The 576,716-nt window shown below is 39.3% G+C and overlaps 5 protein-coding genes and 4 pseudogenes across 13 annotated transcripts; 5 read left to right on the top strand and 4 right to left on the bottom strand.

Moving 5' to 3' along the window:
* Positions 1 to 775: 775 nt before the first annotated feature.
* On the top strand, positions 776 to 23,957 carry C20H1orf146 (chromosome 20 C1orf146 homolog). The gene is made up of 6 exons (XM_007977961.3): positions 776 to 863; positions 14,924 to 15,032; positions 20,135 to 20,228; positions 22,369 to 22,537; positions 22,923 to 23,001; positions 23,691 to 23,957. Exons 2-6 carry the CDS (start codon positions 14,967 to 14,969, stop codon positions 23,823 to 23,825), a joined length of 543 nt encoding a protein of 180 aa, XP_007976152.2. The 5' UTR covers positions 776 to 863; positions 14,924 to 14,966; the 3' UTR covers positions 23,826 to 23,957.
* GLMN (glomulin, FKBP associated protein) lies at positions 23,933 to 89,887 on the bottom strand. Of its 3 annotated transcripts, none has more exons than XM_007977964.3 (19): positions 89,780 to 89,887; positions 88,833 to 88,901; positions 88,281 to 88,406; positions 70,130 to 70,249; positions 68,911 to 69,019; positions 67,644 to 67,878; positions 65,211 to 65,313; positions 50,279 to 50,466; positions 48,537 to 48,590; positions 46,923 to 46,953; positions 46,731 to 46,820; positions 45,504 to 45,545; positions 45,222 to 45,295; positions 43,352 to 43,436; positions 42,421 to 42,527; positions 41,661 to 41,724; positions 26,014 to 26,125; positions 25,205 to 25,287; positions 23,933 to 24,799 (listed from the first exon to the last, which is right to left on the bottom strand). In XM_007977964.3, exons 2-19 carry the CDS (start codon positions 88,869 to 88,871, stop codon positions 24,683 to 24,685), a joined length of 1,779 nt encoding a protein of 592 aa, XP_007976155.2. In that variant the 5' UTR covers positions 88,872 to 88,901; positions 89,780 to 89,887; the 3' UTR covers positions 23,933 to 24,682. The 3 variants fall into 3 exon arrangements, with proteins under 3 accessions (XP_007976155.2, XP_007976154.2, XP_072864681.1); XM_007977963.3 differs by lacking the exon at positions 89,780 to 89,887 and adding an exon at positions 89,342 to 89,701; XM_073008580.1 differs by lacking the exons at positions 23,933 to 24,799; positions 25,205 to 25,287; positions 89,780 to 89,887 and adding an exon at positions 89,342 to 89,717 and having other exon boundaries at positions 26,056 to 26,125; positions 41,635 to 41,724.
* On the top strand, positions 89,872 to 178,939 carry RPAP2 (RNA polymerase II associated protein 2). Of its 2 annotated transcripts, XM_007977966.3 has the most exons (13): positions 89,873 to 90,021; positions 91,068 to 91,113; positions 92,630 to 92,744; positions 95,108 to 95,206; positions 95,417 to 95,482; positions 98,359 to 98,447; positions 111,680 to 111,715; positions 115,299 to 116,229; positions 125,395 to 125,477; positions 128,375 to 128,455; positions 138,201 to 138,269; positions 174,459 to 174,608; positions 178,627 to 178,939. In XM_007977966.3, coding segments are annotated over exons 1-13 (1,839 nt in total). In that variant the 5' UTR covers positions 89,873 to 89,948; the 3' UTR covers positions 178,628 to 178,939. The 2 variants fall into 2 exon arrangements, with proteins under 2 accessions (XP_007976158.1, XP_007976157.1); XM_007977967.3 differs by lacking the exons at positions 174,459 to 174,608; positions 178,627 to 178,939 and adding an exon at positions 162,019 to 162,335 and having other exon boundaries at positions 89,872 to 90,021.
* A 77,297-nt stretch (positions 178,940 to 256,236) lies between these two features.
* On the bottom strand, positions 256,237 to 270,778 carry GFI1 (growth factor independent 1 transcriptional repressor). Its single transcript, XM_007977955.3, has 7 exons — positions 270,316 to 270,778; positions 267,696 to 267,909; positions 267,187 to 267,369; positions 264,846 to 265,333; positions 264,593 to 264,730; positions 262,449 to 262,614; positions 256,237 to 260,082 (listed from the first exon to the last, which is right to left on the bottom strand). Exons 2-7 carry the CDS (start codon positions 267,808 to 267,810, stop codon positions 259,904 to 259,906), a joined length of 1,269 nt encoding a protein of 422 aa, XP_007976146.1. The 5' UTR covers positions 267,811 to 267,909; positions 270,316 to 270,778; the 3' UTR covers positions 256,237 to 259,903.
* Positions 270,779 to 293,236: 22,458 nt separating this feature from the next.
* Positions 293,237 to 565,960, bottom strand: EVI5 (ecotropic viral integration site 5). 6 transcript variants are annotated; one of them, XM_073008575.1, is made up of 21 exons: positions 565,615 to 565,958; positions 553,946 to 554,063; positions 512,320 to 512,549; positions 482,289 to 482,478; positions 481,138 to 481,362; positions 479,568 to 479,642; positions 475,256 to 475,381; positions 472,366 to 472,509; positions 471,348 to 471,437; positions 470,847 to 470,944; positions 452,702 to 452,762; positions 440,247 to 440,300; positions 437,753 to 437,785; positions 437,054 to 437,200; positions 402,807 to 402,941; positions 398,199 to 398,339; positions 396,601 to 396,759; positions 381,099 to 381,245; positions 378,820 to 378,915; positions 345,241 to 345,336; positions 293,237 to 298,426 (listed from the first exon to the last, which is right to left on the bottom strand). In XM_073008575.1, the coding sequence occupies exons 3-21, from the start codon at positions 512,466 to 512,468 to the stop codon at positions 298,115 to 298,117; spliced, it is 2,478 nt and encodes an 825-aa protein (XP_072864676.1). In that variant the 5' UTR covers positions 512,469 to 512,549; positions 553,946 to 554,063; positions 565,615 to 565,958; the 3' UTR covers positions 293,237 to 298,114. The 6 variants fall into 6 exon arrangements, with proteins under 6 accessions (XP_072864676.1, XP_007976138.2, XP_007976139.2 ...); XM_007977947.3 differs by lacking the exon at positions 553,946 to 554,063 and having other exon boundaries at positions 565,615 to 565,957; XM_007977948.3 differs by lacking the exons at positions 553,946 to 554,063; positions 565,615 to 565,958 and adding an exon at positions 565,027 to 565,499.
* Positions 420,478 to 421,166, top strand: LOC103224428 (ATP synthase F(0) complex subunit C3, mitochondrial pseudogene; annotated as a pseudogene).
* LOC119626537 (U4 spliceosomal RNA) lies at positions 478,180 to 478,348 on the bottom strand (annotated as a pseudogene).
* Positions 489,419 to 508,879, top strand: LOC103225845 (AN1-type zinc finger protein 1 pseudogene; annotated as a pseudogene).
* Positions 534,760 to 536,990, top strand: LOC103225844 (cyclin-J pseudogene; annotated as a pseudogene).
* Positions 565,961 to 576,716: the final 10,756 nt, after the last annotated feature.

Genomic DNA, 576,716 nt, shown 5'->3' with positions numbered 1-576,716 from the left:
ACAAAGTAAGGTACATCGTTTTGTATCCTAACCATTAGGCTCAAGGCAATTAGTGGTCTTTCTTTGTCTTTTTACATTTTTATGATTGTGACACTTAATAAATTGCTGAGCTTCAATTAGGTCTGAACATAATGGGTTCCTAAAAAGCAAACACACGGGTCCCCTGTATGTCCTTTTGATAGCCACTCATGAAAATCTACTTTTCTCATAATTTGGATAAACTGAAGGCCACTTTGATTTTATATTGCAAATGATAGTAATCCAAGAATTGAGCCTGAATTTTAGAAAACTGAAAATCAATTCCAGACAATTGAGTCTAACACGCAAACAAATCTTGTATTTTCTTTTTTTCTTTTTTTTTTGAGGAGTCTTGCCCTGTTGCCTCGGCTGGAGTGCAGTGGTGCGATCTCGGCTCACTGCAACCTCCGCCTCCCGGGTTCAACCGAGTCTCCTGCCCCAGTCTCCCGCGTAGCTGGGATTACAGGCACGCGCCTTCATGCCCAGCTGATTTTTGCATTTTCAGTAGAGATGGGGTTTCACCATGTTGGTCAGGCTGGTCTCGAACTTCTAACCTCGTGATCCGCCCGCCTCGGCCTCCCAAAGTGCTGGGATTACAGGCGTGAGCACCCGACCTACAAATCTTGTTTTTACTTAACCACTTCCAGCTTCCTGCAAACCAGAAGCAGGAACCAGAAGTGCGGGAAAGGTTTGCGGGGTCTGCGGTTGCGCAGAAGCCCAGCGGCCGCTGAACCCTGCCCCAGGCACCCTGGGTGCCCCGCCCCGCCGGCGATGCGTCTTTCTGCTCGCAGAACGTTCTGGAAGTTTGGTAAACCCTGAGCAGTCTCTGAGGACCTGGTGAGCAGGTGGGTTTGCAGCGCTGGGGGATGAGGCCTCGGCAGACCTGTCTCTTCACGTTTTTCTTTGTTCTTCTCCGGCATAGTGCGCTCTCAGGCTACCGAGCTCAGAGCTTTACCTCAGGGCTTTGGCGGGAGAGGGGCGGAGATCCTGCCCACCCTGTTTTCCCCAGGAAAATCCGGTGTGGAAAGGGCTCCCTCGGGGTTTTCCCTGTCAGAAGCCCTGTCACCCACCTGCGAGTACATTTTATTTGCTTTAGGCTTTGTTGGTCACTCCGAAAAGTAAACAATGGTAGAGACCTTGAAGATCCTTGTCGGACAGCCCCTCACTGGACCCGTGAGGAGACTGAGTAGGGAAAGTGACTTGCTGGAGATGGTAGGGCAGTGTGAAACTTAAATTTACAAACACTCTAGAGCTTGGAAAAAACAAAACAGTAACAACAAAAGCCCAGAATACCAGGGCCTTGGAACTGGCAAAGGTTTAAGAGGCCATTGGGTCCAAGCTTTTTGTTTTTATTTTTAGTTTAACTTTTATTTTAGGTTTAGGAGTCCTTGTGCAGGTGTGTTACATAGGTAAACTCGTGTCACGGGGGCTTGTTGTCCAGATTCTGTCGTCCCCCAGGTGCCCATTAGTGATCGTCCCTCCTCCACCCTCGGGCCTCCGGGACCCCCGCCCCGCGCCTGCCGCTCCCCTCTGTCCCTGCGAGCTCAGCCTTCAGCTCCAGTTTAGAAGCTTTTTGTTTTCAGGTGAGGACGCCGCCCAACCAGAGGTGACGTGATTTGCCCAAAGCCACACAGCCCCTGCTTGGCTGCTGGTCGAGGAGCTTTTCCCCAGAAATACTGAGGAGGCGCTGCCCCAGTCCCAGGTTTCTGATTCATTCCTCGCCTTTAACAGGGACTTGGGCCACGACTGACCCCAACTCCTTTCTCACTTATTTGTGCACGTGATTACTTTACTTCTCTTAGCTTTAGTTGTTTAAATTGTTTTTAAAACCTATGTATAAGGGTGTGAAGATTTAAATGAATATTTACATATTACTAGATTTAAATGAATATTTATAGATTACTAACTGATAGACACATACATATCTACATACATACCAGTAACTACTCCAAAAAGTTCTTGTAACCTTTGCATACATGTATTAATAGCTATGTGGGTGTATTAGTAAGTGTGTGTAGGGGGGAGTTACAGAAGTTGAAGCCCTTCCCCCAGCCAACTCACCATTTACTTATTCACAAATCTTTGAGTGTCTACTGAGTGCCAGGTGCTGAGTAAGGTAAAATAGAATCAGAATGTGTCCCTGCTCTCATGGAGCTAGTTAACTTGTCATTCATTCATTCATGCAATAAATGAGGAAATTAGAGAGCAGCTGGTTTCAACTCACCAGGAAGAACTTTCTAATTATTAAAGTTGTTGAAAAGTATAATGAAATCACCTTGGGAGACATTAACTTACCAATCACTGAAAGTGACCTTCTCGCTTTCTTTCTTTTTTTTTTTTAGACAGAGTCTCGCTCTAGAGTGAGAGTGAGAGTGCAGTGATGGGATCTCAGGTCACTGCAACCTCCACCTCCTGGGTTCAAGTGATTCTCCTACCTCAGCCTCCCGAGTTGCTGGGATTACAGGTGCACACCACCACACCTGGCTGACTTGTATTTTTAGTGGAGATGGGGTTTCACCATGTTAGCCAGGCTGGTCTCGAATTCCTGGCTTCAAGAGATCCACCTGCCTCGGCCTCCCAAAGTGTTGGGATAAGGGTGTGAGCCACCACACCCATCCTGAAAGTGACTTTCATTTGGGTTAGTTGGTTTCTCAGTTTTGCTTTGAACTGCTTTTGCATTATTAGTAACATGGATAATATAAACTTGGTCGACATTAAGACATTTATGATTTAGTAAGGACAATGAAATACATTTATAAACAACTGTATTGGGCAAAATATGGTTTAAATGATCAGTAAAGGTATGATTACAGGTGTGAGCCACCACACCTGACTTTCATTTGGATTAGTTGGTTTCTCAATTTTGCTTTGAACTGCTTTTGCATTATTAGTAACATGGATAATATAAACTTGGTTGACGTTAAGACATTTATGATTTAGTAAGGACAATGAAATACGTTTATAAACAACTATATTGGGCAAAATGTGGCTTATATGATCAATAAAGGTGTAAGGCACATTCTAAATAAGGAGAAGTCTCAGTTTGAGGAGATCAGGGATGGTTTCTGGAGGAGGCAGAATTCTAATGGGCCTTGAAGTAGGACTTTTAAAATAGACTTCATTTTTTACAACCGTTTTAGATTTACAGAAAAAAATGAGAAAATACTGCAGAGTATTCCCACATACCCTGTATCCAATTTCCCCCATTGTTAACATCTTACACCCATTGCCCTGTGTTATTAACATATTAGTATGGTACATTTATTACAATGAATGAACCAGTATTGCTACGTTACTGTTAGCTGAAGTCCGTAGTTTATTCAGATTCCCTTAGTTTTTAACCTTGGTTTTTACCTTAGGCTTTTCTTGTGTTCCAGGATCCCAATGAAGATAACACATTACGTTTAGTTGTAATGTTTCCTTAGGCTCCTCTTGGCTGTGACAGTTCTTCAGACTTACTTGATCTTGGTGACCTTGAAGGCTTTGAGAATTACTGGTCTGATAATTTGTAGATGCCCTACTAATGGAATTTGTTTGAGGTTTTTCTCATGATAGGACCGGGTTATGGGTTATTGAAAGGAAGACTATATCATATCAAAAGTACATGCTATCAACATGATTTATTACTATTGATGTAGACTTTGACCACTTGGCTGAAGTAGTGTTTGTCAGGCTTCTCTAATGCGAAGCTACTTCCCACTCACCCACTTTGTGTACTGTATGTACTCTTTGGAAGGAAGTCATATGTGCAGCCACACCTAAGGAATGGGGAGTTATGTTCTCCCCCCACCGCACTGTTTAATATTTTTAGAGACAGAGTCTTGCTATGTTGCCCAGGCTGGAATACAGTGGTTATTCACAGGTGCAAACATAATGCACTGCAGCCTCAAACTCTTGGCCTTAAGCAGTCTTCCTGCTTCAGTCTCCCGAGTACCTTGGATTATAGGTGCGTGCCACTGTGCCCAGCTCTGTGTTCCTGTTGTTGATGTTGGAGTATATATACATAAATTATTTGGAATTATTCTGCACAGATTTGTCTCTTCTCCATTTATTGGTTTGTTCAAACATTTATACCAGTGTAGACTCATGGATATTCATTTTATACTTTGGATTATAATGCTAGTTTGCTCAAATTGTTACAGCTTTAGCCATTGGGAGCTCTTTCAGTTGGTTCCTCTGCTCTTACGACATACCCCATCAATGCCATCTGTGTGGGGGTTTTTTGTTTGTGTGTTTTTTTGTTTTGTTTTTTTTTCTTGAGATGGAGTCTCCCTCTGTCGCCCAGGCTGGAGTGCAGTGGCGCGATCTCATCTTGGCTCACTGCACGCTCCACCTCCTGGGTTCACACCATTCTCCTGCCTCAGCCTCCCGAGTAGCTGGGACTACAGGCGCCTGCCACCACGCCTGGCTAATTTTTTTGATTTTTTAGTAGAGACGGGGTTTCATCGTGTTAGCCAGGATGGTCTCCATCTCCTGACCTCATGATCCGCCCACCTCAGCTTCCCAAAGTGCTGGGATTACAGGCATGAGCCACCGTGCCCAGCCTGTTTTTGTTTTTAAGTACTTTCTTTCTTTTTGGCACTGTAAAATTCTCTGGACTCATCTTGTATGTTTCCTGTCCCAGTCCTAGAATCAGCCATTTCTCCAAGGAGCCCTGCTTCCTTTTTTGGAGAATGCTATTTAGAAACCAAAATCTGGGTGCTAGGTATACTTGTTGCTAGCACCCAGGTGCTAGGGTGTCGTTTGTTTTAGGCCCTTTCAGCCAACAGAGTAAAGAAATATGTGTGTATACTAATCTGGGTATATACACATACAGTCATGCATTGCTTAATGATGGGGATGTGTTCTGAGAAATGCATCATTAGGTGATTTTGTCGTTGTGAGAACATCATAGAGTGTAATTACACAAACTTAGATGGGGTAGCCTACTAGCCATCTAGACTATATGGTATCGCCTGTTGCTCCTGGGCTACAAATGTGTATAGCATGTTAATGTACTGAATACTGTAGGCAACCTGCATATCTAAACATATCTAAATGTAAAAAAAGTAAAATACAATATTGTCATCTTATGGCACCACTAGTCATATATGAAGTCTATTGTTGACTGAACAGTCAATATGCAGAACATGACTGTATCTATAAAATATTTCTGTGTATATTCATCTGTATCTATATTAAGTTAACAATGAGTTCATACTGTGACCTCCAGTTCTAACTATGGACCATTCTAGCCTTGACAGGTAGGATTAAAAAGAAACCTTAAACAAAAGTATGAAGAATGAAGTTTTAAAAAATGCTGTTATGAGCATTCTTATATAAGTCTCTTAGTACAGATCACATGCATTTCTGTTGAGTATACATTTAGAAGTGGAGTTGCTGAGTTACAGGTTACGAGTATCTTCAACTTTAGTAGATAATGCCTGCCAAGAACTGTGAAAAGTCTGAGATTTTATCCTACTTGCAAGCTAACAAGCTAGCCTGTTACTGTTTTATAGACGCTTGCAGAATATATAAGGTGCCTCAGAGACAAAGGATATTTTTAATTCATGGCAAAAGCAGGAATTAAATTAAATCATGGCTTGGATAAAGAAAATGTAGTACATATACATCATGGAATACTATGCAGCCATAAAAAGAAGGAAATCATGTCCTTTACAGCAACACGGATGCAGCTGGAGGGCATTATCCTAAGTGAATTAGTGCATAAACAGAAAACCAAATATCACATGCTCTCACTTATAAGTGGGAGCTGACCATTGAGTACATATGGAAATAAAGATACGAATAATAGACAATGGGGACTACTAGAGAGGAGAGGGAGGAAGGAGGATAAGGGCTGAAAAACTGCATTTTGGGTACTGTGCTCACGACCTGGGTGACGGGATCATTTGTACCCCAAACCTCAACATCACACAATATACCCATGAAACCTGCACGTGTACCCCCTGAATCTAAAATAAAAGTTGAAATTAAAAAATAAATTTTACCACTGAAACAACATGCTATAAGAGCAAAGATGGTATTTTTCTAGCTTTGTAAGCAGTGAAGATTATTTTATCTAAAAGTTGAAGATATTTTTCCTTTTGGAAAATAATTGGGATGTAACTTCTGGGACGTTTTTCAGTGAATATCAAAGTGTTTCAAAGGGGTTATTTTTCACTATGCATAACGATTAGTTTTGCTTTCTTTGCTTGATTTCAACTGCCTGGCATTAATTTTAGTTTCCATAGCAGCAATAGTAAGCAATTGGCATCGGAGTAGCCAGATTTGCTGCAGATATCAGAATCTCACCATAAGAAATATTTTAAGTAGCCCTGGTGTTGGACTCCTGTACTTCTCTTCTGACACAACAGAATTTGCTAATTTTAAAATGACACACTTAACATTATTAAACATTTTCAGAGCTATTTAAAAACCTGTAAGATGGCTGCGCATGGCGACTCACACCTGTAATCCCAGCACTTTGGGAGTCTAAGTCAGGCAGATCACCTAAGGTCAGGAGTGACCATCCTGGCCAACATGGTGAAATCCCATCTTTACTAAAAATACAAAAAAATCACCCAGGCGTGGTGGTGCACACCTGTGGTCCCAGCTACTCAGGAGGCTGAGGCACGAGAATCGCTTGAACCTGGGTAGAGGAGGCTGCAGTGAGCCAAGATCACGCCACTGCACTCCAGCCATAGTGACAGAGTGAGAGTCTGCCTCAAAAAATAAATAAAAATAAAACCTGTACGAGTCAGGCATGTGTGTGTGTGTCTATATTGTATAATTTATATGCAATAAATTACACTGTATGCTGTGATGTTTTGACACATGTATACAGCTGTGAAACAATTACTACAATCAATATAGTGAATATACTCATCCCAAAGGTTTCCTCCTGCCTTTTCTGTAATCCCACTTTTTTCCCCATTATCCCTTGTTCTGTTTAATTTTTTGTCACTATAGTTTGTATTTCTTATATAAAAGAAACTATACAATATGTGCTATGCTTTTGGGTTGGCATCTTTCCTTCATAAATTTTTAGAGTGACTCTGGTTGTTGTGTGTATCAATAGTTGATTCCTTTTTGTGGCTGAGTAATATGCCATTGTATGAATGTATTACAGTGTCCACCTGTTGAGGGGCATTTGGGTTGTTTCTAATTTTTGGCTACTACAAATAAATCATTTGTGTAAATCCTTGTATAGATGTATGCTTTCTATTTTCTTTGATAAATTTCCTCGAAGTAAAATGACTGGATGTCATGGTAGGTATACGATTAACTTTTTAAGAAAATGTCAAACTGTTTTCCAATTGGTTGTACCATATACTTGCCAATTAGTAGTGTATGAGAGTTCTAGTTCCTCACGTCCTCACCAACACTTGATACTGTTAGTTTGTTAAATTTTAGCCATTATAATAGGTATGTAGTAGTATCTTGTAGCTTTAATTTGCATTTTCCTAATAATGTTGAGTATCTTTTTATGTCCTTATTTGCCACTTACATGTCTTCTTTGGTGAATAACCTGCTTAAATCTTTTGCCTATTTTTTAATTGGGTTGTTTGGTTTTTTTACTATTGAGCCTTGAATGTCTTTTTTTGTTTTGTTTTTTGTTTTGTTTTTTGAGACAGTCTTTCTCTGTTGCCCAGGCTGGAGTGCAGTGGCACGATCTCAGGTCACTGCAACCTCTGCCTTCTGGGCTCCAGTGATTCTCCTGCCTCAGCCTTCTGAGTAGCTGTGACTACAGGTGCGCACCACCACGCCCGGCTAATTTTTTGTATTTTTAGTAGAGATGGTTTTTCACCATGTTGTCCTGGATGGTCTCAAACTCCTAGCCTTAAGTGATCCGCCTGCCTCAGCCTCCCAAAGTGCTGGGATTATAGGCGTGAGCCACCTTGCCCAGCCCAAGCCTTGAGAGTCTTTAAAAATATATTCGGGATACAAGTCATTTACCAGATATTTGCTTTGCAGTTATTTTCTTCCAGTCTCTAGCTTGTCTTTTAATTCCCCTTAAGAGTGTCTTTTTAAACATTTTTATAAATTTAGGTGGTACAAGTGCAGTTTTGATACAAAAGCATCTTTGGAAAGAGGAAGTTTTTTTTGTTTTTGTTTTGTTTTTTTTTTTTTTTGAGACAGAATCTCACTCTGTTGCCCAGGCTGGAGTGCAGTGGCACGATCTCGGCTCACTGCAAGCTCCGCCTCCTGGGTTCACGCCATTCTCCTGCCTCAGCCTCCCAAGTAGCTGGGACTACAGGCACCCACCACCACGCCTGGCTAATTTTTTGTATTTTTAGTGGAGATGGGGTTTCACTGTTAGCCAGGATGGTCTTGATCTCCTGACCTCATGATCTGCTTGCCTCAGCCTCCCAAAGTGCTGGATTAGAGGCATGAGCCACTGCGCCCAACCAGACATAAGTTTTTAACTTAGATGAAGTCCAGTTTATCAATTTGTTTTCTTTTATGGATTGTGTTTTTGGTGTCATACTAAAAATTATTTACCTAACTCAAGGTCACAATTATTGTGTCCTATTTTCATCTAGAAGATTAATAGTTTTATGTTTTACATGGAGGCCTGTGATTCATTCTGAGTTAAATTTTGGGTATGGTATATGGAATGGATCCGAGTTCATTTTCTAAAACATACTGATATTGAATTGTTCCAGCACTGTTTGTTGTAAAGACAGTCTAGCTCAATGTTTGTCAATGTTGTTGATCTTTTCAAAGAACTGTTTATTTTTCTTTATTCTATTTTTATTCTATTGATTTCTGCTTTAATCTTTATTACTTCCTTTTTTCCCCATTGCTTTGGGTTTAATTTATTCTTTTTTTTTTTTTTTTTTTTTTGAGACTGAGTCTTGCTCTGTCGCCAGGCTGGCGTGCAGTGGCGCGATCTAGGCTCACTGCAACCTCTGCCTCCTGGATTCAGGCGATTCTCCTACCTCAGCCTCCCGAGTACCTGGGACTACAGGCGCGTGCCCCCACACCCAGCTGATTTTGGTATTTTGGGTGGAGACGGGGCTTCACCATGTTGGCCAGGATGGTCTTCTGGCAGTTTTTCTAGATACAGCTGTGACTCTCCAGATTGTCTGATAGAAAGCGGGTCTCTTGACCTCATGATCTGCCCACCTCGGCCTCCCAAAGTGCTGGTATTACAGGCATGAGCCACTGTGCCCGGCCTCTTCCTCTTTTAATATAAGATGGAATAAGGTATTAATTTGACATAATTCTTCTTTTCCGGTTTAGCCTCTTTTTTTTTTTTTTTTTTCCTCTTGAGACAGGGTCCCACTCTGTCACCCAGGCTGGCTAGTGTGCAGTGGAGCAGTCATCTCAACCTCCCCAGGCTCAGGTGATCCTCCCTCCTCAGCCTCCCGAGTAGTTGCAACTAGAGTCGTGTGCCACCATACCCAGCTGATTTTTGTATTTTTTGTAGAGACGAAGTTTTGCTATGTTGCCCGGGCTGGGCACAAACTCCTGGGCTCCAGCAATCCACTGGCCTTGGGTCCCCAAAGTGTTAGGATTACAGGCGTGTGCTACTGCACCCGGCCTAATTTAGTCTTTTAAAGCTATATGTTTCCCTCTAAGTATTCCTTTAGCTACATTTCATAAATTTTTATATGTTTTGTTTGTTTTCACTCATTTCAAAACATTGCCTAACATCCATTATGATTTATTCTTTGATCTATGGGTTACTTAGAAGTGTGTGTTTGATTTCCAGGTATTTGTGGCTTTTCCCCTAGTTTTTAATTGATATTAATTTTTAATTCTGTTGTGGTTTGTATGACTTTAGTTTCATGTATTTTGGAGCTCTGTTAGATGAATATACAATATATAAGGAATGTATATATTGACCTTTTTATCATTATAATACATCTTTCTTTGTCTCAATTTATATTTATCTTAAAGTCTATTTTGTTTTTTTATCAATATAGCCACTCCAGCTCTCTTATGGTTACTGTTTACATGATGTATCTTTTTCCGTTCTTTTACTTTCAACCTATTTGTATCCTTGAATCTGAAGACAACATATAGTTGGATTTTGGTTTGACTGTAACATTTTATCCATTCACATTTTAATGTAATTACTCAGTATGGCTGACTGCTATTTAAAAATTTTAAAAATTGAGATATAAGTCATGTGACATTAAATACATTTTAAAATGTACAAGTCCGTGATTTTTAGTATATCCACTAATGAGGTACAGCCATCACCACTATTAAGTCTGTCATTTTGCTATTTAGTTTCTAGATGTCTCATGTCTTTTTTGTTCCTCTGTTCCTTCTTTACTACCTTTTTTGTGTTATATGAATATTTTGTAGTAAACCACTTTGATTCCTCTGACTTTTAAATTTTTTCTGTTATTTTTCTTAGTGCCTTCTCTGGATACTATAATATGCATCTTAATTTATTATTTCAGATTAACACTAATTTAATTATGGAAAAATAGAGAAACTTTGCACCAATATAGCTCCATTTTCTCCCAATATACTCACATGCACACATACGTGCATGCATGCACACACATACACACACACATACATACATACGCACATACACACACACACACACTTGACCCAATAATATAATTACTGCTTTATATATTCATCTTTTAGAGAAATTAAGAGGAGAACTGAGGAAAATACATACTTATTTAGTCTTACATTTATGCATCTATTTACCACTTATACAGTTCTCTTCATTCTTAACGTGGATGCAAGTTAACATATGGTAGCAACTTTCTTTTGGTTAATGGTTGTGTGGTATATGTTTTCCCATCCTTTTACTTTCACCCTTTTTATATCCTAGTAGTTAAAGTGTTTTTATTGTAAGCAGCATATGGTTTTTCCCTGTCATTTGGGGCAATCTTTTCTTTTAGTTGTAGAATTTAGTCTTACTTGTAGATACTAATGTATTTGGGTTTAATATGCCATGTCACTATTTGTTTTCTATTTGTCCCTCAAGTTATATGTTCTTTTTTCTCTCTTTCTTGCTTTTAGACTTCTGAAGTGTTTTTGTTTGCTTGCTTTAAATCTGTTTTTCTCTTACCTTGTTGAGTTTTTTTTAAACCATAATTTGCTGATTAACTCAGAAATTACAAAATGCATGATTGACTTATCAAGATCCAGTATAAGTGAGTACTTCTACCACTTCAAGGACCTAAAGCACCTTAGGTACAGTTACCATCATGTCTCTTTTTTTTTTTTTTTTTGCTATTGTTGTATATTTTAATTGAACATCTATTTTATACTTCATTATATATTATTATTATTATTTGTAGTCATTCTTGATTTAGAGTTACCCACATATTTACATTTCTCCTTTCCATTAGTCTTCATTTACTCTGGCATCTTTGTGCTTCCATGTGGGATCATTTGCCTTGTGCCTGAAGAACTTCTCCTGGTATCTCCTTTAAGTGTGGGTCAACTGATGATGAAGTCTCTGGTTTATTTTTGTCATAAAATTTTTCTTTATTTCTCCTTCATTTTAAAAACATATTAATCTCAGCTATGAAATCCTATGTTGACAATTATTTTCTTTCAGTACTTAAAAGTTATTATTCAGTTGCCTCCTAGCTACCATGTTTCTATTGAGAAGTCAGTTTTCAGTTTACTGTTTCCCTTTAAAAATAATACACCTTTTCTTCACTGGCTCCTTTGAAATTTTTTTTTTTTTTTTTTTTTTTTTTTTTTTTTTTTTTTTTTTTGGTTTTCAGTTTTACCTTGTTAATCTGTTGCTTAGTTTAATCTGTTCGGATTTATTATTGCTCTTGAACCTACAACTTGATGTCTTTAGTCAATTTTGGAAAATTGACTTGGCCACTCTATTTTTATGTATTGGTCCTGCTCCATTCTCTCTTCTCTTTCTCAAACTTCAGTTATCTCTGTGTTAGACCATTTCACAAGCCTAATAATGCCTTGTATGTGTATTATGCTTTTCTCTGTGTTCTTTATCCTTTTGCTTAACCTACCTCAGTCTGGATATTTTCCTCTGACCTACATTCCACACTTGTGTGTAATATGCTCTTTAGCCTATCCATTGCATTGTTTCCAATTTTTTTTTCATTTCCAGAATTTCCATTTTATTTACTTTTGCAGTTTCAAATTTTCTGCCAAAATGCTCCAATTGTCATATATTGCTTTGAACAAATTAATCAGTTATAGTCTGGATTTGACAATGCCAGTACTTCAGTCTCCCCTTGGTCTCTTCTTTACAGTCAGCTTTTCCCCCTTGGTTTTCAGTCTGTTCTTAACTCTTTGTATGCCTGAGTACTTTTTTATTGTGTGCTGGATGTTATGATTGCAAAATTATAACACTAATTTGTAACCTGAGGCTCTGGATGGTATCTTCCTCCATATGGAATTTACTTTTGCTTCTGGCAGTTTTTCTAGATACAGTTGTGACTCTCCAGATTGTCTGATTGAAAGGACAGAAACAACTGGTTCAGGAGCCCTTGCCAGCCTCTAGAGAAATCCCAGAACACTCAGTCCTGACACATTAATACCCTGCACAGATCGGAGACTGCTGGCCACGCAGACTCACCAAGCCACAGACTTGTCTTCCACAAGCATGTTCTTACGTCAGCTACGAAGTGACCAAGCCACATGTACTAAGGGTGGAAATCAAAGATATGTACAGGGTATTAAACAAATACCAAGGGGAACAGTTAACTTGAATACAAGGTCAAAATCAGCCACAAGTTCTACGATCCAGTGCTGATATCAGATACTAGCTTCAAGGACAGTTTCTTTTCAAAGGCTTATTCCAGATTTGTGATATATGCATTTGCCAGGGACAAATTTATACTTCTGAATTAACCAATGCAGCAAAAGCTTTGCATCTGCTCACAGTCTATTTAGAAGCATTTGTGGTGAACAATGGAGGGGCCCAATTTGTCATATTCCTGCTTGCTAATCCACATCTGCTGGAAGGTGGACAGTGAGGCCAGGATGGAGCCGCCGATCCACACTGAATACTTTCAGTACTTTCGCTCTCAGGGCGCAATGATCTTGATCTTCATGGTGCCAAGTGCCAGGGCAGTGATTGCCTTCTGCATCCTGTTGGCGATGTGCGGGTACATGGTGGTGCCGCTGGACAGCACTGTGTTGGCGTACAGGTCTTTGAAGATGTCCACATCACACTTCATGACGCAGTTGAACGTGGTCTTGTGGATTCCGCAGGATTCCATGCCCAGGAAGGAAGGCTGGAACAGTACCTCCGGACACTGGAACCGCTAGTTGCCGATGGTGATGACCTGGCCGTCGGGCAGCTTGGAGCTCTTCTCCAGCTTTTTGTCATCAGCTGTAGCTGTTCTTTGTACCATCTTCTTTCTGTGAGTCGTACCCTTGCCGCCAGTCTGGACCTGATCCAGAAGTTTGGCTAACTTTTCTTGATTTATGCTGTTGGTTAATCTGAAGCAGAGAAGGTCCTGCAATTTCAGTGTGCAGCAAGAGCAAGATGGCTGCCCAGGAAGATTTCTTAAATAAGAAACAAAACCCACTAACCATAAATGAAAAAATTGATAAATTTGACTACATTGGAAATAATAATTTGTGTGTATCAAGAATTACCCTAAAGAAGGAGGGGAGACAAGTCACAAACAGTTAGAAAATACATAGCTGACAGAGGACTGATATCTATAATATATAAAGAAATCCTACAAATGTATAAGAAAAAGAAAAAACTAAAGGAAAATGGCCAGAAGACAAGTGGAAACACGACTTCAGGGTTTTCAGTCTCAATGAAATTAGAAAAGTAGCAAATTTAGAGCACAGTGAGATTCCATTTTATGCTACTAAGTTTATGGTGATTTTCTTTCTTCTCATCTCAGATACGTATACTATAAACTTTAGCATGCTGAACTTAAATGCAATTTTATTTTATTGTATACCTGGTTGCCACTGTATGATGCATTGTTGTTGCTGTTCTGCAGAATACTTTTCCTTCTCTTAGTGCAGTGGTTCTTAAAGTGTGGTCCCCAGACCAGAATCATCATCATCACCTGTGTACCTCTTAGAACTGCACATATTGGCCAGGTGCAGTGGCTCATGCTTGTAATCCTAACACTTCAGGAGGTTGCGGGTCGCTTGAAGCCAGGAGTTCAAGACCGGCTTGGCCAACATAGGGAGACCCCCCCCGCCCCCCATCTCCACAACAAGTTAAAAAAAAAAAATTAGCCAGGCATGGTGGTGCATACCTGTAGTCCTAGCTACTTGGGAAGCTGAGGCAGGAGGATTGCTTGAGCCTAGGAGTTTGAGGCTAGGATTGCACCACTGTACTCCAGCCTGTGGGTCAAAGAGTGAGACCCTCTTAAAAAAAAAAAAAAAAAAAAAAAAAAAGCAAATATTTAGGTCCCACCTCACATATTCCCTATTTGAGATATAGTATTTCTCTCCATAGCAGAAGGCAGGTTTGCTTACAAGAGATTGAGGTTTCCTAAGCTCTGGGTTTCTTTCCTATAATGAAACCCACTGTGTGTGCAGATGTCACCTGGCCTTTGTCCCATCACCCTGTGGGAATTGGGCTTGAGGAACTAGTGTAAGAAAATGATACTGTGGCTATACTGCTGTTGCTCTGATTAAAAAACTGTCCTTTGTCTCTGAGTCTGTCTTTTGTCTGTATAAGTGACACTCTGGCAGGCTAACTTTTTAGCTTGCAGGTAGGATAAAAACCTCAGACATGTTCTTGATGCAAGTCCTCTTTCTTTAGTGTGCTGAAATGGGAATCATTGATTTGATACTTGTTAATGGGAAGCATACTATTGAGTAAGCTAAATGTATAACAAGACAGATACTTTTTCTGTTGTCAAATTTTGATGTTCAAATATTCTTTAAAATGTCTCCAGTACCCTAGTTTTAGTTCCATCTTTAATTTACTTATTCATCAGTTAGTTCTCTGTATTCTTTTTGTTCTTAATTTTCTCAGATTGTTGCACCATTAGAAGCTAGGGTGATCTACAGACAGACAGATGGCTGAAAGTGGAAAAGAAAAAATAAAATGGACAACCACCATTATTATTAGCTCATCTCTTAAGGTAAAGGGGCATTTGGGCCACTGATCTTTAACTTAAAAAAATTAAAAGCAGCTTTCATATGGAACAATATTTTAAAAGTTTCTTAGCTTGATTGTCCACAATTAGTTGTGGGGAGCAGGAAGTGCATAAGCTACATGTATTTTAAAGATAAATAAATAGACTTTTTGCGTTCATTTTCAACATCCTACTTCCTTAATTCTTTGAAGGTTGGAGATTTTCTAAAGTTCTTTTTTTTTCTTTCTGTAAGCACTCTAATGGAGATGTTAAGGAATTCCAGAAACAGTAAAGATATGCAGATATATATTAGTTAAGGCTTTTTGAGAGCTAAAGAACCAGAAACTGATATTCTAGCCTTGGCAGCATTGGAATGAGACTGTCTCCTTACAGTTTGGAGAGGGAGAGATGGAAAGTTGAATGCCTGAGAGTAGGTGGTCAGCTCACAACCCTCAGCTCACAGGACTTCTCCATTGCCCTAATATTTATCTTATGGGCACCAGCTGATGTCTGGAGTGAAGGGGCAAGAAATGATTGTTCCATAGTAAGGTGTGGTTTTATGGTTTTTGTTGTATTTTGTTTTATACTTTATTGTGAGTCTATTTTCATAAATTATATTTTTACAAACATTTACCCATTTTATAGAGGCTTTTAAATGTATTAAGTTGAACTTTATGAAATTTACATTTCTGTGGTGAAAAGTTTCATATTGTCATTCTTTAAATTTTCTAATAAACTGCCATTAAGTGCCCCTTTTCATTCCTGTTTTTACTTACATTTTCTTTCTTATGAGTGATGTGCTAGACATATTAGTTTTTGTTTCTTGTTTTTTTGAGATGGAGCTTTGCTCTGTCGCCCAGGCTAGAGTAGTGGCACAATCTTGGCTCACTGCAACCTCCGCCTCTCAGGCTCAAGTGATTCTCCTGCCTCAGCCTCCCAAGTAGCTGGGATCACAGGTGCCTGCCACCACGCCGGCTAATTTTTGTATTTTTAGTAGCGATGGGGTTTCACCACGTTGGCCAGGCTGGTCTCGAACTCCGATCCCCGCCCCCACCCCAACCTGCACGATGGCTTCCCAAAGTGCCGGGATTACAGGCGTGAGCCACTGCACCTGGCTGACATAATACTAGTTTTAAAGATTATTAATAGATGTTACATATGCAGGAAGGAGTATTGTATGGATTTTATTTTGGATGCTGCTATAAACAAAGTTAAACAAGTGTTTTTTGTTTTGTTTTGGTTAGGTTTTCTTTTTACTGCACTATTATTCAGAGACTTTAATATGTTCAAATGCATTATAAAACCCCCAAAAGAGATGAAATAATATTCAGCATTTCCCAGTCTTATTTCAGGCAGGAGCATCTTTTAATATCTAATAGGACTAATATTCTATGAAACGTATTTTGAAAAATTATACTTAGCTTCCTGGTCATTTTGATGAATCGGCTCTTGGACTTACCTATTGTTTTCTCAATTCAATACGTTCTAATTTTACCTTCATTTTTTTTTTAGCATTCCATTATTTTATTCTTTTAATTGGTTCCTCCTGATAATAGGATATTATTGAAATTCATTGGCATGATATATATGGGTGCTCATGATCTGCCAGCAATTATTCCTAACATTGTACCCAAATTATCTGACTTGTATATACTTTACCCACTCACCGTATAAGAACCATACCTTTAGGTCTGAATGCCTTTACCTTTGTTACTCTTTCTGTTCATACTCTTCTCATATTTGTCTTCTTCCTTCACTTGTCTGCCTAATACACTGCTTTTTATTTTAAAGATTTGACTCAGATTTTTTATTATATTATGTGTTTGTTTTTTAATTAGATAGGGTCTCACTATGTTGCCCAGGCCAGTCTTGAACTCTTGAGCTCAAGCAGTACATTGTCTTGGCCTCCCAAAGTGCTGGGATTACAGGCCTGAGCCACTGTGCCTGGCCCTATTTGAATCAAATTTTAGGGAGCTTTCTTAACTCATGTTTTTTACATTTTTAAACATATCTTCCTGTTCTTTGCCAAAATTCTTAAGCTATGTTTTATCTCCTTGATCATAATAAACAGGCTGTTTTAAGGTATGTATTTGATAGCTTCACTACATGCATCCCCTGTGGGCCTGTTTCTGTTCTCTATTGTTTCTGATAGTTTTCTTTCATGGAATTGTGTCCCTTTGTATGTCTGATTATTTTTTATTGTATGTTGGAATTTGTATTTGAAAAACTGTAGAAATAATTTGAAGCCTAGAATAATGCTATCTTCCCCTTGAGAGGTTTTAATTCTGTAAGAAAATTAAATTCCTGATGCCCTAAGTAGGGTTGCCAGATAAAATACAGGACACTCAAGTTTGAATTTCCAGCCAGGTGCGGTGGCTCACGCCTATAATCCCAGCACTCTGGAAGGCCAAGGTGGGTGGATCACTTGAGGTCAGGAGTTTTGAGACCAGCCTGGCCAACATGGTGAAACTCTGTCTCTACTAAAAATACAAAAATTAGCCGGGCATGGTGGTGTGTGCCTGTAATTCCAGCTACTTGGGAGGCTGAGGTAGGAGAATAATTTGAACCCAGGAGGCAGAGGTTGCAGTGGTCCAAGATTATGCCATTGCACTCCAGCCTGGGTGACAGTGTAAGACCCTGCCTCAAAAAAAATAAAAAATAAAAAAATAAAAAGTTTGAATTTCAGATAAACAGTGAATTTACTATAATTATGTCCCAAATATTACGTGGGACATACTTATACTGAAAATTGCATTGTTTGTCACACATTCACATTTAACTGAGTGTTGTGTTGTTTTTATTTGCTAAATCTGACAACCCAACTCCTAAGGCATCTCTTTTATATGATGAATTAAGTTGTATCCTGTACATCTAGAGTGTTGAATTAAATTGTCTCCTGTACACCTAGCCATGGGAGAATTGACACAATAGTCACTCAGATCATTTTCTTTGTTCCGTAATTCAGATGAGGAGACCTGATTGAGAAAGGTTGCTCTAGAGAGTGTTTCTACAAGGTGCTGGGAAGCACTGGTAATTCAGTTATCACCTTAATACAATTTCAGGAATTGAAATGGTTTGAAGCTGGGCTATAGTCCCTGTGAGAACTGTTCTATTTTCGTCAAAAGATCTGTTCAGCCTCTCTTCTGCCTCTTTCTGAGCTGGCAGATGCCCTCAGGGAAAAAAGTGGCCTAAATGCTTGCTCATATATTTGAATTTCTGTATAGATGTTGACCTTATAATTTTTTACTATCCTGTTAGCCCTCTGGTGTATTCAAGCAGATTTTAGAAGATTGTCCAGCTTTTCTAGTTGCCTTCAGTAGGCAGGTTGGCCTAAATTACTTAATCTGCCGTTGCTGGAGGCATTATATAATTTTAAAACAGCAGAAGAAAAGAGCCACAGTTAAACTGTAGGTCAGGATCTGTCTGAGTGACACAAAATACTCTTTAGAAAAGAAAGGAAGCATGTATTTTACACATAATTTCAGCCTGTGTGCTTAAAATATACATGTTCTGAGGCAAAATAGAAAATAAAATCTACCTAAGAGATTTTTATCTGTCTGGAAACTATCAAGTTTGAGTTTTATTTATTATTTTTATTTTTTAATTTTTGGTAGAAACAAGGTCATGTTACATTGCCCAGGCTGGTCTCAAACTCCTGGGCTCAAGTGATTCACCTCAGCCTCCCAAAGTGCTAGGATTACAGGTGTGAGCCATTGTGCCTGGCCAAGTTTAAGTTTTATCTTATCAGGAAAAACTATTAATCCTAGATTTTAGTATTGTGGGAAATATGATTTAATTGCCTGGGTGGAATAGGAAATGAAGTGATATTTGAAATGGTTAGTATTAAAACCAAGAGTCCTATAGCTGTTTTCTTACATGTTTTCTGACTCACCTAAGGCTTAAAACATTTTAAAAGTGTACTAAAGTAACTGTAATGTAAATTGGTGAATTGTAAAATTGGTTGTCTTCTGTGATGGTATTGTATATGTCTGGCACTATGTGGTTCTGTCAATTATTTAAGAAATAGACAACCACCTATTTTCCATAGTTATACATTAATGCATGTCAGAATCTATCTCCAAGTTGTTTTTATTATTATTATTATTATTATTATTTTTTGAGACAGGGTCTCTGTCACCCAGGCTGGAGTGCAGTGGTGTAGTCACGGCTCACTGCAGCCTTAACCTCCCAGGCTCAAGTGATTCTCTAACCTCAGCTTGTGAGTAGCTGGGACTACAGGCATGTGCTACCACGCCCAGCTAATTTTTTGTATTTTTTGTAGAGAAAGTTTTGCCATGTTGCCCAGGCTGGTCTTGAACTTCTGGACTCAAATGATCCACCAGCCTTGGCCTCCAAGGTCTCCGTGGTCACCATGCCTAGCCTCCAAGTTGTTTGTTTGTTTGTTTTTTGAGGTAGAGTCTTGCTCTGTCACCTGGGCTGGAGTGCAGCGGCACAATCTTGGCTCACTATAACCTCCACCTCCCAAGTTCAAGTGATTCTCCTACCTCAGCCTCCCAAGTAACTGGGACTACATGCATGCTTCACCACGCCCAGCAAATTTTGGGCTTTTACCATGTTGGTCAGGCTGGTCTCAAATTCCTGACTTCAAATGACACGCCCACCTTGGCCTCCCAAAGTGCTGGGATTTCAGGCGTGAGCCACTGCCCAGGTTGTTTTTTAAAATGAAGTTTGCAGCTGGGTGTGGTGGCTTACACCTATAGTCCCAGCTACTTTGGGAGGATTGCATAAGCTCAGGAATCTGAAGTCAGCCTGGGCAACAAAGTGAGACTTCATCTGTCTCTAAAAAAGAAAAAGTTTACATTTGCTGTGGTTTATACAGTTTTTTAATGCTGTCTTTTCTGTTCCTAAGTAACATAACTGTAGTACATAACTCGCTCCCTAACTTGAAATAAATGTTTTAGTAGAACTAAATGTTTTTGCATTTTTTAAAGCTTTTTCTCCATGGAAAGCATATTTATTTCTCTTTTGATGATCATATCTTTAAGTGGTAGTTATAAAATAACCTATTAAACTTTTAATGTTTTCTTTACCTTTAATAAAATTGTAAGCATGCTTTAAATTTGTATTTCTGAATTTTTTTAAAAAAGAGTTATGAAGTTGCAACTGCCCTAGAAAATCGAAGCCACAAAGTTCGATATTCAGATTCAGTGGAAAATGGATCAATTATATTTTCTCTTTCTGGTATAGTATATTTGCTCACTGCCTTAAGTTTCTTATGAAATATGTTGGTATAAATTCTAATGCCTTCATAGTTCCGTAACCATATAATGAGCTTAAGATGTTATCTTTTGGGAAGGGTAACTGTGTAAAACTTAGTTACTACAAACTCAGTGCATATGGCCAATTCCAAAATATATTACCTTTTAGATTACAATTGTTAAAATAAAGCTGAACTAGTGGAGTCTGGTAGAAGATGGGAAAAAACTACTTGCTTTGGAACTGAGTGAAAATAGAAAAAGCCACTTACCCAACAATCTATACTTACATGAAAGTATTACTTATATTAACAGAGGCCACAACATTTGTCAAAACTGATATACCAAAAAAAAAAAAAAAAAAGTTTTTCTTCGATTTGTATTGATTTGTTTGCTGGATATAATATAAATATTAACTAAAAGAATCATGGGGACAAATAAATGTTCATGAAATGACAACTGGTACAACTGTTAGTCATGGACAAAAGTCCAGTAAGGAATTAGATTAGGATAAGAGAAGGCTGGGGAGATGGGAAGGGGGAAGCTCCACCTTTGCTTGAGAAATGACAGAAGTGATCTTTAAAAAGGTAGAGGTAAAGGATTTTATCTGGAGGGTTGCAAATAGACTTCTCTTCTAGCAGTTTTGAAGACAAGCACTTTCAAAAAAGCTCCTAGAATAGATCTCCAGGCTGAAAGTGGTATAGCCTCAAACTCATTCTTCTGGTTAAATACAGAACCCTCCAGGGAGAAATAAAATACTTGGTGAATATTTGCCTTGGCTACTTTATATACATGATCTAATTTAATTCTTCTGACAAATCTAACAAAAAATTTACTCCCATGTTACAGAAGAGGAAACTGACGTTCAGACAGGTTATGTAAGTTGCCCAAGTTTACTCAGTATATAATCACAGTCACTTTCCTCAGACTGTCTCCCACATCGTTTGAAGAGCTATAATCAAGTTTCCCTTTAGGACCATTCTTAATGGCACAGACACTCAGAGATTGCAGATATCTGCTGAGTGTATTAATTTATATAATTCTTTTTTAAAATTTTTTATTTTTTGAGATGGAGTCTCGCTTTGTTGCCCAGGCTGGAGTGCAGTGGCGTGATTTCTGCTCACTGCAATCTCCGCTTCCCGGGTTCATGCCATTCTCCTGCCTCAGCCTCCCGAGCAGCTGGGACTACAGGTGCCCGCCACCACACCCAGCTAGTTTTTATATAGTTCTTTATGTTCTGGTAGAAAGGTTCCCCCAACAAGAAATCACTGAAGGCTTTTTTTTTTTTTTTTTTTGAGATGGAGTCGTGCTCTGTCGCCCAGGCTGGAGTGCAATGGTGTGATCTCAGCTCACTGCAACCTCTGCCTCCCGAGTTCAAGCGATTCTCCTGCTTCAGCCTCCTGAGTAGCTGTGATTACAGGCACACGCCACCACACCTGGCTAATTTTTGTATTTTTAGTAGAGACAGGGGTTCACCATGTTGGTCAGGCTGGTCTCGAACTCCTGACCTTGTGATCTGCCTGCCTTGGCCTCCCAAAGTGCTGGGATTACAGGCGTGAGCCACCACACCCAGCCGAAGGCTTGCTTAAGACTCTTTATTTAGCTGATTTCCAGCTTTTAAAAATAATTATAGGAGCTTCTTGGTTGAACACATGCAGGTGTCTGGAGGGTGGCAGGCCCAGAGAAGGCATTGAAGCTCCATGTCCGTTCCCACATACCTAGCCGTATGCGTATCTTCATCTGTATCCTTTGTAGTATCCTTTATAATACACTAGTACATATTTTAAAAGTATAACATGAAAAATTAACTTTTTTAATGTAATTCATCTTAACGAAAAACTACCCAGTATCTTCATGTGGACAATGTCTTCATCTAGGAAAAAAAAGTAGTTACTGATCCAAAAATGTTTTTCTTTTAGCGCAAGTCATTCTTTTATACAGAGCACTTCAAAGAACTACCTAAATTCTGTTGTATAGGAATTTCATTATAGTAATTTCTACTCCTTATGAGTTTAGGGCTTGGACACATATGGTATACTTACAGCTATTTTGGTTGATTCTGAGTTTATAACAAAATTTGATCTCTGTGACAAAGTGACATTTAATATTCAATTTACCTTTCCTAGGAGTTGCATTTTTATTAATGGATACTAAGGAATGTATTCTGTCAACCGAAGAAATATTGCTAGCCAAAATTGAGAAATTTATTAACATTCACCAGAATAGTTTTTTGGTTTTGTCTGCTGCCCTCCATGGGCCTGAAGAATGGAAACTGATGTTCAGAATTCAGCAGAGGTATGGAAGAATAGCATTATAGATGTATTATTTCTTATATTGTATTTATTTCAGTTAATTCTTTTAGGTGAGTTTTGTTTTGCTAGATGATGAACACTGTGATGTTAACCTATCAAATTTAATGAAACATGGGCCAAAAAGGTATTCTATGAATCGAGTTGACAGGGTTCATGGTGCTTCCCGGGCTTCTCCAAGACCAAGCCAAAAGTGAACAGGCTTTTAGTCAGTGGTGTTCTGGCTATAAAGCCATCTCAGATCCTCTGTGGAGTAAGGCAGGGCGTGAATTGCATAGACAAATAACAAACAATAGAGATTTGTCTCTTCTTTCCACTTTGAGAGAACACATGTAAGTTATATGATCTGTATATCATGAATTGTTTTTCAGATTCCTGGGTCGTAACTTACGAATACTTCCAGTACACAACACAGTAAATGCTATTAATCTTATGTGCACTATAGCAAAGGTGAGTCACCTGGGGAATATGACGCATACACATACACATTTTAAGGTTTTTAACTTCCAGTTGTCACCCTTTTGAGCAAGACTGGCAAATATCTTGCTTCTGTTCCCCTGAGGGAGTTGCTGTTTCAGCATGCAACTTTTTCCCAAGCCTGAACTAAGTCTCTCAAGTCTTCTCAATTTACTCCCAGTAGCCACTACCATTTAAGACTCATTTGGGGCCAAAAGAGCATTTGGTTGGTCCTATTGGTTACTTATGTCTTCATTCAAATTCTAAAGTTATAAGAGTTGGTCAGATTGCAGTCATGAACTGTCAGAGTGCAAGCATACTATCTTATGGAATGTCATCTACCAATTGTCCACTTTCTTTTCATGCTTTTTGTCCTCTGCAAAGTGTGCCCAGACACCTGAAACCCCCTGGGCAGACTTAAGTCTTCCTTACTTTTATACTTGGAACATATCCCCATTAAAGCAATTTTTATAGTATTCTACTTTTTGGCTTGCATGTTTGAAATTCCTTGGATAGAAACTAAGTATTTTGCTGTTGACTACTCTAGTAACTCACACGTAGTGTTTAGCACAAAGATGATCAGGAGATTTGCTGAAAGAATGAAAGTTAGTTATTTTTAAATGTGACCCTGTAAAAATATCTTATTTCTGTAAATAATGCTGCATCTTTGTATCTTCTTCCAGACTACCTCCAAACCATACATAGATAGCATTTGCTACAGAATGATAACAGCTAAAGCTTACATCATTGAGCAAAGTCCTGTTTGGAAAACACTTCAGAAGATACAACTGAATAGTGATTCAGTTAACCCAAATTAGAGTACCAACTTAATGCTCTTCTCAAAGAATGTGAAAATAATTAGAACTGTTAAATTATAATCAAATATCTATTTAAAGACATTTATATTAATTTGAAATAACATGTATACAATTAAAAGTGATTTTATTTTAGTTTTGCTGTGAGATTTCTTTAATGCTGTTTAGCAAAGGATTGGTACATACATATAAAACTCAGGTGTAGCTTCTTAGATGGACAAGTATTTAGTAGGAAATAAAAGTAGAGAATTTTCTAATCAGTTTCTTAAAGTCATATGTATTTTTTAGTTTTTTTTCCATAAAGGTAGCAAGTATTTCTAAAACTAATCTTTGCAGATGTTTTCCTATTATAACTTCTGCTGGAGAGGTGGTGATGGGACTCTGTTCCCAAAGACTCCACCTAAGCCAGGAAAAGAGAAGCTAAGAAAAAAGTCAACTGGCCTGAATTCAAAACTTTCTACTCATTTACACTGCTGTGATAGCCAACATGACACTAGGAGTTCCGAAATGTTACATAGCATCTAACTTCAGCAGAAAATGTATCAGTATTTTTATAAGCTCACTAAAACTGTAGGAATGAATATAGACAATTCAATTACATTTTATGAAGTTACAAAATTATTAGTTTGTATTGGATTTTCAAAAATAGTATTTAGGACATATGTGGGCATTATTTACCATTAGATAACTTTAAAACAAAAAAACTGTTCTATAGTATATCATTATAGAAATTGATAAATGAGAGAAGCTACATTTACTTTTCAAGCAGTAAATTTTTACAGAAAAATTTTTATAATGGTATTAAATAAATCATAATGGAAAATACTCTTTTATTAGTTTTTACTCAGGAAGTGGAACTTTCACTTTATCCCAATATTTTCTTCAGAGGTAGACTTTGTTTTTATTTCAATGAGTTCTTCCACTCGAGCTAGAACACTTTCAATCAAATCAAATGTGAAAAGAGCTGAATGTAGGACCTGCAATGCCAAGAAAAAGTAGTTATTAATGCTGCCTTTAAAGCCAAACAAAGCAAAACATAGAAAAGATTTCAGCTGGAGGTAGCTCAGGAATATTTAAGACCAGGTACAGTGGTTCACACCTGTAATTTCTGTGCTTTGGGAGGCTGAGGAGAGAGGATTACTAGAGGCCAGGAGTGGGAGACCAGCCTGAGCAACATAGTGAGACCCTATCTCTACTAAAAATTAGCCAGGCATGGTGGTGTGCACCTGCAGTCCTGGCTAATCGGGAGTCTGAGGTGGGAGGATCACTTGAGCCCAGGGAGTTGAAGCTGCAGTGAGCCACAATCATGCCACTGCACTCCAGCTTAGGCAAGACAGCAAGATCCTGTTTCTAAAGAAAAAGGAAAGAAAATTTCAGATCACCTTAAGCTGCATTTCAGGAGGCATATTAGGGATCTCTTCTCCACCTACAGTTATAGAACAAAGATCTTTAGATTTCTGGGCCTCTGTAAGAAAAGAAAAAAATCATGTGTGACACTTAAAAAACTCTCATATCAATAACAAATGTATAAGCTACTTTCATCATTCATTAACTTAAAACGTGTCAGTTATTTGTAAAAATTAAGTCCACTGTTTAACAGCTCAGGGTATACTTAAGCTATAAACAAAGAGAATGAACTATCAAAATTCTGCAACATGTGAATTAATACTTCTTTAGATAAATAGCATTATTTTGGCATGTATAGGATTCATGAAACTATTTTCTTTAGTATATAATCAATTATAGCCATTATACAAAAAAAGACAAAATTTCTGGAAATGCCTATAAAAGCACCACCACAGATATATGGAAGAGATCACATGATTGTTATAGAATTGTTGACTTAAAAAATTCTGGATCTAAGATTTTTTTCATAATTTGTATGGATTTACTTGAGGATGAAATGCAATACCAAAGGAATGCTACCCAAATGGAAAAGCTGTAATACAGATTCTTAGAGCTTAAGGCTTTAAAATATATGCTTTAATTTGGTTTAAGTCTTCATTAACCTGATTTCAGGTAAATTAGCTTATAGATCTGCTAAGAATTTTAACTATAAATAAAATGGCTTAGCTGTTATGGTCTCTAAACAAGTATAAGATTTTTAAAAAGTTCTTAAATTTGAGTATGACAGTTGCAAAATTGGACTACTTTTTATACCTAACTGAAAACAAAATTGTACATTACCAACCTTGGCTATTTTTAATTTCTGCTTCATAATGTGCTTTTGACATATTAAGTCCTATATGAAGTGGCTTTAAGAAATTATTCTCAATATTTCCAAGTTCTGTCCATAATCCAGTCTGTTAAGAATAAAAGAATGAGTTATTTAGTTCAACAATGATTGACTGCCTACTACTATTAAACATGTTAAAAGCTCGCAAAATAAAAATAAATGATACATGGCCCTTTTCACAATGGACTTCACTATTTACTAATTACATTTATTACTGTATCTAGTTATTTGAATACTAATGAAAAGAAAAATGTACTTGGGGCACTACGCTTATCACTGCACCACTTGGATAGCTCCTGGTTTTGAGATCTGTTAACTTAAGATTTATGAGAAAATTATTTGAAGATAAATTCACAGACATCTCTTCCTCTATGAGCCATCCCCACAATGACTCTACCTTATTTATGCCTTCATCCTATGTATGTCCTTTCAATTGATATCCTCACCACGGATCTAGTTCTAGAGGATGCTTTCCCTTTCCTACTGATGGAAACTTTTCTAATATCCAGCTAATTTGAACCTCCTTGGTGACCAAAGTAGGTGAAGATTTTATCTGTCGAGGACAGCTTATTTTGTCATGTATCTTAGAGGTTTTTATTCCAAGAGCATTTTCTCTTACAGTACTTGAAGGAGAGGAGTCATGAAGTCTTAATTTTATTTTAAAAAAGAAAAGAAAATCCATTGGTACTTCTGAGTTTCCAGGTACTCTTTACAAAGGAAAATATCTTAGATAAAAAAGGGAAACTGAGGGACCCAATTTATCCTTAACTAGAATAATGAACTACTTGAGAACCTATTTTGTAATGAGCTTATTTTGACCCAAGTAGTATATAACATGTTACTTGTAACATTCCAAATAAAATCTACACATGTCTATGAATAACTGATAATGTCTCACATACATACTTTTCATTTCAGTCATCTTTTCTTATTTCTCCTATACTAACAGGAAAAGTAGAATTCTAGAGAGGATCTAAAACCCTCAAAAATATGCATACCTTTTCACTCAGCATCTAAAAACTTACCTTGGGGAAATAAAGATGGATGTTATAATTCTACTGCAGATGTTTTTAAAAATGTTTAGTGAAACATTAGAATTAAAATAACTCACGACAGGAGATTCATAGTAAATTGACACATTAACATAATGGAAACACTATACAGCCATTAAAATATTGTTTTTCAGTACATATTGGTGAATGGGAAAAAAGGTTATAAAACAGTGTGATTCTTTTAGTATGATCTCATTTTCTTTTTAAAAAAGAAAAAATGTACAGATGTATTAACACAAAACCTAGAAGGGAATACAGTATATCAACATTGGTGTAATTTTGATTACTATTCTTTTTTTATCTTGATTTTTAAATAATGGATGTTTTAGTTGTATATTTTTTAAATTGTTAAGTGGAAAGTTTCCTTAACCTCTCATGGCAAATTTGGGTGATATGCAGCAGGAATTTCCTTAACCAGTGTAGTCACACAGTATAACAAGCATATTAGTCTTATGTGCACCGACTGCTCTCATTTCTCCTATTTTTACCTCTATCCTTTTTCTTTTACTGATACATGATATTTTACATATTTATGGGTACATGTATTTGTTACATGCATAATATATATAATAATAAAGTCAGTATTTGGGGGATCCATCCTCTTGAGTATTCATCATTTCTATGGGTTGGTAACATTTCATGTCCTCTCTTCTAGCTACACTGAAATATAGAATATATTGTTGCTAATTATAGTCACTCTAATGTGCTGTCAAGCAATACAGCTTGTCTTTTATCTAACCCTGTTTGTGCCCATTCACCAGCTTCTCTACATTTTCCCCTCCCATGCTCACACTCTGGTATCATTCTATATTCTGTATCCACGACATCACGTTTGTCCGCTCACACATGTGAGAATATGTGATACTGTCTTTCTGGGCCTGGCATATTTCAACATAATGACATGTAGGTCCATCCACGTTGCTGCAAATAAGCTTTTATTCCTTTTTACGTCCAGGCTTTTCTTCACCATTTTGTATTCCCTGCCCCCCAACTTTTTTTTTACTTTTTACTTTGCATTCACCTCTGGGTTTATAGGCAGAACTCACTGCAACCAATGGCTTTCAAGACTAGGTTACTGATGACTCTCTTACCCACTAAAGCACATTTGAACATAAAGGGTATGGAGAAAACACCTAGCTTTGACAAAAGGAAACATTTTATTATATTTACTTTTAAAAAATAAAATACTAGATATGGCTGGAATCCCCTTTATTCAAGAGGCAGCCATTAGCTAAAACTTGAATGTTTTGCATTCCTAATGTATCACTTAATTTTTCATGTTTAAAAGCATATAAATGATATCATACTGTATATAACCTGCTTCAGCTTCCTTTTTCTTTGTCAATCTTAAGTTTTTGACAGTTATTTATGTTGTAGCTCTAATTTCATTTTAATTGCTGCATACACATTCCATTATATGGAATTTATCCTGTTACTAAGTTTTTAGTATTTCAAAATAATGCAGCATTTACATTGCTGTATGTTTTCCTACTCACACAGGGTAAAAGTGTTTCTAGGATACTGTTTTTCAAATTATTTTTGCCATGACTCTCAGTAAAAAATAGGTTTTACATCACAACTCAACACACATTTATTTATATAGTTGAAATAAAAGTTTTCCCTCAAATCCTTTCCATATAACACATTTAATCTTAATACTTTAATGTAGAAAAATGGAGAATAAGCGATTCAAAAAACATCAGAAAGATTTTTATATAATAAATGAGTGTGCTTGACTGCTCATGATGTAATTTCAGTCTAATCCACTACTGAGCCTGGTTCTTTTTGTTTCTTTTTCAAAGTCAGGTCTGTTGTGGTATTGATTATATACAGTAAAATATAACCTTCTAGCTATACAGTTCTGAGCTTTGACAAAGATATATGGTGATATAAAGTCAAGTAACCACTGCTGCTGTAAAGACATTCCCATGACCCAGAAATTTTTGTGCCCCTTTGTAGTCAGTTTCCTCCCACCTCCAGCAACCAGCAATCTGATTTTTGTTAATGCAATTTTTGCCTTTTCCAGAATGCCATAAGTGGAATTAAAACCCTTCATGGCAGAAATTGACAAAATTCTAAAATTTATACAGAAAAGGTAAAGGATTTAAAAATAGCCAATACAATTTTGAAAAAGAAGAACAAAGTTGGCAGACTCACATTACTTCAGTTCAAGACTTCCTAAAAAGGAATAAAACAGAATAATTTCTTCCTATAAAGGAATCAAGACAATGTGGTATTGGTAAAAGAATATATATAGGTAAATGGAATAGAGTCCAAAAATAGACCCATACTTATAAAATGATTTTTGACAAAGTTGCCAAGATAATTCAGTAAATTAAGGATAACCTTTTCTACAAATAGTGTTGAGGTCAAAATAAAAGAAGAAAAATCTCTCAACCCATATCTCACATCACATAAAAAGTTTACTTGAAATGGGTCATTGACCTAAGTGTAAAACCTAAAACTATACAATTGCTACAAGAAATTATCTTTGTGGGGGGCGTGCCCAAGATGCCTGAATAGGAACAGCTCCAGCCTCCAGCTCCCAGTGTGAGCAACACAGAAGATGGGTGATTTCTACATTTTCAACTGAGCCTCCACTGCTGATACCCAGCCAAACAGGGTCTGGAGTGGACCTCAAGCAAACTCCAACAGACCTACAGTTGAGGGTCCTGACTGTTACAAGGAAAACTAACAAACAGAAAGGACACCCACACCAAAACCCCATCAGTACGTCACCATCATCAAAGACCAAAGGCAGATAAAACTACAAAGATGGGGAAAAAGCAGTGCAGAAAAGCTGGAAATTCAAAACATCAGAGCACATCTCCCCCTGCAAAGGAACGCAGCTCATCGCCAGCCAACGGAACAAACTAGACCGAGAATGACTTTGACGAGTTGAGAGAAGGCTTCAGTCGATCAAACTTCTCAGAGCTAAAGGAGGAACTACGTAACCAGCACAAATAAACTAAAAACATTGAGAAAAGATTTGACAAATGGCTAAAGAGAATAACCAATGTAGAGAAGTTCTTAAAAGAACTGATAGAGATGAAAACCATAACACGAGAACGACATGACAAATGCACAAGCTTCAGTAACCAACTCGATCATCTGGAAGAAAGAGTATCAGCGATTGAAGATCAAATGAATGAAATGAAGCGAGAAGAGAAGTGTAGAGAAAAAAGAGTAAAAAGAAATGAACAAAGCCTCCAAGAAATATGGGATTATGTGAAAAGACCAAATCTACGTCTGATTGGTGTGCCTGAAAGTGATGGGGAAAATGGAACCAAGTTGGAAAACACTCTGCAGGATATCACCCAGGAGAACTTCCCCCACCTAGTAAGGCAGGCCAACATTCAAATTTAGGAAATACAGAGAACGCCACAAAGATACTCCTCGAGAAGAGCAACTCCAAGACACATAATTGTCAGATTCACCAAAGTTGAAATGAAGGAAAAAATCTTAAGGGCAGCCAGAGAGAAAGGTCGGGTTACACACAAAGGGAAGCCCATCAGACTAACAGCAGATCTCTCGGCAGAAACTCTCCAAGCCAGAAGAGAGTGGGGGCCGATATTTAACATTCTTAAAGAAAAGAATTTCCAACCCAGAATTTCATATCCAGGCAAACTAAGTTTCATAAGTGAAGGAGAAATAAAATCCTTTACAGACAAGCAAATGCTTAGAGATTTTGTCACCACCAGGCCTGCCCTACAAGAGATCCTGAAGGAAGCACTAAACATGGAAAGGAACAACAGGTACCAGCCATTGCAAAAACATGCCAAAATGTAAAGTCCATCGATGCTAGGAAGAAACTGCATCAACTAGCGAGCAAAATAACCAGCTAATAGCATAATGACAGGATCAAGTTCACACATAACAACATTAATCTTAAATGCAAATGGACTAAGTGGTCCAATTAAAAGACACACACTGGCAAATTGGATAAAGAGTCAAGACCCATCAGTTTGCTGTACTCAGGAGACCCATCTCACATGCAGACACACATAGGCTCAAAATAAAGGGAAGGAGGAAGATCTACCAAGCAAATGGAAAACAAAAAAAAGCAGGGGTTGCAATCCTAGTCTCTGATAAAACAGACTTTAAACCATCAAAGATCAAAAGAGACAAAGCCATTACATAACGGTAAAGGTATCAATTCATCAGGAAGAGCTAACTATCCTAAATATATATGCACCCAATACAGGAGCACGCAGATTCATAAAGTAAGTCTTTAAGAGACTTACAAAGAGACTTAGACTCCCATACAATAATAACGGGTGACTTTAACACCCCACTGTCAACATTAGACAGATCAACGAGACAGAAAGTCAACAAGGATATCCAAGAATTGAACTCAACTCTGCACCAAGCGGACCTAATAGATATCTACAGAACTCTCCACCCCAAATCAACAGAATATACATTCTTTTCAGCACCACACTGCACTTATTCCAAAATTGACCACATAATTGGAAGTAAAGCACTCCACACCAAATGTAAAAGAACAGAAATTATAACAAACTGTCTCTCAGATCACAGTGCCATCAAACTAGAACTCAGGACTAAGAAACTCAATCAAAACCGCTCAACTACATGGAAACTGAACAACCTGCTCCTGAATGACTACTGGGTACATAATGAAATGAAGGCAGAAATAAAGATGTTATTTGAAACCAATGAGAACAAAGATATAACATACCAGAATCTCTGGGACACATTTAAAGCAGTGTGTAGAGGGAAATTTATAGCACTAAATGCCCACAAGAGAAAGCAGGAAAGATCTAAAATTGACACCCTAGCATCACAATTAAAAGAACTAGAGGAGCAAGAGCAAACACATTCAAAAGCTAGCACAAGGCAGGAAATAACTAAGATCAGAGCAGAACTGAAGGAGATAGAGACACAAAAAAACCCTCCAAAAAATCAATGAATCCAGGAGCTGGTTTTTTGAAAAGATCAACAAAATTGATAGACCGCTAGCAAGACAAAAGAAGAAGAAAAGAGAGACGAATCAAATATACGCAATAAAAAATGAAGGGGATATCACCACCAACCCCACAGAAATACAAACTACCATCAGAGAATACTATAAACACCTCTATGCAAATAAACTAGAAAACCTAGAAGAAATGGATAATTTCCTGGACGCTTACACTCTCCCAAGACTAAACCAGGAAGAAGCTGAATCCCTGAATAGACCAATAGCAGGCTCTAAAATTGAGGCAATAAATTAATAGCCTACCCACCAAAAAAAGTCCAGGACCAGACAGATTCACAGCCGAATTCTACCCGAGGTACAAGGAGGAGTTGGTACCATTCCTTCTGAAACTATTCCGATCAATAGAAAAAGAGGGAATCCTTCCTAACTCATTTTACGAGGCCAACATCATCCTGATACCAAAGCCTGACAGAGATACAACAAAAAAAGAGAATTTTAGACCAATATCCTTAATGAACATCGATGCAAAAATCCTCAATAAAATACTGGCAAACCGAATCCAGCAGCACATCAAAAAGCTTATCCACCATGATCAAGTTGGCTTCATCCCTGGGATGCAAGGCTGGTTCAACATACACAAATCAATAAATCTAATCCAGCATATAAACAGAACCAAAGACAAAAAACCACATGATTATCTCAGTAGATGCAGAAAAGGCCTTTGACAAAATTCAACAGCCCTTCATGCTAAAAACTCTCAATAAATTCGGTATTGATGGAATGTATCTCAAAATCATAAGAGCTATTTATGACAAATCCACAGCCAATATCATACTGAATGGGAAAAAAACTGGAAGCATTCCCTTTGAAAACTGGCACAAGACAGGGATGCCCTCTCTCACCACTCCTATTCAACAGTGTTGGAAGTTCTGGCCAGGCAATCGGGCAAGAGAAAGAAATCAAGGGTATTCAGTTAGGAAAAGAAGAAGTCAAACTGTCCCTGTTTGCAGATGACATGCTTATATATTTAGAAAACCCCACTGTCTCAGCCCAAAATCTCCTTAAGCTGATAAGCAACTTAAGCAAAGTCTCAAGATACAAAATCAATGGGCAAAAATCACAAGCATTCTTATACACCAGTAACAGACAAACAGAGAGCCAAATCATGAATGATCTCCCATTCACAATAGCTTCAAAGAGAATAAAATACCTAGGAATCCAGCTTACAAGGGATGTAAAGGACCTCTTCAAGGAGAACTACAAACCACTGCTCAGTGAAATAAAAGAAGACACAAACAAATGGAAGAACATATCATGCTCATGGATAGGAAGAATCAATATTGTGAAAATGGCCATACTGCCCAAGGTAATTTATAGATTCAATGCCATCCCCATCAAGCTACCAATGACTTTCTTCACAGAATTGGAAAAAACTGCTTTAAAGTTCATATGGAACCAAAAAAGACCCCACATTGCCAAGACAATCCTAAGCCAAAAGAACAAAGCTGGAGGCATCACACTACCTGACTTCAAACTATACTACAAGGCTACAGTAACCAAAACAGCATGGTACTGGTACCAAAACAGAGATATAGACCAATGGAACAGAACAGAGCCCTCAGAAATAATACCACACATCTACAGCCATCTGATCTTTGACAAACCTGACAAAAACAAGAAATGGGGAAAGGATTTCCTATTTAATAAATGGTGCTGGGAAAACTGGCTAGCCATAAGTAGAAAGCCAAAACTGGATCCTTTCCTTACTCCTTATACGAAAATTAATTCAAGATGGGTTAGAGACTTAAATGTCAGACCTAAAACCATAAAAACCCTAGAAGAAAACCTAGGTAATACCATTCAGGACATAGGCATGGGCAAGGACTTCAGGTCTAAAACACCAAAAGCAATGGCCACAAAATCCAAAATTGACAAATGAGATCTAATTAAACTAAAGAGCTTCTGCACAGCCAAGAAACTACCATCAGAGTGAACAGGCAACCTACAGAATGGGAGAAAATTTTTGCAACCTACTCATCTGACAAAGGGCTAATATCCAGAACCTATAAAGAACTCAATCAAATTTACAAGAAAAAAACAACCCCATCAAAAAGTGGGCAAAGGATATGAACAGACATTTCTCAAAAGAAGATATTCATACAGCCAACAGACACATGAAAAAATGCTCATCATCACTTGCCATCAGAGAAATGCAAATCAAAACCACAATGAGATACCATCTCACACCAGTTAGAATGGCAATCATTAAAAAATTAGGAAACAACAGGTGCTGGAGAGGATGTGGAGAAATAGGAACACTTTTACACTGTTGGTGGGACTGTAAACTAGTTCAACCATTGTGGAAAACAGTGTAGCGATTCCTCAAGGATCTAGAACTAGAAATACCATTCGACCCAGCCATCCCATTACTGGGTATATACCCAAAGGATTATAAGTCATACTGCTATAAAGACACATGCACACGTATGTTTATTGCGGCACTATTCACAATAGCAAAGACTTGGAATCAACCCAAATGTCCATCAGTGACAGACTGGATTAAGAAAATGTGGCACATATACACCATGGAATACTATACAGCCATAAAAAAGGATGAGTTTGTGTCCTTTGTAGGGACATGGATGCAGCTGGAAACCATCATTCTCAGCAAACTATCGCAAGAACAAAGAACCAAATACCGCACGTTCTCACTCATAGGTGGGAACTGAACAATGAGATCACTTGGACACAGGAAGGGGAACATCATACACCGGGTCCTATTGTGGTGGGGGAGGGATAGCATTAGGAGATATACCTAATGTAAATGATGAGTTAATGGGTGCAGCACACCAACATGGCTCATGTATACATATGTAACGAACCTGCACGTTGTGCACATGTACCCTAGAACTTAAAGTATAATTTAAAAAAATAAATAAATAAAAAGAAATTATCTTTGTGATCCAGGTTAAAGATTTCTTAGAACCCATAAATAATGAATCACAAAAGAATAAAATTGATAAGCTGGACTCCGTAAATATTAAAATTTCTGTTCTTTGAAAAATACTATTAAAACACAAGCCACAGACTGGAATATTCGCAAAAATATAACCAAAGAATTTGTATTCATGAAAAACTTTCCTTTTATAAAAGTTGTTCTAAGTTGAAAATTATTTTCTTTCATCCTTTCAGTTTTACTTAGTAATGGAAATTCTTTTAAATCTGATTCCCAAAATGATGGTTTTTTTTTTTTTTTTTTTTTTTTTGAAGAAGGTGTCTTGCTCTGTTGCCCAGGCTGGAGTGTAGAGGCACGATCTGAGCTCACTGCAACCTCCACCTCCCGGGTTCAAGCAATTCTCCTGCCTCAGCCTCCAGAGTAGCTGGGATTACAAGCGCCTGTCACCCTGCCCAGCTAATTTTTTTCTATTTTTAGTAGAGATGGGGTTTCACCATGTTGGACTGGCTGGTCTCAAACTCCTAACCTCAGGTGATCTGCCCGCCTCGGCCTCCCAAAGTGCCGGGATTACAATGGTAAAGTTTTATAATCATTCATTGGTAAGGAATCTAGAGCTTAAGTTTTGTTTTCAATTTCCATTTCTGTTTAAGATTCAGGGATGCAGGTTTGTTACAGGGGCATATTGCGTAAGTTGTTCGTTTCTCTAAGATAAAACATATCCATGAAATATTTGCAGAGCTGGATGACTTCTATATGAATTAGAGAAGAAAGAAGAAACCTGGGTCTTGTTCGTGTCTTTTTATTTCTTCGTTACCATCATTGACTGTATTCTTTGCAGGGTTCCTAACTGTCCTGGCAGTAAATTTCACTTTAGCGTAGAACTGCCTAGTCTTCCTTTTGTGAGATATGCTACAGTGAATTTTGAAATGTATAGTTTTAAGCCTTAGAACTGGAAAGATTTCAGAACTGTTACATCAGTGAGCCTCCTTGAGTATGAAATTAAAAGCAGGTATTTGTGAACATTACAAATGCTTAATTATTACAACTATTTTAAAACTCTTAATTTACTTTTTCTAGACATTGAAAGATTTTAAGAAATCTTACAATGTGATTTCTTTGTAGTATTTATTATTTCTTTAAAAAAGATCTGGTAACCTTAACATGAGAAAGAGAAAAAATATTCTCACAGCTTCTTCACTCCTACATGCTTCTAAAAATATTACAGTTTATCATCTGAAAAATTTGTGGAATTATGCCAAACAGAATATGTAAAAAATTTCTTTAGCCTACTTTTGGCATGTGTTTTTATTACCCGAAGTTTTATGATTATGGGCTGTTGCCATTGAAAACAGCTAAAGTTTTAACATTTAAAGATCTAGATTCATCAAAGATCAAAAAAGACAAAGAAGGGCATTACATAATGTTAAAGGGATCAATGCAACAAGAAGAGCTAACTATCCTAAATATATATGCACCCAATACAGGAACACCCAGATTCATAAAGCAAGTTCTTAAGAGACCTACAGAGACTTAGACAAATCTGACAAAAACAAGCAATGGGGAAAGGATTCCCTATTTAATAAATGGTGTTGGGAAAACTGGCTAGCCATATGCAGAAAACTGAAACTGGACCCCTTCCTTACACCCTATACAAAATTTAACTTGAGATGGATTAAAGACTTAAATGTAAAACCTAAAACCATAAAAACCCTAGAAGAAAACCCAGGTAATACCATTCAGGACATAGACATGGGCAAAGACTTCATGACTAAAACACCAAAAGAAATGGCAACAAAAGCCAAAACAGACAAATGGGATCTAATTAAACTAAAGAGCTTCTGCACAACAAAAGAAACTATCATCAGAGTGAACAGGCAACCTACAGAATGGGAGAAAATTTCTGCAATCTATCCATCTGACAAAGGGCTAATATCCAGAATCTACAAGGAACGTAAACAAATTTATAAGAAAAAAAAAACCATCAAAAAGTGGACAAAGGATATGAACAGACACTTCTCAAAAGAAGATATTTATGTGGCCAACAAACATGAAAAAAAGCTCATTATCACTGCTCATTAGAGAAATGCAAATCAAAACCACAATGAGATACCATTTCACACTAGTTAGAATAGCGATCATTAAAAAGTCAGGAAACAACAGCTGCTGGAGAGGATATGGAGAAATAGAAACGCTTTTACACTGTTGGTGGAAGTGTAAACTAGTTCAAGCATTATGGAAGTCAGTGTGGCGATTCCTCAAGGATCTAGAACCAGAAGTACCATTTGACCCAGCAATCCCATTACTGGGTATATACCCAAAGAATTATAAATCATTCTACTATAAAGACACATGCACATGTATGTTTACTGTAGCACTATTCACAATAGCAAAGACTTGGAACCAACCCAAATGCCCATCAACGATAGACTGGATAATGTGGCACATATACACCATGGAATACTATACAGCCATAAAAAAGGATGAGTTCATGTCCTTTGCAGGGACATAGATGAAGCTGGAAACCATCATTCTCAGCAAACTAACACAGGAACAGAAAATCAACCACCACATGTTCTCACTCATAAGTGGGAGTTGAACAATGAGAACACAGGGTGGGGAACATCACACACTGGGGCCTGTCGGGGCTCGGGGGATAGGGGAGGGATAGCATTAGCAGAAATACCTAACATAGATGACGAGTTGATGGGTGCAGCAAACCACCATGGCACGTGTATACCTATGCAACAAACCTGCACGTTCTGCACATGTATCCCAGAACTTAAAAGTATTAAAAAAAAAAAAAAAACTTAAATGAGCACCCAAAATATGGATTATATAGAATTTTATGTATGTATATTTATTATACAAGATATAGTTTTTTTCCTAAATGAAAAGCACACACACACACATTAAACAATTCAGTTTTAAAATTCCTGATACTTACCTGTGGACTTTGCCATCTCATTGTTTCCCTTGTCCCAGCTTTCATTCTACATATGATAATTACAAACTTTTTAGAAAAAAAGATGATTGAACAGATGGATGGGAAAGGATATGAGTACATAGGACAGAAGGTAAGGGATAACATGATTATGAGATATGTATTAGAATAAATTATTGTAATTCAAAACAACTAATAATTATTTAAAGATACTCACCAAATAGATAATATTTGGTATAAAAACGAAGTTGGTTTTACTAGTAAAGATGGGAGCATGTTTGTACTACAATATTCAAGAAAAGTTATGTGAAATTCAAGAGTAAGAGAAGGTGCCTGAAACTTGAGCAAGGAGATATAAGAGGCATGAAATAGTAGGGTGAGGAGGGATGGCTTCTGAAGAGAGTAAGTCAGTTGACAGTAACCCAAAATAGCAAGAAAAGAAATGGATTATTATTCAATTATGAATCACTTTGTTGTCTTTGTATTTGAATGTGATTCTCTGAAATCTTCCTGTTCATATTTCTGTGTGTCTGCTTTTCATCTAATTACCCTCTTAGCACACTTAAGTGCTCAAAAATAGGTACTGGTAGGAGTCCTTTTGAATAAAATGCCCCATATTTCAGCATCACCAAACCATCATTTTGTTTTTTCTTTTTTTTTTTTTTGAGACGGAGTCTTGCTCTGTCGCCTGGGGGGAGTGGGGTGGCGTGATCTCGGTTCACTGTAAGCTCCACCTCCCAGTTCATGCCATTCTCCTGCTTTAGCCCCCCGGCTGAGTTTTTTTTTATTTTTAGTAGAGAAGGGGTTTCACCGTGTTAGCCAGGATGGTCTCGATCTCCTGACCTCGTGATCCGCCCATCTTGGCTTCTCAAAGTGCTGGGATTACAGGTGTTAGCCACCACGCCCGGCCCATTTTGTTTTTTCTTTAACCAAATCTTCCAAAAACTCAGAAACTGTCATTCATTTTTTATTAACCACAGTAGACATATTTGCCTCTCAATTATACACACGACCTATTGTCATTGCACTCGGGAGAAATGTTTCCAAGATAGACAGGCTCTTAAAAGCCTAAAAGATGTCAGGTTGCCAGCTTAGACTGGATTTTTGCTAATTTCCCTGGTATAATTCTTATGGTAACTTATAAAGCAATAATTTGGAATATTTGATCCCTTAGAAAAATTGTTAAAAACCATTAAATAAGAGATGCCTGTTGGCTGGGCGTGGTGGCGCACACCTGTAATGCCAGCACTTTGGGAGGCTGAGGAGGGAGAATCACTTGAGGTCAAAAGTTTGAGACCAGCCTGGGCAACATGATGAAACCCAATCTCTAATAAAAATACAAAAATCAGCTGGTGTGGTGGTGCCTGGCTGTAGTCCTACCTACTCGGGAGGCTGAGGCAGGAGAATCGTTTGAACCCAGGAGGTGGACATTGCAGTGAGCAGAGATCGTGCCACTGCACTCCAGCCTGGGCGACGGAGTGAGACTCCGTCTCAAAAAAGAAAAAAAAGAAGTGCCTGTAATCCCAGCACTTTGGGAGGCTGACGTGGGAGGATTGTTTAAGCTGGGGAGTTTGAGGCTGCAGTGAGCCGTGACTGTGCCACTGTACTCCAGCGTGGGCAATACAGTGACACACTGTCTCTTTGAGAAAAAAAAAAAAGCAGTCCTACAGGCTGACTGTATCCTTTTCCTTACCAGAAAATGTACATGCCAAACAAAAGTGAGGAATCATCCATGGATAGTATAGCAGACACTGCACAATGCTAAACTGCTCTCAAGTCTTCCCTCTTTAGGCAGAGACCAATCTGCTGCCTTTATATGACTCTGTGTTCCATATCTAACACATCTATCAATCCTAATCAACAAGATTCCTTTTGTTTTTGTCAGGCAAGTCAGATAATCTCTCAAGTATGTATAGCCTTTCTTGATTACTAAAAAAATAAAAACTTATACCCTACCCTAAGGCCACCTTCCTGAAGTCTCAGGGCCTCTACTGCTGCTGAATTTTATATTGTAGCTTTTCAATTTTTATCACAAGCTCCTTCAGGAATCAGGATTTAGTTTGTGATTTAGAAAGTTCTGGCCACTGCCTGGGGTCATAGCTATTTCTACCACTTTCCGGATGGCAAGTTGATGATCTTTTTTCACCTACGTTATTTATGAAAATTAAAAAATAAATAGTCCTTTTCTTGGCTGTCCATGGTGGCTCATGCCTGGAAGTTACCCCAGCACTTTGGGAGACCGAGGTGGGAGGATCTCTTGAGCCCAGGAGGTCAAAGCTGCAGTGAGCCATGATTATACTACTGTAATCCAGCCTGGGCAAGAGAACGAGACCCTCTCTGAAGAATAAATGATATGTAGCACTTGGGCAGAATAGTAGTTGTCCCTGACAGGGGTGAGTGGCGCAATGAAGTCAGAATTAACTGGGAAGGGGCATGAGGAACCTCTTGTGATGTTGGAAATGTTCTATATTGATATGGGTTTTAGTAATATAGATCTATGCATTAGTTGCAATTCAGTGAATATACACTTAAAATTTGAACATTTCATTACGTAAATTTTACCTCAAAGAAAAACTACAGACAAATACTTAATTTAATGAAATACATGCTGAAATATTTAGGAGAAAGTATGCTGATGTCTGCAGTTTACTTTGAAATACATCAAAAAATAAGATAGACGGATGGAGTGATACAGGGTGGAGTGATAGATACATGATGAAGTCAGTACAGTAGAATCGACTCTAGGTGGTGGGTAAACCAATGACCACTATAAAATTCTTTCAACTTTGCTGTACATTTGAAAGTTTTCACAACAAAATGTTAAAAAAAAAAAAAAAAAAAAAGGCACCTGACACAGAGTAAGCACTAGTCAATGATGGCAAATAGCTATTTTCAGCTGCAGAGGGATGAACAGGGGGTCAAATCACTGAATCTACTGTAGATCTGTCAGGAAGGAAAGAGACTGCTACTTTTCCCATAAACTTTCATCCCAAATCACAATTTACCTAATTAAAAAAAATTTTTTTCTTTGGCATCTTTATATAAAAATCAATTACTAAAAAAAAAAAAAACCAATTAACAACACATGATTCAGGCAGTTCTAGCTAATAGAGGTGACACATATAGGGAAAGCAATTATCAGAACAGGGTAGAAAGAGAAGATAAAAAGCAAATATAATTTTACTGTATGACAAATCTCCCTCAAATAGTTTTCTATTTATTGAATACTTCTAATGATGTGCTATTTTTAAAAAATCCAACTTCCTAAACATTATTTAAAAAGTGCTATTAAATTCTGTTTTAGTGCTGAAAATGCCTCAATTTGTCATGTCTGATGAGGCAATATTAAAATATCAGATGATTTTATATAGCTCATGAGCTAGAGGTGGAGGAAACTGAACAAGACACCCATATGTACATTGAGCTCCACAAGGTTAGTTGACTTAGGACCTGCAACTTATCTACCCAACAGAACGAAGTGCTTTCAGCAAGAAAACAGACATACAATAGGAAATGGAAAGGGAAAGGAAAGCTGGACGTGGGGTGGTAAATGCTCCTGGGAATTAACTTCAGGTTTCAGAATAATTGTTGGAACTCTTCCTGGCCTTTATAGCTGGGTAAGATATTAAATATTGGCTTTAGGTACTGAATATCTGAAACATTCTTTATGCCTTTTGAATATACTCACAGTTTCTTTTCAAATACTCCACTTACTTGATTGTCATTTTCATTATCTTTGATAACCAAATACCTCAATAAATTTAATGAAGCCATAATCCTGTTAATTGAAAATATATGTTACTTACAGTATGGTTTTATATAGTCAACAGAAATCTCAATAAGCTAAAACTTTGGGAATATTTTTATAATTAGGTTTGCCAATAGAAACTATTTCCATTAATATCTTTTTGAGTAGTAATAACTTATCACTTGTTTTCCATTGAAGTTCAAATCATACAATTATGAAAATTATTATCCTTGTTTTAAAAAAGCGTTATCTTTAGTATTTGAGAGCATCATCTCTTGCTTTCTGAATTTTAAGATTCCTTTTTAAATGCTTTTAACCATTTCTCAATATCCATTCCAGTATACTGAAACTGAAATTATATGTTCTATATGAAAAAAAAAATGACCTGGAAAACAATAAAACAACAAAATCTAAACACATAAATTACATACACAGATTTTTAGTTTTAAGTCACAAATGCTGTCATTGCAAATTTCTGTGGAATGCTGGGTACACAAAAGCTATCAAATCCTGGTGTTGGTCATTCACCTAGAAAGAGGAGCTTTTTATTTTGTTTCTACACATTATCAAATCACTTATATATGAAAAATCTTTATGCAACTTAATGAATTAGCCATAAATCATAAAATCACAGGAAAAGACATTTTATTACTTTAGGTTCCCTAAGCAGATGTTTCCCATTTTATTCTGAATTCACTATATGAACTTCTGTAATGGTCACCTCACCTATCTGAGTTTTGCAGTAAATCTGTTTCTGCACCCTCTGGAAGAAAAAGTACCAAATCAAGAAGGGAAACCAACTGTGGTCCTGTAAACCATTTGTTATGTGTTCTCTGAAAAACAAACGAAAAATTGAGAAAGGCTTTAAATTATAGCTTGATAATTCACGTGTTTTTCTAATACCTTGACACTACAAAAATAAAGAATTGCACATTTAAAATATATTTTTTAACTTTAATTTCCATACTTTCATTCACTTCCCAGACACCAGGAACAAACCCTGCCAGTTTGAGAACACTGGTTACTCTGTTTTCCATTTAGAATTACTGAGTACTCACAAACAGAAGAGACTTAAGTTTCCATTCATTTTTCAGAAGCATATAACAAAACAAAAATAAGCCACAATATCAGCTAAAAGAGGCCCAGAGTGATGACTCACACCTGTAATCCCAGCATTTTGGGAGGCCAAGGCAGGTGGATCACTTGAGCTCAGGAGTTCAAGACAAGCCTGGGCAACACGGTGAAACTCCATCTCTACAAAGTCAAAATTCAGCCAGGTGCAGTGGTGGGCACCTGCAGTCCCAGTTACTCGGGAGGCTGATTTGGGAGGACTGCTTGAGCCCAGGAGGTGGAGGTTGCAGTGAGCCGAGATCGTGCCACTGCACCCAACCTGGGTGACAGGAGTGAAACCCTGTATCAAAAAAAAAAAAAAAAAAAAAAGCTCAAAGAATACAATTTAAACTTACAGTTAACAAAATTTCCAAATTCAGAGTTTTTAAAACATAGTAGAAATAGGGGAAAAAATATGCCTTAATATTTAAGTAATAGTAATTAATACTAGAGATAGAGCAATAACTCACATTAAATGTATTCTACATATGAATAAATTATACCCTACAAAATAAATTGGCAATTGACACTTTGGCTATGTTCTTACCTTTAATGACATGTCAATTTGATTTTTGATATTTTGAATAATAAAAGCCTCCACACCTGAGTGATTACTTGTATTCAATAAGCACCTTGAAAGCAAAATTACAATACATGTGAAATTATCCTGGATGGCATTAGAATTAAATGGTGATAAAAGTCTTACAAATTCAAAGAGGCCATGTGTTACTTCTAGGAATAAAAACCCCACAGTAATGGTAATTAGCAAGGTGATCAACTAATTACAAAGCCACCTGTAATAGTTATTGTTCTCACTAAATGGTAACTCCTTATTTTTTTATTTTTATTTTTTTTAGACAGAGTCTCACCCTGTTGCCCAGGCTGGAGTGCAATGGTACGATTTCGGCTCACTATAACCCCTGCCTCCTGGTTCAAGTGATTCTCCTGCCTCAGCCTCCCGAGTAGCTGGGATTACAGGTGCCAGTCACCATGTCTGGCTAATTTTTTATATTTTTAGTAGAACGGGGTTTCACCACGTTGGCCAGGCTTGTCTCTAACTCCTGACCTCATGATCCGCCCACCTCAGCCTCCCAAAGTCCTGGGATTACAGGTATGAGCCACCGGACCTGGCCCATAAATTCTTATTTATAATTGGATCTTCCAACAAGCCATTTCTATCAAACCAAATTTGAATATTTTTATGCCCATAGTTACAATAATTTAACATGGCAAGAAAGGGCACTAACATAATAGTCTAAAAAATCCCCAAATTATTTCCTGTGAAAGTAGTCTAGCGCTAGAGTAGCTTAATTGCAAAAGAAACAAAAAAAACAAAAAAAAAACCTAGGTATGATTAGCTTAAGAAAAAAAGGGGATTTATTGGTAAAGCTACAGAGAGAATAGAATAGGAAAGCTAGTATAATACCTAAGAATTGAGATTTCATAAACTTGCTCTTACTCTCAATAGAACAACAAGAAAAGATAGGATCAAGAGTGTTGGCTGGGCACGGTGGCTCATGCGTGTCATCTCAACACTTTGAGAGGCTGAGGTAGGTGTGAATCGCTTGAGCCCAGGAGTTTGAGACCAGCCTGGGTAACATAGAAAAATCTTGTCTCCACAAAAAAATTAGTTGGGCATGATGGCATGCACCTGTAGTCCCAGCTACCTGGGAGGCTGAGGTGGGAGGATCACCTGAAGCTGGGAGGTCAAGGGTCAAGGCTGCAGTGAGCCATGATCACACTGCTGCACCCCCACAAAAACAACAGTGCTAATACTGGCCAATCCCAAGTAAGACATTTTAGCAAATCCAGCCTGCTGCCCAATTTTATCAATAAAGTTTTACTGGAACACACCCATCCCCAATACAAAGTCAACATTGAGCAGTTGCAACAGAGACTGTCTAGCCCATAAAACCTATATTTATCATTTGGCTCTTCACAGAAAATTAGCAAGTTTACCAATCTTTAGAGAGTTGCTAGAATCTTATCCACCTCAAAGAGCACTATTAGTAAGCTCTTACTATTAACATAGTGCACAGCCTATCAAAGTTGTAATTCCAAAGCCATCAATTTCAACTGTGAGTAATGGAGATGAGTGACATACATAAAGTTCTAGCAGAAGCATCATCCATCTCAGTTTAATTATTTTTAAGTCTATTTCAAATTTAGAGTATTCCAATTGATTGAACTGCAATATATACTATTAGTCACACAAAATATAGACATATATAGTATGTATCTGAAATATTTGATTAACCCTTTCTCTAGCCATCACTGAGAATGTATAATATGGCTTCCAACCAGAGTTGAATTACATGTAAAACATACCGACACACTACGCCCTAAAACAATTACATGGCATTAACATCATTTTTAATCAACCACACACTTAGCAATTAGCCATGCTTGATACATACCTAAATAATGTATATTTGCCTTGTGAATCCAACTTGTTAATATACAGCTGAAGCATAGCTAAACTCTTTTTCCTCTAAAATGGAACAAACAATACTATTATATCAAATGAATAAAGATTGCCCAGACTTCATCACTATCCATTTCATGCATGTAATAAATCCACACTTGTACTTCCTTATATAAAAATTTTACAAATTAAAAATTTTAAAAAGAAGATTAAATTATTTGTCAAATTTTCTCATTGTAACTCATTATTCTTTAGTCTCCAAACATTTACATACCAGTGTCTCAATGGGGCAAAGTGTCATTACTTTCACTAAGCCCTGGAAATAAAAAAATGTAAAATTCAGATGTAAACAGATTATACTGACTGCAAACAAACAACTACAATACATCAATAGGTTACTAAAAATTCAGAGAAGTGAGGGTAGCAGATTTAAAAGTGAAGTAAATTAATTTTTCCCTAAGCCTTCCATTCCAGAAAGCTAACTACAATTGATTTTTTAAGTGATATTGAGTAGAGTGTCACAAAGCGTACTTTTAAAAGCAAATGATAATTTTCAATTATGTCTACAGTGGCAAGAAAATGAAATCAAACCCACGGAAATATAATTTATTAATTAAAAACAATCAAACAATATGTTAACAAAAACCATGTTTTTCTATTTAAATATAAGGAAAACCAGTCCCCACACTGAAATCTAAGGATGTCCTTGAATATCATAACAAAGAGTACTGGGCAATATAAACCATAGGAGGGAAAAACAAAATGTATATTAGTCTTTCTGGTAATGAGTCAGTGGATGCCTTGGATGGAGTCCTGAGAACTTGAGTTATGAGAAACATAAAGGAGCTTCATTTTCCAAGATCCCTACAGAAATAAAGTACTGAAAGAAGAAAGTTATGCTTTTCTACTGGACGCTGTGCTATCTATAATGGTGGCCTCTAATAGCTATCCATGTTTAAACAAATTAAAATTTAAATTTAAAACTCAGTTCCAGCTGGGCACAGTGGCTCACGCCTGTAATCCCAGCACTTTGGGAGGCGGGCGGATCACGAGATCAGGAGATCGAGACCATCCTGGCTAACACGGTGAAACTCAATCTCTACTATAAATACAAAAATATTAGCCGGGCGTGGTGGCGGGCACCTGTAGTCCCAGCTACTCGGGAGGCTGAGGCAGGAGAATGGTGTGAACCCGGGAGGTGGAGGTTGCAGTGAGGCGAGATAGTGCCACTGCACTCCAGCCTGGGTGACAGAGCGAGACTCCGTCTCAAAAAAAAAAAAATAACACACACACCCACAAAACAACTTAGTTCCTTAGTCACATTTCAAGTGTTCAGTTTGGTTAGTGGCTTTCATATTGTCAAAGTTCTACTGGACAGCATTACACCAGAGTTTTCAAAGGTTGCAGAGAAGAGAGTGGGAAAGGAATCAGAAAAGACCTTACTTTAAGTTCAGAACAGGCAAAGGGCTATTTTCAATATTAGAATACATATTTTATTTACCTGAGGTACAGTAAGAAAACTCTTGATTTCTAAGTACTGGTAAGGTAGACTACTGTCTTCTATTCTCAATAAACTATTCTCCAGCAGCTCCTACAGATTAAAATATATGCAGATACATATATAGTGAAGTCAACAGCTGTTATTTGTTGACAAGACTATGTATTTAAGTTATAATGGGAACAAACGTCTTACCAATCCTTTGGAGATAGCAGACTCTTCTGTTCTGAAAAATAATATTACAATTTATCATGAATTTGTAAACTATTTTAGAAGGATACTTCATCTGATGAAAAATACAGCAAAAATTGAAATTTTAACACTTTTAAAATGCGTATCATTAAGGAGAAATTCTGTTGAAGAACTTGATCAAAAGTTTTAATCCATCTTTGATCTGTCTTTTGGTTTGGCTAAGACCGCTAAATCTGACCAAAATAAATCTATTCAGGGATTATTTCCTAACTTCAAAATAATAGATCTCCAACAGCAAGCGCTAAGAAACTAACTATACCTGATATAACCAATGCTATATATTCCAGTTGATTGTTCTGTAAAATCTTTCCAATTCTTTTTATTCAAAAAAAGATTCAATGACTATGCAGTTTGGAAATCTCAAGAATATAGGACTTAGATTCAAAACAATACATACTATCACTGTATGAATAACAGAAACTAAATGTAATGAATATAAAATCATTAACACATACAAAATACAGCAAATTTACAGAGTTAGTAACTACTTGTGCCAGGAGACCCTTGGAAATTCCTGCCTTGTATGCTGAAGATTTGCACATTGCCATGTTACAAATCTTCCTTCACCTGGTAGAGATGGGATTGATAAACTGTCACTAGTGTTCCAGGAGGATAATTGCAAAGCCCTAACTGATCTCAGGGGATAATTTAAACATGTTACATGTTATAGTGAAAGAAAACAAAGCATACAGTTTTGCGAAATTCTTTAATTTCTGTCTAGAAATTATGTATACTTGTTACTCTGTAATTTCCTTTTTTTTTTCTTTTGAGACAGGGTCTTATTCTGTTACCCAGGCTGGACTGCAGTGGTGTGATCTCTGCTCACTGCAGCCTCGACCTCCTCGGTACAGGCGATTCTTTCACCTCAGCCTCCCAAGTAGCTGGGACAACGGGCATGCGCCACCACGCCTGGCTAATTTTTCAGATTTTTTGTAGAGAGAGAGACTGGCCTCGAACTCCTGGGGTAAAGCAATCCTCTTGCCTTGGTCTCCCAAGGTGCTGGGATTATAGGCGTGAGCCACCATGCCTGGCCTTTTTTTTTTTTTTTTTTTTTTTAAATAGAAAGTCCTGCTGCTTAGCACCTCAAACGAGAAAAGTTGTAATTAAATGATATCACTGTCAATAATCTCAATTATAAAAGGTGGAAGTCAAGACACCTCCTTCCTTTTGATGCAATTCACAGACTGTGTCCATGAAGGAAAAATACGGATGAACGTCTTTTATTGACTGCCCTTCCTTAAGATGGAGGAGGATGCAGTAGGGTAGGGGTGTTTTAATTACCAACTTTTGGAATAAGGGAAGAAACCTTAGAAAGAGATGACTGGAAAAGCCCTTAAGACAAAATCTTAATACTGTCTTAGGTTTAAAATAAAAGAGACTTTGGTGTAAAACCTCTTTGACTCGTTTCTGTCTCTCTCGTGAATTATTTGCCAAGCTGTTCTATAAAATAACCAATTAATTAATTAGAGCCTAGCAAAGAGAAGGCAGTCTCTGCTGATCTTAACAAGGACGATTTTAACACGATTTCATTTTGAGATACCATCTAAATGATCTTACCTTTGCAAAAAGACTTCAATATGCCCCATATTAAACTGCAAAAGGTACAATGGGCTAAAATAGAAACAAAACAAATATATATATAATACACACACAGAGATGTATGCACATACATACTGTTACGGGTTGGATTGTACCTCCCCCAAAAAAGATATGTTAGAGTCCATACCCCCAGTACCTCAGAATTTGACCTTATTTGGAGATAGGGGTTTTTACGGAGGTAATCAATTTAAAGTGAGATTATTAGGGTGGGCCCTAATCCAATATGACTGTTGTCCTTATAAAAAAGGAAAGTTTGGAGACAGACACAAGCACACAAGGAGAGCAGCATATGAACATGAAGGCAGAGAACAGGATAACGCATCTACAAGCCAAAGACCATCAAAGATTGCGAGCAAATCACCAGAAGCCAGGGGAGAGGCATGGAGAAGATTCTCCTTCACAACCCTCAGAAGGAGCCTCCACAACTATGAGACAAACTATTTCTGTTATTTTGACCATCCAGTTGGTAGCACCTTTTTACAGGAGCCCTAGCAAATCAATACACATATGCTGTATACGTTATTTTGGTGATAGACCGTGATGCTTAAGAGTACAGGCTCTGGGGTCAGACAGAGCTGTCTGATTCCCACCTATGCCACAAAGTAGTTAGATCTTCGGTGGTATATTAACCTGTCTAAGCCTGTTATTTTCATCTGTAAAATGAAAGAGTGCTCTATTTCACAGGCTTATTATAAGGATGAGATAATGCATATAAAGTTATTAGCATAATGTTTCATACATGGTAAACATGCAAATGATAGCCATTATCGCAACATTTACATACAAATATACTCCTAGGTATATTCATAAATATACAAACTCACACAAACACCCAATGCTTAGAGACAAAAACACAATCCTTATTATCACAGAACTCAAAGTCCAGAATATATTACATTATAAAATTATATATTTTAAAAATAATTTTAATGAACATTGTGGGAAAAGAAGACAAGGTCAAGGTAATTATAATGGAAGGATTCAACCTAAATTGGGTGGTGAGTGAAGGCTTTGCTCAGAAAGTGACGTTTAAGGATAAAGATAATTTTAAGCATATACAAAGGCCAAATAGCTGGAAAACTCATAACATTTAAACAAGAAACAAAAGAAGGTCTGTGTCACTGGCGCATAGCAAACAAGAGGAAAGGTGGTAGGAGATGAATCAGGTCAATCAAGCAGGGAACAGACCAAGCATAAGTTTGTCTCAGAAGTTATGCAAAGGCATTAAGACATTATTCTTAAAGCAATACGAAGCCACTGGAGGGTTTTCAGTAAGGGACTTCTTTTAAGGCTTCACTTTCTGGTATGTTGAGAATGTGTTAAATTAAAAGGCAGTCAAAGTGGATATACAAATATCCACTTAGGATTACAGCAGTAATCCAGTGAAAAGATGATGATACCCCTGGGTACCTGGCTAGTTCCAGGGTGGTCTCAAAAGCTTCAAAACCAAGCCCAGTTTATCATCTTCTGATTCTTGTCCCCACCATTCCCTTACATCTATTTCAACACCCCCTACTTTCATTACTTGTCTACTGCTATCTTTAACAGATTATAGTGGGGACCATTCTTATTAAAAATAGCCTTTATTATTTATTTAAAATGTATTAGTGTGTTAATATGCATATATTGGACATTAGATAGATGAGAATTTTATGAAATTCCTTTTAGAATACATGAATAAACCAAACACTAACTCTTACCTTAAGACCATTGGAAGCTGATCAATACGGATGCCCTGTACAAATACTAGATATGCCAGAGAAGCCATTGAGTCTGCTAACTGTTTATCTTCTTCTTCTTCAAATTCAAGGTAATTCCAAGTTCTCTTTTTCCTTCCATGATTAAAAATCATTTTGGGGAAAGGGTGTCCAATTGCTGATAAAAAACCCTATGAAATGGATAAAAAAGGAAACCGTAGCACACAGACTCTAAGACGCCCCCTGCCCCATTTTCAGACTCCATATTCTCACCAAGGGGAGTGTAATCACTCCCTCTGAGCGTAAGTGGGACCTACGAGACTTGCTTTCAACGAACAGAATATGCCAAGATGTCACTCCCATGATTAGATTATAAGACAAAAGTGAAGGGGTTTCTACAGAAGTAATTAAGGTCCCAAATCAGTTGATTTTGAGTTATTCAGAAAGGAAACCATCCTGGGTGGCCCTAACTTAATCAGGTAGATTTTTAAAGGGGGTCCAGGCCTTCCCTGAGAGTCAGAAACTCTCCCTTGCTGGCTTTAAAGAACTAAGCTGCCATGTTACGAGAAGGCTCATGGACAGAACTACACGGCAAGGGACCAACTACAGGCAGATCCTAGAAGCTAAATGTGGTCCCTGGCTGACAGCCAGCAAGAAAATGGGCACCTCAGTCCTACAGCTTGGAGGAAATGAATTCTGCCAACAGCGGAAACCTGGAAGTGGATCTTTCCCAGTTAAGCTTCTGATAAAGACTACAGGCCCAGTCAACAACTGGCCTGTAGCCCAATGAGACCCTGAGCAGAGGACCCAATTAAGCTGTGGCTGGACTCCTGATCCATAGAAACTGTGAGATAACAAAGGTACGCTGTTTTAAACCGCTAAGTTTATAGGAATTTGTTACATAGCAGTGAAAAACTAATACAGAAGCCAACAGCAAAATCGTATTTTACATAGCATTTTATACATCTGAAGTATTCTAAATTAATTCAGAATCATAGTTTAAAAAAAGTTTAAAATGATGAATTTTATGTATATTTTATCACAATTTTTTTTTTTAAAAAAGTGCTTCAGGGATATTTGAGAGCAATCTAAAATGTGAGACACACAAATATATGAAGCAAGGGTAAAGCAACTAAAATGAAGAATACTCCAGGAACAATGTTCCACTGACACTGTCTGCCTGTAGAGAGTGGGCTGCAGGAACGCTGGGCAGGGCAGCGTTGAGGAGACACTGTTGATCTCTCAGGTCATCTGGGTTCTCATGTCAGATGAGAAAGAAGCATCCTTGCATGAGTGGGTAGGACCGCAGGGCTAAATAAAGCTTTATGCTCAGGAAGCAGGATCACCCCATGCCTCTTATACTGGTACTAATTCTAGTGTACCGCAAAGCACCTGACCTTCAGAATCCACTGAAATTGATTTTGAGCTTTGGCTCTGCCACTTACTAGCTGTGTGACACTGGATGAGCCATAAAACGGCATAATACCTATGTCAAATATTTATTGAGCAGCTCCACAAAAAAAGCGTAAGAAAGTTAAAGTCACAACAAACTACCACATAGGAGTTAAAAGGGAATGAATGACAAAAACAGCTAAAGCAGAATGAATAACTTCCACACAAGTCACTCTTTTATTCAATAAACACTTAAGTGCAAAGCGCCGGGTCTGACTTTGTGGGGAATTATAAAGCCAAGTAAGTCTTTTCCAGCCTTCAGGGAGTTAAAATCTGCTGATCCCAGATGGTTCCATTAGTCATTTCAGAATACAAAAAGGAACCATGGAAAATCATCCTCAGTCACAAGAGACTGCTATTCAGCAACCAGATGCTAAATATATACTGCTGCAGTGATTTTCAAAGCCATGCATTCTTGTTATAGCTACAAGACAAAAAGTTTATTGCACTCTGATTCCAAATGTCCTTCATCATGAAGCTTCATTTCTTTATTCAGCCAATGCTACATGTGTTTCTTCCAGAGTAAGGTCTCACTCTTTCACTCAGGCTGGAGTGTAGTGGCATGATCATGGCTCACTGCAGCCTTGACTTCCCCAGGCTCAAGCAATCCACCTTCCTCAGTCTCCTGAGTAGCTGGGACTACAGGTACATGCCACCATGCCCACTATTTTATTTTACTTTTATTTTTAATTTTTTTATAGAGATGGGGTTTCGCCATGTAGCCCAGGCTGGTCTTGAACTCCTGGGCTTAAGTGATCTGCCACCTTGGCCTCCCAAAGGCCTGGGCCTACAGGCGTGAGCTACCGTGCCCAGCCTAGGATACCCTTTTAAAAACATCAGTATATGCAACTAGATTCTACAGTGCTGCTCTGGATATCTGAGGTCCAATCTGTTCCCAAATCTGGGCCTTCACTATCTACCCACACACCATCCAGCAGTCTTGCTCAGACCCAGGCTGTACCTGCCACCATACAATTTCTCAAAATTCATGGCAGCTTTTGTCCTTTCAGGAATGTTCCTGTACTACAGCCTTTGGGACATTCTAGTAGTTCTGTACCAAAATAACTTGTACCAAAGTAAGGATGGCTGAGGCCAGTGAATCCCAACCACACCACACTTACCAGTACTTCTCCAGCACAGAACAGAAGACATCTCCTCATTTCATCTCCTAGCTGGTCTCACCTCTACTTCTAGACTGCTCTGTGCATCCTCACTGCTGGCTCTTTGTACTTGCAATGTTCTTTCTACTGAGATTTTAGAACCACTCACCTACATCCTCAGTCTCTTCATAGGGATGCTTATTCTGCCTCACTGCCTTAACTAAACCTGTCTGATTTCTGGTGGGAGATGCTCATTCTCACACCTTTTATACCACAGGGTCCGGAAGGCAGCTGTTGGCTGGGGAGTACAGGTAGGGGCTTAGCACAGTATTGCAGTATTGGCTTTTTCTATACTTTTCAACAAAAGCACATTTTCCTTTGATGCAGATAACATACTGTCCTTTTCTCTGTCATATGCTGACTTCCTGGTAATTTTCTGACATTCACTGAAGACTCTGGCACCTTCTCATAATCTTTTTCTCTACCCAACTCCTGCTATGATCCTGGGAAAATTGAATGTTCATGCAGATAAACCCTATAACAGGCTAGTGTCATGGTCCTTTATTATTATTATTATTTTTCAATCAAGCAGCAAGTCACTGCATCTACTCTCATGGTTCTCAATTTCTAAATTCTAGTGACCTTTAGTTCTAATCCATTTTAGTACCTAATCCCATGCCGGATCTCTGAACATCTGGAACCATTCTGCATTTGATACTTTAAACTCCAATATCCCATTTTCTGACCAAAATCTCTCATCCTCTCTCTCCTAGCAATCTGCTTTTCTACTTCTGACTTCTCCAGTCCTGTGATTCCTTCATTTTGACCTACCTAGGCATCCCCTCCTAACCCCCCTTCTTTACCTATCCAAACTGGATCATGGATTATTGACCAGTTGAACTATCTGCACCCTGTATTTCCTTCAGCAGTATCTACCCAGTAAAATGCCAGCCTTGGAAAAATAACTACAATCTACCTTCTCTACTTCTACACACAGGGAGCTGAGTATTGCTGGATAAAAAAATACAGACTGTTACCACTACAGTTGTGGTCTCCAAGCACCACTGAGTGCTCAGTACTGCTGACTCATGCTTCCGTGGCCTTCCACCATCTCTTTCCTTTCCCCTCAGTATTCCAAACCTTTACCAGTTTCCTTAAGCCCTTTTACTCAATGCCCATTTCTACCTCCTCATTATTAAGACATCATCTCTCCTTCACCTAGAAATCCGAGGCCAGTGGGTTTGATTCCTCTCAATTGTAAGTTCCCATTCCTGCTACAAATTTCTCAACATGTTTTCTTACCTTGATACCCATTAGTTCTTCCTCTCTAGGACCTTCCTTATGTCCTTGATACTATGTCCAGCCATCTGCTCATAAGCCACATTATTTCAGTTATCTCATAAACACTTGTATTTTTCTCTCAACAGTTTGCACCCCAACAGCTATAAACATGCTCAAGTCTTCCGATCTCCATTACCTTCCTACCCTTAGCTCATGTTCTAGCTATTACCTCCTTCCTTATTCACCTAACTCTTTCAAAGAATAGCTTATACTAGTCATCACCTTTTTCTCATCTGTCATTCATTCTTCTATCAACTCCATTCTGATTTGTCTCCAGCACTATACTTAAACTTTTCTTGCTAAGATTAACAATGCCATCTTACTTCCTAAATCCAATGGATGCTTTCCAGCGTACTTCTATGTTGCATGTAACAGTACAGATCACCTCTATCCTTCTGAAACTCTACTACACCAGTTTCTGTGTATTTCTACCACTTCTGACTTCTTTCTTGGGCTCATTTTAAGTGCCGGTACTCTCTAGAGTTCACTCCTGAGCCCTTTTCTCTTGTCACCTCTTTAGGTAATCTCAACCCATCTTATTCAAAGTATCTCCTGGCCAGGTACGGTGGCTCAGACCTGTAATTCCAGCACTTTGGGAAGCCAAGGTGGGAGGATCACTTGAGCCCAGGAGTTCAAGACCAGTCTGTACAGCATAGTAAGACTTCACCTCTACAAAACAAAATTTTAAATTAGCCAAGCATGCTGGGGCATGCCTGTAAGTCCCAGCTACTCAGGAGGCTGAGGTGGAAGGATCACTTGAGCCTGGGAGGTTGAGGCTGCAGTGAGCTATGGTTGTGCCACTGCACTCCAGCCTAGGCCACAGAGCGGGACCCTAACTCAAAAAGTATATATACACGCAGTTACATATAATTCTATATTAAATATACATACATTTTACATATTAAAATATTATATTTTAAATTCCTTAAAAACCTACTCTCTCTCTGGTTATTAGATATACATTAAAAAATGATTGTTAATCTTGTTAGGTATTAGGCCGGGAATAGTGGCACTCGCCTGTAACCCCAGCACTTTGGGAAGCCAAAGGCAGCCAGATCGCTTGAGCCCAGGAGTTCGAGACCAGCCTAGGTAACATGGTAAAACCCTGTCTCTACCAAAAATACAAAAATTGGCCAGGTGGGACTATGTGTGCCAGCAGTCCCAGCTACCTGGGAGGCTGAGGCAGGAGAATTGCTTGAGCCCGGGAGGCAGAGGTTCCAGTGAGCCGAGATCATGCCACTTCCTTCAGCTTGGGCAATGGGAGTGAAACCCTGTCTCAAAAAATTTTAACAAAAGGTAATAAAATCTTGTTAGGTGTCATGATAATATGGTGGTTATTTGGTTTTTTTAAAAAAGCCCTTATCATTAGGGAAGCATCCTTAAAGACTTACAGATGAATTATGTTTAGGACTTGTTATACCACAGCAAGAAAAGGAGGAGGATAGACAAAACAAAACTGGCAAGATGTTCATAATTATTGAAGCTGGGTGATGGGTACATGGGCATGTGCTATATTATTTTTAGTACTTTTCTGAATGTTTTTAAATTTTTATAATACATTTTATTTAAAAGCTCAAGACCCCCAGATTCTTGCTCTGTATTCTCTATCTCAAGTATTGGCACCTTCATCTGCCCAGTTATGCAAGCAAAAACCCTCATCCAAGTTCTATTCAAAATCCAATCAATGACCAAATTTTGCCAGTTTTACCTACTATGAAGTTCTCAAATCTGCCCTTTCTTCATCTTTAACCTAATAACAGAATGTACCATAAATTTAGTCAATTAAAAAAAGGAAACAAACAAAAACTATATCCATACATCTATACTCTTGTCCCATCATTTCTTACTTAACTCCTAAGGCTTTCCTACTTCCAATTTTATCCCCGTTAGTCATCTTCCTTTAAAGTGATGAATCCTAAACACAGTTTGATTACATCACTCCCAGATTTAACATCTGTGATACTGTGAAATATATATTTGCTCTTTGTTCCCACTTCCTGGGATATAACTCCTAAAATCCTTGGAATCTCCAAAGTGATAAGTGTCTTTATGCTGTTGAGTTGACTGATGGCTGGGTCTCCAGGATAGCCTCAGGATGGGAGCTGGTTGCCAAGGGAACCAACCCTGTGATTAGAAGGTTGGACCTTTCAGTCCCACAGCCCCACCCCCATCCCACCTCAGTAAAGGAGAGGAGCTGAAGATTAAGTTGATTACCAATGGTCAATGATGTAATTAATCATTCCTACATAATGAAGCCTCCATAAAAACCCAAAGTGATCGGATTCAGAAAGCTTCTGGAAGCTGAACACACGAAGTTTCCAGTAGGGTGGTGCATCCAGGAAGGGTATGGAAACTTGGTACCTCCTCCCCTATACCTAAGCCCTATGCATCTCTTCATCTGTATCCTTGGTAATATTCTTTACAGTAAACCACTAAATGTAAGTAAGCAGTTTCCTGAGTTCTGTAAGCCTAGCTAGCAAATTAATCAAACCCAAGGAGGGGTCCTGGGAATCTTGATTTATAGCCAGTCAGTCAGAGCACAGGTAAAACATCCTGCGGCTTGAGACTGGCATTGGAAGTGGGGGCAGTCTTGAGGGATTCAGTCCTCAACCTGTGAAATCTGACACTGTCTCCAGGTAGGTAATGTTGGAATTGAATTAGAGGACACCCAATTGGTGTCCACGGTAGAACTGCTTGCTTGCCGTGAAGTGCAGGGGGCAGGGCAGGGGAACTCCATACATCTGGTGTCAGAAACTTGTTATGACTATAGTAGGAGAAACTGAGTTTGGTTTTTCTGCATCACCAGATTTCCTCTAATAGTTTCCAACTTTCATAGTTGTCTTCTCAAAATACGCATCATAGGTGATGGTGCTTATACCACCTCCAGGAGATGATACTGTACTCTAACACTGGCAACAATGAAGAGCTCCCAGACTTTTGTGTGCTCCAGAGAAAATCCTTCACCTCTCCTTCTTCATCCCTCACAGCCTCTTCACTATTATCGTGACCATCAGCATGAATCTTACTAAATTATGTATTCCTAATTATATCAGTCACCAAGTCATCTCCCATCTTCAGAATTTATTCCCATAAACTTCCAGCATCCCTTCATATTACCCCTTTTTCCATCTCTCCTAAATGAAAAGTGGCTCTCATCTGAAAACAACTGCTTTCTCTGCAACCCTTCAAAAGACTGCTATATTTTTCATCTATACCCATTGTACCACTGAGCCTGGGAATACATCTGTTCTTGCTGCTTCTACACCATTCTCTCCCCATCCTCTCTAAAAATCCCACAACTCTGAAACTCATTTTTTATGACTTTACCATTTCTACCCCTCCTTGTTGCAGTTAGTAGACCCCAAGGTCACCCCATCACGTGGCTTTCCAACATTATAATTCTGTGGGATTTAAACGTACAACCAAAGAAATCTCAGAAATCTATTTTCTCTAGTCCAATGACCTTGGCCTCTACCCTCTCCTTTAGAACACCCTCTCATCTTCACACCCCAGACACTGACACTAGTAACTATAATCTTTCCATAATACTATTTTCAAGCATCCTATTCTTTACACCTATTTTTTCAGTTCACCCCTTTTAGTAACCTAACTCCAAACATTTGTCACCCACATCAGGTTCTACAACCTAATGATCCAATCACCTTTCCACTGTCTCTTGCATTTAGTATGTCCTAACTTCACTCCTTACCCAGCTTAAATTCTATGTCCATCATTAAAGTCACTTTGTACATTAAAATCACCTTGTGGCAGGGTGCAGTGGCTCACACCTGTAATTCCTGACCTTGGGAGGCTGAGGCGGGTGGATCACCTGAGGTCAGGAGTTTGAGACCAGCTTGGCCAACATGGCGAAACTCCATCTCTACTAAAAATACAAAAAATTAGCCAGGTGTGGTGGCAGGTGCCTGTAATCCCAGCTACTTGGGAGGCTAAGGCAGGAGAATTGCTTGAACCTAGGAGGCGGAGATTGCAGAGAACTGAGATCGTGCCATTGAACCACAGCCTGAGTGACAGAGCAAGACTGTCTCAAAAAACAAAAGGAGTCACTTCCAAGATGGCTGAATAGAAACAGCTCCGGTCTGCAGCTCCCAGCGAGATCGATGCAGAAGATGGGTGATTTCTGCATTTCCAACTGAGGTACCTGGTTCATCTTATTGGGACTGGCTGGACAGTGGGTGCAGCCCACGGAGGGCAAGATGAAGCAGGGTGGGGCATCGCCTCACCCGGGAAGCATGAGGGGTCGGCGCATTTCCCTTTCCTAGCCAAGGGAAGCCATGACAGACTGTATCTGGAGCAACGGTATACTCCTGACCAAATATTGTGCTATTCCCACAGTCTTAGTAACCAGCAGACCAGGAGATACCCTCCCGTGCCTGGCTTGGTGGATCCCACACCCACGGAGCCTTGCTCACTGCTAGCACAGCAGTCTGAGATTGACCTGTGAGGCTGCAGCCGGACAGGGGAAGGGGTGTCCGCCACTGCTGAGGTTTGAGTAGCTCACAGTGTAAACAAAGAGGCCTGGAAGCACGAACTGGGCGGAGCCCACCGCAACCCAGCAAGGCCTACTGCCTCTATAGATTCCACCTCTGGGGACAGGGCAAAAGGTAGCAGACAGCTTCTGCAGACTTAAACGTCCCTGTCTGACAGCTCTGAAGAGAGCAGTGGTTCTCTCAGCATGGCAGTTGAGCTCCGATAATGGACAGACTGCCTCCTCAAGTAGGTCCCTGACCCCCATGTAGCTGACTGGGAGACACCTTCCAGTAGGGGGCCGACAGACACCTCAAACAGGCGGGTGCCCCTCTGGGACAAAGCTTCCAGAGGAGGGTTCAGGCAGGAATGTTTACTGTTCTGCAGTCTCCACTGGTGATACCCAGGCAAACAGGGTCTGGAGTGGACCTCTAGCAAACTCCAACAGACCTGCAGCTGAGGGGTCTGACTGCTAGAAGGAAAACTAACAAACAGAAAGGAATAGCATCATCATCAATAAAAAGGACATCTACACCAAAACCCCATCTGTAGGTCACCATCATCAAAGATCAAAGGTAGATAAAACCACAAAGATGGGGAGAAACCAGAGCAGAAAACCTGAAATTTCCAAAAAACAGAACACCTCTGCTCCTCCAAAGGATCGCAGCTCTTGGCCAACAAGGGAACAAAACTGGACAGAGAATGAGTTTCACAAGTAGTTGACAGAAGTAGGCTTCGGAAGGTCAGTAATAACAAACTTCTCCGAGCTAAAGGAGCATGTTCTAACCTGTCACAAGGAAGCTAAAAACCTTGAAAAAAGGTTAGACGAATAGCTAACTAGAATAAACAGTGTAGAGAAGACCTTAAATGACCTGATGGAGCTGAAAACCATGGCACGAGAACTACGTGATGCATGCACAAGCTTCAGTAGCTGATTTGATCAAGTGGAAGAAAGGGTATCAGTGACTGAAGATCAAATTAATGAAATAAAGTGAGAAGACAAGATTAGAGAAAAAAAAGTGAAAAGAAACGAATAAAGCCTCCAAGAAATATGGGAATATGTGAAAAGACCAAATCTACATTTGACTGGTGTACCGGAAAGTGACACGGAGAATGGAACAAAGTTAGAAAACACTCTTCAGGATATTATCCAGGAAAACTTCCATAACCTAGCAAGGCAGGCCAACATTCAAATTCAGAAAATACAGAGACCACCACAAAGGTACTCCTCGAGAAGAGCAACTCCAAGACACATAATTGTCAGATTCACCAAGGTGGAAGTGAACGAAAAACTTTTAAGGGCAGTCAGAGAGAAAGGTTGGGTTACCCACAAAGGGAAGCCCATCACACTAAGCGAATCTCTCGGCAGAAACCCTACAAGTCAGAAGAGAGTGGGGGCAAATATTCAACATTCTTAAAGAAAAGAATTTTCAACCCAGAATTTCATATCCAGCCAAACTAAGGTGCATAAGTGAAGGAGAAATAAAATCCTTTACAGACAAGCAAATGGTGAGAGATTTTGTCACCACCAGGCCTGCCTTACAAGAGCTCCTGAAGGAAGCAATAAACATGAATAGGATCGACCGGTACCAGCCGCTGCAAAAACATGCAAAATGGTAAAAACCAGTAACACTATGAAGAAACCACATCAATTAATGGGAAAAATAACCAGCTAACATCATAATGACAAGATCAAATTCAATCATAACAGTACTAACCTTAAATGTAAATGGGCTAAATGCCCCAAATAAAAAATATAGACTGGCAAATTGGATAGAGTCAAGACCCATCAGTTTGCTGTATTCAGGAGACCCATCTCACATGCAAAGATGCACATAGACTCAAAATAAAGGGATGGAGGAAGATCTACCAAGCAAATGGAAAACAAAACAAAACAAAAAAGCAAGGGTTGCAATCCTAGTCTCTGATAAAACAGACTTTAAACCAACAAAGACCAAAAGAGACAAAGAAGGCCATTACATAATGGTAAAGGGATAACTTCAACAAGAAGAGCTAACTATCCTAAATATATATGCATCCAATACAGGAGCACCCAGATTCATAAACCAAGTCCTTAGAGACCTACAAAGAGACTTAGACTCCCACACAATAATGATGGGAGATTTTAACACCCCACTGTCAATATTACACAGATCAATGAGACAGAAGGTTAACAAGGATATCCAGAACTTGAACTCAGCTCTGGACCAAGTGGACCTAATAGACATCTACAGAACCCTCCACCCCAAATCAACAGAATATACATTCTTCTCAGCACCACATCATACTTATTCTAAAACTGACCACATAATTGGTAGTAAAATACTACTCAGCAAATGTAAAAGAACAGAAATCACAACAAACTGTCTCTCAGACCACAGTGCAATCAAATTAGAACTCAGGATTAATAAATTCACTCAAAACAGCACAACTACATGGAAACTGAACAACCTGCTCCTGAATGACTACTGGGTAAATAACGAAATGAAGGCAGAAATAAAGATGTTCTTTGAAAACAATGAGAACAAAGACACGTTTCAGAATCTCTGGGACACTTTTAAAGCAGTGAGTACAGGGAAATTTGTAGCACTAAATGACCACAAAAGAAAGCAGGAAAGAGCTAAAATTGACATCCTAACATCACAATGAAAAGAACTAGAGAAGCAAGAGCAAACAAATTCAAAAGCCAGCAGAAGGCAAGAAATAACTAAGATGAGAGTAGAACTGACCAAGAAGATAGAGACACAAAAAACCCTTCAAAAAAAAAAAAAAATCAGTGAATCCAGGAGCTGGTTTTTTGAAAAGATCAGCAAAATACATAGACCTCTAGCAAGATTAATAAAGAAGAAAAGAGAGAAGAATCAAATAGACACAATAAAAAATGATAAAAGTGATATCACCACCGATCTCACAGAAATACAAACTACCATCAGAGAATAGTATAAACACCTCTATGCAAATAAACTAGAAAATCTAGAAGAAATGGATAAATTCCTGGACACATACACCTTCCCAAGACTAAATCAAAAAGAAGTTGAATCTCTGAATAGACCAATAACAGGTTCTGAAATTGAGGCAATAATTAATAGCCTACCAACCAAAAAAAGTTCAGAACCAGACAGATTCACAGCTGAATTCTACCACAGGTACAAAAAGGAGATGGTACCATTCCTTCTGAAACTATTCCAAACAATAGAACAAGAGGGAATCCTTCCTAACTCATTTTATGAGGCCAGGATCATCCTGATACCAAAGCCTGGTAGAGACACAACAAAAAAAGAGAATTTTAGGGCAATATCCCTGATGAACATCGATGCGAAAGTCCTCAATAAAATACTGAATCCAGCAGCACATCAAAAATCTCATCCGCCACAATCAAGTCAGCTTCATCCCTGGGATGCAAGGCTGGTTCAACATATGCAAATCAATAAATGTAATCCACCACATAAACAGAACCAATGACAAAAAACCACATGATTATCTCAATAGATGCAGAAAAGGCCTTTGACAAAATTCAACAGTCCTTCATGCTAAAAACTCTCAATAAACTAGGTATTGATGGAACGTATCTCAAAATAATAAGCGCTTTTTTGACAAACCCACAGCCTGAATGGGCAAAAAATTGGAAGCATTCCCTTTGAAAGTCAGCACAAGACAAGGATGCCCTCTCTCACCACTCCTGTTCAACAAAGTGTTGGAGTTCCGGCTGGGGCAATCAGGCAAGAGAAAGCAATAAAGGTATTTGATTAAAAAAAGAGGAAGTCAAATTGTCTCTGTTTGCAGATGACATGATTGTATAATTAGAAAACCCCATTGTCTCAGACCAAAATCTCTTTAAGCTGATAAGCAACTTCAGCAAAGTCTCAGAATACAAAATCAATGTGCAAAAATTACAAGTGTTCCTATACACCAATAATAGACAAACAGAGAGCCAAATCATGAGTGAACTCCCATTCACAATTACTACAAAGAGAATAAAATAGCTAGGAATCTAATATACCAGAGATGTGAAGGACTTCTTCAAGGAGAACTACAAACCACTGCTCAACGAAATAAAAGAAGACACAAACAAATGGAAGAACATTCCATGCTCATGGATAGGAAGAATCAGTATCGTGGAAATGGCCATACTGCCCAAAGTAATTTACAGATTCAATGCTATCCCCATCAAGCTACCACTGACTTTCTTCACAGAGTTGGAAAAAACTACTTTAAAGTTCATATGGAACCAAAAAAGAGCCCATACAGCCAAGACAATCCTAAGCAAAAAGAACAAAGCTGGAGGCATCATGCTACCTGACTTCAAACTACACTACAAGGCTACAGTAACCAAAACAGTATGGTACTGGTACCAAAACAGATACACAGACCAATGGAACAGAACAGAGGCCTCTGAAATAACACTACACATCTACAACCATCTGATCTTTGACAAACCAGACAAAAACAAGCAATGGGGAAAGGATTCCCTATTTAATAAACGGTGCTGGGAAAACTGGCTAGCCATATGTAGAAAGCTGAAACTGGATGCCTTCCTTACACCTTATACAAAAATTAACTCAAGATGGATTAGAGACTTAAATGTCAGACCTAAAACCATAAAAACCCTAGAAGAAAACCTAGGTAATACCATTCAGAACATAGGCATGGGCAAAGACTTCATGACTAAAACACCAAAAGCAATGGCAACAAAAGCCAAAATTGACAAATGGTATCTAATTAAACTAAAGAGTTTCTGCACAGCAAAAGAAACTATCATCAGAGTGAACAGGCAATGTACAAAATGGGAGAAAATTTGTGCAATCTATCCATCTGACAAAGGGCTAATATCCAGAATCTACAAGGAACTTAAATTTATAAGAAAAAAACAAACAGCCCCCCACCAAAAAGTGGGCAAAGGATATGAACAGACACTTCTCAAAAGAAGACATTTATACAGCCAACAGACATAAAAAAATGCTCATCATCACTGGTCACTGGAGAAACACAAATGAAAACCACAATGAGATACCATCTCATGCCAGTTAGAATGGTAATCATTAAAAAGTCAGGAAACAACAGGTGCTGGAGAGGATGTGGAGAAATAGGAATGCTTTTACACTGTTGGTGGGAGTGTAAATTAGTTCAACCATTGTGGAAGACAGTGTGGCGATTCCTCAAGGATCCAGAACTAGAAATACCATTTGACCCAGCGATCCCATTACTGGGCATATACCCAAAGGATTATAAATCATTCTATGATAAAGACACATGCACATGTGTTTCTTGTGGCACTATTCACAATAGCAAAGACTTGGAACCAACCCAAATGTCCATCAATGATAGACTGGATTAAGAAAATGTGGCACATACACACAATGAAATACTATGCAGCCATAAAAAAGGATGAGTTCATGTCCTTTGCAGGGACATGGATGAAGCTGGAAACCATCATTCTAAGCAAACTATCACAAGAACAGAAAACCAAACACCGCATGTTCTTACTTATAGGTAGGAGAGAACACATGGACACAGGGTGGGGAACATCACACACCAGGGCCAGTCGGGACATTGGGGCCTGTGGGAGGGATAGCATTAGGAGAAATACCTAATGTAAATGATGAGTTGATGGATACAGCAAACAAACATGGCACATGTATACCTATGTAACAACCTGCACATTGTGCACATGTAACCTAGAACTTAAATAATTGAAAAAAAAAAATCACCTTACATACATGCTCAATCCCTTGCCCCCCTCTTGCTCTCTACTAGAGGGGTGAGGTTCTCAAAACCTCACCCTAATTAAACCAAATGTTACTCCTATGCTGTCCCTGAACTCATGTAGCTGAACATGGCTGAAGAAAACTACACAGCCACATGGACTGCTCTTTTGAAATTCATAAACATCAACTTAAAATACATTTTTTAATATTTCAGATTATTTCTCTAATACAGAATCTGAGCACATTTTAAAATACTGTTGATGCATACAGCCAAATTGCTTTTAAAATAAAATTTACTTATATATGGAGCTATTTTGAAAATATTTATCATGGGGCCTGGAACTTCCACTCTAGGAATTTTAAGGAAATAACTTTAAAAGTATGCAAAAATGTAGTTACTAGGTTACTTATAATAGACTTAACGGTTAAAAAAAGTTGGAGTTGTCCTACAATAATGAAAAATTAGTAACAATCCAAATGTTGAACTATATGGCATAGGTGAAATACATTATGCTAAGTCCATACCATAGGACACTATTAAGCCAATGGAAAAATATTCATAAAATACTGTTGAAGAGGAAAAACGTAGATTATAAGAGTACATATATAATCTTTGAAAATTTTATATATATGTATTATTATAAATAAGTATATAAGAAAAAAGCCTGGAGGATATCAATATTTATCTTTGGACAATAAAATTATTGCTGTTTTATTTTCCATCTTTTGTTTATGTGTTCTACAAAAAATACATATTTCTTTATTAATGAATGTATCAATTTACATGTGCAGTACTGAGAATATAGTGGGATAACATTTGAGATTGTAACAGATTAAATTAGCTGTACTTACTATTATTTCTGATGCAAAATACCTGAAAGGATCATTTCCACCTTCTTCAGACTGTTCAAGGAATTGTGCTGTCAGCAAAGGGCATTTCAAGCTTTTGAAACAACTAAGGCATAAGAAATAGGTAACTATGAAATCAACACTTCCAAGTATAAAATCCCTAGTTCTTCAAATCTAAGTTAATTTTACTTGAAAAATAACATAAGCACTGCTATGGTTTGAATGACTCTCCTCTCCAAAACTCATGTTGAAATTTAACTGCCATAAAGAGGTGGGAATTAGGCCAAGGGGGCTCCACTCTCATGCATGAGATTAATGCTCTTGTAAAAGGGCAAGTTCAGCCCACTTTTGCCTTTTGCCCTTTTACCTTCAGCCACATTATGACACAGCTAGAAGGCCCTTGCCAGATGTCAGCACCTTAATTGTAGACTTCCCAGCCTCCAGAACTGTGAACCAATGAATTTCGTTCATTATAAATCACCCAGTCTTAGGTATTCTGTTATATCAGCACAAGTGGATTAAGACAAGCATCAATAACTCAATGTTCTATAAAACTGTTGATGTAACGTCATTCGTACTAGTAATGGGGAGAACATGAGAACACCTTGGAAGACTCGACATGCTAAGACTGACTTCTACATCTGAACTATTCCATTGAATTCTGAATGTTTGAGGGCCAGTGCTAGTCTACGATGTTGTTTTCATTAGTTCAAAGAAAAAATCAGGAAATACAGTCATTTTTTCACACAGCTCTATTTGTTTTATTTAGAAAATGAAACTTTATTCTGTGATTAAGCCTTTCCTATTTTAGTTAAAATATCTTTTCTTTTATGAAATAATGGATTTTATAAATGGTAAAAAACTTTTTTTTGAGACAGGGTCTCTGTCACCCAGGCTGGAATGCAGTGGCACAATAATAGCGCACTGTAACCTCAAACTCCTGGGCCCAAAGGATCCTCCTGCCGCAGCCTCCCAAGTAGCTTGGACTACAGGCACACAACACTGTGCCCAGCTAACTTTTTTATTTTTTGTAGAGACAGGGTCTCACTATGTTGCCCAGGCTGGTCTCAAACTCCTGAACTCAAGTAATCTCCCACCTTGGCCTCCCAAAGTGTTAGGATTACAGACGTGAGCCACCACGTCTGGCAGTTAATTTTTTAAAAATGTCCTAACAAGTAGGAAGCTAAAAATAGTATGCCTCCAAAATCAAAATATTATTTTATATTCTATTTTTTAGAGACGAGGTCTTGCTGTGTTGCCTAAGCTGGTCTTAAACTCCTGGCCTCAAGTGATCCTCCTGCCTCAGCCTCCAAGTAGCCAAAATTTAAAAATTACTGGTCCATGTAATTAAATAATCTAGTCTATCACTGTCCAATAGAAATATAACATAGCCCCACATATAAGATCTTTTAGTAGACATATGAAAAAAGTAGTAAGAATGGGAGAGATGATTTCAATAATTTATCTTAACCCAATATATCTGAAATATTGTCATTTCAACATGTTATCAATATAAAAATTATTGAGGTATTTTACTGTGTTTTTTTTTTTTTTTTTTTTTTTTTTTTTTTTAAATAACAAGTCTTCAAAATCCAGGGGATATTTTATACTTAAAGTACATCTGAATTTTGACCAGCCATATGTCACATGCTATAGCCATATTGAACAGTACATGTTTAGCCTACAGCACCCATGGAGGGAATGCTGTTGGGTGGATACTCTACTACTATTTTTGTGGTCAAGTTGGATGTTCTGTCTGGTGGTCCTTCTGCTGCTTTCTTTGAAAGAGTAAAACACAATTTCTCCACAGAACTACATATATCTATTTCCCACACTCACCCTGAGCTACATGTATCTATTTCCCCTGCTTTCATTATTCACTTACTATGATGAATAAAGGCAATACAAAGAAGAATATAAAGTAAATGAATGGATTTTGGTTTTATAATTATTTTATTAGTTTTTTAAAGACAGGGTCTTGCTCTGTTGCCCAGGCTGGAGTACAGTGGCCGATCACCATTCACTGCAGCCTCACACTCCTGGATTCAACCCATCCTCTAGCCTCAGCCTCCCAAGTAGTAGCACTACAGGTATATGCCACTACATCCAGCTAATTTTTAAATTTTTTTTTGTAGAGATGGGGGTCTCACTATGTTGCTAAGGCTGGTCTCAAACTCCTGGCCCCAAACAATCCTCTCATGTCAGTCTCCCAAAGTGATGGGATTACATGTGTGAGCCACTACACCCGGCCTATAATTTTTTTAAATATAAATGTCTCAAGTCCCCATGCTGTATCAGTTGAACCCTACATTCTTCTAAAATTCAAAATCTAAAACTAGATTTCTATTTACATGTCAAACAAGGTGAAGAAACATAAAATAACTGAACTATCAATTACTTAAGTCCATTGTGAGATGTTCTTAAAATTATACTTACAATTTCAGTAATTCATCCTTTAACTTTTCATTTTCCAGTGAGTTTTCTTTATCAATGACTTCTTCCACAAAAGGCTTAGTGAACTCTATTAAGGCCTTGCAACACTGACAAAGGCCATAGTCATCCATTTGTATTTGTTCTTTTGAGTATGGAACAGGAAGAAGAGATAGCTGATTCCAAAGGGTAGACAATGCTAATCCTATTGAATATGCCTTGTTATGAAGTTTCTGAATCACTAGAACAGAGATCAAGTTGTCACTCATCAAGTATGCTAAACATGGGACAAGAAATTCGGCAAATGTGGAATTACAAGATACCTCCTCCTTCCATATTTTAACAGCTCTTGAAATCAAGATGACACATCACAGTCTAACTGGCAGTGTTTTTTTCTTCTTAGTTGTGCATAAAATAACACAGCATCTTGCCATGAAATGCTGTTTAGGTTATGTTTATAACCGACTATGTGTAACAGGCTATGTACTTAAGACAGAAACATGTTCTTTCCATGTTTTTTGGTGTTACAAGCACAAAATATGAGAGTGTATTGTAAACTGTAAAGCGCTATACAAATAGGAGGTGGTATTATTAGATTGTTTTCCTCTAGAAGAATATTATAGGTGGTATGAAGCTGGTAGGCATTCATATTTAAAACAAATATAATTTCTGATTCCAGGTCCCTCTATCAGACTGTGAGATAAATGAATTTCCTAAAATGAAAAATAACCTCTTCCCATGGATACTGTCTGCCTCAGTTGCCAAGACCCATTACCTACCAATATTGTTACTGCACTCAGCCATGGAGCCTTATCATCCCATACCTCCTCGTTTCATTCTTCAGCAGTACCTTTGCTATGCAATCCACCTCCCAAAGCAGAGGCTGAGCAATGCCCTGCCTGATACTCTTCTGGACTACCATAATGCTATCAGATTTAGTACTGCAGACACCACAGAGGTAATCCTTGAAATATGTTTCGGGAGAAAATTCTAGATTTAAGCAGCAGATAGGAAGGTTAGGCAAAAAGGTATAGGTTTCAATACAGCACATGAAAAAGAGTATGACATTCAACAGAATATTTACTGGGTACCCACTCTGGCCAGATACTATAATCTTTCCACGAGCAGCAGAATTCACATTGGCATTGCTATTATTCGTTTAAGCAGAGTACTCACTAATTAGCTGTAAACTTTGGTGTAATATTGACATTTTGGGGTAACCATCAAGGCAAAGATACAACAAGAAGTACTCTGATATCAAAATTCTCATTACCTGTTTGTAATGGCTGAAGCAAAAGAAGAATACTTTGGGATATCTGTTTTCCAGAGGGCTCTTCAATCAGTTCAAGCAAACCCAACAATAATTCCTTTGGATTGCATAACTATAAAAATATTCACAATTGAACCTGTTTAATACAAGTTGTATTTAAAGCCACATTATTACTATTTTTAAGAAGACATATATTGACAAAAAATATTATACAATTATGTTTTTGCTTAACATTAAAATTATTTATACAATGTTTAAAAAAAAAATGCACTAGCAAACAATCTGTGATGGTCAAGTAACTATAAAACTAAAAAGCAGCAAGAAGTCAATGGATCTTTAAGCTCAGGTTTCCTTTGCGCTTCACCTGTCTACTCTGAAATTGCCTTAATACATTCCCAGGGGCTCCAGCAGGTGGGACCTTTCAATCCCACGCCGCAAGCCTATTTAGGCTAGTCCGGAATCGCTGCTGTATTTTTTGAACAGGTGAAACTTTGCATTGCTTTCTGACTGGCAATATTTTATCATCTCACTTGACTGTTTTTTTTAAAAGCTCCCAGCTCCCTTAGTCAATAACTCATACAGACGGAGCTCTCCTTCCAAATATATATTTGGGTATATTTACACTAATCACTAAGCAGTTTCTTATAACATCCTTTTTCTCAGAATTTTTCTTTCTTAGCCATCAAATATTGCCTTTAAACTCTACTAGCCTTTTACCAAGGGTCTCTTTCTAAGGTTGTTAGTCACAACTGATCTGTGTTCTACCCCTATTCCTACTTTCATTTTAATCACTTGTATTCTAGGCTTTCGATTTTTTTTTTAAGGAACGTACCACAAAGAAAGAGGACTGAGATTTTAATTCTAGTTCTAATGTTGCCAAAAGATAAATGTGACCTTGAACTACCTCTCTAAACCTTGTATTCCACATCTATACAAAAAGTTACTTGTTAAAATATAGCTTCCCAGGTCTCTCCCTGGAGATGCTGAATCAATGGGTCTGATATGAAGTTAATATGAGGTTAGAAAATTCTTTTATCCAGAGAATTTGGGAAATCCTGAAACGGAACTGCCTATCCAATCAATAAGACTGGGTCTTTTCTCCAACAAGTTCCTTTCTGCATGTACTTTCATGAACTGAAAGCTTTCTTACCAAACAATAAACATTAAAGGGAATTATAAAATACTGCTGTGTGTTATGACAAAGAGAACCTTGTTAACTTACCTTTACTAATAAATCAAAGATCAAAAAGCAAACATTTCTTTTAGCATCCTCTTTATCTTTACACAAAAGGCATCGAACAACAGGACCAATGAGATTCCAGCCCATGTTCTTGATGATGACCTGTAAAGACATTTTCAGAGTAAAGCAAACACTGCCACCTATAGGACTCTCACAGTGTGCTTTCCTATCTTGGAAGAGCTCAGAATTGTCTCTGAAACAGGAAGATGGGAGAAGTGAGGCCTATGACATTTCACCACAGACTTTCCAGGGTGGGCTGCTGACAGATATCAACATTTTTAAATAGATAGTTTTTAATATGTTCACTGAGGAAAGGCAAAAGGGTCTTTAGTTTTTATCAGGCAAGCTGATGTTTCCCAAGATTTAAATAGTGCCTCTATTTCCAAAAAGAGTTAATTTGCTGAATACAGGTACTTAACTTCCACAGAGAATTTTTCTCCCCTTATTCATAAAGAAATCCAGCCAATGCTCCTGTACCTTTTAAAGTTCCTTGGAGTCTCTAAATATAATCATTGTAATTTATATAAAAAGAAGGAATACGACTTCATTAACTATCTCTCCTACATACAAGTGGCTTCTATGTTCAAAGATATTTCAGAATGCTTACCACACAAGTGAAAGTTTATCTTTATAAATACTAATTCACATTCATTATCAAAACCACTGATTTTCAAAAGTATCAACTGTCAGGCCTCTGAGCCAAAGCTAAGCCATCATATCCCCTGTGACCTGCACGTACACATCCAGATGGCCGGTTCCTGCCTTAACCGATGACATTCCACCACAAAAGAAGTGAAAATGGCCAGGCCTTGCCTTAGGCGATGATATTATCTTGTGAAATTCCTTTTCCTGGCACATCCTGCCTCAAAAGCTCCCCCACTGAGCACCTTGTGACCCCCACCCCTGCCTGCCAGAGCACCCCCTTTGACTGTAATTTTTTCTTCTACCTACCCAAATCCTATAAAACGGCCCCACCCCTATCTCCCTTCGCTGACTCTTTTCGGACTCAGCCTGCCTGCACCCAGGTGATTAAAAAGCTTTATTGCTCACACAAAGCCTGTTTGGTGGTCTCTTCACATGGATGCCAGTGACATTTTGGTGCCATGACTCGGATTGGGGGAACTCTTTTCGGGAGATCAATCCCCTGTCCTCTTGCTCTTTGCTCTGTGAGAAAGATCCACCTACGACCTCAGGTCCTCAGACAGACCAGCCCAAGGAACAGCTCACCAATTTTAAATCTGGTAAGCGGCCTCTTTTTACTCTCTTCTCCAATCTCTCTCACTATCCCTCAACCTCTTTCTCCTTTCAATCTTGGCGCCACACTTCAATCTTTCCCTTCTCTTAATTTCAGTTCCTTTCCATTTCTGGAAGAGACAGAGGAGACGTGTTTTATCTGTGGATCCAAAACTCCCGGCACTGGTCACGGACTCGGGAAGACAGTCTTCCCTTGGTGTTTACTCACCCGGGAATGGCTGCCTGATTATTCACCCACATTTCAGAGATGTCTGACCACACGGGACGCCTGCCTTGGTCCTTCACCTTTAGCAGCAACTACTGCTTTTCTGGGGGGCAAGAACCCCCCGACCCCTTCTCTCCATGTCTCTACCCCTTCTCCGCTTTTCTGGAGGGCAAGAACCCCCCGACCCCTTCTCTCCGTGTCTCTACCCCTTCTCCGCTTTTCTGGGGGGGGGGCAAGCACCCCCCACTCCTTCTCTCCATGTCTCTACTCTCTTTTCTCTGGGCTTGCCTCCTTCACTATGTGCAACCTTCCACCCTCCATTCCTCCTTCTTCTCCCTTAGCCTGTGTTCTCAAGAACTTAAAACCTCTTCAACTCACACCTGACCTAAACCTAAACACCTTATTTTCTTCTACAATGCCACCTGACCCCAATACAAACTCGACAGTGGTTCCCAATAGCCAGAAAACGGCACTTTCGATTTTTCCATCCTACAAGATCTATATAATTCTTGTCGTAAAATGGGCAAACAGTCTGAGGTGCCTGACATCCAGGCATTCTTTTACACATCGGTCCCTCCCTAGTCTCTGTTCCCAATGCAACTCGTCCCAAATCTTCCATCTTTCCCTCCCGCCTCTTCCCTCAGTCCCAACCCCAAGCATCGCTGAGTCTTTCTAATCTTCCTTTTCTACAGACCCATCTGACTTCTCCCCTCCTCACCAGGCCGAGCTAGGTCCCAAATTTTCCTCAGCCTCCGCTCCCCACCCTATAATCCTTTTATCACCTCCCCTCCTCACACCCGGTCTGGCTTAGTTTTGTTCCACGACTAGCCCTCCCCACCTGCCCAGCTATTTCCTCTTAAAAAGGTGACTGGAGCTAAAGACATAGTCAAGGTTAATGTTCCTTTTTCTTTATCCAACCTCTCCCAAATCAGTTAGCGTTTAGGCTCTTTTTCATCAAATATGAAAAACCCAGCCCAGTTCATGGCTTGTTTGGCAGCAACCCTGAGATGCTTTACAGCCCTAGACCCTAAAATGTCAAAAGGCCGTCTTATTCTCAATATACATTTTATTATCCAATCCGCTCCCGACATTAAATAAAACTCCAAAAATTATATTCTGGCCCTCAAACCCCAAAACAGGACTTAATTCGCCTTCAAGGTGTATAATAATAAAGGCAGCCAAGTAGCAACGTATTTCTGAGTTGCAATTCCTTGCCTCCACTGTGAGACAAACCCCAGCCACATCTCCAGCACACAAGAACTTCCAAATGCCTGAATTGCAGCAGCCAGTCATTCCTCCAGGACCGCCTCCCCCAGAAGCTTGCTACAAGTGCTGGAAATCTGGCCACTGGGCCAAGCAATGTCCGCAGCCCAGGATTCCTCCTAAGCCGTGTCCCATCTATGGGAACCCACAGAAAATTGGAGTGTTTGACTCACCTGGGAGCCACTCCCAGCGCCCCTAGAACTCTGGCCCAAGGCTCTCTGACTCCTTCCCAGATCTTCTTGGCTTAGCGGCTAAAGACTGACGCTGCCCAATCACCTCGGAAGCCTCCTGGACAATCACAGACGCTTTAGGTAACTCTCACAGTGGAGGGTAAGTCCGTCCCCTTCTTAATCAATATGAAGGCTATCCACTCCACATTACCTTCTTTTCAAAGGCCTGTTTCCTTTGCCTCCATAACTGTTGTGGGTATTGACGGCCAGGTTTCTAAACCTCTTAAAACTCCCCAACTCTGGTGCCAACTTAGACAACATTCTTTTATGTACTCCTTTTTAGTTATCCCCACCTGCCCAGCTCCCTTATTAAGTTGAGACATTTTAACTAAATTATCTGCTTCCCTGACTGTTCCTGGACTACAGCCACACCTCAGTGACGCTGTTTTCCCCAGTCCAAAGCCTCCTTTGTATCCTCCTCTCGTATCCCCCCACCTTAACCCACAAGTATAGGATGCCTCTACTCCCTCCTTGGTGACTGATCATGCACCCCTTACCATCCCATTAAAACCTAATCACGGCAAGATGGCCGAATAGGAACAGCTCCAGTCTCCAACTCCCAGAGCGAGCGACACAGAAGACCGGTGATTTCTGCATTTTCAACTGAGGTACTGGGTTCATCTCACTGGGGAGTGCCAGACGATCGGTGCTGGTCAGCTGCTGCAGCCCGACCAGCGAGAGCTGAAGCAGGGCGAGGCATTGCCTCACCTGGAAAGCGCAAGGGGGAAGGGAATCCCTTTTCCTAGCCAGGGGAACTGAGACACACAACACCTGGAAAATCGGGCAACTCCCACCCCAAAACTGCGCTTTAAGCAAACAGGCACACCAGGAGATCATATCCCACACCTGGCCGGGAGGGTCCCACACCCACGGAGCCTCCCTCATTGCTAGCACAGCAGTCTGTGATCTACTGGCAAGGCAGCAGCGAGGCTGGGGGAGGGGCGCCCGCCATTGCTGAGGCTTAAGTAGGTAAACAAAGCCGCTGGGAAGCTCGAACTGGGTGGAGCTCACAGCAGCTCAAGGAAACCTGCCTGTCTCTGTAGACTCCACCTCTGGGGACAGGGCACAGTAAACAATAACAAACGCAGCAGCTCTGCAGACGCAAACGACTCTGTCTGTCTGACAGCTTTGAAGAGAGCAGTGGATCTCCCAACACGGAGGTTGAGATCTGAGAAGGGACAGACTCCCTGCTCAAGTGGGTCCCTGACCCCTGAGTAGCCTAACTGGGAGACATCCCCCACTAGGGGCAGTCTGACACCCCACACCTCACAGGGTGGAGTACACCCCTCAGAGGAAGCTTCCAAAGCAAGAATCAGACAGGTACACTCGCTGTTCAGAAATATTCTATCTTCTGCAGCCTCTGCTGCTGATACCCAGGCAAACAGGGTCTGGAGTGGACCTCAAGCAATCTCCTACAGCTACAACCTACAGCTGAGGATCCTGACTGTTAGAAGGAAAGCTATCAAACAGGAAGGACACCTACATCAAAACCCCATCAGTACATCACCATCATCAAAGACCAGAGGCAGATAAAACCACAAAGATGGGGAAAAAGCAGGGCAGAAAAGCTGGAAATTCAAAAAATAAGAGCGCATCTCCCCCAGCAAAGGAGCGCAGCTCATCGCCAGAAACGGATCAAAGCTGGACGGAGAATGACTTTGACGACATGAGAGAAGAAGGCTTCAGTCCATCAAATTTCTCAGAGCTACAGGAGGAATTACGTACCCAGCGCAAAGAAACTAAAAATCTTGAAAAAAAAGTGGAAGAATTGATGGCTAGAGTAATTAATGCAGAGAAGCTCACAAACGAAATGAAAGAGACGAAAACCATGGCACGAGAAATACGTGACAAATGCACAAGCTTCAGTAACCGACTCGATCAACTGGAAGAAAGAATGTCAGCGATTGAGGATCAAATGAATGAAATGAAGCGAGAAGAGAAACCAAAAGAAAAAAGAAGAAAAAGAAATGAACAAAGCCTGCAAGAAGTATGGGATTATGTAAAAAGACCAAATCTACGTCTGATTGGGGTGCCTGAAAGTGAGGGGGAAAATGGAACCAAGTTGGAAAACACTCTTCAGGATATCATCCAGGAGAACTTCCCCAACCTAGTAGGGCAGGCCAACATTCAAATTTAGGAAATACAGAGAACACCACAAAGATACTCCTCGAGAAGAGCAACTCCAAGACACATAATTGCCAGATTCACCAAAGTTGAAATGAAGGAAAAAATCTTAAGGGCAGCCAGAGAGAAAGGTCGGGTTACCCACAAAGGGAAGCCCATCAGACTAACAGCAGATCTCTCGGCAGAAACTCTTCAAGCCAGAAGAGAGTGGGGGCCAATATTCAACATTCTTAAAGAAAAGAATTTTAAACCCAGAATTTTATATCCAGCCAAACTAAGTTTCATAAGTGAAGGAGAAATAAAATCCTTTACAGATAAGCAAATGCTTAGAGATTTTGTCACCACTAGGCCTGCCTTACAAGAGACCCTGAAGGAAGCACTAAACATGGAAAGGAACAACCGGTACCAGCCATGGCAAAAACATGCCAAAATGTAAAGTCCATCAAGGCTAGGAAGAAACTGCATCAACTAACGAGCAAAATAACCAGTTAATATCATAATGGCAGGATCAAGTTCACACATAACAATCTTAACCTTAAATGTAAATGGACTAAATGCTCCAATTAAAAGACACAGACTGGCAAACTGGATAAAGAGTCAAGACCCATCAGTCTGCTGTATTCAGGAGACCCATCTCACACGCAGAGACATACATAGGCTCAAAATAAAGGGATGGAGGAAGATTTACCAAGCAAATGGAGAACACAAAAAAGCGGGGGTTGCAATACTAGTCTCTGATAAAACAGACTTTAAACCATCAAAGATCAAAAGAGACAAAGAAGGCCATTACATAATGGTAAAGGGATCAATTCAACAGGAAGAGCTAACTATCCTAAATATATATGCACCCAATACAGGAGCACCCAGATTCATAAAGCAAGTCCTTAGAGACTTACAAAGAGACTTAGACTCCCATACAATAATAATGGGAAACTTCAACACTCCACTGTCAACATTAGACAGATCAACGAGACAGAAAATTAACAAGGATATCCAGGAATTGAACTCATCTCTGCAGCAAGCAGACCTAATAGACATCTATAGAACTCTCCACCCCAAATCAACAGAATATACATTCTTCTCAGCACCACATCGTACTTACTCCAAGATTGACCACGTAATTGGAAGTAAAGCACTCCTCAGCAAATGTACAAGAACAGAAATTATAACAAACTGTCTCTCAGACCACAGTGCAATCAAACTAGAACTCAGGACTAAGAAACTCAATCAAAACCGCTCAACTACATGGAAACTCAACAACCTGCTCCTGAATGACTACTGGGTACATAACGAAATGAAGGCAGAAATAAAGATGTTCTTTGAAACCAATGAGAACAAAGATACAACATACCAGAATCTCTGGGACACATTTAAAGCAGTGTGTAGAGGGAAATTTATAGCACTAAATGCCCACAAGAGAAAGCAGGAAAGATCTAAAATTGACACTCTAACATCGCAATTAAAAGAACTAGAGAAGCAAGAGCAAACACATTCGAAAGCTAGCAGAAGGCAAGAAATAACTAAGATCAGAGCAGAACTGAAGGAGATAGAGACACAAAAAACCCTCCAAAAAATCAATGAATCCAGGAGTTGGTTTTTTGAAAAGATCAACAAAATTGACAGACCACTAGCAAGACTAATAAAGAAGAAAAGAGAGAAGAATCAAATCGACGCAATTAAAAATGATAAAGGGGATATCACCACCGACCCCACAGAAATACAAACTACCATGAGAGAATACTATAAACACCTCTACGCAAATAAACTGGAAAATCTAGAAGAAATGGATAATTTCCTGGACACTTACACTCTTCCAAGACTAAACCAGGAAGAAGTTGAATCCCTGAATAGACCAATAGTAGGCTCTGAAATTAAGGCAATAATTAATAGCCTACCAACCAAAAAAAGTCCAAGACCAGATGGATTCACAGCTGAATTCTACCAGAGGTACAAGGAGGAGCTGGTACCATTCCTTCTGAAACTATTCCAATCAATAGAAAAAGAGGGAATCCTCCCTAACTCATTTTATGAGGCCAACATCATCCTGATACCAAAGCCTGGCAGAGACACAACAAAAAAAGAGAATTTTAGACCAATATCCCTGATGAACATCGATGCAAAAATCCTCAATAAAATACTGGCAAACCGGATTCAGCAGCACATCAAAAAGCTTATCCACCATGATCAAGTGGGCTTCATCCCTGGGATGCAAGGCTGGTTCAACATTCGCAAATCAATAAACATAATCCAGCATATAAACAGAACCAAAGACAAGAACCACATCATTATCTCAATAGATGCAGAAAAGGCTTTTGACAAAATTCAACAGCCCTTCATGCTAAAAACGCTCAATAAATTTGGTATTGATGGAACGTACCTCAAAATAATAAGAGCTATTTATGACAAACCCACAGCCAATATCATACTGAATGGGCAAAAACTGGAAAAATTCCCTTTGAAAACTGGCACAAGACAGGGATGCCCTCTCTCACCACTCCTATTCGACATAGTGTTGGAAGTTCTGGCTAGGGCAATCAGGCAAGAGAAAGAAATCAAGGGGATTCAGTTAGGAAAAGAAGAAGTCAAATTGTCCCTGTTTGCAGACGACATGATTGTATATTTAGAAAACCCCATTGTCTCAGCCCAAAATCTCCTTAAGCTGATAAGCAACTTCAGCAAAGTCTCAGGATACAAAATTAATGTGCAAAAATCACAAGCATTCTTATACACCAGTGACAGTCAAACAGAGAGCCAAATCAGGAATGAACTTCCATTCACAATTGCTTCAAAGAGAATAAAATACCTAGGAATCCAACTTACAAGGGATGTAAAGGACCTCTTCAAGGAGAACTACAAACCACTGCTCAGTGAAATCAAAGAGGACACAAACAAATGGAAGAACATACCATGCTCATGGATAGGAAGAATCAATATCGTGAAAATGGCCATACTGCCCAAGGTAATTTATAGATTCAATGCCATCCCCATCAAGCTACCAATGAGCTTCTTCACAGAATTGGAAAAAACTGCTTTAAAGTTCATATGGAACCAAAAAAGAGCCCGCATCTCCAAGACAATCCTAAGTCAAAAGAACAAAGCTGGAGGCATCACGCTACCTGACTTCAAACTATACTACAAGGCTACAGTAACCAAAACAGCATGGTACTGGTACCAAAACAGAGATATAGACCAATGGAACAGAACAGAGTCCTCAGAAATAATACCACACATCTACAGCCATCTGATCTTTGACAAACCTGAGAGAAACAAGAAATGGTGAAAGGATTCCCTATTTAATAAATGGTGCTGGGAAAATTGGCTAGCCATAAGTAGAAAGCTGAAACTGGATCCTTTCCTTACTCCTTATACGAAAATTAATTCAAGATGGATTAGAGACTTAAATGTGAGACCTAATACCATAAAAATCCTAGAGGAAAACCTAGGTAGTACCATTCAGGACATAGGCATGGGCAAACACTTCATGTCTAAAACACCAAAGGCAACGGCAGCAAAAGCCAAAATTGACAAATGGGATCTCATTAAACTAAAGAGCTTCTGCACAGCAAAAGAAACTACCATCAGAGTGAACAGGCAACCTACAGAATGGGAGAAAATTTTTGCAATCTACTCATCTGACAAAGGGCTAATATCCAGAACCTACAAAGAACTCAAACAAATTTACAAGAAAAAAACAAACAACCCCATCAAAAAGTGGGCAAAGGATATGAACAGACATTTCTCAAAAGAAGACATTCATACAGCCAACAGACACATGAAAAAATGCTCATCATCACTGGCCATCAGAGAAATGCAAATCAAAACCACAATGAGATACCATCTCACACCAGTTAGAATGGCGAGCATTAAAAAGTCAGGAAACAACAGGTGCTGGAGAGGATGTGGAGAAATAGGAACACTTTTACACTGTTGGTGGGATTGTAAACTAGTTCAACCATTATGGAAAACAGTATGGCGATTCCTCAAGGATCTAGAACTAGATGCACCATATGACCCAGCCATCCCATTACTGGGTATATACCCAAAGGATTATAAATTATGCTGCTATAAAGACACATGCACACGTATGTTTATTGCAGCACTATTCACAATAGCAAAGACTTGGAATCAACCCAAATGTCCATCAGTGACAGATTGGATTAAGAAAATGTGGCACATATACACCATGGAATACTATGCAGCCATAAAAAAGGATGAGTTTGTGTCCTTTGTAGGGACATGGATGCAGCTGGAAACCATCATTCTCAGCAAACTATCACAAGAACAGAAAACCAAACACCGCATGTTCTCACTCATAGGCGGGAACTGAACAATGAGATCACTTGGACTCGGGAAGGGGAACATCACACACCGGGGCCTATCATGGGGAGGGGGGAGGGGGGAGGGATTGCATTGGGAGTTATACCTGATGTAAATGACGAGTTGATGGGTGCAGCACACCAACATGGCACAAGTATACATATGTAGCAAACCTGCACGTTGTGCACATGTACCCTACAACTTGAAGTTTAATAATAATAAATAAATTTTTAAAAAAAATTATAAAAAATAAAACCTAATCACCCTTACCCTGCTCAATGCCAATATCCCATCCCACAGTACGCTTTAAAAGAATTAAAGCCTGTTATCACTCAACTGTTAGAGCACGGCCTTTTAAAGCCTATAAACTCTTCTTACAATTCCCCCATTTTACCTGTCCTAGACCCAGACAAGACTTACAGGTTAGTTCAGGATCTGCACCTTATCAACCAAATTGTCTTGCCTCTCCACCCCATAGTGCCAAACTCATATACTCTCCTATCCTCAATACCTCCCTCCGCAAGCCAGTACTCTGTTCTGGATCTCAAACATGCTTTCTTTATATTCCTTTGTACCCTTCATCCCAGCCTCTCTTCACTTTCACCTGGACTGACCCTGACACCCATCAGGCTCAGCAAATTACCTGGGCTGTACTGCTTGCAAGGCTTCACAGACAGCCCCCATTACTTCAGTCAAACCCAAATTTCTTCCTCATCTGTTACCTATCTCGGCATAATTCTCATAAAAACACACGTGCTCTCTCTGCTGATCATGTCTGGCTAATCTCCCAAACCCCAATCCCTTCTACAAAACAACTCCTTTCCTTCCTAGGCATGGTTAGTGTGGTCAGAATTCTTACACAAGAGCCAGGACTGCGTCCTGTAGCCTTTCTGTCCAAACAACTTGACCTTACTGTTTTAGCCTAGGTCTCATGTCTGCGTGCAGTGGCTGCCGCTGCTTTAATACTTTTAGAGGCCCTAAAAATCACAAACTGTGCTCAACTCACTCTCTACAGTTCTCATAACTTCCAAAATCTATTTTCTTCCTCCCACCTGACACATATACTTTCTGCTCCCTGGCTCCTTCAGCTATACTCACTCTTTGTTGAGTCTCCCACAATTATGATTGTTTCTGGCCTGGACTTCAATCCGGCCTCCCACATTATTCCTGATACCACACCTGACCCCCATGACTGTATCTCTCTGATCCATCTGACATTTACCCCATTTCCCCATATTCTTTCCTGTTCCTCACCCTTAACATACTTGGTTTATTGACGGCAGTTCCACCAGGCCTAATCGCCACTCACCAGCAAAGGCAGGCTATGCTATAGTATCTTCCACATCTATCATTGAGGCTACCACTCTGCCTCCCTCCACTACCTCTCAGCAAGCCGAACTAGTTGCCTTAACTCAGGCCCTCACTCTTGCAAAAGGACTACGTGTCAATATTTATACTGACTCTAAATACGCCTTCCATATTCTGCACCACCATGCTGTTATACCGGCTGAAAGAGGTTTCCTCACTGAGTAAGGGTCCTCCATCATTAATGCCTCTTTAATGAAAACGCTTCTCAAAGCCACTTTACTTCCAAAGGAAGCTGGAGTCATTCACTGCAAGGGCCATCAAAAGGCACCAGATCCCATTGCTCAGGACAATGCTTATGTTGATAAGTTAGCTAAAAAAGCAGTTAGTGTTCCAACTTCTGTCCCTCACGGTCAGTTTTTCTCCTTCACATCGGTCATTCCCACCTACTCCCCCGCTGAAACTTCCACCTATCAATCTCTTCCCACACAAGGCAAACGATTCCTGGACCAAGGAAAATATCTCCTTCCAGCCTGACAGGCCCATTCTATTCTGTCATCATTTCCTAACCTCTTCCATGTAGGTTACAAGCCACCAGCCTGTCTCTTAGAACCTCTCATTTCCTTTCCATCATGGAAATCTATCCTCAAGGACATCACTTCTCAGTGTTCCATCTGCTATTCTACTACCCTTCAGGGATTGTTCAGGCCCCCTCCCTTTCCTACACATCAAGCTTAGGGATTTGCCCCCACCCAGGACTGGCAAATTGACTTTACTCACATGCCTGGAGTCAGGAAATTAAAATACCTCTTGGTCTGGTTAGACACTTTCACTGGATGGGTAGAGGCCTTTCCCACAGGGTCTGAAAAGGCCACCGTGGTCATTTCTTCCCTTCTGTCAGACATAATTCCTCGGTTTAGCCTTCCCACCTCTATACAGTCTGATAATGGACCGGCCTTTACTAGTCAAATCACCCAAGCAGTTTCTCAGGCTCTTGGTATTCAGTGAGACCTTCATACCCCTCACAGTCTTCAATCTTCAAGAAAGGTAGAACGGACTAATGGTCTTTTAAAAACACACCTCACCAAGCTCAGCCACCAACTTAAAAAGGACTGGACAATACTTTTACCACTTGCCTTCTCAGAATTCAGGCCTGTCCTTGGAATGCTACCAGGTACAGCCCATTGAAGCTCCTGTATAGATGCTCCTTTTTATTAGGCTCCAGTCTCATTCCAGACACCAGACCAACTTGCACTGCGCCCCAAAAAACTTGTCATCCCTACTATCTTCTGTCTAGTCATACTCCTATCCACCGTTCTCAACTACTCCTAAATGCCCGGCTCTTGTTTACATTGCCCATTTACACTGTTTCTCCAAGCCATCACAGCTGGTATCTCCTGCTGCTATCCCCCACTCTTAACTGCCTCTTAAAGTAAATAAATAATCTTTGCTGGCAGGGCTATGCTGAACCTCCTTGGGCACTCTCTAATTGGATGTCCTGGGTCCTCCCAATTCTTAGTCCTTTAATACCTGTTTTTCTCCTTCTCTTATTCGGACCTTTTGTCTTCTGTTTAGTTTTTCAATTCATACAAAATCGCATTCAGGCCATCACCAATCATTCCATACGACAAATCCTCCTTCTAACAACCCCACAATATTGCCTCTTACCACAAAATCTTCCTTCAGCTTAATCTCTGCCACTCTAGGTTCCCATGCCGCCCCAATCCCACTTGAAGCAGCCCTGAGAAACATCACCCATTATCTCTCCATACCACCCCACAAAAATTTTCACCACCCCAACACTTCAACACTATTTTGTTTTATTTTTCTTATTAATATAAGAAGACAGGAATGTCAGGCCTCTGAGCCAAAGCTAAGCCACCACGTACACATCCAGATAGCTGGTTCCTGCATTAACTAAAGACATTCTACCACAAAAGAAGTGAAAATAGCCTGTTGCTGCCTTAACTGATGACATTACCTTGTGAAATTCCTTTTCCTGGCACATCCTGCCTCCAAAGCTCCCCCACTGAGCACCTTATAACCCCCACCCCTGCCTGCCAGAGAAAAACCCCCTTTGACTGTAATTTTCCTTTACCTACTCAAATCCTATAAAACGGCCCCACCCTTATCTCCCTTCGCTGACTCTCTTTTCGGACTCAGCCCGCCTGCACCCAGGTGATTAAAAAGCTTTATTGCTCACACAAAGCCTGTTTGGTGGTCTCTTCACACGGACGTGAGTGACATCAACAATGTATTCCACTTATCTGGCCTGCTTTGTACTTTAACTCATCAGTATTTACCAAGCCTACATTATAATATTCTAGGGATTAGAAATAAAGTGAGGAACACACTGGATAAGATCACTCCTAGAGTTTACATTCTAGAGTCCTTCTTTAAAAGCACGGTGGCTGGCTGGGTGCAGTGGCTCATGCTGCTAATCCCAGCACCTTGGGAGGCTGAGGCAGGAGGATCACTTGAGCCCAGGAGTTTGAGACCAGCCTGGGCAACCTAGTGAGACCCTGTCTCTATTTTTTAAAGTTAATTATTATTTTGAGACTGAGTCTTGCTCTATTGCCCAGGCTGCAGTGCAGTGGCACTATCTCAGCTCACTGCAAGCTCTGCCTCCTGGGTTCACATCATTCTCCTGCCTCAGCCTCCTGAGTAGCTGGGACTACAGGTGCCCACTACCAGGCCCAGCTAATTTTTTGTATTTTTTTTTTTTTCAGTAGAGATGGGGTTTCACCGTGCTAGCCAGGATGGTCTGGATCTCCTGACTGCGTGATCCACCTCCCTCGGCCTCCCAAAGTGATGGGATTACAGGCGTGAGCCACTGCGCCCAGTCTTTGTTTTTTGTTTTTTGTTTTTTTTTAAAGCATGGTGGCTCATGCCTGTAATCCCAACATTTTGGGAGGCTGAGGTGGGCGGATCACTTGAGCAGCCTGGGCAACATGGCCAAACCCTGTGTCTACAAAATACAAAAATTAGCTGGGCCTGGTGGCACACGTTTGAAGTCCCAGCTACTTGGGAGGATGAGTGGGAGGATGGCCTGAGCCTGGGAGGCAGAGGTAGCAGTGAGCTGTGATCACACCTCTGCAAACCAGCCTGAGTGACAAGAGACAGACCCTATCTCAAAACAATATATAAATAAAGAAAAATCAGATTTAACCCATCTGACAACAGATGAATAACCAGAATAGAAAAGAAGCTCAAACACCACTAAGGGAAAAAATCTAATAATCCAATTAAAAAATTGGCAAAAGATTTGAATAGACATTTCCCAAAAGAAGGCATACAAATTGCAAACAAGCATATGAAAAGTTGTGCATCATGATCATCAGAGAAATGCAAATCAAAACTACAATGGGATATTATCTCACCCCAGTTAAAATGGCTTATATCCAAAAGACAGTCAATAACAAATGCTGGCAAGGATGTGGAGAAAAGGAAACCCTCATATATTGTTGGTGGGAATGTGAATTAGTACAACCATTAATGAGAACAGTTTGGCAGTTCCTCAAAAAATACAAAAATAGAGCTACCATATGATCCAGCAATCCCACTGCTGGGTATATACCCAAATGAAAGGAAATCACTATATTGAAGAGACATTTGCACTCCCATGTTCATTGCAGCACTGTTTATCTCAGATTTGGAAGCAACCTAAGTGTCCATCAACAAATGAATGGATAAAGAAAATGTGGTACGTATACACAATGGAGTACTATTCGGCCATAAAAAAGAATGACAACTTGTCATTTGCAATAACATGGATGGGACTGTAGACCATTATGTTAAGTGAAAGAAGTCAGGCACAGAAAAACATTGAATGTTCTCACCTTTTTGTGGGATATGAAAAAACCATACAACTGAACACACGGACACAGAGAATAGAAGGATGGTTACTAGAGGCTGAAAAGAGTAGTGGGAGGCAGGGAAGATGGCTAATGAGTACCAAAAAAAAAAATAGTTATAAGTAATGAATAAGACCTACTATTTGAGAGCACAACAGGGTGACTATAGTTAATAACTGTACAGTTTAAAGTAACTAAATGAGTATAATTGAATTATTTGTAACACAAAGGATAAATGCTTGAAGGGATGGATACCCCATTCTCCATGATGTGCTTATTACACATTGCATGTCTGTATCAAAACATCTCATGTACCCATCAATATATATGCCTTCTATGTACCCACAAAAATTAGAATTATTTTTTAAAAAAGTTGATCTAGGAAGAAGACAAAATGACACCTGTAATACCTCATATTGACCCCAGTCTTGTAAGATAATAAAAATAGAGCTTAGGATACAGTAGTCTCCCCACTTATCTGCAGGGAGTACATTCCAAGACCCCCAGTGGATGCCTGAAACCATGAATAGTACCAAACGCTATATATAAATACTATACATGCGTATCTGTAACAAAGTTTAATTTATAAATTGAGATTAACAATAACTACAATTACAATATACTGTAATAAATAGTATGTGAATAGTCTCTTACAAAGCAAATATTTTTATTTTTTCTTTAATTCACTTTTTAAAAAAATATTTAGTGGACTTAATATACTTTAAGTTCTAGGGTACATGTGCACAACATGCAGGTTTGTTACATATATGTGCCATGTTGGTGTGCTGCACCCAATTCACTCTTACAGTTGAAAATAATAGTAAATCTTGGTCAATTTTGATAGTCTCACCTGGCAAGAAAATTAAATTGTAGTCGGTTTTTTTGTTGTTGTTGTTGTTGTTGAGATGGGTCTCACTCTGTTTCCCCGGCCGGAGTGCAGTGGTACAATCTTGGCTTACTGCAGCCTCCGCCTCCCAGGTTCAAGCAATTCTCCTATCTCAGTCTCCTGAGTGGCTGGGATTACAGGGGTGCGCCATCACACCCGACTAATTCTTGCATTTTAGTGGAGACAGGGTTTCACCATGTTGGCCAGGCTGGTCTCAAACTCCTGACCTCAGGTGATCTACCCACCTCGGCCTCCCAAAGTGCTGGAATTATAGGCGTGAACCACTATGCCTGGCCTGTAGTCAGTTTTGAACATTGTCTTATCAGTATCTAAACCTTTGCATTTAGCTGATCACATATTGCAAAGGTGATTCTCAAACTATTAAGACTAAGCCTCACAATGTTTAAATCTATCCCATTAGCTATTCAGAAGCATGCTAAAAATAAAACACTGAGGCATGCAATGCCTGAAAAATACTTTGTTTATACTTCCCTTTTCCTTCTGCCTCATAGATGTGGTGCTGATCCTCATCTCCTTGGCAGGCCTCTTCTCTCTATCTGTTTCTTAAATTCCTCAAGATGGGATCTTGGGACTCTTCTCTTCAGCCTCTTTTCTGTGAACTCAGGTAAATTCTTGTTTTTTTTTTCACCCCTCAATGCTTCAATTACCCAATCTTTACATAATTAAAGTCTCACAGGTATGTGTCTCAGAGATCTACATCTTAATTCCTATATCTACTGAGCTCAAAACCCTATTTTCCAATTGACTGCTGTACTTAAACTCAAAATTTCTAAAAGTCAAATCACTTGTTCCTTCAGTAAACTTTTCCCTCTACTTAGGCTGCCTTTTTCTGTTTGATACCATATATTATCCTTTTAGAGGCTAGAAACCCCGTCATTTTTGATGCCTCACCCTCTCAATCAATCAATCCCCTGTATTCTACCCTAAAACCAGATGCCATATAGCACTAACCAGCGGTAGAGCAGAGTAGTTAGGAGCTCCAAAACCATGCTACACAGGTCTGAATCTTGGATGTTACATAAAAGCTGACTTACTTTTGGGCAAGTCATTTAACCTTTCAGTCAAAATGAATACCTACTTTCTGAGATTTTGGAGAGACTAAGTTAATAAATGTAAAAGACTAAAGACAGCATCTGGTACATGTAAATATTCAATAAATATTAGTTGTTTTTTTTATTATTAGCTAAAAGCTAAGTACTTTCGAAGGTTATCCTCTGAGAACGCAATTAGAAAAAATCAAGAAGAGTTTAAAAAACATAAAATTTATTATATTGGGGGTTACAAAGTTATCATAAATATATATTAAAAACAATAAAATCTCCTAATTATTTTAATAAAAAATAAGAAGGGTATAAGCCATTTGAACTAAGAGATGCTATAATAATGTATGATTAAAAAGTTTTAGGAATCCCCTAAATCCAATCAAGATGCCCTGGAGAGAAACACAGGTCAATACAACTACACTGTGATATCGAGAAAGAAAACTTCTAATAAATAAGTAGCACTGCAAATAAAGAAAGACTGTGTACCTAGAAAGAAGATGGTCTTTGTATTAGTCTGTTCTCACGCTGCTTCTATGAAAAAATACCTAAGCCTGGGTAATTTAGAAAGAAAAGAGGTTTAATTGACATGCAGTTCCACATGGCTAGGGAGGCCTCAGGAAACTTACAACCATGGCGGAAGGCACCTCTTCACAGGGCAGCAGGAGAGGGGCTGAGTGCCAACAGGGGAAATGCCAGATGGTTATAAAACTATCAGACCTCGTGAGAACTCACTCACTATGATGAGAAGCATGTGGGAAACCACCCCCTTGATTCAATCACCTCCACCTGGTCCCACCCTTGACACACAGGGATTATTACAATTCAAGGTGAGATCTGGGTGGGGACACAGAACCAAACCATAGCAGTCTTCCTTATAAGGAGTATCCAAAGACACAAAATTTGGCAGGGTGTGCCAAGACAGTGTCCCAGGAAAAAGTTATTCCTGATTCACAAATAAGATCCTTTTCTATTGTAGAGGATGACTTCTCAAACTATTGTAACTGGATGATACTGGCTAGCATAATGACATATAGCTTTCCTCCTGTTCTGATTCTAAGCACATAAAATACTGTTTTAATTAAAATTTGGTTTTCCATACACATTTGGCTGGAGAATGGGCTGATCACTCAAAATGAATATTTAGCCTGCTTGATATGTATATTTTTCAATGTAAATAACCCGAACACCATTTTTGGACTCCCTAAACCAGAAGTAATTCTGTTCCTTCTAAAAACTCTTTACTTCAACTATAGCACTTATTTTATTTATTTTGCCTCATTATTGTTAGTTGTTTACATGTTTATCTGTTTGACCAGATTGTAAGTACCTTCAAGTATATGACTGTTTCTTTTCTTTTTTTTCTGAGACAGGGCCTTACTCTGTTGCCCAGGCTAGTCTCAAACTCCTGGGCTCAAGTGATCTGCCTGCCTTGGCCTCCCACAGTGCTGGTACTACAAGTGTGAGCCACTGCGCCCGACCTGAATATTTTTAATTCTTTTTTTGTCTTCAGTTCCCTACTGTGAAATTTTAAGTAGATTCTTAAATGTTTGATGGATAAATGACTGGATGAATAGCATCATGTGATTATTCTCTTCCCAAGATTGAAAAGTAAATACCAAGATTGTACGTACCTTATTCTTTTCATTTTGAATAATTTCTAATAGCTGGTCTATGTGCCCTTCTTCTATGCATCTTTGCCCAGCTAACTGAAATAGGCCAAAATCCTCTTCTTTAAAGTCTTGCTCTTCTAGGATTTGCTGGCAAAAAAGCCCCCAAAAAACAAAAGAACAAATGTGTATGCAAATAAAAATTAAATACAGTAACTTCTTATCTATGAAAAAAGGAAATCTGTTTAAATTCTAGGTAAATGTAACGTAAATAACACATGTATCAAAATTAGGATTACCCTAACAAATACTTTAATAAATGACCTTGAAATCTACTGTACCAGTGAAACCTATGAAAAGGATCAGGATTAAAATGTAAAAGGTTATTTAGATAAGTATGTCACCTGGAGAAATAATCCAATCTGCCTCCCCCACTCACGTTCTTTACAGGTCAAAAAAAGCAAGGATTAAAGAAGATAAACAATTTGAGTGACCACAAATATAATTAAAAACCATCTGTGCCCTTCCCATATTTTGAAAGGTATTTAATTTTACAAAAATTAAAAAAATACTTACACATCTCTTTATTATAGACTGAAGTTCCTCTACAGCCATTCCTATTTCTCCCAGTTTCGACGCTAAAACCTACAAATACAAAACACACTGTTAAATATCCGTGATATCACATTTAAGTATTCAAAAGTTATGTTTCAGTGTGATAAATTATTAGTAAATACAATAAAGAAAATGGAAAATTTTTGTTGTTGTTTTTTGGTCCAATAGCATGCTAGGAGAAAATGTAAAGTTCTAAGGTTGAAATGTTACTACTGAATCTTAGTATGTTTGTCTAAGAAAATAAAGTGTTTTTTTAGAAGCCCTTATTGCATCTTTTAAGTTTTCTAGGAGCATAGTTTTGAAAGCTATTTTGAAGGAAAAAAAAAAACTCTCGAGTACTCCCAAGAGGCGAGACAAATACGAACTAAAGGGCTTTTAAAAAGCAAAGTACTTCTTTTATGAAAACAAAATTCCAAAAGGTGGACCTGAAATCAAAATTCTAATCATTAGGGGATTTTTTAATGTCTCACCTCACAAAAATTGGGGTGCAACACAAGTTTATCTATAGGGGGTGAAGATTCAGATGCCCTCCATCCCATTTCTCTCTAGGAGTTGCAGTACCCAAAATGATCAATCCAGCTAGTGAAATCACTGTATCACACGGAGACAAGGCAACGGCGGCCTTCAGGAGGAGACCATCGCTTCTCCCGGAGGCAAGGCTCAGCCCCAAACCCTCAGTAGGGGCGCGGGTCAGCCCGGTTCTCAGCGCAGCGCGCTATAAGGCGAATAACACCCCAGCGCGCGTGCGGGCAGCATCAGAGGAAGCCATGTCTTCCGATTCCTGCTCGCCTAGGTGTGCAGGCTCCACCACCTCGCGTGGCCTAGTCGGCCCGCGGCACCAAGGCCGCCGCGGCTCACGGCCAACCGCGAGCCTTGGCCACCCCGAACCTCTCCACGACTCCACTTACCGGCCAGATTTCTCGCCTCTCCCAGCCGCCGCCACCTCCTCCAGCCACTTAGCCCGCTCTTCTGGCCCCGCCCCACGCCAGCGGGGTCCGCCTCGCGCTACGCGTAGGAAGGCGGGGCCTCGGGGCGAGACGCCGGAGCTAGTCCCGGTCCCGCAGACTACTCTCCCCGATGGCGGACTGTGCTGGGCCGGGTTCTGCCGGCCGCAAGGCCGGGGCTCCTCGCCGCTCTCGAAAAGCCGCAGGTAGGAGCAAGGATGTCTTCTCACTTTGGGACCCTGAAAGCTGGACCCCGATCTCGAGTTCTAAACCGAAGCGCACGGGCGCTCCTGAAAGGCTGCTTCAGGGGAGGGGTTCTCCCAGGTAGAGAAGGCCGAAAGCTTCCCACCGCCGTCCGCTCCCCCTGGGAAAGATCTCCTGGCCGGCCCTCACCCCTTTACGCCAGTGTTGCAAGATTTCCCTCACGCGGGCCATGGCCCCAGCCTCTGAGAGAAAGTACAGTGGAGGCGCCGGGAACCCAGGCCTAGGGTCCCCGGGGTTCGGGGCAAGTGACTAGGGCAGCGTTGGCAGCTGGTCTTGAACCTAGGACCGGTCCTCCTTTCCAGATTGCTTGGGTGCCCGGTTCTTTGAGGTGCCGGACTCCCCTCTTCTCCCAGAGAGGACGTTTGGCAGACGGAGAGAGAGGTTTCCCTAAAAAGTACCCAGATCTCAGATTTTCAGGAATGATTAATTAAGCAACTATGATGCAGAAGAAAATTCAGTCCCCAAAGAGATACATTTTAACCAAGAAAAATTAGACAGTAATCAATTTGCAAAAACAAATTGCTTTCCCTTCCTATTTCATTTTGATTTACACACGATTGGACATAAAATATGTGGAAAAGAAGAAAAATTGGTCTAGTTTGTTATTTGTGTAGGAATCTATCTTGTACCTAATGTGTTTGTGTAGGCCTGACCTACTGTCACCATGTGTAGCTTAACTGCGGGGATGCATTTTGAGAAATGCGTTGTTAAGCGATTTCATCCTTGTGTGACCATCGTAGAGTGCACTTACACAAACTTAGATGGTATAGCCTACTTACACACTAGGCTATATGGTACAGCCTATTGCTCCCAGGCTGCAAACCTGCACAGCATGTTACTGTACTAAGTACTGTAGGCAATTGTATATCTAAACATAGAAAAGGTACGGTAAAAATACAGTATTTTAGTCTTATGAGACCGCTGTCTGTATGCTGTCCGTCGTTTATGAAATGTCATTATGTGGCACATGACTGTATTTTTGTTGTAGGTACTAAACAGACAACTACTTTGAAACAAGAAGATGCTTCTAAAAGGTATGACAGCTACATGGACAACTACAATGGCATATCTACTTATCTCATATTACTTGTACCAATTTAAAACTAATAGTTACCTTTTTTTTTTTTTAGAGAAAATTATCATGAGAGGGAAGGGAAAGATCTGGGAAGGCCTATAAATTCTCACATAGACTGTTAACATTCCTCTACTCCAGGCTTTAAGAAAACCAAACTAAGCAGACTGCTAGTGAAGGCGTGAGTGTCTGTAGAAGGTGTTTGTTTTTCACCACTTCAGGTACACTCCCCTTTTATTGGTTTATATGCCAGAGACTCACTCTCCAAATTTCTCTGACACTCCAAGAAACCTTTTCTGTTCTTTGTTACATCAAGTCCAGATTTTCATCAAAAAGCTGTCCTGGCCGGGCACGGGGCTCACATCCCAGCACTTTGGGAGGCCGAGGCGGGTGGATTACGAGGTCAGGAGATCGAGACCATCCTGGCTAACACGATGAAACCCCATCTCTACTAAAAATACAAAAAATTAGCCGGGCGTGGTGGCGGGCGCCTGTGGTCCCAGCTACTCGGTAGGCTGAGGCAGGAGAATGGCGTGAACCTGGGAGGTGGAGCTTGCGGTGAGTTGAGATCGCGCCACTGCACTCCAGCCTGGGCAACAGAGTGAGACTCTGTCTCAAAAAAAGAAAAAAAGCTGTCTTGTACTAGTTCTGGTTCTCAAAAGGCAAGATATTACCACATATCACACAAAGTTTTAGAAGAGGAATAGAATGTGAAGGGTATTAAAAGTATATGTAGCTATGATTTTCATTTTGTGAAGACTTATTAATCTTATATTGACTTTGGTCTTAATTTACTCATTCTTTCAAAAATTATTTACTGAGTATAAGATATGCCAGACCTGTGTTAGGCTCTGAAGATATGGTGAACGGAATAGACACAATTCTTGTCTAGTGGAACAGAGGAATAAATAATAATTAGTTAATTAACATAAACACATAATTACAAATTGTGATAAGCACTATGAAGGAAAAGGCTGTGATGTTACGAGAAGGAATAATCAAGTCTAATTTAGTTGGAAGTGGGTGGCAGGGAGGTTAGTTGTGAGTTTTCAGGGAAAGCCTTATGCTGAGACCTGCATATTAAGTAGACATTAACCAGACAAAGAGTATATAAAGATTTCTGTATGTGCAGTGCAAAAAGTAGCTTGTTTCCTTTTTGAAAAGTATTGGATCAAAAGTAACAGCATTAGCAAATAGAAATTTGGCCAGATATGGTGGCTTATGCCGGTGATCCCAGCACTTTGGGAGGCTGAGGTGGGAGTATTACTTGAGGCCAGGAGCTTGAGACCCGTCTAAGCAACATAGTGAGACCTTGTCTCTACAACTAAAAAGAAATAAATATTTTTATTCAAAAAAAATTTTTAAATATGTTTAAATTTAAGTGGCAAAATAGTGAGTTAGGTTAGTGTTGTATTTTAAAAAATGGAATATCGGACATGAAGCTTATAAGTAGATTAACTTTCTCTTTCAAATTTTAGGAAAGCAGAACTAGAAGCAGCTGTGAGAAAGAAGATTGAATTTGAAAGAAAAGCTCTACATATTGTTGAACAGCTTTTAGAAGAGAATATTACAGAAGAGTTCCTAATGGAGTGTGTATGTGTTAAGTTGACAAATTATTAGTTTTGTAGTATAACATCTTTAAATCTGTGCAACATGAAACTTCTTTGCATTATTAAAATATTTGAATTTGTTCTCAGTCATTAGATGCAGATAACAATCTATATAATTCATGCATTTTAAAATAAACAACTATCATGCATTCCTTGTATAATGACTTTAAAATGCACTAATGAAAAATAACAAGTACATAACAAGGTGATGACAGGTAATGTATATTTCAAAATTAATAAGAGTGGATTTCAGATATTCTCACCATAAAGGATAAATATGTGAGGTGATAGATATGTTAATTAGCCTGATTTGGTCAATATATACATGTGTTAAAACATCACATACTACCCCACAAATATATACAATTATTATTGTCAATTAAAAAGCAAAAAGAGGCCAGGCACAATGGTTCATGCCTATAATCCCAGCACTTTGGGAGGCCAAGGTGGTTGGATCACTTGAGGTCAGGAGTTTGGGACCAGCCTAGCCAACATGATGAAACCCCGTTTCTACTAAATACAAAATTAGGCAGGTGTGGCTCATGCCTGTAATCCCAGCTGCTCAGGAGGCTGAGGCATGAGAATCACTTGAACTCAGGAGGCAGAGGTTGCAGTGAGCTGAGATCACGCCACTGCACTCCAGGCTGGGCAACAAGAGCTAGAATCTGTCTCAAAACAAATAAATAAATAATAAATGGAAAAAAAGAAAAATGAGGATGGGGGAGAAAAAAAAAAAGAAAAAGCAAGTATATTTTGCCCTTAGTCATAGTTCTTTTAACCAGTCTGCTAATATCACTTGATTTTCTTCAGTTTGTTCTATGATTGCAATTCCAGTTTTCTATATTCTGTGTTGTATTATTTTAAGTAACAGAAGAATATTATTTTTGTCAATGTAATTTCATCAATTTTCATATTTCAAAAACCTGAAATACAGATCATTTATGACTTAACATAAAACAGGAGAATTAAATTCCACATTAAATTTTTTTTTTTTTTGAGATGGAATCTGTTGCCCAGTCTGGAGTGCAGTGGTGCAATCTCGGCTCTGCAAGCTCTGCCTCCCAGGTTCATGCCGTTCTCCTACCTCAGCCTCCCGAGTAGCTGGACCTACAGGAACCCGCCATCAGGCCCGGCTAATTTTTTTGTATTTTTGGTAGAGATGGGGTTTCACCGTGTTAGCCAGGATGGTCTCGATCTCCTGATCTCGTGATCCATCCGCCTCGGCCTCCCAGAGTGCTGGGCTTACAGGCGTGAGCCACCACACCCGGCCCACATTAAATTTTTTTAGGCCAAGCAGGATGGCTCATGCCCGTAATCCCAGCATTTTGGGAAGCCAAGGCAGTAGGATTGCTTGAGCCCAGGAGTTTGAGACCAGTCTGGACAACACAGTGAGACCCTATCTAAATAAAAATTTGAGAATAAAAAAATTTTTAAACAGCTTCACTACATTAAAATTTTGAATGGAAATTTCTTTTATATTCTCGTAATGCTTAAGAGGGCAAATGAAAACTCAAAGCTTCTATTACAAAAACACTTCTTAGTATAGTTCATAGATCTTTTTCTAAACAGGAATATGAACATGACAATTCATATTTTTATTGACACAGGTAACTGCATCAGTATCTGCATATATGATGACACCAGAAAAGACAAAAGCAAATATGCTTCGTTTGAAACATAAAACTTATATCACTCTCAATAAAAAGTATTTCAGTCCCTGTGAAAACAGAAAAATTTGTTAAAAGATCTCAAAGTTAACAAGAATCAAGATTATTTGAACATGAAGATGTCAAAGGAAACTATTTGATGTTAGCTTATAACCATCACCTCACCACTCTGTACAGATTTTTCAGAAGTGGGAAAATTTTGCACAGACTGTTCAGGAGTCACAATGACACTTTTGAAATACATTGTTGTTAAAGATTATGCTTTAAAAAATAGGTAAAATTATATTTTATTACTTTGTGATTTAGTTAATTTTTTAAATGTTTTTTTAAAAATAAAAGATACTGTTGTCATTTAGCTTGTGTATAGCTATAGCATCACTTCTTCCTCATGCCTCAGAATTATTTCACTTAACTATATAATCTACAAAGATGCAGAGACTACTGTGGCAGACTTTTTTTTAATAACAACTTTTTTTCGAATGCTTACTATATGTTGAGCACTTCTCTAAGTGATTTTGCTTTATTTTCTCCTCTAATTCTAACCTCTAACTTATCTAACTTATGAGGGAGGTACTATTGCTATCCCTGTGTTTTCAGATAAGATCGATGAGGCTTACAGAGCTGATAAATGAACTTTTCTATTAAACTAGGAGGAAATAACCCTCTCATTTCATTTTAGGGGAAGTTCATTACACCTGCTCACTACAGCGATGTCGTGGATGAACGTTCTATTGTCAAACTCTGTGGTTATCCTTTATGTCAGAAGAAGCTGGGAATTGTAAGTAACTAATTTTTTTTCTTAAGTATAGGCTTTTATTATTTTCATTTAGCAAAATACTTTGTTGTAAGAATAAGAAATGAAACCTAAGGTCATGAACTAAAGGCATGGATTGGCCAATGATATGATATGTAGATTACTTAATCTTGTAACATAAGTTTCATGTTTATTATTTGGATTCTTTTGTAAGCTGTACTATCTTTTCTTTAGGTACCAAAACAGAAATATAAAATTTCTACCAAGACCAATAAAGTCTATGATATTACTGAAAGAAAGGTGAGTTTAAAGGCTTTCATCGTGGCAATTAATTTTTTTTCTTTACTAACCACTATCCTAACAAGGAATGGCAATTAATTTTTGATGATATTAAATAGGATTCTAAAAGAAACTGTTTAAAATCTTACTGGTTAGAAAATAGTGGTGTTAAAATTTGGTTTTATTTGTAAATACTTCAGTCAAGGTATTAAAAATTGTTTTGCTTAAGCTTCAATTAAGACTTTAACATTTAAAAGTTAAAAGTGCATAGTGGCACAAATCTAGGCAAATAAATCATGGAACAGAATAGAGAGTCAGTAACAGACTAAACACATATGTAGACACTTGATATATGACAGCAGGAGTATTGTAGATCAGTAGAGAAAGGATGGATTTTTCAATAAATTATACTGGCACAATTAGTTATGCAAATAGAAAAAAATGAAAATTGATGCCTATCTCAGTCTGTATACACAGATCAATTTTAGGTAGATTAAAGACATAAATGTAAAAAGTAGATTCTTTTTGAAGACACTATGGGAGAGGCCAGGCATGGTGGCTCACACCTGTAATCCTAGCACTTTGGGAGGCCAAAGTGGGCAGATTACCTGAGCTCAAGGAGTTGGAGGCCAGCCTGGGCAATGGTGAAACCCTGTCTCTACAAAGTAAAGTACAAAAATAAGCCAAATGTGGTGGTACACACCTGTAGTCCCAGCTACTTAGGAAGCTGAGACACATGAATCGCTTGAACCTGGGAGGCAGAGGTTACAGTGAGCCAAGATCATGCCACTGCACTCCAGCCTGGACAACAGAGCGAGGCACTGTCTTCAAAAAAAAAAAAAAAGACAATAGGCCGGTGCCATGGCTCAAGCCTGTAATCCCAGCACTTTGGGAGGCTGAGGTGGGCGGATCATGAGGTCAGGAGATCGAGACCATCCTGGGTAATATGGTGAAACCCCATCTGTACTAAAAAATACAAAAAATTAGCCAGGCGTGGTGGCGGGCTCCTGTAGTCCCAGCTACTCAGGAGGCTGAGGCAGGACAATGGCATGAACCTGGGAGGCAGAGCTTGCAGTGAGCCGAGATCGCACCACTGCACTCCGGCCTGGGCGACAGAGCAAGACTCCATCTCAAAAAAAAAAAAAAGAAAGAAAAAAAAAAATATGGGAAGATATAAACTTGGGGTAGAGAGACTTTATAAAATAAGATGGAAAATTTTAGGCCAAAGAGGAGAAACTGATAAACATTTCTATATTAAAATGTTAAATTTTTGTTCATCAGAAGTTTCAAAAAAAAGAATGAAAAGAGAAGCCACAAAGCAGAATGTTATTATTTCATGTAACTGACCATAGAATCATATCTAGAATATATGATCTATAAGAAAAAGACACACAAACTAATAGAAAAATTTACACAAGGAACTTGAATGACTAATAAACATATGAAAAGATGCTCAATATTATCAGTAATCAGAGAAATAGCAAATAAAAGCACATTGAGTTATGTTTTCACAGCCCACAAAATGGCCAATATTAGGAAATCTTTTTGCAACTAGTGGGAATCAAAATTGGTGCAACCTTTTTGAGAAATGGTTTGGCACTTGTGAAGTCTTTGCACATTCTCTGTAATTAAGCCTTTCTATTCCTTGGTATAAACCCTAATAAAATTATTACACATGTGTACCAGCATGTATATATAAATGTTTATAGCTGGATAAACAATGTGGTATATACACACAATGGAATATTAGCCTTAAAAAAAGGAAAGAAATTCTGACACATGCTACAAGGTGGATGAACGTTGAAAATAATATGCTAAGTGAAATAAGCCAGCACAAAAGGGCAAATACTATATGCTTTCACTTACATGAGGTACCTAGAGAAGTCAAATTACTAGAGACAGAAAGTAGAATGATCATTAAGAGAGGTGGGAATGGGAAGTTAGTGTATAGGGTTTCAGTTTTGTAAGATGAAAAGAGTTCTAAAGATGAATGGTGGTAACAGTTACACAACAGTGTGAAGGCACTTAATGCCACTGTGCTGTACACTTAAAAATGGTTATGATGATAAATTTTATATGATGTATATTTTACCACAATTTTAAACATTTTTTAATTGCAAAAAAGGTTTATAGTAACATTGTAGTGATAGCAAAAAATTAAAAACAACTAAATTGTCTATAAATGGTAAAGTGTAATACACTAACACAATGGAATGTAGTACACAGTGAAAATTTATAAGCTACGACTACTTGAATGAATCTTAAAAACATAATTTTAAACAAAAGAAGTAGCAAGGTACGGTGGCTCACACCTATAATTCTAGCACTTTGGGAGGCCAGGGAGAGAAGATTGAGACCAGCCTGGGTAACAAATCGAGACCTCATCTCCACAAAAAAATAAAATAGCCGAGTGTGGTGGCACGCCTGTAGTCCAAGCTACTCAAGAGGCTGAGACTGGAGGATTGTTTGAGCCCACGAGTTTGAGGCTACAGTGAATCAGACCCTATCCCTAAAAAAAAAAAAAATTTAATAAGTGAATGAAGTAAGATAAGAATGTATAACAGTATTATTCCATTCAAAAAAATGTTTAAAAATAGGAAAAACTGAATATTTTTTAATAGGGATATGTACACAGGTGCTAAAACTGAAGGGAAATGAGGAAATGATTAACATCAAATTTATGATAGTGCTTACTTCTGGGGAACGTGGAGGGCAATGCAGTTGGGAAGGTACATAGAGGCCTTCAAAGGTTCAGTATGTTATGTCTTACTTTGGGTGGTAGATCTATAGGTTTCCATTTTATTCTTTGAACTATACATTTATGTTTTATACTCTCAACTGTATGTAGGTAATGTTTCACAATAAGAAAAAAACTGGATTTATAATGTTCTTTTCAGTCTTTTTGCAGCAATTTTTGTTATCAAGCATCTAAGTTTTTTGAAGCACAAATTCCCAAAACTCCAGTATGGGTTCGAGAAGAAGAGAGGTAATTTAAGTCATTGTGTATATACATTTGTTCATATATTCTATTCTAATAATTTGTTTCTGCTTTTTGAGATTAGCTGAGAGTAGGTCTAGTTTTCTGTAAAAAGTGACCATTTTATACACTTTAATTATGGGGAAATGGTTATATTTTAAGCATACCTATTAAGGATTTTACACTTAAAATCAGAAAATGCATACATACAAATGTTATTTGTTTGTTGTTTTAGCTTTAATTGCTAAATCAGAACTTTAACTCTGGTGCTCTGTGATGCTAGTTATGTCTGTGAATCCTGTTAATATGATAATCCTGGAGGAAGAATGTTAAATTTTTTCAGAAGTTACTGGGTCTTAGGATCCAAGTGAACTCTGCTGTGAGGAAGGTTAAAAAGTTCAGGTTCATTTACTCTTTATAAAAATCAATACACTATTTTATCAATTTAAAGACAGACAATTAAAAAGTAATTTTTTTTTTCTTTTTTTGTACAAAACGTTTATGGGCAATGCTGGAGTTTAGCCTCTTGGGAAATGATTTAAATACTTGCAATGTTTTACTAGGTGCTAAAGTCAAGAAAATTTTATTATTGAGGGTGAAATGGCATGATAATATAAAGGTAACAAGTTATTGTTACGGTAATTAAACTGCATTGCCTAGAAATTCCAATCAAAGGCTTAATGAGATAATGCCCAAAATAAATTCATGTTTGAAAGAGTGTATCATAACAACACTAGGCAGTGTTACTTATTGTAAAATAGGAACTATGCTAAATAAACTAATGGCCTAAACATAATGAGATGCAGGTTAACTAAAAAGCTCTGACTCAAAAAAAAAAAAAAGCCAAAAATCTTGAAGTCTTTTCTGATGCGTAAGGCGATATAACACCACTCTCAATTCAAATAACATCATTTATGCTGATGACAGAACGTGTGATGGCAGACACCGCTGCCTGCCAATCCAATCCTGTGTGGTTTAGGATATGGAAAATGTGACACTGTGTGGCCCTTGATAATTGGGTTAAACGTAATGAAGACTAAATTGTTCATCATTTCACCACCAGCCTGTCAGCCTTCTTGTTGGGAAAATAAAAGATTGGCATTGTTCAACATAACTGGGAAGCTAAGAGTATTTTTTACTTATTCTTTTTCTCCTTTCTTAGTATTTCTGTCACTAGAGCTGCCCATTACTTCCCCAGTCCTCTGAAAGCAACATATTTTATTCCCCACTGAAACCAGTGTTTCCTCAAGTTATCCTTAACTGTGCTTCCAAAGAGATTTTCTCTACATCTTAAATTTAACCCTTTGTGCCATCCTCATTATCTACCTCAACTGTTTCAAAACCATTTACCAAACTACCTTTCCTGCCATCTCTGTTTTCTTCAAGCATAGGTATTGGTACTTCCTTTAGCTAATTTAAAACAAGTCTTCCAGCCTGGTGTAGTGGTTCATGCCTGTAATCTCAACACTTTGGGAGGCCAAGGTGGGCGGATCACTTGAGCTTAGGAGTTTGAGACCAGCCTGGCCAATATGGTGATACCCTGTCTCTACTAAAAATACAAAATTTAATTGGGTGTGGTGGCGGGCATTTGTAATCCCAGCTACTCGGGAGGCTGAGGCAGGAGAATCACTTGAACCTGGGAGGTGGAGGTTGCAGTGAGCCAAGATCATATTGCTGAACTCTAGCCTGGGCCACAGAGTGAGACTCTCAAAAATTAAATAAATAAATAAAATGAAGTAAAACAGGTCTTCCTCTAACCTTTTCCTAAAATCTTACCGTCCTATATTCAGAATGCTCACTTTTCCCCAAAACTTAAAGCCCTTTCACTTTATATTTGCAGTTCTTGAAATTCTACCTTAGCTATATACCCTTCACTACCTCACTAAAAAAGAAAGATGAAAATGTCCTTTGTGCCGGGCATGGTGGCTCATGCCTGTAATCCCAGCACTTTGGGAGGCTGAGGCGGGCAGATCACGAGGTCAAGAGATCGAAACCATCCTGGCCAACATGGTGAAACCCGTCTCTACTAAAAATACAAAAATTAGCTGGGCTTGGTGACACGTGCCTGTAGTCCCAGCTACTCAGGAGGTTGAGGTAGGAGAATTGCTTGAACCTGGGAGGCAGAGGTTGCAGTGAGCTGAGATCCTGCCACTGCACTCCAGCCTGGTGACAGAGCAAGACTGTCTCAAAAAACAAAAACGAACAAAAAAAGCCTTTGTTTCCCTAATCTAAATGAATCAACTTAATTTACATTCAAATGTGCCGTAAGTGCTTAGTACCTGGCAGGCTACACACATACACATACACATATACAAGTATAAAACCCAGCCTGTGAATTTAACAATCACTGGATGGCAGAACATGAATTAAACACATTTGTGTTGACTTTAATGGGGACCTGGCCTATAAATGAGCAAGGTTAGGACATTGCATAATGAGAAACTGAGCAAAAGTGAGAAAATAAACTTGCGGGAATGGGTTGAGATATTGAACATTGGCTGACTTGAAATTTGGGAAACGAGAAGATAACCATAGATAGATAACAAAGGGCCAGACTGAGTGTGGTAAACCCTCAAGTACTGGGGAGCCATCAAATGTTTTTGAGCAGAATTTAATCTGATATTGGTGTACAAAATGAATTAAAGAAGAAAGAATCATAATTAAAGAGCTAAAAGGGTTCTTAGATTTAATCCAACCCGTTCATTAAGTGTATTTCTTAAACTAGTGATCTGTATGAGACCAGGATTCTATTTGTTGTATTCCACTTGATTAGAAGGAAACAGTGAATAATCTATATATATGCATCTGCCTCATTGTATAGCATAACTATAGCTCTTAATTATATATAACACTTGTCAGTGTATAACCGTATCAGTATCTTTTATATGTGGGTGCATTTGTGTTACCTTAATTTCCAAATTCTTAGGGGCAGGGATCATGTCCATGCTATTTAATTAATCCACTAGAGGTCACTGTTTTTTCAGAGACATCTTTTTACCTGTGCTAAGGATCAGAATTCTAGAATTTGATACTTTTAAAAGCTTGTCTGGCTATTGCACATTTAAGCTCTACAGAAATGTGATATTTTAAAGAAAGTCTGTTCACATGTGGTATGGGATACAATATCCTGAGCCAGTCTTCCTTTAGGGAGGAAAAAATTGCTTCTTGTAAATGGTGGCATGTAATATTTAATGCAGAGATATTTTTATTAGCTTACAGTGAGTCATGATAAATAATAAATTGCATCATAATAGTAATTTTAATAATCATAATTTTAAAATAATAATAAATTTTTATGGCCAGGCGTGGTGACTCAAGCCTGTAATTCTAGCACTTTGGGAGGCCGAGACTGGTGGATTACCTGAGGTCAGGAGTTCAAGATCAGCCTGGCCAACATGACAAAACCCCATCTCTACTAAAAATACAAAAATTAGACAGGAGAGCTGGAACACGCCTGTAGCTCCAGCTACTTGGGAGGCTGAGTAAGGAGAATCGCTTGAACCCGGGAGGCAGAGGTTGCATTGAGCCAAGATCACACCATTGCACTCCAGCCTGGGCGACAGAATGAGACTAAGAATAAATTGTTAAATTCACCCAAAAGATTAGATATCTTACTGCAATGACTTCCAAACTTTCGACCACTATAAGTGCGTTTTACATTATGATCTCATATATGCATATAACTAAAACTAAAACAAAACTTCTCTGAAACAATATTATCCTTACTACATGAAATGCCTCTGATATTTTCTACTCTGTTGCTTTTTTAAAACACTAGCAGCAACCTACTTAATTGATTGGTCCTGATCTGCAGTTTGAAGAGCACTGTTTTGTTGGATGTAGCTCAGGTTTTTGGTTGTTTTACCGTAGGAAACCCGCTTCTCAACACTAAGTCTCAGTTTCCTCATTTGTAAAAGGGAAAGGTTGCATTTAACTTCCGAGTTCCCTTTGGTTCTAATGATTTACAGTTCTAAGCCAATTGTGTCATTAGTCATTGCTACTGTAGAGAAAGTTTTCTACATAAGGAAATATTTATTAAAATGATGAAAATTAAAATTACCTGCTTAAGACTAGAGAAACTTATACTACCTTGTAGAAAGGTCTGTCTTAAGAATTTTGAATAAAGTTACTGACTTTAATAATTTGATCTCTTTAGTCTGTAAAAGTGAAGGCTGATAAAATATAGATCAAAGCTTTTAAATTATGAAGAAAAACCAGGGATGTTTTAGAGCATGTCCTGAACAATTTGAACTTGGCATCACTGAGGATGCCATGACCTTACACACCATTTGGAAACAGAATATTGAATTTGACCTAATTTGGTCTTTCTTACATTATTGTGAAAGCCAGTAAGTACAGGCATATCTTGGAGATATTGCAGGTTTGGTTCCAAATCACCACTATACTAAAGCAATAAAGCAATTGTGGATTTTGTTTCCCAGTGTCTGCAAAAGTTATGATTCCACTATACTGTAGTCTTTTAAATGTGCAGTAGCATTATATGTTTAAAAAATAATGTATATACCTTAATTTTAAAATATTTTATTGCTAAAAGATGCTACTGATCATCCGAGCCTTCAGCGAGTATTAGTCTTTTTGCTGGTGAGGGTCCTGTTTTGATGTGGATGGCCGCTGACTGATCAGGGTGGTGGTGCCTATAGGTTGGGGTAGCTGTGGCAATTTGTTGAAATAAGACACCAATGAAGTTTTCTGCATTGATCGACTTCCTTTCACTAAAGATTTCTCTGTAGCATTAGATGCTGTCTGATAGCATTTTGCCCACAGTAGAACATCTTTCAAAATTGGAGTCAGGCCAAGAGTGGTGACTCATGCCTGTAATCCTAACATGGTTGGGGGGCAAGGCAGGAGGATCCACTAGAAGCAAGACATTTGAGACCAGCCTGGGCAACACAGCAGGACCCATCTCTACAAAATGTTTAAAAAATAAAAAATTAGCTGGGTGTGGTGACACACAACTGTAGTCCTTGTAGCTACTTGGGATGCTGAGACTAGAAGATCACTTGAGCATAGGAATTCATGGTTGCAGTGAGTTAGATCAAACCACTGCACTCCAGCCTTGGCAACAGAGCAAGACGCTGTCTCAAAAACAAAAAAACAAAAAAAAAAAAGTTGAATTCAGTCCTCTCAAACTTTATTGCTGCTTATCAACTAAGTTTATGGAATATTCTAAATCTTGTGTTACCATTTCAACGATGTTGACATCACCTTCATCAGGAGTAGATTCCATCTCAAGAAACCACTTTCTTTGCCCATCCATAAGAAGCAGCTGCATATCCATTCAAGTTGGATTATGATATTGATGCAATTCAGTCACATCTTCAGGCTCCACTTCTAATTCTTATCTTGCTATTTCCATCATATCCATAGTGACTACCTCTACTGAAGTCTTGAACCACTCAAAGTCATCCATTAGGGTTAGAATCAGCTTCCAAACACCTGTTAATGTTGATATTTTGGCCGCCTCCTATGAATCCCAAATGTTCTTTTTTTTTTTTTTTTTTTTCCATTTTTTTCAGACAGAGTCTCACTCTGTCACCCAGGCTGGAGTGCAGTGGCACAATCTTGGCTAACTACAACCTCTGCCTCCCTAGTTCAGTGGCAAAATCTCAGCTCACTGCAACCTCTACCTCCCAGGCTCAAACGATTCTCATGCCTCAGCCTCCTGAGTAGCTGAGACCACAGGCATGCGCCACCACACCCGACTTATTTTTGCATTTTTAGTAGAGATGGGGTTTCGCCATGTTGGCCAGGCTGGTCTCAAACTCCTGGCCTCAAGTAATCCACCCACCTCGGCTTCCCAAAGTGTTGGGATTACGGGCATGAGCCACTGCGCCCAGCCCCAAATGTTCTTAATGACATCTAGAATGGTGAATCCTTTCCCCGAAGGATTTCTATTTACTTTGCCCGAATCCATCAGAGGAATCACTATGGCAACTATAGCCTTAGGAAACATATGTCTTAAGACTTGAAATTACTCTTTGACCGGTGGGCTACAGAATGAATATTATGTTAGCAGGCATGAAAACACTAATCTTGTACGTTTGCATCAGAGTTCTTGGGTGACTAGGTACATTGTTAATAATCAGTAATATTTGGAAAGGAATTTTTTTTTTTTTTTTTTTGAGCAGTAGGTTTCAACAGTTGGCTTAAAATATTCAGTAAGCCATGCTGTAAACAGATGTACTGTCATTTAGGGTTTGCTTTTCCATTATGGAGCACAAGCAGAGTAGATTTAGCATAAGTCTTAGGGGCCCTAGGATTTTCAGAATAATAAATAAGCCTTGGCTTCAACTCAAAGTTACCAGCTACATTAGCCCCTAACAAGAAAGTCATCCTGTCCTTTGAAGCATTGATGCCACATATTTACTTCTCCTCTATAGTTATGAAATCCCTAGATGGCATCTTCCTCCAATATAAGGCTGATTTGTCTACAGTGAAAATTTGTTTAGTGTAGCTATCTTCATCAGTGCTCCTAGCTAGATCTGCTGGATAACTTGCTGTACCTTCTACATCAGCACTTGTGGCTTCACCTTGCACTTTTATGTTATGGAGATGGCTTCTTTCCTTGAATCTCATGAACCAAACTTTGCTATCTTCTACCTTTTCTTCTGTAGCTTCCTCACCTCTCTCAGCCTTCACAGAATTGAGGAGAGTTAGAACCTTGCTCTGGATTAGGCTTTTGCTTAAGGGAATGTTGTAGCTGGTTTAACCTATCCAGACCACTAAAACTTTCTCTATACCAGCAATAAGGCTGTTTTGCTTTTTTGTGTTCACTGGACTAGCATTTTAAATTTCCTTTAAGAACTTTTCTTTCGCATTCACAACTTGTGTACTGGCAAAATAGGCCTAGCTTTTGGCCAGTCTCAGCTTTTGATATGCCTTCCTCACTAAGCTTAATCATTTCTAGCTTTTGATTTAAAGTGAGAGATGTGTGACTCTTCCTTTTACTTGAACACTCAGAGGCCATTGTAAGGGTTTTGTTGTTGTTGCTGCTATTGTTTTTTGAGGTTTTTTTTTTTTTTTTTGCATTTAGTAATGCGTTTTATTTATTCTAGGTTGCATATATTTTTACATTTTTAACACCTGTGCTATTGAAATGGATCTCACAACTGATAGAATCTTAGATTACAGCTGGACGCAGAGGCTCACACCAGTAATCCAGCACTTTGGGAGGCCAAGGCCGGTGGACCACTTGAGGTCAGGAGTTCAAGACCAGCCTGGCCAACATGGTGAAACCCCGTCTCTACTAAAAATACAAAAATTAGGTGGTGGCATGCACCTGTAATCCCAGCTACTTGGGAGGCTAAGGCAGGAGAATCGCTTGAGTCCAGGAGGTAGAGGTTGCAGTGAGCCGAGATGGTACCACTGCACTATAGCCTGAGCAACAGAGTGAGATTCCATCTCAATAAATTAAAAAAAAAAAGGGGGGGGGTGCTGGGTGTGGTGGCTCACACCTGTAATCCCAACCATTTGGGAGGCCAAGGCAGGTGGATCACCCGAGGTCAGGAGTTTGAGACCAGCCTGGCCAACATGGCAAAACCCCGTCTCTACTAAAAATACAAAAATTAGCTGGACATGGTGGCTCACGCCTGTAATCCCAGCTACTCGGGAGGCTGAGGTGCGAGAATCTCTTGAACTCGGAATGTGGAGGTTGCAGTGAACCGAGATCGTGCCACTGCACTCCAGCCTGGGTGAAGAGCGAAACTCCATCTCAAAATAATACATAGATAAATAAATAAAAATTAGCTTTTCAGAGAGACAGAGGTCTTATCTTGTTGCAGTCTCAAAAAAAAAAAAAAAATTTAAGGAAAAGCAGTATTCAATGTCAGTGAGTCTTCCATTGTAAAGTTACTAATTGGCCTGATTTCAATATTGTTGTGTCTCAAGGAAGAGGGAGGCCTGAGAAGAGGAAGAGAGATGGGTGAACAGCTGGTTGGTGGATCAGTCAGAACACACATATTTATCAATTAAGTTTGACATTTTATGTGGGCTTGATTCATGGTACCCCAAAGCAATTAAAACAGTAACATCAAAAATTACCATATATTGCTATAACACATAATAATGAAGTTTGAAATATGATGATTACCAAACTGTGACACAGAGAACACATTTTGTTGAAAAAATGGTGCTGATAGACTGGCAGACACAGTTACCACAAACATTCAATTTGTAAAAAATGCAATATCTGCAAAGCGCAATAAAGGAAAGCACAGTTAAACAAGGTGATTTTATAATACCAAAACCAAACAATATCCCTTAACATTTATAAGAATAGTATCTTTATATCACAGTAAGCTCACTATCTCATTGGTACAGATATTTAAATAAATTTCAGATTTAGACAAATTCACAAATTCCACCTCCATACTTTTATCAAGGTTTTGGAGTCAGAAAGGGCCTTGGAGGTTTTCTAGCTCCTCATCTTTAAAGTATGTAAAATATCTGGAGTATATCCGTAATGTCATGGAGACTAACAGTGGTTCTCACAAAATGTCTCTTGATACCCTGTTAGAGACAAAACATTGACCTAGAATGGTCTGGGTCGTGACGCACTATGATCCTTCTCATCTTGTGAGTTAGAAATTTTTTACCCACTTGGTGGCCAGAAACAGACCACACTGAGTTTTGATCCTCTGAGACAGTGTGCTCATATAGGTAATTATATAGTTGCAGTTATAAATCCTGTGTGGCTAAATGTAGGCTCTGATAAGCCTTTGAAGGTGAGAAGTCTCCTGAATTGTAACCTAAAATCTTAAATCTAAGGAAAGGAGGACAAATATTGAAAATCAAATTATGATTTTAAAGATCAAATTGGGGTGAATGGTTAATGCTGACAGAGCTAAAAGCGCCATCATCTGGTCCAGAGTAGGGGATTTCACACGTTGCTTCTTGGCAGTAAACAGTAGAATCTCAGAGGTGCGGAAGCCAAAAACCTCTGCAGAACAACTACAACCTCTTCCTGAACAGCCACCTCTGTTGCTTGATATGCAGAATAAAAGCTTTCTGAAACAGGGTTTAACATGTCTCAAAATAGATTTGACAAGTTCTCACCATACCTGCTGCTTCTGCTGGTTTATATATAACATACATACTCTAAGTGATATATATGCACGTATATATAAATATGTACATATATCCACTAAGTTCTTTGGCATAAGTTATTTCTAGTTTTAGATTTACTTTGCTAAAATGAAAACCAGTCATCTAATTTATACCTTAGTGAAAGTAAGATGAAAATGTTTATGAAGAAACAGCTTACAAGCGTTCTTTAACTAGAATGCTTATGTATTTTTGTTTTTTAAACTGAGCTTTCATAACTGTCTTCAGGACAACAAAAATTGTGGGAAGAGAATAGAAAATACTTAGCTGGAAGAGAAATGGCACTTTCTCTTCAAACAAAAGGAATTTGGATTTCATCTAAGAAAGGATAGAAAAGAAAGAGCAATGTAACTTGGTACTTCATTCTTTCTAAAACAACACATAACAAAAACAAACCGGAATTTTATATTGAATCTTTAGTTTATTTCAGTGTCAGGTACCATTCTTTATAAACTGAGGATCAGGGAAGGTATTTAAGGTTCCTTTAAGATAGTTAACATCTAGAAACAATGTTGAGTTTAGTTCTCAGAAGAATTACACAAAGGAGAAGAAAATAGTTTGTAAAGTATATTGAGTTCCTGTGAAAGGGATTAAGCAAAGGTGGTATCCTTACAACTTTTTTTGGGTCTTTTTCTAACACTAAATAGAGGCAACAGGATATAGAAAGAGCTTGGCCTAATTCAAATCCTAGATTTACTACTTGTTAGCTATGCGATCTCAGGAAGTCATTTAACCTCTCAAAACTTGTTTCCTCATCTGTAAAAATAGAGTTGAAGGCTGGGTACGGTGGCTCACACCTGTAATCCCAGCATTTTGGGAGGCCGAGGCGGGCGAATCATGAGGTCAGGAGTTTGAGACCAGCCTGCCAACATGGCGAAACCCTGTCTCTACTAAAAATACAAAAAATTAGCTGGGCATAGTGGTGGGCACCTGTAATCCCAGCTACTCAGAGGCTGAGGCAGGAGAATTGCTTGAACCTGGGAGGCGGAGATTGTAGTGAGCCAAGATTGCGCCACTGCACTCCAGCCCAGGCAACAGAGTGAGACTCTGTCTCAAAAAAAAATAAAAATAAAAATAGAGTTGTAAATTGTGTGAGGATTAAATGAAATAATGTATAAAACCACCTAGCAGTTTGGGAAGATGAAAAAGTGCTGGAGGTGCATGGTGGTGACGTTGCACAACAGTGTAAATGTTCTTCATGCTGCTGAACTGTATACCTACAAATGTATTAAACGGTACATTTTACCACAATTTAAAAAATACACCTCGCATATGGTAAGTAATGCTGATTTTTCCTTTGCCTTCTTTAAAGATGTAATTTTCTTTTAATTCTCAAAAAATAACAGGTTGTATATAGCAGGAGATGTTGCATAAAGCTGTCTTAAATTGCATTCATAATTTACAGTAATGTTTATACATTTTGATTACCATTTGATTCAGCTACACTTGGACCTCATTCTTGTTTGGAACTATTCTGCCTTCAAGATCTTGAAATAAGAGCTTCCCGTCTCTGACCACAACCTCTATCTCAATCTGCAGCTATCACTCCCGAGTCTGCTTTGTGACCTCATTTTGACCTCCTATCTCTAGCCTAGCTCTATTCTTCTGAGTTGGCAGACCCTCTTACTTTGTTTTCTTGAACTCTACAGTCAGTGATTACAGTGTCCTCTTAAACAATTGTAGATTCTTTCTCCCTTAACCTTCTGCCATGTCCACCTTCCCAACCTCCAGTCATACTTTTTTCCTATTTAGCTGCTGAACATTTTGGGGAAAGTTCTCAAATAAGACCATTAGCACTTTAGATAAGCTATCTCATTTAATTCAGTCCTCTTAGCATCCCTGGGGAAATATTATGTTACTCACTTTATGAATGGTGGAACTGAGGCTCAGAGTGGTATGGTGACGCACCCAAGGACACTTAATTATATATAGATTCGGGATTTAAACCCAGGTCTGTCTGATATCCAAGCCTACATTCTTTGTATTCCTTTGGTCCTGTTCTCTCTACTATATTTTTCCCACCTTTTTTTTTTCTTTCTTACTGACTTTAGAATAGACCTTTTCTACTCTCAAACTTTGAACCAACTGTAGTAGATAGTTTAACCCACTTTACTGAACCAATTGAGGTTATCCAGCAGAATCTCCTTCAACATCATTTTCTTCGTATGGGCAATTCTCATTTCTCTGCCTCATTGCTGATAAAGTACCCTCCTTTATCTTGCTGATTCCACTTTCTATCCTGGGCCTTGCTTTATGATGTATTTGTATTCTGCCGCCTTTGAGATATCCTTTCATATTATTTTCCCTCTACCTTAAAAAAACCTGAAAAATACCTATTAGCCGTCTTATAGTAATTGGTGATCTCAGCAAGAGCCATTTCAGGGGAGTAATGAGTACAGATTCCAGAAGGCAGAACGTTGATAACTGAGTAGGAAATATGGAAGTTGAAAATGACAAGGGCAGACTTCTTTAATAAAGGCTTACAACGAAATGAGGAGGGGCTGTGTGATCGAAGGACTTTTTTTTTTTAAAGAGATTGGGTAGATTTAAACATGATTACATGCTTTTAAAAAAGAGAAAAAGGGAGAGGTTTGTAGAGTAAATACCCTAGAGTGAGATTAATGGGATTAGCCTCAAATGCCTTTATGTATAGGCTGTATCCATCTTTATAAGCCCTGCTGAAATGACACCTCTCTGAAACTCCTTTTGATTGACTCAGGAGGAAGTTTTTCTTCTCTGATTTCCTGTAGCAGCTTATACATCTCTCATGGCATTTAACACATAACTGTTGAATAACAGTGTAGTTATTATGAGCTTTACTGTCTGGGTTTGATTCCTGGCTTCACCACTTACTAGCTGTGTGATTTTGGGCAAATTGCTTATTCTCTCTGTACTCAGTTTCCTTATCTATAACATGGGGATAATATTAGTAGCTACATCATTGTTATGAGGATCAATATCTGTAAAGCTCTTAGAACATGCATTTTTCTTCTACTGAATTGTAAGGTCTGGCTGGATGTGGTGGCTCACATTTGGTAATCCCAGCACTGTGGAAGGCTGAGGTGGGGGCAGGGGGGTTGCTACTACTCCAGTGTAACTGCTTTCTCAGAAATTAAGGCAAAAAGTCTTCCTGACCACGTAAAGGAAATCCAACAGAATTATAAACAGTCTCTGCCTTTAAGGAGCTTGTAAGTCTAGTTAAGAAACCAGACTTAAACATACGAAAAGTTAGACATTGGCCAGGCACAGTGGCTCATGCCTGTATTTCCAGTACTTTGGGAGGCCAAGGTGGGCGGATCACCTGAGGTCAGGAGTTCGAGACCAGCCTGACCAACATGGAGAACCCCCATCTCTACTAAAAATACAAAACTAGCCAGGCTTGGTGGTGCATGCCTGTAATCCCAGCTACTGGGGAGGCTGAGGCAGGAGAATCACTTGAACCCAGGAGGTGGAGGTTGCAGTGAGCTGAGATCACACCATTGCACTCTAGCCTGGGTAACAAGAACAAAACTCCGTCTCAAAAAAAAAAAAAAAAGAAAAAGAAAAGTTAAACATTTAGGTAATGGTTCTAGTAGTAGGCCATAAAGGAGTTCATGATTAATTATGTTAATTGTACAGACAATGATGACTCTGGAATTTAGGGAAGGGATTTACTTTAGTCCAAGTTAGTCAAGGAAAACTTTATTGGAGTAGTGGAATTTGAACTTAACCCTGAAAAGTGAGTAAAGTTTGGGTAAGAGAGAGACTAATCCAGATTTCTTGTTGATGAGTTTGAGAGTACTTTGTCCTTTAATTTTTTTTTTTTTTTTTAAGATGGGAGTCTCACTCTGTCACCAGGCTGGAGTGCAGTGGCACAATCTCGGCTCACTGCAACCTCTGCCTCCCCGGTTCAAGCGATTTTTCTGCCTCGGCCTCCTGAGTAGCTGGGACTACAGGCGCACACCACCATGTCCAGCTAATTTTTGTATTTTTAGTAGAGATGGGGTTTCATCATGTTGGCCAGGATGGTCTCGATCTCCTGACCTCATGATCTGCCTGCCCAGCCTCCCAGAGCACTGGGGTTACAGGCATGAGCCACTGCACCCAGCCTAATTTTTATTTCTGTGTTCTTGTTACAGGCATCCCGATTTTCAACTGCTAAAGGAAGAACAGAGGTATGGTTGAATCAGTATCATTTACCATTTATATATTTATGTTAATAGAAACATTAGGAGTGAACCAGGTGATAGGAGCTCTTGGACTTCCTGTGCTGATGCATTATGTAATGTCCCATTCTAGCCCACACAAAGAAATATTTGACCTGTTCAGCTTTTTCTTTTGTGATGGTAAGATGATGTGTTTGATCTGTATGATTTATTGTACAGCTGTTCCTCCCGAGGAAATCTAATTTAACCTGTTGAAATAGGACATAAACACAGCCTCCATCTCAGATACCGTGCTTCTTTGTCAACTAGATTGTGCCTATTACATTTGTTGAAAGGTTTTTATAGTCCTATAGGATTTCAAAACCAAAAATGTACCAGTTACTTAATTATTTGAAAGAGCATCTAAAGCATTAATATAAATTCCAAGTTGTGATTTTCTTTCTAAACTTTCCCATGGTATTGTTTGCCTGGTATGGCCATCTCTCAAAACACATCCCTTAACTCTCAGAATAAATGTTCCTAGTTAATAGTCACTACCTTAGTCACAGGGCATTGAGCACAAAGAAGAGATATTTATTTGTTGATGTATATCTTTATAGCTTCAGAGTAGTATAAAAACATATAATTGCCTTAAAACTCCAAGAGAAAGTATGAAATACATGAAAGTTAAATTGTTCTAATTTTCTGAGCTTACACCTATTTTTACTTCTGATGCAAGAGACAGCCCCATGGCTATATAGGCTAGATTCTAACTAAAAGATGGTATCTAAGACTAAACTAACTTTTCGTCTTTTTACTTCATTCCCATCTATGACCTTGCTTTCAACTTTTATGTATATATATATTTTTTCCTTTACATTTTCCCACAGCTTACTTCTTGACCCAGAGTCTTTTTCATCCTGATCTTTTAAAGTTTTGATATGTGTCTGTGCTTGAGAGCGTCCTTCTTTGTTTCAAGTTTGTATTGGCAAAGCTACTCTTGCCTTCTCTCTTTCATAATTCTTTATCTTATTCAAATCTAATCTGAAAATTGAAGAACATTGTCAGGGACAACTTTTGTCTTTTATTGTTAGCATGCTGTTGTAACTCTGGATTTTAAAATTTAAATATCTTTTATTGAAAAATGTTGATTTGTTAACTTGTTCTGCTATGCCTTTCCTGTGATTTTCATTCTGTAGAATTTTCTGTACAACAGTCAACCAGATAGAAATGTTTGCCCATTTATTTTTATCATTTTATCTTTTCAAACCTAAACACAATTCCTGTAATTTCTTTTTATTTACGAAACCGATAATGACATTTTCTTTTTTTTTTTTTCGAGACAGAGTCTCACTCTAAATCACCCAGGCTGGAGTACAGTGGCGCGATCTCGGCTCACTGCAACCTCCGCCACCTGGGTTCAAGCAATTCTCCTGCCTCAGCCTCCCGAGTAACTGGGACTGCAGGCATGCACCACCGCTCCTGGCTAAATTTTGTATTTTTAATAGAGACAGGGTTTCACTATGTTGGCCAGGCTGGTCTCGAACTCCTGACCTCAGGTGACCCACCTGCCTTGGCCTCCCAAAGTGCTGGGATTACAGATATGAGTCACCACACTTAGCCAAAATTTTCAAAAGAAAAACTTTTTTAAAAAAGGTCAGCCAGTAATCTCAGCACTTTGGGAGGCCAAGGCAGGTGGATCACTTGAGGTCAGGAGTTTGAGACCAGCCTGGCCAACATGACGAAACCCCATCTCTACTAAAATACAAAAATTAGAGGGGAATGGTGGTGTGCACCTGTAATCCCAGCTACTTGGGAGGCTGAGGCAGGAAAATCACTTGAACCCAGGAAGCGGAGGTTGCAGTGAACCAAGATCTTGCCACTGTGTTCCAGCCTGGGTGACAGAGCAAGACTCCATCTCAAATAAATAAAAATAAAATAAAATACAAAAATAAAAAATAAAAAGGTCAGCCGGGCATGGTGGCTCATGCCTGTAATCCCAGCACTTTGGGAGGCCAAGGTGGGCAAATCACTTGAGGCCAAGAGTTTGTGACCAGCCTGGCCAACATGGCAAAATGCCATCTCTACTAAAAAAAATACAAAAATTAGCCAGGCATGGTGGTGCCCACCTGTAATCCCAGCTACTCGGGAGGCTGAGGTGGGAGAATTGCTTGAACCCAGGAGGCAGAGGTTGCAGTGAGCTTAGTTTACACCATTGCAATCCAGCCTGGGCAACACAGTGAGACTCTATCTTAAAAATATATATTTATTTTTATATTATTTTTCATATTATATATTTTTAAACTACATATCTATCTTATATATTATATATAGTATACATTATGTAATATATAAGTGTATGTTATATATGTAAATATAAATATATACTTTATATTTTATATATTTATATATTATACACACTTTAGGTACTTTATATATATTTATATATACATATGTTTGCAACAACAGGCAAATCCAAATAGTGCAGTGGGACAGCATTATCAAGTTTTTAAAAAAGTTTTGCTGTCATAAAAATCCTTGCAAATTCAATCAAAACCACAATGAGATACCATCTCACACCAGTTAGAATGGCAATCATTAAAAAGTCAGGAAACAACAGGTGCTGGAGAGGATGTGGAGAAATAGGAACACTTTTACACTGTTGCTGGGATTGTAAACTAGTTCAACCATTACGGAAAACAGTATGGCGATTCCTCAAGGATCTAGAACTAGAAGCACCATATGACCCAGCCATCCCATTACTGGGTATATACCCAAAGGATTATAAATCATGCTGCTATAAAGACACATGCACACGGATGTTTATTGCGGCACTATTCACAATAGCAAAGACTTGGAATCAACCCAAATGTCCATCAGTGACAGACTGGATTAAGAAAATGTGGCACATATACACCATGGAATACTATGCAGCCATAAAAAAGGATGAGTTTGTGTCCCTTGTAGGGACATGGATGCAGCTGGAAACCATCATTCTCAGCAAACTATTGCAAGAACAGAAAATCAAACACCGCATGTTCTCACTCATAGGTGGGAACTGAACAATGAGATCACTTGGACTCGGGAAGGGGAACATCACACACTGGGGCCTATCATGGGGAGGGGGAAGGGGGGAGAGATTGCATTGGGAGTTATACCTGATGTAAATGACAAGTTGATGGGTGCTGATGAGTTGATGGGTGCAGCACACCAACATGGCACAAGTATACATATGTAACAAACCTGCAAGTTGTGCACATGTACCCTATAACTTAAAGTATAATAATAATAATAATAATAATAAAAGAAAGCAAACAAAAAAAAAAAAAAGTTTTGCTGTACTCCTGTAACAATTTTAAAATAATTGGAGGAAAAAGATGAAGGAAGAAGACAGAAGAACTGTATCAAAAAATATATTATTAATAGGTGTACTGAAATTATAGGCTTCTTCTGAAATTAATATATCGGAACCTAGAAATAAGGTTTTGCCTAGGGAATAAAAATTTCTACCTTGAAAGTTACAATGTATAAACACTATGAGGTACTTTCCTATTGTTTCGGGTTTTATTTGCTATTTGTTATTTAGTTATTTTATTTCTCTTTCATTCTACAGTGGCCATTCTGGAGAAGAAGTACAGTTATGCAGTAAAGCCATTAAAACATCAGATATCGACAATCCTAGCCACTTTGAAAAGCAATATGAATCTTGTTCTTCTAGCACTCACAGTGATAGTAGCAGTGACAATGAGCAAGACTTTGTTTCCTCTATTCTACCAGGAAACAGACCAAAGTCAACAAGTATTAGACCACAGCTGCACCAAAAAAGCATAATGAAAAAGAAAGCTGGTCACAAAGCTGACTCCAAACACAAAGACAAAGAACAGACAGTAGTAGATGTCACTGAGCAGTTAGGCAATTGCAAATTAGATAGTCAGGACAAAGATGCTACATGTGAACTTCCTTTACAAAAAGTAAATACTCAGAGTTCTTCAAATAGCACTTTGCCTGAAAGATTAAAAGCTTCAGAAAATTCTGAAAGTGAATACAGTAGGTCGGAAATAACTTTGGTAGGCATAAGTAAGAAAAGTGCAGAGCATTTTAAGAGAAAATTTGCCAAATCAAACCAAGTGTCTAGGTCAGTCTCTAGCTCAGTGCAGGTGTGTCCTGAAGTTGGAAAGAGGAACTTACTTAAAGTTTTGAAGGAGACTTTGATTGAGTGGAAGACAGAAGAAACTTTGAGGTTTTTGTATGGCCAGAATTATGCTTCTGTGTGTCTGAAACCTGAAGCCTGTCTGGTTAAAGAAGAACTTGATGAAGATGACATAATCTCAGATCCAGATAGTCATTCCCCTGCCTGGAGGGAGTCTCAGAACAGCTTGGATGAGTCTTTACCTTTTAGGGGCTCAGATACAGCCATTAAACCGCTGCCGAGTTACGAGAATTTGAAAAAAGAAACTGAAAAGTTAAATCTGAGGATCAGGGAGTTTTATAGAGGACGATATGTTTTGGATGAAGAAACCACCAAATCACAAGACTCAGAAGAGGTATGTCTTACAGACATTGAGTTTTTCCAGGTCGTTAACATTTGGAAAACTCACCACAGCAAATCTTGGAGCAGGAAGGGTATTGAAGAGATAATTGTTAAATTTTCAAATAGTTTCTTTAGTCATTCTGCCTTTTGGTTTACAGTGCCATCTCCACTGTTGGCATTACTATTTTACAAATAAGTTGACATTTATCCCTAGTAAATTTTCATCAGTGTGCAATATTTTTTTCTAATGTAAAAATAGCCTAAAATGGTGGGACAAAGTTTTCCCTAATTCTTCATATAATAAATGAAGCCTCTGAAGAGGCTTGCTTTTTCTTCTTCGGCACGTATTCTTTCAGATTTATACATGGGGTCTGTGTGTGTGTGTTTAATGGAAGTATATGCCATGGAATAGACTTGCTAGTTACATTGAAAAATATTTAGCAAGCATGTCCATTTAAAATATTATAGATGAAAATAATTTGTAAAAGAGACTTATTGGGAAATAATGGACAAAGAGAATGGAAAGCACATTCAGATAGACCTAGATTTGAACATCTGTTTTGTCATTTACTAGCCGTATGAAAAATTAGTTTCCTGGTCTGTTTGCTCATCTGTAAATGGGACTATTAATAGCTTCTCTTGCTCAATTGTTATTCGTTTTAAAGATAATGTGTGTAAAGCATTTATCACAGTACATGACATGTAATTGGTACTCAGTAAATAGTACCCATAAGTAGAGATTGAAAATGTGCCACTGAGATTTAGAGAGCATCTTTTAATATTTCTACTACCCATCTTTGATTGATGTGTACTCCCTGGAAAATGAAGTCATTTAACATGAAGAGGAATGGGTAATAACCTTGTTTTTACCACAAAACTTTGTTCTCAAATATTCCCAAGTAAATGTGGCTCTAAATTTAAAAGCACATTGGAGATTTGGAAAGAGGGTAGAAGCAGAAATGTAAAAAATTTAGAAATATATTTCTATAGAGTGTTGCTTGGCCCAGCACCCTACTTCAAATCATTTCAAGTATGTTATTAGACATCATCCAAAACTTTTATTAAGCTGGGAGAAACATTGATTTCTGTCACTAAGCTGCATAAACCTACCATAGAACATCAGTTATTTTATCATTTTGTGCTTTTTAGCCTTAATAATCCCTGAAATTTGACTATTTAAAATTTATAACATTTTCCAAAAATGTTACATAACACATTAAAACATTTCCATTGAAGTACAACATAAATAGTAATTATATGATTTCTTGAGTATTCACATGTTAATGTCCTGATGTAATCACTACCCAAGCCAGGAAATAGATCATTATAAGTAAACTAGAAGCCCCATATATATCCCCTCCTAATCAGCACCTCTTTCCAAAATTAATATTATATTAGCACAGATTAGTTCTGTCATTTTTTTTTTTACAGTATATATTCTTGGTGTCCAGTTTATTTCATGCAGTATTATACTTTTGAATCATTTGTGTTGTTGCATATAGCTGTAGTTCTTATTGCTGCATAATATTCCATTATATAAATATACCATTTATTTATGCTAATGGACATTTAGACTATTTCCAATTTGGGGCTATTATGAACAGTATTCTTATGAATTTTCTTGTATTTATCTCTGTGCTAATATGCATATGTATTTCTGAAGTATCTAGGACTGGGAATGCTGGGTTATCATATATGCGTGTATGCAGCTATACTAGATAATGCCAAACAGTTTTCCAAAGTGGTTGTACCAGTTTACAGTTCCACTACTACTATATGGGAGTTTCCTTGACTCCACATCCTCCCTAGTACTTGATATTGTTAGTTTTAGCCATTCTGGTAGTATTGCTTTATGATTATATTTATGTGATAATTAATAAATTCAGCACTATTTTATTTGCTTATTGATCACTTGGATAATCTCTTAGGTCAGGTCTGCAGATCTCTCAGCCGTGGATACCAGCACCTGCTCTGGTGGAGATGGCAGGGGGTGAAATGGATTCTGTGAGGATCCTTAGTTTTGGTTGTTTAATGCACTATTTTTGTGCTGGTTAGCCTCCTGCCAGAAGGTGGCACTTTTGAGAGAGCATCAGTTTTGGTAGTATAGGGAGAATCAGGCTGTGGGTAGGGCCCTAGAACTCCCAAGAGTATATGCCCTTTGTCTTCAGCTATCAGAGTGGGTAGGGAAGGACCATAATGGGGACAGGGCTATATGTGTCTGAGCTCAAGACTCCGTGGGCAGGGCTTGCTGTGGCTGCTGTGGCGGATGGGAGTGTGGTTCCCAGGTCAGTGGAGCTGTTCCAGGAAGATTATGGCTGCCTCTGCTGTGTCATGCAGGTTATCAGGGAAGTCGGGGAAAGCCGGCAGTTACAGGCCTCACCCAGCTCCCATGCAGCCCAGATGACCAGTCTCACTCCCACCATGCCCCTCCAAACAGCACCAAGTTTGTTTACTTGGCAGTGGGTGGGAAGGGCTGAGAACTTGCCCCAGGCTACCAGCCTCCCACCTGTGAGAGCAAGTAGGACTTTCACATCTCCCAGCCTGTGGAGTCTGCACACCAGATTCACACCCTCCCTTGAGTTCTGGCCAGGAGACTTCCTGTTCAGTTGGAATTGTTAAAAAATTCAGCTGGCCTATCATATGGTCTGTCTTGGAGACTGTTCCATGTGCTGATGAATAGAATGTATTTTCTGCTATTGTTGGGTAGGATGTTCTGTAAATATCTGTTAAATCCATTTGTTCTAGGGTATAATCAAAATTATATCAAATATTCTCTCAGGCCACAGTGGAATTTTTAAATTTCTACTTTGATTTCATTGTTGACCGAATGATCATTCAGGAACAAGTCTTGATGACCTGTCTAGTGCTGTCAGTGGAGTACTGAAATCCACCACTATTATTGTGTTGCTTTCTATCTCATTTCTTAGGTCTCATAGTAACTGTTTTATAAATTTGGGAACTCCAGGTTTAGGTGCATATATATTTAGAATTGTGATATTTTCCTATTGGACTAGTCCTTTTATCATTGTATAATGTCCCTCTTTGTCTTTTTAAACTGCTGTTGCTTTAAAGTTTGTTTTGTCTGATATAAGAATAGCTACTTCTGCTCACTTTTGGTGTCCATTTGCATGGAATATGTTTTTCCACCCTTTACCTTAAGTTTATGTGAATCCTTATGTGTCAGGTGAGTCCCTTGAAGACAGCAGATACTTGGTTGGTGAATTCTTATTAATTTTGCCATTCTGTATCTTTTAAGTGGAGCCTTTAGGCCATTTACATTCAATGTTAGTATTGAGATGTGAGGTACTATTCTATTCATCGTGCTGTTTGTTGCCTGGACAGCTTTTTTTTTTTTTTTCCATTGTTGTATTGTTTTATAAGTCCTGTGAGATTTATGCTTTAAAGAGATTCTATTTTGGTGTTATTTCCAGGATTTATTTCAAGATTTATCACTCCTTTAGCAGTTCTTGTAGTGCTGACTTGGTAGTGGTGAATTCTCTCAGAATTTGTTTGTCTGAAAAAGGCTATCTTTCCTTTATTTATAAACCTTAGTTTTGCTGGATACAAAATTCTTGGCTGATAGTTGTTTTGTTTAAGGAGGTTAAAGATAGGACTCCAATGTCTTCTAGCTTATAGGGTTTCTGCTGAGAAATCTGCTGTTAATCTGATAGGCTTTCCTTTATAAGTTATGTGATGCTTTTGCCTCACTGCTCTTAAGATTCTTTCCTTCATCTTGACTTTTGATAACCTGATGACTATGTGCTGGGGCAATGATCTTTTTATGATGAATTTCCCAGGTGTTCTTTGAGCTTCTTGTATTTGGATGTGTAGGTCTCTAGCAAGGCCAGAGAAGTTTTCTTTGATTATTCCCTCAAATATGTTTTCCAGACTTTTAGATTTCTCTTCTTTCTCAGGAACACCAATTATTCTTATATTTGTTTGTTTAACATAATCCCAAACTTCTTGGAGCCTTTGTTCATTAAAAAATTTTTTTTTTCTTTGTCTTTGTTGGACTGGGTTAATTCAAAAGCCTTGTCTTGAAGCTCTGAAGTTGTTTCTTCTACTTGCTCAATTCTATTGCTGAGACTTTCCAGTGCATTTGCATTTCTCTAAGTGTGTCCTTCATTTCCCAAAGTTGTGATAGTTTTTTATTTATGCTATCTATGTCACTGGAGATTTTTCCATTCATATCCTGTATCGTTTTTTTTGATTTCTTTAAGTTGGGCCTCACCTTTCTCTAGTGCCTCCTTGGTTAGCTTAATAATCAACCTTCTGAATTCTTTTTCTGGCAATTCTGAGATTTTGTCTTGGTTTGGATCCATTGCTGGTGAGCTAGTGTGATGTTTTGGGGTTGTTAAAGAACCTTGTTTTGTCATATTACTAGAATTGTTTTTTTGGTTCCTTCTCATTTGTGTAGACTGTGAGAAGGAAGATCTGGGACTCAAGGGCTGCTGTTCAGATTCTTTTGTCTCACGGGGTGCTCCCTTGATTTAGTGCTCTCCTCCTTCCCCTAGGGATGGGGCTTCCTGAGAGCCAAACTGCAGTGATTGTTATTGCTCTTCTGAATCTAGCTACCCAGCAGAGCTACCAGGCTTCTGGCTGGTACTAGGGAGTGTCTGCAAAGGGTCCTGTGATGTGATCCGTCTTCAGCTGTGGATACCAGCACCTGCTCTGGTGGAGGTAACAGGGGAGTGAAGTGGACTCTGTGAGGGTCCTTAATTGTATTTTTTTTAAGTGCACTGGTTTTGTGTTGGTTGGCCTCCAGCCAGGAGGTCGTGCTTTCAAGAGTGTATCAGCTGCAGTAGTATAGGGAGGATACAAGCTTGCTCTGGGGTCAGGCAGTAGGCAGGGCCATAGAGCTCCCAAGAGATTAAGTCCTTTGTCTTCGGCTACCAGGGTCAGTAGAGAAAGACTATCAGGTGGGGGTACCATTGTGTAATTCCCAGGCCAATTCCCAGGGGGATTATAGCTGACTCTGCTGCGTCACACAGGTCACTAGGGAAGTGGGAGAAAGCTGGCAACCACAAGCCTCACCCAGCTTCCACACAGCCTGTAGCCTAAAAGGCCAGACTCACTCCCACCGTGCCCCGACAAAAGCACCAAGTTTATTTCCAGGCAGCTGATGAGCAGGGCTGAGAACTTGCCCCAGGCTACAGGCCTCACAGCTGAGAAAGCAAGCTGACTCATAGTTCCTCGCCTTTTCTGGTATGTTTCTGCGGTAGTTCTTGGAGCAAAAGTTCATGATGTGAGTCTCCACATGCCGCTCTGTCCGACCAAGTGGGAACTGCAAGTTAGTCCTGCCTTCTATCTGCCATTTTTTCCCAGACCTAACATTTATTTTTAATATTAAACCAACTTTGCATTCTTATAATAAACTCAATTTGATTGAGCTATAGTAGCCTTTTTGTATAATACTGAATTTGGTCCTCCTAATATTTGCCTTAGAATTTTTGCACATATTTTCAGAATGAGTGACATTAGCGTATGAATTGCTCATGGTCTCATCATAAATCACATGGTACAAATTGAGTAATCTGAGGAAAGTTTAATTATGGGACTGTTTTCCAAAGTGTGCAAATGTGGTCAGAGTGAAGGAAACTAAAGGAATAATACACTAATCGTAGTTTGAGAGCCCTCACCACCCCCAGACCTCAAGGGAAAAGGTAGGAGTGGACCATGAGGTTTTATATAAGGAAGTGCAACATGTAGTGGACCAAGCAGGAATGACTCTTCTGCACCATCCAGTTTCTTATTCTTCATTGGCAAAACTGAGATAAAAGCCAGAGACCAAGGAAGCCCATTGATGCAGCCTGTACAGATCAGCCTTCTGAAGTACAAAGACAGTGGAAAAGGGTGAAAATTGTTCAGAATGATGATACCTGGCACTGCCTATAATTTTCCTTTCTTGTAATATCTTTATCAGGTTTTGGTTGTAATCATTTGGTAAAACAAGTTGGGAAATGTTCCCTCCATTTCTGGAAGAATCTGTCTAAAATTAATGTTAGTTCTTTAAATGCTTAGAATATCACCCATTGAGCTATCTTTTCCTCTGATTTTCTTTGTGGGTTGTCAATTTTTTTTTTTTTGAGCTGGAGTCTCCTCTGTCGCCCAGTCCGCAGTGCAATGGTGCCATCTTGTCCCACTGCAACCTCCACCTCCTGGGTTTGAGCTATTTTCCTGCCTCAGCCTCCCAAGTAGCTGGGATTACAGGCATCCATTGCCATGCCTGGCTAACTTTTGTATTTTCAGTAGAAACGGGGTTTCACCATGTTGGCCAGGCTAGGTTGGTCTCGAACTCGTGACCTCAAGTGATCTGCCCACCTCAGCCTCCCAAAGTGCTGGGATTATAGGTGTGAGCCACCACACCTGGCCTGTCGGTAGTCAATTTTTAAAAACTTTTTGTTAGGGAAATTTTCAGAAACACAAAGATAGAGTAAATGGTCCATGGAACCAGCAACATCAGCATCATCTAGAAGCTTGTTAGAAATTCAGACTCTCATCCCCACCCCATATCTACTGAATGAGAATTACTTTTTAACAAGATCCCCAGAAGATGGGCATGCACATTAACATTTGAGAAGCACTGTTGGGGTGTGGTGGTTTGGGTTTTGGTTTTGGTCTGCTCATTCCATCAGTCACTGAGAAAGATGAGTTAAAATCTCTCACCTTAATTGTGGATTGATTATTTCTCCTTTTAGTTCTGCAAATTTTACTTTTTGAGACCATGTTATTGGATATAAATGTAAAATTGTTACGTCTTCCTGGTAAATTGAAACTCCTATCACTATGGAGCAATCTTTCTGTTTTTCTTCTTTACAGTCTACTTTGCTGACATTAACATTCTTGTATTAATGTGGTCAAGGACAATCTGTTTAGATTGATCATCTTTGTCCTTTATGTGGAGAATTTATTTTCATTTCATGTCACAATTGGTATATAGTATTTGGGTTTAAATCTACCATCTCACTCCTCTTTCTGTGTGTCCCACTTATTCTGTCTTCCTTTTCTCTCTTGCTTTCTTTTGCATTGAATCATTATTCCATTTTTTAGCCTCTGTTAAATTGTTTTTATATACTGTTTTATTGATCATTAAATGGTTACCCTAAGTGTTAAAACCTGAATCTTTGTCTTATTAAAGTCTAATGTAAGTTAATATTTTTATTGCTTCCTGGACAATTAGCACCTTAGAATGATTTAACTCCATCTATCCCTCTTGATCCCTCTCGACTTATGTTCTATTATTGGATATTTTTATTTTCTCTAAATTTCAAATATATTGCAAGATTATTTATAGCCAACACTCAGCTGGATTTATCCAATTAATTACTCTTTCATTGTTTTTCATTCCTCCTTCTATCCCCATTCTTCCATCTGGGATTATTTGCCTTGTGCCTGAAGAATATACTTCTCTTAGTATCAGTTGATAATGAATTTTCTCAGTTTTTCTTTGTCAGAAAATTCTTTATTTTACTTTCACTTTTGAAAGATATTTTTCCGTATTGAATTTTAGATGAGCAGTTATTTTCTTTCAGCCCATTGAAAATATCATTCCCTTGTCTTTTGGCTTCCATTTGTATCTCTTATTGCTACTCCTTTGAAAGTATTGTGTCTTCTTCCTCTAGCTTCGTTTAAGACTTTTTTTGTAAGTTTTGGAATGTTCCCAGTTATCTCCTAGATATTGCTTCTATTCCATTCTGCCTCTTCTCTTTAGTCTTTTTTTTTTACTGTATCTTGTAGGTCTCTTAATCTCCTTTGTGCTTTACATTATGTGTTTGGGGAGTGGTGACTGTGCTTCATTCTGGATATTTTCCTATTCAGCATTCTCTCTTCAGTCATTTCTACTATGCTCTTATGTCTACCCATTAGTTCTTACTTTTAAATACTGTATTTTTGTGTTCTAGGGTCTTCATTTTGTTACTTTATGTAGTTTCCAGTTCTCTGTCAAAAATTTTCAACCTTGTCATTTTTCTTTGAATATATTAAACATTTATTTAAATAATGCTGATAACTTCATTATTTAGATTCCCTGAGGATTGATCTCTGTAGGCTGTTTCAGATTGTTATCATATTGTCTTATTTTATTACATGCCAAACATTGTATATTAAAATTTAGAGAGATAACTGGAGACTCAGGATGATGTTATCTTCCTCTAGAATAGATTTATATTTGCTTCTGACATGATTTGTAGCTGTTCCATATCACTGTAATGTAATCAGAGATTAAGATGATTTCAAGGTGGGATTCACCTCCTGAAAGAACTAGTCTATTTCCTATTCTTTTTCTTATTCCTAGAGTATGGTCTTTCCAAGTCCTGGTCTTATATTTGGGGAGGGTTGCTCATACCCCTCCCTTCTTGAAGGATACCCTAAACTGTCTTTATTAGAAAAACTGCTCCGTTTTTCAATATCTAAATGGAAAATTAGTGCTCTATCTGTAATTACCTTCTCCAGGATCTCAGACTGTAATTCTTTATAGCCTTGTTAGCTCTCTGATGCTAACAAATGTGTTTCAAACAAATGTGGATTTTTTTTCCTCCAACTTTTTTCAGTTCTCAGAGAGTTGGTTTGAATTATCTTGTGTGACATTTCTAGAATGATTAGGGGTCAAATGACATAATGACAGAACTCCTCATAATATATTTATAGTATTTGCTAATTTTAATATTTTAATCCACTACATTTGTACAGCACTTAGCAGTTTACGAAATCTTTTTGTATACATTTTATCATTTAATAAAGGAGGTATTAATATCCCAATTACAAAGATGAGAAAACTAACTATCCAAAGAGGGCAAATGACTCAAGCAAGTTCACAACAGCCTAACAACTGAGTTGATACTCAAATTTAAATCTAATTCTCAAGTCTAGTTATTTTCCTACTATGCCACAGATACAAGCTTTTGTGTTTTTTTTTTTTTTTTTTTTTTTTTTTTTTTTTTTTTTTTTAATTTATTTATTATTATTAAACTTCAAGTTGTAGGGTACATGTGCACAACGTGCAGGTTTGCTACATATGTATACTTGTGCCATGTTGGTGTGCTGCACCCATCAACTCGTCATTTACATCAGGTATAACTCCCAATGCAAGCTTTTGTGTTTTAATGTTTATTGTTCTACTTATCAAAGAAAGAATGTAAACTTATGATTCTGTTTTGCTTTGTTTAAAAATGTGATTCAGCATGATTCCACCTTTCCACTGATAGACTCAAGTTCCCAGAACCAGATTAGAAAACGCATCGTACTTGAAAAGTTGAGTAAAGTGTAAGTATATAATTGCCATTCCAGCTTTGTAGTAGTTTTAAATTAACTTGACATTTATGAGCTCATAATGTGTAAGTATTATCCTCAAATTTTGAACATTTTGAAAAATAATGTGAAAAGTTTCCATGGATTTCTTCACTTGAGAAATTTGGATTTTTAAGATATTTTATCCAAGAAATACAAATTTTTGTGTAGAGGACACAGAGGCACATCATAAAGAGGAAGGTTGAGATTGTGGATTTAGAAGACCAAACTACGTTACTCCCACCTACTCAGTGAAGTCAGGGAAAAAAAATATCACAGCTAGACCCATTTAAATACTGATTTGTGGTAAATGTGTCACAGCAGTTTCAGATGTGAATAAGATGTTATTATAAAGTTTTAAGGGTCTGTTAACTCACTCTGCATGCATATCCTTAGAACCATTTCACACTCAGCAACTTGAGTTTTTGTTCAGCTCAACGTTGCACTTTTAGCTTTAAACTTCCCGTGGTGGAAAGTATTGCTCTTGTAATTAGCCCAGTCATAAATGACATTTAAAAATTGCTATCTTGGTTTTTCTTTCAAAAAGAACTTGAAGATTTTTTTTTCCTGAGGTGTGAGGGTTGTGCTGAACTTTTCAATCTGCATTTTCTTATTTTAGAAAATAACATGGAAACATGGAAAAGTGTGTCAGTCATTATTTAAGGGTTGTGAATATGAAGTTTTATTTTGTAGCAGTTTGAAAATACGGAAAACATTTCACATTAACCAAGGCATAAAGAAGAGTGAAGACAAAACTAATTATGTTATAGGAATTTTTTGTTGTTTGTTTATGAAAGCGTTTTCTTCTCATTATCAAAGTTAGACCTTTTTTGGTTTTTTATTTGAACCAACCAATTGTAAAAAGTGTTTATTTCAGAGTATCAGAGGAAATTAAATATGTTGGATATTAGATGACACTCAGGAATTAATTTGGATAGTTATGATCATTTTATTGTGATTATATAAGAAAGTGCCTTTGTATTTAGAGATAAAAATGGAAACAGGGGTCAAATGACATGACGACAGGTATTTACTTTAAAATATTACTACAAAATAAGAAAAAAATGGCCAGGTGTGGTGGCTCATGCCTGTAATACCAGAACTTTGGGAGGCTGAGGCAGGGGGATCACCTGAAGCCAGGAGTTCAAGACCAGCCTGGGCAACATAGTAAGACCCCATCTGTACAAAAATAAAAATAAAAATTAGGCCGGGTGCGGTGGCTCACGCCTGTAATCCCAGCACTTTGGGAGACTGAGGCAGGCAGATCACGAGGTCGAGAGATCGAGACCATCCTGTCTAACACGGTGAAACCCTGTCTCTACTAAAAATACAAAAAAAAAATTAGCCGGGCGTGGTGGCGGGCGCCTGTAGTCCCAGCTACTCAGGAGGCTGAGGCAGGAGAATGGCCCGAACCTGGGAGGCGGAGCTTGCAGTGAGCCGAGATCCCATCACTGCACTCCAGCCTGGGGGACAGAGTGAGATTTCATCTCAAAAAAATAAAATAAATAAAAATAAAAATTAATTGGGTGTTGTGGGGTTACTACTCAGGAGGCTAAAGTGGAGGATTGCTTGAGCCCAAGAGTTTGAGTCTGCAGCGAGCTGTGATTATGCTCGTGATTAAACTGTTCTCCATAGTGGGTGTACTAATTTCCATTGCCACCAACACTGTATGAGGGTTCCCTTGTCTCCACATTTCTCACCAGCATTTGTTATTGCCTGACATTTGGATTATGCCAGTGCACTCCAGTCTGAGTGCTAAAGGGAATGAGAAATGAAGCAAATGTAACAAAAATTAAGAAATTGAATCTGGAAATAGATATATGGGATTATTACTGTTCTTTCTATTTTGGAATATGTGTGAAACTTCCATAGTAAGAAGCTTTTTGTATTATCACACTGGTCTTAAAAAGAAGCTTTAAAAAAATAAAGTAACACATACTTTAGCAAATGAGGCAATACAGAATGGTTTAAAGAAGGAAGTAAAAATTACCCGTAATCCCACCACTCAACACTAACTACTATTAATATTTTGATGTGTATCCCTGACATGTATATGGCATATGTATATTCATTCTATTTGGTTCTCTCTATGGATAAACCTAGAAGGGATGAAATATGCTTGATATGTAATATATATGAAGTACAATGGTATTATATAATATGTTTTTATAAAAATAGGATGATACTATGTACATTTTTCATTTCACATCTATCATGAATATCTTTTTATATTAAAAAATAGATTCACATTATTTTAAATGTCTTATTCTATGAAATTGTTGTATCATAATTTATCTAACCAATCACCTATTGATACACATTTGTTTCCAATTTTTCACTACTAAAACTATTTCCGCAACAAGCATATTTTTTATGTTTATCTGATTATTTCCTTAGATTAAATTTTTTTCATAGTAAAACTGTTGGGTCAAACACATTTAAACTGTTAATATATATTGTCAGATTGCTTCATAAAAAGGTACTAATTTTTACTCCCACCATGAGGATTTAGTAAGGAAAAATATACCGCACTCTCAGATTGGACCATTTTGGGGGCAGTTGTGTTCTTTCCATCTTGGTCTAATATTTGAAAATAAACAGGTAAGTAAAACTAGGGACAAGAATGTAAATAGCTGCCAAAATGATTTTGCATTTCAGTGCTTCACACTCAGTAACAGACTACAAAGTGGAGTGTGGGGTAATCTTTCCTTATGAGTTCTCACCAGTCATAACCTAGGTTAACCTTTAAATCATGACTGCTTCTACCTAAATGCCATTATTACCTATGGGAAATTCAGATCTAGGCATGACCCAAAAAAAGTTTCCATATAATTAAGGTTGTTTTAAAATAAATGTAATTTTTAAATTTTCAGATTGCCTGGGCTTCTCGGTCCTCTTCAGATTACATTGGGAGATATTTACACACAACTTAAAAATCTTGTTCGAACTTTCAGGTTAGTATTTATATTACAATTATCCTTCTCAATTATTTTGACTTTATTTATTGCCTTGCAGAATCCAAAGGCACAGAGAAAGTAAGTGACTTACCTTTCAATGTCACAGATCTAAATACGGTATTCTATTTTTCTCCTCCACTAAACAACATTTTTCTCTTCTTTTTAATGCAACCTTTATTTGCTCAAGCCATTATATAGTTCACTTTGGATAGTTTATTTATGGAATAGCCTAAAACTGAGAAGGAAAATTATATGTCTGACACAAAGCCAGTAATACTATGGGTTTAAGTGAAATAGTAAATATATATTGGATGACCCACACTGTGCCAGGCACTATGGGTAATGTAAAAGAAACATAATGCCACTCTAAAGGAAGAACTCTCTTGTGTGAAGATCATGTGAGTACAGTGAACAGTACAAGACAGTGGGTAATTTAATATTGAATTACACAGAACAGACTAAAGTGCTAAGAACTTTAAAGGAAGGGAGAATAGAGAATTGATACCAATTGTGAGTGAAACTGTTGTGATTTTTCCTAAAACTATCAAGATAAAAGTATTCAATCAGGCTAAGACTAGGTTCTCTCTACCAAGAAGCATAGCAATAAGCCTCTAAATGCCTTATTAGTAGAATTGTACCAAATGCACATTTCAGCCAAATGCCAGTGACCAAATATTAAAATTAACATTTGCCTGTGGCTAATGTTGCACTGACACAGAATAAACTTCTAGGGTAGAAGAATTAATTTATCCAAGACATTTATCATATGTATTTATTATTGTAGTTTATTATTGTCAACAATAGCAGTCAGATTTTAGAAGTGTAAAATTACAGTACAGGAACAATTTCTTGGCACTGTCAGCTGTTAGATTTCTCTTGCAGTAACATACTGTACATCAGTAACACCTAATAGACAATCATTTTAAACTGGAACATTTAAAAACATCACTAACCTTTTTGTGTGCCAAAAGTAATTCAGGAAAAGGTTTTTCGGTAAGGATTTTACTAGAAAAGAGTTTTGTATCTAGAATTCAAAGTTTAAGGCAAACCTCAAAAAGTATTTGTCTTCAAAGACTTGTCTTCAGCTGCTGAAAAGGATAATTTGTAATAATTTACATTAAATTATCAAACCTTCATAGATTCAAAACTATAGATGTCTTAAAACATTATTCCAGAGTCTTCTATAGTGAACTTTGACTAAACAAAATGTGCTTGGGATATCTCAGTTTTCTCTAAGTTTTATCTTAACACTTTGTTATATCATGATTAGATATTATATTTGGATTATTATATATCTGTTGTTTATATAATTTAGGAATTTTTCCAACTCATGATAGTTTGAGGGGACACTGATTTTCATTCATCATCAATTCCCCAACAGAAATTTAAATACAGGTCTTCAAGGTTATTTTCTTTAATGTTGTGACTACTAGTAGGTAATACATTTCTGCAAAGTTTGAGTTATTATAAAATCTAATGTCTATTACTCTGTTTTAGATTATTTAAATTTTTATTAACCTATTCCCAAGATACGTTCTTGAGAAAGTAATCTAGTGTATTCAATATTTGTATTAACTATCAATCTATTTTCCTAAATAATTGAAAGTTGTTACTGATTGTTTTGTACTTAAAATTAAGTTTCACAGACATCATTAATTATTGTGGTATTTTACTCTTCAGTTGGCTGATAAAACAAGCACATAAAGACATTTTCACTTCATTTTATCTAGGATGTTTATATTTGAAGCTGAATGTTTAGGTAATGATAAACTGAATGATATGATTGTTCTAATTACTAAGATTTTTACCCTCACTAGGTGTCATGAAAACTATGCAATTTGAAGATTATTGATTACTCACAAGTTCAGGGATGTCAATCCTCAGATTGACCTTGGACTTTGCCAAAAGAGGGTTTGAGCAAAATAACAAGTCCAAAGCTGAACTTGTCTGCATGCTGTGTGCCCTGTTAGTAATGATGAGAGACATTTTTTAGGTATCCTGTCTTATACCTATCACAGAACCATGCATCCAAAAGGAGATAAAAAGTATTTAAAAACTGTCTACACTGATGATAAAGTTTAAATATATGTACACAGTATGGAAACACTGAAGTTTAGCATTTGTTCAGGATTTATCAGGGAATGAATATCATCATACTAACATAAAGTCGAGTGAGGGAAGATGAAGGTCAGATCAGGCAGAGGCTGATCATTGATTTTTTTTTTTTTTTTTTTTTTTTTTAAAGACAGGGTCTTGCTCAGTTGCCCAGGCTGGAGTTCAGTGATGCGATCATGGTTCACTGCAGCCTTAACTTCTGGGCTCAAGCATCAGCCTGGCTAATTTTTTTTTTAAGTTTTCTGTAGAGATAGGGGGCAGTCTCACTATGTTGCCCAGGCTGGTCTTGAACTCCTGCCCTCAAAAGATCCTGCTGTCTCTCAGAGTGCTGGGATTAGAGGCACAGGCAGGAGCCACAGTTCCTGATCATTTCATTGATTTTCAAAGGACTTGCCATTCACCTTCCTGCAGACAACACATATTTAATCACCATTCTGAGCAAACTGATAAAAGTTATGCTGTACATATCAGAAAACATTAGAATAAACCCTATGGTCTCCAACTACACATTTTTTATCCGGCTTATGTAGAATAGATTAACTAGCAATTTAATTTACTTTGTTTATATTTTTTAGAACAATATTTTTCTATAGATCTAATTTGGTGTCTCTTTTTTAAAAAACTATTCTGAGGTTCTCAAAAGTTACTAGAAACTTTAGGGAAAAAAAATGTTAGGCTACCCCAGATCCTTCTAATCAGTGAGATTTGCTCACATTTGGAAGCTTATTGGAATCACCTAGGGAGCCTTAAAAAATTACCACCTGTGTCCTACTCCCCCATCCAACCCCCACTCCCCCAAGGATTCTGATTTAACTGGTTTGGCATATGGCATTCAAGGGACAGGATTTTAATGCTTTCCAGGTGATTTTAATGGATAGTCAAAGCTGAGAACCTACTGCTCTAGGGCATAATGCAAAAAATAATAATAATAATTTTGGGACTAATACCTCACTGACCTTCCCGGTCCGTTGGTTTTCCTGCCTGCTCCCTTCTGGCAGCCAGTCAATAATTTTAGAACTTACTGAATGGAGACTGGTAATAGTGACATTTTTATTGTAGTGATTCTTCACAGTTGTTTTTTTTCTCCTACGTCTAAGGACCTCTTTATTTTTCCACCATAGAATTGTTAAGTAGTGACTAATTTGTGTTTTTTAAAATATTATTATTATTAATGAAAAATACAGCCAGGCACAGTGGCTCAAGTCTGTAATCCCAGCACTGCAGATATGAGGAGACATTCAAATGCCCTTTTCCTCTTATAAACTATTATCATTTTTTTCTGTCATTCCTATTTTCTGGCTCTAAGTCCCTTCTAGTTACTTTCTGCATTATTTAAAGACTTGATTATGTGACATCTGAGATTTGCTTCAAAATTATCTAGATTAGCAGTAGTGTTGAATATGGGGTTTTATAGAAGAAACGTGATTAGCTGGGAGTTGGTAATTGTCAAAGTTGTGATGTGTATATAGGAATTTATTTTATATTATCTCTACTTTTATATATGTTTGAAATTTAATAAAAAGCATTGGGAAAATAAGCCCCAAAACATATGCTTTATTTTGGTAGGAGGTGTTATAAAATTCTGTTCCAAAAACCTTGGTGTTAATTATTTTTGAAAATCTTTACTCTTTAATAACTATAAGTCAAAGTCTGTAGCTTTGATAAAAATTGCTTAAATTGGCTTCACTGTCCTTCAGAAAAGTGTCAGTTGCTTAGAATACAGAATGACCTCTGATAAGATAGCTGATTTGAAGTCTTCAGATTCCAGATTCTGGACAACGTTGGCAGGTCTGTGACAGTTTGTAGGCTAGGGCTGCCAGGCGAAGCTTCTGGAAAAATGCCATATTGATGACAGTAACTATTGTTGAGAAGTCTTTTCAATCAATACTGATAATGGGAAAGAGTTGACATAAATAACCATATCCTTCTCTCTGAAATGGCAATCAATAATAGGAACTTGTAGAACAGTGATTCTCAAGCCAGTTGTGCATCAGAATTACCTGGGGAGCTTTTAACAACTATAGATGTCCGGCTTCCACCCTAGAGATTGAGTTTCATTCGGCTAGGGTGGGCCTCAGTCATTAGTATTTTCTAAAAGCGCCCCCGCTAGATAATTCTAATGTGTAGCCAGGGTTGAGAGCCTATTTTGGGACCTAAACATAAAGCAGCTTTTTCGGCTCTACGAGAATTTCCCCAGTGAATAGAACTGTCCTTTCCACTGAATTGCATTACAAATCTGCTATCTAGAATGTTACATTGGTTTACCTGTCATAGCGTAAAGCAGGTTCCATCAGAATCTGCTTGATAATGATTCACTGTCATCAGTGTTGAATCTAGGTATTTTTCTAAATTAGATTTGAATTAAAATTATATTTTGACACAAAAGTCCATTTTAAATTTAATCAGTGATGAATCAAGGTATTTCAATCTGTATGAATTTCAAATTATGTTTTGAAAATCTGCTTTTTTTTTTGAGACGGAGTCTCGCTCTGTTGCCCGGGCTGGAGTGCAGTGGCCAGATTTCAGCTCACTGCAAGCTCCGCCTCCCGGGTTTACGCCATTCTCCTACCTCAGCCTCCCGAGTAGCTGGGACTACAGGCACCCACCACCTCGCCCGGCTAGCTTTTTGTATTTTTTTAGTAGAGACGGGGTTTCACCGTGTTAGCCAGGATGGTCTCGATCTCCTGAGCTTGTGATCCGCCTGTCTCGGCCTCCCAAAGTGCTGGGATTACAGGCTTGAGCCACCGCGCCCGGCCTGCTTTTTGTTTATTTTTATTTTTGAGACAGAGTCTTACTCTGTCACCCAGGCTGGACTGCAGTGCTGTGATCTCAACTCACTGCAACCTCTGCCTCCCAGGCTCAAGCAATCCTCCCACCTTAGCCTCCTGAGTAGCTGGGATTACAGGCACACACCACCATGCCCTGCCAATTTTTGTATTTTTTGTAGAGAGGAGGTTTCACCATGTTGCCCAGGCTGGTCTGGAACTCCTGAGCTCAAGCAATCTGCCTGCCTCCCAAAGTGCTGGTATTACAGGCATGAGCCACCATACCTGGCCTGAAAAATCTGCTTTTTAAATGTTTTCTGTCAAATATTACTGTTTCCCTTTTAAATTGTCACTCAAACAATAGTAAATACATTCATTTAGCATCTGTGCTGGAAATTATTTTGGCTCAACAATAGGAAAAATATGAAAACAGGTGAAATTTCGCTAGTTTGCTACTAGAAGTACTTTGAAATGAAAGCAAAACCTCTTATTTGTGTTCTCTCCAGTGCCTGGAACGGTGGTAATACAGCAGACACTCTAAATACGTTTTTGGTGAATGTATAAGTGAATTATGAAATCTTAAATCTGTCTTAACTCTACAAGATTTGAGTATAATAGAAAAGGAAATACTTTTTTGAGTCGTAGTCTTGCTTTGTCGCCCAGGCTGGAGTGCAGTGATGCAATCTTGGCTCACTGCAACCTCCACCTCCCGGGTTCCAACGATTCTCCCGCCTCAGGCTCCCAAGTATCTGGGATTACAGGCATGCACCAACACACCCAGCTAATTTTTGTATTGTTAGTAGAGATGGGGTTTCATGATGTTGGCCAAGCTGGTCTTGAACTCATGACCTCATGATCTGCCTGCCTCGGCCTCCCAAAGTGCTGGGATTACAGACGTGAGCCACCACACCTGGCCAGGAAAGGAAATTCTGTTCTGTCATTTTATTCCTATATGCTTATCCTTATTTGAGCTAGCTCCTTTGGCCATATGCTAGATATTGTTTGATTTGCTACAAGTACATCAGTGAACAAAACAGACAAATCCCTTCACTCATGGAACTTACTTCTAATAGATGGAGTACAAAAATATGCCCTTTTCCTTTTCTTTGCCCATTCTTCTCCTTCTCACCCCAGAAGCAGGGAAATCAGATAGTACTGAGGAGGGAGAAATTTGCACTTTTTAATAGGCTGATTAAGGAAGACCTCATTGAGAAGACACTGTTTGTGTAAAGACCCGAAAGGAGGTAAGGGAGCAAGCTGTGTTGCTGTCTGTGAAACTATGGCAGACAGGGAAGAGCAGGTGCAAAGACTCTAAAGCAGGAACAGGCCTGGTGTATTCACAGAATATTTAGGTTGCTGATGAGGTTAGAGAAATGAGCAGAGGCAAGAGTAGAGAGATACGTGGTCAGAGAAGTATGGGATTGGGGTTGGGTGTAGTACAGATTGTATAGGCTTTGTAGCTATGATCATTCTTTGACCTTCACTCTGAGTGAGATGGAGGGTAATTGGTAGGTCCTGAACAGAGAAATGACATGATCTAACATATATTTTTTAACAGCATCATTTTGGCTCCCAAGTTGATAATTACAACAGATGAGCAGAGGCAGAGAGACCAATACAGCTAGAAATAGCCAGGGCTATTTTGGTAATCTAGGTAAGAAATGGTGTGGCTGAAGAGAAAACGGTGGAGGTAATAAGAAGTGATTAGATCCTATTTTGAAGGTGGAATCATTAGAATTGGTGACTGGCTGGACATGGGATGTGAGAGAGTCAAGTTTAACCATAAGATTTGTGGCCTGAGCAACTGGATTCTGGAAGGATAGGGTAAGCCATTTACTGAGATAGGAGTGTCACACCATCCTTAGTTTTGGGGGCAGGATGAAGAGCCCAGTTTTGGCGCTACCAAATTTTGAGATGCCTGTTAGACATCCAAGTAGAAGTGTCAAGTGGACCATTAGATATAGAAATCTGGAATTCAAGGAGGAGGTCCAGGCTAGAGGTAATACATTTGGGAGTTGTCAGCATATAGTTTCTAATATTTAAAGTCATAAGATTGGATGACATCACCAAGGGAAAGAGTGTTTGTTTATACAGGAGAGAAGAGACCTAAGGCCAGAGGCCCTGGGACACTCCAGTATTAAAATGTTCAAGGAGGGTGCTCATGAGAGGTAGGGGAACCAGGCAAGTGAAAACTTGGTGAAGAAAATGTTTCCTGGAGAAGGGAGTGATTGTCAAGTGCTGGACAGATTAAGATGAGAGTTGTGAAATGTCTGTTGGATTTGGCAGTGTGGCTGTCTCTTGTACAGTTAATCCTCACAAGAACCCTATGAGGTGGTTGATATTATTGTCCTTATTTTACCAAATTAAGTTTCATAGCCATCAAACAATGTGTCCAAAATAAAACACTACTGAGGACATATCTGGGTATTAAACCCTTATCTTTCAGACTCTAACCATTATATACTGTACTTCCTTTTTCTATCATGTAGGCTTTTTTAAATTTTAGAAAATGATGGGAAAATTCAGATTAATGTAACAAAATATATCCTCCACTCAGAATTAATAGAATTTAATATTTTCTAAAATTTGATTCAGATATATATTTTAAATAAAATGTTATATAATTATTCAAAAAATATTAATTGAATGCCTACTGACTGCCAGCCACTTGTTCTGGAAACTTACAATAAATAGTGAAGTACACAAAGACTCTTGCCCTCTGAGAAGAAAAAACAGAAAATAAACAACAATTATATATTAGAAGGCAATAAGTGGTATGGAAAAAAAAGAAAAACATATAGCAGAATAAGGAGGTCAGGAGTATTGGGTTTGGGAGGTAGAGGGCAAGTTGTACTTTTTAATACTGTGGTCCGGATAGGCCTTATTGCAAAGATGACATAAGGAAACTTACCTGGAAGAAGATACTTTCAGATGGACGGAATAGCTGGTGCAAAGGAGGAGGGCATGAAGTCAGTCCCCTTTGTTCCCTTTCCCAATCCATTCTTTGTTCCTCCCCAGAAGCAACTGGTACTGTGAAGTAGATGTGTATCCTTCTAGTCTTTGTTTTTATGTTTACTGCCATAAACAATATTTAGTATTTAGTCTGTTCTTGATTTATATAAATAATGCTATACCAGCCGGGCACTGTAGCTCATTCCTGTAATCCCGGCACTTTGGGAGGCCGAGGCAGGTGGATCACTTGAGGCCAGGAGTTAGAGACCAACCTGGGCAACATAGTGAAACCCCACCTCTACAAAAATACAAAAATTAGGCGTGGTGGCACATGCCTGTAATCCCAGCTACTTGGGAGGCTGAGACAAGAATTGCTTAAACTCGGGAGGTGGAGGTTGCAGTGAGCCGAGAGCATGGCACTGCACTCCAGCCTGGGTGACAGAGCAAGACTCTGTCTTAAAAAAAAAAAAAAAAAAGCCATGCCATGTTTGCTTTCTTTCATTCAAAATTATGATGAGCAAAATATGTAAATCTAGTTTATTCATTTTAACCGCTATTTAATATTTTATAAATATGCCACAGTTTATTTTTCTCTCTATTACAAGCAGAGTTACATTAACAACCTTCACACACATTTTTTTATGTATAAGTGAGAGTATTTTTAGGCTTTATATCTAGAAGTATGTAAATAGCTGGGCTGTATATGCATTTTCAACTTTATTAGATATTGCCAGATTGTCATTCAATTGCTCACATCAACAGTGTGTTGCACTATTTCTTCCCATCCTCACCAACCTTGGTATTGCCAGTCTTTCATTTTTCCAGGTGGATGGAGTGAATTATTGTCTTTATATTAATTTCTCAAATTATTAGTGAGATTGAGCTCCCTTTCAAATTTTTATTGTCCATTTCAAATTCCTTTATAAATTCCCTGTTCATATCCTTTACCATTTATTTATTGGCTGATATTTTCTTATTGATTTATATCATTTTTAAATTTAGAGTGATCTTTCTAAATGCTTTCTGAGAAACTAAGATGACTACAGAGTTTTTTGTTGCCACTAATGGCTTAGTGATAAAATTTACTTCTGATTTTTTTAAAAACTTAAGTTTTCTTTAATAAAGACCTATTCTTATAATTTATTAAGCCACTCTTATTTCTGTAAATTATGGATTATAACATCCCTTAATTGCCTGCTACCAACCTAGCATGAGATGGAAAGGTACAGAAGATGAAGTAAAGTTACAATCAGAAATTGCTTACCTTAAGCCAGACACAGCAGCATGTACCTGTCATCCCAGCTACTCAAGAGGCTGAGTCAGGAGGATCTCTTGAGCTCAGGAATTCAAGGCTACAGTGTACCATGATCATGTCTGTGAAGAGCCACTGCACCGCAGCCCAGGCAACATAGCAAGATCCCATTTCTTTAAAAAAAAAAAAGAAAGAAAAGAAGAAGGAGAGAGAAGAAAGAAAGAGAGAAGAGGAGGAGGAAGACGAAGAGAAGAGAAGAGAGAGGAGGGGAGGGGAGATGAGGGGAAGGGAGGAGAGGAATTGCTTGGTTAGGGGAAAGCATAGAGAATATTATGAGTATGTGTGTTGGGGGTGTGTGTATTTTAATCAAGCAATTTAGTTTCCCACATTGTTCCTATATGTTTATCTTGTCTAGTGGTAATATTATTAAAAACATAAAAAAGTGGGGATGGAACACTTCCTTTTGAGATGGCCATTATCAGATAGTGACTATTGAGCCGCATTATTATACTATTGACTCTGTCCTGTCAAATATAACAAGTATTTTAAAAAAATAGTGCTTCTGTGGCACATTATAATAAATCTGATGTTCTCTAGAAAGAAATAGAAAGTTTACTTAAAGGTAACACTCCTTGGATAAATTTTATCTGTCTTTCAGGTTAACAAATAGAAATATTATACACAAACCTGCGGAATGGACTTTAATTGCTATGGTGTTGCTGTCATTGTAAGTACTCTCTCAGATTTTAACTCTAAATACTAAGTGTGAAGCATATTAATTAGGGAAAAACAAAGTGATCCACTGATTTTGTAAACTGCCTTGGAAAATATCATACCTCTATTTTGTGCCTTGTTTTCCTTTCCTATGTAATAAAACAACTTTTATATAAAGTGATATGTAATTATTCTCTATATTTTTTTTACCATCTTTTCTTCTGTATACCTTATTCTTTACAAATACTATTTGTTATCATCTCTTTTTTTTTTTTTTTTTTTGAGACAGGGTCTTGCTCTGTCGCCCAGGCTGGAGTACATTGGCGTGATCTCGGCTCCCTGCCACCTCTGCCTCCCAGGCTCAAGCAATTCTCCCACCTCAGCCTCTCTAGTGGCTGGGACTACAGCCACGCACCACCATGCCTGACTAATTTTTATATTTTTTGTAGAGACAGTGTCTTGCTATATTGCCCAGGCTGGTCTCGAACTCCTGGACTCAAGAGATCCACCTGCCTCTACCTTCCAAAGTGCTAGGATTATAGGCATGAGCCACCACACCCAGCCTGTTATCATCTTTGAAAGAGACAAACATCCTCATGTGGAGTATATACAGAATAGTCTTTTAGTTTCATTTTTAGTAGTCCATTGTATTAACATTGAATGGGCTTCATTATTTTACATCTGTATTTTTACATATCTAATATTATTTTGTTTTTCAACATACTTTATTAGCATCAAAAAAGTTTTTTAAATTAATGTACAATTTTAAAATCTGACAGGTTTAAAGGAACTAAACCAGATGCTTACTACAAAAGCATATATAAAACATTTAATACTCATTCAGCTTTTAAGAAACCACTAGTGGTTTCTAAGGCTGTTTATCAATAGGGTTACAACTATTTAATAAGTGTAGCATTTTTCAGCTTGAATTGTAAAATTCTTCTTTTGAGGATCATTCATTATTGCATTACTGTTGCTGCTTGGTGCTTGTTAGAGGTCATTGAAGCCCATAGGACATGGAAAACTTACCAGACACTCACAGGTCAAAAAGTGTTATGAATCAATCTCATAGCCTCTCCAGCCCTGCTTTCTCCTTCTTTGATATTACTTCAGTCTGACATGTTATTCTGGCTTAGTACTGTCCCTAGGAAGGCTGTGCTGAGAAGCATTAGAGTAGGCTTCAGTGAGCCAGAATCTGTGTCACCCAACCAGATACAACTCACATGATTCATTAAATCAGAACATAGAAAATAACTTTACTTGAATGCCCTGATATAAATTTTTTATCAACCATAAGAACAAATCTTTTGTCATTTCTACTATTCAGTGTTCCAGCTGAACTGGTAATTTGTGAACTGATCTTATGAATTTTTTAGAAAGTTTTTTCCATTTTATGAAATTTGTAAATATTTTGGTCACTGGCAAAGGAAATATCAGTATCTCTGCTCACCCACCAGATCATATGCCTGCTAATAAACCCTTATAGACAACTGTTTAACTGTACTTCTGCAATTCATTATACTAAAGGGAGAAGTAACTTTTTTGGTTGACAAGTCAGAGGCCTAGGCTCAGCACTAATCTCAGAATCTTGCTTTCTCAGCCACTTACTGAAGGTATTATCGTCATGAGCACTGCTTACTGAAGACACATTAAGTCCTACTGTTTTTGGATTAAATTTTTGCCGTATCTTATCTAAAATATATAGCAAAGAACTGAAAAAGTATGGAAAATGAAATAATAAAGGCTACCATTAAAATTTCATATGATTATTCCATACAAAAGTAAACCTCTCTAGTGTTTGATTTTAATAGAGGCATCCATGTGGCACAAAATACTGAAAGCTTTGCTAGTCCTTTTATGCACTGTTTGACTTCTTTAACTTTGGATATAATGTAGGGAACCTCTTATTTCAAGAGTCAGTGACCCATAAAAATAGTGCCTTAATTGAATTCAAGGAACACATTGCACACATTTTAGTGTAGTGTATCGCGTGTTTCATATTGGACAATCAATCTTTTTTTTTGAGATGGAGTCTCGCTCTGTTGCCCAAGCTGGAGTGCAATGGCGCAATCTCGGCTCACTGCAACCTCTGCCTCCCAGGTTCAAGTGATTCTCCTGCCTCAGCCTCCTGAGTAGCTGGGATTACAGGCACCTGCCACCATGCCCAGTAGAGTTGGGGTTTCACTATGTTGGTCAGGCTGGTCTTGAACTCTTGACCTTGTGATCCGCCTGCCTTGGCCTCCTAAAGTGCTCTGATTACAGGCATGAGCCACTGCATCCGGCCTAGTGCAATCAATCTTGAAATTGTAGCAGTAAACACTATTTGCTTTTGTCATTCACCTTGCATCCCTCCTCTCTTTCGTTATGCCCTATTCCCTACTGCTAGATCTAACCTTCCTTCTCCTAGTCATTGGTCAACTGGACAACTAAAATCTTTCCCAGTTAGGGGAAACCCTTTTGGCTTCTTTAAAAATCTTTGGTCACTATAGACACCAAGACAGGTGGTGTTTCCTAGGGTTTTGCCTTTGAAATCTTGTTTTCTGTTAATTCTAACTTTTGCTCTTGGCCTTCCTTGCAGATTCTTTTCATTCTGCATTTGCACATTCTGTATCTTCACTAGCTGAATCTCCCTATTCTTTTGATTATCAGCTTCTATGACTTCTGTCTCCTGCGCTGTATTATTTTCTTATTTCCTCTTTTCTCAGAAATTCCCCTTTAGCTTTTCATATTTCTGCCCCCACTGGAAATCTGTGGCTCAACTGATAGACTTTTTTTTATTTCTGGCTTTGTCCATTTGTCACCTTTTTATTGCAATTACTACTGTACAAGTTAGGGATAAAATAAAATACATATTCATCATGTGAAAACTCCATTGACTTCTATAAAGTACTTTAATGTGTATATCCACCCCTTTTCTCCCCTTTAGAGTTTCACAATTACTTTTTAGAGAAGGCATTTTGTCATTGGGGAAAGCAAAAGCAGGCATGGGGGCCAGCATTGGATAAATACCCTTACAGTGAAAAATATGGAGACTTTAGACACCCAGAGACATGCACATATAAAGAGAAAGGAGGAAACACACGCACACATATTTGTGGAGAAGTAACCTCACCTTTCAGCCTTTTAGCTTATTGCCAGTAACACTGACTGTAGGCATACATGGGAGTATATCTTTTTAAAAAATAATTATCCTATAATTCAGAAAATTTTCACATCTACTCTCAAATTTCCAATGGAATTTTTAAGTCACAACTTGTAGACATTTCTGGAATTCATGTTTTAAAGCAAACTGCTTAAAAGTCTTTATAGCTAGGCAAAAGATTCTAAATGGCAGTTGTTACTTAAGATGAATATAAGATAATATGTTCAGTAGTACTGTTCTTTATATATGAACATTGCTAAGTTTTATTATTACTATAATAGCATTTGTTTCATCCATGAAAGCTGTTTTCAGAATTCCTTATGTGAACTCTTAGAAGAGGATACATCCATACACCTATATATAATTGTATTAATATGTTGCTATAATGCCACAAGTCTAACTCTTGTTAAAGGGGGAAAAAATCAACATTTTGACCAAAACGTGATAGTCCAGGACAACATAAATAAAACTGAGTCTTGAATTTTCACACCTTTATTCTTAAAGGAAATAAGGAGTTTTGGTAGCAAGCCATCTTCTCCTGGTGACTTTCATTGCTCTTTCACAGATGTATTAACATTTTTAAAATCTGTGCCAGGTGCAGTGGTTCATGCCTATAATCCTGGCATTTTGGGAGACTGAGGCAGAAGGATTGCTTGAGCCTAGGAGTTGAAGACCAGCCTGAGCAACATAGTGAGACTCTGTCTCTACAAAAAATAAAAACATTAGCCAGGCATGGTGGCATATATATCTGTAGTCCTAGCGACTAGAGAAGCTGTGGTGGTAGGATCGCTTCAGCCCAGGAGATAAGGCTGCAGTGAGCCATAATCGTACCACTGCACTCAAGCATGGGTAACAGAGCAATACCCTATCTCAAATAAGAATAATAATTTGGACCATAACATGTAATCTATCAGTGTATACTGATGGAAATTGTATTTGCGTATCTCAGAAAAAAATCTGATCAAACAGAGTTGGTACAGTTGATCATTGCACACTCAATGAAATGCATCCCATATGAAAATACATCATGACCTATTCCTACTTCATTTTGGTTTCTCACTTATTCCATGGAACTTGAATTACTATTGTGATTGCAACATTTATTGATATTTATACTATGAATTCAGACCCTACGTGGTTACCCAAGAGCACATGGAAAGATCCTTTAAAGCAGAGCTTAAGCACTATACATTTATGAAGGAATTAATGTTTCTTTAATTCCTTTAAAAATGTCCTCCTGTTCTTATTTAATAAATGTTATAAAGACGCTGAAGCACTCCTTATACAAAGAAGAACATATATAATAGTGATAATTGACTTTTTTTTTAAAAGAACTCATTAGAAATGCAAAAAAATAACCTGATAAATGCTCAGATTTATTGCTTAAGTACTTGGTTGTAATTTTGTGTCTTAGTTGAAGTTTATCAGACTTTACTCTTAGATCTGATTTTGTTCCTGTAAAAGGTACTATATAGTGAAATAATATAGAGTTGAACCTGATTTTCTTAACTAAATATGCACTATTGAGATGTTAGGCTTTCTCCACAATCTTTGATGCATGACTTTTAATAAAAATGTATGTAAATATATATAGATAGTCTTGTATAGGCCAGGTGCAGTGGCTCACGCCTGTAATCCCAGCACTTTGGAAGGCAGGGCAGGCAGATCAGTTGAGGTCAGGAGTTTGTGACCAGCCTGGCCAACATGGTGAAACCTCATCTCTACTAAATATACAAAAATTAGCCGGGCATGGTGGGGCATGCCTGTAGTTCCAGCTACTCCGGAGGCTGAGGCAGGAGAATCACTTGAACCCAAGAGACAAAGGTTACAGTGAGCTGAGATGGCGCCACTGCACTCCAGCCTGGGCGACAGAGTGAGACTGTCTCAAAATAAAAGATAGTCTTCCGTAAATATTTAGTACCTATATACTCTACTGTGTAAAGCTTATTAATGTATTTATATATTTTGAAGTTAGAAAGGACAGTAGGCCGGGTACAGTGTCTCATGCCTGTGAGCACTTTGGGAAGCTAAGGCGGGTAGATCACAAAGTCAGGAGATTGAGACCATCCTGGCCAACATGGTGAAACCCCATCTCTACTAAAAATATAAAAATTAATTGGGCGTGGCATGCCTGTAATCCTAGGTACTCGGGAGGCTGAGGCAGGAAAACTGCTTGAACCAGAGAGTCAGAGGTTGCAGTAAACCAAGATTGCGCCACTGCACTCCAGCCTGGTGATAGAGCGAGACTCTGTCTCAAAGAAAAAAGAAAGAACCATAATGAATTGCATAAAATTATGTTTTATGATGTGGTATTTTGATATGATTTAGGTATATCATATTTGTTTTTATATTCCTCATAATTCCATGTTACCCACAATATAAGAAACCAGAAAGTAAAGAATCGCTTTTAATCATGGTCACAGTATTCAGAATAGCTTTTTTGAAAAGATTTAACTGGTATTTTGAGAAGATTTTCTAGCCATAGGACACATCGCTCGCTCAGCTTCTGTCCCATTTACTCCTTCCCTCTTCCCTTTGCTCTTGGTCTTCCCCAGTCTTCTGTGACCTCTGTCAGTATACTTGAGCCTGTAACACAAGAGCAGACTGTGCTGATGGTGACCTAAAACTGAGAAATACAGGGAAACATCCAGACCAAAACTGGCAGCCAAAGAGAAGACATATAGAAGGCTATCGAGAAGCAGCTTAACTGGCCTGAGTTCCTTTATGTGCAGCCTATGTGCAGAAATGGGAATTAGGTTTCTTCAAGAGTGCTTATACTTAAAATGTAACTTTTCCACTCAAGTTTAATATAAAAACTTTGTAAATAAGCCACTACTTTGTTTTCTGATGGTCTATGGTTAATTGTATCATAGGAGTCAAATGTCTCTTGGTGACCAGGGAGAGAGGTGTGTGTTGTGTTCTGTGTGAATTATTTGGTTATCCAATGAAGGAGATGAATATTTTCTATTACTCAGAAAGGATAGAGGATAAAGTGACGTGTAGTAGTCTAACATGGATACATGCTCTTCCTAGTTCTATGCCCTTGATGTTCTCTAATGGAAAGCTTTCAAGACCATCTCCAAAAATGTCTGCTTTCATTTTATTTATCTGAACTGGCTGTTTCCAGTGAACTGTGGCCCGCTTCCTAGGCAGAGACCATACAATAGTTTATTCTCTCTAAAAGCTTTGAGTATTCCTGTCGTTCAGGGAGTAGCATGTAAGTCCTGGGAAATGGTATTTAAACAGCTCAACTTGACCATGATCGCTAAACAAAAGCCATCACTGGACATGGGCAGCCACTTTAGGTAACCATCATACAGATAGATACTCTGGAGAGTCACCTCCCTAGGGCTACCAGGCCTGAATGGAAAGATGTGACTAAGGCTTTTGCCTCAGCAGGCTGTTTTTTTAAAGCCTGCCGATCACTAATTTCCTCAGAAAAATCTGTGAACATACCAGGAAAAACAAAGAGATGGTTCCTTAGAAATCTATTGGTTACAAGTATTCCCAGCTCTTTCCCTTAGCAGTCCAAATTTAGTTTTAGGTATTTGAGACCATATTTGAAGATCATTGAAATTACTTTTTTATATTTCCTTACAATTATGGAATTTTTATATTTAACTGAGCTGTTTAAAGTTGAAATAAAATTCATATACAATTCACCATTTGTATATTTTAAAATATACAAAATACACAGTTCACTGGTTTTTAGTATATTCACTATGTTGTACAACCGTCACCACTATCTAATTCTGGAACATTTCTGTCACCCAAAAAAGAAACCTCCTATCTATTAGTTCAGTCCCAATTTCCCTTCCTCCAGTCCTCTGGCAACCATAAATCCATTCTCTATTTGACGGATTTATCTATTTCTGAACTTTTCATATAAATGGAATCATATGTGACGTTTTATGTCTGGCTTCTTTCACTTAATGTGTTTTCAAGATTCATCCATTTTGTAGCATGTAACAGTACTTCATTCCTTTTTATGGCCAAATAATATTCTATTGTATGGATATACCACATTTGTTTATTCATCAGTTGACAAACATTTGGGTTATTTCCATTTTTTGCTATTTGATGGATATCAGTGCTATAAACATTCATGTACAGATGTTTTGTGTGAGCATATGTTTTATGTTCTCTTAGGCATATACCTAGGAGTAGAATTGCTGGGTCATATGATAACTCTGTTTAACCTTTTAAAGAACTGCCAAAGTGTTTTCTACAGTGGTTGTATCATTTTACATTTCCACTATCAATGTATGAGGGCTGCAAAGATTGAACTTTACAAATTATCTCATCTTGCTTCACACCCAGTAGTCATTTTAAAGGCTTATATATGCAGTTTCCCCAAAACTTAAATATGCCTAATCTAATTGATTTTAGGCTTTCATGGACATGTAACATCAATTTCTTATGTTTTAGGAATTTCTACTATAAACGCAAAATGAGTACTTTCAAGCTAAAAACAAAGATTACGGTGTTCATAGTGTTCAATTTGAAACCATATAAATGTCTGAACAGTAGCTACTGGTATTCTTTTGGATTCCTCAGTATCCATAAAATTCAGTTTTTGTTTCTTGCTTATATAAATCTTGAATTTGTTTATCTTATGATATTTACTATCCTATCACTTTTGTCATTGTGAAGTTTAAATATTTACCTGTTTACTGAGGATTGAACAATAATTATTTCTATACATTCCCATACTTATTGCTGAGAGTTTATGTAAGAAAAACATGTTTTTAAACTGAAATAACTTTACCCTCAGCCAACAGAGCTATATGGGAATCCAGATAGTTCCTAAATAATACTTGTTTAAATTTTTAATCAAAGCCGACTTTCTACAATAATTCCCCCCACAGAATTCCCTATATCTTTGGCAGTTTTATAATGATACTCTTTTTTTTTATTCATAAGTAGTTGAGTATCTCCAACTTCAGGCCATATTCCACATTAAAAGTCATCAAGGATCCTGAGCAAAAAGATGTGCACTCCAGCTGCCCTGTCCCAAGCAGCAGCAGTGGTGGTGATGACAGCAGTTAGCAGCAGTTGGCCCTTGCAAATCACAGCCTTGATTTTAGGAGCCAGTCCCTCTATCTGCTAGTGCCATCATCACATCCTGACTGAGCTCCCTGAGAGCTAGGAAGCATGAAGCTTGAGGGAATTGTTACCCCCAGCATCAGGGTCTGCCACTATAAGGGTGTGATAATCATTGTGTGTGGAAGCCACAGTTGACTACATTTCAATCTTAGAGTATTGAAAAAAAGTTGGAGACACTATTCTGAGAGAATTGTTACATGGTGACAATGATGAAGAAAAGCTTTTCCAGTATTCATCTGCCAAGTTGTTCTGTAGATCTGTCACAAACAGGAATTAGATATAAAGTTGTAAAGTCACTGTAACCCAGCCCTTTAAACAAACCTATGTGTAATATATCACCACAAAGTGAGTTACAAAGAACTTTTTTCTTTTGAATTAGAAATATCAGTGGAAAGCATCCCTGCTTCCTTATTAATGGGTAAACCTAAAGCATTAAATGCAAACATTAACAGGACATAAACCATCTGTTATAAGAAAAACATTTTATTTTATTTGGCTATCATAGCTTCTTATAATCAGAGTTTTTATCTCTGTTTTCTAGATAGTAGTTCTGAAATGGAAAGTTCATGGTGACATACTTCTTAATAGCATATTCTTCTTGTCTACTTTTTTTGTTTCTCTCAGAAGTCCTTTAATGGTACTAACCTCACATGCCTCCTGGTTTTTCAAATTTGGGGACATTAGCTTTGTGCCTAAGATTAAATGCAATTTTAATTTATATAATTAATTCTTATTATTATTATTATTTTGAGACAGGTTCTCTGTTACCCAGGCCGGAGTGCTGTGGCATGATCTTGGCTCACTGCACTCTCTGCCTCCCAGGCTCAAGCAATCCTCCTAACTCAACCTCCCAAGTAGCTGGGACTATGGGTGCATGCTACCATGCCCAGCTAATTTTTTTTTGTAGAGATAGGGTTTGACCACATTGCCTAGGCTGGTCTTGAGCTCAAGCAATCCTCCTACCTTGTCCTTATGTCATTAATTTTATTTAACATTATGTTTTTAAAATATAATTATTCTACCCCATAGACTACCTTTAACTATACAAGGGTCTCTCGAAACCCTAAACTCAGTCTCATTCTGGATTATATCCTATTTTTGTTCCTAACTAGCAAGGTAGCCTTGTACAAGTTACTTAACTTCATTGACTATTATTGTTGGCAGGATGAAGGATTGGACTAAATCCAGGTTAAATCAACTTGGTAGTGCTAATTCAAGTATGAGGTATAAAAAGTAAGAAACTGTTTTCATGCAATGTATCAAAGGCTTCTGAAAGAGATAAAGATGAGTATATTTAGCATAGGAAACAATTTAATTTTGCAGGTGGAGTTCCGTGGTGACACTGTCCAAGTGTTATACTTTGTTACATATCTCCATCATAAGCTTGGCAGGGAAATACTAGTCAGTCACTCTTTCTATGGAAAGATTTCAGAGTACTCATTTAAGTAAATGAGAGGAACACCCCGAAGAGGCCTTCTCTTTCTAGTGCAGACTTTATACAGGTTATACAGACATTATACAGGTTAAGTATTAGAAATCCAAAATCCAAAATGCTCCAAAATCTGAAACTTTTTCAGCACCAACATGATGCTCAAAGGAAATACTCGTTGGATTGTTTCAGATTTCGGATTTTTGGATTAGGGATGTTCAACCAGTAAGTATAATGCAAGTATTCCAAAATTCTAAAATATCCGAACTCCAAAACAGTTCTGGTCCCAAGCATTTTAGATAAGGGATACTCAAACTATATTGCTCTTCATATCAAAGATGTGGAACTTTTCCTCAAATGCAAAAGGAGGACGTGGAGTGGTTTAGCACCTGCACATTATAATAAGGGTGGTAAAGAGCAAAATGAAACGTGTAAATTAATTTTGTGAATGTTAAAATATGTTTTAAAACTGTTTTACTTACAGAATCCTCACTCCAACTGTGGGCCTTTTTTTCCTCATCCAATTTATTCTTTACATTTTGTTTTATTTATTTATTTTTTTAATTTTTTTAGTAGAGATGAGGTTTCACTATGTTGGCCAGGCTGGTCTCGAACTCCTGGTTTCAAGTGATCCACCTGCCTCAGCCTCCCAAAGTGATGGGATTATAGGTGTGAGCCACCATGCCCAGCGTATTCTTTATATTTTATACTGGGAATAAGTATCATCAATGAATAGAAAAGTTTAGAAAGTTATTTTATGTGAGTGTTTCTGATTTTTCAAATCACATTTAAGGACTTTTTTAAAAAATAGCTCTGGAATAACATTTTCCTTTTTTTAACTTTTATTTTTTGAGACAGAATCTCTCTCTGTCACCCAGGCTGCAGTACAGGTGACCTGATCTCAGCTTACTGCAACCTTCGCCTCCTGGGTTCAAGCAATCCTCCTCCCTCAGGCTCCCAAGTAGCTGGGATTACAGGTGTGTGTCACCACTCCGGGCTAATTTTTTTTGGTGTTTTTTTGTTTGTTTGTTTGTTTTTTTTTTTGATTTTTAGTAGAGATGGGGTTTTGCCATGTTGGCCAGGCTGGTCTCGAACTCCTGGCCTCAAGTGATCTGCCCACCTCAGCCTCCCAAAGTGCTGGGATTACAGGCATGAGCCACCACACCTGACCCATTGTCCTTTTTTATTCTCTACTTTTTTTCTGTCATTAAAAAATGGGCCAGGCGCAGTGGCTCACACCTATAATCCCAGCACTTTGGGAGGCCAAGGCAGGTGGATCACCTGAGGTCAGAAGTTCAAGACCAACCTGGCCAACATGGTGAAACTACGTCTCTCCTAAAAATACAAAAATTAGCCTGGCGTGATGGTGGGAACCTCCTGTAATCTCAGCTACTTGGGATGCTGAGACAGGAGAATCGCTTGAACCCTTGAAGCAGAGGTTTCAGTGAGCTGAGATTGCGCCACTGCACTCCAGCCTGGGTGACAGAGCAAGACTCCATCTCATAAAGAAAAAAAAAATAGAATTGCATATATAACACACACACACACAACAGATGTTTATTGAGCAACGCTATGAGTAAGACTATGTCTTAGACCCTGTAGGGAATACAAAGATTAAACAAATCCCTTTCCCTCAAACACTTTACAGCCTACTGGAGGTTGAGGAAAGGGAGAAATCAATAACGTGCTGCACAAGTAGCTACAATAAAAAATTGAATGTGTTAAATGTTGGGGGAAAAAAAGGCACAAAATATTGTTGGGATTCAAAGAAGTAAAAGACTTCAATTGGGAGGTTATAATAGAAGTAAAAGATCTGTTTGGGGGAGCATACAAAGGTGATGGGTTCAAAAGAAAGAAAGGATTTCAAGAAATAGAACAGATGAGAGGATTCTAGGAAGTACCTATGTATAGTATGAAAAAAGCAAGATAAGGCTGATAACTAGAAGGAAAGGTTGGGTCTATTGTAGAGATAGATTTTTGTTGTTGTTGTTTTGAGATAGAGTCTCTGTTGCCCAGGCTGGAGTGCAGTGACATGGTCTTGGCTCACTGCAACCTCTGCCTCCGGGGTTCAAGTGATTCTTGTGCCTCATCCTCATGAGTAGCTGGGACTACAGGTGTGCACCACCACACCCAGCTAATTTTTGTATTTTTAATAGAGACAGGGTTTTGCCATGTTGGCCAGGCTGGTCTCAAACTCTTGGCCTCAAGTGATCTGCCTGCCTTGGCCTCCCAAAGTGTTGGAATTACAGGCGTAAGCCACCATACCCTGTCCCTGAGATAAATCCTTTAATGGCAGATAAACTTAATTCAGTGGGTAATGAAAGTCATTTAAATTTTTTGTTTTTGTTTTTTGTGGAGTTTTGTTTGTTTGCTTGTTTGTTTTAGACACAGGATCTTGCCCTGTTGCCCAGGCTGCAGTCAATGGCGTGATCATAGCCCACTGTAACCTCAGACTCCTGGGTTCAAGTGATCCTCCCTTCATTTAAGTTTTGAGTAGAATAATGCAATTCTATTTTTTTTTTCTTTATGAGATGGAGTCTTGCTCTGTCACCCAGGCTGGAGTGCAGTGGCGCAATCTCAGCTCACTGAAACCTCTGCTTCAAGGGTTCAAGCGATTCTCCTGTCTCAGCATCCCAAGTAGCTGAGATTACAGGAGGTTCCCACCATCACGCCAGGCTAATTTTTGTATTTTTAGGAGAGACGTAGTTTCACCATGTTGGCCAGGTTGGTCTTGAACTTCTGACCTCAGGTGATCCACCTGCCTTGGCCTCCCAAAGTGCTGGGATTATAGGTGTGAGCCACTGCGCCTGGCCCATTTTTTAATGACAGAAAAAAAGTAGAGAATAAAAAAGGACAATGGGTCAGGTGTGGTGGCTCATGCCTGTAATCCCAGCACTTTGGGAGGCTGAGGTGGGCAGATCACTTAATTTCCTAAATCTATTTTAGGAAGGTTAGTCTTGCAGAGATCTGGAGTCAGATCTGATCCTATCTTCCACCTTGCGTCAGCCTTTCAAAGACTTTCAATTGCTGTTAAAGAAAAACTTTTTATTGCGGCCTACGTACCCCTGTGATCTAGCCTTTCTTTCTTCTCCAGCCTCATCTCACACCATCCTGCCTTGTTCTCCCATTCCTGTTACTCTGACCTTCTTTCATATCTTTCTCATCATAATCTTTACCACTGTAGGACACAGGTCCGAAATGTGCTCTCCCCTCTTCCCTTGGTTAATTCCTCTTCTTCTTTCAGAACTTGAGGAAGTGTTTCCTCCTCAAGAAGTTTTCCCTGACCTCCCTGGCTAAATCAAATATGTCTATACACAGGCCCTCACAACACTATATACTTTTCTTTCTTAGCACTTACCCTATTTTCAGTTTTATATTTAATTGTATGATTACTTGATTAATGTATGCTTGTCTCACTGTACTTAAAATTTTTAGGGGCTGGCTCATCTTTATTTTTTTTCCTTTGAGACATGGTCTTACTCTGTCACCCAGGCTAAAGTGCAGTGGCATAGTCACAGCTCACTAAAGCCTTAACCTCCTGAGTTCAAGTGATCTCCTGCCTCAGCCTCCCATGTAGCCGGGACCACAGGCATGCATCACCATGCTCAGCTTTAAAAAAAATTTTTTTTTGTAGAAATGGGTCTCACTTCGTTGCGCAGGCTGGTCTCAAACTCCTAAACTCAAGTGATCCCCCACCTCGGTCTCCCAAAGTGCTGGGATTACAGGCGTGAGCCACTATGCCCAGCCTATTCATCTTTAAATTTTAAAAAAAGAAAACAGGAAAGACAAATACACCTATCCTTTTTTCTTGACCTCAGGCTATCACTCACTCACCTACCAAACGTCTTGAAGAGCTTGTCTGCTCTCAGTTATTCCAGTGCTTCTCATTAATCCTTTGCATTCTGGATCTTGCCCCCACCTTTTATGGAATTGATTTTCTCAAAGCCTTTACTAGTAACAGCCTAGTTAAACGAAGAGCAGTGAGGCAATGAAATGTAAAGGAAGAGACAAATTATGAGAAACACTATAGCTCTAGAATCTATAGGATTTTGCAAAGTTGGGGAAAGTCAAACATAATATTAAGATATTAAGACAGGCCGGGCGCGGTGGCTCAAGCCTGTAATCCCAGCACTTTGGGAGGCCGAGACGGGCGGATCACAAGGTCAGGAGATCGAGACCATCCCAACATGGGCTAGCATGGTGAAACCCCGTCTCCACTGAAAAATACAAAAAACTAGCCGGGCGAGGTGGCGGGCGCCCGTAGTCCCAGCTACTCGGGAGGCTGAGGCAGGAGAATGGCATAAACCCGGGAGGCGGAGCTTGCAGTGAGCTGAGATCCGGCCACTGCACTCCAGCCTGGGCGACAGAGCAAGACTCCGTCTCAAAAAAAAAAAAAAAAAAAAGATATTAAGACAGGTGGCTGTGAAGATACTGGTGCCTTCTGAGAAGTAGGTAGGAAGAACTAATTGAAAGAGGTGATGCATTTATTTTTATTTTATTTATATTTTTATTTATTTATTTATGAGATGGAGTTATGCTCTTGTTGCCCAAGCTGGAGTGCAATGGCACAATCTCGGCTCACCGCAACCCCCACCTCCCAGGTTCAAGCAATTCTCCGGCCTCAGCCTCCCAAGTAGCTGGGATTACAGGTGTGCGCCACCATGCCCAGCTATTTTTGTATTTTTAGTAGAGATAGGATTTTACCATTTTGGCCACACTGGTCTTGACTCCTGACCTCAGATGATTCACCCACCTTGGCCTCCCAAAGTGCTGGGATTACAGGCATGAGCCATCATGCCTAGCGATGCACTTAGTTTTATACCTGTTTTGCAAGTGCTGAGACTTCCTGTTCAATTTAAGATTTAGGCAGATTATCAGTTAGATGGCTCCCTGACAGGAGTTGAAAATGTGGAACTAGAGCTGAAGAATGGTGATGAAAATCAGAGACCTAGATTTTGGTGTCAGCATTGGGATGGATGAGATGGCAGAGGTAGAGGATGTTAAATGCACAGTCAAGATGGGACAAAACTTTGTGGGACAGCTGGATCAAGGCCAAGAATGCCTGAAGAATACAGAGAAAGCAGAAAAGGGGAGAGAGGGGAAACAGACACTTTGAGCACCAACTAAATGCAAACACCGTGCTAGACTCTACATTATTTCGTTTGATTCTCACAATTCACTCTGGTCAGTGGTGTTCCACTCACCAATGGAAGAAATAGGCTTTGTAAAGACATACACTTTGCCCAAGGTCAGAGCTGAGATTCAGACTCAGACCCTATCTGACTTCAAAACATGTACTTTGCCCTGCAGTGTGCCTCAGACAGGTATGTAATCAACCAGAACACTGTTAAAGAGTCTGTCTTAAGTTTAAGTTTCAAGAAAAATGTAGTAACTACCTTTCTAGAGATGAAGTAGTTGCTCTGTGCTGAATGAGAATGAGAGTAAGTACTAAGGTTGTGGTCCTGGCAATTAGGTGGTGTGGGTAACCTTCAAGAAAGCAGTTTCTACAGAATGATGAGTGGAGACCAGATTGTAAAGGCTGCTATAGTATTATATGTGGTGTTGAGGCACTAGACGGAGCAAATGCCAGTTACTCTTTTCATATAGTTGGCAAAAGCAGAAAGGAGAAGGGGTTTATCATCCAGTATGATATGATAAATCATCAGAAGATTCTCAAGATAGTGGAAGTTTGAGCGTTTTGGTAGCAGAGGGGAAGGAGACATTAGACAGGCAAGGCTGGAAGAACTAGAGGGTAACTGCTGGAATGTGGCCCATGAAGAGACTGGGAATGACATCAAAGGTGTATTTGCCTCTTTTTCTTTCCTAACTCCTTTCACCCACTTTCCTACTTATCTGCCACATATTTCTCTCTCCTTGCCTTAAATGTCAGTGTTATTTGGTAACATTTTGCCTCCTGCTCTTAATTTCAAAGGCGCAGGAACCAAACCTTGTATATTTCAGCTCCCAAAAACCCATATTATTAATTTTCATTACTGTTACATTCATTACTGTATTATTAGTTTCATTCTGGCTCTGATTGATTGTTACCCTCCTTTCTCCACAGGTCAATGATACCCCTAGGAGAATTAATTTAGGCATTTCTGAGCTTGAGTTATACAGCCACTATGTTTAATTATGGTGACTAACCTTTATTTTCTCATATTCATGACTTTTACCTTCCCCTGCCTTCTCACGTTCCATGACCCACAAGTTGGTTTTGGGAACATAAACATATAATTTACCAAAAAAAAAAAAGCATATATATATATATGTATATATATGTACATACATACATATGCGCACACATGTAAGTTTGTACATGAGAATAAGAGAATTTCTATTTATCCAATATTGTGTTTGGACAATATGTAAACAGTGCTAAGCCAGGAAAGATATCTGTAGTAAGTGAGGTGAATTTGAAGCAGTTTTCTTACCAAAACATAATCTCCATACAGTCAAAGACATTGTCTGGATTACTATAGTCTTCCTAGTGCCAAGCACTTACTCTAGCACTTAGTAAGCATTCAGTGAATATTTGTTGATGCATCAAAAGAATGAATGGGATGGGAAAAACTTGGATAAATTATTGTTGATATTATGGACTTAACGGCATAGATTTGGTAACACTGGTAAAATTGCATTGCACATGAAAAAAAAAGAGTTGCTTACTATTGTGACTGAAGAAAAGACTTTCATTATAGAGATATAATCTCTATAATGATTCATATTTTCCCACATGAATACAGTCTGATAAAAATGTGACTATTTAGCCTTAAAAGAATTGCTAATTTTAACCAAATCCAGCATTGCCTTTTTGCAAATACAATTTTTATAAAATCTTTAATAAAATTAACAAAAAACAAAGTTAGATATAAATGTGAGATTATCTTTTAATTCATTAGTTATAAAATTAGTAAACACTTTAACTTTTTTTAAATGTTTCTTTGATTCAAAACTTTATTCCAAATATTGCTTTTATCTTCCATGGATTTAACTGTTTTCTCTTCTGTGGACTGACAAAATAGAAGAATCGGTCATAGAGCAGTTAGTTACCAGGTCGATAGAGGTGGCACTATGTCTTGTAGTTATTTATCTGATGCATCACAGACACAATTCTGAAGAATTCTTTAAATGTTTTACATGTTGATATCTGTTCGTTGAATTGGAAGCATTTATCAAATATTAATGGGTCCTAATGGAAATTTTTTACTCAAGAGGCAAACTCTTCCTTTAACTAGTTTTACTGAATGTATTTTAAAAAATAGCCTTGCAAACTTGAATGAAAGTTACAAGGAGAAAAAAATTATTCCCAAGTGTATTAAGAGTGCTCGTGAAATTCAAGATCCCGGTCACCGATTGTATTTTCTTCTCTGTTGTTAAACACTTCCATTTAGATTATGTATTATAGAGACTCAACAGCTTTTAAATATTCTTCCTGCCTCTGACTTTTCTCATTCTGATAATTCCAGTTAACAAATAAAGTCATGTGGTGTTTGGAAGCAAAATTCAAATGCTTCCATTTTATTTATTCCTTGTTTAAATATTTTTACAAAGTTGTAAAGCAGATTTTACGAGCCAAAATGGTGAAAAAGAGCCTGGAATTTTCTGGTTCTCACTATTGGCTGTTTGTGTTGTCCCACCATTCACTTTGAATGAGTTTGGGATTTGGCTGTTTGTCATTTTAGTACAACTCAAGTATAATCTGCCTTAAAAGATGGGAACATATCACAATACACAAGGCTTAACATTGAAAATTCCGAGTGCAGCAAAAACACTTCAGAAACTGTTCCAAACTGCTTGGTGAACACCTGCAGTTTCTGTGGTGGTGAAAAGACATTACAGTAATTGAATCTCCAGGACTATTTCCATTTTATTTATTTACTGATTTTCTTTTCAGTGAGTTTTGAAGCCCCACATTATAATGTTTTTTGTCACTCAGAGATTTTTCATTGCAAGGAGTGACAAATCTGCTGCACTGCAAAAATGTTTCATGAGAATAAAGCAACTGCCAGGTTATAACTAGTATTATTCTGGTATCAATGCAGAGAAAAATGTTGCTCTAAAACACTAAGACTTACACAACTTTTATATGCTCCAAAATCAAGTTCCCAAACATATAAAATTAAGTGCTACTAGCCAATTCTTTGCAGCCAAGGTTATACATTGAGACAGAAGGTTATATATTGAAAGTAGGAGTAAAATCTATACTCCTTCCTCAGGGGGAAAAAAAGGCACATTTGAAAAAATAGAAGCCCTTTTTATAATTTGAAGAAGTATATGAACCCCTGCATCTCAAGTTAAGATAAGAAAGTGGAGTCCATAAATGTTGGCTTCTCTTTTGAGGAACCTGATGATAAGGGTAGGAAAGAGATTGAACAGTAACCATTTGTTTTGGATAGAAACAGACTTAACCATACAATATGGAGAAGGAGCCAATAAAGAAAAATAATTTGAAGTTGCGGGCAAGGTAGATACACATGATGGAACAGAGCACATCTCAGGAGGCAAAAGGAAATGTGATCATGGCACAGGCAGATGGAATAGTGTGAACGGGAGAGAAATACTACATCTTCTGAGACAGGGAGAAAATAAGTGAAGAGCAGCATGACTGCAGATACGTTTATAGGTAGAAGGGAGAGATATTTATATCATGCCTAACAACTTCATTTTTCAATGAAGTAGGGTATGAGGTTCTCTTCTAAGAGTAAAGAAGTTACGGTTGTATAAAGAGTGAAAACACAATTGACCCTTGAACAACATGGGTTTATGGGTTTTAACTGTGCAAGTCCACTTATATGTGGATATTTTTCTGCCTCTGCCACACTTAAGATAGCAAGACCAACCCCACTTCCTTTCCTCCTCCTCCTCCTCAGCCTACTCAGTGTGAATACAAGGATAAAAACCTTTATGATGATCTGCTTCTACTTAATGAATAGTAAATATATTTTCTCTTCTTTATGATTTTCTTTTTTTCCTTCCTTTTTTTATTATTATACTTTAAGTTCTAGGGTACATGTGCACAACGTGCAGGTTTGTTACATATGTATACATGTGCCATGTTGGTTTGCTGCACCCATCAACTCGTTATTTACATTAGGTATATCTCCTAATGCTATTCCTCCCCCCTCCCCTCTCCCTACAATAGGCCCCGGTGTGTGATGTTCCCCTTCCTGTGTCCAAGTGATCTCATTGTTCAGTTCCCACCTATGAGTGAGAACATATGGTGTTTGGTTTTCTGTTCTTGGGATAGTTTGCTGAGAATGATGGTTTCCAGCTGCATCCATGTCCCTACAAAGGACATGAACTCATCCTTTTTTATGGCCACATAGTATTCCATGGTGTATATGTGCCACATTATTTTCTTAACATTTTATTTCCTCTAGCTTACTTTATTGTAAGGATCTAATACATATCCTTATATAATGCATTATGTAATATTTATTATAAGCATATAGCATAAAATATGTGTTAATCGACTTTATGTTGTCTGTAAGGCTTCTGGTCAACAGTGGGCTATTTGTAGTTAAGTTTTGAGGAGTCAAAAGTTATATACAGATTTTCAACTGCATGGGGGAGGGGGTCAGTGTCCCTAATGCCTGCATTGCTCAGGGGTCAACTGTAATGATAGTGGAGTAGTCATTGAGAGGATTCAGAAAAGGAGCTAATTCAGGGTGAGAGAAAATTGACAAGTGATATTAAGTATCCAGATGAGGCTACAGATCATGGATTTGTACTGGTAGCGACCTTCAGGGTTCCCTTCTTCCCCATATCCCCATGCCACCAGTAGTTTCCAGCCATCTATTATAGGTGTGGAGAAAGCAGATTGCAACATTTATCTCAGGGCGTAGGTTTTGCTAGGTAAAAAAGCTAAGGCAAGAATGCAAGAGGTTTGGAAGAGTACTAATGAGATATTAGTTCAAAAAATCAAGGCAAATATAGTAAGGAAGAAAAGTAGAGTTACCTTAGAAAGAAAATTGGTCATCCTAATCAAATAATTCTTGTGTTTCTCCCCACAAAATGGTATCTTCAGCTCTGACATCTCTCCTAAATTGTAGACCAAAATTTTTTTCTTTTTTGCTGGGCACCTTCATTTGGGTATCTCCCAAGCATTTCAAACTCTCAAATTTGAGATGAAGTCATTTTGCCTTTCAGATGGCCCCTGTTTCTTTTGGTGGTATTGGTATCCTCCTCATTACCCAGAACTGTGCTTCTCTTTATCTCTCATAGCTAATCAATTGCTAAGTCCTTTTAGTTCCGTATACAGTTGTCTTTCTCCATTCCCACTGCTACTAACCCACATCAGGCCTTCATTACTTGCCTAGACTGCTGCAATTATAGCCCTCCCAAGCAGGTCTCCTTGCCGTATGTCTCTTCATTCTACTAGTCCATCCTTCCCTCTAGCTTTAAAAATCATCTCACTGAAGCTTAACTCTGATCAAGGTAGGCCTTTGTTCAGAAACTTAGTGACTTCTCAGCTCCTACTACATAGTTTTGCATGATTTCAAGGCCCTTCACAAGTGGCCCCAACTTACCTATTCGCCTTATTTCTCTTTTATGTCTTTACATTATGTCCACTGACTGTTTCCCCCACAACCATCTTTAATAGGACTTGACCTATGCTTGAAATTTATTTTCTTTTCATATCTGCCTATTGTAGCCTTCAAGATCCAGTTCCAAAGCCTTCCTTAACACCCCACAGGCAGAAATAATACCTCCCTTCTATAAACCTCCTTGAGTAAGACCTCTCATTGGGACCTTCTGCTTTGTTACACATTTATATAAAAATCTCATTTTCTTTACTATCCAATTTCTTCCAAAAGTGTAGTGAATAAGTATAACAAACAGAACTACACAAACTTACTCAATTTGGAAATTTAACAGAGCTTCACATCCATGGTTTTCAGCACTGGCTATATATTAGAATTACATGGGGAGGCTTTAAAAAAATACTAATGATTGATTCAAAGATTTTGATTCATTGGTCTTGGGTGGGGCATGGGCATAAGAATTTTTTAAGTTCCCCAAGTGATGCTAATTTGTGCAGGCAGAATTGAGAACCACTGTCTTAATTCTAGTACACATTGGTGTGCTAAGTAGAGAAGTGCTAAATCAGTTGACTTAGCTGTGTATACCAGGGTTTGCTTGGTTAGAGGTACTTAGCTTTCTTCTAAAATCATTAATAGTGTTGAAAGGTTCCTCTTGACTATCACAAAGGAAGGATGAATTAGAAACAGCAGAATTGTTGGTTTTCATTTGCATGCTTTATTTGGTTATGACAGATTTCAAAAATTATTTGAAGAGTATATCCAAGTGGGTCTTTGAAAATTGTAAGATCTACTCATTTCTTAAAATGAATCAGACATGTGAACTAGTGTGGTCTAGCGGTTAGAAGTGTAGACTAGTGGGAGTACTTCTGGGGTTATTTGTTCATCTTTTACTGACTTACATGACCTTAAGAAAGTCACTTGAGCCCCAACACTTCCTGCAACTTCACAGGAAGGTTGAAGACCAACAAGTCAGTCTTATTAAAAAAAAAAAAAATTAACAAACTTGGAAATCACGATAGCTTCTTAGGTTTGACTGAGTTGTTGAAATCTTTCCTGCCACAAAGGGAACAACTAGGAAAGAACTGGCATTCAGGAAAAACTCTCTGTCTCCAGTTTAGAAAGTTTCCCACCATCCATTTTAAAGTATCTGAATGTTTTAGCTGGACATGGTGGTGCTTGCCTGTAGTCTCAGCTATTTGGGAGGCTGAGGTAGGAGGATTGTTTGAGCCTAGGAGTTCAAGGCTGCAGTGAGCTGTGATCGCACCACTGCACCTCAGCCTGGGTGACAGAGCCAGGCCATGTCCCTTAGAAAAGGGAATTTTAAATTTAGCCCTGACCTCCTGGCATTTATTTCCTTGTCAGTTATAAAACCATGTTTACTGAAAAACATATCAATAACAGCAGTTTAGCAAAGTACCACGAAGTAGTTACCTATGCATGTGGCCCAGTCCATGTTATTTTATGGAAAAAGAAGAACTCTTCAACAGGGTGACAGGTTCTTTCTGTGTGCCCTAGTAGCTATTGTGTTACTTTGGGGAGGAAGCCAAGGGCCACAGATGAGACAGATGTGTTCAGAGTCTCACTAATGGAGTTGAATCTTCTGCCTTTTCCTCAATAAGAAACAAGCAAGGTAGATAAAGAGTTAATTTTAAACATGAAATTGTAATTACTTTCATGCCAAGAAGCATGCAGTGTATATTGTATATTTTATCTAACATACAGATAAAATTCCTTTTGAAAGTATATATCAGAATTTTTTTTCAATATCTGAGAGAGGCATTTTGCAAAATGTCTGGGGTTTGTATGGAGCCCTGCAATTTCTGAGAATAGATGACATTTTGACCCTTTGTGTTGCCGGACACAGCTCTTCATTTCAGTTTTGATTGTATGGGTGTGCAAACAGGTATTTTGGTTTAATCCTTTATCATTTACCACTTGTTCACGTAGAAAAGGGAAAAATCTCAAGTTTTAGAAGAAGATAAAATATGGGTAAAGTGACAGTTGTTACTGCCATGCAGGAAGTATTGGGGCCTGATAGATAAGCAAATAGACAAAATACCTTTGTGATAAAGGTCTCCACTTTTCACACTCTTCTTAGCCAGTATGACCCTGGATAATTCCTTTACCCTCTCCAAAGCCTCAGGTACTTCAGCTTTCAAAAGGAAACTGACAGGATAGGTTGCACCTAAAACACATTTGGGAAAATTAAGTGTAATTTCCTCAAATATAACCATATAGCCTCCTAAAATAAGACTATGCTGTTAAACCTCATCTTTTAGATTCTTTACTTACCCAACCCATTATTAATTAGTGCCTCGTCTTTCCCAGAAGGCTTTTGCTTTTGTTTGATTGTAAGCCTTCAGAGTATCAGGTATTATACCCATTTGTTTTAATTGGTTAAAGTGATAAACATAGTGCCTGTGCATGTACACATTGAAGGTATGGCAGTTTGACAGAAATAGTCTTCCTACCTTCTCCTTCCCAGCCCTAACTTCTTGAAGGGTGAAAGAGTGAGTGTTTAAAAAAATTTCTTTTAGGCCCAGTGTTATCTTTTAGCAGTCGTTACATCTTCATCACCTATATGCATGGTAATCAGCAGAACAGGCTTCCCTACTGCAGCAGAACTCTGCATGAACCCAGTAATTTCTCAAATCTGTTAGGTACAGAAAAGTGTGTGGCCTTTCACTTCCTGTCCCTTCCTCCAACCCCAAACCATAGAGAAGCATGCTTTCTGGTGACATTTTATTCACATAGACATTCTCACAGCTCTTTATTCTGTAAGATTATGTTGAGTATGAGGAGTGTTGTTCCATGTCATTTTACAACAGCCTACTCGTTTGATTTTGCAAATTTGGAAATAAATTACGAACACTTAGGAAAATCTTTCTATGAAAGAGTTATTACTTCTGCCCAGTTTTGAAAGTCAGGTTTGGAGATACCTGTGCTATATCATATTAGGCAGGTGCCTGATGTGATCTTCACACATATCACCTAGGATTATTCAGGAAAGGATTAATTCAGATTGTGGAGCTACAGTATGGAGTTTCCAGTGGTTCAGTATGAGTGTAGTAAGCAAGACAGCAGGGACCAGAATGGGGAAGGCCACTTAAAAATCCAAGTTCATGGCTGGCTACAGTGACTCACACCTGTAATCCCAGCACTTTGGGAGGCTGAGGTGGGTGGATCACAAGGTCAGGAGTTCAAGACCAGCCTGACCAACATGCTGAAACCCCATCTCTAATAAAAATACAAAAATTAGCCAGGCGCAGTGGTGGACACCTATAATGCCAGCTACTTGGGAGGCTGAGGCAGGAGAACCGCTTGAACCTGGGAGGTAGAGGTTGCAGTGAGCCGAGATCATGCCACTGCGCTCTAGCCTGGGCGACAGCGCAAGACTCCGTCTCAGAAAAAGAAAAAATCCAAGTTCATTACTTTTATTGTACTCCATGAAATAAATAGCATAGAGATTCATCAGTTTAGCTCCACTTGCTCAATAAACTACAACTTTAACTCTTTATATGTATTTTTCTGTTGACAGAATACAAACTGGTGACTTCCAAAATTATGGATAACTTCTGAGGCTTAGTCAAGAGTTTGTACAGCTCTAAATCCTTGGATAGAAGGTTTTAATAAAAATGCCAACTTTTAATTAAAAATCCCTCTCTTGATTCAGTTATCTTGCCCAAACTTTGAAACTCTTCTTACTACTGTATATAATAATTCCTGTTAACCAGATGTTGTTTGATAGCTCAGTAATAACAAATGGAGGGTACTTGTCCTAACCTGATTTACGTTCTTTCCTTTTGATGTGTAGCATATGTGGAGCAGTCAGCTAAATAAAGGTCTTATCAAGAAGATGCAGTTTGACACTTGGCTTTTTGCTTTTGTTGTTACGCCACTTACCATATGGTAAAGAATTGTTATAGAAGGATATCTGTCTTTTCAGAAGTGAGGTTTGAATCGGTGGAGGTTTCATGAGCAGTTTCCTCTTGTTTGTGATTTATACATTGCAAGTTTTTATTATGTAAGTTGTTTTCAAATTATATTCACCAGCAGATAGCCTGTGTTAGGCCATCTTAAGTGTCACCTTTTGAGGTTTTTATTCATACTTAAATCACTTGAATAACTTTCAGCAGAAATCTTTTGTTTTTACTTACAGCCAATCACATTCTCTGCTGGTTATTTTTAAAGTATTTCCTGCATAAACCACATTAAATATCAGCTGTAGTATACATTACTGTTTTTTATTTATGTAGAAGTTATTTGGGCCCACCATGTTATTATGGGGTTTTGTTTCTTTGTTTTGTTTTGTTTTAGAGACAAAGTCTGTCTTACTGTTTCACCCAGGTTGGAGTACAGTGACATGATCATAGCTCACTGTAAACTTGAACTCCTGGGGTCGAGTTTACAAGTTGTGGGAACCGATCCTCCCGCCTCAGCCTCTTGTTGGGACTTCAGGCGTGCACCTCCACACTCAGCTAATTTTTTTTATTTTTGGTAGAGATGGGATCTTGCTCTGTTGCCCAGACTGGTCTCAAGTTCCAGGCCTCAAACAATCTTTCCACCTCAGCCTCCCAATGCACTGGGAATGCAGGTATAAGTCACCACTCCCATGCTGGTTTTATTTGATATTCACTATTAGAAGTTGCAAGATTGGAATAGAGGCTTGAGTCCCTTTCAGTGTATGATGGGGTAGGAGTTGTTCATTAATGAAAAAATTAAACAGGTAAGTAATTAGCATATCATAATTTATACTGCACAGAAAAAGGAATAAGGAATAAGGAGAAAAGAGGAGCCTGGGGAGTCAATTTAACAAAAAAAAAAAAAAGAGGAAGCAGGTGTTTGGTAAGATCTTGCAATTGTACTTCAAAGATAACCCGAAAGTAAACATTTTTATTTTATATGTTTCTCTTTTTGTGAGACAAGAGTCTCGCTCTGTCACCCAGGCTGGAGTGCAGTGGCACAATCTTGGCTTACTGCAACCCCTGCCTCCAGGGTTCAAGTGATTCTTGTGCGTCAGCCTCCCAAGTAGCTGGGACTACAGGCATGTGCCACTATGCCCAGCTAATTTTTGTATTTTTAGTAGAGATGGGGTTTCACCATGTTGGCCAGGCTTGTCTTGAACTCCTGGCCACAAGTGATCCGCCCAGGTCATTCCTCCCAAAGTACTGAGATTACAGGCATGAGCCACTGTGCCCAGTCTATTTTATGATATATTTCTGTGGGGTTTGACATGTTTTGTTTTATATTTTGAAGTACTGAATTTGGACAGTTTGGACAATATTTATATTATGTGGCACTACATTTTAGAAAAATGATAAGCTAGAAGTGAGTATAGGAAAGAACACCACTGCAAACACCAATCCCAATAGGGAGTAGTCAGATGGCATCTATAAGGAAAGATTAAAAAGACTTGGAATTAACTGAGAACCATTTTCAAGAATATGAAGGAATAACTTTAAGAGCTTGCATACCCCCCGACCAAAAACACCCACAAAAGTTCAATGAAGAAGAAAATAAAATTCTGCAAGAGACATTTAGATTATATATGAGAAACAATGTCTAGAATTTAAGGTTTATTAACCATTGCAGCATGCTACATGTAGAAGTGTAGAATCTCCATCCTTCAGAATCATGAAGGCAGTTTATTAGCAGTTTTGTGAAAAGAGACCAAATCATTATATTAAGAAAAGGGTCTATTCTGCTTACTTTGGCGAGACTTTACAAAAAAACACAGGCATGGGGCCTTTGGGTCTCATTTAATTTTTTTTTTTTTTTTTTTTTTTTTTTGAGACGGAGTCTCGCTCTGTCGCCCAGGCTGGAGTGCAGTGGCCGGATCTCAGCTCACTGCAAGCTCCGCCTCCCAGGTTCACGCCATTCTCCTGCCTCAGCCTCCCGTGTAGCTGGGACTACAGGCGCCCGCCACCTCGCCTGGTTAGTTTTTTGTATTTTTTAATAGAGACGGGCTTTCACCATGTTAGCCAGGATGGTCTCGATCTCCTGACCTTGTGATCCGCTCGTCTCAGCCTCCCAAAGTGCTGGGATTACAGGCTTGAGCCACCGCACCCGGCCTCATTTAATTCTTAATAGAAGGAGACTGAAAGGGAGTATAAATCCCCCAAAACAGTTGAGTCTTCATTTTGCTTATAGTTTCTGCTATTCTTATTTACCTAAAAAAAATAAAAATATACCCCATGCAAGAAGAGTGATAGCCAGAATTACACAGAAATAAAGACCTATAGATAACAAGCATTGGTGAAGATACCTGGGAGAGGGAACTCTTGCACATTGTCAGTGGGAGTGTAAATTAGTTCAGCCATTATGGAGAACAATGTGGAGGTTCCTCAAGACATTAAAAATAGGCCAGGCACTGTGGCTCACACCTGTAATCCCAGCACTTTGGGAGGCCGAGGTGGGTGGATCACGAGGTCAGGAGTTCCAGCCTGGCCAACGTGGTGAAACCCCATCTCTATTAAAAATAGAAAAATTAGCCAGGCATGGTGGTGTGTACCTATAATCCCAGCTACTCAGGAGGCTGAGGCAGGAGAATCGCTTGAACCTGGAAGGCAGAGGTTGCAGTGAGCTGAGATGGTGCCACTGCACTCCAGCCTGGGCAATAGAGTGAGTCTCTGTCTCAAAAAAAAAACCAAAATAGCCCTACAGTATAATCCAGCAATCCCACTGAAGGGTGGGTGGGTGGGTAGGTAGGTAGATAAATAAGACAGAACGATAGATAGATAAGATAGATCCACAGGAAATGAAATCAGTATGTCAAAGAGACATCTGCACTCCCATTTTCATTGCAGCATTGTTCACAATAGCCAAGATACGGAATCAGCCAAAGTGTCCATCAACAGATACATGAATAAAGAAAATATGGTATATATATTTTATATATATATATAAACAGTGGCATATATTCAGCTTTAAAAAGACGGAAATCTTGTTATTTGTGACAACATGGGTGAATCTGGAGGACATTAGGTTAAGTGAAATAAGCCAGGCACAAATACAAATACCATACAATCTCACTTATATGTGGAATCTTAAAAAAAACTTGGGCCAGGTGCAGTGGTTCATACCTGTAATCCCAGCACTTTGGGAGGCTGAGTTGGAAGGATTGCTTGAGGCCAGGAGATTGGGGCTGCAGTGAGCTCTGATTGCACCACTGCACTCCACCCTGGGTGACAGAGTGAGACCCTGTCTCAAAACAAAAACAAAAACAAAAACAAAACAAAAAGAAGTATCTGACACCTAGAAAGCAATAAATATTAGTCATTATTATCATCATCAAAACAGATTTAAGTGTTCTTACCACATAAAAATAAGTATATGAGGTAATGCATATGTTAATTAGCTTGATGCAGTCATTCTACAATGTACACGTATTTCAAAATGTCATATTGTACTCCATAAACATATGCAATTTTTATTTGCCAATTAAAAATAACTTTATGTAGATATCCTAAATTGCTTCTTCCCTTGGCCAAGTAAATCTCATGTCATTTAGAATGAAAAGAATTTCCTCTCCTTTCATATTTCACCTATAAGGCTTAATTAAGTACTTTTGTTCCTGAGAAAGGGACCAAGCAACCCCTCTAGGCCCAGCCCCTTGCTCCACAGTTTCCTCTGTAGTTCTGGAAGTGAATTAAAGCTAACACCCAAGCCTGCTCAGTGGCACATTGCACTATTAACGCTTAGCCAGTCTTAGTGCTTCCCAGACGACACTGAATTCCAGGACAAATGGAAGCGAGGAAGAGAATTTCAGTAACAAGTGGTAGGTCATGATTTAATGCCTGATGAATTTGAAGCTCATCTCACACCTCACTGATGGATGTTCTGAAATATTCTGGCAGGAAGATGCAGAATGTGTGGCCTGGGGGAGGGAGAATGAAGAAAATGTTTCCTCCATTCTTCTAAAAATGAAAGGAGGGGAGCCCAGCACAGTGGCTCACACCTATAATCCCAGTCTCTCAGGAGGATGAGGTAGGAGGATTGCTTGACGCCAGGAGTTCAAGACCAGCCTGGGCAATATAGCAAGACAGTAAAAAAAAAATTTTTTTAAGTAGCTGGGTACGGTGGCACATGCCTGTAGTCCCAGCTGTTAATACTTTGGAGGCTGAGGCAGGAGGATTACTTGAGCCCAGGAGTTCGAGGCTTCGGTGAGCTATGATTGCACCACTGCAGTACAGCCTGAGCGACACAGCAAGGCCTCGTCTCCTCTCAATCAAATGAGAGGAGGAAAATTTTGTGAAGAAGAAAAACATTTCAGTAATCACAATAAATAGTTGTCCTCTTAAACTAGTTCTTCCTTCAACAAGTGATTATTGATGATCTACAGTGTAACAGGCACAAAGGATACAGTGAACACAATAGATGAAGTCATTGTCCTCATGACATTCACATATTTTTGGATGGAGATAGACAAGCAACAAATAGACAATTATTAAGGATGATGGAGAAAAAGCAAAGAAAGGAAGTAGAGAGGTGAGACTGAGGTTGGATTTTAGAGGGAAAGGTGACATTAAACAAAACTGAATCACATGAAGGATCCTACCATGCAGAGAACTGAGGGGGAATATCCCCAAGCAAGCCTCTAAAGTGGGGAGAACTTAACCTCAGCACAAATTGAGATATGGTTGGCCAGTATGATTGGAATGGAATGAGCCAGGGAAAATACTCTCTCCAGCTGGAAACTTTATGAGATAGTTTTGGTTACTAAGCATCCTCTATCCACAAGTGGTCCAGTATGCGAGAGATTTTTCATAGACCAGCCCCTGAATATCCTAGAGCCAAATGGTTCCTTTAGATTTCTCATCTCCTGTTGTAATTGCTCTAATCATCAGAGTGATAGTATATAAAGCATTACATTAATGACTGAGTTATTCATTTTAAATTAAAACTGTAAGGCCGGGCGCAGTGGCTTACACGTGTAATCCCAGCACTTTGGGAAGCCAAGGTGGGCGGATCATCTGAGGTCAGGAGTTCGAGAGCAGCCTGGCCAACATGGTGAAACCTCATCTCTACTAAAAATACAAAAAAAAAAAAAAAAAAAAAGTACCTGGGCATGCTGGTGGCGCACCTGTAATCCCAGCTACTCGGGACTCTGAGGGCTGAAGAATTGCTTGAACCCAGGAGGCGGAGGTTGCAGTGAGCAGAGATCATGCCATTGCCCTCCAGTCTGGGCGACAAGGGCGAAACTTGGTCTCAAAAAATAATACTTAAAGCTATATATAATTAGTACAGGGGTTGGCAAACTTTGGTAAAGGTCTAGATCGTAAATGTGTTTGTCTTTGCTGGCACTACAGTTGCAACTACTTGATTCTGCTGTTGCAGCATGAAAGCAACTATAGAATATGTAAATAAATGGTTATGGCCATATTTGAAATAAATGGGAAGCCCAATTTGGCCTGTGGACCATGGGTTGTCCATGGACCTATTATATTACATTGAGAAGCCAACAAGAGAGATTATAAAGAATCAGGGGTAGGAGAAGAACCATGACTAAGAGGAGGAGAATTCTAGGAAGGGAGGAAGTGATCAGAAACATCCAATACTTCAGTTAACTAGGAAGAGAACACAGAAGAGGCTTTCAGAAGTGGAAGTTAGGAGACCATTACTGACCATGAAAAGAACAGTTGCCGTATTAAGTCTGTTCATTTTTCACTGGGCCTGTTTCTATGCACATATAGGGACTGTGCTGCTCGGTGCTTTGTGGTTTACAAAGTCCTCTTGCATGGTCACTACTAACAAAAGCACACTCCGAATAGAACCTTGTCTCCAAGCTCAGTGCTTGGACCTCTACATCAGATAGGTCCTCAAACTCGAGTTAGTCCAATGATACCTATCATTAGGGCAGTATGTGCCCTAAAAAGAATCCCAGTAGTTAGTAGCATCTTTGGCAAGAGCTACAACCAATTCTTATAGTTGATCAAAACCATAGTAGGCGGATAAAATGTTATGATCTTGCTTCTGATTCATCTATGCAAGGAGACACGGAGCCTCTTGCTACAGAGATAACATGGAATTCAGAAAATGCCCAGTAAGCAGCCAGACTGGAAAAGCTTGCAGGTAGTTAATTGCTATTAAGTGATAAAACATTAAAGTTGATGGGTGAGAGGGGGTGAGGGATTAAAAAAACTGCACATTGGATACAGTGTATACTACTCGGGTGACGGGTGCACCAGAATCTCAGAAATCACCTCTAAAGATCTTATCTATGTGAGCAAAAACCACCTGCTCCCCCAAAACCACTGAAATAAAATAAAATTTAATAAATAAATTAAAATAGATGGGGCAAGGAATCTGTGCTATTAAGTAATAAAGCATTCAATTTTGAATGTAAATTACTTTGGAAATAAAAGCAAATCATAATACTCTTGAATGACTCATTCATAAAATTATACATTAGATGTTTAGGGTTCAGCATCTTAAAAATAATACAAGTTTTACATGACTCCAAAAGTAGTCCAACTGGATTAATGTTTAGAGATACACAGGAACTGTTCCAACTGGATTAATATTTAGAGATACACAGGAACTATTATAGTATTTATTCATTTATACATCACCTAATTCCAAAAATAATTTGTCAACTTATAACTCTTAGAAAGCTAATACAGTTGGTTCTTTGTACACAGGGGTTCTGCAACTGTGGATTCAGTGAACCACAGATCAGAAATATTCAGGGAAAGGGCCAGTGCAGTGGCTCACGCCTGTAATCCTAGCATTTTGGGAGGCTGAGGCAGGTGGATTGCCTGAGCTCAGGAGTTTAAGACCAGCCTGGGCAACATGGTGAAAGCCTGTCTCTACTAAAAATACAAAAAATTGGACAGGCGTGGTGGCTCAAGCCCGTAATCCCAGCACTTTGGGAGGCCTAGGCGGGCGGATCATTTGAGGTCAGGAGTTGAAGACCAGCCTCGCCAACATGGTGAAATCCCGCCTCTAGTAAAAATACAAAAATTAGCTGGGTGTGGTGGCGGATGCCTACAATCCCAGCTACTCAGGAGGCTGAGGCAGGAGAATCACTTGAACCCAAGAGGCGGAGGTTGCAGTGAGCCAAGATAGAGCCACTGCACTCCAGCCTGGGCAACAGGGTGAGACTCTGTCTCAAAAAAATAAATAAATAAATAAATAATTGGATGGGTGTGGTGGCGTGCACCTGTAGTCCCAGCTACTCAGGAGGCAGAGGCCTGAAAATCGCTTGAACCCAGGAGGCGGAGGTTGCAGTGAGCCAAGATAGCACCATTGCACTCCACTGTGGGTGACAGAGTGAGACTCTATCTCAAAAAAAAAAAAATTAAAATATTCAGGGAAAGAACAAACTGCATCTGCTTTGAATACATATGGACATTTGTTCTTGTCATTTTCCCCTTAAAAATACAGTATAACTATTTACATAACACATAGTATTAGATGTTATAAGTAATGTAGAAATGATTTAAAATATATGGGAGGGTGGTGCATAGGTTATATGCAAATACTATGCTATTTTATATCAAGGACCTGAATGAACACCCTCAGAATTTGATTTCCATGGGACGTCCTGGAGCCAATCCCCAACAGATACTGAGAGAAGACTATATTATATAGATCTATAATCATCTATATTCCGTTAGGGACTGATGGGGGAGGAGTCTTTTCAGTTAAAGATTAAAAGGGAAATACAAGGGAATAAATAAGATTAAAGGAAATCTTATTTCCTTACTGGCTAAACTTTCCAAGAGTATAATTATGCAGCAACAGTTAGGGCCCACGTGTTAAGAATAGTCAGGAAATCCTGTCTCCAGATGCCTGAGGATTGCTATCTATCTGTTTGATGACTTGCTGTAGAAATCTCTAGGCCCCAAGTTGATATTCTTGTCTCCACCAGACACCAGACTTTGTGTGATTTCTCTATCAGCACTTCCTTCTGCCTCCCAACTACTTGCCATTTTTATATCTGTAGTTCTGTAGTTCTTTAAAGCAAATTTAAATCATTCTGTTCCTTCTGCATGTTCATTGAGGGCTCAGTACACATAAGTCAGGCAAGTAACAATTTATAGCACTTTATAGTCTACAAATAATGAAAGCTAGCATATTAGCTAAGAGTTTGGGCTTTTTGAGATAAATTGTTTAGGTTCAAAGCCCCAACCTGCTACTTACTATCTTTGTGACCTTGGGGAAGATATTTCTATTTGTTAGGCCTTTATTTCCCTGTCTGTTAAATGGAGGTGATAACTATATCCCTTAGGATCTCTATACAGTTAAAGGAGATAATCCATGTTTAGAACATAGTACATGGTAAGTACTCATAAGTAGCACATGGTAAATGTTAGTTGATAATATAACCAATACTATACTTGATAAAAAGAGCTATTCCTCTACAGTATTCCATTTGAATTTTTCAATAATCTTTTAAGGTATTTTAGTATTATCAGCCCCATTTTATAGATCGACCCTAAGGCTTTGAGATGCAACTTGCCCCAAGTCATACAAGCATTCCTGGCAGGGCTAGGATTAGAATTGGGTTGTGTAGGCCAGGCGAGGTGGCTCATGCCTGTAATCTCAGCACTTTGGGAGGCTGAGGCGGGTGGATCACGAGGTCAAGAGATCGACTCCATCCTGGCCAATATGATGAAACCCCTTCTGTACTGAAAATACAAACATTAGCTGGGCGTGGTGGCACATGCCTGTAGTCCAGCTACTCAGGAGACTGAGGCAGGAGAATCGCTTGAACCCGGGAGGCAAAGGTTGCAGTGAGCCAAGATCATGCCACTGCACTCCAGCCTGATGACAGAGCGAGACTTTGTCTCAAAAAAAAAATAATAATTGGATTGTGTACATAGTTCCTCTAGGGTTTGTAGTTAGACTGGGAGGGAATAGGTTTCATCTCAAAAGCCAGCCCTAAACAGTTGAAATGGTTGTTCGGAGTCCTGTTTTGAGAATTCTCAAAGCAGGTCCTAGATCATTAAGAAAAGAATGCCTGATGGATGAGCAGTATTTGCCATGGGCTCAGAAACATGTAGTGGGATTGTGTCCTTGCTTTCCTTTTGTGTTTGTTTGTTTTCTCCTAGCTAAAGTTTCTCGTTAATCCAAGGATTTCTTTATAAATAGAAATTTTAGTAATTTTTGATTTTAGTAATTTATAGAATCATTTTAGCCTTACAGGTTGTCTAGAGAATTGTTATTATTTCTAAAATAGTTTGTAACTAAGGCAGTTGATAGAGGGGCAGCTCTTACAAGCTGTTTCTCTGTAATAACTCTTCACATTTGCTATTCTCATATAGGCACACAGATTGAGAAATCTAGTAGTCACCATTTATTTCTAAATTAAGTTTGGACACTTGTTTTAAGTACTAATTGCAGTTTGAGAAAGAATTGAGAAAACCTTATTTTTACATATGAGCCAAATACTAATCTCCTTGAAAGTCAGAGAAGTTGTTTTGGATATGTCAAATAAATATCACTTTATTTATTTATTCATCCATTCATTCATTTATTTTTGAGATGGAGTCTCACTCTGTTGGCCAGGCTGGAATGCAGCGGTGTGATCTCTGCTCACTGCAACCTCTGCCTCCTGGGTTCAAGCGATTCTCCTGCCTCAGCCTCCCAAGTAGCTGGGATTACAGGTGCCCACCACCACGCCGGGCTTTTTTTTTTTTTTTTTTTTTGTACTTTTTAGTAGAGATGGGGTTTCACCATGTTGGCCAGGCTGGTTTTGAACTCCTGACCTCAAATGACCTGCACACCTCGGCCTCCCAAAGTGCTGGGATTACAGGCATGAGCCATCACACTCGGCCAGTACCACTTTAAATATACACAAAAACTAGGTTTCTATGGAGTTGGCATATTTGATTCACCCAACTTGGACTTCCTGGTTTTATTTTAGCCAGTGTTATCCCATCCCTTATTCTTGGTCTTATTATGGGGAAGTAGCAACTTATATTTTAAATGTTGACATCACTTAAGTCCTGGAAAAGCTAGAGTTAGCTTCTGGGTTCCACCTTCTCTACGGGAAAATGCCTCAGAAAAAAAGCTGGCCACAACTCTAGGTTTATCTCTATACCCAGCTCGGGCTTGGCATTGGAATACTTGGGTAGTCCTATTTCTCAGTATGAACTACCTTTGGGGAATATGTGCAAACAAAGCTCATGAAGTCTGAGAACTTGGTACTCCATCCCCTAGCTGCAAAGAAATACAGGAGAGATGGTAAAGGAATGCACAATAGCAATTTTCCCAGTTATAACTCTATGGATTTCATTGGACCATTGCAGTCATCTCATCTCCAGTTCTTGCGAAAATACTTCAGGGATATAGAGAATTTCCCACCTCCTCTGGAAGTCCTGGCCATCTTTAGACAATTCTGACAAATTTTCCCTTTTACTTCTACTTCCCGTATAGGATGGCTAAGCAAGGAAGAAAATCTGCCTCTCAGAAAACACTTATATTCCACACTGACTACTGTGGAACTGATCTGCTCTGATTTCTTGAGATTTATTGATTTAAATTTGAGAGTTATTTTATTTTTATTAAATATGCCCAGGCAAATAACCAAGGTTAAATAAATATCTGAAAGAGCTTTGTGGGAAGTATAAAACTATTTGGGGAGAAAAGAATTTTCTCCCAAAAAGCTTTCTAGGAATGTAACTTGTAAGAACTCTGAGACGCATACTCTCTAGAGAAAAAAATATATATATTTATGAGAAGTCAAGGTCTTTAATCTTTGTAATTAGAATAGATATTGCTCAGTTTTTAAAAATCATGTACTGATCACATTTCAGTTTAAATTACTTTTAAAATTCCATTGTGCAGAGTCAATCTTTAGGAGTACTTACTGCAAATGGTTAGAGAAAAAAAGCATACTGTTTCTTACAGAATTAGTATGAAGTGCCTTATGAGACGTAATTCATTTATTTAGTGTTTTAAAAAGAAAAATGTTAGCCAGGTGTGGTGGCTCACACTTGTAATCCCAGCACTTTGGGAGGCCAAGGCGGGTATATTGCTTCAGGTCAGGAGATCAAGACCAGCCTGGCCAACATGGTGAACCCCCATCTCTACTAAAAATACAAAAATTAGCCAGGCGTGGTGGCACACACTTGTAGTCCCAGCTACTCAGGAGGCTGAGGCAGAAGAATTGCTTGAACCTGGGAGGTTGCTGTGAGCTGAGATTGCACCACTGCATTCCAGCCTGGGTGACAGAGCAAGACTCTCTCTCAAAAAATAAAAAATAATAATAATAATAATAAATAAATATAAAAATGTCGACCAGGCACGGTGGCTCACACCTGTAATCCTAACACTTTGGGAGGCTGAGGCTGGTGGATCGCCTGAGGCCAGGAGTTCAAGACCAGCCTGGCCAACATGGTGAAACCATGTCTCTACCAAAAAAACAAAAATTAGCCGGGCATGGTGTCGAGCACCTGTAATCCCAACTACTCAGGAGGCTGAAGCAGGAGAACCACTTGAACCCAGGAGGTGGAGGTTGCAGTGACCTGAGATTGTGCCACTGCACTCCAGCCTGGATGACAGAAGCGAGACTCTGCCTCAAAAAATATAAAATAAAATAAAATAAAATTTCATTCAAAAGATAATCTTGTTTTGTTTATTATTGTCTTTTTAGGTGATATAATCCAAACATCTAATATAAGTATGTTTTTCAAGCAGTTCTCAGCTCTGAACTCCTTTTGTAACCTCCCTTTCCCAAATGGAAAGAGTTCATTTTCTGAGCAGAATTTTAGTAGTTTTTGCTGGAATGAAGAACAACAAACATATTATAGATTTAGGCTTTTATACCTCTTTCATACTTAATGTTTGATCTTTCAGTCTTTTCCTGAGACTTCACTTCTGCCTTTGTTAGTAAAGCCTTCTCTCTGGGAGTTTTGTTAAATCAAAGATACCTTATTATTCCCATAAAATTTTATCTGCCATGTTGAAGATAGGAGTCCCTTTGCCCTTATCATTTCATGGATATGCATTTAGTATTTTTGGTTGTTTCAGACTGACCCCAATTCTTGGCATTCAGAAACATTCTCAGGAAGGTATGGTGTTTACACGGTTTCTAGACACCCTGCTTGAAGAATTACATCTAAAGAATGAAGACCTTGAAAGTTTAACCATCATATTTAGAACCAGCTGTTTACCAGAGTGGTAAGTTGGATTGTGTTTTATTCTGTTTTTTATTCTTTATTTGTTGCCTACGTGGATTGGCTTTTTTTTTTTTTTTAATTGGAAATTGTTAAAACCAAATTGTTAAAACCTCAAGATGCCCTCAGTTTGCTAAGGAAGGACATGGTATCCCTTAGTTCTCAGCTGCCTCAGTCACTTCCTGTCTACTTACTTTGTGCCCCATATTTGTTGCATTCCTCTCTTGTAGGCTACAACAGTTCTGGTTTTTGCAGTCCAGGAAACGCCGCATTATCAGTTTCATACTCAAGCATAGGCTATCCCACATGTCCCATCTGATAAGTTTCTTCCCAGGAAGTAGCAGTTTACTTCAACCCAGCTACTGCATTGATCCATTGGGAACATTCTCATCCTACTGCCCCTTTCAGTGAAATCACCCCCTACCCAGCCAATACCTTAGTCATTTCATGTACAGATAAGCAGGTGAATTTACAAGTCTGACTTTGTTGAATCCTAACTCTGTTCTGAGATACACAGCTCTCTCCTACTATCCCAAACCCTTTCCTCTTTCAGAACTGCCAATCGGAATATTCCCTTCCATGTCCTGGCTTAATCATAACTTTCCATCTATTCCTTCCTTCCTTCTCATTTCACACAATACCAAAGTGCATGCTCAGATAGATACTGATTTAATGTTATAATTGAGGGAATTCATCCTAAACTACCAATGAGATTCTCTCAGGGAGCATTTTCTTTTTTCTTCTTTTTTTTTTTTTTAAACATTTTTTAAATTATAAAAGCAATACAAAATGTTGTAAAATAAAAATTAAGCAGTACAGATTGCATTAAAAGGAACATTCCCCCTCCACCTCTGCCTCTAATCCCATCTCTTTCCCAGAAGCATACTTGATGTCTGTCATTTAATATTTCTTTTTATTTTTTGAATTTTTATAAAACAATCTTTTTTTTTTTTTTTTTGAGACAGAGTCTCACTTTGTCACCAGGCTGGAGTGCAGTGGCGCCATCTCAGCTCACTGCAACACCTGCCTCCTGGTTCAAGCGATTCTCCTGCCTCAGCCTCTCTAGTAACTGGGACTACAGGTGTGCACCACCATGCCCAGCTAATTTTTGTATTTTTAGTAGAGATGGGGTTTCACCATGTTGGCCAGGATGGTCTTGATCTCTTGACCTCATGATCTACCCACATTGGCCTCCCAAAGTGCTGGGATTACAAGCGTGAGCCACTGCACCCAGCCTATAAAACAATCTTTAACCAAATCTCTAAATATACAGGAAGGATATTTGAAAGAGGTGATTTTGGTGATTAAGAAAGAATACCGGACCGGGTGCGCAGTGGCTAATGCCTGTAATCCCAGCACTTTGGGAGGCTGAGGCAGGCGGATCACCTGAGGTCAGGATTTCAAGACCAGCCTGGCCAACATGGTGAAACCCTGTCTCTGCTAAAAATACAAAAATTAGCTGGGCGTGGTGGCAGGTGCCTGTAATCCCAGCTACTTGGGAGGCTGAGGCAGGAGAACCACTTGAACTCAGGAGGTGGAGGTCGCAGTGAGCCAAGATTGTGCCACTGCACTCCAGCCTGGGTAACGGTGCAAAACTCCATCTCAAAAAAAAAAAAAAAAAGGAATTAGCACTGTAATTGCCCCTCAACTTATACCCAATGGTCTTTTCAAGTGATCCTGCTACTCTGAGGACACTATATAGCAAAGGCTTTTACTGAAGGCGTGAACTTGGGTTGGTTTGTATAAGCATAGCATTCAAAGGCCCTTAAAGAATACAGAGAGGTTGGAGGTTAAACCAATCATACTCCTCAGTCCATGACATCTTTTGTACACTGGTTGAAAGGTTTCTTGGCTGGGTGCAGTAGCTCATGCCTAAAATTCCAGCACTTTGGGAGGCCAAGGTGGGAGGATCACTTGAGCCCAGAAGTTCAAGACCAGTCTGAGCAACAAAGTTGCCCAGTTTTGTAGAGATCCTGTCTCTACAAAAAATAAAAAAATTAGCAGATATGGTTGCCTACAGGTGGCACCTGCCTGTAATCCCAGCTACTTGAGAGGCTGAGGCAGGAGGATTTCTTGAGCCCAGGAGTTTGAGGCTGCAGTGAGCCATGATCACACCACTGCACTCCAGCCTGGGCACCAGAGCAAGACCCTGACTCAAAAAAAAAAAAAAAAAAAAAAAAAAGAAGTTTCTATTTCAGACTGAGAGCAAACAGTACCTAGCCAGAAGTCCTTCTAAACCTGCTGTAATGAATACATATCAATTAAAAATTATTTTAACTAGCATATTTTAAACTTGTACATAAACAGATGGTGTTAAAGTAGTTTTAAGGACTTTCAACAGTAGATGTTTTAAGTGGACTTAATAGTTCCCCTATGATCATTATTTATTTACATTGTTCATTTGCTTAAGTAATCAAAGGTAAATCTTGGCCCAGATTACTTTGTCAGTATTATAAAGGATTACAAATGAATAAGCCTTATTACATAATTTTCCATATGAGAAATGAAGATGGTTGTGAGTGGAAGGATAGAAGGTTTTTTTTGTTTGCATGATTTTGGTATGCCATGGTAAATTCATTTGAGTCTACAGATTTTAATATCTAGTAACCTTTTCATGATTACTACCTAGTATATTAATATGCTTTCAGCTGTGAATAACGGGAAAAAAATCCATTTCCAACTACCTTTTGTTAATGTGGTATATTAGTTAACTTTTGCTACTAACAAATTTTTCCAAAAAAAAAAAAAAAAAAAAAAGATGTTTGTGGCTTAAAGCAACAAACATTTTTTATGTCACAGTTTCTATGAGTCAGGAATCTAGGTGCAGTTGAACTGGGAGCCTCTGGTTCAGGGTCTTTCCTGATGTTACAGTTAAGCTCTCATCCAGCGCTATGATGTCACCTGAAGGCTAGAATGGAAGCTCTCCATTCAAGCTCATTCAGGTGGTTATTGGCAGGAATTGTTGGCAGGATCGCGCTCCTTATAGACTGTTGAACTCAGGGTCTCAGTGTCTCACTGTTGTCTAGAAACCTCCCCTAATCCCATGCCCATAGGCCTCTCTAGAGTGCACCTCACAGCATGGCATGTGGCTTCCCTCAGAGTGAGCCAGTGAGAGAGGATACCCATGATGGAAGCCACAGTCTTTTTGTATTAATAACTAATCTCAGAAGTGACATCCCATCACTTTTGCTGCGTTCTGTTAGTTAGAAACTAGTCAGTAGGTCCAGCCCATACTCAAGGTGAGGGAGAGGATTATACAAGGGCATGAATACCAGGAGACAGCAGCCATTGGGGGATATCTTAGAAGCTGTCTACCAGAGGGGCAAAAATGTTCAGTAGGCTCCAGTTTTATATATAGCATACCACACTGTCTTGGTGAGAGTCTTGAACTTCATGCTGATTGAGGACACCCCTGAACCAATTCATGGGGTCATGGGAATGCTGTGATGAAATCATTCTGGCAAAGGATGAGGGAAGGAGCTAATGAAATCATTCTGGTCAAGGATGAAGGAAAGAGAAGGGCTTTTCCAGTTGACCTAGATCAGTCAAAACTTAGCCCTCAAGTTGAATATGAAGCTCAGTCTATTCCACCCAAACTGTTGTTGGGTAGAATATACATAATGGGGAAAAAATTGAATGAATATTGACAAGACATACAGTGTCTACAACAGCTAGTAAAATACATATTTTTTGTCGTTTTTTTTTTGGGTTTTTTTTTTTTTTGAGATGGAGTCTTGCTCTGTCACCCGGACTGGAGTGCAATGGTGCAATCTCGGCTCACTGCAATCTCTGCCTCCCGGGTTCAAGCAATTCTCCTGCCTCAGCCCCCCAAGTAGATGGGACTACAGGTGCATGCCACTGTGCCTGGCTAATTCATTTTTTTTTTTTTTTTTTTGTATTTTTAGTAGAGATGGGGGTTTCACCATGCTGGCCAGGTTGGTCTCAAACTCCTGACTTCGTGATCTGCCTGCCTTGGCCTCCCGATACATGTTTTATTCAAAGTGTCCTTTTTTGCTTCACAGATATATTCCATGAAGACAAAATAGAAGATGAACTTCTATTCACCGTTTCTGGAATTCTAGCCACCATGATGGTCTGGTGGTGACTGATAACTAGTTTTATTCCAAGACAGACCTTTACCTCTTTAAGTTTCAACCTCCCATCTCCCAGTCCCTCAGTCTCCAACTGCAGAGGATGACCTCCCCAGATAGAGGAGAATCATTACTCCAACAAGGATAACCAAGTCTTTGCATTCCTAGCTACAAGGCATAGTATTTTTATTTGAAAATGAATGTTTAAGTATTAAATTGAAACTTGAATGAATATTCAAGAAAATATAATGATGTCTACTTTTTCTGGATGATTCCAGCCATCATATCAGTTTGCCAAAAAAATTGAGAAAATTATGATTTTGACCTCCCAATCTAAATTCTAAATTCTAAAGATCAGTAAACAATTAGGGTAATAAATGCAATTTAAGATGAAGCCATTTGGAAGTCTAGTCCAAAACAGGAAAATCCCAGAACTTTCTGGACTCACGGAAATGTTTTAAATGGAATCTGTAGTTTGTTTGCAGGAGAGACAATTTCTAGAATTTAGATTGCTTTTCAAAATATGTATCAAGTAGGCAAGTTAATAGTTGAGGGGGGCCGCAGACAACTTGGGGAGCTCTACTGGAAGGCCAAGGAAATACTCTTGGACACTGGAGGAAATGACAGCTGCTGAAGCCCAATCATGGAAAAGGACCAGAAAGCAGCCCACTGGAATGGGAAGCTTAGTGGGCAAGGAGGTAGGGATATAATTTCTCTTCTTGGCTCCACCAGTAATTAGCTCTGTGGCCCAGTCACCTAAACCTTCTGGACTTCAGTTCAGGTTGTATGGCAGTAGGCCAGAGAACTGGCAGTCGGCCATAGAATTGGCATATAATCTTTATGGAGAAGGACTGCAAAAACTAAACTTTATCTCTGTGTGGACAAAGGCTACTGTCATCCTGTTGTTACTCTGGGGTCACTTTGACAGTTTTTTTTAAGCTCATTTGATTGTGTAAGGGTCTAACCACAACAGAAAATCATAGTATAATAGAATTAATCAAGTTCAGCAAGGTCACAGGCTACAATAATCAATATACAGAAGATCAATTGTGTTTTCTATTCAGAAAACTCCAAAAATGAAATAAAGAAAATTGTCTTCACAATAGCACCGAAGAGAATTAAATACTTAGGAATAAATTTAACAAAAGAAGTACAAGACTTGTATAATGAAAACTATAAAACATTCGAGAAGGCTGGGCATGGTGGCTCATGCCTTTAGTTCTAGCACTTTGGAGGCAGTGGCAGGAGGACTGCTTGAGCCCAGGAATTCAAGACCAGACTGGGCAACAAAGTGAGACCCTGTCTCCACAAAAATTAAAAATTATAAAAAAAAAAATTGAAGATGGCTGAACAGGAACAGCTCTAGTCTATAGCTCCCAGCAGGATGGACACAAAAGATGGGTGATTTCTGCATTTCCAACTGAAGTACCTAGTTCATCTCACTGGGACTGGTTGGACAGTGGGTGCAGCCCACAGAGGGTGAGCTGAAGCAAGGTGGGGCATCGCCTCACCTGGGAAGCACCAAGGGGTCAGGGGATTTCCCTTTCCTAGCCAAGGGAAGCTGTAAGTGACTATACCTGGAGGAGGGGTACACTCCTGCCCAAATACTGCTCTTTTCCCATGGTCTTCGCAACTGGCAGACCAGGAGATCCCTCTCATGCCTGGTTCAGTGGGTCCCACGCCCACAGAGCCTTGCTCGCTACTAGCGCCAGCACTCTGAGATCGATCTGCGACATGGGAGCTTGGCGGGGTGGGGCGTCCACCATTGCTGACACTTGAGTAGGCGGTTCTGTGCTCACAGTATAAACAAAGTGGCAGGGAAGCTCATACTGCACGGAGGCCACCACAGCTCAGCAAGGCCTACAGCCACTCTAGATTCCACCTCCGGGGGCAGGGCATATCTGAACAAAAGGCAGCAGACAGCTTCTCCAGACTTAAACATCCCTGCCTGAAAGCTCTGAAGAAAGCAGTGGTTCTCCCAGCATGGCGTTCGAGCTCCAATAATGAACAGACCTCAAGTGGGTCCCTGACCCCCATATAGCCTGACTGGGAGACATCTCCCAGTAGGGGCCAACAGTCACCTCATACAGGTGGATGCCCCTCTGGGACAAAGCTTCCACAGGAAGAATCAGGCAGTATTATTTGCTGTTCTGCAGCCTCCACTGGTGATACCCAGGCAAACGGTCTGGAGTGTACCTCCAGCAAACTCCAACAGACCTGCACTAAGGGGCCTCTCTGTTAGAAGGAAAACTAACAGAAAGGAATAGCATCAACATCAACAAAAATGACATCCACACCAAAACCCCATCCGTAGGACACCAACATCAAAGACCAAAGGTAGATAAAACAAAAAAGATGGGGAGAAACCAGAGCAGAAAGGCTGAAAATTCCAAAAACCAGAACGCCTCTTCTCCTCCAAAGGAACACAGCTCCTTGCTAGCAAGGGAACAAAAGTGGACAGAGAATGAGTTTGATGAGTTGACAGAAGTAGGCTTCAGAAGGTCGGTAATAACAAACTTCTCTGAGCTAAAGGAGCATGTTCTAATGCATTGCAAGGAAGCTAAAAACCTTGAAAAAAGGTTAGACGAATGGCTAACTAAAATAACCAGTGTAGAGAAGAGCTTAAATGACCTGATGGAGCTGAAAACCACAGTACAAGAACTTCGTGAAATATACACAAGCTTCAGTAGCCAATTCGATCAAGCAGAAGAAAGGATATCAGTGATTGAAGATCAAATTAATGAAATAAAGTGAGAGGACAAGATTAGAGAAAAAAAGAGTGAAAAGAAACGAACAAAGCCTCCAAGAAATATGGGACTATATGAAAAGACCAAATCTATGTTTGATTGGTGTACCCGAAAGTGATGGGGAGAATGGAACCAAGTTAGAAAACACTCTTCAGGATATTATCCAGGAAAGCTTCCCCAACCTAGCAAGGCAGGCCAACATTCAAATTCAGAAAATACAGAGAACACCACAAAGATACTCCTTGAGAAGAGCAACCCCAAGACACACAATTGTCAGATTCACCAAGGATGAAATGAAGGAAAAAATGTTAAGGGCAGCCAGAGAGAAAGGTCAGGTTACCCACAAAGGGAAGCCTATCAGATTAACAGAGGACCTCTCGGCAGAAACCCTACAAGTCAGAAGAGAATGGGGGCCAATATTCAACATTCTTAAAGAAAAGAATTTTCAACCCAGAATTTCATATCCAGCCAAACTAAGCTTCATAAGTGAGGGAGAAATAAAATCCTTTACAGACAAGCAAATGGCTGAGAGATTTTGTCACCACCAGGCCTGCCTTACAAGAGCTCCTGAAGGAAGCACTAAACATGGAAAGGAACAACCAGTACCAGCCACTGTAAAAACATGCCAAATTGTAAAGATCATCAATGCTAGGAAGAAGCTGCATCAATTAACGGATGAAATAACCAGCTAGCATCATAATGACAGGATCAAATTCACACATAACAATATTAACCTTAAATGTAAATGGGATAAACGCCCCAATTAAAAGACACAGACTGGCAAATTGGATAAAGAGTCAAGACCCATCGGTGTGCTATATTCAGGAGACTCATCTTACGTGCAAAGACACACATAGGCTCAAAGGATGTAGGAAGATCTACCAAGCAAATGGAAAGCAAAAAAAAAAAAAAAAAAAAAGCAGGGGTTGCAATCCTAGTCTCTGATAAAACAGAGTTTAAACCAACAAAGATCAAAAGAGACAAAAAAGGCCATTACATAATGGTAAAGGGATCAATTCAACAAGAAGAGCTAACTATCCTAAAAATACATGCACCCAATACAGGAGCACCCAGATTCATAAAGCAGGTTCTTAGACACCTACAAAGAGACTTAGATTCCCACACGATATTAATGGGGGACTTTAACACTCCACTGTCAATATTAGATCAACGAGACAGAAAATTAACAAAGATATCCAGGACTTGAACTCAGCTGTGGACCAAGCGGACCTAATAGACATCTACAGAACTCTCCACCCCAAATCAACAGAATATACATTCTTCTCAGTGCCACATCACACTTATTCCAAAATTGACCACATAACTGGAAATAAAGCACTCCTCAGCAAATGTAAAAGAACAGAAATCACAAAAAACTGTCTCTCAGACCACAGTGCAATCAAATTAGAACTCAGGATTAAGAATCTCACTCAAAACCGCACAACTACATGGAAACTGAACAACCTGCTCCTGAATGACGGCTGGGTAAATAACGAAATGAAGGCAGAAATAAAGATGTTTTTTGAAACCAATGAAAACAAAAATACAATCTACCAGAATATCTGGGACATATTTAAAACAATATGTAGAGGGAAAATTATAGCACTAAATGCCCACAAGTGAAAGCTGGAGAGATCTAAAATCAACACCATAACACCACAATTAAAAGAACTAGAGAAGCAAGACCAAACACATTCAAAAGCTAGCAGAAGGCAAGAAATAACTAAGATCAGAGCAGAACTAAAGGAGACAGAGACTCAAAACACCCTTCAAAAAATCAGTGAATCCAGGAGCTGTTTGTTTGAAAAGATCAGCAAAAATGATAGACCATTAGCAAGGCTTACAAAGAAGAAAAGAGAGAAGAATCAAATAGAGGCAATAAAAAATGATAAAGGGAATATCACCACCAATCCCACAGAAATACAAACTACCATCGGAGAGTACTATAAACACCTCTACACAAATAAACTAGAAAATCTACAAGAAATGGATAAATTCCTAGACACATACACCCTCCCAAGACTAAACCAGGAAGAGGGTGAATCTCTAAATAAACCAATAACAGGTTCTGAAATTGAGCCAATAATTAATAGCCTACCAACCAAAAAAAGTCCAGGACCAGATGAATTCACAGCCGAATTCTACCAGAGGTACAAACACAAGCTGGTATCATTCCTTCTGAAACTATTCCAGTCAATAGAAAAAGAGGGAATCCTCCCTAACTCATTTTATGAGGCCAGCATCATCCCGATGCTGGCAGAGACACAACAAAAAGAATTTTAGGACAATATCCCTGATGAACATCAATGAGAAAATCCTCAATAAAATACTGGCAAACCAAATCCAACAGCACATCAAAAAGCTTATCCACCACGATCAAGTTGGCTTCTTCCCTGGGATGCAAGGCTGGTTCAACATACGCAAATCAATAAACGTAGTCCATCACATAAACAGAACCAGCAACAAAAACCACATGATTATCTCAATAGAAACAAAAAAGGCCTTCAAGAAAATTCAACAGCCTTTCATGCTAAAAACCTTCAGTAAACTAGGTATTGATGGAACATATCTCAACATAATAAGGGCTACTTATGACAAACCCACAGCCAATAGCATACTGAATGGGCAAAAATTGGAAGCATTTCCTTTGAAAACCAGCACAAGACAAGGATGCCCTCTCTCACCACTCCTATTCAACATAGTTTTGGAAGTTCTGGCCAGGGCAGTCAGGCAAGAGAAAGCAATAAAGGGTATTCAGATAGGAAGACAGGAAGTCAAATTGTCTCTCTTTGCAGATTACATGATTGTATATTTAGAAAACCCCATTGTCTCAGCCCAAAATCTCCTTAAGCTGATAAGCAACTTCATTCAGCAAAGTCTTAGGATACAAAAATCAATGTGCAAAAATCACAAGTATTCCTATACACCAATAATAGATAAACAGCCAAATCATGAGTGAACTCCCATTCACAATTGCTACTAAGAGAATAAAATACCTAGGAATACAACTTACAAGGGATGTGAAGGACCTCTTCAAGGAGAGCTACAAACCACTGCTCAAGGAAATAAGAGAGGACACAAACAAATGGAAAAACATTCCATGCTCATGGATAGGAAGAATCAATATCGTGACAATGGCCTTACTGCCCAAACTAATTTATAGATTAAATGCTATCCCCATCAAGCTACCACTAACTTTCTTCACAGAATTGGAAAAAACTAAAGTTCATATGGGACCAAAAAAGAGACTGCATAGCCAAGACAATCCTGGGCAAGAAGAACAAAGCTGGAGGCATCACGCTACCTGACTTCAAACTTTACTACAAGCCTACAGTAACCAAAACAGCATGGCACTGGTACAAAAACAGATACATAGATGAATGGAACAGAATGGAGGCTTCAGAAATAACCACACATCTACCACCATCTGATCTTTGACAAGCCTGACACACACAAGGAATGGGGAAAAGATTCCCTATTTAATAAATGATGTTGGGAAAACTGGCTAGCCATATGCAGAAAACAAACTTGACCCTTTCCTTACACCTTATACAGAAATCAACTCAAGATGGAACAAAGACTTAAACTTAAGACCTAGGACCAAAAAAATCCTAGAAGAAAACCTGGGCAATACCATTCAGGACATAGGCATGGGCAAAGACTTCATGTCTAAAACACCAAAAGCAATGGCAACAAAAGCTGAAATTGACAAACGGGTCCTAATTAAACTAAAGAGCTTCTGCACAGTGAAATAAACTATCATCAGAGTGAACAGGCAACCTACAGAATGGGAGAAAATTTTTGCAATCTATCCATCTGACAAAGGGCTAATCTCCAGAATCTACATAGAATTTAAACAAATTCACAAGAAAAAAGCAACCCCATCCAAAAATGGGCAAAGGATATGAACAGACACTTCTCAAAAGACATTTATGCAGCCAACAGACATGAAAAAATGCTCATCATCACTAGTCATTAGAGAAATGAAAATCAAAACCACAATGAGATACCATCTCACACCAGTTATAATGGCCATCATTAAAAATCAGGAAACAATAGATGCTGGAGAGGTTGTAGAAAAATGGGAATGCTTTTACACTGTTGGTGGGAGTGTAAATTAGTTCAACCATTGTGGAAGTCAGTGTGGCGATTCCTCAAGGATCTAGAACTGGAAATGCCATTTGATCCAGCAATCCCATTACTGGGCATATACCCAAAGGATTATAAATCATTCTACAATAAAGACTCATGCACACGTATGTTTATTGTGGCACTATTCACAATAGCAAAGACTTGGAACCAACCCAAATGCCCATCAGTGATAGACTGGATTAAGAAAAGGTGGTACATATACACCATGGAATACTATGCAGCCATAAAAAGGATGAGTTCATGTCCTTTGCAGGGATATGGATGAAGCTGGAAACCATCATTCTCAGCAAACGATCACAAGATTAGAAAACCAAACAACACATGTTCTCACTCATAAGTGGGAGCTGAACAATGAGAACACATGGACACAGGGAAGGGAACATCACACACCAGGGCCTGTGTGGGGTGGGGGGCTAGGGGAGGGATAACATTAGGAGAAATACCTAATGTAGATGACAGGTTGATGGGTGCAGCAAACCACCATGGTACATGTATACCTATGTAACAAAACTGCATGTTCTGCACATGTAACCCAGAACTTAAAGTATAATAAAAAATAATTAATAAATTTAAAAAAATTAACCAGGCATGATGCTGCACACCTGTAGTTCCAGCTACTTGAGAGGCTAAATTGGGAGGATTACCTGAGCTTGGGAGGTTGAGGCTGCAGTGAGCTGTGACTGTGCCAGTGTACTCCAGCCTGAGCAACAGAGCAAGACCCTGTCCCAAAAAAAGAAAACGAAAACTTCAGAGAGATTAAAGAAGGTATCAAGAAATGTAGATACAATCCATGTTCATGAATTGGAAGATCAAATGTTAAGATAGCAGTTCTCTCCAAATTAATCTACAATGCAATCCCTATCAAAATCACAGCAGGCTTTTTTGAAAAATTGACAAGCTAATCTTAAAATTTGTATGAAAACATAAAGGATTCAGAATAGCCAAAATAATTCTGAAAATGAAGAAATAATTCTGATCCAGAACTTACTACAAAGCTACATTAATCAAGACAGTGTGGTACTGATATAAAGTACAGATCAGTGGAACAGAGTCCAGGAATAAACCTTCACATTTATGATCAGTTGAGTTTTGACAAAAATCCCAATGAAATTATGTAGAAAAGATGGTCTTTTCAACAGATGGTGCTAGGATATTTGGGTATCAAATGCAAAATAATGTAGATTCTTACCTCCTACCATATGCAAAAATAAACTCAGAATTGATCACAGACCTACATGTGTGAGCTAAAACTATAAAACATGTAGAAGAAAACATGGGAGAAAACCTAGATGACCTTGGTTTAGGAAGAATTCTTAAGACACTAAGCACAATTCATAAAATAAAATATTAATAAATTGGACTTCATTAAAATGTAAAATTTTGTTTCAAAGAACTCTATTAAGAAAATTAATTGGCCTGGGGAGGTGGTTCACATCTGAAACCCCTGCACTTTGGGAGGCCAAGGAGGGTGGACCACTTGAACTCAGGAGTTTGAGACCACCTTGTACAACAGAGCAAAATGCCATCTCCACAAAAAATACAAAAATTAACTAGGCATGATGGCGTGCTCCTGTAGTCCTGGCTACTCAGAAGGCTGAGGTGGGAGGATCTCTTGACCCTGGGAGGCAGAAGTTGCATGGAGTGAGCCGAGATCACACCACTGCACTCCAGCCTGGATGACAGAGACCGTTTTTTTAAAAAAAAAAAAAAAAAAGAAAAGAAAAGAAAAGAAAAGAAAAAAATAATTGAAAAATCACAGACTGGGAGAAAATATTTTCAAATCATAAAAAGTATCTGATAGAGGACTTGCATCTAGACTATGTAAAGAATTCTTAAAACTCAAAAATAAGGCAGACAACTTAAAAATGGACAAAATGTTTGAGTAGATATTTCAGCAAAGAAGATATACAAATTGCTTAGCATACGAAGAGCTGTGTACTATCACTAGTCATTAGGAAAATACAAGTTAAAACCAAAATGAGGCCGGGCACGGTGGCTCAAGCCTGTAATCCCAGCACTTTGGGAGGCCGAGACGGGCGGATCACGAGGTCAGAAGATCGAGACCATCCTGGCTAACACGGTGAAACCCCGTCTCTACTAAAACTACAAAAAAACTAGCCGGGCGAGGTGGCGGGCGCCTGTAGTCCCAGTTACTCGGGAGGCTGAGGCAGGAGAATGGCATGAACCCGGGAGGCGGAGCTTGCAGTGAGCTGAGATCCGGCCACTGCACTCCACCCTGGGCGACAGAGCGAGACTCCGTCTCAAAAAAAAAAAAAAAAAAAAAAAAAAAAAAAAACCAAAATGAGATACCATTTTGGACCCACTAAAATGACTATAATAAAAAAGACAAAGATAAGTGTTGGTGATGATGTGGAGAAACTGGATGCATTGCTGGCGGGAATGTAAAATGGTGCAGCCACTTTGGAAAACAGTTTGGCAGTTTCTTAAAAAGATAAACATAAGTTTACCATATGATCCAGCTATTCCATGAGAAGAGAAGTGGAAATGTGTTCACATCAACACTTGTAGGCAAATGTTCATAGCATTGTCATTCATATTATTCAAAAAGTAGAAACCAAATGACCATCAACTACTGGAATTTTTTTGTTTTTTTGTTTTTTTTAAGAGATGAGGCCTCACTATGTTGCTTACTGTGAAGTCAAACTTCTGGGCTCAAACAATCCTGCCTCAACCTCCTCAGTAACTGGGACTGCAGGCAGGCACCAACATACCCAGCTTATTTCTTTTTCTTTTTTTTTTTTTTTTTTTTTTTACTGGTGGATTTCTTTAAATGACATATCTATACAATGGAGTAGTGATATATGCTACAATATGGATGCATCTCAAAAACGGTATGGTTAGCGAAAGAACTCTGATGCAATATCCCACATATGGTATGTTTCCATTTACAGTCCAGAAAAGGCATATACTAAATTAGCAGTTGCATGGGTCTGATGTGAAAACATGGATTGCCTGCAGATGGGCACAAGGGATCTTTTTGGGGTGACAAAATGTTCCAAAACTAAGCTGTAATTTTTGCATAACTTTGTGTATGTGTGTGTATGTGTGATGGAGTTTCCCTCTTGTTGCCCAGGCTGGAGTGCAATGGCACGATCTCGGCTCACCACAACCTCCGCCTCCTGAGTTCAAGCATTTCTCCTGCCTCAACCTCCTGAGTAGCTGGGATTACAGGCATGCGCCACTATGCCTGCCTTTGTATTTTTAGTAGAGACAGGTTTTCTCCAGGTTGGTCAGGCTGGTCTCAAACTCCCGACCTCAGGTGATCCGCGTACCTTGGCCTCCCAAAGTGCTGGGATTACAGGCATGAGCCACCACGCCCGGCCATTTTTGCACAACTTTATAAACTTTAAAAATAATTGATTTGTGCACTTAAAACAGGTAAAGTTTATGTGTATAAATTATACCCTAATAAAGCTATTAAAAATCAAAGATGATGACAGGGCCTCTCTCTCTCTGACCTAGTGACACCCACCAGGGTAAAGAGAAAGAGAAGCTGGCCAGGCACAGGGACTCACACCTGTAATCCCAATACTTTGGGAGGCCAAGATGGGCTGATTGCTTGAGTCCAGGAGTTTGAGACCAACCTGGGCAACATAGCAAAACCCTGTCTCCACCAAAAATAAAAAGTTAGCCAGGCATGGTGGCATATGCCTGTAGTCCCAGCTACTCAGGAGTCAGAGCGGGGAGGATCTCTTGAGCCCAGGAGGCAGAGGTTGTAGGGAGCCAACATTACACCACTGCACTCCAGCCTGGGTGACAGAGCAAGACACTGTCTCAAGAATTAAAAATTAAAAAATGAAGGAAGCTGCTGTATCTCCACTTCTTCCCTCTCTGTGCCCAGAGATACCTCTTCAGTTATCTCCCATGCCCTACAGGTCTAGAGACCTTAGGTGAGGAGCCAGTAGCTCAGTATAGAAACGAAGGATCCAAGTGGACAACTGCCACCAAGTCACCACAGGGCCAGCTGCTTTGGGTGGGTGCTGCATCTGCCTCCCACACACTCCTGCCAAGTTTATGTTACTTTGGGAGGACTGAAGCAGAATTCAGTTCAAAGTACTTTGCTGGATTTTGGTTTCTAAATATTTTCCAATAAAAAAGAACCCAGGCTCCTTGGGAAAATGGCTAGGTTCTAAGGCTAGAGCCAAGAAAATGCAAGATAAGCCTGGAGCATCTTGTAGTACCAGAAAGTAAGCAGGTGCTCAAAAATAAAAGGATAGAAGCATGTCAGACAGACACAGGAGCCAATCTGAAAGAGCTCCCTGGCCGGGCATGGTGGCTCATGCCTGTGCCAGCACTTTGGGAGACTGAGGTGGGAGGATCACTTGAGCCCAAGAGTTTGAGACCAGCCTGGACAACATAGGGAGACCCCCTCTCTACCAAAAAGTAAACAATTAGCCAGGCATGGTGGCACACGCCTATAGTCCCAGCTACTCAGGAGGGTGAGGATCACTTGAGCCTGGGCAGTCACGGCTTCAGTGAGCCATGATTGTGGCACTGCACTCCACCGTAGGCAACGGAGTGAGACTGTCTCAAAAAATAAATAAATAAAATTGTTAAATAACTGAAGAGTGTAAGTGGATTGTTTGTAACACAAAGGGTAAGTGCCTGAGGAGATGGAAACCCTATTTACCCTGATGTGATTATTATACATTGCATGCCTGTACCAAAATATTTCATGTAACCCATAAATAATATACATCTACTATGTACCCACAAAAATTAAAAAATGTTTACAGGAGTGAACCACTGCACCTGGCCAGTGGAGTCTTTTTAAGGTATTATTTAGCATCTTCTGCTTATAGTCATGTCCAAAAACCAGCTGATCTTCCTACTCATTAGGGGACAAGATCAAATCTCTAAAAAATTAACCTAGCCCAAGGTAAGTGGTACTATTCTGAAATTTGAAAATCTCTAGTAGCCTCACATTATAAGCCCTTCATAGAAAAAGAAAAGTAAGCATTTCTAGAAGCGCATTTTTGTTGGACTGAGGGTGGGGCAAGGAGCAGGGGTGACTTTCATCTGAAATGTACCTAGAGAGGCCAGAGTCTGAGTTGGGACTGGCTCCTGGGACTTCGCCATCCAGGCCAAGAAGCATGCACTCTCATCAAAGCCCTAGTCAGGAATCCCAGCCACTCCTCTCCTGTGCAGCACAAGCTGGAGGATAAGGTATGGGGCAGTGACTGTGTGGGGCTGCCTGTGTGATTCCTGATGAAGACATGCCTTGATTAAATTTATTGTTCCCCAATAAAGCTCATTTTCTATGAGAATTCATGTGTCCTTTTCCAAATTAAACTAGCAAAATATGAACTTTTGTAAAATGTCATTTTGTAAAAAGCCAGCTAGTTTTCTACTCTCTAAATTTTCAGGCCTTTGCCTGTCCTTCCCTCAGCAAAAATACTGTGTTTTGGAAAACATTACCAGTAAAGGAGCTGGGAGGTGGAATTGGATCAAAATACCTTTAGATGAAAGCAGCAGCACAGCCATTCCCTTTAAATGAGCTGGCCTCACCTCTGGGGCCTATGAAGAAAAGCCTGCTTCAAGGTGATAGTTTTCATTTTGCTTCCCAGCACCTCTGTAGTCATAACCAAAGTGAAGGACAATATTGCATGACTTCAGAAGAAAGCCATCCAGCCGCCCTGCAACATGTTCAGGAAATTCTGAACTCCCTTGGGGCCTGCAAAACTCCCTATGTCTTACAGACCAAAAGCAAGTTCTCAGTCACCTAACTCTAGTTTGCATAATTAAAGAAAGTGGAAGCTGGTTATTTTCTGGGTGACCCTTCACCCAACCAAGCTCATAAGGACTTGTGACAGAAATAAGATAGCAATAAAATGAAGTTTTAACAACAGTGAAAACTTCTCATTTAGATGAGCAGGAAAAGCCAGTCCCCTGGATGCCCACCTGACTCCTACTTTACTGGGGTCATACAGCCAAGGCAGTGTCCACTTCAGGTACTGTAATGTTTTGGAAGTTGACACACATATAATTTAATGTAATTTCATGTCATAATTTATAAGACTTTTCAGAGAAGCAATTTAGCAATATCTTCTGTAATATCCATCTTCATTTTTTCATAGCCTACGATTTGTCACCTTGCTCACTCCCAAATCCTTACCTCTTATCCTCACATCGTCCCATTAACACATTATCCATCTTTGGGGAAAAAAAATAAAGACACCAAATTTTAGACAGAGTCACTTTCACTATGGCCACAAAGGGAGAAAAGACAGTCCACCTTCAAAGTCAACCAGAATGGCTGTAACCTCTCTTATCTGGGTTGGGCATCCAGATAAGATTTTCTTCATACAAAGAGTCTTGCTACTAGGAAAAAGAGTTTGAAAATCACTAGTCTGTCTAAATCTCTCACTTTAAAAAAAAGCACAAACTAAGACTCAGTAAGGCTTATCTTCCACAAGATCAGCCAGTTTTAGCAGAGCAGTTGCTAAAACCCAGGTCTCAAACTCCTTGTCTATGGCTAATCTAAGCAACAAAAAGCCCAATGAGCTCTGGAGAGAGGGAGCTAAAACAGGACTCAATCAAAACCCACTTGGGATTAGGGAGGCCACCCTGTGTGAGTGAGCTAAACTGAGATTCCCTCCCCTTCACCCTGGCTTCCTTTGAAGAACAAGGGTCACCGCCAGAGGGAGAGCTGAGTTTGCGGAGGGGATCCTGGTTGGCGTCAGAGTACACCTTGGTTTTGTTTTGTGGCGTTTTTTGAGACAGGGTCTCACTGTCACCCAGGCTGGAGCACGGTGGCAGTCATAGCTCACTATAGCCTCAAACTCCTGGCCTCAAGCAATCCTCCCACCTCAACCTCCAGAGTATCTGGGACTATAGGCATGCACCACCATACCCAGCTAATTTTTTTTTTTTAATTTTATATTTTGTAGAGACAGGGTCTCACTCAGTTACCCAGGTCTCAAGCACTATGTTACTCCTTGCCTCAAGCAGTCCTCTCACCTTTGCCTCCCAAAGTGCTGAGCTTACCACTGTGGCCAGCCACAAGTTGGTTTTAAGGTCTAGAATTTTTTTGTTTGGAGCCTTCACACTTAGTTTTAGTTTGAGAGACCGTGAACCCACCAAGCAGCCCTTTAGCTCAGCGTTTGGAAAAAGAACTCTGTTGCTTTAGGAGTTTCTCTGGGAAATCCTCTAGGGCAGAGAAGGAAAATTTACCAAATGGGAGAGTGTATTAGTCTGTTCTTACATTGCTATAAGGAAATACCCCAGACTGGGTAATTTATAAAGGAAAGAGTTTTAATTGACTCACAGTTCCACATGGCTGGGAAAGCCTCAGGAAACTTACAATCATAGCAGGAGGCAAAGGAAAGAAAGGCACCTTCTTCACAGGGCGGCAGGAAGGAGAAGTGCAGAGCAAAGTGGGGCAAAGTCCCTATAAAGCCAACAGATCTCGTGAGAACTCACTATCACGAGAACAGCATGGGAGAACCACCCCCATGATCCAGTCACCTCCCACGAGGTCCCTCCCCCAACACGTGGGGATCACAATTCGGATTACAATTCAAGATGAGATTTGGGTGGGGACACAGAACCAGACCATATCAGAGAGAAAGCTATTACTGAAGACCTTTCTAACTCACTTCTGTAAAGATCAATTCAATAAAACCAGCAAACACGCATACTTTGCTCTCCTTGTGATTAACACCTTGACTTTTTTGTGGAAAGTAACACCCCAAGAAAGCCAGCTACTCATGTTGGCAATAAAGGTAAAAATATCTATGGAATAAGGACCATTTTTAGAAAGACAATACTTTCCCTACTACTTAGTTCTAGTACCTTTTTTGTAGAATTCTTAGGACTTTCTATATACACGATCATGTCATCAGCAAATAAAGATTATTGTAGGACCTTGAGAACCTTGAGAACAATATTGGATATAAGTGGTGAAAGCACAATCCTCCCCTTATTCCTAATTTTAGAGGGAAAGTACTCAGTCTTTCGCCATTAAGTACAATGTCAGCTCTAAGTTTTCCTAGAGACCCTTTCTCAGGTTGAAGATGTTCCCTGGTATTCATAGTTTGCTAAAAGGTTTTTGTCATTTTAAATCATAAATGGGTGTTGAATTTTGCCAAAGGCTTCTAATGCATCTATAGAGATGATCCAAGTGTTTTTTCCTCCTTATTTCTGCTAAGGTTGTATAATTATACTCACTGGTATTTTAAATGTTAAATTAACCTTGCATTCCTGGGATAAGACCCACTGATCATGATGGATTTTCCTCTTTGTAAATTGCTGTATTTGTTTTATGTTTAGTTTGTTCAGGATTTTGCCTATGTTTGAAGGATACTGGTTTGTAATTTTTCCTGTAATGTCTTTGTCTGGTTTTGAAATTAAAGTAATACTGGCCTAATAAAATGAGTTGGAAAGTGTACTGCCCAATTATATTTTCTGAAACTTCTGCATGGATGAAGGATTCTATTATTTCTTCCTTAGATGTTTGATACAATTCACCAGTGACATCATCTTGGCCTGTGAATTCCCCTTATGAGACAAACTGTAATTATGACTTTAAATATTTTCATTAAAATATGTATATTTAGAAATATTTTTTTCTTGAGTCATTGTTGGAAACATGTTTCTTCCAATGAATTCTTCCATTTCATCTATGTTTTCAAATGTATTTGCATAGTCATTCATAATATCCTCTTACTATCCCCTTAATTAATGTAGAATCTTAGCAGTGTTTTCTCTTTTTTTTTTTTTAAGAGACGGGGTCTCACAGTGTTGCCCAGGCTGGAGTGCAGTGACTATTCACAGGCACAATCCCACTGCTAACTAGCACAGGAGTTTTTACCTGCTTCATTTCCAGCCTGGGACAGTTCACCCCTCCTTAGGCAACCTGGTGGTCCCACGCTCCCAGGAGGTCACTATACTGATGCCAAACATAGTGCAGACACCTGACTGGCATGCATATTACAGCCAAGAACTCCTGGGCTAAGCAGTGCTCCCACCTCAGCCTCCTGGATAGCTGGGACTATGGGCATGCACCACCGCATCTGGCAGTGTTATCTCTTTTCCCAGATACTGGTAATTCACGTCTTCTTTTCTCTTGATCAGTCTCAAAAGAAAAGAGCCAGGTGTGGTAGCTCATGCCTGTAATCCCAGCACTTTGGGGGGCCAAGATGGGTGGATCACTTGAGGATGAGTTCAAGACCAGTCTGGCCAACGTGGTGAAATCCCATCTCTACCAAAAATACAAAAATTAGCCAGGCATGGTGGTGGGTGCCTGTGATCCCAGCTACTCGGGAGGCTAAGGCAGGATAATTGCTTGAACCTGGGAGGCAGAGGTTGCAGTGAGCCAAGATCATGCCATTGCACTCTAGCCTGGGCAACAGATTCTGTCTAAAATAAAAAAAAGAAAAAAAAGACTTTATTGTGCCTTCATTTTTGAAGGATATTTTCACTTGTTTTCAAATTGTCCTTTTTTTTTTTTTTTATCCTTTTGAAACTTCAAAGATACCCTTCCATTGTCTTCTGGCTTGCATAGCTTTAGACAATGAGTGTGCGTAATTCTTATCTTGGTTTCTCTGTATGTATTGTATCTTTTCTTCCTCTGGCTGCTTTTAAAATTTTTCTCTTTATCAGTTGTTTTTCAGCAAATTGATTATATGCTTTGGTGTGAGTTTGTATCTGTGTAGGTTTATCCTGCGTGGGGTTCATTGAGTTTCTCGAATTTTTGCATTAGCATTCTCATCAAATTTAGAAAATTTTTCACCAGCATGTCTTAGTATTATTTTTTTTTCTTTTTCTTTTTTTGAGACAGGGTTTTACCCTGTTGCCCAGGTTAGAGTGCAGTGGCATGATCTTGGCTTACTGCAACATCTGCCTCCTGGGTTCAGGTGATCCTCCCACTTCAGCCTCCCAAGTAGCTGGGACTACAGGTGTGTGCCACCATCTCTGAGTTATTTTTTGTAGTTTTTGGAGAGATGGGGTCTTGCTATGTTGCCCAGGCTTGTCTTGAACTCCTGGGATCCGGTGAGTCACCTACCTCAGCCTCCCAAAGTGCTGGGATTACAGGCATGAGCCACCGTGCCCAGCCAGTATTATTTCTTAACATTCAGAAAATGCTTAACAAGGTTGAGCATGGTGGCTCACAACTCTAATCCTAGCACTTTGTGGGGCTGAGGTGGGCAGATCACAAGGTCAGGAGTTCTAGACCAGCCTGGCCAGCATAGTGAAATGCCATCTCTGCTAAAAATACAAAAGTTGTCTAGGCATGGTGGTGGGCACCTGTAATCCCAGCTACTTGGGAGGCTGAGGCAGGAGAATTGCTTGAACCTGGGGGGCAGAGATTGCAGTGAGCTGAGATTACACCACTGCACATCAGTCTGGGTGACAGAGTGAGACTCCATTTCAAAAAAAAAAAAAAAAAAATTTTTTTTTAATGAGACCCCAGTGCAGATTTCTGGAGCACTTCTGCATAACACCCCCTTATCTGAATTTCTTCCCAACTTTCAGCTGCCTCACCCTCCCTGAACTATTCCAATATCTCTGTCTCTCTCTCTGCCTCTCTCTCTCTCTCAGTCTCTCTCTTCAACTTAGTGAGAGGACTGTGCTCTGCTTAGGATCTCTCTCCTTGCTCCATGGTCTGAAATGTGCCTCCAGGTAAAAACCAAGATGATAATAGAGCTCACTTCATTTGTTTCTCCTTTCTCAAGAATCACAATCCTGTGCTACCTCTAATTCAATATCAGAAAACAGCTGTTTCATACATCTTGCCCAGTTTCTTCTTGTTTACATTGACAGGATAAATATTGTCCCTAATACTTCATCATGGATTAAAGACAAAAGTCATTTATGCTTTTTAAAAAATTATTTACTTTGGCATGCTGAGGTGGGTGGATCACTTGAGGTCAGGAATTCAAGACCAGCCTGGCCAACATGGCAAAACCTCAACTCCACTAAAAATACAAAAATTAGCTGGGCCTGGTGGCATGTGTCTGTGGTCCCAGCTATTCAGGAGGCTGAGGCACAAGAATTGCTTGAACCCAGGAGGCAGAGGTTATAATGAGTCAAAATCACCCCACTGCACTCCAGCCTGGGTGACAGAACGAGATTCCATCTCAAAAAAAAAAAAAAATTACCAACAAATTTTGGGAGGTAGTATGGAGCAAACATATGTGTTAAATCTACCACATTTAAATGGAAATCTTTTTTTTTTTTTTTTTTTTTGAGACAGGGTCTTACTCTGTCACCAAATTGGAGTGCAATGATACAATCACAGCTCACTGCAGCCTCAACTTCCCAGGGCTCAAGCCATCCTCCCAGTTCAGCCTACTGAGTAGCTGGTACTACAGGTGTGCACCACCAGGCCTGGCTAATTTTTTGTATTTCTTGTAGAGATAGGGTCTCACTTTTTTGCCCAGGCTGGTCTTGAACTCCTGGGCTCAAGGGATCCCCTAACCTCAGCCTCCCAAAATGCTGAGATTACAGACATGAGCCACTGCATCCAGCCTACTTCAATTTTTAAAATTATAAACATAAGACATAATAGTTTCAAATTAGTAATTATTCCAAAACAGAGGAACAGGATCATTTTCACCAGGCACGGTGGCACACACCTGTAATCCCAGCACTTTGGGAGGCCAAGGCAGGTGGATCACCTGAGGTCAGAAGTTTGCAACCAGCCTGACTTACATGGTGAAACCCCATCTCTACTAAATACCAAAAATTAGCCAGGCATGGTGGTGCATGCTTGTAATCCGAGCTACTTGGGAGGCTGAGACGAGAATCGCTTGTACCTGGGAGGCAGAGGTTGCAGTAAGCCGAGGTCGCACCATTGTACTCCAGCCTGGGAAACAAGAGCAAAACTCCGTCTCATTAAAAAAAAAAAAAATGTTTTCAACTTTTTGCCAAGGAGTCTGTGGTCATCTTGATAAGGATTGGCTTGAGCCATAAGTCAGTTCCACATCCAGTTGTTTTCTTCACTTACTTTCAACAGGATCTTTTGATAAAAGAACTATGCCAGGTTTGTTCTGCCTTCTCTCCAAGCCCTATGCTTGTCATTAGTTTAACTTACGCTGATATTCAAGCATCCTTACAGTAGTATGACTTGTATATGTTTTTGCTCTAAATACAACTTTAATTAATACCTCTGTAATTTTGGTCTCTGCTCTACCTTTATTAACAAATTAATCCATATCCTCACATACTCTGGAAAATGTCCATTGATTTACCAGAGAAGTAACCATGTTTTTTTTAACTTTGATGACCTTTGCCACTATCGGACAAAGCGTCACAAGAAACAATATCCTTACGGACCATTCATAACCCAATAAAGTCCAATTTTCAGATATTCAGCATTGTATTTCCTATTTGAATTCCTCTTTTTCAGCTACTGTGCCAAATCAACACTCCTGCTGATTATGTTGTCCTAGCTCATAAAGATTCATGGTGTATATTCATAGTGTAACCCTATTAAGTATTTACATTACGACATTATTCTCTATTGCACTATTGACAACATTATTCTTCATCATTAATTTTACTCTTTGATGAACTACTTTTGAATCATGAGAAATAATGCAACACAATAGTAACAACAAAAATGTAGACTTTGTCTGGGTGCAGTGGCTCACACTTGTAATCCCAGCACTTTCGGAGGCTGAGGCAGGAGGATCACTTGAGTCCAGGAGTTTGAGACCAGCCTAGGCAACATAGCAAGAGCCCATCTCCACACACACACACAAAATTTTAATTAGCCAGCCAGCTGGGTGCAGTAGCTCACGCCTGTAATCCCAGCACTTAGGGAGGCCAAGGCGGGTGAATCACCTGCGGTCAGGAGTTTGAGACCAGTCTGACCAACATGGCGAAATCCTGTCTCTACTAAAAATACAAAAAAATTAGCCAGGCGTAGTGGCAGGCGCCTGTAATCCCAGCTACTTGGGAGGCTGGGGCAGGAGAATTGCTTGAACCCGGGAGGCGGAGGTTGCAGTTAGCTGAGATTGCGCCATTGCACTCCAGCCTGGGCCACAAGAGCAAGACTCTGTCTCAAAAAAAAAAAAAAAAAAAAAATTAGCCAGGCATGGTGGCTCATGCCTGTGGCCCCAGCTATTCAGGACACTGAGGTGGGAGGATTACTTGAGCCTGGGATGTTGAGGCTACAGTGAGCCATGATCATATCACTGCATACTCACCTGGGTGACAGATAAAGACCCTGTCTCAAAAAAATAGATTTTTATGACTAATATTTTAACACTCATAATGTGAAACATATTCAAAATAAACTATAATTGATAACTGAAATTAGCTATGATGAACTAGCCAATACAGTCCTTGCAGTAAATGTCATGAAACAATTATTAATAAAATAATAAAAGTTCTATGATAGTTGTAATCTTTTTCTCTTTATCTTCTTTTAATGAGACAGAATCTTGCTCTGTCACCCAGGCTGGAGTACAGTGGCATAATCTCAGCTCACTATAACCTCCACCTCCTGGGTTCAAGCAATTCTCCTGCCTCAGCCTCCCGAGTACCTGGGACTACAGGTATGCACCACCATCCCTGGCTAATTTTTCTATTTTAGTAGAGACAAGGTTTTACCATGTTGGCCAGGCTGGCCTTGTACTCCTGATCTCAAGTGATCTGCCTGCCTAGGCCTCCCAAAGGGCTGGGATTACAGGCGTGAGCCACCGCGCCCAGCCAGAAAATCTTAATCTTATATTTTTATTTTATTTATTTATTTATTTATTTATTTATTGAGACAGAGTCTTGCTCTGTCGCCCAGGCTGGAGTGCAGTGGCATGATCTCCGTTCACTGCAACCTGTGCCTCCTGGGTTCAAGCAATTCTCCTGCCTTAGCCTCCTGAGTAGCTGGGACTACAGGAGTGCACCAACACACTCGGCTAATTTTTGTATTTTTAGTGGAGACGGGGTTTCACCATGTTGGCCAGGCTGGTCTCAAACTTCTGACCTCAGGTGATCCACTGCCTCAGCCTCCCAAAGTGCTGGGATTACAGGTGTGAGCCACTGCACCTAGTCCTTAACCTTATATTTTAAACAGTTAAGTGTATATGAACAAAACTGTTTCATTGGTCTTTACTCTGAAACTATCAAACCAGTTGCAAACTCCTTGACAGACCACCAGAGTTTTGTGGACAACCTTTGAGAAACCATGTTCCAGGATAGGCATTTGTATCTCTAATCAGTTGTAGTAATTACTGATTTTCAGGGCTCCACACATAGAAGGCATTTAATAACCATTTAACAAATGATTAGTCAATATTTATTGATTTTGTTCATATGTTAAGCACTATTCTAAACTCTGAGGATGTAGCAGTGAAAAGACATTGTTTCTGTCTGGAGGTGCTTCCTCTCTAGTGGTGAAAAGCACACAATACAAGGAACTACAAGTTCAAAAAATATTATTGATATAAAGTTCTATGGTTGAATGTCCCCTTGAAAACTCATGTTGAGCCCCAGTGCAGTGGCTTATACCTGTAATCCTGGCACTGTGAGAGGCCAAGGTGGGGGCATCACTTGAGCTCAGTTGTTTGAGACCAGCCTGGCCACCATGGTGAAACCCCCATCTCTACTAAAAATACAAAATTAGTTGGGCATGATGGCACACGCCTGTAGTCCCAGCCACTCAGGAGGCTGAGGCAGGAGAATCACTTGAACCCAGGAGGTGGAGGTCGTAGTGAGCCAAGATTGAGCCACTGCACTCCAGTCTGAGTGACAGAGCAAGACTCTGTCAAAAAAAAAAAAAAAAAAAAAAAAAAAAAAAAAAAACAAGCAAAACTAAAACTCATGTTGAAACTTAATTGCCATTATGTCGGTATTAAGAGGTGAGACCTTTAAGAAATGATGGCATTATGAGGGCTCTGCCTTCATGAATGGATTAATGCCATTATCACAGAAGAGGTTATCATGGGAGCTTGGCCCCTTTTTTCTCTCTGTCTCAAACACTGGTTTGCCCTTCTCCCTTCCACCATGGAATAATATAGCATGAAGGCCCTCATCAGATGCCAGCACCTTGATACTGGATTTCCCAGCCTCCAGAATGGTGAGAAATAAATTTTTTTTTTTTTTTTATAAATCATAGTCTGTCTTGTTCTGTTATAGCAACACAAAACAGACTAAGACATAAAAGGAAATAGTATAATGATATAAGATGTGACTTGAAGAGGGCAAGAGCTACTTTAGATGGATGCTCAAGGAAAACCTTCTGATGAGGTGACATTTGAGAGCAGAGTGATGAGGAGAAGGCAAACATTGAGGAGCTGAGACCATTCTAGGTAGAAGGTCCGTACGTGCAAAAGCCCTAAGGCAATAGTAATGGTCTGACCTTTTGGAAGAACTGAGAGAAAGCTGAGGTACCTGAAGCAGAATGAGCAAGAGGAATGATGGAATGAGAAGAGGCTGGGAATACAGCCAAGTGCTAGATTAGCAGAGACTTGTGGGCTGTGGTGAGGACTTTGGGAGGCTACTAGATGACTGTAAGCAGGGGAGTGACAGGAGCTAATTTACCTTCATAAAAGACTGCTGGATAGTGCATGGAGTATGCAGGGGTTGGAGACAGGCAAAGTGAGAGTAGAGAGACCAGCTACAAGGGTTTTTAATAATCCAAGCAAGAGGTGTCTAGGGTGGAAGCAGTGAGGATGGAGAGAAGTGGATAGATTTTGGAAGCATTTTTTCATATAGAACAGGTAAGGCTTGCCATGCACTGACTGAATTAATCAAGGAGTCCATTAATGAATCATTACTAAAATGGGGTGATCCAGAGAAGAAAGGTCAGTGTGTGCTGTGGAAGTTAAGGAATGCTTTCTAGAGGAGGCAGAATGAGAGCTGGGCTTGAGAGATGAGCTAACTATAGCTGAAGAAAAGTGAAACAGTAGGGATCTGATCTTAAACAACATCGATGAGGTGGGAATGAGCTTCCATGTGTTTGAGGGATCTTGAGAACCTGCCTGCTAGCTTGGTGTGGGTATTGGTTGCTGAGCAAGATGATAGGATAGGGTGAGATGGGAAGAGCCTGGATGTAGTAGATCTGGAAAGCCCAGATGAGAGAACCTTGTACCTACCCTCTACTTAATCCCCAGAGAGGTGTACCATAGGCTTCCTATCAAGCTGACTGGCATTGAGCCCTTTCTCCAAGTTTTATTCCTGGACCCAGACATTCACTTTATTGCCTCCCAGGAGAGGTTCAGTGTGATCACTGACCTGCTCAATGTCAAGGTGACTGGTGAGTCAGTGGGCTTGGAACTGGAACAGGTCCTTGTCACATTTACCATCCCTGGCAGATATGGCAACACCTAACAGTCTATAAATGCCTCAGTTAACAAGTAAAGTATCCCATAAACTCTGAGCTATGGAGGCATCAGTTTGTCTCTGCCAAAGGTGGTGAGTTTTTGCCAACACCAGATGGGAAGCACCTCCAGGGCTGCCTGTCCAACCACCCACCCCCAAAGCAGCAGCAGCAGCTCCTCCTCCTCCTTCTCCTCTTCCTTGCCCCCACCCCACCCCTCACCCAGCAGGCTGGCAGCCCAGCCTTTCCTGTCTCCACCAAGGAAGGTGTATGTCCCACAATTCCATGAAAGGGCCCCTGTTACACCTGGAGAGGAGGCTTGGATTTTAAAATGCGAGACTCTCTAAGAGACCCTATTTAGGTGGTCAAGCTGACATTTCCAGGCCCTGTCACCTCTATAACAGATACTTCCCTGCCATGTGGTTCCAGCTCAACTGTGAGCTCTACAAAGGCAAGGATGATGCTATCTCATACCTGCTTGTCCCCAGCAGCTGACACAGTGAGTGTTTAGAATGCATTCACTGAACGGCCGGGCACGGTGGCTCAAGCCTGTAATCCCAGCAGTTTGGGAGGCCGAGACGGGTGGATCACAAGGTCAGGAGATCGAGACCATCCTGGCTAACACGGTGAAACCCCGTCTCTACTAAAAAATACAAAAAAACTAGCCGGGCGACATGGCGGGCGCCTGTAGTCCCAGCTACTCGGGAGGCTGAGGCAGGAGAATGGCGTAAACCTGGGAGGTGGAGCTTGCAGTGAGCTGAATCCGGCCACTGCACTCCAGCCTGGGTGACAGAGCAAGACTCCATCTCAAAAAAAAAAAAAAAAAAGAATGCATTCACTGAACAAATGATTGCCCATGATGTGGACTTAGGGATGGGACACAAAAACTGCTCAATGCCTATGCAGCTCCTCTGGAGGTCTGCTCACCACCTCCATGGAGTAACAGCTGGCTTTTACTCAGTTGTACATTATGGTGGTGGTAGGCACATTTCCCACATTAGTTCATTTAATATTCACAACATTCACCTTTTATGGGGAGCATTCTTATCCGCATTTTACTGATGAACAAACTGAAGGTAAGATGAGTTAAGGTCACACTGCTAGCAAGAAGCAGAGCCAGGACTCCCACCCAAGGTTGACTGACCCCAAAGCCCTCATCCTTTCAGTTTGAAGGCCTAGAGTGCTTCTGTGAGCAAAGTCACTGGAGTCTTCCACCTGCCACTGGGATGGCAATACAGTAACCCTTTAGCTCCCCCTCCCACCTTGGCAGGAAGCGGTTTATCAGATTAACAACCTGCCTGCTCCCACAGTAGCGACCAGTGCTCTAAGGAAACAGAGTTGGGCTGGGCTCAGTCTTCTGTGGGGGCCAAGGACACAGGGATGCCCCAGGCCTTGGAACTGGGGTGCTACCTTGTGATTTTCCCCTTCCCAGTGGGAGATCCTAATGTATCCTTTAACATCAATGTCAGTATGAAGTAATAGGAACTACACAGAATTTGGAGACAGACAGACATGGGTTTGAGTCCTGACAGGCTTTGTGCCCTTGGACAAGTAGCATAGCCTCTCAATTCTCAGTTCCTTCAGCCAAAGAATGGTTTCATGACATCATGGGAGTTATCTTCAGTATTAAATGAGATGGCATGTTTAAGGAGCTCACTCCACAACTGGCACCTAACGGTGCTTTTAAACAAGAGTTTTCCTTTCCTCTCAGCTGGATAGGGCAACCATTATTGGTCCCACTTGTCAGATGCGCAAACAGGTGCCAATAGGTTGAGTGGCCTACAGCTAGAAGAAGGGTGCCATCCCCTAACTCACAAGCCAAGGCTCTTTCTGCTGCTTTTTATCTGGCTCCTCAAAGCCAAAACAGTTTGTTCTCCCCAAAACTGCTGATTTTGCCTTGAATACGTAGCGGTCTGGGTCCTCTTCCTTTTCTCCTTGCTCCCTTTCCCCATATTCTTATTTTACCAGTCTCTTTGCTCACAAATCAGACTTATCATCATAAAGCAATAGAAAGGGCCATGGGCAGAATGGGAGGTAAATACAGTCCTCTCCACAAGGAAGACAAGCCCTGTCTATTGGTGCACAGTCATGACTCACCCCAGGCCTTTTATGAGGGCCAGATGCTGAGCATGTCTGAATTGCTTCGAATTACTTCTTCTTCAGTGTGTGCTGGTGGTGGGGAGGGGAACAACCAACATCTATATATATTTATACATTTACCAGGAAATGTGTTTATATTGTTTTCCAATCAGGTTTTACCACAAGCTGGGAGTTCCACACCTAATGAGTAGGCCAAACCCAGCCCATTGTCAACAGAGAAAAGTACATCTCAAACATGAAAGATTTCAAATCAAAATGGATATTAGAAGAGCATGATTCTTGGCACTGTTGAGCAGCCGGAGTTGTCTCCAGCAGCTGACAGAGTGAGTAGTAGTTGTTTCGAGGCTGACTTCATCCTGGATACCTTAGGAGCAAGGCAATGAAGGCTTCCAAGGAAGGAAAGCATCTCTTTATGGCCTGCAACTGCTATACATTCAGACCTTTGTAAATCCCTAGTGTGGCTGCTTACCACTGAGAGCCCATCCCTGAGTTGGCCTACAAGGCAGCAGCCCTGCCTCAACCTGTCTGTTGCTCTGGGGCCACAGCTTGGGTCTTCTCTAAGACAACTTGAACCTAGAGATCTGTATAGACCCCTCACATCCAGATGTTACTTGTTACTTTCTTTTTTTCTTTCTTTTTTCTTTTACCTTTTTTTTTTTTTTTTTTTTTTTTTGAGACCATCTTTCTGTGTCACCCAGGCTGGGGTCTAGTAGCACAATCATAGCTCACTGAAACCTTGAACTTCTGGGCTCAAGCAATCCTCCTGCCCCAGCCTCCCAAGTAGCTGAGACTACAGGCGTGCACCACCGTGCCCAGCTGATTTTTAAATTTTCTGTAGACAGGGTTTCACCATGTTGCCCAGGCTGGTCTCGAACTCCTCGTCTCAAGAGATCCTCCCGCCTCGGCCTCCCAAAGTTCTGGGATTACAGGCATGAGCCACTGTGCCCAGCCCAGACATTACATTTTGTAGTCTTCAGTCAGTGTCCAAAATATAAGCCTTCTCATTTGTTCTCACATTCTCATCACCACACTGTTCTGTGTCCTCTCCCAAACACCAGCTGCTCCCTTTCCCTTTCCCTGCAAGGCTTTCCTCTGTGCACACTGGATCCTCATTCTGTGGCAAATCAATCCCCTTTGTCCTTCATCTTCTTACAGAATGTTATCTCCTCATCTTGGCCTCCCTAATGCCAGGTCATCCCGAGTCACAGGTGTGACTATCAGCTGTTTTCAGTGATGGCTTTTTATTCTGCTACACCTGTGTATCTACCTGGGTCAGTAGATTGTGCCCGCAGGTAGGGTCAGTGTTCTCACATTCCTATGCTCCTCTAGACCATTACTATCCTCCCCCAGGGAACTGCCTTGGGGATCACACCATCTGGCTACACCAGCTTCCCTGTATTTTGTGTCTCCTGCCATATTCCTGCAGTCCAGTGTGCAGTGGGAGGACCCTCCCAGGCCATGCCTTACCCTTCTCATATTGAGTGACCCTCATCTCCCTTCCATATCCATCACCCACTGCCATACTCACACTATCTGGTTTTTAATCCCTCTGAGATCACTAGTCCCTTTATCCCTCCTCCTTCTCCCAGCCTATCATCCCCCAAACAGCATTCTCTCCTTTCCAACATAGCTTAAACTATTCTCTCATCCACACCCTCCATGCCTGGTACTGATACTCTGCTGCCCCCCAACCTCCTGCACCATGTCCTGTTTGCCTTCTCCTTTCTGTACTGGTAGCTAAGAAGAGCTACAGAAGAAAATCACATGCCTCTACCACCCCACAAATGTGCCTGCACAGAGGCTGCTGACTACCAACCCTAATATGTCTATTACCACCACCTTAGGATCTTGATTTGGAATAAAAATATTTCCCAGCATCCCTCAGAGCAAAACATGGCCACATCACTCAGCTCTGGTCAGTAACATGTGAGTAAAATTATTATGTGGCAGCTTCTAGGACATTTCTTTAAAATACACCTGGAATGTACCCTTCATCTCATCTTCCTCTCTTCCATCCTTCTTGGAACATGGATATGATGGCTGGAATTCATCCTGGACCATAAGGATAAGGGTCACACCTGACAGATGGCAGAACGGAAAGCTAGAAGCAGTCTGGGTCCTGCAGAACTGTAGAACCTGGATTGCCTACAATAGGCTTTCTTTTATATGAGAAAGAAAGAAATGTCATTCTGTTTAATCTACCGTTTTTAGGTCACTGTTACTCACAGCTCCTCACAATGGAACTGACTTCTACTAAGACAATGCCCTACACACACAGTTAATTCTTCTGCTTTTCCTTGGTCTGCTTCCTTTCCTGACCTACTCAGGCTCTAGGGCAAGACAGTGTCTCACAGTTTTCAACACACTCAACTGCCACCCCTTAAATAATCTCACCAAGTGACCTTCCAGTCTTTAGTTAGGTGGCTAGATACAAGATAAACATTTTAAAATTCATAACCTTTCTCTATTCTACCAGCAAGCATATATATATGCAAAGTGCTAAATATGAACATACTTCCTAAATATTAGTTCCTTTCCTTCCTTTGATGCTATCAGGTTTTTTTCCTTACTGTTGGGTTCTTTTCCCTATTCTTCAGCACCCATCCATCTTGTCTCCTATTCTTGCTGTGTACTGACTGTCAGGAAGCTTCATAGTGCTGTCCTCTTGGATTAACTTCCTCCCAACCCAAGGCACTTGCACTTCAGACGACTTGGCAAGTAAAAAGAGCCATAATCATTCAGTCATGCAAACTGAGCACTCCATGCTAGGTCTTACGCTAAGTGAAGGAAATACTAAGGAGAATAAGGCAGTCTGTTCCTCATGAAGCTCCACCCCAGTGAGAGACACCAGCACAAAAGAGCTCATAATAACGCTGTGTGAGAATGCAGTGACTTTGGCAAAGGACCTACCTATTGGGTGTGGGAGCCTCTAGGAGGAAGTAACACACCAGATGAGTCTTAAACGATGAGTAGATACTGGCTAGAGGCGGGAAGGTGAGGGGAAGCATGAGCAAAATCAAGGAGGAGACCTAGAGCCCGGCATGTGCAAAGAAACATGGGCAGTTCTGCATTGCTGGAAAATAAAGTGACACATAGCCTACAGTAGATGGCCAATTAATATTTGTTTGGGTAAGCATAGAAAGAGACTGATGGACAATATATCAAACTGTTCAATACAATGAAGTTGAGAACAGGAGGCAAGGAAATCCTTCAGTTTTCACATTATACACTACCATGTTGTTTGAAATTGTTACAAGCATGTATCAATTTTATAATTTAAAAATACACTTTTGGCCTGGTGCGGTGGCTCATGCCTGTAATCCCAGCACTTTGGGAGGCCAAGGCAGGCAGATTACCTAAGGTCAGGAGTTCAAGACCACCCTGGCCAACATGGTGAAACCCCGTCTCTACTAAAAATACAACAGATAGCCGGGTGTGGTGACAGGCGCTTGTAATCCCAGCTACTCAGGAGGCTGAGGCAGGAGAATTGCTTGAACCCAGGAGGCAGAGGTTGCAGAGAGCCAAGATCGCACCATTGCACTCTAGCCTGGGTGACAGAGTGAGACTCCATCTCAAAAAAATATATATATACTTTTTTGAAAATAATAAAAAGTTAATTTTGGCTGCAATGTGTAGAACAAGTTGGAGTTGGGGTAAGTCTGAAGCAGGGCAGATGATGGTTTGTTTTTTTGGGTTTTTTTTTTTTTTTGTATTTTTAGTAGAGATGGGGTTTCACCACGTTGGCCAGGCTGGTCTCAAACTCCTGAACTCATGATCCGCCCCCCTCAGTCTCCCAAAGTGCTGGGATTACAGGCGTGAGCCACCATACCTGGTTGATGAAGGAATCTTAAACCAGAGAAGTGGCTATAGGGGTCGGGAGAAGGAAAAGTCAAAAGCTTCAAGATTGTACAGCTGTGTGGGTGGTGGTACCTTTACTGAGACAGAGACCATGAGGGAAAAACAGGTCTGGGTTAGGAGGGCAGGAGAGGTAGAGACAATGAGAGCAGTTTTGTCCATGTGGGAGCTGAGGTGCTCATGGGATACCCAGATGGTAACTTGACTATATGAGTCTGATGTTTAAAAAGAGACAAGAGGGGCTAGGCACGGTGGCTCACTCCTGTAATCCCAGCACTTTGGGAGGCTGAGGCGGGCGGATCACGAGGTCAGGAGATGGAGACCATCCTGGCTAACATGGTGAAACCCCGTCTGTACTAAAAATACAAAATTAGCTGGGCATGGTGGCACATGCCTGTAATCCCAGCTACTCAGAAGGCTGAGACAGGAGGTCGCTTGAACCTGGGAGATGGAAGTTGTGGTGAGCCGAGATCATGCCATTGCACTCCAGCCTGGGTAACAGAGCAAGACTCTGTATTCACAATAGTAAAGGCTTGGAATCAACCCAAATGTCCATCAGTGACAGACTGGATTAAGAAAATGTGGCACATATACACCATGGAATACTATGCAGCCATAAAAAAGGATGAGTTTGTGTCCTTTGCAGGGACATGGATGCAGCTGGAAACCATCATTCTCAGCAAACTATCGCAAGAACAGAAAACCAAACACCGCATGTTCTCACTCATAGGTGGGAACTGAACAATGAGATCACTTGGACTCAGGAAGGGGAACATCACACACCGGGGCCTATCACGGGAAGGGGGGAGGGGGGAGGGATTGCATTGGGAATTATACCTGATGTAAATGACAAGTTGATGGGTGCTGATGAGTTGATGGGTGCAGCACACCAACATGGCACAAGTATACATATGTAACAAACCTGCACGTTATGCACATGTACCCTAGAACTTAAAGTATAATAATAAAAAAAAAAATTTTAGCTGGGCATGGTGGTACACGCCTGTAGTCCCAGCTACTTGGGAGGCTGAGGCAGGAGAATCGCTTGAACCCGGGAAGCTGAGGTTGCAGTGAGCTGAGATGGCGCTGCTGCACTCCAGCCTGGGCGACAGAGCCAGACTCTGTCTCAAAAAAAAAAAAAAGAGAGAGACAAGAAGAAAATGTAAATTTGAGACATACCAGCATGTAACTCATTAAAACCAAGAGGATAGGTGATATTGCACAGGAAAAATATGGCAAAGAAGAAAAAGAGTGGGTCTGAGATGGACACCAGCCTTTAAAATCAGGCGGAAGAGGCCAGGCGAGGTGGTTCATGCCTGTAATCCCAGCACTTTGAGAGGTCAAGGCAAGTGGATCACCTGAGGTCAGGAGTTCTAGACCAGCCTGACCCCATGGTGAAACCCAGTCTCTACTAAAAATACAAAAATTAGCTGGGCGTGGTGGTGGGCACCTGTAGTCCCAGCTACTCGGGAGGCTGAGACAGGAGAATTGCTTGAACCCAGGAGGCGGAGGTTGCAGTGAGCCAAGATCACACCACTGCACTCCAGCCTGGGTGACAGAGTGAGACTCTGTCTCAAAAAGAAAAAAAAAAAAAAGAAAAATCAGGCAGAAGAAGAATCCATGGTGACAGAGGAAGAACAGCCAGAGGAGTAGGAAGAAAACCAAGAGGTTATGCTTCCTTGGAGGAAAAATGGTTTGGAAGAGGGAATAGATACCAGTGTCAAATACTTCTAAGAAGTCAAGGAAAATGAGGCCCCAAAGTGACCTTGACATGTCCATCAAGACCTCTGGGTTTCCTGGGAGTGTCACTCAGAATAATCCTACGTAGGAAGGACAGATACTGGAGCTTCCATCCTGCTAATGGCTCTATGTGTGAGCTAACTTTTGCCTTTTCCTTTCTTATCCCAATACTGCAGGACCCAAACCTTATCACTACACTTAGTCTGGCCTTGTACATTCTGAGTTCTAGAAAGTCTCAAATGGAAAAGGCTGCGAACCACACTTGGGCATCCTGAAAAAGGCGCCAATCCTGGAACATCCCTAACTTTCTTTTTGACCCTGAGTAAGCCATAGTTCCTCTGTTGGCCTCAGTTTTCCCATTAGTAATTAAGAGGGTCAGAGGGAATCATCTTTAAGGGCCCCCTCCCAATCCTCATATTCCCAATCTTCATATTCCATGATCCAAGAAACCCCAGGAAGAGACAGCCTAGCTTTTTCTGAGCAGGGAGCATTTGGCTTTGGCCAGGTGCGGTGGCTCACTCCTGTAATCCCAGCACTTTGGGAGTCTGAGGCCGGCAGATCACGAGGTCACATGGACACCATCCTGGCCAACATGATGAAACCCCATCTCTACTAAAACACAAAAAGTTAGCCGGGCGTGGTGGTGCACGTCTGTAGTCCCAGGTACTCAGGAGGCTGAGGCAGGGGAATCGTTTGAACCCGGGAGGTAGAGATTGTAGTGAGCCGAGATCATGCCACTGTACTCCAGCCTGTACTCCATCTCAAAAAAAAAAAAAAAAAAAAGATCTAGCTTCCTGGCTGGATGACATGGCTGACGCCTATAATCCCAACACTTCAGGAGGCTGAGGCAGGAGAATTGCTTGAGCCCAAGGAGATTGAGGCTGGACAACATAGTGAGACCCTGTCTCTACAAAAATAAAATTTAAAACTTAGCTGTGCATGGTGGCACATGCTTGTAGTCCCAGCTACTCGGGAGGCTGAGGCAGATTTGCTTGAGCCCAGGAGATTGAGGCTGCAGTAAGACATGATGGCCCCACTGTACTCAAGCCTGGGCGACACAGTGAGAAGCTATCTCAAAAAAATAAATTAAAATTAAAATTAAATTAAATAGTAAAAATCTGGCTTTCTGATGTAAAAGCTCACTCAGAGATCACAGGCTGTGGTTTCCTTTTTTTTTTTTTTTTTTTTTTGAGATGGAGTTTTGTTCTTGTTGCCCAGGCTGGAGTGCAATGGTGCAATCTTGGCTCACTGCAACCTCTGCCTCCCGGGTTCAAGCAATTCTCCTGCCTCAGCCTCCTGAGTAGCTGGGATTACAGGCATGCGCCACCACGCCCAGCTAATTTTGCATTTTTAGTAGAGACAGGGTTTCTCCATATTGGTTAGGCTGGGCTCAAACTCCTGACCTCAGGCAATCTGCCTGCCTCAAGCCTCCCAAAGTGCTGGGATTACAGGCGTGAGCCACCGCGCCAGGTCACAGGCTGTGTGTTACTTAGCCATGGGCAACAAAGCACAAGGCTTTGAGTGGCTACCTAACTCTCCAGCCAGGTGCAGAGCAGTTACCTAGATTTCAAACACAATGATGAAAGGGTATCACCTGAATAGGTATTTGACTTCAGAGAACGCCCTATCCTTTAAGTCTCTTTTTGGTGCCCCTGTACAATGAGAGATAGCATAGCATTCGTGGTTAAGTACAGCTTCAAATCCCCACTTATGAGCTGTGTGACTTCAGGAAAGTTACCTAGCCTTCCTATGTTTTGCTTTTCTCTATCAAAAAATTTAAAAAATAATACCTACTTCATAAGATTATGACTAAATGGATTAATATTTATAAAGTACTTAGAACAGCACCTGGCACATAAGAAACATAACACACGATTGTTAAATGAAATACTGTACACATACAAGCATGCACATGCTGTTTCACCTGTATTTCTGCCCTGTCTTCTGGGATATCAGCTTCATTTTCCACACAGTTCTCAGGCAGCTCCATGCACCACCCTCATGCTAGCAAAATAGACAAACACTATCTTTATACTATATCACATAGGGAAAGAGAGACACATCTCTTTTTTTTTTTTTTTTTTTTTTTTTGGAGTCTCACTCTGTCACCCAGGCTGAAGTGCAGTGCAGTGGCGGGATCTTGGCTCACTGCAACCTCTGCCTCCTGGGTTCAAGTGATTCTCCTGCCTCAGCCTCCCAAGTAGCTAGGATTACAGGCGCAAACCACCACACCTGACTAATTTTTGTGTTTTCAGTAGAGACAGGGTTTCACCATGTTGGCCGGGCTTTTCTTGAACTCCTGACCTCAAGTGATCCACCCACCTCAGCCTCCCAAAGTGCTGGGATTACAGGCATGAGCCACCGTGCCCAGCCAAAAGCACGTCTCTTCTAATTGCTGCCACAGAACAGAAAGGAAGCTTTTCTTTCCAAAAAAATGTTTATTCTCCAGTTGCCTAAGGAGAAACAGAGCAGGTCAAAACGGAACAGGTCAAAATTCCCATGCTAATCAGTAGTGGGATTTCGCCTATGAATGGGCACTGCACTCCAGCCTGGGCAGCACAGCAAGAACCTGTTTAGAAATGTTTTGTTTTTGTTTTTGTTTTTTCATTAAAAAAAGATTTAGTATGTTTTCTTCTCACTTGCTATAATTGGAGGAACCTATTCCTGGAGGTAGGATGAGGTCAGTCCCATGCAAACCTATGGCTCAACAGAAGACAGTGGACAGGTCCCCAGAGGAAGATCAGGATATAATTTGACAGAAGGGTGGAAAATGTTTACTACAAGTCTCTGCTAGACACCAAGCACCATGCTACATTCTGGAGACATAATGTTCAAAGATACAATTCCTGCCTTCCAGGAGTTCACAGGAGAACAGTGATGAGGAAACAGTTATAACACAGCACAAGGAGAAAAGCATGAACCTGAGAACACATAGGAGCTCATCCTGCTCAGCCACTCCAAGGGGTGAAGGGTCACAAAAGAGTGAAAGTGGGGGGTTGTCATGGAACTTCCCAAAAGAGGTAAATCTTTTAAACTTTTTTTTACGTTATTTTTTACACACAGCCTCCCATAGGAGAAGGGAGTGAAATCTTGAAGGATAAGTAAAGCTTTATCAAGTGTAGATGGAAGAAGGGATTTCTAAGCACAGAGCACCACATCAACAAAAGCATAAAAATTTCAAGAAAATGGGAGTAGCTGAGAATGACTGGACCATAAAGTACATGCAAGAGCCAAGGAGAAGAGGAAGCAGTCAGGAAAGAGTGGTGACACACGAGGCTGGAGAGGTGGGCAGACCCCAAAATCAGGCCGTGCTGACATTTATGCCAAGATTTAAGTGGCACTGACATAAACTCAACAGTTGAGATCTGGGTAGGTGTAAAGCATGAGGAAAAGGTCAGGCAAAAAAAAAAAAGAACCAGAAAAAAAGCCTGAAAATGTGTTACCATAGAGGTTGAAGGACCAAGTAAAACAGAAGAGAAAACATTTAAAAGGGAAAGATAGGAAGTGGCAGTTGCTGCAAAGAGATTAGGGAGGCTAATTCCTGAGAAGATTGTGATTAGTAATTAATATTGAGCTTGACCTCTGATAGAACAGTTTCAGTGATAGTGAAAGGGTCAGGAATTCCAAATTGCTTGGAATTTAGTGAATGGGATTTAAAGTTGCAGTGATGACGGTAGGCTACTCTTTCAAAATATTTATGTTTGCAAAAGCTATGTATCCAAATACTTAAAATATGCATTCAGTAATTCCCCTTCAGAAATTTATATTAAAGAAATAGTCAGAAATATGTGCAAATATGTATCACAAAGGCTGCACTTTATTAATTATAGCAAATAATTGAGAATAACTTTGTGGTTATAGTTTAAAATGGCTAAATAAATTATAATGCATCCATATAATGAAAAGTTTAATGCAATGATTAAAAAATGATGTTGTAGAATACTTACTGGTACAGTAAAAGTGTCAGATTACAAAATACAACATCCAGAATGCTCTCAATATTGAAATAAATGAATATTATATATGCATAGAAATAAGATTTGAAGGATATAAACCAGAATGTGAACCTCAGTAGTTACCCCCAGAAGTGTGATTACAAGTGTTTGAAACATGTGTAGTTATTTGTACTTTCTATTTTCTACTATAAATATATATTACTTTTGTAATGAAAAATACTAAAAGCTTGACAATAGAGAAAGTAGGAAGGGATTAGCTTTGAGGGAAACATGGTAGAGGCTTCTATAGTTCAAGGAAGATTTGAGCTTGTTTATGGGTCAAGAGAAAAGAGGGGAGAAATTGAAGCTATATGAGAGGAAATAATGGGAGAAGCTCTGCCCTGGGCAGAGAAGAGGGGACCTGGGGACGAGGGCCCTGGGGAGATGAGGTGAGGATGGCAAAGAACCCAAAGGCAGCAGGAAAGATAACTGTTCACGGATGCATGATCACCTGCCACTGTGTTGAGAGCAGGGAGGGGATTAAGGAGATGGAGAAGAGTGGAAAAGGTTTATAACAGCTGCTGTGAAGAATTAGGGAGTCAATTAGCAATAAAAAATAAAAGGCTCCAAGGGAGGGCCCAGCTGCCACTGAGGAGCAGGACTTGATTCCATTGCCAGTTAATTTACTAACTGCAGCCAAAGAGGAGATATGTGGCCTGGATCCATCCAATGAATGTCCAAAAAATATCCAGAAAATGTGACCCAGAATAGCTACAATCACTAAGGACTATACTAACATATTAACTAATTTAAGTGCTGCTTCTTTCTTCTAGTTTGGTCCCAGGCACCTGGACATCTTCACTATAATTATTATTTTTAAAAATAAGTAAGGGAGGTGAGCAAAGTTAGTAAAATGAAAAAGAATTTAAGAAAATGACATTTTATCAGCCAAAATGAAGAAGTGTCAAAATACCACTAACACTTTCAACCAAAAGACAAAGCTGTTTTCAGGGCTGCTGGTGCTTGTTCACATCTAGATGAATGTTTGTAGAAGCCTTCCTAGTGTCTGATAGTAAACATTTGCTTTGCTTTGGCCTTACAGGTAGGTGATTACAAGGGATTCTAGTCACATAAATAAATGATACCAGATTTTTCCAATCTGGCCAGTATAATCATTATAATTCACCTGGAAGGAAAAGTATGAAGAAACTCAGGATTGCTAGCAACCAAGCAGAATCCTCTTATAATGTAGTATGTGCTTAAGGAAATCACTTCCTGGACTGAAGGAAAAGAGCTACCATCTGTTAAGCACCTACTATGTGCATGTTCTTTGTTAAACCCTTTATGTTCGCTATTTGTATGTAATCCTCACAACAGTTCTGCAAGGTAGATATAATTTTCCTCATTTCACAAATGATAGAAGCAGCTCAGAGGTGGTAAATGGTAAAAATGATAGTACCTGCCTCATAAAACTGTTTGTGTATTAAATGAGGTAACATCTGTAAAGCATTTAACACATAGCACTTAGCATAAACATTAATTGCAATAATGATTTAGCCATAATAATATACCAGCATTTATGCTATTGTTTGACAAAATAAGATGGATCTTCTTATCACCATCTTTACTTCACAACAAATGAAACTGGTTTACCCAAGGTTCCAGTAAGCTCTCTATAGTCAATATTTCAGTAATCACTTTCACTAGGATCTACTGGGCCTTCATGCTTCCACACTGGATTTGAATTTATGTTTTCTCTGTGTTCCCAGTCAAATAACCTTGCAATCCCTTGAGCACACATCACTGGGGAGGAGGACAACCCGCAGAAGCAGCTTAGTTAGGCTCCAGTCAAAATAAATTTGGCATCAAAAAAGTGCTGCACATAGGGAAAGGAAAATCTTTTCAGCAAATGGTGTCAGGGAAACTAGATGTCCCCAACCACAAGAATGACGTTGGACTCTTACATTATATCATATACAAAAGTTAAATCAAAATGGATCAAACACCTAAATATGAGACTGAAAACTATAAAACTCTTAGAAGAACGTGGAGGGAAAAAGTTTCACGACATTGGATTTGGCAGAGTATACTTAGATACCAAAAGCACAGTGAAAGAAGAAATGGACTCCATCAAAATTAAACACTTTTCTGCATCAAAGGGCACTATCAACAGAGAAAAGGCAACCCACAAAATGGGGAAAAATATTTGCAAATCATTTATCTGATAAAGGATTAATACCTGGAATATATAAAGAACTCCTATAACTCAAGAACATAAAAACCAAATAGCCCAATTAAAAAATGAGCCACAGTCTCGAATAGATATTTCTCCAAAGAAGATATGCAAAGAGTTAATATGCACATGAAAAAGTGCTTAACATCACTAATCACTAGGGAAATGCAAATCAAAACCACAATGAGGTCCGGGTGCGGTGGCTCACACCTGTAATCCCAGCCCTTTGGGAGACCCTGGTGGGTGGATCATGAGGTCAGAAGTTCAAGACGAGCCTGGCCAACATAGTGAAACCCCATTTCTACTAAAAATACAAAAATCAGCCAGGCGTGGTGGCATGTACCTGTAGTCCCAGCTACTCAGGAGGCTGAGGTGTTTGAACCCAGGAGGCGGAGGTTGCAGTGAGCCAAGACCGCGCCATTGTACTCCAGCCTGGGTGACAGAGTGAGTCTCCATCTCAAAAACAAACAAACAAACAAACAAAAAACTCACAATGAGATTCCACTTCACATCCATTAGGTTAGCAATTATCAAAAATTGAAAATAGGCAGGACACAGTGGCTCACGTGTATAATCACAGCACTTTGGGAGGCTGAGGTGGGAGGACTGCTTGAGTCCAGGAGTTTGAGACCAGCCAGGGCAACATAGCGAGACCCCTGTTTCAATTCTTTTAAAAAAAAAAAAAAAGGAAATAACAAGTGGATGTGGAGAAATTGGAACCCTTGTGCACTGCTGACAAAAATGTAAAACGGTGCAGTTACTATGGAAAACAGTATGTGGTTCTTCAAAATATTAACCATTGAATTAGCACATGATTCAGCTATTCCACTCTGGGTATTTTCAAAACAGAATTGAAATTAGGGACACAAACAGATATTTGTACACCAATGCTCATAGCAGCATTATTCACAACAGCCAAAAGGTAGAGACAACTCAAATGTCTACTGACAGATGAATAAACAAAATGTAGTATATACATATAATGGAGTATTATTCAACCCTAAAAAGGAAGGAGATTCTGGTACATGTTACAACATGGATGAACCTTAACAACATAATGCTAAGTAAAATAAGGAAGACACGACCGGGCGCGGTGGCTCATACCTATAATCCCAGCACTTTGGGAGGCCAAGGCAGGCAGATCACTTGAGGTCAGGGGCTCAAGACCAGCCTGGCCAACATGGTGAAACCCTGTGTCTACTAAAAAACACAAAAAATTAGCTGGGTGTGGTGGCAGGTGCCTGTAATCACAGCTACTCAGGAGGATGAGGCAGGAGAATCACTTGAACCCAGGAGGCAGAGGTTGCAGTGAGCTGAGTTTGCGCCACTGCACTCCAGCCTAGGCAACAAGAGCGAGACTCTGTCTCAAAAAAAAAAAAAAAAACATAAAATAGGCAAGACACAAAAGGACAAATACTGTATGATTTCACTTATATGAGGTACTTAGAGACATAAGGTCAAATTCATAGAGACAGAAAGTAGAAGAGTGGTTGCCAGGGGCTGGGGGAGGGAATAATGGACAGTTATTATTTATGCACATAGGGTTTCAGTTTGGGATGTTGAAAAGTTCTGGAGATGGATAGCCATGCCGGTTGCACCACAGTGTAAATGTACTTAATGCCACTGAATTGTACACTTAGAAATAATTAAAATGTCCAGGCGTGGTGGCCCACACCTGTAATCCCAGAACTTTGGGAGGCCGAGGCAGCAGATCACCTGATGTCAGGAGTTCGAGACGAGCGTGACCAATATGGAGAAAAAAACCTGTTTCTACTAAAAATACAAAATTACCTGGGCATGGTGGTGCATGCCTGTAATCCCAGCTTCTCGGAAGGCTGAGTCAGGAGAACTGCTTGAACCCAGGAGGTGGAGGTTGTGGTGAGCCGAGATCACGCCATTGCATTGTGGTTGCCTGGGCAACAAGAGCAAAACTCTGTCTCAAAATAAATAAATAAATAATCAAAACAGTAAATTTTGCATTTTATGTGTGTTTGTGTATATATGTATATGCGTATATACATATAATTTTTTGTGTGTGATTCTCCTGCCTCAGCCTCCAAAGTAGCTGGGACTACAGGCACGTGCCACCACACCCAGCTACTTTTGGTACTAATATTTTTAGTAGAGATGAGGTTTTGTCATGTTGGCTAGGCTGGTCTCGAACTCCTGGCCTCAAGTGATGCACCCACCTCAGCCTCCTAAGGTGTCGGGATTACAGGTATGAGCCACCACACCCAGCTGCTGCATTGTGTATATTTTATCACAATTAAAAAATGTAGTTTAAAAAAGTGCTGCAGATTAAGAAAAAAAAAAAAAAAAAAGACAAGAAAGGAGTTCATTTAAAGCTTCACAGCGACTATCTTTGGAGTGTGGATTACAGGCAACTTTGTTTTCTTCTTTATATTTTTTCTTATTTTCTACATTTTCTTCAATGAGTTTTTAAAATGAGGGGAAAAAGTTTTAGGTTTTTTTAATATCAGTTATATTTATTTGATTGCACAGCTCCCTCTTTCCTACTTCACCCCTCTTAAAAGTAGATTGTATATAAGCTATTTTAAAAGTAGATATGTATAAGCCATTTTACACACACATACACACACACAAACTTATTTTTACAGCAGTTTTAGGATCACATCAAAACTGAGCAGAAAGTAGAGAGATTTCTCATGTCCCCTGCCCCACATGTGCACAGCCTCCAAGTTTTGGGTTTTTTTAACTGCTGTCTCTCCACTGGGATGACAATGGAAATAATGTCATCAAGCACCAATTTTTAAAACACCAACAGTGATTTTCTCCAGAACAAATATGGAGTTTATCTTAATATTATGCGTTAAAACAGTTAAAAGTATTCTGAAGAGCAGACAAGCAATTTTGATACTTTGGGGAAGGCTGATTGGGAATTTTTTTTTTAAGATGATCGTTCACTGTACCAGCAATAAACTTTAAATTACATAATACATACTGAAGACATGATCCAGTCTCTCTTAATCAATTTAACAGACATTAGTTGAGCACCCAGGATGTGTCAGATCTGAGCCTCAGTGCCCAGAAAACCCTTATCCTTTGTGCCTAAAATGTAAGGGGGTGGATCTTGACTGCTGAAAGTTCTCTCACTCTTCTATCACCACTTCCACCCCAGGGGTAACTATTATAAATAAACTGAAGTATACGCTTCCAAATCACTTTGCAATGCACACCACATAAAAATACTCTTTTTACAAATATAGTTACAAAAATTACTTTGTATGTTTTTAAATTTTTATTTTTATTTATTTTTTATCAGTTATTTTTATTTTTATTATTTTTAATTTTTTTATTATACTTTAAGTTCTAGGGTACATGTGCACAACGTGGAGGTTTGTTACATATGTATACATGTGCCATGTTGGTGTGCTGTACCCATGAACTCATCATTTACATTAGGTGTATCTCCTAATGCTATCCCACCCCATGACAGGCCTCAGTGTGTGACGTTCCCCATGCTGTGTCCAAGTGTCCTCATTGTTCAGTTCCCACCTATGAGTGAGAACATGGGGTGTTTGGTTTTCTGTCCTTGTGATAGTTTGCTCAGAATGATGGTTTCCAGCTTCATCCATGACCCTACAAAGAACATGAACTCATCCTTTTTTATGGCTGCATAGTATTCCATGGTGTATATGTGCCACATTTTCTTAATCCAGTCTATCATTGATGGACATTTGGATTGGTTCCAAGTCTTTGCTATTGTGAATAGTGTCACAATAAACATATGTGTGCATGTGTCTTTATTGTAGCATGATTTATAATCCTTTGGGTATATACCCAGTAATGGGATTGCTGGGTCAAATGGTATTTCTAGTTCTAGATCCTTGAGGAATTGCCACACTGTCTTCCACAATGGTTGAACTAGTTTACAGTCCCACCAACAGTGTAAACGCATTCCTATTTCTCCATATCCTCTCCAGCACCTGTTGTTTCCTGACTTTTTAATGATTGCCACTCTAACTGGTGTGAGATGGTATCTCATTGTGGTTTTGATCTGCATTTCTCTGATGGCCAGTGATGATAAGCATTTTTTCATGTGTCTGTTGGCTGCATAAATGTCTTCTTTTGAGAAGCGTCTGTTCATATCCTTTGCCCACTTTTGGACGGGGTTGTTTGTTTTTTCTCTTGTAAATTTGTTTCAGTTCTTTGTAGATATTAGCCCTTTGTCAGATGGGTAGATTGTAAAAATTTTCTCCCATTCTGTAGGTTGCCTGTTCACTCTGATGGTAGTTTCTTTTGTTGTGCAAAAGCTCTTTAGTTTAATTAGATCCCATTTGTCAATTTTGGCTTTTGTTGCCATTGCTTTTGGTGTTTTGGTCATGAAGTCCTTGCCCATGCCTATGTCCTGAATGGTATTGCCTAGGTTTTCTTCTAGGGTTTTTATGGTTTTAGGTCTAACAGTTAAGTCTTTAATCCATCTTGAATTAATTTTTGTATAAGGTGTAAGGAAGGGATCCAGTTTCAGCTTTCTACATATGGCTAGCCAGTTTTCCCAGCACCATTTATTAAATAGGGAATCCTTTCCCAATTTCTTGTTTTTGTCAGGTTTGTCAAAGATCAGATGGCTGTAGATGTGTGGTATTATTTCTGAGGGCTCTGTTCTGTTCCATTGGTCTATATCTCTGTTTTGGTAATAGTACCATACTGTTCTGGTTACTGTAGACTTGTAGTATAGTTTGAAGTCAGGTAGTGTGATGCCTCCAGCTTTGTTCTTTTGGCTTAGGATTGTCTTGGCAATGCAGGCTCTTTTTTGTTTCCATATGAACTTTAAAGTAATTTTTTCCAATTCTGTGAAGAAAGTCAGTGGTATCTTGATGGGGATGGCATTGAATCCATAAATTACCTTGGGCAGTATGGCCATTTTCACGATACTGATTCTTCCCATCCATGAGCATGGAATGTTCTTCCATTTGTTTGTGTCTTCTTTTATTTTGTTGATCAGTGGTTTATAGTTCTCCTTGAAGAGGTCCTTCACATCCCTTGTAAGTTGGATTCCTAGGTATTTTATTCTCTTTGTAGCAATTGTGAATGGGAGTTCACTCATGATTTGGCTGTTTATCTATTACTGGTGTATAGGAATGCTTGTGATTTTTCCACATTAATTTTTGTATTCTGAGACTTTGCTGAAGTTGCTTATCAGCTTAAGGAGATTTTGGGCTGAGACGATGGGGTTTTCTAAATACACAATCATGTCATCTGCAAACAGGGACAATCTGACTTCCTCTTTTCCTAACTGAATATCCTTTATTTCTTTCTCCTGCCTGATTGCCCTGGCCGGAACTTCCAACACTATGTTGAATAGGAGTGGTGAGAGAGGGTATCCCTGTCTTGTGCCAGTTTTCAAAGGGAATGCTTCCAGTTTTTGCCCATTCAGTATGATATTGGCTGTGGGTTTGTCATAAATAGCTCTTATTATTTTGAGATACATCCCAGCAATACCTAGTTTATTGGGAGTTTTTAGCATGAAGGGCTGTTGAATTTTGTTGAAGGCCTATTCTGCATCTATTGAGATAATTATGTGGTTTTTGTCTTTGGTTCTGTTTATATGATGGATTACATTCATTGATTTGCGTATATTGAATAAGCCTTGCATCCCAGGGATGAAGCCCACTTGATCGTGGTGGATAAGCTTTTTGATGTGCTGCTGGATTCGGTTTGCCAAGTATTTTATTGAGGATTTTTGCATCGATGTTCATCAGGGATATTCATCTAAAATTCTCTTTTCTTCTTGTGTCTCTGCCAGGCTTTGGTATCAGGATGATGCTGGCCTCGTAAAATGAGTTAGGAGGATTCCCTCTTTTGCTATTGATTGGAATAGTTTCAGAAGGAATGGTACCAGATCCTCTTTGCACCTCTGTAAATCTGTCTGGTCCTGGACTTTTTTTGGTTGGTAGGCTATTAATTATTGCCTCAATTTCAGAGCCTGTTATTGGTCTATTCAGGGATTCAACTTCTTCCTGGTTTAGTCTTGGGAGGGTGTATGTGTCCAGGAATTTATCCATTTCTTCTAGATTTTCTAGTTTATTTGGGTAGAGGTGTTTACAGTATTCTCTGATGGTAGTTTGTATTTCTGTGGGATCAGTGGTGATATCCCCTTTATCATTTTTTTATTGCATCTATTTGATTCTTCTCTCTTTTCTTCTTTACTAGTCTTGCTTGAGTCTAATCTATTTTAATCTTGAGTCTATCAATTTTGTTGATCTTTTCAAAAAAAACCCAGCTCCTGAATTCATTGATTTTTTGAAGCGTTTTTTGTGTCTCTATCTCCTTCAGTTCTGCTCTGATCTAAGTTATTTCTTGCCTTCTGCCAGCTTTTGATCGTGTTTGCTCTTGCTTCTCTAGTTCTTTTCATTGTGATGTTAGGGTGTCAGTTTTAAATCTTTCCTGCTTTCTCTTGTAGGCATTTAGTGCCATAAATTTCCCTCTACACACTGCTTTAAATGTGTCCCAGAGATTCTGGTATGTTGTATCTTTGTTCTCATTGGTTTCAAAGAACATCGTTATTTCTGCCTTCATTTTGTTATGTACCCAGTAGTCATTCAGGAGCGGGTTGTTCAGTTTCCATGTAGTTGAGTGGTTTTGAGTGAGTTTCTTAACATTGAGTTCTAGTTTGATTGCACTGTGGTCTGAGAGACAGTTTGTTATAACTTCTGTTCTTTCACATTTGCTAAGGAGTGCTTTCCTTCCAACTATGTGGTCAATTTTGGAATAAGTGCAATGTGGTGCTGAGAAGAATGTATATTCTGTTGATTTGGGGTGGAGAGCTCTGTAGATGTCTATGAGGTCTGCTTGGTGCAGAGCTGAGTTCAATTCCTGGATATCCTTGTTAACTTCCTGTGTCGTTGATCTGTCTACTGTTAACAGTGGGGTGTTAAAGTCTCCCATTATTATTGTGTGGGAGTCTAACTCTCTTTGTAGGTCTCTAAGGACTTGCTTTATGAATCTGGGTGCTCCTGTGTTGGGTGCATATATATTTAGGTTAGTTAGCTCTTCTTGTTGAATTGACTCCTTTACCATTATGTAATGGCCTTGTCTCTTTTGATCTTTGTTGGTTTAAAGTCTGTTTTTTCAGAGACGAGGATTGCAACCCCTGCTTTTTGTTTTGTTTTGTTTTTCCATTTGCTTGGTAGATCTTCCTCCATCCCTTTATTTTGAGCCTATGTGTGTCTCTGCATGTGAGATGGGTCTCCTGAATATAGCACACTGATGGGTCTTGACTCTTTATCCAATTTGCCAGTCTGTGTCTTTTAATTGGAGCATTTAGCTCATTTACATTTAAGGTGAATATTGTTATGTGTGAATTTGATCCTGTCATTATGATGTTAGTTGGTTATTTTGCTCATTAGTTGATGCAGTTTCTTCCTAGCATTGATGGTCTTTACAATTTGGTATGTTTTTGCAGTGGTTGGTACTGGCTGTTCCTTTCCATGTTTAGTGCTTCCTTCAGGAGCTCTTGTAAGGCAGGCCTGGTGGTGACAAAATCTCTAAGCATTTGCTTGTCTGTAAAGGATTTTATTTCTCCTTCACTTACATAGCTTAGTTTGGCTGGATATGAAATTCTGGGTTGAAAATTCTTTTCTTTAAGAATGTTGAGGCCGGGCGCGGTGGCTCAAGCCTGTAATCCCAGCACGTAGGGAAGCCGAGACGGGTGGATCACGAGGTCAGGAGATCGAGACCATCCTGGCTAACACGGTGAAACCCCGTCTCTACTAAAAATACAAAAAAAACTAGCCGGGCGAGGTGGCGGGCGCCTGTAGTCCCAGCTACTCCGGAGGCTGAGGCAGGAGAATGGCGGGAACCCGGGAGGCGGAGCTTGCAGTGAGCTGAGATCCGGCCACTGCACTCCAGCCCGGGCTACAGAGCAAGACTCCGTCTCAAAAAAAAAAAAAAAAAAAAAAAAAAAAAGAATGTTGAATACTGGCCCCCATCCTCTTCTTTCTGGCTTGTAGAGTTTCTGCCAAGAGATCAGCTGTTAGTCTGATGGGCTTCCCTTTGTAGGTAACCCGACCTTTCTGTCTGGCTACCCTTAACATTTTTTCCTTCATTTCAACTTTAATGAATCTGACAATTATGTGTCTTAGAGTTGCTCTTCTCAAGGAGTATTTTTGTGGCATTCTCTGTATTTCCTGAATTTGAATGTTGGCCTGCCTTCCTAGGTTGGGGATGTTCTCCTGGATAATATCCTGAAGAGTGTTTTCCAACTTGGTTCCATTCTCCCCATCACTTTCAGGTACACCAATCAGATGTAGATTTGGTCTTTTCACATATTTCCATATTTCATGGAGGCTTTGTTCATTTCTTTCTGCTCTTTTTTCTCTAAACTTCTCTTCTCACTTCATTTCATTCATCTGATCTTCATTTACTGATAACCCTTTCATCCACTTGATCGAATCGGCTACTGAAGCTTGTGCATGTGTCATGTAGTTCTCGTGCCATGGTTTTCAGTTCCATCAGGTCATGTAAGGTCTTCTCTACACTGTTTATTCTAGTTAGCCATTCATCTAATCTTTTTTCAAGATTTTTAGCTTCTTTGTGGTGGGATTGAACATCCTCCTTTAGCTCAGGGAAGTTTGTTATTACCAATCATCTGAAGCCTTCTTCTCTTCTCTCAACTCATCAAAGCCTATCCAGCTTTGTTCCACTGCTGGCGAGGAGCGGTGTTCCTTTGGAGGAGAAGAGGTGCTCTGATTTTCAGAATTTTCAGTTTTTCTTCTCTGGTTTCTCCCCATCTTTGTGGTTTTATCTACCTTTGGTCTTTGATGATGGTGATGTACAAATGGGGTTTTGGTGTGGATGTCCTTTCTGTTTGTTCGTTTTCCTTCTAAGAGTCAGGGCCCTCAGCTGCAGGTCTGTTGGAGTTTGCTGGAGGTCCACTCCAGACTGTTAGCCTGGGTATCACCAGCGGAGGCTGCAGAACAGCAAATATTGCAGAACGGCAAATGTTGCTGCCTAATCCTTCCTCTGGAAGCTTTGTCTCAAAGGGGCACCTAGCTGTATGAGGTGTCGATTGGCCCCTACTGGGAGGTGTCTCCCAGTTAGGCTACTCGGGGGTCAGAGACCCACTTGAGAAGGCAGTCTGTCCATTCCCAGATCTCAAACTTCATGCTGAGAGAACCATTACTCTCTTCAAAGCTGTCAAACAGGGACGTTTAAGTCTGCAGAAGTTTTTGCTGCCTTTTGTTCAGCTATGCCCTGCGCCCAGAGGTGGAGTCTACAGAGGCAGGCAGGCCTCCTTGAGTTGTGGTGGGCTTGACCCAGTTTGAGCTTCCCAGCTGCTTAGTTTACCTTCTCAAGCCTCAGCAATGGCAGACACCCCTCCCCCAGCCTCGCTGCCACCTTGCAGTTCGATCTCATACTGCTGTGTAGCAGTGAGTGAGGCTCCATGGGCATGGGACCCTTCAAGCCAGGCGTGGGATGTAATCTCCCACTGTGCCATTTGCTAAGACCTTTGGAAAAGCACAGTATTAGGGTGGGAGTTTTCCAATTTTCCAGGTACTGTCACGGCTTTCCTTGGCTAGGAAAGGGAATTCCCCAACCCCTTGCACTTCCCGGGTGAGGTGATGCCCCACCCTGCTTCGGCTCACACTCCATGGGTTGTACCCACTGTCTGACAAGCCCCAGTGAGATGAACCCATTACCTCAGTTGGAAATGCAGAAATCACCTGTCTTCTGTGTTGCTCACACTGGGAGCTGTAGACTGGAACTGTTCCTATAAAATTGGCCATCTTCAGTTTTTATTTATTTCTTAGAAACAGGATCTTGCTCTTTCACCCAGGCTGGAGTGCAGTAGTGTGATCATAGCTCACTGTAGCCTCACACCCCTGGGTTCAAGGAATCCTATTGACTCAACTTCCTGAGTGGCTAGGACTACAAGCAAGCACCACCAGGCCAGGCTTTTTTTATTTTTTTAGAAACAAGATCTTGCTATGTTGCCCAGGGTGGTTTCAAACTCCTGGCCTCAATCGATCCCCCCGCCTCAGCCACCCAAAGCTCTGGGATTACAGGCATGAACCACCGCACCTGGCTCAAAAAATACTTTTTAAATTCCACATTATGTTACTGACATCCTTCTATGTTACTACATAAAGACCTACCTTTTTGTTTTAACAGTTACAGAGCATTTCAAAGTGAAGGTATTCCATTATTATTTATTATTTAGTTAGGCATGTCCTTATTGATGGACATTTAAATTGCCTATAATATACAATAAAAGCATTTGAATATTTATCCTTGTAAGCACCTATGACTTTTTATTATTATTATTATTTTTAAAATTTTTATTTTAGAGACAGGGTCTTTCTCTGTCTCCCAGGCTAACATGCAGTGGTGTGATCATGGCTCCCTGTAGCCTCAATCTTCCACCTCAGTCTCTCAAGTAGCTGGGACTACAGCCATGCACCATCATACCTGGCTAATTTTTTGATTTTTATAGAGATGAGGTCTCACTGTGTTGCCCAGGTTGGCCTCTAGCACTTGGCCTCAAGTGACTCTCCTGCCTTGGCCTCTCAAAGTACTGGGATTACAGGTGTGAGCTACTGCAGACAGACTTCTATGACTATTTCTGAAGGACAAATATCTAGATGTGAAGTTGCTGGATCATGTCATACACTTTTAATTTATACTATTTAATTGTTTTTATAATCTATGTAGGCCACCTTAATCCATCTTATAACATGGTATAAACACACAGAGTGAGAACTTTACTTTCAAAAGACACAAGACAAAGAGGGAACTTTGTGTCTTTTCAGGAAGCCCACAGAACTGGAGATGGGTCAGGAATGTTTACTGAAGGCAGAGCATATTAAGGGATTTTATTCTTTATGGTCATCAATCTTCTTTGTACCTCTTTCTTGTTTAGACAACAGGAAACGGTTTTGGACAACTGTCTATGGCCTGAACCAACAAATAAAGGGAAGACATTCTAACTGATGAAGCTGCTCAACAACAGAACCAGGAATCTTCTGAGGCAGTGAGCTTCCCATCACTGGAATGGTTCAAGCTGAAGCCAAATGGCTTACAAGAGAGGCCACACAGTGTGTTGATTAAAAGCACAGACCCTGGATCCAGGATGCCTGGATTTGAATCTTGATTCTGATATATAGCTGGGAACCCTGGGCAAGTTTACTTGACATTTTTTGTGCCTCAGTTTATTTATTTATTTTTTTTCCAAGAGGGAGTCTTGCTCTGTCGCCAAGAGCTGGAGTATAGTGGCGCAATCTCAGCTCCCTGCAACCTCCACCTCTCAGGTTCAAGTGATTTTCCTGCCTCAACCTCCTGGGTAGCTGGGATTACAGGTGCAAACTACCATGCCTGGCTAATTTTTGTATTTTTAGTAGAGACGGGGTTTCACCGTGTTGGCCAAACTGGTCTCGAACTCCTGACCTCGTGATCCACCCACCTCAGCCTCTCAAAGTGTGGGATTACAGGCGTGAGCTACTGTGCCCAGCCGTGCCACAGTTTCTTCATCAGAAAATAGGAATTATATACCTTGTAACCGTTTTTTTTGTTTGTTTTGTTTTGTTTTTTAATCCCCATAAAAGTTAAATCACCCAAAATGAAGTTGGGAGAGGGAAGACCCTGAGAATAAAAAACTGATCAGGAACTTTGGCTCTGAATCCCTCAGGCCTAGGTCCATTCCAGAGTTGTTAGGGGAGTAGCATCATAATAAGGAAACTAACAAAACAAAAATGCATTTAAATACTTCTAGGAAATTCTCTGCAGGGAAGTTGGAGGTCAAGTATCGTATCTCATCATGGTGAAGTGAAAAGAACACTGGATGGGAGTCACAGACTAGGGTTTTAGTTCTAAATCTGTCACTGTGCTACCTTGGTCAAGTGACTTCACCTGACTCTCATTTTCCTTAAAATAAAATCATCTCCATGCACTTTACACCCACTAGCTCCCCAAATCTTTGATTTTAACAATTAGTTACTCAAGTTCAGAAGACAGCTGTTGGTCAAGCCCCTCACACTACGGAAAATTAAGGGCTGTCGTATGTACGTAAAACCCCTCCATCAAGGAAGCAAATCAAGGGAATCCCAGAGGGCTGAAATGTGGAATCGCGTGCTTATTAAGGATTCTGTTCTCTGGAGAACAGTTTGATGTAGATGTTTCTTTCTAATGATAGATTGTCAAAACTGGAAAGTACCCACTCTTACCCTCTCATTCTGCAGGTTCACAAAAGTTAACTAACCTGGCTGAGGTCATCCACCCAGGAAGTAGCAGAGATAGGACTAGACCTCATGTCTCCTGACAGATCAGAGTTTTGCCACTACCCTTGTTATTTGGAAGTGTGGGGCTCAGGGCCTAGCACACAGCAAGTGATCAGTTACATTTGGTTTTTAGTAAAATAGCATCCTGGACACAAGCTGGGCTGGGACTACAGTGAGGCACCTGGGTCAAGTACAACAAAATTTAAAAAGGGCAGGCAGCAAAATGCTCAGTATTCAAAACAAATAATATTTTACAAGTTGAGTATCTCTGATCTGAAATGCTTGGTATTAGGAGTATTTTGGATTTCAGTACGGGTTTTGTATTTTTGGATTTTTTTTTTTTTTTTTTTTTTTTTGCATATACATAACGAGTTATCTGGGGGATGGGACCCAAGTTTAAACACGAACATATATACTTTATATACATAGTCTGAAGGTGATTTTATACAATTTTTTTGTTGTTTTTGAGACGGAGTCTCACTCTGTCACCCAAACTGGGGTGCAGTGGCACGATCTCGGCTCACTGCAACCTCCTCCCCCCAGGTTCAAGTGATTCTTCCGCCTCAGCCTCCTGACTAGCTGGGATTACAGGTGCTCACCACCATGCCCGGCTAATTTTTTGTGTTTTTATTAGAGATGGGGTTTCACCATGTTGGCCAGACTGGTCTCAAACTCCTGGCCTCAGGTGATCTGCCCGCATCAGCCTCCCAAAATGCTGGGATTACAGGAGCGAGCCACTGCACTTGGCCCACAATATTTTTTTAAAATGTGCATGAAACCAAGTTTGGGTACACGGAACCATCAGAAAGCAAAGGTGTCACTATCTCAGGTCCCATGTAGACAATCTGTGGTTGTTTGGCATCACTGTCACTCCCTTGGGGATGCTAAACAAACTGTGTGTTGTGCACCTGCATTTTGACCGTGACCTGTCACACGAGATCGATTGTGGAATTTTCCACTTGTGGTGTCATGTCAGCACTCAAAAAGTTTTGGGGCATTTTGGATTTTGAATTTTCTGATTAGGGATACTCAACCTATAGTGCACTATTTATTTTTTTTTTAATCCATGATGAACAAAATACAAAATATAAAAATTTAATCAAAGATAGGATCTGACCCTGCACTTGGACAATCCTGTCTCACCCATCTCACCACACTCCCTAGTTCCAATAAAAGGTTGTTGACAAAAAAAAGTTTGCAGATATAATTGTTTAAAATGCTACACTAAAATATTATCCATTTTGGCCCGGCAGGGTGGCTCAGGCCTGTAATCCCAGCACTTTGGGAGGCCGAGACGGGCACATCACATGAGGTCAGGAGTTCGAGACCAGCCTGGCTAACTTGGTGAAACCCCGTCTCTACTAAAAATACAAAGATTAGACAGGTGTGGTGGTGCGTGCCTTTAATCCTAGCTACTCAGGAGGCTTAGGCAGGAGAATCACTTGAACCTGGGAGGTGAGACTGCAGTGAACCGAGATTGCACCACAGCACTCAAGTCTAGGTGACAGAGTGAGACTCTGTCTCAAATAATTAAATATTATCCATCTTGATTTCCATACTTTTGTATGGCTCCTTAAATTGTGTGTCCAACGCATAATTTGGACTCTCAACCTAGTCCTATCTCTGGGCACAAGAAATTCTGGGTCCTCAGGCCCAGGTCATCAGGGCATGCTATACCTAGAATCCAAGGTTTCCTAACCTGGGGTCTATTCTCTACCCTGCCGTGGGAGTCTGTAGGTGGGTTCCTCTGATTACAGGCAAAATACTGTGTTGATATTTCTCTTCCCAGGGAAATGGCTCTTAGTTTTCACCTAAATCTCAAAAACACCCCAAAAAGGTTAATAAATGCTGCCACAGAATGAGACACTGTTTGCTTCTAATATCCTCAACCTATCCCCCTTTACCTATCCCCCTTTACCAATCCCCCGAAATTTTCCTGTATCCCCATTAAAACATACCACCCTGCACGTTTTTAGTTAGGGAATGGGGGACATAGGAACATTTAAGGAATAGGCTAAGATATGCATTCCCACTGAAATGCAAATGACTTTATAAGACACAAAGCCCAGAGCACTGTTAATTTACCACAGCTCAAAAGCCTTGGTCCAATGGAAAGTCTCCTAAGGTAGCAATTAAAGCAATGGACACAGGCATTTCCCCTCAAATCACACCAGTCACCATGCATCCTTGGAAGCCTCCTAAGCCTTCCCTGGTGTGTCACAACACCTCCAGATGGCCACAATCAACACCCTTTCAACAGGTCGTGGGGCGTGAGCAAAGACAACACCTGCCTGAAAAGGTTGTTATCTCCGCGAAGCCAGCAACTCAGCAAGCACACTGCCTCCCTTCTCAAGCATTGGCCTCTGAAAAGCGCAGGCCTCGAGGCCGGAAGCGTGGGGGCGGTGCCTGCGCGGGGGCTCACGGGAAAGGGGCGGGGCCGGGACGCCAGAGCAGCTGCGCCGGTCCGGATTGAAAGTTGATAAGTGGCTCCGTGTTTCAAGCTACCAATGTTACTGCAATCGAACTGGCAAATATTTGCCTTGGGATTAGAGTGACTGAAAATATTTGGTTGGAGCCAGATGTGTCGCGTGTCTGTCCTTGAAATATTAGCTAAAGGAGTGATTTAGCAAAATAAAATGGTGGGTGGGGCCCCTGCCTGGCGGAGCTGTTTACTCGGAGTGGAGCTTCTAACAATCCCGGAGGGAAGGCGAACAGCTGGGAAGCAGGCCAGACCCAGAGGGAGAAAGGGTCTGTTTTGGTTTGGGGCGGATAGTCTTACATAAATCAGAGATGTGGGAATACACATCTTCCTTAAAAAGTTCTTTGTAACATTCTCAAAACAAATGGCTCGCTGGAGACAAACTGTGAAGTGGTTTTGTTACATATAATTGTAGAGCTCATCTGAAATAAAGGCGCTTGTTACTCTGGAACCAACAGCACCACTCAGAAATGCTGCTATTCTCTGAGCGGCTTGTCTGTTCCTGAGGTGTGGGTGAGCCAAGTCATACAGCCTAATGTTATCCAACATGCCTACTGTTTCGTACCTAGCAATGTGGTCGCCTCGGTTGGCGCATTGTCTAGCAGTCTCACAGCCAGAACAAACCCAAGATGCGTTATCATTAGCTCCATTTTGTAAATGAGGATCAGTTTCTGAGCCACAGCAAGATATACCCAAGATCTCACAACTTGTAAGTGGCAGAGCTGGGATTGGAACCCAGACTCTCTCTGGACCCCTTGAGAGTCCAGGTGATTGTGTGATAGGTCCTGTAATTCTGTACATGAGGGCACTGGGACTCATGCTGCTGATTGGGACACTTTGTGTGTCTGTGGCCAAAGGTAACCTCTTTCGCTGATCCTTGTTGCTAACTATGCAGTGCTGGGAGATGCTGTTTATGAAGAAAATAAAACTAAAAATAAAACAAATGCAACTACAATAAGCTGCTAGCAAAGAACTCAGAAGAAGTGGGCCGGGTGCGATTGCTCACGCCTGTAATCCCAGCAATTTGGGAGGCCCAGGCGGGCGGATCACCTGAGGCCAGGAGTTTGAGACCAACCTGGCCAACATGGTGAAGCCCCTTCTCTACTAAAAATACAAAAATTAGCCAGGCGTGGTGGTGGGCGCCTGTAATCCCAGCTACTCGGGAGGCTGAGGCAGGAGAATCACTTGAACCCAGGAGGCAGAGGTTGGAGTGAGCCGAGATCACGCCACTGCACTCCAGCCTGGGCGACAGAGTGAGGCTCTGTCCCCCACCCCTCACCAAAAAAGAAAGTGAATATTTTATTTATTTTTGTTTTCAAATGTAAAGGAAATACAAAGTTTGTAGGGGCATGGACTCGATAGAAATTTTATTTCCTAAGGGCAGACAAAGATTCAGAGGAGGCAGGCTGGGTGCGGTGGCTCACGCCTGTAATCCCAACGCTTCGGGAGGCCGAGGTGGGTGGATCACAAGGTCAGGAGTTCGAGACCAGCCTGGCCAATATGGTGAAACCCTGTCTCTACTAAAACTACAAAAATTAGCTGGGCGTGGTGGCAGTTGCCTGTAGTTCCAGCTATTCATGAGGCTGAGGCAAGAGAATCACTTGAACCCAGGATGGGGAGGTTGCAGTGAGCCGAGATTACACCACTGCACTGAAGTTTGGGCAACAGAGCGAGACCCTGTCTCAAAACAAAAAACAAACAAACACAAACAAAAACAGAGGAGGCAAATCACCTATAACAGAATGTGTCCATTTTTTCTAATCCTAGTGTGCTTTTTAAAACTATAATCTGTGTCTAAAGACATAACTTTTGTTTTAAGAGGTTACTTTCCAATCAGTTACTTTGTAACAACCAATTGCCTTTAAACAAATAATGTTTCTAGAACTGACTATTTACACAAGCCGTGTAATATGAAATTACAGTTACCAAAATGTAATTTCCAGCTTCCCAATCACTTGGCCTAGAAACCTTGAAATTAGCTTCTGCTCCACCTTTGCCACTCACATCCTGCTCAAAACTTTTAGTGGCTTCCGTCTGCGATGAGACAACCGCCTAACTCTAGCCTGGCATTCAAGACACCCCTTGGTCTGTCCCAACCTAACTGAAATCTCAAGCTGGGAGCCAGGAGAGTTTGAGGTCCAATTCCTTCCCCACCACTGAATAACTGAGAGGACCCCTGTCTCTGTGAGCCTTAGTGCCTTCATCTGTCAAATGAATGTGTTGAGATAAATCATTCACTGCCCTTTATAACTGGAACATTCCTGGCATCTGCTCTTCTAGCCTTCTTTCCTGTGTCTTCCCTTCATGTACCGCATGCTCTGGCCCCTATACACCCAGGACGCTTCACATGCTCTGAACCTTCCCACTTCTGACTTCCTGTCTTTATTTAGAATGCTCCTTCTCCTTCTTCTCCAGATGACCAGATCCTTCAAAGACTCAAAGATACTGCCAACCCCCCAGGAAGTTTCCTCAGTTTCCTTAATAGGAAGTCATTTATTCAGCTGAGGAATTGCATAGCCTGGTATCTGACATCAGCACCACCACCCCCTTTTGAGCACACAACCATATGTGGATTATTTACATACTATCAGGGTCTAGGTCATCTTTGTGTCTTCCCCAATGCCAGGTTAAAAGAAGCCATTTAACTAAATAACAGCAGGTAATAAATGGGTATTAAATGTTAACCAATATTAGCTACCAGCAAGTAGTAAATACCTATTACATTGTAAACTACTATTTTTAATACTAATGATGATAATAACAGATGTTTGTTAAATACATAAATGAATGAAATAAATTGCAAACCAAAAAGCCTATGAAAATATGCCAAGTTTTGTTGGGCTGGGTCCCTAGAAATAAAGTCAAAGGATATACATTCCCTGGAAACATCCAGGAAACAGAGACAGTATTTGGGGCCAAGATGTCCAGTTGTACATGTGTAGATATGTTTAAATTTAAAGACAACCCATAGGAATCTTAAAGTTTTGAATGGGTAGTTTACATCAGATTTTAATCTCATCACCTCAAAATTCTCCATTCTTCCTATTTGAATAAATATCCTCACATATTGAATACTTTGTAAAAAATGAAACTTTAAAGTTTCAAAAACAGCATGACTCCTTTATTAGTTTAACTGAAAACGGTATATAAATAAATTTCAAACTCAGTGGTCAAATATGACACCAAACTACCTCAAGTATTTTAATATATAAATATCTACAGGTACATGTCTAGTTGGAAACAGTCATTGCAAATGAATGAAGGCAAGAAGCTGCTATTGAGCACTGTGGGGTAAGACCTGCAGTTATGGAAAGAAAGTGTCTCTGGGTCTCAAGGAAACTTTTTTTTTTTTTTGCTTGTGAAACGGAATCTTGCTCTGTTACCCAGGCTGGAGTGCAGTGGCAAGATCTTGGCTCACTGTAGCCTCCACCTCCTGGGCTCAAGCAATTCTCCTGCCTCAGCCTCCTGAGTAGCTGGGGCTACAGGCACCCACCACCATGCCTGGCTAATTTTTGTATTTGTGTTTGTGTTTATTTTTATTTTTATTTTGAGATGGAGTCTTGCTGTGTCTCTCAGGCTGGATGCAGTGGCCCATCTCTGCTCACTGCAAACTCCACCTCCTGGGTTCAAGCAATTCTCCTGCCTCAGCCTCCTGAGTAACTGGGACTACAGGCGCCCACCACCATGCCCAGCTAATTTTTGTATTTTTAGTGGAGACGGGGTTTCACCATGTTGGCCAGGCTGGTCTTGAACTCCTGACCTCAGGTGATCCACCTGCCTCAGCCTCCCAAAGTGCTGGGATTACAAATGTGAGCCACTGCTCCAGTTCAAGAAAACATTTGACCATGAATTCAAATCAGCACCAAATCTTCACCTTGGCTAGTGAGAGGGCACAGCAAGCATCAGGGAGGCTAGGAATGGAGAAATGTTTCTAACACTGCCTTTCTTTTTTTCTTTCTCTTTTTCCTTTTCCTTTCCTTTCCTCTCCCTTTGTTTTCCTTCCTTCCTTCCTTCCTTCTTTCCTTCCTTTCTTCCTTCTTTCCTTCCTTCTGATCCAAAAGTAATGCGAAGTTATATAAAATTCAAACATTGCAGAGTACATAACACATATATCGTAATCTCCCCAAGTTCCATCCCACTTCAGCCCATCCCCAAGTAATCAGTGTTAACATTTTGGTGTACTTGTATGTTCTTCCAATTTTTTTGCCTGTGTATACTAACATTATTATTGTAGCATTGATTTTTACTACTATGCAATCATACTTTATATACCACTCGGGAACTTGCTTTGCTACATGTCAAATCGCTAGCATTGTGACATATGGATGTGCCCATGTCTTTGCTGAGCAAATATTACCAAGGTTTCACTGTTTTAAATAATGCTCTGGTGAACATCTTTGTGTATTATATCTTTTGCTTATGACATTACTTTCAGACAGGGCAGACGCCATCTTCAAACGCTGTGGAGGAGGAGATTCAGCGAATTTCTCAGTGATAAAGCAGTTAGTCAGCAGAGTAGTTTCAAGGCAGATTAGATAAACCATACATGAGAACAGCAGAAGGAATCCCACCACACCCACATTCAAGGGAACTTTCCCAGAGGCTTGGATAAACCCAGCTCTCTGCCCTCCTGCCTCAGCAGCCACCACACAAGACCGGATTTATCTTTGGAAACCAAGCCAGTTATCTTCCATACCCAGTTCTTTCTGCAACACCTAGATCTGGAGGGCATTATCATATCACAATGTGTGTCAAATGCATAAAGGGCAGGCTATCGCATCTGTGAGTTAGAAGGATGATTGGTATGAGGAGTCAAGAAATTCAACATTGAAGACTTTCAGTGGTGGGGGGGCAGCGAAGTGGGGGTACATTCGAAAAGTCTTTGTATAATTAGGAGAAAGGTTGGCAGCTTCACACCCATCTAGTAGCCCAGACCCAGTGCTTCCATGCAGAGCTCTGAGCCTACAAGCTCCTCAGAGAGCCTCTGGAAATCCTTCTGACTGGCTGGAAGGGAGCCTTCCCAAGCAAGGCTCCTCTGAATGGGAGTTTGCTTTGTCCCTGCTCAGACAACCTCCAAACCAGTCAGGTGCTGGTATGAGAGAGAAGAGCCCCTGCTTCCTATTTGGTGAGCACTGAACTTCTGAACTTGTGAGTGCTTATGATGTTGTGAGGGCTGCTCACTCAAATAAACCATTTCTTACCTTTTTCTTTTTTTTTTTTTTTTTTTTGACTTGAGTCAAATTTCCTCTTTCTCTGGGTTCTTGAGGATTTCAAAATACAGTATCATCCAATTTGAACTTCTCCAACCCTCTCATTTTATAGATGAGGAAACTGGGGCCAAATCAGGAAATGACTAGCCTCAGGTTACACCTTGTGAGTAGAAGCTCTTCAGTTCCTCCGCATTCCTTCCTGCCTTTGAATCAGTATCATCAACTCGTTAACATCAGGAGCGATCAGAACGAGTAGGACTTGCCTATTAAAGGGTACCTGTCTTGAATGCCACAGAGAGATGTATCAGAAAGGAATAACAGTAATAATAATAAATTATTACATGTAATATATTTTTATTTTTAATATAATAATTATTATAATGATAACATGCCAGGCACTAGTCTAACTGCTCTAGAGCCTGTTAGTATGTGTTGCTTTTTTCTCTCTCTCGCTTTGCATTCTTATGAATTGATGTTTTTTTTCCCAATTTCATTTCCCTCAACTTGTTTGGAAAGTATATTCATTGTGTTTCTTATTTCAGGGGTTACACTAGCTAGTTTAGCATTCTGACTTAACGTAAATTCTGAAGTTGATATCTTTACCTTACTCCTAAATAATCAAGAACCTTGGACAACTTGAATTCCAGTATGAGCCCAGTATGTTAATTCTCTTTTTTCCCTCCAAAAGTTGAACATTGTTATAGTTTGGTGTTCCATAGTCAATGTTTGCTGAGATATTCCCTCATATTTCATATTCACTGCTCCTTTTTATTTATTTATTCATTTTTTGAGACAGGGTCTCACTGTGTTATCCAGGCTGGAGTTGAGTGGCGCACACAGGCTCACCGCAGCCTTGACCTCCTGACCTCAAGTGATCCTCCCACCTCATCCCCCTGAGTAACTGGGACTACACGTGCATGCCACCACACCTTTTTTTTTTTTTAAAAAAGAGATGAGGTCTCACTATGTTCACCTGGCTGGTCTCAAACTTCTGGTCTCAAGTGATCCTCTAGCCTTTGGCCTCCCAAAGCATTGGATTACAGACGTGAGCTACCACGTCCATCCACTCACCACTCTTTTTTGCATCTTGGGCTTTTCAGTTTTTATTCTGCTAAAGTATATCCTTTAATACTTCTGCTAAATTCTGCTAAAGTAATCCTTTAATATCCTTTAATGAATCTCTTTGGGTGGCAAATTTTCAAGTTATTGGGGAAGGAGATGTTTTCATTGTTTTTCTTTGTTTTGTTTGCCTAAAAATATTCTTCTTTTTTTTTTTGGGACGGAGTTTTGCTCTTGTTGCCCAGGCTGGAGTGCAATGGCGCGATCTCTGCTCACCACAACCTCCACCTCCCAGATTCAAGTGCTTCTCCTGCCTCAGCCTCCCGAGTAGCTGGGATTACAGGCATGCGCCACCATGCCCAGCTAATTTTGTATTTTTAGCAGATGGGGTCTCGAACTCCCTACCTCAGGTGATCCACCCGCCTCGGCCTCCCAAAGTGCTGGGATTACAAGCATGAGCCACTGTGTCTGGCTGAAAATATTCTTTATATAATTCGTTTTTCTTGAAATATAACCTGACTGGGTGTGAAATTCTAGGTTGATAGCTATTTTCTCTCAACACATCAAAGAAATTATGACATTGCGCTGTCTTAGTTGCTCTTAAAAAGTGAACTGTATGCCTAATTGCCCATTTTCTTGTAGGTGATTTGTCTTTTCTCTCCGGAAGCTTTTACGATTCTCCTCTCTCTCTCTCTCGTTTATGTGAATATCCAGCAGTTTCACTATGATGTCTCTAGCTGAAAAGTTTCTTTAATATATCCTGCTTGAGATTCACTGGGTTCCCTGGATCTGAGAGATACTGTTCTTTTCCATTCTCATTATTATTTCCTTCTGCAACTGTTTGCTGACTTTCATACTCTAGTCTTAGTCTCTTTATAACACATCCCTCTTTCTACTCTCTCTAATACATGTGGACAATATCTTCAGATCCAGTTTTTAAATTCTTTCTTCAGCTATGTTTAGTTTCTTTTTAGTGCATTGAGATTTTTAAAAGCAGCTTTATTGAGGCATCAACATAAAATCAGCTGTACATATCTAAATTGTACATTTTGATAGATTTTGATATGTGAATGTGCTTATGAAACAATTACTACAACCAAGACAATGAATAAATCTTCCACCTCCAAAAGTTTCCTCATGCCCCTTTCTAATGTTTTTCTCTCATCTTTCCCTACCCTCACTCCCCGCCAAGCAACTGTGAATTTGCCTTCTGTCATTATTAGTTTGCATTTTCTAGAAATGTATAGTACAAAATCATACAATACAACTTCTTTTTTTGGTCTGGGTTTTTTCTTTTTTTTCTTTTTCTTTTTTTTTTTTTTGAGACGGAGTCTCGCTCTGTCACCCAGGCTGGAGTGCAGTGGCCGGATCTCAGCTGACTGCAAGCTCCGCCTCCCGGGTTCACGCCATTCTCCTGCCTCAGCCTCCTGAGTAGCTGGGACTACAGGCGCCCGCCACCTCGCCCGGCTAGTTTTTTTTTGTATGTTTTAGTAGAGACGGGGTTTCACCGTGTTAGCCAGGATGGTCTCAATCTCCTGACCTCGTGATCCACCCGTCTCGGCCTCCCAAAGTGCTGGGATTACAGACTTGAGCCACCGCGCCCGGTCAGTCTGGCTTTTTTCAATGAGCAAAATTATTTGAAAGTTTATTCATGTGTTTACCAATAGTTCATTTCATTTTATTGCTGTATAGTGCTCCACTGTATGAACAGACCACAGTTTATCTTGTCATTTGGGCATTTCCAGTTTGGCTATTACAAATAAAATTGCTATAAACATTCATGTAGATCTTCAAATTTTAAAAAAATTTTTCTACATAATAATTGTACATGTTTATGGAATACATGTGATATTTATTTATTTTTATTTTTCTTGAGACAGAGTTTCACTCTGTTGCCCAGATTAGAGTGCAGTGGCACGATCTTGGCTCACTGCAACCTCCACCTCCTGGGTTCAAGCAATTCTCCTGCCTCAGCCTCCCAAGTAGCTGGGATTACAGGTGCCTGCCACCACGCCCAGCTAATTTTTGTATTTTTAGTAGAGATGGGTTTCACCATGTTGGCCAGGCTGGTCTCTAACTCCTGATCTTGTGATCCACCCACCTCGGCCTCCCAAAGTGCTGAGATTAGAGGTGTGGGCCACCGTGCCCAGCACGTGTGATATTTTAATACATACATAAAATGTGTGATGATCAACTCAGGGTATTTAGAGTATCCATTACCTCAAACAGTTCTTTCTTTCTGTTGGGAACATTTCAAATCTTCTCTTCTAGCTATTTTGAAATATACAATAAATTATTGTTAACTATAGTCACCCTACTATGCTATTGAACACTAGAACTTATTTCTTCTATCTAATTCTGTGTTCATATCCATTAACCAACCTCTCTTAATTCCAACCCACCCCTACCCCCATACAGACACCCTTCCCAGTCTCTGGTATCTATCATCCTACTTTATACCTCCATGAGATCTACTTTTTTAGCTCCCACATATGAGTAAGAACATACAATATCTTTCAGTGCCTGGTTTATTTAATCTAACGTAAGGATCTCCAGTTCTTTCCATGTTGCTGCAAATTATGGCTTTTTATGGCTGAATAGTATTCCTTTGTGTATACATGCCACATTTTCTTTATCCATTCATCTGTTGATAGACACTTGGGTGGAATCCATATCTTTGCTATTGTGAATAGTGCTGCAATAAAGACAAGGATGCAGGTACCCCTTTAACATACTGATCTCCTTTCCTTCGGATAAATATCCAGTAGTGAAATTACTGGATCATATGGGAGTTCTATTTTTAGTTTTTTGAGAAACATCCATACTGTTTCCATAATGGCTGTACTAGTTTACATTCCCACCAACAGTGAGTAAGAGTTCCTTTATAACCACAACCTTGCCAACATTTGTTATTTTTTGTCTTTTTGGTAATAGCCATTCCAACTGGGATAAGGTGATATCTCATTTTGGTTTTGATTTGCCTTTCCCTGTTGATTAGTGATGTTGAGCTTTTTTTCATATGCCTGTTGGCCATTTATATGTCTTCTTTTGATAAATGTCTATTCAAATCATTTGCCTACTTTTTAATGTTTTTTGTTTGTTGTTGAGTTGTTTGAATTCAGTATCTATTCTGAATATTAGTTCCTTTCTGGATAAATAAGTTTGCAAATATTTTCTTTTATTCTATAGGTTGTCTCTTCATTCTGTTGATTGTTTCTTTTGCTGTGCAGAAGCTTTTTACATGTATATACCTTTTTTTTCCTTTTTTTTTTTTTTTTTTGAGATGGAGTCTCACTCTGTTGCTCAGGCTGGTGTGCAGTGGCTCAATCTCGGCTCACTGCAACCTCTGCCTCCCAGGTTCAAGTGATTCTCCTGTCTCAGCCTCCTGAGTAGCTGGGACTACGGGTGTGTGCCACCATGCCCGACTAATTTTTTGTATTTTTAGTAGAGATGGGGGTTTCACTATGTTGGCCAGGCTGGTCTCGAACTCCTGACCTTGTGATCTTGTCTTGGCCTCCCAAAGTGTTGGGATTACAGGTGTGAGCCACTGCACCTGGCCAGCTTTCTTTCAGTTAGTATTATCATGGTATATCTCCTTCCATTCTTTTAGTTTTAATCTATTTGTTTCTATTTTTAAAATGAATTTTTTTGAAGGCAACATATAATTAGAGCTTGCTTTTTTTATCTACTCAGATAATCTCTGACTTTGAATTGGGGTGTTTAGAATTGTCATGTCCAATACAATATGTGTAGCAACTAGCCATATATTCCTATTTAAATTTAAATTAATTAAAATTAAACACAATTTTAAAATCAGTTACACTAGCCACATTTCAAGTGCTCAGTAGCCACATGTGGCTACTATATTGAACAGCACTGGTTAAGTCATTTGTATTTATATATAATGGGGATTATTGTTATGGTTAGGTTTGAGTTGTAACATTTCACCTTTTCTTTTCTTTTCTTTTCTTTTCTTTTCTTTTCTTTTCTTTTCTTTTCTTTTGGAGACAGAGTCCCGCTGTGACATGCAGTCTGGAGTGCAGTGGCATGATCTTGGCTCACAGCAACCTCCAACTCCTGGGTTCAAGTGATTCTCCTGCCTCAGCCTCCTGAGTAGCTGGGATTACAGGCGTACACCACCATGCCTGGCTAATTTTTGTATTTTTAGTAAAGATGGGGTTTCACCATGTTGGCCAGGTTGGTCTCAAACTCCTGGCCTCAAGTGATCCTCCCTCCTCGGCCTGCCGAAGTGCTGGGATTACAAGTGTGAACCACCATGCCTGGCCTCTCCATTTATTTTTTATTTGTCCCATCTGTACTGGTTTTATTTCTAGAAGTTATATTTACTTTCAAATCTGCTTGGCCTTTTTTTTTTTTTTTTTTTTTTTTTTTTTCTGGAGACAGAGTCTTGGTCTTGTCACCCAGGTTGGAGTGCAATAATAGCACAATCTTGGCTCACTGCAACCTCTGCCTCCTAGGTTCAAGCAATTCTCCTGCCTCAGCCTCCCGAGTAGCTGGGATTACAGGTGCCCACCACCAGGCCTGGCTAATTTTTTGTGTATTATTAGTGGAGACAGGGTTTCACCATGTTGGCCAGCCTGGTCTTGAACTCCTGACTTCAGGTGATCTGCCCACCTTGGCCTCCCAAAGTGCTGGGATTACAGGTGTGAGCCACCATGCCTGGCCCTCCGTGGCCATTCTTTGTTGTCATTATTCTCTGCTCATATTTTCAAGCACTTATTTTATCTCTTTAAACATAATAGACTATTTCATATCTGTTTTCCAACATCTGAAATACTTGTGAGTCTGTATTTGCTGAAATTTGTTTATATTGATTCTCATTTATGATGCCTTGTTTTCATTGGATGTCTTGTGATTTAAAAAAAATATATAAGCTAGCTGTTCTTCTTGGAACTTAACCTGTAGGAATTCTTTGAGATCTGGATTAAAGTTAAATCCTTCCAGAGAAAGTTGTTTTTGTTTCTATCAGTTGTCCCAGGTGCTACCAATCTGGGACTATAATTAAACCATAGTTAGTTTAAAATTTTAGACTGAATTCTCACAAACACACATGAAGGCCAACTTGCTTTATGAACTGTCAGAGAAGATTTCCATTCCCTCCACCAGCGCCAAGGTGGAAATAGGCATTTCTTCATTATCTCCTTCGGTGCAGAGTGACTTCTTATTCATCCTTACACTGAGGGTATAGAGGGGTGAGTTTCCTAAGATTCTCCACCTTAGTCAGCCTTAGGCTTTAACTCCTGATTCTGGGCCTCTTTCATACAGCTTTACACAGCCTCAAAGAAGGAAGGACTCTCCAGAATTTGAAAAACGCCTGTTTCCCCAACCAGATTTCCTACTTTCACTACTGTTTCTGAAATCAACAAATTCCTTATTTTGGTGACAGATCAGTGATTTATTTATAATTATGTAAGAATACTTTACTCAGAATTTTGGTTGTTTCAATCTGGAGAGCTATTCAGGATACCTAGTCTATGATACTGCCAGAAATGGGAGTTTCCAGACCTGTTACATTTGTTTTTTTATTTTATTTTATTTTTTTGGAGACAGAGTTTCACTGTATTGCCCAGGTTGAGGTGCAGTGGCTCCATCTCGGCTCACTGCAACCTCCACCTCCTGGGTTCAAGCAATTTTCCCACCTCAGCCTCCCAAGTAGCTGGGATTATAGGCATGCGCCACCACGCCACGCCCAGCTAATTTTTGTATTTTTAGTAGAGACAGGTTTCACCATGTTGGCCAGGCTGGTCTTGAACTCCTGACCTCAGGTGATCCACCCGCCTTGGCCTCCCAAAGTGCTAGGATTACAAGTGTGAGCCACTGCTCCTGGCCAGGCCTGTTACATTTCAAAGCCATTAAGAATAATAGGATAATAACTATTATATGTTGATTGTTTCCTCTGGGCCTGGCATCTTGCAAGTATCTGCAATCCTCACAATAACCCTACAAGTAGGAATTATTCTTCCCATGTATTCCCAACAGATAAAGCGACTAGGATTAAGTTGTCCAAAGGCACACAACTAGTCAGCAAAGGAATTTGAATTTTGCTCTTTGCAATCAATCTTGATCTACTTTTCTTGTTTTTTGGTTTTGTTTTGTTTTGATTTTTGTTTTTTGTTTTTGAGACAAAATCTTGCTCTGTCGCCCAGGCTGGAGTGCAATGGCATGATCTCGGCTCACTGCGACCTTCGCCTCCCGGGTTCAAGCGATTCTCCCATCTCACCCTCCCAAGTAGCTGTGATTACAGGCACCTGCCACCATTCCCAGCTAATTTTTTTGTATTTTTGTAGAGATGGGGGTTTCACCATGTTGACCAGGCTGGTCTCGAACTCCTGACCTCAGGTGATCTGCCTGCCTCGGCCTCCCAAAGTGCTTGGGATTATAGGCGTGAGACACCGCACCTGGCCCTGATCTACTTTTCAAGCCACAGAGACGGTTTTCTTAATATTGACAGAATACAGTGGCTTTCATATTTCAGAGGAGGCACTGAAAGCAAGGTAAGCAGAGAAGAGATTTTATGGGGTAAGTCTTTCCACTTCAGAGTTCCAACACATGGGATCCCATCAGCTCACCCCATATCCGTGATAGGTTTTATCAGATTCAGAATGCTCTATAATGAAATAATCGTGCAGAAACTGACTTTATGATATTAGCAGTCAGAACTCTCAGATCTCCCTTGTTCTCTATTATTTCCAAAGGTGATCTTTGTTTGCTTGAGACACAAAACCAGTTCCTTCTTCTGAATTGTCTTTTAAACCCTCATGGATCTAATGGGACTTTCTCTCAAATAAAGACTTTAGATGTCATTTTCTTCATTTTGGGGGGGTTGGTGGCTTTTGTCCTTAGCAGCTGTGGCCTTAGACTTTATCTAGGTTTGCAATCAGGAAGCTGTGATACTTCCTGAGACTGTTCTGGGTAAAATTTACACAATACAAATTGAGTTCTCTTTCTTCACTTTGGAGTTGCTCTGGGCTCTTGAAAGGACAGGCTGTGCTCTGTCCAGTTAGCTACAGGTTGAATCCAACAGTTGGTAAGAACCAGCCTCTGTGGTTTACAGCTACTTGTGCTTCCTGAGCAACATTCGTGGAGAATTTGGAAAGAAGGCAATGATTAGGATTAGAGTCTAGAAAACCGTTAAGAAGGAGGAAGTTTATCAACTTAGTGGGAGTAAATCTCTAAACCACCCTCAGAATGCTAACACGCACAGTTTCTCTTTGCCATGACCAACTGGCAGGCTGTTGAAGGAAACCAAACTAATAGCAGAGGCAAAGGGAGAAGCTGGAGAAGAATAATCATTTAAAAATATTAGCATCCTTTGACCAAATAAGTCAGGAATGGACTTCATTAGGTGCCCCCCCACTTTTTTTTTTTTGAGATGGAGTCTTGCTGTCACCCAGGCTAGAGTACAGTGGCACCATCTCAGCTCACTGCAACCTCCACATCCTGGGTTCAAGTGATCCTCCTGCCTCAGCCTCCCAAGTAGCTGGGATTACAGGCGTGTGCCACCATACCCACCTAATTTCTTTTATTTTTATTTTTAGTAGAGATGGGGTTTTGCAGTGTTGACCAGGCTGGTCTCGAACTCCGGACCTCAAGTGATCCACCCACCTTGGCCTCCCAAAGTGCTAGAATTACCCTAGTGCCACTTATTACACACAAGTTTTTCCATTTGTGAAATGCTCCCAAAGTTGTAACCATCATTCTGTATTTATTTCTTCACTTATAGACAGTGTCTCCCTCTGTTGCCCAGGCTGGAGTGCAGTGGTGCAATCATAGCTCACTATAACCTCCAACTCCTGGGCTCAAGCAATCCTCCTGCCTCAGCCTCCCACAGTGCTGTGATAACAAGCATGAGCCACTGTGCTTGACCCTATCATTCTATATTTAAAAGTTATTTCCGGCCAGGCATGGTGGCTCAAGCCTGTAATCCCAGCACTTTGGGAGGCCGAGACGGGCAGATCACGAGGTCAGGAGATCGAGACCATCCTGGCTAACATGGTGAAACTCCATCTCTACTAAAAAATACAAAAAACTAGCCAGGCGAGGTGGCGGGCACCTGTAGCCCCAGCTACTCGGGAGGCTGAGGCAGGAGAATGGCGTAAACCCGGGAGGCGGAGCTTGCAGTGAGCCGAGATCATGCCACTGCACTCCAGCCTGGGCGACAGAGCGAGACTCCGTCTCAAAAAAAAAAAAAAGTTATTTCCTTGCTGGGTACACCTTGGAACTCTCTGATGAACTAATCTACTTTTATATTTATGGATACATTTTTTATATTATTTTAAATACTCTTAAAAAAGTTTCATGAGCTTATTATTGAGTTTGTGTGCTAGGAGTCTAGTTTCTGGGCCTTCATCCCCAGAGTGCTGTCTTTGTTTCATGTTGGTGAGAGGACTTAGAGAAGTAGGAAAGGGGGAAATACACAAGTTGGAGTCTGTGTAAGCAGATTTGGTAAATGAAAATGAGAGAACAGGGTGGCCTGAGGTTTGGTATGATGTCTGAATTAGAGTGTTCAGCTTTGCTGGCCTCCACAAACAACAGTAATATAGAACAAAATGTCAACTCACTGCCTATCAGAAAATAGCATACATAATGCCTTTGATGACTATAGCATCTGACCTCTGAAATTTAAAGTATTGTCTCATTAAATCCCATAACACCCCCTGTGAAGTGAATAGGATAGGTATTAGTATTTCCACCTGAAAACCCTTATTTCAGTTAGGAGTAGATTAGGGGTAGGGAGAAGAACAGAAGAACCAGATGTCTAGGAATGAGACTGCCTGATCCTCGTGAGGCTGAACTTGTCCACACATCTCATGCCTTTTCACCATCACACGCCCAGAAGACCTGATTCAAATCTTGTCTCCACCATTTAGTACCTCTCTGAGTTTCAGTTTTCTCATGTATAATACAGGTGTAATGACAATCACCTAACAGGAATGTTAAATTGGGAAAATATTGGCAAAACGCTTGACACATAATAGGTGTTTAAGATATGTATGATCTCTTCCCTTCCCCAACAGTTCACAAAACCGAAATTATTATCGAATGTTTCTATAATTGGAAGGGAATAAAAGTAGTAGAATATCCCTAAGGTTGGTAGATACCACAGTCAAACCACACTCCATTTAAGATGTGCTAAACAAGGTATTTAAGAAAGTGACCACATGGGGGAATAAAAGAGACATTTATAATGGCAACCAAAAGAGGCAAACCCCACAAGGACACAATGAAAACTGAAACCACAATAATCTCTAAATAGAGAAGTAATAATTGTAGCCTATATTTAAGTGTACGGGAAGCAAGGGTTTAGGTGGGTAGGGTTGTCTGCCATGGCAATCATGCTTATTATTTCAAAATTTGTGGAGAGAACTAGAACTTTTTTTTTTTTTTTAGTCACAAAACATTTCAGGTCTTTCCAGTCTTATAGAAAAAAAAAAAGTGCAGAAATAAAAGAAGTAACAAAAAGTGAGGCTGGGGAGTGGGCCACCAGGAGTATACAGGTAGAGTCAATTGTATAGATAAAATTCCTTTTTTTTTTTTTTTTTTTTTGAGATGGAGTCTCGCTCTGTCGCTCAGGCTGGAGTGCAGTGGCACAGTCTCAGCTCACTGCAAACTCCACCTCCCAGGTTCAAGCAATTATCCTGCCTCAGCCTCCCAAGCAGCTGGGATTACAGGCATGTGCCACCACGCCTGACTTTGTATTTTTAGTAGAGACAGGGTTTCACCATGTTGGCCAGGCTGGTCTCAAACTCCTAACCTCGAGTGATCTGCTCACCTCAGCCTCCCAAAGTGCTGGGATTACAGGCATGAGCCATTGTGCTTGGGCAACATAATAAAAATTAGTAATTAATTTGCAATAGGTGGTTGAAATAGGTGATCACGTTACAATAAAAAAGAATAATCAATATCTGCAAGGACTTCTGTCTACAATCAACAATGAAATGTGTAATCCCACTTTCCAAATGCTGCCAGAAAATATATTTGCACTTCTGATTTTAGAGTCAATAAGTTAGTTAACAAAGAGTACAGCTTTGCCTCTGGACATTAGTAAGTTGCTGGATCAGGTGCCTCATACAATTATACTTATTTGGGGACATAGAGAAGCCTGGTCTCCATCAGGCAGATGGAAACAACTTGGGCTATGGCATCAAAGGGCACCAGGCAATGGAATAGTACTGAGCTTGGAAGAGGTGGTCTGTAAATTGCTGCCATCAGCAATGAGTGGCTAATTTCTTAAATATCCTTGTGAATTTTTAAGAGAAAAAAAATACACCAGGATAGAGTTAATTGAATATATGTGATTTAATAAGAATGATAATAAGATTATCAGGGTTTCCAGAATAAAAATTTGTCATGATGTAACTGAGAAATAAAATCAACCAGTGACGTGGGCTGACCCCAAAGAAATAGTACAAATAATCTGAGATCAGCCTTGAAAACCAGACTGCCTGGGGTTCAATCCTAGCTGTTTCACATATTCACTATGTGAACTTGGAAAGATGGTTAACTTTTCTGTGCCTTAGTTTACTCGCCTATAAAATGGTGATGATAATGATAGATACTTCGCTTCATAGGAATATTGCTAGGATTAAATGAGAAAATGTATGCAGAGCATTTAGTCCATTTCTTAACATAGAGCAAAGTCTTAATAAGTGGTGGTAGTTATTCATATTAGAAGATATCAATAATGATAAAAATAGTCATGACAGCAGGCTATTTATTGAGTGCCCACTCTGCACCAGACTCTTGACATAGATGATATGGTATATATTTTTTTGCTGCAGATTTACCTTACAAATTGGGTTTAATTTTTAAGGTGCGGTGGTGAGCAAAGGAAACCAGACTTTTCAAAGGGACAATGATCACAGTGAAACTGAAAGCATAAATTAAGGAAAGATCAATTATGCCCTTTTTCAGGAACAAGTTTCAGGAATCCAGATTTTCTTTATTTGATAGACACACAAGGAGTAGCTCTAATTCCTAGACTCCATTGGACTAAAAAGAGACAGCTTCACTCTCCAGTTTAGAAACGGCTGTTCATACTCTGAAATTGATCATCATCTAATGTAAGTACGGTATGGCATATCTCTAAGATAACTGGAGAAAGTGCAACCCAACTGAACGCCGATGGCAGATGCTTCCTGGCTTGGAGAAACAGCAATTGCATTCTTAGTTTTAACCTTTCTGGGCCCCAAGCTTAGGATAATAGTCTATTATTGGCCTGTTTCTCATATTATTCTGAAATTTCTAGTGCCTACCTTGTAAGATAAAAACATTACTGGCCAGGCACAGTGGCTCACACCTGTAATCCCAGCACTTTGGGAGGCCAAGGTGGGTGTATCACCTGAGGTCAGGAGTTCGAGACCAGCCTGGCCAACATTGTGAAACCTCTACTAAAAACACAAAAATTAGCCAGGCATGGTGGCGCATGCCTGTAATCCCAGCTACTCAGGAGGCCAAGGCAGGAGAATCGCGTGAACCCAGGAGGTGGAGGTTGCAGTGAGCCAAGATGGCGCCACTGCACTCTAGCCTGGGTGACAGAACGAGACTCTGTCTCAAAAAAAAAAAAAAAAAAAAAAATTACTGAGTACATAAATATATGTATGACCTCAAACATACTCCCATCTCCCCATCCAAAATCTTATTGCACTGAACTTAGGCTAAATTTAACATTTAAGTAATGTTTATTCATTCAAAAAAATACTTGCTTTATAGGCCCTAGAGATGTAGTAGTAAATAAGATAGACATGATCTCTGACTCATGGGAAGTCAGATAATAAACAAGAAAACAAGTAAATAAATCACAAATCATCAGAAAATGCAGAAAGGAAGGCAATTTGTGAACACAATGACTCTGACACAAGTCAGCCTTTTGTGAAGCCCTCTTCCAGGCTAATCTGGGTTCAGGATGTATATAGTCTCGGTCCATCTCAGATGGTACTCTAACATTTTAGAGGAGGAGCCCTAGGGGTCAAGGCTTTTCACAGCATGAGAATCAGAAGGAGAGGAAATAAGGGGGAAGTGTCATGGCCACATTAGTGTTCGCACACACACACCCAGGAAGGGGTGCCGGCACTATGACCTAGGGTAAGGCTATACTCTGTAGGGGTGTGGGTGTCATCCTGATTCTTGGGAACCTGAGGAAGTGAATGAATTTCCTAGGCACTGCAGGTGTTGGCTAGAAAATCCTTGGGGAAACTCTGTTTCTTGTTCTTCCCTCTTGGACTGGGAGAGACCACCTCCAAGCTGGGTGTTTCCAGCACCCAGCCAAGGTTTTGATAGCATCATAGGACTTAGATGGTCAGAGCTGGAAAGTCCCTTCGAGAGCATTTGACACATCCTCCTCACTTTACAAAGAAGAAAACAAGCTCAGACACAGGATAACCCCCAAGTTTAAAAGCTAGCTAGGGGCCAGGCATGGTGGCTCACGCCTGTAATCCCAGCACTTTGAGAGGCCAAGGTGGGAGGATTGCTTGAGGCCAGGAGCTCCAGACCAGCCTGGGCAACAGGAAACCCTGTCTCTACAAAAAATAAAAAAAATTAGCGGGGCATGCTGGTACACATCTGTAGTCTTAGTTGCTTGGGAGGCTGAGGCAGGAGGACTGCTTGAGCCCAGGGTGTTGAGGCTGCAGTGAGTCATAATGGTGTCACTCCAGTCTAGCCTGGGTGACAAAGCAAGATCCTGTCTCTTTAAAAAAAAAAAAAAAAAAATACTTAGGGCTCTGGCCAAGACTGGTTAGATGCTCACCATTTTTTCTTCCTTAACAGAAAGGAAAATTACATTTTCCAGCATTCTTTGCAGCAAGGTTGGGATTTTGTGTTGGGGTCTGATCAAAGGAAGGTGAACAGAAGCAATCTATACATTGCCCAGTCTGGCTTTACAAAGGTCCCATATGATCCTCTACACACCTTCTGTCTTCATTCATCAGCCCTAAATGCAGACAATGAAGGAGAGAACAAGAAATTCCTGAAAGATGGCAACACTACCAGATAGAAGGAATTGGGAGCTCTCAACCATCAGTGAAGAAAGCAGTCTGAACACACTCAAATTCACTGTGATATGTTAATTATTTATTTATTATGTAAGCCACTGCAATTTTGGAGTTATGCGTTACAGCACTAGCGCTCTTTACTCTGATAAACATACTGGCACTTTGGAGACCATGATGGTTAGTTTTTGTGTCAATTTGAATGGGCCTCAGGTGCCTAGACAGTTGGTTAAACATTCTTGCTTGGTATGTCTCTGAGGGTGTTTCTGGATGAGATTAACATTTAAATCAGTAGACTGAGTAAAGTAGACTGCCTTCCCTAATGTAGGTGGGCCTCATCCAATCAACCGTAGATCTGAGTAGAACAAAAAGACTAAGAGGGAACTTTGCCTGTCTGACTGCTTGATCTGGGACATCTGTCTTCTCCTGGCCTTGAACTGGAACTGTATGCAAATAAGTAATCAATATACCATATTTATGGATCTCCTGGGTCTCCAGCTTGCCAACTGATCTCCTGACCTCCAAATTCAATGCAGTTTTTGACTAAACAATTCTGCCTCTCCAAGCTAACAGAAGGTTCCCTAGGAAAGTTCAGATCCACTTCTTACACCTGGAACCTGCCAGTCTTGGACCAACAGTGACCAGTGGAAAATAAACCTCCTTAGTGATGTACAAAGGATAAGTGTGTGGGTGCCCTGAAATCAAATCAGCTAAACCTTTGACACTAGCATTTCGATTGCAAAGAGTCTCCCAGTTCATTGCCCACTGGTTTTTTTGTTTGTTTGTTTGTTTGTTTGTTTGGAGACAGGGTCTCACTTTGTGGCCCAGAAAATTAAAAAAAGTTTCAGGAACAGGTCTCATTATGTTGTCCAGGCTGGTCTTGAACTCCTTGCCTCAAGGAATTCTCCCACTTCAGCCTCCCTAGTCACTGGTATTACAGGCATGAGCCACAATGCCCAGCTCCTGGATTAAAAGAGTTTTGAAGGTCATCTGATTCTACCTTTATTTTAAACTTTTTATTTTATATGTTATTTTATATAGTACCTAAACATATGATGTAAACAATAACCATGCAAAGATGTCATGCAAAAATATTACACTGTGGTGGGACTCCCTCAGCCCAGTTAAGAACCTGTTACTCTTGTTTATTAGAGTCCCATGAACAGTGGTTTTTAGTACAGGGAAAGAGGAAGTCGAGTTTGTGTGATGTCTCTGGGAAGGTATATCCAAGAGGTGAAACACAGACAATTCTACTAAAGGTTAATGAAAGGATGGTTTCTGGCTCTCCCAAAGAGTCACAAGAGGCATCCACTCAGATCTTCCTTACTCTGAGAAAAACTGAAGAATTGCTAGTGCAGCAAATCTTATAAAGGCATGCCAATCAGTTCTTCTCAGAAAGGGCAACCTAGGAAATTGTCTAATTCATGTTAAAAGACAGAATTGAAACTAGGCTTCCGACTTACCAAAAATTAAAAAACTTCTCAATGAAGTTTGAAAAACTAGCATCAAGAAACAAAACTAACTTCCTGCTTTTGGGTCTCCTCTACAGTTAAAACAAATGCAAGCTTCAAAAAACCTTGCAAGATAGAATCCTTCCCGAATACCAGCCTGGGCAACCCTGTCGCTAAGGAAAAAAAAAAAAAAAAACCAACTAAACAAACAAAACACAAAAAACTAAAGACAATGAGTACAATAGAACAATGATTTAAAAAGGAAGAATTCACCAGGAACACGTAATAGTTCAAAATTTTATGCACCTAATAACAACCATCAAAATAGGTAAAAGAGGTAACAGAATTCAAAGGAGATTTTTCTCAAGTTCACATGGAAAAAAGAAAAAAGAACTCAAAGGAGAAATTTATAAGTTAATAATCACCATGAGAGATTAAAACTTATCTCTCTCAGTGACTGGTTGATTAAGCAGACCAAAATTATTTAGGATATAGAAAATTTGAACAATATAATCACAAGCTTAATCTAACAGACATAGAACTGGCACTTGGCAATTTGAATATATACATTCTTTTCTTTTCTTTTCTTTTTTTGAGACGGAGTCTCGCTCTGTCGCCCAGGCTGGAGTGCAGTGGCGCGATCTCGGCTCACTGCAAGCTCCGCCTTCCGGGTTCACGCCATTCTCCTGCCTCAGCCTCCTGAGTAGCTGGGACTACAGGCGCCTGCCACCGTGCCCGGCTAATTTTTTGTATATTTAGTAGAGACGGGGTTTCACCGTGTTAGCCAGGATGGTCTCGATCTCCTGACCTCGCGATCCGCCCGTCTCGGCCTCCCAAAGTGCTGGGATTACAGGCGTGAGCCACCGTGCCCGGCCTATGCATTCTTTTCAAGCACACATTATCTATAAAAATTGACCATGGAGAAGGCCACAAAATAAATATCAACAAATATTAGAGAATTAATATTATGCAAGTCAGGTTCTCTGATCAAATATAATTAAATTATAAATCACTTACAAAAATTACTGAAAAAACATGTTTAGAATTTTATTTTGCAACTCTAAGCCAGAGATGTTTGGAAATTTTAAATGTACTTCTAAATAATACATCTGTCAAATAAGAAATATTGTTAGATAAGATATAGAAATGAATGACAATGAAAATATGCTGCAAAAACTAATAAAATAGGGACCTTTGGCAATATTAAAGAAAAAAGATAAAGGTACAAATGAACAATATTGGAAAGAAAAACTGAACATCATTATAGGTGTAGACATTTTTTAAAAATCAGAGCACTCTATGAAATGTTTGTGGCAATTAATTTGGATACTTAGAATTAATTTGGATGCTTATAAATATGCTAAATATGCTGATTGATATATAAGTATATATTATATATAAATATATATCATATATAATATATATGATATATGTAAAAAGCTGTATCATATATCATATATATGTATCATATATGTATATATATCTTATATATGTATCATATATATATATGATACAGCCTTTTTTTTTTTTTTTTTTTTTTAAACGGAATCTTGCTCTGTCGCCCAGGCTGGAGTACAGTGGCCGGATCTCAGCTCACTACAAGCTCCGCCTCCCGGGTTCACGCCATTCTCCTGCCTCAGCCTCCGGAGCAGTTGGGACCACAGGCGTTCGCCACCATGCCCAGCTAATTTTTTTGTATTTTTAGTAGAAATGGGGTTTCACCGTGTTAGCCAGGATGGTCTCCATCTCCTGACCTCGTGATCCAGTCGTCACGGCCTCCCAAAGTGCTGGGATTACAGCTGTGAGTCACCATGCCCGGCCATGATACAGCATATTTAAGAAAAAATTAAAAACCTGAATAGACTTATAGTAACTAAAACTTAAATATATCCTCCTCTTTGCTATTCCTCATCAAAAAATCCCAGGTGAGTTCTATCAAACATTCAAAGAACATATAATCCCAGTCCTTCACAAATTGATCCAGAAAACAGAAAAAGAAGAAATGTTACCCTGTTCATTTTGAAACATGTTAAACCTTGGCCAGTATAAGAAATAAAAATTATAAGCCAATTTCACTAGTAAGTATAAATGCAAAAATCTTAAGTAAAGGTCAGCAAACCAAATCAGCAATGCTGTTTAAATGACTAAGTTGGAATTTGTTCCCCCTAGGTGGGGGTTTGTTCCCCAAATAATACAAGGATAACTTAAAACATTAGAGTAAATTATAAATATCATTTGCCATGTTGACAAATTAAAGGATAAAATATTAAAAATATATTGATCCTCTCAATAGATGCAGAAAAATCATACAATAAAATTAAATATCCATTGATTAAAAACACACGTACACAAGTGGAAATTACCAAACAGAAACAGAAATTCCTAACCTCATTTTTAACACGTTATCTACCAAAAACCTACCAAAAACATCACATAAAATTGTGAAAAACTAAAAATATTTCCCTAGAATAAGGGAATAAGACAAAGATGCCTGTTATTCAGCCCCTATTCAATATAGCCGTGGCCAGTGCAGTGAGGCAAGAATAAGATGGAAAGAATGAAATAAAGCTATTGCCACTTGAATATCTTAGGGCTATCTTACTCTGAAAATCTAAAATAATCTGCAAAAACCAAAAAAGAGGGTTCAGCAAAGTTGTAGGATATAAGATCAACATATAGAAAAATTAATTTTGCTCCCATACATCAGCAATTACAAAATTCAATTTTCAAAAAAAGAACTAGGAAAATAAGTTTAAAAAGTAATTAAATTATGCAGACAATGACAAAGTGTTATTGAAAGACATAAAAGAAGATTAAATAAGTAATCAATATACCATATTTATGTATAGGAAGAATCAATAGCAAAATAATTTCAGTTCTCTCCAAATTAAATAATAAATGTAATACAAACCAAAATTCCAACAGAGTTTTTCACATGCAAGAACGAAGGGCCAAAGGTAGCCAGGATATTCCTGAAGAGGATGAAGCAGGTCACAAGGCAGCCTTCCCTACTAGCTATTAAGAGTTTATTATAACTTAAATTATTTAAGACACTATCGCTTTGGCACAGAGATAGACAAAATGACCAGTGGAACAGATCAGCAAGCCTGGAAATAGAACCATACAGAAATAGAAACTTGACATATGACAGAGGTGGCATTACAATCAGAGGGAAAAGGATGAAAATAGCAATACATAATGTTGGTATAATTGATTATCCATTACTAATGGTGAAGAAAATTTTTAAAATTAGGTCCTACTTTATACTATACACATACAAGTGGATTAAAAAGCTAATGTTTCACGCCTGTAATCCCAGTACTTTGTGGGGCCGAGGTGGGTGGATTACCTGAGGTCAGGAGTTTGAGACCAGCCTGGCCAACATGTTGAAACCCTGTCTCTACTAAAAATAAAAAATTAGCCAGGTGTGGTGGCACATGCCTGTAGTCTCAGCTACTTGGGAGGCTGAAGCAGGAGAATTGCTTGAACCTGGGAGGTGGAGGTTGCAGTAAGCCAAGATTGCGCCACTACACTCCAGCCTGGGTGACAGAGCAAGGCTCTATCTAAAAAAAAAAAGAAAAAAAAAAAAAAGAAAAGAAAAGAAAATCTAATGTTACAAGCATAAATTTAAACACTTTTAGAAGAAAATATAGGGAATCTAATGACCACCAGCTAGGGAAAGAGTTCTTAACTGATACGTAAGAAGCATAAACCATTGAGGAAAAGACTAATACATTTGATTACACACAAAAACAAAACAAGCAAACAAATCCTGTCTTCAAAGTGAAAAGGCAAACCATAGACTGGGATAAGTATGCAACACATTTAACTAATATAACAGTGAATGTTTAGAATATATTTAAAGAACAAATTGATAAAAAGCAAACAAACAACAGAAAAATGGACAAAGTTCATGAAGAGGCATTTCATAGGAAAGGAAATCTGTCAGGCCCATCAACTTATAAAAAAATACTCAATCTCACTAGGAATCAGGAAATGCAAATTACAATGACATTCACATCCATCTGATTGGCAGACATGTTTAAAGTTTGACAATACCAAGTGTTGGTAAGATTTGGAGTAACAGGAATTCTCCTACATTGTTGGGGAGACTGTAAATTGGAACAACCATTTGGAAGAGCAGTTTGGTAATATCCAGCATTTTCATTCCCAGGAATACATCCTAAAGAATCCCTCACAAAAGAGATACGCAAAAGGTTGTTTGCTTCAGAATCATTTGTAATAGGAAAAACTGGATATGACCCAAACTCTCCCAACAGGAGAATAAATTACCAAGTATTCATCCCATGGAATTCCATATGCAGTGGTTAAAATAAAGGAAGTAAACTGCATATATCAACATGGATAAATCTCAAAAACAACGTGTTAAGCAAAAAAACCAGAAAAGTGCAGAAGTATAAACTGTAATCCATTTACATGAAGTTAAAATATGCTAAATTATATATTTACATAATTATATGTTTATATATACATATGAATACAATTATATTATATGCTTATATAATTATATATTACTTATGGAATTATGCATAAATTAAAGGCATACAAATATTCATGGAAATTATATATACTGATTTTGGTATAATGGATGCCTCTGAGGAGGAAAGAAATGGGGCTAGAGAGGAACATATCCCAGAAGAAATTCAACTATGCCTGTAACATGTTATTTCAAAAATAAAATCTGAAGTAAATATGGCAGAACAGTGGGTACACTGATGTTTATTATTCTCTGCAATTTCCAGTGTGCCTAAAATGTTTTATTCAAAAAGTGAATAACATTAAACTTCAGAAAAGACTTTTTCTCAATGATTGATAAGATTCCCAATAAAATACTAAGATTTCAATAAAATTTGGTCATAATATTGTCCAAATTCTCATTGTGAAATATCTATTTTAAGTATGTGTCCATATAATAAAGAGCTATCTAGACAAAAATTATAAAATATAAATATACGCACATGTGCCTAAAGACTAGAAAGGAACAAACTAGAAAGGAACACATACAAAAAGAACATAAGCTTTTAAGCTAGAAGGATTTAGGGTGCAATTTCTTTAAACTTTTTAATTTTTAAAATCTGACTTAATGAATGGGAAAAGAGGTTAAAATAAATGTATTATATACTTCCTAAAAAGTTTTTTCTGTAGAAATAATATGGCAGCACAGATTTAAACAAACAGTGTACTCTAGAAATGCACAGTAAAAAGTAGCGAAGTCCTTCCAGGTTTTCCTCTGAGTTCATTTCTTTCTGTTAAATGATCAGGTTGAACAAACAGGCACACAGCAAAGTGACTTGGGTCAAATCACTATCACCACCCAGTTTTCAAGGGCAATGACAGTCAAGAAGTCGCCGGGGAGTGATACTCTGCTATCCCTTTAATTAAGGCGGGCTTTTAAAACTCAATTGTTCCATCCGTGTCTCAAATCAATCAGATGAAATTCACCTTTTACGTGGCCTGAATCCTGATAGCTCAGCACACTTGATAGGTAATTTAATCATGTCTGGTGTAGATGAACGCAAACTCAAATTAGCTGCTGAAAGAGTTGGTCTTCTCAGAGATAGCTGTGCTTTTCCACTTTTATGCAAGAGCTGAGCTTCACCAACTGGCTAGCTGGAGGTGTTATTAAAAATTTAGTGAAAGAAACAAAGGTGTGCTCTTGTGTCTCTTGTTACCCTTTCTACTGTTACTCCAGCAGACAAAAGGCATAGAGCCTGCCTCATGAATAATGTGACATGGAATATTCACAATCTATTTTTAATGGAGTCAAGTAATAACATTAAGAGAGATATTTGCAATCTTCAAATTTCACACGGTAACAGGCACAGTAATTTGTTTTGATTCTGAACTGGGGATATCAAGATACATTTTTTACCAGAAAAAAAAAAAAGGCATACACTTACCATCAAAATTACAATTCCTCACTTAGAGCATAAACAGGGATAACGAAAATGGTTCAAATGTTCTAAATGTCATAAGGGAAGAGCAGGACAGCATAGACACCTAGATTTCAATCAGTTCTACTTACCCCTCAGTGCAACTTCTACACTTTTCAAACCAGGTTGGAAATAACCAACCAGTACGCAGGGTGACTTCTGTGGAAAGGATGTTTTTTTCATCTTTATTCACTGGGAGGTTTGTCCCCCAGGACACTAGGAAGTGGTTCCTGGACGCTGCAACTGTTCATCATCCATCAGTTCTGAAAAACTATCTTAAACTCCATTACAGAGCAAACAAATTTAAATTCTGAATGAGAGTAAACTAACATGGAAAGACATGGTGCTGGAAATCAGGTGAGGACAGCCAAGGACTGAGATTTGGAGAAACTGGAGAAAAGCAGCATTCAAGCCCCCCTTCCCCGCCAACCTGGAGAGAAAGTCCTGTGGATTCTATTTGTTTCTCAGGCTCTCAAGCAATCACTCTTCTCTTTGTGCTGTAGAGAGCAGAGCCAGCCCCTGGGATGAAGGAGTTTATTTTCTGTTTATTCACTTACCAACTCAGTAAATATGTATTAATCTCCTACTGTGTGCCAGGCACTATTCTGGGAACTGAGGATTCAACAAGGAATACATAAAGCTTCGTAAGACATTGTCCTCACTGCTATATCTCCACCCACAAGAAGAGTGCCCAGCACATACTGGGAGCTCAATCATATGTGTGAAATCAATTGGAGTTGGAAATGGGCAATCTGCTGGTACTCAGCATGGGGCACGCATACCCTGAATGTCTGGCTGGGAGGTGTTAAAGCACTAGTAGTAGGGATTTTGGCCAGGACTTTATTCTGGTTTCATTCTCTTAAAGGATTGACTTATGCAAAAAGCTCCCACAGGTGGGACAGAACCAGAAATAACCCAGATCCTCATGTGCCTTTAGATATGTGACTTGCATTAGGGGAGGCAGCTAAACAATCTCATACTTTTTCTCCTTTCCAGTCTCCACAGAATCAGAGCAGTCAGGGTCGGACTGGAATGACAGAGCTGTCTCCGTATTACTTGATCAAGGAAACCAGTATTGGGGAAGTCAAAAGATTTATCCAAGTCACATGATGTGTTGGTGACAGAGCTGTGACTAAAACTAAAACCTAGACCTAAAACCTGTGATTTCTTTATTCATCTGGGAGTCTTCAGGCCCATAAAAAAATATGTTGACATTTTCAGAGGAAAGAGCTTACTTATGTGCCTGTGGAACCATCAGGGGCTCCATGGTAGGAGCTTAGTTTTGTACGCCTCCTAGTTTTTCTCTTATGAAAGAAGTATCTCTGAGGTATAGGAGCAAAGGAGAAAGTATATGGAAACCAGAGCAATTGGATTTTACTCTTCTGGATATTAGCTTATCTGCTTCACTTTTATGCTCCACTGTAGTTTCCTTTAGTGCCAGTTTTCCCCCACAGACTAAAACAAAGGTCTTCCCCAAATTCCCTGCCTAAAGGAAAGGCAATCTGTAATAGTCTTAATACTTTATTAACTTAAAACATCACTCTAATAAATATGTATTAACAAACATAATGCATACCAGAAGATCTAAAAACATTTACCAACCTCATCAAAGTGAAAATACCACTTTTTCCCCCCTCTATGGTACACATGGAGGATCAAAGAGTTGAAGACAGAGCCTTCATTCCCACATGCCTGCTAGCTCAGACATCTTTAAAATATCAGCTTAACAATAAAAAACTGAATATACACACATATCTTTGAAGTAACTGTTCAGCTACTTTTCTTTTTTACACCTGATAAAATCCAAAAGGGTCAAAAGGGAAGGTTTATAATTCTGTGTTGTCTTCTCAGAATTCCCTCCAAGACCCAGTCACTTGGAGGTGCAACCATTAGCTTTTAAGGAGCAGTCAGGGGTTGTGACTTCCGTCTCTCTTCCCCAACACCTAGCATGGTGCCTGGTACTTTGGTAGCCGGTGATCCATGAACATTTGCTGAGTGAATGAATGACATCTTGTCCACAGGCATTGCTCGTGCTTTTATCTCCACTGATGAGGCTTTCACAGGCCTCCTGAAGGGAGGACCTCTAATCCCCTCCCATCAACTTCTCTTCTGCCCCTTCTTGGGGGTAGCCTTGATGGTGCATCTCATGACTTCAAAGTATTAAATTCCTTCCCCAAGTCAGTTTCTGAATCAGTTTTTGAGGAGGAGAAATGATTCCTCCAAGATTTATAGGCAGCACCCAGAAGAAAGGAGTCAACAGACTCCCCAGAAGAAAAAAAAAAAAAAGTTAACACTCACTCTTCTTTCTAGATAAAAATATTAGCATTTGTCCACCTTGTAAATGGTGATTCCTCCTCTTCCACACAAATATCTGGGGTAGGTCAAGAGGGAGAGGGAAGAAACCTGAAGGGCATTCCTGTCTGCAGATTAGGGCTGGAAATGGGAGGGACTGTGGGGTCTAAGATTTATTCTGGTCCCCATTTGACCTTGCCTTTGTCTTCAGGTGTAGAGGAGCCTATTTGTGTCTGAAGCCTAGACAGTCCCTTGGTTCTCACTTTTGGCTGCACTTTGGAAAGGTACCTCATCTCCTCTGGCAGCTCCAGGAGGTAAGGCAAAGGAGGAGCACCCTGGTGGGATCTGCAGACTGGACCTGGGGTCTGGAAAGTCAGAAGGGAGTGGTGGCAAGCAGGGAGCAGAATGGTGGCAAGCAGGGAGGTTGCCCTCCGTAGTGTTGTGTAGCTGCTGCTTGCAGCCAGCCAGGGTGCTCATTTGAGCCCGTGCTGCGTCTCCCGGTGCCTTCGGAGGTCCACCTTCCTCTGGAAACCCTTCCCACAAAGGTCACAGCCAAAGGGCTTGAAGCCTGTGTGTTTGCGGCTGTGGGTGATGAGGTTGGAGCTCTGGCTGAATGCCTTGCCGCACACCTGGCACTTGTGAGGCTTCTCACCTGTGGGGATGGGAGTAGGAGGGGAGAAAGTATGAGCCTATGATAAAGCTAGAGGGGACCCACTATGACCCACATGCTCTCGGCAGCAGCTGGCTGCACCACAGTCTAAGGCCTTCAAGCAACTTGGAGGGTGACGTGTTGCAACATGAACTGACTCCCAGCCTGCAATGCGAGTCCCTGGAAGCCCCATGGGTGCACCAGGTGAAAGGGAGACTTTCTGAGTGGGGGTTCCCAGCCAAAGGCCTCAAACGGTTTCCTGCTAAATGGAAACAGAGCAAAGGCCACGTGCCCTCCCCAGCTGAATCTACCCCGGGAGGACTCCCCTGACTTTATAAGCCATGAACACCCAGAGCAGATGTTCAACAGGAAGGGGGAGGAAGCTGTCCTAAAACCGTGTGACTCCGTTCTAATTCAGAGGAAGTTTTCAAATCTGAATTTCCAAGTGGGTGTTAGTTTGTATGGATCAGTGAGCCTGTCTTCTTTCTTGTTCTTAAAGGACAGCAAAGTATATCTGGAAAAACATCTTAACATGGACTTTTTTTCTTTCTTTCTTCTTTTTCTTTCTTTGTTTTTTAAGTTCCAGGGTACATGTGCAGGATACGTTTTTCAATATCTTATCTTAAAAATCCACATTGGGCCACAAAGTATTAAGGTAGCTGATACTTTTCTGTCTCGATTTTTCCTTAATTTTATGAGGTTAATAACATGATTCTTTATATACCAGCAATTCTTCACCACAAATTAATAAATAAGAGAACACAAAAAGGTTTTGTCTTGTTCCCTACCTCATGTGTTGTTAGGTAAATGGCATGAATTTCCAAATAGCCCAGCATGGCATTACAGTCAGGGCTCAGCCTTGGAAAAAATATAAAATAGATGAAGTTTGTTTTTGAGGAACCCTCTGTCCTCTTTGCTACACTCTTTTCTGTTTTCATGCTTCAGATTTCCTCGATAAGAAACCACCCATCAAAATGTATTCTATCCCTTTAGGGTCAAACAAATCTGAGAAACAAATTCTAGGTATAACGTAAATGTTTGATAAGGGCTTAATGTTTTATTCAGTCAAGATCCTAGTTGCATTTTGATAAGTGTCCTGAATACCTTACTCATAAGGAGTGAATTACATGGAAATTTCAGGTAAGAGGGAATGATTAAAGTAGAATACTTTTCTGGGTTTTCAATGGAAATATATACATTAGCGAAGTATATTTATAAACATCAAGGGTGGGCGTTTAGAATACACTGTGATTTGTTCTAAATCAGTATTCATATTCTACAATAAAATTTTCAGAAATTCTGGGTCTCATGTAAATGTCTTTTGACTATTAGAGTGTTCTTGGCATTAAAACTCCCACCCGCACATAAAGTGTTAGGCAAAGAGTTGAGGATTAAAAACCAGAGCATTACATGGCTCCAATATTCATTCAGTCTGACTTTTGATAAATCATTCACTCTCTCTGAGTTTCAGGATGGTAACAGCAGCTCCATCTACTTTATTGAGTGGCAATAAGAATCAAATGAAATGATAGATTTGAAAGTACTTTGTAAATTGTAAAGCATTATAATAGGTAAGGAATTATTATTATGGCATGAACTTGTAGATATTTTGAAAAGGGCAATAAGTGAACAGAAGCTTTCTGTGTCTACCAACCTTATGACTCTGAACATAGAATACAATAAACAGTGGTCAAGAGTGGACATTTGAGAGGTCAGACCTGAATTTGAGCTCTGGCCCTGTCATTTGCTAGCAGTATGACCCTGGACAGATTACCTAGCCTCTTTTTTCATCTCTCAAATGGGGAGAAGTAGTCGTCTCTACCTCTCAGAGTTGTTGTGAGCATAAAATGAAATAATGCATTTTAAAAATGCTTATCAGAGAGTTTAATCATATTTGCCATTATTTGTTCCTCTTCAATCAGAATAAGCTCTCAGACTCCTGAAAATGCAGCCAGAGAGGCCACACAAGTCCCTCCCACAAAAGGCCCGGTGGTTAGAGAAAGTCCTCAATCTCTAGGTAAGCTTTAGAGCAACTCTCTAAGAGGACCCTGGAGCTTCATATTTCACCCAGAGCAGGCAGCAGTGGAAGCAGCTGCTAACCTAAAGGAAAATGTTCTTTCCAAGGATAGAGTAACTGTGAGCTGACCTGCTGAGTGGCCTTTCAGACACAACCCCAAATCAAGGCAGCTCTGGGGAGAATTATGACTATAAATGAACCAAAGAACCCACCCCTTTGTTTTCTTTAACACAGAGCAGGGAAAAACTCCATCAGAAAGGCCTCATCCACCACTCACTGGGGCCAGAAATCAGAGAAGATGAGTAATGTTGGCCTCAGGGTGTTTCCTACAAGCCAAGGGTCTTCAGCTTACCAGTGTGGATGAAGGTGTGTTTCTTCATGTCTGACTTCTGGTGGAACCTCTTGCCACAGTACTGACAGGGGTAGGGCCGAGTGTCTGAGTGGATGAGCAGGTGTGTGGACAGTGTGGATGACCTCTTGAAGCTCTTCCCACAGATCTTACAGTCAAAGCTCCGTTCCTGCAGAGAGAGAGAGATGTGGCACTCCTACTGCGGTCAACTAGACTGCTGCTCTCCTCACCCTTGAGCTGACCCTAAAATCCCTTGAACACTTTTTCTTTATTTTTTTGAGACAGAGTCTCCTCTGTCGCCCAGGCTTGAGTGCAGTGGTACAATCTCAGCTCACTGTACCCTCCACCTCCCAGGTTAAAACAATTCTCATGTCTCAGCCCCCCTGAGTAGCAGGGACTATAGGCAAATGCTACCACACCTGACTAATTTTTGTATTTTTAGTAGAGACAGGGTTTCACCAGGTTGGTCAGGCTGGTATCAAACTCCTGGCCTCAAGTGATTCGCCCGCCTCAGCCTCCCAAAGTATTGGGATTACAGGCGTGAGCCACCATGCCCGGCCCTTCAACACTTTTTCTACCAAAACGTTCTTCACCCACAACCTTCCACACCCCATTGCAAAAACATATCCACACCCTGCTTTTTTTGACACCCATTAGCACACACTTCTCCACCCTCCTCAACAGGAGGCTTAGACCTCAGTCACTTGAGATGCCACCTCCCCCCAGCCAGTGTGGGTGCTGGGGGAGATGGGTTGATACTCTTTTTTTTTTTTTTAGATGGAGTCTTGCTTTGTCACCCAGGCTAGAGTGCAGTGGCATGATCTCAGCTCTCTGCAGCCTCTGCCTCCCAGGTTCAAGCGATTCTCCTGCCTCAGCCTCCCAAGTAGCTGGGAATACAGGCACATGCTACCGCGCCCAGCTAACTTTCGTATTTTTAGTAGAGACGGGGTTTCACCATCTTGGCCAGGCTGGTCTGGAATTCCTGACCTTGTGATCCACCCGCCTTAGCCTCCCAGAGTGCTGGGATTACAGGCTTGAGCCACCGTGCCCCGCCATGGACTGATACTCTTTTTAGCTACAAGTAGGCATTCTCCTGAGATATCTGTTGGTATATTTACTTGCTCATCTACTCTCCATCTCTCAGCTAAACTATAATCTCCATGTGGGCATGCTGTCAAGGACCTGATGTGCTGTAAGATTCTTAAGTACTTGGCACCTAGAAGTTAGGCAACAAATATTTATTAATGAATGAATGAATACATAGCAGGGGTGGGGCATGGTGGCTCACGCCTGTAATCCCAGCACTTTGGGAGGCCCAGGTGGGTGGATCACTTGAGGCCTGGAGTTCGTGACTGGCCTGGATAACATGGTGAAATCCCGTCTCTACTAAAAATACAAAAATTAGCTGTGCCATAGTGGCATGCGCCTGTAATCCCAGCTACCTAGGAGGCTGAGGCACGAGAATCACTTTAACTTGGCAGGGGGAGTTTGCAGTGAGCTGAGATTGTGCAACTGCACTCCAGCCTGGGCAACAGAGCTAGACTCTGAAAGAAAGAACATAAAGAAAAGAAAAGAGAAAAGAAAGAAGGAAGGAAGGAAGGAAGGAAGGAAGGAAGGAAGGAAGGAAGGAAGGAAGGAAGGAAGGAGGAAGGAAGGAAGGCAGGGAGGGAGGGAGGAAGGGAGGAAGGGAGGAAAGAATAGCGGGGTAAATATGCTACTAGATGCTCTAAATGAGCTGAGATTCCCGCCTTTTCAGTCGAGAGGGGTCAATGCAAACTAAGTGACAACCATTTGGTGAAAAGAACAGGCACAAAGAAATAGAGCTAATAAGTCTGATATATCAGCAGCACGAATCAGTGCATATAAACCTACCTCAAGCCCAAAGTAACAACGAGGATCACACTCTCGAGGCTCACCGCGGTGTGACACCAAAATCTAGGGCTGCCTCAAGGCCTGAGCCGGCCACGATCCTCCTTTCCCTACACACATGCACCAGGGCAAGGGGACGCAGCGGAGAGGTTGGGGGAGGAAACTGGGGGAACTTCGGAAGAGAACTTCCAGGCAGAGGGTGGCTGGTGCTGCACCGAGGAGATGTAGAAGATCTCTGAGCAGGGCCGCGCACGGCGGGCGGTGTGCCCCGCGCTTACCTGCGAGTGCACGGCTTTGTGCTGCTCCAGGCTCACCGCGTGCCCGAAGGTCTTGCCGCACATCTCGCAGGCAAAGGGTCTCGTACCGCTGTGGGACCTGCGCACATGCACCTCGAGCCCGTGCGGCGTGGAGAACACCTAAGGCGGGTGGGGCCGGAGAGAAGGCCACTGAGAGGGGCCGAGGGGCGCAGGTGAGGCCCAGGTAGGGGAAGCAGGCGCAGGGCAGGCGAGGTGGTGAGCTCGTGAGCCTCACCTTGCTGCACTTGATGCACTTGTAGGAGCCGCCGCCCAGCAGCAGGCGGGTGCACAGCAGCTCCGACTCCACCTTGACGCCAGCGCTCTTGTCTGCGTGGAGCCCGTGACCACGCTCGGGGTACAGCAAACCCGCCGCTGCCGTGGGCCTCTCATACAGCCCGGCTGCCGCGGACCCGAAGTCGCCGTAGAGCCCTAGGCCAGGGCCAGCGGTGGCACCGGCCCCTGCGCTGCAGCTCCCTGGCGCCCCGGCCCCTGCGCCGCCGGCAGCCCGCTTTGGGCCGTACAGCGCGGCCGGGTGGCCCGGCTCCGGGGCGGGTTCACAGAAGAGGCCCAGGCCAGCACCGCGCTCCAGGGCCCCACACGGTCGGTAGCTCTGCACCAGGTGCCGCAGGTCAGAACCCGCCAGGCCGCTCCATGAGTACGGTTTGAAAGGCAGGGGGAAGGGCTGGGCTTCGTCCAGCGATGGGCACATCGACTTCTCCGAGGCTGTGGAGGCACAAGGGAGCGTCCGGTCAGGCTTCAGACCGCAGAGCGGAGGCCGCCGGGCTGCGGCTGCGGGCGTGGCGTGTTCGCGGACGGCGGGGCACCCAGCGCTTGTAGAACACTGCGTGTGCCAGGCGCGCCCCAGGGTAAAACGCAGCCCGGGCCCTGGGGCCTCGCAGGCCACTATAGAAGGCAGAGCAGCAAACGGATCATTGAAAAGACCTCGGGAGAGGAAAATTCTATGCGAGGGCAGCGGAAGCGCTCGACGTTCCGAGGATCTTTTCTGGCTGGACCCGCGCACCTGGAGATCCTATAGGGAAGGGCGCGTCTATAAATGCCCGGAGTTGAGCTGTTAGGGAGGAGAAGGCCGTTCGGTCCCGCACAGCACTCAGGGGCAGAATGGTCCAACTACCAGCGCAAGCACTCTCCTAACCCCTACATGTTCCCACTTAATTCTTTTTCTTCCCAGAATCCACAAGGAAGGAGGTAGAGGGTCCATAAATGCGTCCCCGAACTACTCGAAAGGCTGGCATCTGAATAAACCCGAAGGTATTAAGATTTCACGAAGTTAAGTGCCCAGTGTACGTAGCAAAGGTGCAGCAGGAAAGGGGCTTTTGGGCTTAAATTGCCAGCCAAATACTCCCCATTCCTGTTATAGTTTGATGGAGGTGGGGAACCCGAATTTCTCAGAGAATAACTGTATAACTCGTAAGGTTTAGCCACCACCTGCAAGGAGACGGCTCTCTGAATTAGCGGCCTGCTACGCCCCCACCCACGTGAATTTTGCTAAAACTAGTGACCCCAATGCATGTGAGTGCATACAGCGTTTACAAATGTGTGTGTGTGTGTGTGTGCGCGCGCACTCTCCCGCGGAGGGAGAGCGCGGGCCAGGGAGGAGCGCAGAGGGCCCACGCGCGCGCGCGCACACACACACACACACACACACACACACACACACACACTCTCCAGTTCAAGCTGGCCACTTCAGTGAGAGGCTGTACCCGGAGTTTCGTTCGGATGGTTCGGGGCGCGCCCAATCCTTGCCCGGCCACTTGACGCCCTGGCAGGAAGAATCCTCCCGCCGCCGGCTCCCAGACACATTTGCTGGAGCTATGGTTTTCGCCAAGTCAACTCACTGATTGTGGGACGGGTGGTGGTATCTTTTAACACTAGCAAACATGTTCTGGATATAACTGGCCCTTGACAGAATCCGGCTGGTCTGATCATTCCTTCCCCAGGCCGGGACCCAAGACGCCCCCACCCAACGTGCAGTTTGCCTGAAGCTGGATTGCTCGCTGGAAATGAAACCCAGAGAGCAGTTCCCTGAGGCTGGGTTAGTCTGGCAAAACGAAAAATGAAACAGGCCCCCAATCTGCGCCTGTGAAGACCAAGCCGCGGGCTGAGATTTTCATCCTGCCCCCTCCCTGCCGCCCAGCGCCTAACTCCTCTGCCCGGCCCGTTCTGCCCTGGTCTCCGTTTGTTTGAGGTTTGGGGTCTAGATTGCAGGATCCTAGCACTTTATAAAACAATCAAGTCTGGTCAGAAAATGAAAGGTCGGCGTTGCTGCCAGTAGAAACAACTGGTTTGTTTTCCCTCACCGGCCAGCTCCGCGCAAACGAATCTAAGCGACAAGCAGCTAGGCTCCCTCCGCCTGGGATGGAGGCAGCAGCCCCAGCGGGCAAGTTGTCCAGGTCCCAGAGAAGACAGATGCCTCCTTCCCCTACGAATCAGCTCCCTCCTCCCGGAAAGACTCTCCAACTCCCGGTTAGCATATCTACGCCCAAGGTCGCCCCGATTTCCCCAGCACTGCCGGGTCCCTGCAGCTCCTGCCCCAGAGGTTCCCAGTGGGTTCCTACCTGGAGACGCGGAGGGTGACGGGGGCCTCCAGAAGTCCTCAAACTCCGAGCTCCGTTCGCAGACGCTGCCCTCGCAGCTGTCTGGGGATGCGGAGGCTCTGTCTGGGGCTTCGGTCAGCTGCGATTCGGGGGACAAACGGTCCCGGGACTCCGCCTTCGCCCCGCCTGCATTTGAAGTGCTGTCTGCAGAGAGGAGGCAGGTGAGGGGCTCAGGCTGCGACCGGTTGAATCTGAGGGTTCTGAAGGCTCCCCCAAACCCCCTACCAGGGCACCCGAGCATCTTCCCCTCTCCACCCAGACCCCGGCCGGGAACCCTCTCGGATCCGAGGGCAGACGCAGAGAGGCCGTGGCACCTAGGAGACAAACCCGGAGGAACCAGCACAGTAGGAAACAAAAACGGCAGCAAAGGGGACGTTGGGGCAGCCCCTCCCAGCTCTCGACTAATGGTGTGTCGAGGTGCAGTCGGTGTCTGCAGGAGCAGCCCGGCCTGGCCCGCGCGCGCCTCGCACCTGCTCGGCTGGGCGCCGGTACATTCTCTAAACGGAGGGAATAGTCTGATCCTGGGGAGCGCGGCTGGTGGTAGCTGTGAGCCTTCTTGCTTTTGACGAGAAATGAGCGCGGCATGGTGGTCCGGCGCTTTCCCCACTGCGCCCCAAGAGTCCCTGGAGCCGCTGTCACCCACGGTCACTCCGAGAGCTTGCTTAGCCCCAGCCCGGCGAAGACCTGAGAGGGAAAGAAAACCGGGTGGAAACGCGGGTCAGTACTCTCCGGTGCTGGGGACTGGGCACCCAGGCGGAGGGAGAGCGCGGGCCAGGGAGGAGCGCAGAGGGCCCACGGGAGGAGGGGCTTGGCCCCGCTGCTCCGCGCTTACCAGGTGGCACTTGGACAGGTGGCGCGAACCCGCCGTCGTTGCCGCCACTGACACAGCTCAGCGGTAAAACCTGTCCCTGGGCCCTGGCTCAGGCCCCTTTCCTCCTCCCTGCCCACGCCCCCCAGCTCCTCCCCTTTCCTAGCCAAGTTCGCTCTGGCAATCAAACTCTCTGGAAAGCCGTAGTTCCCATCGGGTAGGTTACCCCAACTCATCTACTCAGTGCCTGCCTGGCTGTGCTTTACGGCTGGCGAGGGAGGGCGGTGACACGCGGATCGGTTGAGGGGCCGGGGATGCCCAGTGGTCGAGGACCCGGAAGGGGCAAGGAGCCAAGACATCCAAGAGCCAGCTACAAACTGGAGTGAAAGGACGGGGGGCGGGGGGAACGGAACACAAGATAAAACTGTGGGGCGGCGGGGGGGACAGCAGCAGAGGGACTGGGGACAGCAGAGGCCAGAGAAAGGAGGTGGGAGAGCAAAGGGACAGGAAAGTGAGGGGAGTAACAGAGAACCAACCCGCATCCGGTTATCTCACTCGCCCCTCACTCGTGCCCCACGTAGGAGAAACTTTGGCCCCGGACTCCCAGGTGCGGCGGGCACCGGTCCATGCTGCGGCGAGCCATCCCGGACGGTGGAAACCTAACCTCGGGAATCAGGTCCTGGGAAAAAGCACTTTCCTTTCTGCTCACCAAAAAATCTTGTCCTAGAGAAGTGGAGCCCGATTCGTGAATGTTGACTGGGAAATGCTAGGTGTCCAGAGTCGGTAGTGCACCGATAATTTAGCAGACAAATAAGACAGGACGCCAGAGCGCGCAGGCTGCATTGGCAGATAGCAGGGGTCGGGCCCGGGCCTAGGAGGGGACTAGCTGCCCGGGGCGTCGCTCTCATTAACCCCCAATCAGTTCACCTAATACCAGGTCGAAATCTGAGCCCGGCGGGAGGGCGTGACTGCGCCTGCCACTAGGCTCCAGCCGGCTCCGGGGGCGGGACTCCACAGTCGAGGTGGTCTGGGGTAAACGAATCTGCCTTCCTCCCGGGGTGAAGGCGATAGGGACCTGGTTCACACGTGAGCTGCAGTACAGCAGTTCTCCGTGGCCTTGGCTGGTTCAGAAATGAGGGTGCTGGGAACTCTGGGCCGGGGCCAGACCTGCAGTCCTCCGGCTTCACGCTGTTTCCACTGCCGGACTAGGAGCCCCTCGGCTTCCTAGGCAAGATGCCGGCCACACAGTCTACGTCTGTCCGTTGGCGCTCTCAGCTCAAAATGAGTCCTACGTAGGGGCCTTGGTCCCTGTAGGGTGCAGGCCCCCTGCCCCAGATCCCCAGCCCCATTGTGTCCCCTTCTCCGGAGGAATGGGAGTAGACCTGGGAGAAAAGACGCCTGGGACGTATCGCGGGGCACCAGCGACGTTTCCCGCTACCTAAGCGCCAGAATACTCCTAGGGGTGAGGGTGCCATCCGCCTCCCTCCGAGTTGACTCCCAGGGCTAGAGCTTTGCCGCTTCCTGCACTTCTCATCCGTACAATTAGACGCCACAAACCCCAAACCCAATTCTTTAAACAGCCGCGAAACTCGGAAGAAAAGAAAAACGGAGTGGCGTTGCCCCGAGGGTCCCGCTGCGGCTTGGACCCGCGTTGGCTGGGAGCGGGACAGATGGGGTCGGGGTAACTGTCAGCGCCGGAGCTGGGTCTGGGCTGGCGCCACGAGAGACCAGGCGGACGCGGAGGCTGCCTTCCCACCCGGGCTGTAAGCCCACGCCTCTCTCGCACCCCGGCCGGCTTTGCTGGTTCCTATGGGGAGGGACAGAGTTTGGAGGAGATAGGGGCCCCGGGGCCTGGGCCGAGCGCGTGGGAAGGCAACCCCGCGCTGCAGCTGGCGCGGGAGGTGGGGCGGCCCCTCCGCACGCTCAGGCCTCTCCTCACCGTCCGGGCCCGGGAAGGCGGGAGCCGAGGGCGCTAAGGGGGCGGCCTCCCGAGCGCAGCTGCCGCCGCCTCCCCACCAGATGTTTCCTTCCCGGGTGGATTTGGCTCCCCTGCCGAACCACCAGACCGCCTGCTGCGCGCCCCCAGCTCCAGATTTCCAGCCTCGCTGCGCGGGTCGCGTCCTAACCCAGCTGCCGGAGCTCTCCGGGCTCCCGCACGGCGGTCCGCAGCAGGTGGGAACCCGCCCGCGTCCTCTGGTCGCCCCCGCAGCGCCAGCGCTCCGCGAGTCCCCGCGGCCGCCCCCACCAGGGCAGGAGGCGCAGAACAGGCTCGGCGGACCTACCTGCGGGGTCAGGGCGCGGGCACCGCGCTAAGAGAGTTTTCAAACGGAATCTTGCTTTCGGGAGAGACTGCTCTGTCTCTCTGACTTTAAAAAAAAAAAATTCTCCTTCCGAGCTCAGCCCCCAAAACCACAAGCTTCACTTCCTGAGCGTTACTGAATCGCTCGCATAGCCCTCCCAGACCTGCTCCCAACCCCCGTCGGGCGACCGAGCGCGCTCCTTTGCGCAAGTGGCCAGGCGGGTGGGGGACCTGGCCTTTCCAGCCCGTCCCGCGCGCCCCTTAGTCGTCCTCCCAGTTCTCTCCCTGTGGCTCGACAGGGGATGGGGGAAATTGGAGGTTCGTACACTCAGGCACTAGAAATGACTCGAAAGAAAATCAACTATTCTTGGCTCCAGGGAGACTTCCGCAGCGAGAGAAGCCACAGATTCAGGACACAGATTGACTGGCGAGAGAGGGGTGGAGGCGCCCCGCTCCGAGGACCCTTCCCGCCCTTCAGGCCTCGGTCACCCGCTCCCCCCGCCCTACCCCGCCGCCTCCTAGGGCTGCACCACCCCCGGGTCGGGACCGTGAATCACTGGCCCGCGGTGCCGCCGGCCTGGAGCCCGGCAAGTGGCCACGGCGTCCGCAGAGCGAAACCTGCCCCGCGGCCCCGAAATAGCTTGTTGTGGAAACACTTGGGGATAAATACGCCCAACGAGGCTGAAAATACCTTGACACCCAATCCGAGAGGTTTGCTCATTTCCCTTCGGATTTAGGTAATGGTTAAATTTGGAAGAGGTGGGCGAGCGCCGAGCCCCCGGCGCAGAGGGCCCTGGCGGCGCGTCCCGCGGGCGCCCGACGGGACCGGTGGGCGCACCCTCCCCGCGCGGAGCTCGCCGGCTCTCGACCGGGTCCGCTCAGCCTTCGACTAATTTCCGGTGGTCGGAGCTGCGAAATTAAAGGCCGCGCGGGGGCAGCGCCGGCGGCTGCTGGGCTGACTCCGCCCTGCCGGGGCAAGCCAGGGAGAGCGGGACCTCGCACGCGGACTCTGCCACCGCGTGAGGTCATACCCTGGCACTGGGTGCTGGTGGGAGCAGTAAAGCGCCATAAAAGCACAACTTGATGACTATTGCAAAGTAAGCCTTCTTTGCTTGGATTGTATGTTTCATGAGGGTAGGCACTGGATCTTCATCTTTATGTCCTAGGCAGGCTCTTAAAAGGCTGTGGACTGAGTAAGTAAATGAGTGGGGTTAATTAATTAATTCTATTAAAGAACAGGGAGAAAAAACTTAAAACCTAGCTCATAGATACATGAACAAATGCAGCAACCTCCAGCGCTAGACTGTATGCCATGACCTATAGTGTGTGACCTGCTGTGTATACTCAAAGCCAACACCCTTTGCTCATTGGAGTGGATGGATGTTGTAGTCATGTTACTTTTCAAAATGAATCGAGTTGGATTTTGATCACAACTTCGTGCACAATAAGCCTCCAATGTCAGACACACACAAGGAGAAGGGATTGGTGCTCCCCAGTTCTTGCAAAATAACTACCATGTTTTAGGTTAATCTTAAATTGTTATGGGGAGGAAGCCCTTAAAGCTCTTTTTCTAGAAATAGTTTTGAAATGATTCTTATTTTGCATTGTAAATTTAAAATTTTGCAGGGAATATTTGGTTAGTATAGCAGTGCTTCGAGCATGTTTTAATAAATTACACGTTTTATTAAGCAATGGCCTATGCCCCTATTGTATGCCAGACGCTGGGCACATCTTGTCTGCCTAGCTGTCCTACTTCATTTGCTCAACACATCCCTTCTTTATATATAATTGCAGCGGCAAGCAATCTTGGTCAGAAAGGAAAATTAAGGACATTTTGTTAATACTTTATTTATTGTGTGCTTTGTCTTGGCCTAAGGTATAAAAATCTCACAGTAGTGCAAAAACAAATCTTTCCTGTATTCCCTTCTCTCCTACACGATAGCAGAAAAAAAGACAACAAAATTTTAGAATAAAATTATAAATGGGACAAAATAAAATTTCTTATCAACCAAGTTCTAGAGAAATGGTTGGACTATTTCCTTTGTACATTAGCAAGTTCAAAGTCAGAATTTCTTGAAAAGGTGTGGTGACTATTTTATAGTTTAGTTAAGTGTTGCTATTTGAAGTCTCAGAAAACTTGAGGGAGTCCCTGAAGGGGGCAGATAAGCACCTTGAGCAGTGAGCAGTATCACCTTAGAATAAATCCCTTTCATTCAATTTAGTCTAGTCATCTTGCTTTTCATTTGCCCTTCACAGACTCTTGGGATTTCTGAGTTTGAAAAAGAAAACTGAGAACTGGAACAGGGACACACAGAGAGGAGCAGGTGGGAGGGAGATGGCACTGAATTTCCCTTTATATCTTTTACATGTTGAACCATGTGTATGTAGTACTAACTCAAATAAATAAATACACGTTTAAAAAGTATTTAACAAGTATTCAACACGTTTAAAAAGTATTTAACAATACTTTTTAACAACACAACACTCCTGGATGTACAGTGTTGAAGTGTGACTCCCACACTTGGGGAAGAATAGAAGAAAGGTAAGAAGAGGGGAACCCAGAGAGGTTAAGAAACTTGCCAAGGAACAGTGAAGAGCTAGGACTAGAAATAATGATACAATGAACCCACCTCTGACTTCCTGCTTCTCCAAACTACCTCTTGCTTCTGTTAAACTAAGGGCAAAGAGAGTAAGCCACTCCTTCATGAATATTTTTAGAAGCTACAAAGACTCCCTCTCTCTCCATATATTCCTTTGGAACTGAAATAGATCTAATGGTAAACAAAATGCATACCTGAGGCACAATTTTCTGTAAATAGGGTCTTTCCAAAGAAATAATTTTACTTTTACTGACTTTTCAGTAATTTACTAATTGTTTCTAAATAGCAATAATAATGTATCTGTAGCTGCCAAATAACAACTGACTTTCTCATACCACAAACATTTCCAAGCCTTGGCCAGTAGCCCATTTATTTCAAGCAGCCTCTCATAGATCAGAATTTCCCTACAACAGAAGATTTGAGCCAAAAAAAAAAAAAAAAAGGTGGAGATGGAGTCTCGTTATGTTGCCTAGGCTGGTCTTAAACTCCTGGCCTCAAATGATCCTCCTGCCTCAGCCTCCCAAAATGCTGGGATTACAGGCGTGAACCACTGTGCCTGGCTGGGACATTTTCAAAAAGAAAATTGTAACAGGATATTACCAGTCTCTTGTTTATTTTTTCACAAAGCTTTACAATTATGATCTCTGTCCTTTGCAGGACGGCATGGGAAAAGTGGGTGATCCTGAAACCCTAGGGAGGGGCAATACCCCCATTTCCAGCATACATTTCTATGTTTGCCTAATTTGATTCTCACCATGATGATACCAGGAAGGGAAAAAAGAGTTTAGGCATTTTAAAGCTAGTAAGATGTGATTGTCAATCTCTGTTCTGCTAGTACCAGCTTTGAGACCTTGGGTAAGTTAGCTCAACTTCCAGCCTGTTTCTCACCTGAAAGTTGGAATACTGGTACCTACCATGCAAGACTGTGGAGCAATCTTTTTTTTTTTTCTCTGTTGCTCAGGCTGGAGTGCAGTGGCATGATCTGTGCTCACTGCAACCTCCACCTACCGGGTTCAAACGATTCTCCTGACTCAGCCTTCTGAGTAGCTGGGATTACAGGCATGCACCCCCATGCCCAGCTAATTTTTGTATTTTTAGTAGAGACGGGGTTTTACCATGTTGGCTAGGCTGGTCTTGAACTCTTGACCTCGTGATCTACCTGCCTCGGCCTCCCAAAGTGCTGGGATTACAGGCATGAGCCACCATGCCCACTGAAGCAATCTTTTAATTTGCACTCTTTACCTGTGCATTTCGGCAGCAAGAGGGTTCCAATGTTCCAATGAGGGTTTCTGAGTTTTAAATATAAACATAAGAAATTATGCTATATTATTTGTATATTATAAATAATAATATAAATGAGTATATTACAAATTATGCTACATATATCTGATAAGAAAATAAAACCCTGTAAAACAACTTTCAAGTATTCTTGCTCTATTATTTAACAAAAATTTTAATCATATCACAGATACTACTGAGTAGTCTGCTTTTCCCCCCGAATATTATTATTATTTTTCTTTTTTCTATTGTCCTTATTTTCCTATTTTCTTTAATGGAATATAAACTTTTTATAGTAAACATTATTTAAATAAAAATAATGACAATCATCTTCCTTGCTTTTTATATATAATCTTTCATCATTTTCAATTGCTATAAAAAGTTCTATCAGCTAGTTTACTATAATTTACTCAGTCACTCTCATCTTAATATTTAGCTTGTTTCCATTTTTTACTATTTTAAGTAATACAATGAAAGTATTTTTGAATATAGCTTTCCCTACATTTGGAATTATTTCCTTAGGATATATTTTTAGGGGTGAAATTTCTAGATCCAACAATGATTATTTTTATGGTCCTTGATACATACCAGAACAAGTTTTATGGATGGTGCTTATGTAATGCATAAGCCAAAATAATTCATATCACTTAACAGTTAAAAGACTACAAAAATAAACTAAGGAAAAGTTAGACCTGGATTAAAGACCAGATATAGAACTGGTCTTTATTTTATGTACAGGAAGTACTTGTTAGAGCCACACCCTGTCATATTGCCATGGTTATATCCTCATATATACTAACAAACTATTTAATTTTTATCTTTGGATTAGCTGTCATGATAGGTGTAGTCAAACTGAAATAAGAATTACATATATTTTAATTGTATTAATTCAAGGAAAATAAATGCAAAGTGGTAATTGTGTGATGCCTTAACTTAAATGATAGGTAATATAATTATCCCCTTCTACTCTTATAAGAAGCAGGCTATCAAAGTAGAATTCCACTGACACCATAAGTCAGAATATTATTTAATGGTACCATCATCTGTGGGAAGTGGATAATTTTTTTTGCACCAGCTTATGCAAAAATTGGGAAATGAAGTAAAGGAGAAACACGGAGATAAATAAGTTAATAGAAGAAGACTTATGGTATAAGAACCAACTTTGTATTAATATTTTTTACTTTTCAAACATGAAGAAAAACATTATTTGCTTTTAATAAACATTTTGGGACTGATATATTTAAATCTCATTATATTTAAAAATATTATCTATTACTATAAAGTTTAAATTAGGCTTTTACATAAAGGATTTCAAACATCTGAAGAGGGAGGAGGCTGTCAGCTTTGGTGTTCAAAGTTCAAATAAGAAAATTGTTAATCTCACCACATACGTATTTTTACATTGTTCCTAAGAATAGATTGAATGAAGTGTCGTCTTACTGTGGGCTGCGTGATATGACTCCTCATAGAAACATACCTAGTGTGAACTTTTATAGGAAAAAAAAGGAGTATACTTTGCTTGGTGAATGGAAAATGAAACGAGAGAAAAATGCAAAAATTATCTTTCTTTCGAGTTTTTCATCATTTCCTCCAGTATGTTTGGTAATTAGTTCGCCCTACCCCAGATGAAACCCTTCACTTTAAAACAGTACAGCCTATATATTGTAAATTTAAAAAATTACTCACAAAACACAACTCCCTTAGAGGAAATATATGACCCCATATCTGGAGTAAGGTGGGAGTTGACGCTTCTGAAAATCTCTGGCCACTGCTGTCTGCATGAGGCAGGGCTTGGAGGATCAGCCCACATGAACACCCTCAGGCTCGCCCAAAGAGACAGACAGACAAAAGGACAGCACGAACCGGTAATAGGTAGATGCAGCCCACTGGGTGTTCCACCTCTGCTGCTGTCCTGGGCCTCATGGAAGAGAAGGAAATGCTGGGAGTTCTCCAAGGTAGGCATTCTGGTCATTTCTATTTTATGGATAAGGACACCAGTGGTCCATACATGTGAAAGGAAGGGAAAAAAAGCGGGAGACACCGTTAGTTTAAGAAGCCCAGGTTCTGATAACTAGCAGCTTTCTTATTCCAACCAAGTCTGTTGATTCCAAATATTGTTTCTTTCCACCAAATCACATTACTTGTTTCACATCCAGCATAGAGTAGAAAAGCCTGGAGCCAAAAGTCACGTGTCTGTCACAGACACGAGAGGTGATGAGGATGGGATGGTAGAGAAGAGACACATTCCCTCCCCTCCTGCTGCAAGGCCCAACCCATCACTCCAACAGTGTGGACTTGGCGGGCATGCTGCTCATCCAAAGGTCAGAAAATAATAGCATTTACTGGCTGGGCATGGTGGCTCACGCCTGTAATCCCAGCACTTTGGGAGGCCAAGGCGGGTGGATCACGAGGTCAAGAGATCAAGATCATCCTGGCCAACATGGTGAAACCCCATCTCTACTAAAAATACAAAAAAATTAGCCAGCTGTGGTGGCGGGCGCCTGTAGTCCCATCTACTTGGGAGGCTGAGGCAGGAGAATGGCGTGAACCTGGGAGGCAGAGCTTGCAGTGAGCCGAGATCGTTCCACTGCATTCCAGCCTGGGTGACATAGCAAGACTCTGTCTCGGAAAAAAAAAAAAAAAAAAAAAAAAAGCATTTAAGTTGCTGAAAGCAGCATATTATGTTAATTCAATAGAACATTTGTAAAGTAAACAAAATAAAAAGTAAAAATACAGCTCCATACCTCACTACCTTAGTTCAACCTCTAGTAACATTTCAGAGTGTTTTCCCCCAGTCTTAAAAAAGAGTGTAGGTATGTATTTTACATACTATGATGATATTGTATAATTGTCCATTTAGATGATGTGCTGTGATCTTATTTATTATATTACTGGACAGGTGGATTATTTCCCTTTTTCCCTACTATAAATGATGCTGTGATTTTTTTTTAATGGTACCTGGGTTTTTCTATATGTAGGATTCTTTCTTTAGGATTGATAACCAGAAGTGATTCCCCTCCTAGATCAAAGGTTAGGAGCCTCCCTTTTGTTGTGTTTTGTTTTTTATGTGTTTGTATATTTGCTTTGTAGAGGTAGGCCCACTATGTTTCCCAAGCTGGTCTGGAACTCCTGGCCTCAAGGTGATCCTCCTGCCTTGGACTCCCAAACTGCGGGGATTACAGGTGTGAGCATCCATGCCCAGCTAAAGGCTAGGAACTTTGTCAAGTCTATGGACACATATTGACAAACAATTTTCCTGAATGGTTGTAATAATTACACCCCTGCCAAGAAAAATTATAAATACCACAGTAGCTAAGAGGCAGAAGAGTGTAGCAATTAAGAGCGAGGACTCTAAGCCAGATTTCTAATGTGTGGAAGTTTTGGCTCTGCCTTCTTCTATCCTTAGACAAGTTCCTTAACCTCTCTGTACTTCAGTTTCTTCATCTGCAAACATGGTTACAATAACAACACCTACTTCATAGGTTCTTGTACAGATTCAATGAGTTAATACATGTAAAGCATACAGTAGGCATTTACTAAGTGTTAGTTATTGTCACTATTACAACAGGCACTATTGGAGGCCCTTTTTATATACATTATCTCTAACCATCCCATTGAACAGGCTGTGGGAATAGACTCAGAGAGGCTTGCCTTCCCCAAATCACATAGCCAGAGAAGGACAGAGTCCCGATCCAATGCAGGCCAGCCTGACTCCAGACCCTGAACTACTACAAGATGTAGGCCTCAAGGCCTCTCAGTGTAGGAACAGTAGGTTTGTGCACTACAGGCAGCCCCTGAGACTTGCCAGGAGGCATTTTTATATGGATTTCTTTTTTTTTTTTGAGACAGCGTCTCGCTTTGTCGCCCAGGCTGGAATGCAGTGGTGCGATCTCGGTTCACTGCAACCTCCGCCTCCTGGGTTCCAGCGACTGTCATGCCTCAGCCTCCTGAGTAGCTGGGATTATGGGCACCTGCCACCACATCTGGCATGAGCCACCATGCCCGGCCATTTTTATATGGATTTCTGATATCCCAATTAGACCTGAGAGACTCAGGCTGCCTTCCCCAGCTCATGGACCTTATCTCACACAGGAGGCTTTCCAAGGGTCACTTCCAGCTGTCATGGTCTGTGCCCCCATAAAACCAAGCAGTTCATCTGAGCTGAGGCTGGTAGAGAAGTGTTAGGGGATCATTGCCTCTTCCTAAAATATTCTCAACTGTGCTTACTGTCTGGCAAGGAGTAATTTATCAGTAGGGACTATCATGAGTTTTCATTTGAGCTTTAATTAAAACACATGAAGGGCCGGGTGCAGTGGCTCACGCCTGTAATCCCAGCACTTTGGGAGGTCAAGTTGGGTGGATCACCTGAGGTCAGGAGTTCGAGACCAGCCTGGCCAACATGGTGAAACCCCATATCTACTAAAAATACAAAAATTAGCCAGGCGTGGTGGTGTGCACCTGTAGTCCCTGCTACTTGGGAGGCTGAGGCAGGAGTAACGCTTGAAACTGGGAGGTGGAGGTTGCATTGAGCTAAGATCATGCCATTGCACTCCAGCCTGGATGACAGAGCAAGACTCCATCTGAAAAAAACAAAAAAACAAAAAACAAAAAAAACCCATATGAACATATACACACCCCTCCCCGCACACACACATACACATACCCCCGACCCAGCATCAGCTGGAGAATGAACAGAACTTCTGTACAAATCAGAGATTTGCTCATGTACCTCACAGTCACTTTGTTCGATAGTGGAAGAAATAATGGGTTGGTAGCAACAAGGAAACACCTGGGATAAACTCTGCTCAGGATGCTGACCCAGGGGTGACCAGTGTGGAGGTTGGTTTAAAAGCAGTCACTGAGGCCTGAAGAATGGAAAGACCCAATGCTGGCACATGTCCTAAAGGAGGACAGAGTTTGTGGACTCAGTTGTACAGTTCAATTCAACAAATATTTACTGAACAATCTTTGTCCTATGCCATGCCAGATGTGAGGTACATAGACTGGATATGGGGTCTCTGCTCTCCTTCAACTCAGAAGTGAATGTAGGAAGGAAGTTGAATAAAGGAGAGAATAAATAAAGAATGTTTCCCTCCTATCCCAGGCCTCTGAGATGGCTGTCTGGCCTGGGACACAAGACTTTTCTTTTGACCAATCAGCACTTTGCACAGTTGCCACTATAGTTCTGAAACCCACCTGATATGAGGCTGGGGTTAGGATTTTGCAGCCTCAAAATATTCTACTGATTGCAGAATAAGAAGATCTACTTTTTGCACAAAAATATTTTTGCCTCTGGTTTGGGAAGCATTTAGCAGTTTGGATTATAGAAAGGCATTTGGCATATTCCACAATGCTTCTCTATCCCAAACTACTCATTGTTTTTGCTGGGATTCTTTGAGGAGGAAGTTGGAGGGTAGGTGGAAATGTTTTCCTTCCTTCCTTCCTTCCTTCCTTCCTTCCTTCCTTCCTTCCTTCCTTCCTTCCTTCCCTCCCAACTTCCTTCCTTCCTCTTACCCTCTCTTCCCTCCCTCCTTCCCCCACTTCTCTCCTTAATCACAAAATTGAGATAACTACGACTATTAACTATCCTTGGTACCAGAAAGAACAGACATATTTCCTGCTGCGATCCTGAACAGTAGTTATTGTGATAGAAATGAATAGTGTTCTTATACAATCTTAAAATAGAGGCAACAAAAGTTATTTCCCATAACACTCAATATACATTGTTGACATCACACGAAAGTGCAATTTGGTAAAAACTATACTTTGGGAAACTATGACACTGTCTAGCAAGGTACCAGCTGTCTACTGATCTGGTTTAATCCACGGATATGTTTGAGACTAGACTGTCTGAAAAAGTGTATAAGCTGATATATGCTTCAAATAATCCTCTCTGAAATTGCTTCTCCTTACTGAGTTTTTAATAAATATTTGATGACAGGATGAGATTATGCTCTCAGTGAAATCCTGGAATTCTATTCTGTGTTGTTTGAATTCAGATCCATATGCCTTAATAGACAATTCAAAGGTAGGTTTGACCTATTGTGAAAGCTGAGGTACCTAAGAATAGCCGGCTGTATCAAAGGCTTTCTCACCCACAAGGGAAAACCAAAGTCAGGTGTAAGCTTTACCCCAGAAAATTGTTTTGAGTCTGCATAGCACACAAATGAGACCCTACAAGGTCACATCCATAGAACAGGACCAAAAGAGTATTTCCCCAAATTTGCAAATAGAGAAAAGTTTAAAGAGTGGGTACAACGAACTTCCAAATAATCCAACTAAAAAGTTTAAGGAATGGTACAATGAACTTCCAAATAATCCAACTAGATTTGACATCAACATAATTTTAACATTAAACAAAATTTAAAATATTAACACCAATAGAAAAAAATCTTAATTTAATCGTGAGTTATTAGTATGAGTAGGGCTGCTTCTTGTCACGCCCTCCAGGATTATTTGTGATGTACAGGGAGGTAATTAAACAAAGTGACTTTTATAACATTGTTATTTCTAAACCAATTAAAAGATGAAAAATGCCTACCAGATACCTACCAAATGTAAATTTGCAAATATAAAATATGTTTTATTTTGTAAATATCTAATCTTTCTGACAGTGATTAGCCAAAAGGGTTTTATCAGAAGATCTGAGTTTCAGATCATAAGAATTATCTTATCTGCATATAGAATAGTGCATGCCTTTCTGTTTTCTACACTAGAAATGAGTTGTCCTGCTCATCTAGGAAAACTTTTCTATTGTTCAGGTTTGTTCTTTTTTTTTTTTTTTTTTTTTTTTTTGAGACGGAATCTTGCTCTGTTGCCCAGGCTGTAGTGCAGTGGCACAATCTCAGCTCACTGCAACGTCTGCCTCCTAGGTTCCAGCAATTCTCTTGCCTCAGCCTCCTGAGTAGCTGGGATTACAGGCATACGCCACCACACCCAATTTTTTTTTTTTTTTTTTTTTTTTTTTTTTTTGAGATGGAGTTTCGCTCTTGTCGCCCAGGCTGGAGTGCCATGGTACAATCTCAGGCCACTGCAACCTCCACCTCCAAGTTTCAAGCAATTCTCGCGCCTCAGCCTCCAGAGTAGCTGGGACTACAGGTGCCTGCCACCACACCTGGCTAATTTTTTTTGTATTTTTAGTAGAGATGGGGTTTCACCATGTTGGCCAAGCTGGTCTTGAACTCTTGACCTCAAGTGATCCACCTGGCTTGGCCTCCCAAAGTGCTGGAATTACAGGCATGAGCCACTGCACCCAGCCACGTTCCTTGGTTCTCCACATACAGTCAAAGGTATTATGTAGACAGTCACTAAACTCCTTGCCTCGAACAAATGGTGAATCAGGAGTGTCAAATGCATTTATTTTGCATAACTCTCTAAACAGTTCATGCCAAGGACTATCAGTGTTCTCCATACTATTAGAATTAGAACCCTTAGCATTTTTGGGTCTAATCATATTAAGCAGCCAACCCCAGAAACCCAAAACCAACAAAAGAACTCCATCCTTAATATTCTGTTCCTCTAGAACCACTCCTGGTACCAAAATCTGTATTAGTCAGGGGTCTCTAGAGGGACAGAACTAATAGGATACACACACACACACACACACACACACACACACGTATATATATAAAGGGAAATTTATTAAGTAGTGTTAACTCACACGATTACAAGGTCCCACAATAGGCCGTCTGCAAGCTGAGGAACAAGAAGACAGTCCGAGTCCCAAAGCTAAGAGCCTGGAGTCCGATGTTCAAGAGCAGGAAGCATCCAGCACAGGAGAAAGATGTAGGCTGGGAGGTTAAGCCAGTCTAGTTTTTTCACATTTTTCTGCCGGTTTTATGTGCTGGCAATTGATTAGATGGTGCCCACAGATTAAGGGTGGGTCTGCCATTCCCAGCCCACTGACTCAAATGTTAATCTCCATTGGCAACACCCTCACAGACACACCCAGGATCAATACTTTGTATCCCTTAATCTAATCAAGTTGACACTCAGTATTAACCATCACAATACCCAAGTCAAGATCTAGAATATGTCCAGCACCTCAAGTGCTTTACTGAATTTGCATTTTAAATCAGTTGCTTAAAGTGGGAGACCATTACTGAGCTCTGGTTAAAGACTGGCTTGGGTGCTCCAAAAATCTGGGCCATTGACTATGGTTTGTAGAGTTGGGTAGAGTGGGCTTCCCATGAGCCAACTTAAATCTGGGATGCCAGTCCTTCATCTTTCCTTGGAGATTGTTCACATTGCCAAATCCTCAGGTCCTCCCACAAGTTCACAGCAAAGGGTGTTTTATTGTTTATTGCTTATTTGCATGGAAAATATCGAACATCTTTTTTTAAAATTTTATTTTACTTTAAGTTCTGGGATACGTGTGCTGAACGTGCAGGTTTTTTACATAGGTATACATGTGCCATGGTGATTTGCTGCACCTATCAACCCATCATCTAGGTTTTCAAACATATTTTTAAAAATCAAACTCTACCTAAGAGAATAGAAAAACACACCCAAAGTACCTATCACTCAGCTTCAGAAGTAAATCCATGGCTAATCTTGTTTCATTTTTGTCCCCTGCACTGCTTCCCTCCTCCACCAGACTACTTTGAAGTAAATTCCAATATCATATCATTTCTTCCTGAAAATATTTCAGAATGTCTCTACAAAGAATAAGGAGTCTAATTAAAATAAAGAGCTTCTGCACAGCAAAAGAAACTATCACCAGAGTGAACAGACAACCTATAAAATGGGAGAAAATTTTTGCCATCTATTCATCTGACAAATATCTAATATCCAGAATCTATAAGGAACTTAAACAAATTTACAAGAAAAAAGCAAACAACTCCATTAAAAAGTGGGCAAAGGACATAAACAGACACTTCTCGAAAGAATACATACATGTGGCCAACAAACATGAAAAAAAGCTCATCATCACTGATCATTATAGAAATACAAATCAGAACCACAATGATACCACCTCATGCCAGTCAGAATGGTGATTATTAAAAAGTCAAGAAACAACAGATGCTGGAGAGGCTGTGGAGAAATTGGAACGCTTTTACATTGGTGGGAATGTAAATTAGTTCAAGCATTGTGGAAGACGGTGTGGCGATTCCTCAAAGACCTAGAACCAGAAATACCATTTGACCCAGCAATCCTGTTACTGGGTATATACCCAAAGGAATATAAATCATTCTATTATAAAGATACATGCACAAGTATGTTCACGCAGCACTATTCATAATAGCAAAGACATGGAGTCAACCCAAATGTACATTAATGATAGACTGAATAAAGAAAATATGGTATATATATGCTATGGAATACTATGCAGCCATAAAAAGGAATGAGATCATGTCCTTTGCAAGGACATGGATGGAGCTGGAAGCCATTATCTTCAGCAAACTGACACAGGAACAGAAAACCAAACATCATGTGTTCTCACTTATAAATGAGAGCTGAACAATGAGAACACAGGGAGGGGAAGAACACACACTGGGGCCTGTAGGTGGGAGCGGGGGGAGGGAGAGCATCAGGATAAATAGCTAATGTATGTGAGGCTTGATACCTAGGTGATGGGTTGGTTGGTGCAGCAAACCACTATGGCACACGTTTACCTATGTAACAAGCCTGTATGTCGTGCACATGTATACTGGAACTTAAAATAAAATAAAATTAAATTAAAAGAAAAAAAGAATAAGGAGCCAGGTGCAGTAGCTCATGCCTGTAATCCCAGCACTTTGGGAGGCCAAGACAGGTGGATTACTTGGGCCCAGCAGTTTGAGACCAGCCTGACAATATAGTAAGGCCCCATGTTTACAAAAAGTAAAAAAAAAAAAGAAAAAAAAAAAGAAAAAATTAGCCAGGTGTAGTGTTGCACACCTGCAGTCCCAGCTACTTGGAGGCTGAGGTGGGAGGATCAGTTGAGCCCAGGAAGTTGAGGCTGCCATGCCACTGCACTCCAGCCTGGGTGACAGAGGGAGACCCTGTCTCAAAAAAAGAAAGAAAGAAAAGAGAAGGAAGGAAGGAAGGAAGGAAGGAAGGAAGGAAGGAAGGAAGGAAGGAAGGAAGGAAGGAAGGAGGGAAAGGAAGGAAGAGAACTGTTCCTAGCAACGGCTTTTGAGCAAAAGGAAAATTATAGAAAATCTTTAATTTTATATGGTCGAGTAGCCATTCCAGATTTTGGTTTAATTCATTCATCAATTTAAATTGGTAAATAAAGATGGTATATATTTATGATGTACAACATGATATTTTGAAATATATATACATTGTGGAAAGGCTAAATCAAGCCAATCAACACGTGCATGACCTCACATACTTACTATTTTGTAGTGAGAAAATTTAAAATCTATTCTCTTAGCAATTTTCAAATACAGAATGTTATTAACCATAGTTAGTACTTAGTAGACAATAGTTAATTGTCACCATGTTGTACAACATATCTTTTTAGCTTACTCCTCCTGTCTTATTGAAATTTTGTATCCTTTGACCAGCATCCCACCCCACCCCCTCCCCCAACCTCCTGGTAACCACCATTCTACTCTCTGCTCTTATGAGTTCAGCTTTTATATATTCCACATATAAGTGAGATTGTGTGGTATTTGTCTTTCTGTACCTGACTTATTTCACTTAGGGTTTTTCATCATTAATCCTACTAAGCTTTCTTGGCTACCCAGCAGTCCTTGACAAATCATTTACTAGGAAGATGATGGCCTCATCTGCAGTGAAAACTGGCAATGAGTTTTCTATATCCAAAGCAGTTTATTTAAAATTCAGCTAATGATAAATCACCAGGTATCTGAAAGCTCTCAGCCATTTCACTCTTCTCAGTGCCCTGACCACTCTAATCTCCAGGTATGCTGGCCCTAGGATAGGGATGCTCTTAGTTAAACCAGAGAAAGGATAACTCTCTGTAATTCATAATATCCATTCTAAGGATGGTAAGAAGCATGATAGCAATAACATGTGCTATAACTACAATCTATGAAGTTATCTGATTAGAGAGGAAAATTTCCCCAATTATATTCAATATCATAAATTTCCATTTGTAATGAATATAAGTTTTCAGCCTAAACATTAGTGGAGAAACTGGTAGAATTGAATAAAGTCTGTGGTTTATACTATTGTACAATTCTTAATTTCTTAGTTTTAACAAATGTACCATGATTATATTAGACGTTAGAGGAAGTTGAGAGAAGGGTATATGGAAACTCTCTACTATCTTTGCAACTTTTCTGTAAATCTAGAACTATTCCAACACAAAAAATTTATTTTAAAAAGCACTAGAGGCCGGGCGCGGTGGCTCAAGCCTGTAATCCCAGCACTTTGGGAGGCCGAGACGGGCGGATCACGAGGTCAGGAGATCGAGACCATCCTGGCTAACACGGTGAAACCCCGTCTCTACTAAAAATACAAGAAAATTAGCCGGGCGAGGTGGCGGGCGCCTGTAGTCCCAGCTACTCAGGAGGCTGAGGCAGGAGAATGGCGTGAACCCGGGGGGGGCGGAGCTTGCAGTGAGCCGAGATCACGCCACTGCACTCCAGCCTGGGGCACAGAGCAAGACTCCGTCTCAAAAAAAAAAAAAAAAAAAAAAAAAAAAAAAAGCACTAGATTCCTACCTCTTACCGTATACAAAATGATTCATCAACCTAAATGTAAGAGCTAAAACTATAAAAGTCCTAGAGGAAACATAGGAGTGAATCTTGGTGACCATGAATTAGGCAACGGTTTCTTAGATATGACATCAAAAGCACAAGCAACCAAAGGAAAAATAGACAAAATAGACTTCATCAAAATTAAAACTTTGTGTTTCAAAGCACACCATTAAGAAAGTAAAAAGACAACTCATGGAATAGAAAATATTTGCAAAATTTGCAAATAATATATCTAATAAAGGATTTGTAAGCAGAATATATAAATAACTCTTACAATTGAGCAATAAAAAGCAAATAACCCAATTTTTTAAATGGGCAAAGGATTTAAGTAGACATTTTCCAGAGTATATATATGAAGGGTCAATAAGTATATGAAAAGATGCTCAACACTATTAGTCATTAGGAAAATGTAGATCAAAACCACAATGAGATTCCACTTCACACCCACTAGGTTGGTTAAAATAAAAAAAGACATAAAGTGTTTAGCCTGATTTAATCATTCTACATTGCAAACATATATCAAAACATCACATTGTACCTTATAAACATATATAATGGTTGTTTTTCAATTAAAAATAAAATTAAATGATATTAAAAAAACAAAACAAAGAAAAAATATTAAGTGATGATGAAAATGTGGAGAAATTGGAACCCTTATCATATATTGCTGGTGGGATGCTAAAATACTCCAGACACTCAAAACAGTTTGGCAAATTCCTCAAAATGTTAAACATGGAATTATTATATGACCCAGCAATTCTACTCCTAGGTATATGCCCAGCAGAATTGAAAACCTATGTCCACACAAAAACATGTACATAAATGTTCATTGCAGCATCGTTCATCATAGGAAAGAAATGACAACAGACTAAATCTTCATTAACTGATGAATAGATTAACAAAATGAGGTATACCCATATGATGGAACATTATTCAGCAAATAAAAAGAAAAAAAAATGAAGCACTAATAGATGCTACAAAATGGATGAGCCTCAAAAACATTATGCTAAGTGAAGCACACACAGAAAGCCACATTCTATTATTCATTTATATGAAATGTCCAGAATAGGCAAATTCATAGAAACAGTAAGTAGAATAATGGTTGCCAGGGGCTGGGAAGAGGAAATGGTAGGTAGTTGCTAATGAGTATTAGGTTTCTTTTTTCATGATGAAAATATTCTGAAATTAGATAGTGGTGATGGTTGTACAACTCTGTGCTGTATTATGCAATTGTACACTTTAAAAGGTTGAATCTTATAGTGTGTGGATTATATCACAATAAAGCCATTGTTTCTAAAATGTACTCAGAGTACTTGTTGGCACAGAGTAAGTACTATGTTTCCAAATATTCACTGCCCTCTCCCTGGGATGTCTTAGCATGTGACTTACCTTAGCCAATGAAATGTGCCTCTGGCTGTGCACAGTGGCTCACACCTGTAATTCCAGCACCTTGGGAGGCCGAGACAGGTGGATCACAAGGTCAGGAGTTTGAGACCAGCCTGGCCAACATAGTTAAACCCCGTCTAAAATATACTAAATATACTAAAAAAATACACACACACACACACACACACAAATTAGCCAGGCATGGTGATGTACTCCTACAGTCTTAGCTACTCGAGAAGCTGAGGCATAAAAATCGTTTGAACCCAGGAGGCAGAGGTTGCAATGAGCCGAGATTGTGCTACTGCACTCCAGCCTGGGAGACAAAGTGAGACTCCAGGTAAAAAAAAAAAAAAAGAAGAAAGAAAGAAATGTGCCTCGAAATTATGTATATCACATCCAGGGAGAAGCTTTGGGAGCCAGCATGTGGTTCACTGTATCCCTTTGCCCTCTACCATAACACTCAGCAATGTTCAAAATAGGAGTAGCATCATCAGCCTGGGTCCTAGAGTAAAAACAGCATAGAGCAGAGCCACAGCCAGCATTTGATGGACACACAGTATGAGTGAGAACTGATGTAAACTACTGAGATTTTAGAGTATTTGTTAACACAGCAAAATCCAGCCTATCCTGACTAATGCAGGATATTACTGTATAATAATAACTACTATTATCATTACCACGACTAGCAATCAGGAAGTAGAGACTGTTGTGCAATCACCTCAAACAATACCTCCAATGTGCCACACATGGCGAACATGTGGAGATACCATGCGGACAGAGGATGCAGGTGAGAAGTCAAGTCAGAAGGAACACTCTCATCAATAACGATTTACCGAGCAGCCTGTACTGGTTCTGGGGAATTCAGAGATGCCATGTACAATCTCTCTTTCTCAGGGAACTCAGCTAACAACAGCAGCTACTGTTGATTGAACACTTACTATGTGCCAAGCCCTTCAGGCTCCAGTACATGCATTGTCTCCAGTCTCACCAAAGAGCAGTTTGGTGATGAACAAGAAACTTCTCCAATTTTCACCCACAAATAAACAATTCTATTTTAGAGAAATTAGTGAAGCAAATGAAAGGTTGTGGGATCCGTTTAAAATAGCTGCAGAGTGTCAGCGGCTGTGAGCCAGACCAAACAGCACACCTTCCCACACATCCTACTTGGGCCTGTGATTACTCAAATCCCAGCACTGGCCTGGGGAGCTGCCCACCAGAAACATCCCTCCACAGCACAACTAGAAGGCAGCTTGCCAGAAAAGGGCAGAGCTGGACCTGCCTTCAGCCTCTGAATGGACTAAGAGTTAATGGGTGGAAATGCATGAAATTGTTCTTTAAAAATTTGTGCTTAACATCATGACTCCCATGCTTGGGTTTTCTACCACTTCACCTGGCTGTTTGCTTTTGTAGTTCTGGCACTAGTTCAGCCGCGCCGAGGGAGCTGGGAGAGGGAAATGGCTTACAGACTCCTGGGAAGCTGAAGCTTGATCTTAAGTCTATTTGGTGGTAAGGAGGCTGCAGAGACAAACATTCATTCATGTGCTAAATGTTTTAAAACTCTCTCTTTGTAAATGGAGCATGGTAAGTCTAATTCTGCACTCCAGTGACAGGCACAAGGACAGATGCTGGACCTTGAGACATACAAAAGTGACAAAGCAGGCTGATGAATAAGATGTCATCTCTTCTACCCACGAAGAAGTCATCCTGGTTGAGGTTAGGCAGAGACACAAAATTGTGCCTTGAATGTAGAAGTACAGCAAGTACCAAGGGGGTGCATCTTTTCCTGTCCTGGGGCGGGAAGGGCATAGGTGACACCAGAGACTAGGAAAGCTTCTGCTGGAGGGGAAGAGCCCCTCGGTGGGGGGAAGAGACAAGGTTTGACTGGTTTGCTGTGGAGGGGGTGGTGTGCAGTGGCTGCCATCCCGCCCTCTGAGGCAGAGGCAGGGAACAGTTAGGAGCTCCCAGGTGCATCTCAACTGCCACACCATCTCAGCCTTGGAGTCTCTCATGTGTACAGTATGCATTTCCTTTAAAAAAAAAATCAGAGAAACAACATCTTTAAAGCCAACCAGTTTCTTTCCACCTGACCCTGCTTTCTCCTGTAACTGAGGACAGCCTCAGAGAAGAGGCTATGCGATCTCTGAAAAAGTGGCCAACCGTAGGTAACAGGGTAGTGAGGACACAGCAGCCTTCTGATCTCACCGTGGACACAGTAGCGAACTGACAGTTCAGGAGGATTTAAAAACGTTCTCTGGGCCTAGTTTAAGATGCCCCATTTTCAGACATTCTTGGTAAAATCTGGAGTGCATGAGAGATGTATCTATAGACCCAGTTAGGTGACATCAGCAGGTCACCTCTGAGCAGGTCATAGGGTAGGAGAGAATGAGGGACGTGGTACATAAGGGTTGTGGTAGGGTCACGGGCACCATCCTGTACACAGGGTGGGGAACGGGCAGGGATGCAAAAGAAGTCCCTCCCCCAAGTTGGATGTAACCTCTGAATTCCCATGGCAGTGCATCTGTATTCCTGTATCTCTTGCCCCATGCATGAGGGTAGGAGTTGGGCTGGTTCATCTTTGTTTCCTCAACAGTGACTGATGGGTGCCTGTGCCAAAGCAATATTGTGTAATTAGAGGACTCTGGAGCTAGGCTGGCTGCATTGGAATCCTGGACTTTCTACGGACATTTGTATTTCACAGATGTTGCTTATCTCGTTAAAATAACGAAGACATTGAAGTAAAATGACTTCTTCAGTTATTCATGCATTCATTCAACAAATATTTATTGAGCGCCAAGGCACTGCTGGGATAGAGATAAAAATCTCTGCACTCATAAAGCTTGCATTCCAGTGTGAGGAGATAAACCATAAACCAACGAATACGTAAAACGGGTAGGATGTCAGGCTGTAATCAGTGCTATGGAGAAAAGTAAAGCTAGGAAGAGCCTTTTTCAACGGAAGGATCAGAAAAGACCTCCTGCGCGGTTTGAGCAGAGACCTGGTGAAGGTGGGGATCTGCCTTGTAGTATTTAGCTGAGCATCCTAGGAAGGGCAGGGTCCTGATGGGAGTCTGGTGTGTCCATGGATCAGCAAGGAGGTCATGATGTTCTGTTATTTGTCCAGGATTAATCAATACAAAGCTTGAGTCCCAGTCTAGTGCTGTAGTGCTATAATTTTACACCTAAATATTTTCTTACTTCGTGGGCGCTGCAAATTTTATAAATGCAGGTTTTACTTTTTTTTCCTTCTAAATATCTTTATTTGAGTATCTTTCGTAAATAAGTTGACTTTAAGTTCTTTGTTTCTTTTGAGATGGGATCTTGCTATGTTGCTCAGGCTGGTCTTGAACTCCTGGGCTCAAGTGATCCTTCTGTCTTGGCCTCCCAAAGTGTTGGGATTACAGGCATGAGCCACCATGCCTGGCTGATGCTAAATTCTTAACATGCCTAGTATATTTTAAAAAATAATTTTAACCATTTTTAAATGTACAACTCCGTGGCATTAAATACAATCAGTGTCGTGCAGCCATAACCACTATCCATCTCCAGAACTTTTCCAGCATTCCAAACAAAAGTTCTGTGTCCATTCAGCGACTAACTCTCTTCCCTCACCTCCATTGCTGGGTAATGTCTACTCCATTTCTGACTCTATGAATTTGCCTGTTCTAGATATCTCATATAAGTGGAATCATACTATGTGTCTCTGGCTTATTTCACTTAGCATGCTTTCAAGGTTCATCTATTTTGTAGCATCAGTAAAATTTTACTTTTTATGGCTGAATAGTATTCCATTGTATATGTAGGATATACCACATTTTACTTACCCATTCACCTGTTGATGGTCATATGAGTTGTTCCCACATTTTGGCTATCATGACTAATGCTGCTGTGAACACTGGTGTGCAAGTATCTGAGTTACTGCTTTGAGTATATGTCTAGAAGTGGAATTGCTGGGTTACATGGTAATTCTACAATTAACATTTTTAAAGACCACCAAACTGTTTCTCACAAAGGCTACACCATTTTCCACTCCCAGCAGCAATGTACGAGGGTTCCAGTTTTTCCACATCTTTGCCAATGGTTTTTTTTTTTTTTTTTTTAGCTCCCTGATTTTCACAGGGCATATTTTCATTTTTTAAATAGCCATCCTAATAGGTGTGTGAAATGGTACCTCATTGTGGTTCAGATACTACTTTTTTCACTGACTACTGGAAATAGTCAAATTTGTGATGCATCTTTAATAGCGGTGTGTGTGTGTGTGTATATATGTGCGTGTATAATATATACTTTTTTTTTTTTTTTTTTTTTTTAAGAGACTGAGGCTTCCCATCTTGCCCAGGCAGGTCTCCAACTCCTGGCCTCAAAGGGTCCTCCCATGTCATCTTCCCCAAGTGTTGGAATTACAGGCATGAATCATGGTACCTGGCTGGTGTGTGTGTATATATATACACACACACACACATATGTATATATATAGTTTTTGTTTCTGTATTTTACAAACCCTTGTGTCAAGGGCTGACTTTCAATATATTGCAGTGAGGGAGCTGCTCTGCCATGTACGAAACCCCAAATGATGTATACATTTTTGTTTGGCCCTAGTGACTCTTTTTATGACCCAATTCTAAATTTATAGCAGTGGTTCTCAACTAGCAGTGATTTTCATTCTCCGTCCTTCCTACTGGTGACATCTGACCATGTCTGGAGACATTTTGGGTTGTCACAACTAAAGGAGGGGGTGCTACTGGCATCTACTGGGTAGAGGCCAGGGATGCTGCAAAACATCCTACAATGTACGGGGGAGCCTCCCAAAACAGAATTATTTGGCTACTTCCAAATATCAGTGCCAAGGTGGAGACTCCCTGGATTATAGCTTGTCATATTTCAGGTATCTTCAAAACGTGCCTTAATTCCTTTTGGGAGTAAAGCAGAATATATAGTAAGCTCTTGTGAATTAAATGACATTAACATTGTGATAAAGATGCAGAAGGTATAACTTTCCTTTTATGCTACTATCTGTGTACTCAAATTATATATAATTGAATGTATTTATTGAATTAGTTGCTAATTAATAACCTAAAGTACAAAGTGAGATGAAAATACTGCTGTTGATATTTCCAAAAAATTACCATGTTCCTGAAGGAAACAAATCTAGACATCTTTCACTGAAGATGGTCTTTCATTAAATTAAAAAATATTTACTGGGCCGGGTGTGGTGGCTCACGACTGTAATCCCAGCACTTTGGGAGGCTGAGGCGGGCAGATCACCTGAGGTCAGGAGTTCGAGACCAGCCTGACCAACATGGAAAAACCCTGTCTCTACTAAAAATACAAAATTAGCCAGGTGTGGTGGCACATGCTTATAATCCCAGCTACTCAGGAGGCTAAGGCAGGAGAATCACTTGAACCCGGGAGGCGGAGGTTGCAGTGAGCTGAGATTGTGCCATTGCACCCCAGCCTGGGCAACAAGAGTGAAACTCCATCTCAAAAAAATTCACTGAATGCAATCACGTGCCAGATTCTCTGTTTAGAACTAAAAATATGTGGGTGGACCAGGTGGTGTAGTCCCTGTACCTTCAGAGCACAAACCTCGCTAATGAACATTTTGCATCAGGCCAACCTTTTTTTTTTTTTTTTTGAGATGGAGTCTTGCTCTTTTGCTCAGGCTGTCAGGCTGGAGTGCAGTAGTGTGATCACAGCTCACTGCAACCTCCACCTCCCAGGTTCAAGTGATTTTCCTGCCTCAGCCTCCTGAGCAGCTGTGACTACAGGCATGCGCCACCACACCTGGCTAATTTTTGTATTTTTAGTAGAGACGGGGTTTCACCATGTTGGCCAGGCTGTTCTTGAACTTCTGAGCTCAAGTGATCTGCCCACCTCGGCCTCTGAAAGTACTGGAATTACAGATGTGAGCCACTGTGCCCCACCCATTTGTTAACAGTGTTTTGATGCCCCCTCCTCTTTTAAAGTTGAAAAGCTGAAGGCAACAGAAATTCTTATAAAATGGAAAACTTTAATTGTTTAAAGCAAAGGCACAAGTAAACATTTCAGGTTATTATACAATGTTACAATAAAAAATTCCAACAGTAAAATGAAACACATTATAACTTTGCTTCTTGGTAGTATATTAAATGTATTATTCTATCATCTCCTCTTTGGAGTGAAAAGAAAGGATAGGCAGATCAATGGATGTGATGTAAAAACTTGGATCATAAATAGCATCCACTATATCTTTAACCAGAAATTGAATTTCAGTAGAATTAAAATTTTTAAAACTTAGTTTTGTTAATAATAGAGCAACAATAACTTTCAAGCTAAAACTCATTGTTTTAATAAGTAAATAATTGATTTCATGAAATGTTCGCTGTCAATGTCTGGTATGTTAATGTACATTAATCAAGCTGGTCATGAAACAGTTTTACCAAAATATAATTCATATACTTATTTTACTTTAAACTTGAATATTACAGTGCATTATATAAAAGATAAATGAGAATAAGGAACTAAATTATTTCTTATGATGTCAGATATAATATACTTAAAAAGGTGTAGACCTTATTTTCAATCAAAGGCACTATCTGGAGAGTTAACAAGCTGCATCATGTTCAGAGCTGAGAAAAAGTTTTTCTCCTTCCCAAATAACTGGCCGATTAGTTGAAACCTGACATCTCAGTTAGCAAACACTGAATACCTAGTATCTAGCCAAAAAACAAACAAACAAACAAACAAAAAGACGGTGGGGGTAGAAATTGTGTAAAGTTACATCTTTGACTTCTTTTCCCAGGAAGAAAAAAATTTTTTCTTTTTTAAGAGATAGGGTCTTGCCATGTTGCCCAGGTTGGAGTGCAGTGGTTATTCATTCACAGGTGTGATCATTACACACTCAAACTCCTGTACTCTAGTGATCCTCCTGCCTCAGCCTCTTGGATAGCTGGGACTACAGGAGTATGCCAATTTTTAAAAAGGCTGTTGAAGTGTTTTCTTGATCTAAAAGTGTCTGTTTCATTAACTCAATGCAATTTCCATTTTATTCACATCACTTGTATCTTATACTCGCAGCTTGTCAACCCAGGATGGCAATGACACCAGGAATGTAATTATCCCAAGGGAGCAAGCTTTCTTATTATGAGTCATTTCATTCACTTTTCTCCCCTGAATATTACTCAACTCTAAGTGTTTAACTTAACAACATTTAAATATCACAAAGTATCAGAGATTAAATAAAATTTATCAAGAGAACATTGTTCAATGCTTCAAAGTCTTGAACAACATACTTACATTAATTTGAATGAAAAGGAGTCAAGCCAGGGCATGATATCCTATTGCATCCTAAAGGCCTGGAAGATTTTAAACTCTTCTGAGGTGTATTTGAATCAGATCTTCAAAGAAAAGAGTGTTATTTCTAGTTTTTTGTTGTCCAAATTACAAGAGTTTCAACGAATTAAGGTTTCCTTACCATGATTCTTTTAACACCTAATTCCTAATCAGAAATGGTACTTAAGAATATCAAAGTTTAGAATTCAAACATGATTCTGAAAATTTCTTATCTTAAAGTCAAATGATAACCTTTACTCAATAAAGTATACCCTTAAAGGTCTGTGATGCATGCTTTAAAGAACAGTGATGGGATTCTGGAATTCTTTCCTTTCTTTCTCCTTCTCGAAAGATACAGATATCTTTCTACAATTTTCTATGGAATAAGAGACTTCATCATATAAAATGGCTGGCATGTTTTCCCTTTTGAATAGTTCTGAGTATAAGATCCACCATGAAATTTTACGTTTCCAAATCATAAGCTTAATAGCAAAAGCAAACAATTTGACCTACCACTGAGTTAAACTGAAGAAGAAAAACCTGCATTTTAGAGTATCTGTTATCAAGGGTTAGCAAACTTTTTCTGTAAAGGATCAGATAAATATTTTAGGCTACCTGGGCCATATGGTCTCCCTCGCAATGACTCAACTCTGCTACTGTAGCACAAAGCAGCCATACACAGTATTTAAAAGGGTGAGGATAGGTGTGCCCCAATATAACTTTACGTATGGACACCGCAATTTGAATTTCATATAATTTTCATGTGACACAAAATATTAGTCTTTGGAACTTTTCCCCCAACTATTTAAAAAAGTAAAAAGTGGCAGCTGACTGGAATAGCTTGTCGGCTGCAGTTTGCTGACCCCTAGTCTAGATCATTCAGATCTCTTGATGTGAGGGTCAAAGCAATAATGTGGCCGTGAATCATCTCATTTCACTTGGGCATTGATAGCCTTTTGAGCTGATAGTACAGAACTCCGAATGAAAAATCCCCAGAGCACAAGACAATCCTACGAGTAAACAGTATCTACACTTATAAACTGTGTAGAGCTTGTAAGTGTTGATACTCATATATCTATCTGCATATATATTCAGGAAACATTTAAATCAAATTTATTTAAATTACATTGTCAAAAAAGCAGGGAACTGCCAGGTGTGGTGGCTTACGCCTAGTAATCCCAGCACTTTGGGATTGGATCACCTGAGGTCAGAAGTTTGAGATCAGCCTGGCCAACGTAGTGAAACCCCATCTCTACTAAAAATACAAAAATTAGCCAGTCGTGGTGGCGTGCACCTGTAGTCGCAGCTACTTGGTAGCTGAGGCAGGAGAATCGCTTGAACCCGGGAGGTAGAGGTTGCAGTGAGCCAAGATCGTGCCACTGCACTCCAGCCTGGGTGACAGAGTGAGACTTCATCTCAAAAAACAAAACAAAATAGGGAATTGAGAAATTCTTCAGCTGAACCTTTTCAAAAGCTTTGGTGTTAAGGAGATCTAGGTTAAAATCTTGGCTCTCACTGGGTGTGGTAGCTCGCAACTGTAATCCCCACACTTTGGGAGGCTGAGGCAGGAGGACCATTTGAGGCCACAAGTTCAAGACCAGCCTGGACAACACAGTAAGACACCTGTCTTCCATATTAAAAAAAATCTTGCCTCTGCTACTTACTAGCTTGTAACCACAGGTAAGTTATTTAACTACCAGAATTTAGCCTGGTGTTAAGGACAGACCCAGGGGCATGTTTTCAATTTCATTTCTCAGGCAAGCAAATACCTATAAAAACCTTGCTGGAAAGCCTAGTTCAAAATGTACCTGAAGGCTTAAGTCCTAGGTTTTGACAGAAAACTACTTATCTCTTTTACTCTATTTCATAATTTTTTTCTCCGCACGCAACATACTGTGCAAAACTGTGCCTCCATACATACTGAATTCTACTTTTCTCTTCCAAGGCTTTTTTCCATAAGTTAACAAAAAAAATTTTTTTTTCATAGGCTACAATGAGAGTAGAAAGTACCCAGTCAACATATTCACGTTATCTTTCCATAGTGCAAGTATAATTTGGGTGTTTTCTCTAATTTATCAGTGACAGGCATCCTGTTTTCTTGGAAATAATATCTAAATGATAAAGGAAACACTGGTAGGAAAGGATTCTTATGGCTTTATCTATAGAACAAAAACTAGAGATTCTGAAGATCAAGTTCATAGATTATTTGTAGATATAATTGCTATGTTTCTTGGACCTTAGCCCATTACTTAAATTATATTCAGTAGAATATTAGCACTAACTAATATGTGCTATAACCTCTTCAGTCATGAAAAATTTAGTAGTTACATACACATGAAATAAGATTCCACCAATAGTGTTTTCGAACAGGCATCAGTTATGAATTTGCTAGTGCTGAATGCTAAGCAAAATACTAAAGCTCTTAAAATATTAGTGTTTTATTTTTAACTTTTCATTTAACCTATTATTTACAGAAGTCCTGTTAGATGCCAAAAGCAGTCATTTTGCAACATGTATGTTCTTCATATAAAATGATGTTCAATGTTAGGTGGTACAGATTTATAAATATGTACAAATAAACAGTATGTCTGTAGTTAACCTACTACTCTGGTAACCAACACATGGAAGCATCATATGCACATAAAAGTTAAACATTAAAACAAAACTTAAAACTCTCAAAACAGATAAGCATGAATTTATGTTTATATAAAGTCTTTGTGTGTGGGGACTTTCAGTGGCCCACCAATAATTTTCATGGAAAAAAAAAAAAACCTCCCAGATAGAAACACACAAGGTAGGCTGGGTGCAGTGGCTCACACCTGTAATCCCAGCACTTTGGGAGGCTGAGGCGGGTGGATCACTTGAGGTCGGGAGTTCGAGACCAGCCCACCCAACATGGTGAAATCCAGTCTGTACTAAAAATACAACAAATTAGCCAGGCGTGGTGGTATGCACCTGTAGTCCCAGGTACTTGGGAGGCTGAGACAGGAAAATTGCTTGAACCCGGGAGGCGGAGGTTGCAGTGAGCTGAGATCACACCACAGCACTCCAGCCTGGGTGACAGAGTGGATCTCTGTCTTAAAAAAAAAACAACAATAATAAAAACAAAACACAAGGTAAATCAGACGTATGTCTTGGTCAGATGTCTGTAGACAGCCACCTTGAGAACAAATTGATAAACATAAATATACAATTTGCTCACTGAGCATAAAATATTGCACAAGAGCAGTTTTGTCTGAAGAAAACTCAATTTTCCATAGTTTTGAACTTCAAAATGGTTCCCCCATATAGATATAGTTGCATTTTCTAAACAAGAAACATTAATATTCAGTAATACTGTTAGAACCTTGTTTTACACATTAACCATATACCAGTCTACTTTATGGCAATGGTAAGTCAGTGGTAAAGATTTGGCAAAGATAAAAAGGCAGATAAGACTGTAAAATATATATATATGTGTATATATATGTACATATGAAACAAATTATTTCCAAAAATCCCTAATCATATGATAGCTGATCCCTTAAACAAATCCATAGTCTAGGTCACAGTGATGGTCAGACAGTGGTTGAATACGACTCTCTTCTTGGGGGCCGCTCCTTTTGAACCACTTGATTGCTCTCTCTGGTCTCCAGCACACTGTCTTCTGTTTCACTCTCACTACCATCTGCCACTGCGGGGTCCAAAGACATCGAGCCAGATTTTCCGTGCAAAGGAAAACCAACACCAGTTTCCTGTAAGGAATTATCTATAAAATCTTCATCGGAGGAATGGAATGATTCATCATCTCCTATTAAATGGTTGACAATGTGGATTCCATCAAAAGGCGGTTGGCCTGAGAAGCCCCTCTGGCCTTTTAGGCACCTGAGCTGTTAAAACAAAATCCAAGTTAATATAGTCAAATGGGGGAAACACACACACAACAAAAAGCAAACATTTTTAAGACTCTTAGCAAAGTTTTAATAATTTGTAAATCATTTTCATCATTTACAGAACTATGGAGACATTTTAAGGAAGAAGGAAGTTTAAGGAAGAAGATGCCTTATTATTTTTCTATTTACAGGTATAATCATAGTTACTAATTTTTGAGTGCCTTCTATGTGTTATATAATGGGCTTATAACTTATTTTTATTTTATTTTTTTGAGACAGGTCTCAGTCTCACTTTGTCACCCAGGCTGGAGTGCAGTGGTGTGATCTCAGCTCACTGCAACCTCCACCTCCCAGGCTCAAGCGATTCTTCCACCTCAGCCTCCTGAGTAGCTGGGACTACAGGCGTGTGCCACCATGCCTAAGTTTTTTGTATTTTTTGTAGACATGGGGTTTTACCATGTTGCCCAGGCTGGTCTCAAACTCCTGGGCTCAAGCAATCTGCCTGCCTCAGTCTCCCAAAGTGCTGGGATTACAGGTGTAAGCCACCACACCCGGCCTGTAACTTATTTTAATTGAATCATAACAACAGTCCTATGTGGTAGATTTTAGTATTTACTTTTCTCATTCTGCAGATCAGGAAATGGAGACTCAGGAAGAGTAACTTACTAAGGACATATGTAGCTAGTAGCAGAGTTTACAGTCAAATTAAATCTTCAATATACTAGAGATAATACAATGGACTCCATGTACCTATCACCTAATTTCAACAAGTAACACCCATCATGGACAATCTTTTTACATTACACCCCTCTTGTTCCTGCATAATTTTGAGATAAACTCCAGACATCCTATCAGTTTATCTGTAAATATTTTGCTGGTATTTCTAGAAGGTATGAACTTAAAAACCATACTATCACACACACTATCTTGAGAGAATGTCTCCATAGTTCTGTAAATGATGAGAATGATTTATAAATAATTAAAACTTTGCTAAGAGTCTCTATCCTGTTAAAATAGCCCAAAGGCCAGCATATCATTGTCACTCACAGTGGGGGAGGACTGCTGCTTCCCACTCATGAGGTTTCCTTCTGCATGGGGGGAGTGCCAGTCCAGTATAGTATTTCTGCCTTCTCTCCCCAACGCCCCCTGGGGAGAAGGTGGGGCTTCTCTTAGTGGGGAGGAGGAGAGAGGAATGGTATGCCTCGCTCATCTCTTTTCCCTTTCTTCCCATCTTTTAGAACAAGGCTCAAGTACTCAATCCGTGGAGTTTTGTAGTATAAGACCCTCACATGAGAAGGCTTAAGGAGGTCAAAAGCTACCTGTTACTGGGTGGGGAAGTCTGACTAATTCTAGAGTTTAGTATTGAAAAAACTGTGCCACATTTAAATCTAAACCACATTTTCCAAAACCAGTTTTATCATAATTAAAACTGATTTATTTTCATCATCTGCCACTTCTTTGCTCAAGTTTCCTCAAACTGCCAAACCCACAACCATGATAGTACCAGTTCTACTCACATACAATTAAGTCATCAGCTCTGCCCTCAAGAGTTTGTTTTAAATATAAAGCTTGATTTTGACATTCTGTCACTTATTTCATTTCTTTCATGCACCATGAATTTTCTCCTACAATAAAGTGAAGAGTAAAAAACCAAAACCAAAAACAAGAATTAGCTACCAAATATCTACTCTGACTATTAAGAATCTTGCTAAAATATGCTCCATGTCTCCTACCCTCATCCTTGGTTCTAAGGGACAAAGTCCTAGTCACAACCTTTCAATTCTTTAGATAAAGGCAATGTGAAATATTCAGGAAATATTACATACACTTTCAAAACTAACGGTTCTAAGAATAAAGACATTACAGCCTTGCCATAATACCTCCCAGCTTTCCTGAAAGACTTCCAGGAAGAAGTGAAGAAACCTCAGCACTTCCCTGCTTATACGTGACAACAAGAATGAACAGGGATGCTGGGACTCAGAACACTGATGTCTGGCCCAAACAGACCTTCAACTATAAAATTCCTGTGCCCTAGACCAAGTGGACAACTTTATAGTGAGGTACAATGTAATTTAAATAATACCATTCTCCTTGGCAGAACAGAGGGATCTATACTTGGAGTTGAATCTTTAGGAAAAGGGCATAGAGCACCACAAAGGCCTCCTCAAGGTTGTGATACCCACTGCATTGTTACAACTGCCACGTTCTGATGCAACATCCTATCGCCATATTGCAACACACGATTTACAGCTCCAAGTGTTAAATTAAGTCAGTTAATCTCTTCCTTTCTCTTTTTCCCCCAGACCTTTTTGAAGAAATCATATGGAACACGTGTCTTCCTTCTTCCTGGCTGTTATAAAGGAGTATGGCAGAAGAACCACAACTTCCCAACTGTTTGGAAAGCTGCAGCTTTCCTTTGCTCTAACAAAATTTATTGCAATTAAAACATGTAGCCTCATCATCAGATGTAATTATAGAAAATTAACTATAGGTTGAAGGGTCATTTCCTCAACATCAAAGGAATCTCACTAACAGCTGTTAATATGGAATAGCAAAGGTAAAGGAATTTATTGGTGGAGAGAAAAAATGGTGAAGGTAAGCGACTATCTGGTAAAACTGAAGCTATCCCTTGGTTATCTGTCCCTTAGACTTAGGTGTGTGCACACTGGATCTGATGAGGGAGGAGTCCTGTACTAGGCCTGGAAGTGGGCATTTGGGGAAGGAATTCCAGGGTACTGAGTACCCAAAATATGTTCTAGAAGGGGTTGCATGAACTTCAGGGTCTTCTGGGAGTCCTCATCCTGTGGAAACGGGTTTGGCTAGAAGAAAGCCACAGCTGGGCCCTCTAAAGTGTAGTCCTGGCTATCTGATCTAAATGGTATACTGCTTATCCTTCTCACCAGACTGTCAGGGGCAAATTATATTTAGGCAACAACAAAAAGCAGGCAGACAATCAACCTTCCCAACCCCCCCTTTCCTCCAAACAAACAAACAAAAATCCTTCATGGGTATTATCAGTAGCAAACTGAGATTAGCATATTTCAAAATGTAATCCACTAGTCATCTGCATAAGAACTGAGGATCTCTGTCAAAAATGTAGAATCCCTCTTGAGATCTAAGGATTCAAAATTCTGAAAGCGAAATCCCAGAACATACATTTTTTACATGCATCTCAGGAAATTTTGAAATATAGTCAGACCTCTATTATCAGTGGGACCCACATTCATGGATTCAAACAATTGTGGGTCCAAAATAATTAGGAGAAAAAAAAGGATGGTTTCCTCTGTACTGAACATGTACAGACTCTTTTCCTGTCATCATCCCCTAAATGATATAGTACAACAACTATTTACATAGCATTTACATTGGATTAGGTGCTACAAGTAATCTAGAGATGACTCAAAGTATATGGTTGGATGTCTGTAGGTTATATGCAAACACCACATCATTTTATATAAGGAACTTGAGCATCCATGGATTTTTGGTATCCATAGGGATCCTGAAACCAATCCCCCATAGATACCAAGGGATGACCGTGCTCTAAACTCTCAGAATCACTGTGGTAGACCCCCTGGTTCAAATAAAATGGGGCTGAGACAGAAATAAGTCGATTTAGCTGAAATGGAACAATTGATTATTTAGGACAAAAGTGCTTCTGAACTATGAACATCCGACTAGTGTCTGCTATATAGAAATGTACGTGATCTTTCCAGTAGTGCAACCAAGCTGTTCTGGGCCAATTCTACCACCTGGTGGTTGACACAAGGAAAACTGTTTAAACGAACTTTTTCTGCAACTTTCTTCTTGTGGTATAGAGGTAGGGTCTAAAGACCTATATAATTAAAACGCCTGAATAACTCTGATGCATAGCTCAGAATAGGGACCACTACTCTAGGCAATGGCTTTTGTTTGTATTTTGGTTTTGTTTGAAATCTCTTTGGGCTCATCAAGGAATCAGGAATCTGATAAAAACTACCCATTTGAAAATTACACATACATAATTTATCATATGCTTTTTTTTTTTTTGGTAGGCGGCAGACAGGGTCTGGCACTGTTGCCCAGGCTGCAGTGCAGTGATGCAAACTCAGTTCACTGCAACCTCTGTTTCCTGGGCTTCAGCCATCCTCCTGCTTTAGCTTCCCAAGTAGCTGGGACTACAGGTGCCTGCCACCACACCTGGCAAACTTTTATATTTTTTGTAGAGATAGGGTTTCGCCATTGTTGCCCAGCTGGTCTTGAACTCCTGAGCTCAAGCCATCTGCCTCCCTTGGCCTCCCAAAGTGCTGGGATTACAGGTGTGAACCACCATGCGTGGCCAAGTGTATGTTTTTGAGGCCCATTGTCTTTCCTAATTTTTGAATACATACTACATGAGTATCTTCAAACATTGAGCAACAACAAAAATTCTCTGTGAAATGCCAGTAAAAAAAAAAAAAAAAAGGTATTATATTTCCAGGTAAAATGAGACATGGGTTTTTTAAAGTCACTGAACGTGCGTGGAAGTATTTTTGAGACTCGCTAAGGAAATAGAGGCACCAGCACTCTCTGTAATTTTTAGTAAAAGACTCCTGTCTGAGAGAATCTTGGGATTCCCCAAAAAAGGACCTCAGTTTGATCAACCTACAATGAAGGTCAACAAGTCCTACCCAGGAATTCAGAACACCTACTGGTCTTTAGTTCCCTAGTCTTAATTACCAGAGATTTGAGGATAGTATCTACAAGAAGCCAGAAAAAAAAGGCAATTAGGAGAGAAGAGACTATCTGGGAAGAAGAAAACTTGTAAAAATCATTTATTGCCTCTGCAGACACTGCATCTATGTAAAAATAACAGGATGCTTTAAAAAAAAAAAAAAAAAAAAGAGGTCTTAGACACAAATTTCTCTGACCTGAAAGTAATGAGCTTCGAGACTGAAAAGGCCTATCAAGTGTCCAGGACAGTGGATAAAAATAGACCTATACCATGATACATCACAGTGAAATTTCAGGACACTTGAAAGAAAGAAAAGGTAAAGCTTCCCGCCAAAAACAAAAACATGGTTTATATAAAAGATTTAAGAATCAGAATGGCGGCCGGGCGCGGTGGCTCAAGCCTGTAATCCCAGCACTTTGGGAGGCCGAGACGGGCGGATCACGAGGTCAGGAGATCGAGACCATCCTGGCGAACACGGTGAAACCCCGTCTCTACTAAAAATACAAAAAAAAACTAGCCGGGCGAGGTGGTGGGCGCCTGTAGTCCCAGCTACTCGGGAGGCTGAGGCAGGAGAATGGCGTAAACCCGGGAGGCGGAGCTTGCAGTGAGCTGAGATCCGGCCACTGCACTCCAGCCTGGGAGACAGAGCGAGACTCCGTCTCAAAAAAAAAAAAAAAAAAAAAAAAGAATCAGAATGGCATCAGACTCTCCAACTGCAAAAGACAAAGCGGTGCTTTCAAAATTCTGAGAAAAAATAATGTCTACATTAAAATTTTTATATTTATCTTCAATTTTAAAAATACCCAAACTACCAAATAAATGTGAGGCTAAGTAAGAGTTAAGAGCAACAAGGCCTTTTTTTGTTTTATATTTTAAACTTCTTTTGGGTCAATCATGAGATGTAGAATCTAGTAAAACCTTTTTATGGTTTATCTCCCATAAACCATTTTTTCAGGAAAGTAGATGATATGCTCCACCAAAATAAAGTACATCAAGGAAAAAAGGCATCTTTTGTCCTTGATGGAAGAAAGAGGAAGTCCAGTACTAAAGTATGGCAAAAGGAATACCTAGGGTAATGAAAAATGTCCCCAACATGACAGCTGTGCAAGAGACCTACAGGCATCCAGCCCAGACTAGAGACTGTAGCAGTCAGAAGAAAGATTTCTTCAAGAAGATGAAATTCATAGAACACCTAAATTGTTTGGATAGAGGAGATTAACACATAAAAGGAGATTTCATGACACTAGAGGACAATTACACATAAGAGAACACACCAAGCAAATGAAAAAACCAAGGCAATCATTTGGGCCCATGTATACCGGAAAACAGTCACATTAAGACACTATTTCCATACAACTGATGCTATTTGGCAATAAAAAGGAATGAAGTACCGATATATGGATGAACTTCAAAAATATTAAGCAGGCTGGGTGCAGTGGCTCATGCCTGTAATCCCAGCATTTTGGGAGGCCGAGGTGGGTGGATCAGTTGAGGTCGGTACTTCGAGACCAGCCTGGCCAACATGGGGAAACTTCGTCTCTACTAAAAATACAAAAATTAGTTGGGTGTGGTGGCGCACGCCTGTAATCCCAGCTACTCAGGAGGCTGAGGTATCAGAATTGCTTGAACCCCAGAGGCAGAGGTTTCAGTGAGCCGAGATCATGCCACTGCACTCCAGCCTGGGAAACAGAGTAAGACTCTGCCTTAAAAAAAAAAAATATATATATATATATATATATATATATGTATATAAAAATATATATATGAAAGCTAAGTGAAAGACACAGGAGACCATATATTATATGATTCCATTTATATGAAATGTCCAGAATAGGCAAAACTTAATAGAGACAGAAAGTAGATGAGTGGCTGCCTAGGACTGGGGGAGAGAGGAGAAGAAAGGGAGTGATTGCAAATAGGCATGCAGTTTTTTTTGGGGTGATAGAAGTATTCTAAAGTTGTGCATATAGTTGCAAAACCACACAAATATGCAAAACCCATTGAATTTTATACTTAAAATAGAATTTTATGATATGTAAGTTATATCTTAATAAAGCTTTTTTTTTTTTTTTTTTAAAGTAGAGCCAGAAAAACAAGAACATCATTTTCCAACTCCCCTGATAACAACATCTTGGAAACGTGTGAAAAATAAAACTTCCCAGGCCCTGTCTTCAGTCTCCACTCCAGAAGAAAGGCCTGAGAAGAGGCATACTTAAGCGCTTACGTGCTTGCTGTTCTGTTGTGAGTGACATTTATATAATTCTAATGATGTAAATGTAAACTAATGATGTACATCCTGTAAACTAATCTAACAAAAATCACTACATTAGTAGAATGGAGGGATAAAAAGTTTGTGGGTTCATGGTGGGGGGGTGAGGAGGATGAAAAAGAGATAAATCCTTCGCTATGTAAAGATGCCAAAACTGAACACTCAAGAATTAGAGGCCAGGCACAGTGGCTCACATCTGTAATCCCAGCACTTTGGGAGGCTAAGGCGGGTGAATCGCTCGAGCCTAGGAATATGAGACCAGCCTGGGCAACAATGTGAGACCCTGTCTCCTACAAAAAACACAAAAATTAGCTGGGCGCGGTGGCGTGTACCTGTAGTCCCAACTACTCAGGAAGCTGAGGTGGGAGGATTGCTTGAGCACAGGAGGTCAAGGCTGCAGTGAGCTATGATGCCACCACCACTGCATTCTAGCCTGGGTGATTAAGGGCGACCCTGTCTAAAAAAAAACAAAAAAACAAAAAAAGAATTAGTTTGAAAATAGTGGCCTGCAGAAAGCAAGTAAGAGATTGCTTCTTCTTCTTCTTCTTTTTTTTTTTTTTGAGACAGGGTATCACTCTGTCACCCAGGCTGGAGTGCAGTGGCACGATCTCAGCTCACTGCAGCCTCTAGCTCCCAGGCTCACTCCCACCCCAGTCTTCCGAGTAGGTACAGGCGTGGGACACCACACTTGGCTAATTTGTGTATTTTCTTTACAGACGCAGTTTTGCTATGTTGCCCAGGCTGGTCTCAAACTCTTGGGCTCGTGCAATCCACCCACCTTGGCCTCCCAAAGTGCTGAGATTACAGGCGTTAAGCCACCCTGTCCAGCCAAGACTGCATCTTTTTGTAAAAGTCTTTTAATTATTCTTTGGCTCTTTAAATTATGTGTATGACAAATGTAAACATTAAAAAATTAAAACCTCCACTTCAAAAGAAGAAATAAAATATATGCTTTATCCAAAATTCAAAGACTGACAGCTGGGTGTGGTGGCTCATGCCTGTAATCCCAGCACTTTGGGAGGCCGAGGCAGGTGGATCGCTTGAGGTCAGGAGTTCAAGACCAGCCTGGCCAACATATGAAACCCTGTCTCTACTAAAAATACAAAAATTAGCTGGGTGTGGTGGCTTATGCCTGTAATCCCAGCACTTTGGGAGGCCGAGGCAGGTGGATCACTTGAGGTCAGGAGTTCAAGACCAGCCTGGCCAACATATGAAACCCTGTCTCTACTAAAAATACAAAAATTAGCTGGGTGTGGTGGTGCATGCCTGTAATCCCAGCTACTTGGTAGGCTGAGGCAGGTGAATCGCTTGAACCCAGAAGGCGGAGGTTAGAGTGAGCTGAGATTGTACCACCTCACTGCAGCCTGGGCCACAGAGTGAGACTCCATCTCAAAACAAACAAACAAACAAAAAAACCCAAAACAATTCAAAGACTGACATTAAATCATAATCAAATAGTGTCAAAAAATTATCAATGATTTCGTGGACTTTTTTTTTTTGCAGGCATTTTAAAAGCTTAACAGCATAAGAAACTACTGGAAATTGTCAAAAAATGGTCTTCCATATTTTAGTTTTACTATTTACTACATAAACTATACCTCAACTAAAGGCACCTTAGAAAATAAAGCAATTCTACAGTCCACAATCCAGAGATAATCCATTAACATTTTAATATAGCTTTCAAGATAATTTCTCTAACCTTCCTTTTCAAAAATGGATTGGTCATTACGCATGTTGTTTAATAACCTGCCTTTTTACTTAATAACATATCAAACATTTCTTGCTGTCATAATCTTTAACCGGCTGCATGGTATCTCATTTAGCAATGTGCCATCATCTGCTTAACCGATTTTGTTTGAAAATTTAGTTTTCCATCTCCTCACAATAGCATTGCCATGAACTCAGTTTCTGAACTCACAGTTCTTCAGAGCTGTCTTATTCTTTCGTTAAGATATATGGCCAAAAATATGAAATACAGCACGAGTTTTAACACTGAACTTTGAACACAAAACTTTGATTTCTATGTTTAAACTGTCCTCCAGAAAGGTGGTTAAGAATTTACACCCTTGCTGGGCATGGTGGCTCATGCCTGTAATCTCAGTATTTTGGGAGGCTGAGGCAGGCGGATCACAAGGTCAGGAGCTTGAGACCAGCCTGGCCAACATGGTGAAACCCCGTCTCTACTAAAAATACAAAAATTAGCAGGGTGTGGTGGCAGGCACCTGTAATCCCAGCTACTCGGAAGGCTGAGGCAGGAGAATTGCTTGAATCCGGGAGGTGGGGGTTCACTAGCTGAGATCACGCCACTGCACTCCAGCCTGGGTGACAGAGCAAGACTCTGTCTCCAAAAAAAAAAAAAAAAAAGAATTTACACCCTCAACAACACTGAAAAGTTCTGTTTTCCCTACAACTTTGCATCACTTTTTTGCTTTTTCATTTTTGTCAGTTAGATAAGTAAAAAGTTTAAAACATTCATTCATGAGACAGGGTCTCCCTCTGCCACCCAGGCTACAGTGCAAGGACACAATCATAGCTCACTGCATCCTTGAACTCCTGGGCTCAAGTGATCCTCCTGTCTCAGACTCCTGAGTAGCTAGGACTTAACAGGTGCATGTCACCATGCATGGCTTTTTTTTTTTTTTTTTTTTTTTTGAGACAGAGTGTCGCTGTGTTGTCTTGGCTGGAATAAAGTGACAGGATCATGGCTCACTGCAGCCTCAAAACTCTGGGCTCTAGCAATTCTCCCACCTCAGCCTCCTGAGTAGCTAGGACTACATACAGGAACACTCCACCACACCAACTAGTATATATTTTATTTCTGTAGAGATGAGGTTTCACTCCATTGCCCAGGCTAGTCTTTAACTACTAGCCTCAAGCAATTCCCTCACCTCAGCCTTCCAAAGTGGTGGGATTACAGTCATGAACCACTGAACTTAGACTGTGACTAACTTTTTCTGTAGAGGCAGGGTCTCACTATGTTCCCTAGGCTGGTCTTGAACTCCTGGCCTCAAGCAATCCTCCTGCCTCAGCCTCCCAAAGTGCTGCAATTATAGGTGTGAGCCATGGTGCCTGGCCTTTAACTTTTTATTTTGGATTTTTTAAAAAAAAATAACGAGTTGATGGGTGCAGCACACCAACATGGCACAAGTATACATACGTAACAAACCTGCACGTTATGCACATGTACCCTAGAACTTAAAGTATAATAATAATAAATAAAAAATAAAAATAAAAAAATAAAGTGAATAATTCAGTGAACCCCCATGTTGTCATCACCTTGCTCTAACAATCATTAAAATATGGCCACTTTGTTTCCATGTTAACATTCCCCCCTCCACCCTCACCCTGGCAACCATGGACTATTTGTTTGTAAGCAAATGAAAAAGGATTTTTAAATAATGATCTTGGCCTGTTGAAATAGCTATATTTCAGCATTTTAAAAAATTTTATATATTTTTTAAAAATTACATAATCAAATTCAGTCCTTCACATTATTTTATCTTCAAAGATGGGTATATAAAATAAGTAAAAACAAGTTTATGTTATAATCTTTGTTTCTTTCTAATGAATGTCTTCTAGTTTCTGTAACATTTTAAAATAATGTATTTCAGGTATTCATTAGATGTGCTATCTTCCAAATAACATCAGCAAAAAGAGTCACAACTACCAGAAAGACATTCTCACTGGCTATTCAACTCAGCGAGCCGCTCTAGAGTCCTTACTTCTGTGAGAATATTAGAGATGTTAAGAGTAGCCTTCTGACTTGCTAATTCTCTAGACCAGTAATTTGGTATGTATAATAACCACCTGGGTGACTGGACGTGGTGGCTCACGCTTGGAATCCCAGCACTTTGGGAGGCCAAAGCTGGCAGATCACTTGAAGTCAGAAGTTCGAGATCAGCCTGGCCAAATGAAACCCTGATTCTACTAAAAATACAAAAATTAGCCAGGTGTAGTGGTGCATGTCTGTAGTCCCAGCTTAGCCCCAGCTACTCAGGAGGCTGAGGCAGGAGAAAGGCGTGAACCTGGGAGGTGGAGCTTGCAGTGAGCTGAGATCGCACCATTGCACTCCAGCCCAGGCGACAGAGCAAGACTCCATCTCAAAAAAAAAAAAAAAAAAAAAAAAAAAAAAAAAAAAAAAAAGAAGGGACTGCCTAGGTTTATTATTTAAAAAAAAAAAAAAAAAAAAGATTATTGAGCCCTACTCTCAAACATGTGAATTCAGCAGGACAGGCCCGGGAGTTTGTATTTTAAACAAGTACCCCAGGTAATTCTGAAGAGGGTGGTTGGTCCATAGATCCTACTTTGAGATGCCCTGCTCTAAAGGAACTGGATTTGGGAATTGACTATATTAGACCATGTTAAGAAAATCTGACAAGGGTAAATAAATTTAGATGTAAAGATTCCTTGTTAATTTATCACTTCCATTTTCACACTGTCCACTGACATATTTTTAAAATACTCTAGCCTAAATGTGGACACACAACCAACCAGAGCGGGGAAAAATGAAAATGAAAATAAACATGAGGCTAGTAAATAATACCTTTAAGATATGACCTAGTCTTCGGAGTTTACAGATACCTTCACCATCTAGTTTCAAATCTAGGCCCATTAAGGTGTTTTGTGGGATTCATCACTGAAGCGCACCCAATTTTAGACATCTCAACAATCACAGTCTACACTTCAGAGAACGTGTGTGTTTGGGTGAAACAGCATCAGAACCTTTTCTTTTCTTCTTCCTACTAAGTGTCAGTCTTCAAGTTTTATTCCAAGGATCAGCTTCATATCCAGGTGACAAGCCACATCCTTTAAGGAATAATATGTCCACCCTTAGGAATATAGTCTTAGTTTACAGACATTGATAGATCAACTACTTTTTTTTGTTTTTAGACCAAGTCTCACTGTGTTGTCCAGGCTGGAGTGCACTGTGGTGTGATCTCAGCTTACTGTAACCTCTCCGCCTCCCTGGCTCAAGCAATTCTCCTGCTTCAGCCTCTTCAGTAGCTGGGATTATAGGTGCCCACCACCACACCCAGCTAATTTTTTTTGTATTTTTGGTAGAGACGGGGTTTCACCATGTAGGCCAGACTGTTCTTGAACTCCTGATCTCAAGTGATCTGCCCACCTTGGTCTCCCAAAGTGCTGGGATTACACGCGTGAACCACTGGCGCCCAGCAAGATGAAGTATTTTTTTAATACAACAACTCAACAGCCATAGGAGAGACACATACATTGGGGTGTGTGTGTGGGGTAGGTTGGAGGGGGCATTTTGTTATAATAAGATATGAGTCAATTAAGAATCAGTGCCAATGACAATGTTTTATTTATTTATTTATTTATTTATTTATTTTTAAGACAGAGTCTCAATCTGTTGTTCCAGGCTGGAGTGCAGTGGTGTAATCTCGGCTGACTGCAACCTCTGCCTCCCAGGTTCAAGCAATTCTCCTGCCTCAGCCTCCTGAGTAGCTGGGATTACAGGCCTACACCACCACACTTGGCTAATTTTTGTATTTTTAGTAAAGATGGGGTTTTGCCATATTGGCCAGGCTGATCTTGAACTTCTGGACTCAAGTGACTACCTGTTTTGGCCTCCCAAAGTGCTGGGATGACAGGGGTAAGCCACTGCACCCAGACAACAATGCTATTTTGATAAAATCCCACTAATATACCTTGATGTTTCTTGACTACGTTAGTAATTTTAGGTTGACTTTTGGAGTATTCTTATAATAATTTGTTTGAAATTTGTGGATTAAAAATGATTAGGTGCCACTGCTAACATTTTAAAACCATTCTTCATGATTAGCTCATCAGACACTGGTACTATTATTAAACCATCAGTCTGTTGCTTCTTTCAGACCCAGGCTCTCATTAGAACAGTAGGAAAGTTTTGCTGTAATTATGTTCCCGTTTTATTGATTTATTTTTTCTTAGACCAGATATCCATACCAACCCAGTTTTAGATAGGTCTCAGAAGATTATCTCCATGGAAACCCAGGAACTTTAATATAAATGTATACACACACAAACAGACAAATGAAATATATGTTTCTTAGGGTCAGGCCCTTTCCAAGACTTTGAGTAGGGTTTTGGCTTCTAGAACAACTGAGTCTGTACCAATTATTGTTTTTGTTTTTCTTTTTTTTTTTTTTCTTTTTTTTTTTTTAAATTTATTTATTATTATTAAACTTCAAGTTGCAGGGTACATGTGCACAATGTGCAGGTTTGCTACATATGTATACTTGTGCCATGTTGGTGTGCTGCACCCATCAACTCGTCATTTACATCAGGTATAACTCCCAATGCAATCCCTCCCCACTCCCCCCTCCCCATGATAGGCCCCGGTGTGTGATGTTCCCCTTCCCGAGTCCAAGTGATCTCATTGTTCAGTTCCCGCCTATGAGTGAGAACATGCGGTGTTTGGTTTTCTGTTCTTGTGATAGTTTGCTGAGAATGATGGTTTCCAGCTGCATCCATGTCCCTACAAAGGACACAAACTCATCCTTTTTTATGGCTGCATAGTATTCCATGGTGTATATGTGCCACATTTTCTTAATCCAATCTGTCACTGATGGACATTTGGGTTGATTCCAAGTCTTTGCTATTGTGAATAGTGCTGCAATAAACATACGTGTGCATGTGTCTTTATAGCAGCATAATTTATAATCCTTTGGGTATATACCCAGTAATGGGATGGCTGGGTCATATGGTACATCTAGTTCTAGATCCTTGAGGAATCGCCATACTGTTTTCCATAATGGTTGAACTAGTTTACACTCCCACCAACAGTGTAAAAGTGTTCCTATTTCTCCACATCCTCTCCAGCACCTGTTGTTTGTTTTTCTTTTGAGATGGGGTCTCCCTGTGTCACCAAGGTTGGAGTGCAGTGGCACTATCACAGCTCACTATAGCCTCTACCTCCCTGACTCAAGCAAGCCTTCTGCCTCAGCCTTCCGAGTAGCCGAGATCACAGACATGTGCCACCATGCCCAGCTAATTTTAAAATTATTTGTACAGATGAGGTCTTGATATGTTGCCCAGGCTGGTCTTGAACTCCTGGGCTCAGGTGATCCTTCCACCTTAGCCTCCCAAAATGTAGGGATTACAGGCATGAGCCGCTGTGCCCAGCCACCAATTATTCTTTCTAGGTAGAAATTATCACATGGTGTCACATCTGAAAAGTTTAATTAGATACGAAAACATATGCTTAAAATATGGAGGCAAGAGAGCATGGTAGGTCTGAAGAGCTGTTAAGAAGTTTAATATTAGTGTATGAGGGTGTTTGGGTTAGGGGGAGTGACATGGAGGAACCTTAAATGCATATTGCTAAGCAAAAGAAGCTTAGCAAAAGGCCAGATAGTGTATGATTATGACTATATGACATTCTGGAAAAGGAAAAATTATGGAGACAGTAAGCAGTGGTTGCAGGAGTTCAGGGGGGAGAAGAGGGATGAACAGGTGGAACATAGGAGATTGTTAGGCAGTATAACCATTTTCTATTCTACTGTAATGGTGGATACATGTCATTATATATTTGTCAAAACATATAGAATGTACAACACAAATGTAATGTACAACACTAATGTAAACTATGGACTTCAGTTAATAATAATGTGTCAATGTTGGCTCATCAATTGTAACTTATGTATTAAACTACTGCAGGATGTCAATTATAGGAGAAACACAGAAGGTGTTGAGGGGGCATATGGTAACTCTCTTAATTTTCCACCTAATTTTTAATCATTCTGTAAATCTGACTGTCCCCCAAGATAAAGTCTACTGGTTAACAATTAGATGTTCAGTGTTTCTTCCTATGGCCACAACGCTCTAACGGCAAAATTGCTTGAGAAAAGTTTGACGCTATGTGTGTTTCAAGAATGTATTTAGGGCCAGGCGCAGGGGCTCATGCTTGTGATCCCAGCAGTTTGGGAGGTCGAGGCAGGTGGATCACTTGAAGTCAGGAGTTCGAGACCAGCCCGGCCAAAGTGGTAAAACCCTGTCTCTACTAAAAATACAAAAATTAGCCAGGCAAGGTGGCACACACCCGTACTCCTAGCTACTTGGGAGTCTGAAGTAGGAGACTCGCTTGAACCTGGGAGGTGGAGGTTGCAGTGTGCTGAGATGGTGCCACTGCACTCCAGTCTGGCTAAAAGAGTGAGACACTGTCTCAAAAAAAAAAAAAGGAAAAAGAAAATAATATATGTATTTAGGCTCATTTTAAAGTGAAACAAAACACAGGAAAATGCACAGATTTTAAGTGTACAAGTTGGTAAAATTTTACTTACATACATAGTCATGAAATTATCACCCAGATTGAGCTATAGTGCATTTCCCACACCCCAGGAGACTCCCATGTGTCTTCATCCAGAAATTGCCCTACAATCATTGTGACATCTACCATCACACAATAGTTCTGTCTATTCTTGTATTTAATATATAGGATTACATGGTATGCCTTTGTTTCTGTATCCTGTTATTCAACATTATGCCTGTGAGATTCACTAATGTTGGCATGTAGCATGGTAGTTCATGCTTTTTCGGTGTGGCATAGTATTGCATTTGTGATTACATCATAATTTATCCATTCTAATGTTAATGGCCATTTGGGTTGTCTCCAATCTATTACATATAACACCATTACAAGCATTCTTAAACATGTCTTTTGGTTAATATATGCACTCATTTCTCTTGAGTGTAACTTCTGCGTCATAGAGAAGATTTAGTAAATACTGCCAAACCATTTTCCACAGTTTGTAATAGGTTCCTTAATTTTCGCAAGAAAACTTTTACCTTACTTTCTGCCTAGTTAATTGTCAAAGCCAATTAATGGTCCCTTAACTGACCACACTGAATAACTTAATTCCATGTTCTTAATAGAAAATACAACACTGAATTTTCAGCTATCCAATCATGTTAGTGAAGATATGGAATAGGAAGTCTTGTACATTGCTGGTGGGAGTGTAAATTTGTATAAGCACTTTGGAAAATGGCTTCGCAGTATCGACTAAAGTTGAAGTCTACACCCTTCACACCCTTCATACCTAGAGTAACTATACACTTCAGTGTGCTTGGGACAGTCCTAGCTTATCCCTGTTGTTACATAATAATTTTTAATTATTTTCATTCTCAAAAGTGTCCTCGTTTGAACAATTACAGTAGTCACCCAGCAATTCCATTCCTAGGCATACGAAAAACAGAAATAAATATATTACATCAAAAATTTTATAACAGGGCTCATAACAGTTTTATTAATAATAACCCCAAACGGAAATAACTCCAATGTATACAATAGTCAAATGCACAAACTATGATATATTCGTAAGAGATGAACAGACTACTGCTGCATGGGACTACATGGATAAATATCAGTGCTGAGTGAAAGATCCAAAACCCCAAATAACTCATTCTATATGATTACATTAGTAAAATGTTAAAAACCAGGGATCTCATTTGTGATATCAGAAGTCAGGAGAATGAGGAGATGAGGGAGAGAGTGTGGGAGCAGTGGCAAGGGCCTTCTGAAATTCCGGTAATGTTCTAGTTCTTCACCTGGCTGAGAATTAAATGGGCATGCTCATTTTTGTGATAATTCATCAAGCGAGACACTTATGGTGTGTATTTTTCTGTACATATCTCATACTTCAATAAAAATGTATCCTAAATAAAAGTCTAAGAAATAATATCTATAAAAGGTTGTTGGAAAGACATGCAACTGCCATTCATTCTTCCACTAGTATACCTCTGGATCTAACCAGATGACCAGTAAGTTATGTATTTAGATCCCACTGTTTTTGCCCATTACAAAATAGGTCTTTATATGTTAAACCATTAGCCCAACACTTTCCTGTTTAGTACATTTCCTTATGCTCTTCATAAAGACCTATAAGAGAAATTTATTTCAAAGTTTAGAAATAGGAAAAGAACAACTGGTTTGGCTTTGTCTTACTAGACACATTCTTCAACATGTTATGCTCCTTACTTTGCTTTGGCTACCAAATATGTGACCTACTTTGATACTGTATGCATTTCTGTTTGCTAATATTAACTTTCACCTTACTAGATTTCACCTTACCAATGATTCTTTTAACTGTTAGATTGAATCATACATTGCCACTTTTTAAGTGAATGTCAAGTATCAGTAATTTATTCTGGTTTAACCTAGTATTTGATTATTTTTGTGTCATATGTATTCATACAAACTGCGTAAAAATCTATGGGGAACAAGGTAGGGTATAAATACAAAAATAAACATTTGTCACTGTGCATAATGAGTCTGTTTCAATTATTTGTTTTGTTGTATTCTAAGAATAAGGTCATACATAAAACAATCAAATATGGCTCCACATTTATTGGTAGTTTGACCATTTAGATAATAATAGAAAGACTAGCCAGAACCAAATCCCTTATCCAATAACAAAATAAAAACAAACAAAAAACGTGCTTCTTTTATTTTAAAAGTCTTTTTTTGTTTTCTAGTATTATGCTGATATTGTTAAACTATTAGCATTTTTATAAACCATTTTAAAAATAATGTTTATAGTATTTAAATCAATGGACATATTTTCATAAACACTTTCATAAAAATTGTACTTACTGTATTTTCATAAATACTATACTTAACACATGATTGAATGTGTTATTAACACATGATTGAATATATGTAGATAAATTTTTTCTAAATCATATGATTTGACACTAGAGCTAAATATTTAAAATAAGCACTGTTTGGAAAAATATGGAATAATTGGTTGCTGTAGATGTATTCTATCTCTTCTGTTAGTCCCTTGATGGCAGGGATTATTTCTGAATCATTTTTATATCCTAGAACTTAGTACTCTGACTTGATAAGAGCAGGCACATTACTTGGTAAGAGCAGGCACATGAACTACACTGAAAAGATGGTAGGATTCTTGAAAAAGCCCTAGGTAGCAAGGCCACTGAGGCCAGACTGCCTCTCCAGATTTCCTCCTCTCTGGGCAGGGCATCTCTGAAAAAAAAAAAAAAAAAAACGGCGCAGCCCAGTCGGGACTTATAGATAAAACCCCCACCTCCCTGAGACAAAGCACCTGGGGAAGGGACGGGTGGGGACACAGCTTCAGCAGACTTATACATCCCTGCCTGGCAGCTCTGAAGAGAGCAGCGGATCTCCCAACACAGTGTTCAAGCTCTGATAAGGGACACATTGCCTCCTCCAGTGGGTTCCTGACCCCCGTGTATCCTGACTGGGAGACACCTCCCAGTAGGGGCTGACAGCCACCTCATACAGGAGAGCTCTGACTGGCATCTGGCAGGTGCCCCTCTGGGATTAAGCTTCCAGAGGAAGAAACAAGCAGCAATCTTTGCTGTTCTGCAGATTCCACTGGTGATACTCAGGCAAACAGTGTCTGGAGTGGACCTCCAGCAAACTCCAGCAGACCTGCAGCAGAGGGGCCTGTCAGAAAGAAACCTAACAAACAAAAAGGCATAGTATCAACATCAACAAAAAAAAGGATGTGTCCACTGACAGATCCCAACTGAAGGTCACTGATTTCAAAGACCAAAGGTTGATAAATCCGCGAAGATGGGGAGAAACCAGCGCGAAAAGGCTGAAAATTCCAAAAACCAGAATGCCTCTTCTCCTCCAAAGGATCACAATTTCTTGCCAGCAAGGGAACAAAACTGGATGGAGACTGAGTCTGATGAATTGACAGAAGTAGGCTTCAGAAAGTGGGTAATGACAAACTTCTCCGTGCTAAAGGAGCATGTTATAACCCAATGCAAGGAAGCTAAGAACCTTGAAAAAAGGTTAGACGAATTGCTAACTAGAATAAACAGTTTAGAAAAGAACATAAATGACCTGATGGAGCTGAAAAACAGCATGAGAATTTCGTGAAGCATACGCAAGTATCAATATCTGAATCGATCAAGTGGAAGAAAGGATATCAGAGATTGAAGATCAACTCAATGAAATAAAGCAAGAAGACAAGATTAGAGAAAAAAGAGCGAAAAGAAACAAACAAAGCCTCCAAGAAATATGCGACCATGTGAAAAGACCAACTCTACATTTGATTGGTATACCTGAAAGTGATGGGGAGAATGGAACCAAGTTGGAAAAATCACGATATTATCCAGGAGAACTTCCCCAACCTAGCAAGGCAGGCCAACATTCAAATTCAGGAAATACAGAGAACAGCACACAGATACTCCTCGAGAAGAGCAACCCCAAGACACATAATCGTCAGATTCACCAAGGGTGAAATGAAGGAAAAACTGTTAAGGGCGGCCAGAAAGAAACGTTGGGTTACCCACAAAGGGAAGCCCATCAGACTAACAGCAGATCTATCAGCAGAAACCCTACAAGCCAGAAGAGATTGGGGGCCAATATTCAACATTCTTAAAGAAAATACTTTTCAACCCAGAATTTCACATCCAGACAAACTAAGCTTCATAAGCGAAGGAAAAATAAAATTCTTTACAGACAAACAACTGCTGAGCGATTTTGTCACCATCAGGCCTGCCTGACAAGAGCTCCTGAAGGAAGCACTAAATATGGAAAGCATCAGCCGGTATCAGCCACTGCAAAAACATACCAAATTGTAAAGACCATTGACACTATGAAGAAACTGCATCAATTAGCAGGCAAAAAAACCAGCTAGCATCATAATGGCAGGATCAAATTCACACATAACAATATTAACCTTAAACATAAATGGGCTAAATGCCCCAATTAAAAGATACAGACTGGTAAACTGGATAAAGAGGAAAGACCCATCAGTGTGCTGTATTCAGGAGACCCATCTCACATGCAAAGACACACACAGGCTCAAAATAAAGGGATGGAGGAATATTTACCAAGCAAATGGAAAGCAAAACAAACAAACAAAAAAAAAAGCAGGGGTTGCAATCCTATTCTCTGATAAAACAGACTTTAAACCAACAAAGATCAAAAGAGACAAAGAAGGCCATTACATAATGGTAAAGGGATCAATTCAACAGAAAGAGCTAACTATCCTAAATATATGTGCACCCAATACAGGAGTGCCCAGATTAATAAAGCAAGTCCTTACAGACTTAGACTCCCACATAATAATAGTGGGAGACTTTAACACCCCACTGTCAATATTAGACAGATCAACAAGACAGAAGGTTAACAAAGATATCCAGGGCTTGAAATCAGCTTTGGACCAAGCAGACCTACTGGACATCTAGATAACTCTCCACTACAAATCAACAGAATATACATTCTTCTCAGCATCACATCACACTTATTCTAAAACTGACCACATAATTGGAAGCAAATGCAAAAGAATGAAAATTGTAACAAACAGCATCTCAGACCACAGTGCAATCAAATTAGAACTCAGGATTCAGAAACTCACTCAAAACTGCAAAACTACATGGAAACTGAACAACCTGCTCCTGAATGACTACTGGGTAAATAACAAAATGAAGGCAGAAATAAAGATGTTCTTTGAAACCAATGAGAACAAAGACACAATGTACCAGAATCTCTGGGACACATTTAAAGCATTGTGTAGAGGGAAATTTATAGCACTAAATGCCTATAAGAGAAAGCAGGAAAAATCTAAAATCGACACCCTATCATCACATTGAAAGAACTAGAGAAGCAGGAGCAAACAAATTCAAAAGCTAGCAGAAGGCAAGAAATAACTAATATCAGAGCAGAATGGAAGGAGATAGACACACGAAAAGCCCTTCAAAAAAATCAATGAATCCAGGAGGTGTTTTTTTATTTTTTTGAAAAGATCAACAAAATAGATAGACCGCTAGTCAGACTGATAAAGAAGACAAGAAAGAAGAATCAAATGGGTGCAATAAAAAAAATGATAAAGGGGATATCACCACTGATCCCAAAGAAATACAAACTACCATCAGAGAATGCTATAAACACCTCTATGCAAATAAACAGAAAATCCAGAAGAAATGGATACATTCCTGGACACATACACCCAAGACTAAACCAGGAAGAGGTTGAATCCCTGAATAGACCAATAACAAGTTCTGAAATTGAGGCGCAATTAATAGCCTACCAACCAAAAAAAGTCCAGGACCTGTCCACAGTTGAATTCTACCAGAGGTACAAATAGGAGATTGTACCATTCCTTCTGAAACTATTCCAAACAATAGAAAAAGAGGGAATCCTCCTTAACTCATGAGGCCAGCATCATCCTGATACCAAAACTTGGCAGAGACACAACAAAAAAACAAAATTTCAGGCCAATATCCCTGATGAACATTGATGCAAAAATCCTCAATACAATACTGGCAAACCAAATACAGCAGCATGTCAAAAAGCTTATCCATCACGATCAAGTCAGTTTCATCGCAGGGATGCATGGCTGGTTAAATATATGCAAATCAATAAACGTAATCCATCACATAAACAGAACTAATGACAAAAACCACATGATTATCTCAATAGATGCAGAAAAGGCCTTTGACAATATTCAACAGCCCTTCATGCTAAAAACTCCCAATAAACTAGGTATTGATGGAATGTATCTCAAAATAATAAGAGCTATTTATGACAAACCCATAGCCAATATCATACAGAGTGAGCAAAAACTGGAAGCATTCCCTCTGAAAACCAGCACAAGACAAGGATGCCCTCTCTCACCACTCCTATTCAACATAGTATTGAAAGTTCTGGCCAGAGCAATTAGGCAAGAGAAAGAAATAAAGCGTATTCAATTAGGAAGAGAGGAAGTCAAATTGTCTCTGTTTGCAGATGACATGATTGTATACTTAGAAAAACCCATCATCTCAGCCCAAAATCTCCCTAAGCTGATAAGCAACTTCAGCAAAGTCTGAGCATACAAAATCAATGTGCAAAAAATCACAAGCATTCCTATACACCAATAACAGACCAACAGAGAGGCAAATCATGAATGAACTCCAATTCATAACTGCTAGTAAGAGAATAAAATACCTAGGAATACAACTTACAAGGGATGTGAAGGACCTCTTCAAGGAGAACTACAAACCACTGATCAAGGAAATAAGAGAGAACACAAACAAACGGAAAAACATTCCATGTTCATGGATAGGAAGAATCAATATTCTGACAATGGTCATACTGCCCCAAGTAATTTCTACATTCAATGCTATCCCCATCAAGCTACCATTGACTTTCTTCACAGAATTGGAAAAAAACTACTTTAAATTTCATATGGAACCAAAAAAGAGCCCGTATGGCCAAGACAATCCTAAGCAAAAAGAACAAAGCTGAAGGTATCATGCTACCTGACTTCAAACTATACTACAAGGCTACAGTAACCAAAACAGCATGGTACTGGTACCAAAACAGAGATATAGACCAATGGAACAGAACAGAGGCCTCAGCAATAGCGCCACACATGTACAACCATCTGATCTTTGACAAACCTGAGAGAAACAAGAAATGGGGAAAGGATTCCCTATTTAATAAATGGTGTTGGGAAAACTGGCTAGCCATATCCAGAAAGCTGAAACTGGATCTCTTCCTTACACTTTATATACAAGTTAACTCAAGATGGATTAAAGACTTAAAGGTAAGACCTGAAACTATAAAAATCCTAGAAGAAAACCTAGGCGATACCATTCAGGACATAAGCATGGGCAAGGACTTCATGACTAAAACACCAAAAGCAATGGCAACAAAAGCCAAAATTGACAAATGGGATCTAATTAAACTAAAGAGCTTCTGCACAGCAAAAGAAACTATCATCAGGGTGAACAGGCAACCTACAGAATTGGGGAAAATTTTTTGCAATCTATATTTGCATCTGACAAAGGGCTAATATCCAGAATCTACAAAGAACTTAAACAAATTTATAAGGAAAAAACAAGCAACCCCATCAAAAAGTGGGCAAAGGATATGAACAGACACTTCTCAAAAGAAGACATTTATGTACCCAACAAACATATGACAAAAAGCTGATCATCACTGGTCATTAGAGAAATGCAAATCAAAACCACAATGAGATACCATCTCACACCAGTTAGAATGGTGATCATTAAAAAGTCAGGAAACAACAGATGCTGGAGAGGATGTGAAGAAAAAGGAACACTTTTACACTGTTGGTGGGAGTGTAAATTAGTTCAACCATTGTGGAAGACAGTGTGGTGATTCCTCAAGGATCTAGAACTAGAAATACCATTTGACCCAGCAATCTCATTACTGGGTATATACCCAAAGGATTATAAATCATTCTACTATAAAGACACATGCACACATATGTTTATTGCAGCACAGTTCACAATAGCAAAGACTTGGAACCAATCCAAATGCCCATCAATGACAGACTGGATCAAGAAAATGTGGCACATATACACATGCAATACTATGCAGCCATAAAAAAGGATGAGTTCATGTTCTTTGCAGGGACATGGATGGAGTTGGAAACCATCATTCTCAGCAAACTAACAGAAGAACAGAAAACCAAACATTGCATGTTCTCACTCATAAGTGGGAGTTGAATGATGAGAACACATGGACACAGGGAGGGGAACATCACACACTGGGGCCTGTTGTGGGGTGGGGGGCTAGGAGAGGGATAGCATTAGGAGAAATACCTAATGTAGATGATGGGTCGATGGGTGCAGCAAACCACCATGGCACGTGTATACCTATGTAACAAACCTGCATGTTCTGCACACGTATCCCAGAACTTAGAGTATAATTAAAAAAAAAAAAAAGAAGAAAAAGCTCTAGGTACTATTTATTTATCCCATCCTTTTTTTTTTTTGTTTGTTTGTTTTTTGTTTTTTGTTTTTTGAGGCGGAGTCTTGCTCTGTCGCCCAGGCTGGAGTGCAGTGGCACTATCTCGGCTCACTGCAAGCTCCGCCTCCTGGGTTCACGCCATTCTCCTGCCTCAGCCTCCCGAGTAGCTGGGACTACAGGCGCCTGCCACCACGCCCGGCTAATTTTTTTGTATTTTTAGTAGAGATGGGGTTTCACCGTGTTAGCCAGGATGGTCTCGATCTCCTGACCTCGTGATCCACCCACCTCGGCCTCCCAAATCCCATCCTTTTAAATGCTGAAGGAGAACATTAATAAGCAGACAGATGGGAGTACTAATAATACAAGACCCAAATAACATATTCATTCTTACCTGATGTGGACTGCTTCATCATGTTATGCATTAAGAGACAAAGTATAAAAAGTAAAAACATGTAGAATTTATTTTAAAAATACTTAAGACTCTGACACACTCAGCACAAGTTTAATAGTTAACAAAATCTTTTTTTATAACCTCTAAATCTACTTTAACGAAATCTTAACTTTGCATTATCAATAAAGAGATTGGATTTTAGAATTTCTCTGTGTGTATTAAATAATGCTTGACCCCCCAAAACATTTAGTAATGATAAAAGGAAAGCAATAAGTTATTATACAATTTACAAAGAATAAAGTATAAAAATGCAGTATAGTTAATAAGAAAACAGGAAACTGTCATGTTCATAGTCTGATGAAAGGTTTTGACAGGAAACAGCAGAGTTTCTTATTGTATGATAGTAAAAATTCAAACACTAAAAAAACACTATATAAAAAAGATTACAGCTATTCCACGCAACTTATCAGTGAAATTCTACAGCAGGGATAACTTGTGAAGATGAATATTCTGAAGCCCCAAAGGACTTCATAATCATTAAGGATACATAAGTATTTCTAAATTTTTCATTAGTCTTCTTTATTGGCTAAACCACTAAATATTAAGACAGAAATTTCTTTTGTGAAACAGAGAAGTGTCATGGTTTTAGAGTTTTGTAGTCTTTAAATGTAGGTTCTTTAAAAGTGATACAGAAATCTGTGCTGAGAAAATATGATCACCTGGGCAAGTGTCTGTGTGGCTAGAGGAGACAATGTGCTATGTGTCTGCTTTCTTTTAGCACATCATAGGACACTGGTAACTCGAAAAAGTTACGGTTTTCTTTTACACTTGATTTTAAAGAGACATAACAAGTTATCCTTCTTCAATTTTAACATTTGGGGTAATGGAGTTAATAATACAATCTTATAAATATATAATGCTTTACAGTTAAAAGTGCTTTCATGCATATTATTTCAACTTAAAAAAATTTTCCCCTGTGTGTGATTGGAGGTTGCACTGTGCAGACAACCACCACTTTCTGAGATTCAAAAGAATAAGAGGAAGGGCTGCATTGGGTATTTTGAAAGACAATCAATCCACAACAAAGTGGAAAAAAGTCATCCACACACCAAAAAAACCCCTAACCAAATGAACTTTGATCACTACTAGACAGGGTTTAAACCATTGAAGTGAATCATGTGATACCAAGTGAACTGCAAAACAGTTGCAGTAAGTTTCCAAGACTGAGTCATATCAGATTATAAAAGCTCCTATTTGTACATTTGAGTTGGTATAATTAATCTTTGTAAAACAAAGAGCTATATCTTTTTGAGCTAAACGTAGCATTTCTGTAAGTGATATACAATATATAAAATTTTAAATAACAATGCATTTTACTTTTCATGGAAAGATCTAATAATCACATAGTTTGTATTTGTAAGTTCTAGAGGCTTTACTTTTTTTTCCATCCTCAGAGTTTGGTCAGTAATTTTGTTGGATTCCTTATAGAATACCTTTAATAGTTTTCTCAGTTTTCAAAATCTAAAATAAATTTAACAGGAGATGATATGCAAAATTTATTCTCAATTATCAACTTCTTTAAACACTGAATTGTAAACATGACAAAGATTAAACTAGCAATAACCACACAAACAAAATGATTTCCAGAGATTCAGAACAGGAAATCAGTAAAAGTGATCGACTGGAGGTCATGATTTCTTTATTACTTTATTACATAGACAAGAGCCAAAATTCCAATCTATAGTACTTAAAAAAAAAAAAAAAACTTAAAAAAAATTCAAGAATTTTATTGAAATAATACTAGGTACATAACGCTGAAAATGTTTTTGGTTTTAAGTTAAGTAAATCATAAAAATATAAAACATTTAGAATGAAAAAATTATAGATTTCACATAAAAATGTATATAATGCAATAGTTAAAGCTGACGTTTTCAGAAGGAAAAAACATGCACCCACATTAATAAGTAAAAAAAGTAGAAAGGAAAGGAAAGTTTGGAATTGAAGAAACTTACAACTGCACAATTTTTACCTGAGAAGAAGAGAGGGGGAGTCATTTACAGAGAATTCTTAATCTTTCTACAGTGCATACTTAGATGTATTCAGTATTGTGGGCACACAAAATGAAACTGCCACTGAATGTCTTCTTCCTGGCAGCTGACACATCTTGATAAAACTGAAACCATTAACATTATTTAGAAGGTACTCTAAGGTCAACGGTGATGAGGCTAGGAATATGTGAGGCTCTATGTAAATTTATGACCAATTACAGGAAATAAATCACTTCACACTTGTTTCACTTTGAACTTTTAAAGCTACATCAAAGTACCATGTAGATTTCATTTGATTTAACCTTTAGCAAAATGAAGCATTTAAAAATGCAAACCTTTAGCAAAACACCCTCATGAAAAAGAAGTACTTCTTTTCTATTTGGATTGAATTCTGTTAAGAGAAAATTATTGTTCTCTAAAGCTAAATCATGTGTTTTTTTTTAGTCCATCAATCAATTAACCAAATATGCACTGAGTGCTTAGGTGACAAGTGTTGTGATGCTGGAAAGGCAAAGACAAATGACAGGGCTCCTGCCCTCAGTTAAAAATCTGAAGGGCAAGACAAAAAAACCAAACAGCCGATTCCAAGGTGGCACACTGTTAAGTAAACCCACAGGAGAAGCAATACACTGGCTAGAAGGGAGAATTCTTAGGGAAGGAGTAAGATGATGATGTTTGAGTTGGGTCTGTAAGGATGAGCAGAGGTGGAGGGAGGAGAAATCAGGCACAGATGGCATGTGGTATGGGGAAAAGCCTAAGGCCAGAGAATGTATTATGTGTTAGGAAACTGCAAGTGGTTTGGTGTGGCTGGATATAGGTCTCAAAATGAGAGGTGAGAGATGAAACTTGAAAGAAAGCTGGGGCTAAACTATGAAGAATCTTATGCCATGTTAAAGAATTAGAACTTGATCATGAAGGTTATGGGTGAGTCACTGAAGCAGTGTAGTAGTGTCATTAGATTTTATCTAATCATTTATAATATCACACTGTGACTATATAATGTGTAAGTGTCTTGTGGTATAGCTGGAACAATAAGGACACTTATTTAGCCCTTACTATGTCCCAGGCTCCATTTTAAGTGCTTTTCCAGCATTAACTTACTTAATTCCCCTAATATCTCCCACAAGATAATTGAGAGATGGAGGAAAACTTTTTTTAGGTGTCAAATCACTCAAGAAATCTGATGAAAATCTTGAACCCATTCTCCCAAAGATTGGCCTATGTTTATACATAAAATATTTGTAAATACTTTAATAGACCCCCATCCATGGGCCCCAGGTTAGGAAATTGTCCAGAAGAGAAATACTATGATTTTTAAAATGACTTTGAGATATAATTTGCATTCCATACAATTTACGCATTTAGAGTATACAATTTGATGGCTTTTAGTATATGCATAGAGTTGTGCAACCATCACCAAAACCAATCCTAGAATATTTTCATCATGCCATAAATAAACCACACACTTCTTAGCTGTCATCCCCTGAAAACCCTCTCTTCCCCTCCAACCCCAAGGAACCACTAATCTACTTTCTTTCTCTATAAATTTATCTGTTCTGGACATATAAATGAAATACAATATGTGGCCTTCTGTGACTGGTTTTTGAAAATTTATCATCCATGTTGTGGCATGTGTCAGCACTTGATTCCTTTTATTGCCTAATAATTGATCATATGGATATACCACATTTTATTTATCCAGTCATCAGATGATTGACATCTGAATTGTTTCTACTCTCTAAATATTATTAATAATGCTGCTATGAATATTTATGCAGCTGCTTTAGTGTAGACATGTTTTCATGTTACTTGGGTATATACCCAGGAGTGGAACTGCTAAGTCATATAGCAACTCTATGTTTAACCATTTAAGGACCTGCTATACTGTTTTCAAAGCGGCTGTACCATTTTACATTCCTATCAGCTGTGTATGAGGGTTCCAATTTTTCTACATCCTTGCAACCTTTTTATTATCTGTTTTATTATAGACATCCTAGTAAGTGTGAAGTGGAATCTCATTGTCATTTTGGTTTGCATTCCCTTGATCACCGATGTTGTTGGGCATATTTTCTTATGTCCACTGGCCATCTGGTATATCATTTTTGGAAAACAGTCTATTCAGATCCTTTATCCATTTTATAACTGGGTTATTTATCTTTTTATAATTGAATTGTAAGAGTTCTTTATATATTCTAGATACAGGTCCCTTATCAGGTAAATGATTTAATTTTTTTCTCCCATTCTCTAGGTTGTCTTTTCACTTTCTTGATGGTGATCTTTGAAGCATGAAAGTTTTAAATTTTGATGATGTTCAGCTTATCTATTTTCTTCTCTGTTGCTTGTGCCTTTAGTGTCATATCTAAGACAATGAATTTTTCCGTAAGTCTCATTTCCCTTTCCTATAAAAACAGAAGCTTGGCCAGGCACGGTGGCTCATGCCTGTAATCCCAGCACTTTGGGAGGCCGAGGCAGGAGGATCATCTAAGGTCATGAGTTCGAGACCAGCCTGGCCAACATGGTGAAACCCCATCTTTACTAAAAATACAAAAATTAGCTGGGTGTGGTGGCAGGCACCTGTAATCCCAGCTACTTGGGAGGCTGACGCAGAATTGTTTGGCCCTGGGAGGTGGAGGTTGCAATGAGCTGAGATCGTGCCACTGCACTCCAGCCTAAGCGACAGAGCAAGACTCTGTCTCAAAAAACACAAAAAACAAACAAAAAAGCAGAAGCTTAATCTACAAAGTCAACCACTCTCACTTTCAGCATTCCATAGAAGAAAGCCTGAAAATCATTCTGGTCATATAGAAGTTGTTTCAGTTTTAAAAATATAGTGAAGAAAAATATTTAAAAATCAGAAATCATGTATTTGATAAGGAACACACATTCAGAATGTGTAAAGAACCCTTGGAACTCAATTATAAAAAGAAAATCCAATTTAAAAACAGGCGAAGGATCTAAATAAGACATTTCTCTGAAGAAGCTATAAATGGCCAACAGGCATATGAAAACATAGTCAATATCATTAGCCACCAGAGGAATGTACATCGAAACCATAATGAGATGCTACTTCATTAAAAAGATAAATAATAAATGTTAGTAAGAATGTGGATAAATCAGAACACTCATACACAGCTGGTGGGAATGTAAAATGGTACAGCTACTTTGGAAAACAGTAGGGCAGTTCCTCAAATAGTTAAACATACAGTTACCATATGACCCAGCAATTCCATTACTAAGCATATACTCAGACCAATGAAAACATATGTTTATATGGAAACTTGTAAATTAATGCTCAAAACAGTATTATTCATGATAGCCAAAAAGTGGGAATAAAGCAAATATCTATCAACTGATGAATGGATAAATACGAATATCAGAATAAAGCGAGTCACATGAATTTTGTTTCCCAGTGTATATAAAAGTTATCTTTACATTATACTGTAGTCTGTTAAGTGTGCAATAGTGTATGTTTAAAAACAACGTATATACTTTAATTAAAAATAGTTTATTCCTAAAAAATGCTAATGATCACCTGAGTGGTCAGCAAGTAATAATCTTTTTGCTGGTGGAGGGTCTTGCCTTGATGCTGGTGGCAGCAGGCTGGTCAGTTACTGAATGTTGGGGTGGCTGTGGCAATTTCTTGAAGACAACAATAAAGTTTGCTGCACTTCCTCACTCGGCCTTGCACGAAGTATTTCTCTGTAGCATTAGATGCTGTTTGGTAGCATTTTACTCACAGTAGAACTTCTTTCAAAATTGGAGTAAACGCTCTCAAACCCTGCCACTGCTTTATCAGCTAAGTTTATGGAATATTCTAAATCGTTTGTTGCCATCTCAACAATGTTCACAGTATCTTTACCAGGAGAAGATTCTAGCTCAAGAAACCACTTTTTTTTTGCTCATCCCTAAGAAGCAACTCCTCATCCATTCAAGTATGATCATGAGATTGCAGCAATTCAGGCACATCTTCAGGCTCTACTACATTACTAATTCTAGTTTTCTTGCTCTTTCCACTACATCTGCAGTGACTTCCTCCACTGAAGTCTTCAATCCCTCAAAGGGCTGGAATCAACTTCTTCCAAATTCCTGTTAATGTTGATATTTTGACCTCCTCCCATGAATCACAAATGTTCTTAACGGCATCTAGAATGGTGAACTCTTTGCAGAGGATTTCAATTTACTTTGCCCAAAGCCATTAAGAATCACTATATATGGCACTATATGTCTTCTGGATAACCTGTTGCTTCTACATCAGCACTTGCTGCTTCACCTAGTACTTTTATGTGATGGAGCCTTATGAAATGATGCCTTAAATAATAAGACTTGAAAGTTGAAATTACTCCTTGATCCACAGGCTGCAGAATGAATGATGTTTTGTTAGCAGGCATGAAAACAACATTAATCACCTTGTACATCTTCATCAGAGCTCTTGGGTGACTGCATTGTTTGTGAGCAGTAATATTTTGGAAGGAAATCATTTTCTCTAAGCAGTAGGTTTCAACAGTGGGCTTAAAATATTCAGTTTACCATGCTATAATCAGATGTGCAGTCATCGAGGCTTTGTTTTTTCATTTACAGAGCACAGGCAAAGTAGATTTAGCATAATTCTTAAGAACCCTAGGATTTTCAGAATGGTAAATGTGCACTTGGCTTCAACTTAAAGTCAACAGCTGCATTAGGCCCTAATGAGAGAGCCATTTGAAGCTTTGAAGCCAGACACTGACTTCTCTGTCGCTAGGAAAGCCATAGATGGCATCTTCCTCCAATGTAAGACTGTTTCATCTACACTGAAAATCTGTTGTTTGGGGTGGCCTCCTTCATCAACAATCTTAGCTAGATTTTCTGGATAACTTGCTGCAGTTTCTACACTGCTCTTCATGTGAAGTGCTACTTCACCTTGCACTTTTATGTGACAGAGATGGCTTCTTTCCTTAAACCTTATGAATCAACCTCTGTTAGCTTCCCATGTTACTTCTGCAGCTTCCTCACTTCTCTCAGCCTTCACAGAATTGAAGAGAGTTATGGCCTTGCACCGGATTAGGCTTTGGCTTAAGAGAATGTTGTGGCTGGCTTGATCTTCTATCCAGATCACTCAAACTTTCTCCACGTCAGCAATGAGGCTGCTTTGCTTTCTTATCATTTGTGTGTTCACTGGAGTAGTAACTTTAATTTCCTTCATGAACTCTTCCTTTGCAATCACAACTTGGCTAACTGTTTGGTGCAACAGACCTAGCTTTCAGGCTAGCTCAGCTTTCAACATGCCTGCCTCACAGCTTATTTCTGGCTTTTGATTGTATGAGTGCAATTTGTGGCACCCAAAAACAATTACAATAGCAACATCAAAGATCACTGATCACAGATCACCAGAAGGTATAATAGTGAAAAAGTTTAAAAAATTGTGAGAATTACCAAAATGTGACACAGAGATATGAAGTGAGCACACGCTGTTGGAAAAACGGCATTGAAAGACTTGCTCAATGCAGGATTGCGACAAACCTTCAATTTGTAAAAAACACAGTAGGATATAACAACTATTTATTGAGGCATAATAAAGCAAAGCACAATAAAGCCAGGTATGCCTGTCTATCCATATGGTAGAACATTATTAGGTGACAAAAAAAAAATAAAGCACTGACACAAGCTACAACATGAATGAGCCTTGAAAACATTATACTAAGTGAAAAAAGCCAGTCACAGAAAACCACAGGTTTTATGATTCCATTTATATTAAATGTCCAGAACTGGGAAATCTGTAGAGACAGAAAGTAGATTAGTGGTTGCCTAGGTTGGGGGAATAAGGCTTGGGGAAAAATAGGGAGTGACTAGCTAAATGAGCACAGGATTTCTTTTTGGAGAGATAAAAATGTTCTAGAATTGATTGTGATGATAGCTGCATAACTGTGAATATACTAAAAACCACTGAATGGTAAACTGTATCATATATAAATAATGTCTCAGTAAAGTTGTTATATAGATAAAATCAGACAGCCATTTTGTATGTTTCTAATGAAGAGGATACCAGATTGAAAATAAGTAATTTTCTAATTAGAAAATATAGAAATAATTTTTAATATATTTAAAAAATATTCATCAACAATATAAATCTCCTACATCCAGTTTTTTCCTTAACAGAAAAGACATGTGGTTACCTCGTACAACTTCATTTAAAATTTAAAATGAAGTTGTAGGAAAATATTTGCAATAAAAAGCATTAGGAGATATACCTAATGTAAATGATGAGTTAATGGGTGCAGCACACCAACATGGCACATGTATACATATGTAACAACCTGCACGTTGTGCACATGTACCCTAGAACTTAAAGTATAAGAAAAAAAGTTTAATGGCTTAGACTGAAATATTAATAAGTAGAAGGCGATGAATGCATTTGTAATATTCACTTTTTTCAGAAATTATAACGCCTGATGGAAAAATAATTTTAAAAATATGTAATATACACATATAGCCACATACCCACACTATTCTGCCACTGAACCCAAAATAAGCTTGCAAATAAAGTTACTATCCCTCTCTTCCTCCTCCTGAGGTGCTCATAGGCTGCTTAGTCAAGATTGGGCACTTGCAAACCACATGACCTCATGAATGCTATCTTATCATATCACAGGTTCCTCAGACTGACCACAATAACTTAAATCAGACAGGCAGCAAAGTAGCACTAAGTCTTTGACATGTACTATTGGCATGACATTTCTAGCTGTCCAGTTGTGGGGAGTGAAAATCTGACTATCTCGTGTCCACCTGCATCTGTGAGATATGGTTCATAAGAAGCACATGATTTACTGCACTACAGACTCTCAACCACATTTAAAATTTTAGTTTTTGTAAATCTGAGAGAGCTACCTATTCATCTTTTATCAATTCCTCTTTAATTGACACTTAGTAAATAAGTGGAGCACATTTTCAATTTGAAAAACTGTCAATACTATGTTATTATTTATTTTTAAAAATAACATTATTAATTAATTTTTTAAAAAAGAGACAGGGTCTTGCTTTGTTGCCTATGCTGGTCTTGAACTTCTGGCCTCAAGTGATCCTCCTGCCTTGGGCTCCCAAAGTGCTGAGATTACAGGCCATTGTGCCTGGCCCGTTTCTTTTAAAAACTAGTATATTAAAATCAAATTACTTGATGTAAAAAAAAAAAGGCTTTTAAAATGAATTACTATATTTCAAAATCATGGTAGTCAAAGAAATAAGACTTTTACATTTAAGAATATAGAGAATTAAAAAACTAGCGTGATGTATTGGGTAGCTTAGTGGATAGCAGTATTCAGATTGGCTCTGAAACACACCTCATATAGACCAAGACTCCAGAAGTAACACAATTCCAAATGATTTTAAAAAACACAATCAAGAAAATAACTATATTTTATAGATTTCCTCTTGTTTGATTAAAAAAGCTTTACTTTCAGCCATTAGATCAATCTCTATGAATGTTATTTTCAGTACCACACACTAAAAACAAACTGAGCAATGTAAGTCTCTCTCTCACTTTGGCTTCAGGAATGCCCCTCTCTACTGATTTTCCTCCTACTTTTCATACTAATCCTTCTTGGTCTCCTTTATGAATTCTTTACTTGCCTCCAAGCCTCTGCATATACGCCTCTCTGCTTGAAATATCCTCTATTCTCCTTTTCCTACCAATCTTCTACTTCTTCTCTAATACACAATTTAGGCAGCCCCATGATCATAGATTTTCTGACATGTTTCTAGGCCATGGTGCCACGTGGTTCTACTACAGTACTGCCCACACGAACTGCTTCTCCTTATCAGTCTAAACTCAACAATTGGAACTATGACTTTTACACACCTAGCACAGCACTGGGATGGAAGTGGCTTTAGGTACCATTTAGTATAACTGCTTTGCAATCAAGAAACTGAGGCATGGCTTAAGGCATGCCTGTGAATTAAAAGATGTTCAAATATTCACTGATTAAATAGATACATGAAGTGAACTGGCATCCTAAGGTCACCCAGCTAATCAGTGGCAGACAGAACTACAATCCAGGTCTCCTGACTGAAGTCCACTGTTAGAAAGATGACAGTTTCTCAATCACCTGTAGTATGATGGAGAACAAAGACACACAAAATCTGGAAAGAAATCTAAACTTATCAAATGAAAAAAAAAAAAAAAAATAGCCTGGGCACAGTGGCTCACACCTGTAATTCCAGCACTTTGGGAGACCGAGGCGGGCGGATCATGAGGTCAGGAGTTTAAGACCAGCCTGGCCAACATGGCGAAAACCCATCTCTACTAAAAACACAAAAATTAGCTGGGCATGGTGGTGCACGCATGTAATCCCAGCTACTCAGGAGGCTGAGGCAGGAGAATTGCTTGGACCCCGGGAGGCGGAGGTTGCAGTGAACCAAGATCATACCACTGCACTCCAGCCTGGGCGACAGAGCAAGACTCCCTCTCAATAAAATAAAATAAAATAAAATAATAAACAAAATCCAGAATTAAGATTAAGAACCAGATAAACTGCATGAATTTTTTTCTTTTTTCTTTTTTTTTTTTTGAGACTTGGTCTCATTCTGCTACCCAGGATGGAGTTCAGTGGAATGATCTTGGCTCACTGCGACCTTGACCTCCTGGGTCAAGGGATCCTCCCACTTCAGCCTCCCAAGTAGCTGGGACTACAGGTGCACACCACCACACAGAGCTAATTTTTGTAGAGATAGGGTTTCCTCATGTTGGTCAGGCTGATCTTGAACTCCCGAGTGATCCACCCGCCTTAGCCTCCCTAAGTGCTGGGATTACAGGTGTGAGCCACTGCGCTCGGCAACTGCATGAATTTCTAATCCTCCCCCTTCTCCGTTTTATGGATGTGCTTAGAAGTACTGATATGATAATGGAAGAAAAAAGTGGAAGTTAGATGAAAAGTAGGAATAATCAGCTTTTGAATGAATGGAAAAACATTTAAAAATGAACACTTAAGCCCTGAAACTAGAGTAAGTTCACAAGATTTTAAAACTGTAGCTCATTTTAGCATCCCATATCAAGTTGAATGACACATTTGAGCACATCCTATTAGTATCACTCAAATGATAAATATGCTTAATACTACAGTCATGCTAAAAGTTTACATATAATTAAAATGGTTTTAGATGTTTATATTTCATTTTCTCATGTCTGGGATCTAAGAGTATGTTACTAGTATGGTCTCTTCCTGGGAATGCTAAAAGAAAGAGAAGTCTCTTTCACCCTTACTGAATTAAATCTGCTTAAGAATTGCTGTAAAAAACTATAAAACCTGTCACTACAGGCTTGACAGTTCCATTTCCTTCAAAAAATGCTTATCACCATCTGCCTTTATTTTTCATAGACCCTTGACTTCCAGTTTCCCTTGAAGTGGTTTCTCATGACTTATATTTCCATTCTAATTGTCCAAGAGTAATTGTTGGGACCATCTCTTCAGAAATTTACTGGTAAGTATTAATTAACAGTTTTTCAGTTTTTCAGCTACATTTGAAATCTAGCTCTACTCATGTAATGTAATGTAAAATACTATTTAAAAACCTGCCATCTAGTGCCAGGAAACACAGATGTGTTCAAGGACTAATGGGGCTATAGAAAAAAAAGAGACATTGGAGCCAGCTTCAAAGAGTTCCCATTGGCCAAATTTGGGACAATATGAACACCAAGAGAACTGACTGAATTCATGAGTTCAGACTACCATGCCAGGACTTTCAAAAGACCCTAAGAAATATAAGGCTGAATAAGATAATCTTTGCTGTCAAGAAATTCACAATTCAGCTTGACTCTAAACATCAGAGAGGATATAACGACCATTAAATAGAACAAATGAAATTAAGTGCTGTGTTGTCTCACATTTCTGAACCATTAAGTATTCTCTATCAGTGCCAACCATATAGTCTTTATCAAATTAACTTTTCCACTTTTCCCCACCAAACTAAAAGTTCCTTGAGAGTAGGGCTACTCTTCTCATTGTGTCTAGGACAATTTTAGAAAAAATTCCATCTAATGCAGCTTAATATTCAAGACTGATTTTACAATTCCACCTGGTTCTGTTTCTTGACCAGTGTGATATATCCCCTGAAGATATTTATTTGGTCCTCTGAGTACCAGATTCAAATCCCTTGTTTTACATTGAGTCTGTATTCTTTATGTTGGCTGCTCACTCGAATTTTTTCCTAGAACTCTCTTAACAAACCCTCTGGAGGCATATCCTACCTTAGTTAATATTCCTAAGATGCTTCCTTACTTGGTTTCTTACATTTTAAAAGTTCTAATATTTTTCCTCACCTGACTTTTAATTGTGATTTTTTTATTTTCTAGGTGATTTCCTTATCTAGTCTCTTACCCCTCTCCTACTAGATCTTTGTGTTTATGTTTTCATTAATTAACTCCAATTTCTTAATGAAATTACTATCATTAGAGGCACATGTTTTCATTAACAGTATAAAAAAAATTTTCTTTTTTTACCCATGGCAGGAATTAGATACACAGATGCATATAATGGGTAGAACACCAATTATATTCTATGAATACACCATAAAACTGAAAAGTGGTCTAAAAGTCTTGAATAAAGTAAGGTATCCTGTGTGGCATTATTTACTTATTTATTTTGAGACAGGGTTTCACTCTGTCACCCAGGCTGGAATGCAGTGGTACAATCTCAGCTCACTGCAACCTCTCCCTCCCAGACTCAAGAGATCTTTCCACCTCAGCCTCCCAAGTAGCTGGAACTACAGGGGCATGCCACCACACCTGGCTCTTTTTTTTTTTTTTTTTGAGATGGAGTCTCACTGTGTCACCCAGGCTGGAGGGCAGTGGCATGATCTCGGCTCACTGCAGCCTCCGCCTCCTGTGTTCAAGCAATTCTCCTGCCTCAGCCTCCCCAGCAGCTGAGATTATAGGTGTACACCACCACGCCTGGCTAATTTTTGTATTTTTAGTAGAGACGAGGTTTCACCATGTTGGTCAGGCTGTTCTTGAACTCCTGATCTCATGATCTCTCTGCCTCGGCCTCTCAAAGTGCTGGGATTACAGGCACGAGCCACCGTGAACTGCCAATTCTTTGTACTTTTTGGTAGAGGGTTTTGCCATATTGCCCAGGTTGGTCTTAAACTCCTGGGTTCATGCAATCAGCCAACCTCGGTCTCACATAGTGCCAGAATCACAGATGTGAGCCACCGTGCCCTGCCCCTGTATGGGATTATTACAGTTTTTCCCAGACTACAGTATATTATACATTATTTTAAATGGCAAGAAATACACAGAGAAACATATTGCCTTGGAGTTTTAAAAAAATTAATCGGGAAACATCTTGCCACCAGTTAAACTTCAAACTCTTCAAACAGAATGCATTTATCAGCAAAGGTAATTTATGTCTTTGAATAAGCTTGTATTTCCTAAATAAGAGGTATATATGAATTGGATTGACTTTTTAAAATCAAGTTCTGTGTTTCTCAAAACATCAAATATGGCTAGGAAATCTCAGTTGCCTGTTTTCAGAAAGTCATCAAATATTTAAAAGCTACAATGCTAGTAGCACCAAATGGAAACTGAAGCAGAATCTGAAAGTCAAGTTGGACAAATTCTGCAGTCTCACAAGGAATAGAAGTTGCTGCAGAAAGAAAAATAAAGAATATGAGCTACGAGCAGATTTTTACTAACTAGATGTTAGGTTTTCATCTGAGAGAAGCACTTCAATTTAATTCAATTAAACAAATGCTTATAGAACTCTAACTATGTTTAATATGTCACCATTAAGTGGGCCAGCAGGATCATGGTAGGGCAGTGGGATGCAGTAGATCAGAAGCCACAATGCCCAGGCATGATGAGTTCCATCTCAGCTACGAACTAGCTTTGTAACTTTGGGTAAGTCCCTTAACCCTTAGGGCCTCAGCTTCCTCATTTATCAAATGAAAAACAAGATAAATTTTAAGAACACTTCTGGTTTAAAAAAATATGATTCTTAAATCTCAGCTTTAAGTATTTTACATAGTGATATTGTTCCAAATATAAAAATCTGCATAATAATTTCTAAAATGGACTTCAAATAAGATAAACTGCTTATCTGAGATAAAACAGAACATATAAGAGGAAAAGGAGTAATAGCTACTCATTCAAAGAAGTCATTAAGAATCAGTTTTTGCTGGGCACAGTAGTTGATGCCTGTAATCCCAGCATTTTCAGAGGCCGAGACAGGGAGATCCCTTGAGCCTGGACAACACAGTGAGACCCTCTCTCTTAAAAACAAACAAACAAACAAAAAATCAGGTGCAGTCTTGCACACCTGTAGTCCCAGCTACTCAGGAGGCTGAGGTGGGAAGATCACTTGAGCCCAGCAGGTTGAGGTTGCAGTGAGCGGTGATGGCACCATTGCACTCCAGCTGGGCCACAGAGCAAGACCCTGTCCCAGAAAAAATAAAGAAAGAAAATAATGGGTTTTAAAAATATAAATGGAGGCTGTAAGATTAAAAAGCAGTGTATGTATTTAATGGGCTTAAAGCAATTTTCACAGAATGGCAAATATAATCTTTCATCATCTACATGGGACGTCCTGGGTAGGGGGATAAAAAACCTATTTACTTGGTTGTATGAGATCCTGAAACTTCCGCATGCTACTTTACACTGCTCTATTTAGAGAAAGAACAAATTTAAGGGAATAATTTCTTTTATTAAGAAGCTGCCGCACTGGGAAAACTAATACTTTCTATTATAAAAACATGCAGGATAGCTTGTAACTCCATACACTGAAGTTTTTCTTAAACGTTAACATTTTCTTAAAAGTTAAAATTCACTCATCAGTACAAATAGATAGCACTGTTTTTAATTCTTATTTCTGTTTCTATAAGTAGACTACTGTTATCAATGGAGTTTTATGGTAAGAATGTCAATTCTGTTCTTGAGTATCACTCTGTAAACTAGGTAACATACTTGGAGCTTTGTAGTACCTAAAGGGAAATAAAGACTGGTAGAAACAGAAATAAGAATAAGCACTTTGGGAGGCCGAGGCGCGCAGACTGTCTGAGCTCAGGAGTTCAAGAACAGCCTAGGCAACACGGTGAAACCCTGTGTCTGCTAAAATACAAAAAATTAACCAGCTGTGGCGGCATGTGCCTGTAGTCCCAGCTACTTAGGAGGCTGAGGCAGGAGAATTGCTTGAACCCAGGAGGCAGAGGTTGTAGTGAGTCGAGATCGTGCCACTGCATTCCAGCCTAGGTGACAGAGCGAAATTCTTGTCTCAAAAAAAAAAAAAAAAAAGAATAAGCATGAAGTTAAATAAACCAAAAAACAGTATCATTCAGTATGAAATAAAGAAAAAAAAAATAGCTGCCAACAACTATAGAACCAGATGACTAAGTTCTTTTCTACCTTTAGTATTTTAGTTTTAATCTCTAGATGAAGAGTAGTGTTGAATGAGCCTTAAAAAGGTCTTATTAACTACTATTTTTTTTTTTTTTTTTTGAGATGAAGTCTTGCTCTGTCACCCAGCCTAGAGTGCAGTGGTATGATCTTGGCTCACTGCAACCTCCGCCTCCTGGCTTCAAGTGATTCTCCTGCCTCAGCCTCCCCAGTAGCTGAGATTACAGGTGCGCACCACCACGCCTGGCTAATTTTTGTATTTTTAGTAGAGACAGGGTTTCACCATGTTGGCCAGGATGGTCTTGAACTCCTGACCTTGTGATTCACCCACTTCGGCCTCCCAAAGTGTTGGGATTACAGGCGTGAGCCACCGCTTTAAGTAGAAAAATACAAGCATAAGGAAAAAAAAAAAATCCAAAGAAATACAAAAGGGCATATAGTAAGTTCTCACTTAAAGTTTTCCACAGGTTCTTGGAAACTGTCATTTTAAGTGAGAGGACATACACAGAAACCAATTTTTTCCCCTCATCATTATAAACAAAACAACATTATTCATGGACATGTTATATGTCTTTCACTTTGAAGTCTCAGTTTCCACGAACCTATTGACAATGTTGAGGACTTACTGTATTGTCAATCTGATTGTTAAAATTCCTTATTTCAAAAATTCCAGTTTAATAACAAAATAAGTATACGTATTAAAAACTATATTAAGAATGTCTAGGACATTAAAATACTTTTTGATATATATTTAATTAAATCCATAGCTCAGGTTTATATAAACAGATATCAGAATTTTAAAACTTAAGGAATATTCACATAATTTTTTTCTTACATTTCTATTTTTTTCTAGAGTTAGGGTCTCACTGCCACCCAGGCTGGAGTGCAGTGGCATGATCTTAGCTCACTGCAATCTCAAACTCCTGGGTTCAGAGCAATCCTCCTGCCTCAGTCTCCCAAGTAACTAGAACTACAAGGCCCACACTACCATTCCTGTTTATATAAACATTTTCTAAGTCAAACTTCAGTAAGGGCTTTATTTAGATTTCTTTTTATTTACTCAAATTCCTAATCACCTACTTAAAAAAAGATTCCTGTGACATGTAATTTAACTTAGAAAAACTGCCTTTCCCAACAAAAAAGACAGGATGACAGAAGACCACTAGAAACCAATATAATGATTATTCCTAGAAAGTAAGTAGGTTTTATCTACCTGAGTTGTATGTTGTTTACAGCATACCAAAATAGTTCTTTTTTTTTCCCCAGCTTTGTCTTGAAATAGCTTACATTTCTCTTTTTTTCTTTTTCTGGTTTTTTGTTTTGTTTTTTTTTGAGACGGAGTCTCTGTGGCCCAGGCTGGAGTGCAGTGGTGAGATCTTGGCTCACTGCAACCTCTGTCTCCCAGGTTTAAGCCATTCTCATGCTTCAGCTTCCTGAGTAGCTGGGGTTACAGGAACGCACCACCATGTCCTGATAATTTTTGTATTATTTATTTATTTATTTTTAGTAGAGACGGGGTTTAGCCATGTTGGCCAGACTGGTCTCAAACTCCTGACCTTAGATGATCTGCCTGCCTCAGCCTCTCAGATTGCTGGAATAACAGGCATGAGCCACCATGCCGGGCTGTTTCTCTAATTTCTTCAGGAAGGGTGTTTCAGTAGTATTTAGTGATAGAACATTTCTCCTTTCAAGTTCTTTCTTAGATCACCCATTGTTCTTTGACAAATCATAAAAAATTCCGAAGAAATCTTTTTTTTTTCTTGAGACAGGGTCTCACTGTGTCGCCCAGGCTGAAGTACAGTGGTGTGATCTCTGCTCACTGCAACCTCTGGTTCCCAGGCTCAAGCAATTCTCCTACCTCAGCTTCCCAAGTAGCTGGGACTACAGGCGCACACCACCACGCCCAGCTAATTTTTGCTTTTTTTTTTTTTTGTAGAGACAGGGTTTCTCCATGTTGGCCAGGCTAGTCTCAAACTCCTGTCCTCAAGTGATCCACCTGCTTCGGCCTCCCAAAGTGCTGGGATTATAAGCGTGAGCCTCCATGCCCGGCCAAGAAATCTGTCTTAATAAGTTTATTCTTCAAAAGGATCTGGGAAGTTTAAAATCTAAATAACTACGCTGAAATGATCCCTTCCTCCTTCAGGGACTCCTGTGTCTTCACACTCTCCCGCTTATCTCCCTGGTGGTTTTGGTCCTCTCCCGGCTCTCTTGACCTTAAAGGTTGGGAAAACTTCAGAACTTGCTCCTGGACACCCTTCTCTTTATATATGAATGCCATTTACATGCCAGTGAGGGCTACACCTATTTTTAGCCCTGACCTCTCTTCAGAATTTCACACTCACATAGCCACTGCCTATCTGATACCTTCATTTGAATATTTAATAGGAATCTCAACCTTACTACAAACCTTAGAATAAAAATAGAGCTCTTGTTTACCTTTCTCTATGTTGGTCAATGGCACCAACCAACCATTCACTCAGTTACTCAAGCCAAAACTCTCTGGAACCAATGAATATTTTTCCTTATGAGATAAACATACTTCTAACACAGCCATATTACATTTCCACTTCTTCCATCCTTCTAAGCCATGTATGATCTTATCTGGACCATTGTAACAGACTCCTCATGAATTTCCCTCTTCCCACTCTTTCTCTTCTACAATCAGTTCACTGTACAGTAGGCAGAGCAAATGAAATTATAAAATTTTCTGTATGAAACCATCCAAAGAAGGCAGGCATGGTGGTGCAGCCCTGTAGTCCCAGCTACTCAGTAAGTTAAGGTGGAAGGATCACTTGAGCCCAGGAGTTAGAGGCCAGCCTGAGCAATATAGTGAGACCCCCATTTCTAAAACAAAAATAAAAACAAAACAAAACAAAAAAACCTAAACAACCCTAACCAAAAAAATCCCTAACAACATTCAAAAGCTTTCCACTATACACCCTGGTTTACAAAGCACTACACAGTTGTCCCTCAGTATCTGTGGGAGATTGGGTCCAGGATGTCCCAAGGATACTAAAATCCATGGATGCTCAAGTCCCTGATATAAAATGGCATATTTGCATATAATCTATGCCTGACTTCCTGTATACTTCAAATCATCTCTAGCTTACTTATAATACCTAATACAATGTTAACGCAATATAAACTGTTATACTGTATTGTTTAGGGAATAATAATAAGGAAAACAAGCAGCTGTTCAGTACAGCTACAGATACAATAGTCTTTAAAAAATGTTTTTGATCCAAGGTTGGTTGAATCCACTGATGCAAAACCCATGGATACACAGGACCAATCGTAAATAATCTGACCTCACCTGCCTCTCTAATTTTATCTTATACCGTTTTTCTACCCTTCACTATATTCCAGCCACACTAGTATTGTTTCTCAAAATGACCATTTCATTTTCTTCTAAGGTCTTTGGGCTAGTTGTTTCTTCTGTATGGAATGTTCTTTCCACTGATTTTCACATATTAAGAGGCTTCTGGATGGGCATGGTGGCTCACGCCTGTAATCCCAGCACTCTGGGAGGCCAAGGCAGGCGGATCACAAGGTCAGGAGTTCGAGACTAGCCTGGTCAACATGGTGAAACTCCATCTCTACTAAAAAAATACAAAAATTAGCCAGGCATCGTGGTGTGTGCCTGTAACCCTAGCTACTCTGGAGGCTGAGGCAGGAGAATTGCTTGAACCCAGGAGGCAGAGGTTGCAGTAAGCCAAGATCACGCCACTGCACTCCAGCCTGGGAGACAGAGCAAGACTCCATCCAAAGAAAAAAAGCAGCTTCTTGGCATTCCCATGCAACTTATATGTGATCTCATCTGCAAAACCTTTCACAAACATCATTTTTTCATTAGAAACATTTTCACAAAGTACCCAGTACATGCCAACGTTGTTCTATATACTGGGGGAAAAGTACTCAATCTCATTAATAATCAGGGAAATGCACATTAAAACCATAATGAGAAATCTCTTCATAGTCACAGAATGGCTAAAATAAGAAAGACTGACAATTCCACATGTTGAAGATGTAGAACAGCAAGAACTTTCTTCACTGCTTATAGACAGTATAAACTGGCATAAATCACTTAAAGCAATGTTCTTAACAGACCAACTGGAAATAATCCAAATGTTCACCAACATAATAGATAAATAAATCATGGTATATTTATATAAAGGAAAATCACACAGTGATGAAAATGAACAACCTACAGCTACATTTTAAAATGACAAAGTAAAATCTCACAATGTTGAGCAAAAGAAGCAAGACACAAAAGAATACACACTGCAAGAAGCCATTTATATAAAGTTCAAAAAGTTAAACTACTGTATTAGAAGTCTGAGATCATGGTTACCTTTGAGTAGAAGGGAGGCAGTATGGGTTAAAAGAGTATGAACAGGGCTCTGGGGTCTATTTCTTGGGCCTGGGTGATACCTACATGAGTGTGATCATTTTGTGATAATTTACTGAGCTGTAAACTTTTGACTTGGACATGTCTCTGCATGTTATGCTGCTATACAAAACCCTTTTTTTTTTTGAGACAGGGTCTCGCTTTGACACCCAGGCTGGAGTGCAGCGGTGTGATCATGGTTCACTGCAGCCTTGACCTCCTGGGTTCAACTGATCCTCCCGCCTCGGCCATTGGAGTAGCTGGGGCTATAGGTGCATGTCGCCAGGCCTGGCTTTTTTTTTTTTTTTTTTTTTTTGTAATAGAGTCAGGGTCTCCCTATACTGCTTGGGCTGGTCTTGAACTCCTGGGCTCAAGTGATCCTCCAACCTCAGTCTCTCAAAGTGCTGGGATTGCAGGCATAAGTCATTGCACCCAGCCTACAAAAGTTTTTTTTTTTTTTTTTTAAGCTTCTGTTCTTTATTTAACTTTTATGATTATGAAGCCATTCATATGTTAAGCATAATAACCAGGGAACTCACACTAGGTCTCCTTTGTGAGGAAGCAATGAGGAACTTGTTATTTAATCTTAGTATCAGGAATAGATGTGGCTCTTCTAGCTAATTGGTCTGTTTTCATAATATAGACACTCTGAAATGTTTAAGTGACCAGGTTTTGTGTTGGCTGCAAAACCATAGAGCCAAATCTGAGGCCCACTTATAGGAAAGACATATTTTTATGGTAAGCATTTTTATAATGGTCTTATTCATGCTTCCATATTATATTTCTACAGTTTTTTTTCTTTCCTTTTGCTCCCAAAATTGTAGTTTATTACTTTGTAGTGGTTGCAAATTTCCTTAATTCTATCTGCAACAAGGAAGTGTATTAATAAATAAAAATGCTTTAAAGGTTTTTTTCTTTTTTTAAAAAAAGATGCAGTTTGTTTGATTTCTACTCTTTAAATCTGCACAATCTAGCTTTCAATTTTCACAGTAGAAAATTCTAACCTGTTGATTAATTTTCTTTTCATGTTTGGATAAGGTAAGACTGCTTTCTTAGGCTATACGTAAAAAACTGACATCAAAGTTAAACTTCATGTGAGTTATTTTCTGGCAGTCCTGATGAGACTATCTATCTATCTATCTATCTATCTATCTATCTATCTATCTATCTATCCATCCATCCATCCATCCATCCATCCATCCATCCATCCGTCCATCTTTCCAATCCATCCTATCTATCTAATCTATCTATCGATCGATCGATCAATCGATCGATCGATCGGAGTCTCACTCTGTTGCCTGGAGTGCAGTGGCATGATCTCAGCTCACTCCAACCTCCACCTCATAGGTTCAAGCGATTCTTCTGCCTCAGCCTCCCCAGTAGCTGGGGTTACAGGCACACACCACCATGCCTGACTGATTTTTGTATTTTTAGTAGAGATGGGGTTTCACCACGTTGGATAGGCTGGTCTCAAACTCCTGACCGCAAGTGATCCACTTGCTTCAGCCTCCCAAAGTGCTGGGATTACAAGCATGAGCCACCACACCCGGCCAGAATATCATGATTTTTAGTCAAAGCATATGACAGGGAAAATTAATGTTTGTTGACTGATTTTTACATTAGTTTTAGAAATAAAGTCAATCTATATGTAAGTTTCAGCAACATTAAAGCTTCCTTATCATGAAACATCAAAATTTTAAATGGCAGGTTGCTTTATTTTAATCACAATTTCCTTTGAGAACACCTTTTGAACATAAGTAATTCCTAGGGTTCTCAAAAGAATAAAGATTTCTAGAACACACTTATTTGTAACTTGTTCTTTCATGCTATGGCTATCGATTTAAAAATATGATAATAAATACACACAAATAGGTAAAGATTATATGTAAGATCCTGAATCCCTCAAACATTATCATGGCTGAAAATTAATATTTACAGGACTGATTTCCCAAATTTCAAAACAAATAAAACTGAGCCACATCTAAGATTTACTGTTCTGTTTATGTTTTATTTCTTCTTCATTTAGAACTAACTCTTAGACTGACTACCCCAGGAGGTATTACCCAAAACATACAGACTTTAACTGAAGGGTGTAATACCAGGAAAGGGTAATGTCTAAACTTTTTCCTTTGAGGTTTAAATTCACTTAGTGGTCAAAATGAGTTTTCTTTTTTTTTTTTTTTTCTCTTTCTTCTTCTTTTTAATCAAATGAAAGTTATACTACCTTCTCAAATCTCATTACTGTGAATACACATTATTTTATAAATAATTCAAAACAAGAAATATGGTATTCCATTAGTGTTTATCCAAATACTATCATTAAAATAGAAAAAAATAAAGGACAAGAAAATTGACCTCGAGCCACATTAACATCTCTCTCTAATCAAAACATATTAGTTTAAATACTTTAAATTACTCAGTATAGTACTTAGTAAAACCAAACATTTTGTGAGTTGAATCTCACAGATTCAAGGTAGTGCCAGTTTAAAAAGCATTCAGATACTAAGAAATCTGTTAACTGATATTAGGCAAGTATCCTTTTTTGCAATCTCAGTAATACCACCATGAGGGAGAAAAGACGACAAGAGTAAAAAGACTTCCCTCTGCATGCAACGGTAAATACCACAAATCTATTCTATAGGTATAAGCACAATTGTAGTTTAGTTGAAGTAACTTTGACATCTATGCAAACTATCAAGAGGTTTTACACCACAATAAAAAAATAAAATATTTGCCATGAAAATATTAATTGATCATTCTAGGTCATGCTAATGAGGTTAAGGGGAAATAAATCCCCCATATTAGAACAGAAGATGCTTGCTAAAAAGACAATTTTCAAAAATGTTATTAATTATAACCAATAATTCACAGAAGATATTCAGCACACAAGTGTCTTATAACCAGTAATAAAGTGTTGTTACAATACAGAGGAAGGAAGAAAGAAATATGTGAAGATCAAAATTTATCACTTACCTCATGATTCAGCTCTGCTATCTGATCTTTCAGTTCCCTAATATACTGGTTAGAATCAGACTTGTTAAGCTGTCCTTGAAGCTTTCCTTCTTCTTTCTGTTTTGTGGCAAAACAACAAAGCAAAAACAAGAGGCAATTTTTCACAGCATGTACTCAAATATTTCAAGGCATAGGAAAAGCATAGGCACATACCCTTTAATTACCTGAATTCTGAACAAATCCATTCTCAAACTACCTCTGACAGACAAGTCATAGTGAACTATGCTGTTATTTATTTATTCATTTAGAGACAGAGTTTCGCTCTTGTTGCCAAGGCTGGATGGAGTGCAACGGTGCCATCTCGGCTCACCGCAAGCTCTGCTTCCCGGGTTCAAGCGATTCTCCTGCCTCAGCCTCCCAAGTAGCTGGGATTAACAGGCATGTGCCACCATGCCTGGTTAATTTTGTATTTTTAGTAGAGACAGGGTTTCTCCATGTTGGTCAGGCTGGTCTCAAACTTCTGACCTCAGGTGTGATTATTTCTTTAAAAATGCTTAATAAAGGTTGTTTATAATAAATATAATTTATAAAATATATCTTTTGAAGGAGTCTCAGAAATCAGTAATTGAATGGGTCTACTGATGAAAAAATCACCCTAGAATTTCAAAGTAATTTATCTAGTTATTTTGAGGGCAGACGATTCTCTACTCATACCTTAAGAGATTCAATACTTAGTCAAGAAGATGGCAAGCTTCCCATATTCTTTCATTCTTGGGAATCTGCTTTTGCTTGGGGAACAGAAAAGGGGGGAAAAAAAGAAAAGTTGTCCAAATCACTCTAGAAAGGGGAGGACAGCTTTGAATCTCCTCTGTTTAATTAGCTCTCGATGTGGACTGGAAGTCCTAGATATAGCTGATTAAAAGCTGCTTCTGATCCTAAGAGTTTGTTTCAGATGAGCATTGGGACTATTTTCTAGGAATACAGATAGGTAAAGAGAGGCACTTTTTCTTATACCACCTGAAAACAAACAAATTATTTTTCAGATAAAGAGTTTTTTGTTTTGTTTTGTTTTCGTTTTTTTGAGATGGAGTCTTGCCGTCACCCAGACTAGAGTGCAATGGCGCGAGTTTGGCTCACTGCAACCTCTGCCTCCCTAACTACCCTTAGTTTGTTCTTCAACTCCTCTCATCAACTTATTCCTACAAACTCCCTGTTTTTTGTTTGTTTTGCTTTGTTCTCTTTCTTTTGGCAATCTGTCTTAAAAACCTTTTATTAGAATATGGCCTGCTGAAGTGGTTTAGTGTAATTAATATTGGCATACATATAAAAGCGCAACTACAGCTTCTATAGACTTAACATTTTTTTCTTATGCAGTCATGTTCCACATAATGATGTTTTGGTCAATGATGGAATGAATACATGATGACAGCCCCATAAGATTATAATAAGAAATTCGTAATGCCTAGTGACATTGTAGTTGTACAATGTCATAGTAAAACACATTACTCATGTGTTTGTGGTGGTGCTGGTGTAAATAAATCTACTGTGCGGCCAGTTGTATAAAAGTATAGCATATACAATTACGCACAGTGGATAACTGATAATAAATGACTACGTTACAGATTTATGTATTTAACGTACTATACTTATTATTTCAGTGTACTCTTTTTACTTATACAAGAAAAATTAACTGTAAGCCTCAGCCTGGTCCTACAAGAGATATTCCAGAAGAAAGCATTGTTCTCTTAGGAGATGACAGCTCCATGTGTAAATTATTGCTCCTGAAGATATTCCAGTGGGACAAGATGTAGAGGTAGAAGACAGTGATACTGATGATCCTGACCCTACGTAAGTATAGAATGGTGTGTTTGTGCCTTTGTTGTTGTTGTTTTTTTTTTGTGAGACAGAGTCCCCCTCTGTCCAGGCTGAAGTGCAATGGCACAATCTCGGCTCACTGCAACCTCCACCTCCCAAGTTCAAGTGATTCTCGTACCTCAGCTTCCTGAGTAGCTGGGACTACAGACGCACACCACTACGCCTGGCTAATTTTTGTATTTTTAGTAGAGACAGGGTTTCACCACATTGGCCAGTCTGGTCTCGAACTCCTGGCCTCAAGGGATTTGCCTGTCTTGGCCTCCCAAAGTGCTGGGATTACAGGCGTGAGCCACCGCACTCAGCCACGTGCCTAAGTTTTTAATAAAAAAGTGTAAAGAGTTAAAAAAAAACCAGCTTATAGAATAAAGATATAAAGAAAGATGATATTTTTGTACAGCTGTATAATATATTTAAACTAAGTATTATTAAAAGAGTCAAAAAGTTAAAAGAAATTAAGTTTATAAACTGAAAAAGTTACACTAAGCTAATTTATTATTGAAGGAAGAAAAATTAAGAAAATAAATTTATAGTATAGATTAACTGTACTGTGTTTATAAAGTCTACAGTAGTGTGCAGTAATGTCATAGGCCTTCACATTCACTCACTGACTCACCCAAAGCAACTTTCAGTCCTGCAAGCTCCATTCATGGTACCATGCTCTATACAGGCGTACCATTTTAAATCTTTTATATCATATTTTTACTGTATCTCTATGTTTAGATACACAACTCCTGACCTTTGTCTTACAACTGCCTACAGTATTCAGTTGAATTACATGCTGTATAGGTTTGCAGTCTAGGAGAAATAGGCTATACCATATAGCTTAGGTGAGTAGTAGGCTATACCATCTGGGTTTGTGTAAGTACACTCTATGATTCACACACTGATGACATTGCCTAAGGATGAATTTCTCAGAACATATTCTAGTTGTGAAGCAATGCATAACTGCATATTGACACATACTAATATCAGATACAGTTATCTAAGCCAAAACTGCCTTATTTAACAATTACTATATTCCAAATATACTAGACTTCTAAAATATATACAAAATACACCTTATGCTTTTTAGCCATAAGCCCATATTTAGGAAAAATATATATTCTTCTTTTGAAAATTTGGTTAGAAATACTAGTTTAACCCAACTGCCAGAAAAAAGGCTGAACTAACAGAATAGCAGAGATACTAAGTCAGAGTCCTAATCAAATCATCTCTGAGGCCTTCTCTGTTTTCTCATTTACATGGAACAATAAAGTCCCCCTATTATTTAAACCAGTTTAAATATAAATTTCTGGCTGGATGTGGTGGCTTATGACTATATTCCTAGCACTTTCAGAGGCCAAGGTGGGAGGACTGTTTGAGCCCAGGAGTTCAAAACCAGCCTGGGCAACATGGCAAGACCCAGTCTCTACAAAAACATTAAAAAAAATTAGCTGGGCATGGTGATGGGCACCTGTGGTCCCAGCTACCAGGAAGAATAAGGCGGGAGGATTGTTTGAGTCTGTGAGGTTGAGGCTGCAGTGAGTTGTGTTCATATCACTGCACTCCAGCCTGGGAGACAGAGTGAAAACTTGTCTTAAAAGAAAAAAAATTACAGATTTTTGCCACTTGCAATCAAAATAATAGCTATTATATATTAAACAGTTATAACATTTATAAGCCCTTCTCATTTGAGATTCCCAAAGGATTAAGCCCTAATGTCTAAAGCATCATTGTATGTGTATGATTTAATGCCTGTGCATCTAGAGTAGCACAACGTACTATCCTTGGAAGAACTGAGAAAACACAGTTGACCCGTAACATGGCTTTGAACTATGCAGGTTCACAAATATGTGGACTTTCGTCTGCCTCTGTCACCCTGAGACAGCAAGACAACCCCTTCTCTTCCTCCTCCTCCTCTTCAGCCTAATCAATGTGAAGATAAGAATGAAGACTGTCGCAATGATCCACTTCCATTTAATGAGTAATATTTTCTCTTCCTTATGATTTTCTTAATAACATTTTCTTTTTTCTAGCTTATTTTAAGAATACAGTCTATAATGCATGTAACATACAAAATGTATTCATCAACTGTTTATGTTATCAATAAGGCTTCTAGTCAAAAGTAAGCTCTTAGAAGTTAAGTTTTGGGGCAGTCAAAAGTTATACATAGATTTTCCACTGGCAGGGATCAGCACCCTTAATCCCCATGTTGTTCAGGGGTCAATGTAGTTTACTCAAACCCTTTTCTGTAGAGTTTAATTCTCTTGTGGAGCTCTGGTGGAGAAATACTGGCACTTATAATGTGCCAGGGGTTTTCTAAGCTGCTTATGTGTAATCATCACAATGATCCTGTGTGACATGGAATATTATTATTCCTACTTCATAGATGAGGAAACGTAAATGAAAGTCTGAGTGAATTGGCTGCCTAAGAGTCATAGAGATGGTCAATACATTTTTCACCTTAATTTATAGCATTCTGAACATGAGAAACAATTAAGCAGATAGAGATTTATGCAAAGAATCAAGCAAATTTGCTTTCCTGGATTTGTTACAAAAGTCTATGTATCTACCTTAATGTTTATTTTAGCCTCTGATAATTTAAATGGGAACTACAATATATAAAGAATTGAAGATGAAATGCTACAGCTACTTGCATTAATGGCCCTAAGCTAAAGACTCATATTAAACACACACGCTGTCCAATACCATTTACATGTGCTTATGCCTGCCTCTTATTTTTAATCACCATTTTTAAAATGAAATATTTTAGGCCAAGCACAGTGGTTCATGCCTGTAATCCCAGCACTTTGGGAGGCCAAGGCGGGCGGATCATGAGGTCAAGAGATCGAGACCATCCTGGCCAACTTGGTGAAACCCTGTCTCTACTAAAAATACAAAAATTAGCCAGGCGTGGTGGCAGGCGACTGTAATCCCAGCTACTCAGGAGGCTGAGGCAGGAGAATCGCTTGAATCCCGGAGGTGGACGTTGCAGTGAGCTAAGATTGTGCCACTGCACTCCAGCCTGGCAACGGAGGGGGACTCCATCTCAAAAAAAAAAAAAAAAATTTCAAAGGCACAGAATAAGAACAAAAGAGTAATATAAGAAAAATAAACTCACCATTAAAATTCAGCCTGTTTCATAACTATCTCACCCTAAGATTTTCCTTGGCTCTGGACTTACTCCATTTTCAGTTCTGTCTGTATACCCTCAAAGTGGAAAAGGATGACATCAAACAGAGAGTAAGAGAGTGAGTGAAACAGGAAGGAAGAATGCAGAAATTGGGGGGGGGGGGGACATGAGGAAGAATAGCTCATTCATATAAAAGAAACAAAATCATTATTCTCATAGGAGGTATTCTCCAAATCCCGTATGTGACATGAGAAGTGTCTGAGTAAGCATCTGAGTAAACTGATATACTTCCAAGGGGGACTAATTTGGTAAGAATCACTCATTTGGATACATATGCTCAGCTGTCCTTTTAGGTGTTTTTGTTGTTGTTGTTGTTGGTGGTGGTGGTGGTTTTTTTTTTGGTGGGAGCAGGGGTGGGGGGGGGCTGATTTTGGTATGAGGTCATACTCACTCCCTTGGTTGATTAGATGAAAAGTGAAATCCACTACTAGGAAGAAACCCATCTGGATGAGATAGAAAGGTTAGATGTTTGCAATATGGAATCCAACTTGGAGAAAAGTATCTTTGAATCTGGTCCTTAATAAAGGTAAAGTTCTTGAGGATTTTTGGACATCTCACAGCAATAATACGTGGGATAATACAACATTTTCAGGGCAAAGAAGATGACAAAGGCCAAGGTAAACTCTAACATTGTAAGAGAGAAGTTCAAGAATGCAGAAAGACTTTAGGTTTGAAAGGCAGTAGAATGACTAGTAACAATAATTAATACCAATTCTTTCCTCCAGAGAAACTTGCAATGAAAAAAATTCTGGTAAAACAAGAATCATTAAATTCGTTATACAAAAAGCTACCAAGTGACTCCGAAGATGTTTTTTCCAAAGGTGAGTCTTAGTAGGCTTTAGCTAAAAACTTTGTAATAGCACTTTGATTTCTTTGGAGGAAACACAGCATTTGATGAAAAACAGGGAAGCTAAGAAATTTTACAACAAAAAAGATGGATAAAACAGGGAAGCTAAGAAACTTTACGATAAAACAGATGGAATATTTTTAACTTTAAAAGTGTTTCTTTAAAAAAAAAAAAAAAAAAAAAAAAAGTGTTTCTTGAACTTCTATTCACTGTCGAAAAAAGACGAAATTTCAAAAAGGAAAATTATATTGTTTTATTAAATCCAATTATATAGTTGTTTTATTTAGATTTAAATAAAATTTAATAAAGCTTAATGTTGGGTTTCTTCCGCAAAACTTTAACAAACAAAAAGTTGGACTATGATGACTATTAAGTCATTGTTTCCACGGTGAGGCACACATACATAAACACATGCACACGCACTCAGAAAACAAACAACTTTTAAGGCACACTAGACAAACTGAGGAAAGAGAAAGGGTGATTAAGCAGTTCCAGGCTATGGCAGTAACCCCTGGACAAGCAAATTACTATCTCAGCATATTTGTCACACATTAGTAGCACACCAGTGTGACAGACCAGTTAGAAAGCTCTGCATGGGATATTCTGATTCAACAGTCTGCCCTAAGCAAACATAGCTGACATTGTAAAAACAGAAGTAAAAAGTGAGATGTCCTAAATGCTATTTAATAAATTAAAATATATCAATAATCATTTATCAAAAGTCTGTGATTTTTATGTTCTACATTTTATGCTCTCATTTAAACATGTTAATTCAAAGCCTTTTAGGATCCTCCTTAAAAGTTAAAACAGGATAACTATATTTACAATACCAAAAGACATAGCAATGAACTACTATATTCTAAGTGGATATAAATTTAATTTTAGTTCTGGGACAGTTCATTCAATTATCTAATGTTTAAGATTTTTTTCTAAGTATTTTTATAGCTTTCTATTTTCAAACAGTGTCCACATGGTTGTTTCTGATAAGCAGGTGGGAAAATGTCAACTACACTAATAAATTTACCAGAAACCTGCATTTTCTTGAGGTTTTCTTTTGGTCTAGCTGATAACAACAGATTGCCAGTTAACTGGTTTCCTAAGAAAAATTAATTAGGTAAGTAACAAACTTAAAGAAAGGCCCAACATATCAACAACTTTGGTATTCTGTACTTTCACTGAAGAGGCCTTAAATACATACCTTTTGTCATATACCACAAATGAAACTTTATAAAGAGGGCATAACATAACATGTGTAAAAGGTGTAAATGTATATTTCACTCTTGGCTCTATCTTTGAATAATTCTTTTAGAAATTACCATTACAATATCCATAATAATTTGATTCATATTAAGGTCTTAAGCCAAGAGAGCTTTGTATGTATGAGGTTCTTAATCAAACGGTCATCAATAACTCAGTTAATGATACGCATATTTAAGTGTTTAGGGGTAAAGTATAACAATGTAACTTTGAAGTGCATTAAAAAATAAGATCCCTACAATGGAAGATGAATATTTGATAAAGCAACAGAAAGAGCAAATATATCAAAATATTAATAGAGTGGAGATAGTGGGTTTATAGGTGTTCACTGTACAACTCTTTCAAATTCTATGTTTGAAATTTTTCACAGTGAAATACTGGGAGGAAAAGTTATTGACAAAAAACAATTCATCCCCTCTTTCCTCCTATCATCTGCTAAAAAGTAAACACTGGTCTACCCTGCACTTCTTTTACATATATGAAAAGATATAAGTCCCCCAAAGATTACTTTAGAGTAGGCTCAGTTTATCCCTTTAATATTTTACTAGGTTTTGTGGCTGTTACTTCAAGATCTATTTGTTCTTCCCCATTACGTAGTGATGATAGGATTGGAATGATCCCACCCTAACTCTATGGGTAGGATCTGACTGGTCAAGTCTACACCAAACAGGATAATCATATCTGTTTTGTACAGTGATGAGTTCAGGGGTTGTTCAAATAGTGTGACTCATAACTTTTGCTGGTAATTACAGAGTACAGCTTCTTATTCTGGATACTATGATATATGGATATAAAGCTCATCTGTTAGCCATTTTAATACAATGAGGAAAACCTCCTGAGGATAGAAATGACAAAAACAGTAGAGCCTTCAGAATCATGGTTTGTTGCAAGTTGTAGCCCAAATCAAACTTTTCCTGAAGCATATTCTACTTCTAGACTTTTTAGTTATATAAGCCAATAAATCCCTTTTATTATCTAAGCCAGTTTGAACTGGATATTCTATTATCTGCAATAAAAACATACTACCTAATAAATATTTTTTAAATGGCTAAGGAAATGAATATAGTAACATGAAGAATATACCCTAGAAAACATTTAAAACAGTGATCCCCAAAGATAATAAGAGAAGTATCACTTTAGGAGTTTTATAAACATACAGATTAAGGAAACTCACCCCGACCTCCTAATTCTAAGTATCCAGGAACAGGACTTGAAAATCAGTGTATTTTGAAAGCTACACAAAGAGTGATTCTGACACAGCCAGTGACCTACATTTGAAGTGTACTGGTTTGAACAACCTTTGAAAATTAACCATTTTTTAAAACATAAATTCAAATTCTATGTATATGCCAATAATAAATGCTTTTATCCTATCCTAAGGATCTCAAATATTATTTTATAAGTTTAATCTCATTACAGATTTTTAGTATAGGTTCACATATGACAAAGAGATAAGTATTTCCTTTACCCCCACCATGGTAAATGTGGTACATGACCAAGGCTCACACACTTATTTACAAATAGTCTCCACATTTTCAGAGTGAATATATCTAAAAACAAAAATACAGGAAAACTGTCAAGGGTCCTTAAATTAATTTCTTTCAATTCTACTATCAGTTTCACTTCACATTATTTCCATGTTAGTTTTTAGCTGGTCAGTTCGCTGTCTACAGAGGTTGGTTCAATTTTGAACTCAAATCCCTTTCTTGGTTAACCCAGCTCTCAAGCAGAAAATATTTTAAAGTTTAGTAATAAATGATGAGGAACTAAATAAAAGTTTAGGATGGGAGAAAATTCCACACATATGATTCCCATCACTGAAAACGAAGATAATCATTCTAAGGAACAAAGAAAACCCAAACATTTGGGGACCAGCAAAATAATTATTTTAGCACTCAAAAGCATTGTATCTGTAAAGAGAAATGGCAATAAATATGGAAATAATGAATCTGATTTTCTAACCCATATATTATATAGATAACAGTAAAAAAGCTGTGTTTTCTAATATAACACATAAGAGTGTGTAGAGGAATATTGTACTAAGAGCAGTAATTCTGATGTTCGATTACCTGGATTGCTTGTTAATGACACAGGCATACACATTCACTTGTTTTATCCCTGCAATCATGGAGAGCTGTAATTAGAGAAAGGATGAAGAAGAGATGGAATGTACCCAGGATGTGTCACATATTCTGTTTGTTGAAAAATCAATAAATGCTGCGATCCACAGGAAGACAAAAAATGAATATGTATTTGTGCTGTGTGTATATGGCCAAAGTAGAAAGTGGGCATTTTATTCAGAGGTGTCTTCACCTGTATCAGCTGCACCACAACATACCACTTAAAAAGTTGAACAATTAAATGTGGTGGTGCATCAACCTAGGAGATTGAAGAGAAAATGAGAAAGGTTTTCTCTACAGTTCTAAGCAACATGGTTTTAGCATGTGACAGTGCAGCAAAACGGAGACCAATAAAATGTCAAGTTGCTTTGAGCAAGTGTTTGGGATAAAAGTGGGGTTTAGTAGTGTAAAATATTGAAAAACACTGGGGAGGTAAGAGAAAGAAAAGACGTGGATCTCAAGTGTGTTTAAATCCATATATTTAGTCAGGTTCATTTTTAAAGAGAAGTATAAAGAGTATGCCTAAGAGTCCATTCTTTATGTTTTTACTTGTTTTTCTATAAACATAGTGGGGGAACATTTCAAAACATTTAATAAACTATGTTTATAAATAAATCTATACATACTTTATAAGGTCCTAAAAATGAATTTTTTAAATCTTTGTTTTTAATGTTGGTTATAACTTACCCTAACTTTCTTAGATAGGAAGATAGCAGATTTTAAAAGCTGTGTTACAAGTCATAGGCTTTCAAATACACTATACAATTGAATAGTTTGCTTACAAGTTGTGTTTTTATTTTTTGAGAATTTAATCAGTTAACACCTAGTTAGTGTATCAGATGCGTAACTGAGGTACTAGAAAGTGCCCCAGACTAGGAGGCAAATAAAAAAACATTGAGTCCATTATTTTACATCTTACAAAATTTTCCCCTGGTTTAATTTTCAAAATTTTCAAATCTATAGAAGAGTAGAAATAATAGTACAATGACACCCTTATGCCCTTCAGCTATATTCACCAATTACCATTTTGTTACATGGGCTTTTGTTCTTTTGCTCTCTATGTGTATATACGTGTGCACACACACAGATTTTTTTCCTGAACCACTGGAATGTAAATTGTAAGTATCATGACATTTTACTATCGTATATTTCAGCATGCATCCTCTAAGAATAAGGAACTGCCCTATATAACCAAATATCATCATAACACTTACATTTACAGTAATTCCATAATATCACTGAACATAGTTCTTTTTCAAATTTCTCCAAAATGACCCAAAATATTTTATTACTGCCCATAATCAAACCAAGGTTCATGGTTACATTTGGTTATTATATCCCTTTAGCCTCTTTTAATCTACAAGAGTCCCTGTGCTCGCCTTTTTTTTTTTTTTTTTTTTTTTTTTTGAGACAGAGTCTCACCCTGTTGCCTAGTCTAGAGTGCAGTAGCACGATCTTGGTTCACCGCAACCTCTGCTTGCTGGGTTCAAGCAACTCTCATGCCTCCTGAGTAGCTGGAAGTATAGGCGTGCACCACCACACTTGGTTAATTTTTGTATTTTTAGTAGAGACAAGGTTTCACCATGTTGGCCAGGTTGGTCTCAAACTCCTGACCTCAAGTGATCAACCCACTTCAGCCTCCCAAAGTGCTGGGATTACAGGCATAATCCCAGCCACCTTGCCTGACCTCATGCATTTTTAAAATTTTTATCATATTATTAACTTTTTTGAAGAGTCCAAGTCTATAGATTGTATACTAAGTTGAAACAGAAACATTTTCCATTCCAACATTATTTCAAATAAAATACTGTTTTTATTCCTTTTTCCCAAACCAAACAGGCAGCAAAGTACACTAATACAATGCATATTTAAGGGTTGGATGAATCAAAGGATTAAGTATAGAAGACATGGGCACTAAAACTTAAATATCTGAAGTGAAGGACTCAGAAAACACAGGAACAGTGCTAAAAGAAACTGGTAAATATGTATGACATATATTCCATTTTAGTGTCATATGTATGGTATTATGTATACATGTCATACACATATGTATATTATGTCTATGTGTATATATGTATATTAGTTAACATACATACTTTGTATATGTACATTAAAAGTTAAACATAACACTGGCAGTTACAATATTTAAATTTTTTTGACTTATGTTAAACATAAGTATTGGTAGTTATAATTTTTAATTTTTTTGCCTTTTATTAAGAGACTAACCTATACGTTTAACTTTTCAGTGCTATGCAGTCCAAAGAATTCTCTCCATACTTAACATGACTTTATTTTTAAATTTTTACTAAAATATAAGTAAAACTATTAAGAAGAATATTGATAAAATTTATCAAGAGAGACAGCTAACGGGTAGAGCAAAAAGGTCAAATACAAAATACTGGTAGGCAAGTAAATGAATAATTTTTAGAGCAGCATTCCTACTAGAATGTCTGGCAGACAGAAGTGGCTTTTGAATGGCAGATTTTTACATATGAATTTACCTGTATTTTAAGACATCTGACAGACTGCCACCCCACTGATTCTGGTTCCTAGTTCTGTCTACATAGCTGGGCAAATACAAAAGTGATATGTATTCTCCCAGTTAAAAATAAGAATCTGAGCCCTTTGATAAAACTCTTAATGGCTGAGCCTCTTGTCAATCTTACATTTTCATTGTCATCTTTGGTAGTTCAATGACAACCACTGGAATATTCATGGGGAGCATTTAAAACTTATCAGAAACCTGGAATTTCCTTCGAGCTTTGGGGCTAGGACTGCCAGTAATGTCCAAAGCATGAAAATAAGTACTGAGTGCCAGAAAAGGACTTGAAAAAAACCTTATAAGATACTTAAGACTTGGGAATATATTGAGAAAATGACACTATCTCTATAACAGGGTGAGAGAGCTCTAGGCCACACTCTTGCCAAGTCCAAATCAGCCTATATAGATGTTAGTCTACCAGTTCAGCAGAAGGGTCCCAATATAATTCTCTTTAAGGAACACAGGCTTCCCCTTTCACCCCATGAAGCTTCTTGTGTTCTGTCAGGCAAAGGCAGAATAAAGGCTTGCTCATCTTACCCAAGATCCTGCCCATTTCTCCTCCTCCCCTAATTTTCACTCCAGAATATGCTGGTCTGATCTGAAATATAAATTTAAGGAATTAGCTCACACCACTTGCAGGGGCTGGCAGCCTGGAAGTGTTTGTATGGCTTGCCGGCAGGGTAGAATCCAGGTCAGAGTTGATGCTGCAGGGTAGAATCAGTAGGGTGGGCCAGCAGGCTGTCTCGAGGAAAGCTGGTTAGTGAATGCTTCATAAGTTTTCATCTGAACCAAAACCGGTTCCTAAGATGCCTTCTTCAAACTGCTGGCATCACTTTAAATACACAACAAAGCCTTTCAGCCTCTTCTGTCATTTGCCTCTTTGCAAAAAATATTCTATAGAGTAGGTGGATGACTTTAAATTCTGGGAAAAGCATAGGGTTAGTCACAAAGAAACCTCTAAGAAAGGGAGGATCTGCCATAAAAGGAAAGCATCAAATATCCACTCATTAAGCTTCATCTTGCTCATGGGACATTGCTCACACAGCTGGAAAATTCTGTAGCTGAAGAAAATGTGATTCATCTTCTAGACAGATATTTTAATATCCTCACATTCCATGGCAAGGGGATTATCTTGGTGAAAGTTTTATGCCCATTTTTGCTTTCTGGCTTTGTTGTTGGTTTTTTGTTTTTGTTTTTGTTATTTTTGGATACCATAAACTCTAAACAGATGCTTTTGTTTAGTGCAAGGTAGCTTTTGTCTTTTCCCTATAAGGAAAGGAGCTATGGTGTTATATTTCATTTACTAGTGATAAACACTGTCATGCTAGACTAAGTTAAGATTCTGACAAGTCTTTTGGGCAGTGGTGCACTGGATACCATGACTTTTAAAGAATTAGTTTAAAAAGGCCTTTCTGGATCCATGTGAATGCTATTTCATCTTTTCGTCATTCTACTAATCCATATTGTTATTTCTCTAGATGCTCTTCTCCCAGCTTGATGACTATTATGGTCTAGAACTATTACCTCCATATGGTAGACTCTTCTTGTCACCATTTCTTTCTTTTAGCAAAACTAAAGTCTGGAAAAATCTGGAATGAAAAAGTAATACTAAATCCTTCTTTTTTTTGGCATCGCCTCTACCTGTGTGTCTTCATAGGTGGCTTGAACTAAACATAGCCTGAGCTTGGCCCCAAAAGCACTAGAGATTAAAAATGGATGGCTGGGCACAGTAGCTCATGCCTGTAATCCCAGCACTTTGGGAGGCTGAGGCGGGTGGATCACGAGGTCAGGAGATCGAGACCATCCTGGCTAACGTAGTGAAACCCCGTCTCTACTAAACAAAATGCAAAAAATTAGCCCGGCATGGTGGCAGGTGCCTGTAGTCCCAGCTACTGGGGAGGCTGAGGCAGGAGAATGGCGTGAACCCGGGAGGCAGAGCTTGCAGTCAGCCGAGATCGTGCCACTGCACTCCAGCCTGGGCGACAGAGCAAGACTCCATCCAAAAAAAAAAAACAAAATGGACTCAGTGGTTAAGCAACTTACAAGGACCACATGACTAGCGAAGAAAAAGCAAGGAGTAGAAGTCAGGTTTCACTCTTAGTCCCACACTCTTTATATCATTATAAATGGCTCCAATATAAACCACGGTTTTGTTTGTTTTTAAATAGAGACAGGGTCTTGCTACATTGCCCAGGTTGGTCTCAAACTCCTGGGCTCAAGTGATCCTCCTGCCTCAGTCTCGCAAAGTGCTGGTATTACAGGTGTGAGTCATCACACCCAGCCTAAACCTAAAATCACGATTTTGATTTGAGACAGATCGCAGCAGGATATGTGCTAGAATTGTTTTTCTAAAAATGCTGTATTTATTTTATGTTATTCACGTATCTTTTCCTGAGCCCTCTGTAAAGAGTGCTATCAAGTCCAAGTTGGGAAGGAGAGTTGTCAAAGTTTCTTGTGTATCTTCTGTAGCACTGGATGATCAGATAGCTCCTATATATTCATCTTATTAATAAACCATTCCCTTCCCTAGTCTGTCTGAACGGCCCAAGTAGAGTTTATTTTGCCATAAAATATTTAAATCAACTGATTAGACTATTAGTGTATTAGAATTTAACAGACAGCCAATGGAAAGAGGTCAGTGTGGAAAACCAGATTATAATTACTTATGGATTCAGTAATCCCTTTTCATATGAAGTCAAGGGAGACCAAGGTACGAAGAATAAAACAAAGATAAATCAAAGCCTATATAAAAATATCAAAGAGGGCAAGTTCCTACTATACATTTAGGCTATTCAGTACAGCCTACTGTTCGTGGGCTACAAGTATGTACAGCATGTTACTGTATGGAATACTGTAGGCAACTGTAACACAGTGGTTAAGTAATTGTGTGTCTAAATATCTAAACATAGACAAGGTACAGAAAACATACTGTATTATAATCTTATGGGGCCTAGATGATACATGTGGTCCATCGTTGACTGAAACATCATGCGGTGTGAGTTAATTTTTAAAGTAAAAATAATTTCAGGCACTGACAAGAGCCATAAAGAATATAAAACATGGCCAGGCGCGGTGGCTCAAGCCTGTAATCCCAGCACTTTGGGAGGCCGATACGGGCGGAACACGAGGTCAGGAGATCGGGACCATCCTGGCTAACACGGTGAAACCCTGTCTCTACTAAAAAATAAAAAAATAAAAAAATAAAAACATTAGCCGGGCGAGGTGGCGGGCGCCTGTAGTCCCAGCTACTCGGGAGGCTGAAGCAGGAGAATGGCGTGAACCCAGGAGGCGGAAGCTTGCAGTGAGCCAAGATCCGGCCACTGCACTCCAGCCTGGGCGACAGAGCGAGACTCCGTCTCAAAAAAAAAAAAAAAAAAAAAAAAAGAATATAAAACATGATAATGAGACACAGTAACAATGTGAGCGGCCTACTTTACAAAGGTGGTCAGGCAGTGACTTCTATCTAGGCTGAGATTTAAATGATGAGAAGGTATGAGTCATGGGAAGATCAGGGAGCACAGAACTGCAATAATAAAAAAGAGCACGAGCAAAAGCCTTAATGTATGAATGAAAGAGCTTGATTCAAGAAACAGAAAGGAGGTGAGTAGCTGCTAGAACTAACTGGTGAAGGAGAATACCATTTAAAATGGGTCAGAGAAATGGGCAGGAGCCAGACAACACTCAGGGACTTTAAGGCCAGAAAAAAAGGTGGCACTTTTGCTTGTTAGACCAAGTTTTCTTTGTTGCTTTTTCCCTATAATTATTTGGAAGTTCTAATTCTTATTTCCATTCTAGCAACAGTTACTTTAAATGTCATTTAAATATATATAAAATATTATAATGATAATCATATAAATTCATACAGAATAAAAAATGAACTCATATCCTCTACTCTTTTGCACCAAGCCCTTTACTATCTCCTGAAGGAATATTTCAACAGTTTTGATAGGATCACTGCAGCCAATTTCAATGCATTTAAGTACATATGCATGTAACAAATATACATATTAACATGCATATGTACTTAAAAATATAAATACAATATATATACTTACATATGCTTTTTAATACATACAAATGTATGTATTAAATATATATATTCTGCTTATAATTTGCTTTTTTCACTTAGTATGTCTTGTAGATCTTTATTCTTTCTGAAAGATGCAGAATATTCCAGAGTATAAATATACCATAGTGTAACCATTCTCCTACTGATGGGTAGTTACCATTTTTTCTAAATATTAAAAATAACATTGGGGCCAGGTGTGGTGGCTCATGCCTGTAATCCCAGCACTCTGGGAGGCCGAGGTGGGTGGATCACTTGAGGTCAGAAGTTTGAGACCAGTCTGGCCAACATGGTGAAACTCCATCTCTAATAAAAATACAAAAAATTAGCCAGGCATGGTGGCACGTGCCTGTAATCCCAGCTACTTGGGAGGCTGAGGCAGGAGAATTGCTTAAACCTGGGAGGTGGAGGTTGCAGTTAGCCGAGATCACGCTACTGTACTCCAGTCTGGGCAACAGAGTGAGGCTCTGTCTCAAAAAAACAGAAAACAAACAACAAAAAAAAACCACAAATTAGATTTTTCATTCACTTTCATCAGTTATATAAAGAATACAAAAGAAATCTAAATTAGAAGGAAAAAATAAGAATAGGAATAAAATTTTTAAAACGATGGCTAATTTAAATTTGCAATTATTTTCTAGTATTGTACTGGCCAATGGTATTAGAAATATAGGCTACTGGAAGTACCAATGCCTTCTCTCTCACTTTTTTTTTTTTTGTACATTCTTTCCAGGTATCTAATATAACAAATTGAAACTTATAATTAGTTATTAAATTTTCACATATTAACTTTAGGATAGGAAACCACTACTTAATATATTTTAACATTTTACTCCTGGCTATTAACATTTACAACACGGGTTACAATAGATATACACCTAAAGGAAGTAACAGAAACAATTAGTAATCTCCCTGTGCTCTTTTTCATAGAGATTTCAAAATAAATCTAAGGTTATGCATAGGATGTGGGTTTTTCTCCGGGAGTAGTATTACAGAAGGTTTGTGGTATTAGAAGGGTCATGACACAATGCAAGTTGCTTAGTCTCAAACACAAGTGTAAAGCTTTCATTTTAAGAATATTTTATATTATACCCGCAGATGAAAAATCTAACAAAAAGAGAGACTGTGGTACATAAAGATATATTCAAGTGCTCTCTCTTTTGTAAAAAATCAAATCTTTTTAGAGACAGTTTAAAAAGCAATCTCTTGATTAAAAGGTTAAATAATGCTTTTTTTTCCAGGCTTTATTATGAAACTATGTTCAACGGTCACAGAGGCAACCACATTAACTTGCAGCATGGACACAAATTTTAAGTTCTACATTGATATTTTCAATGCACATATGAAGCAAAACGTCTTAAGCAAATTATTACTGCATATGAAATTACTATAGTAGAAGAAAACCCAATAATTTGAGTAAATCTGTAACACTTGGTAAGTAATCACTCTGATTAATCAACATCACCTTACTGAAACATCAATAGCAACTACTAAGCTTTAGTAGGTTATTACTGATTTGTACTTTGCCAAAGAAAAATTAAACAGAATGGTAAATGTGGTAAGCGGTAGCCTCTCCATGACTTCAAGGTGACTCATTTGAAACTTCTAAAAACAAATCATACTCATATCATGTACTACTGATAAGTTTTTGAAACAGTTTCCTGTAATTTAAAGTCATGAACAAAGGTTTGAATATTCTTCTTAGTAATTAGAAAAAGTAAAAGTACACATAAATACCTTTTAAAAACCAATAATGCAATCTGAAAAATATATAAGGGATAAAAGAAATCAGTATTTGGCTAGTATCTTTCAGTATTAAGACTGATTTAATTCCATTTCAGAAGAGAAATATAAATATACACACATTTTTGAAAGAGATGTTTCTTACAGGACTAGCTAAAGGCACAGTTAAAAAATACCAGCCCAAGGCCAGGTGTGATGGCTCACACCTGTAATCTCAGCACTTTGGGAGGCTGAGGTGAGCAGGTCACCTGAGGTCAGGAGTTCGAGACCAGTTTGGCCAACATGGTGAAACCCCACCTCTACTGAAAATAAAAAAATTAGCCAGGCGTGGTGGCAGGCGCCTGTAATCCCAGCTACTCAGGAGGCTGAGGCAGGAGAATTGCTTGAACCCAGGAGGCCAAGGTTGCAGTGAGCCAAGATTGTGCCATTGCACACCAGCCTAGGAGACACAGTGAGACTCCATCTCAAACAAACGAACAAAAAAAAAATCAGCCCAGTGCTTTGCACGGCTGAGTCAGGAGGATTATCTGAGGCCAGAAGCTCAAGACCAGGCTGAGCAACATAGCAAGACCCCATCTGTACAAAAACTTAAAAAATTAGCAGGGCATGGTGGGGTATGCCTGTATTCCTAGCTACTCGGGAGGCTTAGGTAGAACTGCTTGATCCCAGGAATCCAAAGTTGTAGTATGCTATGATTGTACCACTGAACTCTATCCTGGGCAACAGAGCAAGACCCTCTCTCTCTTAAAACAAGTCAGCATTCACACAAGGTCTAAAAGGTAGAAAATATTCCTCATAAATCATAATTTAATTGGAAACAAATCAATTTTGTGACCAATACTTAAAATTTGATATAATTTCAATGGCTCCTAAAAACTATGGACTCACAAATTAGTTTTTTAAAAAATTAGACACTTTTAAGAAAAGTTTTAAATTTACAGAAAAATTGAGAAGATAGAGAGTTCCCACAGTTTCCCCTATTATTAATATATTAGTGTGGTACCTTTGTTGCAATTAATGAACCAATATTGATACATTACTACTAAAGTCCTTCATTTATTCCGATTTCCTTTGCCTTTGTTTTTTAACCAGTTTTTTTTTTTTTTTTTTTTTTTTTTTCCTGTTTCTAGAATTCTACCCGGGATACATTACATTTAGTTGTAATGTCTCCTTAGGTTCTTTTTGGCTGTGACTGTTCCTCAGACCTTGCTTGTTTTTGATGATCTTGTCAGCCTTGAGTCATTACTATTCAGGTATTTTGTAGGATCTCCACAAGTGGAATCTGTCTGATAGTTTTCTCATGGTAAGACTAGGGTTATGGGTTATCAAGAGGAATACCAGAGAGGTAAAGTGCCATTTTCATCATGTCACGTGATATCAAGGGTATGTACTATCAGTGTAATTTACGACTGCTGATAGTGATCTTAATCACCTGGCTTAGGTAATCTTTGTCAGGTTTCTCCACTGTAAAGTTACTCTTTTTGTCCCCCACACTTATCCTTTGGAGGGAAGTCACTAAGTGCAGTCCATGCTTATGGAGTGGAGATTTATACTTCCCCTCCTTGAGGGTGGAGTAGCTACAAAAATTATTTGAATTCTTCTGTCTATTTGTCTCTTATCTCCCATTTATTAATTTAATCATCATTTATATCAATATAGGCTCGTGGATATTTATTTTATACTTTGGATTATAATGTACTTTGGGTTATTATACTTTGACTTGTGTATTTCAAGTATATAATACTTCAAATATTTTTTTTCTCAAATTGTTCTACCTTTGGCCATTGGGAACTCTTTCAGTTGGCTTCTCTGTCCCTTTAACATAATCCTAATTAATGTAGGGTTTTTTGGGTTGTTTTTTTTTTTTTGGTGTGTGTCTGTGTATTTTGAGCACTTCCTTACTTACTGGCATTATAAGATGCTCCAGGCTTATGTTCTCTATTTCCTGTCCCAGTCCTAGAATCAGCTATTTCTGTGAGGAGCCCTGGTTCCCTTTATTGGAATGGTATTAAAAACAAAAATCTGGGCACTAAGTGTACATAAACTAATTTTTAATAACACCAAGTGAGCACATATATTATGGTACTTAAGAGTCCAAACTCCCCTAATTCTTAACTGAGATCTTACTATGAGCTCCTCTTGGGGGAGCCAAATGATGTTCTTCAATTCTAGATACAGTAATATCCTAAAAACCTCTAGATACTTCATCCCTTTAAATTTAACTGCGTACTGAAGTTTGGACACCAAAGAATCTCTGAACACTTCAGAAAAAAATTTTTAAACAATCTCACAATCCCTAATGACTAGATAGCAAGCTAGGTAAAGCAGTCTATATACGTATCTTCCTGAGAATTAGTATTAAGACTAGATACAATTATAGAATAGATATTTTTTCAAATTAAAAATGCTTAAAATTGAGAAATGCCTTAAAGAAAAATGAAAAATATTTTAATATTTAGGTAAGTTGCTCAAAACGAAAGCCATAAACGATTGTGCTTCAGGGGCAAAAAAACAAAACAAAACAAAAAACTATTAACAAGTTAGCTCAGGAAACTGGAAAGTACAAACTAATCACAAAGCTTTATGATAAATTCCATCATTTAGTAATGTCACGGTAATTTCACATAATTAAAAAATATAATATTTTTAAGTTAATGGTAAAGGTTTTATCACTTCCTCTCCATCTCTGTCAAAACTACATACTGATCTGAGCACAGTGATTTAAACCTAGCACCTTCATTCTATGTCAGAACAGAATTTTGAGTGGGCGTTTTTTAAGCCAAGAGTGGTTGGGGTATTGCCCAACTGAGGCATCCCTAGAGGTTATCTGTTGGGCAAACTAATCAAAATGGGTAAATGTTACTGGGTACCAGGAAAAAAACCAAAAGTTGGATTTGAGTAGACCCACACTCTTTTAAATGAAAAACTTTCCATTACTTGTAACAAAGTAGCATTAATTTTATAGACATGCTTAGCCCACAGAAGCTTTTAACACGGTTACAAAAATCAATATGCTTATCTTTATAATAACCAAAATACAAACTCAATCCCAGGTTAAATATTAGAAGGCTTGAGTTTAATTCTCACCTATTTTCCTTAACTGAGCAAAAAATTAACTTTCCTATGTTTTGTTCTACTCCCTGGAATTTAGAGATAGCTCTATTTAGCATTAATGTAAAAATTAGGTCTTCAAATAATAAATAGCATTTAGATTGTGGAAAACTCCAGTAACAAGAGGAAACTTAATTTTTAACCTCATTTCCCTCCAAACTAAATACTATGAATTCTTACAAGTATTTTTTTGAATCAGTTCAATTAAATCTTTTTAATAGCTTAAATGTCATCTAACTGATCACTCCCATGCTCAGAACCCTCCAGTGATTTTCCATCTGAGTAGGGAAAGGTCAAAGTTCTTAGGTCCTACATAATTGGCTCTACTTACCTCTCAGACTTCCCCTATCCCCATGTCTCACTTCATCCAGACTCTACTTCAGACATGCTCCTTATGTCAGAGCCTTTGCCTGTACTATTTTCCTAGTAAGTAGTTCTTCCCCCAAATCTTCATGCCTCATCTGCTTCAAATGTTTGTTTAAATAAATATCCCCTTCTAATGAAACTTTATAGACCACATTATTAAAATAGCAACAGTTTTCCAACCCAATACCTTCTCTTTCCCACATTTTTCTCCATTGTCATTCATTGTTTAAATTACACACCATAAGATTCATTTATTTTTTTCATCTAACTTCTTGTTCTACCATAAAGCTCAATGAGGAAAGGGATTTTTGTATTTTGTTCACTAATCCAGGTAGTGTTTAGAATAGTGACTGGCACATAGTAAGTACTTCATAAATATCTACAAAATTGAAACCAATACTCCATTTAAATTTGTAACTTAATCTGTTCTTCACATGTGGGTTTTAAAATTAGAATAACATTTAAAGTCAAATTGATATTTCAAGAAATAAACTATTACACACAGATTATTTCAGTAAATAAAAATATTTTAACTGTCGCTAGTATGCTGATATTGGAAATATAAAGTCTAATAATGGTCCTTATCCTCAATGAACTTCAGCTGCACATGGTGGACAGAAAAGTCGAAAAGAATTAATTACAGTAGTGTGAGATGGTATAAGAAAGGTCTCTAACAACGGGTATTAGAAGAGCAGAGACACACGAAATCAGGTAAGATGGCATGATCAGGGAATGCTGATTACAATCGGTCAAGCTTAAGCTGACTTTTGAAATAAAAAGCAAGATCAAAGGAGGAGGGAGAAAAACATGGAGTAAAATGGGATGACAGATTTGAAGGATTCTTAACTAGTATACTGGGCCTCAAGTACAGGGCATATATATGTTAGGGTAACTGGGAAATAAAGCTAGCAAAGTAGGCAAGAATTTGAGTAGGAAGGATCTTACGAGGAGAGTCAGAGTTTGAATTTTTCTCCAATGCCAGGGGAAACAACTGAAAAATTTTAAGAAATGAACAGGGAACTAATAGTAACTTTAGTTGTATAATAAGCAGATTTACAAGAGGCTGTCAATATACTATTAAGAAAACTTATAAAACTACCATGACAGTATGTTGAAATACTAAAGAAAAGAAATTCATTTTATTCCTGGAAAAAATTCAAGAGTGGGTTTTCATACAAACAACAAAATCTCATTTTAAAATCTTCTCTATGCCTCAGTTTCCTCAACTATAAAATGAAGATATTAACAATATCTTGCTGGGCTTGGTGGCTCATGCCTGTAATCCCAGTACTCTGGGAGATCAAGGCGAGTGGACTGCTTGAGCCCAGGACATCAATACCAGCCTGGGGAACATGGTGAAACCCTACCTCTACAGAAAATACAAAAATTAGCTGGGCATGGTGGCATGTGCCTGAAGTCCCAGCTACTTGGAGGCTGAGGTGGGAGTTCTCTTGAGCCTGGGAGGTCGAGGCTGCAGTGAGCCATGATCGTGCCACTGCATTACAGCCTGAATGACAAAGTGAGACCCTGTCTTGAAAACAATAACAAAAAAACCCCAAAACCAATATCCCATGATTTTTGTGAGGATTAAATACATGAATATCCTCAAATGGCTTAGAACACTGCCTGATATGTACTAAGTGTTCGGTAATGCCAGCTATTATTACTCTTATTATTAGTATCCTGGAATAATTAAAGTTGTTAAGTAGTAAGCTCTATATTTCCAAACACAGCAAACACACAAAAATGAAGTGTAACTAAACAGGGGTTCACAGTGGACAGAAAGAAGCTTACTTAAGTATATATTACAGAAAAAACAAAAAGCCAAGATAATTATTGAACTCCTGACCTCAAGTGATCAGCCTGTCTCAGCCTCCCAAAGTGCTGGGATTACAGGTGTGAGCCACCACACCAGGCCCCAAGATAATTCTTAATTTCAGGCTTTACATACTTTTTGGAAAGGGATATATATTCAGTATCTAAGGTTGTTAAAGACTATCTTTAAGGAAACCCAAAGAGTTTCAGAACTTTCTAGTTTGGTTGTAATTTTGGGGACTCTACAATATTGAATGTCACTTTTTACATAAAGTCTACAAGCTGTTTTTCTGGATATTATGTAGGTAAGAAAGAACACTTTACATGAGCTTTCTCATTTGATCCCAACAACTGTAAGGCAGATAGCTTTAGAATCCTCAGTTTTCAATGAGTGAATCAACAAATACATTACATAACTTGCCAAAGATAAGAGGCTAATAAAGAGGTTGGACTCCAAAATCCATTCTTTTAACCAATACAGAATCTCTAGCAATTAGAAGAAAACAAAAAGACAAAAAGTTGGGACCACAGAGACATTCAGGATTTTAAAATCCTCTTGTTCTTTATAACTAAATTTCTTGAAGATCTTTATTCTGATTAAGATATGTCATATTTATTTTTGCAGGCTACTAAAAGAAGTTCCTTTAGACTGAGACATTCAACCAGAAAACTGGGTTCTAAAGCATATGTGAGGATAGAAAACAAAAAATTCTGATAATAGTTGGCATCTTCTCGCATGTTATTACAGTCATTAATACTAACAATAAATATACATTAATTTTCAGAGGTTTAAATTCTATTCAAAAACATTTCAAAGAAGGCACCTAGGCTCAGTCACTCCGACTCTATAATGGTAAATACATTTGGATGGAGGCTGAATTCATTTTCTCCTTCCTAACTGGTAGTGACCTAATAATAAAAGAACGTATACAAGTTGATGCATGTGTGAATATTTACTGTAGAAATAACATCAGCAGATGAATTAATTATTATCAAAATTCAAATATCTACTGGTCAAATTTGGTCAAATACAAATATCTACTGAATGATGGTTATGTACCAGGCATTATATAGTAAGCACTCAATACAGCAACGAGGCTGTGTGCAGTGGCTTACACCTGTAGTCCCAGCACTTTGGGAAGTCCAGCACTTTGGGAGGGCAGATTGCTTGATCTCAGGAGTTCGAGACCAGCCTGGACAACATAGCCAAACTCGATCTCTACAAAAAACACAAAAATCAGTCAGGTGTGGTGGTGTGCTCCTGTAGTCCCAGCTACTTGGGAGGCTGAGGTGGGGGGATTGCTTGAGCCCAATAGGTCAAGGCTGCAGTGAGCTATGATCATACTACTGCACTCTGGTCTGAGCAACAGAGTGAGACCTTTTTTTTTTTTTTTTTTTTTTTTTTGAGATGGAGTCTCATTCCGTCACCCAGGCTGGGGTGCAGTGGTGTGATCTTGAGACCTTGTCTCCCCCACCACTGCCCAAAAAAGAATATAGTAATGAATAAGACAGACAAAAATTCCACTCTTGCACTCCCATGGAGCTTATGCTCTAGTGGGGAATGTGGATAATTAAAAATAAAAATATGTTGAGGAGGAAGGGGGGGAGGAGGGAGAGGAGCAGAAAAGATAACTATTAGGTACTGAGCTTAATACCTGGGTGATGTAATAATACGTACAACAAACCCCCATGACATGTGTTTATCTACAAACCTTCACATGTACTCCCACATCTAAAATAAAAATAAAAAATAAAAGTATGTATAATTTATGAAAAAAGTAATAATTGTTATGAAGAAAAAATAAAGCAACATAAGAGTCTAGTAACTAGAATAAGAAGTTATTTAAGGTAAAAATTTGGCCAAAGAGAAAGTCACAAGGTGGCTGGGCACGGTGGCTCTCGCCTGTAATCCCAGCACTTTGGCCAAGGTGGGCTGATCATGAGGTCAGGAAGTTGAGACCATCCTAGCTAACACAGTGAAACCCCGTCTCTACTAAAAAAAAAATACAAAAAATTAGCCAGGCGTGTTGGCAGGCGCCTGTAGTTCCAGCTACTCAGGAGGTTGAGGCAGGAGAATGGCGTGAACCCAGGAGGCGGAGCTTGTAGTGAGCTGAGATTGCACCACTGCACTCCAGCCTGGGCAACAGAGTGAGACTCTGTCTCAAAAAAAAGAAAGAAAGATAGAAAGAAAGTCATAGAGGTATTAATAAAGTGAGATGAGTACATAATAATTAAAATTCATGGTAACTCAGAATTGTCAAAAAATATTTAAATGCTATACAAGGTATAATATTGTTTTGTATGTGATACAACCTTAGAGTTCAACTCCTTAATTTTACAGGTTGTATAATCTGTTCCCAACTAAGCATTACAAGAGAACAGTGTAATAATTCTATAGCAAAAAACCCACTAATAAGTAATTGTCGTTCATTTAGAGAAGAAAACTAGGTAACAGTAACTTCTAAAAACAGTTCTAGGAAAATGTCTAAAATTTGAAAGCTGCTACACTTAAAAATGGTTAAGTTCACTGTAAGACACAAATACAAAACAGCTCCAACAAAGACAGGGTGGGGGAGGAGGCATTATTATAAACAATATAATTAGATTACAGATGTAGTTATGTCAGAATAACAACATGGCAGTAGATGGTAAATCTTAAATTAGACCTAAAAATTCTAAGTAGACTGAATAATCTTTGAAAATAAATTTAATAAATTTCAGTCTACCTATATCTATATACTACATAGTATATATATAGATATACTATAATCTATATGTAAGTATCTATATATTACAATGTTATAGTATTTATAAAAATGAGTATTTCTTCATCTATTTTCTCATCGAAATAAGATGTTTACAAAAGTATAATTTTCATAGCTACATTAAAAAGCAGGCTTTAATTATATGAATAACAGATTAAATAATAATATAATTTATTAAAAGAAGAGTTTGAGAGAATTCGGTTTGTGCAAAAAAATTTTACTCACAAGAGAGTACCAGTAATTGGAAGAGTTAATCTGAAGAGATCTGAAGTACAAAAATCTTAGACTAAGTTGAGTTCTCCCCCTAGTGGAACGTGAAAATGATCTAATATATTTCCATGACTAAGAAATAACCTAAAATATATTACTTTGATAACTGAAAAAAGTTTCAGATTTTAATGAAAGATCTATTTATGAATCTTAATCTGCATTAAAAATATATCTCTATACATCTGTATCTATATAGATATATACATATAATTAAATATTGAAGCCTGTTTAAGACATCTACTGAAAACTCATTTACTAAGCAAATTAACAGAAAGTTAGCCAAAAAGCACTCAGTCTTAAGACCTGAAAGAGAAACAGAAATACTTCAAAAGTAGAGGAATAGGAAGTTCAGAAAAATACAGCGATTTAGGAAGATAGAGCAACATGCAGAATGGCACAGAATTTTGAAAGAATGTGATAGGTGCAGGAATAGGATAATTCACAGTGGGTAGAATATAGCATGTAAGTATGGGGGATGAGGATGGGGAGATAATGGTGAGAGATGAAGCTAGAAATTCAGTTTGGGCAATAAAAAAAAGGATGCTAAGGAGTTTTCATATGATTTGGTATTTAAAAGGCAGTCAGTGAAATTTCTATGTTTTAGAGAGACAGCTTTTGTAATTTATAGAAGAGCTGAAGCTGAAGAAAAGAAAACTGGAAGGGGGGTTACAACAACAGTTCAGGTAAAGGATAAGCATATGAACTAATGGAGTGGTAGGGAGAAGAGAAATGTCATTAAAGACTCAAAAAAAGTTTGAAAAATGACTCAAATTACCTTTCATTTAGTTTTTTACTTACTTAAGACTTTTCTATTTTAAAAGATTGAAGAGTTGGGCAATACACTTTAACCTGTATGAACTCTTACTGAGAATTATCTGAAGGCTAATCTACAATAGCTAACAGGTTGATGGGAAAGAAAAACTAGCACAAGCACTTTGTGAAATAATGTTAGCTGCTAAAACTGAAAATTTGCATACCTTACATATACACCCTTGGTACATATGCTAGAGGGTAAGAAAGAGTAAGTGAGATTACCAGTAGGTTGAAAAATTTGATAAGAGATGATCCTTTATTTTGTTTCCTTTTTTGGGTTTTTGTTTGTTTGTTTGTTTTTTTGAGATGGAGTCTCGTTCTGTCACCCCGGCTGGGGTGCTGTGGCATGATCTCAGCTCACCACAACCTCTGCCTCCTGGGTTCAAGGGATTCTCCTGTCTCAGCCTCTTGGGTAACTGGGATTACAGGTGTCTGCCACCACGCCTGGCTGATTTTTGTAAGAGATGATCCTTTAATAAAGACTTGAAATATACAATAAGGAAAACATTTTGGAACACATCTGATTTTAAACATGTTAAATTCAAAGTTTCTGTACTGCTTCCAGGTAGAATGGTTCAGTGCCCATTAAAACTACTGGTCTACTCATCAAAAGACATAACAAAGGAAAAATAACAACAGAGGACAAGTTACAGAGTGGTAGTAGCTATTTGCAACATATAACATCAATATATAAATAACTCCATATCCATAAGAAAAAGACAACCTAATAGAAAAATATAAACAAAAGACATTAACAGGCACTTTACAAAAACGGAAATCCAGAATGGCCAACATCCTTAGTAATCAAGAAAATGTAAACGAAAAACACAGTGAAATATCACCAGATTGGCAAAAATTAAATCATGTGACACCACCAAGTATTGGAAGGGTGTGGAATAACAAGAACTTCAACATGCAGCTGTTGGGAGTTTAAACTACCACAAGCAATTTGGAAAATAAAGTTGAAGATTTGCAAGCTGTACAACGCGGCAATTTCACACTTTGGTATACACGCTAGAGAAACTTACGCACAATAAGAGTGCTCATAATCACCATATTATTTGTAACATTCCCAACCTGGAAATTCACAAACATCTTCTAATAGTAAAATGAATACATTGTGATATATTTTAAAAAATGAAATATGTACAACAACAAAACGATTTTTACAAAAATAAGGTTGAACAAGAAGACATAAAATATTCCATATGACTCTGCAAAACTGAGAAGCTGGGAAAACTAACTGTATAGATCAGAAATGTATAGGAAGATGACACAATTATAAGGAAAGGCAAAAGAGTGTCATAAAAGTCCAGGATAGGGAACAGGGTGTGATTGGATAGACTTCTTGAGTACAGGCAATTTTGTCTGTCTTAACCTTGGTTAGAAGTTTTACGTATAATATTTTTACACATATAATGTAACTTTGTTTTATTAACTTTTCTGTATATCATGTTTCATAATTTTTAAATTATTAAACCATTTAGAAAATTATTGGTAAGGGGAAACAGGCTAGGGCTAGAGATAAATTATGATTCACTGTTGCAACGATTAGTGGTCCCCAACATTTTTGGTACTAGGGACAGATTTCGTGGAAGATAATTTTTCCATAGAGAGGTAGGAGAACGGTTTCAGGATGAAACTCTTCCACCTCTTCCACCTCAGATCATCAGGCATTAGATTCTCTCATAAGGAGAGTGCAACCGAGATCCCTGGCATGTGCAGTTCACAATAGGATTTGTGCTCCTGTGACAATCTAATGACACCACTGATCTGACAGGAGGCGGAGCTCAGGCAGTATGCTGCTGGTTGCCCGCTCACCTCCTGCTGTGCGGCCCAGTTCCTAACAGGCCATGGACTGATACCTGTCTGTGGCCTGGGGGTTGGGGAACTCTGGTAAAGACAGCTCCTGAAGCCACATAAGTGAGGCCCTTCATTCGGGTATAGTTTGTAAAAGCCAAAACCTTGGATTTCAGAGGAATACACACATCCACTACTGATAAAGATGACTGTAAACAACAGTTAAACAAGAAAGAAGAGAGTCAAAAGTAAGTGGTGGTAGCAAAGTTAGGGGAGGTGAGAATGCAAGGAGAATGAAATGGTCAACAACAAATGCAATAAGCACGAGCAGGCAAATACTGAAAAAATAGCAACAAATTTGGCAATTAGATTCCAGTGATCACTTTATCAAGAGCCAGCTGATGATAATATACCCCTACTGTAACAACAGTAACAATTCTATCACCTCACACCTGTTAGAATGGCCATTATCAAAAAGATGAAAGATAGCAAGTGCTAGAGAGGATGTGGTGGAAAGGGAACTCTTACACACTGTGGGTAGAAATCTAAATCCTCAAAAAATTAAAAACAGATGATATGATCTAACAATTCTACTACTGGGTATATATCCAAAGGAAATGAAATCAGTATGTTGAAACGATATTTGCACTCCCATGTTCACTGCATTATTCACAATAGCCAACACATGCAACCAACCTAAATGTCAATCAGTGGAAGAATGAATAAAGAAAAAGTGGTGCACATACACACAATGGAATATTATTCAGTCTTAAAAAGGAAGGAAATTCTGTCATTCACAACAACATGAATGAGCATGGAGAACATTAAGTGAAATAAGCTAGGCTCAGAAAGACAAACACTGTGTGATCTCACATGTGGGATACAAAAAGCTGAACTCAAAAGTACAGAGTAGAATGGTGGTTACCAGGGGCTAGATGCAGGGATAGGGGTAAAGGATTGGAAAATGTTAAAAAAAAAAATATTCCATGAATTTTCTATTTTTCAAAAATAATGTAACGCATATCATATTTCATTTTAAACAAAAATCCTGCATGCCAGGTTCTTCGTTTTAATAACTATTTCAGAATCAACAAAAAGAGTTATTTAAATCTTACTATTCTGTGACTAAGATGTATAGAAATGTGGTAAATTCTTAGGATTTTCTTGATGTTAGAAAAGTACAGACTAATGCTAAAATCACATATGATAGCATGATTGAAACAACTGATTACAAATATATTATGCAGTTAGTTCATATTTGAGGTTTTCCTGAATATGTGCACTTTATGGGGATTACTACCAGCAGAACATAAAGGATACCTTTTTATAAACATACAAATCATAATGTGTTGTGGTTACCTTTGATCCAGATTAAAACATGAGGCTATAATATAATATGTAAGTTTGGAAATCAACTACATTTTAAATTGAAATTTAAGGACAAAAGGAAATTTCAGGTGGGAAGAAAATTCTAGATGTTGCAGCAAAGACTATTGTGACTTGGAGTACAATATAATTAAAAACTTTGAAAGACAGATTTTAAACATAATATTTCATCCACAGGGAAAACTTAACACTTTTATCATATTATACAAGAAGAAGTAAGGCATAAGAAGTGACAAAACACATTTACTTTTATTAAAAAATTTTATTTTAGAGACAAGGTCTCACTCTGTCACTCAGACTGGAGTGCAGTGGTTTGATCACAGCTCACTGTAATGTGGAACTCCTACTTCTGGCCTCAAGGGATCGTTCCACCTTAGCCTTCCAAGTAGCAAGGGCTATAGGAGTGTACTATCACGCCCCCAGCTAATTTTTTTAAATTGTTTTGTAGAGACAGGGTCTTACTCTATTGCCCAGGCTGGTCTTGAACTCCTGGCCTCCAGCAATCCCCTGACCTTGGCCTCTCAAAGCACTGGGATTACAGGTGTGAGCTATTGTGCCCTGTAAAAACATATTTATTTTTAAAGCTTTGAATTTTCTTTTGAAGATCGTTTTATAATATCAAAATATGATGAATTTTCACTAAAAAATGGACCTGGAGCACAGTCAACACCACCAAAAAAAAAAAAAAACAAACAAAAAAAACCCCAGGTAAGTTGGTTCAGCACAATTAAAAACTTGTGATAAAAACACTATCAACAGAGAAAAGGCAACAAACGTAATGGGAGAAAATATTTGCAAACCATATATCTGATAAGAAAGGGAGATTGAGAATATATAAATAACTCCTATAACTCAACAACAAAAACAACAAACAACCTGGTTCAATTAAGCAAAGGACCTGAATAGCCATTTATCCAAAGAAGATACATAAATGCGAAATAAGCACATGAAAGTATGCCCAACACAGCAAATCATCAGGGAAATGCATATCAAAACCACAATGAGATACCACTTCACACCCATTAGGATGGTAATTATAAAAACAACAACAGAAAATTAACAAGTGTTGGTGAGAATGTGGAAAAAAATGAAATCCTCATGTATTGCTGGTAGAAATGTAAAATGGTATAGATTCTGTGGAAAATGGTGTGGCAATTTCTTAAAAAATTAAACAATTACTATATGATCCAGCAATTCCACTTCTATGTACTCAAAAGAAGTAAAAGCAGGGACCTGAACAGAAATTTGTACACCTGTGTTCATAGCAGCATTATTCACAATAGCTGAAACATGGAAGCACCCTAAATGTCATCAATGAATGAATAGATAAAAAACGTGTATATACATACAATGGAATATTATTCAGCTTTAAAAATGAAGAAAATTTATACATACACTATAACATGGATGAACATTGAGAACATTAAGTGAAATAAGCCAGTCACAAAAGGACAAATACAGTCACACATCTCTTAACAATGGGGATGTGTTCTGAGAAATGCATCGTTAGGCAATTTCATCATGCAAACACCATGGAGTGCACTTACACAAACCTACATGGTATAGCTTCCTGCATACCTAGGCTACATGGAATAGCCTATTGCTCCTAGGCTACAAACCTGCACAGCATGTTACTGCACTGGGCACTGTAGGCAACTGTGACACAATGGTCAGTATTTGCGTATCTAAACACAGAAAAGGCACAGGAAAAGTATGTTATAAAAGATAAAAAATGGTATACCTGTATAGAGCACTTACCAAGAATGAAGTTTGCAGGGCTGGAAGTTGCTTTAGGTGAGTTAGTAAGTGGTGAGTGAATGTGAAGGCCTAGGACATGACACTACTGTAGACTTTATAAACACTGTATAGTTAGGCTACACTAAATTATAAAAAATGGTTTTTCTTTCAATAGTAAATTATCACTTACTGTAACTTTATAAATTCAGTTTTTTAAACTTTTTGACTCTCTTATAACATTTAGCTTAGCAAACATATTGTACAGGTGTATAAAATATTTTCTTTTTTATATATTTATTCTGTAAGCCTTTTTCTATTTTTAATTTTTATTTTTAATAAATATATATTTTGAAACAGGGTCTTACTCTGTGGCCCAGGCTGGAGTGCAGTGGTGTGATCATGGCTTACTACAGCCTTGACCTCCCAGGCTCAGGCAACCCACCCACCTCAGCCTCCTGAGTAGCTAGGACTGGGACTACAGTGCACCACCAGGTCCAACTAATTTTATTTTGTATTTTTTGTAGAGACAGAGTCTCACTTTGTTGGCCAGGTTGGTTTCAAACTCTTGGGCTCAAGTGATCTGCCCGCCTCAGTCTCCCAAAGTGCTGGGATTACAGGCATAAGCCATTGTGCCTGATGAACAAAAAATTTTTTAAGTTAAAAAAAAATTAAGGCTGGGCGCAGTGGCTCATGCTTGTAATCCAAGCACTGTGGGAGGCAGAGGTGGGCAGATCACTTAAGCCCAGGAGTTCGAAACCAGCCTGGCCAACAAAGTGAGACCTCATTGCTACTAAATAAATAAAAAAATAAGCTGGGCGTGGTCATGTGTGCCTGTAGTCCCAGGTACTGGGGAAGCTGATGAGGACTGCTTGAACCAGGAGTTGGAGTCTGCAGTGAGCTATGACTGTGCCACTAAACTCCGGCCTGGGCAACAGAGTGAGATCCTGTCTCAAAAAAAAAAAAAAAATTAAAACATTTGTGTTAAAAACTAAGATACAAACACACATATTAGCTTAGGCCTACACAGGGTCAGCACCACCAATATCACTATCTTCAACCTCCACATCTTGTCCCACTGGAAGGTCTTCAGGGACAGTAACACGCATGAAGCTATCATCTCCTATGAAAACAATGCCTTCTGGAAAACCTCCTGAAGGATCTGAGACTGTCTTAGAGTTAACTGCTTTTTTGTATAAGTAGAAGTAGACTGTAAAATAGCAATAATAGTATAGCAAAACAACAAATAGTAAACATACGAACCAGTAACATAGTCATTTATTATCAAGCATTATGTGCTATACACAACTGTATGTACTATACTTTTATAAGAGTGGCAGTGCAGTGGGTTTGTTTATACCAGCCTCATCACAAACACATGAGTAATGTGTTGCACTATAACATAATGATGGCTATAGTCACTAGAAAACAGGAATTTTTCAGCTTCATTATCATCCTGCGGGACCATCATCATATATGTTGTCTCACTGAAATGTCCTTATGCAGCATATGACTGTATTGTATGATTCCACTTACATGAGGTAACCAGAGTGGTCAAACTCATAGAGACAAAGTAGAATGGTGGTTTCCAGTTGCTGGTGGTTGCCAGTTGCTGGGGGAATGGGAAGTTAGTGTTTAATGGGCAAAGAGGTTCAGTTAGGGAGGATGAAAAAGTTCTGGAAATGGATGGTGGTGATGGCTGCACAACAATGTCAAGTACACTTAATGCCACAGAACTGTATACTTTAAAATAGTAAGTGTTATGTCTATTTTACCACAATAAAAAAAATAAAGTTGGAAATGAATGATTATTGAAAAAAGAATCACAGTCATGAGGATAAAGACTAAGTTACTGTTCAGACAAAGAGGATAGAAGAAACCATATTTTTACATGTACTTTATTATTTTCATATGGTACCTGGATTTCAAGCTCAGCAATGTGTTGTCGTAGTTCAGCCACAGCAGCTATGCTATCTGCTTCCCGGAGCCTCACAGCCATCACTTCTTCCTTATTCTAGTGTGGTAAACCAAACCAAAACAAAATAAAGCAGGTGTGTTTGGAATTCAGATTTTAGAAAAGTAATAGGAGGCATAAACCATACATTAGTATTATCTAGCAGGGTCTGAGGCAGCATCCATAGTGAAACAATATGCTCAATGCATACAATGAAGCAGTGAGACATAAATGTTCACATCAAGTGGAATAAATAACAATTATAAATGGCCATATATCAATTCAAATTTTAAGTTTCGCCTACAACGGAATTTGTGTGAAATTTACGAAAAAACTCTAGGGTTTTAGAGTGTTCTGCATTTTGAAACTGGAGTTCATAGGCTTGTAATATCTCAACTTTAAGGGAGAACATTCAAATTAAGTTGAGAGGGAAAATAACATTAATATTATAAACAATATCCACACATTTTACATAAAAAATAAAAAAGCTTTAATAATTATAAGTTAATCATAAGCTATAATCTTATAATACTAAACGAAAATGAATCAGATTTATATAATTCAAGGACTGGCATTCTTGAAAAATTAACTTTGTTCCTGAATCATTCCAACATAACAGGGTAAAATATACACATTTAATCAGAATGTACTAGGTGCTAGGGTAACAATACATTGGTCATTCTCAAAATCTGCAAAGGCATTATGAAAGATTGAATAAATTAACACACAGTTTAAACACGGGGGAGATATCAGAGTCTGCATCTGTAACATACTTCACAGAGGTATTAATGAACAATTAAAAATTAAATAAAATCCCATATTAGTTCATAAAATCCTCTAATATTCTAAATCTGAGCCCATTACTTAGACAAGTTCAAAGAAAATTATTATTTTCAACAGTAAGTTCCTTAAAGATTTATTTCCAAAGAACACTTCACTTTTCTCAACAGGTACTAGGGCATTTGAGGAGCAATATTAAATCTAGTAACACCGTTATCAAAATATGTTTACGGAAAACTAACATCAATAATAAATAAAAGATTAAATTTAGTTATCGACAAGATGTCAACACAGACAATTTAGCATCATAAAAACTCAATCAGATATTGGTATGACAAATCAGATTGATATAACCTCATTTAATATTATTTTATTTATAAATTAGTTTAGTCATATCCTTCAAAAGTGACTGTGCTTTAGTATGAATTTCAGTACTGCCTACAGATTTCTGTCAGTATACATTGTAACAGCCATGCATATTTATAAGGATGTAATTTCATCTCTGGATTTCAGTGACACTGATAAACCATTCAAGCTTCACTCTTGGTTTTTAATGACACCAGAATAAGTTGATGGAATTACAGCTTTATATGTGCCATCAAAAGTCTTATTTCTTATACAATGATAAGGCTGGAATCTTTAAAGGGTATCATTCCTGCTATCTCACCATGGAAAGGTGGATGCCTAGTTTATTTTTTTTTAATCCCATAACTTGACTTTAGTAATCCATTCTAATGCCGAGTCTACAGTCATTTCTTTAGTTATTTCACACACACACACACACACACACACACACACACACACACACACACACAGAGCAAACCCTCCCTCCTCTCCTTCTATCTCCGTGCCTTTCCCCCACTCTCTCACCACCGCTATACTGTAAATTTATATCAGGAAAGAATGTATTTGCATTCAAATCCTTTTGATGCTTTTTGAATCCAAACACCTCACAAAAAAGTAAAAGTATATAACTGATTAAAATAATAATGGGTAATATACCCATTTTTGCCAACGCACTGGTACATACACATTTCTCTTGCTCTCTAATCTATCCAGAAAACATGTATCAATGTTAACTTCCCACTAATAAGATAACAATCAAAGCAGAGGAGCCCTAAGCTCTCTAAATGACCCACCTTTTTTGATCAAGCCATTAAAAGCTCCGGTTTTAAAGGGTTACCAGTCAAAAGAAAAACTGTAAAGAGATACTAGTAAATGCCAATCCAGGAAATTAAATTAACCAAGGAAGTGACTGAAAATGTTTCTTGACTGAAATCCACCCCAGAAGCAAGATGAGCTAACCTGGTCTGACAGCAACTACCAAAACAAGTTCAGGAAAAGTAGAAAATAGGACAAGCTTTTTTGTTTTGTTTTTAAGATAATCTAATCACGATAAGACAAACACAAAAAAGGCATTATTATATTGACAAAAAACAAAATCAGTTAATTGACATATTTACCTTGCATTCAATCTCTGCTTGTTTGCGCTTTGCTTCACTTAACTGAGTAAGGAGTCCTTTGTTCTGTGCAGAAAGATACTGCACTTTCTCCTGTAGGCTAACCACCTCTTGTTCTGCTCTTCGAAGATGGTTACTATTGATCTGGTTCTAATAATCAGAAATATAAATACTCAGACTATAGTTACAAGACCTAAAAATTAAAAAAAATTACCTATCCATTTTATACCACATTACTAAAAATGTTACTAGTTATAGGTCACTGTTATTCAACAAATCAACTTTAAAAAATACGATAAAACTGCCTTTAAAATCAAGTCATCCAAAGGAATGCATACTGTCAATATTAGAAATTCTCATTATAGCTCAATATACCATTTATACAAAAAATAGCTGTAAACTGTAAAAATGCTTATATACAACTTGAAGGCATTCCTTTCTAAGATTGGCAATGGGAGTACAAAGTGGATAGATAAAGGAATGGTGAGTTTAATTCCTCTTTCCAGTTCTGGAAAGAAAGCACAACCAGTCAAAAGGTACCATCATGCCTAGCGTAGTGGCTCATGCCTCTAATCCCAGCATTCAAGACCAAGGTGGGCAAATCACTTGTGGCCAGGAGTTTGGGACCAGCCTGGCCAAAATGGTGAAACCTGTCTCTACTAAAAATACAAAAATTAGTCGGGCGTGGAGGTACATGTCTGTAATCCCAGTTACTTGGGAGGCTGAGGCACAACAATCACTTGAACCCAGGAAGTGGAGGTTGCAGTGAGCTGAGATCACGCAGCTGCACTCCAGCCTGGGTAACAACAAGACTCTGTCTCAAAAAGAAAAAACAAAAAGGAAAGGAAAAAAAAAAAGGTACCATCACTATTTATTGGGCTGTAAACCTGATGTCACACAATACGGCCTATGTGTATTTCTACATGCTCCCAATGTCTAGCACAGTCTCTTTTGATGAAGCACAGATTTTGAATTCTGGTTTTAATATTTGGTCATTAAGCAAACAAGCTAATATCTCTGAGTCTCTATTTCCTTATTTGAAAAATGCACATAAAATACTTTCTATTCCTCATTTTGGTGTCTTCAGAATTAAATGAGATAATACGTGTAACAGGGCCTAATATGTAGCAATAAATCCTAGCTGTTTATTGTTTTATAATTACAGAATGTGCTTAAAAAAACATATAGACCTTGAACTAACATGAGATAGTTTTCACACTCAGGTATGACCCAGCCTGAATTCTCTCAATCCTAAATTACTCTATCAGAGGCCTGAAAGAAACAGTAGGGACTTTCATAGCAGAAAGAAGTAAAAATCTAACTTCTCCTTTAACAGTTCTTAAACCTTGGCCAAGTTATTTAATCCTACCAAATTTCAGTAGAGACAGTATTACTTGCCTTTTGAGGCTACGTTGTGAAGATTAGATTATGAGAGAAAAGTTTATGAAAGCAGTCTCATACAATCATGTCATGTCATGTCATTTCATTTTTTTGAGACAGAGTCTCACTTTGCTGCCCAGGCAAGAGTGCAGTGGCATGACCTTTGCTCACTGCAACCTCCACCTCCTGGGTTCAAGTGATTCTCCTGCCTCAGCCTCCCAAGTAGCTGGGATTACAGGCATCCACCACCATGCCCGGCTAATTTTTGTATTTTAGCAGAGACAGGATTTCACCATGTTGGCCAGGCGGATCTTGAACTCCTAACCTCAAGTAATCCACCTGCCTCAGCCTCCCAAAGTGCTGGGAGATTACAGGCATGAGCCACTGCACCCAGGAAATTTTAGATACTTAATAAATGTTCAGTTGTTGCCATTATTATACCTACTTTACCTCACCCTATGAAAAAGACCCTGCCTCTAGTTTTAATGCAAAAATGTAGGTCATCTAACAGATGTAAACTCCAAAATGTTCAACCACTTACAACTTTCTTTATCTTTACTTTTACTTATCTTCCTGTAACACATACTGTAGTCTTTCTCACTTTTTTTTTTTTTTTTTTTAAAGATATCATCTCACAGGAGCTTGCTGTGTTGCCCAGGCTAGAGAACAGAGGCACAATCATAGCTCACTTGTAGCTTCAATCTCCCAGGCTCAAGCTATCCTCCCACCTCGGCCTCCTGAATAGCTGGGACCACAGGCATGTGCTGCCACGCCCAGATAATTTTTTTAATTTTTAGTAGAGATGAGGTCTTGCTATGTTGCTCAGGCCAACCTTGAACTCCTGAACTCAAGTGATCCTCCCATCTTGGTCTCCCAAAATCCTGCAATCACAGGCAGGAGTCACTGCACCTGGCCTCTTTCACATTTTGAATCAACAAATAAGTCTGTCTACAAAATTAAGTAAACTTCTTAGCACTGTATTCAAAATGTATCACAGCCTCTTTTTACTGTCTTACCTGCTACCATCAAAACAAATAACTACACTTCAGAGGGACACATCTTTGACATAAGCTGCAAATAATTTCCACAGATAAAACCCCTCCCTGCATCCCTGAACACAAGACCATAATTCCACATTATGGTTGATAAATAATACACATGAAACCCAATTATTGACCATGAGTGAGAGACAGCAGAAAAAAATATATTTTAAGAACTCTAAAGATAAAAAATTATAGGACTTTATATAACATAGGTTATGTGTAAAATTACAATATTAATGACATAAAAGGAAGATGCCAAAACATAAGCAAAGAACAAGTCACTATCAAAAAAACATTAAGCAAATCAGAAAAATAACCAAAGAAAATTTCTATAAATACAGCCACTGAATTCAATGAATGGGTTAGACTGGAGATTAGCTGTACTGAAGAAATAATTAGTGTCCCAGAAGAGGTCATTAGACACAGAAAAGAGAATAAGGTCCAAAATAGGTCCAAACCTAATAGGGGTCGCAGGATAAATAGTAAAAAGAAGTGAGATACAATGGTTTAAGAGATGGTAATAGCTGAGAATTTTTTACAATTTAAGAAACAAAAGATATAAATCTACACTTTAGGAAACACGATTAGTTCCAACCAGGATAAAAACAAATAAATCCCTACCAAGATACACTGTAACAAAACTTAGAATGCTAAAGAGGCAAATCAAGGGAAAAACTGAGACCTATAAAGGAAGGGTAATGAAATGTCTAGCAGATATTTCAACAGCAAAAATTCATAATGCTTAAAAAAGAAACTTCACCCTATAGTAGTATACTGAGCTAAACTATCACACAAGAAAAAAGTAAATTTACTTTAAGAAAGCGGGCCGGGCGCAGTGGCTCACACCTGTAATCCCAGCACCTTGGGAGGCTGAGGCAGGCAGATCACAAGGTCAGGAGATCGAAACCATCCTGGCTAACACGGTGAAACCCTGTCTCTACTAAAAATACAAAAAAAAAAAAAAAAAAAATTAGTCAGACGTGGTAGTGGGCACCTGTAGTCCCAGCTACTCAGGAGGCTGAGGCAGAAGAATTGCTTGAACCTGGGAGGCTGAAGTTGTAGTGAGCCAAGATCATTCCACTCCATCTCAAAAAAAAAAAAAAGAAAAAAAAGGAAAAAAAAAAAAGCCAGCCAAACTCTAAGTTCAACCCCAGAGCCTCCCAGGAGAGATGCAATGGGATTTACGCACTTTCTCACCTGGGGCAGAGCAGATGCAGCCACAAGCTAAGAATGATACAGCTAGAATAAATATCAAACTGGTGGAAGCTAAGTATTGGCTGGCTAGACAGTGTGGAGGCTCAGGAGGCAGCAGACTTAGAGCCTAAGTTCATAAACTCTTGCACACTTTTCTTCAGGTACTCCAACAGGTACACACAAAAAAGACTGGTGAGAGTCTTGAGAAAAAAACCTTCATGATACAGGACTCAGGAAGGGGAACAGCAGTCACTATGGGAAGGTGCTAAACTTTGCCTGTCTCCTCTAGGGAATATATGCTTTAATCTGTGTGGATCAGGGCCAACTATTGTCTTTGGGGCACTGGTGAAAGCCATTGCATCTTAGGGAAGGGCAGAACTGCGTTTTGTGCCTAGGACTACATCTAGGGGTAGGCAGGAGCACTAAAGACCAAATGCACCAGATCAAAGGACATAATGAAGCCTAAGACTGAATTTATTTATTTTTTACTTTATTTATTTATTTATTTTTTTCACGGAGTTTCACTCTTGTTGCCCAGGCTGGAGTGCAATGGTGTGACCTTGGCTCACTGCAACCTCTGCCTCCCAGATTCAAGTGATTCTCCTGGCTCAGCCTCCTAAGTAGCTGGGATTACAGGTGTACGCCACCACGTCTGGCTAATTTTTGTATTTTTAGTAGAGATGGGGTTTCACCATGCTGGCCTCGAACTCCTGACCTCAGGTGATCCACCCACCTCAGCCTCCCAAAGTGCTAGGGTTACAGGTGTGAGCCACCATGCCCGGCCATTTCTTTTTTTTTAATTTAGAAACAGGATCTTGCTTTGTGGTTTAGGCTGGAGTGGCTTAGGCTGGACTGCAGTGATGTTATAGTTCACTACAGCCTCAAACTCCTGGGCTCAAGCGATCCTCCCACCTCGGCCTCTCAAGTAGCTGGGACTACAGGCACATACTACCATGCCTGGCTGATTTTTAAAAATTTTTATATGAGACAAGGTCTCAATATGTTGCCCAGGCTGGTCTCAAGCTCCTGGCCTCAAGTGATCCTCCTGCCTGGGCCTCCCAAAGTCCTGGGGATTATAGGCATTAGCCACTGTGCCTGTCTAAGACTGAGACTTCATCAGAACAATAGAAAACACTGTTGCCCCTCCAACTCTTCTGTAATAAGTAACAAATGGAATACTGCTGAAGACAGACCCTTTTAAAGTGTTATGCAAAGGGAAGACCTAAAGACACAAAATCCCTCTGGCAAACCAGCTCCTACTCTAAAAATAAGGTATTGCTAAGGGAAAAATAAGGTATTGCTAAGGGAATTTGAAGCCTGTGGTGCACTGACGATAACCACAGAAACAACAAACCTCAAAGTAAGCCCATCTCTGGACTATATTAACTGCAATCTCCCACATTAAAGGCCTAGCAGAAGGAAAAATGTGCCCATTTCCAGGCAGAAAAACTATTTGACTTAGTCCACAGTCCTACACAAGCTATCCAGCCTTCAACCAAAAAAATTACAAAGCCGGGCTGGGCGCGGTGGCTCAAGCCTGTAATCCCAGCACTTTGGGAGGCCAAGACGGGCGGATCATGGGGTCAGGAGATCGAGACCATCCTGGCTAACACGGTGAAACCTCGTCTCTACTAAAAAATACAAAAAACTAGCCGGGCGAGGTGGCGGCGCCTGTAGTCCCAGCTACTCAGGAGGCTGAGGCAGGAGAATGGCCTAAACCCAGGAGGCGGAGCTTGCAGTGAGCTGAGATCCAGCCACTGCACTCCAGCCTGGGCGACAGAGCAAGACTCTGTCTCAAAAAAAAAAAAAAAAAAAAAATTACAAAGCATAGCAAAAGGCAAAGAAAAACAAAGCACTCCCAAGAGACAAAGCAATCAACAGAACCAGCATTACATATGACACAGATGTTAAAAATATCTGTGATGGTTAATACTGAGTGTCAACTTGATTGGATCGAAGGATACAAAGTATTGATCCCATGTGTATCTGTGAGGGTGTTGCCAAAAGAGATTAACATTTGAGTCAGTGGGATGGGAAAGGCAGATCCACCCTTAATCTGGTGGGCACAATCTAATCAGCTGCCAGCCAATATAAAGCAGGCAGAAAAATGTGAAAAGGAGAGACAGGTCCAGCCTCCCAGCCTACATCTTTGTCCCATGCTGGATGCTTCCTGCCCTCGACCATCAGACTTCAAGTTCTTCAGTTTTGGAACTCAGACTGGCTTTTCTTGCTCCCCATCTTGCAGATGGCCTATTGTGGGACCTTGCCATCGTGTAAGTTAATACTTAATAAATTCCTATATACATATATATGTATATGTATATATATGGGAGTTATATATATGTGCATTTATATATAACATACATATTATATATTATATAACATATTACATATGTTTTTATATATATATATATAAAATTCCTGTATATATCCTATTAGTTCTGTCCCTTTAGAGAACCCTGACTAATACAGATATTGGTACCAGGAGTGGTTCTAGAGGAACAGAATATTAAGGATGGAGTTATTTCATTGGTTTGGGGGTTTCTGGAGTTGGCTACTTAATGTGATAAGACCTAAAAATGCTAAGGACTCTACTTCTAATAGTATGAAGCACACTGATAGTTCTTGGCATGAACTGTTTAGAGTTATGCAAAGTAAGTGCATCTGACACTCCTGATTCACTATTTGTGAGAGGCAAGCAATTTAGTGACTCTATACATAATACCATTCACTATATGTGGAGAACCAAGGGATGTAATGAAGTTGGTTGGTTGCTCCTAAGTTCACTGGACAAAGTGATGAAAGAAAATGATTAACCCAGGGATTCTGTCTCTCAGCTTCAGAAGCAGATACTAAGCCTCAAATCTGCTAAGACTGCCTTGAATGAGAGTAGACAGTCACAAGCTCTTCATGAGAGTGGCTGACCTGCAACGAAAGATGCATGCACAGCCTTGTCAGGTGTCTACTGTTAAAGTGAAGGCATTGATTGGAAAACAATGGGACCCTAAAACTTGGAATGGGGATGTGTGGGAGGACCCTGATGAAGCTGGGGACACTGAGTTTGTAAACTCAGATGAACCTTTTTTATCAGAAGGAACAGCTTCCCCATCCCTAGTAGTGGTTAACAACCCCTTCCCAACCCATGCTGCCATCAGCCTTTCCACCTTGGTCTGAGGAAATGAACCCTGCACTGCCTGAGGCAACATTGATGCCCTCCCCTGAGGGAGTTGCCAGGCAAGATAATGTTGATTCTTCTCAGGAGTCACCCCCAACACCTGTTTGCTTCTAGACCTATAGCTAGGTTAAAGTCTCAGTGGGCCCCTAGAGGTGAGGTTGACAGTGTGACCCATGAGGTGTGCTACATTTGAAAAAAAAATGTTTGAGTTCTCTAATTTATATAAACAGAAATCTGGAAAACAGGCCATGGGAATGGATATTAAGGGTATGGGATAATGGTGAAAGGAACACAGAGTTGGATCAGGCTGAATTTATTGATTTGGCCCCACTAAGTAGGGACTCAGCATTTAATGTTGCAACTCTGGGGGTTAAAAAAGGTTCTAATAGTTTATTTTCTTGGCTGAAAGATGGATTAGAAGATGGCTCACGGTGAGTGAGCTGGAAACTCCTGATCTCCCTTGGGTTTTTTTTTTGAGACGGAGTCTCGCTCTGTCGCCCAGGCTGGAGTGCAGTGGCCGGATCTTGGTTCACTGCAAGCTCCACCTCCCGGGTTTACACCATTCTCCTGTCTCAGCCTCCTGAGTAGCTGGGACTACAGGCGCCCACCACCTCGCCCGGCTAGTTTTTTGTATTTTTTTAGTAGAGACGGTGTTTCACTGTGTTAGCCAGGATGGTCTCGATCTCCTGACCTCGTGATCCGCCCGTCTTGGCCTCCCAAAGTGCTGGGATTACAGGCTTGAGCCACCACGCCCGGCCTCTCCCTTGGTTTAATGTAAAGGATGGGATCCAAAGCTTTAGGGAGATTGGGATGGTGGAGTGCATTAGTCACTTTAGACCTACTCATCTCAGCTGGGAGGGTCCAGAAGACATACTCTTGACCAATGCCTTTTGAAATAGATTTGTGAGGGCAGCACCCGCATCTTTGAAGAGCCCTGTAATTGCTCTTCGCAGTATGTCAGATCTAACGGTGGGAACTGCAGTTACTCAACTACAAAATTTAAATACAAAGGGAATAATTGAATCCCAAGGTGGCAGCGGCCAAGTGACAGCACTTAACCATCAACGGCAAGGTGGACATAGCTACTGTAACGAACAGCAGCGGAAAAGGGGCAATCAAAATAGTCTGACTTGTTTAGAACTCTGGCATTGGCTAATTAATCATGGTGTTCCTAGAAGTGAAATTGATAGGAAGCCTGCAGAATTCCTACTTAATTTATACAAGCAGAAAACTTCTAGGTCGAATGGACAAAATACTAATTTGAATTACAAAAACAGAGATTCATGGCCCCTACAGGTGAGTCATAGCAGAGACCTCTAGGATTTTGGAGCGAGACCCTGCCATCTTCTGCAGACAACTACTGTCCTTTTGAGAGACAGCTGTTGGCCTGTTATTGGGCTTTGGTGGAAACTGAACCATGGTTCATCATAGTCACGAACCGACTATGGGTCATCAAGTCACCATGCGACCTGAACTGTATATCATGAACTGGGTACTTTCTGACCCATCTAGTCATAAAGTGGGCTGCGCACAGCAGCACTCCATCATCAAATGGAAGTGGTATACACGTGATTAGGCCTGAGAAGGTCCTGAAGGGACAAGTAAATTCCATGAGGAAGTAGCTCAAATGCCCATGGTCTCCACTCCTGCCACCCTGTCTTCTCTCCCCCAGCCTGCACTGATGGCCTCATGGGGAGTTCCCTACGATCAGCTGACAGAGGAAGAGAAGACCAGGGCCTGGTTCACAGATGTTTCTGCATGATATGCAGGAACCACCTGAAAGTGGACAGCCACAGCACTACAGCCCCTTTCTAGGACATCCCTGAAGGACAGCGGTGAAGGTAAATCTTCCCACTGGGCAGAACTTTGAGCAGTGCACCTGGCTATGCACTTTGCATGGAAGGATAACTGGCCAGATGTGCGAGTATACAATGATTCATGTAGCTGATGGTTTGGCTGGTTGCTCAGGGACTTGGAAGAAGCATGATTGGAAAATTGGTGACAAAGAAATCTGGGGAAGAGGTATGTGGATGGACTTCTCTGAGTGGCCAAAAACTGTGAAGACATTTGTATCCCATGTGAGTGCCCACCAACGGGTGACCTCAGCAGAGGAGGAGTTTAATAATTGAGTGGATAGGATGACCCCTTCTGAGGACACCCCTCAGTTTCTTTTCCCAGCCACCCACTGTCGCCCAATAAGCCCATGAACAAAGTGGCCATGGTGGCACGGATGGAGGTTATACATGCTCTCAGCAACATGGACTTCCACTCACCAAGGCTGACCTGGCTACAGCCACTGCTGAGTGCCCAACTTGCCAGCATCAGAGACCAACACTGAGCCCTTGATATGGCACCATTCCTTAGGGTGATCAGCTAGCTACCCGGTGGCAGGTTGATTATATTGGACCTCTTCCATCATGGAAAGGGCAGAGGTTTGTCCTCACCGGAACAGACACTTACTCCGGATATGGGTTTACCTATCCTGCACGTAATGCTTCTGCCGAGACTACCATCTGTTGACTCACAGAATGCCTTAACCACTATCATGGTATTCCACACAGCATTGCCTCTGACCAAGGCACTCACTTTATGGCCAAAGAAGTGTGGCAGTGGGCTCATGTTTATGGAATTAACTGATCTTACCATGTTCCCCATCATCCTGAAGCAGCTGGATGGATAGAATGGTGGAATGGCCTTTTGAAGTCACAATTACAATGTCAACTAGGTGACAACACTTTGCAGGGCTGGGCCAAAGGTCTCCAGAAGGCCGTGTATGCTCTGAATCAGCATCCAATATATGGTACTGTTTCTCCCATAGCCAGGATTCACGGGTCCAGGAATCAAGGGGTGGAAGTGGAAGTGGCACCAGTCACCATCACCCCTAGTGATCCACTAGCAAAATTTTTGCTTCCTATTCCCTCAACATTAATTCTGCTGGCCTACAGGTCTTCGTTCCAGAGTGCGGAACGCTACCATCAGAAGACACAACAACAACTCCATTAAACTGGAAGTTAAGATTGCCACCTGGACATTTTGGGCTCCTGCTACCTTTAAGTCAACAGGTTAAGAAAGGAGTTACAGTGTTGGCTGGGATGACTGACCCAGACAATCAAGATGAAATCAGCCTACTACTCCACAACAGAGGTAAGGAAGAGTATGCATGGAATACAGGAGATCCATCAGGGCATCTTAGTATTACCATGCCCTGTGATTCAGGTCAATGGGAAACTACAACATCCCAATCCAGGCAGGAATACAAATGGCCCAGACCCTCAGGAATGAAGGTTTGGGTCACTCCACCAGGAAAAAAAAAACAACCTGCTGAGGTGCTTGCTGAAAGCAAAGGGAATACAGAATGGGTAATAGTCATGAGTATTTCCTCTTCTTTTGTTAAAATCATGTTTATATATGTATATTTGTACTAAGAAAATATATTTTATCATGTGACACAAGATTTATTGACTTCATATCAGCATTTAAGTATTGTTAACTTTATGTAATAGTTTTTGAGTCGGGGATTGGTGCATTTCCGGTTGTACAAAGGATAGCTGTATTACGTTAGGTGTAATAATTACCGCATTATTGTCTTTATTTGAAGATTATGTATGATCTCAGGAGATGTGCATAGGTTCAAGTTGACAAGAGACGGACTTGTGATGGTTAATATTGAGTTAACATCCAAGATCAATACAAAGTATTGATCCTCGGTGTGTCTGTGAGGGTATTGCCAAAAGAGATTAACATTTGAGTCAGTGGGCTGGGGAAGGTAGATCCACCCTTATCTGATGGGCACAATCTAATCAGCTGCCAGCGGATATAAAGCAGGCAGAAAAATGTGAAAAGGAGAGACTGGCCCAGCCTATATATTTCCCCCATGCTGGATGCTTCCTGTCCTCGAACACTGGACTTCAAGCTCTTCAGTTTTGGGATTTGGACTGGCTCTCCTTGCTCTTCAGCTTATAGACAGCCTATTGTGGGACCTTGTGATCGTGTAAGTTAATACTTTAAATAAACTCCCCTTTATATATATATATCCTATTAGTTCTGTCCCTTTAGAGAACCCTGACTAATACAATAGCTGACAGAGAATTTAAAATAACTGTGATTACTATACTAAAGGCTCTAAGGTAAAGGTGAAAATCATGTAAGATTAGACAGGTAATATCAGCAGAAAAATGAAAACTGTGAGTCAAAAAGAAAAGCTAGAGATAAGCTGGGCACAGTGGTTCGTGGCTGTAATCCTAGCACTTTGGGGAGGCTGAAGTGGGAGGATCACTGGGCTCAGGAGTTCGAGACCAGCCTGGGCAACACAGTGAGACCCTTTCTCTTTGAAAAAAAAAATTTTTTTTTAAAGAAAAGCTAGAAATGAAAAATGGTAACAGATGTAAAGAATGCCTTCAGTGGCTCATCAAACAACTCCAGAAAGCAATGGAAAGAATGAGTGAACTTAATAACTTGTCAGCAAAAATGTTTTAGTCAATGGAAACTGAAAACAGAAAGAGAAAAATAATAGGGACAAAAAGAACAGAGCAACAAAGAGTTGTCAGACAACCTTGAACAATCTAACATATATATAATTGAAACCCCTGAAGAAGACAGCGTGAGAAGAAATACTTGAAGAAATAACAACCAAGGGCCGGGCATGGTGGCTCACGCCTGTAATCCCAGAACTTTGGGAGGCCGAGACCGGCGGATCACCTAAGGTCAGGAGTTTGAGACCAGTCTGACCAACAGGGAGAAACCCCGTCTGTACTAAAAATACAAAATTAGCCAGGCTTGGTGTCACATGCCTGTAATCCCAGTTACTTGGGAGGCTGAGGCAGGAGAATGGCTTGAACCCAGGGGGCAGCGGTTGTAGTGAGCCGAGATCACACCATTGCACTCTAGCCTGGGCAACAGGAGTGAAACTTCATCTTAAAAAAAAAAAAAAGAAATAACAACCAAGAATTTTCCAAAATTTATGGCATACACAAATCTATAAATCAAAGAAACTCAGAGGAAAAAAAAAAAAAGAACAGATCTAGGTATATCATATTCAACCTCCTATAAAGAGAAAACCTTGAAAGCAACCAGAGGAAAAAAATACGTTACATGTTGAGGAACAAAAATAAGAATTACAACACAGTGCTGGCTGGCATGGTTTCTGACAAGGAGATAGTAGAGTGATTTAAAGTTTTATAAGAAAAAAACTGTCAAGGCAGAATTCAATATCCTGCAAATATATCTTTTAAAATTGAAGAAATAAACATTTTCTCAAACAAAAACCAGCACTAAAGAAAATGATTAAAGAAGTTCTTACAGCAGAAAAATAAGATACCAGACAGAAACATGGATCTGCACAGAGTGCTGAAACAGAGTATCTTGAAGGAAAAACACATTTCATTAAAAGTTTTTCAATTTCTATGAAAGATAACTTTAATGCAAAATTAGTAGTATATATGTTTGGACAATATGTAAAATGTATGACAATTTCACAAAAGAGGTAGAAAGATTTGAAAATACACTGTTGAAAGAGCCTTAGATTACACATGAAGTGTAATATTTATTCATTTATTATTTATAATTTATTATTTGAAGGTACACTCTATTTATTGTAAAACCTAGAACAACCACTAAAAAAACTCTTGAAAGATGTATAAATAAATAAGTCAAATGTGAAGATAAAAATGGAATCAAAATAAATATCTAATAAATCCAAGAGAAGGTAGAAAAAAAATAAACAAAGAACAGACAGAATAAACAAAATAGCTAGCAAGGTGACAGATATCCAGCCAAATAAAATCACAAAACTGAGGCCAAACATGATGGTAAAAGAAACTATGAGACTAAATGGTTTTTAGTTTTTAGTTTTTTTGTTTTTCTTTGAGGTGGAGTCTTGCTCTGTCTCCCAGACTGGAGTACAGTGGCGTGATCCTGGCTCACTGCTGCAACCTCCACCTACTGGGTTCAACCGATTCTCCTGCCTCAGCCTCCCGAATAGCTGGGACTACAGGCATGTGCCACCACGCCCGGCTAATTTTTTTGTATTTTTAGTAGAGATGGGGTTTCACCATGTTGGCCAGGCTGGTCTCAAACTCCTGACCTCAGGTGATCCACCTGCCTTGGCCTCCCAAAATGTTGGGATTACATGCTTGAGCTACTGCAACCAGCCAGTTTTTATAGCTTTATTGAGATACAGTTCACATACTATAAAATTGACCTCCCTCAAGTGTACATATATTCAGTGGTTTTTAGCCTATTGAGAGTTGAACAATCATTTATCAGACTGTATTTTTAAAAGTAACCATCTATATGCTGTTTATCAGGGATAAAAACACATACAAACAAATTAAGATGGGAAAAAATACAGTACAATTTATCTTAAGAAATCTAAATCTAGGCAGGGCGCGGCGGCTCACACCTGTAATCCCAGCACTTTGGGAGGCGGAGGTGGGCGGATCACAAGGTCAGGAGTTCAAGACTAGCCTGGCCAGCATGGTGAAACCCCATCTCTACTAAAAACACAAAAATTAGTCGGGCACAGTGGTAGCCGCCTGTAATCCCAATTACTCAGGAGGCTGAGGCAGAATAGCCTGAACCCAGGAGGCAGAGGTTGCAGTGAGCCGAGATCTGGCCACTACACTCCAGCCTGGGAGACAGAGCAAGACTCCATCTTAACAACAACAAAAAAAAACACAAAAAACTAAATCTAAAATATTAAAAACCTGAATCGAGCAATGGGAATGTGTTGTATCTCTGTGTATGTGATCTCCATCACAAATATGTTTTTAGTATTTTGATAACTGTACCTCAATAAAAGTGGCTTGCTTTGCAATCCTTTGCATTTGGATTTATGCATTAAAAAATATTATTTTAAGAAGGGGTCTACAGGTTCCAGACTGCCAACAGTGTTGATGGCAGAGACAAACACAAAAATGATAAGAACCTTTGTATTTAAGAAACTCTTGAAGATATACACAAGAAAACCTAAGCAAGAATGTTCAGAGTAGCACTGTTCGCAAGAGCAAAAAGGAGAGTGGATCAATAAATTGAGGTATAGTCACTGACAGACTTTTCTAAAAGTCCTTAAAATGACAGAACTGGAGTTACATGTATAAACATGGACAAATTTCTTAATCTAAATGGTGGATACATGAGTGTTTGATATAATACTCTTTAGATTACTATACACCACCACCATTACACCATACGGATTTTTTTTTTTTTTTTTCATTTATCAAGGTGAAAATTTCATGGATCATCACCAGTCCAAATACTGGCTGGCATTTAGGAACCAGTGCTTCATACCATCCTGCTTCCAGCAAAATCCATCCAAAATCACACTTATTAGTCAGCGACAGTATTAGGCACAACACAAATTCCTTAGGAAACCTTTCTCCAAACCACCTAGTTGAAATTAATTTTCCCCTCCTAGTCTCCATATAATTCCTGTCTAACTCTCTACTTACCAAATTTCTGAGTTATATTAAATACTGTCTGTGCATACCTGATTTCCCAAGTGTAAGTCCTTTAACGGCTGAGGCAGTGCTTTGTGTTTCACAAGTTCTCAAAACCATGTCTGTTGGATTTGATTTATTCACCTCTACCCACTGTGAAATAAATCCTCAACAATGGCTTAAAAGCTGTGTTTTCATCTTTAGTATCTATACTAAAATAAAATCTGATTACAAAAATAAAAACTTCCCATTGTAAAACTTAAGATTTCTACTATTCATAATCTCAAGTGTACCTCTTCCTATTTTAATTATACCGAATAAAATAATGCATGGGAAGTATTTTATATAGAATAATACAAGAAAAATATAAGAAAATAACTTTGAACAATGTAAAACAAGATATATTTATTTTGAAGAAATTACATATTCATGTTATCATGTTTGAGATTATGATCATTTTGCACACTGGAATACAGAATGATGTATGAGTTAACTATGCCCCCTACTGACTGAATAAATACTTTAAAAACATTCACACAGTGTAAGAATATGGTCCAAACAAATGTACCACATGAAAACCAAATGTGCCTTTACCATGCAAATGGGTTTCATAAAAAGACCTTGGCAGATCTTAAATATATTTAAGATAGAATTTATTGGAGAGAAGAGAGACCTGAGAAGAAAGAAGGGCAATTTTAGAATTTACTGCCCAGGGTCACCACATTAAACAACTTTAGGAAGCATCATTCACATTATAGTATACATCAGTGGTTCCCAACTGGGGCAATTTTGCCCCCCAGGGGACATCTGGCAATGTGTGCGGAAACATTTTTGGTCATCACAACCTGGGATAGGAGAGACATTACTGGTAACTACTGGGGAGAGGCCAGGGATGCTGCTAAACATCTACAACGCACGGACCAGCTCCGTAAAACAAAGTATCTTCTAGCCAAAAATGTTAAAAGTGTTGAGGTTGAAAAATTTTGCTCTACATAGTGTTCCTTCTCAAGTCGTGCAGCAGGGCAATGCTATGAGTTTTACCCAATAAAGTCAAATAAAATTTGACTGGCTTGAACTTTGTTGAATGGGTCAAAGAAGGATTAAACCTCTGAAATCCAATATAAAAATTTTTTGCCATCTTCATTTGGGCTAGAAAACTGCAGTCTATACAGTTTCATATCTTCACCTTTTATCTCTCTTCTAGATGATACAATCTGTGCACAAACCCTTGATCAGCTAATGATACTTTTTAAAGATACTGGGCTTTCCCATCATACCTGTGTTTCCATTTCCATCATCTTTTGTTTTATTTCTCTTATTTCTGCCTGTGTTTCAGCTTCTCTAAGTCGAATGGTCATCAGTTCATCTTGTAACTCATTCATAGCATTTTTCTTCGGTGGGTCTTTCCATCTCCCAGTAGTACGAGCTAAGTGGCGCTAAAGCATAAAAAATTATATTGCAGCAAGTACTCTCAGTATCAGAATCAGAGCTAATATTACTGAGCACTTGTTTCAGGCCTGTGCTATATAAAACACTTTCCACACATTATTTTATTTAATCCCTAGAAAATCCTATTAATCAGGCACTATTATCATCTGAATAAAAGGGTTTCATAAAAAGACCTTTGCAGATCTTAAGCATATTTAAGATAGAATTTATTGGCCAGGCACGGTGGCTCACACCTGTAATTCCAGCACTTTGGGAGGCCGAGGCAGGCAGATCCCTGAGGTCGGGGGTTCGAGACCAGCCTGGCCAACATGATGAAACCTCGTCTGTACTTTAAAAAAAAAAAAAGAAATAATTTATTGGAGAAAAGAGACCCGAGAAGAAAGAAGGGCACTTTTAGAATTCACTGCCCAGGGTCACCACATTAAACAATTTTAGAAAGCATCATTCACATTATTGCCATTATTGTTTCCCAACTGGGGCAATTTTGTCCCTCCAGGGAACATTTGGCAATGTATGTAGTAACATTTTTGGTTTTTCACAGGTAAGAAAATAAACACTGTGATTAAATAACTTCAGGAGTATCACACAGCCAGTGCAGATCTGGGACACAAACTCAAATATAGTTCAAATTTTTTTCTCTATATACTGCAGATTAATTCTTGAAAAGAATACAATTTTCACTGTAATTTTTTTAATGAGAGATTTTTCATATTATCTTCAATGAAATCCCAATAAATTAGAAAAAAAAATGGGGCCATCCTTAAGGAAGGAATGTTAGAAGTTAAGGGCAGTGTTTCTCAAAATATCTGTGACAAAATACAAATTTTGTCTTTTTTGTTTTAAAATTTCAAGTTTATTGCAATCTGATACTTTGTAAAAACACATTTTAAAAAAACGGCATGACAATGTCAAGGCCTAATTTTGGTCCTTATATAGAATATGTATTTTGTTCCTTGTCAACATTTCCCTCATACATGAATAAATTTGTGGTCATATACCAGATAAATGTCATTTATTTGGTGAGGTAACTAAGTTACTAATTTATACACTAAATTTATAATGTTGTCACTCTTCTGGTGTTTCACACTAACCAACAATGGACTTAATATCAACATAAGATAAAATATGTACGATATAGAATACTTTTACAGTTTTTCAGAAAAAGTTATACAAGGCACAATGGTACAATGACAAAAATATGATCCGATATCTACTGTATCTTTTATTTTATTATAAGAATTAAAGAGAGAGAAACAGCCTAAGAGCACTTTCAGTTTATAAATACTCTCAATTTTGACATTAAACAGGGTCTCTCTCACTTTAAACGCATCTCCTACTGTAGGTCATCAGGTACTTCAAACTCTTACATATTGGAAATTTGGGTTTTATTCTCTTTTTAAAAAGCACAAAAAATATATTAAAATACCTGCCAGTGTTCCTCTAAATCCTTGACTTGCTGTCTAAGTTCTTTCAAACCCATAATGGCTTCTGCTTCTCTCAGTTTCACAGCAATGAGTTCTTCCTGAAGCCTTGCGATATTATTCTCATCAGGAAGGGAGTTATTCCTCTAAAGAAGAAGAAAATTTAATTTGGGACTTTTAAAATTAAGGAATAAAATACAGCATGCATAACAGCTATTTTGTTCCACACTTAAATGTATTTAATTTTATGCAGCTGTACTGAAATATAATTCACAAACTATGAAACTCAACCTTTTAAAATACACAAGAGCTAGTGGTTTTCAAAGTATTTACAGGGTTGTTTAAACATCACCATGTTCTAATTTCAGAATATTTTGATCATGCAAAAAAGAAAACCTATACTCATCACCAGTCATTCTACATTCCCCATTTCCCCAGCCCCTGGCAACCACCAATCTACTTTTTGTTTCCATGAATTTGCCTACCTGGACATTTCTTGTAAGCAAAATCGTATGTATTTATAGCTTTTTGTGACAACCTTACATCACTTAGAACAACGTTTTCAAGGTTCAATCTTTTTTTTATGCCAAATGATATTCCACTGTATAGATATACCACATTTAATCTATTTATTCATCAGTTAATACAAATTTGGGTTGTTTCCACTTTTTGACTATTATAATGTTGCTATGAACATTGGTGCAAAAGTTTGTGTGTAGACTTAGGTTTTCAATGTTCTTAAGATATACTTAGGAGTAGAACTGTTGGCTCAGATGGTAATTTTTCTATGTTTAACTTTAGGAAACTGTCAAACGTTTCCAAAGCAGCTGTACAGATTTTCATTTCCACTAGCAATGTATGAGGGGAACTGTACTTAATTTTGAGAACACAGAAATCTAACTCTGATTTGTTAATAAAATATTAATCAAAGTTATGGAGCAACAGGATTAAAAATTTTTTCAGTATGGCAATAAACTTACTAACCTCTGATCAGGACTCCAGATAAAGCATGAACATCATTTACTTTTTAAATATTTATAGAAAACAGTAGTCCAAAATCTGTTTTTGTTGTATTTCCTCAGTATGTTATTTCTGAGAGAGGCATCAAATCTCTGTGTATTAGTCACTATTTACATCAACAGTCAAGAAATTAATACAAATTAAACAATTTAGGCCGGGCGCGGTGGCTCAAGCCTGTAATCCCAGCACTTTGGGAGGCCGAGACAGGCGGATCACGAGGTCAAGAGATCGAGACCATCCTGGTTAACACGGTGAAACCCCGTCTCTACTAAAAAATACAAAAAACTAGCCAGGCGAAGTGGCGGGCGCCTGTAGTCCCAGCTACTCGGGAGGCTGAGGCAGGAGAATGGTGTGAACCCGGGAGGCGGAGCTTGCAGCGAGCTGAGATCCGGCCACTGCACTCCAGCCTGGGCGACAGAGCTACACTCCGCCTCAAAAAAAAAAAAAAAAAAAAAAAAAAAACAAATTAAACAATTTAACAATTGATTCAAATGAAATGAAATGACTGAAATTAAACAACTTGATTCATGGATACAAGACTTATTTATTTATTTATATTTTTCCATAAGTTATCAGGGTTCAGGTAGTATCTGGTTACATAAGTTTTTTAGTAGTGACTTGTGAGATTTGGGTCCACCCATCACCCAAGCAGTATACACTGCACCTTATTTGTAGTCTTTTATCCCTCACTCCCCTCCCACTCTTCCCCTCAAGTCCCCAAAGTCCACTGAATTATTCTTATGCCTTTGAGTCCTCATAGCTTAGCTCCCACATATCAGTGAGAACATACGATGTTTGGTTTTCCATTCTTGAGTTACTTCACTTAGAATAATAGTCTCCAATTTCATCCAGGACAGTGCAAATGCTGTTAATTCATTCCTTTTTATGGCTGAGTAGTATTCCATCTCATATATATCACAGTTTCTTTATCCACTTGTTGACCAATGGGTATTTGCATTGGTTCCACGATTTTGCAATTGTGATCTGTGCTGCTATAAACATGTGTGTGCAAGTATCTTTTTCAAATAATGACCTTTTTTTCCCTCCGGGTAGACAGATACCCAGTAGTGGGATTGCTGGGTCAAATGGTACTTCTACTTTTAGTTCTTTAAGGAATCTCCACGCTGTTTTCCATAGTGGCTGTACTAGTTTACATTCCCACTAGCAGTGCAGAAGCGTTCCCTGTTCATTGCATCCATGCCAACATCTACTGTTTTTTTATTTTTTTTGATTACGGCTAATCTTGTGGAAGTAAGGCGGTATTACATTGTGGTTTTGATTTGCATTTCCCTGATCATTAGTGATGTTTAGTACTTTTTCTTTTCTTTTTTTCTTTTTTTTTTTGAGACAGAGTCTTCCTCTGTAGCCCAGGCTCGAGTGCAGTGGCACGATCTTGGCTCACTGCAACTTCTGCCTCCCAGGTTCAGGCAATTCTCTGCCTCAGCCTTCCGAGTAGCTGGGATTACAGGCGCCTGCCACCACAACTGGCGAATTGTTTGTATTTTTAGTAGACACAAGGTTTCATTATCTTGCCCAGGTCTTTATCATTATCAAGGCTGGCGTTGAACTCCTGACCTTGTGATCCACTCACTTTGGCCTCCCAAAGGGCTGGGATTACAGGCATGAGCCACCACACCCAGCCGATGTTTAGTATATTTTCATATGTTTGTTGGCCATTTGTATATCTTCTTTTGAGAATTGTCTTTTCATGTCCTTAGCTCACTTTTTGATGAGAGTATTTTCTTCTTACTGATTTGAGTTCATTGTAGATTCTGGATCTTAGTCCTTTGTCAGACATATAGATTGTGAAGATTTTCTGCCACTCTGTGGGTAGTCTGTTCACTCTGCTGACTGTTCCTTTTTCCGTGCAAAAGCTCTTTAGTTTAATTAGGTCCCAGCTATTTATCTTTGTTTTAATTGCATTTGCTTGAAATCCTTGCCTAAGCAAATGTCTAGAAGGGTTTTTCCAATGTTATCTTCTAGAACTTTTATAGTTTCCGGTTTTAGGTTTAAGTCCTTAATCCATCTTTTAAGTTGATTTTTGTATAATGTGAGAGAAGAGGATCGAGTTTCATGCTCCTACATGTGGCTAGCCAATTATCCCAGCACACGGATACAAGATTTAGATCAATTTCCCACCATATTAAAAGATAAAAAGGACACAGGGTAGCCCAGTATCAAACTTCTCCGGAGAGTTACCAAGAGATCCAAAATTAGGTCCTAGGGAAAGCTCCCTAGGTAAACAGGTAAACTGAGGTAACATTGAGATTTCAAGGCCTGATTCTAAGAAATTTTCTCTCTCTAAATATTTCATGGTACACATGCAAATTTCTGCTCACAGGGATGATGAAATGAAGTTATTCTCACCAATTACACATTCTTATGATGGACTTTAAATATTTTCTCAGTTGAAAACCAAAAATTTACTGCATATGCATTTAAAAGATTGCTGGAAGCAGAAAAAAAGAGAATGCTGCATGAAGAAATTACTAGGAAGCATGCTACCTTTCAAATTCCTTTCTACTTTATAACGTGAAAAATGAAAAACACCACAGCCACTTACGAAATCCAGTTTTGAATGGAATCCAAATACACTTCTATCAAATATTCAAAATCTTTCTAACTGCAAGACACAGATTCTTCTCTAAATCATGTAACCCAGAATACACCTAAGTTAGAGACCAAATATTCTGTTAGCCATTTCTTTCAGCACTCTTGCTGGCTTTTTTTTCTCAACAAATAGAAAGAATACATTTTCCAGAAATATAAAAATAGCAAGGAGCTTTCCAGCAAAATTATTCCATTACTGTTTCTCATTACACTTGTCCTATTTCATTAAGAAAATAGTTAAAAATACCTGAGACTGTTATGTCCATTATCTATCAGGTTTTTGGATTCAATAGCTAGCTATTACCTAAGAGTAAAAAGGAACTAATGACACAGAGCACAGGCCACCAATAAATTTACAGATGAGAAAACAAGAGATTCAGAGTTTGTAATCTAGAACTTTTAAATCTGAAAGTTTTAAGAAACCTGAAGTTCTTCTATTCCCATTACTTATCTGATCTTTGATGTTCTTTAATATCCTTGAAAAGAAGTAAGTTAGTTTCTGTGAGTACACTCAGGCTAAAAGGAACTTCCTACATATCCTGAGGTAACTTGTTCTAGATTGGACAGTTCTAACAACTACACTCAGATGAAATTTTCCCTGAAATGTCTATGTATTAGTCCTATTCTATCTCTTCCACATGAAAATATTGCAATATTTGACGACAGCAGTTAATTTCTTTCACCCGAGTTTCTCTTCTGCAACATTTAGATACTCTTTTTATGAAAATTATTCTGGTCGTTTTCCTCCAAAAGGGCTCTAATCTCCATTTTTATCCTTAAATATGGGGCTTTGATTAGTATGAAGGCAACAAGGAATAACTGGCAATTTTAAAAATCTTTTTTTCCTTTTCCTCTTAGTAACTAACATGTAAGGCTTCTAATGTATAAAAACACCAAGTCAATTAAATTGCTCAGTAAGTACTTAATAAATATCACATATCCCCTCTAATTTGGAAGTGACTGCATTTGTGTAGGTTTCTTACCTTCTCTATATCCAAGACTTTATCCTGCATCTCTTTTAGTGCACACTGAGACTCAGCTTCACTCAGTCGGGCTTGGACCAATTCCTTTTCTAACTGTAGCACAAAATCTTCGTTGTAGTTGGAACTGCATTTATGCTAAAGGTTACAGACATACATTGAAATTTCATGAAGTATAAACATGTATATACAGTAAAAACAATGCAACTACCTAATACAGTTATATTAAGGGCAACTAAATAGGAGAAGTTCCATCTACCCAATATTACCAATGTATCTCCTCCAATTAACTTTTCCAATGAGTAAAAAAGCCCAACTTTGATATCTATAAAGATGACCACATTATTGGGCTTTGGTAACTAGTTATTGCACTGATCAAATCTGATTCATACAAGATAAACATCTCCTTTTATCTGTCCATCCATCCAGATACAAAGAATTTGTTCTGATTTTACAGACCTACACCACACAATAAATAGGATAGCAATTAGCCACATGTGGCTACTGAACATTTGAAATGTGGCTAATCAAGATTAAAACAAGTTTTAAGTATAAAATACAAACTGGATTTTGAAGACTTAATATGAAATAAAAAAATCTCAATGATTTTTATATCAATTACATGTTAAAATAATATTTTGAATATACTGAGGTAAATAAAAATATTAATTTTACCTTTTTTTACTCCTTTTAATGTGGCTATTAGAAAATTTTAAATTACATCTGTGACACATTATATATTGCTATTTGATAGTACTGTTATGTACTACAGAAGACATGTAAACATTACTCAAAAATATATTTTAATCTAATGGGAAAAAAACAGGGTACCCACAATAATGTGAACCATCTAAATTCCAAAATAACAAAATTGTATTTGTGCTTAGAAATCTTCTTCAGAAGATATGCATGGTTTCCCAGCAGTTTGGGAGGCCGAGGTGGGTGGATCACTTGAGGCCAAAACTTCAAGATCAGCCTGGCCAACAAGGTGAAATCCTGACTCTACTAAAACTACAAAAATTAGCTGGGCATGGTGGCACACATCTGTAATCCCTGCTACTAGGGAGGGTGAGGCAGGAGAATGGCTTGAGCCCAGGAGGTGGAGGTTGCAGTGAGCCGAGATCATGCCACTGTACTCCAGCCCAGGCAACAGAGCAAGACTCTTGTCTCAAGAAGAAAAGAAAGAAAGAAAAAAAAAAGATATACATAGAAATAACTGCTGGAAGCAGAGAAGACGCAGATGCTGCACGAAGAAATTAACCCCGGAAGCACGCCATGTTCCCATTTGCTTTCCTACTCTATAAAACATGAATATTGATGCAAACACTTAAGTCATCATTTTTAAGCCAGTGCCCATACAAAAGCTTCTGTACAGAAGCAATATGCAATTCATCATTATAAAATACTTTCTAAAATAAATTGTCTATTACTTCACATTTAATTCATGTAGTAAAGAAAATGTGGCAACTCAAAATTACAAAATAAAGTCATAAAAAACAATCTTCTACTGAACTAGCATGAATAAAGCACATTTATTTTTATTCTAATATGTTAGGAACAAAATAGATGTCAAATTAGAACTATTAAAAATAACCAGATGCTTAATACATGGTACTCTCCTGCCCCAGTTACCCAAAAAGATGTGCAAATGAGGACTTTAATTCAATGCATTATACATTATTTCTTCTAGTAATTTTGATACTACTGAAACAATATTTCAATACGAAAAGAGAATCTGCAACAGACACATCATCTTAGCAAATACTTACCTTCTATCAATTAGGAAAAAGGCATTCTTTTGGAATGACCACATCTAAACTAGAAGTGCCATAATTTATTTAATCAGATCATAGTTATTTCATGGGTACTGGTAGAATTTTTCTGCCCTCAACTTAAAGCCCTGGCAACTGTAGTACAGGTTTGTTTGCCAAGACTTTATATTAGGAGATCCCCAAGAAAACATCAAACTCAAAGGCTCATATGAGAATAGAACTCTTGATTGGAATAAACCAACTAATCCAATCAAGTACAAAAGGCTATAGTAATGTTGGGAACAAATCTTTATTAATAAAATTTACAGAGAGCTGAAATGCTCTGATAACAAGTCATTCTGGATAATATGTATCTTATGCTTTTCATACACTAAAACATATTATTTTAGTCTTCTGGATTAAAATAATTCTAAATGTATTATGTAATAGTTTTGCCACTGACACAGTTTACAGAATATAATTCTCTTAATTATCAGGTCTTCATGATGACAGTCAACTAACACATTGCAAATTACACAGCATCTAAGGAAAAGATGCTGCTGTGAACTATAAATTGCCTGAACCTAACCACTGTAGTTTCAATTTATTCTATTTTCCACAGGGGGAAAAACAGTTTTATAAACACGTTTTAATGTTTGACAGAAATGACAATTATGACAGCAGCTAACATCTACTCACCACTTACTATGTGCCAGATACAAGTTAAGCACTTTATATTTTCCTTTAACCCTCACCACAATTACTACCTTACTAATAAGGAAACTAATAGGGTGCACCAAGGTCAAACAGCAGTTGATAGTGCTATTAATTGAGAGTTTGTATTACAGAGCCCATGTTCCTCACCTTTAAGCCATATAGGTGTTGAAGAGTTTAATATATTGTTTTAATATATACTGTTCTAAAAATCAAGGATATAATATTTAAAAAATCCAAACTTCTAAAAAACTCTAAGCATATAGATCTCACATGTTCTTGTATTAAGAAATTCCTAGAAGAGTGCATTTCATATTCAAGTGAGTAACTTGGACAAATACACAATTTGTTTTACCAAATGACAACTGCCACAATTATGATGGCAGGCAGTCTCAGCAAGGGGGGCTTTTATTTAAAAGCGTACAAATGACAGATGACTTCCCTATACTTATATCAAGTTAATTTATGTAAATGAATCTCATGTTTCTGTGATACCAGCAATCCCAGTCCAATGAAACTGACAGAAATTCTTTTTAGTAAGCAGAGTCTGCTTTTCAATCCTATGTGCTTTTCTGGTGTTGCAAAAATTATAAAGGTAAAGGTAAGTTAGAAAGTTCTCAGTAATCTTTTTGCTTGTGTCTCGAGCTTAAAAAAAATCTTCCCTATTTTAAGGATATAGGAGTAATACATTAAAAAGTAAATATTTGTATTGGGGGAAGTTTCTCATATTATTAAGTGAAAAAAATTGAAATTAGAAAAAGGGTTGTCCACACAAATATATCAAATATTGCTTGAATTTAAGTATACATTAAGCTTTTAACTAACTTCAAGATATGACATTTATATGTTCTTTTCAGGAACCCAAACATTTCATGGAACCCTGTTCTTGTCTCTTTTGTAACACTTATCACAACTCTAAAAAAAAAATTGTGCAAGCTGCCCAAAGTAATTCATAGATTCAATGCTATTTCCATCAAACTACCACTGACATTCTTCACAGAATTAGAAAAAAACTACTTTAAATTTCATATGGAACCAAAGAAGAGCCTGTATAACCAAGCAAAAAGAACAAGGCTGGAGGCATCACGCTACCTGACTTTAAACTATAATACATGCCTACAGTAACCAAAACAGCATGGTACGGGTACCAAAACAGACATACAGACCAATGGAACAAAAGAGAGACCTCAGAAATAACACCACACTTCTACAACCATCTGATCTTCGACAAACCTGACAAAAGCAATGGGGAAAGGAACTCCTATTCAATAAATGGTGCTCAGAAAACTGGCTAGCCATATGCAGCAAACTGAAACTGGATCCCTTCCTCACACCTTATATAAAAATTTACTCAAGATGGATTAAAGACTTAAATGTAAAACCCAAAACCAAAAAAACCCTAGAAGAAAACCTAGGCAAGGTATTACTCAGGACATAGGCATGGAGAAAGACTTCATGATGAAAACACCAAAAGCAATTGCAACAAAAGCCAAAACTGACAAATGAGATCTAATTAAAGAGTTTCTGCACAGCAAAAGAAACTACCATCAGAGTGAACAGGCAACCTACAGAATGGGAGAAAATTTTTTGCAATCTACCCATCTGACAAAGGTCTAATATTCAGAATTATTGGGGGAAACCAGCCCCCGATAATTCAATGTTATTTCACGTAGGTTCTTTTCTATTTCCCTAAGTGTCAGCCAGTCTCAGAAATAAAGGGAAAGAGTACAAAAGAGAGAAATTTTAAAGCCAGGTGTCTGGGGGAGACATCACATGTCGTCAGGTTCCATGATGCCCCCCAAGCCACAAAACCAGCAAATTTTTATTAGTGATTTTTAAAAGGGGAGGGAGCATATGAATAGGGTGTGGGTCACAGAGATCACATGCTTCACAAGGTAATAAAATATCACAAGGCAAATGGTAGCAGGGCGAGATCACAGGACCAGGGCAAAATTAAAAATGCTAATGAAGTTTCGGGCACGCCCTGTCATTGATAACATCTTATCAGGAGACAGGGTTTGAGAGCAGATAACTGGTCTGACCAAAATTTATTAGGTGGGAATTTCCTCGTCCTAATAAGTCTAGGAGTGCTACGGGAGATGGGCACTTATTTCATCCCTTATCTACCACCGTAAAAGACAGACGTCCCCAAAGCAGCCATTTTTGAGACCTCCCCTTGGGAACTCATTCTCTTTCTCAGTGATGTTCCTTGCTGAGAAAAAGAATTCAGCGATATTTCTCCTATTTGCTGTTGAAAGAAGAGAACTATGCCTCTGTTCCACCTGGCTCTCAGGCAGCCAGACCTAATGGTTATCTCCCTAGTTCCCTGAACATTGCTGTTATCCTGTTCTTTTTTCAAGGTGCACAGATTTCATATTGGTTAAACAATTTGTGCAGTTAACGCAATCATCACAGGGTCCTGAGGCGACATTCATCCTCAACTTATGAAGATGACAGGATTAAGAGATTAAAGTAAAGACAGGCATAGGAAATCACAAGGGTATTGATTGGGGAAGTGATAAGTGTCCATGAAATCTTTACAATTTATGTTCAGAGACAGCAGTAAAGACAGGCATAAGAAATTATAAAAATAATAATTTGGGGAATTAATAAATGTCCATGAAATCTTCACAATTTATGTTCTGTCATGGCTTCAGCCAGTCCCTCCATTCGGGGTCCCTGACTTCCAGCAACACAGAATCTACAAGGAACCTAAACAAATTTACAAGAAAAAAACAACCCCATCAAAAAGTGGGCAAAGGATATGAAGGGACACTTCTCAAAAGATGACATTTACATGGCCAAAAAACATAGGAAAAAAAGTTCAACATCACTGATCATTAGAGAAAGGCAAATCAAACCCACAATGAGATACCATCTCATGCCAATCAGAATGGCAATTATTAAAAAGTTGAGAAACAACAGATGCTGGTGAGGCTGTGGACAGATAGGAATGCTTTTACAGTGTTCATGGTAATGTAAATTAGTTCAACCATCATGGAAGACAGTAGGGCGATTCCTCAAAGTTCTAGAACCAGAAATACCATTTGACCTAGCAATCCCACTACCGGGTATATACCCAAAAGAATATAAATCATTCTACTATAAAGACACATATGGCCGGGCGCAGTGGCTCACGCCTGTGTTGCCAGCACTTTGGGAGGCCGAGGTGGGTGGATCACGAGGTCAGGAGATAGAGACCATTGTGGCTAACAGGGTGAAACCCTGTCTCTACTAAAAATACAAAAAAAATTAGCTGGGCATGGTGGCAGGCACCTGTAGTCCCAGCTGCTGGGGAAGCTGAGGCAGGAGAACGGTGTGAACCCAGGAGGCAGAGCTTGCAGTGAGCTGAGATCGCACCACTGCACTCTAGCCTGTGCGACAGAGCGAGACTCTGTCTCAAAAAAAAAAAAAAGACACATGCATACATATGTTTACTGCAGCACTGTTTACAATAGAAAAGACTTGGAATCAACCCAAATGTCCATCAATGATAGACTGGATTAAGAAAATGTGGTCCATAAACACCATGGAATACTATGGAGCCATAAAAAGGAATGAGATTATGTCTCTTGCAGGGACATGGAAGCCATCATTCTCAGCAAACTGACACAGGAACAGAAAACCAAACACCACATGTTCTCACTCATAAGTGGCAGTTGAGCAATGAGAACACATGGACACAGGGAAGAGAACGACACACACTAGGGCCTATTGGGGGTTGAGGGGGAAGAAGAGGGAACTCAGAGGATGAGTCAGTATGTGCAGCAAACCACCACGCCACATGTATACCTATGTAACAAACTTGCACATTCTGCACATGTATCCCAGAACTTAAAAGTAACATTTTTTTAAAAATTGTGTGATTAATTTTTTAAATGTTTATCTCTATATATACTATATAAGCAAATGCCAGAGACAGTCTGACTGATTTACCATTGTAAATCAGTAACTGCCTGGTTAACAGAACCAAACAGTGCTTTTCATAGGTAGGTGAGCAAAATATTATCTGCTGAATGAATCAGTTAACCCTTGGTTTAACAACAAAATCCCTGTATTATATAATTTACATTAAACATGGGAAGTGGAAGTTGAATGCTGAAAAAAAAAAAAATCTATAAAACTGATGGTTAATCTATTTTTAATTGAAATGCCTACCTAGCAATCTTGAACCATTTTTCCCAAAACAAAATAATGATACAATGTTTCAATTTGCTCCAAAAACAAAATTTGTAACAATGTGGGAAGATGGCACATTTGGACCACCATATCCAAAAGCATCTGAAAAAAAGTTATACAAGGCAAGTATTCTGGAATAGGTTTCTACATCACAAAATCACAGCAGAAAAAAATAAAAAGTTACATCTTCCTTTCCCTCAGCATATGATCCCAAAAAGATGTTTGTAATTCTCCCTACCACATGCTATAAACAGAATTTTAAAAAACCAAAGCAGTATGGTTGTACTATTTAAATATTTGCTACACTAAAATTGTTGAAAAATAGGCCAGGCACGGTGGCTCACACCTGAAATCCCAGCACTTTAGGAGGCTGAGGCGGGTGGATCATGAGGTCAGGAGATCAAGGCCATCCTGGCTAACACGGTGAAACCCCGTCTCTACTAAAACTACAAAAAATTAGCCGGGCGTGGTGGCCCATGCGTGTAGTCCCAGCTACTCAGGAAGCTGAGATTCGCTTGAACCGAAAAGGTGAAGGTTCGCAGGAGATCTGCTTGAACCCAAAAGGTGGAAGTTGCAGTGAGCTGAGATTGTGCCACTGCACTCCAGCCTGGGCAACAGAGCAAGACTCCATTTAAAAAAAAATTTTTTTTGAAAAATACTTAATGTTTATATGATTTGTGCTAAACATCCAGAAATTACATACATCCTTTAAAAAGACATTTACCTCTGGTTATTGGTGTAAATGTAAGTTTTTTGTTGTTGTTATTGATGTAACAAAATGTTAAGAAAACAATTTCCACTAAAGTAACCCCTCATTTATTATCTAAAAGGAAAATACAATCACATACTAATATAAAACATTTTATCTTTAGACTGAGGTCAAAATTAGTTCTGGAAAAAAATCTCTGTCCACATTTATAGGTATAGTGACCAAAAGTTGAAGAATTTACCAAATTACATGTGTAAAGTCATCTATCTATCTTGGATTTTTAGAGAGACCTATAACAACTAACTTCCATTTTCCTCAAGAAAAACAAACCCAGACATTCTTGTATGTTGTATCTTTGTTCTCATTGGTTTCAAAGAACATCTTTATTTCTGCCTTCCTTTCGTTATGTACCCAGTAGTCATTCAGGAGCAGGTTGTTCAGTTTCCATGTAGTTGAGCGGTTTTGAGTAAGTTTCTTAATCCTGAGTTCTAGTTTGACTGCACTGTGGTCTGAGAGACAGTCTGTTATAATTTCTGTTCTTTTACATTTGCTGAGGAGTGCTTTACTTCCAACTATGTGGTCAATTTTGGAATAAGTGTGATGTGGTGCTGAGAAGAATGTATATTATGTTGATTTTGGGTGGAGAGTTCTGTTGATGTTTATTAGGTCCGCTTGGTGCAGAGCTGAGTTCAAGTCCTGGATATCCTTGTTAACTTTCTGTCTCATTGATCTGTCTACTGTTGACAGTGGGGTGTTAAAGTCTCCCATCATTATTGTGTGGGAGTCTAAGTCTCTTTGTAGGTCTCTCCGGACTTGCTTTATGAATCTGGGTGCTCCTGTATTGGGTGCATATATATTTAGGATAGTTAGCTCTTCTTATTGAATTGATCCCGTTACCATTATGTAATGGTATTCTTTGTCTCTTTTGATCTTTGTTGGCTTAAAGTTTTCTGGGACACATTTAAAGCAGTGTGTAGATGCAAATTTATAGCACTAAATGCCCACAAGAGAAACCAGGAAAGATCTAAAATCGACACCCTAACATCACAATTAAAAGAACTAGAGAAGCAAGAGCAAATACATACAAAAGCTAGCAGAAGGCAGGAAATAACTAAGATCAGAGCAGAACTGAAGAAGACACAAAAAACCCTTCAAAAAAATCAATGAATCCAGGAGCTGGTTTTTTGAAAAGATCAACAAAATTGGTAGACAACTAGCAAGACTAATAAAGGAGAAAGGAGAGAAGAATCAAACAGATGCAACAAAAAATGATAAAGGGGATATCACCACCGACCCCACAGAAATACAAACTACCATTCTCTATAAACTACGTTTATAGAGAATACTATAAACATCTCCATGCAAATAAACTAGAAAATCTAGAAGAAATGGATAAATTCCTGGACACATACACTCTCCCAAGACCAAACCAGGAAGTAGTTGAATCCCTGAATAGGCGAATAACAGGCTCTGAAATTGAGGCAATAATTAATAGCCTACCAACCACAAAAAGTCCAGGACCAGAGGGATTCACAGCTGAATTCTACCAGAGGTACAAGGAGGAGCTGGTACCATTTCTTCTGAAACTATTCCAATCAACAGAAAAAGAGGGAATCCTCCCAAACTCATTTTATGAGGGCAACATTATCCTGATACCAAAGCCTGGCAGAGATACAACAAAAAAAGAGAATTTAAGACCAATATCCTTGATGAACATCGATGCAAAAATCCTCAATAAAATACTGGCAAACCGAATCCAGCAGCACATCAAAAAGTTTATCCACCATGATCAAGTGGGCTTCATCCATGGGATGCAAGGCTGGTTCAACATACGCAAATCAATAAACATAATCTATCACATAAACAGAACCAATGAAAAAAACCACATGATTATTTCAATAGATGCAGAAAAGGCCTTTGACAAAAGTCAACAGCCCTTCATGCTAAAAACTCTCAATAAATTCGGTATTGATGGAACGTATTTCAAAATAATAAGAACTATTTATGACAAACCCACAGCCAATATCATACAGAATGGGCAAAAACTGGACGCATTCCCTTTGAAAACTGGTACAAGACAGGGATGCCCTCTCTCATCACTCCTATTCAACATAGTGTTGGAAGTTCTGGCCAGGGTAATCAGGCAGGAGAAAGAAATAAAGGGTATCCAATCAGGAAAAGAGGAAGTCAAACTGTCCCTGTTTGCAGATGACATGATTGTATATTTAGAAAACCCTATCGTCTCAGCCCAAAATCTCCTTAAGTTGATAACTTCAGCAAAGTCTCAGGATATCAATGTACAAAAATCACAAGCATTCTTATACACCAATAACAGACAAACAGAGAGCCAAATCATGAGTGAATTCCCATTCACAATTGCTTCAAAAAGAATAAAATACCTAGGAATCCAACCTACAAAGGATGTGAAGGACCTCTTCAAGGAGAACCACAAACCACTGCTCAATGAAATAAAAGAGGACACAAACAAATGGAAGAACATTCCATGCTCATGGATAGGAAGAATCAATATCATAAAAATGGCCATACTGCCCAAGTTTATTTATAGATTCAATGCCATCCTCATTAAACTACCAATGACTTTCTTCACAGAATTGGTAAAAACTACTTTAAAGTTCATATGGAACCAAAAAAGAGCCTGCATTGCCAAGACAATTCTAAGCAAAAAGAACAAAGCTGGAGGCATCACACTACCTGACTTCAAACTCTACTACAAGGCTACAGTAACCAAAACAGCATGGTACTGGTACCAAAAAAGAGATATAGACCAAAGGAACAGAACAGGGCCTTTAGAAATAATACCATACATCTATAACCATCTGATCTTTGACAAATCTGAGAGAAACAAGAAATGGGGAAAGGAATCCCTGGGAAAACTGGCTAGCCATATGTAGAAAGCTGAAACTGGATCCCTTCCTTACATCTTATATGAAGATTAATTCAAGATGGATTAGAGACTTAAATGTTAGACCTAAGACCATAAAAATTCTAGAAGAAAACCTAGGCAATACCATTCAGGACATAGGCATGGGCAAGGACTTCAAGTCTAAAACACCAACAGCAATGGCAACAAAAGCCAAAATTGACAAATGGGATCTAATTAAATTAAAGAGCTTCTGCACAGCAAAAGAAACTACCATCAGAGTGAACAGGCAACCTACAGAATGGGAGAAAATTTTTGCAATCTACTCATCTGACAAAGGGCTAATATCAGAACCTACGAAGAACTCAAATAAATTTACAAGAAAAAAAACAAACAACCCCATCAAAAAGTGGGCAAATGGCCGGGCGCGGTGGCTCCATCCAGCCTGTAATCTCAGCGCTTTGGGAGGCCGAGACGGGTGGATAACGAGGTCAGGAGATCGAGACCATCCTGGCTAACATGCTGAAACCCCGTCTCTACTAAAAAATACAAAAAAACTAGCCTGGCGAGGTGGCAGGTGCCTGTAGTCCCAGCTACTTGGGAGGCTGAGGCAGGAGAATGGCATGAACCCAGGAGGCGGAGCTTGCAATGAGCTGAGATCCAGCCACTGCACTCCAGCCTGGGCGACAGAGCAAGACTCCGTCTCAAAAAAAAAAAAAAAAAAAAAAGTGGGCAAAGGATATGAACAGACACTTCCCAAAAGAAGACATTTATGCAGCCAACAGACACATGAAAAAATGCTCATCATCACTCGCCATCAGAGAAATGCAAATCAAAACTGCAATGAGATAGCATCTCACACCAGTTAGAATGGTGATCATTAAAAAGTCAGGAAACAACAGCTGCTGGAGAGCATGTAGAGAAATAGGAACGCTTTTACACTGTTGGTGGGACTGTAAACTAGTTCAACCATTGTGGAAGACAGTGTGGCGATTCCTCAAGGATCTAGAACTAGAAATACCATTTGACCCAGCAATCCCATTACTGGGTATATACCCAAAGGATTATAAATCATGCTGCTATAAAGACACATGCACATTTATGTTTATTGCAGCACTATTCACAATAGCAAAGACTTGGAACCAACCCAAATGTCCATCAGTGATAGACTGGATTAAGAAAATGTGGCACATATATACCATGGAATACTATGCAGCCATAAAAAGGGATGAGTTCATGTCCTTTGTAGGGACATGGATGCAGCTGGAAACCATCATTCTCAGCAAACTATCGCAAGAACAGAAAACCAAACACTGCATGTTCTCACTCATAGGTGGGAACTAACAATGAGAACACTTGGACACAGGAAGGGGAACATCACACACCGGGGCCTATCATGGGGTAGGGGGACGGGGGAGGGATGGCATTAGGAGAAATGCCTAATGTAAATGACGAGCTAATGGGTGCAGCACACTAACATGGCACATGTATACATACGTAACAAACTTGCACGTTGTACACATGTACCCTAGAACTTAAAGTATAATAAAAAAATCAATAAATTTTTTAAAAAGAAAAACAAACCCACCAGGTATATCAGGTGTGGATAATTCCTAAATGCTGCTGAACATACATTTTCTAAAATACATTATATAGAAGAATTCGCAACTTCACTGATAAACAGGTAGTTTTTATTTTATTAACATTTATTCATGTGTTTAATCCAGGTAAGATGAGTTTATATTCCTCATATCAAATCTTTGGTTCTTAAAAAGCCTACATAATTCTTTGATGTTCTCTCTAGAATTACAGAAAAGGGAGGGAAGATGAGAAGAAATCCTGTCTAGTCTTCCACTAAGTACTTCCTAGTATGAAGTCCCAATAACTTCAAACGGCAGTCATTTCAGCATTCAGCAGCTTTTAACTCAAATTCCTCCTTATTTATGCTGAACTAAACAGCAAAATAAAAATACCTGAATGGTAAGACCAAGAACAGCTGGATAAAACTGCATAATAAAAATACCTGAATGACAGGCAGTCATAGGTGAGTCACAAAGCTTTTAAAGGGATTAAGCTAGACTCAGATAGTTGGTCTCATCAGGAAAAGTTGTCCAACATAAACACATTTGTTACACCCCACATTAGGAAGAGTCAGATGTGCAACTGTATGAAATATCACTAGAGGATTTCTACGTCTAGGGGCTTCTTGCAAAAACTCATTGGAGCATGTAAAATACTTAGACAGTTTAATCTATATGCTCAGTTTGATCTTATGCTTAACTTATTTACTTAATTTATTTAGTGCACTAAATACAAATTCAATAATAAATTAACTCAATTTTTTTTTTTTTTTTTTTAAGAGATAGGGTCTTGCTATGTCACCCAATCTGGAGTGCAGTGGCACATCAAGGATCACTCAAGCGAGCCTCCCACCTCAGCTTCCCCAGTAGCTAGGACTTATAGGCATGTCCCACCATGCTTGGCTAATTTTTTTTATTTCTTATAGAGACAGGGTCCTGCTATGTCACTGGTCTTGAACTTCTGGTCTCAAGCAATCCTCCCGTCTTGTCTCCCAAAGTGCTATGGTTACAGGCATGAGTCACTGTGCCTGGCCTTCAATGATTTTTGCAAACTAACAATAGTAGGTTCCAACTATCAAGTGTCAGCGTAAAATGGAAGCAGTGACCTACTAAAGACAATCATTCTATAACTGGAACTGCAGAAACACTTGTTAAACAAAGCCAATACTCAAAATTAGTTAAAAATAAACTTTACCTTTTAAAAACTGCTGCTCCGAAGTTTAATATACTATCGTAAGATAACTATACAGCATATCACTGTACCAATAGCATTGAAACTATTAAGAATTATATGACATATTGAACAAAAGTCAATAAATCTGTAGTAACATAAAAGAGTTCATAGTGAGTCAGAGGGAGCCAGAGATATTAAAAGCAAAAAAAGAGAAAGGTTCTTGTTTATAGCTAATAAATGTAGAAAAATGAGAGAATATGAAAATCACCATTTTGGAAACCTAATGTAATAACTGATTCCATAAGGATCATCCATGGAGGGTAAAAGCATTCGGTAAAAGGTGGATGGAGAACAAGATAGTTATATAGTAAAAAATATTTCAAACATATCACTTAATAGTGGCAAACATGAAATCATAGCTTTTACGAGGGAAAGAGTCTGAGATAACCAAACCTAGCATGGAAACCAAACTCAGCATCACTAATAGTGGGCACAATTTATATCATATGCCTTCCTGATTTAAAGCAAAAAGAAGTTTACATCATCATCTGTAATCTAAACGTCTGAGTGTAGTTTATAAGAAATACAATGACACCATGAGGAAGGAATTAGACAAATCTAGAATATGAAATAAGACAACTAGGCCACACCTGTAAAAAGTTAATGTCATTCCTGACATTGGTTGTTTCTTTCATCAGTCTGGACAGAGATTTGTCAACTTTACTGATCATTTCAAGAAACGAGCTTTTGGTTTCACAAATTTTCTCTACTTTTGTTTTCAATTTAACTGATTTCTGCTCTTTTTATTATTTGTCCATTCTGCTTGGTTAGCTTGAATCTGCTTTATATGTCCAGTTTCTTAAGGCGGAAGCTTAGATTATTGGTTTGAGACTTACTGACTTACCTAATAAGCACTTAATACATTTTCCACTTAATATTATAAGCACTTAATACATTTTCCACTAGGCACTGCATTAGATGGGTCCCACAAATTTTTAGATATTGTGTCTTCATTTTTACTTAATTAAAGTATGTTCTAATTTCCTTTTAGACTTCCTCTTTGACCCATGGGTAAAAATGTATTGTTTAATTTCCAAATATTAGGGGATTTTCCAGATACCTATTATTAATTCCTAGTTGAATGCTATTAGAGTCAGAGAAGATCCTTTGTATTTCTATTATTTCAAATTTGATAAAGTTTCTTTTAAGGCCCAGAATATGTTCTATCTTCATAAATCTTCCATGTATGCTTGAAAAGAATATGTATTCTGCTGTTATGAGGTACAGTGTTCCATAAATACCTATCAGGGCAGGCTGGATGACAGTACTGTTCAGGTCTTCTGCTACCTACTTGCTTCATCAATTACTGAGACAGGGATGTCAAAGATTTGAACTTGTTCACTCTACCTTTCAGTTCTATCAGTTCAGGTTAATGTTCCTGCTAGCATACACACCTTAGGTGACACACACTCCTAAACACACTCCATAACAATCTTATTTAAGATTGTAATGTCTTCTTGGTGAACTATCATTATAGATAGTCCTCTTTACTCTTGGTGCTATTCCTTGTTCTGAAGTCTACCTTGTCTATGATCTTCATGCAGACACTCCAGGTTTTCTTTTGCTTAGATTTCCATATTTTATCTTTTTCATCCTTTTAATTTTTTTCCAGTTGTAATTAAAATATTATGTCCAATAATTACAGGCAGACCATCTTGATCCTTCACTCCTAGAAACTGACTGTGGGGGAAAGTCACTATCATTAGCTATCAAGCTCTACATGTTTCCAATAGCTACACAGCAACCTACTTTGGCCTCTGTAATTTCTAATTTTTGTAACTGAGACTACTTCACCCCTACATACAGGCTCAGATTCACTGATATTTTGGGACCAACCTTATTTCTAAGTAGAGGGACATGAAGACCTTATGTCTGCTCTACTCTGACACATTAAATTGAGCTATCCTATCCAAACATCACATCCCCAAATCATATCAAATCTTAGCTGTGGGTAATAGCCCCCATATTCATCCTTGTCCAAGCTGTTCTCCCATTACTGGAATATCAGTAAACACTGATATTCCAAATTAATGTCTCTTACGACTTAATCCCCTTGCCTTTGGGCTATAGGCCATTGATCTGATAATCTGTTGCAACTCACTTCTCTTGCTGCCACCCAACCTGCTCTGCTTCACTTCACATTGCATTCTCCTTTATAAGTCTCAAGGCAACCACAACTCTGATCAAAACTTGCCCAACCCCAGCCCTGAGTGAATCTCCTAATCCTCCCAGGCTCCTCCAGCAAAGCAGATCACTTGTTGCTGGTTGTACCCTGACCCTCACCAATGGGTTCTAGCACTGAGACTTTACATGTTCCCCCATAAACTCATCTTCTACCGCAATCACTCAAATGTGTTATGTTTCTTTGAGCTTTATATTATCATTTATTTAGTCTTTTTAAAAACAACTTATTGAAGCAAAATTCTAAAATCATTTTAATACTATTTCACTTCAAAAACATTTCAACATTCTAAACATACAAAAAAAAACCCAGAACACTGAAAATCACATTTAAGTACAGAAGGTTCTTTCTTGAACTTTCATTGATGCACTGGCTCTTTACTTTGCTGACAATAGTTCTACAGCTTGTTCAGAAAGTTTAGACAATGCACTTAACTAAAAAAATCCAAACACTTCTCAGGCCAGCTGACCCCTCTTTGTCCACAGCTAAGAATGGTAGCAGAGCGTTACATTACTGTATGTAGAAACAAGACAAGCTGAAGCTAAATGGATGAACATTGCAGGGGAAACAGGACTAGCCTCACAGTGCACTACGACCCCTCCAAAAGGCGTTGTCCCCCACAGGCTCAGTGCCAAGAAACAAGCACCAAGAGTTTGTCTTGGTTGTTTCGTTCTTTTCATAAACTATATATATGTACAGTTGATAACAGGATTTCTAGCCAATAACCATATAGTTAATACCACCTTACAAATGTTTTTTAAAATGTCAGAAATATCTTTAAATGCTTTGTCACACCAACGGCAAAGTGCATAGAGTGAGGAAAATACGAGATTATCTTTTCATTTTTGGAATGTTTGGAAATATATACAACTTTGATACAATTTCAAAGTGTTCCAGACACACATGACCACTTCAGGTAAACCACTGTCAATTTTTAGAGCACTCTGAGAGACTATAATATGATTGTGATCGAATTCTGTAATTAAACCTAATGAGGGCAACAGACATTTCTCAAACAACAGATGTGTCAATTATGGCCCTCTCCTACTTTCTAAGGTATTCGCAAGGAGACAGATAAACAGTTTTTTATTCATCATCACCTTCTTCTTCCTCTTCCTCCTCCTCCTCTTCTTCTTCACATCTTCTTTGACTTCTTCTTCCACCTTTTTCCAGGGAACTTACAGGGAACTTTAGCAGGACCCTTTGCACCAGACTTGCTGTTAGACTTAAAAGTCAGCAACACCCTTCTCGTATTTCTCCCTCAGCTTCACTGCCTTACTGATGCAAGGCTGCTTTTCACTGACACTTAAGTTATCCCACATCTCACCCAGTTTTTTTGCTACATCTCTCTAATAAAGATGCCAGGGTTTATGGATTTGATCTTGCGGTGAAATTCTGAACAGTACAGGAAGAATCCAGACAGTGGCCTTTTGGAGACATGAAGGTCCTTGCCTCACTTAACTGGTTCACAATCCTTCATCTTCCAAGCATAGCATACTTTATCTGCCTTTGTCATTTCATCACATGTAGGGTTCTCTTTGCCAGACATTATCTTCCACCTCTCAGAACACTTATTGGAAAATTCTGCAAAACTGACAGAGACCTCTGGGTTTTTCTTATGTTCTTCTCTGCATGTCTGCAAAAAGAAGATATAAACAGACACCTTTTCCTCTGGTTTCTTGGGGTCACCTTTAGCCATTCTGACTAAATTGCTTTTTCCTTCCTGGTCACCTAGCAAGAGGGAAGGTGAAGGGGGCAGGAAGGGTGCATGGAGGAGAGGCAGGGGGTCAAATACCCTTTTTTGTGGGGGACAAGGGGTATAGAAATTCTCCCTGTCGCCCAGGCTGGAGTGCAGTGGCACAATCTCAGCTCACTGCAAACTTCACCTCCCAGGTTCAAGAGATTCTCATGCCTCAGTCTCCCAAGTAGCTGGGATTACAGGTGTGCACCACCATGCCCAGCTAAGTTTTGTATTTTTAGTAGAGATGGGGTTTCACCATGTTGGCCAAGCTGGTCTCAAACTCCTGGCCTCAAGTGATCCGCCCATCTCAGCCTTCCAGAGTGCTGGGATTACAGGCATGAGCCACCATGCCTGGCCTCAAATAACCATTTTAAAGTGGCCGGGCGCAGTGGCTCACGCCTGTAATCCCAGCACTTTGGGAGGCTGAGGCAGGCAGATTATGAGGTCAGGAGATCTAGATCATCCTGGCTAACATGGTGAAACCCCGTCTCTACTAAAAATACAAAAAAAAAAAAAAAAATTAGCCGGGTGTGGTGGTGGTCGCCTGTAGTCCCAGCTACCCGGGAGGCTGAGGCAGGAGAATGGCATGAACCCAAGAGGTGGAGCTTGCAGTGAGCAGAGATCGCACCACTGCACTCCATCCTGGGTGACAGAGTGAGACTCTGTCTCAAAAAAAAAAAAAGTAAAAAAATAGAGTCCCATTACTTCGACCTCTGCCACCGCCGGTGCCGCCACCACCTCATGGGAAGAGAGGAAGCAGGAGAGGAGCCCAAGTCGCCTGTCACCCAATATCTCCAGTCACGTGGTCCCGAAGAGTGTAAGATGTTCGCCTGCGCCAAGCTCGCCTGCACTCCCGCTCTGATCCGAGCTGGATCCAGAGTTGCATACAGACCAATTTCTGCATCAGTGTTATCTCGACCAGAGGCTAGGACTGGAGAGGGCTCTACGGTATTTAATGGGGCCCAGAATGGTGTGTCTCAGCTAATCCAAAGGGAGTTTCAGACCAGTGTAATCAGCAGAGACATTGATACTGCTGCCGAATTTACTGGTGCAGGTGCTGCAACAGTAGGAGTGGCTGGTTCTGGTGCTGGTATTGGAACAGTCTTTGGCAGCCTCATCACTGGTTGTGCCAGAAACCCTTCACTGAAGCAGCAGCTGTTCTCATATGCTATCCTGGGATTTGCCTTGTCTGAAGCTATGGGTCTCTTTTGTTTGATGGTTGCTTTCTTGATTTTGTTTGCCATGTAACAAATTACTGCTTGACATGATGGCATTCTTATTAATTACAGATGTAATTCTGTGTATCTTACTGTGACTCCGAAAACTGTAGTATTGGTGTCATGGAAATGTACGTTATTTCCAAAGTCATTTCATTGAAGATGAAAACTTTAATTTCTTCTGTGATCTGTACTTACACTAAGTTTGGATTATCACAAAGAAGAATGTGCATTGAGACAGATGCTGTCCAATTCAGAGAAAGCTACAGCAGTTGCTCCACTGATGAAAATATCCCAATGTAATTTTTATGGGAATTCTTTTATATAGTGTTCTGCGTATTGTAATTCACAGGGCTTTTGTTTATTCACATAAAGGACAAATATTTGGATGTTTTGAGCTTCTATAAAATACGATTAATTAAAGATAGTTAATACTCAAGACAGTCTTGTGTTTTTAAGGTCTAACATCAGTTAGAATACTTCAAATCAGAATCACCTTCCAGGTGGTTGGTTCTAAAAATAAATCACGTCAGCTTTTTAGGAAATGAAGCCTTAAGCTGGGAGGTAATGTGATTTTTATTTTTCAGTAAGTCTCACATTAAGCAATTGTGTGCTTATAATGAATCTTCCATGTCTTTTCAGAACAGGTTCAGTCCAACTAGCAGCTAGTTTCTTACTTGAACAAGACTATTAAAAACCAAATATCAAAAAGTAGACTGAATTGACTAGATTTTTACAGCCAAAAGTTGCTGTAAGGCAGCGTTTATCACTGTTGCTAACTTGTTTATAGTGGGAGTCTTAGGGATGATAGCTGGTTCAAGAGTATTTTGCTGCTAATACCTTATGTTGCTTCTTGGTCAAACTTTTCCCATTCAAAGGAAGAAGGTGGTGCTACTATAGACAGTTTTTCCGCAAATATATTGTACCATAATATCTATCGTCCAAGTTTCAGGGTTTTTTGAAAGTTGATAATTAGGAAAGCGACATTTTACTTTTTTTAGTGCCCTTTGCCTGTTTGATTTCCATTGAGAAAGAGCAGTCAGTTACAAAAGTTCCTCAAGTGTGGGAAGACCGCCTACATGAGAATCAGTGTTTGTTTAAAAAATAAAAATCCCTAGGTTCCAGACCTACTGAATTGGACTGTTTGGACACGAGCCTCAGCAATCTGTGTCTTTAAAAAGGCTTCCCAGGTGATTTTTGTGCATACTGTTTGAGAATCACTAAGTTACACATATGCTACCTTCTATAAACTGAAATGAGGCCCACAAAAGCTAAAGAGGTAGAGCTGCTACCATGTTTTTAGTTGATTCATCATCTAGTCTATATCACCCAAAAGAACTAGAAATAAGTATTCAAACAAAAACCTGTATACAAGTATTCATAGAAGCACTACTTACAAAAGCCAAAAGGTAGAAACAACCAAATGTCTATCAGCTGATGAATGGATAAGTAAAATACATCCATATAATGGAATATTCAGCCATGAAAAGGAATGAGGCACTGATACATACTGAATAAATGTGAGTGAACCCTAAAAACATGATAAGTGGAAGAAGCCAGCCACATGATTCCATTTATATGAAATACCCAAAATAGGCAAATCCATAGCGACAAAGCCAATTAGTAGTTATCAGGAACTAGGGAGATGGGTGAAGAGGGAGTGACCGCTTAATGCGCATGGGGATTCCTTTTAGGATTATGAAAATTGGATGAATTACGGCTGGTCCGATGGTAGTGAGTTATCAGAACTTATTAACATTAGTGTCATTAAAGTTGGTATATAGCCCCTCACTGCTAAATCTGGCTGAAAAATTTTTTTTAATTTTGATAAATTAGTGGTGATGGTTGCACAACGTTGTAAATGTACCATAATAAATGTCACTGAATGGTACACTTTAAGGTGGTTAAAATGGCAAATTTTACATGTCTTTTCCTGAAACTAAGTACTGTACTATGTAATACAAAGTACACAGTATAAAATTTTAAAAGTGATAGGAAAATGCTTAGATTAATAGTCATCTATTCCAAGTGTATTTTAAATAAAACTGGTCTTGGTAAAGACCTGTTAAAAATAAAATAAAATAAAATAATTTTAAAAATGAAGTGAACAATTCAGTGTCTTATGGTACATTAAGAATGTATGACCATCCATATCTAGTTCCAATCATTCTAAAGTAAAACCCCTTACCTATTAAGCAGTTTCTTATCCTTCCCCTCCCCCCGCCACCACCTTCTGGAAACCACTAATCTGTGTTCTGTTCTCTTTAGATTTATCTAGTCTAGATACTTCCTATAAATGGAATCATATAATATGTGATATTCTGGGTCTGGCTTTTTTCACTTAGCTTAAGATTTTGGAAGTTAATCTACTTTATACCATATATTAGTACTTCATTCCTTTTTATGGCTGAATAATATTTCATTGTGTGTATACGACAATTTGTTTATCCGTTCACTCATTGAGGGACTTTTGGATTGGTCCACTTTTCTGTGAATGCTGCTGCTACAAACATGTATACACATACTTGTTTGAGTACAAGCATTCTCTTATTTGGGGCACATACCTATGAAATGAATCTATGCTTAACTTTTTTGAGGAACTGCCAAACAGTTTTCCACAGCAGCTTTATATTTCATTTTATATTCCTACGAAAAAAATGTATGAGGGTTTCAACTTTTCCACCTCATTGCCAACATGTTTTTTAAAAAATTATAGCCATCCATTATAAAGGATGTGAAGAGGCACCTCATCATGGTTTTGCTCTGCATTTCCCTCATGAAAAATGATGTTCAGCAGCTTTTCATTTGTTTTTTGGCCATCTGCATATCTTCTTTGGAGAAAAGTCCACTCAAGTCTTTTGCCTATTTTATAACTGGGTTGTCTTTTTGTTGTTGAGTTGTAAGAGTTCATGATATATTTTGGATGGCAGATCCTTATCAGCTACAAAACTTGCAAATATTTTCTATCATTCTACAGGTTGCCTTTTCACTTTCTTAATAACCTCTTTTGATGCACAAAAAGTTTTCATTTAGATGAAGTCCAATTTATCTTCTCTTTTGTTACTCATGTCTTTGGTGCCTAAGAACCAATATCTAAAAACACTGACAAATCCAAGGTCATAAAGATTTATCTCTACGTATTCTTCTCAGGGTTTTATGGCTTTAAAAACATAAAAATGTTATTTTTAAATCATAAAGTTGGCTGGGCACAGTGACTCATGCTTGTAATCTCAGCACTTTGAGAGGCTGAGGCAGGCAGATCGCTTGAGTTCAGCTTGAGGCCAGCCTGGGCAACACGGCAAAACCCCATCTCTATTAGAAAATATGAAAATTAGCTGGACATGGTGGCATGTGCCTGTAGTCCCAGCTACTTGGGAGGCTGAGGTGAGAGGATCATTTGAGCCCTGGAGGTTAAGGCTGCCGTGAGCTGATTGTGCCGTTACACTCCAGCCTGGTGACAGAGAAAGACCCTGCCTAAACCAGAACAAAACTGTAAAATCTACAGAATATTTTTAGTTAATTTTTGTATACAGTTAGGTCTTAGGAGTCTAATTTCATTCTTTAGCAGGAGAATATCCAGTATTCCCAGCATCATTTGTTGATGAGACTATTCGTTCCTCATTGAACGTTCTTAGCATCCTTGTGGAAAACCAACTGGTCATAGATATATGGGTTTATTTCTGGACTCTCAAGTCTATTCCATTAATCCATGTGTCTATCCTTATGCCAGTACTACTTTGACTACCCTACCTTTGTATTAAATTTTCAAATCAGAAAGTATGAGTCCTCCAACTTTGTTCTTTTTTTACAAGATTGTTTGGCTATTCAAGGCCACTTGCAATTCCATGTGAATTTTAAGATCAGCTTTTGCATTTCTGCAAAAGTCCATGGGAATTTTGATAGGTTTGATAGGACTGAATCTGTAGGTGATTTTGGGTAGTAGTGACATCTTAAGACTTCCAATATACAAATATGAGATATATTTTCATTTATTTATGTCTTTATTTTGACAGATGAGTAAACATTATTTCAGTTTTCAGAGTACAAGTCTTTACCTTCTTGGTTAAATTTATTCTTATGCATTTTATTCTTTTGGAAGCTACTGTGAATGGACTTTTTTTTCTTAATTTACTTCTCTGGTTATTCATTACCAGTGCATTCTTCTACTTTTAACCTACCAAGATCTTTGTATTTAAAGCAAGTTTCTTGTAGATATGCTTTGACTTTTTATCCAATCTTATAATTGGTATATTTAAAATACTTACATTTAATATAATTATTGATATAGTTGGAATAAAATCTATAATCTTCCGAGTTTTCTATTGGATCCACTTACTTGTTCCTTTTTTCTTTTTCCTGTCTGATCAAATAATTTCTTAAATTATTCAATTTTATCTCTGTTATTTGCTACCTAATTTTATATATATATATATATTTTAAATTTTAGGTGGTTTCCCTAGGGTTTATAAATACACATTTTACTGTTCCGCAAAAACCACAAACTTATTCCTTGATAAAGGCCTTTCTACCAGGTGTATGTTCTATCTGGAATGTTTCTTCCCAGATCTTCAAATAGTTTCCATCTTCACATCACTAAGACTCTGGTCAAATGTTAGCTCCTCAGGGAAGCTCTCCAAAACTAGCTTACCTACAGTAGCACCTGCACAAACCACCTCTCCTCTGCTTTATTTTTATTTATCATCACCTTATTACCACCTGAAATTGCATATAATGTGTCTCCCCAACTAGAACACTTCATGTAATAACAGTTTTCATTTTTCTTGTTTACTATTATTGTATCCTCTGCACTTAAGACAATACTTTGCACATTAGTTTTCAAATAAATATATGAATAAGTTCATTCCATTATAAGATTACCACATATAGGACTAAGGAAAATACAAAGTGCTTACACAAACTGAACCTGATATATTTACAATAAATTACAGAATAAAGAAATAAGTTATCTTTCCCATGACTAAATTAGCCGCTACTTATATTTGGAGAAGAGGAGAAAGAGAGGAACTGTAAACAAAATCTGGGTCAAAAAATAACTATTTAAATGTCTATTTGATACAGTCTTTGCATTGAAAGAATTTTAAAGTTAAATATTTGAACCACAATGAGATACTACCCTACACCTACTAGGATAGCTATTACTTAAAAACAAACAAAAAATAGAAAATAACAACAGTTGGCAAAGATATTAAGAAACTGGAACCCTTGTATGCTGCTTGTGGGAATGGAAAGTGGTACAGTTGCTATAGAAAAGTCTGACGCAACCTCAAAAAATTAAACATAAAATTACATATGATTCAGCAACTCCACTTCTAGGTATATGCTTAAAAGAATTAAGAGCAGGAACTTAAACAGATACTTATAGGACAATATTCATAGCAACATTATCCACAATAGCTAAAAGGCAGAAATAACCCAAATGTCCATCAACAAACAATTGGATGAACCAAACGTAGCATATACACACCATGGAATTTTATCAGCCATAAAAATGAATGAGATTCTGATACATGTTACAATGGTGGACTTTGAAAACATCATGCTTAGTGCAATAAGCCACACACAAAAGGACAAATATTGTGTGATTCCACTTATATGAGCTACCGAGAATAGGCAAATTCATAGAGACAGAAAGTAGAACAGATGTTACCAGGGGCTGGGAAGATGGGAAAAGATTATTGTTACTAGATACAGAGCTTCTGTTTCAGACAATGAGAAGGTTGTAGAAATGAACAGTGGAAACAGCTGCACAATATTATAAATGTACTTAATGCCACTGAACTGTACACTTAAATGGTAAATTTTAAGTTGTGTATATTTTATCACAATGAAAAAAATCAGACACAGCAATCCCACTGCTGGCTCCAAAAGAAATAAAATCAGTATGTTGAAGAGTTATCTGTACTCCTACATTTATTGCAACACGACTCACAAGAGCTAAGATATGGATTCAACCTAAATATCCATCAACAGACAAATGGATAAGGGAAATGTGGTGTGTATGCACAAATACTATTCTTGGGGAGAGGGTTCAAGATGAATGACTAGAGGTGTCCAATGCCAGTTCTCTTTAGAAAGAAGAACCAAAGTTACAAGTGAATAACCAAAACGTGAATAGACTAACAAGCAGAGAATGCTGGAGGCTAGTAGAGAACTCATGAGAAGCAGCTGGGGCACAGAAAAAGAAGGAAGCAAGAGGCTGGCAGAGATCTGCTAGGAACCCGGAGGGACTTGGTATCTAGTCAAAAGGGTAGGTGGGAGTATTTGGGCTCCTCTTTCCCCTGTGACAAACCACTGGTATCTGAACTGTCAGAGAGCTCCTCCCCCCCAGAAACCCAAACACTGGTGTGGGCAGTGATCTGGGGACTTCTTGAGGGCACTGCACCAGATTACCAACTTGCACTGGGTTGCTCACTCTGCCCCCAGACTTGACAGGCAGCGATAGGGTGCTATACTGGGAGCACAGCCATCATGGGTCTGTGTGCTGCCCAGGGAACCTCAGCCTTTGTGTCTCCACATCACTAAAACCCCATAGACATTCCTTGGCATCTGCTCAAATTGTGGCAGCAGCAAAGGGATGGCTGGACCAAGGGAGTTGCAGGGTTCCTTGGCAAGTGCTGCCCTGAAGAGAACAACAAGTATTGCACACCAAGGGAGCGGTCACTGGGACAAAGAAAACTAGAACACATACTTTCCTGTGCCCAAGAGCTCACCACCTATGGACTGTGAGTGAGTGTGCTGTTTCCAGCAAAAATGTGGGCACTGTGCTTGGCTCTACAAAACTTTTCAAGTATGATTTCATCCTGGGGGCCAACCTGGTTTGAGTGCTCAGACCCAGGCATGGAGATGGGGACTCCTTCCCACCCCCACTGCTGTAGGCATAGCCATGGCTGATCCCACAGGAAACTGGCATGGGTGCATCAGAGGACAGACTTTCTGGGGCAGACAGGGGTGACTGTGGTCTTACTGGCAATCAGTCCACCATATCTAAGTTTGCCCAAAAGGTGGGACTCCCTCCCCCTCTCCATACAGAGCAGCAGCGTTCCTGCAAGGGAGAGAAGAAGAGTCAAAAAGCTGTGTGTTCTGAATTGAGGGAGAAGACTCCAAAACAAAGACATTCTGGCAGCAAGCCATGGGCAGTCACCTTTTAAGGCTCTCAGGTACATTGCAGCCTAGAGATAAGACAGTGGTGTCTGACCAATTTGAGTGTTCCAAGTATGGGGACAGGGGCATGACAGGGAGGGAGATTACATTCCTGCCTGCCCAGGCTATGGAGCTAGGGTGCCTACCTGCCTCTCTGCAGAGACCTCAGTGTACTTACCAGGAGCTTCCCTGCCGCTCCCTTCAGGGCTGCTGCTTGTGCTTGCCATTGGGGAATCCAAGGGAAGGCTTAGCTTTCCATCTCTGCCCTGACTTGTCCCCTGCTAGGGGGTGAGCAGAGAGCTCTGGCCACTGTACATTCCATAGCCCAGCCCATTGCCTGAAGCAACAGAGAACTTTCCCCAGTAAACAAAGATCAAGCACCTGCCCATCTGCTTCTGTTGCAGCAGGCTCTTACCCACGACCACCACCACCTTTCCTGAAGGTTGAAATGCACAATCCAGTAGAAAACCTGCTGACACAAGTGCACAGTGCTGGGAAATGAGATAAGATTCTTGAGACTTCCGCCATCCCAGCCCTGCAGGAAGCTGTGATACTGCTCACGCACCCAGTACACTGCTACTACAACTAGCATTTGAGAAAACCACCACACAAAGGCTATCTATGTTCAAAGAACTCATACAGAGTTTCTGCCAAGGAAGCACCCAGAACATACATTACAGTTACATCCTTCAGAGGAAAAAAATTCCTGTCCAAATGAAAGTAAATTCAAAAATAAGAAGAAAAAGGCAGTTTCTCCATATGAGAAGGAAACAGCCAAACAATTCTGGAAGTATACAAACAGTGTTATGACGCCCTCAAAAGATCACATTAAATCTCTAGCAATGGATCAAAACCAAAATGAAATCTTTGAAATACCATATATAAAGAATTAAAAATACTGATTTCCAAGAAGTTCGATGACATCTAAGAGAAAGTTGAAAATCAACACCAAGAAATCTGAAAATCAAGTCTGGAAACAAAAAATTCATTGAAGAAATTATAAAATACAGGTAAAAACTTTAACAGACTAAACCCAGGAGAAAAAAGAATCTCAGAGCTTAAAGACAGGTCTATTGAATTAGTCCAGTCAGACAAAAATAAAGAAAAAATGATTTTCAAAAATGAACAAAGCCTTTGAGAAGTATAGGGGCTATATAAAATGTCTAAACCTACAAGTTACAGGTATTCCCGAGGGAGAAGAAAAGGCAAAAAGTTTGGAAAACCTATCTGAGGAAGTAACTGAGGAAAACTCCCTAATCTTGCTAGAGATTTAGACATCTAAATAGAAGATGCTCAGAGAACTCTAGGAAAATACAGTGCAAGAAGGACTTCACCAACACATATAGTCATCAGACTAATGACAACATGAAGGAAAAAAAAGTCTTCAAATCAGCAAGAGAAAGGTGTCTAATCACCAATAAAGGAAATCCCATCAGACTAACAGCGGACATATTGGCAGAAACTTTACAACCCAGAAAAAAAAAAAAATCACAATCCCATTTCAGACTTATTAAAGAAAAAAAAAACCTGTCAACCATGAATTTCTCATCCTGCTAGAATAAGCTTCATAAATGAAGGAGGAAAAGTCTTTCCCAGACAAGCAAATGCTAAGGTAATTCATCACCATTAGACCAGTCTTACAAGAAATGCGCAAGGGAGTTCTAAACATGTAAACAAAAGATCAATACTCAACATCATAAAAACAGACAAAAGCATAAAACTTACAGGTCTTATTAAAAGGATGATCCAGTAATATGCTGCTTACAAGAAACCCACCTAACACAGACTGAAGGAAAAAGGGTGGAAAATGATATTCCACACCAACAGAAACCAAAAGCAAGCAGGAGTAGCCACATTTATATCAGATAAAACAGACTTTAAATCAACAACGTGAAAAAAGACATGGTCATTTTAAAATGGTAATGGGACAAAGTCAACAGGAAGATATAACAATCCTAAATATATATGTACCTGATATAGGAGGTACCCAGATTCATAAGACAACTACTACTGGGGCACATGTTCTCAGGACATCCTGAGACAGTGCCTTGGAAACAAAAATAAATAAAAAGAAAAAGAAAAGAAAACCAAAGAAAAACTATCTAAGAAAAGAGACAGCAATACAATAATAGAGAAGGATTTCAACATCCCAATGACAGCATTAAAAATCACTGAGACAGGAAATCAACAAAGAAACACTGGACATAAATTGGACTCTAATAGACATTTATAGAACATTCTATTCAACAACCATAGAATATACATTCTTCTTAACAGCACATGAAATGTTCTCTAAGACAGACCATATTTTAGCTCATGAAACAAGTCTCAATAAATTTTTAAAAATCAAAATCATACCAAGTATCTTCTTGGACCACAGTGGAATGTAACTAGAAATTTATTCCAAGAAGAACTCTCAAAACTATACAAACACATAAAAGTTAACCTGCTCCCAAATCATCTTTGGGTCAGCAACAAAATTAAAATAGAAATCTAAAAATTTTTTGACACAAATGACCATGGAGACACAACATACAAAAACCTCTGGGATACAGCAAAAGCAGCACCAAGTGGGAAGTTTGCAGCATTATATGCCTACGTAAAAAATAACCAGAAAGATCACAAATTAACAACCTGGCATCGTACCTCAAGAACTAGAAAAACAAGAACCCAAAGCAAGCAAAAGAATACAAATAACAAAGATCACAGCAGAACTAAAGGAAATTGAGAACAAGAACAACAAAAATACTAAGGATCAAAGAAATGAAAAGTGGGTTCTTTGAAAAAAATAAACAAAATCAATATACTGCTCAACTAACCAAGAAAAGAGAGAAGACTCAAATAAACAAGTGATTGGAAATGAAAAAGGAGACATTACAACTGATAACACAGAAATACAAAAGAACAGAGACTACTATGAAAATCTCTACACTCACACTAGAAAATCTAGAAGAAAGGGATAAATCCCTGGAAACATAAAACTTTCTAAGGCTGAACTAGGAAATCCTAAAAAGACTAATAATGAGTAGTGCAATTAAATCAGTGAAAACAAATCTCCCAACAAGAACAAGCAGCCCAGGATCAGATGAATTCACAGTCAAATTCTACCATACATACAATGAAGAACTAGTAACAATTCTTCTGAAACTCTTCCAAAAAACATCAAGGAGGGACTCCTCCTTAACTCATTCTATGAAACCAGCATCACCTTGATATCAGGGAAGGATCCACAAAAGAACAAAAACTACAGACCAATATATCTGATGAACACAGATGCAAAAATCCTCAACAAGATCCTAGCAAACCAAATCCAGCAGCACATCATAAAGATAATATACCACAATCAAGTGGGTTATATTGCAGGAATACAAAGATTGTTCAACACAAATAAATCAATAACTGTGATTCACCACATAAACAGAACTAAAAACAAAAACCGTATGATCATCTCAACAGATGCAGAAAAAGCACTTGATAAAATTCAGCATCTCTTCATGATTAAAAACAAAAAAACCCCAACCAAACAAAAACCAAACATAGGCCAGGTACATCAGCTCATGCCTGTAATCCCAGCACTTCGAGAGGCCAAGGCAGGTGGATCGCTTGAGCCCAGGAGTTCAAGGCCAGCCTGGGTAACATGGTGAAAACCCATCTCTACAAAAAATTCAAAAATTAGTGAGGCATGGTGGTCTGTGCTTGTAGTCTCAGTTACTCAGGAGGCTAAAGCAGGAGGATCACTTGAACCTGGGAGGTTGAGGCTACAGTGAGCCATGACTGTGCCACTGTACTTCAGCCTAGGTGACAGAGTGAGATCCTGTTTCAAACAAGCAAACAAACAAACAAAAAAAACTAAAAAATCTAGGTTCTCCTTGCATTGTTACAAAGAAATACCTGAGGCTGGATAATTTATAAAGAAAAGAGGTTTAACTGGCTCATGGTTTTGCAAGCTGTACAGGAAGCATGGCACTGGCATTTACTTCTGGGAAGGCTTTTGCTCATGGAGGAAGACGAAGCAGGAGCAGGCACATCACACAGTTAGAGTGGGAGCAAGAGAGAGTAGGGGTGGGGGTTGCCACACAGTCTTAAACAACCTGATTTCTCAAGGACTCACTCATATGAGGACAGCACCAAGCCATGAGGTCTTTGCCCCCATGATCCAAACACATCCCACCAGGAACCACCTCCAATAATGAGGATTACATCTCAGCATGAAACCTGGAAGGAAGATCCAAGCCATATCATAGGCATTGAAGGAATATACCTGAAAATAATAAAAACCATATAAAACAAACCCACAGTCAACATCATAATGATTGGGGAAAAGTTGAAAGCACTCCTCTAAGATCTAGAACAAGACAAAGGATGCTTACTTTCACCACTCTTACTCAAAATAGTACTTACAGTCTTAGCCAGAGCAACCAGGAAAGAGAAAGAAAGAAAGATATTCAAACTGGAAAAGAGGAACTCAAATTATCTGTTTGCTGATGTTACAATCTTATACCTAGAAAAGCCTAGAGATCCCTCCAAAAGGCTCTTAGATTTGATAAAAGAATTCACTAAAGTTTCAGAAAATCAATGTACAAAATCAGTAACATTTCTGTACACCAATAACAATCAAGCTGAGATACAAATCTAGAAGTAAATTCCATTGACAACAGCTACAAAAAAATTTAAATACCTGAGAATACAGTTAACCAAGGAGGTGAAAGATCTTTGCAAGGAAAACTTCAAAATACTGATGAAATACATTGCGGATGACACAAACAAATGGAAAAAAATATTCCATGCTCATGGATTGGAAGCATCAATGTCATTAAAATGACCATACTGCCCAAAGCAGTCTACACAGAGTCAATGTATTTCCTATAAAAATACCAATGTCTGTTTTCACAGAGTTAGAAAAAAAAAATCCTAAAATTCGTATGAGACCAAAAAAGACCCAAAACAGCCAACGCAATCCTAGGTAGAAAGAACAATACTGGAAGTATTGCATTACTTAACTTCAAATTATACTACAAGGCTATAGTAACCAAAACAGCATGGTACTGGTTTAAAAACAGACACACAGATCAATGAAACAGAACAGAAAACCAGAAATAAATGCACATACCTACAGCCTCCACAGATCTTCAACAAAGTTGATAGAAACATACACTGAGAAAAGGACACCCTATTCAATAGATGTTGCTGGGAAAATTAGCCATATCAAGAAGAATGAAATTGGATTCATATCTCTCATCATTTACAAAATTAACTCAAGATGGATTAAAGAGAAGGAAGAAAATATGGATTAAAGACTTAAACGTAAGACCCAAAATTTTTAAAAGTGTAGAAGAAAACCTGGGAAGAACCTATCTGCTGATTGGCCTAGGCAAAGAATTCATGACTAAGACCTCGAAAGCAAATGCAACAAAAACAAAAAGAGACAAATGGGACTTAATTAAACTACAAAGCTTCTGCACAGCAAAAGGAATAATCAACAGAGTGAAAAGACAACCTACAGAATGGGAGAAAATATTTGCAAACTATACATAAGACAAAGGACAAATATCCAGAATCTACAAGGAACTCAAACAACTCAACAGGAAAAAAACAAAACAAAACAAAAAAAACACTTCATTAAAAAGTGAGCAAAGGCCATGAACAGATGTTTTTCAAAAGAAGACATAAAAATGGCTAACAAACATATGAAAAAAAATGCTCAACATCACTAATCATCAGATAAATTAAAATTCAAACCACAATGCAATACCATCTCACACCAGTCAGAATGGCTATTAAAAAGTCAGAAAATAACAGATATTGGTGAGGATGTGGAAAAAAGAGGACACATATACACTACTAGTGGGAATGGAAATTAGTACAACCTGTATGACAAATGGTATGGAGATTTCTCAAAGAACTAAAAACAGAACTGCCATTCAATCCAGCAATCCTACTACTGGGTATCTACCCAAAGGAAAAATCATTATATCAAAGATACCTGTACTCATACATTTCTCGTAGATTTATTCACAATAGCAAAGATATGGAATCAACTTAAGTATCCACTGATGGATGACTGAATACAAATATTACTCAGCCATTAAAAAGAATGAAATTATGTCTTTTGCAACAACATGGAAAAAACTAGAGGATATTATCTTAAGTAAAATAACTCAGAAAGTCAAATATTGCATACTGTCACTTATAAATGAGAAATAAATAATGTATACACATGGACATAGAGCATAGAATAATAGACACTGGAGACTCAGAAAGGTAAGAGGGTGAGGAGGGGTGAGGAATGAGAAATTAACTCATGGATACAATGTATACTATTCAGCTGATGGTTACACTAAAAGCCCCAGACTCCACTACTAGGAAACATATCCATGTAACAAAATGCACTTGGATCCCCTAAATGTATAAAAATAACACTATTTAGCCATTTAAAAAAATGAAATTGTCATTTGTGACAACATGGATGAACCTGGAAGATATTATGTTAAGTGAAATGAGCCAGAAACAGAAAGACAAATACCACATGATCTCACTCATACGTGGAATCTAAAAAAGCTGATCTCATAGAAACAGAATAGAATAGTGGTTACTAGGGACTAGGGAGGGGATTGGGAATATGATGATGGGAAGAGAATGGTCGACAGGTATGAAGTTACAGTTAGATAGGAAGAATAAATTCTGGTGTTACATTGCACAGTAGAGTGACTATAGTTAACAATAACGTATATTTGAAAATAGCTAGAAGAGTGGATTTTGAATATTCTCACCACAAAGAAATAAATGTTTGAGGCAATCAATGTGTTAGCTAATTACTCTTATTGGTGTGTCAATTAAAAATAAAACTTTCAAAAATCATCAAAAAAGTGAATAGATATGCTAAGTGAAAGAAGCCAGACATAAAAGTTACATACCTTACAACTCCACTTATTTGAAATTCTAGAAGAGGTAAAACTACAGTGAAAGAAAGCAGACAAGTTGCTGGGGTTGGGGGGTGGTGAACCATAAAGGGAATGATAGACATATTATCTGTTTTGATTGCGGTAGTGTTTCACAACTACACACATTTCCAACACATCAAGCTTCATACTTACATTTGATTAATTTTATTACATGTAAATTATACTTTAATAAAGTTAATTTTAAAAGTGAAAGAGACCTGAGAAGGTCTAGCCCTATTTAATCATTTAGGGGAAAACACACACACACACACAAAACTGTCTTTGAGTATACAAGATCACACAGTTGGCAAAACAGGACTAGAATCTAGTTCCATAAATAAAATCCAAAGCTCTTTATATCATATAAATTGCCACTATTTAGCAGTAGGGAGTGGTGGTGGTGGATGCCTATATTGGTAACTCAATACCTCCTGCTGGAATACAGATTTAAAACCCCTATTCTGAAACTCTGAAGAATTCATAAAGTGATATTAGGGAAGGCTATAATCAAAACACTGAGCAACAGATGTTCACTTTCTATCAGTAATATGCTCATTCATTTTATTCTGGCTATGTTTGCTTACCAAGTTAAATTTTTTACTATCAACCAGCATTCTATCCCTTTGATATACATCTATCGATTGGTCTCAATATTTGAAAAACAATGTAAAAAGTTTAATTCATGATTCTAATGTATTATGACTGTAGCTTATGCTAAATGCAAACAATACTTAGTTTTCTTTTAAAAATCACATTGAAGTAACTTATTTCAGGTAAATTCCTAACATAATTCCACAATTGTTTTTTCTTTTGAATGCTTTGATATTATTGACATTTCATACAAAAGCGGAGCAAAATATGAGTTCCCTTCTTTTTAGTATTATTTTATCACTCTCCTATTCATTTTTCTTAGCAATCTTCAATGACAGAAAAAAAAAAGATGTTTATGGCTCCTTCAATTGCCAATTTTTCTTTTTGCTTTTGGTTTTCTGATTTTTCTGTACCCAGATGATGATGCTATGTCTTAATTTTACTGAATAAAAAGAATGTCCTACTCTGCAGTCACTCTATTTGCCTTCCAGATCTGCATAGAGTTCTAGGATGAACACAACTTTTTCTGCTTACTTATTACAATGTAGTGCCTAACTGAGGATGGAACACTGAAACAAGAAATAATATGTTTTCAAAGATAAACAGTTGGCTTTTCTTTTACCCTCATATTCCTGATTAAGATCACCCTAGTCTGAATTTGCCAATGGAAAATGTCTAAGCTGCAAAAGATACCTGAGGCTAGATGTACAATTAGTAGTTGTTTCGTACATACCCTAGGTTGATTAAGATAATTAGAAACACACTCTAGGTTAATTAAGATAATTTTTAAAGGGTTAATCTTTTTCATCTTTGCAACTTCTCTCCCTCTGAAATAAACACATACACCTTAACCCATAATTCAATGTCTTGATGTAGGAAGTCTAAGCAACAGTATTTCGTAAGACACAAATTGCCACGTTGCCAAAGCTTTAAATGAGATAACCACATATATTCTGCATGTTGGGTAATATTTCATCTGCACAATGAACAAAAACTAGCTGAAGTTGGGATTTAAAAATTACTGTTAGCAAAATGACAGCTATTATGAAAACAGATTTCTAAAAACTTAAAAGCAATTCTGACATACACTGCTTATTTACCATTACTTAAAACACAGTGTAAGGAAAGAAAATATTACCTATTTCTAACAAAACTATGTAGACAGAAAAAAAATTAGAACAGGAGTCCTTAGGCCACAATAAGACCCCTAAATATCACAGAACATAAAATTGTATAATTTAAAAGTTCAATTAAAGTTGAAAACAAAGTTATTTAAAACAACAGCACAGAATCTGTGCTATGAGAAAAAAAAAATGATTGAAAGGAAGGGGGATGAGAAAGGTGAGAAAAGCACTACCAGACTCCTTACCCATTGTTGTTGGTGCTGGAGCTTCCTGATGGTATTTTCAGCTTGCTCCAGCTTAGCACTGGCCTCATCACTCTGCTGTTTGATGGTGGCCAACTCCCGTTTTATGAGGTAGTTTTCCTCAGCCTCCTGGGCTCTTGTCACTTGTCCCTTAGGACATAATTTTTTTGTGTGTAAAGCAATTTAGGATAGATTCAAGAAAGACTGCCTTTGTGAGGTTTAGTTATTTACTTTGACATGTTAAAAAAAAAGTCACCTCAGCGAATAGAACAGCCTAGGCAATCATTAGCTAGCAGCTTGTTATTGCTCCAGCAAACTTTGGGAAACTAAATGAAAATTTCACCTGACAAGAACAATTCTTCTTTCAGTCAATAACAATTTAATTCATGCAATATTACTGAGTTGTACATGCAGGACTAAAATTTTCAATGAATAGTAGTTAATTTCACAGAATTCACTTATTGCCACTTTGAAATAAATACTTAAAAAAAATAAGGTTAGCTTTAAAACGTGCAAAAATAAACCAAGATAACATTTCGTTATAAAAAATTAAATTTATACCCACATACACCACCCAAAAAATTATTTCTAGAAAAACGCATGTAAAATTGCATGCATTAAAATATGAATTTTGAGGTTTAGGACTTTCCTTAGAAGTTAGAGAAGATGTTTAAAAGAACTAAAATAAAACAAAAACTATACCTGTATCAATCTATCTGCCAAGGAAGCACTTTCCTACAAAAGGAAAAATTCAGATAGAAATATAAGAGAAAGAAATAAAAGTGATAAAATTAGGAAAAAAGAAACAAATATATGCAAATTCCATCTACTTTTCATTGCTAATTAAAATGGACATCTAAATTTTAAAATCATTTTTTACTGAATGTGTTTTTATTTTTAAACCTTAAGAAAAAAATATAAACACAAGGATAGGTGGTTGAAAATCATGTGTTTCCTGAAGATACCAAACACAAAGTCCAAGTGGTTTTTCATTACCTGCAACAAGCACAGTCTTCTGTTTGTTTGTTTGTTTGTTTAATAGAGACAGGGTCTCACCCAAGCTTGAATGCAACGGTATGATCACATAGCTCATTGTAACCACCAACTCCTCGGTTCAAGGAGTTTATCCTTCTGCTTCAGCCTCCTGAGCAGCTAGGACTACAGGTGTGTGCCACCATGCCCAGCTAGTTTTAAAATTTTTCGTAGAGATACAGTCTAGCCATGTTACCCAGGCCAGTCTTGAACTCCTGGCCTTACGCAATCCTCCTGCCTCAGCCTCCCAAAGTGTGGGGATCATAGGCGTGAGCCACTGCACTCAGCCAAATATTTCTTCTTCTTTTTGATGTATTTACATCTTTTAGACTTAATCCATATTGTCAACTCACTTATATGAAAGGGAGAAGGAATTTGAGTAAGCAATTCCACTTAAAAAGTGTGACAGCAATTTGCACAACAGCAACTTTCAAAGAAACAAAGCAAGGAAAATATGACAAATAAAATTAATGAGCTAAACTTAAACGTTAGCAACAACTGAGAAAGTATACCTTTTTATTACAGAATTCAATTGATACATAGTATTTATAGAATTCTAAGTGCTAAGTGACACACCTGGGCCATCTAAGCCAATAAAAAAAGGAACTTAATTTTCTAGAAGCAAAATCCAAACTTAACATTTTCTTACAGCATTGTTATCATTCCAAAGGTTCAATGAAATACTATAATGCTTTTTCGGTTTAAACGTCTTACTCCAAAGATTTAAAAAAAAACAAAAACAAAAAAACACCAAGACGACGCACATATTTGATTGTAAGCTAGATATTTAGTGGGAAAAAAGAGTATATAATTAAAACAACTTAAAAGCAAGCTCAATCTTCCTGTGGAGTCACCAAAAGTAGAATTATTCTCATAGCAACCCTAACATGATGACAGAAAAACAGGGAAACTATTTTTGACTTAATATGATGTATCTGCAATTATTATCCAACAAAGGCAGACATGTAATAAATATCCTGTCCTTATTATGCACTTCTATTTAATATGAAATCATCAAAACTTTTCAAACCAATGACAAATACTACAAAATATTCATATTTCCATTTATTTATTTCTTGAATATTTATCTGTAGATTTTCAGGGAAGATTTTAAGATCCTTGGCAATATGATGAGGGGTATGTTTAAATCTACTTAATCTCATCTCTAGTTAAAGAAAGAAAAAAGCGGTCAGGCACGGTGGCTCATGCTTGTAATCCCAGCACTTTGGGAGGCCAAGGCAGGCAGATCACAAGGTCAGGAGATCAAGACCATTCCTGGCCAACATGGTGAAACCCCGTCTCTACTAAAAATACAAAAATTAGCTAGGCATGGTGGCACACGCCTGTAATCCCAGCTACTTGGGAGGCTGAGGCAGGAGAATCACTTTAACCTGGGAGGCAGAGCTTGCAGTGAGCCACGATTGAGCCACTGCACTCCAGTCTGGGCAACAGAGCGAGACTCTGTCTCAAAAAAATAAAATAAGAAAAAAGCACCAAAAGAGTGTGAATTCAGATGTCTTTCTTTTAATAAAACAAAATTCTTAAACCATACTTTTACTACTCAATTCATTCTTATAGCATCTGAAATGACTACAAAAGATTTTTCATCAGAAGCACAGTATGAAAAATAATGCAAAATTTCCATATTTGCCCAGTTATTCTGTATAAAACAGAAAATGTAACAAGTAGATACCAAAATAATTATAAGAACTAAAAGTTTATGCACAATTCCTTTGTGTTGAAAATCAACATGAGAGTGAATTTTTATGTAAGGAAGCAGTCAGTCACTTCAACGAAAAGCAATCCTAGGCCTTAAAGGAATCACCGCCGCGTTCAATATGCTAGAAAGTCCAGGGCAACATTTGAAACTCATCTTTAAAATGCTGTATCAGAATGGACTCCCAACTAAATTCTAAAAGAAAACAAATAGTATCAATATGTTACTCTTAATCTCAGTTAAAACTTGAATGTTAAAGTTTAAGAACCACTACAACTGATCAATTTTTTATTAGTAACAAGTTATCTGGCTAAAGAGTAAGGTAAGCAAGCTAAGCATTCAACACTACAACATAGGAGACATGTGCCAGAATTTTTGAGGATTTTAAATAAATATACAGAAAAAACACTAGGCATTCAACAGAAGCTTGCATAAGTAGTCACTTACTTTTTCTAATGTCTCGATGCGCTGTTTTAAAAGTCTATTTTCTGTGCGTAACCTCTGCCAAGAAAAAAAAATGTTTTATTTGCAAGCATTTTTAAGAGGAAAAAAAAGATTCCTAAATCACAGTCCTGAAAACGTACCACCTTTTATAAATAAGAAAGGAGTCTAAGGGATGATTACATTATCAAATGTCAAAGATTCAGAGTAAGAAATACACAGAAGGCAGGGCACCATGGTTCACGCCTGTAATCCCAGCTCTTTGGGAGGCCAAGGCGGGCAGATGGCTTGAGTTCAGGAATTCCAGATGAGCCTGAGCAACATGGTGAAAGCTCGTCTCTGAAAACTACACACACACACACACACACACACACACACACACACACACACACTCTCTTTAGCCAGGAATGGTGGTGATGAGCCTGGGCAACAGGGTGAAACCTTGTCTTTATGAAACACACATACACACACGAACACACGCACACATGCACACACGCACATACACACACACACACAATTTAGCCAGGAATGGTGGTGCAAGTCTGTCGTCCCAGCTACCTGGGAGGCTGAGGTGGGAGGCTGGGAGGTGGGGGCTGAGGTGGGGGTGGTGGAGGTTGTAGTGAGCTGAGATTGGACCACTGTACTCCAGCCTGGGTGATAGAGTGAAACCCTGTGTCCAAAAAAGGGAGGGGAGGGAAGGGGAGGGGAGGGAAGGGGAGGGGAGGGGAGGGAAGGGGAGGGGAGGGGAGGGGAGGGGAGGGGAGGGGAGGGGAGGGGAGGGGAGGGGAGGGGAAGAGAAGGGAGGGAAGGGGAAGGGAGGGAAAGGGAGGGAAGGAGAAGGGAGGGAAAGGTAGGGGAGAAGGAAAGGAAAGGAAAAAGGAAAAGGAAAGAGATAAAGAAAGAGAAATAAATACACCACGGCAAAGGAAATAATCATATTCATCATTCCAGCTGTGATTAAATTTAAAATACACCCTACAGTACATATAGAAATAAGCTGTTTCATTTCTATACTTACCATAATGACTCGCAATCAAATATTTTCTTATGTGTTTTATTTTTTTTTATTTTTTATTTTTTTTTTGAGACAGAGTCTTGCTCTATTGCCCAGGCTGGAGTGCAGTGGCACAGTCTCGGCTCACTGCAAGCTCTGCCTCCCGGGTTAGCGCCATTCTCCTGCCTCAGCCTCCCGTGTTGCTGGGACTACAGGCGCCCGCCACCGCACCCGGCTAGTTTTTTGTATTTTTAGTAGAGATGGGGTTTCACCGTGTTAGCCAGGATGGTCTCGATCTCCTGACCTCGTGATCCGCCCGTCTCGGCCTCCCAAAGTGCTGGGATTACAGGCGTGAGCCACTGCGCCCGGCCGTCTTATGTGTTTTAACATCCTCATTAGAAAAGATTCTAACTTGCTTACCTCCAACAGAGCCTACTTATATAATCAATATTCAAACGTCAGTTGAATGAAGACATAGGAGATATAAAAAACGCACATTCATATAGGCTAAACATCAAATTTTCCATTTAGGGCCTGGCTCAGTGGCTCACACCTGTAATCCACTTTGGGAGGCCAAAGGCAGGTGGATCACCTGAGCTTGAGTTCAAGACCAGCCTGGACAACATGGCAAAACTCTGTCTCTACAAAAAATATGAAAATTAGCTGGGCATAGGGGCATGTGCTTATAGTCCTAGCTACTCAGGAGGCTCGGGTGAGGATGGCCTCAGCCCTGGAGGTGGAGGTTGCAGTGAGCCAGTATCACATTACAGCACTCCATCCTGGGCAACAGAGCAAGACCTTGTCTCAAATGTTTCAAAAAATGCCCATTTAGACTTCAACAGTCTCCATTTATAATATAGTATAGATGACGAGTTGCAAAATTCTGAAAATACAAATAATTTATTAATTTTTTCTAAGAAAACAGTTCCAATTACTAGCACTTTCTCATAGTTCAAAAAGTAAAACCAGATTTTTAAAAGAAACACTTTACCTAATTATTCAATGCCTGGTTCCCAAAAAGTTGTCTAATTACTGTCATCAAGTATTAGGTCCAAGTCACTCTACATTTTTAAAAAGTTATTTTTGCATATCCACCAATATAATTGCTTATTAATCCCCTTTAGAAGTTATCTTTTTCATTTTCAAATTCCTCAGATGTTGTCCCTTCATTCTGCCATCACTCAAATTTCAGTTTCAAGGTAATCGTTCTTTTTTTTTTTTTTTTGAGACAGAGTCTTGCTCTGTCGCCCAGGCTGGAGTGCAGTGGTGCGATCTCACCTCACTGCAACCTCTGCCTCCCGGGTTCAAGCGATTCTCCTGACTCAGTCTCCTGAGTAGCTGGAACTACAGGCGCATGCCACAATGCTCAGCTAATTTTTTGTAATTTTAGTACAGACGGGGTTTCACCGCATTAGCCAGGACGGTCTCGATCTCCTGACCTCATGATCTGCCCGCCTCAGCCTCCCAAAATGCTGGGTTTACAGGCATGAGCCACTGCGCCCGGCCTCAAGGTAATCACTTACATTTTTGTACCAATTTGTTCCAGAACTCAATCAAGCCTTTTTCCAGCCCCACCTTCCTATAAAATTCTGCTGAAAAATGTCTGTCTCAGAAAATTCTTCCATCAATTCAACCAATTATTTTGCTAGTAAACGCTTAAATATGGTTTATTATAACATATAAAGTCTTAGGGCAGGGAAATGAGAGGCTCTATGAATTACTGCATCTTATTAAGTGGATCACAGATTGAAACAAATCTTAGAGTTATTACAAAGATACTTTGCAAATTAGATTTCCTGTTCTATTCACTACAATTCAGATGATCTGAAATGGACATTATGATATATAGGAAAGTTAATAACTAATCTCAGACAAAATAATAGCTTGAGAAGTAGAAAATGTTCTCATGGCTTGGCTCCTCCTCCTGTGTGCAGCATAGTGGTCTACACAAATAAGCAATTATTAAATGCTGCTAAACTCTAGAGAGTCAAATAAATAAATGGGATTCTCACAATGTTCTCAATCATACTACATCAACAAAAGGTAATGTTTTATCTCAAAAGACTCAGAAAACTAAGTTCCCACCAGACCACTGAGTGAACGAAGTTATGACAGAAATCATGCTAAAATAAAATTTAGAACTGAAAACACTCATCTGGATTTCCTTCCCCAACCCCCTTTAAGGCTTCTGAAATTATTTCATTATAAATAAAAATCTAAATTGATTTTCTTCCACAGGCAACTAACCAAGTGCTTAACACCATTTAAAAATAAATCACCACTTCCTCATTTGTATAATATTTACATCAGGAATTGATCAATAGAATAGACTTTTTCAGTTAATACAGACCATTTCAGGGTTTTTGCCTTTTTTTTTTAAGTGGTTTTTTTTTTTGTTTATTTTTTTTTTTTTTTTGAGACGGAGTCTCACTCCGTCACCCAGGCTAGAGTGCAGTGGCATGATCTTGGCTCACTGCAAGCTTCGCCTCCCGGGTTCACGCCATTCTCCTGCCTCAGCCTCCCGAGTAGCTGGGACTACAGATGCCCGCCACCACACTCAGCTGATTTTTTGAATTTTTAGTACAGACGGGGTTTCACCATGTTAGCCAGGGTGGTCTCGATCTTGTGATTCACCCGCCTCGGCCTCCCAAAGTGCTGGGATTACAGGCATGAGCCCTGTGCCTGGCCTCAGGGTTACTTTTAAGTTTCAAGTGTTACTGTAATTTTTTTTTAACCGAATATAACAGTATTTTGGTAATTATAGCTTTGCAATCTGTTTTAATACCTAGTAGAGCTAATATCCCCCATTCTTATATTTGTTTATTATTCCCAAACCCCAAATACTAGTATATTAAAGTAGTTAAGAGACTAGGTTTTTGAAGTTAGGCAGATTTAAGTTCAAATTCTCATTCTACAATTAACACTTGTATATGACATTCAATGTTTTAGAATCTCCATTTCTTCATCCAGAAATCAGAGTAATAAAACCTATAGGGAAATGAAAAATTAAATGAGATAGCATAGCACCTAATATATGCCAAATACTCAATGATAAGCACTGCTCACAATATTTTTGAAGTTAGGCGTGAATATTATTTTACTACTTTTGTCTATTTTTAGAATTATTCTTAAGTTTTTTTATTGCCCTGGAATTTTACAAGGAATTAAATTTCACTGAATTCGAGGGCCAGGTACAATGGTTTACAGCTGTAATCCCAGAACTTTGGGAGGCCAAGGCAGGTGTATCACTTGAGGCCAAAAGTTCGAGACCAGCCTGGTCAACATGGTGAAACACTGTCTCTACTAAAAATACAAAAATCAGCCTGGCGTGGTGGCGCATGCCTGTAATCCCAGCTACTTAGGAGGCTGAGGCAGGAGAACCGCTTGAATCCGGGAGGTGAAGGTTGCAGTGAGCCAAGACCGTACCACTGCACTCCAGCCTGGGTGACAGAGCAAGGCTCTGTCTCAAAAAAAAAAAAAAAAAATCACTGGGAAATTCATATCTTTATATAACATGGAGCTATTTTTGTCTATCTTTAGTTTTCTTTTTAAAATGTCTGTGTGTAAAGTTTTCCAGTGTTTGTTAGGTCCTGTTCTATTTTTCATTTAGGTTACTCCTGGATATACTTTTATTTTTATTTCAAATGGAACTTCTTCTTCCAGGATATTTTTGAACTTTATTGATGATACATAGAAAAGTTAATAACTAAAATCTACCACCTGATTGATTCTCAATAATTCTTCAATATCTTCCTCACATTTTCTAGAATAGAGTGCTTCCTAAACTTTAAAGTGAAAACCACAAAGAGGAAGATACCTAGATACAGCTACATAAAAATGTTTGTCTTGTACACTGAAAAAGAAAATAGAGACAATATTTTGACCTACCAAATTAGAAAAAAAGAGGACTAAAAGTGAGAGTAAGAATGAAATACTTACTGTTGGCAAAGTAGTCATGAAATGGAAACTTGTTGCTAAGACAAACATACCGTGGACACATTCTCTAGGAAATTTATATACTACACAGTAAAAGTCTTTAAAGTGCTAATATCCTATAACTTATTAATTATACTTTTTACAACTGGCTATGGAAATAATAATAAGAGACCAAAAACCTTGTTATATACAAAGATGTTAACCATTAGCATTAAATAATGAAAAACTAAAAGCAACCTTAATATCCTGAAATAGGATAATCTCGTTTCAAATAACCCACTCTTCAATCACCATTTCCTATTCTTTCCAGCTTACTCAGTTTACAAAGTAACCCAACCCCAACAATTGTTTCCATTGAGACAATCTAGTGATCCCAACAACTTTTCACTGTCCCTCAATCTTTGATGTTCTCTCTTCCTTCTTGACAAAGTTTAATTTGCAATCATTATACACCTCCCTTGCTTTTAAGCCCCCTTGCCCTTCTCTCCCTTCGTAATATACCTGCCTGGAAAAAACACTACTCTGGATCAACTCTCTGACAGTTTTGAGCCTATACCTATGCCAGTAAATATGACCCACGAAAAACAAAACCATGATGTTTATTTAAATTACTGATCACTAAATGCAATATGGTTCTTAGCAATAATAATGTCCTTCTATCCCCCTAAATCACTATTTCACATCTATTCTTCTCTCTTCAAACCAGCAACTCTCCAATCCATTGTCTCTCAGTTGATAATTTTGCCTATGACTTCACTGAAAAAAACTGAGGCAATTAGAAGAGAATTTCACAAGCTCCCAAAACCACATCCTATATCCTAACTGCATTTTTGTCCATATATTTTGATTTCCTGTTATTGTGGATTAACTATTCATGCTAGCATACTAAGTAACATCTCCTAGCTTTGCACTAAATTCCATATCCTCCTGACTCCAGAGATTATCCCCCATTCATAATGATCAATTTTTCCTACTTGATTATCACCGTAAAAGCATGTAGTTATTTCTATCTTAAAAAAAAAAATAGAAAACAGAAACAAAAAATTCAACATAATTACCCTCTCTAGCTACTGTCCCATTTCTTTCATCCTTATAGCAAATTCCTTGAAAAATATCTCTAATTTTTCTACTTCTATTCCAATTAGGTTTTAGTACCTACCATTCTGCTCCACTTGTTTCTAGGATAAATTATAATCATGCTGAAAAATGCAATGGCTGTTTCTCTATCCTCATTTCGCAAAAACTATCTTCAGTATTTGACATGGTAAATCCTCCTCTCTTTCTCACTGTCCCTTGGCTTCTAGGAACTACACCTACCTGGTTTTCTCCTACTTTGCTACTTTCTACTTGTCTTCCTCATCTTTAAATGCTGGTTTATTCTCAGGCTCAATTCTTGAACTCTTCTCTATTTTATCTACACTCATTTCCCAAATAATCTCACCCATTCTCATGGCTTTCAATACCATGAATAACTGCCAATAACTGCCAAATCTATATTTTGAGCTTTGCTTCTCGTAATTTCAGATCTGAATATTTAAGAAGCTAACTGGACATCTCCTAGGCATCTCATTCCCAAAATATCCAAAATTGGGCTCCTGGTATCCCCACTAAACCAAATCCTCCTGTAGTCTTTCCCATCTCAGGTAACAGGAACACCATTTATCTACCTGCTCAGACCACAAGGCTCGATTCCTCCTCCTCACACGTCTCTACATTCTAGCTGTCCACTTTATATTTAAAAATCTATTCAGAATCCAATTACTTCTTACCTCAGTCCAAGCCACTACCATCTTTTTTTTTTTTTTTTTTTTTTTTAAGACAGGGTCTCACTCTGTCATGCAGGAAGGAATGCAGTGGCATGATCACAGCTCACTGCAGCCTCAGCTTCCCAGGTTCTAGTGATCCTCCTGCCTCCACCTCCTGAGTAGCTAGGACGACAGGCATGCACCACCACACCTGGCTAATTTGAAAAAAAAATTTTTGTAGAGACAGGGGCCCACTATGTTGCCCAGGCTGGTCTTGAACTCCTGAGCTCAAGGAATCGCCCACCTTGGCCTCCCTAAGTGCTGGGATTACAAGCATAAGCCACCCTGATGGTAGGCACGCCTGGCCCACCATCATCTTTTGTCTGCATTACCACATCAGCCTTCATCAGAACTGCTCTCAACCCCTGCAATTTACTCTCAACACAGCAACCAGAAGGACCGACTGAACTTAAATCACATTTTGTCCTTCTCTACTGAAAACTGCCATCCAACCAGAGTCAAAGTCAAAGTCCTTACCACTGTTGACAACATCTTACATTGTCTACAACCTGCTCCATCTTACTTCCTACCACTTTTCTCATTATTCATGCTATCCCATCCACAATACCACTTTACTGTTCGTCACCAGGCACACTACTGAATAGGTTCTGCCCTTCTTCCAGATAGTCACATATCTAGCCCCATCACTTCCTTCAGGTCTTTTTTCAAAAATCACCTGGTTAACTTCTCTAAATTTTCCACCCAAACACTATCATTTTACATTCCCCCTCCCTGAGGTTATTTTTTCTCCTTAACACTTAATCATCATCCGAAATACTGTACATTTGACTTTTCTGTTTATTGTTTTTTCCATATTAAAATATAACCTCCATGAGGACTGAACATGGTCTACTTCATAGCCACATTTCAAGTGCCTAGAACAGTGCTTGGGCATCTAGTAGGCACTATAAATTATCGGTTAAATGAAGTGTTATTGAATAAATCAGGTTAGCATACCTCCCTTGGATATTATTACATAGCCATTAGTTTTTTAATGAAAAGTTTGATATGCCAGAGAAAAATGGGCATCCAAATCTTACATCACAAATACATCAAAGTCTCTCTGGGAAAGCAGCAGTAGCACTGTGTATATACTGAAGAATACACATGGGCCTTAGAATAACACCAATCAGACTTCAAATCCTTGACTCTGTTTCCTTGCAGTGTGACCACTGGCATATTATTTGAGCTTTCTGAAGCCTAATTTCTTCACAGGTAGGGATAAGAACCCTTTAATAATTCTGTTCTAAGAATAAGGGGAAATAATGCATGTAAGTGACCCATCATATATTAAGGGCTAAGTAAGCTTCATTTCTAATACTTCACATTGATTGTCAAAATGCAATTCCTGGGCAACTTAGATAATACTTCTCTTTTTTTTTTTTCTTTTTTTTTTTCTTTTTTATGCCAGGCAGTAAATATGTGAGCACTTTTATATTATTTTCTGGCTTTCAGCATATCTGAAATGTACCATAGTTTTTAAACAAGAAAAATACTTAACTTTTGACTAAAAACCGGCCAGAATTTCTCATACTTCCCTTTATATGGCTTTAGATCTCTGCATCCCGAAGCACAAATTTAAACATAAAAATTAGATTATCTGTTCGTATATCTATCTGAATCAAAGTTTTTTTCCTTTTTAAAGATTTGCGGGTTATCCTAATATAAGTTAGAATTTTATTTTTATAATGTTTTTCTTTTTTAAAATTGAGATGGGGTCTTGCTATGTTGTCCAGACTGGTCTCAAACTCCTGGGCTCAAGTGATCCGCCTGCCTCGGCCTCCCAAAGTGCTAGGATTACAGGTGTGAGCCACCGCGCCTGGCCAAACTAGAATTTTAATACTTCTTACCTCTTCCCCATCAGGCAGAACATCAATAAACTGGAAGAAGATACTGATAAAGATGTTTCTATTAACAAAAAATTTCACACAGCAAAATTTAAGCTTCTCCATATGAAGACAATATTATCAAAATCTTCCTATAACACTTTTAGGGAAGAGGTAAAAAAAATATTTAAAAGTCACATCTTAACCAGGAGGCTCACTGACAGATATGGTTCTTAGAATAGAAGGTCATCACCCCAAAGGTCTTATAATTAAATTAAAGTAAAAACAACAGAGACCTTATAAACACATTTCACAACACCAAAGGCTGATTTTATACTTCTATATCAAAACATCGAACAATTTGATGATCATACCAATGGCCTGTAAAAATAATGGCACAAAACTATCTTCCCATGGACTTTTAAAAAGAACCAAAGCAAGGAAGTACTAGTTTACAACTAGAACCCATTCTCTTGTAAAAGAGACTTTTGTGGGAGGGAGGGAGTGTGCACAAGGAGTAGCATTTCCCATTTTACAGCAAGGCTCAATTAATATTATATCTGGTTAATGAATTGTAAATAAGGTGGTCATCTGATCATGATTAGAATGAGTTGCAGGGTCTAAGCAAAAAAATCAGACACCCTGGAACCAACCCAAATGCCCATCAATGATAGACTGGATAAAGAAAATGTGGCACATATACACCATGGAATACTATGTAGCCATAAAAAAAGGATGAGTTCATGTCCTTTGCAGGGACATGGATGAAGCTGGAAACCATCATTCTCAGCAAACTAACACAGAAACAGAAAACGAAACACCACATGTTCTTGCTCATAAGTGGGAGTTGAACAATGAGAACACATGAACACAGGGGAGGGGAACATCACACACTGGGGCCTGTCAGGGGGTGGAGGGCTAGGGGAGGGATAGCATTAGGAGAAATACCTAACGTAGATGACGCGTTAATGGGTGCAGCACACCACCATGGCACGTGTATACCTATGTAACAAAACTGCGTGTTCTGCACATGTATCCCAGAACTTAAAGTATAATAATAAAAAAAAAAAAGTATTCAGTTGAAAAAAAAAAATCAGACACCCCTAAATATGAAGTTTAAAAAACTACAGTCATTCAAAAGTTGTTTTGGTTTTTATATTTCGTGGAATTGGGGAGTGAAGAAAGAGATGAAAATGGTGTAAGAAAGAATTACATGGAAACAATATTATACAAAGAGAACAGACTACCTTTGAGATCAGCACTTTATTTATCTGATATGTTCCATTAACTTTCTAAACTTTTTTTCCCAGATTCTTCTCTATAGACAATTTTATGCCAACTGCCTGAGACATATGGAGCTAGATTCAAAAGCATTTCTTTAGGAATATGAACTATAACTTTCCCCAAAAAACAAAGTATAGAAAATACTGCAAATGGCTGGGCGTGGTAGCTCATGCCCGTAATCCCAGTGCTTTGGGAGGCCAAGGCAGGCGGATTGCCTGAGTTCAGGAGTTCGAGACCAGCCTGGGCAACATGGTGAAACCCTGTCTCTACCAAAAATACAAAAAATTAGCTGGGCATGGTGGCATGCACCTGTAGTCCCAGCTACTTAGAAGGCTGAGGTGGGAGGATCGCTTGAACGTGGGATGTCAAGGCTGCACATGAGCCAAGATTGTGCCACTGCACTCCAGCTTGAGTGACAGAGGGAAAGGGAGGGGAGGGGAGGGGAGGGGGTGGGGGGGGAGTGAAGGGGAGGGGAGAGGAAAGGAAAGGAAAGGAGAAAAAAGAAAAGTAAAGACTGCAGGTATAGGTGAAAGTCTGCTAAAAATTTGTTTTCTGAAAATGCCTTTTGGTATTCATACATTCATGTACTTAATTTTATAAGAAACCCCTTCAAGAGTAAGGATTCTCCATAGAACTGTGATTTTTTTTTCAATAACACAGTGTGGTGAAATGAACAGGATGGCTTCCCCATCCTCAGATTCTTGATTTGCAGTTCCGAATATTTGTAGTACGTGAAAACCCATACTCTCTCCTCACTCATCATGATGACATACCTTTTACTTTCAGTAAAAGTACCCTTATTCATGGTACCTAAAAGAAAAGCAAATAGGGCCAGGCGCGGTGGCTCACGCCTGTAATCCCAGCACTTTGGGAGGCCAAGGCGGGTGGATCACAAGGTCAGGAGATCGAGACCATCCTGGCTAACCCGGCGAAACCCCGTCTCTACTAAAAATACAAAAAATTAGCCAGGCGTGGTGGCGGGCACCTATAGTCCCAGCTACGCAGGAGGCTGAGGCAGGAGAATGGCGTGAACCCAGGAGGTGGAGCTTGCAGTGAGTGGAGATCGCGCCACTGCACTCCAGCCTGGGAGACAGCGCAAGACTTCATCTCAAAAAAAAAAAAAAAGAAAGAAAAAGAAAAAAAGAAAAGCAAATAGAGCAGCAAGTTGGGTGACAGAATAAAAATAAAAAGAAGGGAAAAACATCCACATGGGTCTTTTCTCTCTATATTAAAAATGTGGATGTATCTATTTCCATTTGATAAGGTTCAGTGATAGAAATGGGAATAGAACCTCTAGAAAAGGGAGGACAGAGTTGGTAAGAGAGAGTTAACATAAGAAAACTGGAGAGACTGTCTCCTAGAGGCTTTTGAGTAGGACCAAGGAAGGAGAGAGTGTTAGTTTAACAGAACCCATTCCCTTGTAAAAGGAGAAAAATAAGGTGGTCATATAATGTCTTGCCAGGTCCAAGTCAAAAATCAGACACATTCAAACACGAAGTTTAAAAAGGGAGGAGAAGGCCGGGCGTGGTGGCTCAAGCCTGTAATCCTAGCACTTTGGGAGGCCCAGACGGGCTGATCACGAGGTCAGGAGATCGAGACCATCCTGGCTAACACGGTGAAACCCCATCTCTACTAAAAAATACAAAAAACTAGCTGGGCGAGGTGGCAGGCGCCTGTAGTCCCAGCTACTCGGGAGGCTGAGGCAGGAGAATGGCATAAACCCGGAAGGCGGAGCTTGCAGTGAGCTGAGATCCGGCCACTGCACTCCAGCCTGGGCAACAGAGCGAGACTCTGTCTCAAAAAAAAAAAAAAAAAAATGGAGGAGGGAGTCACTCCATTAAAATTATTTTACTTTTAACCCTTTTCTCCAGGGGCTTGAGGGGTGGAAGAGAATAAAGAGATTAGAAATTGAATTGGCCAATCACTAAGCTCTTTGACTCATGCTTCCACTTATCATCCCCATCCTACAATATCAGCATAAAAGGCAACACAATTTTTCTCAAGTCCCAGCTCCAAGAGTGCCACAGACCCTCAACTCAAGAATTCCTTGGTTTATGGGGGCAGGAGGAAACAAATTCTATATTTTTAGGGTACATATAGGGTATTCACATGCCCTTTGAATTGAAAATCTCCTTGATTTTCTGGAGAGAAGTAGTTCAAAAGTATAACCCTTGCTTAGAGAAGAAAAAGTCAAATCAGTCAAAGCTTCTGTAGCTCCAGAGCAACCACAATTAGTTCTAGGGTAATATGTGCTCTATTTAATGTTTGCCTAAGATTATACTCTTGTTGGTCTCAGCACAGAAAGTGTTATTACAGATTGTCTTCTCTGCAACTTTAAAAAACATGCTTAAATGGAATGATAATTATCTTCTCCATGGAAGTGTTTTCTCTGAGCCACCAACAAATCTAGAAAAAGGGAAAAGCTTGCTCTCCTTCACACTGGAATGAAAGCCACTTCAGTCGCATTATTCTACTTTTTTGAAATGTCTATTTTTAACTATAATCTAGTAGGATGGTAAACACATTTATGAATATAAGAAGTATAAACTTTAAACATCTACTGTCTAATAATTGATTTCAATCAATGAGTACTTTAAAAAGTCCCAAAATGCTTACTTTAATTTCAACTTGCTCTTCCATTTCTTTCGTTTTTATTGTAGTGTATTCCTTTTCAAGCCTAAGAAAGGAAAAAAAAAAAGAGTTAAAGGTAATGTTTTCATTCAAAAGTAGTTATTAAATTACAAAATTTAAAAATACATATGAACATAAAATACAATTTATTTAGTTTCCTCTAGCTTGTAACTTGGAGATATTTGATGTGAGAAAAATCATGTAGCTTCATGAATTCTTATTAAAAACTCACTTTACAAATGACAAAAATAAAAATCACACAAAAAGAAAATTTAGAAAGTGAAATGTATAAATCACAAAATAAAACTGAGTTTACGATTCTATTCAGCTCTAAACTTACAAATGAAGCATCTATTCTTTTTCCTCAAATTAAAACACACCTGTAGGTTCAACTGGCTCTTAACTTAAAAACCCTGGTACCAACATGGACTTTTTTTTTTTTTTTTTTTTTTGAGACGGAGTCTCGCTCTGTCTCCCAGGCTTGAGTGCAGTGGCCGGATCTTGGCTTACTGCAAGTTCCACCTCCCGGGTTTATGCCATTCTCCTGCCTCAGTCTCCCGAGTAGCTGGGACTACAGGCGGCTGACACCTCGTCCGGCTAGTTTTTTTGTATTTTTCTAGTAGAGACGGGGTTTCACCGTGTTAGCCAGGATGGTCTCGATCTGACCTCGTGATCTGCCCGTCTCAGCCTCCCAAAGTGACTTTAAAAATTTTAATGAGGGAAAGAGGACAACTCTTCCTTACAGAAGAATTTCAATTAATAGACATAGGAGGAACAAGGTAAAGATAAAAATCACCTTTAGAATTCCACAGTAATAACCACTGCGGGAGGAAACACTAATGGATGCTAAAGTTAGTGGGTGCAAGTTTTAAGCATAGTCTCAAATTATTACTCCTAAAATATTTCGTGTTAAAGGAAAATACTAAATTTATAGTACAGAATCCTAGCAGACTGCACCTGAACTGATTAAGGTTACCATCACCAGTAATACATACTGACATCATGCATCCCTGTTAAGATGTACTGAGTTAAGTGAATTAACACAGGAACAGAAAACCAAAACCCATGTTCTCCCTCACAACTAGGAGCTAAACGCTGGGTACTCAGGGACATAAAGATAGGAACAACAGACACTGAGGACTAATAGAAGGGGAAGGGAGGGAGGAGGACAAGGGCTGAAAAACTAACCATTGGGTACTATGCTCGCTATCTGGGTGATGGGATCATTCATATATCAAACCTCAGCATCATGCAATATGCCCATGAAATAAATATGTGCATGTACCCCCCGAATTTAAAATAAAGGTCAAAATTATTTAAAAATAAAAATAATTTAAAACATGACACTGGGCACAGTGGATCATGCCTCTAATCCCAGCACTTTGGGGGGCCCAGGTGGGCCAACTGCTTGAGGCCTGGAGTTCAAGACCAGCCTGGGCAACATGGTGAAACCCAGTCTCTACAAAAAATACAAAAATTAGCCAGGTGCAGTGGGTGCATGCCTGTAGTTGCAGGTACTCAGAGGCTGAGGTGGGAGGATTGCTTGAGCCAGGGAGGTCAAGGCTGCAGTGAGCAGTGATCAAGCCACTGCACTCCAGCCTGGGAAACAGAGCGGGACCCTTCCCCCCAATCCCCCAAAAGTGATAAACCATTTAAAAAAAAAAAAAAAAAAGATGTACTGAAAAGGGCATATCACCTCTGTGATCTGTCACTGATTGGAGGAGAGTAAGCATGATATGCAATTCTACTGTAAGTCTAAAATTACCTTTATAAAAATGTATAGGCCACACAAAAATTAGTACCACTAAATTTTTTTATCTTGCTCTTGACAAAAAATATTAATACCAAGTTTACTTCAAATGTAAACCAGACTAGGCTCCAAATAACTTATAGCTGCTTTCAAAAATAAAATTCTCCCTCAAAGGACAGAAATCTATTACTTATCTCATTTAGCTCACAACAAGTTTTTAATATAAGTTGTTATACCCACTCTGAGGTTTAGAAAGCTTGAGAAACTTCTGTATGGTCACAGCTTTGACTGCTATATTACTCTGTCTCTCACTAAAGTGTATCTTAAAACAGGGGTCCCCAACCCTTGGGCAGTGGACCAATACCAGTCTGTGGCCTGTTAGGAACTGGGTCACACAGCAGTGGGTGGACGGCAGGCAAGTGAACATCACTGCCTGAGCTCCGCCTGTCAGATCAGTGGCAGCATTAGATTCTCAAAGGAGTGCAAACCCTATTGTGAATTGTGCATGTTGGGGATCTAGGTTGTGTGCTCCTTATGAGAATCTCATGGCTGATGATCTGACGTGAGGTGGAACAGTTTCAACCTGAAGCCATACCTGCAGCCTCCATAAGTGGATAAATGGTTTTCCACGAAAGCAGTCCCTAGTGCCAAAAAGGCTGGAGACCACTGTCTTAAAAGACTATAAGATAGCTGAAAGAATTTATTAAAGACTCCAAAGAGCTGCAAAACATTTTGAACGCTGCACTATTAAGTTTATAGCCTTCACAAATGACTACTCTGAAGTAGTTATCATGACACATTATGTAAAAACATCACTCATTTACACACCTAAAAATAAACCCTACTTATTTCACTCCACTGATAGTGTTTTTTAATAAACTTAATTTTTTTAAAAAAGTATTGTTTACAAAAAGACTGTGAAGATAGTACAGATACTCCATGTATCCCATCCCAGTTTCCCCTATTATTAATATGTTACAGTAGTATGGTACATTGTTATAATGAACCAATATTAACATATTGCTGTTACCTAAAGCCCATGACAGTTTTGATGAGAAGCTTGACAGTTTTGAGGAGTACTGGTCAGGTATTTTGTAGTTATCATTATGTGATCTTCAAATGGGACCATTATGTCCTTCAAATGGGATTTGTCTCATGTTTTTCTCATGATTATACTGGGGTTATTGGGTTTTCAGGAGGAAGACCACAGAAGTAAATACCATTTTCATTACCTCATACTAAGGGTACAAACTATCAACAGAACATCACTACTGATGTTGACCTTGATCACCTGGCTGAAGCAGTACATAGCAGGTTTCTCCAGTGTAAAGTTATTTGTTCCCCCTTCACTGATAGTGCTTTTAGACCCGCATTATAGTTTGTCTAAATCACTAGAAAATACTCATAATTGTTCTTTCTATGGCCAGTTTCATAACTCAATGTTTTCTATTCACTATTAACAGAGTGATCTTTTCTTAAAATGTTGATTTGGATCATGCCACACCCAGAGTGTCCATGGTTACTCATTACCTTCAGACTAAATTTCAAACGCTTACAAAAAAGTAATCAAAGCTCTCTGAAGAAATAGCTCATTACTGCACAGGAGCCAAGCAGGTATAAGTGGAACCTGGAACATTTTGTTGCCCTAAAGAAATGAAATTCCCAAAGAATAGCGGGAAAAATATCCAAAGAACAATGCACCCAGCTTGCAAGGGTTCCCACTGGACAAAGCAGGGACAATTTAATAGTAATGGATTATAGCTCACTGAATAAAATAATTCATGAATTCACACTGATGTAAATAAATGAATAAATAAATGAGGGTGAAGGGAAAGCTCTTCCTTACAGTAGAATGCTGATTAATAAATGAAGAACGAGGGAGTGTAGGAAAATCATAAATGGATATAAAACTGGTATGGTAAAGTTTGGTAAAGAAAGAGGTTACTACGGCCAGGTGCAGTGGCTCACGCCTGTAATCCCAGCACTTTCGGAGGCGAAGCGGGCGGATCATGAGGTCAGGAGATCGAGACCATCCTAGCTAACACAGTGAAACCCCATCTCTACTAAAGATACAAAACATCAGCCGGGCGTGGTGGTGGGCGCCTGTAGTCCCACTACTCGGGAGGCTGAGGCAGGAGAATGGTGTGAACCTGGGAGGTGGAGCTTGCAGTGAGCCGAGATCACGCTGCTGCACTTCAGCCTGGGCGACAGAGCGAGACTCTGTCTCAAAAAATTAAAAAAAATAAAAAGAAAGAGATTACTACATAATCTCAAAGTAGCCTGCCACAAATTACCTATTACAAAAGGGGAAATAACTTTACAGTAGTAAAATCTGGCAGACATCACCTTAATCAAGTGACCAAAGCTAACATTACCAGTTTTGAGAGAAAGCAATATCATATATATCATATGGTGAACCGAGAAGATATAATATCAGGTGTATACCTGCCAAAAATGCACAACTTGAATCTAATCCTGGGCAAATTCCAGAAAAACTCAAACTTCCAAGATTTTCTACAAAATAATTGGCCTGTACATTCTTTAAATATATCAGAAACACAAAGACTGAGGAAATGTGTCAGATTAAAGAAAACCAAATAGGTATTAACACCTAAATCCTACACATGATCCTAGAACGGACCCTGGATGGAGGGGTGGGGAGATAGTTATACAGCATATTATTGTAACTGGTGATAAAATCTGAACATACACTGTGGATTAGATAATAATATTGTATCTATTAGATTGGTCAAAAAGTAACTGTGGTTTTTGCCGTTGAAAGTAATGCAAAAATTGCAATTACTTTTGCACCAACCTAATATAATTTCCTTGTTTTGATTAACTACTGGGCTTATGTTAAAGGAGAGAAAAGTAGTTGTTCATAGGAAGTACACATTCAAGTATTCATGGATAAAAGGCACAATATCTAAATTTACTCTCCAATGGACCTCCCCCAAAATGGGAATGGATTTTACATACACACATACACACACACACACACACACACACACACACACACACACACACACTACATTTACATACGCATATGGAGGAGAGAGGATAATAAAGCAAATGGGATGAAATGTAAATAATTGCTGAGTCTTGGTAAAGAGTATATCAGACCCCTGGTACTATATTTGTAACTTTTTTATAAGTTTAAAAGTAAACCAACATAAAAATTCACCAAAAAAAGTCAAAGGCTAAGACTCAATTCTTACAACTTTCATGTAGTAAAGGAACCTCTGAGCCTTTGTACTTATTACCGTTCTTCTCAAAATGCCCTCCTTCTCTTCACCTGGCCAACCTTTATTAAAGCAGAGAGTAAAATTTTTAAAACCAGATCATGTCACTTTTCTCAAAATCCTCTACTGGCTTTCCTTCAGATGTGGAAAAAGTCTGGCCCACGAGGAGGACAATAACCAACAAAATGTTTGACAGTAACGAAAACGTGCTAGATCTGTATTGTCCAATAGAGTAGCCATTAGCCATATGTGACTAATTAGTACTTGAAATATAACTGATGAAATAAATTTTTAATCATATTTAGACTAAATAGCCACATGTGGGTAATGGCTACCACAATAGATGGCATGGCTTTAAATACCCCAGCCCCCTACTATGTTTCTGACCTCACTGCTCACCACACTCCTATTTGCCTACGCTACTCCAGTCCCATCGGTTTTCTTCCTTTTCGTTTTTTGCAGAGATGGGGTTTTACTATGTTGCCCAGGCTGGTCTCAAACTCCTGGGCTCAATGGATCCTCCCACCTCAGCCTCTCAAAGTGCTGGGATTATAGGTGTGAGCCACTGTGCCCGGCCTCTCACCAGTTTTCTATCCCTTGAATGTATCAATCACATTCTTGCCTCAGTCTTTACATTTACTGTTATCTTACTGTAGGATATACTTCCCCCAGATAATCCCATGACTCCCACTCTTACTTGCCTCTGGTGTCGGCTCAAATAGTACCTTATCAGCCTGTGAGCCCTATCTCTGCATGCCCTGGTCTAAAAGAGTGCCCATCTCTCCATGTCCTTTATCTGGCTTTGTTTTCTTCATGGCACTTTCACTGATGGATGTTGCGCCGTATATCGTTCTATGTCAGTCTTCTGTATTTCAGTAAGTTCCATATCAGCAGGGATTTTCTGTTGCAGTCATAATTTAACCCTAGCAATTAGAAACAAAGGTCTTCAGCCAGTCATGGTGGCTCATGCCTGTAATCTCAGTACTTTCGGAGGCCGAGGCGGGTGGATCACCCGAGGTCAGGAATTCGAGACCAGCCTGGCCAACATAGTGAAACCCAGTCTCTACTAAAAATACAAAAAAAAAAAAAAAATTGGCTGGACATGGTGGCATGCGCCTGTAGTCCCAGCTACTCTGAGGCTGAGGTTTGAACCTTGGAGGCGGAGGTTGCAATGAGCCGAGATTGCACCATTGCACTCCAGCCTGAGGGACAGAGCAAGGCTCCGACTCAAAAAAAAGAAAAAGAAAGAAACCAAGGTCTCCAAAATTGTACTCAGGTATCATCTCCTTCAGAGAACTACCTGAAACTTCCCCTCTGCCATCATCTTTGCCATGTCTGTGGTCTTATTTTTCTGCTCATGTATCTGCTAAAAGAATGTTTCCTCATATACATTTTAAAGACTTCTAAATTTTGTTTTATCTCAAGTGTAAATATAGTTAAAAAGGACATACCATTGTAATTTATATGTACTTTAAAATTTTTCCACTGCAACTTAAGTGACATTTATCTTATTTATGGACAACGTCTACTCTAGGACCTAACTGGCAAAGGCAGTCATTATTATTAAACCAATGAGCCAAATTATATTTACTTCCTCTCACTAAAGTGTTGCGTTCACTTTTCAATTCAAATAAACATGAATTAATAATTTGTCCCATAATTACAATTCTACTTCTGAATTCTAATTGTAAGAAAGATAAAGCAGGCTTGCCAAGCATTTCTCAGCTGGATGAAAACAGAAACTCAAATTAGAAATTAGAAAAATTCCATTTTTCGGATTGGCTTCCAAGATGGCCAAATATGAACAGCTCCGGTCTGCAGCTCCCAACGAGACTGACACAGAAGACAGGGAATTTCTGCGTTTCCAACTAAGATACCTGGTTCATTTCACTGGCACCGGTTGGACAGTGGGTGCACCCCACAGAGGGCAAGCAGAAGCAGGGCGGGGCGTCGCCTCACCCGGGAAGCACAAGGGGTTGGGGGGATTTCCATTTCCTAGCCAAGGCAGACCATGACAGACTATAGTTGGAGAAACTGTACATTCCTACACTCTTGAGCAAATACTGAGCTTTTCCCACAGTCTTAGCAACCAGCAGACTAGGAGATACCATCCGGTGCCTGGCTTGGCAGGTCCCACGCTCATGGAGCCTTGCTCACTTCTAGCACAGCAGTCTGAGATCGACATTCAAGGCTGCAGCCTGGTGGTGGGAGAGGCGTCCACCATTGCTGAGGCTTGAGTAGCTCAGAGTGTAAACAAAGAGGCCTGGAAGCACGAACTGGGCAGAGACCACCACAGCACAGAAGGGCCTACTGCCTCTATAGATTCCTCCTCTGCGGACAGGGCATAGAACAAAGGGCAGCAGACAGCTTCTCCAGACGTAAATGTTCCCATCTCACAGCTCTTAAGAGAGCAGTGGTTCTCTCAGCATGGCGTTTGAGCTCCAAGAATGGACGGACTGCCTCCTCAAGTGGGTCCCTGACTCCCGTGTAGCCTGACTGGGAAACACTTCCCAGTAGGGGACGACAGACACCTCAAACAGGCGGGTGCCCCTCTGGGATGAAGCTTCCAGAGGAAGGATTGGGCAGCAATATTTGCTGTTCTGCAGCCTCTGCTGGTGATACCCAGGTCTGGAGTGGACCTCCAGCAAACTCCAACAGATCTGCATCTGAAGGGTCTGCCAGAAGAAAAACTAACAAAGAGAAAGAAATAGCATCAACATCAACAAAAAGGACTTCCACACCAAAACCCCATCCGTAGGTCACCAACATCACAGACCAAAGGTAGATAAAACCACAAAGATAAGGAGAAACCAGAGAAACTGAAAATTCCATAACACAGAGCACCTCTTCTCCTCCAAAGGATCGCAGCTCCTCGCCAGCAGGAGAACAAAATTGGACGGAGAATGAGTTTGACAAGTTGACAGAAGTAGGTTTCAGAAGGTCGGTAATAACAAACTTCTCTGAGCTAAAGGAGCATGTTCTAACCCATCACAAGGAAGCTAAAACCTTGAAAAAAGGTTAGATGATTGGCTAACTAGAGTGTAGAGAAGACCTTAAATGACCTGATGAAGCTGAAAAACATGGCACAAGAACTTCGTGACACATGCACAAGCTTCAATAGCTGATTCAATCAAGTGGAAGAAAGCGATTGAAGATCAAATTAATGAAATAAAAAGAGAAGACAGATTAGAGAAAAAAAGAGTGAAAAGAAATGAACACAGCCTCCAAGACATACAGGACTATGTGAAAAGACCAAACATACGTTTGATTGGTGTACCAGAAAGTGACGGGGACAACGGAACCAAGTTAGAAAACACTCTTCACGATATTATCCAAGAGAACTTCCCTAATCTAGCAAGGTAGGACAACATTCAAATTGAGGAAATACAGAGACCACCACAAAGATACTCCTTGAAAAGAGCAATTCCAAGACACATAAAATGTCAGATTCACCAAGGTTGAAATAAAGGAAAAAAAATGTTAAGGGCAGCCACAGAGAAGGGTCGGGTTACTTACAAAGGGAAGCCCATCAGACTAATAGTGGATCTCTAGGAATAAATCCTACAAGCCAGAAGAGAGTTGGGTCCCACATTCAACATTCTTAAAGAAAATAACTTTCAACCCAGAATCACATATCCAGCCAAACTAAGCTTCAGAAGTGAAGGAGAAATAAAATCTTTTACAGACAAGGAAATGCTGAGAGATTTTGTCACCACCAGGCCTGCCTTACAAGAGCTCCTGAAGGGAGGCATGAAACACTGAAAGGAGCAACTGGTACCATCCACCACAAAAACATGCCAAATTGTAAAGACCAGTGACACTATGAAGAAACTGTATCAATTAACGGGCAAAATAACCAGCTAACATCACAATGATGACAGGATCAAATTTAAACATAACAATATTAACCTTAAATGTAAAAGGGCTAAATGCTCCAATTAAAAGACACAAACTGGCAAATTAGATAATGGTCAAGACCCATCGGTGTGCTGTATTCAGGAAACCCATCTCACGTGCAAAGATGCACACAGGCTCAAAATAAAGGGATGGAGGAAGATCTACCAAGCAAACGGAAAGCAAAAAAACGGAGGGGTTGCAATCCTAGTCTCTGATAAAACAGACTTAAAACCAACAAAGATCAAAAGAGACAAAGAAGGCCACTACATAATGGTAAAGAGATCAATTCAACAAGAGCTAACTATCCTAAATATATATGCACCCAATACAGGAGCACCCAGATTCATAAAGCAAGTCCTTAAGAGACCTACAAAGAGACTTAGATTCCCACATAATAATAATGAGAGACTTTAACACTCCACTGTCAATATTAGACAGATCAACAAGACAGAAGGTTAACAAGGATATCCAGGACTTAAAACTCAGCTCTGGACCAAGCAGACCTACTATATATCTACAGAACTCTCCACCCCAAATCAACAGAATATACATTCCTCTCAGCACCACATTGCACTTATTCTAAAATTGACCACATAATTGGTAGTAAACACTCCTCAGCAAATGTAAAAGAACAGGAATCACAATAAACTGTCTCTCAGACCACAGTGCAGTCAAATTAGAACTAAGGATTAAGAAACTCACTCAAAACTGCACAACTACATGGAAACTGAGCAACCTGCTCCTGAATGATTACTGAGTAAATACTAAAATGAAGGCAGAAATAAAGATGTTCTTTGAAATCAATGAGAACAAAGATACAATGTACCAGAATCTCTGGGACACATTAAAGCAGTGCATTGAGGGAAATTTATAGCACTAAATGCCCACAAGAGAAAGCAGAAAAGATCTAAATTCAACACACTAACACCACAATTAAAAGAACTAGAGAAGTAAGAGCAAACAAATTCAAAAGCTAGCAGAAGGCAACAAATAACTAAGATCAGAGCAGAACTGAAGGAGACAGAGACATAAAACACCCTTCAATGAATTCAGGAGCTGCTTTTTGAAGAGATTAACAAAATAGACTGCTAGCAAGGCTAATAAAGAAGGAAAGAGAAGAATCAAATAGATGCAATAAAAAATGATAAAGGGGATATCACCACCGATCCCACGGAAATACAAACTACCATCAGAGAATACTATAAACACCTTTATGCAAATAAACTAGAAAATCTAGGAGAAATGAATAAAATCCTGGAAACATACATGCTCCCAAGACTAAACCAGGAAGAAGTAGAATCTCTTAATAGACCAATTAACAGGTTGTGAAACTGAGGCAATAACCAACAGCCTACCAACCAAAAAAAGTCCAGGACCAGATGGATTCACAGCCAAATTCTTCCAGAGGTACAAAAAAGAGCTTGTACCATTCCTTCTAAAACTATTTCAATCAACAGAAAAAGAGAGAATCCTCCCTAACTCATTTTATGATGCCAGCATCATCCTGATACCAAAGCCTGGTAGAGACACAACAAAAAAAGAGAATTTTAGGCCAATACCCCTGATGAACATCGATGTGAAAATCCTCAATAAAATATTGGCAAACCGAATCCAGCAGCACATCAAAAAGCTTATCCACCACGATCAAGTCAGATTCATCCCTGGGATGCAAGGCTGGTTCAACAAACGCAAATCAATAAATGTAATCCATCACATAACCAGAACCAAGGACAAAAAACACATGATTATCTCAATAGATGCAGAAAAGGCCTTTGACAAAAGTCAACAGCCTTCATGCTAAAAACTCTCAATAAATTTGGTACTGATGGAACACATCTCAAAATAATAAGAGCTATTTATAACAAACCCACAGCCAATATCATACTGAATGGGCAAAAGCTGGAAGCATTCCCTTTGAAAACCGGCACAAGACAGGGATGCCCTCTCTCACCACTCCTATTCAAAGCAGTGTTGGAAGTTCTGGCCAGGGCAATCTGGCAAGAGAAAGAAATAAAGGGTATTCAATTAGAAAAAGAGGAAGTCAAATTGTCCCTGTTTGCAGATGACATGGTTGTATATTTAGAAAAACCCATCGTCTCAGCCCAAAATCTCCTTAAGCTGATAAGCAACTTCAGCAAAGTCTCAGGATACAAAATCAATGTGCAAAAATTACAAGTATCTCTATACACCAATAATAGAGAGCCAACAAATCATGAGTGAACTCACATTAACAATTGCTACAAAGAGAATAAAATACCTAGGAATCCAACTTGTAAGGGATGTGAAGGACCTCTTCAAGGAGAACTACAAATCACTACTCAACAAAATAAGAAGACACAAACAAATGGAAGAACATTCCATGCTCATGGATAGGAAGAATCAATATTCTGACAATGGCCATACTGCCCAAGGTAATTTATAGATTCACTGCTATCCCCATCAAGTTACCACTGACTTTCTTCACAGAATTGGAAAAAACTAAAGTTTATATGGAACCAAAACAGAGCCCACATAGCCAAGACAATCCTAAGCAAAAGAACAAAGCTGGAGGCATCATGCTACCTGACTTCAAACTATACTACAAGGCTACAATAAGCAAAACAGCATGGTACTGGTACCAAAACAGAGATATAGACCAATGGAACAGAACAGAGGCCTCAGAAATAACACCACACATCTACAACCATTTGATCTTTGACAAACCTGACGAAAACAAAATATGGGAAAAGGATTCCCTATTTAATAAATGATGCTGGGAAAACTGGCTAGCCATATGTAGAAAGCTGGAACTGGATCCCTTCCTTACACCATATACCAAAATTAACTCAGGATGGATTAAAGACTTAAATGTAAGATCTGACACCATAAAAACTCTAGAAGAAAACCTAGGCAGTACCATTCAGGACATAGCCATGGGCAAAGACTTCCTGACTAGAACACCAAAAGCAATGGCAACAAAAGCCTAAACAGACAAATGGGATCTAATTAAACTAAAGAGCTTCTGCACAGCACAAGAAACTATCATCAGAGTGAACAGGCAACCTACAGAATGGGAGAAAATCTTTGCAATCTACCCATCTGACGAAGGGCTAATATCCAGAATCTACAAAGAACTCAAACAAATTTACAAGAAAAAAACAAACAACCCCATCAAAAAGTGGGCAAAGGATATGAACAAATACTTCTCAAAAGAAGACATTTATGCAGCCAACAGACATATGAAAAAATGCTTATCATCACTGGTCATCAGAGAATGCAAATCAAAACCACAATGAGATACCATCTCAGGCCAGTTAGAATGGCAATCATTAAAGTCAGAAAACAACAGATGCTGGAGAGGATGTGAAGAAATAGGGATGCTTTTATACTGTTGGTGGGACTGTAAACTAGTTCAATCATTGTAGAAGACAGTGTGGCAATTCCTCAAGGATCTAGAACTAGAAATACCATTTGACCCAGCAATCCCATTACTGGGTATATACCCAAAGGATTATAAATTATGCTATTATAAAGACACATGCACATGTATGTTTATTGCAGCACTATTCACAATAGCAAAGACTTGGAACCAACCTAAATGTCCATCAATGATAGACTGGATTAAGAAAATGTGGCACATATATACCATAGAATACTATGCAGCCATAATAAAGGATGGGTTCATGTCCTTTGCAGGGACATGGATGAAGCTGGAAACCATGATTCTAAGCAAACTAGGACAAGGACAGAAAAACCAAACACCATATATTATCTCACTCATAGGTGGGAGCTGAACAAAACCTGTACGTTGTGCACATGTACCCTAGAACTTAAAGTATAATAATAATAGTAACAAAGAAAACTTCCACTTTTCTTGCTTTGCTCTCTCAGGGGATACTCCCTCACGAGCAAGTCATTCTGAAACTGTTCTTTTTGTTTAGAGCTGCAGAGATTTTTTTATAAACTAAAGTAATGTACCATAGTAAGATCTAGATTGGCTGACAGGTTTTCCTTCCTTCCTTTAATAAAGTGGGAGAAGGCATGCTGTAAAAGGGAAGGTGCGAAGGAGAACCAAGGCACCTCTACTACAGAAATGTTATCAGACAGACAAACTGTAGGAAAGAATATGGATAGAAATTGAAAATCTACTTAACTAAGCTCTGAACATTTTCCTGACACCCAGCAGACTGTGTATGCCAGTTTGAAGACATACGGGTTAGGTATCTCTAACATATAATTTTAATAATCTGTTATACATTTGCATGTAATAAGCCATTTACTTTTCTGTGCTGCCACCCTCCAACCAACAGGAAGTTTGAGTATTTTTGAGAGGTACGTCCAATTGTGAGTTTATTATATATTCCAAGACTGATACTTGGTAGAAATGAACAAGACTTATCTTTTAATACTGACAAAAGATTACAACCCAGATTACAAACAACTAGCAACCACTAAGAAGTCAAAGCAGTATGAAGTAGACACTGCAAGAGAAAAGGGAGGAAAAAAAAATAGAAGAAAAACATGAAGCCAATAAACATATGAAAAGATGCTTACTCTTATTAACAATCAGGGAAATGTAAATTAAGTAGAAAATGAGACATTTTATACTGGCCACAATGAGAACTCATACACTGCTAGGTTAGACTATAAATTAGTGTCAGTTTGGCAAAATTTTGTGATGCTGAACATAGCTTACTTATCAATGTTAAAGCATTCTGAATACAAGCCTGCAAGCCCTTAATAATGCCCCCTGTGATTAAAAATTAAGCAGACTGGCAAAAATTAAGAATAATCAAGCACTGATGACAAAGTAGAACAATGAGACCATTTTTTTAGACAGGGTCTCACTCTGTCACTCAGGCTGGAGTGCAGTGGCACAATCGTGGATCACTGCAGCCAGGACCGCCCAGGCTCAAGTGATCCTCCCACCTTGGCCGCTTGAGTAGCTAGGACCACAGGTGTGCTGGTGGCACCACACCCAGCTAATTTTTGTATTTTTTTGTAGAGACAAAGTTTCACCATGTTGCCCAGGCTGGTCTCAAACTCCTAGGTGCAAACAATCTGCCTGCCTCAGCCTCCCAAAGTGAAAGGACTACAGGTGTTAACCACCGCACCTGGCCACAATAAGAACTCATATACTACTGGGTTAGACTATAAACTAGTGTCACTTTGGCAAAATTTTGTGATGTTCAACACAACTTACTTTGCAACCTTAAAACATTCTGAATATAGGCCTGTAAGTCCTTAATAATGCCCCCTGAAAAAGAATAGACTAATTCAAAAGAATACCATTCCCACTAACTCTTTTCTCTGGAATTTGGTAATTAAAGGGACTAATGAAGTTTTTTTGTTTTGTTTAAAAGAGAGGGTCTTACTCTGTCACCCAGGCTGGAGTGCAGTGCTGTGATCATAGCTCACTGCAGCCTCCAACTCCAGACTCAAGCCATCTTCCCACTTCAGCCTATGCAGAAGCCAGGACTACAGGCACCTGGTTAGCTTTTTTTATTTCTTGCAGAGATGGGGTCTCGCTATGTTGCCCAGGTTGGTCTCAAACTCCCAGGCTCAAGCGATCCTCTTGCCTGGGCCTCCCAAAGTGCTGGTATTGTGGGTGTGAGCCACCATGCCTGGCTGAAATAATGAAGTGTTTATATGTGTTTCCAGTAGAATGAAGTTAGCTGCAGTTAAAGAAGAAAAGGTTATGAAGAAAGCTGACTGATAAAAGAAAGAAGAATGACATTTTAAAAATCATGCTTTTGTTATCCTAAATGAAACAATTTAACATGAAAAGTATCCCCAATGATACTTTTTTTTTTTGGAGACAGAGTCTCACTCTGTTGCCAAGGCTGAAGTACAGTGACGCAATCACAGCTCACTGCATCCTTGACTTCTCAAGTGATTCTCCCAACTTAGTCTCTTGAGTAGCTGGAACTAAAGGTGCACACCACCACACCTGGCTAATTTTTGGTCTTTTTTTTTTTTTTTCTTTCCTTCCTTTAGAGACAGGATTTCACCATGTTACCTAGGCTGGTCTTGAATTCCTGGCCTCAAGTGATCTGCCTACCTCGGCCTCCCAAAGTACTGGGATTATAGGTGTGAGCCACTGTGCCTGGCCCTCAATAATACTTTTGAGCAGACTGAGCCAAGAGGTGGAAAGTCATAAGGAACTGGATATTCTTACGATGCCAAAGTATTAACTTACAAAGTACTTACTGGGTGCCAAGAGGGCCATCACAGCTATTATAATAAAGAAATCTGTCATTACCTTAATCTAGTCATCAATCATGGCATCACTAATAACAGTGAGACAGACATTATACATCTTTTAAGATGAATAAAGTACATGGTATCACCTATTAAGTACTCTTGCCAGAAATGTTCATGCTTAATTAGATTAAGTCTTCACATTAGCTCCCAGTTTATAGAAAACACAAGAGATACAGAAGTTAAATGAGATGACAAGGAAATAATCAGATGAATCCTTCAGGTTTGATATTCTCCGTAAAACTGACTTGGTCTCTTCAACAAGTCAATATATTAAAAAGGAAGATTGGAATAGGTAGTGCTGATCTAAATTTTTGAAAATGTAAGTGAACAACTGAATACAATGCAATCAATGGCAAAGAAATTTTTGGCACAACTGAGGAAATGTGAACATAGACTGAGTATTAGGCAATATTATGGAATTATTGTTAAGTGGTGAAAGCAATGTGGTAAAGGAGGCAAACTACTTTATGGACATGAATACTGACGTATTAAAGAGTGAAGTGTCACAATTTCTGAGCTTTACTTTGAAATACTTCAAAAAAATAAATGACAAAATATTAACAATATTTACTTGGAAATACTTTAAAAAAATAAATATGACAAAATATTAACAATTGTTAAATGCGGACAATAAGCAATGGATATTTATTATTCTATTTTTCTGTATGTCTGAAAATTTTCCCAAGTGAAAAAAAGCAAATAGAATGTGACCTGTAGCTAATGAGTAAAATCTATTGTTTTCTTCACAGCTAAGCTTCATAAAAGGAAAATGAAATGCTATGTTGAGGAAGGTTTTATTTTGTTGCTTCTAAGTCAGAACTAAAAATTATTTTCTTAGATTGAAGAAAATGAAACAACAGAGAGAGAGAGGTTGAAGATAGCAGACAGAAGGAATAGTTAATGGAGCAAGGAGCTGGAAGAGATGGAAATGAGTAACATCGTGTATTCTGAATTAGCATTATAAAGGAAAAAAATTCTGTATTCTAAAAGGAGAAGAAAAAGAACATAGCTAAGTCTACAAGCTGGAAGACAGCAAGTTTAGGAAGTTTGAAAATGATTGCTGAATTAGGAATAAGGTAATCTGGTGAGAGTTAAGTATGGCAAAAAGGGGATGGGAGTTTGGGAAGAATGGTAAGGTTTGAAGTAACCACTGTGAGGAATGAGATAACTAATCAAAGCCAATATAAACACACATGGAAGGCCACTGGAAACAATTTACTGTCAGCAATCTCAGTAATTATGCAACAACAATTGGCTACATGAATACAGGAAACAAAAGGGCAGAGGAAGTACAGTTGTTCATATCAGAAGAAGGCTTTTACACCTCAATCTAGAGATCTTGATAAAGCAGAATGGGGAGAGCATGAATAAGGAAGTGAAAGAACTAGGGGGCCAGAAATCTGATAAGTAAACAGGATTAATTGAAATTTCAGAAATGGATTGTACATATGACAAGATCTATACAAGGAGAATTAGTTACCAAGAAGGTTAAGGAACCTCATTCTCTATCAGACTTCTAAAGTAAAATAAATTCTCTGCCTGGCTAGTGTGAGTTCAATGTGGTTTTACCACATGACAAAAATTGAGGTAATTCATTTTTATCAGTTACAAGGCACAGCAGCTTTTTGGTCTATATGATGTCTCCACATGATGGTAGTTATTTAAAAAGTATCAACATGATGGTGCTTATTTAAAACATCACAAGTAACTTATTAATAATAAAAGTTGAAGCTAAAAAATTGGCTCAGCTTGCTTTTGTCAATTAGAGCTAACTTTTTAATTTTTTTAAAAGAGATAAGGTATCACTATGTTACCTAGGCTGATTGTGAACTCCTGAGCTCAAGCAATCCTCCTGCTTCAGCCTCCCGAGTAGCTTGGACTACACATCATTTGTGCATGGAAAAGCTAACTAATTTTAATAACAAAATTCTCACTCATATTTAAATATACTTTGTGGAGCAGGAATATCCATGGGAGTAGTATGCTGTACATGTTAATGTAATTTCATATTGCAGCAGAAAAGAAACTGCTAACTGCTAGCATACAGTATTGTTTTCATTTTAAAGCATTTTATGCCATAGAAAGTACATGACCACAGGTTAAGAATTAAGTGATGGAAGCTAGAGAAATCACGGCTATTATTTTAATTAATACACTTAATCTGTTTCAAAAATAAAACTAATGAGCCAAGACTGTTTATTTTGAACTTTTAGGACATGCATACCAAAAAAAGCTTCATTAGAAAGTAGCACAATAAATAAAATTTGACCAGGTGCAGTGGCTAACATCTGTAATCCCCACATTTTAGGAGGTTGAGATGGGAGGATCACTTGAGCCCAGGGGTTCGAGACCAGCCTGGGCAACACAGTGAGACTCTGTCTCTACAAAAATATTTTTTAAATTAGCCAGGCATGGTGGTGTGCACCTGTAGTACACCTGTACTTTAGTAGAGACAGGGTACTTCCCGTACTTAGGAAGCTGATGTGGGAGGACCACTTGAACCCAGGATTTCAAGGCTATAGTGAGCAGCCATGATCACACCACTGTACTCCAGGATGGGTGACAGAGCAAAAGCCTGTCTCTAAAATAAATAAATAAATTTTTAAGTTCTCAATCCATACCTCATGTCTATCTTGCTGGTTATGCTAATTTTGAACTTAAGTGACACTCTGGGGTCAAACTAAGAGGAAAAGAATGTCAATGAATGGGACCACACCAGAAAAGTGGTTTCAAAAATAACAGCATCCTCATATATGTATATCCATTCCAGGCTCCTAATTCTAGTCAACACGTAAAAGGAGGAAAGTTTTAAAGGTAGTACATGCTAGTCCCACGCACCGCTATTAAAAGCAGTATATTCTAATATTAGCTTTATGTTATAATGAAACTAATACCACCAAAGAAAATAAAACAGTTCTATAATCTAAGGAGGAAAACTGTATCACTAGAATGTTTTGCAACTTCCACTGAATTTCCAACAAAAATATAAAATACTTACTTTTTCATTTTCTTTGAGTTGTATTTGACTTGGTAAGCTGCTTGGATTAGCTTGTCTGGGACACCGTCAAACTGATGTGGAATGACCTTTTGAAAGTGCTAAGATACAATAAAAGAAAAACATAAGAATGACTTAAGTGCTGTTAATAGTGAAATCCAAAGACATTCAAGAAATTATGGGCTGGGCATGGTGGCTCATGCTTGTAATCGAAGCACTTTGGGAGGCTGAGGCAGGCGGATCACTTCAGGTCAGGAGTTCAAGACCAGCCTGGCCAACGTGGTGAAACCCTGTTTCTACTAAAAATACAAAACTTAGCCGGGTGTAGTGGTGCACGCTTGTAATTCTAGCTACATAGGAGGCTGAGGCGGGGGAAGGATCACTTGAACCTGGGAGGTGGAGGTTGCAGTGAGCCGAGATCATGCCACTGCACTCCAGCCTGGGCAACAGAGTGAAACCCTATCTCAAAAACAAACAAACAAAAAAAAGGAATTATGAACTTACCTGTAACATCCCTTCCATGTCAAGTTGCATCAGTTCTGCCTGATTCATCTGAAGAAGTGCTAATCCTACACGAAACACTATTTCTAAACCCTAAGAAAACAAATTAAATAAATCTAAATTTATCTTACTCTTCCATCAACAAAAACAAGTCATTTGAAATAATACTAAGGTAAGCATTTAGGGATCTAAACTAGAGGCTGGTAAACATTTTCTGTCAAGAGTCAGTAAGCAAATATTTTAGATTTGATGGGCTATACTGTCTGTCAAAATTACTCAGCTCTGTCACTACAACCCCAAAGCAGACATACACAACATATAAATAAATGGGCAGGGTTGTGTTCTAGGAAAACTTTATAAAAAACAGGTGTGGAAGGACAGATTTGGCACAAAAATCTGTCCATCTGATTGGGACATGAATCACAGTTGGCCAACTGTGATTTGAACTAATTTAGATAGGTAATACAAATTGATTTTCCCAAGATGTAATTAATAGCAACACTGAGTTCACAGACTAGAAAATAAAGGATTACCTCTATGTACTACTGACAAAAGGACAATAACCTGCAATGTGTTCACAGAATAGAAGAAAAATGCTTATTACTTCTTACTCTTTGGATGACAGATGCATTGCAACAATTTTAACTGTAAGACAAATATTTTACCTCTCACAAGCTTTCACTGTATTAGTTAGGAGGTGATAAAGAGGTATGATTAACAGTGTAGGCTCCAAACTGCCTATGTTTGAATCCTTGTTACAACACCACTTATGTATTGTGTGTCCACAGACACGCTACTTAACCTTTCTCTAAGTCTCAACTTCCTCATCTATCATCTAACAAATGGAATAAAAACAGTATCTACCTGATAGGGTTATTATAAGGTTTAAATGGGATTATCCATGTAAGCAGCTTTGCATGGGACACATGGCTTTCCTTCATTGCTCTCCTCATTGCCCTGCTCTCACTAACTCAGTGACCCCTTTGCTCAGCTCCTGCTCTTTGTCTGCCCATTAGCTTACCTCAGACATAAAGATATCAAAAATCCTTGTTGCAATTGGTAGTGGAAAAGTTGTAAGAAAGATAGTCAGAAACCAGGATGATGCATACATTGAAGTATGAAAACTCTGAGATTGAAAATGTACAAAGAGCTCTGGAAGATGCTCCTAAAGAGAAGAAAACAGTTAGTTATAACACAGTAAAACTGAGTATTTCAAATTAGATCATTATATTTATACTAGATCAGCCTATACCAAACACAAAGATTAGATCAAGCATCATATGGAAAACGTAAGACACAGAAATTGAAACATTTGGGACAGTGGCTAGTATCTAGGAAAGAAAGAAGGGGAAAAGAATGCGAAGTTGGAATTTTGAGTATAACATTTAATTTATTAATAAAAAGAAAGCAATAAAAGTTTTATATTTGTTTAATCCTGTTGGTGGATACAAGAGTGACTGACATTTTCTATACTTTTCTATCAACTATAATATTTCAAAAAGACATTTAAAAAGAAAAGAAATGTCATGTTAAAATACTTTCAGGCACTATCTACCATTGATCATTCTTACCTTCCTAAAGAATAGGAAAAATACTCAAAATACAGATGTTTCAGCAAGTCTAGTAATTCAAAACATAAATAAGACTTTTTTTTTTTTGAGACAGGGTCTCACTCTGTCACTCAGGCTAGGGTGCAGTGGTGTCATCTTGGCTCACTGCAACCTCTGCCTCCCAAGCTGAAGCAATCCTCCCAAGTTGAAGCAATCCTCTCATCTTAGCCTCCCAGGCAGCTGGGCCTACAGGTGCACACCACCATACCCAGCTAATTTTTTTTTTATTTTTAGTAGAGACAAGGTTTTGCCATGTTGCCCAGGCTGGTCTCAAACTCCTAGGCTCAAGTGATCTGTCCACCTCAGCCTCCTAAAGTGCTGGGATTAGAGGCATGGGCCACTGCATCCAGCCATAAATTACACATTAATTGAAAAATATAGCCGGGCGCGGTGGCTCAAGCCTGTAATCCCAGCACTTTGGGAGGCCGAGGCGGGTGGATCACGAGGTCAGGAGATCGAGACCATCCTGGCTAACACCGTGAAACCCCGTCTCTACTAAAAATACAAAAAACTAGCCGGGCGTGGTGGCAGGCGCCTGTAGTCCCAGCTACTCGGAGGCTGAGGCAGGAGAATGGCGTAAAACCCGGGAGGCGGAGCTTGCAGTGAGCCGAGATCGCGCCACTGCACTCCAGCCTGGGTGACACAGCGAGACTCTGTCTCAAAAAAAAAAAAATATATATATATATATATATAACATTAAGAGAGTTTAAGGTTGCTAAAAACAAGCTTACTATTTCAGAAAAGAATTAATTAAGAATAATCTCAAGTCCAGCCACAGCGGCTCATGCCTGTAATCCCAGCACTTTGGGAGGCTTAGATAGGAAGACCACTTGAGCCCAGGAGTTCAACACCAACCTGGACAACATAGTGAAACCCTGTCTCTACAAAAAATTAAAAAATAAAAAATAAAAATAAATAAAAAACTATTCAGTTGCAGTGGTATACACCTGTAGTTTCAGCTACACAGAAGGCTGAGGTAGGAGGATGGCTTGAGCCCAGGAGGTCAAGGAGGCAGTGAACCATGACTGTGTCATTGTACTTCAGTTTGGGTGACAGAGCTAGACTCTGTCTCAGGAAAAAAAAAAAAAAATTCATCTCAAGACCTATTCTGGCTTTTTCTTTAAAATATACAGAAACAAAAAATATGTACTCCATAATGTACAACTATTGTATGTCAATTAAAAAATCAGCTGGGCATGGCAGTGGCTCACGCCTGTAATCCCAACACTTTGGGAGGCCAAAGTGGGCAGATCACGAGGTCAGGAGATCGAGACTATCCTGGCTAACACGGTGAAACCCCGTCTCTACTAAAAATACAAAAAATTAGCCGGTTGTGGTGGTGGGCACCTGCAGTCCCAGCTACTCCAGAAGCTGAGGCAGAAGAATGGTATGAACCCAGGGGGCAGAGCCTGCAGTGAACCGAGACTGCGCCACTGCACTCCAGCCTGGGCCACAAAGCGAGACTCCATCTCAAAAATAAATAACTGAATAAATAAAAAATAAAATGTAAGAACATTTTACATATCCCCTTGCTCCCACCATAGATAGAAAAAATTGGAGTTTATAAGGCTGCCAGGAGACAGGAAACTAATAAAAATGGCTCCCATGACAGCCGATTCATTAACCTATTTTCTTAAATTCTGCTCATTTAATTGAAATTGAAATTTAAATAAGTGAAAATATTTACATTATAGCAAACTTAAATATACAAAATATAAAAATTAAATCCAGAAAGGTAAAATACTTCAAAGGTATTTTTCCCTTGATTTTGATTCTGCTCCTATTCTCTCCACCTTCATTCAGTCACTAGATAACTTGAGTCTTAAACTAGCAACATAAAAAGAAAACAATACAGGAAAAAAAATTACGGGCTAGTAAAAAATAAAAATAAAATAAAAGTAAAAAGGCAGAGGAGAGGACTCAAAGAGATAGAGTCTCAAAATAAGGGAACTGATGTCAGTGTGATAATATCACAAAGCTCCTGTAAGAGAGCTTAGACCACGTAACAATAATAGGATACAATAAGGAAATTCATGTGCTTACGTAAGGGGTGTATAGTACATTTGGCAGAAATGCTTAAGGATTGAATACGAAAACTGGAGTCAAGTTCTAGACTGTGATCTACCTAATGTGAAGGGTCAAATCATACATAAACCAACCAAAAAAAAAATCATGTAATGAAACCACTTACACATTCAAGTGCTTTAATGCTTTTAACATTAAATTTGATCAGTTGGCACTCAGAACAAGATATAAAAAATACAACGGCAATATGCCTTTTTATCAACACTGCACTTTTACCTGTATCATACATTCAAACTGGTACATACAAAGGCCCAATTCTGCCATACTTGGTTTAAAAAGTTCACGAAGTCTATAATCTTGCATTAATTTAACAAATACACAGAAAGCTTCTTCTTCTGGCATCTACATTGGAAGGAAAAAAACAACATAGGTTAATGTTCTATGATACACAAATAAACCAATGATATTTAAACTAAGTACCCAGCCAACCATAAGCACTGTTTGAGTGGCTGTGTGCTGCAATGCTAAGAGCAATTAGCTAAGAATCAGAAAGTTCTAGTCTCCCATTCCATCACCAAGAACGAGAAGTTAAACAAATCTTACAATCTCTGAAACCAACTGTCTCAACTTGCCTCATTCATTAATTCAACCAACAAATACTGATTTATAGCCAGATACTTTTCTCTCTCTGGGTATACAGCAGTGAACAAAATAAACACAATCTCTATTCTCAAGGAATCTGAACTTTCTAATGGAGGGAGGCAGACAAGAAATGGAATAAATCAACTAATATGTATGTCAGATGGTGACAGATGCTACAGAAATAAAATAATGTAGGGTAACAGGGAATGCTGGGGAGACACACGGCTATTGATGTAGATCAGGAAAGGTCCCCTGATACGGTAACAGTTGAGCAGAATCCTGAAGAAAGCAAGGGAGCATTTGAGGAAAGAACAGTTCCAGAAGACCAAAGAGTACAAAGGTCCTAAAATGGAATCACACTTGGCATGCTCAAGAAACAGCAAATAGAGAACTACTAAATTAGAATACTATGAGTGAAGCTTACGTCATGGAGGAGAACTAACAGGGAACCAAAATGCAGAGGGCTGTAGAGGCCATGGTAAGGATTTTGACTTTTACCTTAAGCGAGAGAGAAGGCTTTTTGAAGATTCTGAGCAAAAAGTCATATGACATGGTGCAAGTATTAAAAGGACATGTTAATTATGTTTTCATATTATCTGAAATTGGGGTTTAAAGTTACCAATTTCACATTTTATGTGTAAATCACCAGGAAATCATATCAAATAAGATAATCAATATGAAAGCTCTGTAAAGAGCTACAAAGATATTCAGAATACTTAGGCAAGTAACTACCCAAAGTGTTAAGCCATCTTTCTCAGAATAATAAAATTTGCTAATTCTCATTCATTCCCATTATACCGGTGTGTTTCAAAAGAGAACATCCCAAAAGATCTCCAGGCCTTCTTCTTGCTGAAGACTGCTGCTAATAATAAGACATTTTCCCTGGCCTTGACACAGCCACGGACAGGAGCCAAGAGTTACTCTTGGCAAAACCTGCACTTCTTCCTTCCTCTCAACACACATGGCCACAATTCTACTTTGTAGGTTATCTCTATTAATTATATCAAGCTCCACAGTCCCACTGAATTATGTCAGTCACTACGAGAAGCCCCAAATCCCAGGACTCTCATCCTACATGATTTTACTGCTCCCCTAATCTGACCCCATTTCCAATCTTTCCTAAATCTTTTCCACAGCATTTTCTGGAACTCATATCCTACCATGAACACAATAGTCTACCTATATCCTCAATCTCTTTTCCAAATGTTGCTCTCTTTCTTTAGCTGAAATCTGGATTTCCCTTAAGAATATTTCAACACTGAAACATGGCTCTCTCCTAAGGTAGCTGTGTTCTCTTTTCTCTCCCACAGCACTGGAAAGGGACAGAGATTACCGAGGTATATGTCCTCACGCGATTTAATCATTGTACGAACATCATAGAGTGCACTTACACAAACCTACATCATATAGCCTACTATACACCTAGGCTATATGCTATATAGCCTATTGCTCCTAGGCTACAAACCTGTACAGTATGTTACTGTACTGAATACTGTACGCCAACTGTAACATGATGGCACATATTTGTATATCTAAACATTGAAAAAGCAAAGTAAAAATAGGGTTTATAATCTTAGGAGCGCACCATCATACATGCAGTCCACTGTTGACCAAAATGTCATTATGGAGTATGTAATTATAATTTCCCTTTTTGTCTTACAATAATTTCTTCTCTTCTGAATATATCAAAACAAGTTTCATTCCCTCTCCTCTTTGCAATAGCATTAATATGGGAACTAGAGGAGAATTTTTTTAATGGCAACATTTTAAAAAATAAGTTGAGGTAATTTGGCAAAAGAGGAAAAGGAGACAGAAAAAGTATCACTAGGTCCTTCTCAAAAAAATTGAAACCATGGTGACAAAATGAAAAAATGTGACACGGAGTGGCATATACCAAGTTGTTTTATAGTCATTCCTTTCCATTAGAAAGAAATCAAGATGCTTGAGTCCTAGAGCAATGTGCTGCTACATACTTTCTCTGTGACTCTGAGCTGATAAGAATCCATGTCTTTTGCAAAGGTCTAATGCAGACAATATACCTAATTTTATAGGCGTGAGATATACACAAAACATACATATCCAACACTTTTAACCATTTTGATACAATACGTACTAACTTTGCAAATTTTATCAGACTCTCTGAGTTACATTTCTAAACTGAAGTTATGGGAGAACAATATACCATAAGATGTGAGCATAAACTTCAGAAACAAAAAGAGGAGCTTTTCTACCTTATGGCCCTGGGTCATAAGTGACTATGGTTGTGTTAATATATTGCTGCCACTGACAACAGCTAAGTAGATCAATCACCAAAATATTATTTATTACTCCAATGGTGGTAATAATACTTATTGAAGTTAGTATTTCTACCACCACTGCTTGCCCTGTCTAGAAGGAAACGGTGATTCCTAGAGGATTCACAGGATCCACAGGATTCCTAGAGAGCTAGGTCAGCTGTTCAGAGATCCAGACCTCAAGCAGAGAAAAACTGCTCTTTAGATGCCCAAGAGAAATGACTACTAAAAGGTCATTTTGGAGCTAACAGGAAAATAAAAGGAACAGAACAGCAGCAAAAATCACTAGACTGATAATAAGGATGTCTGAGTTCGATAATGAAGGATCTACCAGTACTAAACAATCATAAAGTAGGAAAATCGTAATTTCAATTAGCAATAATTGTGCCTCGGATAAACCTCATTGGCTACGATATTGTCACTGCGCAAAGCTGGAAAATCGTAATTTTGTTAAACAACTATACCTCAACATTAACAAATCTAGTTTTGCATTGTATTATTTATAACCTAATTCCACTTAGAAATCAATAACCACTGGGAGCACTTCTTATGTGTTCTTACATATGCTATAACACAGAGTAAAAATTATTTTTATTATTAACCAGTGTCTCTGACATCAGGTTTATTCTACTCAGAAAAGAGGGGTGTGTATACTCCTGACAGCAACAGAATTTTAAAACTCAAAGCAGTTGGGAAACTGAAGCAAAGCATCAGGAAACAGTTTGTGATTCCTGCTTTGCTTTTATCTACCAGGATGCATGATCTTGGGTAAATCACTGAACTTTCACTGCCTATCTCCTATGGGCCAAACACCATGCTAGGCTTCTACATACATTACCTCAAATAACCCTCACAACTAATCTGAAAGTAGATAGTGTTATCTTATTAAGGCTCAGAGAGAGGTTAAATAATCTAGCCTAAATTCATACAGCATGTGCAGAACTGAGTTGCAAAACCACTCTATATGTCTCAAACCAAGTATCTCCATGATTCCTTTTCAGGACTAAAATCTGAGACTAAATAAAGAGTAACACGGACTTAACATTTCAACAAAGTTGAAGAGATAATACTATATGCCATTTCCCTTCAAAGCTATGATTATCCTACCCCTGAATTCTGAAAACATCCCACCCAAACGCACTGCACAATTACTCAATAACAAAGTTATATCCTTACGGAGTAAAAGTGGCTGAGTACCACTATTTTAGAGCATACAGTGAGGTATGCATAATGAGCTTTTAGCTCCATGATAAATTAAATTCTCTATAAATCTCTAAAGATTTTCTACAATATAAACAAGATTTTCTTACCAACACTTTAATTATTCCCTCCTTGGTTAGAAAAAGATTACTCTTCATTAAATGTTAACAAATAAGATTTTAAACTACTATAGATACAAGCTTTAGTAGAATATTGTAGTAAAAATGTATACATCACTAAGTTGAAATTTCATTTGGTGGTAAGATATTATTGTATGTTATTTTAACACGTTTAATCTTTAAAGTGCAAACTAAATATTTGTATTCAAATTATGCCTAGGAAAAAATACCCATATCCACTTATATTTAATAAAAACAAAGATTTTTTTTAAACTCTCCAATCCAACTTTAATAAAGAATTTCATTGGATATTTAATACTTATATTAACTTACCTGCATAAGCAACAATCCAACTATAAAAGCACTTCCTTGACAGTAACCAACCTCACGATCTACTAAAGAATAAGCCTAAAAAGTAAAAAAAAAGTTGTTCAAAATACATGGTAAGTTATACCTTCCTTCTCCAAAAAACCTAAAATTGGCAAGACAGGCAGATTAAAAGACCATTTATTTTTGAGAAAAGCTCTTGCTTGCTTGTTATAGATGTTACCCTATACATATTTAAAAAGCGAATGTTAGGCCGGGCGCGGTGGCTCAAGCCTGTAATCCCAGCACTTTGGGAGGCCGAGACGGGTGGATCACGAGGTCAGGAGATCGAGACCATCCTGGCTAACACGGTGAAACCCCGTCTCTACTAAAAACACAAAAAAAAACTAGCCGGGCGAGGTGGCGGGCGCCTGTAGTCCTCGCTACTCGGGAGGCTGAGGCAGGAGAATGGCGTAAACCCGGGAGGCGGAGCTTGCAGTGAGCTGAGATCCGGCCACTGCACTCCAGCCCGGGCGACAGAGCAAGACTCCGTCTCAAAAAAAAAAAAAAAAAAAAAAAAAAAGCAAATGTTTTATTACATGAAATTTTTATTTTGACAATTTCCCAATCCAAACTTGGTAGCTCCTAAAGACATAAAATAAAATAAAATAAAATAAAATAAAATAAAATAAAATAAAATACAGGAATTTGTAACAGGGCTTAAACATCAAGTAAAATTGAGCCAGGCATGGTGGCTCATGCCTGTAATCCTAGCACTTTGGGAGGTGGAGGCAAGTGGATCACCTGAGGTCAGGAGTTCGAGACCAGCCTGCCAACATAGTGAAACCCTATCTCTACTAAAAGTAAAACTTAGCTGGGTGTAGTGGCAGGCGCATATAATCCCAGCTACTAGGGAGGCTGAGGCAGGAGAATCGCTTGAACCTGGGAGGCAGAGGTTGCAGTAAGTTGAGATCACACCACTGCACTCCAGCCTGGGCAACAAGGGTGAAATTCCATCTCAAAAAAAAAAAATCAAGTAAAATTTATATTGATGTAGATAAAACTAGACTAGGTTTAAAGCAAAGGATTGGTAAAATTGAAATGATTTAACAAGAAATCAGTATTTCATAAAGGTAGCTGAAAAAAAAGTAACTGTGGGAAGAGAAACGGTAATATTGAAGAAAAAATGTCAATGGTACACCTTTCAAGGGCTAAGTGCTCTTAACAATGCTGGTCATAGCAAGCAGAAAAATTTGCTAACTGTAGGAATGCAGAGATGATAGGAGAAACCCACATCCCAGGTTTTGAACTTCACAGATGGTGAATTATCCATTTTTATGAGGATCCCTCTATGGTATGTGATTAAGCTATTCCATTTCCATCAACTAATGCTGAATAATGTAGTAAATGTTCTAACAAGTTCTCTACACTAGACAGTAATGTAGCATCAGAATTAATGCAAAAATAATGCTAAAACCAATTTCATTGCTAAAGCAACTGATTATTGCGGTGGGAGGTCATGCCTCATCGTGAAAAATGTATAATTTCAACCTTCCAGAAATTAATTGCATTTCAAAAATGAATAAATAAAACTTACCTTCATTACATTAAATAAAACCTCCTGTCCAAGGCTATCTTTTTCCTTAAAAAAGTTGTGTTCAGGATAAGTTCTAGCAATGTCCCTTCGGATCAATTTTTCACAAGGCGAGGTCATTTTCAGGAGTTCTGAATACTGATCCTTAATTGGCATACTTTGTGCACTGCATAAAAGTTGCCAAACTATTGCTCTAAAGTGATGGGGTATCCCTTTACGAACAAGTTCCTAAAAATAAAATAAAATTATAAAAATGAATTAAGTCTCCTATCTTGCAAGCCAAGGAAGACTTATTAGGGGGTTGGAATGAAGCGGTAGACTTCATTAAATTTTTAACTCACAAAGCTAGCTTTATAAGAAGACTAGGGAACCCTGTAAGTCAAGGGTAAGATTGGGCCCTGGGTGTATCCTGTTCTGGTCAGGGGATTAATAATGGTCACTTCACCTCAGTGTGTGGCCTCTTAAGGTAATGGACTTGAAACCTGCAGAGCTATGAATGACAGTACAGTACCCATCATTCAAAGGGCTGTTGAAGGCAAAAAAAAAAAAAAAAAATGTAAAATACTGTTATCAAGAATGCAGTTATGTCACAACTTCATTTCTGAATCGATAAAATGAGAGAATTTAACTTCTAAAACAATTTTCGGGCCAGGTGCGGTAGCTCACAACACTTGGGGAGGCCAAGGCAGGAAGACTGCTTGAGGTCAGGAGTTTGAGATCAGCCTGGGCAACAAAGCAAGATCCTATCTCTACAAAAAAGTGAAAATAAAAAATTATCCAGGTGTGGTGACACACACTAGTCATAGCTACGCAGGAGCCTGAGGCAGGAGAACAGCTTGAGCCCAGAAATTCGAGGTTATAGCGAGCTATGATTGCACCACTGCACTCCAGCCTGAGTAACAAAGTGAGTCTCTATAAAATAATAAGTAAATAAAATAATTTTCAGTTATATATTTCTACATTATCAGGACCTCTGTAACAACTGATGTCTATAAATTAAAACTTCCAGGGGTACAAGTAAGTGAAAAACAAATAAAGCGGACCTCTTTAATACATAGCTTGGAAGTTATATTTGGGGGGGGCGGTTTCTAACCCTTTATTAAGTTATGTCTGACGCACTTTAGAATAAGAACTTCAACAAAGAACACGAATACCTTAACTTGCTTTTCCTTCTTTTTGCGTACATCTTCCCATTCATTAACAATTCTTCCCCAAAGAATCCAAGAATCTTCTTCAAGGTGACTGAGGTTGCTAGAGGCTGAAGAACTCGACACAAGAGAAGAGCCACTGTTTCTTCTTGACCCATTTACAGATCTTAAAGACTTACTATCCGTTTCTAACAATCTAAAACATAATTAAAAACTGTTCAAGATCTAATCTGACAGTGATATTAGAAGAGGCAGTGATGATACTTAGAGCTTTATTACTGCAATTTTAACCACTGTTTTAAAATATAGTTTTAATAATATACGTAATTTAAATAAATTTTGGTCAGCATCAATAAAATTACCGCTATATTTTTTTCACCTATCATAGTAGTTTGAAAATTTGAAAAAGCAAATTATGTTACAACTTTTTGAGCTACTAGCCCCATTATAATTTCCCTTCATCTCCATTAAAAATTCAAATTAGGGGAAATCTGATGAGAAAAGTATTTGGGTAGGCTTCAGGAAAAAAGAACTTATACTTGGAAGAGGTATAACAAATCTATGAAATAACTAATCCTAAAATGTTTACAATGTGTCTAAGGTTTAAAAGTAAGGCAGAGCCCCCAAAATTAACCAAATCACTTTTCTTTTTTCATTTCTCTTCACATATGCATAACCAATCTGCCCAAAAAGTATTTAGCCCATGCAGTGTTTGTATAAAAACTGAGCTATTACTAATATATTAAAATTGGAGGATTTCACGTATTTGTTTATATGCATTTATACTTTATAATTCTAGATTATCTTGAAAAATAAAAAGATAAGGCAAAACCGGTCCATATTTCTGCACAGTAAAAACAGGATATAGCTGCGTGGGAGCTTCTTCCTTCAAACGCGGAAGGACTTTAATCTGCTCACTTTCCATAATCCCTACAGTTTCCCCTAAAACTCAGGCCAGCTAACGCTGCTATTTATTACTAGGCTTACACTGTTAAACTGGGACCTCCTCACTCATAAGATCCCTGTTGACTTTTGAGCTTGCAACCCCATGTTAGGCCTCCTCCTTATCTGTTCAAAGATGGGTTAAGATAATTTCCAAGATCCAATCCATGACTAATCACTACATTAAGTCTTTATTTCTTTCACATATGCACCAGCTAAAAGGAAGGTGGAAAATGTGGCTCTATCATTATTTAACACAGCTACTACTCACTTCCAGTAATTCTTCAGGAAAAGTCATCTGCTTTGGGTACAACAAATGCTCACAATACTAATTCATAAAATACAAAAGCTGAGAAAGAAAATAAACATACAGAGGTCAAATCCTATTTAACAGATTATAGAACCACCCTTTGAGAGCCAGATTTATATGCTACTCATCTTTATACCCCTTAGAACATTTAGCTCAATGTAAAGCATATTAACTATCAAAGTGAAATAAAATCCTAAGTCCAAATTTTAAAATTCCAAATTCCAGGTATGTCATATTCAATAACACAATAGTATAAACTAAACAAATTCTATCCTTATTGAGGGAAATTTTAATATATTTTCATGGCAACAATAATTAAAATAAAATTTCCCAAATATTGCTAAAGGCCGGGCGCGGTGGCTCAAGCCTGTAATCCCAGCACTTTGGGAGGCTGAGACGGGCGGATCACGAGGTCAGGAGATCGAGACCATCCTGGCTAACACGGTGAAACCCCGACTCTACTAAAAAAATACAAAAAAATTAGCCGGGCGTGATGGCGGCGCCTGTAGTCCCAGCTACTCGTGAGGCTGAGGCAGGAGAATGGCGTGAACCCGGGAGGCGGAGCTTGCAGTGAGCTGAGATCCGGCCACTGCACTCCGGCCTGGGTGACACAGTGAGACTCCGTCTCAAAAAAAAAAAAAAAACCAAACCCAAATATTGCTAAAAACATAAAAACATACCAAACAGCCAAAGTGAGCATAAACTAATTACTATAAATAATTTTACTTGAAAAAAAGAATTCAGAACGAGGTCTCTGAGGAAAAGAAAAAGACGAAAAAAGAATTAATGATGATGTTTTACTTTAAATACTGTTTTAAAATACATATTATTTCACTAAGTCCATAATATATCTTATGGAAAAATTAGTTTACATAGGTAATTTTCCACATGATTCTAAACCCTAAGAATTGTAAATGCAATAGAGAAACAAATTTTACTGAAATAACCTGAATCTTAGTTATCTGCTTCACTTATTTACTGACTGCTTGCTACGTCTCAATTAAACTGCATCACTATCAACAGAGATATGCAGTTCAAAGAATATAATGGTTTTCCTAAGTCAAACCTAAGTTCGAGCTGTAATCCAAGTATAGATGAAGCAGCACCTATATAGAAGGCTTTTAGAGAGTCAAAAAGTCTTGGATTGCTGAGTTATTAATACAGGTTCTAGGACAGGCATGAATATCAAGTGAATTCATAGCATTCATGAGTTAGAGAAGATTAAGCAGTTAACTTTCTAAGAACACTGAAATAGCACATCCAATTATACAAAGCTGTGTGGAACGTTTACAAATAAAATATCTCAAGACATTACACTATTTAAAGATACTGTCTCTGCTTTATCTTATTTCATATGTAAAAATGATTTAAAATAGATAAGCCCAAATATAACAAAACTATAAAACTCTTAAAAACAAAATATAGGAAAACCTATTCACAACCTTTGGGGTAGGCAAAAATTTGTTTGCAGGACATAAGGAAACAGTAACTACAAAAGAAAAAATTGATTTAAAAACTGGACTTCACCAAAATTAAAGAGCTGTGCTCCTCAAAAGATACTATTTTAAAAAATGAAAAGGCAAGCCAGATCAGAGACTAAGACCAAAAAAAAAAAAATTCTAAATACAGGAATCTGACAAAAGATAGCATATGAATATATGAACCAGTCTTAAAGAAACCAAACACCACACTTCAAAAAATGAGTAAGAGATGTAAACTGATACTTTCTAAACAAGATAATCAAATAGCCAATAAGTACTTGAAAAATGTTAACATCTTTAGTCACCAAGGGAAATGCAAATTAAAACCAAACTATATACATATTAGAATGGCTACAATTCTAAAGACTGACCATACCAAATGTTGGCCAGGACAGAAGCAATTCTATCAATATTAAAAGTATAAAATAGTATAACACATTTGAGAACTGCTTGATAATTCCTCATACAGTTAAAATACATTTCCATATGGTCCAGCACTAAAATGAAAACATATGTACAAAGAAGACATAGCTGAAAGTTCATAGCAGCTTTATTCACAATAGCCCCAAACCAGAAACAATCCAAATGTTCAGAAAAATAAGTGATCAAACTGTGGTACATTCATTCCGTGTGATACTACTCAGCAATAAAAAGAAATAAACTGCTGATATGTGCATCAACATGGATGAATCTTATAGATGTTAGGTAGAATGAAAGAAGTCAGGTGCAAAAGAGTACAGACGATATGATTCCATCTATATAAAGTTTAAGAACGAGCATAATACAGAAGAAAATACAGGAATAAATCTTCATGACTTTTGAGTTAGGTAAAGCCTTAAATATGACCAAAAGCACAAGTGACAAAAGAAAAAACAGATACACTGGAATTCATCAAAATTAAAACATTTTGCACTTTATTGGCTACCACCAAGAAAGTAGAAAGACAATTTACAGAATGGGAGAAAATATTTGCAAATCATAAGAGACTTGTATCTAGAATACATAAAGAACGTTTACAAATCCTTACAAATCAATAATAACATGATTTTTAAATGGACAAAAGATCTGAATAAACATTTTTCCAAAGAAAATGGCCAATAAATAAGAAGATGTTCAATGTCACTAGTCATCAGGAAAAAGCAAATTGAAAACACAATGAGATACTTTACAACCATTAAGATAGTTACAATCAAGATGACAAATAACAGTAAGTGTTTGTGAGACTATGGAGACAATGGAACTCTCATACACTGCTTGTGGGAATGTAAAATGGTACAAGCACTTCAGCCTGGCAGTTCCTCAAATGATAAGCACACAATTACCATGACTCAGCAATTCCACTCTTAGGTATATATTCAAGAGAAATGAAAATTTATATCCATCAACAACTTATATACAAACATTCATAGAAACATGATTCATGATATCAAAAAAAAAAAAAAAATCCAAATGTCCATCAACTGATAAATGGATAAAAAACATATGGTATACCTAAACAATGGAATACCAGCCACGAGAAGGAATTATATTCTGATACACACTATGACATCAATGAACCTTGAAAACATTATGCTAAGTTAATGAAGCCAGTCACAAAAGGGCACATATTCCATGAATACATTTATATGAAATATCTAGAAATATCTAGAAGAAGCTGCTAATGGAGATTAGCAGCTGCTGAGGGCTGTAGTAAGGGTGAAGGTAGTCAGGGAAACATGGACTGCTAATAAGTGTGCAGTTTCTTCTTGGAGTGATGAAAAAATTCTAAAATTGATTGTGTTGACAATTGCACAACTCTGTGAGTACACAAAACACAACTGAACTTTACACTTTAAGTGGGTGAATTAAATATATGGTATAAAAATATCTGAATAAAGCCATTATACAAAAAAGAACAGGTAGAAGAGAAGTTTTGACAGAGGGTGGGGTTGCTAGAAAGGACACAAAGGAATTTTCTGAGACGATGGACATTTTCTAATGTAACAGAAACTTTCTAAGTCTTAATAGGTATGTGGGTTATACATAGGTATATACATTTTTTGAAACTCAAACTCTACACTTAAGAACAACACATTTTGGCCAGGTGTGGTGGCTCACACCTGTAATCCCAGCACTTTGGGAGGCTGAGGCGGGCGGATTGCCAGAGGTTGGGAGTTTGAGACCAGCTTGGCCAGCATGGTGAAACCCCGTCGCTACTAAAAATACAAAAATTAGCTGGGCATGCTGGCACATGCCTGTAATCCCAGCAGCTACTCAGGAAGCTGAGGCAGGAGAATTGCTTGAACCTGGGAGGCAGCAGAGATCGCACCATCGCACTCCAGCCTGGGCAACACAGCGAGACTCCGTCTCAAAAAAAAAAAAGAACTACACATTTCTCTGCATATTATTCATCAATTTTAAATCACTTCATCAATATTTGTAAAAAATATTATCTACTTAATGGCACTAGGGATAGTAAAACTTCAGTGAGAAACGACTGCATTTTATTATTGTAAGCCCTTCTGAACTTTTTAAAACCATAACTATTACTTTTGTAAAAGATTATTCTGGGTATATTTTATAAATAAAGAAAGATATAAATATTACTCCATATTTGCCTTTTCCAATTTCCTGGTCATTCCAGAAAATTTTAAAATTCTCTAGAGAAAAACTTTAGAATTTTTATAATGACGAAGCCCTTTTCTGTGAGAGAGTCGGAACATTTTGCAGAAGTAGTAATACTTGAATTGATACTATGAAGTCTCCCCCCAGTGAACTATAGCATGTATTTTTCTACAGCATGTATAAAAATAAATTACATGTTCCTCAAGAACACGTAAACTTTATAGACTATGTAGTTAGAATCAAGCATTTTTATTCCTTATTGCTAAATGTGATGATGAACAACTCAAGACGGCTTTTAAACAGGTTTCCACCTAGTTTCAGTATAATTAAGATATTCTGACATGGTAGGGGAGGGGGGCACTGCCTGAAAGTCAACAATTTACAAAGCCTTGAGCTTGGCAGCTGGGAAAATGGTAATACAGCATTACTCATAGGTTTGTGGGCTAGTGAGAAGTATATCTAAAACTTTTTCACATATTTTCCTCCTCCCAGATCACATGGGTGCACTGCCTTACATGGATTTACTGCAAAGCAAAAAAAAAAAAAAAAAGGAGGCCAAGGCAGATGGATTGCTTGAGTCCGGGAATCTGAGACCAAACTGGGCAATATGGAGAAACTCCATCTCTACTAAAAAATACAAAAAATTGCCAGGTGTGGTAGTGCACACCTGTAGTCCCAGATACTGGGGGGCTATGGTGGAAGAATTGCCTGAGCCCGGGAAGTTGAGGCTGCAGTGTGCCACGATCGCACTGCACCACTGCACTCTAGCCAGGGTGACAGAGTGAAATCCTGTCTCGAAAAAAAAAGCAGGGGGGACAGTGGGGGAATAATTCACCTCATTTCCCATTCCATCCCATCATAATCTCCTTCTAACACAAGAATTCTGACTATCACAGATTAAAGAAAAAGAATACTATCCAAGCAGGAATATTGTACATTGTAATCTAAGGTGTCCCTGTAGGTTTGTGTAGCCTCCTGGCCATTTCTTATATGCCACTTTTATACAGTAAGTAATTCACAGGCCTAAATTCATTCATTCTCACAGAATGACAGACTAGGACATAAGAGGTTGTTTTTCTATCAACAAGGGAACACACAATCCTGTCTCCTAACTGGGTCACTACAAGTTTCTCTTAGAGTAGCTCCAGATCCAAGGGCAGCCATTCAAAATGGCTACAGTCACACATTAGTGAGACGGGGCGGGCGGGGGTGCCAATATACCATCTGGACTACAAATAGTATTAAAGATGGAGAGTCAAGGAGTGGTTGCTTCCAGAAGTTTGGTAAACTTTGTAGGGAGAAGGCATTTCCAGTTCCCTAATGGGTGGGACTGGGGAACAAGCTGAGAACGAGAAAATATTCCAGCACAGAGAACAGTCTCGGTCTTATTTTACACAGATGAACTTCACCATATCTTTGCTTCTGAGAATCAAAACTTCTCCTTACCAAGATGTCACCAATGTAAGGAAAATGACAGAGTATACACTTCATGATGGCCATATAAGAAAAAAGAATAGCTTGTGTATGGCAGCATGCAGATGATAAACAGCCCCCCCAAAAAGCTTATCTGTAATACTATGATTTGAAAATACAAAGGAGGAAAGGGAAAAGAATGCATTCTCTTTTGAGTATTGGGAGTTTGAAGTACTTGGGAGAAAATCCATGTAGATAATAAGCACAGCAGTTGAAAAGACAAATCTGAAGTTCGTAAGCAAGGTGAACGCTACAAACAAAAATCTGGTAATTATCTGAAAACAGTTGATATTAAACTTTTTGAATATCCTACTGTACTCAGCTTAATGTCTTCCTATGGATACCAGAACTCAGAAAGCGGGATACAACAGCAACTGGTCAACATGCCAGTTGGTAATTTATCAACTGCTAAGATAATTTATAAGGAACTAAGAAAGGATCTAAGGAAGAAAAAATGCTGTATGATACAAACACCTGGGAAGCTAAACACACTGGCACTTAAAAGCGCAGAGATGCTGGGAAAGGTGGCTCACACCTATAATCCCAGCACTTTGGGATGCTGAGGCAGGTGGATCACTTGAGCCCAGGAGTTTGAGACCAGCCTGGGCAACACAACGAAACCTCATCTCTACCCAAAAAAAAAAAAAAAAAAAAAAAAAAAATATATATATATATATATATATATATGCCAGGTGTGGTGGAGCGCGCCTATAGTCCCAGCTACTCGGAAGGCTGAAGTGGAAGGACTGCTTGAGCCCAGGAGGTCAAGGCTTCAGTGAGCCATGATCACACCACTGCACTCTAGTATACGTGACAAAGCAAGACCCTGTTTCAAAAAAAAAAAAAAAAAGGGCAGGGAGACTTATTATGGAGGAGGCGACTTTTCAAACACAAATGTTTGTAATTTCAAACATCTCTTTGTAATGCAACACCAGAGAAACAGGACATGAATGTGCAGCAACTTGCCAGGTAAAAGAATGGAAAATGAGTAACAAAAAACTTCTTTTAGTCCATGTGAGCTTCTATAACAAAGTATCTTGGACTGGGTAATTTTTAAACAACAGAAATTTATTGCTCACAGTTCTGGAGGGTAGGAAGCCCAAGATCAAGGCATCAGCAAGTCTGGCATAAGGTAAGGACCCATTACTCACAGAGGGAGGCTTTTATGGGGCCTCACATGGTAGAATGGGCAAAAGGACTCCCTCAAGCCTCCTATATGGCACTAATCCCATTTATGAGGATTATAGACTCCCAAAGGTCCAACATATTAATACCATCACCTTTGGGATTAGATTTCAACACATGAATTTTAGAGGGTAACAAATAGACCATAGCAAAACTACATGCCTAACGCAGAGAGGAATCACATCCTTTCACATCAACAAAATCAAGCACAAATTCATGTCTCACAGCAATAGAAATACTGTAACAAAGAAAGAATTTGGAGAAGACACAAGGAATTATGACAGGAAACAACTCAGAGACAACACAGAAGAAAGATACCTAAATGACAGGGATTTCTCTAGTTCTGAAAAATAGAGATTTCTTTTTCTTTTCTGTGTTTAAGATCAGGGCTTGGAGAAGGTTTATAGGCACCTCCCAAATATTATGATCAGAAACTAAGAGTATGGAAATTACTTTATACAGACATTCCAGACAGACAAGCGTAGCAGACTTCACTTTTAAGATTTCTTACTTTCAAGAGACTATCTTAGGCTAAGCTAGTTGCCACAGAAAAGGTAGTATAATAAATTGTTTAATTAATTATATCATCAAATTCTTTAGGAAATCAGACAACTGATAAAAATTTTAAAACAATCCTCAATGAAAATAACAAGAATAAAGACTTCAAATAAAGATCTAAAGACCTTTCCTATGATTAAAAATCATGAATTTTTAAATAGAGACTTGAAAATACCTATTTTGCTTGCAAGCTCTTCATTTCCTTGGTGTTGCTGGATGTTTTATGGAGAATATCCTCAGGAAAACTGAGGTAATGCTATGGTGGTAAAATTATAAATATAAGATGGACATTAGGTCATCTAGATCAGCCTGTCCAAAAGAAATACAATGCAGTCCACTTATGAAATGCTAAATGTTCTAGTCACTACAATTAAAAGCTTTTAGAAAAAGATAAAAAATATATATATATATCTTAAATAGAGATGGGGTCTTGAGAGCCTGGTCTCGAACTCCTGGGCTTAAGCAATTCTCCCACCAAGGCCTCCCAAAGTGCTACTATTACAGGAATAATCCACCAGGCCCAGCCTGAAATTAATTTTAATAGTTTATTTTATCAAATACAGTTGAAATGTCACTTCAACAGGTAAACAAATTTTTTTTTCAATTACTAAGACAGTATCTTTTTAAAATCAAGTTTTAAAATCTAGTACATATTTTACTCTTATAGCATATCACAAGTCAAACCAGTCAGATTTTGGGTACTCAACTGCCACATATGGTTACTGGCTACCATACTAGACAATACAGATCTAGATTTTGGTAGGATATAACAATATATAAATTAAGTTTTCAAAGATTCCTGTTTACTACATTTTTTTAAAATCAGAAAATACATTTATTACTTTAAAAAGAACCCTTTCTAGCCAGGCGCAGTGACTCACATCTGTAATCTCAACACTATGGGAGGCTGAAGTGGGCCAATCACTCGAGGTCAGGAGTTTGAGACCAGCCTGGCTAACATGGTGAAACCCCATCTCTACCAAAAAATACAAAAATTAGCCAGGCACAGTGGCGTGTGCCTGTGAACCTAGCTACTTGGGAGGCTGGGGTCAGAGAATCTCTTGAACCAAGGAGGCAGAGGTTCCAGTGAGCTGAGATTGCACCACTGCATTCCAGCCTGGGTGACAGAGTGAGACCCTGTCTCATAAATCAATAAACCCTTTCTTTTTCTTCATTCTCATATCTCAGTCCCCAAAATACGCTAAAAAGCAAAATATGATTCCAAATAACAGAATATAAAAGGGAACAAATATGGCTGTAATGCCTAAGTTTTAAACCATGCAAATAATGGCTCATTCAAAATTTAAATTAGCAACATTCCCCTCCTTAATTAAAATGCAATCCTATTATACTTGAGACTTACCTCCATAAATTCATCTCTGCCAAAGCCTTTGTGTTTTTAAAATGAAAAAAGAAAAGCACATTTAACACACAAGGGAAAAAAAAACTGTCCGATTTCAACTTTAAAGCTATCAATTATTAACTTTCATCAAATAGATCTTTGACATTACATTAAACCATTTCTTCACATCTTTCTTGGGTTGCCACATGCACTTATTTTTAAAAAGTAACAGCTGCAGTAAAACTATACAAAGAAAAAAATTTCTTTATAGAATTTGATATTTTCATGTTCCTTAAATTTTAATTTTCTCAAATGTTGCTATTTTTACACTTTCTGAATCAGAGAATCATCTACATTTGGGGAAGGGAAGAATAAACATCTACTTTATCATGCTACAAAGTATAAGTCGTATCTTATAATTTTTACTTTAGATATATAACTTCCATACCTACATTACAAACCACAGATGTAGAGAGAATTTAAATTATTATTCTTACAATTTTTCCCCAGACTTACTAGTTGGTGGGGTGATAGGACAGAACAGGAAGAAGAGCACTAAAGTTTAGTGTTTGTCATTTTACTTTATTTAATCTTATTTTTCAAAGAGAGGGTCTTGCTCTGTCACCCAGGCTGGGGTGCAGTAATGTGATCAGAGCTTATTGCAACCTTGAATTTCTGGGTTACAGCAATACTTCTGCCTCAGTCTCCTGGGCAGCTACAACTACAGGAACATGCCATCACACCCAGCTAATTCCTTTCTTTTTTGTACTGACGGGGTCTTGAAATGTTGCCCAGGCTGGTCTTGAACTCTTGGCCTCGTGCAATTCTCACGCCTCGGACTCTCAAAATCCTGGGATTACAGGCATGAGCTGCTGTGCCTAACCTTTACTTTTTACTAAAGTCAGAGAGATGTTTTTTCACCAGGATTGTTCTCCTACGGGAAAACAAGACTCATTCTCTACATACAAATCCTTCCCATGGATTCTGAGTTTTAATGATTTTTTTCCCTGTTTTTTGGAGATGGAGTCTCATTCTGTCGCCCAGGCTGGAGTGCAGTGGCACGATCGCGGCTCACTGCAACCTCCGCCTCCCAGGTTCAAATAATCCTCCTGTCTCAGTCTCCCAAGTGGCTGGGACTACAGGGGCACGACACCACCTCCAGCTAACTTTTTGTATTTTTAGTAGAGATGGGGTTTCACCATATTGGTCAGGGCTGGTCTCGAACTCCTAACCTCACGTGATCCACCCGCCTCAGCCTCCCAAAGTGCTGGGATTACAGGCATGAGCCACTGCGCCCTAACAGTTTTAATGATTTTTTAAAATACACACACACGACTCAAAATTTGAACCCAAAGTTCAAATATTTTAGTACTTCCACACAAGAATAAAGAGTGACTTAAACTTCTGCTCCTTTTATTTCTTCAAGTTCTTGTCAAAATCTCTTTTCTGAACATCTTTCAACAACTCTAATAAGGAGGTGCATTCCAAGATGGCTGAATAGGAACAGCTCCGGTCTGCAGCTCCCAACGTGATTGACGCAGAAGATGGGTGATTTCTGCATTTCCAACTGAGGTACCTGGTTCACCTCACTGGGACTGGTTGGACAGTGGGTGCAGCCCACACAGGGCGAGCCGAAGCAGGGGGGTGCATTGCCTCACCCGGAAGCGCAAGGTGTCGGGGGATTTCCCTTTCCTAGCCAAGGAAAACCATGACAGACTATACCTGGAAAAACGGGACACTACCGCTTAAATACTGTGCTTTTCCAACAGTCTTAGCAAACAGCACACCAAATTATATCTTGCGCCTGGCTCAGTAGGTCCCATGCCCCTGGAGCTTTGCTCACTGCTAGCACAGCAGTCAGATTGAACTGCGAGGCAGCAGCCTGGCAGGTGGAGGGGCGTCCACCATTGCTGAGGCTTGAGTAGGTAAACAAAGCTTCCGGGAAGCTCAAACTGGGTGGCAGGGCATAGCTGAACAAAAGGCAGCAGAAACTTCCACAGACTTAAATGTCCCTGTCTGACAGCTCTGAATAGAGCAGTGGTTCTCCCAGCACAGTGTTTGAGCTCTGAGAACAGACAGACTGCCTCCTCAGGTGGGTCCCTGACCCCCATGTAGCCTAACTTGCAGAAACCTCCCAGTAGGGGCTGACTGAAACCTCATACAGGCAGGTGCCCCTCTGGGACAAAGCTTCCAGAGGAAGGATTAGGCAGCAGTATTTGCTGTTCTGCAGCCTCCACTGGTGATACGCAGGCAAACACGGTCTGGAGTGGACCTCCAGCAAACTCCAACAGACCTGCAGCTGAGGGACCTGACTGTTAGAAGGAAAACTAACAGAAAGGAATAGCATCAACATCAACAAAAAGACATCCACACCAAAACCCCATCTGTAGGTCACCAGCATCAAAGATCAACAGTAGATAAAACCACAAAGATGAGGAGAAACCAGAGCAGAAAAGCTTAGAATTCTAATAGCCAGAGTGCCTCTTTTCCTCCAAAGTATCGCAGCTCCTCGTCAGCAACAGAACAAAGCTGGATGGAGAATGACTTTGAGGAGCTGATAGAAATAGGCTTCGGAAGGTCAGTAATAACAAACTTCTCTGAGCTAAAGAAGGATGTCTGAACCCATCACAAGGAAGCTAAAACCCTTGAAAAAGGATTAGATGAATGGCTAACTAGAATAAACAGTGTAGAGAAGACCTTAAAAGACCTGATGGAGCTGAAAACCATGGCATGAGAACTACGTGATCCATGCACAAGCTTCATTCAATAGCCTATTCAATCAAGTGGAAGAAAGGTATCAGTGATTGAACATCAAATTAATGAAATAAAGCAATGAGAAGTTTAGAGAAAAAAAGAGTAAAAAGAAATGAACAAAGCCGACAAGAAATATGGGACTAAGTGAAAAGACCAACTCTGTATTTTATTGGTGTACCTGAAAGTGACGGGGAGAATGAAACCAAGTTGGAAAACACTCTTCAGGATATTATCCAGGAGAACTTCACCAACCTAGCAAGGCAGGCCAACATTCAAATTCAGGAAATACAGAGAACACCACAAAGACACGCCTCAAGAAGAGCAACCCCAAGATATAATTGTCAGATTCACCAAGGTTGAAACGAAGGAAAAATTGTTAAGGGCAGCCAGAGAGAAAGGTCGGGTTATCCACAAAGGGAAGCCCATCAGACTAACAGCGGATCTCTTGACAGAAACTCTACAAGCCAGAAGAGAGTGGGGGCCAATATTCAGCATTCTTAAAGAAAAGAATTTTCAACCCAGAATTTCATTTCCAGCCAAACTAAGCTGCATAAGTGATGGAGAAATAAAATCCTTTACAGACAAGCAAACACTGAGAGATTTTGTCACCACCAGGCCTGCCTTAAAAGAGCTCCTGAAGGAGCACTAAACGTGGAAAGGAACAACCGGTACCAGCCACTGCAAAAACATGCCAAATTGTAAAGTCTATCAATGCTATGAAACTGAATCAATTAATGGGCAAAATAACCGGTTAACATCATAATGACAGGATCAAATTCATACATAACAATATTAACCTTAAATGTAAATGGGCTAAATACCCCAATTAAAAGACACAGACTGACAAATTAGATAAAGGAGTTTCCATCAGTGTGCTCTATTTAGGAGACCCATCTCACGTGCAAAGACGCACACAGGCTCAAAATAAAGGGATGGAGGAAGATCTACCAAGCAAACTGAAAGCAAAAAAAAGCAGGGGTTGCAATCCTAGTCTCTGATAAAACAGATTTTAAACCAACAAAGATCAAAAGAGACAAAGAAGGCTATTACATAATGGTAAAGGGATCAATTCAACAAGAAGAGCTAACTATACTAAATATATATGCACCCAATACAGGAGCACCCAGATTCATAAAGCAAGTCTGGAGAGACCTATAAAGAGACTTAGACTCCCACACAATAATAATGGCAGACTTTAACACCCCACTGTCAACATTAGACAGATCAACGAGATAGAAAGTTAACAAGGATATCCAGGAACTGAACTCAGCTCTGCACCAAGCAGACCTAATAGACATCTACAGAACTCTCCACCCCAAATCAACAGAATATACATTCTTCTCAGCACCACATGGCACTTACTCCAAAACTGACCACATAGTTGGAAGTAAAGCACTCTTCAGCAAATGTAAAAGAACAGAAATCACAACAAACTGTCTCTCAGACCATAGTGCAATCAAATTAGAACTCAGGATTCAGAAACTCACTCAAAACTGCACAACTACATGGAAACTGAACAACCTGCTCCTGAATGACTACTGGGTACATAATGAAATAAACGCAGAAATAAAAGTGTTCTTTGAAACCAATGAAAACAAACATACAATGTACCAGAATTTCTGGGACACATTTAAAGCAGTGTGTAGAGGGAAATTTATAGCACTAAATGCCCACAAGAGAAGCAGGAAAGATCTAAAATCGACACAAGAAATAACTAAGATCAGAGCAGAACTGAAGGAAATAGAGACACAAAAGCACTCTTCAAAAAATCAGTGAATCCAGGAGCTGGTTTTTTGAAAAGATCAACAAAATTGATAGGCCACTAGCAAGACTAATAAAGAAGAAAAGAGAGAAGAATCAGATAGACTCAATAAAAAATGACGAAGGTGATATCACCACCAATCCCACAGAAATACAAACTACCATTAGAGAATACTATAAACATCCCTACCCAAATAAACTAGAAAAATCTAGAAGAAATGGATGAATTCCTGGACACATACATCCTCCCAAGACTAAACCAGGAAGAAGTGGAATCTCTGAATAGACCAATAACAAGCTCTGAAATTGAAGCAATAATTAATAGCCTACCAACCAAAAAAAGTCCAGGACCAGAGGGATTCACAGCCGAATTCTGCCAGAGGTACAAAGAGGAGATGGTACCATTCCTTCTGAAACTATTCCAGTCAAAAGAAAAAGAGGGAATCCTCCCAAACTCATTTTATGAGGCTAGCATCATCCTGATACCAAAGCCTGATAAAGACACATCAAAAACAGAGAATTTTAGACCAATGTCTCTCATGAACATCGATGCGAAAATCCTCAATAAAATACTGGCAAACCGAATCCAGCAGCACATCAAAAAGCTTATCCACCACGATCAAGTCAGTTTCATTCCTGGGATGCAAGGCTGGTTCAACATACGCAAATCAATAAACATAATCCATCACATAAACAGAACCAATGAAAAAAACCACATGATTATCTCAATAGATGCAGAAAAGGCCTTCAACAAAATTCAACAGCGCTTCATGCTAAAAACTCTCAATAAATTCGGTACTGATGGAACGTATCTCAAAATAATAAGAGCTATTTATGACAAACCCACAGCCAATATCATACTGAATGGGCAAAAACTGGAAGCATTCCCTTTGAAAACCGGCACAAGACAGGGATGCCCTTTCTCACTACTCCTATTCAATATAGTGTTGGAAGTTCTGGCCAGGGCAATCAGGCAAGAGAAAGACATAAAGGGTATTCAATTAGGAAAAGAGGAAGTCAAATTGTCACTGTTTGCAGATGACATGATTGTATATTTAGAAAACCCGATTGTCTCAGCCCAAAGTTTCCTTAAGCTGATAAACAACCTCAGCAAAGTCTCAGGATACAAAATCAATGTGCAAAAATCACAAGCATTCCTGCACACCAATAACAGACAGAGAGCCAAATCATGAGTGAACTCACATTAACAACTGCTACAAAGAGAATAAAATATCTAGAAATCCAACTTGCAAGGGATGTGAAGGACCTCTTTGAGGAGAACTATAAACCACTACTCAACGAAATAAACAAGGACACAAACAAATAGAAGAACATTCCATGCTCATGGATAGGAAGAATCAATATTGTGAAAATGGCCATACTGCCCAAGTTAATTTATAGATTAATTGCTATTGCCACCAAGCTACTATTGACTTTCTTCACAGAATTGGAAAAAACTACTTTAAAGTTCATATGGAACCAAGAAAGAGCCTGCATAGCCAAGACAAACCTAAGCAAAAAGAACAAAGTCAGGAGCGTCACGCTACCTGACTTCAAACCATACTACAAGGCTACAATAACCAAAACAGCATAGTACTGGTACCAAAACAGAGATATAGACCAATGGAACAGAACAGAGGCCTCAGAAATAACACCACACATCTACAACCATCTGATCTTTGACAAACCTGACAAAAACAAGAAATGGGGAAAGGATTTCCTATTTAATAAATAATGCTGGGAAAACTGGCTAGCCATATGTAGAAAGCTGGAACTGGATCCCTTCCTTACACCTTATATAAAAATTAATTTAATATGGATTAAAGACTTAAATGTTAGACCTGAAACCATAAATACCCTAGAAGAAAATCTAGACAATATCATTCAGGACATAGGCATGGGCAAGGACTTCATGACTAAAACACCAAAAGCAATGGCAACAAAAGCCAAAATTGCCAAATGGGTCCTAAGTAAACTAAAGAGCTTCTGCACAGCAAAATAAAACTATCATCAGAGTGAACAAGCCACCTACAGAATGGGAGAAAATCTTTGCAATCTACCCATCTGACAAAGGGCTAATATCCAGAATCTACAAATAACTTAAACAAATTTACAAGAAAAAACAAACAACCCCATCAAAAAGTGGGCAAAGGATATGAACAGACACTTCTCAAAAGAAGACATTTATGCAGCATACAAATGGTCATCATTACTGGTCATCAGAGAAATGAAAATCAAAACCACAATGAGACACTATCTCACACCAGTTAGAATGGCAATCATTAAAAAATTAGGAAACAACAGATGCTGGAGAGGATGTGGAGAAATAGGAACGCTTTTACACTGTTGGTGGGAATGTAAAAAATTAGTTCAACCATTGTGGAAGACAGTGTGGTGATTCCTCATGCATCTAGAATTAGAAATACCATTTGACCCAGCTATCCCATTACTGGGTATATACCCAAAGGATTATAAATCATGCTATTATAAAGACACATGCACACGTATGTTTACTGCGGCACTATTCACAATAGCAAAGACTTGGAACCAACCCAAACGTCCATCAATGATAGACCGGATTAAGAAAATGTGGTACAGGCCGGGCGCGGTGGCTCAAGCCTGTAATCCCAGCACTTTGGGAGGCCGAGACGGGCGGATCACGAGGTCAGGAGATCGGGACCATCCTGGCTAATACAGTGAAACCCCGTCTCTACTAAAAAATACAAAAAAACTAGCCGGGCGAGGTGGCGGGCGCCTGTAGTCCCAGCTGCTCCGGAGGCTGAGGCAGGAGAATGGCGTGAACCCGGGAGGCGGAGCTTGCAGTGAGCTGAGATCCGGCCACTGCACTCCAGCCTGGGCGACAGAGCGAGACTCCGTCTCAAAAAAAAAAAAAAGAAAAAAAAAAAAAGAAAATGTGGTACATATATACCATGGAATACTATGCAGCCATAAAAAAAGGATGAGTTTATGTCCTTTGCAGGGACATGGATGAAGCTGGAAACCATCATTCTTAGCAAACTATCACAAGGACAGAAAACCAAACACTGCACGTTCTCACTCACAGGTGGGAATTGAACAATGAAAACACTTGGACACAGGGAGGGGAACGTCACACACCAGGGCCTGTCAGGGGATGGAGGGCTGGGGGAGGGATAGCATTAAGAGAAATACCCCACGTAAATAACGAGTTAATGGGGGGAGCAAACCAACATGGCACATGTATACCCTTGTAACAAACCTGCACATTGTGCACATGTACCCTAGAACTTAAAGTAAAACAATAATTTTTTTAAAAAAAGACTCCAGTAATTATTCCTTAGTTGTCAACATATACATTAAACACATCTGGTATTCTGGGGTAAATTGTGACTTGTTTGGGAACAAGCAATTCATCTATACCCATACCTTACCTACAACAATTTTAATATAGTGCTTTGTGTATTTTAGTTGCACAGTAACTATTTATCACAACCATAAAAATAAATTCAACTTTGGTCACTTACAAAATCTATACCAGAACTTATCTTTACTGTAAACTACTTCATCCTTGTATATAATAATCAACTAAACACTTAAAAATCCTTTATACCCTTCAGCACCGTCTGTAAGTGCTTTACTTTGTCAGCCCTGCCCTAGCTTCATGTCCCACTATTTTTCTATCACATACCTCCTTTTGCTCTATTTAATAGTCCCTGTCATTTCCTTTTCTCTGAGAACCTATTTGCTCATAACAGCCCTCACACAACCTAACACTCCACTTTGATCTTTCAAGATCCTCTTCTAATTTCATCTTATCCAAGAAACTCTGAGAATCTACATATTATTTTAAAAGACTATCTCTTCCCAAAACTTCTAACCAGAGGATTTGCTCAAAATCTTTCAAATGCAGTAAATGAAGGGGTAGAAAGTTAAAACCAAAACATATATACACACACTAAACCCACATAAAGTTATCATGTGGCACACCCAGCTTTCTACGGTACCCATTGAGTGCGGAGAGCCAAGAAAACCTTTAAAAGGGCTTTCTAGGAAATGATGATAAGAAAGCAGTATTTTCTATCACCAGGTTTGCATGAGTTGACTTTAGGTCCTATTCTTGGGGCTCAATGAGGCCAGACTCAAAATCTATAGTTCCTAAATCCTGTTCCCTGTGAATTTCCTTCAAGCTTCTGTTGTGTGTCTCCATCTCAATAGAAAGGGACCAAGTCTGAGGACAGGTAACTATTTAAAGTAAAAATTACCTCAGCGGTAAAAGTATAAAATTACTTCAATAATTACCTCAGCAGTAAATTTTTTTAAAGCTAAGCAGAGGTAACATTCAGAATATATTTATATATGATACTAACTCCAATATCTAATTGTCAAATAATATAAATCAATTTTTCTAACTCTGTTCAGACTTCTTCCCATGCCAAAGGAAAATATAAAACTTTACATGAAAAATTATTTCATTCTTGCCATGATGAAATAATAGAGACTAGATTTACCCTCTTTCCTGAAACCAAAAAAGACTGAACAAAATACATTAAGTTACATCAAACAATTATTTTCAAGACTTTAGGCTCCCTGAATTGAGGAGATGATGAGGGGAGTCATCGCAAGTCAGATAAGCCACATTTCAGGTACACAATGGCAGTGAGACCAAGGTGGCTAAAGTTCACAGGACACCACCAGAGATGAAAGAACTATATAGAGATCTTCAGAGATTAGTAGATCTCCATCAAATATTCAGCTGGGAACTGATCAATGCATTCATGTAAGGAAACTACCCATGGTCAGAGAATCAACCACCAGAAAAGATTAGATATAACCATGCCTAACACTCACAGAGGGTAGAGAATTATACCTATCTCCACCAGCCAGACTGGAAAAGCTACTGTTTCAAGACACACTGGGAAGAGTGCACAAAAGGGTCTCACCTCGGTAGAGTGGAATAATAGTCCTAGGCTCTGCATTACTCTAGAACAAATTCTTTTGAAGTAAGTTAACTGCATACCAGAACAAAATTCAAGAATATTTACAGGAAAATAGAACACAGTCAAACACAACAAGATAAAATTCACAATCTCAGGTATTCAATAAAAAATTATCAGGCTTTGAGACCAGCCTGAGTAACACGGTGAAACCCTATCTCTACAAAAAATACAAAAATTAGCAGGGCATGATGGGGCACACCTGCAGTCCCAGCTACTTCGGAGGCAGAGGTGGAAGGATCACTTGAGCCAAGGTCAAAGCTGCAGTGAGCCATGATCACACCACTGTACTCAAGTCTGGGTGACAGAGTGAGATTTTGTTTCAAAAAAAAAAAAAAAATTGGCATGCAAAGCAGAAGAAAGGTATAACCAATAAAGAGGCAGGGGGGAAATCAATCCATCAAAAGCAAACCAGCATTAACTCAAATGTTAGAATTACCAGAGAAGCCCATTAAAAGTTACTGTAACTGTATCCTATATATTCAAAAGTTTAATAGAGACATATTAAAAAATACTCATCTTTAACTTCTAAAGATAAAACTATAATACAATGTGAGAGATAAAAAATACACTAGATGGGATTAATAGCAACTTAGATATGGCAAAAGACAGTAGCAGTGAATTTGAATATGTAGCAACTTTCAAAAAAATAAACAAAGCATCAGTGAGCTGTGGAACAACTTCAAGTGGCCTAATATGTGTGTACTTAGAGTCTCTAAAGAGGCAGGAAAGGGACAAAAATTATTTGAAGAAAACATTGGCTCCAAAATTTCCACATTTGAAGAAAACTATAAATCCATAAGAAGTTCAACAAATCACAAATGTAAGAAACATGGAAAAAACAATGACACTTCAGAATAAATTGCTTAAAACCAGTGAAAAAGCAGAGAAAAAAGACATATACAAAGAAACAAATGTTCTTGAGAGTAACAAACAAAAAGATAAGGAACACATCAAATTTCTCACCGAAAACACGAGAGAAATCAATGAAATCACATGATTAAAATATTTGGAAAATAAAAACTGTCAACCTATTAAATAGAATTCTACAGTCAAAGAAATATTTTTAAAAATCAAAGCCAAAATTACGACTTTCTCAGACATACAAAAGCTAAATAATTCATCACCAATACCACCACACTACGTGAAATATTAAAAAAAAGTATTTCAAGAAGGAAATATCAGATGGAAATCTGGATCTAAAGAAAGGACAGGAGAGCATTAGAAATGGTAACTAGGTAAACACATAAAAGTTTTTTCTTATTATTTCAATCTCATTTAAAGGTAACTGTTGAGTTAAAAAATAATGTAGTATAGAGTTTATAACATAAAAGTAAAATCTTTGACAAAACTGGTACAAAGGACTGGACAGGAGAAATGCAAGTGTGCTATTATAAGGTTCTTACAGTACATGTGAAGTGGTATAACCCTCAAAGGCAGACTTCCAAGTTAAAGATTTATATTATAAATCTTAACCACTAAAATAACAGAGTTATAGCTTATAAATCAATAAACAAACTATAACAAAATCATAAAAATATTCAATAAAGTCAAAGATGGCAGAATTAAAGGAAACAACAATATAAGATGATAAGTTTAAATATAACAACATTAATAATCACCTTAAATGTAAATAACCTATTTTCCTCAAAATCTCAAAAACATTATGTTGTGTGAAAGAAGAGTTACAAAAGGCCACTTATTGTATCATTCCATCACAATTAAATATCCAGAATAGGCAAATCCATAGAGACAGAAAATATATTAGTGGTTACCAGGGGTTGGAAGGAGGGTGAAATGAGGAGACTAATGGGGACAGTGCTTCTTTTTGGGGTGATGGAAATATTCTGATTGGGAGTTTGGATAGTAGTAATAATTGCACAAATTTTGTGAACATATTAAAAACCACTAAACTGTACTCTTTAAAAGTGTGAATTTTAGATCCATCCCTGCTAGATTTGCTCATAAAAGGTTTGGTCATCTGACTTACTTTGACCAATAAAATTTAAGTAGAAATTATGTATACCACTCCATAGGGGATGTTTTAAGGTATTTCAACTAGATCTCTTTTCCATCTGTCGTGAGTCTGGTTTATCCCAGATAGACGCCGACTGCTGGTCACAAAACAAAGCAGTGTAAAGCAAAGATATATCCAATCTACCAATTGAGATGAACGAAATGTGAGCAAAAAATACAAGTTTAATTTAAAAATAAAATAAAATGGTTTAAATAACCCAATTAAAAGACAACGATGGTCAGACTGTATTTCTAAATGCAAAACCCAACTATATGCTACTAACAGACAAACTTTAAAGATTTTTCCTAGGTATGATGGCTCACACATGTAATCCAAACATTTTGGGAGGCTGAGGCGAGAGGATTGCTTGAATCCAGGAGTTCAAGAACAGCCTGGGCAACATAGTGGGACCCCATCTCAAAAAAAAAAAAAAAAATTTTGTAGTCCCAGCTACTTCGGAGGCTGAGATAGGAGAACTGCTTGAGGCTGGGAGATGAGGGCTGCAGTAAGCCATGATCATATCATTGCACTCCAGCCTGGGTGACAGAGTGAGACCCCGTCTCAAAAAAAAAAAGTTAAAGATAAACAAAAAAAAGAGAATACAAGCAAAAGGCTGGGAAAATATATAAGATGTTAACACTATTCAAAAAGAAGTTAGAGTGACTATATTAATATAAGATAAAGTAGATTTCCAAGCAAACATCATTACCAGAGATAAAGAAGGTCATTTTACAAGAAGATATAACAATCCTAAATGTTTATATACCTAAAATAGAACTTCAAATTACATGAAAGACAGAATTTAAAAGGAAAGAGATAAATCCACAATTATAATTTGAAGTTACTACTCTTCTCTCAATATCTGATATAATATGTAAACAGAAAGCCAACAAAGATATACAAACAATAGTCATCCCTTATCCACAGTTCTACTTGTCATGGTTTCTTTTTTTTTTGTGGGGGAGAGACAAGTCTCGCTCTGTCACCCAGGCTAGAGTGCAGAGTGCAGAGGCGCGATCTCTCCTCACCGCAATCTCTGCCTCCTGGGTTCAAGCAATTCTCCTGCCTCACCCTCTGGAGTAGCTGGGATTACAGGCGCCCGCCACCATGCCCAGCTAATTGTTGTATTTTTAGTAGAGACAGAGTTTCGCCATGTTGGCCAGGTTGGTCTCAAACTCCTGACCTCAGGTGTTCCAGTCACCTCAGCCTCCCAAAGTGCTAAGATTACAGGCATGAGCCACCGGGCCCAGCCAATCATGGTTTCAATTACCCACAATCAACTGTAGTATAAAAATATTAAACAGAAAGTTCCAGAAGTAAATAATTCAAAAGTTTTAAATTGTGTACCATTCTAAGCAACACAATGAAATCTCCTGCCATGCGCCTCTGTCCTGCCTGGGAAGTGAATCATCCCCTTGCCCAGTGTATCCATGCTGTAAGTGCTACCAGCCAGTTAATACTTAGTAACCATGTGAGTCAGTTATCAGATATACTATTGCGATATCACAGTGATTGCATTAACCCTACCCTTATTTTACTTAGTAATGGCCCCAAACCACAAAACTAGTGATGCTGGCAATTTGAATATGTCAAAGAGAAGCTGTTAAAGTGCTTCCTTCAAGTGAGACAGTGAAAGTTCTCTACTTAATAAGGAAACAAACAAAATTGAATGCTGAGGCTGCTAACATTTATGGTAAGAACAAATCTATCTGTGAAACTGTGAAGGAAAAATAAATTTATACTAATTTTACTCTTGCACTTCAAACTACAAAAGTTATGGTCACAATGTATGATAAATGCTTAATTAAGATGAAAACAGCATTAAATTTGTGAGTAGAAGTCATGAACAGAAATATGTTTCAATTGATGACAATGAGGTCTGAAACTATCCACAGTTTCAGGTATCTCCTGGGCGACTTGGAAAATATCCCCCACACATATTGGGGGACTACTGTATAGCACTAAACAACTTTATTAGAAAAGAAAGGTCACACAGACATTACAAGGTGACAAGATATTACCGATAAAGGTCAAGGACATTTCAAGACAACTTCATATCCATTTCCCTCATGAACACAGATGCAAATACATTCATCTCTCTGTATCCTTCAGAGATTGGTTTCAGGCCAAAGATACCAAAATGTGCAGGTGGTAACGTCCCTTAGATAAAATGGTATAGTATTTACATATAACCTATGCACATCCTCCTTATATGTTACATCAGCTCTAGATGACTTTTAGTACCTAATACAATGTAAATATTATATAATAATTATATGTATTTTTTATTTGTATTATTTTTTATTGCTGTATGTTATTTCTTATCTTAAAAAATATTTTCCATCTGTGGTTCTGCAAATGCAGAATTTGTGGATATGGAGGGCAGACTGTATTTCAAACAAAATTTCAGCAAATTGAATCCAATATTTTACAAAGACAACATATAATGAAGTAGGGTTTAGCTTAAGAATGTAAAGTTTGTTAAACATTGAAAAATCAATGTAATTTGCCATATTATCAGACTGAAAGAAGAAAACCATTAATGATCATTTCAGTAGAGGTAAAAAAAAAAAAAAAAAAAAGCATTTGACAAAATCCAAAATCTGTTTTACATAAATTCTCAGCAAACAAGAAATAGAAAGGGTTGTCAAGTGCAGTAGCTAATGCCAGTAATGCCAGCCTTTGGGAGGCAGAGGCAGGAGGATCACTTGAGCCCAAGAGTTTAAGACCAGCCTGGGCAACATGGCAAAACCCTGTCTCTACAAAAAAGTACAAAAATTAGCCAGGCATGCTGGCATATGCCTATAATCCCAGGAGGCAGAGCTTGGAGAATCACTTGAGCCCAGGAGGTCAAGGCTACTGCACTGACTGTGACTGCCCCACTGATTGTGCCACTGCACTACAGCAGCCTGAGTGACAGAGCAAGACCCCATCTCTAAAAGAAAGAAAGAAGGAAATGGAGAAAGAAAGAAATAGAAAGGGGCTGGTCACAGTGGTTCACGCCTGTAATCCCAGCACTTTGGGAACCCAAGTCCTTGAAGCCAGGAGTTTGAGATTAATCTAGGCAACAAAGCAAGACCCTGTCTCTACAAAAAAAAATTTTTTTTAATTAACCAAGTATAGTGGTGCACGCATGTAATTCTAGCTACTCAGGAGGCTGAGGTGGAAGGATCACTTGAGCCCAGGAGACCGAGGCAGCAGCGGGCCATGATTATGCCACTGCATGCCAGCCTGGGTGAGAGAGCAAGACCTTCTCTCACAAAAAAAAAAAAAAAAAAAAAGGAACTTCCTCAATCTAACAAAAGGCATATCCAAAAAAATACAGTTAACATCAGGCTTAACACTTTCTTCTTAAGATCAGAAAAAGAGCAGGTATGTCTGTTCACTACTTCCATTCAAATTTATACTGGAGGTTCCAATAAGTAGCAATAGTCAAGAAAATAGATAAAAGGCATCCGGATTGGAAAGAAGAAAAAGTGCTCTTATTTACAGATGATAGGCTCATCTATATAGAAAATCTAATGGAATCTAGACAAAAACCAAAAAAAAAAAAAATACCAAAACAATAACTGAGTTTAGCAAAGCTGCAGGATACATGAATCAATATAAGAAAAACAATTGTAGAGCCAGGCGCAGTGGCTCACGCCTGTAATCCTAGCACTTTGGGAGGCCGAGATAGGCAAATCACTTGAGGTCAAGAGTTCGAGACCAGCCTGGCCAACAGGGTGAAACCTCATCTCTACTAAAAATACAAAAATTAGCCATCATAGTGGCGCATGCCTATAATCCTAGCTACTCAGGAGGCTGCGGGAGGAGAATTACTTCAACTCAGGAGGCAGAGGTCACAGTGAGCAGAGATCACGCCACTACACTCCAGCCTGGGTGAGAGAGTGAGGCCCCATTTCAAAAAAAAAACAAAAAAATAAATACAACTGTATTTTCTTTTTAACACAGAAGGTGTTGACAATTGTATTTCTATATGCTAGCAATGAATAATTAAAAATGAAGTTTACAAAAACAACACCATTGACAAATAATAATTGAGAAATACATTGTTCATGGAGAGGAAGGCAATACTGTTAGGGATTTAATGCAAATCCCAACCACAATTCCAGCAGGCATTCTTAAATTCCATAAGAAATTAACAACTTGATTGTAAAATTCATTTGGGAATGCCAAGGACCAAAAATAGGCCAAAAAAAAGAACAATGTTGGAGGCCTAACACTACCTAATTTCAAGACTCAGTATAAGCCTACAATAATCAAGGCAGTATAGTGCTAGCATTAAGACAGACATAATCCTATGACTTTTTTTGTTTTTTTGAAATGGGGCCTCACTTTCTCACCCAGGCTCGAGTGCAGTGGCATGATCTCTGCTCACTGTGACCTCTGCCTCCTGAGTTGAAGTAATTTTCCTCCCTCAGCCTCCTGAGTAGCTAGGATTATAGGCACAATCCATAAAAGAACAATTTGAAATTGTGACTTAATCAAAATTTAAAATTTCTGCTCTTTAGTGGCACAAGAGAGATGGCACAGTTGAACACTGGGCAGCACTGCCAGATTTTCTTTCATTTGTGTGTGATACTCAGGAATACTTTGCATTGAACACAAAAGCTGGCAGTCTCATGGTTGTCCTGAGATGACCATAATCAATGAGAGACTGAAGACATAAACATAAATTTTACCCATACTCATTCAAGGGCCGTGTTGAAAGAGAACTTGTGGCAGTTATACGTCCTTACTGTGAGAATAATTTTTGCCTGAGACACCATCATCAGTCAGATCACAAGTGTGAAAAACTGGAAATCCCAAAGCCTTACACGGCTGCCACTCAGAAACTTGTTAAAGACATTGATTCCAAAACAGGAGAGACAGCAAGTAAACAAGGGAAAGGTGACAAAAAATAGTGAAACAGCTGCAAAGGAATTGCACTGATGAAATTAAGGATATACAATGATGGGGATAAATCACTGCCACAGGCAGAAAGTATTTGCTTTCAAGTTTTCTTACCTAAGGGGAGCAAAGAAAAGGGTAAACCAATGTTCTTTTCCATGGATGAAGCAACAAAAAGGTCACAGACTTTGCTGCTTCTCTGGCCAGTCTTAAAGATGACAATAGGCTGGGCACGGTGGGTCACGTTTGTAATCCCAGCACTTTGGGAGGCCGAGGAGGGCGGATCACAAGGTCAGGAGTTTGAGAGCAGCCTGGCCAACATAGTGAAACCCCGTCTCTACTAAAAACACAAAAAATTAGCTAGGTGTGGTGGCGGGCACCTGTAATCCTAGCTACTTGGGAGGCTCAGGGAGGAGAATTGCTTGAATCCAGGAGGCAGAGGTTGCAGTGAGCAGGGACAGTGCCATTGCACTTCAGCCCGGGAGACAGTGCGAGACTCCATCTAAAAAAAAAAAAAGTGACACTAACAGGCCAGGCACACTGGCTCACACCTATAATCCTGACATGTTGGGAGGCCGAGGCAGGAGGATCACTTGAGCCCAGGAGTTTGACACCAGCCTGGGCAACACAGTGAGACCTCATCTCTATTTTATTTTTAAAAAAAGAAAAAAAAATTAACAGCTAAGAAATTAAGGTTGTATCACATTACTTCAGGAGAAGCCTTATCCTTGGATCTTACTTTGAAACCTGGATTGCTAAATTGGACTGTCCTTTATAAAATAGTGGAAATATAATCTTGGAATATCTTAATGATGAATGACAATTTTGTAAAAATGTTGACTCTTACTTGGAATAGTCATTCAAGGATTCAGGCCAGAAATCACAAAGAAAATTCTACATACATGTTTAATCAATTTCTTTTACTACAAATACAATTTTTTTTAATTCTTTAAAGTTGCTTTTTAACTTATTTCCACTGATGTCATATTTCACATTATCATCCTTCTTTTTTTTTTTTAAAAAGAGATGGAGTCTTAGTGTGCTGGCACGATCTCGGCTCACTGCAACCTCCACCTCCCAGGCTCAAGGAATTTCCTGTCTCAGTCTCCCGAGTAGCTGGGACTACAGGCACGCACCACCACGCCCAGCTAATTTTTTTATTTTATTTTATTTTAGTAAAGACGAAGTTTCACCATATTGCCCAGGGTGGTCTCGAACTCCTGAGACTGGGCAATCCACCCACTCAGCCTACCAAAGTACTGGGATTTACAGGTGTGAGCCACAGCGCCCAGCCTACATTATCACCTTTCTATTAAATTTGAGTGTTTGTGTTTTAACTATATACTGATCCTCAATTATTAGCAAATTCTTATAATTAATTAGCTTTCATTAGGTTATGCTGCAGTTAACAACAACAAAGGTGCATTTCCTGGTGAGTATTGCCAGCTGTTGACTGGCTGTAGCACTGCTCCAAGTCATCTTCACTCCAGGATCAAAGGTGAAGGAAAGTCCCTTTTGGGAGACTGTCATTCTTTCGGCAGAGGAAGAAAGAGATGAAAGAAACTTCAGTTTTCTCTTACAAGACACATGTACCATATTTGCTTTAAGCAAGTTACATGGCCACGCCTAGCATCATGGGGGTCAGAAAGTACAGTCTCGCTGTCTACCTATATCATGATGTATAAATTGATGCGTATACATGAATTGTAGGAACTTACAGATCATAGTCATTCAATCTCCTAATTTTTGCATAAAGAATGTTAGGCCTAGGACAGGAAAATGATTTTCTTGGTATCACTTAACTGCGTTGGGGCATATTTCTGATAAAGACCCACTTCCAGTAGGAATCATCTTTTTTGTTTGTACGAATGTGTTACAAATGAGAAGAAAGTTGGGATAGCTCAACCTCATTACAGTCTGTGTATAAATACCAAAGCAAAACACCTGCCGAAAGTAACTACATTTTACCAACAAATTGAGATAGATGCTCTTGACTGATGTTTTCTATTGATACCCAGAAAAACACTACTATAAGTAGAACAGAAACTATTTCTATTTGTCCACTGTCTCTTTTCTATTCTAATTGTCATGGACATGTATAGTGGCTTTAGATTTACTTAAAGGAGTAAACTTAAAATGCTCAAAAATAAATAAAATAAGATAAAACTTCTGCTTTTTGAAAGACGCTTTTAACAGAATGGTAAGCTGCCAGCTGGGGGAAGAATTTGAAAGTCATGTGCTTGATATAAGACTTTTACCTCAAACATACAAAGAACTTTCAAAGCATAGTAATAAGAAAGCAAATAATCACATTTTTTAAAAAATCAAAGAATATATACAGATGACAAGCACATAAAAAGATGCTCAAAACCAATAGAAAAATGCAAATTAAAACCAGAGCTACTAATACCTAATAAAATGGCTTAACTAAAAAGACTGATCATACCAAGTGTTGGCAAGGATGCAGAAGAATTCATACACTGCTGGTGGGATATCAAAAAGTATAGGCCCTTTGAAAAACAGTTTGGCAGTTAAACATATACCTACCATATGATCCGGTAATTCCATTCCAAGAGAAATGAAAGCATACATCCATGCAAAGGCTTATACACAATGTTTATGGCATTTAATAGCAACAGGTGAGAGAAGAACCTATGATATTTCCACATGATGGAATACTATAAAAAGGAATCAACTATTGATATGTGCTACAGCATGACTTTCAAAATTATGCTGAGTGAAATAATCCACACCAAAAAAACTACATACTGTATGATTCCATTTCTACAAAATTCTAGAAAATGCAAACTAGAGCGGCTGCCTGTGGATAGTGGAGGGATAATGGAGATGTTCATTTTCTTGATTTTGGTGACAATTTCACAGGTGTATACATATGTCAGAATGTATCAAATTGTACAGTTTAAGTGCACATAGTTTATTACACCAATGATACATCAAAAAACCTATTAAAAGTTATTTTTGTTATGATTTTAAGCCACTAGCATCATATAGCTTGACTGAGCACAAAAGGGTGCTCTTCCATATGTATATAATGTATATATATTATAGTATTTATAATATATACTATATATTTACAATATATGTGTATGATATAAAATATTACATAATATAATAATATAATCTATTATAATATAATATCTTATAATAATATAATCTATTATAATATAATATATATTTATATATAAAAATAAATATATAAAAGAGATGATGCCCTAAAGAGCTTCTGACAACAACATGGTAAGGAAACACACAGAGTCAATATGCATTCCTAGCAGAGCAGAAAACTATTCTATTTAATACCCATTAGGAGAAAAGGATATTTTGCTTTCTATGAATAATTTATGAAAAGATTTTCCACTCTAAACCACAAATCAGTTATCTATACTGGATTAAATTATTTACGATTTACCAAAGGAGACTGTTCAGAGAGTTGAAAATTAAAAAGTGATAGTTTCATTTACTTTTTAAAAAACTGATAAAATTCAAGAAGGATTCAGGGAATTTGCTATATTAAGAAAACAAACCTATAAAGCTATTTGAGCCAGAAGAAAATTTTAGTCTCTTTTAAGACCAGTCTCCCCCCAAAAAAGACGAACACGTCTGTAAGCAACTTTGATAAATAAGAAGCCAAAAAATAGAAAAAAAAAATCTTAATGTAAGTAAATATGAATGGCTGGATTTGTATGATAATTGGAGAGAAAAAAGCCAAGCAACCTCACTCACCTATTCTGTTCTTCCAGTTTAGCCAGGAGTTCTAAGTCGTCTGGACTCAACTGTGATGGGGAAGATGGTGAAAGGGCTGGTGTTGATAGTGTGGTAGATGAGGATGTGGTATGTAATGAAGCAGATGGACTCGCCACCTGACTGGCCATCTGACTGACTGTATGCGATACTGTGTTCTTCACCCATGAGAGAGTAGAGCTCAGCTTTTCTGCAACCTTGTCTGTCGCCACCTAAAGACAAAAATAAAAGTTGCATATACTTTAGTTTCACTGTATTCATTACCGAGAACTTAATAATTCTGTCAGGATTTACTTAATAACCATCATCAGAATACTCTCTTTGAGGAATTAAAGGTAAAACCTATTTTAGTAACAACCCCTAATATCCAGCTTTTGCAAACTGTTTATTTCAGTTCTGCAGCATGAACAAATCAGAACAGTGTTCCAAACTGAGATCCATCAAGAAGCGACAAAAATCAACCCGCGTGTTTTAAAAATGAAAAACAGCAAAAATATCAAATTAAAGATATGTTGTCTAATGAAATTCTTATTTTAAAAATATACCCTCATGTATGTATGTATATGGGTGTACTGAGTCAGGATGTAAAATGTATTCTTTCTTGGGGTTTTAGTCAAAAACACATGCAAGTCAAGGAATTAAAATATGTCCCTTAGATGATCATGGAAATCCTGTAACATGACTAACAATTCAATAAAAACTGGGTGTATTTAGCATAAATAAAATGTAGTGAGGCTCTTGATCGATCTTTCTTCAAATCACTAAAGAGTGTTGTTACAGAAGAGGGACTAGCACCACAGGAACAAAATTATGCTAAATGGCTGGGTTAATAGAATGAGAGGGGCTCAAGGTAGAATTTCTAATAGTTGGCTTATTGAGAAATAGAATGGGATGCCTAGAAAAAGTAGTACATTCCCTACCAATAGCTACATTAATGTGGCAAATGTAAAAGCCAAACGTCAAGAGTCGGTTAATGGTAAGTTTCTGTTTTAGGTGGCTAACCAGGAAGAAAAAAGCCTTTAAGATTCCTCTCTAAGGCTCAATGAATTATACATATGCTCATATATTTGTCATAAACCATGCCAACCTCCTAAGCAGATATGTATACAACAAATTCAGCTGAAAAAGAAAATGTACATACTGTTCAAAGCTAATACTGGTTTATATATGGCAATCCATACAAACACACGTACACACACAAAAAAATCCTGTCCAGACTCCTGGTAGTAGGTACCACTCTCCTCATTGGTTACCCAAGCATTTCCTCCTCCCCTCAATATATACATGGCTCTTTCTCTGTCTCCACTTCCTCCACTTCAATTTAGCAGAAAAATTCCAAGTACGGAAAGGATAAAATGGAACAGCAATTCTAAGGACATAGCTAAGCCACTTAACCTGAGGACAGGGCATCCAAAAGGACAAAGATTCCATTACAAGTGCTGAATAGGGGCAAGAGTTTTATTAAACTCAAGATAACTCTCATTTTCTTTTCATTTGCCAATAATTTTCCCCTTTTAGAACTTACTTCCTTTACAAATGATATTATAGAAAGGCCCAGTGGGCTGTTACCATTGAGAGAAGAATCCCAAGAAAGAAAAGTTGAATGGCATAAGAGACCTAAGAAAGAGAAGCATGAGGCAATCATTTACGCCTGCTTCCAGGCAAAAGAAGTCCTTCCTGTCAACTCACAGATGAGCACAGCTCATCAAGGCAAAAAGCCATATAGGAACCAAATAATAATTTAGCCAAAACGTTATTTGTGCCAGGAAATGGCAGAAGCCATAGTAGGCACCAAGATAGCCTACTGTGTGATTTGTTATCCTATTGATCTTAGGATAACAACTACAAACTCAATTGCAAAAACGGCACAAATTTGGATTCCCAAAGCACATTCTAATATATTAAAAAGAGAAAACCTAATGTATAAAATTTACAGAAAAATGGAAGAAAACCTAATGTATAAACTTTATAGAAAAATGGTACACTTTACTAATACATTAATTTCAAATATACTTACAATTTTCAAGAATTAATGCTTTACATTTTCATTATATTGAACTCCCCTACTCAGTAAGTTAATTACTGCAAAAGCAAAAGATACCTATTAATTGCTTCATTAAAAGAAATTTATATCATACCCCTTCTGCACATGGTAGCAACAGGCTTAGATTTAAAGAGTTTGGAATAATCAAGAGCACAATTCTGCCATGCTTTCGACCTCACTGAAATGGAATTCGGCCTATAACTACTGAAGACTCAACTTCAAATTTTAAGTTCTTAAATACAGTTAGAGTATTTAATTGCAGTTGCAATTTAATCAAGTTTAATATTCATAGAATCTAGAAATCCCACAGGGCTAAATTATTTTTTCATATATCATCATGTACTATTTTTCCTTTAATTTTACTTTTCCAAACTTCCACCTTGCCACCTTTGTATCTCTTTTCCTCAATCTAGGGTAAATTGAGGTCACATAAAGAAATATAAATAAATCTGACAATACAACTATGTCACAAAGTTCCTGTCTATCTCATAGAGGTGTTATGCATTTATTTTAAAAAGTGAACATACTGACCGGGCGCAGAGGCTCACGCCTGTAATCCCAACACTTTGGGAGGCTGAGGCGGGCAGATCACCTGAGGTCAGGAGTTCAAGACCAGCTTGGCCAACATGGCAAAACCCCGTGTCTACTAAAAATACAAAAATCAGCTGGGCATGGTGGTGGGCGCCTGTAATCCCAGCTACTCGGGACTCTGAAGCAGGAGAATCGCTTGAACTCGGAAAGCAGAGTCTGCAGTGCGCCAAGATTGCGCACTGCACTCCAACCTGAACAACAAAAGCAAAACTCTGTCTCAAAAAAAAAAAAAAAGTGAACACACTTTGAAAATGCAAAAACCATCATTAAAAAAGCTTAGAAATCACACACAAAAGGCCACATATTGTATGATTCCATTTACATAAAATTTCCAGAATAGGCAAATCCAGAAGTAGATTAGTAATTTCCAGGGCCTGGGAAAGGGGATGGGAAATGACTACTAATGGGTACAGGATTTCTTTATGAGGCGATGTAAATATTCTGCGATTGGTCAGCAGTGATGGTTGCACAACCTTGTGAATATAATAAATGCCACTGAATTTTACACTTTAAAAGGGGCAAACTTTATGGTCTATAAATTATATCTCAATTTTTAAGTGTACTAAAAGCATTATATACTATTACAATATTTGAATACAATCTCCCATGAGAAACAGACATGATTATATCACCTTATATTTTATTAAAAGGATGCTCTTAACTTCCCTAAACTTCTCTATTTTTAAAGATTCTGATTTTAGATCAAAAATCATGAGGGAGAAAAGGCCATGGCTATGGTTAATTACTTCCTGAATCATACTGTGAAACTGCATCACATTTCTAGAGTATAATATTGCCCTCTGGGTAAAGGGTACTATTGTGGCTAAAGAGGAACTATGAGTATGGGGGGTGCCTGTGCCATCACTGAGAGTCAAAAACCCAACAGATCTTTAAATGTCAAAGGTCAAGTTACATTTAAAAAAAAAAAAGTGCAGTACGGCAGTACACATTTCATAACGTCAGGACTTCAGCTATACACAGATGTCACAAAGATTAATCAATTATTTTGCAGTTCTATCTTTTTAACCTTCCTTAGAGCCAGGGAATATTTCCTAACACTTTTTCATATCTGTTTACTGAAACGAATGCATGAGATGATTTTAAAATATAGTTAATGTTAGTGTACATACAGCTTGCTTATATAAACAGTTCACTATTATCATTTTATAATCTTCCTTCAAAAAGTACAGGAAGCAGAAACAAGTAGCTTTTAACACAGAAGTTCAAACACGTTCAAGGGCTATTGAAGACTAAGAGACTTTTCCACCACCACACCACAATGCAAAACTGCTTTATTTTCCGTCTCTTATGAGCTTCTCCAAAGTACCTGCTGTTTATTCCCACCCCTCTAATCTGTGTTACACTCATTTTTCTCTCTGCTTTTTATTTTTTCTGGTTTCTTGTCTCTTGACAATTTTCTTACGCTCTTTGATTCTCACAAAGCTGGCCATTATGAGGGACTGCCAACTAGACATCTCATATTCCTTCCTTGAGATGAGTGGACGAAACACACACAGGTCAAGATTTGGTTTTATTTTTTATTGGGCTCACTTTCACTGTATCAGATATACATATGTGTATATGTATGTGTCTGTGTACACGTATGTATAAAATCAACTAATATTTACTGAGTATTCTGTGTAAGTCACTATGCAAAGTATGGAGACTGCTATAATTAAAGATAGTCCCTTATCCTGTCATTATTCCTGTACTTCTTATAGTCATATGGAAAAGTATCTAAAATAGATCCCTATCACTCCCTTTAGTATCTTTGTTAATTGTATGGCAGTCTTAGACCTAGTGCTGAAAGCCAGTATAACAGTTTCCACATGGTATGGTTTTTAGGGACTTTGATGTGAAATTCTGACCGCCTTCTGCGCTACCTCAACTCCACATTCCATGCAACTCCCACTGTATGGTACCACAGAGGTTTGGAAACGAAGTTTCAAAGAGGAGGGGAATATATCAGCAAACACTTTTTCAGCATTTAAATCGAGCCAGGTACTGTTCTAACACTTTATATGTATTAAATCTATTTATCATTAAAATGCTATAAAGTAGGTATTACTATTTTCCACATTTTACAAGTGAAGAAATGATGACACAAAAATGCTATACAACTTACATAAGGTCACAAAGCTAATAAGAGTCAAACACACGCAATCTGGTTGGAGATTCCTTGCTCTTAACCACTATCAACAACGAGCAAGACCAAAGGTTGGCAATGGATGTAGTCACTAATGACTTCAGTGATTCCATTTCACCAAGAGAAGGCAGCAACCAGATTATAGTAAGCTGAGGAGTATCTGAGAGATAAAGAAATAGGAGCTGCAAAATATTCCTATTCCTACCACAATGACCTTTATTCTTGAGATTTCTTGAATCAGACTAATTCCTAAAGGCTGGAGATTCCAAAAGGATAGTCAGAATATTATTACATAACAAATCCTATTATCGAAAAAAGCCTTCAAAAAGACGGTAACTTCTTTTTATTTTATTTAAAAAAGAAAAAACAACTGGTACAATTCAGAAAACTGGGCTGATGGAGTTATTCTTTGTCATTGTGGGGTTAGCTTGCCTCATAATATAAAGGCTGATTCGACAACTCTATTTTATTTTTTGAGAACTTTTCACATCATTTAATATTAACTCATTTTAGTGCTGATTCATAACTCTATAAAGTAGGTTATCTCTCCATTTTCGAGATAAGAAATCAAAGATTCAGCTCATTTAAAAGACCTCTTAAATGACAATGGATTGAAGACCTAAATAATAGAACTAAAACTATAAAACTTAGAAGAAAACATAAGCAAAAAACTTCATGACAATGATTTGGCAATGATTCCTTAGACTGAAACAAAAAGCACAGGCAACAAAAGGAAAAAAAAGATAAATTGAGCTCCATCAAAATTAAAAATTTGTGTGTATCAACAGAGTAAAAATAACCCACAAAAATGAAAGCAAATATTTGCAAATCATACAGCTGTATGGGTTTAATATCTAGAATATATAAATTATTCCTCAAAATAATTCTACAAATACACACAAAAAAACAAATAATCTGATTAAAAGATAAGCGAAGGATTTGAACAGACATTTCCCCAAAGAAGATATATAAATGGCCAATAAGCACAGGGGCTTATGAAAATATGTTCAACATTACTAACTTTTTTAAGAGATGAGGTCTTGCTATATTGCCTAGGCTGGTCTTGAACTCCTGGCCTCAAGCAATCCTCCTGCCTCAGCCTCCTGGATAGCTGGTACTATAGGCACGAGCCACTGTGCCCAGCTAACATCACTAATCATTAATAAAATGCAAATCAGCCAGGCACGGTAGCTCATGCCTGTAAACCCAGCACTTCGGGAGGAAAAAGCACGTGGATCACCTGAGGTCAGGAGTTCGAGACCAGCCTGGTCAACATGGAGAAACCCTCTCTCTACTAAAAATACAAAAATTCACTGGGTGTGGTGGCAGATGCCTGTAATCTCAGCTACTCAGGAGAATGAGGCAGAAGAATCACTTGAAACTAGGAGGCGGAGGTTGCAGTAAGCTGAGACAGTGCCATTGTACTCCGGCCTGGGCGACAAGAGCAAAACTCTGTCTCAAAAAAAAAAATTAAATTAAATTAAAATTAAATAAAATGCAAATCAAAACCACAATGAGGTATCATTTCACACACATTTTGATGGCTATTATCAAAAAGGAAAATAACAAGTGTTGACATTGTTAATGGAAATATAAATGGCACAGCTGCTATGGAAAACAGTATGGCAGTTCCTCAAAAAATTTAACACAGAATTATAAGATCCAGCAATTCCACTTCTGGGTATTTATCCAAAGAACCGAAACAAGGACTTAGACATTTATATACCCATGTTCATAGCAGCATTATTCACAATAGCCAAAATGGATAAACAACCAAGCGTACATCAATGGATTAATGGATAAACAAAATGTGCTATTGCTATACAATGAACTATTATTCAGCCTTAAAAAGGAAGCAGAGCTGGGTGTGATGGCTCACACCCGTAATCCCAGCACTTTGGGAGGCCGAGGTGGGTGGATCGCCTGAGGTCAGGAGTTCGAGACTAGCTTGGCCAACGTGGCAAAACACTGTGTATACTAAAAATACAAAAATTAGCTGGGCATGGTGGCGAGCGACTGTAATCCCAGCTACTTGGGAGGCTGAGGCAAGAGAATCGCTTGAACCCGGGAGGCGGAGGTTGCAGTGCGCCAAGATCGCACCACTGCACTTCAGCCTGGCGACAGAGCAAGACTCCGTCTCAAAAAAAAAAAAAAGGAAGGAAATTCTGACATACCATGACATGAACAAACCTTGAGGACATTACACAAAGTGAAAAACACCAGCCATAAAATGACAAATATTGTGATTCCACTTTTATGAGATAGTCAAATCCACAGAGAAAGAAAGTAAAATGGTGGTTGCCATGGGAAGAGGAAATAGGGAGTTATTGACTAATGGCCACAGAGTTTGCCTGGAAAGATGAAAAAATTCTAGAGATGACGGTGATGATGGTTGTACAACAATATGAATATACTTAATTATAAACTTAAAATGGTTAAAATTGTAAATTTTGTTTTGAATACTTTATCACAATGAAATCTGGGGGAAAAAACTATTCCTTTCATTCTTGACATTAGTAATTTGTGTCTTCTCTCTTTTGTTCTTGGTTACCTTGGCTAGAGATCTGTCACTTTCACTGACCTTTTAAAAGAAACAGTTTTTCTTTCATTAATTTTGTAATTATTTTCCTGTTTTCTATTTCACTGATTTCTAATAATGTTTATTATTTCTTTTATCCTGCTTGCTTTAGGTTTATATTGCTCTTCTATCTCTAGTTCCCTAAAGTAGAAGCTTAATCACTGATTTTTTAATCTTTTTTTCTACTATATGATTCAATATAAATCAAACTCTAAGCATTGCTTTTGCCACTTTTCATTTTCCTTTAGTTCAAAATATTTTTACTTTGTCTTGAGACTTCAACTCGTGTTATTCAGAAGTGTTTTTTTTAATTCCCAAGTATTTTCAGATTTTCCAAATATCTTTCTAACTATACAACACAAATTGTATAGATAATTGTTAGTGATCTCTAACCTAATTCCACCACGGTCTGAGAATACAAGTTAAGATGTGTTTTATGCTCCAGAATGTGGTTCATCTTAGTGTAGGTTCCATATGACTTTGAGAAGAATGTGTTTTTTGCTGTTGTTGGATGAAGCAGTCTATATATATCAATTAAATCCAGTTGATAAGTGGTGCTATTCAGCTATAGCCTAACTGATTTTCTGTCTGCCACACTATATATTACTGAGAGGTGTTGAGGCATCCAACTATAGTAATGAATTTGTCTGTTACTCCTTACATTGCTATTGGTTGTTGCCTCGCAGACGATTTTGTCTTCTTGGAGAACGAACCCATTTATTGTTATGTAATGCCTGTCTTTATCCCTGATAATTCTCCTTCTTCTCAAGTTTGCTTTGTCTGAAATTAATATAGTTACGCCAAATATCTTTATATTAGTCAAAAGTAAATAATTAAGTAAAACATCTACACACATACACACACACATACAGGACAGCGAACTTGAAGACAATGGTGGTTTCTAGAGTGGCTCTGTTTTGGAGAAGGGGCATTTCTCTTACATTCTTGAAAATACAACTTTGCGTTTAAAAGGATGTTTGCATTTTGAGGTGCTTTATAGAGGAAGAGTTTTTCTAAACTATGTAGTGAATCACATTATTAAAAGCTTTGAAGTCCTGAAGTAAAATTTTTTTATTACAGAAATTCTCAGATATTATTATACACTGTCAAAAGTAGAAGGTAAAGGAATTTACTTTCCAAACTTGACTAGTCAGGAATTGTTTCTCTTTTTTTTTGAGACAGGCTGGAGCACAGTAGTACAATCATGGCTTACTGCAGTCTCAACCTCCCGAGCTTAAGCAATCCTCCCACCTCAGCTTCCCAAGTACCTGGGACCACAGGCACACAACTACCAGGCCTGGCTTTTTTTTTTTTTTTTTTTTTTTTGGTAGAGACAGAGTTTCACCAAGTTGCCCAGGTTGGTCTCAAATTCCTGGGGCTCAAGCGATCCACCTGCCTTGGCCTCCTAAAGTGCTGGTATTACAGGCGTGGGCCACTGCACCCAGCCTTTTTCACTCTTTACTACAAAACAAATTCTGAGAAATGCTGCTCAGTTGCCAACAGTACTCATTCTTTAAGGTGTTTGTGTGCTCTGTGTCACGTTTCTCTTCACTTCTATGGTACTTCTTGTTTATATTAAACACTGTGACATTCATTAATAATGATAATAATATTCACTGAGTACTTTCAGATACATTGTTATCACCTAATTTAATCTCCACAGTGCTATATGTGCCATATTATGCTTATATTATTATATTATTAACCATTAGATGTACTACTGCCTCTCAGTACCTTAAGAAAGAAAAATAGGTCAGGTACAGTGGTTCATGCCTATAATCCCAACACTCTGGGAGGCAGGAGGATCACTTGAGATAAAAAATTCAAGACCAGCCTGGGCAACATAATGAGACCTCATCTCTACAAAAAAAAAAATTAGCTGGTTGTGATGGCACAGACCGTAGTAGTGGCACTTGTGAGGCTGAGGTGAAGGATCGCTTGAGCCCAGGAGCATGAAGCTGCAGTGAGCTATGATTATGCCACTGCACTCTAGCCTGGGTGACAGAATGAGAGCCTGTCTCAAAAATAAAACAAAAACATTATTTCATATATATCCTGTAGGTCAGAAAGACCATTCATTACTTTCATGAATCTTCTTGATGACTTGAAAACAAAATTGGTGAATAGTGTTAAATTAAACTTGACCTAAGGATAGCTATGTACTTGAGTCCTTACATAACAAAAAGCAACCTAACTTAGTTGGTAAACTAACTGAAAGCCTAAATTGGGTGTACAGTATACTTATGTAATAAATAGCTAAGTCTCAATCAATCATAGCAACCGAGCTTTAGGCAGCCAACATTCAACTCATGTTCTAATAAAGCAAATGCCAAGCTGTAACCAAAAGAGCTGTCTCTTTACTGCGCTTCTGTTTTCTGTCCATAAATGCTGCTTGACCACATTGCAGGCCAGAGTTCTCTGAACTTGTTCTGCTTCTGAAGGCTGTCCGAGTTGTGAATCGTTCTTTGCTCAATTAAACTCTGTTAAATTTAATGTGTCTAAAGTCTTTCCTTTTTACCAGTATTCAACACTTTCTCAATGACTTTTGATTAATTTTGATTGTTAAATAGCACACTTCCGTGAAGGTATCTCCTATTCAAAATTCCCTTTGCAGCTATACACGCTAAAAATAACTTTTAAAATATTATACTGGCTGGGCACAGTGGCTCACGCCTGAAATCCCAGCACTTTGGGAGGCCGAGGAGGGTGCATCACTTGAGGTCAGGAGCTGGAGATCGGTCTGGCCAACATGGTGAAACCCTGTCTCTACCAAAAATACAAAAATTAGCCAGGTGTGGTGGTGCACGCCTGTAGTCTCAGCTATTTGGGAGGCTGAGGTGGGAGGATCACTTGAGCCCAGGAGGCGGAGGCTGCAGTGAGCCAAGACTGCATCACTGCACTCCAGCCTCGGCAACAGAGCTAGACTCCATCTCAAAAAACAACAAAAAAAAAAAAACAGAAAGTATTATACTCATTCGCCAAAGAAAAAAAAGTTAACATATAAATTAGTCTGATGGCTATTAAAATAGTCCCTTCTGGTAAATTGCTGTTGGATATAGAAAAGTGTAAATGGGTGAGGCACAGTGGCTCATGCCCATAATCCCACTACTTTGGGAGGCCAAGGCAGAAGGACTGTTTGTGTCCAGCAGTTCAAGATCAGCCTGGGCAACAGAGTGAGATGCTGTCGCCATGAAAAATTAAAAAGAAAATTAGCCAGGCATGGTGGCGTATGTCTGTGATCCCAGCTACTTGGGATGCTGATGCGGGAGGATCACTTGAGCCTGAGAGGTCAAGGCTGCAGTGAACTGTGATCATGCCACTGCTCTCTAGCCTGGGCAACAGAGCAAGACTCTGTCTCAAAAAAAAAGTGTTTTTAAAAAAAAGTGTAAGTGGGTAAAACAACCATATATTATTACCCGATACAAGTAATGGGGGGAAAGCTATAGAATAATTTTTACGACACATTTGTACTAGTCTGTATTTTCCAAAGATGGCCTATATAGTCCGCAGGTTCCACATCCGCAGGTTCTGAACCAACCACGCATCAAAAATATTCAAAATAATACAATTAAAAGTAATACAGATTTTTAAAAACAGTACTGTATAACAACTACTTACACAGCATTTACATTAGGTATCAATTGTATTAGGTATCAATAAGTATTCTAGAAATGATTTTAAAGTATACAGGAAAATGTGTGTATGTTATACACAAATACTGCACTATTTTATATATAGGACTTAAGCATCCATGGTAGTATGAGGGCAGTGATCTCGGAACCAATCCCCTGCAGATGCAGCAAGAAAACTAATTGTTATCTTAGTTTCCTAGTACTGCCATTACAAAGTACCACAAACTAGGTGGCTTAAAACAACAGAAATAAGCCGGGTATGGTGGCTCACGCCTGTAATCCCAGTGCTTTGGGAGGCCGAGGCAGGTGGATCACTTGAGATCACGAGTTTCAGACTAGCCTGGCCAACATGACAAAACTCCATCTCTACCAAAAATACAAAAATTAGCCGGGCATGATGGTGGGCGCCTGTAGTCCCAGCTACTCGGGAGGCTGAGACAGGAGAACTGCTTGAATCCGGGAGGCGGAGGTTGCAGTGAGCCGAGATCACGCCACTGCACTCCAGCGTGGGCGACAGAGCCAGACTCCACTTCACAAAAAAAAAAAAACCAAAAATGTATTGTCTCACAGTTCTGGAGGCTAGAAGTTCAAAATCAAGTTGTCAGAAGGGTCATTCTCCCGCTAAAACCTGTAGGGAGAATGTTCCCTTGCCTCTTCTTAGCTTTTTGGGTGGTTTGCCAGCAATGACCAACATTTCTTGGTTTGTAGTTGCAACACTTTTAGCACTTGGATCTTGGCCTCCATGATTACGTGACATTCTCCCCTCCGGTGACTGTGTCTTCCCTAATTATATTTGCAACAACCTGTTTCCAAATAAAGTCACATTCTGAGGTGCTAGGGTACTGTGATAGCTGGACTTCAACATATCTTTTTGAAGGACACAATCCAATCGATAACATGGCCACATTTCCTATCCCACGTCTTCCCATAGAGTGGTGAAGTCCACATCCCCTCCCCTTGAACCCAAGCAAAGCTGGTTGACTGCTTCAACCAAAAGTGGGCACCAAAAGTGATTACTAAGCTTAACTCTTGGAATCTGGCTACTATGCTTTCAAGAAGCCCAAACTAGCCCACACAGAGACCACATGGAGAGTACAGGCATTCTCACTAACAGTCCAGCTGAGGTCCCAGCCTCAACCACCAGGCACAAATGTAAATATACCCCCAACTGATTTTAGGCCCTAAATGAAGAGTCAGCCCCAGCCTGTAAGTCTTCCCAGCTGAGACCAAAGACATGAAGCAGAGACAAGTCCTCTTCATAATCCTCTGTCTAAATTCCTGACCCACAGAATGTAAGCACACACTAAAATGATTATTTGAAGCCATTAAGTTTCATGGTGGTTTGTTACACAGCTACAGTAACTGAAACAGTATCACACTATCCCACAAAACAAAATTAAAATATTTAACAGTCTTTGAAATAAAACGAGGAAACTAAAAGTATACAGTATCAGTAAAGACAGCATACCAGACTTATTTTTATTTTTGAGGAGACAGAAGATTCAAATAATTGAGGGAAAAAATATCTTTTCATTTGTCTCTAGTGTGCTATGAGTAGGTACAAGGACACTAAGAAAATATAAATAAATATTGGCAAGGCACGGTGGCTCACACTTGTAATTCCAGCACTTTGGGAGGCCAACGCAGGCGGATCACTTGAGGTTAAGAGTTCGAGACCAGCCTGACTAACATGAAGACACCCCATCTCTACTAAAAATACAAAAATTAGCTGGGCATGGTGGTGCATACGTGTAATCCCAGCTACTCAGGAGGCCGAGGCAGGAGAATCACTTGAACCCAGGAGGCAGAGGTTGCAGTGAGCCGAGATCGTGCCATCACACTCTAGCCTGGGCAACAAAAGCGAAACTCTGTCCCAAAAAAAAAAAAAAGAAAAAGAAAATCCTATTAATGCTCTGGAGGCCTGAGAATAACATTTAATTAGGGTAGGAAAACTTACTGATTTGTGGCTCAGAGTCACGATGTATATAAACCCTGAATACAAAATTAAACCACATCATTACTTTTTCACTGCTATTAAAACAGTATTTTGATTAGCATGCTAAGGCAATGCTGAGATACATGATCTCCAATTTAGCCTTTTGTTTAATATGTAGACTATGTCCATGAAATCAGAATCTTGTTTTTTTATGTAATATAGGAAACAAATTGAAGATCTTATTGTAAATATTCATATCTTCACTGACTAAAATAAAGCAGAAACATTTCAGTAAACATACTGAGATGAGATTGGGTCAATGCCATAGCAGTTCCTAATTAAATTTACATTTTAGAAAATTAGATCACAGCCATAAAAACGAATGAAGTACTTACAGATTCTACAACATGAATTAATCTTGAAAATATTGTGTTAAAGTGAAAGAAGTCAGTGACAAAAGACCACATATTACGATTCCATTTATATGAAATGTACAGAGTAGCATATTTATAAACAGAAAGTAGATTACCAGTTGCTTGGGGCTGGGGAGGATAGAAGGATGGAGGGCAATAGCTAAAGGGTACAGGGTATCTTTTCGAGGTGATGAAATTGTTCTAAAATTGACTATGATGATGGTTGCGCATATCCATGAACATACTAAAAACCACTGAATCATACCCTTTAAATGGGCACATTGTCTGTAGTGTGTGAACTATATATCTAGAAAGCTGTTTTTAAAAATTTGACAGCTGGGCGCAGTAGCTCACGCCTGTAAACCCAGCATTTTGGGAGGCCAAGGCGGGTGGATCACCTGAGGTCAGGAGTTCAACACCAGCTTGGCCAAAATGGTGAAACCCTGTCTCTACTAAAAATACAAAAAAATTAGCCAGGCGTCGTGGCACGGGCCTGTAGTCCCAGCTACTCAGGAGGCTGAGACAAGAGAATCACTTGAACCTGGAAGGTGGAGGTTGCAGCAGTGAGCCGAGATCCACTGCACTCCAGCCTGGGCAACAAAGCAAGATTGTCTATAAAAAAAAAAAATTGTCATACAAATTTGTCCATAAAGTAACAAAAAGCACAGTATGATGCAAGCAATGCTTGATGACCCTATTCCTCTCTAATCAAGACTCTAGTATATTCCAATCTTCATTTCTTTTTCCAACTTTCTTCACCATGTGGCTCTTTAGACATTCCCAAGTGGCTTCAACTTAATAAAGCAGAAATGATCTAATATTAAGTTTCCCATTTCCTTCTAAATCCACTTCAAGACATCTTATAGTTTAATGTATCTTAATAGCAAACTTAAAGGAACAGCACAGAAGACAGACAACATTAAAAACTACACTTGCATGTAGGACAACTCAGAAAAGTATCATGAATAGATGGAATCTACTGAATGATAAAAATGCTACAAACACCATTTAGTTGCCATCAATAAGATATTTACTTGTTTTAAAAAAATCCAGGCCAGGTGCAGTGGCTCACGCCTGAAATTCCAACACTTTGGGAGGCCGAGATAGGTGGATCACCCAAGGTCAGAAGTTCAAGACCAGCGTGGCCAACATGGTGAAACCCCATTTATACTATAAATACAAAAATTAGCTGGCCTGGTGGCATGCCCCTGTAGTCCCAGCTACTCAGGAGGCTGAGGCAGGAGAATAGCTTGAACCTGGGAGGCAGAGGTTGCAGTGAGCCAAGATCACGCCACTGTACTCCAGCCTGGGTGACAGAGTGAGATTCCATCTCAAAAAAAAAAAAAAGAAAAAGAAATTCCAAATGCTGGCATTATCCAGAAAATTTTAGCAGGTTTATTTATAATTGCCATAAAGTTGAACTGCTGAAATTTAACATCGACTTGGATTAATGCTTTACACCACCACATTTATATTAAAAATTCACACAAAGGCCAGGCACAGTGGCATGCACCTACAGTTCATCCCAGCTTCTCGACAGGCTGAGGTAGGAGAATCACTTGAACCCAAGAGATTGAGATTGCAGTATGATATGATGGTGCCACTGCACTCCAGCCTCAGCAGCAGAGCAAGATTGTCCCTAAAAAGAAATTCACACTCAAATGAAAATGGAAAAACTGCCCATACCTGATTTCTGATCCTACTTTTTCCATTCACAATCATATACTTAGGAACCTTTTGACCTCATGAGGGGAAAAAAAAAATTCTAACATTCAGAACTACTAAGAACAAGAAGAAGAGAATTTTTGTTTTTCATTGAAATGTTTTCCACCATGGTGGCTTTTTTTTTTTTTTTTTTTTTTTTTTTTTTTGACAAGGTCTCGCTCTGTCACCCAGGCTGGAGTGCAATGGCATGATCTCAGCTCATAGCAAACTCCACCTCCCAGACTCAAGTGACCCTCCTGTCTCACCTCCCAAGTAGCTGGGACTATAGGTGTGCACCACCACACCCAGCTAATTTCTGTATTTTTAGTAGAGACGGGTTTTCGCCATGTTGACCAGGCTGGTCTTAAGCTCCTGGGCTCAAGTGATCCACCCACCAGGGCCTCCCAGAGTGCTGGGATTACAGGTGTGAGCCACTACGCCCAGCCCAGATGAGGCATGCTAGTGAAATATCTTGGCATAATTGTTACACATTTGGCATGGAGAGCACACAGGGTGGTGTCTTCAAAAAGGACAACCAGATAGGCCTCACTTGCCTCCTGCAAAGCACCAATAGCTGCATTCTGGAAGCACAGGTCTGTTGTGAAGTCTTGAGCAATTTCTCACACCAGACGCCGGAAGGGAAATTTGTAAATTAGAAGTTCAATGGACCTGATAATATCTAACTTCATGGAGTGCCACAGTACTAGGACTGTAATGATGAGGCTTCTTCACTCCTCCAGTAGAGGGCACACTCTTGCAAGCAGCTTCTGTAGCCGGCTGCTTCCTGGATGTTTTATCACTGGTGCATCTGCTGGCAGTAAGCTTTGTACCAGCCATGGTATAGAGCTCTCCTTACTTAACCTCCTTCTCCTTCAGCTGGAGCTCCTAATTTTTAACTTCTTAAAAGGCAACCATTCTACAATATGAACAAATAAGCCTGGGCATTCAGAAGCTTTTAATATGGATATTCTAATACATCTTTAATAACATATACAAAGTTCAGTTTCATCTACTATTTAACTTTCCAAAAGGAGAGACTGCCTTGAATACCTCTATATCCCCAGTATCAAAGATCTTGTCTATCATAAGCCAGATGCTCAATAAATGTCTCTGTGGAATAAAGGGTAATTTCTACATATATATATAGTATATATAAATATATATACCTAGTTAAGCAGGAGAGTACTAATTACTGAATATGAGTATTCACTTAATTAGCCAAATCATGCTAACTTCAGACAGGGAAAAACTCCCTCCCCATTTAGAGCACAGAAAGTGTTATAAAATAATGTACTTTGTCAAGCATTCGAAGAGTCACTAAAAGGTAGATCCAACCTTGTCATACATAATCTACATCCTGCTAAAAGTGGGCCCACGGTCTCAGATTTCCAAATATCCATACTAATTCATGTTCACATAACTGTTCTCTAAGTCCCTTAAAATACTCAATCAAGCCACCAAAGTTAACACAGATGAAAATAAGCTCACCATTCAAAAATATAACTCACACAAGAGACAAAACTCAATAAATGACAGCTGAGCATAGAATTAGACCCACAAGCACTTCAACTATTGGAATTCTCAAATATAGAATATATAACTAACTCTAAAATGCCCAAAGCAATAAAAGAATTCTTTAAATGAACAAGGAATAGGATACAAAGATCGTGCAAATTTTTGAAGTATCCAAATGGAACTTACAGAAATAAAAAATTTAATAAATGAAATAGGAAAAAAAGGGAGGTGAGATGTGGGGAAGACAGAGGGGTAGAGAATTAAACAGGCATAAACAGAAAATGAACAAGAAGAGCTGAAGACATTAACTCAGAAGGCAGCACACATACAAAGCAATACTTAAGAGATTTATTTTAATATAAAACCAAATGAAAAATGGTATTTGGTTTACCAAACTAAGTCGTCTTTCATATAACAAGATAATGAAATAATTTAATACATGAAAACATAAAAATAAATCAAAAATCAAAACTAGAACTAACACTTTCACGAACACACTGAAAAACACCACCATCATCACACTACACTATGCTCTTTAGACATTTTAGGGGTCACAAACTCCTTTGAGAAATTCATGCACATATGAACAAAATTTTGCAAATAATTTTTGAACATTCCTATCATCCCCAGATCCAGAAGTAGAATTCCTGACCCTCCTTTGGCTATAAAAAATGTCTACCCCATTGCCTTTTTCCCCTTACTTTTAATTTTTACCACTTATATGAGGCCTACGACCAGAAAAAAAAAAAGTAATATTTTATCTGTTAACTTCTTCCTGTGAAAAAGGTCAATTAGTTCTTTCCCCATCATCCATATCATCAACCTTGCCCACCATAACATACAAACACTTTATACATTCCATCATCCCTATGTAATTAAAACATATTTTTGGTTACACCAATATTCAGTGTATGCATTAACATGACTATGTAACTTTAGTTACAGTTGTTCTATGAGGTATGCTCTGATTACTTTTACTTTTACTTTCTTTTTTACCTTCCCTGGAGTTAATAAATGTCTTAATTGTTTAGCTTTATTTGTACTTATAAATTCACCCCAATTCATCCAATTATATAAATCTCAACATATTCAAGCATATCACATGTGCTATCAATTTTATATTTTTGTACAAGTCCTTTCTGCAACCTTCTGACTTGCTCCATTCTGGACTAGCTGCTCTACACGTGGTACACAACTGTGATCCCAGGTATTCCTTTCAACTCTCTTGGGTTGGATCATTTGTTTCCTAAACCCTATGTCTTCCCTTTGCTCAAAACACTTTTATTTTGGTGGAGTACCTCCTCTATTACCTTCCTGAAAGGGGTTGCATGAGAGGTGAGTTTGAGACACTGCATATGTGAAAATGCTTTTTCTACCATTACACTTGAAAGTGACTGCACTATAAACTCTTAGATTACAAATTATTTTCCCAATCGGGCACAGTGGCTCACATCTGTAATCTCAGCACTTTGGGAAGCCAAGGTGGGTGGATCATCTGAGCTCAGGAGTTCAAAACTAGCCTGGGCAACATGGTGAAACCCCATCTCTACTAAAACTACAAAAAATTAGCTGGGCGTTGTGGCGCATGCCTGTAATCACAATTACTTGGGAGGCTGAGGCAGGAGAGTTGCTTGAACCCAGAAGGCAGAGGTGGCAGTGAGCCGAGATCACGCCACTGCACTCGAGCCTGGGCGACAGAGACAGACCCTGTTTTAAAAAAAATAATAATTTTCCCTTATACTTTTTAAGATATTGCCCTCTATTGTCTTTTTGCTTCTAGTATTCTTGTTGAAATGCCTGAAACTACTCTAATTTTATTAACTAACCTATTTTTCCTTTACCTCTGGGAACTTCTCTATCTTCTCCTTAGCCCCTTATTTGTGAAAATTCAATAAAATGTCTTTTTTTTTTTTTTTTTTAAAGACGGAATCTTGCTCTGTTGCCCAGGCTGGAATACAGTGGCGCAATCTCGGCTCACTGCAGCCTCTGCCTCCTGGATTCAAACAATTCTCCTGCCTCAGCCTCCTGAGTACCTGGAATTACAGGCAGGTGCCACCATGCCTGGCTAATTTTTGTATTTTTAGTAGAGACGGGGTTTCACCATGTTGGCCAGGCTGGTCTCAAACTCCTGGCCTCAAGTGATCTGCCCGCTTCGGCCTCTGAAAGTGCTGGGATTACAGACGTGAGCCACTGCACCCAGCCTAATGAAATGTCTTAATACAGATCTTTTTTTCACCTGTTGTGCTCAGGGCTCCAATGGGCCCTTTTAATTCAGAAAAGGACGCATCAGAGCGCTAAACACAACAGGTTGTTCAGTTCTGGGAACTATTCCTTTTTTGTGGGGAGCAGGGAGTCGACCTGCACGTGCTGAGGGACCGTGGTGTTGCACAGCCCCGTTTTCCTAATTTCTTTTATGACATCCTCCTCCATAGTTTCTTTCTTAAATTCCTGTCTCCTTGCCAGTCAGCTCACAATAAAGCCCTTTTTCTTTTCTCAAAAGCCGGTGCCATAGTATTGGGTTCTATGAGCATCGAGCAGTGAACCCACTGCTTAGTAATACCAGTATGACTCATTTAACAAGAATTTATTTGGAATCTACTCTAAAAGAACACTTTATTGGGTGCTAAAAAGTATCGTCATAAACAAAATAGACATGCTCCTTTCCCTCACAGAGCTAGTTAAGAAGTCAAATCGTGCCGGGCGCAGTGGCTCAAGCCTGTAATCGCAGCACTTTGGGAGGCCGAGACAGGCGGATCACGAGGTCATGAGATCGAGACCACCCTGGCTAACATGGTGAAACCCTGTCTCTACTAAAAACATACAAAAAACTAGCCAGGCGAGGTAGCGGACACCTGTAGTCCCAGCTACTCCGGAGGCTGAGGCAGGAGAATGGCGTAAACCCGGGAGGCGGAGCTTGCAGTGAGCTAAGATCTGGCCACTGCACTCCAGCCTGGGCCACAAAGCAAGACTCCGTTAAAAAAAAAAAAAAAGTCTGGCGAACACGGTGAAACCCCGTCTCTACTAAAAATACAAAAAACTAGCCGGGCGAGGTGGCGGGCGCCTGTAGTCCCAGCTACTCCGGAGGCTGAGGCAGGAGAATGGCGTAAACCCGGGAGGCGGAGCTTGCAGTGAGCTGAGATCCGGCCACTGCACTCCAGCCTGGGCGACAGAGCCAGTCTCTGTCTCAAAAAAAAAAAAAAAAAAAAAAAAAAAAAAAAAAAAAAGTCAAATCATGAACAAATAAATGCAGAGAAGGATACATGACATGAGGGCAAAACACTAAATAACTTAATTTGATAGGGTGGAGAAGGACTGCCTTTCTGAGGAGGCAACGTTTAAGATAAGATCTCTGAAATGAGCAGGAAGAAGCCAGATAGACAAAGAGCCAGGCAAAAATAAAAATAAAAAGAAGGAAAATATACAAAGGCCCTAAAGAACTGAACATTTTGATGGGTTAAAAATCACTCTCATCCAGTCGACATGGCTCAGGCCTGTGATCTCAGCACCTTGGAAGGCCGAGGCAGGAGGATCACTTGGGCCAGGGGTTCAAGACTAGCCTGGGCAACACAGTGAGACTTCATCTCAATCAATCAACCAACCAATCAATCAGTCATCAACCAATCAATCAATAGAAAAGCACTCTGTAACAGAAATAAAACGCAAGCCACAAATGCAAGCCATATCCGTTATTTAAGATTTTCTAGTAGCTATATTTTAAAAAGTAAAAAAAAGTAAAACAAATGAAATTAGATTTTTTAACCCAATATACTCAAAACATTATTTCAATAGACAAAGAATATGAAGAAATTATTAGTGTAATATTTTACATTCTTTCTTTAATACTAAGTCTGAAATTCAGTATGAATTTTACATGTACACCACATCTCAATTCAGACTAGTCACAGTTCAAGAGCTCACTCATCACATATAGTTAGGGGCCTCCCTATTAAACAACACAGGTTACAAGAACTAAAAAGTACCAAATGTGTGACTCAAAATTATACCTAATTTTGGAATCTAATTTTGGAATATATTTTCTGAACATAATTAGGTATAATTCTCGGTAGTAACACTGTCTCTCCATAATCTATAAATAAAAATAATCCACTAGGATATAGTTAAGTACTGTCTCTTGCTACATATACCAGCAAATCCTAAACTGACAGGACTTTAGGTCTTTGACATTCTTCCATGTTTTGAAAAAGAAAAAGAAAAAAATTTAGCTTCAGTTAGTATGCCTATGAGGAAGTCTGAAATAAAAAGTTGTCTACAGAAAAGACTGTATCCTAACCCAAGCCCCAGAGAACAAGAGTGAAGTAAAAGCCACAAGCCATAACTTCAAAATCAATGCCATACTCCCATAGCCAGGGTAGCATTAGTAGCTGAGAGGCTTACTTTTACTACTATTCAGAAGAAACAATGTGGTCTTTACATGCTATCCAACAATGACTCATGATTCAAACATCAGGCTATCTCAGCTTTAGGGATTTAATATCCCTTCTAAATTTTTTACCTTCACAAGAACACTATCAATTTCACTCAACAAGTACTTACTAAACATAGGTATAAGGCTGGGCATTGAGTGGGAAAATAAGTAAGATATAGGGCTCCTGTCCTGTCTTCAAATTGCTCACTCGTAATGAAGTATGGGGAGGCAAACATGGAAACAATTACAAGTCTCTTTCTCTTATCCATTACTACCAAACCTAGTAGCTTAATATATTAAATATTTATTATCTCACAGTTTCTGTATGTCAGAAACTGGAGTACAGTTTAGCTGGGCAATTCTGGCTCATGGTCTCTCATGAGCTTGCAGACAAGATCTTGGCTAGTGCTGCTGTCATCTGAAGGCTTGACTGGGGCTGGAAGAGCTGCTTCAAAGATAGCTCCCTCATATGTTTATTGGCAAAAGGCCTCAGTTTCTCACCATGTGGAGCTGAGTATAAGACTGAGTATAAGACTGCTGAGTATCCTCACCATGTGGCAACTGGCTTCCCCCAGAACAAGAAAGCAAGACAGAAAATCCTTACATGACTTAGCTTCATAAGTCACTCTGACATTTTTGCAATATTCAATTGGTTACACAAGTCAGCCCTATTCAATGTGGGAAGAAAGTGCATAAGAATATAAATATAAGGAGGTGGAGACCATTGACAGCCATCCTGGAGGCTAATGACCTCATGTGACATATTAGGTTCAACACACAAAGTTGAGCAAAAATGAAAATGTAAAAGGGCGTGTTTATATGATATACTGTTTATAAACATACATATAAGTACAATGTTATATCTTAAAGAAGATGGGGACTATATTTACAAGTATATTTATAATGTTTGTTTCTTAAGGTGGGTGATATGAATATAGGGGTTTTTTTTGTTGTTTTTTTTTTTTTGCATCTGAAATATTCATTATAAAAAAACTGATGCTTTGGGCCAGCTGTAGTGGCTCACACCTGTAATCCCAGCACTTTGAGAGGCTGAGGTGGGTGGATCACTAGAGGTCAGGAGTTCGAGACCAACCTGGCCAACATGTTGAAACCCCGTCTCCACTAAAAAATACAAAAATTAGCCGGACATGGGTAGCACACACCTGTAGTCCCAGCTATTCAGGAGGCTGAAGCAGGAGAATCACTTGAATCCAGGAGGCAGATATTGCAGTGAGCCCAGATCACACCACTGCACTCCAGCCTGGGCGACAGAGCAAGATTCCGTCATAAAAACAAAACAAACAAACCAAAAAACTCAAAAACAAAAAACGGATGCTTTGTCTAAAGGAAATTAGTATTTTTAAAGACATTATTGCCGAATACATTCATTAATACAGCTGTTTAGAACGACTATTTGGAAGTATCCATGATATATGCCCATGGGCTGACTCAGAAATCTGTCCCAATGAAATACTCAAATAAGCAAGGATCTACATACTGAAATTAATCACAGAATTGGGAGCCGCCTGCCAGTCCTTTAACAACGGGGGGAGCTCAGCCAGAGCTGAGATTGGTGCTTCGCAGCTGGCTGTCTGCAGCACCAACAGGGCCGACGCCAAGAGGACTGAGGCTGTGAGGGCTGTGGGGCGGGACTGTAGTTGTCGCGTCTGGCTGCATGCACCTCAGGGTCCCAGGGAGCTGGAAAGGCAGTGATGGCGAGGAGAGCTGGCCACCAATATTCACCGAGCACTTGTTACGAAGAGCTGAAGTTGCCCTCCTAAAGAGGCCAATCCCCTCAACTGAGTCTCAGCCAGTATTCTGCTGACGATTGCCATTGTGAGTGATCACGTCACGCTCTGCATCTTGCTATTTACTAGAACTATTTATGGATTGCTATGACATCTGTATCTAGCAGCTGTATTTAGCTGCAGTTTCCTATCTGCTTCTAGCAAGTAAATTTGAAGAAAAAGAAGATAGTGTGCCTAAGCTGGAACAGCTCAACAGTTGTATGACTAATAAGAATGTAGTAATAACAAAACAAAATTTGCTACATGTGTAACTATTATTGTTAGAAACCTATCAGTGGAATGGACCTCTGCCTTCCAACAGCTGCCCATTTCACTGAACTTGCTCTCTCTGAAGTAGTACACAAAACAGATCTTCATGATGGCTGGCCAACAATTTGCCTGGAAAAGGTTAAACACCACATAGCCGAATGTGCAGATTTCCTGGAAGTACTGTTGCAAAATTACCCCTTTCTAAATTGCGCACTTTCTTCAGTAGCTGCTACATGTATGGGCTTCTTCGAGGATTATACTTCGTCATTCTCCAACATGGCCTACGAGACTACATCACTACATCATCTTACTGCTTACTCCTGGGATTTCTTAGTGCAGTGTACTGAACAGCTATGGACTGCTCATGATAACGATATGAAAGAAGCAAAGAGAGGACAAGCAGGACCTCAACTGGCACAACTAAGTGTGTTCTAGACAGTCTCCTAGCCCTCACAGCCAGTTCACTTTCAGCAACCTCAGCATGTCAAACAGTCACATAGACCTCACCACTGTATCGCCATCCTACATCAACCAAACTGTCAGCAGATGGTATCTACCATGCACACCTCATCTTACAAGCTACAGACATGTCCTCCTGGCTTCCAAACTAGTGTTCAGGGCCTTGGGCACATGCGGACTGGTATTGGGATGTCCCTCACTGGCAACTGCAGCAGAAGTTAAGCCCTGTCTGAATGTTTCTTATAACCAGAGCTTTCACACAAATGAACATTACCCTTGTATTACTCCATGCTTTGAAAGGTGATTATGTGTAAGGTTAATAACTGACCCAGACTGCCTTGTGACTTGAAGCTCTGGGTAAGCTTTTTGTAAACTTCCATTCAAAAGTAAAGAGATCCAAATGACATCAGAACTCTTCAGGTACCGGCAACAGGAAGACTGAGTATCTCTTTCAATACACCATGAATACCTGGGAGGACTAAACAAACACTATGACGGTGTGTGTGTCAAATTCAGTTACAACAAATCCCTGTATGACAAAAATGCTCAAGTCCTGGCTAATAGTACAAATATTTCAAAAATATTCAATAAACAGAAAATTTGGACAGAGTCCAATTTGCCATTTTGAGATTTGACCTATGGGAGATTCTGGGCCTAACATTGGCTTATAAGTCAAAAACGTTTATCTTGGGCTTGCCAAACAGTCTTTTATGATGTAAAGTTAAAGGATTAATTTTTGAAGAGGTTTTTTTTATTCTTCAGTTTTGAGTTTTATCTTTGTTCTACAGATGAAATTTTGAGTAAAGTCATGAATTCCTATGCTATACCAATCTGTACAATTAAAAAAATTTAGATTATTTTACATAACTTCCTATTATAAATAGTATAGGTATATGGATTTATGTACTAAAATTAAGGCTGGAGTAGATCTCTTATTTTTAAAAAGAAAAAAAAAAAATCAGGCCAGGTATGGTGGCTCATACTTATAATCCAGCACTTCGGCAGGCCAAGGTGGGTGGATCACTTGAGGCCAGGAGTTTCAGACAAGCTTGGCCAACATGACAAAACCCCGTCTCTACTAAAAATACAAAAATTGGCTGGGCATGGTGGTGCACACCTGTAATCCCAGCTACTCAGCAGGCTGAGGCACAAGAATCACTTGAACCCAGGAGGCAGAGTTGCAGTGAGCTGAGACTGAGCCACTGCAAAATCCAGCCTGGGCCAAAGAGCGAGCAAGACTCTGTCTTAAAAAAATAAATAAATAAATAAAAATAAAGAATTATTTATAATAAGAAAAAACTGGTAATAACCACTATGTTCATCAATCAGAAAATAAGCAAATAAATTATGACACTACCATACAACAGAATGTGATGAAGCCATTAAAAACAACATAGTTCCCAATTTGATGGAGCCAATCAAATATAGGTAAACAATACGATATACATACAATATAATACCATTTTTTGATAGGCTATCAATCTATTAACAGCTACCTCAAGATAGTAAGAATGTAGCAAGGGAAATAAAAACAGAGAAAGAAAACTTTCCTATTTTAGTGACTTTTGTATTTAAAATTTTTTAGTATCATGTAAGCCCTTTTGTAATTTTGTTTTAAAAAGTTGGTTAAGGCTGGCCAGGCGCGGTGGCTCATGCCTGTAATCCCAGCACTTTAGGAGGCCGAGGCGGGAAGATCACAAGATCAGGAGATCGAGACCATCCTGTCTAACACAGTGAAACCCCGCCTCTACTGAAAAAAAATATACAAAACATTAGCCCAGTGTGGTGGCAGGCGCCTGTAGTCCTAGCTACTCAGGAGGCTGAAGCAGGTGAATGGCGAACCTAGGAGGCGGAGCTTGCAGTGAGCGGATATTGTGCCACTGCACTGCACTCCAGCCTGGGCCACAAAGCAAGACTCCATCTCAAAAAAAAAAGTTGGTTAGGCCGGGCGCGGTGGCTCAAGCCTGTAATCCCAGCACTTTGGGAGGCCGAGACGGGTGGATCACGAGGTCAGGAGATCGAGACCATCCTGGCTAACACGGTGAAACCCCGTCTCTACTAAAAACACAAGGCCGGGCGCGGTGGCTCAAGCCTGTAATCCCAGCACTTAGGGAGGCCGAGACGGGTGGATCACGAGGTCAGGAGATCGAGACCATCCTGGCTAACACGGTGAAACCCCGTCTCTACTAAAAATACAAAAAACTAGCCGGGCGAGGTGGCGGGCGCCTGTAGTCCCAGCTACTCCGGAGGCTGAGGCAGGAGAATGGCGTGAACCCGGGAGGCGGAGTTTGCAGTGAGCTGAGATCCGGCCACTGCACTCCAGCCCGGGCTACAGAGCAAGACTCCGTCTCAAAAAAAAAAAAAAAAAAAAAAAAAAAAAAAAACACACAAAAAACTAGCCGGGCGAGGTGGCGGGCGCCTGTAGTCCTCGCTACTCGGGAGGCTGAAGCAGGAGAATGGCGTAAACCCGGGAGGCGGAGCTTGCAGTGAGCTGAGATCCGGCCACTGCACTCCAGCCTGGGCGACAGAGCAAGACTCCGTCTCAAAAAAAAAAAAAAAAAAAAAAAAAAAAAGTTGGTTAAGGTTGGGCACGGTGGCTCATACTTGTAATCCCAGCACTTTGGGAGGCCAAAGCAGGTGGATTGTTTGAGCCCAGGAGTTCAAGACCAGCTTGGGCAACATGGCAAAACCCCATCTCTACAAAAAATACAAAAATTAGCTGTGCATAGTGGCGCACACCTGTGGTCCCAGCTACTCAGGAGCCTGAGGCAAGACGACTGATTGAATCTATGAGGTCAGAGGCTGCAGTGAGCCATTATTCAGCCACTGCACTCCAGCCTGGGTGACAGGGCAAAACCCTGTCTCACTAAATAAATAAATAAACAAATAAATAAATAAATAAAATTAAAAATCTGGTTAAGACAACAATCAGGCAGACCATATGCAAAATGTTAATGCAACAAAAAGTGAAAACAGAACTCAAATTACATATATATTCAAATTAGATCAAAGATATAGGCAGAGACATGAAGAAAATACATCAAAATTAAAATAAAGGTTATGTCAGAATATGAAATTTGGGGTCAGAGAGAGTCCTTTCTCTTTTTTCTAATTATCTCCAATGTGGTTATATAAAACTTATAATGAAAGAATGAGATCCACACATCAAAAAAAAGGTGAAAGATAATCTAGAAAAAAAAAAAAAAGACACTAGACAGTAGCCTAAAGAAGATAAATACTATCTAATGTAATTTTGTTTTTAAAGTAATTCTTGGCTGGGTGCGGTGGCTCACGCCTGTAATTCCAACACTTTGGGAGGCCCAAGCAGGCAGATCGCCTGAACTCAGGTGTTAGAGACCAGCCTGGGCAACACGGTGAAACCCTATCTCTACTGAAAATACAAAAACTTAGCCGGGTGTGGTGGCACGCATCTGTGGTCCCAGATACTTAGGAGGGAGAACTGCTTGAGCTCAGGGGGCAAAGGTTACAGTGAGCTGAGATCACGCCACTGTACTCCAGCCTGAGCAACAGTGAGATCCCATCTCATAAAGAAAAAAAAAAAGTAATTCTTACGTGTAAATGTTTTCATTATAAGTGATCCATATTTATGGAAAAAAAAGAAAACCAAGAAGAAAATTTAATTGTCCACAAACTCACCACTCACATAATCAGTGCTTTTTTTTGAAAAAATGATGAAGCATGAATAATATAGAGAGAGACACCTAAGCCTCACTCAGAAGTAAAACTGTGAACTAGCTACAAGTCGTTAAGGGTTTCAAACAGACTTTTTTTTAAAGTATATTTATAGTAAAACATATAAAATTTGCCATTCTCATTATTTTTAAATGTACGGTTCATGGCATTTAAAACATTCACAATCTTGTGCAACCATGAGCATTATTTCCAAAACTTTTTCATCATCCCAAACAGAAATACTATATCCATTTCCCTTTCTTGCATCCTTGGGTAACCTCTAATTTACTTTCTGACTCTATGAATTTGCCTATTCTATATATATATTACAGGTGGGATCATACTTGTATGATTATATGTAAAACTAGCCTTTTCTGTATGGCTTATTTTACTCAGCATAATGTTTTCAAGGTTCATCCATGTTGTAGCATGTATCAGAACTTCATTCCTTTTTGTGGCTAAATAATATTCACATTCATACATATACAGACACCCCCCACATACATTCTGTCTATGAATTCATCTCTATGCTGAGGGACATTTGGGTTATTTCCACCTTTTGACTCTTGGGAATAATGCTGCTACAAACACGAGCATACAAGTACCAAACTGAGTTTTAATAGTTTGCTCTGGCTAAACTATAAAGAAAACACAAGTAACAGAAACTGCCAAAAGCAATTACCACAATAAAATTCAATGTAAGACATTAACTTTGTGATTTTTAATATTATTTATACTTATTTTTCCAAATTTTCTTAAATATGTATTATTTTGCATAAATAAGGGGAAATTAATTTTTGTAGAGACCTTTGCCATGACAAGAAAAGTATGTTCTAATCTGAAAAGATATAAAGTAAGGAAATAAAAGGGAGAGAGCAACACAATGCTGAAGATATCAGGAGATCATTACTGAGGTCAGGATTGCAGGTTAGCAGCACAGCTGAGAAGGGAGCTGACTTGGAGCCTAAAAGCATCTTTTTTTCTTTTTTCTTGTTCTGAACAAGAGAGGGTACTAGTCTTATCTCCATAATGACGAGCACAGCAGCCAGTATACACTAAACAACAAAAGTTGGCTGAAAGAAGCTGGGCACAGTGGCTCATGCCTGTAATCCCAGCACCTTGGGAGGCTGAGGCGGGAGGATCACTTGAGGTCAGGAGTTTGAGACCAGCCTGGTCAACATGGTGAAACCCTGTCTCTACTAAAAATATAAAAAAATTAGCTGGGTGTGGTGGCACACACCTGTAATCCCAGCTTCTTGAGACACTGAGGCAGGAGAATTGCTTGAAACCAGGAGGTAGAGGTTGCAATGACCCAAGATCACACCACAGCACTCCAGCTTGGGTGACAGAGTGAGACTCCATCTCAAAAAACAAACAAACAAAAAAAAAGGGTGGCATAAAGAATTAATGAATAGGCCGGGTGCAGTGGCTCACACCTGTAATCCCAGCACACTGGGAGGCTGAGGCGGGCGGATCACAAGGTCAAGAGATTGAAACCATCCTGGCTAAGACGGTGAAACCCCGTCTCTACTAAAAACACACAAAAAATTAGCCGGGCGTGGTCGCGGGCACCTGTAGTCCCAGCTACTCGGGAGGCTGAGGCAGGAGAATGGCATGAACCCGGGAGGCGGAGGTTGCAGTGAGCCGAGATCGCGCCACTGCACTCCAGGCTGGGCGACAGAGCAAGACTCTGTCTCAAAAAAAAAAAGAATTAATGAATAGATAAGCTCTATTCATTTAAAAAACATGGCATAAGCTCTACCACCTATGTCATATTTTTTAAATTATTCATATTTTTATTCTCAAATTGACTATTACAAGTACCTCATGCTTCATACTAAGTTTTATAGAAACCATAAACTCGGGGAAATTGGCAGGTAGGTGAATGACAGGTAATTATGTCTCAGGGATCATTATTTAAACTGCAACTTTGCTTAAACAAAACTACAAACCAGAATGTGCAGACTTATAGCACGATATTTTTTTAGTGGGTATTTGTCTAAGTATGTGTAACACCAAACGTATCCAGAGTTCTTTTCTTATCTGCTTCCAAAATAAATAGCAATATATCAAATTGAGAAGCACATCCTAAAATGTTTGCTCAAATTTCAAAATGCTGTATCAATGCAAATATAAAAGGTCATTAATTTGTATCTGTATACATCATTATGTCTCCCACCTCAAGGAGTTTTCAAGAAGTTAGAAACTCTGAGCCCATAAAAAACCTGATATACAACTGAATTAGTACATGGAAAGTTAAAAATAATATTTACACCAGTTCCAGTAAGATGTTTTTAGGAGATGGTGTCTTGCTACATTGCCCAGGTTGGTCTCAAACTCCTGGGCTCTAGTAATGCTCCCGCCTCAGTCTCCCAAGTAGCTTGGACTACAGATGTGTGCTACAACACATGGCTTAGTTCCAGTAAGATTTAAGGTTGGTACAAATATCTTATTACAGTAGGATTTAAGACTAGTACAAATGTAACATCTACCTTCAATCTTTTAACAGGTTATAAGAATTGTTGTTCCAATTCTGTAAATGGGAATAAACACCCATGTAATGTCTTACATAAGTATTATCAAAATACTTGATATTAAAATGGAATGTAAGTTTTAACACATATCCAAAAAGAAAAATTTCAAGTTATGTCTTTCACTTATTTAAGCTAACAACTATCAAAGAGAGATGGAAGCTACAAAGATACACAAAGTACTGGCTTCAGAAGAAATAAAAAAACAGAAGAGTAGGAATTACAGAGAAAGGGAAAAAAGAGGAAATAATAGTAACACGACAGACAATTATCTTTTCTTAGATGTCTATATGGCATGTTTCTCCAAGTTAAGATTATCTGTAGGCATATAACATATTTCTCTCTCTCTCTGATCCTTCCTGCCTTATAGCTAACTTTCAGGAAAACAAAACATGTACACAATGATACATTACTGCTGCTGCTACCACCATCATTTACTATATGCTTTACTACATGCCAGGGACTGTGACAAGACTTTAGATTCATTATCTTATTTAATCCTCACCATAACCCTGAGATAGATTTTACTGAAGCGTATAGAGGTTAAACAACCTACCCAAGGCCCCTTAGCTAATTAATAAATGATAGAGCAAAGACACTAAACATTCAGCCCTAAATGTTCTGACAACTATAAATCACTGCTAAGAAGGTAAGCTAAAACTAACTGTAGAACATAAAAGTCAAAACACAGCATATCAGAATATGTCATGACCCTGAGGATTTTACTGCCTGCCTAAAACTAATCTATTACCTATTTAAGAAATTCTATTAACTAAAATATTAAAGCAGAAATTATATTTGAAAATGAAGTTGTCAACATGAAAATTCCTAACTTATCTGAAAACAGCCTATTATAGACTATACTTAATCGTTTTCTGCTACATCAATGTAGTAATACCAGTATTTTTTAAAAGGTCTCAGAGTGGGAGGGTGGGAGGCAGGTAAGGAAGGAGAAGTTACTTACTGGGTACAATATACACTATCCAAGTGATGGCTACGCTAAAAGTCCAGACCTCACCACTACACAACATAACCATGTAACGAAAACTGCACTTGTACCCCAAATCTGTAAAAACAAAAAAAAGGGGCTGTGCATGGTGGCTCACACCTGTAATCCCAGCACCTTGAGAGGCCAAGGCAGGAGGATCAATCCCTGAGTCGAGGAGTTCGAGACCAGCCTGGGCAACATAGGAAGACTCTGTCTCTACAAATACATTAAAAATTAGCCAGGTGTAGTGGCACATGCCTGTGGTCCCAGCTACTCAAGAAGTTGAGGTGGGAGGACTGCTTGAGCCTGGGAGGTCTGCTTGAGCCTGGGAGGTCAAGACTGCAGTAAGCCATGATCACACCACTGCACTTGGCCTGGGCAGCAGAGTGAGACTTTGTCTCAAATAAATAAATATATATACATATAATAAAAATGTTTAAAGGTCTCAAGAATATCAACAAAAATTTTTATAATTTTTGTATTAAATATAAACCCTATAAACCCAAACAGAAACATCTGAAATTTTCCTGACTTTAAAATTAACATTTTGAGGCAGGCACGGTGGCTCACACCTGTAATCCTAGTGCTTTCAGAGGCCAAATTAGCTGGGCATGGTGGTGTGTGCCTGTAGTTCCAGCTACTTGGGAGGCTAATGCAGGAGGATCACTGGCACCCTGGAGTTTGACACTGCAATGAGCTATGATCATGCCTCTACACTCTGGCCTAGGTGAAAGAACAAGACTCTGTCTTTTAAAATAAATTAATTAATTTAATTTAATTAACATTTGGGGCTGGGCATGGTGGCTCACACCTGTAATCCCAGCACTTCGGGAGGCCCAGGAGTGAGAATCACTTGAGACCAGGAGTTTGAGGCTGTAGTGAGCTATGATTGTGACACTCCACTCCAGCCTGGGTGACAGAGGGAGTCTCTTAAAAAATAAATAAATAGAATTTAAATGAAAGGAAACCTCTTAACTTCATAAACTATAAGCAACAGTTTCTAAAGAAAAAGAAAGGAGGAAGAGAAAATGAGAGAAAATCAATAGAGAAAAAGCATCAAATGGCTACCACATCATAATTACATGCCTATATCAGAGGCAAATGGAAATTTTCAAAGGGTAAGAGAAACACTAAACTAATCTAAGTTGGTTACAGAACTTAAGTTTAAAAAACAAATCTAAATATAAAATGTCAGGTTTGTGGTTAATTTTTTATACTTAATGCTCTAGTAGTATGAGTTTGTGTTTTAGTTGGAAATTTATATTTATATTCACTGTTAGAGAACTTTACTAAACAGTACCACATGCACTGGTCTCCAGCTAAATAAAACCCCCTAAACCAGCTAAACAGCTCAGAAATATCTTGAGCTACATACAAAGTTACCACATATACCTACACTCATTTTTGCAACAGTTCAAAACATCTGAGTACTGCTGATATTTCTGTGTTATCTGATCAAGGCATTTCACATGAATAAATGAAGTATTACTCAGTTTTAGCATTTTCAATGTTTGTTAATCTAGGAATATTTAAAATGATAGTAGACCACAGGTGTGGCAAGAAGTCTTTCCATAATTCCGTTTCTACTCTAAGACAGAACACATTTTTAAACTTCCTCTCCCTGGTCCTTACATGTAAGGAAAAATACCAGCCACACCCTTAGATTCAATAAAACCAGAGTTAGCAGCTGGTGATACTGATTACCAAACTTATTTTAAGATATCCAAAACTGTACGAGATAGAGCATGCAATTATCTTGAAGAATTAGCATTTATTTGGCATCTGAAACCTTCTGAATTATACAAGTGTAACTTCGCTCAAAAATAATTAATGAAATACTTTAACCAGCCATTTAATCTACTACCTAGTGTTAAAAGATTTTTCAAGTTAATACGTCCAGTACATTCATTGTTAGATTATACTTATTTCTTATGAAGAAATAATGATCTTAAAACTATAAATAACAAATTACAATTTATTTGTTACAAATAACAAAAATTTCCATGGTCTGTGAATCTGAAGTAAGTTTCCTACATGTTAAAAAATTATGTCTTATTTAATGTTATATGCTTTGGTAAACACAATCTATAAAAGAATTATACAAACCCAGGACCTCTTCTGCTACTAGGCCAACCTAAATCATCCAATGAACAGAATAATTAATATTTTTAAGCACATACATCAGTTTTATAAGGTGGACAATATAATCCTCCATATTACCATAAGAAAACTGTCATATAGGCAATTTTGGTAATATATTTAACAATCTGGTAATTCAACAAAACTGAAATCAATTTGGCTACCAGATATTCCTTATATATATCTTCAACTTCATTTGAGGTTTCTGCATTTTTTTCCTTTCTTTTTTTTTTTAAATAGAGATGGGGTCTCACCACGTTGCCCAGGCTGGTCTTGAACTCCTGGGCTCAAGTGATCCTCCCGCCTCAGTCTCTCAAAGTGCTAGGATTACAGGTGTGAGCCACTGTGGCTGGCTGCTTTATGCATTTCGCTTTCCTTTAATACTATAATCACAAAATTAATATAGCTGCTATTTATACTGACCACCAAAACATATAGCAAGTACTGTTCTAGGCACTATATGCTATTATTTTCACTCCTCATGACCAACTTTACACAGTAAATATCAAGACACATATTTTTCTGATAAAAAAAAAAAAAGACCCAGAAAGTTTATAAACAACAAAGACATGAAACAAAACCCATGTTCTACTACGCCATGCCACTTTATTTCCCAGGCACCAATTCTTTTTACAATCAAATTATTTTCAACACAGAATTTTGCTAGATTCCCTACCAAACCTAAAGTTGCCTTCCTTCATAGAGAAGGAATTATTACATGAACTATTTTGCTGTATTACCAAATTACTGATTTCCCCACAAATCCTTTTGTGTTAAAACTCAGGGAAAAGGGCGGGGCACAGTGGCTCATGCCTGTAATCCTAACACTTCGGGAGGCCAAGGCAGGAGGGTCGCTTCAGACCACAAGTTCGAGATCAGCCTGGGTAACATAGTGAGATTTCACATCCACAAAAAAATCTTCTAAAAACTAGCCAGGCATGGTGGCATGTGCCTATAGTCCTGGCTACTCAGGAGTCTCACACAGGAGTCTGTCCAAGTGTCAGGAGTCTGACACTTGGGATTACTTGAGCCCAGGAGTTCAAGTTTACAGTGAGCTATGATCATGCCACTCCACTCCAGGCTGGGTGACAGATCAAGACCCTGCAAAAATAATAATAATAATAATAATAATAATAATAATAATAAATAAATAAAATATATTGAATAAGAACACTGGAAAACTGAAATTTGATTATTTAAGCTGCACCTAAATTTGTTACACCTAAGCTGTTCAAGCTCACAAGCGAGGAGCTAAGCCTATTCCCTAACCTCAACCTTCCAATGCCACAACAAAATTGTTTTGTTTCATTTTGTTTTTTTAAAAAAAAGGATATCCACACACAAATTTTTCTTGACAGCAGCAAAGGTATTAAAATATGTTTCCGGCCGGGCGCGGTGGCTCAAGCCTGTAATCCCAGCACTTTGGGAGGCCGAGACGGGCGGATCACGAGGTCAGGAGATCAAGACCATCCTGGCTAACCCGGTGAAACCCCGTCTCTACTAAAAAATACAAAAATCTAGCCGGGCGAGGTGGCGGGCGCCTGTAGTCCCAGCTACTCGGGAGTCTCGAGGCAAGAGAATGGCGTGAACCTGGGAGGCAGAGCTTGCAGTGAGCTGAGATCCAGCCACTGTGCTCCAGCCTGGGCGACAGAGCGAAACTCCACCTCAAAAAAAAAATAAAATAAAATAAAATAAAATAAAATATGTTTCCTTATGTTTCATGCTAGTGCTTAAAAATACAAATTCAGAACAAGTAACTCTTAAAATACAGCATATATTATATGAATTTTAAATTTCAGTAGACACAATATATGCAGCACGGTGTTAAGTATGCTCAACAGCATTATCATTCCCTGCCCAATGTGAAATAAGAATGAATTACCACTGTTTTGAAAAATCCTAAAATGTCAATAAGAATCTCAACATAATCCTCCAAATAGGTAAATAGTGCCTAGATCATAGCAAAGGCCTAAAAACTCTATTTTAATGCTAGTCATTTTAATTACTTTAATTACACAGGTAATTACTTTAATTACAGTAGTTCCTCCTTATCTGAGGTTTCACTCTCCATGGTTTCAGCTACCTGCCATCAACTTGGTCCAGAAATATTACTTGGAAAATTCCAAAAATAAACAATTCATTAATTCTCGGCCGAGTGCGGTGATTCAAGCTTATAATCCCAGCACTTTGGGAGGCCAAGGCAGGCGGATCACTTGAGGTCAGGAGTTCGAGAACAGCCTGCCAAAATGGTGAAACCCTGCCCCTACTGAAAATACAAAAATTAGCTGGGCGTGGTGGCATGCACCTGTAATCCCAGCTACTCGGGAGGCTGAAACAGGAGAATCACTGGAACCTGGGAGGCAGAGGTTGCAGTGAGCTGATATCACACCACTGCACTCCAGCCTGGGCGACCCAGCAAGACTCCGTCTCAAAAAAAAAAAAAAAAAAAAAAAAAATCCAATTCATCAATTCGAAATTACATGCCATCTGTCCTGTTCCACCTGGAACATGAATCATCACTTTGCCCAGTGTATCCATACTGTATATGCTATCCACCTGTTAGTTACTTAGTAGGCATCTCGGTTATCAGATCCACTGTTGTTGCTGTATGACAGCGCTTGTGTTCAAGTAATCCTTATTTCACTTAATAGTATTTGACTAGTAATAATTAATTGTTGTCTTTACTCTGTTACTGTGCCTAATTTATAAATAAAACTCTATCATAGGTAGGTATGAACAGGTAAACACATACTATGCATAGAGCTTGGTCCTATCCATAGTTTCAGGTATCACTAGCAGTCTTGGAATGTATCTCCTGAGGATAAGAGGGAACTACTGTATAGGTAAAAGAAAAGAGCAATGAAATTATGAGGTGGAAAAAATGTTCTATCTTAAAGAAAACTGGATAAAAGACACATGTGAAAAATCAGGGAATTCTGGCACAAATATACTAAATATCAATAAAATAATTTTTTAAAGGTCTTCTGCATCTCAGCAGGTAAAGTACTATGTTCTATTAACAAGATGCATGGCTTTGACAAGTTATTTAAGCTCTTTGAACCTTGGTTTCCTTGAATTACATAGTAATTCTAATGCTTTCCTGCTGTAACATTCCAGAGAAAATTTATACAGACTCAAAAAAGCAGATTTTTTTTGGCAGAGCACGGTGGCTCACACCTGTAATCCCAGCACTTTGGGAGGCCAAGATGGGTGGATCACTTGAGGCCAGGAGTTCAAGACCAGCCTGGCCAATGTGGCGAAACCCTGTCTCCACTAAAAATACAAAAATTAGCTGGGCATGGTGGTGCATGCCTGTAATCCCAGCTATTTGGGAAGCTGAGGAAAGAGAATCACTTGAACCTGGGAGGTGGAGGTTGCAATAAGCCAAGATCACACCACTGCACTCCAACCTGGGCAACAGAGTGAGACCCTATCTCAAAAAAAAAGAACTCACATAAGCATGTATTTTATGCAATGGTTAGTTTTAAATATAACAGGAAAAAAAATTCTCAAAATGTTATACTATAATAGAAAACTAAGGTCTTAATTCCCTGAGCTCCATATACTAGGCTACAGAAACAATCAGACATTTCTGGGACAAGTCAATACAATGAGAGTACATTAGCAAGACTAAAGATACATAGCTACACAATAACTGACTTTCAGAAGATGCCAAAAAAGCATTTAGGACGGCAAGAGTTTTTTTAAAATCTGATATTAAAGGAATCTAAAGTGTTACACACTTAACTGACACATATCCACACCTCTCTAGTTCTCACCTGCCACAGGCAAGTAAGTGTTCTGTCTAAAGTCAGAAGACTTCCGTCAGAGCTTATGCTCTTTGGACTCTCCTAGAGCTCAAGTGATTGCTCCCTTCTTCCCAGTTTCTGCTCTCAATTTTTAAACATGCTCCTCCGCCATATTTAAAAATCTTGGCTGGGTGTGGTTACTGACTGATACCTGTAATCCCAGGACTTTGGAAGGCCAAGGCAGGTGGATTGCCTGATCCCAGGAGTTTAAGACCAGTCTGGGCAACAAGGTGAAATCCCATCTCTACAAAAAATACAAAAAGTAGCTGGATATGGCAGCACATGCCTGTAGTCCCAGCTACTCAGGAGGCTGAGGTGAGAGGACTGCTTAAGCCCAGCAGATCAAGGCTGCAGTGAGCCATGAATGCACCACTGCACTCCAGCTTGGGCGACAGGGCAAGACCCTTTCTCAAAAAAACAAAACAAAAACAAAATCTCGCTGGATCTTACATCCCCTCAAAGTACCCTGTGTCTCACTGTATCCTCCCTTCCCCATAGCTAAGCAACTACAAAAAATGTTTACCTTTTCACTCTTTCCTTTCTCACCTCCCACTTTTTCATTGCAAACTGGCTTCTACTCTACCATTTTTCTGAAACCACACTTAACCAAGGTTACTTACTGAGAACCTCTTTGTTGCTAAATCAACTAAACACTTGACAGTCCTTATCTTACTTGATCTCTCTGCAACATGTGCCCCAGTACCATTCTCTCCTTTTATTCTGATTTTTCTGATTACAAAATACATGTTAAGAATCCAAATATCACAGAAAAAAATGGAAGTCCAAGTACTCTGTAATCTCTCTCTCAAAGACAGTCACAGTTAACAACATGGTAACATATTCATCAAGATTTCTTTTCTAATAATACATATGACATATAGGTATACAGGTAATTTTTTAGATTTTACAAAATTAGAAAATTTTACATATTTCCTTGACAATTTTTTTTACTTAACGTACTTTGATCTTCTGTCCTTGTCAGTATTTGCGGCATGAAGATTAATTCCTCCCCTCCGCACGCACCCCCGCCACCCTACCTGCCCCAGGCAAAGAGCTCTATATCCTAATACCTGGAACCTGTGACTATGTTATCTTATATGGCAGAAGGTGCTTTGCAGCTGTGATTAAGTTAAAGATCTTGAGATAGGCCAGGCATGGCGGCTCACGCCTGTAATCCCAGCACTTTGGGAGGCTGAGGCAGGCGGATCATGAGGTCAGGAGATCAAGACCATCCTGGCTAACATTGTGAAATCTCGTCTCCACCAAAAATATATAAAATTAGCCAGGCGTGGTGGTAGGCACCTATAGTCCCAGCTACTCGGGAGGCTGAGGCAGGAGAATGGCATGAACCCAGAAGGCAGAGCCTGCAGTGAGCTGAGATGGTGCCACTGCACTCCAGCCTGCATGACACAGTGAGACTCCGTCTCAAAAAAAAAAAAAAGATCTTGAGATGGGAGGTTATCTTAAATTATCTGGCTTGTGCCTGATATAATCATAAAAGTCCTTATGAGAGAGAAAACAATGTGAAGGCTCAAACAGAAAAAATTTGAAAATGCTATACTGCTGGGTTTGAAGATGGAGGATGCGGCCAAGGAATGCAATACAAGGAATACAAGGAACACAGCTCCAGAAGATGGAGAAGATTCTCCCCTAGAGCCTCCAGAAGAAACCAGCCCTGCTACAATCTTGACTTTAACCCAGTGAAACATTTTGAACTCTGACCTTCGGAACTGTGAGAGACTAAATTTGTTTTGTTTTAAGTCACCAAGTTTGTACTAATTTGTTACAGCAGCACCGGAAAGTAACACAGTATATACACCATATTCCATAAGCTGCACAGCATTCCATCACACAAATGTACTATACTTTATTTAACCAATCCTCTATTGATGGATACTTCGGGTGCTTCCCATTTTTTACTATTATTAATGTATGTTAAACATATTTTTCCACATGTGTACGTTTCTCTAGGATTTATTCCATAAAGTATAACTACTGGGACAAGTAACACGACATTACAAGTTTTAACAGATATAAAAAGAAACTTCCAAAAGTCTGGGTTTTTTTGTTTGTTTTTTGAGACACGGTTTCGATCTGTCACCCAGACTGGAATGCAATGGCCCAATCCCGGTTCACTGCAACTTCCGCCTCCCAGGTTCAAGTAATTTTCCTGCCTCAGCCTCCCAAGTAGTTGGGATTACAGGCACCTGACACCACGCCCAGCTAATCCGTATTTGTATTTTTGTAATTTGTAATTGTATTTTTAGTAGTGACAGGGTTTCACCATGTTGCCCAGGTTAGACTCCTGATCTCAGGTGATCCACCCGCCTCGGCCTCCCAAAGTACTGGGATGACAGGAGTGAGCCACAGCGCCCGGCCAGAAGTCTGTATTTTTACTCACACTAACAACATTCCAGTCCCTCCCTCCCTCTTCAAAGTTCTATTTTTTTAACTTCTGTTAAATCACTTTCCTTGGTTTCCTTTTATAGTGGCTACTCCTTTTGGTCTTATGCAGACTCTTCATCAGCTCATTTCTTAAATGTTAATGGTCCCCAACATTCCAATTCCATTTTATCCTTCCTACACACACTCCCAGAGATATTTCATACTTCCTTTTACCCGCAATTACTACTTACAAACAAAATGGAATTCATTACTCCTTCCCTTTAAATCTTTTCCTCCACAGTGTTCCAACATCCAGCAGCCTATAACAGATACATAGGGGTCACCTGATCCCTACCTTATCCTCACCCCATATATCAAGTCTAAGGAGTTCATGTCCTTATAGCACTAGAATCCATAAACTTATCTACCTCCCTACCAATTCCTTTGATAAGGAATACATCAATTTTCTTTTCTTTTTTTTTTTTTTTTTTTTTTTTTTTTGAGACGGAGTCTCCCTCTGTCGCCCAGGCTGGAATGCAGTGGTGCAATCTCAGCTCACTATAATCTCCGCCTCCCGGGTTCAAGCAATTCTCCTGCCTCAGTCTCCCAAGTAGCTGGGATTATAGGCGTGTGCCACCACGCCTGGCTGGAACACATCAATTTTCAAGTGTATTACTTTACTGTGTGTTTTCCCTATTCCAAGTCTTATACCCCCACTGTACCAGATATTCTTTTTTTTTTTGAGACGGAGTCTGTGTCACCCAGGCTGGAGTGCAATGGTGCGATCTTGGCTCACTGTAACCTCCACCTCGCAGGTTCAAGTGATTCTCCTGCCTCAGCCTCCTGAGTACCTGGGATTACAGGCACGCACCACCACACCCAGCTAATTTTTGTATTTTTAGTAGAAACGGGGTTTTACCATGTTGATCAGGCTGGTCTCAAACTCCTGACCTAGTGATCCACCCGCCTCGGCCTCCCAAAGTGCTGGGATTACAGGCATGAACCACCGCACCAGCCTGCCCACTGTCCCAAAATAATCCTTCTAAAACTCAATTCTGATTTGTCACTCAACTAGATCTTTTATAGATGGCAGGTTGGAATGCAAAATGGTGTAATTCCTTGGGGAAAATTGTTCAGCATTGTCTTCTAAAGTTAAACATACATCTTCCCTATGACTCAGTAATTCTACCACTATTTATTTACCCAAGATAAATGAAAGTGTATACCTACAAAAAGACTCACAGTCAAAACTTCATAGCGGCTGGGTGCAGTGGCTCATGCCTGTAATCCCAGCACTTTTGGAGGGTGGGGCGGGTGGATCACCTGAGGACAGGAGGAGTTCAGGACCAGCCTGCCCAACAAAGTGAAACCCTGTCTCTACTAAAAATACAAAATTAGCTGGGAGTGGTGGTGCACGCCTGTAATCCCAGCTACATGGGAGGCTGAGGCAGGAAAATCACTTGAACCTGGGAGGTGGAGGTTGTACTGAGCCGAGATCGCGCCATTGCACTCCAGCCTGGGCGACAAGAGTGAAACACCATCTTAAAAAAAAAAAAAGGGCCAGGCATGGTGGCTCACAACTGTAATCCTAGCACTTTGGGAGCCCAAGGCAGGCAGATCACCTGAGGTCGGGAGTTCAAGACCAGCCTGATCAACATGGAGAAACCCCATCTCTACTAAAAATACAAAATTAGCCAGGCATGGTGGCACATGCCTGTAATCCCAACTACTCGGGAGGCTGAGACAGCAGAATGTCTTGAACCCGGGAGGCAGAGGCTGCAGTGACCCGAGATCGCCAGATTGTGCCATTGCACTCCAGCCTGAGCAACAAGAGCAAAACTCTGTCTCCAAAAAAAAAAAAAAACCTTCATAGCTACTTTATTCATAATAGCCAAATAGGAGATGGGACAAATAAATTGTGTTATATTCATACAATGTATTAATATGCATGGATTAAGAAGAACTATTGATATGTGCAAGATCATTGATGAATTTCAAAAACATTTTTTTGACCAAAAGCAGCAGACACAAAAGAATACACACTGTGTTATTCTACTTATGTGAAATTCAAGAACAAGAAAAACTAATCTATGGTAAAAGATATCACAACTCCAGACTGGGCAACAGAGCCAGACTCCCAAAAATTAGCCAAGTGCAGTGGCACAAATCCTGTTGTCCCAACTAACTTGGAAGGCTGACGCGTGAAGATTGCTTGAGCCCAGGAGTTCAAGGCTGCACTGAGCTATGATCATGGCACTGAACTCCACCCTGGGAAACAGGGCGGGACCTCATCTCTAAAAACAAAACAAAACAATCACAACAATGGGGATTAACTAAAGCAACCACAATAGAAATGATTCACATAGGTGTATACCTTCATCAAAACTCATTAAATTGGTCAGGTGCAGTGGCTCACACCTGTAATCCCAACACTTTGGGAGGCCGAGGCAGGAGGATCGCTTAAGCCCAGGAATTTGAGACTAGCCCTACTCAACATAACAAGACCCCATCTCTATGAGAAAAAAAAATGCTTTTTAATTAGCCAGGTGTGGCGGCACATACCTGTAGTCCCAGCTACTCAGGAGGCTGAGGTGGGAGGATTGCTTGAGCCCGGGAGGTCAAGGTGGCAGTGAGCCATGATCACCCCACTGCACTACAGTATGGGCAACAGAGCAAGACCCTGTCTCCAAAAAAACACAAAAACAAAAAACAAAAAAACTTATAAATAATTTCTGGAATTTTCCATTTAATATTTTCAGACTGTAATTGACCACAGTTAAGTAAAACTGCAGATAAGGAAGAACTACTGTATTCAAAGACATTGCATTATTCATGACTTATCCCCAAAATTCATTTTCAATTTACTTCAAGGTCCTTTCACCATCAAATTATGCTGTTTTCCAAACTATCCTGATTTCTGGTATGCCTGAAGATATTACATTTTTCTTCTACCTTTCTCATGTATTTCATTCAAATATATTACATAATCATTAAAGCTACACTTTTATACAGTATTTTCTAATGCTGTTCTGATAAAGTCACTAGCATAATTTATGAGCACACTGGATTCATTTCTAATACACAAAAGATTCAGGACAAAGACAACAGCAAATAATCATTTGAGCACCAACTCAAAGACAAAATCCCCACCCTTCCTTCTATCTCAGTGGTTACACTTTTCTATGAACAAACAAAAAAAGCATTTATCCATAATAAAGCAAGTTTTGTTCCTATGTCTCATGAAGGTCCCTTTCAAGAACAAAGGAGCTAGCAGTTACTTACGAAGAGTCCAGATAACAAACTTACAAGACACTAAATAGCAAAAACAACAAGGAAAATCCAGATAATAGACAGTTTAACAAACTTCAGGGAACACTTTTCAGAGAGTTGGATGAGCACAAAGAACAATTAACAAGCCACTAAACCCACATTGTCTTTGGCCACTTAAAAGGATAAACTGCAAACAGTACAAGCAGAGAAAGCTCTCTTTAAGTAAACAGCTAAAAATGTAACAAATAAACATATCAGGCTAGTAGCAATACCTAGTGAGAAACAAGATGACACTTTGTAAGCAAACTTATGGGGTCACAATCAACAGGTTCTAACAACAATTAATTAATCTGCATTCTTCCAATGAGGAAGGACTATCCTAACACCATGAGGGATAGTAAAAATTCCCCATGTCATCTGATTGATATCTCGAATTTTACACACAAACACAAAAGTAAAATACAGTCATGCACCACATAAGAACATTTCAGTCAATGGAGACCACATATCCTGGCCCTGGCTGGGCATGGTGACTCATGCCTGTAATCCCAGCACTTTGGGAGGCTGAGGCGGGTGGATCATTCGAGGTCAGGAGTTCAAGACCAGCCTGGCCAACATAGTGAAACTCTGTCTCTAATAAAAATGTAGAAATTAGCCAGGTGTAGTGGTGTGCGCCTGTAATCCCAGCTACTGGGAGGCTCAGGCAGGAGAACAGTTTGAAGCCAGGAGGTAGAAGTTGCAGCGCGCTGAGATAGTGCCACTGCACTCCAGCCTACAAGACACAGCGAGACCCCATCTCAAAAAAAAAAAAAACCAAGAGGGTGGTCTCGCGAGATTATAATATAGTACTTTTGATGTATCTTTGCTGTTTAGATAACAAGTACCACTGTGTTACAACTGTCTACAGTATTCCATACATAACAAACTGTGCAGGTTTGTAGCCTAGGAGCAAAAGGCTATACTATATAGCCTAGGTGTGTAGTAGGCTCTATCTAGGTTTGTCTAAGTGTACTCCATGATGTTCATGCAACAGTGAAATTGACTAACAACTCATTTCTCAGAACGTACCCCCATTGTCAAACGATACATGACTGACTGTTATTAACTTGTGGTAGAAAGAAAAGGCCAATGGGGATTTTGTGCAGTGAGAAGCAGGCTTTTGTATTTTATAAGACTTGTTAAAAATTAATTTGAAAAGCAATATGTAGGGCTCGCAGGTTTTTATTTTTTGCCAAATATTAGAAGGAAAAATCTACTATCTAGAATCACAACTTCATAAGAAAAAGGGCATTTTAATACAGAAAAAGGATGGATATAATTTAAAGGTGAATAAATTGTATAAACATTGACAACATTTCTATTTCATCATGAACTTCATGGTAAAAACTCTGACTCAAAGAGCAGCATTTGGGAAGCTACTGATTTAGTGTTTTTAAGAAAATAAAAATATAGAATGTCAAAGAATAACAAAGCTATTAGAGATAATTAAAATAAAGTTTTCAATGAGTGGTTTTATCATTCACTTCATGTTAACTAGACACTAAAATCTCCACAACCTTATTAATCTTTAATAATAGCTGATAACTTTTTCTAGTTTAGAAGCTTTTCTCAAAATAAAAAGTTCTGAGTACTACCTCTCCCCATGATTAGATTTAAGCATTACTAACTGAAATGATAAAACCATCATGACTTTTTTTTTTTTTAGAGATGGAGTTTCTCTCACTGTCACCCAAGCCGCAGTGCAGTGGTGTGATCTCGACTCACTGCAGCCTCTGCCTCCCATGTTCAAGTGATTCTCCTGCCTCAGCCTCCCAAGTAGCTGGGACTACAGGTGCACGCCACCACACCCAGCTAATGTTTGGGGTTTTTTTGTTTTTTTATTTTTGTTTTTTTGAGATGGTGTCTCACTCGTTGCCCAGGCTGGAGTGCAGTGACAAGATCTTGGCTCACTGAAAGCTCCGCCTCCTGGGTTCATGCCATTCTCCTACCTCAGCCTCCCAAGTAGCTGGGACTACAGGTGCCCGCCACCACGCCAGGCTAATTTTTTTGTATTTTCAGTACAAACAGGGTTTCACCACGTGTTAGCCAGGATGGTCTCAATCTCCTGAACTCGTGATCCGCCCGCCTCGGCCTCCCAAAGTACTGGGATTACAGGCGTGAGTCACTGTGCCCAGCCAATTTTTTGTATTTTTAGTAGAGATGTGGTTTCACTATGTTGGCCAGGCTGGTCTTAAACTCCTGACCTCAGATGATCCACCTGCCTCAGACTCCCAAAGTGCTGGGATTACAGGCGTAAGCCACCACCACACCCGGCCCATTATGACTTTTTAATAAATTTTATTATATATTACAAGTAAGCAAGATCTATTATTCACGTGACATTTAATGCACACATGGATTTTCAGATCCCTTGTAGAGATCTACAGCCCAATCCATTTCTCCAGGCACTCATCTCCTCTTACCACGAGTTTCTCACATTTTAGGCTGGACGATTCCTTTAGAGAAGGTATCAAATAGCTCGTTAAACCGGATCATCTTCAAAATCACTTCCAATCTTGAGATTATAACATCCTGGGACAATGAGTACTTCTAAAAAGAATTTTGAGACTGCTAAAGAAATAACAGCTTGACCAATATTTAGGTCCTCTACCTCCTGACACTCTTTTCAGACAACTGTGAAGAAATTTAAAAGGAGGAGACAACAATGGAGGACAGATGGCAATAAGTTTCTATGTAATGGAAAGCAGACAGTGGACTTCCAGGGTGAGATGGCAGATTGAACACACACACATCTAATTTTGCTTTCTCCCAAAACTTTACTAAAATAAGGATAAAGAAAGTTGTGGAATTGTTGTTTGTTCTGTTTTTAGGACACAACCCATTAGGACAGTGAGAATGAGACAACAGCAATAAAATTTTGGAAGCTCAAAAGCAGCTGGATAACTGACCTAGCCAAAGACGCCAAATTCTTTGTGTATGTGTGTGACGGTGTCTCACTCTGTCACCAGGCTGGAGTGCAGTGGTGCAATCTCAGCTCACTGCTACCTCTTCCTCCAGGGTTCAAGCAATCCTCCTGCCTCAGCCTCCCGAGCAGCTGGGACAACAGGCGCCCACCACCATGCCCAGCTAATTTTTGTATTTTTAGTAAAGACGGGGTTTCACCATGTTGGCCAAGATGGTCTCAATCTCTTGACCTCATGATCCGCCTGCCTCAGTCTCCCAAAGGGCTAGGATTACAGGGATGAGCCACTGCACCCTGCTAAAGATGGCCAAATTCTAAGCCAGCAATGCTGGCAACTAAGAACAAACCAGTTTATGCCACAGATTCCTCAAAAGGCTCAGGAACTGCCAGAACAAAGAGGGGAAGGGGGACTAAAAGAAAGGAGCAAGTGAATGCTGAACAGTTAGAAACCCAGATTTCCTCCAAGCTGCTAAGTGGCCCCAACCCTCAATGTGGCAGGTGACAGATTTCTTTTCTCAAGAGAGTAAACCATACAAGGTGGAAGACATAGGTATCCTAACAGAGACAGGTTGTGTGAGCCCATATACTAAACGTTCTGTGGCTCCTCCTTACCCAACCCTCTTTTCCTGAGTTCCCAGATACTGACACTAGACCTCAACTCTCCAAACAGAAAACTGGAAGATACTCTCTGGAAAATATGACCAGGACAAAAGGAAAGATAAATACACTGGAGATAGCCTCAAACAATCCACCCAGACCAATCATTTCAATCTTGGCCACACACTGGAATTATCTTGGCAGCTTTAAAAAATACTGGTGCTAATCTATGGAGATAGAAATCAGAATAGGAGATAGAGATCAGATAGAAATCAGAAATCAAAATCTGAGCTGGGAGTGAGACAACAGAAGAAAGGGATATGAAGGAATTTTCTAGAATTTTTTGCCATGCTCTACATCTTGTGTCAGTTACATGGTAAAAATCAAACTATACACTTAAATTCTGTGCATTTTATTGTATGTAGCCACATCTAATTTTTTTTTTTTAACTATCGCTACCTGGGACCTATTCTCAGAGATTCTGACGTATTAGCAGCAGGGATTTTTTTTTTTTAAGCTCTCCATGTGATTCTAATGGGCAGCCGAAGCTGAGAATCACTGCTCAGACTCTAGAATATAAGGTAAAACTACACGTCCTTAAGCCCTACTTACAAGTTCAGGACTTCCCATCAGCTTTCAGTAGCCCACTCTTAACCATGAACAGACAACCAAGGATTACCAGTCTTCCAAGGAGGGCCTCTACTAATAAGACTATATCAAATAGGAAAAAAAAGTAACTTGGAGGAAACTATGCAAGGAAAAGAAGGTCTAGGCCAGGCACAGTGCCTCACGCCTGTAATCCTAGCACTTTGGGAGGCCAAGGTGCACGGATCACCTGAGGTCAGGCGTTCAAGACTAGCCTGGCCAACATGGTGAAACCCCGTCTCTACTAAAAACACAAAAATTAGCTGGGCATGATGGCGGATGCCTGTAATCCCAGCGACCTGAAAGGCTGAGACGCGAGAATCGCTTGTACCCGGAAGATGGTGGCTGCAGTGAGCCGAGATCACGCCACAGCGCTCTAACCTGGGCGGCTGAGACTCCGTCTCCAAAAAAAAAAAAAAAAAGGAAGGTTTAAGAAAATTATTTTTAACATTCTCAGAGAGAGAAGAACAGATATGGCACCCATGAAACAAGAAGAGGTAGAGAAATAAATGACTGAGTAGAGGAGGCTGAGCCTACTGGCCTGCGAAAGGGAATACAATCAAGAAACAAGCTGAGGGAGTCTCTCTGAGCCTATTCTGGCTCAGGAGACTGCCGGATAAAGTGATATAAAAATTTTTTTAATTTAAAAAATAAAAAGAAGCAAGCTGATTTGGCTAACTCACAGAATCCTGGAAAGGCTCAGGACCTAGGAGCCTAGGAGTTCCCAGGTATAGGGTCAGTGGTGGAAAGGCATGGGATTAAAGAGAAAGTAAATAGTTTAACATCTATGTAAGGTACAGTTGCACTCTACTCTAGGTTCCCTCCTCCGCCACCATTCCTATCTCATAAATTCATTTTCTAGAAACACTGACCTGGTGATATGGTTTGGCTTTGTGTCCCTACCCAAATCTCACCTTAAATTGTAATAATCCCCACATGTCAAGGGCAGGACCAGATGGAGATAACCGAATCACAGGGGCAATTTCCCCCACCCTGTTATCATGATAGTGAGTGAGTTCTCACGAGATCTGATGGTTTTACAGGGGGCTTCACCCTTTGCTGGGCATTCATTCGCTCTCCTGTTCCCCTGTGAAGAGGTGCCTTCCACCATGGTTGTAAGTTTCCTGAGGCCTCCCCAGCCATATGGCACTGTGAGTCAATTACACCTCTTTTCTTTATAAATTACCCAGTCTTGGGTATGCTTCATAGCAGCGTGAGAACAGACTAATACACCTGGTGAGACTCCAGACTCAAGAAAAGTAAAGTGAGGCTCAAGGCTGAAAGCCAAGGGGTTAAACAGAAGTGTGTTTCATGAAAAACAGCCCCTGCCCACAGCCCACTTCCTTTGTCCACCTCTCAGAACACTGGGGGCCAAGCCTAGACTCTCTTCCCCCACCCCCCAGATTTGATTTAGATACTCCTCTGCATGCTGCCAAGCGAATTTCCATCATAGTACTTCTCCTAGTGGAATGATCTATTTTTTTAATTTCTACTATCCCCACTAGACTCCGAACTCCTTAAGGGCAGAAGCAACATCTTAATCAGTTTTGTATCCCCAGAGCCTAACACAATGACTATCAATATACTAAATACCATATAAATCTTTAATTGGTCCAACATACTGGCGATACCATGTTAAAAAATAACACCATGCAAAAATTAGTTGGAAATACTAGAACACAGAAAGTGTACTTTGGATTAGGTGTGAATAAAGAGTAAAGATTTAGAATGTATTGATAAAATGATGTCTCGGATTAGTTTAAAATAATCCCAGGGCCACCCCTCCCTCACCCTGCAAAAAAACCCAGATGTGTTTCTACATGCAGGTCACAAATGTTTTTAAATATGTTACAATAACATCAAAACACATCAAATATCTAAGAATAAGTAACAAAAATGTGCAAGGCTTCTACACAGAAAACAGAACATTACCAAGAGAAATTCTTAAAAGACCTAGATACAGAGATATACCATGTTCATAAATTGACTCTCAATATTGAACCATCAATTATCTCCAAATTTATATATATTCAACTCCAATTCCAAAATTTGTGGAAATTGACAAGCAGATTCTGAAAATTATATGAAAATGCTAAGAGCCAAGAACAGCCCAGAAAACCTTAAGGAACAAAGTTGGAGAGCTTATATTACCACATATCAAGGTTTATTATAAAGTTACATTAATACAGTGATATTAGTGCAAGGATAACAAATACACAAATAAAACAGAACAAAGTATCCAGAAACAGACCCACACTAATTTCATAAATTAGCTGACCATACTGTTATCTCAGTTATGAAAAAAAGTGCCACACAGTGGAGAGGACAAGGATGGTATTTGCAATAAATGGTGCTGAATCAAATAGACGTCCATATAGTAAAAAGTGAAGGGGAAAAAAAAAAAAAGTAAATCTTTTTCAGCATCTTAATCAGTTCTGTATCCCCCAAAAAAAGTTAAAAAAAATTTTTTTTTTTTGAGATGGAGTCTCACTCTGTAATCCAGGCTAGAGTGCAATGGCACGATCTCAGCTCACTGCAACCTCCGCCTCCTGGGTTCAAGCTATTCTCCTGCGTCAGCCTCCTGAGTAGCTGGGATTACAGGCGTATGCCACCACACCCATCTAATTTTTTGTATGTTTAGTAGAGACAGGGTTTCACCATGTTGGCTAGGCTGGCCTCAAACTCCTGACCTCATGATCTGGCCACCTCGGCCTTCCAAAGTGCTGGGATTACAGGCATGAGCCACCACGCCCGACCTAAAAAAGTGATTCTTGACCCCTGCAATTCATCAAGAATTTACCGTAAATTATACACCTTAAATGCAAAAAGTAGGGGATGGGTACAGTGGCTCACACCTGTAATCCCAGCACTTTGGGAGGCCGAAGAGGGCAGACTGCTTGAGCCCAAGAGTTTCAGACCAGCCTGGGTAATATGTTGAAACCCTGTCTCTACAAAACATACAAAAATTAGCCAGGTGTGGTGGCATACAGTCATAGTCACAGCTACTCAGGAGGCTGAGGTGGGAGGATTGCTTGAGCACAGGAGGTAGAGGTTGCAGTGTGCTGAGATTGCACCACTGCACTTCAGACCCTATCTGAAAAAATATATTTTTTTTTCCGCAAAAAGTAAAATAAAATTGTTATTAAGGCAACACAAAAAAATATGTTCATATTTTCAGGTTAGGCACTGACTTCTTAAACAGGACACAAAAAGCAGTAACCATAAAGGACAAGATTGATAAAGTATACTTTATTAAAATTAAGAATCTCAGGCTGGGCACAGTGGCTCATGCCTGTAATCCCAACACTTTAGGAGGCCGAGGCAGGTGTAGGTGTATGACTTGAGCTCAGGAGTTTGAGAACAGCCTATGCAACTTGGCAAAACCCCATTTCCACTAAAAATACAAAAATTAGCTGGGCATGGTGGTGCTCACCTGTAGTTCCAGCCTAAAAAAAAAATTAGGCAGGAGGATTACCTGAGCCTTGGGAGATCAAGATTGCAGTGAGCCATGATCATGCCACTGTACTCAAACCTGGGCAACAGAGTGAGATCCTGTCTCCAAAAAAAAAAAAAAAGGCCAGGCACGGTGGCTCACGCCTCTAATCCCAGCACTTTGGGAGTCCGATGCGGATGGATCATGAGGTCAAGAGTTCAAGACCATCCTGGCCAACATGGTGAAACCCTGTCTCTACTAAAAATACAAAAATTAGCAGGGCATGGTGGCACACACCTATAGTCCCAGCTACTCAGGAGGCTGAGGCAGGAGAATTGCTTGAACCTAAGAGGCAGAGGTTGCAGTGAGCCGAGATCGCGCCACTGCACTATAGCCCAGCAACAGAGTGAGACTCCATCTTACAACACACACACACACACACAAACACACACACACACACACACACACACACACAAATTAAGAATCTCCAGGCATAGGCCGGGCGCAGTGGCTCACGCCTGTAATCCCAGCACTTTGGGAGGCCGAGGTGGGCAGATCACGAGGTCAGGAGATTGAAACCATCCTGGGTAACACAGTGAAACCCTGTCTCTACTGAAAATACAACAAAAAAAAAAATTAGCCAGGTGTGGTGGCGGGATTCTATAGTCCCAGCCACTCGGGAGACTGAGGCAGGAGAATGGCATGAACCTGGGAGGCGAGGCTTGCAGTGAGCTGAGATCGCGCCACTGCACTCCAGCCTGGGCGACAGGGCAAGACTCCATCTCAAAAAAAAAAAAAAAAATCTCCAGGCATGAAAAAAAAACACCATTAAAAGACTGACAAGACAAAATACAGACGGAAAAAATAAAAATGCAATACATATATATCCTAGAAAGGACTCATATCCAGAATAAAGTATTACAAATCAAAGAAAAATAAGCATATCAATGAAAACTGGGCAAAAAGACTTAACAGGCACTTCACAAGAGGAAATATAAATGGTCAACAAAAGATACTCAACCTCAGTACCAGGAAAATGCAACATGAAACCACACTGATATATTACTGTACCTCTAACAGACTAGCAAAAAAACATATCAACTGACAAGCACCAGCAAGGATGTGGGGTAACCAGAACATTCCCTGCTAATTGGTACAACCACTACGGGAAAATGTTCAACAATATCTAATACTAAAGTTTTATCATGCATATACCTCTAAAACCAACAATGCCACTCCTACATACATACTCCAATCTAGTAATGTTCTATTTCTTGATCTTTGGTGGTTCACTTAGTAAAAATTCATCACAATGTTTTTTGTTTTTGTTTTTTTTTGAAAGACGGTCTCACTCTGCCGTTCAGGCTGGAGTGCAGCGGCATGATCAAGGCTCACTGCAACCTCGACCTCTCTCACTCTGGTGATCCTCCCACCTCAGCTTCCTGGGTAGCTCGGACTACCAGCACACACAACCACACACAGCTAATTTTTGTATTTTTAGTAGAAATAGGGTTTTGCCATATTGCCCAGGCTGGTCTCGAATCCCTGGGCTCAAGTGATCCACCTGCCTCTGCTTCCCAAAATGCTAGGATCACACGTGTGAACCACCGCACCCGGACCACCTGCACATTTAGATTTGTGAACTTTTTCTCTATACTTCAATAACTTAGTTCTAAGATTTATTTAACACAAAGTTCTCAGAAAACTTAAAGTTATCATTTTAGAATAGAAGAAAAGAGCTTCTGGGCCGCACCAGAAGTGCTCACGCCTGTAATCCCAGTACTTTGGGAGGCTGAGGCGGGAGGATCATTTGAGGTCAGGGGTTCAAGACCAGCCTGACCAACATGGTGAAACCCCGTCTCTACCAAAAATACAAAAAACAAAAAACAAAAAAAAAAAAAAAATTAGCCGGGCGTGGTGATGTATGCCTGTAATCTCAGCTACTCGGGAGGCCGAGGCAGGAGAATATATCCAGCCTGGGCGACAGAGTGAGACTCAGCCTTAAAAAAAAAAAAAAAGGAAGAAAAGAAAAGAAAAAGAAGGCCGGACACGGTGGCTCACACCTGTAATCCCAACACTTTGGGAGGCCGAGGTGGGTGGAACACGAGGTCAAGAGATCAAGACCATACTGGCCAACATGGTGAAACCTCGTCTCTACTAAAAATACAAAAATTAGCTGGGCGTGGTGGCACGCGCCTGTAGTCCCAGCTACTCGGGAGGCTGAGGCAGGAGAATTGCTTAAACACAAGAGGTGGAGGTTGCAGTGAACCAAGGTCGCCACTGCACTCGTCTGGCGACAGAGCGAGACTCCGTCTGAAAAAAAAAAAAGAAAAAAGAGCTTCTGGTACACTGGTGAAATTCTACTAACAAAATTTTAATACAAAAAAAAGTTACTAACATATATCAGCTCTGAACAAAGATTAAAAACTACCAGCAGATCACTTCTCTTTAACTTCAGTAAGCACTGGAATTCATTCTTTCGGCAAAGGAAGGAGTTTATTATTCAACACTGTAACCCAAAGAAAAGATACCACTTCAAGAAAATACTTCTTTTCAAAAGCAGCTCTACCAGCAATAGATAGGAGGAAATCGAGGAAACCATTCCAAAAGGCTTGATTAACTCTTGGGTGAAAGGACGCCAAATGAGATTATCTAAGAAGCCCCAAGGACAGACAGACACAGGGAAATCAAAGCAACTCTTTGGAGTGCAAACACCAAACCCACAATCCAACCTACCGGATATCCTGAGGTTAATTTGAGGCTTGCCCCACAGTCACAAGGTGATTCAGGGATGGCTACAAACTCTCTTCAAGTGCATCCTGGACCTGGCACATCTGCCTTGCCCATCACCAGCCTGGAGACACGCCATGCGCAGAATCCCGGCGGCCAAATAAAGACGCCAACTTTGCAAGTCAGGGGCGCGAGCGCTCTCTCCCCTGAAGTCCCCAGAGTGAACCGACTTCTGGCCTCGAGGGTGGGGTGCAGGGTCAGTGTCCTCCACAGGATTTACGAGGACGTGCCCCCGAAGCTGCTCCGTCCCTCCACCGCCCTGGGACGCCACAGTTAGACCCGCCGACGAGTTTCTTCCCCAGTGCCCACGAGAAGGAGGGCTGCGACCTGCTGCGGCGGCGACAGGCGAGGAAGCGAGTGCAGGGAACTTAGGCCCTGGCGGGGCCGGGCGCTCCCGCCCCGCTCGCGCAGCAAAACTTGCGGCGCCCCCGCCCGCCGCGCCTCGGCCCAGCTGTGCGCCAGCGGAACACGGACTCACCGCCCGCCCGGCCTCCCGGCCTCCCGGCCCGCCCGGCCTGGCGCGGCGCCCCTCACCTTGGAAACGTTGAGTAGACTTCGCCGTAAACATTAACTTCCCATCCAGCCGGCAGCCGCGCCGCCGCGTCTCAGCGCCTCGGCCCCGCTCCTGGCTCCACGGGTCGCCCGTCCCGCGTTCCCAAAAGCACCACGCTCACTCAGAAGCTCAGGGCCGCCACGCGACCCTCACCTACCCCTCCCGGTACCACCGCTGTTGGAACCGCCTCCAGCCCCTCGCCTGCCGGCCAGCTGGCTCCTCCGGGGTCCGGCCCGGCCGCGTCGGGAGAGCCCAAGGCGCAGGCGCAGCAGGGCCTTAAAGAGACCCGGCCGCCTCTACCGCAGAATGGGTTCGAGCAGGTTAGGGGCTGGGCGGGCCGGCAGAGAAAAGGAGAAGGCGAAGGGATTGGACGGAGTGCAGCGGGGGCGGGGAAATCCCTCTTTTCCCCTCCGCCTCTTTCAAAGCACCAGCCCTCAACCCTGCAAGTCGCCGACTTCCCCCGCCACTTGAACCGCCCCTTCCATGTTAAAGCGGTGGAAGACACACCCCCTCGGGGGCCCGAAGCGACCCCGAGCTTAGGACTGCAGGCCTCGCGCTGCCGCACTGGCCCGGAGCCTGACTTCCAGGCTCTGGGCACGCGGTGCAGACGCGCAGGCTTCGGAAGGCAGCCCCGAGCTCCCCAAGAGGTGGCCTTAGGGCACTCTGAAAAACAATAATCAACGTGTAAATGACACTTGTAATTATAATGTACTCTTCCACGTCTCTACGCACTGGGTTTATGCAGACTCCTGCAGGGGGCAGAACATGGGCACAAATATGTATGATTCAGCCGGGCAGCCCTCCAGCATCAACGAATTCTTAGAAGGAAAATACTTCGTTTGGGACAGAAACAGCCTATTCTGGTCCAGGGAAAGCAGGCAAGAAAAATTTAAAAGGCAATACAGATTACTTTCGTTATACGTTTAGAAGTGACAGCCAGGCAGGCCGGGCGCGGTGGCTCACGCCTGTAATCCCAGCACTTTGGGAGGCCGAGACGGGCGGATCATGAGGTCGGGAGATGGAGACCACCCTGGCTAACACGGTGAAACCCCGTCTCTACTAAAAATACAAAAATTAGCCGGGCGCGGTGGCGGGCGCCTGTAGTCCCGGCTACTGGGGAGGCTGAGGCAGGAGAATGGCGTGAACCCCAGAGGCGGAGCTTGCAGTAAGTGGAGATCGCGCCACTGCACTCCAGCCTGGGCAACACAGCCAGACTCCGTCTCAAAAAAAAAAAAGAAGTGACAGCCAGGAGCGGTGGCTCACACCCGTAATCCCAACACTTTGGGAGGCCAAGGAGGGCGGATTGCCTGAGGTCAGGAGTTCGAGACCAATCTGGCCAACATGGTGAAAACACCGTTTCTACTAAAAATACAAAAAAATAGCCTGGCATGGTGGCGTGCGCCTGTACTCCCAGCTACTCTGGAGGCTGAGGCAGGGGAATTACTCGAACCATGGAGGTGGAGGTTGCAGTGAGCCGAGATTGCGCCACTGCACTCCAGCCTGGGCGACAGAACGATACTCTGTCCCCAAAAAAAAGTTACAAAAATTATAATAATTAGCAGCACAAGAAACTCCAAAATTATTGGTCTAGAAATTAGATATCCCTAGTTATTTTCTAATTTAAATTTATAAGACAGAATTCGCAGATGGGTTTCCACTGAACTAAGCATTTAAAAAAAAAAAAAAAAAAACAACTTTTTTTCCAACAACATTAGGAAATACCAAGAAATAGGAAGTAAAGCCATGCCCTCCACCCAGCTAAAAACTTTGAAAACTTGAAATTTTATCTGAGGCAAATGTTTGCATAACTTTAGGTTGTGCCATTATTTAAAGAAATTTCAATTAACAGTTTTATTGCAACTGAATCCTTGTGTAAGAAAACTAAGACACATCCTTGATAATGTACCTCTCCCCTCTTATATTCCATCCGTCAGCAAATTATATTGGTTTTCACCTTACAAATGGTCCTTGAATCTGTCCTCTCGTATCTCCTCCATCACCACCCTAGTCTAGGCTACCTTTACCTGGGGAGTGGGGGTGGAAGGATTACTGACCTAGTCTTCTTGTAGTTTACCCATATCCCTTTTATCCCCTCTCTAATCGCAACACAACAGCAAAGTGACTTTCTCAAAATACAATGTGACCCTGTCACTTCCCAGCCTAAACCACTTAAACACCTTCCCATTCTCTTAGAAAAAACCCTCCTAACTAACCAAGCCCTGAATGGCCAGGTGCCTTGCCCACCTCTCCACCTCTTCTCACTGCTCAGACCAATTCCACCCTGCTCTCTGTGCTCCAGCCACACTGGCCTCTTTTATTGCCTATTTATCAGCTTCCTGGCCTCAACAGAGCATTTGCTCATGCTTTGCTCTGTGCCCGGAAAGTTCCCCCAGTCCTCATCCTTTGACAACGGCTCTAGTATCTCTAGTATCCACCTCTGAGAAGCACCTTCTGACCTCCCTACGGTGGTCTCTTACTCCTTTCACATTGCATGAAACTGTAATTGGGTGGTTATATTGGTGAATTTTTTACTATTAGCTCCATAAGTCCAGGATTTGATTTTGTTTCATGGTTGTATTTTCATATTTGTTAGATATTTATTTGTTCAGTAAATGAAAATTATAGATGCTAGAACTTAAACTAAATTTGGCATAAAGTCAGAGAGAGGTAAAATGTCACAATCTGACATTTGGAATCAGAATCCAAAAACTTCAGTTATGTTAAAATTGATTGGCCGGGCGCGGTGGCTCAAGCCTGTAATCCCAGCACTTTGGGAGGCCGAGATGGGCGGATCACGAGGTCAGGAGATCGAGACCATCCTGGCTAACACGGTGAAACCCCACCCGTCTCTACTAAAAAAATACAAAAAACTAGCTGAGCGAGGTGGCGGGCGCCTGTAGTCCCAGCTACTCGGGAGGCTGAGGCAGGAGAATGGCGTGAACCCGGGAGGCGGAGCTTGCAGTGAGCTGAGATTCGGCTACTGCACTCCAGCCTGGGCGACAGAGCGAGACTCCGTCTCAAAAAAAAAAAAATTTTGATTTTATATCATTTTAGCTGGGTTGTCACAAGATTCTTTGGGTAACCTTTGAAACAGTTCTCAAAGAGCCTTTTTGTAAGCACCTGAATTAATAATGGTAAGACATGGGATGGCCCACATTAAACTAATAACATTGTTTGCTTCAAGAGAGGACAACTGAGCCAAGCACAGTGGCTCACGCCTATAATCTAAGCACTTTGGAAGGCTGAGGCCAGCGGATCATTTAAGATCAGGAGTTCAAGACTAGCCTGAGCGACATGGCAAAACCTCATCTTTACAAAAAATACAAAAAAAGTTTAGACAGGTGTGATGGCAGGCACCTGTAGTCCTGCTACTTGGGAGCCTGAGGCAGGAGAATTGCTTGAGCCTGGAAGGGTGAGGCTGCAGTGAGCCATGATTGTGCCACTGCACTCCAGCCTGGGCGGCAGAGAAAGATCTTGTCTCAAAACAAGAGAGAGAGAGAGGAAGACTGGGTGACTGGTGGGTACCCGTGGGAAGGAGATTTTTACTGCATGCCCAAAAGGTTTAAAATTGTACCTTTTTTATCTTAAAGTGTGTGAATTATCTATGTGAAGATAAATAAATGACACAAAGTATGTGAATTATCTATGTGAAGATAAATGACAGAAAAGAGTGTCATACTGTTCCATTTATTTGAAATTCTAGAAAAGACAAAATTAATCTGTGGTGAAAAAAATCATAACAGTGGTTCCCTGTGGCAGGGAATTGACTGGGATGGTACATGAGTGAAATTTCTGGGTGGTAAAAATGGTCTCTATCTTGATAGGGATGTGAGTTACATAAGTATATTCACTTATCAAAAAATATGCAGGTAACATTTCAGTGAATGTAAATTTTACCTTAAAAACTATAAAAAATAGTGGCCGGGTGCGGTGACTCACACCTGTAATCCTAGCACTTTGGGAGGCCAAGGCAGGTGGATTGCCTGAGCTGAAGAGTTCAAGACCAGCTTGGGCAACACGGTGAAACCCCATCTCTACTAAAATACAAAAAAAAAAAAAAAAAAAAAAATTAGCCGGGCATGGTGGTGTGTGCCTGTAATCTCAGCTACTCGGGAGGCTGAGACAGGAGAATCGCTTGAATCCGGGAGGTGGAGGTTGCAGTGAGCCGAGATCACACCATTGCACTCCAGCCTGGGCGACAGAGTGAGAGACTCCATTTCAAAAAAAAAAAAAAAATTAGGCCAGGCCTGATGGCTCATGCCTATAATCCCAGCACTTTGGGAGGCCGAGGCGATGGATCTCGAGGTCAGGAGTTCAAGACAAACCTGGCCAACATGGTGAAACCCTGTCTCTACTAAAAATACAAAAAAAATTGTCTAGGCATGGTGGCAGAGGCCTGTAATCTCATCTTCTCGGGAAGCTGAGACAGAGAATTGCTTGAACCCGGGAGGTGGAGCTTGCAGTGAGCTGAGATCGTGCCACTGCACTCCAGCCTAGGCAACAGAGCAAGACTCTGTCTCAACAGCAACAACAACAAACAAAACCGTAAAAATTAAATAAACTTTTAAAATCTAATAGCTAACACCTGGTTGAGCACTCAACATGTATGGGTATTAGCTAAGGCTATACATACACTATTTCGTTTAATCCTCAGACTGCCCTCATGGGGTAGGTATTATTATCATAACCCCCTTGCATATGAAGAAGCTGAAATTTAGTAAACATTAAATAACTTGCCTCAATCTATACCCCTGGAAAGTGGTGGCAGAGCTTTGAACACAGTCAGTTGAACGCCAGAAGTGGTTAAACATTAGGCCCTATAGCACTTCTCTGAAATTGTAATATTTTGATTTATATACATTAGTCATCTACTAGATTAAGAGCTTCATGATGATTGAAATCATATTTTGTCTTTTTGTTTGTTTGAGGTTTGTGGTTTCGTTTTATTTTATTATTTTAAAAGACTGGGTCTCATTATGTTGCTCAGGCTGAACTTGGACTCCTGAATTCAAGCCATCCTCCTGCCTTAGCTTCTTGAGTAGCTGGGACTACAGTCACACACCATCACACCCCATATTTTTGTCTTAAGCTTCTCAGTAGTCCTAGCACTTTGCGCAGTAGCTGTTCAATGTATTTTGAATAAATGATTAAAAATAAGCCTGGTGTTGATTTTATTGGTACAATTTATATTTACATATGTAATATTCATATCATATGCTTTTATATATTCGTATGTATGTATATATATAATTTATACCAGCTTAGCACTGTTGTGCTTAAGTGCCTGAGATGTATCTCAAATGCATAGGCCAGAGGAGAGAAGGTTGTGTCATTAGCTGTGACCCCCCAGCACTAACCCTGATTTACCCCTTTCTTTCACTTGCCTGAGCACATCAATTTATTTGGTGAAAGAGCTTACACTTTAACATCTCACTGAAATAGCTCATTCTAACCGAAGAAAGAGCTAATTCTGACCTCCCACGAGTGCTTGAGCATTTGCGTAAGTGAAATTGCACTGTGTGAATTTCACCCCACACCACCTCTGCTCCAGCTCCTGCCACTCTACTGCTCATACCCTGGAACTCCACATGTGGAGTAGAAGACTGAGGATGCAGGGAGGATGCAGGGTGCAGTGGGCAGTAGCACCCTCCTCAGATAGCTTTTCTTTTTTTTTTTTTTCCTCTCGCTCCGTCCCCCAGGCTGGAGTGCAGTGGTGCGATCTCCACTCACTGCAAGCTCCACCTTCCGGGTTTCCGCCATTCTCCCGCCTTGGCCTCCTGAGCAGCTGGGACTACAGGCGCTTGCCACCATGCCCGGCTAATTTTTTGTATTTTTAGTAGAAACGGGGTTTCACCATGTTAGCCAGGACGGTCTCAATCCTCCTGACCTCGTGATCCACCCACCTCGGCCTCCCAAAGTGCTAGGATTACAGGCGTGAGCCACTGCGCCCGGCCCTCAGATAGTTTTATTTGCGGTAAATTCAGTGAGCAATTAAAAGTTTTCTATGTTCTAATACTGTACACCCTTAGCATTGATTTGGGTCACTGTCTGGGAGGGGAATCCCTCTAAACCTGGCAAGGGTTAAACCCTGGAACACCATGCTCTAAACTGCCAAAGGTGTTTAAGTCAGTCATGTTAGCTCCATTGTTCACAGAAAGGAAATGCAAGGGAGATATTCCTCTGAATGGCAAAAACAACCCAAGGTACAAAGAAGGAACTCACCAGAGAAGTCAAACCCACTGGTGAGCAATATTCCTCCTTCACCCTGGGCGCTTGTATTTGGGAGCTTTTTTAGAGAACCAGACCATCTCAGTTACATTCTAGGATTGCACTAATACAGTAACCACTAGAGACACTGGCAGCATGTGACTATTTATATTTAAACTTAAATTAAGCCAGGCATGGTGGCTCATGCCTGTAATCCCAGCACTTTGGGAGGCCAAGACAGGAGGATTGCTTGAGGCCAAGAGTTTGAGGCCAGCCTGAGCAACATAGTCAGACCCCATCTCTACGAAAATAAAAATTAAAAACTTAGCCAGGTGTGTTGGCACAACTGTAGCTATTCTGGAGACTGAAGTGGGAGGGTCACTTGAGCCAGGAGGTGGAGATTGCAGTGAGTTAAGATCATGCCCCTGCACTCCAGCCTGTGTGCCAGAGCGAGTCCCTGTCTCAAAAATAAATAAATTAAAAGTTCAGTTTCATAGTCACACTCACATACTTCAAGCACTCAGTAATAGCACATGTGGCTAGTGGCTACTGTCTGACAGCACAAATATAGAACATTTCCACTCATCAGAAAGTCCTATTGGTAGCACTATTAAAGAAAAAGGAGACATAACACTCCATTTCAACTCCTACTGATGTTCAAAACTGTTTTGTTGTTTTGTTTTGTTTTTTAAATGAAGGTTCACAATGAAATAGTGACAGCCTATCTTACTAGGCTCGTTACTTTCTACAATATGAATCTGAAAGGTACTCAAATAAAAAGCTATGGCCTCCATGCACTGGAGTTATAAGAATAGCTTTAACTTAGCAGGGCATGGTGGCGTGCACCTGTAGTCCCAGCTACTAGGGAGGCTGAGGTGGGAAGATCACTTGAGCCCAGGAGGTGGAGGTTGCAGTGAGCTGACATCACGCCAGTGCACTGCACCGCACCGCACCCTGGGCAATAGAGCAAGATCCTGTCTCAAAAAAAAAAAAAAAAAAAAAGAATAGCTTTAACCTCACCACTTTAACACTTTACCTCCACCATATTCATTCTTTAGAAGACCCTGACATCATCTTAGGAAAGAACATTATTAAGAGACACACAATTCTGTTTATCTCTTGATACTTGTGCACAGGTAGAGACTAGATCTGCCATGATTATGGGAAAGAACAAGCTCTCTGGCTGTATAGCTCAGACATCACTTCTATATGTGATCCTACACATTAACACGGTCAGCCCAAAAAACTTTTGAAATTGAGCCACCAGAATGGGACATCAATAGTGTGCCAGTTCCTACCCACCAAAAGGAGAAATTTATTCATTTCTTGACTTTCCAAAATACTTGTTTTAAAGCAAGATAAAATTTGGTGGAACTAGAGTTAGTAATTCCACTTAAACTATCCAATTATCTGGGAACTAGTAACTTCTACATTAATACAAGTGACTAGACTGTGACCTAAAATTTCAAGTGTTCTTGCCAAAAATGTGATCAACCCCTTTCAGCTCTTCAAGCTCCAATCTTCTCATTCATAAACTGGAGATAATAATATCTACTTAAGCACTGAAGTGACAGTTAAATGGAATAATATATACCATGTGTATAACAAGTATTCAAAAATAGTAGCTATTGTAATTACTATTTTCCAAACCCACAAAGTACCAATGTGCAAAAACAAAAAGACGAATAAAAAAGACTGAATTTGAAGAATCCTGATTTTGACACCTGCTAATAGTTTGGCTTTTAACCTCTGTAAGCTTCAGTCTCTTCATCAAGCAAATAAAAATAAGAGTCCCAATCACAGATGCGACGTGAGATGTGTTTTTATTCCATACGAAATTGTCTAATTAAAGCCAGGTACAAACATTAGCTAATGTTAATTAGCAGTCTCTCCCACCTCCACCAAAAAAAAAAAAAAAAGGATGAAGTGAGAAAACTATTTTAGAAACATGATACTTTACAGAAAAATTAATGTAGCTTTTATTATGAACTGTGTTCCCAAACACGAAGGGAGGCAACACTTCTGAAATCATTATTGAGAGACCATGCAACCATCAACATTGTCACCAAATAGAGTTTGTGAACAAATGCTATGGTAACCAGTCATTTTCTTCTTCTCCATATGAGAAATTTGAAGCCCATACAGACACGCTAGGTCTCCTCTGTGAATGTATATTCAAAGAAACGTAAACAGCAGCCAATTACTGCTAGGAGAGAATTGCGACAAGTGTTGAATTACAAAAAGCCAATTACTAAAATACCTTTCTTGCAGGTGTGGAATTAAACCTAACACTTAAACCTAACACTTCATAAATTTTGTTCATCACTCGAATGGCTGCAATACAATGAGATAACAGTCTTAAAATAAAACTGAAGAAATGTTAACAAGCTGTTCCTGTGTTTTGAAGATTAAGCGAAATATATAAATCCTAACTCAATAACAAATTACTTTCTGTTACAGCAGTTATAAATTTTTATAAATTTTAATATAAAATCAAACATTGTTTTACACATTTACCTGTTTCCCACTAGGGTTTCTAAAGGCAGCAGTCATTTTGGTGGTAACCATGATAAGCAGAGAATACAGGGAGACTGGGGATTTGAATTGAATTTATAGCTGACTCATAGGGAGTGTTAACGACGTTGCCACTGGGATCCACCCATTTAACACCCTTTCAGTTCCACCTTATACACTTGTTAGGTAGTAGGGAGCTGGGAATGTGGAGGACTAGGAATGCTGAAATCAAAGCTTTTTTGTCTTAGGTATGCTAATTGATTTTGGTTTTTCATTCCTTCTATCCTTCTTTTCTCCCCTCCCTCCCTCCCTCTCTCCCTTCCTTCCTTCCTTCCTCCCTCCCTCCCTCCCTCCCTCCCTTCCTTCTTCCCTCTTCCATCTTCCTTCTTCTGTCCCTCCTTCCTTCCTTCTATGACTTGATTTATCTCAGAATAACATTATAATTGTTATTGTGTTTGAGTGCTGATGCTGAGGCATTGGTTAGAAACTTCTATAATTAGGTGTTTTCTGACACAAGACAAAATTATTAATTTGGTAGAACTTTCCTCTTTGGCTTTTTTTTTTTTTTCACTCGTTACCTGAGGTTTTGGAATTCTGCAGGCTATATTGTGTTCTATTAATGGATGTTGCAGTTGTGTTACTCAGGGGCTATTGAGAGTTTACTATGCAATACAGAAGCAAGTAATATACCTCACAAGTGATATACCTTGTGAAAGCTACCTAAATAGAGAGAAAGCCACTTCTTCAATTCTTTTCTAGGAGATCTGATATATTGGTTTTAAAGGATTACCTCTCTCATTATGGCTTCCATTTTGTTTTGTTTTTTAAAGACAGGGTCTCACTATGTTCCCCAGGCTGGCCTTGAACTCCTGGGCTCCAGTGACCCTCCTGCCTCAGCCTCCTGAGTGGCTGGGACTATAGGTGAATACCCCCATGTTGCTGATGGCTTATGCTTTTAAAGCACTTACCATAGCTGGGCACTGTGGACGCGCTTTTCATCTATCATCTCACTTAATCTTTATCATAATCCTATTGTTATCCCCATTTACAAGTGAATCCCCAAGCCAGTCACTAAGAATGCTGAATTTATTTGCTCCTTCATTTATTCACAAATATATTAAAGATATTCAACTATGTCAGCTACTTTCCTAAGAGCAAGGACAGTAACTAACATTTTCAGCTCCTACAACATGTCAAAAATAACGTTATGTGCTTCCACATGAGGCAACTATTATTTGGCCCATTTAAAATACAGGGAAGCTATGCCTGGTCCAAAGTCAGATCGTTAGTGAAAGAAAAAGCAAAAATGCAAGCATGAGTCTCTCTTGACTACAAAACCTGTATCATTTGGAGTTACAAAAATGTGGTACCTGTGTTCACACTCTAGTGTAAGAATGTGTAGTCTAGTATAGAAGACAAACATATGAACTGGTAAATGAACAATAACATTATATGTTCTGTTGTACCAAGATATAATATGGTGGGAACATATAGAAAGGGGAGTACCTAGCATGACAGAGTTGTACTATTTTTATTGTCCATACCCCCTTCCATCTTTTTCCATTAACAGGTATAGATGCCTGACTCAAATGAAGCCAGTCACATTACCTTAACTGCCTGATCATACTGATTGATTCAAGGGGTCAGGCCTGGGAGAATCCTGCCCTGGGGTTTTTCAAACCAGAGCTGGAAAAGTAAAAGCCCTTTGCCCTCTCGTTATGAAGCTGTAAGGATGAAACTCTAAGGAGATCCTGGCTATACTCAGAGAAGCTAAATGAGATGGAGAACATCCTGAGGATATTAAAATCCCTGGTTGCAGTAATCCTGCCTTTCCTAAGCCTTTGCTGTTCTAATCTTTCTTTAATGCTGTGACCACCCCCATAACCTTCAAAGGAAGGAGAGAAGGAGGAAGGGAAGGAGAGAAGGAGGAAGGGAAAAAGGAAAGAAGGAAGGACTCGTGTACTCATCAAACATTTTTTTGAACATATCATACCAGACATTGTTCTAGGCACTGGAAATAGACACATGTGGTAGCCATTCTCTGATTTGACCATGAATGATCCTTGCTTTTGACCCAATGATCCTCTTTGCCTGTTATTCATTTATGTATCCATATGTAATCCCTCCTACATCGAATAAGGCTTGTCTGTGGGACCAATAAAATATGGCAAAAGTTACCAATTATGGCTGGGCATGGTGGCTCACGCCTGTAATCTCAGCACTTTGGGAGGCCAAGGCAGGAGGATCACCTGAGGTCAGGAGTTTGAGACCAGCCTGACCAACATGGTGAAACCCCATCTCTACTAAAAATACAAAAATTAGCCAGGCCTAGTGGTGTGCACCCGTAGTCTCAGCTACTTGG

Source organism: Chlorocebus sabaeus, chromosome 20, assembly GCF_047675955.1.
Source record: "Chlorocebus sabaeus isolate Y175 chromosome 20, mChlSab1.0.hap1, whole genome shotgun sequence".
Lineage (NCBI taxonomy): Eukaryota > Metazoa > Chordata > Mammalia > Primates > Cercopithecidae > Chlorocebus > Chlorocebus sabaeus.
The sequence above is the reverse complement of the archived record's forward strand: the minus strand, read 5'-3'. Positions and strand labels throughout refer to the sequence as shown.

Coding starts and splice junctions, on each gene's coding strand:
- EVI5 (XM_073008575.1), bottom strand. CDS start 512,468: ATGGCCAGTCAGGTGGCGAGTCCATCTGCTTCATTACATACCACATCC. Junction 472,510..475,255: donor AGTTTGAATGTATGATACAG/GTAAAAGTGCAG, acceptor TCTTCTCTTTAG/GAGCATCTTCCAGAGCTCTT. Junction 398,340..402,806: donor AAGTCTTGGATATAGAGAAG/GTAAGAAACCTA, acceptor CTTCTTCTTTAG/AGGAATAACTCCCTTCCTGA.
- C20H1orf146 (XM_007977961.3), top strand. CDS start 14,967: ATGGCTGAAAGTGGAAAAGAAAAAATAAAATGGACAACCACCATTATT. Junction 20,229..22,368: donor AATTATATTTTCTCTTTCTG/GTATAGTATATT, acceptor TACCTTTCCTAG/GAGTTGCATTTTTATTAATG. Junction 23,002..23,690: donor TTATGTGCACTATAGCAAAG/GTGAGTCACCTG, acceptor ATCTTCTTCCAG/ACTACCTCCAAACCATACAT.
- GLMN (XM_007977963.3), bottom strand. CDS start 89,410: ATGGGATGGAGGGCATCTGAATCTTCACCCCCTATAGATAAACTTGTG. Junction 88,902..89,341: donor TGCACCCCAATTTTTGTGAG/GTGAGACATTAA, acceptor TTGTATTTGTAG/GTTTTAGCGTCGAAACTGGG. Junction 25,288..26,013: donor AGAAATTAAAAATAGCCAAG/GTTGGTAATGTA, acceptor CTTTTCTTACAG/AGGCCCAGAAATCTAAAGAT.
- GFI1 (XM_007977955.3), bottom strand. CDS start 267,810: ATGCCGCGCTCATTTCTCGTCAAAAGCAAGAAGGCTCACAGCTACCAC. Junction 264,731..264,845: donor AGTGCATCAAGTGCAGCAAG/GTGAGGCTCACG, acceptor CACCCGCCTTAG/GTGTTCTCCACGCCGCACGG. Junction 260,083..262,448: donor ACACACCTTCATCCACACTG/GTAAGCTGAAGA, acceptor CCATCCCCACAG/GTGAGAAGCCTCACAAGTGC.
- RPAP2 (XM_007977966.3), top strand. CDS start 89,949: ATGGCGGACTGTGCTGGGCCGGGTTCTGCCGGCCGCAAGGCCGGGGCT. Junction 95,483..98,358: donor ATGATATTACTGAAAGAAAG/GTGAGTTTAAAG, acceptor TGTTCTTTTCAG/TCTTTTTGCAGCAATTTTTG. Junction 98,448..111,679: donor TGGGTTCGAGAAGAAGAGAG/GTAATTTAAGTC, acceptor TTCTTGTTACAG/GCATCCCGATTTTCAACTGC.